General features: G+C 36.2%; 1 protein-coding gene and 1 pseudogene across 19 annotated transcripts; both read right to left on the bottom strand.

Annotated features, from left to right (window-relative positions):
• Window positions 1-39,907: 39,907 nt before the first annotated feature.
• CAMK2D (calcium/calmodulin dependent protein kinase II delta) lies at window positions 39,908-361,524 on the bottom strand. 19 transcript variants are annotated; one of them, XM_045991861.1, is made up of 21 exons: window positions 360,823-361,524; window positions 359,089-359,183; window positions 258,438-258,497; window positions 190,337-190,391; window positions 128,405-128,470; window positions 125,241-125,313; window positions 114,741-114,843; window positions 106,135-106,218; window positions 95,235-95,329; window positions 92,414-92,536; window positions 91,513-91,596; window positions 91,025-91,067; window positions 87,378-87,415; window positions 82,950-83,009; window positions 80,917-80,958; window positions 78,276-78,324; window positions 50,679-50,754; window positions 46,563-46,657; window positions 44,554-44,782; window positions 42,990-43,085; window positions 39,908-41,857 (listed from the first exon to the last, which is right to left on the bottom strand). In XM_045991861.1, exons 1-20 carry the CDS (start codon window positions 360,885-360,887, stop codon window positions 43,019-43,021), a joined length of 1,602 nt encoding a protein of 533 aa, XP_045847817.1. In that variant the 5' UTR covers window positions 360,888-361,524; the 3' UTR covers window positions 39,908-41,857; window positions 42,990-43,018. The 19 variants fall into 19 exon arrangements, with proteins under 19 accessions (XP_045847817.1, XP_045847833.1, XP_045847826.1 ...); XM_045991877.1 differs by having other exon boundaries at window positions 87,378-87,412; XM_045991870.1 differs by lacking the exon at window positions 125,241-125,313 and adding an exon at window positions 124,223-124,295.
• An 18,865-nt stretch (window positions 361,525-380,389) lies between these two features.
• Window positions 380,390-380,894, bottom strand: LOC123937472 (annotated as a pseudogene).
• Window positions 380,895-458,283: the final 77,389 nt, after the last annotated feature.

Here is a 458,283-nt window from a genome sequence, read left to right as displayed (position 1 = left end):
GCATGGAGCTTTTTATATTTTTCCTTTATTATCTTTTTGATGTCCAAGGGATCAGTATTAATGACCCTACTTTCATTCATGATATTGATAATTTATATCTTTTCTTTTCTTTACTTAGTGAATAACTTTGTAAATCTCTGAATTTATAAAATTTGCTTCCATCCAAGAAATCATTACTCACCTTATCAAAATTTCTGTTATTTTTGAAATAAACTTTCTCAGTGTATATATATTGGAATGACTCCCTCCTGATGAGATGCACAATTCTTCAGATACCACTTTGCCCCAGGGCGGAAGCATTCACCAGAGATGGATTCTAAACTCACATTTTAAAATTTACAACAGGCTAAAATTGCACCTAACTGAAGAAGAATCAGAGATAAATAACCTCAAAGCCTTTAGTAAAGTTGTTAGAACACATTATTTTGAGACTACACTTCATGAGGTCATATGTTAGCAGTCTTACTTCTTGGCATATTAAATCGTAGTGTAAGAAATGTTACCATTCATTGTCTCAAAAAGTTTGCAAATATGTATAAAAATTACCAGTCTACAATTTTGTACAAATTCAACAATATTCTAATTAAATTTTACTCACTCCATTCTCAGTTTCCTTGTCAAGTTCATCATACCCACATGCAAAGAAAGCAGTATTTTTTAAGAGACAACACTGTACCACTGCCTCATTCTCCTTGAATTTCTCTAGATGTTAGTAATTATTTTACTAAAAGGAGTGGTCATCTCCTAGACATAGAGAAATAGATTAAAGCTTATTTAGTTTGATTTGGATTAATTAGGAGATATGATTTAAACTCTCAAACTACATAGAAGACAGATCATATAAAATGTAAAATCATCATGGGACAATGCCACTAAATCAATACAGATGTTTTGATTTATTTCTAAAATACAAGTAATACAGTCATTAAGTCTGGAATCAGAAAGAAACTTAATCATAGTTCTACTGTCACTAACTGTAGTCTTAGACTATAAGAGTTACTTAATTCTCTCTAAACCTCAATTTTATCTTAAATAGAATGGGGGTAATAATTACTATTTGATATAGAACTAATAGATGCAAAGGATTTTAGAAAAGTACTTGGTGTAAGTGTCTATAAATATTAATGATGATAATGATGTCAATGATAATGATGATCAGTTGAATAATTCAAAGAACAGGAAGTACATTTGCCTACCTTACTTCAGGGTGACCCTTTTAAAAAAAAATTTGTATTGAGATCTAATTCACATATTATAAAATCACCAGTTTAAAGTGTATTGGTTTTAAGATACCATTTTAAAGTGTATCAGTGGTTTTAGTGTTTTTAGAGAGTTGTGCATTATCATCATCTAAGTTGAGAATATTTTCATCATCCCCAAAAGGCATCCCATATCCATTAGCAATCATTTCCCACTCCAGCTCCACCCCAAGTCCTAAGCTACTGTTAATCTTCTTTCTGTCTTATATAGAGTTACCTATTATAGATATTTATATAAAAGACATGCTACCATATGTGGTCTCTTATAATTGGCTTTTTTTCCCCACTCAACATTGTTTTTAAGATTTATCCAAGCTGTGGCATCTATCAGCACTTCATCATTGTTGTTTTTAATTCCCAAGTAATATTCCATTGGATGGATGCACATTGTATTTATTCTATCATTAGTTGATAGCTCTTTGGGTTTTTCCACTTTCTGGCTATTATAAATAATGCTGCTCTAAATATTCATATATTATAAATTTTTGTGTGGACATAAAAGTGGTGATTGTTTTTAAAAGATTTATTTATTTATTTTAGAGAGAGCATGTGAGCTAGGAGGAGAGGCGCAGGGAGAGAATTTCAAGCAGACTCCCTACTGAGCACAGAACCTGACTCAGGGCTCCATCTCACAACCCTGAGATCATGACCTGAACTGAAATCAAGAGTTGGATGCTTAACCAACTGAGTCACCCAGGTGACCCACAAGTGGTGATTTTTAAGAAGAAACTTGAAAATTTCCTTTGGTAAGTGTGAAGAAACCCTGCCCAGACCCCCTCCAAAGAAAGTCATGCTGCCCATTTTATGGTGTGTGTGAATGTCAGACATCCTGAACTGTCCGCTCCTTCATAGTCTGCTTCAGCTGCAGAGAATCATCTCACTCAAGTTCATGCCCTTCCTGAGGCAGCCCACATAGAGTAACTGATTGGAAAAGGAATATAAAGACCAGCTCTTTCAATTTGATAGAGGACACTCTGATGGGCCCACTTGCTCAAGTTTCCACTGTGTTTGGCCAAGGTGTGTTGGTACTTCATTTTAGTTTGACTTCTTCCTATGTTCAGACTTTCTTCCTCCCCTTTTCTTCAAAGATCTTGATCCTTAATAAGTATCTTGTGCCACTAACTCCATCTCATCATTGCCTTCCTGATAATTCAACCTGGAACATGTCTGGATGGAAATGATGTTGGGAAAGAATTAATGATAATGATCACTTGAGGATGATAATCATAAGTCCTTCCTATCTCCAATCCATTGATTCTAGGATTGCTTTGAAATCATAAGACCAAGATATCCAGAATGGTGGCATTTTATGGCCCTTGATAAAAAGTAGATACAAGAGATTTCAGAGAAAGAGGTTCCCACATATCTAACATCAGGGTGACTGAAAGCCCAAAATAAACAAATGAGCAAAAACAAACTCTGGAAAGTTCAAAGGATAAATCTGTGAATGGACTGACTTTTGCTCAAACATTTGCTATCCTATGGAATGATCCTTGACAAAGTAAAAATTCAATACTGCTTGATTCCTCAAACCTTCTAATCATTGTTCTGTCGATCCAGACTACCCTAACTAGATATTTGCTAAAAAGAAAAAGAATAAAGATGATCTTATCTCAGATTCTCTGTACTGTTTCACTTAGGGCTTATAGTTCAATTTATAAAGAAACAAAATTAAAATTTTGGATAATGAATTATTAATCTGACACTTGACTCTGTCTCATGGATGAAAAGGGATTCCTTTCCTTGATCTTTAAGCATGCTTCCATCTAAGATTGAGTATGAAACAAAGTTCATATCCATGATTTAGTCAGAACATCTGTTCTCTGATGGCCTTATTTAAGGCAACCTTAAAAGGGGAGAAAAAGAGAGGGAGGAGTGAGAAAAGGAAGAGAGAGGGAGAGGAAACACTAATGAGCAATTTCTGTCTGAATTTCCTAGTTAAGGTAGATTTCCCAGGGAACTCAGAAAGAGGTTTGCTAGTAGTCCTTAACATGAATAAAAGACAATGGGATGTTCATAGATCTTAAGTACCTCAGACTTTTAAAGATGATTTTATAGTCTCTTTAAGTATGTTGTCATCAATCTTGCCTTCCTAATATGCACTCTATAATTGACGACTGTCATGTTCTTTTCTGTGGAAAATCACGTATCCATCCAACCCAAGCACAATCAGAGCTTCAGGAAATGTGAAATTCAATTGACTAGCACATTTCAGACCAAGTTTAGTCACTGGCTCTTTATTTCCTCCACTTGTTTAGTTTACAATTCACATTTGGCTATTTGCTTAGAAATCTCACTTTGTTAGTGGTCTCTGGAGCCTGGATCTATTTTGCTTTCTTTCTGGAACTTATTCCAGTGCTTTATTCTGAGAAATCATGGTCACTTTTTCTCAAAGCACCTGAGAGTTTACTTGCTATAATCCATCCACAGTTGCATCTTTGACCTTTGGAGACTTCTTAAATTGCTATCCAATTACAAGTGTAGCTGTATATTTCAGCTCCCAGTGCCATCCTGCATGGAATCTTTCCCTCAGTTTTGTTGTCTTCTTACTAAATTCTTCTATGTTGTAATGTTTTTAATAATAGATTGTATTCACTTGTATTCTTTAAAGATCCCTCAAGGTCTTCATAACGTATTGACAAATTATTCGTCTTTACTTTCATCCTAATGAAGAATTATTCTGCTGTCATTTCAACCCACAAGAGGCACTCTTTAGAACCAGAATCTTAGCAAGGGTCTCCACATAAGAATGCTGGCACCATTATTGTATTAAAGATTGTGAAATTTTAGGGTGTCATCTTTACAGGAAAAAAATGGTGCTTAGATTCTATGTAAGGTATTTGTGCTGTAGTCTGCCTATATATGTACGAGAGAAAATGAGGGAAAATTCTAGTTTGAACTCTGCATTTTCGTGTGTGTGTGTGTGTGTGTGTGTGTGTGTGTGTGTGTGTGTGTATGTATGTGTAAACCTGGGAAAATGTAATCAGAGTCCTTACTTCAACAGTAAATTTGAATTGAACGCTGAACAGTCTTCATGGTCCTTCTCTTAACAAAACATATTTACAGGTCCAAAAGCCACATGGTTGCTTCAGAATGTTCTTAACAACTGAATTGGCTCCTCTCCACACAAAGCCATTTCTGGGGTTTCTATTTCCTGTCCACTCAAGCCTCCCTTTTAGCTGCAGGAGGGCACAGTCTCTCCTCTGGCTCCAGCTCTCTTCTGAAGAGGCATATTCAATCAGGAACTCTTCACCATCACAACCCTATTTGTATTTCAGGACTAAGTGGAAGATAGTTTTGGTTTTCCATGCACTGTACATACTTTGATATTTTCTTCTGACAACAAGGTGCTTCTCACTCTTTGAAGAGCATGTACATTTTAAGGGTTAGTGTAGTTTTCCAATTTTTTTTATCCAATTTTAATTTTTTTGTTCATGTTCTTCTCTCCCATAGCAAAATTGGGCTTCGGGATTACTTGCTGGAATACTCACTGGTTGGCTGCATAATTTAATTCATTTGGTTAACTATTTTTTGTTTTGTTTTGTTTTGTTTTAAATCTGGTTGTTAGCAGACGGAAGGGCTACACCATGTTAATGAGGCCAAAAGTAATGACTCAGCCTGTGTCTGGAAGTGCTGATTTACCCTCATGGGATTGAGAGAAGAAACCTCTTTAATCAAGATGAGATGATCAGCCTTGCTGCCATGGTGATAGAATGCGTGTTTCAGAGGTAGTCAGAACAGGATGGCACTCAGCATTCCCCTGGGGAGAAAGACACCAGCCAGAAACTCCATTCTGCTCCCAGGCGATTTCAGGAACCAGTTGCTTACCATGATGACAGTTCTTATTTATGAGTCACAGCAGTATTAGGTCAGGCATGTCTGGAAAGCTGTTGTTTTAGCCTTACCCTTCTTAAATTTTGCCTGAGTAAAGTTCATTACAGTGTTATTTTCTGGACACTTTTTTTTTTAAAATGACTTATTAATAAAGTTCCTTTTTTGTTGAGAAAACAGCATCCACAAACTCAAATCTGGTTTTATTTTGTGTTTGTATTTTTATTGAATTATAGTTGACATACAATGTTACATTAGTTTCAAGTGTATAACAGTGATTTGACAACTTTATCTATTACGCTATGCTCATCAGCAATGTAGCTACTCTCTGTCACTGTACAACACTATTACAATACGATTTACTCTGTCCCCTACGCTGCATCTTTCATTCCTGTGGCTTAGCCATCCCATGACTTGATGCCGGCTCTCCATTCCCATTCCTCTTCCATTTTTCCCATCCCCTCACCCAACTGTTCTCTGGCAACCAGCAATTTGTTCTCTGTTTTTATGTACCTGTTTCTGCTTTGTTTGTTTGTTTTGTTTTTTTGATTCCCACATAAATGAAATCATATGGTACTTCTCTCTGACTTACTTCACTTAGCATGACACACACTTGAGGTCCACTCATGTTGCTGCAAATGGCAATGTTTCATTTTTTTCATGGTGGTGTAATAATTCATTATTTGTATGTATTTGCGTGCATGTATATATACACCATGACTTCTTTATCTATCCTTCTGACAATAGGCACTTATGTTGCATCCATATCTTGCCCGTTATAAATAATGCTGCTGTAAACATAGGGGTGCATGTATCTTTTCATGTTAGTGTTTTCGTTTTCTTTGGGTAAATACCCTGTAGTGAAATTACTGGACCATATAGTAATTCTATTTTTAATTTTTTGAAGACTTCATACAGTTTTCCACAGTGGCTGCACCAATTTACATTCCCACCAACAGTGGATAGGACTCCTTTTCCTCCACATCCTTGGCAACACTTGTTATTTCTTGTCTTTTTGATTCTAGTTATTCTGACAGATGTCATTGTGGTTTTGATTCGCATTTCCCTGATGATGAGTGATGTTAATCATCTTTCCATATGTCTATTTACCATCTGTATGTCTCCTTTGGAAAATTGTCTATTTAGGTCCTCTGTCCATTTTATTTCTGCCCATTTTTTAATTGAATTGTTTGATGTGTGTGTGTGTGTGTTGAGTTGTATAGTTTCATGGTATATTTTGGATATTAACTCCTTATTGGATATATTACTTGCAAATATCATCTCCTATTCAAAAGTATAACCCTAGGGGCACCTGGGTGGCTCAGTGGGTTAGGTCTCTGCCTTCGGCTCGGGTGGTGATCCCAGGGTCCTGGGATCGAGCCCTGCATTGGCCTCTCCGCTTGGCGGGGAGCCTGCCTCCCCCTCTCTTTCTGCCTGCCTCTCTGCCTACCTGTGATCTCTGTCAAGTAAATAAATAAAATCTTAAAAAAAAGTATAGCCCTACAAAAAGTAGGTTAACTTTTCATTTTGTTGATGGTTTCCTTTATTGTATAAAAGCTTTTTGTTTTGATGTAGTCCCAATAGTTACTCTTGCTTTTGTTTCCCTTGCCTGAGAAGACATATCTAGAAAAATGTTGGTATGGCTGATGTCAAATGATTACTGCCTATGTCTTCCTCTAGGAATTTTTTGGCTTCGGTACACATTCAGGTCTTTCATCCACTTTGAGTTCGTTTTCTATAGTGTTAGGAAGTGGTGCAGTGTCATTCTCTTGCTGTCTAGTTTCCCCCTCACCATTAACTACAGGGACTGTCTTTTCCTGCTTGTATATTTTTGCCTTCATCATAGATTAATTGAGCACATAAGCATGGGTTTATTTCTGGGCTCTCTATTCTGTTCCATTGATGTGCCTATTTTTGAGCCAGTACCACACTGTTTTAACTACTACAGCTTTGTAGTATAACTTGAAATCTGGGATTGTAATACCTCCAGCTTTGCATTTCCTTAAGATTTTTTTGGGTATTCAGAGTCTTTTGTTGTTCCATACAAATTTTAGTATTACTTGTTTTAGTTTGTGAAAAATGCTATTGGTATTTTGATAGAGATGGCATTAAATCTGTAGATTGCTTTGGGTAGTATGGACATTTTAATGATATTCCAACTTACGGACATGGAATGTCTTTCCATTTGCTTGTGTTCAATTTCTTTCATCAATGTTTTATAGTTTTCAGAATATAGATCTTTCCCTTTAGGTTAAGTTTATTCCTAGATATTTTATTATTTTTGGTGCAATTATAAATGGAATTGTTTTCTTAATTTCTTTTTCTGCTACTTCATTATGAGAATATAGAAGTGCAAAGATTTTTGTATATTAATTTTGTACCTGGCAATCTTAATGAATTTATTTATCAGATCTAATAATTTTTTGGTAGAGTCCATAGGGTTTTTTATATAGAGTATCTTGTCATCTGAAAATAGTGACAGTTTTACTTCTGTCTTACCAATTTGGATGTCTTTTCTTTCTTTTTATTGTCTAATTGCTGTGGCTATAACTTCTAGTACTATGTTGAATAAAAGTGGCAAGGTGAACATTCTTGTCTTTTTCCTGATGTTGGAGGAAAAGCACTCAGTTTCCCCCCTTTTAGGATGATATTTGTTGTGGGGTTTTCATATAAGGCCTTTATTATGTTGAGGTATGTTCCTTTTAAAAATTTTAGTGAGAGTTCTTATCATGAATAAATATTGTATTTTGTCAAATTCCATTTCTGCATCTATTGAGATGGTCATATTGTTTTAATTCTTTTTCTTATTTGATGTGTCACAGTGATATTGGACAACCCTTGCATTCCTGGAATAAATCCTATCTCTTTGAATGATTTTTAAAAAAAATATAATTGAATTCTGTTTGCTAGTATTTTGCTGAAGATTTTTGCATCTATATTCATTGGAGAAATTGGCCTTCAGTTTTCTTTTTCTTTTTTCTTTCTTTTAGTGTCTTTGATTTTTGTATCAGATTAATGATGGCTTCATGTAATATGTTTGGAAACTTCCTTCCTCTTCTATTTTTTTGGAATAGTTTCAGGAGATAGGTATTAACTCTTTTATTTTATTTTGTATTTTTTAGAATTTTATTTATTTATGTGTGTGTGTAAGAGAGAGAGTGTATGCATTAACAAGGGCAGAAGTAGAGGAAGAGAAGAGAGAGAGAATCCCTAGAAGATTGTGCCAAGCCCAGAACCTGTGGTAGGGCTCGATCCCATGATCCCAAGACCATGACCTAAGCTGAAACTAAGAGATGTTTAACCCACTCAGTCATCCAGGCACCCTTAACTCTTCTTTTAATATTTGGTAGAATTTACCTGTGAATCCATCTGCTCCTGGACTTTTGTTTGTTGGAGGTTTTTAAATTACCATTTCGGTGTTGTTAACAATAATTGGATTGTTCAGATTCTCTAGTTCTTTCTGATTCAGTTTTGAAAGATTGTATGTTTCTAGGAATTTATCCATTTCTTCTAGGTTGTGCAATTTGTTAATGTATAATTCTTCATATTAGGCTCTTAGAATCCATTATATCTCTATGGTGTTAGTTACTTCTTTCATTTTTGATTTAATTATTTGGATACTCTCTCTTTTTTTTCTTGATGAGTATGGTGAAAGGTTTACCATTCTTTTTTTATCCTTTCAAAGAACTAAGCCTTGGTTTAATTGGTATTTTCTATTGCTGGTCTCTATTTCATTTATTTCTGTTTTGATCTTTATTATTTCCTTCCTTCTACTAACTTTGGGTTTTGATTGTTCTTTTTCTAATACCTTTAGGTATAAGGTTAGATTGTTTGAGTTTTTTTATTGTTCTTTGAAGTAGGCCAGTATCACCATAAATTTCTGTTTTAGAACTGTTTTTGCTACATCCCAAAGATTTTGAATCATTGTGTTTTTATTTTCAGGTGTCTCCATGTATTTTTTTATTTCCTCCTTGGTATTTTTCATTTGCCTATTGGTTGCTTAGTAGCATTTTGTTTGGTCTCCACCTGTTTGTGTTTTTTCTAGATTTTTCTTTGAATTGATTTCTAGTTTCATACCATTGTTGTCAGAAGAGATGGTCAATATTATTTCAATCTTCTTATATTGATACTCTGTGGAGTTTCATACCATTGTTGTCAGAAGAGATGGTCAATATTATTTCAATCTTCTTATATTGATACTCTGTGGCCTAATATGTGATCTATCCTGGAGAATGTTCCATGTGCACTTGAAAAGAATGTATATTCTGTTGTCTTTAGATGGAATGTTCTTTATATATCTGTTAAGTCCATCTGGTCTAATGCATCATTCAAAGATACTGTTTATTTATTAATTATCTGCCTGGATGATATATCCATTGATACAGGTAGGATGTTAAAGTCTCCTACTATTATTGTATTACCATTAGTCTCTCCCTTTACATGCTAATATTGGCTTTATGCATTAAGGTTCTCCACTGTTGGGTATATAAATATTTCATGTGTTATATCCTTTTGTTGGATTGACCCCTTCATCATTATGCAATGTCCTTCTTTGTCTCTTGTTTTAAAGTCCATTTTATTTGATATAAATATTACATCTCTGGACTTTTTTTTTTGGTTTCCATTGGCATGGAGTATATTTTTCCATCCTTTCACTTTCAATCTGTTCGTATCTTTAGTCTGAAGTGAGTCTCTTGCAGGCAGCATATAGATGGGTCTTGTTTTTTTTTTTTTATCTATTTTATTACCATGTCTTTTGATTGGAGCATTTAAACCATTTAAATTTAAAATAATTCAGTATGTACTTACTGTCATTCTGTTAATTGTTTTTTGGTTGTTTTTGTAGTTCTTTGTTCCTTTCTTCTCTTGCTATCTTCCCCTGTGGTTGAGAACTTTATTTAATGTTATGCATGGCTTTCTTTCTCTTTATTTATTTACTTATTTATTTTTGTATCTCTTAAAAATTTCGGGTTTGTAGTTAGTTACCATGAGATTCATATATAACGTGGTGAATATATATAGAAGTATATAATAAGATGACAGTCATTTAGGTTTGAGCACATTCTAAAAGGACTTCATTTTTATTACCCCCTCCACATTTTGTGTGTATCTTGTCATGCTTACATCTTTTAGTTTTGTTAATCCACTTAGCTGATTTTTAAAATATAATTGCTTTTGTCTTTTTTTTTTTTCCATTTTATTTATTTTTTCAGCGTAACAGTATTCATTCTTTTTGCACAACACCCAGTGCTCCATGCAAAACGTGCCCTCCCCATTACCCACCACCTGTTCCCCCAACCTCCCACCCCTGACCCTTCAAAACCCTCAGGTTGTTTTTCAGAGTCCATAGTCTCTTATGGTTCGCCTCCCCTCCCCAATGTCCATAGCCCGCTCCCCCTCTCCCAATCCCACCTCCCCCCAGCAACCCCCAGTTTGTTTTGTGAGATTAAGAGTCATTTATGGTTTGTCTCCCTCCCAATCCCATCTTGTTTCATTTATTCTTCTCCTATTTTGTCTTTTAACCTTAACATTAGCCTTATACGTGATTGCTCTACTACCTTTGCTGTATGTTTATTTTTATTCATGAAATTTTTTCCTTTCATAATTTTCTTCTAATTTTGGATTTCTCTTTTCCATTAAAGAAGCCACTTTAACATTTCTTTTAGGGCTGGTGTAGTAGTGATAAACTACTTGAACTTCTGTTTGCCTGGAAAACTCTTTATCTCTCTTTCAGTTTTGAATAAACTTGTGAGGTTTAGTATTTTTGGTTGTGGGTTTTTTCCTTTGAGTAATATATAACATTACTCCCTTCTGACCTGCAAAGTTTTTGCTGAAAAATCAGCTGATTGCCTTATGGATTTTCCCTTGTACTTGATGAGTTGTTTTGCTCTTGCTGCTTTTAAATTCTCTATCTTTAACCTTTGACATTTTAATTATTACATGTTGTGTGTGGACCTCCTTGGGTTCATCTTGTTTGGAGATGTCTGTACTTCCTGAACCTGGATGTTTTTCCTTCCCCAGGTTAGGAGAATTTTCAGCTATATTTTCTTCAAATAAATTTTCTGCCCCCTTAATCTCTTTTTTCACCTTCTGATACTCCTATAATGCTAATATTTGCTTGTTTGATGTCATCCAAGAGATCTCTTAATCTGTCCTTTTTAATTTTTTTTTTTTTTTCTGTTCAGCTTGGGCCACTTTCCATTACCCTGTCTTCCAGATGGCTGATTCATTCTTCTGTATCCACTAATTTGTTGATTCCTTCTCGTGTGTTTTTCATTTCACTTACTGCATTCTTCAAATATGATTGCTCTTAAAAATATTTTTTCTTTTCAGAAATGTCTGTTCATGTCCTCTGCCCATTTCTTGATTGGAAGACATCCAGATGGCCAACAGACACATGAAGAAGTGCTTCACATCACTCGGCATCAGGGAAATACAATCAAAACCACAATGAGATACCACCTCACACCAGTCAGAATGGCTAAAATTAACAAGTCAGGAAATGACAGATTCTGGCGAGGATGTGGAGAAAGGGGAACCCTCCTACACTGTTGGTGGGCATGCAAGCTGGTGCAGTCACTCTGGAAAACAGCATGAAGGTTCCTCAAAAAGTTGAAAATAGAGTTACCCAGTAATCACACTTCTGGGTATTTATTCTAAAGATAAAAATGTAGTGATACGAAGGGGCACATGCACATAGCAGCAATGTCCACAATAGCCAATATGGAAAGAACCTAGATGTCCATCAATAGATGAATGGATAAAGAAGATATGGTTTGTATATACAATGGAATACTGTGCAGCTATCAAAAGAAATGAAATCTTGCCATTTGCCATGATGTGGATAGAACTAGAGGGTATTATGCTTAACGAAATAAGTCAGAGAAAGACAATTATCATATGATCTCCCTGATATGAAGATGTTGAGAGGCAACATGGGGGGTTTGGGGGGTAGGAAAGGAATAAATGAAACAAGATGGGATTGGGAGGGAGACAAGCCATAAGAGACTCTTAATCTCACAAAACAAACTGAGGTTTGCTAGGGGTAGGGGAGTAGGGAGAGGGTGGTTGGGTTATGGACATTGGGGAAGGTATGTGCTATGTGAGTGCTATAAAGTGTGTAAACCTGGTGATTCACAGACCTAGACCCCTGGACTAATAATACATTACATGTTAATAAAAAAAATTATAGAAATATATTTTTCTTTAATTCCAGAAAATTAATATACAGTATTATATTAGTTTCAGGAGTACAATATATAGTTATCAAAATTTCCATACATCACCCTGCACTCATCATGACAAGCTTGCCCTCCTTAGTATCCATTGCCTATTTCACCCATCCCCTTACCCACTTCCCTAGTAAACATCAGTTCTTTATAGTTTCTTTATTTCTTTTCTCTCCCCTTTCTGTTTCTTGATTTCTTTCTCTCTCTCTTTTCCTTTGTGCTTTGTTCATTTGTTTTGTGTCTTAAAAATTCCACATATGAGTGACATCGTATGGGATTTGTCTTTCTCTAACTTATTTTCCTTAGCATTATACTCTCTAGTTCCATCCATGTCTTGCAAATGGCAAGATTTTATTCTTTTTCTTGGCTGAATAACATTCAATTATATCTATATATCTGTACATAGATATACACAACACCTCTTCTCCATTCATTCATTTATTGATGGACATGGGCTACTTCCATAATTTGACTATTATAAATAATGCTGCTATAAGTGGGTGCATGTATCCTTTTGAATTAATGTTTTTATATTTGGGGATATATACCTTGTAGTGCAATTACTGCATTGTAGGGTAGTTCCATTTTTAACTTTTTGAGGAACTCCATACTGTTTTCCACAGTGGCTACCCCAGTTTGCTTTCCCAACACTGCATGAGGGATCATTTTTCTCCATATCCTCACCAACACTTGTTGTTGCTTGTGGTTTTTATTTTAGCCATTCTGATAGGTATGAAGTGATATCTCATTTTAGATTTGATTTGCAATTTCATGATGGTGAGTGATGTTGAGAATGTTTTCATGTGTCTGTTGGCCATCTGTATGTCTTCTTTGAAAAATGTCTGTTCAGGGGCACCTGGGTGGCTCAGTGGGTTAAAGCCTCTGCCTTCGGCTCAGGTTATGATCCCAGGGTCCTGGGATCGAGCCCCACATTGGGCTCTCTGCTCCGTGGGGAGCCTGCTTCCTCCTCTCTCTCTGCCTGCCTCTCTGCCTACTTGTGATTTCTCTCTGTCAAATAAATAAAATATTAAAAAAAAAAAAAAGAAAAAAAAAAGAAAAATGTCTGTTCATGTTTTCTTCCCATTTTTTAATTAGATTATTTGCTTTCTGGGTGTTAAGCTTTATAAATTCTATATGTATTTTGGTTACTAACCCTTTACCAGGTATGTCATTTGCAAATATCTTCTGCAAATGTTGCCTTTTGATTTGTTGATTGTTTCCTTTGCTATGCAAAAACATTTTATTTTAATGTAATCCCAGTAGTTTATTTTTGCTTTTATTTCCCTTGCCTCAGGAAATATCTAGAAAGAAGTTGCTGCAGAATAGTTTAAAGAGGTTATTGCCTGTGCTCTCTTCTAAGATTTTTGTGGTTTCAGGTCTCACATTTAAGTTTTTAATCCATTTTTTAAAAAAGATTTTTTAAAGTAATCTCTATACCTAACATGGGGCTTGAGCTAACAACCCCAAGATCAATAATCAGATGGTCCACTAACTAAGCCATCCAGGTGCCCCGGTTTTTAATCCATTTTGAGTTTGTTTTTGTAAATGGTGTAAGAAAGTGGTTCAGTTTCATTTTTTTGGATATTGCTATCTAGTTTTCCCAGCACCATTTGTTGAAGAGATAGTCTTTTTCCCATTGATCTTTTTTCCTGCTTTTTGAAGGTTAACTGTGTGATTATAGGTTCATTTGTGTGTGTTTTTTTTTTTTTTTCTATTCTGTTCTATTGATCTGTGTGTCTATTTTTGTGCTGGTCCAATACTCTTTTGATTACTATAGCTTTGTAATATTACTTGAAGTCTGGAAAAGTGATACCTCTGACCTCCTTTTTTTTTTTTTTTTAGGGTTGTTTTGGCTAATTGGTGTCTTTTGTGGTTCCATGAAAATTTTAAGATTGTTTGTTCTAGCTCTGTGAAAAATGCTGTTGGTGTTTTGATAGGAATTGCATTAAATGTGTAGATTGCTTTGGGTAGTATAGACATTTTAAGATTTGTTCTTCCAATCCATGAACATGGAATGTTTGTCTATTTATTTCTTTATATCATTTTCAATTTCTTTCATTACTGTCTGATAGTTTTCAGAGGGCAGGTCTTTCACCTCTTTGGTTAGGTTTATTTCCAACTATCTTATTTTTAATGTTGCAATTGTGAATGGGAATTATTCCTTAATTCCTTTTTCTACTTCTTCATTATTGGCATAGAAATGTAGCAGATTTCTGTGTGTTGATTTTGTATCCTGCAACTTTACTGAACTCATTTGTCAGTTCTGGCAGTTTTTTGGTGGAGTCTATATAGAGTATCATGTCATCGGCAAATAGTAAAAGTTTTACTTCTTCCTTGCTGATGTGCATACCTTGCATTTCTTTTTGCTGTATGATTTCTGTGACTCAGACTTCTAAGACTATGTTGAATAAAAGGGGTGAGAATGGATATTCCTGACTTGTTTCTGATCATAGAGGAAAAGCTCTTGGTACTCTCTCCCCACCCAGTTAGGATGATACTAGTTGTAGGTTTTTCATATGTGGTCTTCTTATGTAGAAGCATGTTCCCTCTAAACCTACGTTGTTGAGGTTTTTTTTTTTTTAAATCATGAATATATATTGTACTTTTTCAAGTGTTTTTGTTTGAAATGATCATATGGTTCTTATCCTTTCTTTTATTAAGGATGTATTATGTTGATTGATTTGCAAATATTGAACCACCCTTATAGCCTAGCAATAAATTCCATTTGATCATGGGGAATGATTTTTTTTTTTTTAAGATTTTATTTATTTATTTGACAGAGAGAAATCACAAGAGAGGCAGGCAGAGAGAGAGGAAGGGAAGCAGGCTCTCCGCTGAGCAGAAAGCCCGATGTGGGATTCGATTCCAGGACCCTGAGATCATGACCTGAGCTGAAGGCAGCGGCTTAACCCACTGAGCCACCCAGGCGCCTGGGAATGATTTTTTTAATATATTATTGGATTTGGTTTGCTAGTATTTTCTTCCAATTTTAGTATATGTGCTGCCCAAGCGAGCACGGCTTGCTAGTATTTTCTTGAGGATTTTTGCATCTATGTTCATCAGAGATATTGGCCTGTAGTTCTCTTTTTTGTGTGGTGGCTTTATCTGGTTTTGGAATCAGAGTGATACTGGACTCATAGAATGAATTTGGAAGTTTTCCTTTTATTTTTTGGAGTAGTTTGAGGAGAATAGGTATTAACTCTTCTTAACTGTTTGGTGGAATTCACCTGTTGAACCATCTTGTCCTGGACTTTTATTTGTTGGTAAGTTTTTTTTTTTTTTTTAAAGATTTTATTTATTTATTTGACAGAGAGAGAGATCACAAGTAGGCAGAGAGGCAGGCAGAGAGAGAGGAGGAAGCAGGCTCCCTGCAGAGCAGAGAGCCTGATGCGGGGCTTGATCCCAGGACCCTGAGATCATGACCTGAGCCAAAGGCAGCGGCTTAATCCACTGAGCCACCCAGGTGCCCCTGTTGGTAAGTTTTTGATTACTGATTCAATTCCTTTGTTGGTTATTTGTCTTAAAACAAACTTTCTACTTCTTCCTGTTTAGTTTTGGTAATCTATATGTTTCTAGGAATTTACCAGTTTCTTCTGGGTTGTCCAACTTGTTGGCATATAGTTTTTTTTTAAATTCTCTTGCAATTGTTTGTATTTCTGTGGTATTTGTTATTATTTCTCCTTTCTCATTTGTGATTTTATTTATTTGAGTTCTTTGTCTTTTCTTTTGTTTTGCTATAAACTTAAAACCATTTTTGCTGCATCCTAAAGTTTTTAAAATGTTTCGTTTTCATTTTCATTTGTTTGCATGTACTTTTTGATTTCTTCATTGATTTCTTAGCTGGCCCATTCATTGTTTGGTGACATGTTATATAACCTTCATGCATTTGTGGTCTTTCCAAGTCTTTTTATTGTGATTGTTTTCTAGTTTCATAATGATGTGGTTAGAAAAGATGCATGGTATGATTTCAATCTTTTTTAATTTGCCGAGACTTGTTTTGTGGCCTAATATATGACCTTTTCTGGAGAATGTTTTGTGTGCATTTGAAAAGAATGTGTATTGTGCTGTTTTAGGATGGAAAGTTCTGAACCTATCTGTTAAAAGCCTTTGGTCCAATGAGCTGTTCAAAGCCACTGGGTTTTTTCTTGTTGTTGCTGTCATTGATTTTCTGTTTGAATGATTTGTCTGTTGATGTAAGTGGGATGTTAAAGTCCCCTACTATTATTGTATTACTATAGATTAGTTCCTTTATGTTTCTTAGTAACTATTTTATGTATTGGGTGGTCCCATGTTGGGTGTGTAAAGATTTATAATTGTTATATTTTCTAGTTGGATTGTCCTCTTTATTATATAGTGTCCTCCTTTTTTATTTTCTAAACAGTCTTTATTTTAAAGTCTATTTCGTCTGCTAGAAGTATTGCTATCCTGGCTTTTTGTTGACACTCTTTTGCATGACAAATGTTTCTCTGTCCTTTCACTTTCATTCTGCAGGCATCTCTAGGTCTGGAATTTAGTCTTTTGTAGGCAGAATACAGATAGGTCTGGTTTTGTGTCCACTCTGTCACTCTGTCTTCTGACTGGAGCATTTAGCTCATTTACATTTAAAATAGTTATTGATAGGTATCTATTCATTGCCATTTTGTGACTTGTTTTGCTATTGTTTTTGTATGTTTTCTGTGGTCCTTTCTTCACTTTCTCTCTTATATATTTTTCTGATTTTCTTTAGTGTGATGTACTTGGACTCCTTACTCTTTATTTTTTGCATATCTATTGCTTTTTAAAATTTTGGTTACCATTTGGTTTATATATGTATCATTTTTCTGTATATGGCAGTTCTATATCAAGCTGATAGTTTCTTAATTTTGAACTCATTCTCTACTCTTTTCTCTACCACATTGGAGATATTTGGTATCATATTTTACATCCTTTATTTTGTGCTTCTCTTGACTGAGTTTTGCAAATATACTTAATTTTGTTTTGCTTTGGGTTTCCTATTCTTACTCTTATGTTTTGTTGTTGTTTTTCCTTACTCAGAGTTTCCTTAACATTTCTTCTAGGGGTGATTTAGTGGTCATGAATTATTTTAACTTTCGTTTGTCTAGGAAACTCTTTACCTCTCCTTCTATTCTGAATGATAGAGTATTCTTGGCTACAGATTTTTCCATTTCAGCATTTTGAATATATCATACCACTTTCTTCTGGCCTGCAGTACCTGCTGAAAAATCAGCTGATAGCCTTATGGGGTTTCCATTGTATGTAACAGTCTTTTTTCTTTTGCAATCTTAAAATTCTTTACCACCTTTTTTCTTCCTTTTTTCCATTTTCATTACTATGTATTTTAGTGTGGACCTCCTTTGGTTGGTATTGTAGGGGGGGGATCTCTGTGCCCCTGATTCTCCATCTTTTTCTCTCTCCAGATATGAGACATTTTCAGTTAATTATTTCTTCAAATAAATGTTCTGCCACCTTTTCCCTTCTCCTTCTGGGATCCTTATGGTGTGAATATTGTTATGCCCGATGATGTTACTGAGTTCTCCAAGTCTATTTTCATTATGCAGTGTTTGTTTGTCTCTCACATGTCCAGCCTGATTTCTTTTCATTACTCTATCCCCAGGTCACTGAGGTTCTTTGCTTCCCATGGCCTACTAGTTGTTCCATCTATTGTATTTCTCACTCCTTTATTGTGTTCTTCAAGGGTCTCACTGATGTCCTCTACCATTTGCTGAAGTCCCATGAGTATCTTTATGATTATTTCTTTAAATGCTCTATCATGCATATTACTTATTTCTATTTCACTTAGTTCTCCTGCTGTGATTTTTGTCCCTTTTTTTTTTCATTTGGAACATATTCCTCTATTTCCTCATTTTGTCTACCTCTATGTGTCTATTTCTGTATGTTAGGAAAGTTAGCACATCTTCTGTCTTGAAAGTAGTGGCTTTATGAAGAAGAGGTCTTCTGTAGTGCAGTGTGCCCTGTTAACCAGAACCTGACACTTCAGGGTAGTCTCCTGTATGTGTTGCTGTGTCCTACTGTTGTGTTTGAGTCACTTTTTCTAGTAGTCCAAACATCTGCATTGACTCTCTGCCTATGGTGGTGTGTGCTTGATCTCTGAGGTGTTAGTGAGACATAGGCATGCTGGCTCTGAGGGTGCTTGACCACAGGAGGGCTGGAGGATGGGGTGGCAATGTTGGCAAAATTTGTACTGAGCCACTAGTCCTGGCTAGTTGAAGCAAGGTAGCTGCCAGGGGTGTGGTGCACAATGGAGGCACTTGGGGATGTGGTACTCAGTGGAGGTGGTAACCAGGTGTGCAGTGGTTGAGTGGGGGCATGTGCGATGTTGTCAAAATTTGCACTAAGCTCCTAATCCTATGCTGGATCCTGAAAGTGTGGTGGGTGCTAGGTGCATTGCTTGTGGAAGCAGTGGCCAGGGACATGGTACTTAGTGGCTAGGCATGGTGTGGCAGATGTTAAGAAAATTTATGTTGAGCCCAGAGTTGAGGCCAGCGTTCTTGGAGTGGGTGAGTCCTCAGGAAAGCTTCTGGGTGGGAGGCACTGTCAGCAGGTTAGGTAGCAACTATCTGTATAATGCTACCTCCTGCAGCTGGCTCTGTGTTTATGTTGGAGGCAGGGGAGGCAAATGGTGCCTGCCAGCTTTTTTGTTCCCAGAGAAGTCCCCCAACACACTTGAAGTCTATATAAACAGATCTCTGGTCATGTTTGCACCAGTCATGCAAACTGTCACTTCTGCATCGATTGTCTGTTGGCTGTGGTCTCTTTAAGGGAAGGGACCCAACTATCACTTGCCTTTCTGGCTCGCTCAATACTGAATCAGCTGACTGGACTTGTGGCTCCAGACTCCAAGTCCATCTTGTTATACAAACTCACAGCATTCAGGCCCTCTGGTTTAAAAGGCCAGAAGTTATGGGGACTTATCTTCCACATGTGGGCTTTCTTTTATTTTCCTCTCTGTGCCAGCTGTTCTCTCCATCTTGGAGGAAGCTTCCCACCACCCTTCCTGCCCTTTTTAAACTCTCCAGTGCAGCTTCTTCTGTACATTTAGTTGTGGAGTTTGTTCTGCTAGTCTTTGGATTGGTCTCTGGTTATTTACTCAGATGTGAGTGATGTCTAGTTGTAAACTTGGGATCAAGTGTCCCCCTCTTCCAAAGCTCCCACCTAAAATCTTCTCTCTTTGTTGAAGTTTCCTCTGAATTCTTCCACCTTTCTCTTCAGTCCAGTGAGAATCTTCATGATTAATTTACTTTATGCTCTTTATTATGTGTATTGCTTGTTTCAGTTTCATCTAGTTCTTTTTCTTGATTTTGTCCTGTTATTTTGCTTAGAGCATATTCTTCTGTCTCTCATTTTGTTTAACTTCCCTTGTTTCTATGAATTAGATGGAACAACTGCTCTTGAAGTTGAAGAAGTGGTCTTGTGTAAGGTCCTTCTCTGTACAGACTGTGTATGCCTGGTGACTTTGGCTTGTGGCTTAATATGTGACTGCTATAGGCTATGGATTCTGTGGTATTCTGTTTATGCTACGCTGGCGGAATGGCCAGAGCTGAAGTATGCATAGGGTGGAGAGGTCCTGGAGTTCTCCACACAAGACTACATTGCCAGGACTGCTGAAACTGAAATCAATGCTAGCTAAACTCTCTGTATAGAGTATGTCTTAGTAGGACAACTGATGTTGAAGTGGTTGTAAGCAGAAAAGACCAGGTGCATTCTGCTTGAAGTCCACCCCACTGGGCAGCTGGAGCTAAGGTGGGCATGAGCCAGAAGTTCTGCTATGCTGTGTGCTGACATTGCACTCACAAGTCATCTGAAGCTGAAGTGGTGTGGGCCTTGAGTGTTTTGAAGTGCTTTGTTCCTGTGTCATTTGGCAAGGTGGCTGGAGCTGTAGTGAGTACTGACAAGGGATATCCTGGTGTGTGCCATGTTGGGGCCATTTTGGTGAGATCTCTTGGGCTGGTGTAGGCTAAGAGCTCACTGAGGTGATAGGCCAATTAGAGCACACAGATACTGCACCTGACCATCTTATCAAGGTGGAGGGGGAACATAAACTGTTGTACTTACTAGGTCCTCTGACCTGGAGAGAGTTCCGGTATCTTTCTCTTTGTTTGGTGGAATTATAGGGCAGAATCTTTTATATTCTGGTAGCTCTTTTAAACCACAGCTTTTTTTTTTTTTTTTTTTCTGTGCCCCATAGCAGATGAATTTGCTCATGATCCCTCAATAGTATCCATCCTCACTATAGTTCACATCACCAGTGGTGGCCATTCCTGTGTCAACATGTCTCCATCTCTCTTGACTTTGCCTTTTTCCATGTGATCTCTCCATCTTTTGTTGTGCAGAAACTGTTCAGTCAGTCCTCAGTTTTTTCTCAGGAGCAACTGTTTGTAGATAGGTATAGATTTGGTGTGTTTGTGTGTCCATGGAGAAGGTGAGTTCAGGTTATTTCTACATTGTTGTCTTGAACTGAAAACCTCTTCAAACCCAAATCAGGGGGCACCTGGGTGCTTCAGTGGGTTAATGCCTCTGCTTTCGGCTCAGGTCATGGTCCCGGGGTCCTGGGATCGAGCCCCGCATCTGGCTCTTTCTCAGCAGGGAGCCTGCTTCCCTTCCTCTCTCTCTGGCTCCCTCTCTGCCAACCTGTGTTCTCTCTCTGTAAAATAAATAAATAAAATCTTAAAAAAAAAAAAAAACCCAAATCGGGAAAAGCACCTGCATTACCCTCCACCTTTGTTGATCACCAACCAATGGGAAACTGAAGGCTATATGAGAGCTTTCCCTATCAATTTCATCATCGTCACCATTAAATGGATATTAGTTGAGTCCTATGTGCCAGGACCCACTAGTAATGGTTTATGTTTTAGAGACATTCACGTCTGGTTATTAAGATGCACATCTTTTTTTTTTTTTTTTTTAAGATTTCTTTATTTATTTGATTGAGAGGGACAGAGAGACTGTGAGCAGGTGAGGGAGGAGAAGAGGAGGAAGGAAAGGGACAAGCAGACTCTGTGCTGAATGCAGAGCCTGACTCAAGGCTCAATCCCAGGGCCCTGAGATCATGACCTGAGACGAAACCAAGAGTTGGATGCTTAACTAACTCAGCCACCCAGGTGCCCCAAGATGCACTTCATTAAAAAATTCTTTTTCTTTATCTGAAAAGATTTCATTTTAATTATAAGAGGGCATTCTAAGATGGTGCTGATAGCTGACAGCTGAATTCCCTGGTAAAAATTTTCCTCATCCAGAACCTTCCCATGATCCACACAAATGGGATCCTCGTTCCACCACTTTTGGTTGTTGACTCTTAGACTAACTCGATTGATCTTCTGAATATGAATTTCTTTACCATAAAATGGGATAAAAATTATTCATAGTATCTTTTCTGCCTATTTCATGGGATTATTGTAAGTATAAGGAAGACAAAAATGAATGACTCAGAGTTAGTAACAGGCTTATCTTAGATGAGCAAACAGGTCCCACATTTAAAAAAAAATGAATTTTAGGCCAGAGCCAGAGTTAATACTCATTTGTAGGTTTCTGCACAAAAATATATATATTTTTTATATTGAAAATTGAATCAGTGTGTTTAAAAATAATATTCGTTACAAGTTCCTTCAATCTAGAATTGAGCCAATATGTTTAGTAATTAATATAGATAAAAAGAGGGGCGCCTGGGTGGCTCAGTGGTTTAAGCCTCTGCCTTTGGCTCAGGTCATGATCTCAGGGTCCTGGGATCGAACCCCAAGTCGGGCTCTCTGCTCAGTGGGGAGCCTGTTTCTCCCTCTCTCTGCCTGCCTCTCTGCCTACTTGTGACCTCTCTCTCTGTCAAATAAATAAATAAAATATTAAAAAAATATATATAGATAAAAAGAATAAGTGTATCTTCAGCATCCTCAAAAAATATAGAGAGCACTTGGAAAATTTGGAAAGCATCAAGAAAAAGTGATCACCAGTATTACCAATATTCAGACACATTTACTAAAAATTTCATGGAAAAAAGTCATGAATATTCTTCCTTGATTCTTCTATTTCAATAGGAAGTTATCACAAAAATGTCATGACTCCATACATTTGTGTTTGCATTGTGTGTGTGTGTGTGTGTGTGTGTGTGTGTGTGTATTTAGGCATCTAGCCTTTTTCCATTTGTGTTTTGCCTTCTAAAGTTCCAAAATCCATTGCCTTCAGTGCCATATGGAGGGGAAAAAAAAAAAGGAGAATGCACACCTGTTTCAGAGTCTAGGTTTGAAAGTGACCTGTAGCATTTGCACTGACATCATCTTCACATTTCTGGGAACTAGTCACAGGGCTTTCTTTACCTAGTCATATAGGAAGCTAGGAAATGTGGTCCCTACCTGGGTAGCTATTTTACAGTGACAAACATACAAAAGAAGGGAAACACAAGATTCTGGTGATCAGTCAAATATCTCTTACATGGTGCATGGTGCAGCCAATAGCCACATAACTTGTCTCTAAACACAGAATACACTACCTCCTCCCAAAAGAACCCAAAAGATACCTCCTACCTCAACTACTTTATCTCAGAATCCTAGATCTCTAGATAAAGAGCAGACCTCTGTATGAGGTTTGGGTGTGACTTCTCATGGTTTGGCAACATTTGGGTTAATATGCATCCATTGGCACCCATACGTGATAGAGCAGGAACAGGATAGGTAGAATAGGGATAATTGAGACTACGTCAGTGTGATTTAGATATATATTGTGGACCACCACTATGTTGCTTGTTCTAGGAAAACTTAGACCTGAAAACACATGGCTGCAAATCAAGAAATAACTACCTGGTTTGCTTTAGGAAATTCCCACTTAACTGCTTTTTCCCCCTTCAGATACAATGGTTTGTTCATCTGGGTTCTATTATCACTAAAAGCTTACTTATCAAAGCTTTGCCTCAAGCCTTCTTTTCACTTACACCTACAAATCCTAAGATAATATACCAAATACTTTTCCTTGTCTCAAATTTTTCCTCACATTGAATGACTTACCTTAAATCATTTGATCCCAGACTCTGAAACCTATTAACTATGCTACTTCTGACTTCTCCCTGTTGAGACACTGCTAAACCTCCACTGATGTGGTAATCTCTCACACTGGGGTAAGTTACAAAAATTTTTTTTGTTTGTTTTAACAGACTATTCATGACATTGGGGATTCAGCAATTGAGGGGGGGAAATGGGAGTCACATAGCAATCACTGGTCCCTGGCAACACTGAAATCATGTGAATTTGTAACATTGTGAAGTTTCCCCGTCTTGATCAGGGCGTGGGTAGTGGTGGTCTTTGATTAGATACCGAACTAACTCTATAGTAGGGATTCCGTTGGTGGGAAAGGCCACATCTGAAGTGGGCAATAAAGAATGTCTTTTGGTTCTGCTGAGCGTTCTGTTTGCGAAAGTTTTGTGGCTTCGGGATAATGCTTAATATTCAACAATATTTTTGTTCAGGATTGAGGATCTTCAGCAATACAATTCCCTCTCAAGTAGAATCCTGTTATATTTGTTTCTGGGCGGTTCTACATTGCCAGAACTTAGTTTTATCCCAGACCTCATTCTTAGGCCTGCTTTATTCCTTGACTTTCTTGCCCATGCCTTTGTCTTAACAGTGCCTATTTAACAGCTAAAAACATCCTTATTCTGATTTTTGTTCTAAGACTGAATTTTCTTTGACTGAAAAAATAAAGGCTTCTGATGTTAAAATCCTTTTAAAATCTTCTCTCTTAATGTTTAAGTTCTAGAATTATGCAGATTTTTCAATTGTAAGAAACCCCAGAGAGTTGGATTCTCTGTTCCCTTTCAATGTTTGTTTGCAAACTGGTCAATTCTTGTCTGAGCTCGTTTTTCTTCTGAGAGCCTGCTAAGAACAGTCAGTAACAAGCTGACATAAGCAACATTCTAATTTCGAGCTAGCAGCTCAGCAGCGAAATCGTTTCAAGTCTGTTGCCACTGCATAACACGACACTCCATCTTTCCTACCTCTCACATTGATTTGTCTCGTTCACTGAATGATGGCACAGGGTTTAGGTTTCTGTTAGGACTGCATTCTAGTCGTACCAATTTTTAAGATCAAAATAAATAGGACTTAAAATCAGTACCTTAAAAAAAAAGTGTATGGCTTGGTCATCACACAGATGTGTGTCATGTAGGTGTTTCTGCTCAGCAGAATACCTTCCATGTAAAGATTTAGGGGCCTTTCATGTTTTGACTCTCTACTCTCCTCCTCTCCTTGCTACCCAGAGACTCAGAATCCTCATTCAGCCAGAGGACAGGGAAAAGGGAGAGAGTTTACAATGCACACCTAGTTTCTGAGGTCTTTGGCCTTAGACGTAACACACGTCTTTGTTCCTATTCTATTGATAAGAAGTAATCACAAGGCTACTGGTTGCAAGATGATTGAGAAATGTAGTCCATCGCCAGGCAGCAATTTCCAGTAACACTATTGTACTTTGAAGAAGAAAGATTTGTGGTGACAAATTAGTCAACTTCCATACTTTCTTTTTCAGAGAAAATTTTCTTTTGATTTGGAGACCAGAATATTAAGTTTCTATGTTCACAACTCTGCTAAATGCCTGGTTTTTGATTCATCCGGTAACTCCTCCCCTCTTCTTCATATGCACTGTGACATCTCAGGAGTCTCCATCATCCACCTGGATTACTGCGTTAAGTGCCTCGTTGAACACTGTATTAGTGTCCTGTTACAGCTGGGACAAATTACCACAAATTCAGTGACTTAACTCAACTCATATTTACTATCTTACAATTCTGAGACTTGGAACTCTCCCTGGGCTAAAATCAGTGTATACCTTCTGGATACTGTCTGAAAGGTTCGACTTCCTTGCCTTTCCTAGCTCCTAGAGGCCACTTGCATTCCTTGGCATGTAGCCCCTCCTTCCATTTTCAAGGTCAGTGTAGTACAGCATCTTCAGATCTCTCCTTTCTCTGTCTCTGATGTTTCTTCTGTAATCTTCTCTAACCTTCCTTTCTTTTTTTCCCCTTATAAGGACTCTTGTGATTATGCTAGGCCAATCTAGATAATCCAGGATAAGCTTCCCATCTCAAGATCCTTAACTTATTCACATCTGCACAATCCCTTTTGCTATGTAAATCGACCCATTCCCAGATTCCATGGGTTATTTTTCAGGTTATTTTTATTTTACAGGTTATTTTTCCTACCACAGAATCCACATCTCTAATCTGACACACTTCAGTATATGCTCCACATTGCTGCCAGAATAATCTCTTTAAATACAGAACTAACCAAATCATTATTATGTAACTCTTCTCCCCTCCAAACAATAGTACATTTCATTACTAGTCTGGTAAACTTAAAAAATCATTTCTAAAACAACCTAATGCATGAAAAATCAAATGAGATCACACAATTAAAGAATAGGTATATAGGATTTAGAAGCATGAGCGCTTGTAATTTCCCAGTCAACTTTGTTGTGTCCTATAACACACATGATATAATTTTTTTTTAAAGTAGGTTCCATGCCCAGCATGGAACCCAATGTGGAGCTTAAACCCATGACCCTGAGATCAGGAGCTAAGCTGAGATGTGGAGGCAGAGGCTTAACTGACTAAGCCACCCAAGTGCCCCTACGTGATTTTTAAAATTGAGGTATAATTGACATATAGCATATATTTGTTCCAGGTATATAACGTAATGAATTAATATTTGTCTATAATTTAGAAATGATCAGCATAATAAGTATAGTTAATATCTGGTCCCTAGGTATAATTTTTTCCTGTTACAAGAACTTCTAAGATTTATTTACTTAGCAACTTTTAAATATTCAATGCAGTATTAATATAGTTTTAACTATAGGTACCTTGCTCTATACTATATCTTCATAATTATTTATTTTATAACTACAAGTTTGTACCTTTTGACCCATTTTTGACCCATTTTACCCAATTTGTCAACCCCAACCTGTTTTTGTTATAGATTTCACATATAAGTGAGATCATATGTTATTTGTATTTCTCTGTTAGATTTATTTCACTGAGCATAATGCTGTCAAGGTCCATCCATGTGGTTACAAATAGCAAGATTTCCTTCTTTTTTATGGCTAAATAATATTCATGTGTGTGTGTGTGTATTGCCACATCTTCTTTAGCCATGCAACCGTTGATGAATACTTACATTCCTTCCATATATTGACCATTGTTAATAATCCTGCAATGAATATGGCAATACATATATCTTCTCTAGCTAGTGCTTTTATTTCCTTGGTTAACTACCCAAAGGTGGAATCAGTAGATCATATGGTGGTTCCATTTTTTCTCATTATGGTTTAATTTGTATTTTCTTTGATAATTAGTGATGTGAGCATCTTTTCAAGTACCTGTTGGCCATCTGTATGTCTTCTTTGGAAAAATGTCTGTTTAGATTTTCTGCCCATTTTTAAATTGGATTGTTCTTTTGCTATTGAGTTGTATGAATTCTTTACATGTTGGATATTAACTCCTTATTAGGCATATATCTTGCAAATATTTTCTCTTATTCTGCAGGTGGCCTTTTTATTTTGTTGGGTTTTTTTGTTTGTTTTTGTTTTTGTTTTTTTGCTGTGCAGAAGCCTTTTAGTTTGATATAGTCTCACTTGGTTTTGCTTTTGTTGCCGTTGCTTTCCATGTAAAATCCAAAAATCATTTCCAAGACCAATGTCAGGGAACTTATCACTTATGTTTTCTTCTGGGAGTTTTAATGGTTTCAGAACTTACATTCAAGACTTTAACCCATTTTTAGTTAATTTTTGGATATGATATAAGATAGTAGTCCAGCTTTTATTCTTTTGCATGTGGCTATCCAGTTTTCTCAACCCCATTATTGATGAGACTGTCCTATCTCCATCATGTATTCTTGGCATCTTTGTCATACATTGGCCATTTTTGTGTTGGTTTATTTCTGGGCTGTCTATTCTGTTCTATTGATTTATATGTCTGTTTTTATGCCAAAATTATACTGTTTTAATTATCAGGCCTCTAGCTGTGTTCTTTCTCAAAATTGCTTTGACTACTTGAGGTCTTTTGTAGTTTCATACAAATTTTAGGACTGTTTTATTTCTTTGAAAAAGCCACTGGGCAAAATAGAAATTGTATTGAATCTCTAGATTACTTACGGATATTTTAACAATATCCTTTCAATCCATGAGCATAATATATATTTCCATTTATTTGTGTCTGTAGATTCTTTAATGAATGACTTACAGTTGCAATGTACAGGTCTTTCAACTCCTTGGTTACAATTATTCGTAGGTATAATATTCTTTTTGATGAAATTGTAAATCAGATTGTGTTCTAATTACCTTTTTGATAGTTCATTATACGTGTATAGAAATATAATAGATTTTTGTAAACTGATTTTGTATCCTACTGCTTTATTGAATTTGTGTATTCTAACAGGTTTTTTTTTTTTTTTTGGTGGAATCTTAAGGGCTTTCTATATATTGTGTTATGTTATCTGCAAATAATGACAGTTTTACTTTTTCCTTTCTAATTTTGATGTCTTTTATTTTGTTTTCTTGCCTAATTGCCTTGTGCGTGACTTCCAGCTCTATGTTGAAAACAAGTAGTAAGAGTGGGCATCTTTGTCTTTTTCCTGGTCTTTGAGGAGGAGCTTTCAGATTTTCACCATTGAGTGTAATGTTAGCTTTGGGTTTGTCATATATGGCTTTTATTATTTTGAGATACTATCCTTCTATACCTACTTTGTTGAGTTTTAATTATACATAGTTATTGAACTTTGTCAAATGCTTTCCCTGCATCTATTGAGATGATCATCTGATTTTTGTCCTTCATTTTGTTAATGTGGTGTTTCACATTCATTTTCCCTATGTTGAACCATCCTTGTGCCACAGGAATAAATCCCACTTGATCATGTTATATGATCTTTTATTATTATTATTTTTTAACGATTTTATTTAATTATTTGACACAGAGAGAGAGAGATCACAAGTAGGCAGGGAGGCAGGCAGAGAGAGAGAGGAGGAAGCAGGCTCCCTGCTGAGCAGAGAGCCCAATCTCTGGGACTCTGTCCCATGACCCTGAAATCATGACCTGAGCCGAAGTCAGAGGCTTAACCCACTGAGCCACTGTTCTAAGTGCCCCTATACGATCCTTTTAATGTATTGTTTAATTTGGCTTGCTAATATTTTGTTGAGAATATTTGCATCTCTGTTCCTCAGGGATGTAGGCCTATAATTTTCTTTTCTTCTGATGTCCTTGTCTGTTTGTTTGTTTGTTTGTTTTGTTTTATTTTTGTTGTTGTTGGGTTTTTGCTTTTTTTTTTCTTTTCTTTCTTTTTTTTTTTCTTTTGTAGACAGGTGACTATGACAGGAGAAAAATATGGCACTAAGCTGACATAGGTATGTAAACACAAACCCTAGTGGATTCTCAGAACTTCTGCTAATCCAGCTACATTTCCCTAGCCTGCTCACTCTTGTCCTCCTCCCTCCCCCAACAGTATTTCCTACCTTCTTTCCTCCTCAAAAGCCCAATCTCTCTTTTACATCTTCACATTAAGCTGAGAATTTTGCTTCCTATGTAATATGAAACAGTAGGACCAAGGAGAAGAAAATTTCATACTCCCCTCCAATACCCTACTATCTTATCTGTAGTGAATTACTATCCTCTACTTTTCCTCCTGTTGTATAAAAGGTCTTTCAGTGTTCCCATCTAAGGCAACTCATCCTCTGAGCCACTGGACTCCTTCCCTCTCTGGCATTGCTTCTACAGTTGTCCTTGTTCACTCCAGTGTCATATAATCCAGTTGCAGAAGCTCATAACCGCTAAATACAAGAAACAGAAAATATACCAAGGCATTTCACAATCAAATTACAGATATATTTTTCATCAAATTTGGTGAATTTGGGCAATAATTTCTCCAAATATCTTTTTCATGTCTTCCTATTCCTGTCCTCTTATAAAGATTTCAATTTTGCATGTATTAGGCTACTTGAAGTTGCCCACAGTACACCCATATACCGGTTATGCTTTTTCGGTTTTTCCTCTCCATGCTTCATTTTGCCTGATCACAATTGTTAGTCTTTAACTTCACTGGTTGTTTTTTTTTTTTTTTGTAGGTTTAATGTGTAAATAATTCCACCTATTCTATTCTAATCTCAGATATTGTAGTTTTCATATTTAGAAGTTTTTAAAATTTTTTCTACATATATTAGAATTTTTCTCAACACACTCAAATTGTTTCTTTCCCTTCTTGAACACAAAAAATATGATAAATTTTGATGCCCTTGTCTACTAATGTTCCATTTGCATCTCTCTAGATCTGTTTCTTCTGTTAATTTTTCTTCTCATGGTAGTTCATATTTTCCTGCTTCTCTGCGTGCCTGGTGACATTTATTATATGCAGACATAGTGAATTTGACCTTATTTATTGCTGGATATTTTGTATTCCTGTATTCTTAAATTTTTTCTCAGGCTCAGTTAAGTTACTTGGAAACAGCTTGATCCTTTCGAAGTTTATTTTCAATATCTATTAGGTGGGATCAGGAAAGTCTTTAGGGCTAATTTCTTTCCCATCATGGGTTTAATACACTTTTGAGTACACTATCTGATGCCCTGTGAATTATAAGAATTTTCTACTCTGGCTGTTGAAAGCACAAACTATTCCCAATCCTGTATGAGGCCTGGGGATTAACCTTCAGGTGTCCCCCTGCCCCCCAACTCAGCTGAAGACTTAAGAAGATCTTTTGAAATCTCCATAGCAGTTCTCCTCCTTCTGGAGGTTTATCCTGAGAATTCTTCTTGCCTTGACCTCCCTGTTCTCCCACCTCCATCTACTCGACTTAACAAAACTACTAAGCAATGCTTAGACCCCTTGTGTTATAGGCTGGAAACTTTCTCCAGGCAGTAAACTGGAGTAAACAGTTTAGGGATCACCTTGTTTCTTCCTGTTTTTCAGTGATCCTTGTCCTATGGAACTTAATATCCAGTGCCTAAAGACCCTTTTTCATATATTTCATTTGTTTTTTAAATTGTTTCAGCAGTAGGGTAAATCCAGTCCTTGATACTCCATCTTGGCAGACCTAGAGCAATTTGGATGTTTGGCTCTTCTCCCTTCCTTCCCAATCCTGCAAATATCATATTCATACAGTTGATTACTAGGTTTGGCTGCTCTTTTTCTTCCTGTTTCTGTCCAAATCTATTTTCTAGCTTATCCTGCTGATCAGTGATAACCTGTAATTTGTTCTCATCCTAGTTTTAATTAATTCTCTATTTAATATCTCTATTTATATCCATCAATAAATGTATTGAGGGAGAGTGGACTCCAAGTGGTTTCTTGGTGCTTAAGCCTCCAGGAACATTACTACATGTTTGATTAATTACTCTATGCTTTTTTCCCTACTTCCTCTAGGCCAGAAGTTCTCAGTATGACTCAGAAACATATGAGGGGTCCCTGTAACATTTTTAAGGATTGTATGAGGTCAGAACTATTTTCATAATAATACTAAAGTTTTAACTACCTGTTTTCTTTTTCTCTCATGATTGCACATTGGAATTTTCTAGAGGCTAAGTGATGCATGGTGATGTCATTGCTCTAAGGGCTAATGGATGTGCTTGCATGTTATCATGCTTTAAAACCTTCTTGGTTTTAGTTCATCATGTGGTAAATGTCAGTGAATAGAACCCACATAAATAATAGCTTCATGAAGATGTCAATTATTTTTAAAAGTATAAAATGTCCTATGACTAAATTGTTTGAGAAACATTGTTTCAGGTTTCATAAATACACCATTTTTCATTCCATTTTTAAAATTGGCAATAACCATTCCTTGGGAATTCTTACTTATAAAATGGACATTAGATTAGATGCTATCTACAAGATGCCCATTTATCTGTTCTTAAAAATGAGATACATTTTTTTCTTTTTGTGTTACTGCTAATATTGGTGTAATGATTAATTTCCTATGTCAACTTGACTGGGCCAAGTGGTACCTAGATATTTTAGCAACATTCTTCTGGGTGTGTCTGTGAGAATTTTCTGGATGAGATTAAAATTTGAGTTGGGGGGCACCTGGGTGGCTCAGTGGTTTAAGCCTCTGCCTTTAGCTCAGGTCATGATCTCAGGGTTCTGGGATCGAGCCCCGCATCAGGCTCTCTGCTCAGCAGGGAGCCTGCTTCCCCCTCTCTCTCTGCCTGCCTCTCTGCCTACTTGTGATCTCTGTCTGTCAAGTAAATAAATAAAATCTTAAAAAAAAAAAAAAACTGTTTAAAATTTGAGTTGGTAGACTGAGTACAGCAGATTGTCCTCCCTAATGTGTGTGGGCCTTATCCAATCAGTTGACAGCCTGTGTAGAACAAAAAGGCTGACCTTTCCTCTTGTAAGAGTAAACTCTTCCTGCCTGTTTTTGAGCTGGGGAGTTCATTTGGTCTTTTCCTGCTTTTGGAGTTGAATTGAAACATTAGCTCTTCTTGGGTCTTAAGCTTGCCAGCTTTCATACTGGACCCATGCAACTGGCTCCTCTGGGTCCCCAGCTTGCTGACTACAGATCTTGGGAATTGTCAGCCTCCATAGTGATGTGAACCAATTCCTTATTATAGTCTCCATTTATATATATAGAAAACCCTAACATAACCAATAGAACAAAAATAGTAAGAGGAAGTTACAGTAGATCTTGGATCCTTTTGAGTTCTCATAGTCATTTCCCCCAGTCTATAGTTCCCAAACTGATAATCCAGACAAATTCCATCAGAACTTCCTAGGCTTGTTTAGGGAACTTGCCAGCCCCAAAAATAATTAAGAGCAACCTAAATGATATCTAGAAAAATGTCAGTTTTGAAGCCCAAGATGAGGTGGAAAAAAAAAACAAACAAACCAACAAAAACAGGACACTAAACAGCAAGGTCCATGTACCAAACATCTGGAGGAGAATGTAATCAAGTGGAAAGAACAAGTTGAGAACAGCATTTCAAAACTAAAACAATGAATAACAACAGTGTTCTGAAATTTCCCTCCTATGTGGTATCTTGTCCTTCTAATGTGGTGACCAGAGTCTAGCATGGTAGCTTGAAGGAGCTGTGGTTGTTTGGACAGTGGAGAATATAGTGGACATGCAATGAGGAAACCTGGTAAAATTTGCCAGTGAATGAGTTTGGATATTTAATTTGATCCCTGTGATAATTTCTGCCATATATATCTGCTTTATCATTGTTTTTGTGAGGCTGAGGTTGAATGCATGACTCAGTATTTTCTTCTCTGATAGTTTCCCCAATGAAATAATCAAATAGCAAAAATTAGGTATATAGATGCTCATTGCTTATTATTAATATCATAAAAATAAGAACATGTGGTTCAATGGTAGGTAATTGATTAAATAAATGGCATCCATTTAAATAGATTAATATGAGACCACTAAAAGTAATGCTATAGGGCATAGTTTTAAAATAAAATCTATTATTATATTGTAGTAAATGAGAAAAGTAAATTCTATAAGAATGTATAGCATGATTTGTATAGCACAAAAAATCATGAGAGCACCAAGCATCCCTATTTCTTTTCTGCAGATGAAGAATGATAAGAAAAAGAGATCCTTAGCATTTCAAAAACTCTCTCTTGAAATAATAAAAGCAATAAGGCTCTTTAATTTTTCTAGTTAGCTTAAAGGAAGTAGGAAAGAAATCAAACATGCGAGGAATGAGAAAATACATTAATCATGAGGTAGCTGGTGAAGTATTTTGTTTCTGTGTCCTGGAAGAATTAATATTTGTTTTTGGAAGGGTGAGTGTATTCTTGCTTTTAACAGCTTTCTTTTTTTTTTTTTTTTTTAACAAGTGAATGTGGAGCACAGAGATGAGATTAACTCAAAAGAGAAACGAGGTTTTGTGCTGCTGAGAATCTGGAACTTCAAAATTCCCTTTCTTGCATTCTTTCCTTCCTGTCTGGTGGCATCATACCATCAGAATAGAAATCACACAATACAATACAAGGCCTAGATGCTTCTCTCGCCTCAATGTCTCAGAACCTCTGAATGCCTACTAGGGGATGAATAATGACTGTGACTTCTCTCAAAAGTAGGGTATGTTTACTTGGGTAAGTTAAAGAAGGAGTTTTGTGTCTTCAGCATGAATCAGAGGGCAGTGGCACCAGGTTAAGAATGAGATAGAAGCCCACAGCTGCCATCTGGCAAGGGGCTCTCTCCTTTTGCGAAGATTTTTATCATCATGGCTCTAACCTAGTAGGCACTTAGTAGATGCTTCTGTTCTTGTTTCCTGCATATAAGGAAATTTTGTTTTCTTTTCTTCCCTACTCACCATTTCTAATTGCCAGCTTATATCCATGTTTGTCATCCTAAAGTGCTTCATTTTCTACATCTCTTCATATGTTGATGTGTGTGTATATTAATCTTCCATCTTTTTGCAGATGGAGTCTAAAGATGAACTTTTTTTTTTATGAACAGAAAGAGGGTAATGCATGTGTATGAACTCAGTTGTCACTTTAAAGTCATTCTCTTGGGGGAACCTGGGTGAATTCAGTCAGTTGACTGTCCAACTCTTGATTTTGGTTCAGGTCATGATCTCAGGGTCTTGAGATCCAGCCCCGTCTCAGGCTCTGCACTGGGTACAGAGCCTGCTTAAGATTTTCTCTCTCCTTCTATCCAACCTCTTCACATACCCATTCCCACTCTTTCAAGTCATTCTCTTCATCCCATGACTTCGAGGAAGTCTCTTCCTCATAGTTTGAATAATAGAGAATCTAGTTATTTTGTTTGAGGTGAAAGGGCGATCATGAAAATATTTAAAAAGCAAATATGAGAGGACGGTTAATTCTGAGAATTAAGATTTTCTTTTTTTTTAAAAGAAAGACTGGTGACCAACCTCATCTTTAGTAGAAGATGTCTCTGAGTCACCTATATTTGTAACAAGAGTACTGACAAAAAGGAGCACAAATCAGTTAGCTAAACACTTCTTCCCACACAGCAGCAAACTGTTGCTTCAGACCACATGGGGACAGGTTTTATAGATGAACTGCTTGTTCTTTTGTTCCCTTTGCAAACAGGCAGTATCAAGTGGGTGGACGGTGAGGAAAATCATTGATGTTTACTTAGTTGTTACAGAATTCCCCTCCCCCACCACTATTTTCCTACTTTATTTATAAGTAACAAACAAACAAAAAAAAGAGAAGCAGAACTGAAGAACATTGGTCACTAACCATTTCATGTGGTTTTGGGCACCAAGTGGTCTTCACTTTTTATTAAAAATTTTTTTCATTGAAGTTAGGGCAAAGAAAAGATGGTATTTGGAGGGCGCAGGATGTAATTGTGCCTTAAAAGGTCCTGCTTGGGACCAGAGTTCCAGGAAGAAATCCAAACCCAGTGAAATGACTAAACTTCCCTCGTCCCAAAGACTTCTGTGCTGAAAGCACTCTCCAGTGCTTTGAACTGACTGGGCAAATCAGGAACACGCACATGAGAAAATGCATCAGTGGAGGAGATTTGGGGTTTGGAGAAGATAGTTCATTTCCTTACATTTTTCAACTCCTCTCATGACATGCATTGAAGAGCAGCTTTAAAAAGGACAGTAAAAACAAAGATTTATCTGACTTCCTCGAGGTACTCATTATACTGGACAATGTTGGTTCTCAAATCCGTTCTTTAAAAAAAGCAGTATAATCCAGTCTCAGTTCGGATAGCCATCCTTTGCTGAACACTCATAATCTAAAGAAGAGTGGCCCACTCATAGCTCTGGTCTAGGTCCTTAAATCAGGCTGAGCTGAACAAGATGTGGCTGCTGAGCCACTTCTGGGCCAACTGGGCTACCGGGAAGTGTTTCTCTACTGGGGGTGGGGGAGTGGAGGAGAGAGAGCTTGAGTCCTTCCATTGGATGCTGGCCTGTCTGGTGGTAACACTAGGAATCAAGTCATGTATTTCAGGACCATTATTAAGTCTCTTAACCTGGACTATAAAGTTTATACTCTAGAAAGGGCAAGCTAAAAAATGGGTAGAACCTGGTTCCTTTTTTATGTTGTTGAGTTACTGAAATAAACAACACTGGAGCTAACTCATCTATATCTTGTTCTGTTAAAAAAAAAAGTATTTTCCTTATTATTTAAGATGTCTGGAATTAAGTTTCCCGTTCCTTGCAGTCTAAAAAAGTATCAAATTTGTGCATTAATGCTAAAAGTTTTTTTATAGTAGTGTTTTTTTTTTTTTCCCCAAGTAATTATGTAGGCAATATACAACCACAGGGATTACTCTGAGAGAACTTCTAAATGGGCAGGGAGCCTCAGCTTTTCTAACTGTAAGAGAAGAGAGCAACTCATTATTTGTTCAATTACAAATATTTATTCAGAAGTTGCTATGTTCTAGACACTGTTCTAAGAGCTGGTAATATATCAGTGAACAAGAGACAAAAATCCCTGGCCTCAGACTATATTTTTTACTGGTGGAGAGGACCGATAAGTAAAATGAAGAAAACAAGACGTTAAATAGTAAGTGCTAAGGAAAAAAAGTCCGGTAAGGAGAATACAAAGTGTCCAGTAAGGGAGTTAAGTTTGAAGTCTTGGATGAGATGGTCAATGAAAGCTTTACTGAAAATGTCACTTAATTCAGTAAAGGAATAAATAAGAAAGCAAAGGAGATAGCCACTAAGATCTTGAGAAAGAGTATTCCAGGCACAGTAAATAGCAAGTGTAAAGGCCCTGAGGTAGAAGCATTCCTAGCATATTTAGAGAAGAGTGAGTGAGAAGAGTAGGAGGAATCCTTACCCAGTTTAACCTCAGAGGTCACCCAAAGGACCTTGATTTTTACTCTGAGTGATAAGGGAAATTATCGGATGGTTTTGTGCAGAGAAGTGACATGTTTTGGCTTGTATTTTAACAAGCTCATTCTAGTGGCTGCATTAAGAGTAAAGAGAGACAAGAACAGAAGCTGAGAGACCAGTTAGGGGGACAGTCTAGTAGTTTAGAGGACACCATGGTGATCTGGCCTAGGGATGCCTAGGAAGGCATTGTGAGAAGCGGTCATATTCAGGTTACAGTTTGGAGGTAAAAGTGACAGGACTTCAAATAGAGCAGAATTAGAAAAGAAACTAGGATGTCTAACCTGATCAAAGGAATAACTGAGTTGGTAAATACTTGAGATATGGGAAGGACAGAGGGGAGCTGGTTTTGGTACAGACTCTCAAGAGCTCAGTTCTGGACATTTCACTTTGAGACGCCAGTTAGATAGACACTGTAGGTTTCAAATAGGCAGTTGGATCTCAATGTTTAGAATTGAGGGCAGTCATCCAGGGTGGACATGTATACTTGAGAATCATTAATATAATCTAAAGCCACTGAAGTTGGATTAACTATCCTGGGAGCAAGTGAAGACCCGCCCCCCCCCCCAAAAGTTCCAAAATTAAAAGGCAAGTTGATGAAAAGAGAGCAGTTAGAGATTAGAAAGGGGCATCTAGAATGATAGGAAGAAAATCAGGCAAGTGTATTGTCTGAAAGACAAGAGAAAAATGTGTTTCAAGACTGGGATGGTGAACAACTTGAGAGATCAAGTAAAATGAGGACTGAACGTTGATCCTTGGAATTAACAGGGTGGTCACTGAAGACTGAGAAAAACTGGTGAAGCAGTAAAGACAACTGGAGTGGGTTTAAGAGGAATGGGAGGGGAGGAACTGCCAACAGCAAGTGCGGGCAGCCCTTTTAAGGAGTGTGTCTACACAGGGAAGACACAGGCATTGGTGGGGATGGAGGAAATGATTTTAATGACAGTAAGTGGGGAGAGTTGCTAGAGCTTATGATACCTACGAGTGGGTGTTAGGGGATGGGTGTGGCCGCCTGCGGGCGCCTGAGCTATTTACCCATAGCAACTGGAGAGAAGGCAGAAAGATGCTGAGACTGCTTCATCACTTGCAGTGAAATTGGAAGCAGGGCCCTCTTAGTGAGGATGGGGAAGGACGGGTTGGAGGTAGGAGACAGAAAAGAAAGTCTGAGCTATTTGGTGGGAGAGTGGGAGAAAATGGACTAGGCAAATAGGAATCCTGAGCAGCCACAAGGATCTTCGAGGGGTGTGAATGGCCATGAATGTAAAGAACACCTGTCAGCAGAGTTGGGGCTTGGTTTCAGCCACATTCAGCAGCAGGAATATGAGCATGGCCCACACAGATGGGTGGGTGTCACCACGATTGTGGGATTCCAGGGGAGTGAGAAAGAAGCAAGAGAGTTAAGTTCAGACTACATTATGTGTTAGTATCTGAGTCCGGGTTTTGGCCTTATGGTAAATTGCCACCCCTGAGCCCCAAAGCAGTTTCTAAATATCTAGTTATAGATAGAAAACTGCTAGGATTTATATAAATAGCTCACAGTTATTCTGCACTGCCTATGTGAACCTGGCAGTAAAAATTTCCTGGTGGTTCTTGGCCATTCAAGACTTGGAGAAAGGGATAAATTATTTTAGATGAAAATAGCAGCCGCTCTTCCTTTAATACATCAAGTAGTAACTCAGAAAAATTGTGTGCTTTGGGTTTATTTTTGTGGATCCCAATTTTCTTGTTTACAATGAAATCAAAATAATTCTGGGTACTTTAGCTGGAGAGACCTACGAGGAAGACAGTTGCCTAAGTAGTAGGGTTTAGGAAGACGGGGACCACTCCTCCCAAACCAAATGCCCGTGCTTCTGCTGAAGCCTGAGGTGCCCACAGAAGTGCTCTGTGCTATGCAGAAAGGGGTTAACCTTCGGCACCTGCAGAAGCTGGTGGCAAACTCAGAGGAGCAGAGCATCTGGGGGTTGGGACAGGCAGGGCACTCAGTCGCCTCTAAAAAGGGGCGTTGGCTTTTCTTTTACCATTGATGAGCACAGGACCAGTGGGGCAAAAATCGTGCAATTTTTTAGATTAACCCAGAAATCATAACTTTTGCATGGAATCTCCAATTCTTAAAGGTTGGCAACATTTTTTTCAAAAAGCTAAGAACATTTTTATGGGCAAACCAGAAACTTTTTGTCTTGTGTTGTAAAGCAGTAAGTGCCTTTAAAAAATATAAATCCTTTTGGGGTAATAGTAATACTTAATTTCATCCATTTTTCCTACTAGAGTCTAGTGGAGAACATTTCAGTCTCTTTTCGAGAATTGATTTTGTTAGATAGAAAAGTAGGAATACTGTGGCTGCTTCAGCCAAGGTGTCTTATCATGGCTTATTGTTCAGATCTGGATACCCGGTCTAATATGCTGATGTTCATTATAATCTTTTTATATATTCTCACTTCTTAAAACCAGACAAAAGATCCCATAAAAACAACTGTAGATATCAAAATTTTATTTAATGAAATCACTCAAGTGTTGGGCCATCTATGTTTACCCTTACATTAATGATTACTTATACAAGGATTCAGAATTTCAGTTACTTAAGAGTAGGATTCCTTGAGAGTTTTCCTAGAATATACTGATTTACTTCATGCCATTTCTCTGCTTTCGGCTAGATGACTACCTTATTCAGTATTTCTCCTCTTCCTGCTGAGATATTTGAAATGAGTATCAGCAATATCAGCAATATAAACCTACATAAAGAAAGCAGCCCATAAAACAAGAGTGTTCCACTCCCCTGAGCAAGGAGCAATGGGAGTATTAGTATCAGTGATTATGATAGTTACAGCAGTTACCATTTAATATTATCTACCGAATAATACTCTAGGTACTTTGTACCTATCATCTCTACTCCTCACAATACCCCCAGAAAACTGGTATGTTTGTTCTCATTTTACAAACACAGAAACTAAAGTTCAGAGAGAAGAGGCACCATGCTCAGAGTGTCAAAGACAACAGCAACAGAGCCGAACCTTAAATCCAGGAGTGTCCGATTGTATCCTGACATTCCCATTCATGGTTTGGCCAACAGTCCAAAACTATTAACAGTTTCTCCCTTCCTGGCCCTCTTGGAGTTTAAAGATATAAAGATGAACCCACAGTTCTTACCTCTAGAGACATTATACTTCATCCAGTAGAGGAGACACAAAGATGTATTTTCAAAACTGCACGGCTGTCAGGAGAATTAGACCCAAATTACACTATATGGAGAGGATGAGCAAGCTTAGAGCAGGGTCTAGGAAAGTTTTATCAAATGGATGATTTTCTAAATTGGATTTTTAGGAATGAGTAAGAATTAGGTTGAAAAAGTAGTAAGGGAAAGAATATTCTAGGTGAGAAGCAGCATAAACAGATGCATGATGCTTGGAGTAAATTGAAAGATGTTGTACTTCTGTACATTCAAGTTCAAGTTGAGGAGTAGCAGGAGACAAGGTGCTTGCCTCTATTCTGAAGATAACACTGAAGTGTTATGCAGTCAGATTTAGATTAAAAAAGGAACACCCTAGCAGCCACTGAAGGATGGACTGGAGGACATATTTAGAAATTTTAGGACTCATGTTTTTAACTATTTTGTTCTCAGAAAAATTTTCCCAGCAGAGTTTATTTTGTGCATATAGTAAACTGCCTTTATCTTTACATCAAAGGTAAACTGTTATGAACTAATGAGACCATAGCAGGACACGTTGCTGTTGGCCCTGGCCAGAATCATGCATGCATATAGTATCTATTCTCAAGAAAAAAAGATGAACACATTGTCAGCAGAAATCACAAATTTATTAACTCTTAAATATATCAATCAGTCATTTACCATTATGGCAAGAAATATATACAGTGTCCCATGGTAAACTGCAGTGTTTCAAAATGATAGAAGATAATAAATGTGTAATTCAGTTGTGGTGGAGAGAGCAAATCACAATTTCCTCACATCTTAGTGGGAAGACAAACTTGATCTACGGTAATACTTCAACACCACATGCTAAGTTAAAAGTGTGAAAAAAAAAACCACTCTATACCTATTATTTTTAAAATACATGTATGCCACGTATAGCCAGTTCACAAAAAGGTAAAAGAAATCAAAATGGGAAAAACGAGGCCATTACTTTTTCACAGATCTCATTGGCAGGTTAACATGGCTCAATACATTTACTGTATATATTTATTTTAAATATATATTTTTAAATCGTGTAATTATCAGAAAAGCTTCAATCCATCTACCATACATCCACTACAACAATATCTAAGGTGATTAGTCAACACAGAAAGGTGAAATGAGAGAAAGAGGGAGGGTTGTTTAGTTTTTTGCTTCTGCTTTAAAAATAGGATTCTGAAGATTGTGAATTACTATTATTAAAATAACGCTGATGAAGATACCATGCACTATAAAGCATTTCAGGGAAGAGAAACAGCCTTACAGGAGTTGAATAAACAAAGGAAAAATGAGAAGCACAAAGAAAATCTGGGCATTTCCCTTTTCTTTTTAAACAGGAAAATCCGAACTCCTCAGAGGGAGATAATGTTACTGACACAAGAGAGAAGCTAAGAGAGCACAAGCCACAGAGATCAAGTTCTAAACACTTATGAGAATGGAAATCACTCGCCGGCCTCTCTGACTTTAGAAAACTAGCCGGGCTGGTGGAGCAGGAGGGGCCCCTCCCACCAGGCAGAACTAAGTGTGTGTACAGGAAACCCTGATGCACTACAACCTGGTATTTTTCTTGCCAGTCCCCCCAGCTGGTGGGACACTAGGAACCTCACTGTTTTTGCCTGAAATTTAAGCAATTCTAATACCACTGACCTAGGATCCCTATGTCCAAACTAGAGCCGAAGCAGAATAAGAAGCCTTTAAAATCTTGACATTTTTGTGGGTCTGGAAGATGATCAAAAGTGCTAGTTTAGTTACCTCCATGATGCAAATTTCACTTTCCTTTCTGTCTTGTAGTGTGTGAGAAAAGACAGAATAGGATGGAGAAAAAGCAAACAGCAACGAGTAAGAGCAAATGGAGAAAAGAGAGCACATATTTGTGAGAAAGGAACACGAAACTCAGTGAATTCACCAAAAGTGTAAATATATCTTAAAGCGATCACTCATAAATAATGTGAATTTTTCCAGTTTACAGTTTGACCAAAAACAACATGACTTTAGATGGTAGCAAACCAACTGATTCTCATTTCCACATTCATGAGTGATTTTACCCACCTATCAACCTACTTTGTTAGATAGCAATTTCAACCAGGATCACACCACAAAACCAAAGGTATATATATATATATTTTTGTTTGTTTGTTTGCTTTTTGTTAAATAAGCCCAAAACTGATTAACAGCAAAGAGTTTTAAAAATTTACAGTTCTCTTACAAATTGTCATTCAGAGAATAATTTTGAAGTCTGTTGTATCTTGGCATAAACAGAAACTTGATGAGTAGGTTGTACTTGGAATATTGTGGAATTTTTTTGTTTTGTCTGACCTCCCCCTATTGTTTGCCAACAGTAATTGAAGTTTGCATGGAACATCCCCACAGTGCAAGTGTAAACAATGTATGGGAAGGAATATATGACAAGATGGTGCATCACATATGCATTACACGTAGGACCTTCACAACTTCATGCACTCAGAAACATGCATGAAGAGGAGGAGAGGACAGCCCAGGGTTACCATCCAGGTGCCTTGAGAACAGAGAATGCAGAAGTGGCACTGTTGATATTTAGCTGAAAGAAAGGGGGGGGGAGTGAGAAATAAGTTATATTGTTTTACAAAATACTGTCAAATTATTTTGCCAAAGATGTGACCAGGCTACAGTTTTGTAACTCAGTTAAATTAATAGATCAAAAATACAACTGTATAAAAGATCTTTGCTTGTGATCATTAAAAGATGAAATACACAATGTTAAACAGAGACAATATTAAAATAGGAAACAATATTAGTTATCTATCAACTTGCCCACACAGAGCTAAGCTGAAAATAGAAACAGGAACCCAGGCTTCAATCACGTTATTGAACTTAAATATGCATTGTAAGCTTTTGTCATTTTCCTTAGACTCCTTGGGAAGTTAAACCTAGAAGTCCATTTAATGAGGAATACAGCCTCAAAAGCAGGGAAAACATATTATTATTTAATTGGAGGTCTTTTTCTGTTTTTTAATCCAACAGCAGGGAGCACTATTTCTTAAAAGCTCTGACAAGGTTCAGTGCTTTCAGTGAAGGAGATATTCACAATATTAGCAAACATATCTGAATCCTAATCCAAGTTAAGAAACAAATCTTAAAAAACAACACAGGCATGAATTTAATTACAGTCAACTTTCAATTATCCTCTGGAATTACCCAAGATGTAAGTTTTAAATTTCAGCTTGACTTCCTCTTGTGGCCTGTCTTCATAGTCAAATACCATTATAGTCAGTCAGGCACAGCAAATTAATTTATATAATAACCTTAGCCCAGTGTGTAACACAAATGACTACCTCTAGAAAAAAAGGAGACCAAAAAAATCCTAGAGCTTGACTTATATTAGGTCTGGATAATTGAGAGTTGTCTGATTTGACCCAGACTGGACTTCCGATGAGGAACTCCAGGATATCCAAAAATGCCAAAATCCATATGCTGAAGGGAGGCTCTTCTCAGCACTTAATAACTTTAAAACAAGGGTTATGCTATAAAATGAGGCCGAACATCAGACTCAAGAGCTCATGCAAAAATCCTTTAAGTTTTCAAAGACCTTTTATATTTTCCATCAAATATAATGCAAAAGAAAATATCCTTAAAGGCAAGAAAAAACAGCCATGCAGCTTTTTAGTCATTAGCTCCATTCACAACGTATCACGGAGCAGGATGTTACTTACAAGACCCGTATGTGAATGGTTTTCAGGCCTTAGATGTTTTGCCACAAAGAGGTGCTTCCTGAGAAGTTTTCTTTCCCATTTGGAATACAAGATGGCCTATTAAGAGAAGCCCCATTTAAGCCACCTGGCATAAAATGAAGTTTTCTTAAATAGGCTCTATCCCATAAATACTTCAGGGAATTGCAGAAAAACCTAACCCTATAGTACTGTATGAATATAATCCCTTCCATATTAACTAGCAATTAGTGCTGTACCTCTTTGGGGTAAAAAACGCACAAACATGGGTGTCTTCATTATTATATTCCTTTTGTCGTTCTCTTAATATGCTGGAATTCATTCTAAAAATAATAGCTATCTTTTTTCCCTTGGTCTACTTTTTACAAATCCAACAGTGATATGTAATTATTAAGGCTATAGAGAAGGCCTTTGAAAACCACTGTGGTATGTTATTAAACTAAGAAATTTTGATAGGTTCTTTGGAGTTGAATGGCTGTTTGTATAAATTTGACTCTCCCATCCCACTCCCCCCCAACCCCCCAAATATTACAGATGATTCTGGTGAGAGAATTTGGAATGAGATCAGCAGTGCGCCGAACTTCTGAGTCTAAATTCCCCTTCTTGTTTTCATCTCATTCCTTCACTTATGCAACTTTATTTCCTTTTAATATTCCCCTTTACACCAGTTGGAGCCAATCTTCCTTACCTATACTCCTCTACCATATGAAACTAACATCCTGACATTGTTGTATCTTTCTGATATTCCTTGTATCTTCCTGATATTCCTTTCTGATAATCCTACCATTTATTTGTTCCAGGTCTCCAAATGCCACTTGGAATGCTGGACAAGGTCTTAAGTGATATCTTCTACACAAGGTATACTTCCAAACTGTTATTAACAGTTTGCTACATTGGTCATTCATTCCATTCTACTCTGAAATTGTGAACCTCATAATTTTTCTTTGGTATCAGTGATAACTTGCTTTCTAAACTAGAATTTAAGTTTTTTTCTAAACTAGAATATAACTTTTACCTTGTGTTTTATCTGGTACAAGTTAAGCACCTAGGAGATGTATAATAAGTATTCATCCAATTACTGACTGAAAGAGCAGACATAACGTTAGTCTGAGGTAGAGTGGCATAGGGAGGAAGACCCTGAGGTACCTGCTACTTGTATTTTAAATGTTATGTTTATAAATTTCTTCTAATATCCATAACTGAGCCCAGTAGATAATCTATAAAGTTCCTGACACAATATTGGCCACTTCAGAAACTCTTCACCTTCCTCTGCCAATTGTGACGATGAAGTCACAGTTTGCCTCATTACATGATTTAACAAAAATCAGCTTGCTAGGGTATCCTCCAGTTTCTACTGTGTGTGTTTCAACACAAAAACAGCTGGTCTAATCTATCTACAGTTACAATCTGTTTTTCCTTGAGTGTTCCCACCTACGTAACTGACTGCTAGCATTAAATAACATATATCATGTTATCAACAATGGAATAAGTAAAAAAACGCTGACCATGGGTATATTAACAAAGAAGCTGACAGTCTGGAAATATTTACTTGATGGGTACTGTTGGCGACCCAGAGCGATGAAAATGAACATTCTGCCACTTTCCATCCCGGCGATGCCACACACGCGTCTCTTCTGACTGCATTGTCTTTGGCATTCCGCTGCCATCCATGTACTGTGTGAGCCTAATGTATGCTATGCAGGCAGCATCATCACCTACCAGGTGTACATGGGGGTTCAGGATAATTGTGTGGATTGGTTTATTGCTTTTGGACAAAGCTGAAAGAGAAAACATGAAAAACAGAACTTAGTTTCTGCATAAAGTAAATCAAAACCAGTACCTTCACCTGGGGCTAGTGTACACAACGCTATTCATTCATTCATTCAACTGTGAATTGTTTGCACTAACTGAGTCCCTGGCAAAGTATAAAGGAAAAGAGAAAAAGCAAAAGTAGATAGTCATTATTTTCTGTGTTTCCCTTTATGGAGAATTTAAATGGCACTTTGGAAACTTTGGTGGGAGATGTATTTATTTACAATGGGAAGTGGTTAGAAACCGAAGCCATGATACAAAAACAGAGGGAGAAGTCCTGGCCCAGATGCAGGGAGCAGGTGACAGGATGTTCTATGGTCTTGTTCGTTTTTGTTAGTTGGTGAAGTACATGGAACAGGGGAAATAGAACAAGTATCAAATATGCAGATAATGGTTTCCAAAACAAAACAAGAAAAAACTGGCCATAGCATCAATTTGTTTTCCTATTTCATCCTGTGACTCCTTTACTTCATAAAGTCCATTCCATAATAGTCCAGTGGTGGTCATCCATTGAAAATCCAAATTTGGCTATTGGTCATCTAACCTGGTTCTGATTCTTTAGTTCAATCTTTGATTAGGCAGCCCTCTGCAGGTCCTAGCCTTTGGTGTTTTGACAATAGCTACACATTCTAATTACTCAGTGATCAAGAGATGTGAAGATTTAGTGCAAATGATGATTGATATCATTCTTTTAGATCACTACCACAGCCTGAACTGTTGTTACCTGCTGTCCAAACCTGCTTCCTATTCTCAGAAGAGATCTGAGTCAACTCCTCAGTGCCACAATCATATACAGAATACCTCACTATGAAGAATATGCATGTATGGTAAATAATGATACATAGTTTGTGTTGAAGTAAGTTAAATATTTAATGGGTCAATTATTCTTTTACTAGAGATGAGTTGGTGTCAATGGAGAACCAACTGAAAGAAACATTATGATGAGAAAATTTACTGAAGCTTTGTAAGGCCAATTTACCATGTAATTCTTTGTCTCTCAAATGCCCAGCGAATAAAACAAAAACAAAAACAAACCCATGCCAAGGCAGACATTCTTGCTAATGCTTATAATTACTAGAAGTGAGCTTGATTATCCTAATCATTACTACACTTCTTAATTTACCAAGATATCACTGAAAAGAGGTGAATTCATTCTTTCCATCATGCAAACGAAACACAATACCTAGTCTTTAGGCATAAGGAAAAGAGGATAAAAGGAATTTCTAGGTTACTTTTTTTTGATGACCTCAAGGATTTCTGTAGGAGTTTCTTTTGTGTGGCTCTTTGCTCTGAGACCACTAAAATTCTTTTAATGGCAACTGAAATATTTACCTGATAACTCATTGTCATGTATATTTTACTTTGAAAATGAGCACTAAATATGCTTGAAAGCATTCCTTTATGTCAAATATTCTGACATGCTGTGTCTTATTTTTTCATATACACACAACGTTCTATGAAAACATACTTTTTTGGTGATTCATTTTACAGCTTCTACATTTACTGGAACTTATATGGGGTATATTCAATCAACATTACCTTTTATACATCAGATAGTTTTCAAAACACCAAAGCTTTTAAGCTTGTCATTTAAAAAAAATTTCAAATACAGAAAATTTTATGATATAAAATGCTGGACTAAGGTGAAAATTCTCATTGTAGAATACAGCAAAGAAAACTGCTAATCTGGGAGAAATTCAAAGAGAAGTTGGAAAACGCATATTATTAAATTTAGAATAAATGTACCATTTTCAAAGTAGAATCGGTGGAAGTCCATCCCTTCCACTAAATTACCCAAAGCTTCAGGTTCAAAAGCAGTAAGGCCGGGGTCACAGATTTTCCTGTAGGGACAAAGAAACATAACAACAAAAACCAAAAATATAATTAAAATAACCAATACATGAGTTAATACATTTTGTTTCCCACATATCCACTCTTATTTATCAAACAGTGAAGGATTCTCTTTAAAAAAACACTAACAATATAAAATTTCTTTCACAGGCCTTGGTAAGGTGGGTTGAGGAGCAAATGCCAAAAAAGCATTTTGCAGAGAACTCTGATGGGGAAAGATAATATAGCAAGTTCCAGCAGATGATAATCTATACTACTTTAGGAATCTCTCTTTTTAAAAAATTTCTGCTTTTTCATATTTCCAAGGTGAATTTTCTAGTCTTTCACCAGTTTTTCCTCTTAGTTTTTAAATACTCTCCAAGTCATACAAAACCAACTTTGTCTCTGACATTAAATAATTTGGAACAATTTCTGATACATTCTACATTCCTGTCAAGTATCTATATTATTGGTTTGAAGGCACGTGTCACATCCTTTACTTCCTGGAAAAGCTGGGTTCAAGGTTTATTGAACTTTTAAAATAAAATTAATACAATGTACAAATTAGTTTTCTTTTTAATCCTAGAAATGTAATTCAATAAAGAGATGCAACATTTTTAAACTTTCTTTGGAGAAATTCATTCAACAAAGAATTGTTAAACATCTATTATGTAGCAGATATTTTTTGAAACAATTACAATGCAACAATTAAGACTGAAATAGAAATAAATACAAAGTGCTTAAAACCCAGATTACTTACATATGGGACAGAGAAGATTTAAGAGAAAAAAAATGTGAGCTGGGCTTTCAGGAATATGTAGAATTGTCCGAGAGTGTGGAAGGTGGTAGGAAGGAGGAGGGTAACAATGACAATAGCATAGTAGTGTGAGAACATAGAGTATGTCTGGGGAATAATGGTTAGTCATTTGATCTGGTGAGCACTGGGTATGTATGTAAGTCCATGGAAACAAAGGGGGAAACAGTTCCTTGGGCTTGTGGTGATCAAGAGGAAGTGACAGAAGATGTGGATTTGACAAATTAGTGGAAGTTTACAAAGTAGATAAGAGGATTTGGGACTATTTGGGCCTACATCTAAAACATTCCCCTTTGGGGAGGTAAAACATTTTAACTGTTCAACAGAAATACAAGTTTCAAAAGGCCAGCTCACTATGGTTCTTTGCAATATTGTTCATAGAATGTGGAACTGATATTAAGAAAAACTTTAAAAGTAGAAAATACTTTAAAAATCAAACAACAAACCAGCGATTATCCTTTGTGTTAAAAAAAAAAAAAAGCCTTAAAGGCAGGGGTAGCAGGTGTAGTGGGGAGGCATTTTACATTTTGCCTTAGACTTGCTGGTGGGCAGGTACTACCAAGCTCAAAGTCAAATATATATAATCTCTTTCTAAGAGGCAAATGGGAAGAGCACTGTTTCTATGGTAATGGAATTTATTCTGCCAGGGGCTACTATTTCCTCTATGACTTTTGGTTGTCAACATCGGTGAATCAAAATTTTTTACTACCTTATATTGGCACTAAAATCATCTGAGAATCACTGTGCCATGATTGATCTCTTTACCTAGCCATCAAAAGAGTCAACAGCTCTGAAAACCTGTTAATCTGTTCTTTCTCTCTCCTATGTATGTATGCATTTATCACCTGTCACAGGCTTTGGATTAAAGGATTCACAAAGCTGCCCCTTGATGTATGTGTGTGGCACAAATGCTCTGAACAGGTATTCTAAGGACTTCACCAATGTATTCTATCATCCAGGAAGCTCCCAAGTGGAAGGTCCTGTTGGATTATCAGCAACATCAGGCCAGATTACAGGCGTCCATAGGCAAACTGATGCAATTCCAAGGGATTGCATTATTTAAAACACCTTACATTGAACTGTCGGAGAAGATAGAAAATATCCCAGTTTTGCCTGGCTACCAGCCCCACCAAAACACACTTTTTACTATTCCACAGGAGAATGCTAGTACCAAAAAATACATATATTTTTAAAGAGTATTTTCATGTTTAGAGAATCCTATTGGTCTAACAAAGTTATCAGCAAAAAGGATAAAAGTGCAGGTTCTATGGCACGGAGTTCAACTGTTTAAAGGGGAACTCTGGTCTCTGACATAGTTTTCTTTCAAACTTCATATTGTACTATTTCATTTAAGGTATTTATTTTAAATCATGTTAAATAGTTGATACAAATACATATGTATATGCATGTGTTTGCATCTATATGCACATACACAAATTATAAGTAGCAATCTTGTATTTAATTCTTACCCTCAATTACTCTTTTCCATTACTTTATATTTGACTCCTTGTAACTGATGATAAAAGAAATACCTTACATAAAATTGGGGAAAAAAAGAAAAAAAAAAACTTCACACATAATTGCATTTCCTAAGGCAATGTCCTTTTATCCTTTTTTTTATTTTTTTTAAAGATTTTATTTATTTATTTGACAGAGAAAGATCACAAGCAGGCAGAGAGGCAGGCAGAGAGAGAGGAGGAAGCAGGCTCCCTGCCGAGCAGAGAGCCTGATGTGGGACTCGATCCCAGGACCCTGAGATCATGACCTGAGCCGAAGGCAGCGGCTTAACCCACTGAGCCACCCAGGCGCCCCCCTTTTATCCTTTTTAAAACCAATTGGGCATATCTCATTCCATTTTTAATGCTTTTTTAAAAATGTAGCTGGAATAATTATGGACATCATGACTATATCATAAGCATTTTGCCAGAGTGCCAGAAACTGCAAAAACATCTACTGTACCAAATGCACCACATATTACTTACTGGTTACCTTAATGTTGGACAGATGCTTCCAATTTTTCACTATTGTGAATGCTGCTTCAAAAAATGTTTGTTTATAATTTTTATCCAGGCTTTACATTAAAAACCCACACCATGTTAAATTTTTGTTATAAGTAAAATTAGAGGGCTAAAACAATTTGAAACTTCATAAATGCTTTCTGGTATATAAGAGCTACATGTCCCAACTCCTGCCACCACAATTAACCTAAAGGTTTGTTTCTATTTATACTCCATCCAGGAAAGTCACCATAGTCCTGCAGGACCTGCACCCCTTTGGTTGTCAGCAGTTCTTATCCCTGCTGAACTGATGGGCAGAAAATGCTCTTGCCTTGAAATTTGAGAAATTGAAATAATTAAAATTTATTATTTTGGCTTTTTTTAGGTATGCAAGTTTTATCTATTTGGGTTGCCTAATCATTTTATCTTCTCATTTGTAATTATTTCCTTTGCTTTTAAACTTAGAAAAATTGTTCCAATCAGAGATCAAATTCAATCTCTTTTTTGCATTTAACTCTTTCATTCAAGAGGAGCTCACTTGTATGGAATAAGGGGAAGGCTTAGACTGATTTTTATCTTCACCCAGATAGCTAGTTTATTGACCCACATACTTTGTGAAATAAGCCTTCGTGCCCTATTTATTTGAATGCTTTATTTTTATTTGATTGGAGTAATTTCCTTTACACACTCTATGATCCAGTAGTTCATAAACTAAGCATTTGGACCTTCCTTCAAATAAATTGTTACCTAAGAAACAAACTCATAAAAGAGATGGAGATAGAGTTGAGGTATACTGGCTGAAGAGGAAGAAGGCTGCCTTACGTTGCCTCCTGATCTCTCTCTCTGTCCTAGAACCTCGACAGAGTGTGAGGCAAAACATTTCTTAAAACAAAATGCCTTTTTTGGTGCTTTTCTCTCTCATAGTTTTGCTCTCATGGATGCTCTGCCAGGAATGCCTTCCCCACACAGAAGTGGTGGTGATTACAAGTCTATAAATTGACAGAGAAAGCCCCAGTCCTGCTATGAGAAGTCTTGTCTTTCCTCTCTAGATCCTACATTTATTTCTCCTCTGGGGACACCAAATTTATACCTTGAAATAAAACTACTGCTAACATCAACCTGGGGTTAAATATACATGAATTCTGGTACACTGAAGAATGCATTCACATAGAAAATATTTTGTCATATGCACGAAAGCAAAGTAAGTGCGCCTCTACTCACGTGTAAGCTTCAAAGTCTCCATTGTTGATGGCTTCAATCAGTTGTTCAGTGACTTTGATAATTTCTTGTTTTCGTGCTAAAGGCAAAGATAAAGCATTTTATGTGGCTTTTGTCCTTTATTCTCACAAAACTCTAACAATATTGCTATTTTCCTTCAATGGGGTTTTACTGTTGAAGACATAGCCCTCCCTGAACCGTGGTGTTATTCTGTGATCTTGCTGCTCACAGTGCAGAGACCAGCATCATCTGCTTCTTCGGAGAAACTGATGGACACACAGATTCTCAGGTTCTACACCAGACCTACAGATTCAGAATCTATATTTTTAATAGGACCCTCAGGCACCTGAAGTTCAAGACTATTTTTTTTAGTAAGTTCTCGTTATCTTTATCAACTTGAGTTTGTAAATGTTTTTTCTCTTGAATATTAACAAATGTCTATCTTCAGAGCATAGATGATCTTTTACAATGAGACATTTTGTATATTTTTTACACTTTAGCCCAATCAACTCTACAAAAAGGGGTGCCAACATTGTAACTGCCATCATATTTAGACAAATGGCCTTCAGTAAATTGTGAACTGGAAAACAAACATAGGAATCACTATGTGGATGCAGGCAGATAATTAGATAGAAGCTGCCCCGCAGAGCTGTCACTCTAACACCAAACACATTTTGTTTCTATTTCTAGCCCACAATTGGTAAAATTATTAATAGTTGGCTTGGCTCAAATCCCACCTATTCCTGTAAATTCCTCTCTGATTACATCTGCAAGTGTTCTTTGCCTTTTCTGAATGCCTATAGTGTATCACTCATTTGGTAATTAAGCATATGCCATATACCATGACACCTTTAGTTAAATTACTGGTTTTAAATTCTTATTAAACTTTGTTCACTGTGTAACTACCTTTCTGTTAAATTAAAAGCTCCCTGTGTGTGTGTGTGTGGGGGGGGTGTTATTATTATTTTTTTTGTATCCTTTTATTCCAATGTCTTTTTTTTTTTTAAAGATTTTATTTACTTGACAGACAGATCACAAGTAGGCAGAGAGGCAGGCGCGGGGGTGGGGGAAGAAGGCTCCCTGCTGAGCAGGGATGTGGGGCTCGATCCCAGGACCCTGGGATCATGACCTGAGCCAAAGGCAGAGGCTTTAACCCACTGAGCCACCCAGGTGCCCCTATTCCAATGTTTTTAATAAAAGAGATGCTCAGTAAGTTTGTGAATTTGATCAACTGCTATTAATGATAATCTTTTGACTTCAGAATACTATTCTGTTACTAATGAAATTCATGAAATTTTTAAAAATTAAATTTCCCTGAGTTTTGCTTTAAGAACAGTGTGAAATTTCCTTAAATCACTGAAATAAACTGGGAGAGTCACAAAAAGTTATATCCATTCTATCTTAGTGAAGTTGCTATTCATCATAGAAAAAGCTTGGTTTTAGTTTGTTATTGATTAAAGGCAACCAGTATGTATTTTCAATGAAACGGATCTTCACTAAACAGATTTTAACCACAAAATTAAATGTTCACATTATCCAGGTTATGATATTCCTTATTTAAAATAAATATCCAGTAAACCTAACTTGACTTCATTTATACTATATGAGACTAAACTATAAAATATGATTTGTCCATAAAATGGTTGCCAATAATGTCAAGGTTGATAGTATCTAAAAATCACTATATAGATTTGACATTTAGTTATATAATTAACTTTCATTTATATTAGGGGGAAAAAAGAACATAAGGTTTTTTTACTCCTACACACATTTAAAACTTTTTGCCTTTGTTCATTTGATTTATGAATATAATATATCCAAGCATCCAAAACATACTGACACAAGTAGTAGCAGGGAATAATTCTGTAATAGAGATGCCGCCAATGGCACATTTTAGCTTAATTTAGTTCAGCAATAAGTGATTCATCTGTCTCTGGCCTCAACAGTATGAACATTTGGCAAAAATGCATGACAGCTGACCCAATTCTGGAATATAAAGGATGTTGGTGAGATGGTGCTCAGGAAGTGAGATTAAGAAAGTATGACTACTGGGGTGCCTGGGTGGCTCAGTGGGGTAAAGCCTCTGCCTTTCGCTCAGGTCATGATCCCAGTGTCCTGGGATCGAGCCCCGCATCGGGCTCCCTGCTTGGCAGGGAGCCTGCTTCCTCCTCTTTCTCTGCCTGCCTCTCTCCCTACTTGTGATCTCTGTCAAATAAATAAATAAAATCTTTAAAAAAAAAAAGAAAGTGTGACTACTAAAACTTCCTCCTCAATATTAAATCCTTATTTAAAACTACTAAATTTCTCAGTTTGCTAGGTAAAAAACTACAGGTTAGAAAACCATGTCAATTTTTAAAAACAAGAAGCGGGAAAACAAACATAAGATCAATGCCCTTTGTAGAGTTTCATTAGGCAAATACAGTTTATTGAGTTTGAAAAGTTTAAGGTCACTTTCTGAAATTTCCAAAAGCCTCTGCATTCCCTGATAAGTAAAATATGGAATTAAAATATCGAGCATATATATGGCCATCTCTCACCCTCTGAATCACTATGGAAATACTTATTAGCTCTTTAATAGTTTACATGCTACAACTGGCTTAATTTTGGCCCACATAATCAAAGCAACACAAATTCCCTCCTCACTTAGTTCTTAGGCTCAGAAAAAATGGTCCTTTAACTGGCAGTTGAGCATGTGGGAATTAGTGAGAATGCTTCTGTGCTGCACCATCATAAAACATGACTATCTTGGCTTCGGAGGAGGCTGGAACTCAGGAATCTTGAGAGTGCTTATTTCCCTGGGGCAAAGGAGCTTGAATGAGTCACAGGCAGCACATGACAGCTGACTCTTTAAAGGAAAGCAGAAGTCTGGAAATGAATCATTTGTACACAGTAGCCTATTGTGGTTGAGACTATTGCCACAGTGACCTACAGGAAGAGTGAGGTTTTGGTGCTAGTTAGCTCTACTTTTCAGCAGTGAGAGTAAGGGACAATCACTGTCCTAGGTGACTGGATGTCTAAGATCCGCAGGAAGAGGCTCCTATCATCTGGCCTTCCCTCTTTGAAAAGATTAAGTAATGACCACTCCGGAAGTCAAAGTGGGGACAGCTTATGATGTGTCACTAATTAACCCTTAAGATGAAGGAAGAGTGTACCAATACAGCATCCTCTGAATACCAAAAGTTTTCCATCCTTAGCCAGCACTTTAATCACAGAGAACTGATTACCCAGTGGTTTTATTTACAGAATGGAGGCACTCAAGCCTTGACCAAGTCCCAAAATAGTTTCTAGGGACTTCCAGGTGTCTAGGGGAACCGCAGGAGAGAAGAGTAAGTGAGAGAGACGCTCCAGATCCTGAATATAATTGCTTCCATGCAACTATGCAAAAGAACTAGGAATATTTTCATGTTCAAATTCCTATCTTTTTGGCTCTTTCATTGTTCTAAAGAGGCCTGGAAGAGTAAGATAAGCGTTTGAATGGTCCCAGTGTTAAAAACCAACCAACCAAACAAGAAGCCCTGGGAACTGAGAATGATTACATAATAAAAATGATAGATTTCAACATTTCTCAAACATTAGCAGATCTTATCTGATCAGATCAACAATACCAGATCTGATCAACAATGATCTGAGATATGCAGACAAACATTACCTGTTTAACAGGTAAACACACAGATTATAGGCACTGCCCAAAGGCACAGTGTTTGCTGATTACTCCTTCTCTCCTTCCTGAAATACTCACTTTTTTCCTGCTTTTCTTACTAATTATGTGGTCATATGATCTCACTCTCATCTGCTATGTTATCTTTCTCTACCTGGACTTTATATGTTTTAATTCCTTTTCAAGGTTCGATTTGAGGCCCTCTCCACAGACACTGTATCCCTATGATCCTGTCCACACCAGTGTTTTATATTGCCATTTATGGTCCAAAGACTCCTGCCTTGTTGATTCCTTTTTTCTAGTCTTTTCCTTCAGATCTGTGTGTCAATGCCTATTTTGGAATCTTCACCTAGATATTTCAAATGCTTCTTTAACTCAACATACCCTAAACTGAGCTTATGAACTCCTACCCCCCCCCCCCCCCCCCCCACAAATCTATTTGCTTTTCCAGGCATCTCCCTATTAGTAAAATGGCAACATCATCATCCAGCTGTGCAAACCAGAAAAACCCCGAGATCTGTCTTTGACTCCCTCACCCCACCCAAACTAATTTTTCAAGTTCTGCTGATTTTATTTTTTAAAATATCTTACATATTAGTTTACTTTGTTCCTTCTTCACTACCACTCTGGTAGAAGCACCTACCACTTCTTGTCTAGAATAAATATCTGGAGACTTATGAAATCTTCAGTAATTTAGACTCTACCCATCTCACCAGACCCATTCAAAGGCTCTTTTACTTTATCCTCTCCAATCTGTCCATATAGCCTACTCTCAGAAATTCAAAATGGCCATGCTTCCTTCTTTTGTCAACCCTTCATATATATTGTCCTCTCTTCTTGGAAAACTGTCCCCTATCTCTGCTTCCACTTACAATCAAATCTCAACTATTATTTCTTCAAAAAAAGCCTTCCCTGACCCTCATTTTAGGAGAGGTCTCTATCTCTATGTTTTAAATTCACACATATCCTACAACTGCTGTTTAAAATCATTTAGTACACATGTATTTACATATTTGTGTATATTTGATTACATTTCCTCTATTTGTAAGCTCCATGGGGGCAGATACCTTACCACTGCAAACCCAATATCTAGCAGAGTACATGTTTAATAAATATTTGAATCAATAGTGGTCCAGAACAAACTCAAGCACTTTCTGACTCCCAATCCAGTGACCTTTCCAACATATACATTTTTTAGTGAGATAGCTTTTAAAAAAATATATAATTGATAAATGGAAACAATTCAAATATAAAGAAGCATTCTTGTTGCCTACTAATGATGAAAGAAAAGTCTTCAACTTGTCTAAAACTAAACATCAAATTTCCTTCTCTGATTTCCTCACTTTTGCTAATGAGACCACAATTTTACCAGTCTTGTCCTCATATTCTGTCCTCCACAAGTCATAATTTTTCATTATCAGCTATGATGATGTTTCCCAACGTATATCTTCATCCTGTTCATCTTTTTGTTTGTCCTTGGCAATCTTACTTATTCTCTGCCTTGGACCACATAATGAAGACTGCCAAATCTCTATCCCTAACCTTAAACCCTTCTAGGCTCCGAGTTCGTATTTCTAACTGCACTGTAACATCTCCGGTTATCCTGGCATTTCAGACCTAGCAGGGGTGTCCAAGGTGGACCTCAAGTATCTCCCTTGCATAATCCACTGCTTCTCTTGTATCACTCATCTTGGATAATGAGGACATTATCTACTCAGTTGCCCAAATCAAAAGCCTTGATACTTACTTTTCTTTCAATTCTTCATATAGCTGATCACCAGTCCTCCTCACTCATCCAGATCTTTCTCAGATCCATTTCTTCCTCTTTAGGCTAATGGCCACTACTCAGATTCAGGCTGTTAGTTGTTCCTAACGCCTTCTGCTCCAAGGTCACATCCCACACCCTCCCACTGTCCACCCCTCACTGTTGCAAAATCATCTCTCAGAATAGAGTTAACCATGCCTCTCCTCCACTGTCTAGAGGCTAAGCTCAAGCTTCTTCGTTCTTGAAAGGTCTCCCTACTTTATTTTTCTAGCTTTGACTCTTAACACTTCTTTCCCCCCAGGAGTCCCACAGAACCTATTCTACAACTTTACCAAAGGCTTCACTCTTCCTCAGCTGGTCCTGGCTCTTGAAAATGCTGTGCCGGGGCGCCTGGGTGGCTCAGCGGGTTAAAGCCTCTGCCTTCAGCTCAGGTCATGATCCCAGGGTCCTGGGATCGAGCCTCGCATCGGGCTCTCTGCTTGGCTGGGAGCCTGCTTCCTCCTCTCTCTCTCTCTGCCTGCCTCTCTGCCTACTTGTAATCTCTATCTGTCAAATAAATAAATCTTTAAAAAAAAAAAAAAAAAAAAAAAAAAAAGAAAATGCTGTGCCTTTCCTCTCCAGAAACCCTCCCTCTTCTGTCTGAAAATCTTCAATATTCTGCTCCAAAATTCTCTCTTCCTTATAGCCTTTCCTTAGGCTCCATTTGCAGCTTTTTGGTTGTATTGTGGTCCTCCTAGAGCCTCACCACAAGATGTTCATATTTCTGCCCAGGACTTGACCGTTTTCTAGCTTCAATGCCTAGCACTGAGTAAATGTCTATAAATGCATGCACATATGAATAAATACACAGATAAGGCCTATAAAATATTATGTACATTTTGAAACATTAGATAAATGCCAAGTATATAGGTGATGATGATGATGTCTGATAGCAGTCTGAATGTGAGGGTGCTAAATGAAAAGGCACTCATGGATCTTGCGTATCTCAAAATCAGCAGAGGCCATGGTATTTTAGATGCCAGAGTAATCTGTATAGACCCATTAAGAGAAACTAGGCATATCTAGTCAATGTTTAAACTTGTAATTTCTTTTCAAGGGAACTGAGTACAGAGAAAGGTTCTAGTTATTCAAGCTTGAGCTTTTCAGTAGTTATAGATTTTGGATTAACCAATTTGCTGAAATTAAACTACTTTATAATAAACCTTATTCAGAAGGCTATCTGGCCTACTATGAAACTTGGACTAGGAAATGAACTGAATTTATTGATGCAAATTGATCTCTACTAAAATGTTAGCAGAGTATCATACACTGAAATCTTATAGAGAACTGTGCCTAAAGGTTAATAACTTATTCAGTGATCAAAAGTTGCACAATTAAAATTATAGCCTTTTGAGGTATATTAGCCTATTAGCAATTCTGCTCACTTAAAAAAAAGATTTATTTCTTTATTTGAGAGAGAGAGATTGGGGGTGGGGGCAGGCAGAGAGAGAATCTCAAGCAGACTCTGCTGAGCATGGAGCCCTGGATAGGGCTCCATCTCCTGACCCTGAGATCATGTCCTGAACTGAAACCAGGAGTTAGATGCTTAAACTGAGCCACCCAGGTGCTCCACTCATCTACTTTTTGCCAATAGGTACAGTTCTATTTAATTTAACTTCTTTCTACATTTCTCAGAGGTATTGGGCAGAGACTTGAAGGACGGGGAGGTTAAGTGACTTGCTCAAGTCATCCAGCGAAGTCAGACGCTGTGCCAGAGCTGGAGCTTTATTTGGCTGAGATATCTATTTAATTCACTAATCTATGTTCCTTTCCAGCCCACAGTGCCTAATTCAATATTTTGAAGTCATAAACTTAAACGAACCACCTAAGGGACTCTGAACTTACTCTGGCAAGGTGACTGACTACTGAATTACTGGGTCAACATTGTAATTAATTATTATACCAGTTTCACAAAACCAAGTGCTCCATTTTTTACTGTCTTTTTCCATGCTGCCATTAACAAAAATAACTCTTAGGAATAGTTATTATCTTAGGCAAATCTACAAATTAGGATTATTTTCATGCTCTTGATAGTTTTATAGAAAAAGGTGCCTATCAACTCAGCTGTCTGGCATTTCCTATGCAATTAACAGCTTGTTTCTTAGTGGTTTCATTTTTATTTCACTAGTTTGCTGTATTAACATTTAGGAGAGTAATTTCCATTATTTTGGCTTTTAAAATCAAGCCCATAGAAAATTTTAGAGTTGACTGGTTTAATCTATAATATTTTATTCAAATTAAAACCTGGAAATTACCAAATTTCTATTCAAGAATTATAAAGCTCACTTATCCAGAAGCCACCTGTTCAGTAAGTCAACAACTCACCTCTTTAATCACTAGAGGCCCTCAAAATTAAAAAAAAATATTCACATCATCTTTGTACTTTGTTCTATAAAAACAGCTCTTAGTTTCAAAGCATAAAATGTTAATTGGGGGAAGAAATACTATTAATCTTAGCCCTGTTAAGTTGTTATTACCTGATAATAAATGATTAGCAAATATTTAAAAACAGAAAACTCTAGCATTGGGATCATTTAGTATAAGTGAAAATAGGATTACATTTTTTAAAAAGTTTGTGAGGATATCATTGGGTTATAAAGTATGGTGAGGTCATTCCTAAAATGACTTTAGATCTAAAGGAGAAATAACATATTTACTATTTTTTTTAAAAAAGTTAAGGGATGTGTATTTAGTTTTTCATTAAAAATGGCTTAAATAAAAGTTTTAGAGTTTAAAAAACTATACATGATATATAGAATATTCGCTTATATGAAAGAATTCAGTCTAGCCACATTAAAAGCAATTGAATAACTGTTCAATCCTCAGCTAACTTAAGCTAGAAATAGCACAACATTGTGAAGTCCATTGAGTATTTTAGTATTTTTTTAAAAATGTTTTATTTATTTATTTGAGAGAGGGAGTGAGAGGGAGGGAGAGCACAGAGTGAGAGGGAGAAGCAGACTCTCCGCTAAGCAAGGAGCCGGATGGATGTGGGACTCATCCCACGACCCAAAGATCATGACCTAAGCTGAAGGCAGATGCTTAATGGACTGAGCCACCTAGGCGCCCTGAGTATTTTAATATTAAGATGTGTCTGAATCAGATAGGTATGATAGTACTTACAGTTAAGAGATGATGACATGGAAGAAAAAGATTTTAAGAAACTAGTTCAAAGATTTACATCAGCTGCTTGAGGATTAAAACTGTAGTCTCCTCCATAATGTGCATTGACCTCGTGGGCATTATGTTAAGTGAAATAAGTCATACAGAGAATGATAAATACAGTATGCTTTCACTTATATATGGAATCTACCAACCAGACAAACAACAAACTCATAGAAAAAGAAATCAGATTTCTGGTTACCAGAGGCAATACCAGGATAGGGGAAGGAGGGATTGAAGGAAAGTGGTCAAAAGGTACAAACTTCCACTTACAAGGTAGGTAAGTCCTAGGGATGTAATGTACAACATGATGACTACAGTTAACACTGTTGGATAGTATATGTGAAAGTTGTTAAGGAAGTTGATCCCAAGTGTTCTCATCAGAAGAAAAAATTTTTTAACATTTCTTTACCTTTTTTTTTTTTTGCTATCTATTTTAGATATTGAACTAAACTTATTATGGTAATCATTTCTCAATATATGTAAGTCAAATCATTACACTGTATACCTTAAACTTATATAGTGCTATATATCAATTATATCTTTAAAAAAACTTGTAGTCTCCTGGTATTCAAGTTTATACTGAATGATAAGAGAAATACTACGCTTTCTCAAGGAGTATCTCTTTCACTGCAGAACTAAGGTGACAAAGTTATTTTCTCAAAAGCAAATAGTAAGACTTGGAAAAGAGACAATGAAACTTAGAATTTTTAAGTATTTGGAAAGTTGTTTTGTTTTGTTTTGTTTGATATGAAGGAAATTCAACTTTCCCCAAACCCCCAAATTATAATGAGTCCAATTAACCACTTCAATCAATTTTACATAGTATCAGCCAAAAAAAAGCATGTGTCTTTCAAGTCAAGGTAATTGTCAAAGTATTAATGCTTTGTCCTTCAGTATGAATAGCCAGAAGTAAAAAAAAAAAAAGAAAAAAAATACTGCGAAGGGTTAAAAGACTGTGCAGTGATGAGAGTAGCCCCCCCCCATTGGCTTCTATTGTTGTTGTTTAGCTTGATATTTTATTTTTAATAACTTATTCCGTTACTATATAAAAAGTATATAATTTGTATTTAGCAAAGAAATAGAATTCAATATATTCTTAGGTAAGTTTATTGATAACTACACTTTCCTGAATAATTCAACTGGTAGATTTCTGAATGCTCCCTTGGATCAAGAATGCAAAAAAAGCTTAAGAGCATGTCCTCTATACTACAAAACCATTTTAAATCTTTGTTTTGCAAAAACCAAAAATAAAAAGCAAGCAAGCAAACAAAACGCTACCGAAATTAACTGAAGTATGATATCCTTGGATTTGCTTCTAGAGAAAGAATTAGGCTATAGTAATAGAGTATAGTAAGAGTACACAATATTATTCTGCCTCTGCATTTATTGAGCCCCAGCTGACTTCTAAAGTCTTTTCTCCTTGTCTCCAGGTTCACACAAGCTTAGTCATATTTCAATACTTCTCACAGCAGTGTTGTCTCAGTAAGACTGAAGTTAAAGCAGTTTTTTTTTAATCACCTACCACTATATGGATACTTTAACTCTAAGAATGTCATTTCGCATTTTTGTGTTAAGTACTTCTGCTTGTCCCATTTTGAACCATTCCCTTTGATGAAGCTAAGATAATACAGCAGATCTTACTACCACCCAAAAATATGCAGCACTATCTCCTGTAATTGTAATTCTACACGTTCTAGCTAATTCTCATTTTCAACAGCTGCAAAAATAGTAGCTTGTGCTTTCATTACAAAGTCTATCATTATCCAATCCATAGCTTCCAGAATCAATAAATAAGAACTGAAAGGGCAGATGAGGTCCAAGAAGTGGGAAGAGAGAGCCAATTCACAAAACATATCATAGAATCCAGTTGCACTCATACATTATTCAAGAGTACTAGAGCATCTATAATCAATAGTAAATTAGGGAACTAGTAGAACAAGTTTATAAGACAAATAACATAAATAAGGAGCTTTTTTTTTAACTTGGAAAATTATGGAATAATGATAAATTCTCTTGGAAAGTCAGTTATATAATACAGTTGTTTATGACATTATAGGTACAAAGACCAACGTTCAATGTAATATTTATGTACCTATATGCTTAACTTTGATGACCATTGTTGTCTTTTTGAGATGCCAGACCACTGGATTGAAAAGGCATTGTCGCAGTCAGTCTGGATATACATTTACAATGGTTTGTCACAACTTGGAAAACTTACTTAGATTTAGAGGAAAATTGTTTTCACATACCTCCCACTTTTCCCTCTCTCTCTCTCTCTCTCTCACACACACACACACACACACACACACACACACACACTTCCTCTCACAAAATGATGTAAATTCCTGTAACTCTTCTCTTGTCCCCATGCATCTGACAGATCACACTGGTAAGACTCGTAGGACCAAGAGTCATTTCTGTGACTAGTTACTACATTTTTCAAAGCTTAATTTGGGAAGGTGAAAATATCCTATCAGACCAGAAGTTTTTGAGTGAGTTCTCAGAGCAAATGCTTTTTATTCAAGTGATACCTCACCCTGGCACTATATTAACAATTCAGCTCTAGGATATCCTGTGCTAAATTCAACTTAGGAAATTAATGTAAAAGTACTTGTTGGACTATCTTGGCCAAATTTTATAAACCCAGTAGTTATTCTTGGTTTAACCAATGTGACCACAGTAATAACTAAATTATGAACCATACATTTCAGAACATATTACTGTCATTCCCATTTATTCTAGGAAGTATTATAAATGTAAATTATAATAAATTAACAAATTATTATAAAATGTAACTCAGAGTGCATACAGTATTTTTGAGTAGGGAATAATATTGCTTTGCCTTTTTCCATTGAATTCAAATGAATATTCATCAAAGACACCATTCAGGTTATCTGATGAGTAATTAACAGTCCACACTTACAAAATACAAGTCTATATTATGTTAACTGAGATTAAGACAATAATAAGAACCTTCCATAGAGAATAATTTTGAGCTAAAAAGGAGATACTGACTTGGGAGTTCAGCAGGGCAGACCACAGGAAACATCTTTAAAAATTATCTCTTGCACTTCTATGAGCAGATTACACAAAACAAAAGGGTGAGAAGTGAGGTATAACTTAAATAACACTAATAAGGAAATTCTTCAATAACTCACAACACAGCTCATGTTAGAAAATTCTAATATAGACTCTAAGGATACCAACTGTGGTAAAGATCCTCAGACATTTATCTCAGTTTTCTGTTGTTTTATCCTCCATAACAAGTAAACACCACATTTCATTTTTATTAGCTCTTTACTTAAATGATACTATTATAAAATCCCATCTTACACTACCCTTCTTTCTACTTGTATAGGTTATGAATGAAGAGCTTCTATTTCTTGAGTAAAGATTTAAAAATACACAATCCCATATACTCACACTTTTTCTGTACTGGTCTACCTTTTCTGTCATTAAAGACCATTAACCTTTTCAGAGGTATGTCTTTACCGTTCAGGAATATCTTTACGTTTTTGTTCACCTTAATTTTGTATAATGTGATATAATACTTCACTAGAATACTAGAAGTCCGAGTAAAGTAGCCTAGGTATGGAATAAAAATATTCTCTACTCAAAACAGATACCACCACAACAAATTACTTTCCCCAACTGAAAATATGCCCTAGTTCAAATTATAAATTAATGAGAATTTAGAGCAGCATTTTTCTTTTCTCACATTTTAAATTTGAAAACATGTAATAGCAATGGGTTTTCTATTATTCAAACTTCCTAAAAGTTTGAGTAATAGAATCCAAAATTCTCTCCTTAACATTTGTCATTTGTGGTTTGCTATATGGACATATACTAAATAACCACATGTAGTGATGTTAAAGAAATTGGTAATCCTGTGTAATAAATTATTTAACAAACAAATAGGTCTTTCACACTTGATTTGCTAATTTCTATGAAGATGGTTAGTGGCCCTTTGAGGAAACACTGAACTGGAAAATTATAATCTCCAAGAGGGATATTTTATGTTATGGTTCTTAAGACATTTTGCTTGAGAAGTGTGTACATAATTTTGCATATATATGCTTCTTTTTAAGTAAGTGTTTTACTTTTGTGGAAAACAATCAGTCTACATATTTTTAACTCTCAACAAGAATAATCAAACAGCCAAAAGTGAGCTAATTTTTCAAAACACTTGAAAACATTCAAGGACAAAAGATAAGTTTAGATGAGGGAAGACTGAATCATTATTTAAAATATTTATGTTTAATTAGAAACAAAGTATGTCTCTGAACTCAAAATTTTAATGTAAAAACCTCATAAATAATTTATTAATTTATTGAATGTCTACCATATGGTACCAGAGAAGGAAAAAAGCAGTGAATTAAAATAATCTAACTTTAAAATTCATCAGTTAAAAGAATACTGTTACTTTAATAAAAGCTTTAAAAAATATGAACTTCTATTTTAAGGCAAAAAAATGAAATTTTCTGTACTTGGGCAGCTTTTATGTTTATGTATGTAAGTTGGCTAGATTCTATATATGGATCTTAACACTTAGAGATATTTAGCCACTTATCTGAAATAAATGGCTTAGAAAGTAGAAACATTGATGCTAAAATTAAAAAAAAAACAGGTCCCTTTAAATTTACAGTTTCTTTTAATTGTGAACCTTTGTGCTTATATCATCTAATATTAGGAAAAGATGGCCAGAAATAATATAATTTGACTAAGCAACTATCATGGGTCAGGCATTTAACAAACATTATCAAAATGACCATGCTTTATTATTATTATAATTACTGCATATGACACTGTCACTTTTGAAGGTAAAAAAATGGTTAAGAAGTGAGATACTATTAACCTCAGAGAGGTTTACATGAGCAATTGGATTTCATAGCCAGTCAAGGGCTGGGCTGGATTCAAACCTAGTATTTTTGACATCAAAGCACATGCTCCACCCAAACCTATGTGGGTTACTTTTTAAATTTGCAATTTTATATTTTTAGCTCCTAGGTATGGAGGGGAGGGGCAGAGGACATGTGCATAAAAACCTATAAAGATAAAAAGTTGTGATGAGATCGTAATTTTATCATTTTACTGGCTAGTAGGAAATGGCATGGTTGATATCCACCATATTTTCTCCCTCCATCAATTAAGTATTTGTTATTCCTATTATTACCAAACACTGGTCGAGATACAGCAGATACAGCAATGGACAAAATAAAAATCTCTGCTCTGAAGAAATCCATATTCTAGTAGAGGAACAGAGAGACATCAAACAAGTAAATAAATATTTCACATAGTATAAAGCACTAGGTAAAAAGCAAAGCAGAGAAGGAGAATGGAATTGCTGGATTTGAAGAGACAATTTAAAGTAGGGTCATCAATGTTTAAGATGGTAACATATAATCAGAGACAAAAAGATAAGAAGCAGTAAGCAACATGGAATGTGTATCAGGCAAGGAACAGAAAGTGCAAAGGCCCTAAGGAAGGAACCTGCTTGATGCAGTTTCAGGAACCGTCTTCTTGAGTCTATAATACAAGATAAGGCCAGATGGTAATGGGTGGCATGGCTGGTGGAAGTTCTTGTCATAGAGGGACTTTTAATTCTGAAAGGTACACTATATTGTACACTATATTGTACACCCAAAACTAATGTAACACTGTATGTTAACTATACTGGAATAAATGTAAAAAAATAAAAAATAACAAAATGGTTTTGGCAGTCACTGGAAAATACAGAGCGGAAACATTATGCTATCTATTTTAAAAGTGTTACTCTGACTACAGTGTTGTGAATCCACTATAATCAGGTAATGCTAAAGCAAGGAGAGTGGTTAAGGAAGTCACATCAATGATATGGGCAACAAAAATGATAGTATCTTGGACCAGGGCGGTAGAAGTGGAAGTTGGTGAGCAGTTGTCAAATGGGGGGAAAAATGTGCATATTTTAAAAGGAGAAACAGTAGGATTTGCTGATTGATTGATAGACTGGATGTAGAGTGTAAGCAAAACTGAGGAGACAAAACTCTAAGATGATGACCCAGGAGTATTAAAGGATATAGAATATACCATAGGTATGTCAAGTTCAGTTTTCATAGATGCATTTGAACACAGATACACGAAAAAAGTTGGAGATATGAAATATTGGAATAATGCAATTAGATCAAAACATTGCAGACTTGCACAGATAGTATGATGTAGATGAGGAGAAATAAAGAAGAATGTTTTCTGGAGGTGTCAGTAAGCACTGACGTTTTAAAAGCATGACTTAATCTACAACATCAAACAGTTTTACAAAGAATTTTTATGTTTCTTTTTCAAGAACACAGAACTGAATAGTTTGGGAATATTCAAACCTAAGTATAGGTTTTTAATTTTCTGTTCTAATCTAAAGAGATCAAATGAATCATCCAAAGGTATTTGCATAGTGCAAATTGTTTCCTTTGGGTACTGAAATATACATAAAATGAAGTATACACTTTACATATAATTAGTAGTATAACATGGCTTTAGCCGGGACACTTATTTTACCACAGTTAAACAAATCATAGCAATTCCAATAACTAAATCAGTCCTTTTGTACCAACCATGATGCTCATTTTCATATAATGGATTGGTAAATTCTGCTAAACAACACTGGCCAAGAGGACAATGTTACATTACATATCAAAGAAAGGAAAGGAAAGGAAAGAAAAGGAAGAAAGAAAGAGGAAGAAAGAAAGAAAGAGGGAGGGAGGCAGGAAGGAAGGAAAAAGAAATAAAATAGACTAATTCACTAAGCTTTAAGTACAAACATTTTATTCATGTATCCTGGAAGAAATTTTCTTTAACAAAGAACAAAATTGTAATGCAAAAATAGCCATTTACTGGGGAAATGTATCAGCAGGTATAATTTCATTAAAGAGGATACATTAAGACTGATAACTCCTTGAGGAAAAAGGTAAGCCTTATTAGCCTCAGCCTAGTCTACCATATCCAGCACACAATGAGTGTTCAATAATTCTTCTAAAAATCAAAATTGGATCAAACATTTCAAGTAGAGATCTCTTTGTTAGAAATTACATATGTTACATATGTATACATATGTTACATATGATCCAGCCCTGTCTTGGGCTAGGTACTCAGCTGGGAGTGGGCTTGAAGATTCTCTCCCTATGAGCCTCCCCCAACTCACAGGTGCCCATGGGCACCTGCACATATATGCACACTCTCTCAAATAAATAAATAAATATATAAAATAAAAAAGGAATTACATGTATTACATGCATCTGAAATTTTCTCTGTTGCTCACACATGACTCTGTGCCCATATATTTATTTAATGAACATTATTCCTTGTTTTAGAATTATCTGAATACCAGCCAGAAACAAAGAAGGTGTATTATCATGCAGAATCATCTGTCTTTTCTAGCCTTGTTCGTGAGGGCCAGAAATATGGCTAGTGCCTACTTAGTAAACTTACATCAGAGGTGCCCACAGAATATTCATTGACTATTTGAATTGAATAATGAAAATACCACTATTCCAAAAAAAAAAAAATCCTTTACTTCTACATAATCTCTTCCATCAAGATCCTTCATTCAGTAACGCCTTCTCTGTTTCTTCTTGTAATATCTTAGTTCTCCACCTAACATGGTCTGAAATTGAATGATCTGTAATCAGGTAAAATAGTAAAAATGCCCAGGAGTCAGATTTATTTGACTACTTTACACCTAATGCCTCCTGTGCAACAAAGGGGCCTGAGCAGAAGTACATACCACCGTCACCGCCAACAACAAAGGCCATTTACTGATTCACTGATGTATAAGAAGAATCACTAAATAATAGACATAATTTCACATAATTTCTAGATACAGTTATTGATAGAAAATAATACAAACTCAGCAAAGGAGATAGTATTTTATTAAAGCATTTTAATCTAATAAATAATTTCAGAATTATATAATTCATAGCTAATAAAAACATAGTTGTAATTTAACTTCTGCATAGAAATATATGAAGTAAAATAATTTTATATGGTAGATATTTTATATTTTATATATATATTTTTTGTAGATATTTTAAAAACATGAAATATAGCCCCATAATAATCTTATTGGGATGTATTTAAAGAACAAATTTTACAGTCCATTAGTGCCATGATAACATTTTGAATATACAGGTTGGTAGACACCATTTTTTTCCATTGTAATCATACTCCACAAAACTGCAGCAATTTATTCCTGTATTCAACTTTGAATTAAATGTCTTCTTATAATTGCTTTGGATAATTTATATTATTACTATCTATATTTATTATATATTACTTTATAATGTATAATTGTTCACACATAAAAAATATAAGACCTCATAACAATCTTAGTAGTGCTGCATTAAAGTAGGGTAGATAAAAGCCTTACAACTTTGTATTATTGATTTCAGTATCTAAATTCTGTAACCAGGAAGGCTGAGGTACAAAGTTATACAACTTGCTCTAAGTTCGATAAAAGAACTATAAACAAGAGTGTAAACTCTGGATTCCAATTACATCCTTGCTAATATCTTTTTATGTCATTAAAAAAAGTAATGAAATTACAATCTGAAAAGGTAAAGGAGACAGAGAAAGTAATAAAATACGTTAAAACTTGCACAGATCTTTAAATTTAGTTGCTTATTCAATTGGACCATTTTTATTAGGTAACAGGAAATAGAGATACATGGAAAAAACAAGAAAGTTTTACACTCAATATATATGCAACTATAATATAATGTAAATTAAATCTTGTTGACTATAAAATTTTTGATTATATAAATTTTAAGTCTCATTACCTCTTTTATTTTAACTTCCACATAAATATCTAAGAATAGTATTTGTTAGATTTTTAAACTCTGAATTATTAAAATGAATTCAAAGTTATAAAAATGGTAGTTTAATCATGATTTGGAAATTGATCAAAGAAGAAATCATATAAAGAAATGAAAATGAAAAGGGGCGCCTGGGTGGCTCAGTGGATTAAGCCGCTGCCTTCCGCTCAGGTCATGATCTCAGGGTCCTGGGATCGAGCCCCGCTTTGGGCTCTCTGCTCCTCGGGGAGCCTGCTTCCTCCTCTCTCTTTGCCTGCCTCTCTGCCTACTTGTGATCTCTCTGTCAAATAAATAAATAAAATCTTAAAAAAAAAAAAAAAGAAATGAAAATGAAAGCAAAATGGTCCAAAACCTTTGGGACGCAGAAAAAGTGGTTCTAAGAGGGAAGTTTATAGCAATACAGGACGACCTCAAGAAGCAAGAAAAATCTCAAATAAACAACCTAACATTACACCTAGAAGCTAGAAAAAGAACAGATAAAACCTGAAACCAGCAGAATAAAGGAAATAATAAAGATTAGAGCAGAAATAAAAGATAAACTAAAAAAACCAGAGAAAGAGATCAATGAAAGCAAGAGCTGGTTCTTTGAGAAGATGAACAAAAGCCAGACTCATCAAAAAGGGAGAGAGAGAGAAAACTCTCTCTCTCTAAGTAAAATCGCCAATGAAAGAAGAGATAACAACCAACACCAATGCAATACAAACAACTGTAAGAGAATATTATGAAAAACTACATGCCAACAAATTAGACAACCAAGAAGAAATGGATACATGCCCAGAAACATTTAACTTCCCAAAGCTAAAGCAGGAAGAAACAGAAAATCTGAAAAGACCAATATCAGTAAGGAAATTGAATCAACAAAGAACTCCCAACGAACAAAAATCCAGGTCCAGATGGCTTCATAGGTGAATTCTACTAAACATTTAAAGAGGAGTTAATACCTATTATACTCAAACTATTCCAAAAAATAGAGAAGGAAAATTCCCAAATTCATTCTATGTAGCCTGTATCACCCTGATATCAAAACTAGATAAAGATACCACAAAAGAAAGATAGACACCACAAAAGAAAGAAGAAAAGAAAAGAAAAGAAAAAAAAGATATAAGAAAGAAAAGGAAAAAAAAAAAAAAAAAGAAAAGGAAGAAAAGAAGAGAAAAGAGAAGGAAAAAAAAAGGAAGGCCGTCTGGGTGGCTCAGTTGGTTAAACATCTGCCTTCGGCTCAGGTCATGATCCCTGGGTCCTGGGATCGAGTCCCACATCAGGCTCCCTGCTGAGGAGGAGGAGCCTGCTTCTCCTTCCTGCTTCCCCAGCTTGTGCTCTCTCTCTCTGACAAATAAATAAAATCTTTGGGGAAAAAAAAAAAGAAGAGAAAGAGAAAGAAAGAGAAGAAGTACAAGCCAATGTATGTAATAAACATAGGTGCAAAAATCCTCAACAAAATACTAGCAAACTGAGTCCAATAATACATTAAAATAATCATTAACCACAATCAAATGAGATATATTCCTGGGATACAAGGGTGGTGGTTCAACATTTGCAAATCAATCAATGTGATATGCCACATCGATAAGAAAAAGGATTAAAAGCATATTTCAGGATTAAAACAATCATTTCAATAAATGCAGATAAAGCATTTTACAAAGTACAATATCCATTCATGATAAAAACCCTCAACAAAGTAGGTTTAGAGAAAACATACCTCAACATAAGAAAGCTCATACATGGAAAACCCACACTGAACATCATACTTAATGGGGAAAACAGAGTTTCTCCCTTAAGGTCAGGAACAAGACAAGGATGTCCACTCTTAATACTTTTATTCAACATTGGGCTGGAAGTCCTAGCCACAGTGATTAGACAACAAAAAGAAAAGGCATGCACATTGGTAAGACAGAAGTAAAACTTTCACTATCTGTAGATGACATGATACTACACACAGAAAACCTTAAAGACTCCACCAAAAAACTAAAAGAACTGATGAACGAATTCAGTAAAGTTGCAGGATACAAATTCAACCTACAGAAATCTGTTGCATTTCTAAACACTAAAAATGAAGCAGCAGAAAGAAAAATTAATAAAACAATCCCATTTATAATTGCACCAAAAATAAGATACCAACGAATAAACCTAACCAGAGAGGTGAAAAACCTATATTTTGAAAATTATAAAACACTGATGAAAGAAACTGAAGGTAACACAAAGAAATAGAAAGATATTCCATGCTAAGGGATTGGAAGAACAAGTATTTTTAAAATGTCTATACTTCCCAAAGCAATCTACAGATTTAATGCAGTGCCTATCAAAATACCAACAGCATTTTTCACAAAACTATAACAAAACCCCCATTTTATACTGAACTACAAAAGACCCCAAGTAGCCCAAGCAATTTTGAAAAAGAAAAACAAAGTTAGAGGCATCCCAATACAGACTTCAAGTTATATTATAAAGCTGTAGTAATCAAAACAGTTTGGTACTAGCACAAAAACAGACACACAGATCAATGGAACAGAATAGAAAACCTGGAAATGAACCGTATAATTATATGGTCAATTAATCTTTTACAAAGCAGGAAAGAATATCCACTGAGAAAAATATAATCTTTTCAATAAACAGTGTTGGGAAAACAGGGCAGCAACATGCAAAAGAATGAAACTGGATCACTTTCTTACCAAACACAAAAATAAATTCAAATGTATTAAAGACCTACATATGAGACCTAAGACTATAAATTCTGAGTTGAGAGCACAGGTAATAATTTTCTGACATCAGCTATAGCAACAATTTTCTAGATATGTTTCCTGAGGCAAGGGAAATAAAAGCAAAAAAAAAACAAAAAAAACAAACCCCAAAAAACCAAAACAAAACAAAAAACCTATTAGGACTACATCAAAATAAAACACTTCTGCATAGTGAATGAAACAATAAAAAAAAACTAAACAACAACCTACAGAATGGGAGAAGATATTTGCAAATGATATATCTGGTAAAGGATTAGTATCCAAAATATATAAAGAACTTATACAACTCAATACCCAAAAAGCAAATAATCCAAATAAAAATGGGCAGAATACATGAACAGACATTCCTCTGGAGAAGACAGAAGGCCAATAGACACATCAGAAGATGCTCAACACCACTTATCATCAGGGAAATGGAAATCAAAACTGCAATGAGATATCATCTCGTACCTATCAGAATGGCTAAAATAAAAAAAAAAAGCACAAGGAACAAGTATTGGCAAGGATGTGGAGAGAAAGGAAACCTCACGCACTGTTGGTGGGAATGTAAACTGGTGCAGACACCATAGAAAACAGTATGGAGGTTCCTCAAAAAGTTAAAAAATAGAACTACCCCAAGATCCAGTAATCACACTACTGGGTATTTATTCAAAGAATACAAAAACACTAATTCAAAGGGATGCATGCACCCCTATGTTTACTGCAGCATTATTCAGAAGAGCCAAATTATGGAAGTGGTTTAAGTGTTCATCAACAGATGAACAGATAGAGAAGATATGGTGAATGTGTATACACATACAAACACAGACACACAAAGGAATATTATTCAGCCATAAAAAAGAATGAAATTTGGGGCGCCTGGGTGGCTCAGTGGATTAAGCCACTGCCTTCGGCTCAGGTCATGATCTCAGGGTCCTGGGATCGAGCCCCGCATCGGGCTCTCTGCTCCACAGGGAGCCTGCTTCCTCCTCTCTCTCTGCCTGCCTCTCTGCCTACTTGTGATCTCTCTCTCTGTCAAATAAATAAATAAAATCTTTAAAAAAAAAAAAGAATGAAATTTGCCATTTGCAATGACATGCATAGAGCTGGAGAATATAATGCTAAGCGAAATAAGTCAGAGAAAGACAAATACCACATGATTTCACTCATATGTGTGATTTAAGAAACAAAACAAATGAGCAAAGGAACAAATGGGGTGGGGGAAAGAAATGAAGAAAGTTAAGTTATAGTTAACTATATTTGCTTATAGTTAAGCAGAGTCTTAACTATAGAGAACAAACTAATGGTTACCAGAGGGGAGGTGGGTGGGGAAGAGATGACATAGGTGATGGGGATTAAGGAGGGCATTTGTGTTGAGCACCAGGTGATGTATGGAAGTGTTAAAATCACTGTAGTGTACACCTGAAACTAATAAAACACTGTATGTTAACTATACCAGAATAAAAAGAAAACAAAATTTTTAAAAATACCCCAAAAAACCCAAATAAGGAGAAAGTAAAAATAAAATTTAAATAGTTCATCTATTTTCAAAAAATAATATAAAAAATACAGCAATTAGCAAATATTTTTATGCTTCAGTTTTGAAAGCCAACTGCTAATTCAATTAACAAGTTCTGCCTTGATCTAGGTCCTTGGTGGTCATTTTAAATATAAGTATTGGTAAAGTATGTTAGAACAAATTACATTTTTTTCTTATGAGAGAACCAAATCTGACCAAAATACAATACATTAATATGTTTCCTATGTCACAAGTCTTTGTCAGTAAACATACTAAACCTTTAGCCTAGTCTCAATATAAACATTATGAAAAGCATGTTTTGTAAATACTAAGATTTTTACCTAATAATAAAAAAGATTGGAAAACTGATGGCAGGAACTTTAGAGTATATGTGATTTAGAATTTATGAAGTATTTAATAAAAAAATGCTCCATTATTCTCTAAAAGTATATAGAATTTTGCAAACTTGCTAAAAAAGAAACTTTGAACTGAGAAAATTTATTAATATAGGATGAACCTGCGTTTTCTTAATGATAAAATGAGTAGCTACATGTTTTTGTTAGTTGGTTTTGTTCATTTTGATTTAGGAATTTGTTTTAAGTGAGAGTGGCAGCTGTTTTGACTCTGTATTTTGTCAGCATGGCCAAAGAAGCCTGAGGCTATATCACTAACAAATTTAAGATTTGTCAAACCTAGTAGTAGGCAAAGAGTAAATGGAAAAACCTGAGTATGGAGGTAAAATAAAGGAATGTAAAAAAGAAAAATAAAGAGAAATGAAGTTATTTTATATTGGTGGTAGAGCAGAATAAATTCTGCTTCAGTTCTATAAGTTATGGATCCTGATTTAAAAGTTAAAAGATTAACAGGCAGATACACACATGCAGACATGAATCTTTCTAAATAAACCTTTTTAAAAATCAAAATTGGATTAGAAATCTGAAAGAAGTTATTATGCACTGCACTATAGGTCTTCTAAGACGGTTTTAAACTAATGGAATGACATAATTATCAAAGGTTCCTAAATAAAATAACCAGAAGTTTCTTGATATGCAGATTCTCTTGAAGAGAGAAAGGCATGCAGGACAAATGCTGAGTTACAAACCACAAAGGGATCTGACGAAGACTGGTAATATGTGATCATCTGCCTCAGGGAATTCTACCTAGCAGTGAAGGTTTTCACTGAACATAGAACGTAAGAATAGTTGAATCTGAGTATTTAGTCATCACACAAAAAGCTCATTAACCACATGATTCTGCAGATGAGCCAAGGCCTTTATATCCAGATGTCATCAAAACCAGGCCCCATTGAAATGCTAAGGGGGTCAACCCTTGCCCTTAATTGGGCCTTTTGCAAACAATGCAACCTCATTATCATAATCTATTTGTCAGCAAAAGGAAAAGAGGATAAACCAGAATGAAGTCCCCATACACAGTCCTGCTCAGAGCAATACATTTCTGCTTGTTGCACAGAGCTCCACTGTAAGGAAAAATGAAATGCAGCAAGAGATCCAAGCAGCTACTCAATGGTGAGCTGTATGCAATGAGACGCTGGAAGCAGGATGTGTAACAGAGATGACATAAGGACACAGAGGAGCCCAGCTTCGATAGGTGTTGCAAAACTCTGGAAGTCTAGGGAAGAGCAGCAGATGGACCAAACTGATGCATACCCATCAGGAAGAAGTAGCTGATTCTGGGCAATGGTGCCGGCAGGTTATGAGGTGGAGAGACATTGTGGCATACAGCGACAGGCCCTGCAAACTGTGGCTACAGCCACAAACCAAAGGACAGTCTTCAAATGTATACAGCGCTGAGAGGAACATTGCTATGTATCATTAGCTTTAAGGACACCCGTACTCAGAGAGAGCCGCACTGTTGTTAAGTGTTGCCATCTAAAAGTAATTGTTTTACTAGAAATGTATTCAAAATGGAATGACTATTTCAACAATTTTAGACCTAAAAATCCGTATTTTGGAAACACCAGTGAATTCTAATAGGAAAACTTTTGTTTTTGGGTGCGTAAAGCTGTTTTTACCGCACAGTGCTTCTATGGTCATAGCTATGCCTCATTACGACTCCCATTTATTTTTAAGCCATTATGGTCTTTCCATTACATGGAGTTTCCTGCTGAGTTTACAGACATAGAGTTAGAGATAATATTTGGTTTCTGAATATAGGACAAAATTAAGAAATGGCTCAAGAGGTCCACACTAGGAAGTCCGTGTTGGCTTGGAAAGAGAAAACAGCGAACTTAAGAAGCTTTTTAAAAAGAAAAATTGTAAAACAATCCCTTAGGACGACTGTGAGCTTATGAAGGGAAATGTGGTTATAACTAAATGCTGAAGTTTTTAAAAAATGAAAAAGGACTTTTAAAAAAATAAAACACATTTATCTTGGGTCTCAGTTTTTAAAGTCAATTTTGTTGATATTTATTGAATTAGCTGAGAGAAACAGCATGAATTATAGCATAAAAGCTTCATGTAGTGTGTACAGAAGAACATCTTGAATCTTGAGTTGATGAAAGCTCTTGAATAAGACTAGTCACCAAGAAAAGATGTGGAGCTCAAACAGTTAGCCATTCAATAAATATCTGCTGAATGAAAAAACTGAGGTAGCCTACATACAGTTCAGGAATAACACATAGATTGGGGCCTTATGAAAACTAAAGGCCTTTCTGAATGGAAACTAACAGGGAGAGCTCAAAGAAAATGAGTCTTCTACAAATTCTGGCTCTCTAGGTGCTCCAGGTTCTCTGAATGTGAAGGATTACCCGTCTACTATGACTAATTCTTTCTTCCTCCTTAAGAGTGGTTGGCCTACCTTTTTTGCCCCTGAAAAGGCCAACAAAAGGTATTCACCTGTTGGTTTTCATTTCTTCCCTTGTCTAGATCACCCTGATGTGTAAATATCCCCCCTGCTGTGTTTCTTTACAGTAGAGAGTGTGTAGAACCGTCACTGCCAGGTTGGTCCTCGGGGATCAGACAGAATGTGTACTCCATTGGCATGGAAGCATGTACTATGGGAGCATGTGCTACGGTATTCCAGGGATCGTATATGCTACCATGAAACAATAGAAGTCTAGGTATAGGTGTTATGTGGGACACCCAGCAGGAATGGATGGAGGTGACTGAATGCAGGAGCATGCTAGGGGAATATGCATTTAAGAATATATCCCGAAGTCTGGTGTTTCACCCTGATAACAAAGTAGTATACAGAAGGGAAAGGATTGGAAAGTATATGTGGAAGAAAGACAGGAAATTTTGTAGGTAGGATATGGCTTTGCAGAGATGCTGTGGCTTTGGTCAGGTTATATAACTGATGTCTTTTTGAGTTCCTAGAGTTTAGATAATAGGTAATTTGGCTTCTAACAGAGCTGGTCAAAAAACACTCTCTACCAAGCTACCCAGAGCTATATATAGCAAACTCTGAGGTAAAGAGAAAAGAGCACAGTCATACAAATGCAGAAATCAATTAGGGTCTTTCTGATGGACTCTGTCCTGATTAATGAAGAGATTTCCATATAAGTACATCACCAGCACAATAAATACATTAAAAATATTTATGACAGTTTTTTTTTTAATGACAGTTTTATATAATGCTCGTCTTGGAGTCAGAACAATGGCATGAGTGATTTTTTAAAGTGTCTTCTAGTCTCACAGGTTTCTGACATCATTCAATATTAAAAAAGGTCAGCCACCAAAGAGCTGTGTGGGTCTTAGAGAACACAAATGATGCCTAATGTGTTATATCTGTGACTCTGTGGCCACATTCACGCAAAGAAAATTAAGCAAAAACATTGATAACTTATTCACTGAGTTCAAAGAAATAAATAAAAACACTTTGGGGTCAGTAATCAACTGGGTATTTCTTTCCATCTCAATATTATGCTTTAATTTTCCTAATATTTGGTGTGTGTAGCCTATAATCATAAAGACAAATACTATCTTGATTTGTGGAATCCCAGAAGCAAAGGAAACCAGTATCATTGTTGTGATATGGAGAGAACTGTTTTTTGAGAGGTGCTGATACAATTTTATTTCATCAAAAAAGATTATAAACTGTAAGGTAGGGCTGACAGGGATTGTTTATATGTTGATATGTACAACATTAATAGCGATCATCCTAAACCAAAACTTAGTAAAAAGTCAAATTCAGGTGAGAAAGACCACTTATTAAAACCCTGCTTGTGATCACCAAGGACTATGTTTATTAGGACTAATTGCACATTGTGAGGTGTTGCTATTCTAATACTATTCAGCTGTTTAAAGATTCAGTCTTTCTAGTGGATAATGCACAGGTTTATTTCCCCTGTTTCTCGCTCAAGAGAAGAATGTATAAAGTCATATAAACATTTTGCTTGGCTGAAAGGGCTAATGAATCCAAAATACTTACAAAGATGATGCTTTCTGAATCACTGAGAAAGCTAAATGGCATATCTTCTTATTTGGTTAAAAAAAACTATCTAATGTGACTGGCATCAATGATTCATAAAATAACTTCTGTTCAAATTTTAGCTCTGGGCAAGAGCAAGATGAATAGACCTACTAAATAAAATCCTTGATACAGCTATCCACCTTTCCACCGTAAGAGAAAAAAAAAAAAAAAGACTGACTACCTCTAGCAGAGTTAGGTCAGTGCACTAAATTATAAATAGAGAGCACACTTTAATATAATAGAGTCAGCTCTTCTATTCAACCAAAGAGGAAAAAGTCAGCATAAGTGACTGGTAACTTGCAGTCTATACGCATTTTTATTTCATAAATTTCTTATCTGTCTCCTTGACCTGAGAGTTTCCAGGTTCTTTATTCTATAACATGAATATAGTTTTCCAAAACTGTGTCTTACTAATGTCACTACAAAATGAAAGCCCATGTTGACACTATTAGGTAAATAATCTTTCCAAATAATGTTTATCGATGAATCATTTCTCTGAATTTGTTTTATGCTTATTTTCCTTTAATACATCTTTAATACTTTTTTAAAAGATTTTATTTGTTTATTTAACAGAGAAAAGAGAGAGATACAAGCAAGGGGAGTGGGAGAGGGAGAAGCAGGTTTCCCACTGAGCACGGAGCCAGATGTGGGGCTCTATCCCTGGACCCTGGGATCATGACCTGAGCTGAAGGCAGATGTTTAATGACTGAGCCACCCAGGTGCCCCCATGTTTAATACTTTTTAAACATCCTATTCTTACCATTTTTTGGGGGGATGGCTTCTCGACAAACGGCCAGTAGAAATTGTAGTTACATACACAGAATTACGAAAATGAGAACACAAAACTGTGAAAGCAACTGAAGCAAAATTAACACGTCTAAAATCAGGAAACCAAAAAGAAGTCAAAGTATGTTTAGTATGTACGTGCAGAGGCAGTGAGATGTCCATAGAAATGCTGGCAATGACTCATTTATATTTCTAAAAGAACCTGGGCAACTCAAGTGAATGGAGGTTAAGAATATATTAGGAAAGTGCACAAAAACCTAGGATAAAAAGGATTCCAAATGTTGAAACTCACTGAGACCATTAAAGGTTTTAAACAATGGTCCTTTTCATACTCTGTTCTTGAACATAAGCTGTTTTCTAGACATAGATAAATATTTTATATTACCTTCTAACTGATACATTTACAATTTGATATTATGTCCCCCGACTGTCATTACTAGTTTAAAATTACAATGTGCCCAAATGTCCTATATTTGTGTATATTTCAAAACAGAGAAAAAATATAATGTGAAAAAATTGACAAAATCTATATATATAATCAAAATAATGTGTAGTATGAAAAGAAAAGTACTTTTGTTTTTTAGAAGAGGCCTAGTTCCCAAACTTGTTATTTGAAACAACTATTTTTCTGATTTATATGGAACTCTAATTAGGATTTTCCACTTCTGATTTAATCATACCTTTCACATCTTCATCCTCAATTGTTGTATTTGAACTCTCAGTTGACTCCTGCCGAGAAGAAAACATGTGTTAAGTTGCAAACAATGGAAAACTTCACTTTTCTTCTTCTTAAAATTGGCAAGTGATATACATATCATGCAAAATTCATCAGCAAGCTGTGTACATATATTGACATGCAGATGGACAAGTACATTATGTGGTTTTAACAGAAATAAAATGCCAAATGCTGCAAACACTTCAAAAAGGGAGTGCTCTGGTGGCCTACTCTGAAGTATGATAAATGTAGATTATTTGTAGAAGCAGCCAAAGTATGCATCTTATTTTAAGAGCTGTGTAAGGCCATATTTGGTTACAGTGCCCCACAGGGTGTGCTTTTTCTATATATTTATCAAAATTGAATATATTAGCCTAATAAATTTGACCCTAAAATAGAGCAATTTCTCTTACCAATTAATTAATCAGTAAATAACCCCTAACCCCTTCTTTGTATAAGGAACTATATCAAGCACTGAATTCACAGTCTATTTGTCTTATTCCTGTGTAGAGACAGAAAGCATTTCATTGTATCATTCGATCAGGAAGCTAGGGGTACTAAGCTGAATTATGCTGAAATTTTCTTTTTTCTTTTTTTAATTTTAATTATTTATTTGAGAGAGAGAGTAAGAGAGTGCATGAGAGGGGAGAAAGTCAGAGACAGAGCAGACTCGCCATGGAGCTAGGAGCCTCATACAGGACTGGATCCCGGAACTCTGGGTTCATGACTTGAGCCAAAGGTAGTTGCTCAACCAACTGAGCCACCCGGGTTTCCTAGAACTGCTTTTAACAAGAATTTCCATGTTTGTGACCAGTGCAATGGAATTATATGAATAATTTACTTTTAAGGAAAATTAGATTTTTTCATCCATTTCTTAATTAGAAACTGGCTGTTATCAATAAGAAACCTGCTCCCATAATGGAAAGACAAAGCTATTTCTTTGTAAAACTACAAATGAAATTGAAGATTAATAAGCACACTTAAAAGGATACTGTAACTGCCAGTATTAAGATATAGTTTCTTAAAATGCTTTGATAAATCTTTTCCACTAATAATGTGCTAACAAAATATTTTCTAGCAAAGAAATTTAGTAGTATTCATAAGAAAAACGCAATTATCTACTTGAAATGATTAAAGGCTAGAGCTGAAGGAAGTTGGAAACAAACTTCCAATCCAGGGCTATGTGTTCAGTGATGAAAAACAGATTTTGGAAAAAAATGCAGATACCAATCAGTGTCCCTGTAGAGATTCAATAATCAAAAAAGCAATCCATTTATATAAATATTATATATAATATTTAAGCCAAAGGGACAGACTAATTAAATGTGTATCCAGAAGCTCTCCATATACACAAAACCAAAGCAAATAGTTTTCATGCGTTTCTTAATGTGACCTAGTGTTCAGATTTAAATTCAAGATGAAGGTAAACCCATGCACTGTAAAAGTAAACGAATTCATGTAAGCAAGAAATATCATGCAGCAACTCTTACAAATGATATAGCTAGAACTATTGAAGTATCCACTCCAGCTGTTATGCTTGATCTTTCATTTGCTAATGATATTTTAAAAAATTTTTTCTCCTATATGATGCTCGTGAGTCCTATAAGTCTTTAAGGGACTTAAAATATTTTGTGTTATGACCATAAAATGCATCTCATTTTAAGAATACTTGTTTTTTTTTTTTACTTTAATGATTTTAATATTGATCAACTAAATGTTAAACCAGAGGAAATGTGTTCTCTAAGACTTAAACATTGTTGATAAGAGTAACCTGTGACTATATTTAGTATTTGAGAAAAATCGATGAAATATTTTTTCCTTCCCTTAGAGATACAATAATATGAGAGTTAGTAAACTGGAAACATGGAATGTGTTCAGAAAATGTCGCCTTTCGTCCTATAGACATGTACACAAGTACTATTATTTAGCTAACATGCTACACAATCTACAACAGACAGAAAACATTACAGTCTTCTTTAAGCCTAAGTGGTTAAATATCTGTTACTGAAATGCATATAACTCAACAAAAACAAACATTTCATAAGAATTGAAACTCCCTGATTATCCTCAATTTCATGCCAAACAACAAAAACAACACCAACAACAGGGAATTAACAGAAAAAGCACTATGACAACAGAATAAATAAAACTCAAAAGCAACATTAAATTTAAACAAACACTTATGAACTCAAGTTGATTTTTTTGAAGACAGTGAAATGAGATAGCAAGAAATTCTAAAATTTCATACAGAATATAACTAAAGTACAATGCACAAACGGGCATGGAGAAGGAAAAAAAAAAAAAAAAAAAAAAGACCAGATGGAATTGCTTAAGATACACAGTCGTCTTCACATAAAGACTTTGCTTAACCCGACTTTTATTGGCTAATGGTTCCATTCATTTCTTTTTCAAGATGTCATTCATTTTTGTTTTGAAAGAAATATGTGTAAAATTCTAGATAAATGAAGCCCCCCCCCAAAAAAAAAGTGTGGTAGAAAAAGGGTAAGAATTTTCTTTCCCGTATTTAGATAATGAATTTTGCTTTGGATATTTGATGAAATGTGTAATCTTGTTAAAGCAAGATGATGTTGATTCTTTCTGAATACCTTGTTTCCATCAGGGTTGTGGATTACAGTAGTTTGGGGCTCCTGAGTGAGAACAAAATAGAGAAAGAAACAGTTCGCATTGGTAAGTACATTCTTACTAGTGTGAGGGACAGAGCAGAGTGAGCCAGCTGACAAAACTAAATAGTGACAAGAGCTTAAGCGATGTTAACTACTATAGAGGTAGCAGCTGACAAGATCACTGATGAAAGATCGCCCTGATGAACCCATGAGATAGGATACCTCAGTACACAGCAGCAGCATGCAAAAGACCTTATTCGTGATCGGTACACAGACAAGGCTTTGAAGTTTGGAGACCTAAAGAGGCACTCACTGTTTCACAAAGCTCTGAAACAGAACTTTCCTTTTTTCTTTAGTGAGTAGGCTGTTAGTGTGTGTCCTAATAGAAAACGGACCAAGAACACTGGAGATTAGAACTCTTTAAAATGATCTTGAATCCTTTCTGAGGAAAAAGGCATCTTTGGGAATGGATTATGATGTCATCACTATAGTTAGTAATGTATAGTTAATACACAGATAAATCCTCTAAAAATCTAGAACATTGTGCCTTGCTTAAAAAAAAATGGCTATCCTAAAGCATGTATTTCCAAAGTCCACTAGCAATTCTATGGAATATTGAAAAGGTTCATTTAAAGGATTGTAGGACTAATCATATAATCACTATGATCTGAGACATACTGCTATTAAATGTCATGCTAATTTATACCTAAAAATAAATTTCAGCTTTATGGACTACATATACACATTTGCTTGTAAAGTCATGCTTTACTAAGAAGAAAATATTATTCCTTTCTGCTTTCTACCAGAGAATTGAAGAAACATTCCCAAGTGGAAAATAACACTCAAATGACTGATGTTAAAAAAGACTCAGTGTCTATATATTATTGGCATGCTTGGCACTTTCGTTGCATGATGTCTTGGTAACTGAGAGTTACTGCAGCCCACTGAAAATTTTTTCCCATTATAAGCACTCTTCTGTCCTCTAGGATCTCTCTTCACCACCGTTTATGCCATAACAAAGAACACATTTACTGCTTCCTTTCTTCCTTTCCCTGGCGAGAGGTGTGATTGACATTGTTTTTTACTCATAGATAACACTGTCTTGATATGTCCTTTTTCCTTTAAGTGTTTTTAAACTGAACCTTCTGGTTAACCCAAGTGAAATAATCCCTTACTATTTTTTATTCATTCAAAATAACAGTACAGAGGATAGTAAAAAATCAGAACTATTTCAGAAAACCTATATCAAAATATGTAATAGTTTGACAAACCATTATGGAACTCAGAGTACTGAATGCCAGTATTTGAATCTTGACTTTTAACATAACACTATTTCAAAGTATTAAAATGATTTAGTTGTAAATAGTGTGAATTGATTAAAATGGGCAAAACTCATTTCCACTGATCATTCAAAGCTCTCTGCTATACACTTCTTTCTTTGGATTAAAGTGAAACAGTGATCATTTAAAACACACCAAACAAGAAGCTCAGAATTACCCAATGCCTCTTTATCTCAAAAAGTGAGGTCTTACAAAGCCCTGCTGTCTTTTAGTAAGAGGGAATGGGAACTCTGAATAAGGTCTACATTTCTGTTGTCTAGCAATAATCCCCTTAGCTCTCCTTGATGTCAATATTTCTATCATGAAAGGAGGAAACTGTTTTTTGCATCATCTAGAGCTACCATCAGAAGAAGAGCTAAGAGCAACCAAAGCGCATTCTACTGTATTTCTAAAGCAGCATGCAACAGTTTCAACTACAGAGACCACGGCTATCAGAATAATGTTCGACAATGAAATGAGATCATCTCATGTTAGAAACACACTGCTTGGCAACTACCTTAACAACAACAACAAAAAAGAAACGAAATGAACTTTTCTCATTATCTTTGTAAGCAAAACAAAACCCAACAAAATAAAGTACTTATATAATATATGTATCTATAGAGTGAAAGCAAATGAGAGAAACAACAAAAACAATAAAGAACTTAAGAAGGGTTACAAAGAGTCCAGGTATACCAGCGCCGGGGTAGGAATATTTTCTTTGGGGCTGGTTACCACGTTGGCTTTGTTGTTTATCTGTAGGTATGCAGAAAATAGAAACAGAGATGCCTTAAACCCCTTCATAGCTAATGTCTCTATATTGCAGCATGTCTATGTGGAGATACAGACTTGAAGATAAAGAGCCACTGAGGATGAACATGAAAGACACTGTGATGTCTGACAAGAATAATAATCAATTCTACAGTCATATAGGCTAGGACCGTGTCTGTGACAGTGAAATGATAAACAGACTTGGGTGCTTTGGCTGAGGCACATTAGCCACCAAAGAACTGCTTCAGTAGAGTTCAAATCAAGTTTAGAGTATGAAATAAATATAAACATTTTCATACTCTTCAAGGTGGATTCTGTTCCCAGCTTTCAATTATTCTGTTATGAACACTTTTTGTTTTTTTTTTTTTTTTTTTTTCATTTTATTCTTGATCCTGAAGTCACACACAGACTGTCTTTCTCTGAGAAGCCATCATCACTTTGCTTAGTAGGTATCCAATTCAAAACCTCTATCTTCTGATGAGATGCAGGCTTTATATTTTTTAAATGGTACGTCTGGGCCTCTTGAAAAAACACATCTCCAATTATAAATGGACAAACTGAATTCTTTACTATATTCTGAATGTCAAAAGACCTTTTTCACAATTGTTTGAGAGGAAAACACTGTGTTTCTTGACAAAGTGTTACTCCTTTGCTTTTCTTTCCAAGTGCTACTGTTGAAGATTGTTTGGTAATATCACTCCTTTGCTTTAACATATTGGGGTTGACCTTAAAGAAAGATCATATCACAACGGAAGCCACATTGTGAAAGCAGCTCAGGCGTCAATAAGTATTATAATGGGTGCACAGAGAAAAATCAAGGTAGACAAGCGACCACTTGAAATCACATCTGAGTTTGGGCACTAAAGGATCAAAAACTAAACAGTAAGAGTCAACATTCATTTAAACTCATGTATGATAACTTACATTATGGTTACCAAACAGAAGTATAAATTAACATTCATTCTCTTGTACTACATTATCTACTACTATTTTCTTTACATATTATCTAAAGGAACACATCCCATCATTTTAGTATAAATGTTCTTAAGGGTCTCAAAGAGAAAAACGTACTGTATAAAACAGATAAATACCAAATGAGTTTATAAGCAATTACACCAATTTAATTGGACTTTCTGGGAGTTTTTTTCTTTTGTATTTTATACCTGAAGATCATACTGAAACCACTACTGGGAAGAACATAGAAGGTTAAAGAAATTAATTTAGGTATATAATATTTTGCTTTTCTATTTATTCACATTTGTGTGATTGTCTGGTATCAGTATTATTTAAATAAGCTATCACATTATGCTCTGTGACATGCAAGAAAAGAGAAAAATTCTGGTGCCCTTTACTGAAAAGCTCTTTAAATGTTAAGCCATCAATCTCTATTTTGCAGATGGTCTAAAATTTTTCTTTACATAAAAGTGTACAGAATTTAGTATCAAATTTGTGAAACAGCCAGAAAGAGATAAGAGATAATGGAATCTATTAAGAAGAGGTCAAAATTTAGTACTTATGTTAGTATGAAATACATGATAAAAAAGGAAGGATGCACACACAAATAATTTCCTGTCAGGAAGAGTGTGTGGCAAAACACAGATGACTTCTTGTCAAATGATCAGAAGTACTTATAATTAAAGCACCACATGTATGTATTATGTTATATTCAGTTTATATCAGTGGATACAAAAGTAAAAGAGGAATATATTGAGATACTTTTACTTCTTTTTTTTTTTGAGATACTTTTATTTATGTTTTGAGAGAAGAGACTTGATAGTTTTCTAGAATGGTTGTGAAGAACTGATTTCTTCCAGTGAAAATGTCACGCATGCACACCTATGCACACATACTTCTCTGCACAAATGTATGCACACACATACAACACACACCCCTAGACACATTCACACACAGGTACACAGTGTATACACACTACCAAGTCAACCTTTCCAATCGAGGGCCATTCTTCCTGGATGAGCTATGCTTTATTGTCAGGCATGGCAAATAGAGGAGTTAAATGAATATGAGCCACAACCACCGCTTTTAATTGTGCTTAAATGTACAGTTACAAACTTTTTAAGTTAATGTAAAGATAAACTTAATGATCTTTTATTACTATGGGAAGTCTTTTGAAGGTACTTGTAATTTTAATTAATTAGTTGAAAAATAATAGAATTTCTAAGTAAAAGTAGAAGTAAAAGTTTTCTAAGTAAAAGAACTTCTAAGTAGAAGACTAGGAGGACTTCTTTTTTATTAAAGAGTCAAATATTAAATAGGAGTTAAACTACAAGCTATCCTTTAAATATATAAGAACTTCTGCTTATGAAATGTAGTTATTTCATGTTATAGAAGCTATTTTTCTTTAACAAAACTAAATCAAACCAGATATTTCAATAACTCACTGAATTACTGTTATGAAGCATGGGAAAGATATTTTTATTTCTCAGGTGTTAAGGTTATTCAGTTTTGAGGTTAATAAATGTTTCCTCTATGAGATGCTTAACTAGGATGGGTCCATTGTAAGCTTACTTTCACACTATTTATAAACTTCATGGTAGATGCATTATAGTGTATCTGACCTAAAAATAACTCCTGTTTTAGTAATCATGATCATCACTTAAAAATAATCCTAGAGTATTCCTTCACTTATCATTAAACAGGCATTAACTATGTCATGATCTCTTCGGTGTCAAGAGAAAACTGAACCCTGGTCTTATAAAAGATCCTTTAATAGCACATGGATAAAGGTATGAACTTTTTACATATTTTAGAAATTCAATTTCAAAGATAAACAGTATTATGTGAATGTGGGTACTGTGTTTTGATAGTTAATTGACACTGATGTGTAATGATCCTACACTTTCTCCACTTAAACTAACTTAGGTAAATAAGACTGTTTTTATTCCTAAGTGTGAATTTTCACAGGAGGAGAAATCTGGCAGATAGAGATCCTCACCATCATCTGAACACTCGAACTGGACTTCCTTTTCTGAATTGACCAGTCAAAGAGAAAGGAAAAGAAAAAAATATGACCGGTTGAATTTTTAAAGTATCAAAGCAAGGAACACAGAATAAATTTCTCTTTAAAGAGGAGCTACAAGTTGTCTAGAAGAATAGAAGAGAAAAAAGCTCCGGAAATGTTTCTTTCTATATAAGGATAGTAGTAAAAATAAGTATCTTGATAGGGATTGTGGCCTCTGCATCACTGAAAGGTACAGAAAAACACACAATGAAACATTTTGAAAATTTAAAATATCATATTTTCACCAATGTAACATTGGGAAAAAGGCAACATCAACCACCATTAATGAAATTGAAACTGAATAAACTAAGCAGAAGGAAGAGAACTTTACAGGTTGAGGAAAGCAATTGGTAAAATGCAAATGCCATCTTAATGGGAATCACAAGTGCGTGGTAACCACAGCTCTGGAAATTCCCAAATCACACATAAACAGGAGGTGAAGAAATGATTGGGCATGAACACAAGATGTGATAAATGATCTTCTATGTTATATTTTCAAAATGAACTGACCAACTAATTTTAGGTCAAGTTCAAATGTTAGAATATTAACTAATTCCAAAGAATGTTCATGAGGAATGTACACATCTGTCCTTGGAAGAGAAAGAAAAGGATTAAAGAAACAAAATACTTAGGGAATACTCCAGAAAGATAACAAACATAATTAAAGTTACATTCAATCAAAGATAAATTCCCATGAAACAAAATAGAACAAATAGAAAATAAGTCATATTACTTTCTTTAGAAATCCAAGAAAGCCAAAAGATCCTGTTGTTATCTTTCCTGGAAAATTTTTCTATAATTTTTCAGAATATTCACCTTGAGTATGTCTCAATACCTTATGATAGAAGAGCAAGAACAATTAAGACCTTTATAAAAACTACCCAAGCAGAGAAATTTAATCATTTAACATTTAATTTCCCAGACCCTATGACTTGATTTTTTTTTTTTTTTCAGTTTATACATTTCAGCAGACTTCAAGAGCATAGCATAACTAGTTGCAAAGCATTTGGTTTTCATTGATTTTCAGGTCACTGTGGTAGTTCAGGACTGTAGTAAAGCAGAGAGAATTTAGACATTCAGTTTTTACAACAACTCCATATAAAAGTATTATTTTGTCAGATTATTTAATTATAATAAAATAGAAAAATATACTTTTTCTTGCCATACATATTAGTCACCTTTACATATTATTTTATACTTCAACCTGTATCCTTTATAGGAACTATAAAAAATACAAGCTGTGAAAACTCACAAATTATATTTAACATTTAAAAATGATCCAGCATCTGAAAGTCAGTAATGATTTTAGGAGCACCTGTTTAAGTTTAACTTACCTTTACTCCATCTGGTTTCTTCAACAAACTCTTGGCTGCTGCAAAATGAGAGAGTAAAATCATTTCAGTGAGTTATCCACAGAAATCCATGCCAGGCAACAAACGAGGTTATTGTTTCCTTCTACCACTTTTACTGAGTTATGGCCAACATATGCCAAATTATCAAGGTCACACTGATGAACACGCGCTTACAGGACATTGAAATACAGTATCGCTTTTCTTGGTTTTGCCATATCAAATTTAGCACTAAATTCTTATTTAGTTCACTGCACATAATCGGACACTTTGCCAGTTATGTTACTGGACTTTATTTCACTGTTGGTTGTGAAAAGGATACTGGAACTTTAACTGGACTATGCTTTTGTAATCCAGAAAGTTGCTTTCAGTCTTCAGACATTAGCTGACAGATTATATTACATGTTCATTCATACCACAAGTATGGTGACCATGTCAGTTCTGCCACTTAAGCCCCTCTTTCTAGAGGTTTGAAATTTATTTGTGAACATTTGTTCTGGCTAAATAACACCCTTTTAAAATATATGTATTTGAAATCAGAGCTTTCATTTTTACAAAAATTGATATTAACTGTATTTAAAATAAAAGGGATATTATTGGTCAAGAGCAAATTTTTAAACAGCATAGGACCTTTAAAAAAAAAGGCACGATGTCTTCCTTTATACTTCAAAATCAGAATATAAGGCTTTCATAACCAAAAGCCTTTTACATCAAAAAATTAAAAAATCATAAAATTTGAGGTAAGATATAAAACAAAACATAATCTTCCACTATTAAAGAACCACTGAAGTTTATGGTCTCATATGAAACTTCAATTTCTCCAAGCACAGATTTTAGCATTCTTTCTGTTACCGAGCTTCTTGAGTAATCAGAAGGTGAAGTAATCTTTTCAAAAAATATACTTAATGAATGGGTACATTCATACACAGTGAACAGATTATGTAACTGCTAATGACAATTAGTACAGCAAGTGTATAACACTTATGAATATGCAGGACAAAGTATACACCTGTTTCCATTTAATGCTTTATATATATATGTGTGTGTGTATATATATATAAAAAATATAAATTATGTATATGTATGTATATAATTACTTAGTGTATCAGTATAGACTTTGGCATCTGAAATGGAAATACCTAGCTATAATTGACTGCATGAACATGTAATTTCCTGACATCCATTTGATTTGGGATATTATTTTGATATCACTTTGGTATAATTTTAAATTTATTTAAAATACAAAAATGTTAATTATATTTAGTCCTTAGCAACAAAGCTATTAATTTATTATTAATTGACATTGTAAGAATAGTTGCCTTAGCTATAATACCATTTGCCTAGAGTTAAAAAGCAATATTAAGTAAATCCTGTGGCAGTTAATAGGTTAGAAAGCAAACTCAGAATAGTTGAAATTGCAATAGCAAGCAAAGAGAAGACAATGATTCAGGGTAAGCAGGGATTTGGCCTGGGAGATGCAGAAATGTCCCTTTTGGTTACTATTCACCTTACCTCACAAGAAATATATTCCACATAAAGGGAGAAAAGAAAAAAAAATAAAAACAACTTTATAACCATATACTTATGGACAAATTACTATAAAGAGCATGTTTCCTAATGAAACAGATTGAATAAAATACTCAAAACTAAAATGCAATATCAAGTACAAGATGTTGTAACTCGGTCCAAAGTTATTCAGTTGGTTTTGAAGCAATGGATTAAAAAAAAAGTTTGCCTTTCATGTTAAGACATCAGAAACAATGTAAAATTCACATATTAGTCATGAGTTTTTAGTTTACACAATGATGAAAAGGAAAATGTGATGTACACAAAAACTTCTATACATGAGTGTTTTATATATTTAAGAAGGCCCAATTTATGCCTAAGAGTGTATTTAAGACTTTAACAAAATACATAATATTAGAGATTTTTTCAAGTTAATCTTTAATAAAATATGTTAATCATCCTATCTTTTATTAATTCACTAATTTTTGGGCCACAATGAAATATTTATTTGAATATAGTATATATTAGTTAATATTTAATGAGATGATATTGAACTCACCCGTATAACTGTCAACTATATTAATCAACTGTTCATAAAACAGGTAACTTGACAAAGGCAGTAACAACGTTTTATTACACCAAACAAACTGGACAAAATACATACATTTGACTAACACAGTTCCTCAATTTGTAGCATTACTCATTGTATTCTCATCTTTGTTGCTATTTAACAGGTCACTGGAAGCCTTTGGAAAGCCTCCTATAGTTTCACATTATGTATAACTAAATATAATGGGGGGCAAAAGCTGACCATTTAATATAGTCAGGAACAGTAATGAAAAATAGGTTGAGAAGGTTAAAGAACATCTGATAAGGTTATGGATTATCACCTGATAGCACTATAATACCCAGGAGTTAAATATGTACCGGGAGAAATTACTGAAGAATAGCTGGATAATTTGATGTCTCAGATCTCTCTTATATAAACAGTAAGCAAAGTAAAGTGGTAGTATTTTTGGCAAATTTTTTGATAATCCTTCCATGTCTCAATAGGCATTTCACCAAATGCAGCATTCTTGTTTCAGTTCCTCCCCATACATAAGACTAATTAGCATTTACCAAAATTTGATTTTCGGAAACATGGTCCTTTGTGATAATCTATCAAAGAAAGGGGTTCCAAAATTCAAGTAATTTCTGGACATATTTATGTCCATTTTAGAAAGTCACTCCTATAATAAAGAAATGGCTTAGCTTCTTTTATTTAAAAAATTATTTTTAGCATGGAATCATTTATTTATTTATATTTTATTTCTTTTCAGTGTTCCAGAATTTATTGTTTATGCATCACACCCAGTGTTCCATGCAATATGTACCCTCCATGGTACCCACCACCAGGCTCACCCAACCCCCCACCCCCCCTCTCCTCTAAAACCCTCAGTTTGTTTCTCAGAGTCCATAGTCTCTCACAGTTTGTCTCCCCCTCCAATTTCCCCCAACTCACTTCTCTACCATAGAATCATTTTGAGGAACATTTATTATCCTGTGATATTACTTTGAGGTAGGGTCCTCTGTCAATTCTTGAGTTTAGATACCTTTGAAATATGCAACCATTCTTATAGTGTGCCAAGATACAACTGTACTTTTGAAAGAACTTGGGCCTAAGAGAACTGGGTTCCTCAATAATGGTCTTCTTTTAAAAATCTTGCTTATTGGGATTCCCTATGAGAATGAGACAAACAAAAAAATTTTATTTATAGCTATTAGTTGATGTAATATTAATGAACTAATTCTAGGTTTGAAATGCTGAGCTTTAAGAGGAGGAAGTACATATTTTAACTTGTGCGTACCCCAGCTAGGATGACAGGTGGGTTTCACATGCTGCATGGCACTGACCAGTGGAGGGGCTGCTTGAGAGCTCTCGTGAAGAGTGTAGTCACATGCCTAATGTCTCTGTGGAGATAGTACCCAGGCGGATTCCTAACGATAGGCACTGTGTAGAAAGAATCCATGCCATATATTTGCTATCCCTAAACAACAGTGTTTTTCTATTACTAGGTTTTTCTTTAATTCTAAGATGACTACTAAAGAAGAGAGCAGTGAATAAGGAGAATTCTTAATACATGTACCTGAAAAATTCCTTGTAGCCAGCATAGTTGTCAAGATGGCACCCTGTCAGAAAAATAAAGAATATGAAATTAATGTTGCTTAAGCCAATCTTTGTCCTGATTACAGTCTTTGATAACATATCTTCTCCTAGCCTTACTTTCAGCCGGGAGATTTTTGTCTGTTTTTGGTTTTTGTTTCCTGAGAGCAGCAGGTTTATATCTTACATAATGCTGGGGCTGCCCTCATGTGTGTGGCCAGATTCCAATTACTAAGTCATATAGTTATTTTCCTCTGAAGGGAGGAACCACAGCACACACTGCACAGAGATCCTAACTCTTCACTGTAGACTTAACTCCAGTGTGCTATTCCATTTTCTGAAGAGCCAGAAGAATAGGGACTACTGAGGTCTGCACATTTAAAAGCCTTGCTGAAAAGTTATTTTCTCATAGAGAATCTCATTTCTCACTCTGCCAAGTCGACCTCCCCACAAAAATGTAAAATTACTTACCTTTAGCTTTCTTCTAGCATTAAATTTCTTCAAGCAGTCTACAGTCTCCTGTCTGTGCATCATGGAAGCAACAGTAGAACGTTGCTGGAAGAGGAAGAAAGGAAACTTAGGATATTTAAAACATACTAAGTATTACATTATCTCAACTTCATCAAATCTGCATTAATGGTGCCTGAACCCATATGATGAACTTGTGATTATTTACTTGCAAAAAAAGTTCCCTAATAATGGATGACTAGTTTTGCCGACTATTTTTGCAACATTTATCTATAGAAAGTATAGAAATGAATATCAATAGTTCCCCAAATTATCTTTATTTCAATATCTTTAATTATATTTCTATTGGACTGTCTTTCATTTATTTACTTAGGACCATATTTACTGCCCTAACATTTGACACTTAACCCTAGAAATGTACTGAAATCTCTACATTCCTTCCAAATTTCAGTTTTTCTTAGCACATCTAAAGTATATTCAGGCTACTATGGCCATTCTTTCTTGCTAGTATAACTTTACTACAAGCTTCTAAACCTTATCCCCCCCCCAAAGCTGTTTAGTGATAAATAATTGAACTTTGTCCAATATTCTCTACTGGGATGTAGTTAATCTTGGTGTCATTTCTTTGACCTCTGTTCATGAGTATTATCAATAATTGGTAGGGGAAATACTCATTCCTTGTATTACTGTAGGCAATATTCATCCATCTATGTAAACTGAATTTTGTTATCCCAAACAGCAATCATCATTACAAATTTATTTTCTTAAACACCTTGAGTGAAATATTCATTCATTTTTAGTTTCATCTTTTTCTGCAAAAATTATTTTAGATCCATGAAAACAATTTTAAAGAGGAATTTATTTTTAATTTTGCTCCTAAGGTCTTTACAGAATTGTCACTTACACAGATCCATGGGTGTTTCAGTGCCTCTGAGGCTGTGATACGCTTGGCAGGGTTGATAGTAAGCATTTTATTGATTAGGTCTTTGGCTTCAGGAGTCACTGTGTCCCACTCTGGTGATGGAAACTTAAAAAATACAAATTTATAAAGAGTTTAAAAAACAGACACATTCAGTCAAACAGGGAAGAACCAAGCAAACTAATCATTTTCTTAAGTAGTGAATTTCTTCAGACATTTACTTTTTGTAGAAGTTAAATTATATCTACAGATAGATAAACTGATATATAGCAGTATATATCCCCTCTGTCTATATTTAAATATGTTAAAGAAAAATAACCAATAAGGGCTAAATATCTATTCTAAATTGTGTATTATACCTAGTAAATACACTTTAAAATTTAGAAAAATAAACTTAAGAATCTTCTAGTCCCCTCAACGTATCCTTATTTGGTTTGAAAATAAAATTTTATGCAATCTTATGATTATTTGCAAACATCAATAAAGCTGACAGGCTGTCACATGTATTGATATCATCATGCTGTTACACCAAGATTCAAAAGGAGGTACAAAAAAAAAAGAGGTATTACATACTTTTTCATAACTCATGAGCAGGAATAGTAGAGATAATAACACAGCTTCCATTACCTGTGCCCAAACTGACCTACTGCTTGTGGCTATTTGTAATACAGTACTGGAAGAAATCTCAGACTACAAGAACCTTAGCAGGACTCCATCTTAACATCTCAGAAAGTTTAATTTGCCTGATTACAAATTTCATCAAAGCAAAGTTCTTAAAAGGAGCCAGTATTCATACCTTCTCTTAGTAATCCATCTGTACACGAATAACTGAACAATAAAACTATTTATTCTAAGTTTCATTTAAAATTTGTGTTGATAAAAATGCAACCTCATTTTCACGTAATTTATTAGTAGAAATACTACTCTTGATAGGTTCAGAAAAATTTACATCACATTAGTTTCTAAGCAACAGACAGAATATTAGGTCCTTTTCTCAGTTCGTGAATATCTATAGATAATCTTGGAACAAATGTCACTGTCACTGTATCATGGACTTTAGTTCACTTTTAGTAGTTATAAAATGGGTACTTTGTGACCTATGGCAAAATGAAATAAGAAAAGAAATGATAGTGACTCTTTAATACTTCAAATTTTACCAGTTTAACAACTGTCATTTTAATTCCAAATGTTATTATGGGCAGCTGTAAAAACTTGTTAATGATTAGGAGCCACTGAAGAAATATTCAAGGCCGCTCCTTCATGGTGTACAGATCTTCTGACAGCAAAATGGGAGCTGGTTCAGCCTGAATAAAGGTGCGCCTTTTTCTCATTTTTTAAATTTTAACAAAGTCCCTCCTTCACATTGATCAAACAGTGCATCTACATAGTTGTACCTTCCCAGGGGGGTGCCTAGTTGTAGTCTGTAAAAATGATGAATGTGGGGGTGCCAGGGTGGCTCAGTGGGTTAAAGCCTCTGCCTTCAGCTCAGGTCATGATCCCAGGGTCCTGGGATCGAGCCCCGCATCGGGCTCTCTGCTCAGCAGGGAGCCTGCTTCCCCTTCTCTCTGCCTGCCTCTCTGCCTACTTGTGATCTCTGTCTGTCAAATAAATAAATAAAATCTTTTAAAAAAATGATGAATGTGCTAGCTATGGCCACATAAATCATAATTTGGTCCAATTATTAGTCTGACTAGAGTGGAATGCTTCAAAATTAAGAGAGTATACATTTTAAATTCTGCAGTACACACATCCATATGTAGAACGTTTATTTATTTTTTTATTGTGTTATGTTAGTCACCATACAGTCATTAGTTTTTGATGTAGTGTTTTGATGTAGTGTTCCAAGATTCATTGTTTACGTATAACACCAGTGCTCCATGCAATACAGAAATGACATGCTGAGTTCATGAGGCCTGATACAATATAATACAGACTTTTAAAAAACTCCTTTCACTTCCACATTGAGCTTTTAACTTGGGCACAGCAGGATAGACCAATAATGCCTTCTTTTTTTTAATAACCCCACTTAATAATAAATGGAAAGAATCTCCAGACTTTGAACTCTAATTTTCAGAGGGCTGACTATGTGAGGTATACCCAGAGGTAGTGGTAAATTATATTTACAGATATATTTGTCAAAGGAGAGAAAATTATATCAATGAACACAAAGTTAAGCCATAAAGAGAAAATTGATAAGGCCTTACTTTTTAGATTTAGAACTTAATTCATACGAAGACATTAAATATTCTTAACTGTAAATTAAATGTATTAGAATGGTGATTTTCAAACATTTTAAAATTATGAAACCCATTTTTCAAATGAAAGCTTGCATAGAAGCCCATTATAGAAATAGGACAAAAAAAGTCAAGCTAACACAATGGAACCATGTTCTATTTGATACATGGATCACTGCAAAGTACTACTGATATACTATTTAAAATTATGTGATAAACATTTGGGAATATAATTCAACTTAACAAGCAGTAATCATTTCTAAAGCAAAAATCTTTTAATTTTTCTATGTTTTAAAATGCACTCAGATCCCAAAATTTTTACAAGCAAGGTCCTCTTCCTTAGAGACTTCCAATTGTATTTCTTTCCATCCTAGGAGATAGTGAACTAAAAGGAAGTATAAACTGAATACATATGCTACATTCCTTACTCTTTATCTCCCTTTCCCTAGGAGAGAGAAAAAAATTAAGAGAAACAGTTGAAAATTATAGTTAAACCCGTAATGAAAAAATTTGGCTCTTGGTCAAAAGACAAAAAACACTCATCTATAGCTATATGAACATTTATTACATACATCATAAGCTCCAGCCTTAATCTGCTGATAGAGTCTGTGTTGATCTTCATCCCAGAAGGGTGGATATCCCACCAGGAGGATATAGAGAATGACACCTGGACAGAATGAGCATATTAACATAATGTTTAATCATCAGGCAGCAATAAGTTAAATGTGGCAGATTCACAATGACACTAAGCCACACCCATCCAAAGAGAAGAAACACGATATTTGGAAAACTTTCGAAAGACATTCTCTGATCTAATCTGAAGCATTCGGTGGAGGGTGAATACTCCTGTTCTTATACTCAAGAACTCTGATAATATGTGGCAGTTTGAAACATAAACCAAAGAATTCTATGTACACTTGAAAAGAATGTGCTTTTCAGTTGCTTTTGGATGGGAAATCACATATATTTCTGTTACGTGCATCTGGCCTAATGGGTCATACTATCTAATTTCCTTATTAACTTAAGGACCAAAGAATCCTGAAGAGGCATAGCAGGTCAATACCTAAAGATGAAACTCACCTGTCATTCGGATGACATTTTCTTTGTGTCCCTGAACAAGACTTGTTTTGTGGCCCAACATAGGCTCTTTCCTGGAAAAGGTTACATGTGCATTCAAGAAGAATGTGTATTCTATTGCTTTTGGATGGAATATTCTGTAATTATCTGTTAAGTTCATCCAGTCTAACATGTTTAAGGTCAATATTTCCTTACTGATTTTCAGTGTGGATGATCTATCCATTGATGTAAATGGGGTATTAAAAACCCCTACTACTACTGTAATGCTATCTATTTCTCCCTTTAAGGTCTGTTAATATTTATTTATTTAGATGCTCCTATATTGGGTACATAAATATATACAAATGTTATATCCTCTTGTTCGATTGACCTCTTTATCATTATGTAATGCTTATTTTTGTCTCTTATTTCAGCCTTCATTTTAAAGCCTGTTTTGTCTGATACAAGTATAGTTATTCCAGCTTTCTTTAGGTTTCCATTTGCTGACATAGTTTTTCCCATCCCTTCACCCTAAGTCTGTGTGTCCTTGGATCTGAAACGAGTCTCTTATAGGCAGTGTAAATTTATTTATTTATTTATTTTCCCAATCCAAACAACCACTCTATGTCTTTTGATTGGAGAATTTAGTCCATGTGCATTTAAAGTAATTATTGATAGGTATGTATTTTTGTCATTTTGTTAATTGTTTTTGTAGTTCTCTCTGTTCCTTTTTTGTCTTGCTCTCTTCTTTTGTGGTTTGATGACTTTTCTTTGTGGTATACTTATATTCCTTTCTCTTTCTCTCTTCCATATATATTATAGGTTTTCATCTTGTGGTTACCAGGAGGCTTAACATATAACAAGTTCTAATTATAACAGTCTACTTTTAAGTTGATAACTTAAGTTTGGTCCTGTTCTAAAGCTTACATTTTTACTCTTCCCTGTCCCACACTTTGTTTCTGATGTCACATTTTACTTCTACATCCTTTAGCTAGTTATCACGATCATAGAATTTTTACTACTTTTGTCTTTTAACCCATATACCAGCTTTATAACTGATTAATCCACTACCTCTACCATGTATTTACCTTTCCAGTGAGATTTATTCTTCCATATGTTTTCTTGTCACCAATTAGTAACCTCTCTTTTCAGCTTAAAGAAATCCCTTTAACGTTTCTTGTAAGGCTGGTTTAGTTTGATGAACTTTAGTTTTTGTTATATGAAAAACTCATGATCTCTCCAATTTTGAACCACTTTGCTGGGTAGAATATTCTTAGTTGGAAGTTTTTTTCCCTGTCAGCACCTTGAATGTATCATGCCACTCACTCTGGCCTGCAAAGTTTCTGCTGAAACACTTATTATGGGGGTTCCGTGGTACACAACTATTTGTTTGCCTTATTGCTTTTACTACTTTCTTATCTTTAAATTCTGACATTTTAATTATAATGTGTCTTGATGTGGGTCTCTTTATTTCATCGTATTTGGAAACCTCTGGGCTTTGTGGATATGAATGTTTGTTTCCTTCCCCACTTCCTTCCTTATCTTCCTTAAGGAAGTTTCTAGCCATTATTTCTTCAAACATGTTTTCTGCCTCTTTCTCTCCTCCTTGAGGGACCCCTATAATGTAAATTCCACCAGCAGCATGGATTCATGTTAACTGATCCTTCCACTTCATGCAATGTGTTGTTGAACCTCACTAGTATGTTTTTCAGTTGCTGTATTCTTTGGCTCTGTGATTTCTATTTGGTACTTTCTTTTATTTTCCATTTCCTTGCTGAAGTTCTCACTGCATTCATCCATTATCTTCCCATATTTGATGAACATCTTTGTTAGTATTACTTTGAGCTCTTTGTTAGGTAAATTAATTATTGGCATTTTATTAAGGGTTTTTTTGGTGAGGTTTTATTTTATTCTTCCATTTGGAATATATGCCTCTTTTATTTTTTCATTTTACTTCAAATGAAAAGTGCTGATCCCTAGAGTAGATAAAACTCCTTGTGTAGAAGATGAACCTTGTCTTTCAACTCTGCTATCTCTCAAACCTTTATTATTATCCAAAAAGCCTACTATATTTTTATGAGCCCTCAGTAGGTGAGGATGTCCCAAGACCTGTCAGTAACTGAAAGAGAAGGAGCTCATTACCTAGATTCAGGCTGTATGGAAGCCAGACCCTCAGGAACCAGCTTTAAAAACTATGCAAATACGTCAGTCCTGTGGAACAAGCATAAGCCCCACTAACCAAGCAATTTGGCAGTCACCTGGGTGACAGTCACAAAAATTGAGGCTCTAGATGAATGTTTCATCTCTTTTCTGAGAGATACTGGCAAGCTGGAACAAGGCAGAAGGAGAGTGCCAAGATGGTGTCTACAACCTACATTCCTAGAGAGTGGCTCTTAATCTACTAGATGTTACCAAACCTGAAGCCTGCTCCTCAGGCCAAAGTTCTAAGCCAAGCCAAGAGGCTCCCTTCACAGAAAGACTTGAAGGAAGTATGCCTCAGTTTGCTGTCTGTACAGTATCCTGGGGTGGCAGTTTCAGGAGAATAGGAATTAATTCTTCTTTAAATGCTTGATAGAATCTGTCTGGCCCTACGCTCTTGTTTGTTGGAAGATTTTTGATGACTGCTTCAATCTCCTTAGTGGTTATGGGTCTATTCAGGTTTTCTATTTCTTCCTGGTTCAGTTTTGGTAGTTTATATGTCTCTAGGAATGCATCCATTTCTTCTAGATTTTCAAATTTGCTGGTGTATAGTTGCTCATAATATGTTCTTATAATTGTATTTCTTTGGTATTGGTTGTGATCTCTCTTTCATTCATGACTTTGTTTATTTGGGTCCTTTCTCTTTTCTTTTTGATAATTCTGGCCAAGAGTTTATCAATCTTATTTAGCATTCTGGTCCTAGGCTGGGTTGCAAGCGTGGCCTGCCTCTGAGGCTTTGTCCTTGTGTGTTACATCTACAGCCCTGCTGGCCGACACTTGATACAGTCCATCTCTGCGAAGGGGAAGGCCCACTGATGACTGGTTCCTCAAGAACTGTCAGCCACTACATAGATAAATGCCCATAATTTAATTGTTTGATTGAGGAGTTTCTACAAAAAAAAAAATCTACTTTTACTAAAATAATTATACAAATAGAGAAGATTTTAAAACAGGCCAGAAGTTTTAAGACAAAAACAACACAGTTATTATTAAGTAGACTGATGTTTAATTTCAGTGCCTTTAAATAAACATTATTTTGTAAGCTTACTTTGATTTATCATTAGATTGGTGTCTTAGGTCTTCCTGAATTATATACTTTTGGAGTTCTATTTACTGAAAGTTTAGAATAATATGAGAGTCATGCTATAATAGTAAGTTTTATTGTAGGTAACATTTTTCTGAGCAGCTACATGTGCTTTAGTGCATTACCTCATTTACTCCATGTACAATGATGTGTGGTAGATAAAGTTATTGTCCCCATTTTACAGATGAGGAAATAGAGTATGAGAGACTGTGTGATTTAACTGTTTCAGCCACAAGTAGGCTTGACAAAATTGTGTCTTAAATGTTCCTTGCAGCTACTTGTTCTTCATCTATGAATTTAACAAGAATGGTCATTTTAAATTTAAAATTGTTTGTGTTTGAGAGGCTTTGACTCTTACTGGTAGGGTTTCAATTTGGTCCTGCCTTAAATGTTCCTTGCAGCCACTTTTTCCTTTAGCTAGGTACTTTAACTTGATTATTTTAAAGTTTTTATTGTCTGAATGTCTTTGCCCCATTAGTAAGGGGGCAATTTACTTTTTTTAAAATTTATAACTCTAATATTTTACCCTTTTTTAAACCTTTTAATTTATATTTTACATTTTAATTTAATTTAATATTTTAATTTGTAACTCTAATATTTTGCCTTTTTCTCCTAGGTCAGAGAAAAAAATGTAAAAAAAAAAATCCTTTTTTAAATTTCCCTATAACTAAGGCAGTAAAATTTTAAAAGCCAATCAAAATCTTCACTTTTATTTATTTATTTATTTATTTTTGCAAGAACACTTCAGGGATGATGACATAACCTCTAAAGGTTGGATGTTTTTCATGACATTAGTGCCTTTGATGATTGCTACCTAGTTCATTAGGGGTTGCAAAATAATGATATTGTAATTCTATTATACCTTCTTTAGTCTGAGAAGAACTTACTTAATCAATTAATTCGTTATCCTGTCTTACAGGTCATAAAGGAAAGGTAGTGTAACAGATTTTTTTTCCCTTTTGCTAATCAGTTTTCAAAATGACACATTGCTTCCTCATTAACTAATCCCCTAATCCAAAGGTTAAGATTGCTATTGTATTTTGATTATCATCATGAATGCAGAGATTTAAACTCATTTGATGTGTTTTAATCCATTACTGTTATTTTTCTCATTTATGCTCTAATTGTCCCATCATTAGCTAGAAGAAGCCTGTTCAAGTTGGGTCCTGAGTCCTGTTAATAGCTAGGTAGCAATCATCAAAGGCTACTAATACCATGAGAAACATCCAACCTTTGGAGGTTATATTATTCCTGAAGTGTTCTTGCCAGGAAAAAAAAAGTCTGTGGCCTTTAACAGTTTTCTTTGTTTTAACAAGGTACACCTGTATCATCCTGTGCTCCTGATCCATCCTTGTAATAAGCCACTTCTACAAGGAATCCTGGTTGCTTATAGTGGCAAACATTTTGTAGAGACCAATATCAGGTACTCTATAGGAGTGCTCTGTGGGAACTTCAGGTTTTTTCAACAAACAGAGAAATAGGAAGGGAAGTAAGGAGAGGGAGAGAGAGAGAGAAGCAGGAACTACAAATTAAAAGAGACCTAAGAGATGAAAATAATAACAAAACTAAGAGATAAGAGAGCACCCCCCTCCCACTAGAAGATATTTGAAGGTTTTAAGTAGTTACTATTATATTAAATTTTGAAGTGTTTCTATCATTGTCAGTCTTTTAAAAGAACTCTCTTAGAGGTAAACATTATAGTGTGTATAGATGTATTGATATTATGTTTGGATTTGACTAAAATAATCTGGGGGATGAGGAATGAATAGGATGGTATAGATGAGATAAGATTAGCCATCAGTTCATCATATTATTCTATTAACTTTTGTATGCTTCAAAATTTCCAAAGCAGAAAGTTTAAAAACCTTCATGTAACATTTAAAAATGGAACTTAAAATTAGTTTTAACTGTCATATATGCATATTTGTGCTTGGGTGATGCTAGAGATATTTGATTAATAAGAGCTGAGAAGCACTGATTACTGATTAGGTAGAATGATTACATTATCAAGAACATTCAAAAATGATTTTAATAAAAGTTAGAGTTAGAAACATGATTAAATTTATAATCACATTAATGATTAAAGCATTCTAATGACTGCTCTGATGAAAGGAGAAAGAAAGAAGCAATGTTGAGAAACTCAAGAGTTCCGTGGGAAGTTAATGGAACAATCTAACAAGACACCGACTTAATGTTCTCAGTCAATAAAGGGCATAGTATGGGTGGAATTTGGAAATGCATAATTAACTATATGAGGAATAGGTATGGCTCTCTTTTATAGTGTAATACCTTATGCAAAAAAAAAATCATACAATTCAAATAGGAAATGTTTAATTAACTCGGACCTACAGGGCCAATGATCAGTAGAACAAAGATCTAGACAATCAATGTCAGTAAGATAGAAAGTTATTTTCCAGATGATGGAAACTATGCCATTTAATAGGGGTGGCAAACTGACATTTCTTTCAGCATCAGACAGAAATGAATGCCTGAGCCTGCACTGTGTATGGGGGCCAGGGGCACTGGTAGCAAGGGGAGAGCACATGTCCATTATCTGACAGGTATAGCTGCTATTTAAGGACAAAAGCACCTTGTTATTAGTTCTTTTGATTACTTTAGAGAAGCCAGAAACTGGTAGTTTTACAAAAAATCTCCTGATAATAAATTATAAATATAAATAATAAATGTCAACACTTCTCAAAGTGAAAGGCCCACTAGTCTGGCCAACCTATCTGTAAAACACCTGTTTGCAACCTCTGCTATATTGTGCAAGAATCCTAAAATATGCTGCTCTAAAGAAATCTGCAACTAGCTAGGGTAATGCTGTTCAACGTTGGTGTGCATGAAGATAATCTAGCAAGCCTGATCAAATGGAAATTCTTTGGCATCACCATAGAGAATCTTATTTAGGATTCATGAAAAGTCATGATATTCTGCGATAGTCACTAATTCATTATCACTTATAACTGTTCTGAGTGATAGCTAATTGAGAGAGAGACACAGTTTAGACAAAGGTGAGTGTGTGAGTGTGTGTGTGTGTGTGTGTGTGTGTGTGTTGGCTATGTTTATGTGGGCTTACATTTATTATTTTTTGAGCTAAGATGTAGAAGAAAGTTTTGTTAAAATCCAGTGATTCAGTGACATCTATAAAGAACATTTGTTCATTCCACTGGGGAATAATGGAAACAGCTATATATACAAGAAAGCCATCAAAATCAATTTACTATTGTTAATGGTACAACACACAGATATGTTCTTGGCTTCATCAATGTCTATTATTTGCCTAGTTGCTTTCAAAGACTGAGTATAGGTCAGATTACATTCCATGTGAGGTCTCAAAAGCAAGGTAATGCTGGGAAATTATTTGGAATTTCTTAGGTACCAATATTTGCATATTTCTAATAAAGATAATGTACAGACTTCTTTTAGCCATTATACCAACAGTGTGCTTCACTCTGCTCTATGTCAACTGCTAAAAAGACAATCTGCTGTAGTGAGTGTTCACAGCTTAATTCACAGAAGATGAGCTGCCATTCCGCTAAGTGTCTTATTCTACATTTCTTTTGTTATCTGGGCAGTGTCATTTCCTATCACACTACCCAATGTCTAGACTTGAAAAGAAGTATTCAGTAGGCAAGAGCCAGTGTTGATGAATGGCCAAAAAAGAGTTTCTCTCAAGATGTGCCATTACCTAAAACAATCTAATGGTGTGTACATTACCTTGGTGGTTCTGTGAAGAAGGGTGGATTGTCTTAGAAATAAAGAGAATTTAATGTAACTTTCATGTTACTGGAGTGAAGTGAAAATACAATAAAATGGTAAAACAATATTCCAAACCCACTGCAGTGATCCAGGAATGTAACAAAAAGCAGAAGACTCTATCTATTACAATGTTCGTGGAAGGGGGACCATTTCCCCCAAATATGTGATATTGGAGTATCTAAGGCATTTCTGTAGTTACCTGTGTGATCCCAAATGCATTTCAAGGCACACAATTTTTAAAAAGTTACAATCTCTAAGGAAAATGAGAACTGTTAGGAAATATATACTCTAAATGGAGCATGGCTTGTCACAAAGGGAGTTGGCTGTTTGTAGAAAATTGTGGGAAGAAAGCAAAGGTAAGAATAGAACTGAGCAAAGTGAGGGGATTCTGAGTGGCTGTCAGTTAAGCATCCAACTCTTGGCTTTGGTTCAGGTTATGATCTCAGGGTTGTGAGCCCCACATCAGGCTCAATGGAAAGTCGGCTTGAGATTCTCCCTCTCCCTCTGCCTCTATCTCTGCTGTCTGTCTCTTTCCCTCTCTCTCTCTGAAATAAATAAATAAAATTTTGGGGAAAAAAAAAAAAGAACTGAGGAAAGTGAAAGGTGGCTCTTCCCATGGCAAAACAGGTTGAAATCTGGGAGATGCCCTATGGCACTAAGTTTCTAGAGTCACCCTGAGACCTGTATGTGTGTGCACATGTGTCTGCAGGTATACATGTGCTGTCTACTATTTCCTCACAGTTCTTAAGAAAGTTCTACAGCTTAGACAATAAGGAGGGAAGAAACTCTTTGCCCATCTTTTTTTCCTCTTCCAGCCAAGAGAGGTAGAGCTTCTACCCTATAAGTTACCTCACATTTTACAGATGTGAATGAAATCCTTTTATAAAATATACCATTATTTTAAAATGTTAGCTATACAAACAATGCACTCAAACAAAAAATCCAAAAGCCAAGTATACTCAAATTTACCAAAGTAATACAAAATTGAGCATTGTGTGTTTAATGAGTCTAAGGCAGTGAGTTGAAACTCTGATGATATGTCAGTTTTTAAAAATGCAACTGCCTGTACTCAGCTCAGACCCACTAAAGCAGAGAGCCCATGCAGGGGCTGGACATGTATTTATTCATATATATATATATACATATATATATAACTGATTCTGCTCCACAGAAGAAACCCTAATAAAAAATACCAGTTTTTTGGGTTTCTTTTAAATAATTGGTTATTCTTCAGCACCAATAAAATTGATATATTATGAAACATTATGAAAAAATGTTTCTAATGAAAGAATTAAATGAATGGTTTATTTAGAGTATTTGAATGAATGAAATATGATTCAGGAGCTGTGAAACTGGTCCACAATAACACATTTGGAGAATCAAAGGCAAGCAAGAGAAGAACTGACACGAGAAGAAAGCAATGAGAGAGGCAGACAGTTGGTAGTCAGGTAACCAGGTGAAGTTCTAATATTCAACTGATGATCCAAACAATAATGTTGGATCATCTAATAAAATGTGTATCTCTCACATGGCTACAAATTAGTTATCTAGGAACTTCATTTTTAAAGAAATACTTTCTTACTTTCCATTTCCCACAAGGAAGCTGAGATACCAGGCCTACTTAAAATTGGTGCCAGGTCCTACAGCAAGAGCACTGAAGAGCTGGGTGAGGGTTCTCAACCCCTGCACATACTGCCTCCTGCCCCTGAAGCAGGGGGGCAGGAGGAGGAGAAAGAGGAAAAGAAGAAGGGATTCAGAAAAAGGGAGATTGGAGGAGGCTAGAGGTGACCTTCAATGAAGGCAGCAAGGAAAGCCTCTTGAGTGGCCTGCCTCAGCTACTGACTGGTCTCTACAACATGAACCCGCTAGTGTTCAGGGTCTGAGCACAGCACACCAGCTACACTGCCCTCAGCTGTATGTATCCTCTGGAAAACCTATCTGTGTCTGCCTGCCTCTCAGCATGCTCTTTGCTGCTTTTCAGATTCATCAGCAAAGACAGATTTGTGATGAGATCTGATCTGTTGCAAGGGAAACATGCGAGTTATTTGCCATTAGCATTTAGATTGGAGCAAGGACATTCTGTGACAGTGCTCTAACCCAAAGGCATAGAGTTCATGCTTAGAAGATCTCAGATAGGGAAGAGGAAGTTAGAGCTTGGGGCACACCTACAACCTTACCCTTTAATTTATCCAAACTTTTAGAGTAATAGCTGTTGGCATTTTAAATTTCTTTACAAACTATAAAATGTCTTTGTTTGAACCCCATACAATCAATCCTATGAGGGTAATATTTTCCTGTTTTACAAGTGAAGAAACCAACTCTAAGATACTAGAGATAGGGTTTGTAGGTGTAAAGCAAAGACTTGAATGCAGGTGTTGTGACTCCTCCCATAACTCCTTTCCTAGGCACGGAGGTAAGCCTGGAGGCCCAACATGCATCCAGTTTAAGATTGTTAATAAGATAAAGCTGACAAGAAATACAGGGTGGTTAGATATAGGTTAGGGATAACCCATCACTACGAAGTAGAGGTAATGAACTTATTATTTTTTCAGTAAAACCAAATCCAGGAAGTTACTTTCAGAATCAAAGTCTTTTCTTTTCTTTGTGAAACCAACTCATTGCAGGCTTACTGACAGACACCAAAGGCAACAAGGTCTGTCTGCAACACACTAACACCAAACTATTTACAGACTTGTAGTGATGATACAGTGTCAGGAACCTAGAGGACTAGTTTGTGTCAATAATCCCAGTCGAAAACTCTTTCAGAGCATCCTATAGTGTCCCTTTTATTTCAGTTTTTCACCTATTTGCTGTATATGTTAACCCACAGAAATTTCGTTGAAAAACTGTGGTGGGAATCCTCCATATTATTATGTCTTGGAACCTGCACAGGATACTTATTTGATTGGAGTTGGTTGCTAAAGGCCTAAATCAGAGTTCAGTCCATAGGACAGACCAGTTTCATTCTTTTCCAAGATCCACTTTTTTCTCTTACTTCCTGCCAAACATGTGGTGCAAACATGGCATTTGTGGTAAGGGCTACTTGAATGAGGGGGGACGATGGCAGCCTAAATGCACAGCCGCCCCCGGGGACGCTCTGTGTCCCTGGTCTCAAAGTGCTCCCTGACCCTGGAAGCACTAACATTGTCTGGGAACTTGAGAAAAAACAAAAAAGCTCCTACCCTAGACCTACTCAGTCCGAAGTAGTAATCTGTGCTTTAGCCAGCCCTCCACATGACTTGTTGTAGGCTGATGTTTGAGAACTACTGCTCTAAGTTGGTCACAAGAGAGCATTAACTTCACATTTGAAAAATACTATTTTCAACTATATTGGTGTATTGCAAAATTTGCATGGAAATATGATTCCTTACCGCATGCCCACATATCCACTGGCTTTCCATAAGGATCTTTACGTAAAACTTCTGGAGAAAGATATCCAGGTGTGCCAGCAAAACCTAGGGAAAACGGAAGTTAATGAGTCAAAGCTGACTGGACAAAACTAATGTGAAATGGGAAACTAAGGAAGAAAATATTTTTGGGACTTTTAAATCTGATAATTCGTTTGCCAAAATAAAATGAAGCCTAAAATAATATACAATACTTTCTCTCTATAGCAGTATCAACACTAATCTGCTTTGTAACTTATTAGGAAAAAAAAATGCATTTTTTTCCCCAGATAAGGGGAAGGCTACTCTATTGTGCTATATAGTCAGCACATGTACTTAAGTCTATTTGGTTAGCAGTTCTTATTCTCACTTATTTATGCAGGATTTGAAACTAAACCTGTGAAGGGGATCAGAACACACACACCACCCCAAAATATGCCACTGTGGTATACTGATTATTTTTAGCTGAAGTCAACTGAGAATCAGTAGATGTATGACAGGCTTTTTAATCTCCTTTCTACCTAAAAGTAGGGCATACATGTCTTGTGAAAAGGTGCCCTCCCTGTACAGGAAGAGGAGATTATTCCTGGGATGGGAGTTGGTGCCAAGATGGATATGTACAAACCAACCTTACTAAAATAGCCTTGATCTTCCATTAGTTTCCCTATGTGTTTCCTCATTATTTCCCCCACAATTTAATATCCTGAGTCAAAACCCCTTTTTCCTTAGTCTTATCAAATCTCCACAACTTATCACTCTTCATTAAAAAGGGGTATTTGACCCTTGGTCTGGCCTTTCTTTAAGGTCTTCATTTATTTTCTAGAAAGGCCTCTATGTGTATGTAAAAGTTAAAATATTAACATCAAAAAAATTGTATGCTTTTCTCCTGTTCATCAGTCTTTTGTCAGTTAGACTCACAACCCTCAGCCACAGACCTAAGAGGGGAGAGAAAAAGTCCTTCCTCCGTTATATCTAACAAGAAATAGGGAGAAATTTGAAGACAGGATTAGAACTCTGCAAGAGATGATAGTTTTCATGATATCAAAATAATTTTATTATGTGAAGCATTCACCTACAAAACAAAAGAATAAAAAAGAAAGAGCCTAAGTAAGTATTTTTGAAAGTCAGGTAGTCTATGTGGTGGGGATGGGGCTGAGAATAATCGAAGAATTCACCAGGAGAAGAAATAAGTCCTAAATATATCAAAGAGATCTCTTTGTACTAATAAATTGTCAGTGTGTACTTATCACTGTCAACTAAAGAGAAGACTCAGGAACATTTGGATGAATCACTACTGAACAAGTACCAACTAGAATTTAGAGAGAGAGATGTGGTAGGAGAAACTAGATGGCAAAATAAAGTTTCATTATTGTATAAATCAGTGTAAATTCCAATAAGGTATGCTTAAATAACAATCAATTTAGAGGTGGAACCTAGAGTGACATTTTTCTTATTTCTGAAAATAACAGCTTTCAAATAAAAATAGGTACTTTTAAAAAGACCCGAAATAACCACTTGGAAGTTTTATTTAAAGGCACACCGAAAACCTGGAAACATTTCTTTATAAGGATATGTAATCAGGAATTCCTCCAACCACAAATCACTGAAGAAGCTCATTTTATATTTACTGGGATTCAAGTGCCCAAGAAAGGAGTCTTTTCTTCCCATTTTCAAACTTATTAAGTACAATGTGCAGACAGATATAAAAATAAGTATGTATGTGTATATATATAGATAGATAGAAAAAATAGCATGGTTATTCCTCTGAACAAAATTACCTTGGAAAGTAAGGCAAAGGATTGTGGATTTTAACCCCTGGGCCCCTTTATTACTATTCCTTTCCTTTCTTATAGCAGAAGATGGAGTGGACAGTAAGAAGGGACTCCAAGAAAAGATGCCTGTATTATAGTTTAAGCTTCACATGGACCATTGTGGATCTACTCCTAGTCTCAAACCTTTCTTAAATGAAGGATTTACTTGACAGTTGTGAGGTGAAAGAATTCCTAATAATCATGGTGGCTCCATTACTTAAACTTTGAGGATGACATCAAGGAGAGATGTGAAGTCAGCTAATTCCAAGGTACAATGGGCATGAGAGTTCTAAGAGCTATTGGTATGCCACACCTGCTCTCAATCCAACGGTCCCTTTCCAACTCCTCCCAGGTTGAGACACAGACAAAGGAACTCAATGAGACACCAAAGCCAAACTCCAGATTAAAGAACATGTTTCTAGCCTACACTTTAAGACCCTTTATTTCCTGGTTCCCCTTCAGTCATTCAGCATGATTTCTTTCTAGTCCTGAGCATTTGACCTAATTAATCTATTTAAGGTCTCTTGAAAACAGACTGTTCATTCTTGCACTTGATGTTACTTTTTCTGTTCCTTGAAGCCTCAATTTCCATCTCTACCTTTTCTTTAACAGAGTGGGCTCTAAATTATTTCCATTTAGAGATCTCCTTAGCTAACTACAATTCTCAGTGGTTCTTCCTTACTCTGAATTTTTACCACCTTTTCATATACAATCTATAATCTCTTTTCTAGAATTAGTAAACCTTAATATACATCTTAAATATCTTAGTAGAATACATTTCCTAGGGTGGGGGATGTTAATGATATTTCATCTAGAGAAAAAAGATAAAGAAGCCACTGTGTGACTAAGAAATGAAAAGATAATTTTAAACTTAAATTTAAAAACCTTCTCTGGAGACTAAAATGCTAACAGAACACCACAATGTTCATTCTTATTTAATGTAATTATCATTTGAACAGTCAGTGGTGTCCTTACTCCTAAGAGTACTGAAGCATGCTCTAAATGGATAAACATTACTGAACTGTGTACTGTGCAATGTGTTCTCATGAACACCAAAATACTGAGGGTAAGACAGAGAAAGTCTTTTCTAGCAGGGGATTAAACACACAAGAATCTCATTTATCATGATAAATGCTATTAACAGGGAAATTAATGAGTGCTTACCTTCTTTACAGATAATATGTGTTTCTCACTCTGAAAAACCAATAGGAATATCAGAGCAGACCAAAAACAAAACATACTTACTGTTGGCAATGTATCCACTGCCCTAAGAAAACTCAAACTTTAAAAAAGAGACATAATAGTAATCAAGCAAAACAATTATTCCATGAAGGAAGATGGTGGTAGTTACCCTTTTTTCCTAGTAGCAACAAGAACTAGAAATATACTGCAAACACCACTTCTAATCCCACAGGAAAAATGGGCTATATTTGTATATTTCTCTTTGGTAAATTTTCTAGCCATCTTAACAAGTTGTAGTGACACAGGGTATTACTCCTAGCATTTCTGGCTAGTAATCAAATAGATCAGGGCTAGGAAGACAAAAGAAATTATCATGAGAAAAAGAAAGATTTAGGCTTAAAAATGAGAGAAGAACAATAAATAGCTGCTATAAGCCTTGTGTAGTTTTATTTTTCTTATTTGTAGTAGACCATTTATATTTATTGAAATAAAATTGGGGGTGCCTGGGTGGCTCAGTGGGTTAAGCCTCTGCCTCCGGCTCAGGTCATAATCTCAGGGCCTGGGATTGAGTCCCACATCAGGCCTTCTGCTTAGCGGGGAGCCTGCTTCCCCCCCCCTGTCTGCCTCTCTGCCTACTTGTGATCTCTCTCTCTGTTAAATAAATAAATAAAATCTTTAAAATAAATAAATAAAAATAAAATTAAATTAAATTAAACAAAAGCGAAATTCTGGCATTACATATACTGAAAAAGTTCTGCTCTTCTCTTAACATTAAATTACTTTATAAAAATAAAAAGGTTTCCCTCCCCATCACTGATAATACATTTTATTTTATTTTTTTAAAGATTTTATTTATTTATTTGACACACAGAGAGAGATCACGAGTAGGCAGAGAGGCAGGCAGAGAGAGAGGGGGAAGCAGGACCCCGCTGAGCAGAGAGCCCGACGCGGGGCTCGTTCCCACGACCCTGAGACCATGACCTGAGCCGAAGGCAGAGGCTTAAGCCTCTGAGCCACCCAGGGGCCCCCTGATAATACATTTTAAAAGACAACATTAATCAGTTACAGATGATGGGCATTAAAGAGGGCATGTGATGTAATGAGTCACTACATTCTACCTTTGAAACTAATAATACACTGTATGTTAACTAACTTTAATTTAGATAAAAAAATAAATACACGAGACTATGATGATAGATAATCTCGAATAAATATCATATCAAGTCATTCATACTAAAACATGCTTTTACTTTAAAAATCTATGATATGTCTGGTATTACAACCAAAAGATATATAGTATATCACATGCTTCCTTCTCCTCAAGTTGGTTACCATGAGGATTCACTTGCATAGAATAACATGAAAATAAGCTAAAGAAAAAAAATTTGTGCATTCTCTTAAGCTTATAAACAATGTTTTTTCTACATTTTTTGAAATGCGGAATTTTCTTGGGACTTAAAATGCACCTCTTTTTAAATTATTTTTTTATTTTTTTATTTTTAAAGATTTTATTTATTTGACAGGCAGAGATCACAAGTAGGCAGAGAGGCAGGCAGTGAGAGGGGGAAGTAGGCTCCTTGCTGAGCAGGGGCTGATGCAGCCCGATCCCAGGACCCTGGGATCATGACCTGAGCCAAAGGCAGAGGCTTTAACCCACTGAGCCACCCAGGCGCCCCACCTCTTTTTTTTAATTAGTTTTTATTAACATATAATGTATTATTTGCCCTAGGGGTACAGGTCTGTGAATTGTCAGGCTTACACATTTCACAGCACTCACTGTATCACATACCCTCTCCAATGTCCATAACCCAACCACCCTCTCCATACTCCCCCTCCCCCAGAAACCCTCAGTTTGTTTTATGAGATTAAGAGTCTCTTATGGTTTTTCTCCCTCCTGATCCCATCTTGTTCCATTATTTCCTTCCCTACCCCCAAACTGCCCACCCTGCTTCTCAAATTCCTCATATGAGAGAGATCATATGATAGTTCTTTCTCTGATTGACTTACTTCGCTCAGCATAATACCCTCTAGTTCCATCCGTGTTGTGGCAAATGGCAAGATTTCATTTCTTTTGATGGCTGCATAGTATTCCATTGTGTGTGTGTGTGTGTGTGTGTGTGTGTGTGTGTATACCACATCTTCTTTATCCATTCATCTATTGATGGACATGTAGGTTCTTTCCATAGTTTGGCTATTGTGGACATTGCTGCTATAAACAATCGGGTGCACGTGTCCCTTCAGACCACTACATTTGTATCTTTAGGGTAAATACCCAGTAGTGCAACTGATGGGTCGTAGGGCAGCTCTATTCTCAACTTTTTGAGGAACCTCCATGCTGTTTTCCAGAGAGGTTGCACCAGCTTGCATTCCCACCAACAGTGTAGGAGGGTTCCCCTTTCTCTGCATCCTCTTGAATATCTGTGGTTTCCTGACTTGTTAATTTTAGCCATTCTGATTGGTGTGAGGTAGTATCTCATTGTGGTTTTGATTTGTATTTCCCTGATGCTGAGTGATGTTGAGCACTTTTTAAAATTCACCTCTTAAAAGTTGTTACTCTAATAGGTATCTTAGCAAAAACAACAGTCATAGTATCATACTGAAGAAGAAATGGGGATTTTATTCCCAATCTGTCTTTCTTTCTCTGGAATCAGATCACTTTTAAACATAAATGATCACAATTTGAAATTTTTGTACTTTCATTTGGATGCTATTGCTTTCACTAACTTGATAATTGGTTTTTCACTCATCGATTTGCTCAACAACTTTCACTGAGGAGGCAGAGAACTGTGGCATTGTGTTTCATGCCTAGGTGGTTTTGAAAACTTATTCAACATCTTTCTTTTTTAAAATTTTTTTTTTTTATATTTTATTTATCTGACAGACGGAGATCACAACTAGGCAGAGAGGCAGGCAGAGAGAGAGGAGGAAGCAGGCTCCCTGCGGAGCAGAGAGCCCATGCGGGGCTCAATCCCAGGACTCTGGGATCATGACCTGAGCCGAAGGCAGAGGCTTTAACCCACTGAGCCACCCAGGCGCCCCTCAACACCTTTCAAAGCCCAGGCATATTCCTATGGACTCGTAAAAGCCTTGCAAAGAAATGTGTATTATCACTGCTTACAAAGAAGACATGGACCTCACAGAGTTAAAGTGACTTGCCCAATATCATACTATTATTAAGAATCAGACCCAGGATATAAGCTTGGGTATTCTAATTCAAAAACCAGAATTTTTTTCTACTGCACAAAATCCTACCATCAAGCAGCTTATGATCTAGCACAGGAGATAAAACACAGAGCTCAAAAACAAGGGAGATTTAAGGTGCTCAATTATATCACTCTTTTATGCACCAAGCCAAGTTACTGATGTTAATTTGTAGCTTGGCTCTGATAATAAGGCTTGTCTTGTTCCTCATATCCTATCATCACCTTCTACCCAGTTCTGGCAATTACATCCCTAGCCTATGTCTCTGTTTTGGTGTCCTGCTTCATACCCTGAGTCTTGTGAAGCAAACGGGTCTAGATGGGATTAGAGTCCAAACTCTGGAGCATTGATTTCCCCTAAACAGACTTCCTTAGAGTTTAGAGTCACTGACTGTTCTGTATATCATCTGGAATTTGCTTGCTCTTGCATATTCCTTAGTTCAAGCTGTCATCATACATAATTTGAACTCCTGTATTAGCCTACCTGGTCCCTGCCTTCAGAATAAGTATCCTTAAGCCAACTCCATATTGTTACCTACAACATCATTATATAACTAACATAAACCCCATTATGCCCTTCCCTACTGAAAATTTTTCACTGGGTTCTTGAAACTTCTAGGATAAAAGCCAAATCCTTCAAAAGCACATAAAATCCTTTCCCACCTAATTAACTACCACTCATTCCAGTATACTTTATACTTTAGCTGTATCAAACTTCTTGCTATTCCATAAATAGAAACGTAGTTTCAGGCCTCGGAGATTTTTGCATGTGCTGATCCCTCAGTCTGGCCTTCATCTCCTTGCACATTAGTCAACAAATTCTCATTCACCCACTAGGGAAGCAGAAGCACTACCCCAATCACCAAAATGTTCCCCAGACGCAGAATTTCATCTTTCTCTTATGCTCCAGGGCACCTTCCTGCATGCCCTGTTAAATGCTCTCACACTGCATGGGAAACAGTTACTGATACAGAAGTTTCAGTATCTTGAGGGGCATGACCTCCTGCTTAATTTAAGTATCTCCATTAATTTTTCTGCCCACCTCTGTGATAGCCCTCCTACTTTCTATTGGACCTCAATTCCAAGTTACCATATATTCTTTATCTGTGTCAACTGTGTCCTTATATAGTATACAAAGATGCCTCTGAATCTCCAATTTACAGTACTTATTCTAGGTCCTACCTTCTTTCAGTTTGCATTTAAGAGGAATAGGCTTATTCATATGTCAAAACATGACAATCCAAATGCCAAGTTTGAAGATTGTAAATTCATTTGGTAGGTGAGGAGAGACTTAATGTAAACAGCGGTATTAAGCTTAGGAGGAATCGTGGACAAGGGTAACAGTCAGGTACTACGGAAATAGGATGGGAAGCAAAAAAATGAGGTCCTAAATTAAGCTGCCTGTAGAGGAAAGGCTGCCTTGCCACCCACTCCCACTTATTAGCTGGGACAGATTAGAGACAATGATGAACCTGGGGGCCCGGTTCACACCTTAGATTTAGGAAAACACAAAAAGTCTTTGCATATGAAATAAAAAAAGTAAGCACTTCTTGAGTGCTGTTTGCTGTTGTTGTTCAGAGGAAAAGCAATTAGAAGTGAAGGGCATTTTAAAACTGATCTAACCTCAATACACTGAAAGTCAGAAAAGAAGTTAGAGGCTTAGGGAGAGGTTATATTTTGGAAGATTACATGAAAAAAAATGGGTCAGTACTGGCAAATGGCAACAACAGAGGCATAAAAAAAGAAACAGTGAATAAAATAATCCAACAAGATAAATACTGAAATAATACACAAGCCTGGTTACAAATGCTCTGATTTAGAGTTAATTTCTTTCTTAATTGTAAAGAAACAGACATTTCACTAAAAAGAAATTTCGAAATTATCAACATTTTACAGCAGAAACTGGCAGTGTGAAGAAATAGAAGATAATTAAGATGAACACACACACACACACACACACACACACGCTATATTTTTAAACTTTAAGTTGCTAACTATGAAGTATGTGGAAATATTCTGTATTTCCCAAGTCCCTACTATTTACGCAGCAGTTTTTGGCATCAAGTAAGGTTCTATGTGAACAGTCAATTTTCTCTCAAAAAGTCCTCTTTTAACAATGCAAATCTGCCTTATTACTTCTTAGTACAAGGATCCATTTTCTCACTCATGTTTTAAGAAAAAGTCTACACATTACTGCTCTATTAACATTTTCTCTTAAATTATTTCTAGATTATATACCTTCTAATGTCAATAAAATGAAATGCTTATAAAGATCTAATGTCTTCAGTTTAGTCAGGCTGTGTTAGAAGGAATATTTCTGTTTTACTTTGGCTGGGAAGTGTGTTATGATGAGCCAGAAGAGAATGAGCAACATAAAGTAGAAAGAAGCCCTACTCACCAAACCACGCCTGCTGGTCTCCTTGAACTTCTATGGCTAAGCCAAAGTCTGCCAGTTTCACAGCTGCTCCCTTGGATTTGCTAGCTAAAAGCAAATTCTCAGGCTTTATTTAGAAAGGAAAAAAAAAGAGACTGAAGTGAGAACCTATTTTAAGTGACTATTCAAAACTAACAACATTTTGTAAGATTGGGGCGGGGCGGGGGGAGTCATGCACTGTCCTCTCTCCTGGAGACTGTCATTCCTAAATCCCAGGGAAAATATGGTTAGAAAAATGATTAAAAATTATCATGTGTGCAGGTTTCAGACAGATGCATAAATGTACTAGAGAGATACTAGACAGAAAAAAGAATATAGTTGGGGAGAGATCAAATGAATGGAAGCACCTGTCTTGACCTGCTCACATGCTTCGAAGGGCTGCTGAGGTCCAGACTTGGCCATGGACATTGACTTAGAAGCCTAATAGAGTACAGACATTTTCAGCAGAAGGAAACTTGGCAAAATGATAACAAGAGTTGGACCAATCTACAGACATTTGGCAAATGAAACCGTGCAAATTAAATCCTAGTTGACTTCAAGAGTTTGGACCCAAATGTAGTCATTTGATTCCTCAATGTTTTCAAACAATTTCTGTACAAATTTTGGAGTCTTATTCTGAATTACATATTAAATTGCTGTCTTTAAGAATCTGTTTATTCTTAAAGGCAGAAAGAGTATACTATTTGCCAAATGTTATAGTTAGCATTTTTTCCCTTATAAGCCAGTTTTTTAAAAACATAATTTAGATGTCTACAAAGTGTGATTCAAAGCATTCCTTATATATTTGTTCTCACATTGTGAAATACTATAACAAAGATACATTTTCATTTTCTTGGGTATTAATCATTACTCAAGGACTGATAACTCGTTGTTGGAATAAGGCTGTGTTTATACCACTGTTTCCCAACCAGGGCATCGAGACACACAGGAACTTTGAAAATAGGCATGAGGGCAAAGTCTTGAATTTTCCCCAACCACCTTTGTGGACTTTGGGTATTGAAGAGAGAGACAGTCAGGAAAAGGAGGCTGATTAATACATACACTGAAGTCTACCATCGCTAAGTATCTGGATGAACATACAGTTGGACTGGTACTTCCACATTTGGAAGACTAGTTCAGCGTCTTACCTTGGCTAAAACCCAGCAAATTTAGAGGTGTGCCTCGGACTGAAAGAAGTTGGGAAACAATGGAGTCTACAAGTGCCAAAACAATTGTCTGGAAATCTAAATATTCAAGTCATTCAAATTGATTCTGTTTATGTGTTGGCAAACTAATTCAATTTTTTTTTTCATGAAATGGCTACTTTTTTCTTACTGAATTAGGCAATTCTGTTGGCTGTTTTGACCTTGTATAAACACAGCCTAAACCAATATTTAATTTATTAATTAAGCCAGCCATGCAAATTAGCAAAGACTCATAACCAGAACTTGAAAAAATTAGGTTTAGTCTATAAGAAGTAAGAGTGTAGGCAAGTAAGTTTTAATCAAGTACCAGACTTCTTCAGGCTGTTCACTGCCATCAGATTCATCACTATTATGACAATAGGTAACTGTAAGGAAAACTGTAATTTCTTAGGGCTGATAGGGCTTTTTAAATCACCTCAACACTAAATACATAATAATTTAATTTGGACACTGGGATGAAGATGTCTCAAGAATATGAAAGATGTCCATGCTGAAATAACCTTTAGTGAAAAACCTAACATCCAAAATGGGGACTCTGGTTATCTATTAATGTAGTACAGTACCTAACCATATCATATTATTAATATTTGACATTTTATTTTCACAACTAAAATTTATGGCCTACTATATTCACGCATTTTCTATTTAATCACAAAGTGATTTCCAGCTATTAATTTATTAAAGAAATGACTTTGAAAAACCGCATCAAACTGTTAAGCAATTTTAATTCTTTGTAACCTTTACATTGAAAAGCACTGAGATGTCAGAGATCTCTGCTAATACACATCTGTCCTAATTTGTCAACCACAGACTCATTCAAGGAAAGAGTTTCAATTACTTTAGAAATCACAATCATTTTAGATCTTTTAATCAAGTAGTAGTGAAGTTTGCTGAGCAAATGTCAGTGGCATCAGTAAATAAATTTTTAAAATATTTAATGTGCTTTTATTCTTATCACTAGATCAAAAAGTTCTGGGCAGTGCTATGTGCATTACGCCCTTAAACACCAAGTATCTGCCAATTCAGAAGAAATGGAACACCTTAGAGTTTTATCATACATGGCCTCTGAATGACTGGGGCAAATATTCATACCTAGAGATGACCTAGAATACCTCTCTATAGGGCCTTGTGAGTCATCCAGGGATATAATTAATCCATCTGGATCAGTGTTTTACCTTATACCCATTAAGACTGTTCAGCTGCAGTTATGTATAGGAAAAGGCAGGGCTCTTTCAAGGTTACTGTGGAGATTTAAAAATTAATAGAACTAAAAGGGCTTCATGTTTATACATATCTTTTAAGCAAACCTAAAATACAGAATTATGGAATGGAAACTGAAAAATAAAGGTGCTTACTGACTTTACTAAAGGATTATTTTCTTTACTAAATATTTCATCATAAGATTGCTTCTAATGGCCAGCTTCAATGAAACATTAGAAATAGCATACAAATGTGATTTATATACAACTCTTTGGAATATATTCAAAATCTGAATAATCCTGTTATCACATTCTGCCATTTATATGGCATCCAACTTAAATATGTGTTGTACTACAAAAGTTCACTGGCAAGTAGGTTAGTTCAAATTCTGAACACTTACAGAAAAGAAGATAATTTGTGATTGTAAATCACAAAAGCTGAAATGGTAGACTCTTTCAGCTAATTAGTGGCTGCTTCCTTAAAAGGACCACCACCATTATCTGCTACTATTCAGCAATTTGATTTTCTAAAGCAAATGAGAAAGGTGAAATCAGAAACACAGGTCTTCCAATGTATAGCTGAACATGAGAGAAATGGGGAACTTGATGATCTAGAAAAAAGATGCAGAGCTAGGTCTATGTCTTAGGACTGACTGTTATTAACTGTGTGGACATGGGTAACTCATAGACTGTTGGAGCTAATTAGTTCTTTCATCTCTCAAATGAACACTATAAGCATATTTCTCATAACAGTATAAACAAAATTATAAAATCTCACTGGATTTTATCACCAGAGCTCTATTCTCTGTATGGAGCAATATACACATTGATGATTAGCTGTTACACTCCAGTGCAGCTGGCCATGTCAATGTGCAGGACACTGAATATTTGAAGCGAATGTTCATAACTTGGGGGATGTCTATATTCCTAAATTTAATGCAATCTATTATGATAATCTTTATATATTGAGATTATCTCTAAATTCCTATAATGCAATCACTTTTTAGGTTCGGTTTTAAATAGATTCTACTGATGTTCTCACACACAGGTTCCTTCCCCACCCAATTGCTTCCTAATGATGCAGGATTTTCCATGACATCTGGTCTTAGTGTCAACAACCATTTATAGCATATCAGCTGTAATGAGCAGCAACTGTTGGCGAGTTTTGTTCTGTGCTTCCATATGGATGCAACAGCAACTTCTTTCATTGTGATTTGAGATTTTCTTGAATCTGTTCAAGTATCTCAAAGTACCTAGGCAGGTTGCTGGTATCACTTTTAGGACTGGGACTGACTTGGGAGATAAAATAACTCAAACCCTTTAGTCTCTAAATGAGGTAGGATCTGTGCACATATGTGATTATCTAGCCAACAAAACTCAAACATTAGGAATTTTTAAGTGTAGTGAAATCACGTGTGGTTTACTTTTTTATAGCTTTTAAATGAATATCATAAACAGTTATTAGTTTTATCATTCTATATTATTTAATCCTTTCATTTCTGTAGATATTTGTTTTTAAGAATTGAAATGATCTTTTTAGATTTCTTTCCTCTACTGGACAGTATCAATTATTTCAACATGAAGTTAAGCATTCCGTGCTTTGGTGTGTTTTCAGTCACTTTTCCTTTGCCACAGAAGGTGTGAACAACACTCCTAGAGATAGACTAAGTGAAAGTGCATGAACTGAAAAGCTTGAATGAATATCAAGCTCATTCATGCACATGGCAGAAGTTCTTTTGTGCACATGGTACAAGTGACTTTTGCTTTTATTTTTATATGGAATGGATACTTGAATTTATGTACCTAAGCACACGGAGTTCTCAGCTGATGCCATGTGTTGAAAGTCTGTGGTTACAAAGTACTATTTCCATCATCAAGCATACATGAGCAAGTTCCTAGGAATCATCTGTTTTCCTTTCCTGTTTTCTTATTTACTTCTACATTATTAGCAGATACTATCAGCACATACTTCTATACTATTAGCAAATACTTCTCTGAAAGAAGCAGACCAGTGGGACTGTGCCAATTACCTACTGTTTCTCCATGGCCTGACACACAGCTGTCAGGTTCAAGAAAGAAACACAAGATGACCAATGAATTATGGAATTTATCACTTACACAGTTTGTATCTAAAACACCTAGACATACTTTATACACAAATGATAAGTTCTTTAAACTTTTATGTGGTATACTTCTGAGAAAAGAGGAACAATTGCAATTTTATAATTATTCAAAATGTATCTACTACTAAAGAGGATTTACTGAATACATGTCATATTCCCCCAGAAAATTAATTTCTCTTTCTGATCTTTAATTTTATTCCTATATTTAATTTAGATTTAAAATCCCTTCCCCCATCTCCAAAATTATTATCCTCATTAAAATCTATTCTCTCTCTCTCTGTCCTTTCCCTCTCTTTTTCTTCTTCCTCTCTCTCATATTCATCTGCTGATCTGATGATTTTTCTATTAAATAATATTGTTTTTTAGGAGGTAGGCTAAGAAAAAAAGCACTATTTTTTGCTGAGACAATTCACAGATGTTGATGTGTTGCTAAAAGATTGTTTTATGTATGAAGCCTTCTATCCAGATGCTGTTCTTGAAGTTTGGTAACTATCTCTGATGTACCTTGAACTGAAGAAATCTTACTATTTTGTGTGAAATATATGATAAAGCAGAGCTATAAAACTGTCCTTTTTGACTTACTTCTGTTCCCTGATTCGCAGAAACTATATTCTTCAGACTGTTAAATGAGAGAACACATCTCTCCACTTCTTATGACCTCAAGAGTTGTCACTTGTTACTACCAGTTTTTGTTTGACCTATCTCCTTTTTTCTGGGAGAAATAGCACTGATACATATTTTTTTTTTTTAAATTTTATTTATTTATTTGACAGATAGAGATCACAAGTAGGGAGAGAAGCAGGCAGAGAGAGAGAGGAGGAAGCAGGCTCCCCGCCAAGCAGAGAGCCCGACGCGGGACTCGATCCCAGGACCCCGAGATCATGACCTGAGCTGAAGGCAGCAGCTTAAACCACTGAGCCACCCAGGCGCCCCCTGATACATATTTTTAAATGATCTTTAATTCGTGGCCTGTATGTTCTAGCCACACAAGGTTCGTTCTGATTTTGCTCTATAATTTGTGCCCACCAACTCTGATAGAACCTCAATAGGTGCTTAAGAAATGTTTGATGAACATTTAATCCTCTCTTTTTATACCTAAGTTTTCAATTATTAGCTCACAAACACTCAAGACTAAGTTACAGTAATCTACTCTTTATAAACAATCTATTTTTAGGCACTCCAGACTGATTGTCTTGATGTGGCCTAAATCAAATGTGCCAAATGCATTTCGTTCTTCTGTGTGTCTCATTTTCAAAAGGCTGTGACCAATGCCACCTTACTAATTTGCTAAATAAGCATTTTTTTCTTTGGACATCTATTAACAAATTATGTTGTGCACCCCCCCCCCCAACTCCACATTTTTTTTTTAGATTTATTTATTTATTTATTTGACAGATGGAGATCACAAGTAGTCAGAGAAGCAGGCAGAGAGAGAGGAGGAAGCAGGCTCCCTGCCGAGCAGAGAGCCTGATGTGGGGTTTGATCCCAGGACCCTGGGATCATGACCTGAGCCGAAGGCAGAGGCTTTAACCCACTGAGCCACCCAGGTGCCCCTATTCCTTATTTCTAATAATACAGATCTTGTACAGCTCTGAAAGATCCATAAGCAGGATCACTTTAATCATTTGATTCACTAAACTTAGACTCATTTCCCAATTCTTAATGTTGCTGGCAAAATTACTTTCCATCATTGTTTTACCTCTTATTTGGCCTTTCTAAAGTTTTTGATTTATCCAACTAATGAGTAGAGAAGTGGTAGCAATTAAGTATGCAGACCCTGGAACCAAAATGCTTGGGCACAATTCACAATTTACTAGCTGAGCAACCACGAATAAGTTCTTTCACTCATGGTTTCTAAATCTCTCCTTATGCAACATGGGGAAGATCAAAGTGCCTTCTTCATAAAGCTGTTGTTAAGATTCGTATGATAACACAGTACAGGGTACATGGTAACTGCCGGATAAATGGTAGCTATTATCATTTTTATTACTAACGTCCTGCCTTGATCCAAATCCTCCCAAAGACGAGAGTCATATTCCTGAACTATAGTACTATAATTATGTCACCACTACACTCCTTAATACTGCTTGGATCTGACAGTGGATTCACCTCAGATGAAAGGTCTACATATCCACTGGATACTGCCTGGTTGTGATTGATGGGCTTCCTTTATGCTAATATCCCACCACATGGAGCCTTCTCCTATTGCTTGTTTCTGGGACATCGTCCAATTTTCTGCTATGCCTCAGCCTTGTCTCTAGGTTCTTAGAATTTTCCATCTGGTGGATTCCACCGTCTAACAAGCTCCCAAGAGTGGCAGTTATTCAAATAATGATCTTAATGATATCACTGTATTAAAGAGTGATACTTGCCCTCTTTATTCAATATTAACATACACAAAATCTATTTTATTCAGTGATGCCTTTTATATTATGAATGTGCTTTTGATTGAATTTCATTCATTCCAAAATTGAAAGCATATGCCACAAGTATTTACTAGGTATTAAGTCCTATATTAGATACCATGGAGTAAAACAGTATTCTAGGTAGGTACAGTACAGTAATGCAGCTGTTGTTCGAGAAGAGGCTTATAAACAAAATGTACAGCACTCATATGCTTATAGGTACCTTTAATAATGAAGAACATAACATTTCCTGTGGTTTTCTGTCAGTGATATGGACAAATTAAAGTGTGCACCAAACATATGTATTCTATATGAATTAATATATAAGTCAGGGTATGGAAACAAAATATATGACCTAAGAATAATAAGGGCAAATTTTTGTTTAAAGCTTGGTAATAAGAAACTTTACCAATATTTTCATTTTACTATACTGGCAAATATGCTATCACAAGCTATATACTTATCAGATAAAGTATACGTGTGGGTATAAAAGACATAAAACAAAGCCAGGGATTTAGCACATTCAGGGTGTGTGTTAAATGCCTCTAATATACTCTTAGTATGTTATGAAATGGCCTACTGAAACATGCACCGAAAACTAGACTCGACTGAAGTCTGTTCTAGTCAGCAATTTGACAGAAACCAAAAGAATTACAAAAATTATAACTAGCTCTATAAAAAGTTCACCCCTATTCTCTCCTAAAATCAGAATAAGAATGGAGAACAAAAACACTTTTATCCCTTGAAAGAAATCTGATGGGTGATTCAGCAGGTTATTTCTTTTGGTAGTTAGCCTCCCTAAAAGTCACCTGCCCGTGTTTTTAATTAGTCGATTTAGCTCATATATCAGAAAATAGACCTTCTTCTCAGCCCACATCCTAGGCCCACTGCTATCTCTGATTAAAGTTCCAGTCTTTGAAGAGCTCAGCTGAGTTTGAACACTTACCGAAGTCTAATATCATAACCCCACAAGATATATTTTAAAGGTAATGTAAGAGAATTCACATTTTTTCATCCTTGGTTTTTAGAGTATACTTCTAATTATATAACATAGAGTAAAATATTTCAAATGACAAATTTATTAAATAGAGTATGTACTAAAACCGCATAAATAAATATGCATGCCCATATATATTCACTTAAAAAGGAAAGTAGTACTGTGAGTTCTGAGAAGTAACAAAAAGGTGCTCTCTCTCTCTACATGGCTGGTAAGGAATTCTTGAGGTGATTGCCAAAGACATGAATTTTTACAGGAACATATTGTTTTCCCTTAATCATGATAGGTACATTGGTAAAGCGTTAGTAGATGTACACAGTCTTATCTTGGCTCTCCAAAAAAAAAAAAAAAAGCCATTAACCATACCTTTGCTTTTGATATTTAAAGCTCTAAGACTCAAACTGAAATCAAAGGAAAATTCCAGAAACCTAAGGCAATGCTTTGCTTACAAACCACATCTTTAAATAACTTATTATGGATCCTTAGAGATATATTCTTTTAGAGCAAACTAAATGAATGGAAACTACAGATTTATCATTATTAGAGAAGTCTGCACATGAGAAACCAGCCCAGGTCTTCCCACTGAACACATACAGTTGAAGACATTGCAACCTTTGTGGCACCTCTGTATATTAATGCCTGAATATGGATGAAGCTTGAAACAAAGAATGACAACTATATAGTACTCACATTTGCTATCTTGCCCACCCAGTGGTTTCATTTAGACTTTTAGGCCTTCACTACATCTCTGAAATTCCATGAGTGAAACTAGACTTTGAGAGAAGGGGACAGAAAAATGAATTAAAGAGTAGTCTCCTCCTGAACTATTTAATTTCTAAATGATCTAAACATTTCTCATCCTCAGTGGTATCAGAAACTGAGTGGAGTCTTAAAAATATTAGTGCATATATATGTTATATAAATATTATTTTATAATAAAATTTGTTTTACTTTTTTTCTTTCTGTTTTAAAAGGCACTAGTATCTTGCTACCTAGGAATGTAAATAAACAAAGAATCAGGAAGTCTCAATGCCCTCAGAATTCCTGAGACTACTATTAAGGAAAACAGACTTCAGAGCCCAAATGGAGGTTCTTTAGTGCCAAAAACCCATTTAATAACTTTGTCTCTATTCTCTTTATAATTTCCATAACTATTTACATAATATTAGGTATACACAGTATGACTCTAAAATAGTATGTTTGATCAACGTCCACAGAACAGGTTTAGAATGAAGAAGAGATAATCAGTCTTATGCAGTCACATTAAGTGCTATATTCTTAGGAGGAAGGAAATACAGCACCCTATTTATTGTTAATGGTAGGACATTATTCCTCTGGATGAAATGGAATTTATGTAAATCTCAAGTGTGGATGAGGGAGATGAAATAAGGCTGTGGTGAGGGAAAGTGTTTTTGTAATGTGTTGGAATGAGTCCACACAACTTTCTTGCTCATATTTTTGCCTTTACAAGCATAATTGCAGCTGAACAGTCATTAGGAATTGTGTGGTGGTTTATCTTCTCCAACAGCATTACTCACCTTCAGGTCCCGATGGACTACGCCCATCTGATGGCAGTGTAGCACAGCCTCCAGGATCTGCTGAATGCAATGACTGCATGCAAACACCAGGGGGCGTGTGTTAGTTCCAAGCTTACACTCACTGTCTGTACACCCTCAGAGAGACCGGGTTAAAGTGCAAAACCAGCAGACAACTGGGGTCGTATTTTACCACCTTCGGTATTGTAAACATATTGCTCAAGTAGAGTGACTACTACCTCAGAGCAATCAGGATCTTGCCAGATGTGCGCGAAAATGTGGATCCACTTGATCTAGAAAAAAACCATCTTAAAAATATTTAATTCAGTAGCTCATTTCCTAGTTACGAATTCTTATAGGAAAAGAACTGGAATGCAAATAAAATTTTTACAGCTGTTGTGGTCCACCTCCACCCCACATAAAAAACTGTTTCCCCATTCCCTCCCATTTTTCTAGTATCATTCCAAAGCCATCACGTTAGCAGTCAAGGCACTATTAAGGTTAAATTAGGATAAGTAATGAATTTTTGATAAATCATTAACTATTTGTGCTTTAATTTAGCTGGCAATTATTATCTCTTGCCTGAGGGTTCATCAGACTCAAATGGAGCAATGTGTAACCAGTTGTTTTGCTACAGCAACCCATGGTCTCAGAACAGAAGTGGTGTTTAAATCTACAGGCGGACATACATCACAGGCCACGTTTATCTCCAGGCAAATGCTGGACATTTCAGGAAAGCCTGCCCCCAAACCGCCTCTGGTAGTTTACTGCTTGGAAACTTGACAGGTTGTGTTCTTAATATTGTCCTTCCCTTTTTGCTATGATGTATATTTAGCCTGTAGATGAGCAAACTGAAAGAGGCATCATGCATTATCATTTCATCATGTAGTCATTTTAGGGAAAAATTGGGAAAGGCAAGGGAACCATTTTAAATACCCACCCTCTGCCCTTTCCCCAGAAATAAAACAAAACAAAACAAAAAACCTCCTTTGATTCAGATTTATGGACTCCATATACTGACCTTCAGGTCCCTGTGAACTATGCCATTTAGGTGACAATGATTTACACTTTCTAGAATCTGCTGTATACAATGACTGTAAAGATACAAGGGCAGAATGGAAGGGAGAACATTTTAAAGGTACATAATCACATTGAATACAAAATAAAATGAAAGTTAAAACGAAACAAACAAACAAACAAAAATTATATTTTCTCACAACATCTTTTTTAGCTTTACACTGTAATTTAATAATGCTGAATAAAGCTAATTCTGGTTCTAACAAAAATGACATCCAACAGAGAGTTTGTGACATGTTCAGACAAAACAATTTGAGCTGTGTTTTTTTTTTCCCATTGAAAATGTACAAATTAAATCACTTGTATATAGAAGTCAAAATTTCCATACTCAAGGAGAAAAATTTATAAATATTCCCATAATGTTCTGGGAAAATTCTTCAGTAATATAAAATTTATGGGTATTTCTCATACACATCTAAACTGTTTAAAATCTGAGGTCACAATTAAACATAGGTGTTGAAACAAGAGGGAACACACAGATGAAGTGGCAGGTGAAACAAGGGTTAAAAAAAATGGAGGGACACATTTATCATTTTGACTTAGAAATGGTGATTCTTGAAGAATACAGTAAGAGGAAAACTAATGCAAGTCTCCAATAACAGAGGGGAATTTCAAGTAAACCCATAACATAAAATAAACCCCTCTTCAGGACAGGCATACTCTGGAGAAGGACTAGGAACTTATGAAAAAAAAATTTTTTTAAATCCCCTGGAACACTGGTAATTTTCAGATATATTTCCATATACCTCAGTGAAGGAAAACTTTCCTTATTACTATGTCAGAAAGCACAATTTATACTATTCTTATTAAAGGCTCACTGATGTCAGACAGCTAATTAGAGGGGATAAATCATTGATTGACACCTGTAACGTCCCATGAGCTGTCAGCTGACATAAAATAATATAGATCACACTGACACATTTGGTATAAATTTACATTTGTGCGATTCGAATGCATGTTATATACTGAGCTACATTCATTAGCAAACATTTTAATAAGGACATTTTCAACTATTTAATGTACAAAATAATATTACTTGAAAGTAAATTCTTGAATTTCAAAAAGTAATCACCATCTGATTTTTTACAATGTGAATGTAAAAAAGCAATCAAGGTTATGATTATCCAGCCCTAACTCTATAAAGAATCCCACCAAAAGAGCTAAACATTTGTTGGTTTTTGATAACAGAGCTTATTTAAGTGTTGGTAATTATTCTTTAAATACTGTGACTTTTTTCTCCTTCACTTTGTACTACTTTTTAGAAATATTTCACTTTCTCTTCTCAAACCACAGATATATGTCATTAGGCTTAATGAATAATGCAAAATAAAGTACATAATTATCATATTAAATAAACTTCGTCATTTTTTACTGGTGAGAATGGATTCAATTCTTCAGCTCCTGAGGACTAGTAGGGAAAGACTTTTTCTTTATGTTTTTTCTTGGGAAGAGAATGTTCCTTCTGCTTCATTTTGTGTGAGACCTATCCGAAAAAATACTCACTTCTAGTGAATTGGAAAACCTAATATAAACATGCATATAAAATGATCCAACCTATACGGTCTCCCCTATTATCTATAGGGCTCTTCAACAGTGAAAAAAGTTTCTATTTTAATTTTAAACAATAATTTTCAAACACAATGACCTGTTTAACATAACTTCAAAAAACAAAATAAATGTAATTCCCTAACTTGTTAACTACCTTGATTAAAATTATTACTCTCTCAGGGCAAGTGGGCAAATAGCTACTCGCAAGGCTACTCTGAAGCCCCTTTTCAGGGCCCTAACATGGGAACTGGGGTGAACTGAGCAAGTGATGGATTCACTAGAGATAGTATAAATGACACAGAAGTTTCTATTCGACTTTGACAGCAAAAATTCCATTAAAAATTAAACTGTAGTCATGTACAGATAAGATTCACAGAATGTCATAAACTGGCATAAAACCAAGAAGATTAATTAGAGATTTGCAAGTGAGCCTGTGTGTGCATATGCTATTTTGAAGGGATGGGGAGGGAACCTGCTATCAGCTGACTATCTGCTGAGTGCAGGCTACAGTGGGATTAGCAAGCTTTAAAAGGAAGCTCTGAAAGAATTAGAGAATGGTGGCAGACAGTAAGTAACTAATTTTCACAACATCTCATTTACATTGTTAATAATGAGTCAATAGCTCAAGGCCAGATCTTTCAAATTAAGTACCAACTATTGAATATGCATGAAGAAATGCCAAGGAAAACTAATATGAAAAAGTCTAACTAATGTCTAGGTAAGTAAATCAATGTTACTTCACTCCAAAAATGTTGGCTTTGTGTAGCCTAGGAAGTTTCAAATGAGAGAAAATGTATAGCCATTGTTAACCTCTGTAAAGATGATGCCAGTTAACAAGGCTAGAAAACCCTTTTGAATCCTCTGAAATATCTGAATAAATATTTTCCACATGAGGTTTCCAAAAGCCATCCTGGAATTTCCAAAGAGTTAAACAACTAATAATGCTTTAAGGAGACCACTGGATTTTTGTAGTCTGTTTCTTTTTATGGTCTCTGATTAAACATGGGCTGTTCAGTGGAGCTTTCTGCGATGATGGAAATGTTCTATATCTGCTATGTCCAATTGGTAGCCACTAGTCATTATGGCCACTCAGCATTCAAAAGGTAGCTAGTACTACTGAGAAACTAAATTTTTTATTTAATTGTAATTAACTGAAATTGAAATAGCCATGTGTTACTAATGGCTGCCATAATGGGCAGCTCAGGATCTAGAGACCAGAGGATCTAAATTTTTGGTCTCTTAACTTCACTAAAAAAGTAAATTTCTTTAGCAGAAATCTTTCCAGGTAGAGTACAGATTTTATTATTTATTTTTAAAAAGACTAACTGCAGATGCTATTTTAGACCAGATTCTAGTTTTGTTTCCCCCAAACAATTATCCTGGAAACCCTTGAGAGAGAAACAACAATTAAGAGGGACTCATCATGAGAAGTTATCCAAGATGGTATTATGAGAGTTTCATAAATACTAAGGGTTATTGATGCATTTGTAAAGAGATATACTGAACAAGTGTCATTTGAATGTTAAGTCTTGTATCTTGTCCCTGGGGCAAGTCCCTTACCTGGCATCTGCTTCACTGTAATACTCTCTTGCCACTATGTCTTCAAATAGTTCACCTCCAGTAACTCTGAAAAGACAAACAAGATACTGACATTAGAAAAGAAAACAAAAATATGCATCAATGGATTTGCACCGTGTTCATGTAGAATTTTTGTTTTCAGATTACTTTGAAAATTACCAAAACAAGGTGTTGTAAAACATTACAAGACTTAACAGTTTTCATAACAATTTACATTGATCTAAACATGTCCTCTTTTCTACATGTCTTTCTATTGCTAGATCCTGAGGACACAATTTTCTGTATGACATAAATATATACAGTGATATCTCTTACACAAAATAATCTCTATGAAACTCTTCATTTAAATTCTCTAAATATTAACTAAGGTCTGATGAAGTGTGTGGAACAATTTAGAAACATCTTCTGAACGATAAAAAAAGATGATTACTATCAAGCCTGCATAGTATGTGTTTGCAGGTTTTCTCTCTCTGGAAGGGCTTGTTTTTTAAAATGCAATAAACATGCCTTTCTCGGCTAGAGGTGGCCTTTCAAAATACATACCACTTTTGGGCTGAGTGCTACTTAGATTTTCTTTGTTAAGCCCCCTGATTTCCTTTATGCTTCATGCATTTGCCAGTGAACATAGACCTAGGGCTTTTGGAAATGTCCCTAGAAGGCAGCACTGATCCCTTGCCAACTAAGAAGCCACATCTATTCTCCATCTTTTAAGTGAAGTCTTTCCCACAACTCAGCAACTGGATTTAGTTACTCTACAAAAGTACATTCAAACCAGGGATTTCAAGGCTCTCTATATAAGTACTTATAACTACCTTTGGGATTTGTTTCTGCTATTCTGGGGCTAGAATTCCCCAACCAGTAATTCTCTGGCTTAGGCTCCTCCTCACCCCAATACATGTTTTTAACATAATTTTTTTGGCAAAATTCAAAAAATATGGACGTGTACCAAGCCCTTATCTCTCAACACCAATTCCACTCTCCGGAATAAGCTAATTTTAACTATTCATATCCTTTTAACTTTTTGTGTATCTTTAAACACACTGCTCCCTTGCAAACACACCAAAAAAAACCAAACCAAAACAAAACACCACATATTTTTTTCTCACACTTTTTCTCCTCACAAAAGTGAAATCATGCTAACTGTATTTTCATTTCACTTTAGGTCATGGGCACCATTTCATGTCAGAACATTTTCTTTATTTAAAATAAGAAATCAAGAGATAGACATTTATGTATACGAGGACAGGGCAAACTGCCTTCCACAATGGTTGTATGTTGTGAAGGTGCCCGGTTTTTTCCAGTTTAAAAAAAAAGTTAGAAAAAAGTTACTGCATGTTGGGGCACCTGGGTGGCTCAGAGGGTTAAAGCCTCTGCCTTTGGCTCAGGTCATGATCTCACGGTCCTGGGATCGAGCCCCGCATCGGGCTCTCTGCTCCACAGGGAGCCTGCTTCCTCCTCTCTCTCTGCCTGCCTCTCTGCCTACTTGTGATCTCTCTCTGTCAAATACATAAATAAAAAATCTTAAAAAAAAAACTACAGAGATATAATTAAGAACTTAGGTCTTCTCAGCACCATGTTTTAACATCCATGGTCAATCAATCTAACCACTGCTGCAAAGGACCTTTAGGCAGACATCTACAGTGGAACACTGTATCTGCAGCATCCTCACAGGTCCTTGACATAGAGAAGGACCTTAAGAAATCTGCTGAGTGAATAAATGATTATGTCATTAAATGGGTGAATGAAACCATAAGCATCTGTCCACAGTTCCATGGTTAAACCTGTAAGCTAGAATCTGAGGATGAAGCTTTCCTATCTTTTCTATTATTTATCTACAAATCTCTAACTAAATCCTGTTGATTGTATCTCCGAAATAGATCTTGAATTAAGACTTCTATCTTCACTACAATGTTGCCAGCCTAAGGAGTCACTGTCTGTCACCTGTACTTCTCCAAAAGCTTCTTGATTGGCTGAGCTTCCCTTCTGCCATCAGTTCTCCAGATAAAAGCTTTAAATATGCTTCATATTTTGTCTGATGCCTACAGGAAGCCCTTGAAATAGCTGTCCTTTGCTACTGGACATGGGCTTCAAGTATCTCCCTAATTTGTACTCTGCCTGCCTTCTGACCCTCCTTGACACTCCTTCTCCTTCCTTGACACTTTCTGCTCCAACCACAAATGGCCTTCCTCCAGTTACTCAAGTACATTAAACTCCTTCCCATCCCTAGGCCTTCTCACATGCTTATCTTTCTTCCCCGACATTCCCAACCTGTCTACCACTATTACTGGGTGAGTAAATCTCTTATCCTTAAAATTTGGTTTTAATTTTATATCTTTAGACCTCCACTCATCTACATCATCCTACCCCCCAGAACCCTATGTTACTCTTCATAACACCATTATAATTACGGGTTTGCTTATGTACTCATTTGTTTAATGTTTGTCTCTCTACTAGTATGGTAGTTCTGGGAGGGAAGAATGTCCTGTGTGTTCACTATAAAATAACTAGAGCTGAGTCATAATGCCTTTGACAAGGTCATTAAAATGTTTTCAAGTGAATGATTCCAGAGCTTTATATCTCACAAAGAGGTATATGTGTGAGAATATTATATGTCAATGCCATAATGTTGGCTAATTCCTGGTATCATATCACTTACCATTATATTTTGATAAGATGGTAAGGATTTCTCAAGCAATTTTCCCCCAGAAATCCTTTATCTCAGTTCTGGATCTTGTAGTATCTTTTCCACAAGACAGAGTTTGTCTATGAACTAATCATGTCAGATCACAAATGCAGAATTATTTGAATTCATTATAAGGCACATGTTTGGATTAGAGATTGAGAAGGGAATAAAAGCATGGTGTTTTTACAATTTTTGGAAGACAGCCAGCTACATTTCAGTTTTTAAAGAACTGACCCTATGCCTCTTGTCACTATAAATATAGAGAACAAGAGCATCTATATGTCCAACTTCATTTGACATTATGCCTCTCTCATATGTTTGGATACTTTCAAAGTAGATGGTCAATGATCAGTGTTTCAAGATGAGACAAGTGGTATAACCATGACATGAGCAGACTCAGATGTATCTTGCAGTCCCATTAAAGCTACAGTGGTAAGATGCCTCGGTGGCTCAGTGGTTAAGCATCTTCCTTTGGCTCCGGTCATGATCCCAGGGTCCTGGGATTGAGCCTCACATCAGGCCCCCTGCTCAGTGGGGAGTCTGTTTCTCCCTTTCCCTCTGCTCCTCCTCTCCACTTAAGCTCTCTCTCTCTCAAATAAATAAAATCTTTAAAAAGAAAAAAAAAAAAGCTACAATGGTAGGTATAGGGGGGAGCTGATGCAAATTGGGGATGGAAGGATTCAAAATACAACCTTGGTTTCATTCATTTTTTTTTTTTTAAATTTGACAGAGAGAATTTATTTGACAGAGAGAAATCACAACTAGGCAGAGAGGCAGGCAGAGAGAGAGGAGGAAGCAGGCTCCCCGCGGAGCAGAGAGCCTGATGTGGGGCTCGATCCCAGGACCCTGGGATCATGACCTGAGCGAAGGCAGAGGCTTTAACCCACTGAGCCACCCAGGCGCCCCACCTTGGTTTCATTCTTAATACCATTGTTAGTATCTTATTTAGCTAAGATCAATTTCTTATCTATTCTTTTTTTTTAAAGATTTATATGAGAGAGAGAGAGAGCATGAGCACAAGACAGAGAAAGAGAGCGAGCGAGAGAGAGCAAGCACAGGGGCAGGGGGAGAGAGAGAAGCAGACTCTCCACTGAGCAGAGAACCCAACAAGTGGCTCAATCCCAGAACCTCAGGATCATGACCTGAGTCAAAGGCAGGCACTTCACCAACTAAGCCACCTAGGCACCCCTAAGATCAATTTCTTATGTAAGTTATTTTCTAGCTGAATACCAAGTATTTGATGACACCTCTGAAGTAGTGGACTATCTGAAGTTGTTCAGAAATTATTTTCTGAATGAATTCCAAATTGGATTATGGAAATTTAAAAAGGCTGAGAGTTTGCTTTAATAGAAGGTCCAAGGAGTTTTTTATTGATCCTGATGTAAACAGATTTGCTGAGTCAGACAAAGAATCATAATTGAGATGATAAAACTGAGACAGGCCATTGGAACTGTTCCATTCAAAACTGATTCTAGCCAGAAGGAGAGAGGCAACTTACTAGGGGAGGCACAGTTTGGGATATTAGAAGCAGGATGGTATATTCACGGGCTCTGTCCAACCTATTTCACTAAGCAGAGTGGGAAAGAGGAACAGGATGGCATGGTTCAAAATCCTTCAAAAGAACACTTATTTTACTCCTGTTTTTCTGCCTCATCTCTTATTGCTGAATCTATCCCTTTAGCATCATTCTGGATCTCATTTTCTCTCACCTTACTTTTATACTTGATACCTTCTGTATCCTCCCTCAATCCTAAAACTCATGCCAATTCTACATTACAATTCTTTTATCATTCCACCTAGCTTTCACGAATGCATGTGAATAATATGAACCACTATCATAACTCATATTCTTAAACTGTTTTTCCTATTCAATGACCAAGAAAAAGCATGAATGAAAACCACAGTTAAGGGCACATAGAATAAAGCAAAAGCAGAAATGAATGGGTTATTTTTTGTTCTGTTTATATCACCAACCTCAAATGAGAAAATCAGCCATTAGGCTTATTATATAATCTGCGTGTGTGTGTGTGTCGGGGGGGGGGGGGTTAACAAGATGCCTTAATCTAAGATTGTTTGATTAAACACTCAGGCAATGTATTACAAAGATGTGCATAACAAAATTAATGCATCCTGAGGGAAAAGAATAAATTGTAAAGCTATACATTAAGAAAAAAAGTTTGATGCAAATTAAAACCACAATGAGATGCTCACTTATACCCATTAGGATGGCTGACTGACAGAAAGAAAGAAAAGAAAGAAAGAAAGAAAGAAAAAACAAGTGTTGGTAAAGATACAGAGATTGGAACCTTTGTGCACTATTGATGGGAATATAAAATGGTACAGCTGATGTGGAAAATAGTACAACAATTCCTGAAGAAATTAAAACTAGAATTACCATATAACCCACCAATTCTGTATTTAGATATATACCCCAAAGAACTAAAAGCAGGTGTTGAAGAGATATTTGTACCCCCAAGTTCACAACAGCATTATTCACAACAGTTAAAACATGGAAGCAACCCAAATGTTCATTGGGTCATAAACAGATATGCAAAGTGTGGTACCTATAGATAAAGAAATATTATTCAGCCTTAAAAAGGAAGGAAATCCTGTCATATGCTACAATATGGATGAACTTTGAGGACGCTATGCTAAATGAAGTAAGCTAGTCACAAAAAGACAAATACTGTACTAAGGTACTGTATTTATACAGTACCTTATGAGTGGTCAAATTTATAGAGACAGAAAGTAGAATGATAGTTGTCAGGAATTCAGAGGAAGGTGGAGTTCTTGTTTAATGGGTATAGAGTTTCAGTTTTGCAAGATGAGACTTTTGTAGATGGTTGGTGATGATGGTTGCACAACAATGTAAATTTACCTTAATGACACTTAACTATACTTAAAAATGGCTAAGAGAACAAACTTTATGCTATGTGTACTTTACCACAATAAAAAAATAAATCAAACCAAAATATCTGATGATGATGATGACAATGAAGAAATAAAGGGTATAATTTAATGAAGACTACATACTGCTATTTCCTATTTCTCTCTGTGGGTTCAGAGGGCTTTAGAAAATTATCTATACCAAACTCTTGAAAGCTAATAAACAATCCTATATTAGCCAGTTATGAAAATTAGTAATTTATTTCATTGTTAGGCAGCATAGTCAAATAGAAATGAAATGGCCTCAACATTCTGGTTTGATATTAGCTAACTGTATGAGGTCAGGTCAGGACAAAATATTTCTTTGCTGTATTTTGCTTATTCAAAAATTGCAAAAAGAAAAGACAGCATTTCTCACAATTCACACCCACCAGATAAAGGTTGTACAATTTGTGTTTTACACAAAGGCACAAACCAAGGAAGCAAGGGAGGGCTGTAATCCAGCCTTATTCCATTCTCTGAGCAAAGTGCCCATACCAGGAGCTTTCTCTAATGGCACAGAAAATACCTAACAGGCATACGGTGGCTCTGTTGATATTTGACAAAGTTCCATAAGTAATTCAGTTCATGCTATCCCCTACTCACCAAGATTTGTCTATTGTAACCCCAGAACCTCTTTGAAATACACACTCATCAAGGCACCCAAGGTGTTCTCGTCCTGGAAATACCAAATTTGAAAAGTAAATGATCTTTCTGTGTGTCTGTGAGGTATGACACATTTATAGGATCCTTTCCTAAGTCCTTATGGAAATTTTAAAATTAAATAGTGCTGTGCAAGCTATGTTTGAGAGACCAGCAGAATTGTTTGCCTGTCTCATGTCTTATCATGGTACTTCTCTCTTCCAACTTGAGGCTGGTCAACTAAGGGGCAGCTTACCTCTTTGGCAGTTGATAACTTGAAATTACGTAGCTTTGCACCAGTCTCACTCTTAGCTCACCAAAATCCTGCTTGTCACATACACTCACATTATGAGGATGGATGAATTAATATAGTAATACACTCAACTTATCTGAAGAAGATATGACAACTGATATCACAGTACCTGTGTGTGTGTGTGTGTATGTGTGTGTGTGTGTGTACACACAGATAAAGTGAGAGAGCTGATATGAACACCATATCAAAAACCAATGAGGTGGGGCGCCTGGGTGGCTCAGTGGGTTAAGCCTCTGCCTTCCGCTCGGGTCATGGTCCCAGGGTCCTGGGATCGAGCCCCGCATCGGGCTCTCTGCTCCGCGGGGAGCCTGCTTCCTCCTCTCTCTCTGCCTGCCTCTCTGCCTAGTTGTGATTTCTCTCTGTCAAATAAATTTAAAAAAATATTAAAAAAAAACAAAACAAAAAACCAATAAGGTACCAAACAGTGGCTAACTAAATATTAAAAAAAATAATAATAAAATAAAAAGTTGATAATCCATCCAGGTAGACAATGATGAATGGTCTGTTGAGACATGAGGCCCACCTGCCAAGCATCAGGTCTATTCCTTACATTACCAGTCCCTATTTTCGAAGCTGGGCTCATATCCAAATACTCAAGACTCTTTTAGAAGTGAGGGATCTAGTTGAAAGAGAGGTATACCCTGGACCCCCAGTTGGGCAAAAATAATCTTCAGTTGAAGACGTGAGACCAAAGGAGAAATACTACTTAATATACTCAGGGGATTCGCAAGGTAAATAAACCATATACATAAAAATTCCATTCTTTTTTTTTTTTTTAATATTTTTATTTACTTATTTGACACGTAGAGAGAGAGATCACAAGTAGAGCAGCAGGCAGAGAGAGAGGGGGAAGCAGGCTCCCTGCGGAGCAGAGAGCCCGATGTGGGGCTCGATCCCAGGACCCTGAGACCATGACCTGAGCCGAAGGCAGCAGCTTAACCCACTGAGCCACCCAGGCGCCCCCTAAAAATTCCATTCTTATAACCACTTAATTTTCTGCATTAATGCATAAATTAATGCATAAATTAATTGCATATCTTAGTCAAATTTTTATTTTTTAGTTTTTAAAGATTTTTATTTATTTATTTATTTGACACAGAGAGAGAGAGAGAGAGAGAGAGAGAGGGAACACAAGCAGGGGGAGTGGGAGAGGGAGAAGCAGGCTTCCTGCTGAGCAGGGAGCCCCATGAAGGCTGTATCCCAGGAAGCTGGGATCATGACCGGAGCCCAAGGCAGATACTTAATGACTGAGCCATCTGGGTGCCCCATTAGTCACATTTTTAAAAGATGTTTTTACATGTTTATACCCAGTGCTATATATATATATACACATATGGCTTTTGTTTTACATATATATCATCTATTTATAAGATCTCACTTGTAAAACAACATAGCTACTTACTTAAGAAATGAAGGGAAAATTTCTAACATACACCAAATATCTTAACAAGATACCTGACACCTATGCTTTAATGTATATAAAAAAAATAAACCCTCAAACAGAAGTAAAAGCAATGCCCACTTAAAGATTTACATATATCACAGATATTCTAAAGAAATAGAAGAGAATATTTATAAGATATGTTTTAAAAAGAGTAGAACAGGGGCGCCTGGGTGGCTCAGTGGGTTAAAGCCTCTGCCTTCGGCTCAGGTCATGATCCCAGGGTCCTGGGATCGAGCCCAGCAGGGAGCCTGCTTCTCCCTCTCTCTCTGCCTGCCTCTTTGCCTGCTTGTGATCTCTGTCTGTCAAATAAATAAAATCTTTAAAAAGAGTAGAACAGGGGCACCTGGGTAGCTCAGTGGGTTGGGCCTCTGCCTTCGGCTCAGGTCATGGTCCCGGGGTTCTGGGATCGAGCCCCACATCGGGCTCTCTGCTCTGTGGACAGCCTGCTTCCTCCTCTCTCTCTCTCTGCCTGCCTCTCTGCCTACTTGTGATCTCTGTCTGTCAAATGGGTAAATAAAATCTTTAAAAAAAAAAAAAAAAGAGTAGAACATTTTACCCAATTAGAAATAATTTGAGTACTGCAGAGAAATAACTTATGAACTACACAATTGGAATTCAGTAAATCTATCAGAAACACTGCTACATAAAAGCTAAACTAAAATTTTGACACCTGTGCTATCTCTTATCATTCACTATACTTGTTTCAAGCAATATGGACATGATTATTTTTAATTTATCTGCATATTAAAATCATTGCTACCTTAAAATCTCTTGTATTACCATAATTTTTGCTCGTGTTTTATCATGCCTATGTGATCCTCAGAGAAAAATTATAATCACTTTTAAAAAATCTGTCATTAGCCCTCTGATGAATGTTACTAAGTGATCATCATCACCTTATAAACAATACATCATTAATATTTTTACTGATTGCTGAACAGCCTTGGAATCCTGCTGAGGCTATGCTGAATCTTCCTGTAAATATAAGTTTTCATTGTTAGTGTCAAGGCAACTGCTTCTGACTAAAAAACAAAAAACAAAACAAAAAAAACACTGCAGCTAAAATTTCACAAGTTAATTGGGCTGAAACACTTTCTGTGTCTCAGTAATTCATCTAAAAGCTAGCTTTAGTCATCAGAGGAATGAGCCCATATTTAGCCACAAAATGTTTAGATCATGTTATAAAAGCAGCAAAGTCTGTACGAATGATGAGTGAATTTATACTCAAAGCTGCGACTTTAACGTATTTCTGACAAACAGTACTCCAGAAAGAATCCTGGAATAGAGGCGACAGATGAGTCAAGCTAGTAATTTGACAATACATCCCCCAAGACATCAGGTTTTCCAGGTTCTGGAACATTAGAGTTTTCTTTTTTTTTTTTTTTTTTAAAGATTTTATTTATTTATTTGACAGAGAGAGATCACAAGCAGACAGAGAGGCAGGCAGAGAGAGAGAGAGGGAAGCAGGCTCGCCGCTGAGCAGAGAGCCCGATGCGGGACTCGATCCCAGGACCCTGAGATCATGACCTGAGCCGAAGGCAGCGGCTTAACCCACTGAGCCACCCAGGCGCCCCACATTAGAGTTTTCTAAGATGACAGACAAGAGAAGACACTAGCATTTATCAGTCTTAAATACTCAGGAGAGCAAAAGAGCCTCTGCTGCAGAAGATATACTGTTATTGTTGATCACAGTGAGTGTCTAGCTGTTTACAAAGGAAGGGCTCAAGCTACCTATGGCTGCAAGCTATTAAATGGTGCTTACTGTTTAGATAACGGGCGGGGGCGGGGGGGTGCCCCTACCAAGTTCTCCAGTTAGAGACACATTTGTTCTCATGGTTTTCATTCTGGTAACACAAGTAATTTCATGGAGAATTAAGCTTGTCACTTACACATAAGTGTCATTTATACACTAATTCCACAAACATAGAGCTGTAACTCTAGTATATATGAGGTCTGTCCATACTAACAGATATAAGGATATAGATAAGAATACACACACACACACGAATATAAGGATATAAAATCTATCATATGGTCTTATCGAAAAAGCAGAAACCTAAATCAAAATTAAGTTTCTGTGAAATATACTTTAACAAAAGCATAGGTATGAATATAAAGCAACGATATGTAAGACGTAGCAAATCCTAATGAACGGGGGATCTTCTCACTCACAGAGGAAGAGTTTCACCCAACACTCATCTTTTTGGTGAGATAGAAGGAAGAAAAATTAGCACAAATGCAACAATACATGTGGACTCTGTAAGAGCTCACTGATGAATAAGCAATAAGTAACATGCACAGTGGAGCATTTTATCAACTGATGCCCAATGCCAATAAGGCCAGGAATCCTTTCACATCTTGTCATTTACTGCAATTTACAATGAATTCCTGCTACCTGTCCCATTTTCCATGCTTCACAGAGGCTTCCAGACCACTGTTATCTGGATTCAGGAAATTACAATCTACAAAGGCTTGCCAAGAAGAGAGGAGGAAATAAAAAAAATTGGCAAATAATAAAAGAAAAGAGAGGAAAGAATTAAAAATTCTTTCTGGGGGTTGGAGAAAACTTCACAGATGAGGTGTTGAAGAGGAACACACATAAATGAGGAAGCTAACCAGAAAGAAAGCAGCCTTGGGGTCTAAATGGAGAAAGGAGAGAGAAAGCGAACAAAAGGATAGAAGTAGGAATCACAGTTTCTTCTTATTTGGTTCCAATATTGTTTCCTTCCATTCTTCACAACAGGTACTCATGGTATACCTTACCATTATTGGAAATTCCAGAAGCTACATTCTCCCAAATGTTATCAATGTTTCACTTTCTACCGAGATTCTTTTTGGTATGGGATTATGTGATTATGCTTTCACACTGGTAAATTAATTTCTGGTATCACAGCATTTCCCCAAATATCTGAATAAAGAATCATCCAATGAGGATTTTAAAAAAACCCAAAAAACAAAACAACCAAACACTAGTGGTTTTTCAGAAAGATAATGCTGGATTAATTTTTATACAGGGTTATAGAAACAATGCTTCTTGAAGGGATGCCTGGGACAGTAATTTCATTAAAAAATACCAAGAATTATTCCTGGCTTTATTCCCAGACTTTTGATTTAGTCGACAATAAACAAGTAATTTAGTACTTGTTTCTAGGTTTAGCATTTGTGCGCACAGATTCTTCTCCAATCTTCAGCTTGAGTATCCTATTGCCAATGTAGTACACTTGTTATTGGATAACAGATTTCTTGTTTTGCTTGCACCTTTAGTTGGGTCGCTAGAATAGTAATGAATAGTTTATTGCACAAGTGTATTTATACACTTGCAAACATACCCACTTACTTAGTAGGTGTGAAAAAATGTAGCGCCATTTACTGTGTAATTTAATCTTACTTTTTATTGGCTATAAAATGTTCAATGAATTTCAAAATAAAAAAAATAGCATCACAGTAAAGCTGCAGTAATTCAAATTAATTGGCTGGTCTAAAGAGCCATTTTTTTATTGAAGTATTACAATTAACATACAATATCCTATTAGTTTCAGGTGTACATCATGGTGACTCAATATTTTTATACATTACAAAATGATCCCCACAATAAGTCTCATTACCATCTGTCACCATACAGAGTTATTACAATATTATTAATTATATTCCCTGTGCTGTACATTATATCCACATGATTTCTTTATAACTGGAAGTTTGTACCTCTTAATGAACAGCCATACTTCTGAATTACAGAATATTTTTCTAAGGAAAGGATGCTATATTTTATTTTAAATAAAAGGTAATAAAGCCTTCTTTGCCTCGTTCTGCCAGTGTTCCATTAAGAAATAGCTAAGAACCTTACATCAGCATGCTACATGCAAATTACTGTGTTAAGTACTTATTTTAAATCTTATACTCACTTTCTAAGCATTACTGCCCATCTAGAATAGAAAGACATACTTAGGCTGAGATCACTCTTATCAATTTAAAAAATTATTCGTTTATTCATGTATTTGTTTGTTACTTATGCCACTTTCCAAAAGGGATGTGAGATACCTTATCAAATAATCTAAATTATCAAAATTCCTCACGTATGTACTTATGTTTCTTATTCAGGCTAACAAGCAGAAAAAGGAATAACAAATTTATACTTAATTGCTATCTATAAAAATCTTAGATTACCTCCATTTTTTAAAAATCACAACAGCTCAGGAACATATAATGTACTTGAATTTAGTAACTGTTTATTGAATCAAAAAGTATTTATTTGCTGCTTATTATGTGAAAGTCACTCTCTTAAGTGCTTAATGTACTGAAGCTTGGTTTAGTCACCTGGTTTAATGGAAATATTTTTCCATAGACCATTAGGTTATCAGGAACGTAAAGCTTAATTTCATTCATTCCTACAGAGCTACAAACTCCTAATTCACAGTTAGTAGTAGTTTTAACACTATTTGGTGATAATATGATCTTTAGAATGTGGATTTGAAAATTAAAAAAATATTCTTACACATAATATTCATAGGGATCATTATTGAGAGCAATTCATCCTGGCCAGAAATGTAAATGTCAAGTTAGTATAATACAAATCAGATTTAGCATGATGTCAAAATGTAAAGCATCCTCGGATACCCTGGATCTGGGTGTCTAAAGTATAATGTGTGGGTTTTCTTTCACTGACAGATTTCTTCACTTTGTCTCTCATAGAAACCTTACTCTGGTTTTTCTTGTGTATTCTTCGCCTCTCCTTGCCTCCAGCCCCAGAGGAAAGAGGGTATTGGACGTTCTAAACCATTTTGAGACCTTAAAAGGGAAACCCTAGGATGTTTCAATGTCTTGTATTTTCAACTCTTAGATGGGTTGCTTGATGGATAGACTGATAGATGGTGCTATTCTGTGTATCTTTAAGTTGGAGAAAGAGAAGAAAAGGTTATTCACTAGGAGGTACTTCTTGAAAACAATGGAAGAAGAGGTGGTAGAAGAATTCTATTTTAGATGACCATATCTAGAGCTTGTCTATTTAACCTCATTATTCAAGTCTGGAGTATACCTGTACTCAACTCTTAACTACATAAAGATCACAATAAGCAAATTCAGCACAGTATCATATATCCCCCAAATATAACCAATATCAAGATTTGTAGTTTGCTTAAATAAATTTTCACATTAAATAGTCCTTGGGGAAAAAGGGAGGAAAATAATTTAATGAAAAATATTACAGATTGTGGTAGTGTAAAAGGAAGCCATCCTAGAATTTGAAAATTCTTTAGTGAATCTATGATACAGAGACTCCCCTTGCAGATAACTAAACTCCCACTTGGGTCTATTAAATATCTACTTTCCATTTATAAAATGTTTCCTATATTGATTCTTTATATTGAAGCTACTTTACTGCCTGGCAACCAAATTGGAATAGATTAATATAAAATAGGAAGATTAAAAAAAGGAAAATACGAAGATTTTCACACATAAATGAATTCTCACCTTCTTAAGGAAAACATCACACCTACACTCTTACACTTTAGTAGAAATGCAAATTGGTGAAGCCACTCTGGAAAACAGTATGGGGAATCCTCAAAAGTTAAAAAATAGAGCTACCCTATGACCCAGCTATTGCACTATTAGGTATTTATCCAAAGGATACAAACATAGTGATTTGAAGCGGCACATGTACCCCAATGTTTATAGCAGTAATGTCCACAATAGCCAAAAGAGCTCAGAGGTCCATCAACAGAAGAATGTATAAAGAAGAGGTGAGAGAGATATATATATATATAAAATATATTATTATATTATATATATAAGATATATTATATTATATATGATATATTATTACTAATACATATATATGTATATATACGCATATATATACACACACATACACCCACCCAGAATGGAATATTACTCAGCCATCAAAAAGAATGAAATCTTACCATTGGCAATGACATGGGTGGAATTCGAAGGTATTATGCTAAGTCAGTCAGAGAAAGACAAACACCATACGATTTCATTCATATGTGAAACTTAAGAACAATACAGATGAACATAGGGGAAAGGAAGGAAAAAGAAAATAAGATGAACACAGAGAGGAAGTCAAACCACAAGAGAATCATAACTCTAGGAAACAAATTGAGGGTTGCTGGAGGGGAGATGGGGTTTGGGTAACTGGGTGATGGGCATTAAGAAGGCACTTGAAGTAATGAGCACTAGGTGTTACATGCAACTCATGAATCAATGAATTCTACCTCTGAAACAAATAATATCCATATGCTCATTAAACTGAATTTAAATTAAAAAAAATTTTTAAAGAAAGAAAAACATCACCCCTGATTCTCTGAAAGTAAACATTCCAATTCCTTACTCTGATATGACTTTTTCTTTGTGCCCTTTACTCTCACCACCATCCTTGATTCTTTGACTTTAGGTATACTATGCTTAGAGTATCATTTGTTGGATAAAAATGGAACTATTAGATTCACAAAAGGAATCTAAGATTACTTAAAAATTCCCCTTTAGGAATTTGCATTTTATGATGTTTGAAAGCTGCAAAATCACTAAACTTATTAGGAAGCATCTGAACTAAATTAAGAAATTCAAAGCTATATAATTGGACCTATTTAATGCAGCATTATCTCTAATAGCAGAAGTATAGAAAACAACGTAAATGACCACATTTACAATAATAGGTTAATAATTATGATGCAACAATACAATGAGATGCTACACTAAAACTAAAATTATAATAATGAGGATGATGTATGAACATGAAAAATATGTTTACAGTATAAGTGAAAGTATTGGAATACAAAATAATTCAGTACATGCTTATCACTGCACAAATATAAATACATATTATTTCTCCCTCATTTACCTACAAAACATCCTTCTCCTTCAAAGCTTGTGCCATCTGCCATATTACCACCTATCACCCCCTCATCTCTGTTACTCTTACCATTATGTATGGTCACTTTCAACCCTCTCCTCCACATATCCTGCTATTATTTTCATTGACTTCACTGTCCATTTGGTCAGCCCTTCCCACATCTATCCCTTTAGTTCCTTGAAGTAGTTCTGGGTGATGACAAAGTTAAAGGTATGGCCATTGGGAGAAGAAGCTGATATGAATTTAAAGTTTGAATAAATAAATATATTATAATCTGTGACCACAAGAATGTGATTTTTCCTCAAAAAGAATCCTAGCCCTTTGACTCCTCCATTTCCTCCAGGCTCCTTCCTAATCTCATTGATGTTCTCATCCAGCCAAGAGGGAATGATCACCAGAACACACATCAACATTCTCAAAACTCATTTAAGCCACTATTCATCTTATATTGGCTCTCTCTACTACTTTTGACATTGACGACTCTTCTGTATAATCCTTTGTTTCCACAACCCTCTGTTCTTCGGAATTTCCTCCTACTTGTCTTACTTATACACACTTTCTTTTTCCAGTCACCTCCTTAGTATTTGATATGGAATAAGGTAATTCCTTTGTGAAAATGACCCTTTTTATGATATAAGCTGGCATGTGCATGCCAATGAATATGGAACTTGATGTCCTACCAGCATCTCAAATTCAATTAACTTTATTGTCTCCCAAGACCTGTTTTTCCCATATCCCAAATTTCATTTAACAAAACAATTGTCCACAAAGCCAACCAAGCCAAAAACCTGGCTACTCATCCTTGACTATTTTTATGTACTTTTCTCCATCATCAATTAATAAGCTCTGTTAGTTTTGTCTTTTAAATATTTCTTGATTCAAAATCCTTTTTTTTTTTTTTTCATCCCTTCTACTGCTGTCATGGCCATATAATCTTTCAACTGGAGAAATATATTGATCACCCTCCTTCCAGTTTTATCTCCCTTCACATCGCAACCAGCATGATCTATCTAAAAAGCAAATCTGTCCATGTGAATTCCCTGCTAAAAACTTCTTCCATGGCTACCCATTCCCTATATCAAGGCTTCTCACTAGGATCATCTTACTTACATGCTTCAAGTGCAGTGTCCAGGCATCAGTGACCTTTTCCCAAAAACCTAAGGTTCACTGGCCTGGAGCATATAATTCCACATCCTTACCATGACATATACAGACTTCCATGGCCTGACTCTCACTTGTAAAGCTCTCTCACTTTTTTACTCCATACCGATTGCCTTGGACTCTAGCTATATGCATTATGTTTTCATGTATTTTAATGTTATTCACTGATAATAATGCCTACATAGCCTTGATTTTTGTTTTCCTTGAGCTTATACTTTCTTCAAGAGAGGCCCTAGGTTTCTCCAAGAAGCCTTCTCTAAAACCCACATACAACACACTGTGCTTAGTTGATTTAAATTTCGTTAAGACACTGAGACCCTCTGCTATACACCTAAATCCCCAACTGTATTTCAAAATCAAAAATAGCAAGAACCATGCCTTATTATTTTTTTGTATCCTCTATGTCTAACACATGAGCCTATCATATCACAATGCCTCAGACATATTAGTAGTTCAATAAACATTATTGTGAAGAAGGTGCAAATATAAAATCAGTGAAATAGGGTAGTAGAATCCTGAATAATTTTTACTAGTTTTAAAAATTTTTAAAGTTTTCCTTTACAGGGGCTATTTTAAACTCCTGCCCTTCCAGTCATTTGCACATTTATTCTTTTAATAAGTATTTACCAAGTGTCAATGTATTAGAGCCCATGTAGTAGAGCCTTAAAAAGAAAACCAAACCTAGAAAATATACAATGTATTAGAACATCATCAGGTATAAGTAAATACCCACAAGCAATACATAAAAAGACATCAGTTGAAATGTTCAAAGCATAAATGCTTAGTTATTACCACAAATAAGCCAGTGGGAACATCAAATGAAAGCAATTAAGACATTTAAAAAGTCTTAAAAAAAAAAACAAAGATGTAACCACAGGACGTGGTCAGTCCCCAATCAGACCACAAATATCTTGCCACTAGGTCACTAGATGCAGATAAGCCTGTGATTAGAAATGTTTCTAGCCAGTGCCACTCTGCACTGGTTTGTGAATGAGAATAAATGGGGTATGGGGGTCAGTGATTAGACAGGGTTACAGTCCTATAAATTTGTTCAATATACTAAATGAAAAAGTGTTCATGCAATACTTTTTTTTTTCCTCCAAATGCCTGGAAGAATGCCTTTTTATAGAAATTACACAGTAAAAGAATGTATGAATCTGTGCATGCAAGACAAGTGCTACTGATCTTTGCATCTTTGCCATGCAAACGACAGATTCACCTTAATATGAGATCTAAATCACTTCTGGGAATGATGAAAGATGTTGAGGAAAGATAGTGAAATAGAGGAAGATTTTCTGAATTCAGAGTTTGGCTTCTTGCAGAACACACGAATTTAGCAGAGGCTAGTAATGATCCCACATGTACCTCTGGAAGATTTTGTTGTGTTATCTGATATTCTGAAATACCAGACAGAATTTCTACATATTTTCCTCATTATATGTTTTAATCTGTATTAGTTATTCTGTGACAATGCCACATTTTTCTTTCAATATTATCTTGAGTTCTATCAACAGGAAAGATTCAGTCAGAAGAGGGACCAATGAAGGAAAGGCTCTCTCTAGGGAAAAGTCAAGTCATCATCCTATGAGCCTGAAATGATCTCTAATTCTGACCTAGATTGAGGAGCAGGAATTCCTTTTGTTTAAACCCATACTTTTTCCTAAAACCCTGAGTGTCTAACATTCTTTATACATTGGCAATGCACATGTACAGTTCACCTTAAAAAGTCCAATTTACCCTTTCAAGTGGCACTTCAGTTTCTCTCTCACTTGTCCTCACCCTTGTCCAAATAACTATTTTTTTCCCCTTGAACTTCCGTAATATCCATTTCCCTCACTTCCCTTCTGGCCTTCCATAATCCCTTCACCACACTATAGCAAAATAAGGCTTTGTAAAATGAAATCAGATCATTTAATTTCCTGGCTTTTCTCCCTCTGCGGTTCCCCACAACACACATATAACATCCAAATTCCTTTTCTTGGCCTACATGATCTTCTGAGCTCTGGCCCATACCTCTGTTATGTGTTGCTCTGGATCCCTATCGCCTAGTACTTGTGATGGTTTAAGCCACACTGGCCTCCCTTCTGTTCCTCACGGAGGTTACTTTCTCTTAGGGCGCATTTATTGCTCACTGTGTGTGGAGTCTCTACTTCAATATCTTTTTAATATTTAGACTTCTGCTTCTGACACTTCATAGCATCCCCTAACTATCCCTTTAAATCAGCCATCAGCCTCTCATCACTCACCACATATCATCCTGTTTTCTTCAGAGCACTACAAATGATCTAAAATCATCTTGCAGAGTTTAATTGTTTACTTATTTTTTATCTATTTCCTCCTCCCCTAACTACTACAATGTAAGTTTATCTCATGCGTCACTGTATATTTCCAGAGCTTAGAAGAGTAAACGCAAACAAAAGGCAAGACATAAATGTCTGCTGAATGAATTATTATATTCATTGGCATTAAGATTGATCAACAAGAAAAAGCAGATCAGAACTAAAAAAAATGAACATTATAACAAATATGGAAAAAATACAGATATTATAACAAATATGGTTAAAATCTGAGGTTGGTTAAAATGACAAGGTTAGAAGTTAGCCATCTTGTGTTAGAATTATGGGTCCGCTACTTAGTTACTTGCTGTGTGGCTTAGGAGAGTCATTTCACCTCTTTGAGCTTCATGCTCTCATTGATAAAATAACAAAAACTAGTACTTAGTTGATGTAAGCCTTAAAGGAATTAGTATGGTTGAGGATCATAAATAGTGTCAAGTACACAATAGGTACCCAGTGAACATTAGATATAATTACTGTTATTTCAATGTAGTGAGTCCACTTTGATTAATATACAGCAAGCACCTAAATAATCATTACTGTACTGGATATCAAGTTTACAAACTTAGAAGTTTATTAATAATAATTTGACACTTAAACCACATATTTATAAATAGAAAATATCCATATAGTATGTTTAGATTATCTCTAATAATTTTTTGTGGTAAAGTGATTTTTTTAAATTGTGGTAAAGGACACATAACAATTTATCCTTTTATTCATTTCAACTATAAAATTAGTGGCATGAAACACAATTCACAATGTGCAACCATCACCACTAACCATTTACAAAAATTTTTATCACCCTAAACAGAACTCTGCACCGATTAAACAGAAACTTCCCATTTCCCCTATGAATCCGCCTATTTTAGATACTTCATAAAATGGAACTATACCATGTTTGGTTTTCTTTGTGTCTGGCTTACTTCACTTAGCATACTTTCAAGGTTCATCCATGTTATGGCATGTACCAAAACTTCATTCTTTTTTAAGGCTGAATAAATAGTCCACTGTATGTATATATTTTATTCATCTGTTTATCTGTTAATGAGCATCTGGGCTGTTTCCACTTTTTGGCTATTGTGAATAATGCTAGGAACTTTGGTACATAAGTATCTGAGTCCCTCATTTCAATCCTTTTGGGTATATACTGAAAAGTTAAATACCACAATTCTGTGTTTAACTTTTTGAGGAACTGCCAATTTTTTTTTTCAGCTTTTCTTTTTTTTTCCCATTTTATTTATTTTTTCAGCGTAACAGTATTCATTGTTTTTGCACAACACCCAGTGCTCCATGCAAAACGTGCCCTCCCCATTACCCACCACCTGTTCCCCCAGCCTCCCACCCCTGACCCTTCAAAACCCTCAGGTTGTTTTTCAGAGTCCATAGTCTCTTATGGTTCGCCTCCCCTTCCAAATTTTTTTTTTTTTTAATAAACATATAATGTATTTTTATCCCCAGGGGTACAGGTCTGTGAATCGCCAGGTTTACACACTTCACAGCACTCACGATAGCACATACCCTCCCCAATGTCCATAACCCCCTCCCCCTCTCCCAATCCCACCTCCCCCCAGCAACCCCCAGTTTGTTTTGTGAGATTAAGAGTCATTTATGGTTTGTCTCCCTCCCAACCCCATCTTGTTTCATTTATTCTTCTCCTATCCCCCTAACCCCCCATGTTGCTTCTCCATGTCCTCATATCAGGGAGATCCAAAATCTATAAGGAACTTAGCAAACTCAACACCCAAAGAACAAACAATCCAATCAAGAAATGGGCAGAGGACATGAACAGACACTTCTGCAAAGAAGACATCCAGATGGCCAACAGACACATGAAAAAGTGCTCCACGTCACTCGGCATCAGGGAAATACAAATCAAAACCACAATGAGATATCACCTCACACCAGTCAGAATGGCTAAAATTAACAAGTCAGGAAATGACAGATGCTGGCGAGGATGTGGAAAAAGGGGAACCCTCCTCCACTGTTGGTGGGAATGCAAGCTGGTGCAACCACTCTGGAAAACAGCATGGAGGTTCCTCAAAATGTTGAAAATAGAACTACCCTATGACCCAGCAATTGCACTACTGGGTATTTACCCTAAAGATACAAACATAGTGATCCGAAGGGGCACGTGTACCCGAATGTTTATAGCAGCAATGTCTACAATAGCCAAACTATGGAAAGAACCTAGATGTCCATCAACAGATGAATGGATCAAGGAACTGCCAAATTTTATCCAAAAATGATTGCACTACTTCCCATCCCTACCAGCAATGCACAAGTGTTCCAAATTTTCCATATCCTTGATAAAGCTTGGTTTTTATAATTCCCACTCTATTGGGTATAAAGTGGTTTTTCACAGTAGTTTTATTTTGTACTTTCCCTAATGATTAGCAATGCTGAGCATACTTTCATGGGCTAATTGATCATTTGTTTAAATTTTTTAAAAAGTCTATTCAAATGCTTTGCCTAATTTTGAATTGTGTTGTTTTGTTATTGAATTTTTGGAGTTTTTATATATTCTGGATTTCTGGACATATTAATCCCTTATCAGATATATTATTTACAAATATCTTTCCCCATTCAGTGGGTCATCTTTTTTCTCCCTTGAAGGTGTCATTTGATACACAATTTTTTTTTCTGCTTGCAATTAGCTATTTATTATAAGGGATACAAATGAAGGAATCCGATGAAGAGATACATAGGGCAAGCAAGGTCGGAAAGGGTCTTGAACATCCTGAAAGATGTGCCACTCCGTCAGCACATCAACGGATAAAAAAAATTTTTTTATGAAGTCCAATTTATCTTTTTCTTTTCTGGCCTGTACTCCCAGCATCATATCCAGGAAAATATTACCAAATCCAATGTCATCAAGATTTTTTCCTGTTCTCTTCTAAGAGTTCTATAATTTAGTTCTTACATTTAGGTCTTTGATCCATTTTGAGTTAAGCTTCATATATGGTATAAGGTAAGGGTCCAATTCCATTATTTTACAGATTATTCTCTAATGATTTTGGTATAATGGGAAAATAGCTGAAAGAGCTATCAAAGTTTGTATACATCTATAGAGATTAATTAAAAATGCACTCAGAGTTTCTTTTTATATATAGATTATAAAAAATACAACACATCTATTACCAGAATTTCAAGCAATTCATTTCTAAATATCTCACACAGTGTTTTGGGAGAATTTGCTCATATTTAATCCAAGCCATTATAGCACAGGAACCTCTTCACAGGGCAGAATTCACGCAATTCTACCCTCTCTAAGGGTAATATCTCTATGGACAATATTAAATTGGCTTTTATGTTGAAGTTTAGAAAAACCATTTGTAGCAACAACAACATACATATGTACAAATAGATTCTCCTAAATTGTAAATACTTTAAATAGCACCAGTGAAGCAAACTTACTCTTGTTTTTTTCTTTATAGTGAATATAATCTAATTTGTTAAAAATGCAGCTCTAAACTGATCAGAAAATTCTCTGCTCAGGCATATACATCTCTATTTCTTTTCCACAACTTCACTAATTGAACCCCAGACTGCAATTCTCCATTCTCCACAATTTCAAAAGAGCTGAAACAACTTGCTGACATAACAAGGTATATATATTAAACCTTGTCGTGAGATTAATCACCCCTATTGCAAACTTAAAGGTATACAACTAAAGAGCCATAAATTTCCATCCATTTTTCTATAGGGCATAAAATATTACTAAAAAAATAAGGCTATAATGTTTCATTCTTTGTAAACAAATTAATTTTAGGATAACATTATTCTTTATGAAAAGACTTTAACTAATTATTCCAATATGAAAAAACACAAGAATAACAAGTTATTTTGAGATTTTTTTTAAAGCAGCAATGCCCTTTATCAACTAGGACAAGGGCATCCATGTTTAGAGCCGCACAAATAAGTATAAGGAAGAGATGAGTAGAAAATGTAAAGATGAATACGACTTAGGAATAATGCAATAATAAGACTTAGATACTCTTAGCAGAATTCAGGAAAGTATTTGCCATGCACAAGGTCCTGGTCAGACTCTGAATTAATTTTTTCTGTACCATTTACTATTCTTTGGGAAGTTATTAAACTTTTTCCATCATTTATATAGTAACAAGATCAATGGTTGTTTTCAGTTTACATATGATAAAGCTTATACTCAGAAAAATAATTAGCCTATGTTAATAACTCAACAATGTTACCTATTATTATAGGATAGAAAAGCATAAACTTTTGCTGTGTCAACAACTGTTATGTCTTGTTTCTATTCTTGAAGGTAATGTAGCATGAATAGAGATTTACAATGAAAAGTCTATGTAGAAACTGCAAAGAACAAATTTGTGTGAAGGAAAGAATTCAAAAGAATATTATACCCTGTTCTAAATAAAAATACAGAGAACCAAATATTATTGGAGCTTTTTACCTAAGCTATAGGTTATTCTTTCAATTGTCTTATTTATCCAAAGGCACTAAGGCACAGAGAAGTTGGTGCATCCAAAGTCACACAAATAGGCTATACATTTATAATAAGCAAATTATTAAAGTTTCAGGGTTTCAAATTTCTAAAGTCTTTTTTTTTGTCAGATTAATGCAGTAAAAGTATAAAATGTAAATTTTTGTACCCCCTGAGTTCTATTCACAAGGAAAAATCATAAATGGATACTCAATCCATAAATGGTACACATACTTCATAGCATAAAAATTCATCTTTCTTAGGTCCCACCATCACAATATTTTTATATCTAGCACTAAACACTTGTTTCCAGATACCTTTTTCTCATTACGTTTTATTCTTTCCTTTATAAGACCAATCAACTGCTTAAAGACATGATGTTTTTAAGGGTTCAAAAGAGCCAATATACCTGAGACTTGGTCCTTTGAAAGATTAGCCTAGCCCTGCTTCCTTTGTCCTTGGCCTGCCTTCCATGTCCTTAATGGGAGGGGTACATACTTCCACTCACATAGCTAAGTAACTGAGATGGAGTCATCAAGGTAGCCAATACCAAGTGTGATTTTACACCCTGAGGGTATTTGCCATAATAGCTGACATTTAAAGAAAAAGGTAAGATTTATTAAGCACTTGCTTTGTTGGGGCACACTGTGACTATCTTATTTAATCTATTCAAAAAATGTTTTGAATACTGACATAATATTATGTCAATTTTCGAGATGAAAAACATGAGGCCTTAAATTGCAGAAAATCACATAGCTAGAAAGCAGCTGATACAGAACACATATACGGATCTGAATTTATATATCATGGTCTCGACCACAATGTTTATTGCACCCTACAATGATAAAGTACCAAAAACAGCACATTTAGACTTAACCATATTTCTAGGAATGGATTTTTATCATAGATTATATCTAACGCTTATTTTGCATCAACTATATGGAATTATATTTGACGCTAGAAAAATATAGAAAATAATAAAAATGAAACTGTAAACTCTAAAATGAACACATAGTACAGTAAATGACATTTATCTTGAAAGCTTAAGCAAATGCTAAAAATTAAATGTAAATGTCTGAAAAAAGAGAAAGCAAAAAGGAATTATCAAAGTTCTACTATAAACAAGACTCATATAGTTTTGCTTATATTTGGGGAGGGAACTTGGTTTTAGGGCAGAAGACATGTAAAAAAGGCTCCTCTGACTTAGCTCCAGGTGATTTGCCTAGAGGGTTAGGTTAACTTTGATAACTATCAGTTCTGCATCCCTCCTCCTCACTGGGAAAGCTTCAGTGTTTCAAATGGGGCCACAGCCCAGTGACATTGTACAGACACTGGGTTTTCATTCTCTGTGACCTATCTCATTCACTTCATATTTTCAAAGAAAGGCATATTTATAGAAACTTCTAGGTCAGGTTACTTCAAAGATGCCCTGGAGAAAATGCCAGTTAGACAACCGAAAAGATTTCAGATTAAAATCCTTACAGAAACAAAAAAGAAAAATATACATTTGCATGTTAGCATAAATGAACAAAGATCTCTGTTCTGAGATCTAGCCTCTGAATATCAACATAGTGTCAATGTTAAAAAGGCTTATAATAAGGTGAAAAGTAAGTTAATTAGAAGTCTATGATTTGCATTAAAATACTTCTTTCATTCAATTTGTTCTTTTCTTTTAAGTAAGGAGTTCAAAATTGCTAATAGTTCATCATCTAAGCTGACAGATAATTAGAAAACTTAATCGGTATTCTTTGTATTTGTTAAAAAGAATCCTGGAGACTACAATGAAGACAGACCAAATTAAATACCATGTTTTCCCCAATAATATTCACAAAAGTAGAAATGCTAAGTGAGAAAAACAAGTTATATAATTTTTATATTTTAATTATTACTTATGGATAGCTTTCCAACTTCTTTTTATAAAATCTATGTACAGCTGTCTGTTGATCCAGAAAAAGTTATTAAACTTTTTCTTTGTGAGATGCTAGTTTTATAAATGTTATTAACAGAACACAGACTGCACTAGAGTTGAGAATACCAATTTGGGCACAATACATTCAATTAACTCAAAAAAATATTCTCAAAGAACTTCAAAAGCCCACATCAGTCTTGTTTATGTGGAGAGATATGTTTATCCTGATTCCTGCAAGATTATTTTACTTCAAGACAGGTAAAAACCAGAACCATAATAACAGTCCTCAAAAAATGAAGCAACAGACTCAGTACCTGTTATTTAAAAAACAAAAAAAAACCAGCATGATACCTTCAAGAAATGGTCCCTTCTTCCTCTCCATAGTATGGTTTAGTAAACCAGAGAATGAATTGTTTTATTATAAATGTTGGCAGGTAAAGGGAAAAGTGCCTGGAAATAACATTATTAGCTGACAAAGACTGATTGATCTTGAAATCTTATTTTTACATTGAAAACCCTTTGAAATCATTTAGAAGATTTAAAAAAATGGTAAAAGTAGACATCTCTCATAAAAAATAAAAATATTTAGTATTACTAGTAAATAGTAGCAGTTACTAATTAGTAGCAGTTACAAGCTGGTAGATGGGATGAAACTGTCATTAAAACACACACACACACACACACACACACACAAGATCTTTAAGGAAGTTGATTTTATTAGCGGGAACTGAAATTGTTTGAGGTGGTGATCTTTTTGATACTTACCAGTTTATTCAGAAACTACAATTATGTTTCTGATTTGCCTGGGCATTTTGACTTCAATTCCCTCCTTTTAGGAAAAACACAACATATGAGGGTTTGAAGGAATTACCAACCATTTCCTCAACTAAGCTCCCACTTGGCCCTACCTGAATACAACAAAACACACTAGGCCTATGGAGAATCTGCAAGTGAAAAGACAGGAAAACAGCAAAGACCCTGGCTCAGCAGTATAATGAATACTCATTCCTAATATAACCTTTGTACAATTAAGCAAAGAGAAGCTTTTGGATAACAAGTGGACAGGTTTTACAGAATTGTCTCTATACATTTTCAAACACCCATATTTGAACTGCTACAAATCCAGACTTACTCTTCTCTCTTACATCAGAGAAAGACCTCTCCCTCCTTCAAAGATCAAAGGCTTCAGATGTGATCTTAGTTTGTTCCTGATTTTTTCCTTGTGAACTTTAGTCTTTAGTTCCACCCCCCGCCCCCCCCCCCCCACTTCTTTTTCCTGGGTCTTCAATATCCCCTTCTCCATTGGCTTCTTCTGATTAGCCTAACAATGAATCTCCCATCACAATCTGTCTACCCTCATTCTCTCTCTTAATATTAACCTCCCATCTTTTACCTAGCTCCAGCCAATGTCTCATGGACATCCCAAAGGTATCGTGCAAAAATACATCCATTTTAGTCTACCTTCTCATATTACAATGGAGTTACTATTTACATAGCCCCACATCAGTTAAGCTAAATTCCACTTTCTTCCTTACCACACCATCCAGTGGTTTATCACATTCTGCCAAATTCTAGCTCCAAAACATCTCTGCACTTGTGATCACCTCCTCTCCATCCTGTATCGCAAAGTTAGTGCTTTACCATGTCTCACATTAACTACCAGACTGCCTCTTATGGCCAAATTCACTTCTCCCTTCTACATATATATTCTCCATATTGCTGTTATGTTATATGACTATATTAGATTTCATGAATAGCACCTGAATAAATTATAATGCTTTGGAGCCCAGAAAGGACTGCTGAGATAATTTACTGTAGCACAAAACAGTGGGTTAATATTCCCAAGGACATTAATCACTAAGAGATCTAGTGTCAGAATCCAAAAATCCGAAAGTCCTGATTCCTCATCACATACATGTCAAAGCTTATTTCCAAATTTGAGTCTTGGTTTGCAAACTGAGACAATTATTTTTCACTGTCAATACTACACAATCATTAAGTGCTTTTTGAAACACACATCATGAGGAATTTGTAAAGCAAAGTATGTTCTAGAACTAAGAAAAGTTTTAACAAAAGTGTTTTACTGGAAATCCTCACGGAGGACAATATTTCTCTCTGTTGAAGCCAATGGGAAAATGTAGGACTATTTGCCAACTCTCAAACTCTGTTAAATGTTAAGTATGCATTCAAATATGGCTAGAAAACATTGTACATGAAAACATTAATTCAGGAGACAGCAGAAAGATGCTGTCATTCACCACTACCAGATTTGAGAACTCCAGAAAGGTTCTTGTAAGGCTAGGACATGTCATCTTTGTAAACAGCATATGGCGTGATAGGTGGAACAAGTTGAAGAAAAAAATAAACAGAGCATCTGTGCACTCACTTCTTCAAGTTTTAACAACGAATTAGGTTTTCCACACTAATATTTATAGCTTCACAAAACTCAGGCAATAAATGTAATTATTTTCCCCTCTGGATTATACTATGCTGTTAAACTACCAAAGTTAAGAGGGCATATTCTACGCACTTGTTGTTTCAAGGAACTTAAAAAGAAGGATAACTATTTATATGAAGACTGCCACCCATTCCTTAGATAGAAAGAAAACAGACAGATTAATGCTATGTGTCTATATGTTAATTGAGTGTTTTCATGAAACAAAATGTACAACAATTAGAGAAATGCCTCATTTTCCTGGCATCATTAGGAATGGGATATTTTCAAGTTACAAAACTCAGTGTAACTATTTTGATGGGCACACAAAAATGTACTTTGAATACCTCTGAATTCTTAATATATAAAATACAATGTTTTAAATGGCTCAGGAGCATGATTATGATTATAGAATTCTGTGTTCTGCACAGTTTTTGGTGCCTAAGAACTAGAGAGGTGAGCAGAAAAATCTGCTCCCACACTAAGCCCTCTCTGGTTCTGCTTTGGTTTTCCCCCTCATTTATAATGTGCTTATTTCCTCCCTCAGTCAGGCAGTCAAGCTCTTTCTTCCTTTTGTTCCTGCAATCACTGTATCAGTTTCCAGGGACTCTTTGGTCTCTCTTTCCCCTCTTGAATATCCAGCTTCTAATTGTCAGCAGGTTTGGATAGATCATAAAACCTGTTAAAACATATGAAGCTGATAATAGTCTGATGGAGGGTCTGGGATTCTTTATGAAATGAAGTTCATGAGCTTTAGCAAACTTTTTTTTTTGGATAAAAAGTTTAGTTATATAAAGACCTTACTTGCTTACTGAATTCCTTGTAAGTGGAGATTTAAAGCATAAAGGGCTTTGCTCTTTTTTTTTTTTTTTTTTTTGAGAACACATGTTAATCTCTTATAAGTATCTTCTAGTTAAAGAAGATATGCAAACATCAACTACTAAGTTCTTTCAATACTTTAATTTTTGACATTTCAAGCAAACACAGAAAATAAAAATCTATATTTGCAGCTTCCCCAAATTTAATTCTGTTTACATACTGATGTATTTGTTTCCAATCTTCCCTCACCTGATTCTTTTTTAAAGAAAAAAAAAATCAATTATTTTTACTTTTGCTCAGTACAGAGAATTAAAACAATGCAGAAAAGTGAAAAATAAAAGTGAAAAGGAAAATGTATTCCAAATCCATAAACCAGAAATTGTGTGTGTGCAGGAGTGTGTGATAGATGATAGAAACGTGAAGAGACATTTAAAAAAAAATAGGACTCATTAACCTTAATTTGCATAATATTAATTAAATTTGAAATAGAAGAAAAAATAAAATGAATTTTATCTTAAAAATTGTTAGCAGGCATATTTCTTAAAAGATTATTCTGAGGCTTTGAAAAAAGAGAAAGGGGAATCCTCTTATGCTGTTGGTGGGAATGCAAGTTGGTGCAGCCACTTTGGAAAACAGTGTGGAGATTCCTTAAGAAATTAAAAATAGAGCTTCCCTATGACCCACAATTGCATTACGGGGTATATACCCCAAAGATACAGATGTAGTGAAAAGACGGGCCATCTGTACCCCAATGTTCAGAGCAGCAATGGCCACAGTCGCCAAACTGTGGAAAAAACCAAGATGCCCTTCAACGGATGAACAGATAAAGAAGATATGGTCCATATATACAATGGAGTATTATGCCTCTATCAGAAAGGGTGAATACTCAACTTTTGTATCAATATGAATGGGACTGGAAGAGATTATGCTGAGTGAAATAAGTTAGGCAGAGATACTCAATTATCATATGGTTTCACTTTTGTGGAGCATAAGGAATAATAATACAGAGGACATTGGAAGATGGAGAGAAGTGAGTTGGGGGAAATTGCTGGGGGAGACAAACCATGAGAAACTGTGGACTCTGAGAAACGAACTGAGGGTTTTGGAGGGGACGGGGGTGGGGGATTGGGTGAGCCTGGTGTGGGTATTATGGAGGGCACGTATTGCATGGAGCACTGGGTGTGATGCATAAACAATGAATTCTGGAACACTGAAAAGAAATAAAATTTAAATGAAATAAATAAAATAAAATGAAAAAAAGAATTTTGAACAAAAGTTAAGAAACTAAGAATGATTTTTAACTACTCTCTGCTTTTAATTATAGGTAAGCACATTAATATTCTCATGTTCCCTTCTTAATTTTTAAAAAAAATTTTAAAAAGATTTTATTTATTTACTTAACACAGAGAAAGAGAGAGAATGTCTGCCAGAGCACAGGTGGGGGGTGGTGGGGTGGGGTGGGGTGGGGGAAATAGCAGAGTGAGAGGGAGAAGAAGGCTCCCAACCAAGCAGGGATACCAGGACCCTGGTATAATGATCTGAGCCTAAGGCAGATGTTTAACTGACTGAGAAACTCAGGTGCCCCTGTCATGTTCCCTTCTAATACCCCTCCCTCACCTATCTGGTTAATTATGTTATAAATTCTAAATTGTCTGGATTTAATACATTCACATTCTGCTGGTTGTCAATGATACCCAGAACGTTTAGTATTCATGTCATCTCAGAGAGGATTAAATGCTCATAGCCAGACCTTTTATCACAGCCCTTTTCATTCATGAATTTTTAATTTTGTTTCATTCTCTGGATTTCAATTTTTTAAGTAGTTCCTCCAGCTCTCCCACCCCCAACCCCTACCCTGGCCCTGTAAGAGCCCAGTGAGTTTTGTATTTTGGTAGTGTTCTTATATTTGAGAATTTTTACACTGTCTTTTCTCTTCAATAGCATCTTGCTGCTCAGATGCCTAAAGAATTCTCTCTTCATCTTACAAATGTATCAGTCTAACTAGGACACATCTCAGATTCATGTTCTGATTCAAAATTTCCTGGAACATATTGTACTTTTAATATACAGATTCAATTCTCTCTTCATTTTATAGAAGTTCTCTTGAGTTATATATTCTGTTCCTTATTTGGGGTTTTCTATTCAGAGACACCAATTACTCTTATGTTGAATTAGCTTAGTTCTGTTCTACTCTATTTCCTAAAATTATGATATTCTCCTCTCTTTCATCCACATACATTATAATTATCACAAGTCTTTGTATTATGTCACTAATTAGGTAATCAGTGGTGTTCACTTCATATTTTGTCAGTCATTTACTCGATAATGATGTCCATTTGGTCCTCAATTTGTTTCTTCCGGTATAGGATATCCCTTTTAACTTTTAGGCTTTGGGTTCTTAATTTATTGAGTGTGTTCTTAGTAAGTTGCTCTTGAGTATGTTATAGTTTTTTCTTTGGGTTCCTTGGTGCACACTATTTTTATTTTTTCATTTAACTCTAGCAGGTTTGTATAATTATTTGCATTAAGTGCTATGTCATAGCTCCCTTCATATTCTCCCACATGTTTGAGCATCTCAGTCAAGACCCTGTATTTGCTCTGAAGGAGTATGCCTGATTTGAGTATCTCCTCACCATAAATAAGACCACATGCTTCCTCCCCATCTTCCAAGCTACTGACTAACAGCTGTGATATTTCACACTCCTACCATGTTTCTGTAGCTTGAGAGAATGACAGGGTGGAGAGAGTCACAGAGTCTGGATTTGTGGTATGTAGTCTTTCCCAGAATACCTGGGATCTACTCTAAAGTTGAGGTACGTCTTTGTACCAGAGTTCAACCCACCTCATTGGAGAAAGACACTCTGTTCCCGCTGAAAGAGATCCTTATATCTTGGATCATTTTTTTCAACAATAAAATGCCCATCCAATTCTGTCATAATCTGCCCTTTTGTCCAAATGTCCCCTTTTATTATTAGTCCTAGTCCTCTGCTTCAAATACTTCTGAGTCAGAAGAACAAAAGGATAAGGGTCCGCTAAGTTTGTTTCTTTAAATATTTGGGTATTTGTGAGAATTGTCAGGATTGGGTCAACTAAGTGGTATAATTCTATAAGCATAGAGTGTATTTAAGAACTAAGCTATATTATGCCTCTCTGTTCCAATTCAGAAATAATTTGCTTTTTATACTGGAAACAAGGTTTTCAAATATATTGCTTTAATTTATGCCCCATTCCTTATTTGGTTCATATTAATTTTGGGGTTTTTGTTTTGGTGGTTTTTTTTTTTAAGATTTTATTTATTTTTTTGACAGAGACACAGGGAGAGAGGGAACACAACCAGGGGCAGTGGGAGAGGGAGAACAGGCTTCAGGCCAAGCAGGGGAGCCTGATGCATGACCCCAGGATCATGACCTGAGTGGAGGGCAGATGTTTAACGCCTGAGCCACCCAGGTGTCCCTCGATATATATATATTTTTTTAAGTCTTAGTCACTTTTGCTTGTGTGGTAGGGATTAGGTGGCAGGGGTGGAGGGGGAAGAGGCAAAATTTTTGATATAGTTTCAATATGACATCTTAAGCCAGAAAGATTACTAAAACTTTTTTAAAGAAAGGATTTTAATAGAGCTAAAAAGAAAGAGAGAGAGAGAGAGAGAGAGGATTCTTTACTTATTTATTTATCAGGGCCAGAATTTATTTATGCCAAAATTTCACAAACATAAGACATAGTAATAGTTAAGTTCCTAAAATTCTCTTTGGGGATAAAGACTAATTAATAATGACAGCCAAAACAGAGAAATTAAAAAGGTAAGATGCACCCAAATATTTTTCATCTTTTTTTTTTTTCTAAATACTTGCCAAAAAAAATTCCTAAGATTTTTAACTGAGAAGTTTAGGAAGAAATAAGAGTTAAAAGCTATTTTCATGTCAACTCACATCTTCTAAAGTAGTAAAGAGCAATTTGGACAGGCTTGTTCTTGCCTTTCACAGAAAGCAACATTGTACTATAGTTTGCTACCACTGTTAAATGATAATTACTATTACAAATTCTCAAAAACTGAGTTCCTTTGAAGGATGAAAAATAATTTTAACATAAAGATTAATATGGTATATTATGGTATATTGAGTACTGGTTCTATAAGACTCACATTTTCTAAAACCTATATATAATTATCTGTCTAGTTAAATAAGAGATTCAGATTAAAATCCAAAAATGATCTGATGATTCCTTCATTAGCTCTAATACTTTGATATACTCTTCATTGTGGTTAAGTGCTCAGACTGAAGGGGCTCCTGACTAGCTCACTAGGTGGAGCATGTGACTCCTAATCTCGGGATTGTGAGTTCAAAGCCCCACATGGGACACAGAGATCACTTAAAAAAAAAAAAAAAAAAAGCTCCGACTCAAGAGTAGGTCAGTTTGGGCTCAAATTTAGGTGTTAGAACTTACTACTGTGGAGCTCTAAGTAGTTAACTTTACTAAGGCTTATTTCCTGTAAACTGATGATAATAATTACTTCATCAGACTTTTAGGATTAAATAAAATAATATATTCAAGGCACTGGGTGCAGCCACTAGCACTTGTTAAACACTTAATTCAAGTTGGTATAATTAATTTTTTTTTAAGATTTTATTTATTTATTTGACAGAGAGAGATCACAAGCAGACAGAGAGGCAGGCAGAGAGAGAGAGAGGGAAGCAGGCTCGCCGCTGAGCAGAGAGTCCGATGCGGGACTCGATCCCAGGACCCTGAGATCATGACCTGAGCCGAAGGCAGCGGCTTAACCCACTGAGCCACCCAGGCGCCCTATAATTAATTTTTAAAGCTCTACTCCAATCTTTGGAAGTTTTCTTTTATCTTGTTTTATTTTTTAAAATCGATTAGTCATCAAAACTTGGGTGTAAAAGTAAAGGTAAAATGATTTCCTTATAAAAAAGATAATTTTATGAGTAGAAGGAGTTAAAATCAATCACTATGATTCTATTTAACATTTTTGTATCTAAATAATTTTCCAGGAAGAAAGAAAAATGCCAAGTAAGGCATCAAATTCTTACTCTGATGGTACTTTAAAAAAAAAAAAAAAGAAAGAAAGAAAGAAAGAAAGAAAGAAAGAAAGAAAGAAAGAAATTTCCAGGTGAAAACAGAGCTAACAGAAATGGCCCAGTCTTCTTTAAGATTCCATTTTTCTTTCCCCCTACTTGAGCCATGTATTTTAGGAATAAAAAAGGTGATGCTATCAACAATTTGGTATTGGCCCATAATTTGGGATGAAGAACATCAAATGTCATTGGAAAATTTTCTTGACCTTTACATTAAGAACCAAAACTCACACTGGCTACATTAAGTAAATGATTTATGGAGGAGGAAAGTCAGAGATACCCATTTCAAGTTCAGCCAAACCTCTGTGAAATTGAAAATCATTAGGGTATTATGCTCCTTTCTCTTCCTATGAAGATACAAGGTCTCTTATTCAGTACTTCACATACCCACTCAATATTTCTTCCTTGATACTAGCTTATTCTGCATTTTGGGAATTCCCTAGAACTCTCACTTTTCCACAGATTTATGGAGCACATAGTTCAACTCTGGCCCCAAATCTATTAACTTACAGTTTCAGTCTGTGTCTTAGTTCCAAACCCAGGTTGACCTAGCTCCAGTTAGGTGTCCATACCTAACCCATAAATTGTGTCTAGAAGGTCAGAATCATGTGATATGCACAGTGGCTCATTCTGGGGTGTGAGTGGGATCTGCTCTCCATGAATAGAATGAGGGTAAAGTATAAAACAAATAAAGCATTTAGGACACATGACTTCCATTTCATACAGCTATCTCTTTGACCTGCATTTATCAAGGTTTAATTTGTATATAATAAAATTCACATTTTACTGCATAGTTCTATGAGTTTTGACAAAAATATGTAGTCATGGTAACCACCACAGAAGACTGAGATAGAGAAGGTTTCCATCATCAACTTGTACCTAAAACTTCTCAAAATTACATATTTCAAATATTCCTCTTTCCACCTTAAAGAAACAAGCTTATAAGCTACTATAGGAGCTTTCATTAAAAAAATATGTCTTTAAGAAATAACATAAAATTTGTATATATTGATACTTGGACTTGAAGGACTGAATCATATGTAAAACAGAAAACAGAGACTGTTTCTACTAATAGCCTACCTTTAGGCTTCCCCCCGCCCTCACCTTAGGCTCTTATTTAAATAAATAAAGAAGGGACTACTCTAATCCTCTAATCTAGGACCTAATGAAACCCATAAGAGGTCTTCATTCTCTTGGGATTGACAGAGTGTCTCTCAGTTGAGTAGTCTGTACAGTACATACAGTAGACACTTACTGTCATGAGCTTTAGACGATGTCTGAATTTAGACCACAACTTGCTGATAAATATACACTATCCATGTCATTCCGCCAAGGGAGAGGTAGAAAAGCTGGGGAGATAATCAAAGGTCACAGCTTTATTTAACACCATCACACACTAAATAGGAAGACAGGCACTCCCTACTGGGGCAGAGACAGTCTGTCCTCCCGTGATTGCTTCTCTCTTCCACAGAATCAGATCCTGCCTTTAAAAGGTAGGGCTCACCTAGAAGGCTAAAACAGGTCTCATCTGTCATCAAGAGCTATTAATTTTAAATTACTGCCATGCTGAATTTGATCTTGAGCATCTCCCTGAGTCTCCACCTAGTTTGTTCAGGTATACCATTGGTTTTAAGTAAGAATTTTCCAGGGCTATGAATTTTAATCTGTACCTTTTAATGCACAGCCTGCATGGAGTACAAATAATGTAATTTAATTAAGTTTTAAAAACCTCATGTATTTGTTTTTCATATATTTCATGTGGGTATACTTAAATTAACATATAAAAATACTTATCTCTATTGGTATCACTCTGTGATGACAGAATCCACTAGGGAGAAAACAAAAACAACTGTTTCCTAGAAAAAAAGTTAGAAGTCCTATTCAAATACTACTTAGAAATATGCCGTGGTAGCGTTATGGGTGCTACCTGGACTCAGTACAAATAGGTATTATCATACATTATGAAATTCAACTCCTCTATAACGTGAGGCAGCAGGTTTCCTCAGGGTAAATGCTCAAAACCAACACTGTCAGCACTTATGGTTTAAAATTGAAGCATTTGGGAGAAAATGAAATTTGCAGTTTTACTTGCCACAGCTAAACTTATATAAAACAAAGGTATAAGCAAAATGTACTTAGAAAGACATAGTTCATATTACCAACTACATGTTAATTTTTCCATGTGTTATACAATATAGATTCCTACACATAGATTCATCTCATCTGAATGTGCATTTTATTTCCATTGTAAGTAACCTCCCATTGGCTCAGTGTATGGTGCAGATAGACTGAAATGCCTGAAATCCTTTAATCAGGGCCACCATTGCTCTGATGGTACATGCTACCCATGCCTTTATGGACCTGAAAAATCTAAACTATCCTTAGATGAAGCTTAATCATTAGCAGGGATGTGGAGAGAAACCTCTTTCTAGTATTTGCATTATAAAATGTAATGTAAGAGTTGTGTGTGGATATCTCAAGTATTTCCAGCAATCTCTCTCCATTGTCAGCAGAAAGGAGCTCCTTATCTACAGAACATGGGTCAAGAGTTGCTAGTCCTTCAGTGCTCCCTGGAATGTGTCTTCTGGGATCTCAGGCTGTCAGCATCAGAGTATGGTAAGGCTGCACAAAAGTTTCTGGGGAATAGAATGTGAGAAATGCGGGGTGACCTGAAAATCTGGGGTATCTTGGGGTGACTACCAAAAGCAGGGCTAAAGAAGTACATAATGAGTTGAGTTTAAGTGAATTCAAAGCACCAAGGCTGGATGAGTTGTAAGATGTTGGGGTGGGGGCAGGAGGAGGGTTTTCCTGGCCTCCCTCTTCACCCCTGATGATGGGGATAAAAACACAGGAGAGGCAAGTCTTTGTTGGCAGGCCTCTTCTTGACTCCAGGTGAAGAGGGTAAAAGACATCTTCAGCCAAACCAGGTTATTTATTGTCATGCAGACAAAATACGCTTCATCTCTCACTTTTGCTCAAACTGATGTCTGACTACAACTCCTAATCTATGTGCAAAAGCTTAAATATACTTAAAGATCAAATATAGGTAATGTTTTTTATTCTTTGTTGGAAAAAAATCTTCTCCAAACTCCCCAAGTACTTTTCCCACATTTCTGACAGCATCTTTCTGACCTGCATTATATCTAATTGCATCAACCATCAAATCGTATTGTGAGCAATTTGATGGCAGAAACTGTGCCTTTGTCTTTGTATTCCCCATGGCACCTAGTACAATAATATCACACATTAGGTGTTCAATAAATTATTGCTGACTGACCTAAGGAGGTATAAATGAGGTAGACAGAATAGAAATAATTTTTTTTCTTTCTATACAGAGCTCAGATTCATAATCACAGGTAATACCTGTTAAGTACTTACTCTAAGCCAAGCATTGCTCTGTAAGTTTTATATCAATCAAATCATTTGATTCTCACAGAAATCCTAGAAGTTATATGGTACTGTTACTTTTGTTTAAAAACAACTGAGGAAAATGAAGCCCTAAGAGATTAAGAAAATTGTTTAAAGTCAGAGAGGAAGTAGCTGGCAGAGCTGGGGGTCATATCTAAGCAAGTGAGTTTCAGGACTTAAGAGTCACCACCTTCCAGGTGGTGGGTAATAGGGAGGGCACGTATTGCATGGAGCACTGGGTGCTGTACAAAAACAATGAATACTGTTACGCTGAAAAAAAAAAAAATAAATTTAAAAGTCATCTAAAAAATAAAAAAAAATAAAAAAAGAGTCACCACCTTACCACCTTACTCTTGGGATGACAGAGTAATAGTGGAGCTGGAGTTTTAAAAGTATTATTTCTGGAGAAAAAATGAAAGGTAGTTCCTTGAGACTAGACAGGCTGAGGCAAGGGTCCTCTTCTCTTTCCTCAATTACTTACTCTCTTCTTTCCCTTTCCTTTCTGTTCTTCTCTCTTTTTTCCCCTTACTTTTTCTTCTGCTTCAACTATGGTTCATACTTAAAGATCATATTATCTTTTATCATATTAAACACACTTAAATTTATCCATGAATACATAAATTTATTCCATGGCCTTAAAGGCCATGGAAACGAACTCAGGCTTATGCATGATGGAAAAGAGTTTATTGGTAGGCATAGGATCGCTCAGAATCAGAGATAAGCCTGAAGTAGCAGGCCCACAAGTGAAGAACTAGGAAATCTTTCTGTCTCCAGGCCATAGCAACTACTAGGGATCTTCTAGGCACCCTCCACTGTGAGTCTACTCCTACCATTTTCCATATCTCAGTTACTTGGTTCAGGTTTCAAATTCTGGATGGGAGGAGGAGCACCTGACAGGTCTGGCTCAAGTCATGTGCTTCCCCTTTAGATAAGGGAGCACAGGACACTTTCTAGGACAGATCCATGGGACTTTACATAATGGGGAAGAATAGGTGGTTCCATAGTTAAATTGTGGTGGTTACCAAAGAAGAGCAGAATAGATGCTGGGCAAAAAATTATTCATAATGCTTAGCGTTATTATGTTTGTTGTGTATAACTGTCCTCCATGTCTCTATTTTTAATGACCCATTAAAACCAGTAATGGGATCACTCACTATTCACAGATACCTGCTGATACTGAGACCAGAGGCTGAGTCACTCTCCTGCTGTTTATGTGTTTCCATACTCACTTGCTGTCCTTTCTCATCATTTCACTTTTAACCAAACATTAACTAGGGACTTTGCAGCTTATTTTTAGTAACTGTTCGTTAAACATTGTTTTCAATTCCTTAATCAATAGCTTCCATAATTTTTTCAAGTGAGAAGAGGTGATAAAATAAGTTAGAAATTTGCCTATTTGTTCATTAAAATATCTATAGATAATATAAGAGCAGGTATTACTTGAATTTGAAACTTAGAGGGGCGCCTGGGTGGCTCAGTGGGTTAAAGCCTCTGCCTTCGGCTCAGGTCATGATCCCAGAGTCCTGGGATCGAGCCCCGCATCCGGTTCTCTGCTCAGCAGGGAGCCTGCTTCCTCCTCTCTCTGTCTCTGCCTGCCTTTCTGCCAACTTGTGATCTCTGTCTGTCAAATAAATAAATAAAATCTTAAAAAAAAAAAGAAACTTAGAAATTGAGTAATAAATTAAAAAATAACAAAAAGATAATATTTTTGTATAATCAACCTAAGAGATTTCAGTTTTTCCAATAATATAGTGTTGATAAGGGCAGTTCAATAACATACATCTAAACAAATTTCATTTGAGTATGTTTTCTTTTTATTCTTAGGTTTTATTCACATAGTCAGTAACTTTGTTTCATATATATTCATACTTCTACTCAGAGGAAACCAAGTCAACATCATAGTCCCTAAAACTCTACATTGCAACACTCAAAACAAAGAATATGGTGTTTCTTTTTAATCCCTCTCTGTTTTCTTTAAATAAAGAGATTATCTAAATAACCAGAGAACTCCCGTTTTGAGGTGGCCAACAAGAGAAATAATTAACACTGAAGTCAAAGTTATAGAAACAAAGCTTTAAGAAGTCTGAGCATATAAAGTGTTGTTTCTTCCCTAGGGTATGAGTTAACCATTACTTGCAGAGTTTTTCCAAACTCCAGGCATAAATCTTAAGGGTCTAAATACCTTAAGTCTTAAGGCACTATGCCTTATCTATTCACCATTTCACTTCTTTTGAGTCCCCAAGTGTTCTGGGTTTTAAGACTGCCTGTTAGGGGGCGCCTGGGTGGCTCAGTGGGTTAAGCCGCTGCCTTCGGCTCAGGTCATGATCTCAGGGTTCTGGGATCGAGTCCCGCATCGGGCTCTCTGCTCAGCAGGGGGCCTGCTTCCCTCTCTCTCTCTCTGCCTGCCTCTCTGCCTACTTGTGACCTCTAAATCTTTAAAAAAAAAAAAAAAAAAAAAAAAAAAAAGACTGCCTGTTAGGCAAGTCCTTAGGAAATGTCCATATTATCACTAATAGCTGGGATAAGAAACCAAACGCTGCCCATGTCCTACACCCAGATCAGTGGTTTCTTTGTTCCAGTAAGAGCAGGTAGAAAGGATTTCCTATTGCCCATGAAAATTCCCCAGTTGGGTCAACATATCTGGAAAGGGCTGAATAGTTTTCAAATTCCAAAATAAGAGATTAAAAAGCAAACAAAAGAGTCTTTCTTTCCTGAGGCTCCAATGACAAATATGACTGCTGAAGAAATACATTAGGCCATGTATACATTGCATGTTTCAATCTTGGCACCTTGTGGGTTTGAGAAAGAATGAAAGGAATGACTTCAATTGCCTAAATGATTAGTCACTAGCATCAGGTTTGCAGGGTATCTGAATATCCTACTTTGTTTGCTGGCTAAAAATAAGTAACCAAAATGTCCCTAAGAAAAAGTTAAGATAGATGGTAAGTATCAGCTAATTAAGCATTCATAACAATAAAGAAAAATCAGTATTTGAATTTAAATACATCATAATTATCATGCTTGAGAACATTATAATCCATTTTGACCATACAGGCATGGCTACTTCACATTTCTTAAAATGTGTGTTCATAATGTCATATTTTGCTCCAAAATAGATACTTGGCTAAAGTAAATCTCCATTTTTAGTTTTGGCAAAAAAAAAAAAAAAAATCTACTTCTATGATTCTGAGCATGCTAACTAACTAGTAATTAGGCAACTGGACCTTCAAATAGCTGGCACTGTGGCACCATATGTACCCAAAGTAACAAGTAAATAAAAGGAGACCTAAAACATTCATTTTAAACTCTCTAAACTCTTTACAAAATAATTGTGTATTCTTTCCAAAAGCTTCCTCATACACTGTTACGTTAAAAAAATATGTTGAATGCCTACTATTCAACATATTTGTTGAATATTCTAGGAACTGGGGATAAGAAAGTGAACAAAAGAAAAAAAAAAGTCCCAGCATTCATGAAGCTCACATTCTAATGGGTAATATAGATAGCTAATCACATAAATTAAGTTTAATTTATCCTAGATTAATAGTGATAGGTGTCAAGGGGGGGTAAAAAAGTCAAAGAAAGAGTTGGGAATAGTTGAAGAAAGAATGGCAACTTACAGATGGGAACCTGGGAAGGCCTCCTTGAGAAGGTGACTTATGAGCCAAGCCCTGAGGTGAGCCAGGCAAGTTTCAGGCATAAGAACATTGAGGGCCAAAGAAACAGGCAGAGTAAATGCCTAGCTTGTTTCAAGCTATGAGGAAGGCAGTGTGACTGGAGCTGAGGTAGGTAGGAAGAAGGTAATAAACAATGACACAACAGAGTGCTCAGGGCAGAGGAGTGCTGTGCTCTTGGATTTTGATAGGATATTTCTGTGGATGCTGTACTGGGAGTAGATGCAGAAAGGTGGGGACAGAAACTTGGAGACTAGTCAGAATGTTTTTATGGTGATCTAGGCAAGAGAGGACAGCATTTGGGCCAAGGTGATACTACAGACATGGTGGTAAGCTACCAAAATCTGAATATATTTTGAAATTAACAGGAGTTGATCAATCAAATAGAGTATGTAAGAAAAAGAGTCAATAATTATGCCAGTGTTTTTGGCCTGAACAACTGGAATAATGGAGTTGCCATGAACTGATAAGAGCAGGTTTTACTGTAGGGAGATGAATAGGTGAGTTTCAGACATTTTAAATTTGAAACATCAATTAGACATCCAAGTGAAGATGGTGAGTAGGCAACAGAATATCCAAGTCTGGAATTCAGGCAGAGATCTGTGCTGCAATTATAAATTTGGGTGGCATTAGTTTACAGATGGAATTTAAAACCATAATACTGGATACTAAGTAAGTGTAAACTGAAAATATTTATTTAAAACCATAATACTGGATACTAAGTAAGTGTAAACTGAAAATATAAAATACCCAATGACCAAGACCTTGGATCACTCCTATGTTTAGATGTCTAGGAAATGAGAAAAAACTAGAGGAGATATAGAAGAGTAGAAGGAAATTACTAATATGGTAGAGCTAAATAACCTCTGTGGTATTTTGAATACATGCATGTTTAATGAATATTAAAAAAAAAAACAAACTTCAAATGCCTTGAAGAGAGAGACAAAACCAAACTCATCATGGGCCCCAGGAACCAGCACTGTACCAACTATATAATAAATACTAAATGCATTTGTTGCATGAATACATGAATGAAACATGAATTCAGGATCCTGTAGTTGTTTTTGAGCACTTTCTTATTTCAGAAACTGAAGAAGACACTAACTGATATAGAAGAGACCTAACTGATATAGAAGAGCGGGGTAAACTTAGTAGTAAATTGATTTAATTTCTTGTCAAGGGCAGCACCAAGCCAGTAAACATAAACATATCAAGTATGGGTAAAAATATTAGGTTCTTTAAAAGGAAGAATAAGTCTCCCTTTAAAAAATTATTAATTAATATTTGACTCCCTACTCTTCTTTTAGCAAGATATCTAAAAATTACAGTAAAAGTTAATGGAAAATTCATGATTCAAGTTGGTAAATCTAGTATATAAAAAAACCTTTCATAAACACATCATCACTACACTAAAAGAGCAAAGCAGAAAAATGGACAATATCATAACATAAAATTTTCTTCAAAATTTTACGATAAAACTTTTTTCTTGAGGGTTTAATAAAAGTCCTGACTGAGGGGCGCCTGGGTGGCTCAGTGGGTTAGGCCGCTGCCTTCGGCTCAGGTCATGATCTCGGGGTCCTGGGATCGAGTCCCACATTGGGCTCTCTGCTCAGCGGGGAGCCTGCTTTCCCCTCTGTCTCTCTGCCTACTTGTGATTTCTCTGTGTTAAATAAATAAATAAAATCTTTAAAAAAAAAAAAAAAGTACTGACTGAGGTCAAGTTATTGATTTGGAATTAAAAACATAAAATTCAAAATCATTTATGAGAAATAAGACTTCTGATTCTTTCTAAATATTTTTCAAAACAAAAGAAACATATTCCTTTAAAACAACTATTCTTCTCTGCCAAAATCTTGGCAAATTTATAGCCACACCAACACATAAACAAAACACATAAATCACACACACATATACACACACACGGCTTGCTGGATGTCTACAGAGACCGATGGTTAAACAGAGAGGTAAGTAGGCTGAAAGACTGACAGATAACAGGCATAATAAAAGAAACAATGTTTAAATACTGACAGTTTAAATAATGACTCACACTGAAATTATATTATTAGTTATATATTACCTACAAAATGCTTTCTAAATCATAAATCACCATTTTTAATATTTCATATATTTTTGTTTAATCTTTATAAAGCAAATCAATTAGCAAACCAGTAATTTTCACAAGTTTTATCCCGACTACTGGGAAAGAATAACTCTATTCAATTGGATATTTGCCTCATCCCTTCACAAAACTTGCACACATCACACAATAGGAGTTTATATTATGTATATATAGATCAAGAATGAATATGCGCGATTAAAGTTGATGTAAGTAATCTTAATAATTGCTTCTACTTTTCCTGAGTTACTTAAAATGTTACATAATTCAGGCGCCTGGGTGGCTCAGTGGGTTAAGCCGCTGCCTTCAGCTCAGGTCATGATCTCAGGGTCCTGGGATCGAGTCCCGCATCGGGCTCTCTGCTCAGCGGAGAGCCTGCTTCCCTTCCTCTCTCTCTGCCTGCCTCTCTTGTGATTTCTCTCTGTCAAATAAATAAAATAAACAAAATCTTTAAAAAAAAATGTTACATAATTCAAGTTATTTATTCAACAATTATTTATGAAGTGCCAACTATGTTTTAGTGCTGTTTACATCCCTGCTTTAGAGGATAAAGAGAAGTCTTCTTGTTCGTCAAGCCACATATTTTTAGATGTTTTACTTGTTTTATTCACATAGTCAAAATTCCAAAACACTGACCTGGTAACTATTTCTGAGTCTGCTAACTGTCTAGTAACAAAAGGTCATTGTTCTAACTGTTCTCAATTGCACGGCTATCATTTAGCTAGTGAAAGCACTAAGGAGATAAAATATTCTTTTCTCTAATCAGATTATTTTCGTTATTTTAAAGATGGAATGTTCTCAAGATACAGAAGGCTTCAATGAAAGAGTTTCAAGTCCAATTAATCATCATCTCTATTATCTTTACCTCTTAAATTACTCTCAAACCTTTCCACTTTTCTTCATTCCCATTGCACTGTTTAGTTCCAGAAACTAGTATCTCACATTCGGATGCCAATATGTTCTTCAACTCGTAGCTAGAATGATTCTTCTAAACATGTATCTTATTATATCATTTCCATTAACTCTCCTTTTAAAAAACAGGCTTTAGTTCATTTCAGGTTTTAGTTCAAGGAATGATAAATAAGGAAAAAGCTTTGAGAACTGGTTACTTCCTGCTTCTTCAGTCACATAACCTCATAGTTCCCCTCTTTATCCCTCAAAAAACTTGATGGTTCATCCACACTGAGGTACAAATGTCTAGAATTGTCTATAGTCTCTCCTGGGATATTGCATTAGGTTGCTCCTCTTGGCATTGCAGGGAGGAGTTAGAATCAATGACTATCTAGATTCTTCTTATCTTTGAAATCTCAGAATAGAGTTTCCTCCTCTATATTCTCACCCCTGAACTCATTAGGCACCATTCCTTCCCACAACCTCTGTCTTAGGGCTCAGCATAGTTTACTATCCTTTTCCCACAATCTGTCTATAAGCTCCTAGTGGGCAGGGACTATGTCTTATCCATGGTTTTATCTCTAGTATTTAGCAAAGTGCTTGGCATATAATTAGCACCCAATCAGTATTCTAGTCATTGGATGAATGTATTATAATAGCAAATCTATTTACAGAGAATGTCTAAAGTACCAAAGCTAGGGGGAGAATTAACTGCAAGCTAATAGCAGCACCTGCCAATTTTGAGTGTCTCTAGCAGAAGTGAAAAGTAAGCAGGGATCAAGTGGGACTTGGGCTTCCTGCCTATAAAGTCCAGGCTGGGAGATGGAATGGATGAGAGCATTGCAGAAAATATCATCACATACTGCAGAAGTGGACTGCTAAACTTAGTCTAACATCTTTTTAAATTGTAACTTTTCCAGATTCTCTTACACAACAGAATGTCACTGACAGTCCACAGACACTACCTGTCTCTAACATGACAATACCTAAGATAGTAATGTCAGCCTTTCCCAAGGAGTATCATCTGACCCAGGAGGTGAAAGGCATTTATTTAAGAAGTCAGCACTTCAATAAACATCCCTTATTTTATATATAACTAACTTCTTGAGAAAATTTTGCTTTTAAAATCTGAACAAAAGAGGTAGTAAATCTCTTTAATGACTCTGGACAGAAAATTCCAATGGAGTGTAATTAAGTACAGTTTCCTGAGAAATACTCAAACTACTCATTCTATCACTCTTGGTAGTCTTCAGTATACAAGAAACACATAGGTCAGACTTCTAATTGTCCTAAAACAGGTCTTAAAAATTTAAATTTCTAGGGGTGCCTGGGTGGCTCAGTGGGTTAAGCTTCTGCCTTCAGCTCAGGTCATGATCCCAGAGTCCTGGGATCAAGCCCCGCATTGGGCTCTCTGCTCAGCGGGGAGCCTGCTTCCCCCCTCTCTCTGTACTTGTGATCACTCTCTCTGTCAAATAAATAAATAAAATCTTTAAGAAAAAATTTAAATTTCTAGCCTTGATTTCTGACCTTCAGCTAATAGATGACTGCCTTGTCTTTTTAATTCCCAATAATATTTAAAAAAAAATTTTTTTTTTAAATATTTTATTTATTTGACAGAGAGAAATCACAAGCAGGCAGAGAGGCAGGCAGAGAGAGAGGGGGAAGCAGGCTCCCGGCAGAGCAGAGAGTCCGATGTGGGGCTCGATCCCAGGACCCTGAGATCATGACCTGAGCCAAAGGCAGAGGCTTTAACCCACTGAGCCACCCAGGCGCCCCTAATATTTAAAAATTTTCAATTGAATTTATAAAATTTAAGATTAAAAAAACATTGTGAGGACTTCTGGTTTCTGCCTGAAATATAGAAAGCTTAGAAGTTGTCATTCCCTTCTAATAACAAATACCTAAACAAACTGAAAAATTAACAGTTCTTCACAGATCTGTCAAATAAGGTCACAAGGCATACTGATGCCCCCAGAACTAGGAAGACACAGAAAATAACAATTTAATGGAGCAGAAACCTCTGCAGGAACAAATATGTGACAGGAAAATCCAAACTATACTTGATAAATTAATGAAGGCTCAGTGGACAAGCCTGGAAGATAAAACTCTAGGTGGACCAGTCAGGGGGTGCCCACAGATTTTTGTACATTTTCCTTCAGGAGCTCTACTAGGCCCTCACAGTGACTATTAAAGAAAAATCTAGCAATGAGAGGAGAGTTTCTAGCAATGACAGGGGAAAAGGAACCATTCTTAAATACAGAAAAAAGGAAATACAAAGAAATGAATGCCATTGATGAGCTCATTAGTAGACTGGACACGGTTGAAGAAAGAATCTCTGAACTTGAGGAAATGACAACAGAAAGTTCCAAAAAGAAAAAAAAATTAAAAAGTGTGGAAGATAAAAATATGAATGAAGAACAAGGAAAACAAATAGAAAACAGTAAAAATATGGTAGATATTAACCCAACTATATCAATAATCACTTTCAACATCAGTGAACTAAATACACCAATAGAGACTGTCAGAAAAATAAGACCCAACTACATGTTGTCAGAAACTTGCTTTAATTATGGACATATATAGATTAAGACTAAAGGTATGGAGACATAAATCATGCTAACACTACTCAAAAGAACATGACAGTAGCTTTATTAATTGCAGACAGAATAGACTTTAGAGAAATGGAAGTTATTAGGAAAAAAGATGGACACTATTTAATAATAAAGGAATCTTCAAGAAGATCTAATAGTCCTTAATATGCATGTGTCTAACAACACAACATTAATATATGCCAGCAAAAAATGGTAGAAATATAAGAAGAAATAGGTGTATCAAAAATAGACTGATTCAGCAAGCAGAAAATCATTAGCAACATAGCTGAACTCAAGAGCACCATAAACCAACTGGATATAATTGACATCTTTGACTACATCTAACAATAGCAGAATACACATTCTTCTCAAGCTCACATGGAACAATCACCAAGATGGACTATAATATAGGTCATAAAACACCCCTTAACAAGTGTAGAAGAATAAAGATCATACAATGTCTTTTCTAGACTATATGGAATTAAACTAGTAGTTAATATTGGAAATATAGCTGAAAAATCTAAAATACTTAGAGATTAAACAACACATGGGTCAAAGAAGAACTCTTAAGAGAAACTTAAAAATATTTTGAATTAAATGAAAATTAAAATATAACTTATCAAAATTTGTGGGATGCATTACATATAGGGAAATTCATAGCACTGAATGCCTATATTTAAAAAGAAAGATAATATCAATAATCTGAGCTTCCATTTAAAAAAAATGAAGAAAAAGTAGCAAATTAAATCCAAAATAAGCAGAAGAAAAGACATAATAAAATTAGAGAAGAAATCAATAAAATTGAAAATGGGAAATCAACAGAGAAAATCAACAAAGGCCAAAAAGCTAGTTCTTTGAAAAGATCAATGAAATGCATAAGCGTATAATCAGGCTAACTAAGAAAAAAAGAGAAAAGACACGAATTACTAGTATCAGAAATGAAAGAGAAGACATCATTACAGATACCACAGACAATAAGAGGATGATAAAGAAATATTATGAATAACTCTATGCCCTCATATTTGATAACCTAGACGAAGTAGACCAATTTCTTGAAAGACACTATCTGCCAAAATCACACAAGAAGAAATAGATAATCCAAATAGGCCTATCTATTAAAGAAATCAGTTCATTAATAACTTCCCAAAACAGAAAACAGGCTTAGATGGATTCACTGGTAAATTATACCAAACACTTAAGAAATAATACCAGCTCTTTACATTTTCAGCCAGAAAACAGAAGTAGAGTGAATACATGTCAATAGGTCCTGTGAGGCAAGCATTACTCTACCACCAGAACACGATAAAGATACTACAAGAAAATTACAGACCAACATAGGTACAAAATCCTCATCAAAATATTAACAAATTGAACCCAGCAGTATATAAAAAGAATTATATATCATTAAAAAAGGGATTTATTTCAAGTATACTAGGCTGGCTTAACATGTGAAAATCAATAAATGCTATCTATCACATCAACATAAAAACAGAAAAATCACATGATCATGTTAGTTGATGCAAAAAAAAATTGACAAAATTCAGAACCCATTTATGGTAATAACTCTCAGAAAACTAAGAACAGAAATGACCTCCCTCAACTTGATAAAGAACATCTACAAAATATCACAAACTGACATCAATTTAATACAAACTTGAAGCTTTCCCACTGACATCAAGAACAAGATAAAAATGTCTCCTTTTACCAATATCATACTGGAAGTCCTAATTAATGCAATAAGACAAGAAAAAGAAATAAAAGGTATACATACAAATTGGGAAGGAAGAAATACACTAGTCTTTGTTCACAGATAACACGACTGTCTATGTTAAAAACCCTGAAGAATCAACAACAAAGCTTTTGGTACTAATAAGCAAATATAGAGAATTGTAGAATACCTGGTTAACATACAAAAGTCTATCACTTTACTATATTAAGAAACGATCTGTATATTGGAAATGACCAAGTGAAAGTGAAATTAAAAACACTACCATTTGGGGCACCTGGGTGGCTCATTCAGTCAAGCGCCTACTTTCAACTCAGGGCCCTAGGATCAAGCACTGCATTGGGCTCCCTGATCAGTGGAGAGCCTGCTTCTCCCTCTCCCTCTGCCCCTCCTTTTGCTCATGCTCGCTCTTTCTTTCAAATAAATAAATAAAATCTTAAAGAATAAAAACACTTTACCATTTACATTTCACTCCTCCAAAATGAAAAACTGAGGTATAAGACTGACACAATATGTAAATATTTCCTATATAAGAAAAAGTATAAAATTCTGATAAAAGACCTCAAAGAAGAACTAAATAGATGGAGAGATATTCTATGTCTATGGAGAGGAAGATTCAACATTGTCAAGATGCCAGTTCTTACCAACTTGATCTATGAATTCAACACAATGCCCCTCAAAATCTCGGCAAGTTATTCTGTGGATGCAAACAAACTGATTCTGAAGTTTATACAGATAGCAGAAAAACCCGGGATAGCATACAGCACTAAAAGAGAAGAACAAAGATGGAAGGCTGATACTATCTGACTTTAATACTTAATATAAACCTATGGTAATCAAGGGGCGTGTGTGAGGCTCAGTCAGTTAAAAATCTGACTCTTGATTTCAGCTCAGGTCATGATCTCAGGGTTGTGCGATTAAGCCCCATGCCTATCATGGAAACTCCTTAAGATTCTCTTATCCTTCTCTCTTTGCCCCTCACACTCTCACTCTTTCTCAAAAAAATAAGAGAGAGAGAGAGAGAGAGGAGAAAGTTACAGTGCTCAAGATAGTGTGGTATCAATGAAAGGATAAACAAACTGATCAATGGTACAAAACAGAAAGCCCAGAAATAGACTCATATATAGTTACTGATCTTTGATGAAAGAGCAAAGGCAATACAATAAGACAGACTGTTCAACAAGTGACGCTGGAAACCTGGACAGCCACATGTAAAAAACAAACAAACAAAAACCTAGACACAGACCCCTTACACCATTCACAAAAATCAACTCAAAATTGATCTTAGACCAAAATGTTAAATGCAAAACTGTAAAACTCCTGGAAGATACTGTAGGAGAAGATCTAGGTGATCTTAGATATGGGGATGACTTTTAGATAGAACATCAAGGCCATGATTCATGAAAGAAAGAACTGATAAGGTAAACTACATTAAAACTAAAAACTTCTGCTCTGCAAAAGACACTGTCAAGAAAATGAAAAGACAAGTCACAGACTGAGAGAAAATATGTACAAAGACATCTGAAAAAGGACTGTGATCCACAATACAGAGACTTCTTAAAACTCAAAAACAAGAAAATGAACAATCTGATTTAAAAAGGGGTGAAAGACCTGAAAAGATATCTCACCAAAGATACATGGATGGAAAATAAGCATATGAAAAGATGCTCCACATCATATGTCATTAAGAAATTGCAAATTAAAACAACAATGATATACTGCTACACATCCATTAGGGTGGCCAAAGTCCAAAACACTGACAAACGCTAAATGCTAACAGGATTTGAAGCAACAGGAACTCTAATTCATTGCTGGTGGGACTGTAAATAATACAGTCACTTTGGAAGACAGTTTGGCAGTTTCTTGCAGAGCTAAACATACTCTTAAGATATAATCCAGCAATTGTGCTCCTTGATATTACCCAAAGGAGCTGAAAACTCATGTCCACATAAAAACCTACACCTGAATATTTATAGCAGCTACAGTTGAACTGCCAAAACTTGGAAGCAACCAACAGGTCCTTCAGTAGAGGAGATAAATAAACAGTGGTTCATTTAGAGAATGGGGTATTATTCAGTGAACAAAATGAGATGAACTATCAATCCATTTAAAGACCTGAAGGAAATTTAAATGCATATTGCTACGTGAAAGAAGCTAATCTGAAAAAGGCTATATTCTGTTTGATTCTAACTATATGGCATTCTGGAAAAGGCAAAACTATGGAGTCAGTACAAAGATTAGTGGTTTCCAGGGTTTAGGGAGGAGGATGAGATGGATAGTGGAATACAGAGGATTTTTACGGGAGTAAATCTATTCTGTATAGTACTTCAATGCTGATACATGACATTACATTAGTCAAAACCCATTCGAAGTCCAATTCTAAGAGTAAAGCCTAATGTGAACTATGGACGCTAGGCAACAATGATGTGTCAATGTAGATTTATCAGCTGTAATGAATAACAAACTGTGGTGCAGAAAAGGCAATAGTGACAAGGTTGGACGTGATTAGGAATGGGCATATGTAGGATTTCTCTGTACTTCATACTCAATTTTGCTTTGAACCTAAAACTGCTAAAAAATATACTTTATTAAAAGTAGAAAACAATTTTATAAATATTATAAAGTTTCAAAAATCCTGAATTCCTAATTTCTCCAACTTCATAAACATAAATATGGGGCTGATATAATATCAAGAAATTTAGGTTTCTATTAAAGAATAAGAACTACAAAATGAACAAATGAGAAAGAAATTGGCCTTTTGGAATTTAAGACAATTATCCCTGACAAAAATTCTAAAGAAGCCATCAGGTAGTATTCATCACAAAGAGCCTCCTTTCTCCTTTAGGTTATTAAATAATGAATATTCATGAGACAAGGTTATATATTATGTCATACAAACTGAGAGTGTTCATGAACATTAAAGAACCATGATGTGTGGGTTTGCGAGTTTGCGACCTTGTAGCAGCACCACAGTACATGACAAAAGCTGAGTATTTACTTTGTTTTCTATTCAGAAAGAAATAAAAAGAATATCTCTATAACTTTCTATTAAAAGTATAGTATGTAATGGTCATTGAAAATGTTTTTCTGGGGGCACCTGGCTGGCTCAGTAGGTTAAACATCTGCCTTTAGCTTAGGTCATGATCTCAGGGTCCTCTGGTGGAGCCCTGTGTCAGGCTCCCTGCACCATGAAGAATCGGCTTTGCTTCTCCCTCTCCCTCTGCTCCTCCCTCCTCCCCAGCTCGTGCTTGCTCACTCTCTCTCAAATAAATAAATAACTCTCCCGCCCAAACCCCCCCCAAAAATGTTTTTATGTAAAAAATATAACAGATGCATTACTATTTTATTAATTTTCTAACTAATAGGACACTGAAATTATTTAGTATAACTTTGTAAAAGCTGTATTTTCCCAGTGACCCTCTTTAATTCTAGAATTAGAGAGTTCCACTGTAGTGGACATTACCTTTATTTTTAAAATAGCCAAAATATTTTCATTCAAACACTTTTCTAAAACCAAATGAGAAATGCAGTGCAATATCTTTACAGCATTAGAGTTTCTTTGTTATTTGAAATATCCTCTACTTTAAGTAGATTGACTGTTTCTTGCATATAAAGTGCCAACTAAAAACAAAATTCGGAGACTTGGTTCTAAAAAGTATATTCAGAGGGTTTATACCTTATAACTTCTTTTTTTGCTCCTACCAACATCTTACTTCAGGTAGTTACTATCTTCTACCTGATGTTGTGTAGTCAACTTCTAACAGGGTTCATACCTCTGATCTGATCTCTTTGCTTCAATTATCCACGCTTACAACAAAATATACTTTGCTATATTATAATTACTGATTCAGTTTTCTTTCTTTTGACAGGAGTTCAACCCAGAGGCCTATTCTCAAGTGCTGTTTACAGTGCACTGATAGATCAAGTCATCTTCAATCTGTGTGTTCCACATTTTGATCAGAGAGTGGAAATTATTTTTGCCACTACTTCCTATATGCACTGTTGTAAATCAAATGTGATCAAATAATACTAAAATCAAATATAAGACAAATGAAATATACCAGGTAGGTTTTAAGAAGGATAAAATTTGCTGTGACTAACAGGCCAAAGATGTTCAGAAAAATCAGACTAGCCCTCTGCCCCTAAAAAGATTTAATAATCATTAGAATATAAATGGAATATATATTCCTTGTGAGACACAGAATAGTATCAGCATAAGAGAAGAATTTTACTAAATAACCAAAAGATGACCAAATGATGAGGGCACACACGGGTGTGTTTCCAGACTCTGTGAAACTTATTACACTATATTTGTGTGTTTTTTTTTTGTTTTTGTTTTTGTTTTTTTTTAAAGATTTATTTATTTATTTATTTGACAGAGAGAGAGATCACAAGTAGGCAGAGAGGCAGGCAGAGAGAGGGGAAGGAAGCAGGCTCCCTGCTGGGCAGGGAGCCCGATGCGGGGCTAGATCCCAGGACCCTGAGATCATGACCTGAGACGAAGGCAGCGGCTTAACCACTGAGCCACCCAGGCGCCCCTATATTTGTGTGTTTTATAAAATTGCTGACCTGTGGGTTATGCAATCAAATATTCTATAAGATCAAAGAATGCTATAACAACACGAGATTGCTTTTAGTTCTTTTGAAGGGAAAAACTGTCATTCACCTTCCCTTCAATCAGTTTACCCACAGTGCCTGATAGAGAATAGTGCATTCAACATTTGTTGAATGAAGACACAGAGAAAGACATAATTACGTCGGCTTCAACTTTATTTCTTCCCATTGCATTTGCGGGTATTCCTGACTAAGTGAATGTTGGCTCTTTCTCCCAAACCTCACCTACCTCTTAACAGCTTCTATCACATTAGGTCTATACTATAGATTTTTTAAAGTTGTCTAATCCCCTTTCTGAACTATAAAATCTTCAAAAAAGGGAATGGTGTCTTTTAGTTTTTTAGTCTTGATATTGCCAATATAATAATCAGCTCCTCACCAGTCTAAGGGGCATAGTTTCTGAAAAGTATTTAATACTGATATAACTCCAAATTTTTAAAAATGAAAAATATACATGTCTTCCCAGTAATAACTACAAAGCATGCAACCTGACCAAGCTTTCTGGCTGGTATAAAAATGATAAAATGAGACACAGGGAGGGAGCACATCAGATTCTCTGAGTATTCAATTTTTTTTTTTTTTTTTTTACTGGATCTTATTTCTCTTCCTGCATCCTTTTTTTTTTTAAATTTTTATTTAAATTGCACAACACCCAGTGCTCCATGCAAAACGTGCCCTCCCCATTACCCACCACCTGTTCCCCCAACCTCCCACCCCTGACCCTTCAAAACCCTCAGGTTGTTTTTCAGAGTCCATAGTCTCTTATGGTTCGCCTCCCCTTCCAATTTTTTTTTTTATAAACATATAATGTATTTTTATCCCCAGGGGTACAGGTCTGTGAATCGCCAGGTTTACACACTTCACAGCACTCACGATAGCACATACCCTCCCCAATGTCCATAACCCCCTCCCCCTCTCCCAACCCACCTCCCCCCAGCAACCCCCAGTTTGTTTTGTGAGATTAAGAGTCATTTATGGTTTGTCTCCCTCCCAATCCCATCTTGTTTCATTTATTCTTCTCCTATCCCCCTAACCCCCTATGTTGCTTCTCCATGTCCTCATATCAGGGAGATCATATGATAGTTGTCTTTCTCCGATTGACTTATTTCACTAAGCATGATACCCTCTAGTTCCATCCACGTTGTCGCAAATGGCAAGATTTCATTTCTTTTGATGGCTGCATAGTATTGCATTGTGTATATATACCACATCTTCTTTATCCATTCATCTGTTGACGGACATCTAGGTTCTTTCCATAGTTTGGCTATTGTAGACATTGCTGCTATAAACATTTGGGTACACATGCCCCTTCGGATCACTATGTTTGTATCTTTAGGGTAAATACCCAGTAGTGCAATTGCTAGATCATAAGGTGCAATTGCTAGATCATAAGGTAGCTCTATTTTCAACTTTTTGAGGAACCTCCATGCTGTTTTCCAGAGTGGTTGTACCAGCTTGCATTCCCACCAACAGTGTAGGAGGGTTCCCCTTTCTCCGCATCCTCGCCAGCATCTGTCATTTCCTGACTTGTTAATTTTAGCCATTCTGACTGGTGTGAGGTGATATCTCATTGTGGTTTTGATTTGTATTTCCCTGATGCCGAGTGACATGGAGCACTTTTTCATGTGTCTGTTGGCCATCTGGATGTCTTCTTTGCAGAAATGTCTGTTCATGTCCCTCAATATTATCAAAGCCATCTACGAAAAACCCACCGCAAATATCATTCTCAATGGAGAAAAACTGAAAGCTTTTCCACTAAGGTCAGGAACACGGCAGGGATGTCCATTATCACCACTGCTATTCAACATGGTACTAGAAGTCCTAGCCTCAGCAATCAGACAACAAAAAGAAATTAAAGGCATCCAAATTGGCAAAGAAGAAGTCAAACTATCACTCTTCGCAGATGATATGATACCATATGTGGAAAACCCAAAAGACTCCACTCCAAAACTACTAGAACTTGTACAGGAATTCAGTAAAGTGTCAGGATATAAAATCAATGCACAGAAATCAGTTGCATTTCTGTACACCAACAACAAGACAGAAGAAAGAGAAATTAAGGAGTCTGAGTATTCAATTTTAAAATTATCAAAAAGGGGCATTTATTTAAAAATGTTCAGAAACACTACCTTTTTTTCTAAAGTGTTAGGCATAGTGTCTTGCATTTAGTAGGTACCCATTTCTTATGTGGGAACAAAAACACAAATACTTTAAAACAGGGCGGAAAAAAAGAAGTATTTCATGTTCCAAGATGTGTTTTTGCTAGGAGAAAAGAAAGTTCTTTTTAAAGATGTAATAATAGAATTTTTCTCTAATAACTTAAAAGCATAATAAATTTTCTAATATTTAAAAATGTCACTAGGAGTCCTTATTAATTCTACCAGAAATCTCAAATTAATGAGAACAGCATCCTGGCCTCACAGAACAGGAAAGGACTTGAGAGATGTCTGACAAATTTTTCACCTGGTCCCACAGCCCCATTTCGTATGAGAAAAATGATTAGAGAAAATATAATGTTAAATTGTTAGTGTTGGGTAGCTCTGAGACTGAAACTGAAACTTAAGTCTTTTCATCCTGGATCAGCACTTTTGCCCATAAACCTTAATCTAATCCATCTATTTTATTTCCCTATTGAGATTACAAAATTCAACCCAAGTGTTATTCTCTTATACATTTACTTAGAAAGGGCTGTGATATTTCCATACTTCATTATGCATTCACCCAACACGCACATAATACAAATCTTTGCTGACATTCAGTTCCTGAAATATATATGTCACAGTCAGATGACTGCCCTTGTCAAGGCTTTATTCTCAAGAAATGGACTGAATCTGCTTTATGTGCCTAAGGCCACTGGCTCTGACTGCAGGCCTCTCCCTTAGGGATTACAATTCTAGCTCCACCATTTCCCTGCCTGGCCTTCCCTTACATTTCAGATAAATCCACACGTCTTATCTCCCTGAGCCGCTGAGGTGTACTGGGAAAACCCTGCTGGGTGTAAACCCGGAGGAAGGATGATTTCATCATTTGCTATGAAGAGGTCTTTGCTTTCAGGCAGGTCTTTTCCACTGACAACTGAGTCTATTTGCAAAAGCGATTACTACTGCTGTATAGTTAGAAAAGGTGGCTAGATACCTGAATGAAAAATGTAAATTTAAAATAACAAAAAGAAACTTTTTTTTTTTAAAATGAACTCATTGCCTCTTCTGTTTTGGTTTTTAGAAAGAGAAAAGTATTCCATTAGAAGAAAACTCAGAGCACCTATAAAAATAGAACTTACCATTAGATTGTGAATAGCTGACATTCCACAGGAAGTATGCACAAGTACCACACTGCCAAAACCATCATCAAAAGGACAAACACAGGAACATTCCTTCTTTAGGAATTTAAGTAGTTATTTTATCTTGGAACTGATTGGCTAAATGACTTCCAATTTTCCCATATGAGTATTTCATTGATGTATAAAATATTCATTTTTCTAAAGCTATTTTTCTTTATGAAGTACCACAATTAGATAATTTAAAGGGATTACATCTGTTGTAATCTCTTTTTAACCACTGAAAATCTATACTTTAAACCATTGTTTTCCAACTATCTCTAAAGCTGGGTGCTTTATTGGACTGTATTTAACTAATTCATTAATCTCATTTACTGGCAAAGAATTTTGATGAAAACTGCTCATAACTCCTCTTTAAAACTTTAAACATTGAAGAACAATTGCAAAGAGTCTGAGCTTTTCAGTCTAGCAAAAGAGGTTTAATTGTCTGATGTAGCATATTTAATGTTACTATGGTTCAAATGTAAACTTACACTTTGGTTTCAGACATTAGTAACACAAGTATCATTGTGACAGATACAATCCACTGTAACTGAAAATCTTATTTTGTATTCACATGAAATGCTTTTTTATATGTTCTGTACCAATTATTTAAATACAATGCATACAAAAATAAACTTTATTCTGAACTCCGTGATTCTTATCATTCTCTCCATTTAATAATATAGAAAACTATACAATGTTAAATGTGAATATAACTTGGTAACTATAGAAAAGTAATATGGCATGGCCTGAGAAGAAGAGTATTGCCCTTTTATATCTGACCCAACGCTGATGTGCTTCTTGAAGCTGAAGCAGATCAGAATACACCCCCCTACAATATACCACTTTGACGAAAAGACTATTTTGAGCTAAAGTCAACTGAGAACAAACAAATACAGGAAGAGTTCTCTAACTTTCCCTTATCTGCCCAAAAGCAGGGCATGAATTTCTCTTTGAAGAAGGTATCTGTTCTAAGTACCAGGGAGGGAAGAGCAATTTTTATCATCTAAGACAAGAATTTGACACCTTCACTGCTTCTTTCAGTTTCACTTCTTTTCTACAAACTCTCATGCACATATTAATAAAAACCATGTGCCTTTTATTCTGTTCATCTGCCTTTAGTCTAATTGACATGCCTTCATGCATTGAACATAAGAGGGTATAGGAAAGTATATCCTCTCTGATAGAGCCACTATCAAATCCAATTCTGAATAATGGTACTCAGGTAAATGAGCATTAGCAAAAGTGTTTTTCATTTCAGCATTTATCACAGCATGAAAAACATATCCCAGTTTATAATACTATATCCCTGATTTATATAGCAAAGGATAGCTAACAAATTAAATCTATTTAGAAATAACAACAGGTCTGAAAAAAAATAGGGTAGATACATTTCTCTAACTAAATGCATTAAAAAAAAAAAAAATTCCCTGTTCTCCCAAGCCCTGCCCAGCAGTGAGGAGGAATACCCCTAGGGTGCCATGGGAGGCTAAATAGGAAACCTGGACTTCTACTTCCACCTGAAAGTACTAAGATGGTACCTAATAACTCCTGCCAATGTGTTATCAGAGGAGGCCTGTTAACAAGATCAAAATTAGATCCTCAGTCTCATAAAATAATACTCAAAATGTCTAAGATATAATACAAAATCACTGCTTATATCAAGAACCAAGAAAATTTCTATATGAATGAGAAAAGAACAATGAACAGATGCCAACACCAACACCAACCAAGATGACAATCTAGTTGGAATTATCTGACAAGGATTTTGGATCAGCCGAATAAAATGTTTCCATGAGCAATTAAAAACACAGTTGACCAGAAAAAATAGGAAATCTCAGCAAAGACAGAGAATTTATAAAAAAAAACGACAGTCTGTAGTAGAACTGAAAAAAATACAATAACTGAAATGGATGCATTCGACAGCAGAGTGAGGAAAAAAATGGATCAGTCAACTTGAAGTAAACAGTATAAATTTTCTAATGTGAACAAGAGAAAAAAGAAGATAAAAATGAACAGAGCCCCAGGAATTTATATGGCTATAACAATGGATCTAGCATTCATGTTATCAAGTTCCAGAAGGAGAAGAGAAAGAAGGCAAGGGTAAAAAAATGTATTAAAAAAAACCAATGTCTAAAAATTTCCCAAGTTTGGCCGAAGACATAAACCTGTATATTCAAGAGGTTAAGTGAACACAAAATAAGATAAACTCTTAAGAAATCTAAGCCAAGACACATCATGGTCAAACTTCTAAAAACTACAGGCAATGAAAAAAATCTTTACAGCAGCTGGAGAGAAAGAACACCTTACTTTTAGGGGCAAAACAAAATGACAAAAGGTTTTTCATCAGAAATCAGAGAATCCAGAAGGAATTGATGTAACAGTAAAAGAATATAACTGTTTACCTACAATTCTTTTTCTAAAAAAAAGGAGTGAAGGGGGAAATCAAGACATTCTTAGAAAAAGGAAAGTAAGAATTTGTTGCTAGCATATCTACTCTGAAAAAATGGCTAAGGAAGTCATTAAGGAAGAAAGGAAATCATTAAAAAATAAAAGGATCTTACAACATGAGAATGGAAGAAAGGGCAATGGAGAAAGTAAAAATATGAGTTCTGAGAAAGGACTGAAGAGGAAGGACTAGTGCAATATGGAGTGGTGCCAAACTACAGGCACGTGAACAAGCCATGGATGGACTGTGACTAGGGAGAGGAGCACTACAGTGGGGCCGTGCATAATCAGAGCTTCAGTCTCTATTCTCCAGCACACAGCAATCACGAACATGGTAGACACATGTGGCTGCTTACCTAATATGCAAAACTCTCCTATTTTCTTGTTAACAAAGCCATGATTTAGATCTTACCTGACCATGCACATGGTGAATCAAGAGAAGCCAGTTCCCTCCCAAGACTTACATATTAAATTTATAGTTGGTCAAAGCCAATTGTAGTTCCATTCCCTCATCAATACCTGATTCAGGCAGGGGCAAAAGAAGAAACTCTAAACAGGGATTCAGTAAAATAAAAAAATAAGTGAATAAATAAATAAATAAATAAATAGCAGTGATTCACTAACAGATTATCTCCTGAGGGACTGCTGAGAAAGGATAAAAATACATGCAATGGCATTAATACTGTCCATTTTTCTCACTGTGAAAGTCACTAATATCTGAAAATGTGGCAGCCAACCTGAGAATAAACTCACATACTACAGAGCACAAACAAAAAGACAGAAAAAACTTGATTTCTTAACTACATCATTGAAGGGCTGAATCAATCAGATCTAACACTAACCTACCTTTGGAATCATATTATAAAAAATATCTTTTTCTTATTTATTTCCCAAGCATTACATGAAAATGCTAGACAGTAGTCCATCATATGAATTTACCATAATTATGCAACTATTTCTCTATTATTGGAACCTTAAGTTGCCTTTCTTTCTTTTCTTTTTTTCCCATTATAAAAACTAATGCATGAACATCTTTTGGTATAAAGTTTTATCTAAATTCAGGGTATGATTTCCATGGATTACATTTCTAGAAGTGAAATTACTATGTCCAATGATATATGACCTAATCCTAGCCAGTAAGAGGAAATGAAACATTTACTGGGTAAATTTTTCACTCTTATAAACAACAAGAGACAATGTCTTTCACTGGACATTAGCATGTCATATATAATACCTTGAACCATACCAATTTGAGAACAAAGCCAAGTAAGTAAAAGATGGACATCTGATACTGTTGTTGAACCCCTGAATTAACCAACTTTAAGGACCCTTTTTTTTTAGTCTTTTTAGTCTTTTAGTCTTTTTCCATTATTTGAATTACAGTTCACTTTCAATTTTTTTATCTGACACACAGTGTTGCATTAGTATCAAGTATACAACATAGTGATTCAACATCTCCATACATTATGTTATGCTCATAAGTTTACCTACCATCTGTCACCATACAATGCTATTACAATATCACTGAAAATATTCCCCTATGTCTTTTATTTCTGACTTATTCATTCTATAACTGGAATCCTGTATCTTCCACTCTCCTTCATACATTTTACCCTTCCTTTCCACACCCCCCCACCCTCTGGCAACCATCAATTTGTTCTCTGAATCTGCTTTTTGTTTGTTTATTCACTTTTGTTTTTTTACATTACACATGCGAGTAAAATCATATGGTATTTGTCTTTCTCAAGACCTCATCCTTTCTTTGTTGCAGTGTAATGTTCTATTGTGTGTATGTGTGTGTGTGTGTATGTACATATATACACACATCTTGTTTATCTATTTATCTACTGATGGAAACTTAAGTTTCTTCCATATCTTGGCTACTGTAAATAATGCTGCAATAAACATAGGTGAGCTTATTTCTTTTCAAATTAGGGTTGTCACATTCTTTCTTTCTTTATTTATTTATTTATTTGTTTGTTTATTTACAGCATAACAGTGTTCATTGTTTTGGCATCACACCCAGTGCTCCATGCAGTATGTGCCCTCCCTATTACCCACCACCTGGTTCCTCAACCTCCCACCCCCCACCCTCACATTCTTTCAATAAAGACCCAAGAGTGGAATTATTAGATCTTATGTTTTGTTTTTTTTTTGTTTTGTTTTTTTTGGTGAAACCTCCACACTGTTTTCCAGAATGGCTGCACCAATTTTTACATTCCCACCAACAGTACACATGGGTTCTTTTTTCTCTACATCCTCATCAACGTTTAATATTTCTTGTGTATTTGGTTTTAGCCATTCTCAAAGGTGAGGTGGTGTGTCATTGCAGTTTTAATTTGTGTTTCCCTGATGATGAGTGCTGCTGAGCATCTTTACATGTGACCCTTGACTATCTGGATGTCTTCTTTGGAAAAATGTCTATTCAGATCCTCCATCGATTTTTTAATTGGATTGGGTTTTCTGGGGTTGAGTTGTAAAAGCTCTTTATATATTTTGGATATTAACCCATGATCGGATATGCCACTTGAAAATACCTTTTCCCATTCAGTAAGCATCATTTTTACTTTTGATAATGGTTTCCTTTGCTGTGCAAAAGCTTTTTATTTTGATGTAGCCTAATAGTTTACTTTTGCCTTTGCTTCCCTTGCCTTAGGAGACATATCTAGAAAAATGTTGCTATGACTGATATCAAAGTTACTGGGCTTTAATCCATGTTGAGTTTATTTTTATGTATCTGTTAGGAAGTAGTCCAGTTTCATTCTTTTGCATGTAGCTGTCCAATTTTCTCAGCACCACTTATTGAAGGGACTGGCTTTTTTCCCATTGTATATTCTTGCCTCTTTTGCCATAGATTAATTGACTACATAAATATGGGTTTATTTCTGGGCTCTCTACTGTTTCATTGATGTATGTGTCTTTTTGTGCCAGTACCATACTGTTTTGATTATGACAGTTTTGTAGTATATCTTGGAATTTGGGATTGTGATACCTCCCCCACCTTTGTTCTTCTTTCTCAAGACTCCTTTGACTGTTTGGTTTTTTGTTTTGGTTTGGTTTTTTTGTATGTGTGATTCCATACCCATTTTAGTAGTATTTGTTCTATTCTGTGAAAAATGCCACTGGTATTTTGATAGGGATTGCACTGAAAGTATAGATAGCTTTGGGTAGTGGTGACATTTAAACAATATTAATTCTTCCAATCCAAGAGCATGGAATATCTTCCTATTTGTTTGTGTTGTTTTCAATTTCTTTCATTGGTATTTTATAGTTTTCAGAGTACAGGTCACCGTCCTGATTAAGTTTATTCCTAGGCATTTTATTCTTTTTGGTGCATTTGTAAATGGAACTGTTTTCTTAACTTCCCCTTTCTGCTACTTTGTTATTAATGTATAGAAATGCTACCAATTTTTGCATATTAATTTTGTATTCTGCAACTTGACTATTACTTCTAACAGTTTTTTGGTAGAGTCTTTAGGGTTTTCTATGTATGGAATCATGTCATCTAGAAATAGTGAAAGTTTTACTTCTTCCTTACCAATATGGATGCCTCTTATTTCTTTTTCTTCTCTGATTACTGTGGTGAGGACTTTCAGACTATATTGAATAAAACTGGTGAAGTGAACATCCTTGTTTCTGATCTTAGAGAAAAAATTCCCTTGTTTTTCACCACTTAGTATGATGTTAGCTGGTTCTTTTTATATAAGATAATAAATCATACAAAGTCCAAAAAATTCAATGGAAAATTAGCTCATATCAGCCATTTGTATGCCCAGGGATAAAACTGAGAACTGCTTATGGTATCACAGTGAACAATTCAAACAGACTCCTGTTTCAGTTATGAAGATTAATGTAAGTTTTAAATAAACACTCCTGAACAGTCACATTTTTTCAAAAGAATTAGAGTTGAATGCTATTTGAATAACATCTAAAAAAAAAATATAGGGTCATTAGACTGCAAATTAGAAAAAAAAATCATGTTTAATTCAAAATGGTCTTCAAATAGCAAAAATAAATGAACACAAAGTATGTTGTACTTACAAATCAAACACCAAATAATGGAAGCCCTCTTCTGATATGCTGTCATGAAGTCGCACTAAAAAAAAGGCGGGGGGAGAAAAAAGTTTATGTTATACATATGCCAATGATGAACATTAAACCAGACTTCTAATGGGCTTCTGTCTCCTAACTAAAAGTGCTGGCAACATCTTTTTTCTATGTTCTGATAACTAGTATCCTTTATAACAAGGCTTGGGTTCAGACAAACCCAAGGTTTAGATTCTGGTTCTGATTATTATTACTGTGTAGAGTTAATCTTTTTCTTTTTCTTTTCTTTTCTTTTCTTTCTTTCTTCTTCTTCCTTTATTTCTTTCTTTTTTTTTTTTTTTTTGTTAAGAGAGAGAGAGAGAGGGCAAGCAGGAGAGGGAGAGTCAGAAGGAGAGGGAGAGAGAGAGAATCTTAATTAAGCAGACTCCACACTCAGTGCAGAGCTCAATGTGGGGTTTGATCCCACAACCCTGAGATCATGACCTGAGGCAAAATCAAGAGCCAGATGCCCAACTGATTGAGCCACCCAGGTGCCCTTGTGTGAGCTTAATCAAATTAATCAACTTATAATGACAATAGTATCTATACTTTACAAAATGCTTGAGAAGGTTAAATGAGACAACAAAAGTAAAATAACCCACATGTTGCTGGGATAAATAAATATTAATGACTGTTATAATACTAAATATATCTATTCGAAGTTACCAGGTTCTAGGACTTCTGCTCTCCCTGCCCCCCTCTTTTTTTGGTGGGGGTGGGGGTGGAGAGAGTTTCTACATAGCATTCTCTGGCCAACCTGTCAACAGAGTTATTATGCTACTTCTAAACTCAAGTCACCAAAATCCATTTACCAAGTCAGCCAAAAATATATAAGTAGAACTTCTAATAAAAAAAATCTACTAGTTCCTCAAATTAATACTACTTCAATTTTTCCAGTGAGCTAGACTTTCACTGATAGCTAACCAAAACAAATATTTTGCTCTTCGGAATGGAAAACACTCATTATCTACTATAACTCTAAAGTAAACTACACACATATAACTTACGTACTGCTTTTCCTGGTATTTCTTTTTGCACAAGTCCCCTCCCTCTCCCAATGCGTCTCCATAGATGGTTAATGCTTCCTATTTATCTAAATCACCTGAAGTGGTTTGGCCTTCACTGGGAGCAACAGAGGGCAGAAAAAGCAACAAACCTGCAGGACACAACTGCTTTTGAAAAGTCACCACAAAAGGATAATGATTTCTACTACCACTGGTCCTTAGTATGTTCCCCATGCAATGATGACCACCACATAGAAAATGTGGATTCCGAAGAACACTTAGATTGTCACACAAACTCTAATGATCTACAGAGGGAGTCTGCAGTACCCATGAAATTCTCAAGGTCACAGACTTAATATAATGTCCATTCTTTACAATCTAGTTCCATCCCCTTCAGACACCAACCTTGGGCCGCTAATAAAATTTTTTTTGAATCTCTCTTTAGAAACCTTTCTAAGGTAGAGAACAAAAGACTTTTTGTTCCATTATATAGAATTCTTTCTCATCATTACTACCATTCAGTTATTGTATTTCACAGGTTTTTGAATCCCTCCCAGAGACCTGACAAATGGTAGATGGTCTTTCATATAATTGCTTTGAGCACTTACTATACTATGTGCTAGGCATTCTTCCAAGTCCCCCCCCCCCCCAAAGCTCGATATACCTATATACGCCTAAAATAAAACTATTAATATCAAACAATTCTCCCATAACTTTAATTGTGTGAAGGGTATTCTTCAGTTTACCAATATCAAAGATGCCCACTATCTTTGTTTAAACTTACACTGCCAAAGAAAACTGAAAGTTAGTCTCAATGATGTATGCTGTTCATAGTCATTCAGCACAGTAAGGAAAGTCAGGTGATGACAGGTAATTCAGTGGCTTTCTTGAATGACAGTCTCACAGATACTGAGCAGCTGCAATACAAGCTGTGTTTAAATAACCCCAACGAATGGTATGTCTACTTAAGTTAGACAGTTATTTGATGAAAGTAACATGATTTCCATCCTATCGAAGTTAAAATGAGAAGTAAAATCACAATGTGAGCAGGAGGAAATGATTCTTTTTCTCTTCCACTGTCTCAAAATAAAAAGGTGAAGAGGAGATGGGGATCTCAGGTTTTCAGATCAAAGGGTTGTAGAGCTAAACAGAAGTGGAAATTTCAGGTACAACTGGAGAAATACTACTTTCTGGTTCTATTTGGAACAAAATCTTCTTAATATGATTATAACTTTATTAATAATTGTACATCATCATTTAGAAGTACATTATTTTTTTAAGAAGTTAAGAGTTGCTTGGATGCAAGCCTAATGATCAATGTATACTGGATTTGGTGAAGACTGGATTCACAAAAGTATTTAGCCGGCAAGCACATAATAATTACTTAAGGATAAACAGTTTGGCCGAAATTCACTACTTTTGCATCACACAATTCCAAAACAACCTCCACTATTTCTAACCAGCCATTTGACCAGGTGAGATCAATTATAAATGAGTGAGTTTATTGATACAGCAGAAAAAACTAACATCATATTTACTGGGGATAAATATGCACACATTTCCTTCCTTCCTTTATTCCCTCCTTCCTTATGATCTTTCTACTTCCTTCCACTCTTAAAGAACTGGAAAACAAAACTAAATGAAATCATCACAATTTTTCATTTATTAACCAAACTATATAATTTCATCTTTGCATGGATGCTCCACTGTTTACAACTACTCTAAGGATGGGTTGGTTTCCTCTTGAGAGTAAGTATAATTTTGTGAAATTATTTATACAACATATCATTTGGTTCAAATTATACTACTTCTTATTCTTCCCTTCAACTATACTCATTACCTGCTGTTCTCTACTAGAATTTATTATGGAGATGTGGCAGCCTATTATTACACTGGTAGTTCCAATAGACCATGTCTATCAATGTCTATTAATATTCATGTCCTTATGTAGTCCTCTCCCACACTGACTCGGTTTGGCCATGTGAGTTGCTTTGCGTGATCAGCATCTGTGACGCAAACGGAGACTTTATAAACTCTTATACATTGGAGTTGTCCTTTTGGAAACCACATGCTATGCTAAAAAGAAGTTTGGGATAGACTTAGACAAGAGGCCACATGGAGCGAAACCTGGAGGATGAGAGGCCATGTTGACATTCCACTGCTAGCAGAGCTCACTGCTGAAGGGAAATGCAATTATCACCTCAGTTACATCATGTGGAGTAGAACGACTATCCAAATGAATCCAGTCAGTCTGCAGAGCAATTAGAAGTAGTAAACTGATGTTGTTTTAAGCCACTAAGTTTGGAGTGGGAGTTGTTAACCAACAATAGATAAATAAACAAGAAAAACAATCTGAAATTTGTGACTGACCCATTATCCTCAAAGAATTCTTTCCTTATCACAAGGAACTTTTTAAGCAGAAAAAGAATGAGTTGTACCTCAAAATATGAGTTATTAGAAACCTCTAAAACTAAATATGGCAAGACAATGCTGCCAATGTTATCTTACTGCTAATAAAATAATTCATATCGAAAAGATTATATTGCATTCCCATAATCATTATTTGGCAGCTCTGAGCTATAGTCCTGGTTATAAATGAGGTAGATTTTGCATTTTGAACTTTATTATGTTACAAGGATTGAGGCAGTTGGATTTGGATTTGGTTCACATACTGGGATGAAAATAATGGCATCTTTTAAGTCAGATGCTTTTTGTATTCCCATCAGTAGTTAATTATATTTCAGAGCTAGAGTAAGCACTAGCCAAGTATGGCCATGCAATGTACCATAGCCTTTTTAAAAGAGGGATGCCAACAGTGAGTTCATTTATTAAATTTAAAAAAAAAAAAATGCCCACACACACGTCTCAAACATTGGAACATTCAAATGGCACTATTCTAGAGAGAAATTTGAGCTCAGCCATTGCTACTGGGTCTTTTGTGACAATGCTGATCATTTCTAGAGAGAAAAGTTTTCAAACAGACGTAAAAACACTGAAAACCAAATTCAAAATTAAACTAACATTTCTAAAACACTGAAGGCAAACCTGCATGTGCGTGTTTTCTAAATTTCTACTTCTTATAACACAAGTAATAGTTAATAAAACAATACCATTTAAAATATATTTTGATTTGCATAGTTGAAAAATATACACACTCAACTTCTTTGAAATATGGATTCATGTACATTGTTCACATTTTGAGTAAAAACACAGTCAGAATCAGATATATAAATATTTCTCTGTTATTATTATTGAAGTCAGTAGTTTTGTAGCATTTATTCTTTGATTCTGTTTGCCTTAATATGATACTTTTAAAATTTAGGCATAAAATGTGGAAATTTGACTTTGTTGGCTAAGGCAAATAAATAAACTCAACCAGCACAAAAACCATGATCTTTCCTAATCTTAAATACCTGAACTCAAATTCCTAGAGTTGCACGAAGCATATGTATTTTTGACAAATACTTACCAATATATTCTCATTAATAAATGCCAAATAAACTTTATTATTCAGAATTCAAATATTAAAATAACTTTAACATCAGATCTACAAAAATTATTTTAATAAAATTTCAAATACTTTTCTGTCATGACAAGAAAATGTTTTAAAAATTAAAATGTATTTAGGGGCACCTGAGTGGCTCAGTCATTAAGGATCTGCCTTTGCCTCAGGTCATGATCCTAGGGTTCTGGGATTGAGCCCCACATCGGGCTCCCTTCTCATGAGGGAAGCAAGCCTCCTTCTCCCTCTCCCACTCCCTCTGCTTGTCTTCCCTCTCTCACTATGTCTCTGTCAAATAAATAAAATCTTTAAAAAAATAAACTATATTTAAAAGCAATTCAGTGCTTATACTTAAGAAAAAGTAATTAGTAACTCATTTTTGAAAAGCAAATATAATTATTACATGAAAACTCAGTGGGGAATGTCAATCACATTAATTTTAAGACTATTTTAAAAGTACAAAAAAGTCATCAGATCCTAACATCAGTGCTGAAAATCAAAGCACACCAATTACGCTGACCATAATCTCCATCTTTATTCCTAAATTCTCACCCCATTTGTTGGTTCCAGATTAAAAATAAGAGAGTTTAGATTAGCTTCACTATCTATAAAATCAGATTAGTAACATTCAGGGCTGACTAGAACAAATAATGATGTATTCTAATAGGCCAGAGCTAGTCATAAACACAGATTATTCAAAGAGGATTCTGATTTGTCAAAATATATATTATTCAGAAAAATTTCAACCTGGGAGGATGACCGAATGTGAAAAAACATGACCAGTGGTTGCTAATTATATATCTACCTGCTACAGCAATCATGTAACACCATGAATAACATGAAAGAGCAAGCAATCCTTTTGCTTGAAAGAAAAAAGTCATAAAGAGATAAATATAGAATTTCAGACATGATTAATAAAAAAAGTCAATGGATAATTCATTTAATACACTTCCCTGCTCATTTTTAATAAAACCGTATATGTGAGGAGAAATTAAATTAGAGGTTTATTACTAAGCCTAATAATATCTGGAAATATTCTTTGTTTCCTTTAAAAATAATTTGAGATTATCTTGTTGCATATTTTAATTGCATGAATCCATTTTACTTGTTAAAATTTGTTTTTTTGGAAAAATGATTTCACTTCTTGGAAAAGCTAGTATTTATTTCAAGTTTCCTTCATTTAAAAAAAATCTTTCCTTTTTCAATTCTGCATCAAAATTATTTATGTATTTCAGTAAGTGGTTCCAGATTTTTCATTTTCTTTTTCCTTGCCTCATCTTTTAGTTATTCCACTTTCTAATACTTACTAATCAGTGATCACTCATGGATATTCTTAAATATTAGGAATATTTAAAGAAAAAGAAACTATTGTTATCATATGACTTGTATATTACAGAAATCTTAAGATGGTGCACTTTCATATGTACTGTAACTATAAGAACTTAACAGAGCATTGGACTAATACCATCTTTTTTTAAAAAAATTATTTATTTATTTATTTGACAGAGAGAGAGATCACAAATAGGCAGAGAGAGAGATAGGGTGAAAGAGGCTCCCTGCTGAACAGAGAGCATGATGCAGAGCTCAATCCCAGGACCCTGAAACCATGACCTGAGCTGAAGGCAGAGTCTTAACCCACTGAGCCACCCAGGTGCCCCTAAATTTGCTAGGAGCAACTCTACACCAACAAATTTGGGAATCTGGAAGAAATGGATGCATTCCTAGAGACATATAAACTACCACACTGAACCAGGAAGAAATAGAAAACCTGAACAGGCCCATAACCAGTAAGGAGATTGAAACAGTCATTAAAAATCTCCAAACAAACAAAAGCCCAGGGCCAGATGGCTTCCCAGGGGAATTCTACCAAACATTTAAAGAAGAACTGATTCCTATTCTGAAACTGTTCCAAAAAATAGAAATGGAAGGAAAACTTCCAAACTCATTTTATGAGGCCAGCATCACCTTGATCCCAGAACCAGACAAGGATCCCACCAAAAAGAACTACAGACCAATATCCTTGATGAACACAGATGCAAAAATTCTCACCAAAATACTAGCCAATAGGATTCAACAGTACATTAAAAGGATTATTCACCACGACCAAGTGGGATTTATTCCAGGGCTGCAAGATTGGTTCAACATCCGCAAATCAATCAATGTGATACAACACATTAATAAAAGAAAGAACAAGAGCCATCTTTATTTCTAAGCAAAATTTATGTCAAACCATCCTTTAATACCAAACAGAAAAACATTCACAGGAAATATGTTTCAGATTTGTTTGGTAAATATTTTTATCTCTATAATCTTGACCACAGTCTCCATTCAGATCTAAGCTTATGGCATAAATGTCTTAAGGAGCTTTATAAATGTTGTACCTAAGATTTTTACGAAACGAAGTTCTTATTAGAGGTTGGGAGTTCATTCTTTCAGTCACTCAGCCAGTTTACTTAGGGGCCACATGTTGGGGCTGTAACTATGAACAAGTCAGTGGTGATTCCTGTCCTCACACAGTGTGCAGTCTTTGGGACAAAATCCCCTTGCTAATTTTGTTACTCTGTAGTCCAGAGGATCAGACTCACAGCTTTACAAAGCATATCCTGACAGTTTTATTTTATGGTCTTTTCATTATACACCCCTATGGAAGCACAAGAACACAACATGACGAAGTGACAAACAAATCTACACAATCTACACAAATCTATACAAATCTACACAAGTAGCATCAGTGATAACTAAATGTACTATAAAATGTCTTCACCTGCTAGTGGTTACTGAATCAACAGTCTGTATCTACTGACCAACTGATTTCACCGAACAACATAGTCCCCTGATTTATTTTTTTTCCTGGATTGACTTGCTACTGATGAAACTGAACAAGCTGTTTAACCTGAAAGATAAATTTCTTAGTAAAAAGGAATTTCGCATCCCCTGTGGCCTACCCAAATCCATTATCCACAAGGCAGCCATCACTTCAAAATGTGAATCTCATTAGATCATACTTGCCAGCCTTAAAATTCTTTAATGTCTTCCTACTGATTTAATCACATAATTTATCATCTAAACGGGGACATTTTGAGAGTAAAAGAGGGTGATTAATTTTTACACCAGTAAATCAGGACATCCCTTGGAAAAGAGGTTAGAGTGGTCATCCCACCCACCTGGCTCCATCTCTTCAACTTCCCTCACACTTGTCCTCCAGTTCCCTCCAGCAACAGCGGTCCTCTCTCAGACTCAAGGGACTCTGCTCCCTCATATAGCAAGCCACATCGTCACTGTTAATTCTTTGGCTTAGCCTTCTCTTCCCTTCACTCCAACTTAACCCATAGCTATGCTTCAGAATTTAAGCATGACTTCATCAGGAAAGTCCCTTCTGGCCTCTCAAACAATTTCCCATAGCATCACCTGTCTCTCCCTCATAGCAAGGGACATACCTGCAATGATACCTCTGATTGTCTGATCCTTCAACTACCACTGTTGTGCCTGCTTAACTGATTTCCTTGGGTGACTGGATTTGCATGTTCCCAGAAAATACTTTCACAGCATCAGACAAACAATGCGCATATACCCCAAACCTGCAAATGGAAAAAAGGATGAATACATGTCTCTTGAACACCATAATGGAACACCGTCTGACTCACCCAAGGATTACCCAATTCTCTAAGATAGATCTTTGTTCTGTTTTCTTCCTTATTATTGATTAGACCTTAATCAAGAATGTGTAAACTATGGTCTACAGCCCAAATTAGGGCAGCAATCTATTTTTGCACAGCCAGTGAGCTAATTTTTTATCATTGCCATACACATTTTTAAGGGACTGCAAAGACAAAATGAAAAACATACAACACAGGGCAGAGACATTATATGGCCCACAAACCTAAAATATTTACTACCATATGGAAAAAGTTTGCCAATCTGTGGGTTAGAGTATTTCACTTGTACAAAACAGATAACAGTGCAAATGATTCCTGTCTGATAACAATACAAATGAGTGCTTTGTTATAGAGACATAAATAGATTCTCAAAGGTTATAGTTTTATTGCCTATAGGCAATAATTGCCTATAGCAATCACATTCCAGAATTCTTTCTGCTGTTATAAATATTTCTGTTACTCTTACAGGTTTTTAAACTGGCTTTGACACTCTGTTAGTTCTCTTATTAATTAGTAAATTTTTTGACATTTTAGATAATATATAATACTTCAACTGGTGTATAGTATCACACTATATGATACACCACAGTCTACTTAACCAGTCTCCTCTGAAAGAACATATGGATTGTTTTCGAGCTTTTGTTCTTTAGCTCCATTGCTATCACTTGTCTTCAATGAGCTTCTCATTGTTTATTAAATAAATATGCAACAACACAGGCCAGGCTTTCAAGGCCTTCTTTGGCCTAGAGGTACTAACTGATGATCTATTGCTTATACTTTATACTCCAGGCAAGCAGGGAATCTTACTATTCCCTAAGGGACCTACCCTTTTTGATTTTTGAGACCTGAAAGTTTCCTTTCCTAGAAGGTTACCTACTCTAGTCTCTACTATGGAAATCTTATCTACTCTTTAAGTTTCAATGTCAGCTGCCCTTGGTCCGTGGACTCAACAAGGACTTCTCTTTCTTTATTTTCTATAGTCCTTCGAGCTTCACTTCAGGAAAATTTAAAAAGGCAAAGTAAAAATTACCCATTGAAATAATAATACAAAACATTATCAATCTTGAATTAGTTTAATCCTTTTGGAAATAACACATTCTAAGGTTCTGGTTGATACATAATCAGGTAAAGAAAATCAGAAATTATATCAAATTTCCATTCAGGCCCAAGGTGTATTATGGAAACATGGCCTGAAAGTAACTGATACAAAATAAAATCAAAACTGAATCTTTTCAATAGCCTTGTAACATGCTTGATATAATATTTTTGTAAAACGATTTTAAAAAAGGAAAGAATAAGAATGATATTGCCCTTAAGTGTTTGTCAGTTAAAATGAACATTCCTGCTCACTTGATAGAAAAGCCTTGATTGTATAGAATTAAACAACTTCCTGTTCTTCATGTGCCTTCTAATGCAAACTCTTACACAAATGAGACGACATATTGTACATTCGACAACACAGTGCCCCACAAAATCTGGTGCTGTATTTCTGGTCTCTGTATTCTCCATGACTAGTATATTCTGGCATATAAAAGAAAATAGGTAACTGCTTATTAAGGAACTAATGGACTCTGGTATTAGCATATCAGTGGGTTGGCTTAGGCTAAGCTGGTCTCCTAAAACGACTCTTGGTGAATGATAAGAACACATTTCTATAATTATAAAATAAAGTTAACCTTTGGACCACGTGGTGACCTATAATCTACATACAGGCATCCTAAGGATTACTTTTAATTTCATACAAAAAGATCATCTTAGCTACAATAATGCTTATCAAACCTTGTCTTGTCCTAGAGATTTATGTCCTTGATAGAAGCAAAATCTTCTCTTCTCTCCAACTAAGCACGTGGAATAATGAGGAAGGGACCACCTGCCTAGCTGGCCAGATGTCTGGTGATCAGTGGAGCAAACACAAGAGATTGCAGCCAGGTCAGACTTATCTTCTAGTTATTTATATACACCTTGCTTAATCCACAAAGTGTTGAAGGCAGGGAGCAAGCATTCAATAGTTGCTGATGATGAATTATTTTTCTGGAGATCTTTTATTGAGTTCCCCTCAGCATACTACATTTACTAGGAATGAAGCAGGGAACAATATATTCACAACCCTCACAAAGCTAATGTTCAAATGTGTGAAGACAGATCAATGTCAAACAAATATATATATATATATATATCTGTAAAAGTGTGGTTAAGTGCTCTGAAAAAAAAATAGAGAAGAGTAAGGGATAAGTGAGTATCAAAAGGGAGAGGAGGGTATATGGAAAAAAACTTCATTAATAAGGTAAATTTTGAGGGGAAACCAGAAGGAAATGAACAGAGCAAATCATGGAGATGGCTCAGAGAAAATGTGATAGAGGACTACAACTGATAAGTCTGAGAAACTGAGTCGGGAGCAGAGTCAACAAGATAGAGGACAGCAAGGGAGGAGGTCAGAGGTGTGAGCATGCTTGTGTTGGGGGGTGGGGTGTCAGGGGTCTATAGGGCTTTGGAAGAGGCCATTAAGGGCTTTGATCTTTCCTCTGAACTATATGGGAATTCACTACAGGCTTCTGAGGAGGGGAAGACTGTTCTGCTTGTTTTAAAAATAACACTGGGTGTGGTGCAAAAGCAATGAACACTGTTACGCTGAAAACAAACAAACAAAAAAAACACTGTAAATGGCATGCTGAAATACACCGTAAGGAAGCAAAGACAGAAACAGAGAAACTAATGTAAAAAGCTAGGTGATGGAAAGACAAGGGAATATCAGGCAAGAGTAGTGGCACTGAAAGCACACACGTCATCAGATTATGGATATATTTTGAAAGCAGAGTTGGTAGGTACTGCTGATAGATGTGGGATATGAGAGAAGGAAAGGAAGAAGGTATGGTTTCAAGGGTTTTGTTCTGAGTAACTGGTATATGAGACTAAGTAAAGATGGAGGAGTGGCAGGCTGGAGTGATGGAAAGAAATTAGCAACACCTAATATACATCTTACGAGAGAAATCAAGAAGGTAGCACATAAATGCATTCACTCTTTAGTGAATGAAATCCACTCTTGGCCTCCCTGAATATAATATGAAAAGAAGATATCAGGGAGCATCTGGGTGGTGCAGTCAGTCAAGCTCTTGGTTTTTGCTCAGATCATGATCTGAGTTGCATATTTATTTATTTAATAAACAATGAGAAGCTCATTGAGGACAAGTGATAGATCCTGGGATCATCAAGCCCCACATTGGGCTCCATGCTCATTGTGAAGTTTGCTTGGGATTCTCTCTCCCATCTACCCCTGTCCCCCTACCTCCCATACTCTCTCTCTCAAATAAATAAGTAAATCTTAATAAAAGCAGATATCAGAACATTATTGCGTTTAAGAGCAAGAGTTCTTAGGTTAGTATTCCTAGGCTCTAATTTTGATTCTGTCACATATTAACCATGTGATCCTGGACACTTACTTAACCTTTCCATTTCTCAGTTTCTCAGTTGTAAAATGGGGATAATAAGAGAATCACTCCAATAGCCCACTGTGAAAATCAAAGGAAATAATATATGTCAAGAGCTCAAAATAGTTCATTACACATAAAAGCACTAAATATGATATTATTAAATTAAATGACTATAATTATTATATGAAAATAATTATTAATAAAAGTAAATTTTGGTCTATTCTGGAGAAAGTTCCATGTAGACTCAAGAAGAATGAGTATTCTGTTGTTTTAGGGTGGAATGTTCTGTATATATCTATGAGGTCCATCTGGTCCAATGTGTCATTCAATGCTCTCGTTTCCTTATTGATTTTCTGCTTGGATGATCTGTCTATTACTGAAAGTGGTGTGTTAAGATCCCCTACTATTAATGTATTCATATCAATATGACTCCTTATCTTGATTAACAGTGGTCTTATGTAGTTGGCTGCTCCCATATTGGGGGCATAAATATTTACAACTGTTAGATCTTCTTGGTGGATAGACCCTTTAAGAATGATGTAGTGTCCTTCTTTATCTCTGACTGCAGTCTTTAGTTTAAAATTTAATTTATCTGATATGAGAATTGCTACCCCAGCTTTCTTTAGAGGCCCATTGACATGAAAGATGCATCTCCCTCCCTTCACTTTCATTCTGGATGTAGCCTTAGGTTCCAAATGGGTACCTTGTAGACAATATATGGACAGGTCCTGTCATTATATCCAATCTGCAACCCTGTACCATTTTATGGGAGCATTTAGGCTGTTCACGTTGACAGTGATTATTGAAAGATATGATTTTATTGACATCATCTTGCCTGTGAAGTTCTTGTTTCTATAGATTGTTTCTGTAAATTTCTGTTCTATGTCACTCTTGCATTCTTCTTTCATAGAACCACCTTTAATATTTCTTGTAGTGCCGGCTTCGTGGTCACATACTCTTTTAAAACTTGCTGGTCTTAGAAGCTCTTTATCTCTCCATCCATTTTGAACGTCAGCCTTGCTGGATAAAGTATTCTTGGCTGCATGTTCTTCCTATTTAGTGCCCTGAATATGTCTTGCCAGCCCTTTCTGGCTTGACAGGTTCCTGTGAACAGGTCTGACCTTATTCTGATGGATCTTCCTCTGTACCTAAGGAATCTCTTCCCCCTAGCTGCCCTCAAAAGTTCGTCTAAAATTATGATTCATCAGTCTCACAATCAAGTGCCTCGAGATCCTTCTAGATTCGTTGATCTTGGGAGGTTGTCTTTCTACCTCTAGGACAAGAACACTGGTTCCATTCCCTAGATTGGGAAAATAATCATCCAGAGTTTGTTCAACTATATCTTCTAGTCTTCTCTCTTTCTCCACCCCCTCAGGGATGCCAATAATTCTGACATTGGAACATATCATGGCGTCACTTATTTCCCCAATTCTGTTCTCAAGGCTTCTAAGCTATTTCTTCCATGCCTCCTCCTGATCCTTTTTCTCTATCAGTTTGTCCTCTAGATTACTAATTCTATCTTCTTCCTCCAATACCCTAGCTGTTAGAGTATTTAGATTAGATTGGATCTCATTGATAGCATTTTTAACTTCTTCCAAGGCACCTTTCACTTCTGCCCTTAGAGAGTCTATGTTGTCACTTATGGTTCTCTCCAACCTAGCCATTGCCTGGATAATTGTTACCCTGGGGCACATATCAGGGCTCAAACGATACCAAAAGATTGAGATTATTCCCTGCATATTTCTCAGACCACAATGCTTTGAAACTGGAACTCAACCACAAGAAAAAGTATGAAAGGAATTTAAACACTTGGAAGCTACAGACCACCATGCTTAAGAATGTTTGGATCAACCAGGAAATCAAAGAAGAACGTAAACAAATTCATGGAAACCAAAGAGAATGAAGACACTTTGGTCTAAAACCTATGGGATACGGCAAAAGCGGCCCTAAGGAGGAAATACATAGCCATCCAAACCTCCCTCAAAAAAACCCTGAGAAATCCAGAATACACCAGTTCTCTTTACACTTAAAGAACTGGAGAATCAACAAGAAATTCAGCCAACCCCCCACACACAGGAAGGGAAATAATTAAGATTAGAGCAGAGATCAATGAGATAGAAACTAGAGATACAGTAGAACACATAAACAAAACTAGAAGCTGTTTTTTTTTTTTTTTTGAAAGAATCAATAAGATCGATAAACCACTGGCCAAACTAATCCAGAAGAAAAGAGAGAGGACCCAAATTAATAAAATTATGAATGAAAAGGTAGAGATCATGACTAACACCAAGGAAATAGAAAGAATCATCAGAAATTATTATCAACAGCTATATGCCAATAAGTTAAGCAACTTAGACAAAATGGATGCATTCGTGAAAACCTATAAACTTCCAAAACTGAATCAGGAAGAAATTGACAACCTGAATAGACCAATATCTAGTAATGAGATAGAAGCAGTGATCAAAAACCTCCTAAAAAACAAGAGCCCGGGACCTAATGGATTCCCTGGAGAATTCTGCCAAACATTCAAAGAAGACATAATACCTATTCTCCTGAAACTGTTTCAAAAAATAGAAACAGAAGGAAAACTTCCAGACTCTTTTTATGAAGCCAGCATTACCCAGATCCCAAACCAGGCAAAGACCCCACCAAAAAGGAGAATTTCAGACCAATATCCCTGATGAATATGGATGCCAAGATTCTCAACAATATCCTAGTTAATAGGATCCAACAGTACATTAAAAAGATTATCCACTATGACCAGCTGGGCTTTATCCATAGGATGCAAGGGTGGTTCAACATTCACAAATGAATCAATGTGATAGTACAAATCAATAAGAGAAGAGAGAAGAACCACATGGTCCTCTCAACTGATGCATAAAAAGCATTTGACAAGATACAGCATCTATTCCTGATTAAAATGCTCCAAAGTATAGGGACAGAGGGAACATTCCTCAACTTCATAAAATCTGTCTATGAAAAACCCACAGCAAATATCATCCTCAATGGGGAAAAGGTGAGAGCCTTCCTTTTGAGATCAGGAACACGACAAGGATGTCCACTCTCACCATTGCTCTTCAACATAGTACTAGAAGTCCTAGCAACAGCAACCAGACAACAAAAAGAAATAAAAGGTATTCAAATTTGCAGAGAAGTTGTCAAACGCTCTCTCTTTGCAGATGACATGATCCTTTATATGGAAACCCCAAAAGACTCCACTCCTAGACTACTAGAATTCATACAGCAATTCAGTAATGTGGCCTGATACAAAATCAATGTACAGAAATCAGTTGCTTTCTTATACACTAACAATGAAAATATAGAAAGGGAAATTAGAGAATTGATTCCATTTACTATAGCACCAGGAATCATAAGATACCTGGGAATAAACCTAACCAAAGAGGTAAAGGATCTGTTCTCAAGGAATTACAGAACACTCATGAAAGAAAGTGAAGAAGACACAAAAAGATGGAAGAGCATTCCATGCTCATGGATTGGAATAAACATCATTAAAATGTCTATACTGCCTAGAGCAATCTATACTTTCAATGCCATTCCGATCAAAATTCCACCAGTATTTTTCAAAGAGCTGGAACAAACAATCCTAAAATTTGTATGGAGCCAGAAGAGACCCCGAATTGCTAAGGAAATGTTGAAAGAGAAAAACAAAACTGGGGGCATCACATTGCCTGATTTCAAGCTTTACTACAAAGCTGTGATCACCAAGACTGCATGGTATGGGCACAAAGACAGACACATAGACCAGTGGAACAGAGGAGAGGGCCCAGATATGGACCCTCAACTCTATGGTCAAATAATCTTCAACAAGGCAGGAAAAAATATACAGTGGAAAAAAGATAGTCTCTTCAATAAATGGTGCTGGGAAAACTGGACAGCTATGTGGAGAAGAATGAAACTTGACTATTTTCTTACACCAGACACAAAGAAAAACTCGAAATGGATAAAAGACCTCAATGTGAGGCAGGAATCTATCAAAATCCTAGAGGAGAACTTAGGCAGTAACCTCCTCGACATTGGCCACAGCAACTTCTTTCAAGATATGTCTCCAAAGCCAAAGGAAACACAAGCGAAAATGAACTTTTGGGACTACATCAAGATCAAAAGCTTCTGTACAGCAAAGGAAACAGTCAACAAAACAAAGAGGCAAGCCACGGAATGGGAGAAGATATTCACAAATGACACTACAGACAAAGGGCTGATTTCCAAGATCTATAAAGAACTCCTAAAACTCAACAAACACAAAACAGATAATCACATCAAAAAATGGGCGTAAGACATGAACAGACACTTCTCAAGACAAACAAACTGCTAACAGACACATGAAAAAATGTTCATCATCATTAGCCGTCAGGGAGATTCAAATCAAAACCATACTGAGATGCCACCTTATAGCAGTTAGAATGGCCAATATCAACAAGACAGTAAACAACAAGCGTTGGAGAGGATGTGGGAACCCTCTTATACTCTTGGTGGGAATGCAAGTTGGTGCAGTCACTTTGGAGAACAGTGTGGAGATTCCTTAAGAAATTAAAAATAGAGCTTCTCTATGACCCTGCAATTGCACTACTGGGTATTTGCCCCAAGGATACAGATGTAGTGAAAAGAGGGGCCATCTGTACCCCAATGTTCATAGCAGCAATGGCCATGGTCTCCAAACTGTGGAAAGAACCAAGATGCCCTTCAATGGACAAATGGCTAAAGAAGATATGGTCCGTATACACAATGGAGTACTACTCCTCCATCAGAAAAGATGAATACTCAACTTTTGTATCAATATGAATGGAACTGGAAGAGATTACGCTGAATGAAATAAGTCAGGCAGAGAGAGTCAATTATCATATGGTTTCACTTTTGTGGAGCATAAAGGAATAATACGGAGGACACTGGGAGATGGAGAGAAGTGAGTTGGGGGAAATTGGAGAGGGAGACAAACCATGAGAAACTGTGGACTCTGAGATCTCAAACTGAGGTTTTGGGGAGGGGGTGGAGCACTGGGTGAGCCTGGTGGTGGGTATTATGGAGGGCACGTATTGCATGGAGCACTGGGTATAGTACATAAACAATGAATTTTGGAACACCGAAAAAAATAAAATAAATTTTTTTTAAAAAAGTAAATTTTGTATCAAAAATTTGATCAATTTATTTGTATAAAAATATTGTGTGAAATAAAATCTTTCACACTTATGGTTGTCACTAGGCAGTTATTGGAGGATATATAACAGTTGGGTTTCAGCAAATAGACAGCCTGAGGAAGAACAGAAATACTTCACTGAATATGGAATCTTTAGTTCAGACCCTAACTACCAATAGCTTGCTCTTCAATCTTGGCAAAGTACAGAATGGATGTGGGCCTCCATTCCTCATAAGTAAATTGGGCGGCTAGAGTTAGATGGGTCTTGGTTATATGCTTCACCTAAAGTACACCAGCACCAAACTTTAAGCAATATTTCTTATAAAATTGATTATACAAATAAAGAGTAAATATTTTTCACAGGGATTTTTAATTTTTTTTTAAATAATAGGCTATATTCTACCTATGAATAAGGCAATAAATTATCACTGGAAGTTAATTAATACTGGAAGTTATCCAGTATTTCTTTTTGATCACTCATTGCCATATTATGCTCTCTTCAAAGCTAAAGGAAGTAGAGAAAAATGTCTTTCTAATAATTATGCTATTAATTCTATGTAGAAATATGTTCCCTTAAAATCAAGAGTAAATTTGATTATTCCAGTCCAAATCATTTTTTCCCATCATTTTTTCCCTATAACAAATTTCAGACTGCTTAAAAAACAGTCATTTCTCATTATTTGTCGTAGTTATGCTCTACAAAGTCACAATGGATGTTGTACTAGTAAATACTGAACCAATGCTTCTGGGAAAAATACAGGGCTAGCTGCCTGCAAACCTCCAGTCACAACATTTTGTCAATTTATCAATGCATAATTTTGCTTTATATGTGTTTCTGGTTAAAGAAACTTTATTTAAATTAATCTAAATTGCTGACTCATTAATGATGAACTCACAGCCAACAGTGCTCTATACCTCATGTCTGAAGAAAGCTTTGCTACAAAACATCTAACATGTGTTTTTCTGCAAAAGGCACATCACAACCCTTCTGAGCTTAGAAAATAAACAGGACTTCGGCACTATGATTGGGGACCATTCTAAACAGAAAAATTACCAAGAAAAAGCACAAAAATATGGCATTAGATAGTGAAAAAGACACTTGCTTCAAGTATGAGAGCTGATGTAAGACTGTGACCTTGTCAGACCTCAGCTGGGAATGCCATGCACATCAGGTAGATTCCAACTTTTTGCTGCTCTGCACATATCTGTGAATGTCCAAGAATGATTACAAAAGTGCCCCAGGTACTGATGGGATTATAAATAAATTTAAGTTATCAAGTGAATTTGCAAATATGGAAGCTGCAAGTAATGAGGAATATATACTCATGAAGTTTCAATTGACCAGGACTCTTAGGTTTTTAATTATATTTAACTGCTCTTCAGCACTACAATCAAGTATCAAGTATTATTAATAAACACAAATACTTAATTGTAGATGAGGAAATCAAACCTATGTGGTTAATTATTTATAAAGTAAAAATATATCAGTTAACATCTGATCAATCTATTTTATAATCTTACCTTTTTCCAGATACAATCTTCCTAAATACTTAATACCTTATGTATAACCATAAACATTATTTAAAGAATGCCTATATATGATGACACTGTGTTAGATACTACACTAGCAAATTACGCTGCAGTTTATAAACTACGATAAGATGGGCTTCCATTCAGGAAAGAAAATAAAAAAGAAAGAGAAAAGGAGTAAGATATATAGCCTCATTAATTTTAAAAAGCCATCTTTAATATTAAAATGAACTATGATTAACACTAATGTGAAAATTATACTTAAATATGAGCATAAAATCAGAAGTCTAGGTGACCTTTCTTCTGGATTCCTGCCATTGAACAGTAAAGTGTGAATAGAGTTTGATATCTATCACCTTCTCTGATTCTCTCAAAGGACTTATCTTTCCTCCTATAAAGCTTCTGGGTGTTCAAATTATTCCCTACTTCACAAAATATTTGGGGCTCTCTGGCAAGAGCAAGAGTAGAAAAGAGAGGTAATTAAAATGAAAGCAATGGTTTCTATTTGATAAAAGTGAATTCCTTTTTTAAAAATTATTTTCATTTATTAAGGGCAATAAAATCATAGAAAAATATCACTTCAGTGTCATACTGGAAATTTAAAATTCTTAATATCTCCTAAACAAAAAAGTTTTGAACTAGATTGAAGGTTTGCCTGAACAATATTAAGAACTGAAAAAAAGAACAGCTGTACCTGTTCCTCTTGCTTTGAGCTGCCAGTAATTCAAAGCAAAACTGCACCCAACAATGTTAAGCACAGGTGAAAGAACATTTTCACAAACTTGAAAAATTACTTACTTCTAGAACTGGACAAAACTAAACAGTAAAACAAAACTAAACAGTAACTGTTTACTACACAGTAAACTAAGTACTGTTTACTAAACAGTAAAACAACAACAACAACAACAAAAACCATAAATGAATCATACACTGGATTTAAGGAACTAACATGTTTTATTTCAAATGTATTCTTTCAACTCCATAATTCATTAAACATACACAAAAATAATGAAGAAGAAATTATGCTAAGTGCCAGACTGAAGAGAACTACCCAATGGGCTGAACCTCAGAAACCTTTTATAAACTGCTGATGTAACTGAATGATATGAATAAATAAGTCTGCAACAGAAATTCCTAGGGTCACAATTTCTGTGTGACCATTTATGACATAGTTAATTTTAAAAACCAAAAATGGACTCAAAAGAATTTTAATAATTTGTTTTTTTAAGAAAAGATACATGGCATCAACTGATTAAAAGTAAGCTTTTGGTCTTTTTAACTTTCTCGGAAAGAAACAACTCTAAGTAGAAATTATATTCTATATAGCATATATGTAAAAATACATACACATACATAAAACCAAAAAATGTTACACAAAATGATACTTAACCTTACTACATGTAAGGCATTTTGATATCTTTTATTAAATATTTATTTCATTACATCTAGCAGTAATAGGTCATGATATACAGCTCAAACAAACACCTGAAAGCACTATTTGTCCTTCCAGTTCAGGGTCTCAGTGCTAGTAATGAATTGATTTAATAGTGAAAAAGATTTCACATCTTCTTAATTTCCTTAAATAATAATATATGCCATATAAGTTTACTCCCATCAATTGGATTATATTCTTTTTTTTTTTTTTTTTTTTTTTTTTGACAGAGATCACAAATAGGCAGAGAGGCAGGCAGAGAGAGAGAGAGGAGGAAGCAGGCTCCCCGCTGAGCAGAGAGCCTGATGCGGGGCTCCATCCCAGGACACTGGGACCATGACCCAAGCGGAAGGCAGAGGCCTTAACCCACTGAGCCACCCAGGCGCCCCTGGATTATATTCTTAGTAAAAATATAAAGGATAGAAGAATAAATTCTCCCTCCTGCCATTTTCCTTTAATAGTTCTCAAATCCAAATTCCCTCAGCAAGACTTATACAAAGGAAATGATGCATAATTTGCAAAATTAAAAAGCTCTTCAGTGGACATTTAGGATATTGACTAAAAAGAACAATTTAATTTAGCAGATGATGAATCAGGTCCGTATTATTCATAGACCAGGCAATCTAGACATAAATCCAACACTTTACCTAGGCTCATCTTTATCTTCCTATTCACATCTAATTCAAGTCATTGTATTAAATATCCATTTGTTCGATAGCAAAAAAATGTTATTTTCAATGTGAGAAATATTTACATAGAGATGCCACTAGATCTGCCACCATTAATATCAATAATGTACAACTGCCAATGCCTCCAGGATAAATGTCAATTCTGTGTCAAGAATTGGATATTACATAACTGTTAATGCCTCAAACCAGAGCAGTATGCTAGCATACTCACCAACAAAATAGAATGTCGATGCAAAACCTGATTCCTGACAATGATCAATCCCCAATTTACATATGGTAAAATTTGTCAGACTGGACACTCCTAGGTAACATGATTGCATACTAGCCGCGAGGGAGGCTGAAAATTTGATCTCTGACTTCTAAGTTGGGACTCAAAATGTTGTGATTTCCCAACTTTAGAAAGACTACTTAAAAGATCATAGGTTATGGCAATTCCATCACACCTAAGAGAATAGGCATGTGTGCTTAGGGTCGGGGAACAGGGCCTTGGGGACAGAGATAGGGCCAAGACTTGGCCGAAGGAGTAGTCTCAGTTTACCTGGCCACTGTGTGCAAAACGGAGGCAAAGAGCCCAGCAGAGGAGCCAAAGTTACCTGTGGATCAGTTACAGTGGTGGTGTGGGCCAGGTTGGTGGCAATGCAGCTTAAGTGGGGAGGCAACTTGGGAAGCATAATTTGAGGATGGAGCAGCCAAGACCTGCTAATGGACTGGACTAGGCACCGGGCAGGGAAAGTGAACAGCTGGAGGTAACTGTGAGGTCAGGGCCCAAGCCACTAAATGATTTTCTCTCAGGAACTCTGGCATAGTAAGTTACAGAATAACTCAGAGATATTGTGGGTTCAGTTCCAAACCACCAAAATAAAGTAAATATTGCAATAAAGTGAGTCAAATGATTTTTGTTTCCCAATGCATATAAAAATTATGCTTGTACTAAACTGTAGTTTAAGTGTTCAACAGCATTATATCTAAAGATGTACATACTTAATTAAAAAATGCTTTATTCCTAAAAAATGCTAAACATCATCTGAGCTTTCAGCAACTTGGAGTCACTGATCACAGATCACCATAACAAATAAAATAAAGTGAAGAGGTTTGAAATGCTGTGAAAATTACCAAAGTGTGACACAGAGACACAAAGTGAGCGAACACTGTTCAAAAAAGAGTACCAAGAGACTTGTTTGATGCAGGGTTTTCACAAACCTTCAATTTGCAACAAAACAAAACAAAAAATGCAATATCTGAGAAGACCATAATGTAAAGAACAATAAAATGAATTATGTCTGTATGGTAGTAAACATTTATTATCCAATGAAACCTTATATGATGTAAATAGAGAGGTTCCTGAGCAATTGAAAACCTTCCCCCAATTCAAATCTATGAAGTGCTTATCAAGGTTCCTGTAGCTTCCCTGCCATTCTTGAAGTTAAGGGTCTTCATGTTTCCTTCTGGTTTTCAAATATTTACCTCTGCTATCAACTTCAGTGTTAATGTCAATGAAACATAAAGCAGGACTCATTTCCAAATAGAGACATAACTCTTAGAGCAAAAAAGAGAACAATATTGCTCTCATCCATTATTCTGTTCTCTGCGTTAGCATGAGCATTCCAGCTCCCTGACTTAATTTGCAATAATAAATTGATTCACACAAGGACAGGTTCTAATCATAAAAGTATAACTTCAGAACATTTTCAGAAAACTTTTGAAAATAGTCAACCAAATGCATTTCCTCCCCACCAAAAAAATAAAAAAAAAATTTTTAAAAATCAAAGGAGGTAGAGCTAATAGAAGTACACCTATGACTCTCAGGTCATCAACTCGCCACAGTGTAACACATGATATGATCACTAAATGGTACCTGTCCTGCTAGGTCTTGGTTTAAGTCTATAGAGATAGGAGGCAGTCCAATATGGTGACACAGGAAGATTCTAAACTCACCTCCTACCACAGACACACTGAATCGATAGCTACAGAAGGAAAAATTCCCTTTAAAAAGATCTGAAAACTAGCTAAACAGCTCTTCCCATCAAACAAGAAATGGGCCACATCAAAGCAGGTAGGAGAGGCTGAGATGTAGTCTCACCATAAACCCTACCTCCCACACATTAACGCATAATTAGGAGGAAACTCACAAATCAAAACTGCCCCCCTGAGGAGTGAAGTGCTCATACTCCAAACATCAGACACCCTAGCTCTTACAACCAGCACTTGGAAGAAGAGCCTTCAAAATATCTGGCTTTGAAAACCAACAGGGTTTGGGTCTATGAGACCCAAAGGGCTATAGCAAATTGAGAGACTGCTCTTAAAGGGCAGACTCATTTTCTCTAGGGCCCAGCACAAAGTTTGCAGTTTAAAAAGCACCCAGAAATTATGTGAAGAAAATTAATTTGCTAATTTTAAAGCATCCTCTGGTAGGGTAGGGGCCTGTTGGGATTCTCTCTGGGCACAGAGGTGCTGATGGGTGCCATTTTTTGCACTCTCCTTTCACCTTGCTAAAGCCAGTGGGAGGTGGGCACATTTTTTAACTCCTTTTCATGAAGAATGCCATATTTAGACTCCAACAGGCAGACACCATCTTTGCACTCTTCCCCTGCCTTGCTAAAGCCAGTGGGAACCATACTTGCACCTCCCTCTGCCTTCCTACAGCCAATGGACAACATGCTTGTGGTTTATCTCTTCCTTTCACAGGTGGCAGGGGCCTACCACACTCTGAATGTCAGTCCTCTGGAGGAGAGCTTTTAGACACAAATATGGGGGTTTTTTTGCTGTTGTTTTTTTGTGTGTTTTTGTTTTGATTTGATTTATTATTATTATTATTATTATTATTATTATTATTATTATTATTATTTTAAACTGTGGTGCCTGATTTTTCATATCAGCAGCCTATGGGACATCCTTGAACACCTGGCTCTGGAGCATATGGGCCTGCATTCTTGGATCTCATAATTCTATAACAATTGGAGACATTCCTTTGGCAAACTACTACCCTCAGGGCACTGCACAGATAACATACTGAAATACACCCCAGTCTTTCTGAGAAAAAGGCCTATTTGAGTTTCTAATAGATTTAGCCTTGGGGTAAACTCCTGGTCTTGCAATCTGAGAGGCCTCCTAGAGGCCCTGAAAGTGCTCTCAGGAAACAGAAACCAGTACATGCTGTCTTTGTATTCTCCTTCTACCTCACTATAGCTCGCTGGTAACTCCCAGGAAGGAGTTTATATGCTTGTCTAGAGCCCCAACTGTTGTAACTATTGCTTGGGGATGACTCCAGATAACCTGGTCTGGAAGCCATAATGGTTTACAATTGTCTTCTCACAGGACTATATATATTTGCATACTTTGTGAGTTGCTGCCTCAAGTCCTAGCTTCTCATCAACCTGAAATTAGGTGTAGACTGAGATCTCTTCCACTGGGACACAGACAGATCTTGGCACAACCTCAACAACTGAGAGGTATTAAAAATAAAATAGGCTGCTAAGATAATCACAGAGGTTGAGACTCAACCAAGAGTTAAAGCAAGGTTGAACAGTAATTCATACCCCACACAAGGCCCTTCTTACAAGTCAGAGAGAGATAGCTTTTTCACCAAAAACATAAAACGAATGGTCATGAAAAATAAGGAAACAAAAAAATATGTTGCAAATGAAAGAACAAGATAAAACCTCAGGAAAAAACCTCAATGAAATGGAGATAAGTCATTTATCTGATAAAACCTTCAAAGAAATGTTCATAAAAATGCTCATCAAATTCAGGAGAAAACTGAATAAATACAGTGATAACTTCAATAGAGATAGAAAATATAAGAAAGTACCAAATAGAAGCCAGAGTTGAACAATAACAATAATTGTACAGAAAAAAATCACTAGAGGGGTTCAGTAACAGATTACACAAATAGAAGAAAGGATCAGTTAACTTGAAGACAAGACAGTGTAACTCACTCCATGAGAGCAGTAAACAATAATAATGATGATGAAAAAGGTGAAAACAGCTTAAGGGGCTTATGAAACAACATCAAGTGAATCAACATTCACATTTATGGGTCCCAGAAGGAAAAGAGAAAAAAGGGACAGAAGACTTGTTTGCAGAAATAATGGCTGAAAATTTCCCAACCTGGGGAAGGAAACAGACATCTAGATCCAGGAAGCCCAGAGAGTTCCAAATAACTTACAACCAAAGAAACCCACACTAAGGCACATTAAAACTAAAATATCAAAATTAAAGACAAAGTGAGAATTAAAAGCTGAAAGAGAAAAACAACTAGTAGAGAACAAGATAACAAGCCCATCAGAAGATTTATATTTTTTTTGCCAGAAATTTTATAGGTCAGAGAAGAGTGGCATGTTATATTCCAAGTGCTCAAGCAAAAAATTCCAACTAAGAATACTTTACCCAGCAATGTTTTCATTCAGAATTGAAGGAGAGCTAGTTTTCTAAATAAGCAAAAGCTAAAGGAATAATACATCACTACTAAACCAGCTGCTAACAAGAAATGTTAAAGGGACTTCCTTAAGAGGAAAAGAAAGAGTGCTAATTAGTAACATTAAAACATAAACTAGAAATATCACTGTAAAAGGTGCATATAGAGTTAAGGTAGTACACTAAACACTTAAAAAGTGAATATGAAGTTTAAAAGACAAAAGTAGTAAGAATAATAGCTATAATAATTAGTTAAAGGATATGCAAGATAAAAAGATGTAAAATGTGACACCAAAAATATGAATTGTGGGTGAGTAGAGGAGTGAATGTAGACCTTTAGAGTGCATTCAAATTTAAGTTATTATCGAATTAAAATAGACTGTTACAAATCTAGACTGTTAGATATAAGCCTCATGGTAGTCAAAAAAATGCAAAAACTTATGGTAGGTACACAAAAAAAATGAGAAAGGGATCTAAGCATACCACTGAAGAAAGTTATCAAACCACAAAAGAAAAGAGCAAGATAGGAAGAAAGACACAGACAAATATCAAAAGTGAAGGGATGGAAAGAGATGTTCCATGCAAATGGAAACCAAAGAAAAGTCAGCATAGTTTGTTTATATCAAACAAATAGACCTTAAACCAAAGACTGTAATAAAAGACAATGAAGGGTATAATAAAATGATAAAGGAGCCAATCCAACAAGAGGATATAATGTTTGTAAATATTTAAGCACCCAACATAGAAGCACCTAAATATATAAAACAAATATTAACAGATACAAGGGGGAATAGAGAGTAATACAACAGTAGGGGACTGTAATACCTCACTTACAACAATGGATAGATTATCCAGACAGAAAATCAGTACGGAAACATTGTCCTTAAATGACGTGTTAAGCCAGATGGACTTAATAGATACATACAAATGTTTCACCCCAAAACAGCAGAATACACATTATTCTCAAGTGCACATGGAACATTCTCCAGAGTAGATCATATGTTAGACCACAAGACAAGTCATAACAAAATTAAGACTGAAATTTTATCAAAGATGCTTTTCAACCATAATGGTTTAAACTAAAAATCAATTACAAGAACAAAGGGAAAAATCACAAACATGTGGAGATTAAACACCATGTAACTGAATAACAAATAAGTCAGTGAAGAATCAAAGGAGAAAACAAAAAATGTAATGAGACAAATGCAAATGGAAATACAATATACCAGAATTTATGGGGTACAAAAACATTTCCAAGAAGGAAGTTCATAGCAATTCAGGCCTACCTCAAAAAAAACAAGAAAATTTTCAAATAAACAATCTAACTGTATACCACAAACTAGAAAGAAAGAAACAAATGAAGCCCAAAGTTAGAAGAAAGAAGGAAATAAAGATCAGAGCAGAAAAAAATACAGCAGAGACTAAAAAGATAATACAGAAGATCAATGAAATTAAGAGCTGGTTCTTTGAAAAGATAAACCAAATTGACAAGATTTTGGCTAGACTCGCCAAGAAAAAAAGAGACCTCAAATACATAAAATCAGAAATGAAAGAGAAGGGGAGACATTATAACTGATACCATAAAAATACAAAGGATCATTAGAGATTACTAAAAACAATCATATACCAACAAGGTATATGGGAAAACTAGAATAAATTGGACAACCTTGAATAAATTCTTAGAAATATATGATCTTTCAAGACTACATCATGAAGAAAGAAAAAATATGAATAAACTGATTACTAGAAAGTAGAATGAATCAGTAACCAAAAAACACCCAACAAAAGTCCAGGACCAGATAACTTCACTGATGAAGTTATCTGAAGAATAAATAACACCAATCTTTTTCAAACTCTTCTTAAAAAAATAAAAAATAGTATGTTTCCAAATTAATTTTACAAGACCAGCATTACCCGATACCAAAGATCCCACAAGAAAAGAAAATTATAGGCCAATATCCCTGATGAACATTGATGAAAAAATCTTCAACAAAATATTAACCAAATTCAACAACACATTAAAAGGATAATACACGGACATAAAGATAAACTCGAAATGGATAAAAGACCTCAACGTGAGACAGGAACCCATCAGAACCATAAAGGAGAACATAGGCAGTAACCTCTTCGATATCAGCCACAGCAATTTCTTTCAAGATATGTCTCCAAAGGCAAAGGAAACAAAAGCAAAAGTGAACTTTTGGGACTTCATCAAGATCAAAAGCTTCGGGGTGCCTGTGGGCTCAGTGGGTTAAGCCTCTGCCTTCAGCTCAGGTCATAATCCCAGGGTCCTGGAATCGAGCCCCGCATCGGGCTCTCTGCTCAGCAGGGAGCCTGCTTCCCCCTCTGTCTCTGCTTGCCTCTCTGCCTACCTGTGATCTCTATCTCTGTGTCAAATAAAAAAATAAATCTTAAAAATAAAAAGATCAAAAGCTTCTGCACAGCAAAGGAAACTGTGAACAAAACAAAGAGGCAACCCACAGAATGGAGAAGATATTTGCAAATGACAGTACAGACAAAAGGTTGATATCCAGGATCTATAAAGAACTTTTTAAACTCAACACACACAAAACAGATAATCATGTCAAAAAATGGGCAGAAGACCTGAACAGACACTTCTCCAATGAAGACATAACAAATGGCTATCAGACACATGAAAAAATGTTCATCATCACTAGCCATCAGGGAGATTCAAATTAAAACCACATTGAGATACCACCTGACACCAGTTAGAATGGCCAAAATTAGCAAGACAGGAAACAACGTGTGTTGGAGAGGATGTGGAGAAAGGGGAACCCTCTTACACTGTTGGTGGGAATGCAAGTTAGTGCAGCCACTTTGGAGAACAGTGTGGAGATTCCTGAAGAAATTAAGAATAGAGCTTCCCTATGACCCTGCAATTGCACTACTGGGTATTTACCCCAAAGATACAGATGTAGTGAAAAGAAGGGCCATCTGTACCCCAATGTTTACTGCAGCAATGGCTACAGTCACCAAACTGTGGAAAGAACCAAGATGCTCTTCAACGGATGAATGGATAAGGAAGATGTGGTCCATATACACTATGGAGTATTATGCCTCCATCAGAAAGGATGAATACTCAACTTTTGCATCAACATGGATGGGACTGGAAGAGATTATGCTGAGTGAAATAAGTCAAGCAGAGAGAGTCAATTATCATATAGTTTCACTTATTTGTGGAGCATAACAAATAACAAGGAGGACATAGGGAGATGAAGAGGAGAAGGGAGATAAGGGAAATTGGAAGGGGAGATGAACCATGAGGGACTGTGGACTCTGAAAAACAATCTGAGGGTTTTTAAGGGGCGGGGGTGGGAGGTTGGGGGAGCCAGGTGGTGGGTAATAGGGAGCGCACGTATGGCAAGGAGCACTGAGTGTGGTGCATAAACAATGAATTCTGTTACGCTGAAATTAATAAAAAAATACTTTAAAAAAAAGGATAATACATCATAATAAAGTGGTATTAATCCAGGGACGTAAGGATGATTCAACATTTACACAGAAATCAACATGATACACCACATTAACAAAATGGAGAATAAAAATCATATGATTATTTCAATCTATGCAGAAAAGTATTGGGCAAAATTCCATATCCATTTATTGTAAAATCTCAACAAAGTGGGAACAGAAGAAACACCAATATAATTAGACTATACATGACAAACTGATAGCTAATAACATACTCAATGATGAAAAGCTGAAAGTCTTTCCTCTAAGATCAGAAACAAGATAAGAATGCCCACTCTCACCAGTTTTATTCAAAATAATGCTAGAAGTCCTAGCCACAGCAATTAGGCAAGAAAAAATGAATGAATAAATAAAAAGCATACAAATTGCAAAGGAAGAAGTTAAAGCATCACTATTTGCAGATGACATGATTTTATATATAGAAAACCTTAAAGATGCCACCAAAAAACTTCTAGAACTAATAAATTCAGTAAAGTAGTAGGATACAAAGTCAATATACAGAAATCTGTTGCATTTCTATAAGCTAACAATAAAAATCAGAAAGAGAAATTAAGAAAACATTTCATTTATAACTGCATTAAAAAGAATAAATACTTAGGAATAAATTTAACCAAGGAGGTGAAAGACCTGTACACTGAAAACTATAAGACATTAAAGAAACTAAAGAAGAAACAAATAAATGGGAAGACATTCCATGCTCATGGATTAAAAGTATTAGTATTGTTAAAATAGCCATACTACCCAAAGCAATCATTCAAATGGGATTTTTTATGGAAATAGAACAAACAATCCTAAAATTTATATGAAACCACAGAAGACCCAGAATAACCTAAGCAATATTAAGAAAGAACAAAGGTAGAGACCTTATACTCCTTGATTTTAGTCTACATTACGAAAGTATAGTAAAGAGAGTGTGTTATTAGCATAAAAACAGATATATAGACCAATTTAACAGAACAGAGAGCCCAGAAATAAACCCACACATCCATGGTTCATTACTTTATAACTAATAAAGCAAATATATAATGAGGAAAAGACAGTTTCTTCAATAAACAGTGTTGCAAAACTGGGACAGCCAGATGCAAAAGAAAGAAACTAAACTACTATCTTACACCATACACAAAAATAAATTCAAAATGGACTAAAAACTTGAATATAAGACCTGAAATCATAAAACTCCTAGAAAAAAACATAGGCATCAATCTCCTTGACATCGTTCTTGGTGATGAACATTTTGATCTGACTTCAAAACCAAAGGCAATGAAGGCAAAAATTAACAACTAAGATTACATCAAACTGAAAAGCTTCTGTATAGCAAAAGAAATCATCCAAAAAATGAAAAGACAACCTACTGAATGGGATAAAATATTTTCAAATTATCTGATAAGGGCTTAATATCAAAAGTATATTTCTAAAAATGTATATAATTGATTGGCAAAGAAAAAAGAAAAAAACAAACAAACCCTGATTAGAAAATTGGCAGAGGATCTGAACATTTTTCTAAAGAGATAAAAATGGCCAACAGTCACAAGAAAAGATGCTCAACATCACTTATCATTATGGAAATGAAAATTGAAACAAAAATGAGATATCGCTTCACACGTGTTGTAATGTTGTATTAACAAAAAGACAAAAAAATAACAAGTGATATAATGAACCAAGAATGAACCTTGTACATTGGTGGTGGTAGTGTAAAATGGTGCAACCATAATGGAAAATAGTATGGAGGTTCCTCAAAAATTTAAAAATAGAACTACCATATGATTTAGCAGTTCCACTTCTGGGTATTTACCTAAAGAAAATGAAAATGCTAATTCAAAAAGATATACACACATATACATACATGTTCATACACAAATGTAATTCTATTCAACCAAAAAAAGAATGAGATATTTCTATTTGCAATGACATGGATAGACCATGAGAGCATTATGCTAAGTAAAATAATAAGTTAGGCAGAGAAAGACAAATACCTTATGATCCCACATATATGTTGAGTTTAAAAAACAAAATGAAACAAAATCAAGTTCATAGATATAGAGAACAGACCGGTGGTTGCCAGAAGGGAGGGACTACGCAGTGGGTAAAACAGAAGAAGGGGATCAAAGGTACAAACTCCCAGTTTAAGTCATGGGAATGTAACACACAGCATGGTGACTGTGGTTACAAATACCGATTGTACATTTGAACTTGCTAAGAGATTTAATATTAAAAGTCCTCATAAGAAAAAAATATAAAAATTAAGTCTGTAGACACTGAAAAACGTTTTTAGGAAGAAACAGAATATTATCTGAGCAATTCAGGCCCCAAAACTTAAGTTCTTCTCAGTTTAAACTGGAAAGCGGCAAGAATGGCACAGAATCTCCAAGTACTATAGTAGCATGAAGTAATGTTCAGTGCATATATTCCTAGGATATCGATACCTAGGCATAAAAGGTCATTCATATGGTAACTTGTTTCCTACAGCCATTTGTTCTAAATGGAGTAATAATTTCTTTCTCTTGCAAAGACTGAAGTCAGGAAATCTGGCCATAGACTGTATAGTAAATTGTATTGAAGACTGTATTAGGAATTTTACAAGCAAATCAATTTAAGGAAACTAAATGTAGACATTAAAAGGTATCCTATGTCAACAGTTTTCATTGATTTTAATAGTGTACATATACAAAATTGCATTTTTTTAAAGGTTATCTATTTATTCATTTGTCTCACTGCCAATTTGGGGGCAGAGCAATAATGAAAAGGTAATTCCCACTGCATGTAGGTTTTATTTCCACACAAAGCCTACTTCAGCATAGTCACCACCTTTACTTATTTCTCTTAAGATGGCTACTTTGAAAGGACATGATTAAAATAGCCTAACAGAAAACACAATCAATGTGTGGAGGGCAAAAACAGTAGAATCGACTGCAACAGGATACCAAGTCCAATACCAGCAAAGCTCCAAACAATGTCATTTGTAAATCAATTAAAAGCTGCATTTACAGAAATCAGAAATTCATTCAGTCTACCAAACATAACCAAATTACACTTCCAGGGGGAATTAATGTCACAGTATATTTGGTCATTACTGCAGCTGTCCCTTCAGCAGGATAAACAAAATAATCCCAGGCCTCCAGAGCCATCATGGAGTGAGAAAGTACAGAGGCAAGCGTGGGCTCTGGACACAGAACGCGTGGCATGCAGTCCCAGCTTGGCCACTTGTTAGGTAACTATGCAAGGAGCTTCATATACCTTGCCTCTTTACTTTATTTGTAGAAATGAACACAACACTGTATCTAAGCTCAGAGGGTTACTATGACTATTAAAAAAGATAATGTATACAGAGCATTTAGCATCAGTCCTGGCATGTGACATACATTCAATAAAATGTTAGTAGATGATATAATTTTAAGAATTAGGTTAAAATGTATAATCACATAACAGTTGGGAGGTATTGTACATGTTTTATTAGAAATATTTCTGGTGAAATTCTTTGCTTTTAAAAATAGGACAAAAAGCACAAGTAAAAAGCATAGTCTGAATATAGAGTCCTACAAAACACTGAGAAGGCTTTGCCAGCCTTCTAGACTGCTGTTCACAAAACAGCTGCCATCAAGGTTTCTCTGTACTTCTTTCCATTCTCTGATCCTTCAAAGATGTCCATATTTTCATTTTCAACTGGGGGGAATCAGCAGTTTGAATCATGGTTGTGTCCACAGCTGGATTCTGACATTTAGCTTATCTAACAAATTAGAAAAGGGATCTACTTTAAAGAGGGCCTGAGATTTCTCCAAGGAGAGAATTCTTTCCAAGAAAAGAGAGAACTGGGCAATTAATATCGACCCAGTAATTAAATGTAAACTACAGTATTTTCTCTATCTCTTTGATAGGAAGAGAAAACTTGGTAAGTAAAATCCATAATTTTAATGAGAGGAAAAAACCAGTAACATCGAGCACAACAGGACATTAAGTCCAATACCAGCAGTCATAGCTAGGTAATGACATTTGCAAATCCGTTACAAGCTACATTCACAAAAATGAGATACTCACTGTTTGTTTCCCTCAAAAATTCTGACACCAAGGTACAACTAGCATTGTACTGCTTTGTTTCTATGTATTAATTTAGCAAACATTTCTTGAGTACCAATTTGTGCCAGCAAACTTTCTAGGCATTGAGGAATCAACAGCAAACAAAACAGTCTCTGACCTCACTTCCACCCATCTGGGAAGAGAGCCAAGGCATTCTCCCCACATCTGTCTAGAGCAAAGTTGCATTAGTGACTGGAATGTGCAGGATCTTCTGAAGTTTAGAAGACCAGAATCTCCTCTACCCAACACATATATACCTGGTCCTGTAATTATCTTCACAGAATGGTGATAGTGATGAAAAATCAGAGCAAGAAAGAAAAGAATCTGTGTCCTTGTAAAAGCTTACCAACTAAGCAGTGGTCAGGGGCTCACCACTGCTTAGTGATGGTATAACAAGCAAATATTTATATAAAGATATACTGATGGTTTACACAGTATAAGAAAGCATTTTCTGGTAGGTTTTCAAAGTCTTACTTGCAAGAAAGAACTAATCAAAATCAAGGTCTTTCCTTTGATAACCACCTATATTTCCTCTTGGTATGCATAAATCTAAGCCCAAAGATTTCTGAATGCAGATTACATTCTCAATCCAATTTAGGTGGCATGAATATTATAACAGTTTGACTATTATTACAAACACAAGAGAGGAGTCCAAGATGGCAGAGGAGTAGGAAACCTTAGTTTCATCTGGTCCTAGGAATTCAGCTAGATAGCTATAAAATCATCCTGAACACCAGCAAATTCAACCAGAGATCTAAGAAAAAAAATAGATGCAACTCTACAAATAGGAAAGCAACCACTTTCTGAAAGGTAGGAAGTGCAGAGAAGTGAATCCAAGGTGATATATGGGAAGATAAAGGATGGGGGAGGGATCCTCTGTAAGCTGGCTACTAGAAAGTGATATAGCAGTGGAGCACAAAATCAGAACTTTTAGAAGTCTGCTCTGGTGAGGGATGTCCCCGCCTGAAAGGTGCTCAGGTGATGAAGCAGAGCAGAATCCTAGGTGAGACAGAGTGGTCTCAGGATCCTCGGTGTCACTGGAAGACTGGGGGTAATTGAGTGCAGCAGAGTTCCCAGGCATTGGAGTGAGGAAGCTGGCTGCAGTGAGCCCAGGACTCGGGTTGCCATAAACCTCCAACTGTGCCATAGTCAGGTGACTGCTCTCCAATCAGGGGCCCAACAAGTGGCAGAACCAGTGAGACCTTCCTTCCACCCCCAGAGGAGCGGCATGGGTGTGCCCCATAGGAGTTTGCTGGGTCTGGAGACTCAGAGCAGGGTCTTGTGCCAGAGATAGTAATGCTTGGTCGCAGGCTGGGAGGGCACAGACTATGGACAGAGACCAGGGAGACAGGAGCAATTGACTGCTTTTCTCTGAGGGCTCTCTGAGGAGTGAGGCCCAAGATTTTGGCTCTAGGGCCAGAGACTGGGAGGCTGCCATTATCATTTTCTTTCTTTATAATTTTGGGATCCAATTTTTTAACTAACAGACCAAAATTTAAACAGGATCCAGTGTATTGCTCTACTCTATCCAGCTGTCTGATTATATTCTCTCTCTCTCTTTTTTTTAATTTTCAGTTTCAGGGCTCTTCTGATTTGTTTAAAGTATATTTCTCTGGATTCACTGTTGCAATTTTAGAATTTTGTTCTTTTGTTCACCTATCCTCAGGGAAGAATGACAATATGGAAAACTCACCTGAAAAAAAGAGAACAAGAGGCAGTACTGACTGCCAGAGACCTAATCAGTATTCACATAAGTAAGATCTCAGAATTAGAGTTCAGAATAATGTTTATAAAGATACTAGCCGGGCTTGAAAAAGCATAGAGGACCCTAGAGAATCCCTTTCTGGAGGAATAGAAGAACTAAAATCTAACCAAGTCAAATAAAAAATCTATCAATGAGATGAAATAAAAAATGGAGGCTCTAACTGCTAGGATAAATGAGGCAGAAGAAAGAATTAGTGATATGGAAGACAAAATGATGGGGAATAAAGAAGCTGAGAAAAAGAGATAAACAACTATTGGATCACAAGGATCCAATGTGAGATCATAAGGAGAGAATGTGAGAGATAAGTAATACCATATAGCAAAACACTATTAGGATAACTGGGATCTCAGAAGAACAGCAAACAGAGAGAGAGGGGCAGATTTTGGAGCAAATTATAGCATTAATTTCCCTGGTTTGGGGAAAGAAACAGGCATCCAAGTCCTGGAGGCACAGCGAATGCCCTTCAAAAATCAATAAAAATAGGTCAACGCCCAACATAATAGTGAGACTTGCAAATCTCACAGTCAAAGAGAAAATCCTGAAAGCCACTTGGAACAAAAGGTCTGTAACCTACAAGGGCAGAGACATTAGATTGGCAGCAGACCTATACACAGAGACAGGGCAGACCAGAAAGCTCTGGCATAATATATTCAGGGTGCTAACTGAGAATAGTATACAACTAAGACTATTTTTATCATAGGATGCCATTCAGAATAAAAAGAGTGATAAAAAACTTCCAGGACAAACAGAAACCAAAAGAATTTGTGATCACCAAATCAACCCTACAAGAAATATTAAAAGGGATCTTTCAAGCAAGAGAGAGACCCAAAGTAACATAGACCACAAAAGAACAGAGATAATATACAGAAACAGTGACTTTACAGGTAATACAATGGTATTAAATTCAATAGTTACTCAGAATATAAATGGGCTAAATGCCCCAATCAAAAGACAAAGGGTATCAGTTTGGATAAAAAAGCAAGACCCATCGATATGTTGTCTGTGGGAGAATCATTTAAGACCCAAAAGACACCCCCAGATTTGAAGTGAGGGAGTGGAAAACCACTTATCATGTTAATGAACACCAAAAGAAAGCTGGGGTGGCAATCCTTGTAACAGACAAGTTAGATTTTAAACCAAAGACTATAATAAGAGATGAGGATCTGTACCCCAATGTTTATAGCAGCAATGGCCATGGTCGCCAAACTGTGGAAAGAACCAAGATGCCCTTCAACGGACGAATGGATAAGGAAGATGTGGTCCATATACACGATGGAGTATTATACCTCCATCAGAAAGGATGAATACCCAACTTTTGCAGCAACATGGACGGGACTGGAAGAGATTATGCTGAGTGAAATAAGTCAAGCAGAGACAGTCAAGTATCATATGGTTTCACTTATTTGTGGAGCATAACAAATAACATGGAGGACATGGGGAGATGGAGAGGAGAAGGGAGTTGAGGGAAATTGGAAGGAGAGATGAACCATGAGAGACTATGGACTCTGAAAAACAACCTGAGGGTTTTGAAGGGCAGGGGGTGGGAGGTTGGGGAACCAGGTGGTGGGTAGTAGGGAGGGCACGTATTGCATGGAGCACTGGGTGTTGTGCAAAAACAATGAATACTGTTATGCTGAAAAGAAATTTTTAAAAAAAGTGAAAAAAAATATAAAAAAAAGAGATGAGGAATGTGATATATCACTATGATATAGCGATATCATAATTAAAGGGTCTATCCAACAAGAAGATCTAATAATTATAAATATTTATGCCTAACATGGGAGCAGCCAATAATATAAACCAATTAATAAAAAAATTAAAGAGGGGCGCCTGGGTGGCTCAGTGGGTTAAAACCTCTGCCTTTGGCTCAGGTCATGGTCTCAGGGTCCTGGGATCGAGCCCCGCATTGGGCTCTCTGCTTAGCGGAGAGCCTGCTTCCTCCCCTCTCTCTGTCTGCCTCTCTGACTACTTATAATCTCTATCAAATAAATAATTAAAATCTTTTTTAAAAAAGAAAATTAAAGAAACACATTGATAGTATACAATATTGCAATGGAAAGATCTAAGCAGAAGATCAACAACAAAATAAGGGCTCTGAATGACACACTGGACCAGATGGATTTCACAGATGTATGGAGAACATTCCATCCTAAAACAACAGAATACACATTCTTCTTGAGTGCACATGGAACAGTCTTCAGAATAGATCACATCCTGGGTAACAAATCAGGTCTCAATGGGTACCAAAAGACTGGGATCATTCCCTGCATATTTTCTGACCACAACACTTTAAAACTGGAATTCAATCACAAGAGGATATTGGAAAGAATTCAAATACCTGGAGGATAAAGAGCACCCTATTAAAGAATGAATGGGTCAACCAGAAAACTAAAGAAGAAATTTAAAAATCATGGAAACAAATGAAAATGAAAACAACTGCTCAAAACCTTTGGCATCCAGCAAGGCAGTCCTATGTGGGGAATATACATCAATATAAGCCTTTCTCAAGACACAAGAAAGGTCTCAAATATACAATCTAAACTTATACCTAAAGGAGCTGAAGAAAGAACAGCAAATAAAACCTAAACCCAGCAGAAGACAAATAATAGAGATTACAGCAGAAATCAATGAAATAGAAACCAAAAGGACAGTAGAACAGATCAACAAAAACTAGGAACTGGTTCTTTGAAAGAATTACTAAGATTGAAAATCCCCTGACCAGACTTATCAAAAAGAAAAAGAGAAAGGACCCAAATTAATAAAATCATGAAGAGGAGAGATCACAAACAACATTGAAGAAATGCAAACCATTGTAACAACGTATTAGGAGCAACTATATGCCAACAAATTAGGCAATCTGGAAGAAATGGATGTATTCCTAGAGATGTATAAACTACAAAAACTGAAACAGAAAGAAATAGAAAACCTGAAAAGACCCATAACTAGCAAGGATATTGAAGCACTAATCAAAAATCTCCCAAAAAAACAAGAACCCAGGGTCAAATGGCTTCCTAGGGGAATTCTACCAAACACTTAAAAAAGAATTAATACCTATTCTTCTGAAGCTGTTTCAAAAAAGAGAAATGGAAGGAGAACTTCCAAACTCTTTCTATGAAGCCATCATTAACTTGATCCCAAAACCAGACAAAGACCCCCACCAAGAAGGAAAATTATACACCAATATCCCTGATGAACATGGATGCGAAAACTCTCACCAAAATACTAGCCAATAGAACCCAATAGTGCATTGGAAGGATTATTCACCACAACCAAGTGGGTCTTATTCCTGGTCTTCAAGGGTCACTTAACATCTGTAAATCAGGGGCACCTGGGTGGCTCAGTGGGTTAAAGCCTCCGCCTTCAGCTCAGGTCATGATCCCAGGGTTCTGGAATGGAGCCCCTGCTCTGCTGAGCAGGAAGCCTGCATCCCCCTCTCTCTCTGCCTGCCTCTCTGCCTACCTGTGATCTCTGTCAAATAAATAAATAAAATCTTTAAAAACAAAAACAAAAACAAAAACCATCTGTAAATCAATCAGTGTGATACAATACATAAATAAAAGGACAAGAACCATATGATCCTTTCAATAGATGCTGAAAAAGCATTTGGCAAAGCACAGCATCCTTTCTTGATTAAAACTCTTCACAATGTAGGGATAGAAGGAACATACCTCAATACCATAAAAGCCATCTATGAATAGCCCACAACGAGTATCATTATCAATGAGCTTTTCCCCTAAGATCAGAAACACGGCAGGGATGTCCACTATCACCACTGCTGTTCAGTACAGTACTAGAAGTCCTAGCCTAAGCAATCAGACAACAAAACAAAATCAAAGGCATCTGAATTGACAAAGAAGTCAAATGTTCACTCTCTGCAGATGACATAATGCTCTATGTGGAAAACCTGAAAGACTCCACCCCAAAACTTCTAGAACTCATACAAGAATTCAGCAAAGTGGCCGGATATAAAAATCAATGCATGTAAGTAAGTTGCATTCCTACAGACTAACAACAACACAGAAGAAAGAGAAATTAAGGAGTCGATCCCATTTATAATTGCACCAAAAACCATATGATACCTAGGAATAAACTTAATCAAAGAGGTAAAGAATCTCTATTCAGAATACTATAGAAAACTCATGAAAGAAATTGAGGAAGACACATAGAAATGGAAAAACATTCCATGCTTATGGAATGGAAGAACAAATACTGTTAAAATGTCAATGTTACCTGGAGCAATCTACACATTAAATGCAATTTTTATAAAAATACCATCAACTTTCTTCACAGAGCTGGAACAAATAATCCTAAAATTTGTATAAAACCAGAAAAGACCCCAAATAGAGGAATTCCAAATAGAGGAATGCTGAAAAAGAAAACCAACACTGGTGGTATCACAGTTCTGGACTTCAAGCTTCATAACAAAGCTGTAATAATCAAGACAGTATGGTACGGGCTCAAAAACAAGATACATAGATCAGTGGAACAGACTAAAGAACCCAGAAATGGACTCTCAACTCTATGGTCAACTAATTTTTCACAAGGCAGGAAAGAATATCCAACAGAAAAGAGACAGTGTCTTCAACAATGTGGGGAAAACAGTGTGGGGAAAATTGGACAGCCACATGCAGAAGAATGAAACTGGATCATTTCTTTATACCATACACAAAAATAGACTCAAAATGGATGAAAGACCTAAATGTGAGATAGGAATCCATCAAAATCCTAGAGAACACAGGCAGCAACTTCTTGCTAGGAAGGGAAACAGTCAAAAGTGAACTATTGGGACTTCATTAAGATAAAAAGCTTTTGCACAGCAAAGGAAAGAGTTGACAAAACCAAAAATAACCCACAGCCTAGATTCACAAATGATGTATCAGATAAAGGGCTAGTATCCAAAATCTATAAAGAACTTATCAAACTCAACATCCAAAGAACAAATAATCCAATCAAGAAATTGGCAGAAGATATGAACAAACACATTTCTCTAAAGACATATAGATGGCCAATGGACACATGAAAAAAAGCTCAACATCACTTGTCATGAGGGAAATATAAATTAAGACCGCAATGAGATACCACCTCATACTAGTCAGAATGGTTAAAATTAACAAGTCAGGAAACAAGATGTCGAGGATGAGGAGAAAGAGGAACCCTCTTACACTGTTGGTAGAAAGGTAAGCTGATGCAGCCACTCTGGAAAGCAGTACGGAGCTTCCTCAAGAAGTTGAAAATAGAGCTACCCTATGATCCAGCAATTGCAATACTGGATATTTACCCCAAAGATACAAATGTGGTGATCTGAAGGGGCACCTGCACCTCAATGTGTATATAGAAGCAATGTCCACAATCGCCAAACTCTGGAATGAGTCTGGATGTCGATCCACAGATGAATGATTAAGGAAGATATGGGGGTGGGGGGGTGGGGGGGGTGGGGGGGGGTGGGGGGGTGGGTGGGTGTGTGTATGTCTGTGTGTGTGTGTGTGTGTGTATATTCAATGGAATACTACTCAGTCATCAAAAAATGAAATTTTGCCACTCCAATGACATCAATGGAACTAGAGGCTATTATGCTAAGTGAAATAAGTCGATTAGAGAAAGATAATTATCATATGATCTCAATCATATTTGGAATTTAAGAAACAAAACAGAGAATCATAGGGGAAAAGAGGAAAAAATAAAACAAGATGAAACCAGAGATGGTAATAAACCATAAAAGACTCTTAATCACAGAAAACAAACTGAAGGTTGCTGGAGGGGAGGGAGGTGGGGAGATGGGATAAGTGGGTGACAGACATTAAGAAGAGCACGTAATGGGGACGCCTAGGTGGCTCAGTGGATTAAGCTGCTGCCTTCGGCTCAGGTCATGATCTCAGGGTCCTGGGATCGAGCCCCATGTCGGGGTCTCTGATCCGCGGGGAGCCTGCTTCCCTTCCTCTCTCTCTGCCTGCCTCTCTGCCTACTTGTGATCTCTCTCTCTGTCAAATGAATAAATAAAATCTTTAAAAAAAAAAAAAAAAGAGAACGTAATGTACTGAGCACTGGGTATTATGTAAGACTGATGAATCACTGGCCTCTACCTCTGAAACCAATAATAAATTGTATGTTAACTAACTGAATTTAAATGAAAAAAAATAGAAATATAACAGAAAGTAAGGTCCTTTCAATATCTAAAACCTTATGATTTAGATAGGGAATTAATTACACCACAAATAATGGACAATATGATAGGTTTTTTACATATTGAATTTCTAAACCTCATTACACAATGTGGTGGTCTTTTATTCAATTTTATAGATTTTTTTTCAGAAAAAATAAGGGAAAAAAAAAACTTGTTTCTATAAATATAAGTTGTAGAAAGATCCAGGACTCCAAAACAGGTCTGTTGTACTTGAAAGCCAATACTTTTAAACTAGTCTTTAAAAATATGTCAGTATGTTTCAGGGGTACAGATAAGTAAATAAGTATGTAAATAAATAAATAAATAAAGTATGTTACTATGTTAACTACTTATATTTAACCCCTAAGGGAAAATAGTTTGGACATAATATGAATCAGGAAGTAGAAAAATGAGAACATAATTGTGCTTACACTTTCTAGGTCATATCTTTTTGGATTTTACAGGAAATCTACATTTATGGTTTATCTGTTAAATTTATAGTTTATCTGTAATAAGTGAGAAGGAATGTTTCGCAAATGTGATGTGTGTTGTATATTCTGCTAATGCAGAGTCATACAGCCATGTCTGTTGTTAAGGCAGGTACCCATCCTGGCTGGTTTGTACTCAGGCCATACTAGTTGTTAAATATCATTCCTGGTTGCTCTCAACTCCTCATTTTTCATCTCTAGCCCCAAATTCCCACTGAACTGCAGACTCATATGCAATGACTTATTTGACATCTCCATTTGTCATTTTAACTTTATGTGTAATGAATCCTCTACTCTTCTAACATATCCCAACCCTGAGCCATGCTCATTTCCACCTGGGGCAACTCTATCCTTACAGTTTTTCAAAATTTATCTTTGAGTCTTCTCTGTCTGACAACCAAACCACAACATACTCAGTTTCACCTTCAAAATACATCCTGAATCTGACTGTGATGCTCCCTCTCCACCACTGTTCCTCTGACTCAAGACACCATCCCAGTAACTGTTCCCTAACTGTCTACCAGGCTCTGCTTTGCCCTTCCAGGCCTCCAGCAACATAGTAGCCATGGTAATTCTCTTAAAACAGAAGTCAGATCAGTTTACTTTTCTCCTCAGAACTTTCCAAAACCTTCACATCTTAGCTTAGGCTGTCATAACAAAATATCCCAGATTTGGGTAGCTTAAGCAATGTGGTAAACTCTAGAGACTGGGAAATTCTAGATCAAGATGCTGGCATATTTGGTTCCTGGCAAGAATTCTTTTCCTTGCTTACAGAGGTCAGCCTTCTCAATGTGTCGTCATATGAAGGGGGGCAGGCAGCCCTCTAGTCTCTCTTCCTCTTCATATAAGGGCATTAGTCCCATTCTGAGGGTCCACCTCTCATGACCTCATGTTAACCTAATAACTTCACAAAGGCCCTACAAGTACCACCACATTGGAAATTAAGGCTTCAACATAGGAATTTGAGGGAGACACACACATTTAGTCCATAACACCATCTCAGTAGAAGAGAAAGTGAAGGTCTATAGCACAACCTGAAGGACCCTGTCACCACTCTGGTGGCATCATCAACAACTGCCTGACCCCTCACTCCACACCACACCATGCCACATGGGCCTGTGTGCTGCTCTCAACCATGCCAGGCAAGCTCCCAGCTCACCAGCCTTGCAAGGCTCATTCTTCCTCAGATATTGCGAAGTCTATTCTCTCACTTCTTTCTGGGCTTGGCTCCCTTATCACAATTTGTTTATCCTAAGCCCCTAACCCCAGAGTATAAGCAGAATAAGGCCTAGAAATTTTATCAGCTTTGTTCACTACCATATCATAGGTACCTATAAGAGTAAATAACATGACAAATATTTAACAAGTATTTGCTAAATGGATGAATAAATGAGTAAGGCTGATTTTGTAAGCCAACTATAATTCTAAACCTGTAATGATTTTCCTACAATTTCCAAAATAGTTCTACATCTAAAATGGAGCATGTCCTCAATTTTATTTTTCAAAATAACATAAAACATGCAGGACAAGAAAGCTGAGAGAGAATAAAGCATAAAGGGGAGTTATTTTAAATCCTATTAGCAAGTTTTATAAACTTATGAGCCCTTATCTTTCTTTCCTTGGTTTCATTCGTGTTTGGTTTCAGAAATCCTCATTCAAGAAGTTAAATGCATTCTTTTGTTTTGGTTTGGGCACATAATTAACAATCTTTAGCAGCAAACAAACAATAATCCAACTATTCAGTAGATCCTCTGAAATCTATCATCTATAGATATACTCTGATATAAAACTTAGACACAAACAGCTATAAAATATCTAGCAGGTAAGATAAAATCTGAGTTTTCTTTCAGAAACTACAGAAGTGTAAGTTTTTTACCTGTAGGTTGGTTTGTAGGCCTTTAGCATGTAGGCCCTGGCTGACTTGGCAAACAAGAGTTGAAATGTTCTTGAAATAATAATCAATTTTAAAATTTCAGACAAGGACTCTGAGTCTCTGAACTGGTTCCCTAAGGTTCTATGCCCACAAGAAAGAATAGCAACTCTGTCCCTGTGTGCCCTTAACTGGATGTACAGCTTGTTATACTCGCTCTCCCAAATCCCTTCTTGGTGCCACCTGATTTGTAGCTGAAAAGCCTAACCCACCAGTCACCCTAAATTCGAAAACCTCTAAGCAGAAGGTATGAGCTAGTAGTGTCAGCAAATAATTCTGTACATTTGCATGGGCACAGTGTAAAGAAATTTACATGAAGAAAAGGGAAACCAGACTGGGAAGATAAGGCTGAAAACTACACAGCTGAACAGAAACACAGAAAACAGCTGCAATTAAACAAGTGTTTGGCGGGTGGGGAGGGAAGGACACACAGAGAGAGAAACAGAAAGGAGAAGAGTATGAGAGCAAGAGTGAGAGGTGTTTGGAGAAAGTGGTCTGAGGGTGAGATTACCAGACAAGAAGTGTCTTCTTTCCTAAGAAGGAAAGTGATTCCTTCTGGGGTTATTATTATTATCTGTGATTCCTACTGGGGTTATCTCCTCAGGGGGAAAGCTTAGATACTTACAAGGAGGAGGATGCAATGTTCTCTCTGTTCTGCAAGGTGTACTTTTAGGAAAACAGAGGTAGGAGGCAACAGAATCAGTTTATGGCCATAGCAAAGACAGATTTTGAAAAATCAAGAATTTCAACCTCACTAAGTAGATACCTGCTTCTAAAAAGCAAACTCATCAGGGCTATGCTCCTATCCAGCTTTTATTCAAGCAACTCTAGAGAAGGTACTATTTAATCTGGGGCACCTGGGTGGCTCCGTTGGTTAAGCATCCAACTCCTGGTTTCGGATCGGGTCATGATTTCAGGGTCATGAGATGGAGCCCCATGTTGGACTCTGCACTCAACACAGAGTCTGCTTGAGATTCATTCTCTCCCTGCCCCTCTCCCCACTCCTGCGCTCTCTCAAATAAATAAATAAATCTTTCATACACACACACTCAGGGGTGTGTGTGTGTGTGTCTGTGTGTGTATTCCTCAGATCTGCCCCCAATTTGACAAAGCCAACAGGAAAGGAATGACTCAGACAAACATAAGGATAATCCAAAGTGCCCTGTCAGGGTTTGCAAAATGTGGTAAGGGCAGAGCTTCCCATCTGAAGTAAAAAATAACATTTTCAGCTACTTCCTCCCCTTCCCACGTAGCTAATGACCTAGGCTCACTGTGAATCAGACAAAAATAATAAATATAAAAATTCACACTAAATTGTGAAAGCAACATAAACAGACATGATTATTATGCCATAGGTTGTGCTGGACTTAATGGCAACTTACGTACTAGGCCCTGAAGAGAAAATGGAAATGAGGTCCCCCATGAACTAAATCTGGGGGGAGTATGCATATATAAACAGGTCATTTACGAGAGCTGCTAGCCTGCCCAGCTCCTCTGTGAAATTTTAAAAGGCAGCCCTTGCAATCAGCCTGACTCATCCCTTCAGCTAGGCACCTTTGCACACTGAAAACCTTCCCCCAGACTACCCATTAGAGGTGTCAAGGATGGCAGAGGGTTGATGGCAGAGATAGGTCTTAAAAAAAGGGATTATCTGTGCTTGAGGGTAGCGGGTGGGGTAGCAACTTCCCACAAAAGCAGTGTAAGTAAAAAGGCATCTAAAAAAGATGGAAAACTTAGAGTCTGGGGGTAGAGGGAGGAGGAGGAGGTGTGGTCTATATCACTGAAGAGTAGAGAGAAATTAAGGGAACTGAAATGTAAAAGGTTTTTGCAAAGTTGGAATTTTAGAATTTAACCTGAGGAGATAAAGAACCATGGAAGGATTTTAAGGGAGGAGTGACAGATCTGATCTGCATTCTTAAAAGCCTCTTTCTTAGAAGCAAAGTGAAGAGTTGAGAAGAGCAAAGGTTTATTAGAGCCTATCCTCCGATATGTGGATAAAGATGAGGCAACAGATTTAAAAGTCATTTAGGAACTTAAGTAAGAGGAATTGCTAAGTAATTATATAAGTCGGCAAGGGAAAGAGAGGTGGGCAGGATGATACCACGTTCCTGGCTTTGGTAAGGCTACAAGGTAAGGCAGGGAACCCAAGCAGAGGAGCAGGTTTGGATGGGCATCAGGTGGGGCAGCAGTGGAAAAGGAGGTCCATTTTATGCATGGTATTACTATTAAGGTACCAGTATAGCACTCAAGGAAATATTCCAGTAGGTATTAGGAAACACATCTGGACAGAAATATTAAACCAGTAAAAAATAGGTTTGGGGGTAAATAGCATATGAATGAGATGTTCTGGGTAGATTTAAGAGACAGACAAAGGAAGAACTCAAGAAGATTGAAAATAAGTTGTTAGAAACAAAGAAGAAATCTAGAATACACAATGTGTTACCAAAGCCAAAGCAGGTGACTCACACTTGCCACTACAGAGAGATCAAGTAAGACCAGAATTTAAAAGGTTTCACTGAACTTAGTAACAAGGAGGTAACTGCTAATCATGAGGAAAGCAGTTTCACTGTAACATAAGAGAAGAAGCCTGAATGCCGAAGCTGAGGAAATAGAAACAAAGTGCTTTAAAAAAGCAAACAACCATTCAGTGAGAAGGAAATGGGGAAGAATTACTTAAATAACTGATTGTTTAAATAATTTTTTAAATAGAGAAGATGATTACCCAGCAATATCCCTAGAAAGGACTCCTTTCAACTTCTATGGTTCGGGGAAAACATTGTTCCCTCCTTAAATCTTGTCCTTAGAGGTGCTCAAATCTGCCCAATATCCTACATAAAACATTCCACAGACAACATGAGACTCTGTCTTCTGTATATCTAATTTGGGCACTTAAATGCATGCACTTTTAAACTGTTGAGTATTTTCATGTGCAAATGGGAATTTCCTGCACAAGGGAAGTTACATGTCAACAATATTTGGTGCCATGTAGGCCATATCCTAGGGCTTTATTTAAATAAAAAGCAATGCAGCTGCACAAAGAACTCACATACCTTTGAGCAGAAGAGGAAGTAAGGAACAGAAGGCTTGTATAGTACAAATGTGAACTTTGGAATCAAACAAATGTATTTGAATCTTGGTTCCACCCTTCATAAACTAAGTCACCTCAGGCAAATTAATTAATCTCTTTGAGACTGAGCTTCTTCATACATACAAGGAACATAGCAGGTGCTCAATATCTATTGAACTGAAGCAAAAAATGGAGAGAATAATATCTAAAGAGTAGTTATTGGGGAAATTAAATATTAATATTTAATTAATATTTAAATATTAACATCAAATTAATATTTAATTAAATATTAATGTTAAAATAATACTAAACATAATTATGAAAAGTGTTTAGACAATGAGTTTCAGTTTGCAAAATAAACATAGGGATAAGTTTAAAAATGTGAATGAGAGGGTGGGGGGGGTCAGGTGAAATAGGTGATAAGGATCAAGGAGTGCACCTGTGATGAGCACTGGCTGATATATGGAACTGGTGATTCACTAATTTCTACACCTGAAATGAACACTACACTGTATGTTAACTGGAATTTAAATAAAAACTTTAAAAAATGCAAAATAAAAGACATATAATTTTAAAATATGAACAAGAAAAACAGAATACCCAAGCAGATTACAAAAGCACTTATAAACAGATCTATAATCAAATTATATTAGGCACAGCAGGAATTTTCTTTTCTGTAACTCAAGGATTAGAAATTAGACAATCAAATAAATAAATCCCCAGAAGTGAAAATCTTTCTCAGAAGACCAGCTATATTTCTTCAATCTATATCTATTCAAATATATGTCTAAAAAAAAAAATGTGACTTTGAGCGGAATGGGATAATTTTGTCTTCCACGATATTAGAGGTAAGTCAGGTAGCAAGGGCAAGTAGCATTAACGTACAGAGAAGAAAGCAGAGGATGGTGTGGAAAGTTGGAGGATGGAAGGTCAAGGCCAAAGAAAGCTATCGCAGGTTCAGGTCGCAAACACGGCTGTCTGCAAAGTCACACACACAGGGACTCATGAGCCTAGACTTCAAATGTGTAGAACAAATAGTCCCAAGCCCAGAAAGAACAAGTCAGAAAACAAGAGCTATGTCAGCAGTATCAATTACCAGCAGTAGGACAGGGTCTGGGACTGTATTAATGGTCTTTTGAAACCAGGGAATTCTGATAAGTTGTCGACACAAAGTAAGAATTGTTCACCATGGCTGGCAGTTCACAGTCGACATTTATACACAAATAGTGAATGAGAGTGGGTCAGTATTTCCCAGGGTTAGCAGCGGAAACCAGAAGTCTCGCCTTCCACTGACCATCTTGATAACCTACTGAAATGGCTCTGTGCCTAAATGTGGTTTGTTCATTTCTCCCACCAGGGGAAATTTCTGTTTTATCTGAGGTGCAAAGATGTTCAAAATGGAGACAAAGGGTATTGCCCTGTCTGAGCAATATCAGGCTGCCCATGAGGGCTCACATTCTGCTTAAACTGGGCAGGGTATTTAAAGAGATCCATGTCAGCTCCAAAAGAGCAAACAGATTTAAAGAATATAGGTATTTCCTTACAAGATACTTGTAAATGAAGATAAATACAGTATGTCCTCTTCTATACTCTTATAGGAAGGCTCCTCTATTATATCAAAATTAGTTCATACCTATTGTGGTCAGAATGGTTTTGCATTATTAACAAAGGCAAATTCTCAACTGGGACCATTCCATAAGAGGGGCAGACCCTGGTAGACTCAGGGTGTTTTGGGAAGGATAGCAGGGGGTGAGGAGGGATGATTAGATACAAAAAGAAAAAATACCTCAACAATATCAGAATAAGCAAAAAAGACAATGCCCTGAGAAAAAGTCAGGGCTCAAAGTTATTTTTGGAGATAGCATGTGGATATGTAAATTCAGATGTAATCTGAAACAGAAAATCAATTTCCAAGTAAAAAAAAAAAAACTGGTAAGCTTTGAGTGATATCAGCTCAAGTTGTAAACTGAATTTGACATTTGTAGGTTAGGTATGTGTGGTAGTTGGCTGGTGAGACATAAGAGGTGGGCAGCAACTGTTTAGAAGCTCATTTATGAAGTGTGTGGCTGCTCTGCACTACAATGGCAAAGCTGAAAATAAGGACAAGAGATGGCATGGCCTGCAAAACCTAAAATACTTACTACTGGGTGCTTTACAGGAAAAGTTTGCCAATTCTTGCTGCAGAGCAAGGCCAAAAGAACTAGTGAGGACAGGACAAGCCCATTACAAAAGCAGAAGTTACATTGACAACCAACTCTCTTTCTTTACTCAAAAGTTTGGCAATTTTGTCTAAACAGTAGGCATTGGCTTTGAAGTATGGAGCAGTCAAACTAAGGACTATCCCATAAATGTCTAAGAATGAGGTTCACTAACTAAATCTATAGATGAACTGGCAAAAGAAAAAGAAATTGGTGACATTTATTGATAGTATAGTTCTGCTTCCTGGGTATCATTAAAATGCTCCCTAAGGTGGGCAAGCAGCTGACAGTTTTTGGTATGGGCCAGATAAAAGTGACAGTGACCCTAACACTCAACAAAGATGAGTCAGATTTGCCATGTTGTGTGGGAAACCCCAAGTGCGGTCTGGGCCAAGATTCCAGTCAGTAGGATGGGAATTTAGACTAAGTGATAAGGGTTGTTCAGGAAGACCAGGCAGTTAAAAAGAGGTATGCTAATTCATATGGTTTGTTGATCTTCCAAACCAGGTAGAACCTCTGTTTGCTCTCCTGTTTTTGTAGTCTGTTTTAGGTATGGGCTTACCCTAGCCCACTGATACTCATTTTAACATGAAGAAAACCAAAGTTCTATAGACAAACCCTCTGCTTGAATAAAAACAGCTGTGTCATAAGCTAAAATGTATATTTTTTTCCAATTACATTAATAGAAGAGTTTGTTCCCCTTCAGATTATCTACACTTAGTAAAAATATGCTTATCGTTTAACACGTATTGTTTAATGCCTGCAACATTTATTTATTGAGCACAGACTCAGTGAAACACTATTTTAGGTACAGGGGATAGAGTTAATAAGCAAAGCCCCTGCCTTCATTGGTGTTTACAGAGCTAATGAGTAGAAAATCAATCAACAAGTAAATATTCAGTATCATGATAAAGGCTACAGAGAAAAAAATAAAAGGAAGGAAGATAGGGAGTGGAGTGTGGGTGGGTGGTAGGTGGTGGGCAGGTTGGGGAGGAAAGCTGCCTTTTTATGCAGAGGGCTCAGGGAAAGCCTCCTGGATGAAGTAATAGTTGAACAGTAGCCTGAAGGAAGGGAGCCAGCATCCCTGTAGGGGACAGGGAGGAGCAGTGTCCTCAGAAGGAACACAGGCTACAGATCAGGAACCTCTCCCTCCCCCGGAGCCCAGAGGGGCTGGGGCAGAGCAAGTGAGGGGGAGAGAAGAAGAGCTAAGATCAAGAAGGTAAAGGGGTAGGTGAGCCTTGTATAAGGCCTCAGACCACTGTGAGGGCTCTAGGACTTGTCCCCTGGGTAAAGTAGAAAGACACTAAGCAGCTTCTGAGCTGAGGAGAGACATGGTCAGACTCACAGTGACCAGAAGAATCCTGTTAAAACTAAGTGGAATTTGCCACTTCACTAAACATTAAATGCTCCCAAATTAATAACAAGTAACTACAATATAAACATGCCCCTTCACTTACTGTCTCAAAAAAAAACATTTTCTAGTTTTTGGAAAAACCTTGGGAGAGTTACAACATTTTTTCTTTTCATTTTATTGAGAGATGCTTTGCAACTGCTACATTGACACGTCACTGATTTGGATTAACTGAGAAGACCTGCCCAAATTACTTAGAAGATTAAATGATCTATTTTATTTAAATAAATATTATTATCTTTAGCATAGAAGGAAGAAATCAGGCTTGCCAAAATTACCTAGTAAAAGACGGGTTTTTTTTAAATTAATTTTTTATTTTTTTATAAACATATAATGTATTTTTATCCTCAGGGGTACAGGTCTGTGAATCGCCAGGTTTACACACTTTACAGCACTCACCCTCCCCAATGTCCTAACCCCACTATCCCTCTCCCAACCCCCCCTTCCCCCAGCAACCCTCAGTTTGTTTTGTGAGATTAAGAGCCAATAGGATTCAACAGTACATTAAAAGGATTATTCACAATGACCAAGTGGGATTTATTCCAGGGCTGCAAGGTTGGTTCAACATCCACAAATCAACCAATGTGATACAACACATTAATAAAAGAAAGAAGAAGAACCATATGATACTCTCAATAGATGCTGAAAAAGCATTTGACAAAGTACAGCATCCCTTCCTGATCAAAACTCTTCAAAGTGTAGGGATAGAGGGCACATACCTCAATATTATCAAAGCCATCTATGAAAAACCCACTGCAAATATCATTCTCAATGGAGAAAAACTGAAAGCTTTTCCTCTAAGGTCATGAACACGGCAGGGATGTCCATTATCACCACTGCTATTCAACATAGTACTAGAAGTCCGAGCCTCAGCAATCAGACAACAAAAGGAAATTAAAGGCATCCAAATCGGCAAAGAAGAAGTCAAACTATCACTCTTCGCAGACGATATGATACTATATGTGGAAAACCCAAAAGACTCCACTCCAAAACTGCTAGAACTTGTACAGGAATTCAGTAAAGTGTCAGGATATAAAATCAATGCACAGAAATCAGTTGCATTTCTCTACACCAACAACAAGACAGAAGAAAGAGAAATTAAGGAGTCAATCCCATTTACAATTGCACCCAAAACTATAAGACACCTAGGAATAAACCTAACCAAAGAGGCTAAGAATCTACATGCAGAAAACCATAAAGTACTCCTGAAAGAAATTGAGGAAGACACAAAGAAATGGAAAAATGTTCCATGCTCCTGGATTGGAAGAATAAATATTGTGAAAATGTCTATGCTACCTAAAGCAATCTACACATTTAATGCAATCCCTATCAAAATTCCATCCATTTTTTTCAAAGAAATGGAACAAAGAATCCTAAAATTTATATGGAACCAGAAAAGACCTCGAATAGCCAAAGGAATATTGAAAAAGAAAGCCAAAGTTGGTGGCATCACAATTCCGGACTTCAAGCTCTATTACAAAGCTGTCATCATCAAGACAGCATGGTACTGGCACAAAAACAGACACATAGATCAATGGAACAGAATAGAGAGCCCAGAAATAGACCCTCAACTCTATGGTCAACTAATCTTCGACAAAGCAGGAAAGAATGTCCAATGGAAAAAAGACAGCCTCTTCAATAAATGGTGCTGGGAAAATTGGACAGCCACATGTAGAAAAATGAAATTGGACCATTTCCTTACACCACACACGAAAATAGACTCAAAATGGATGAAGGACCTCAATGTGAGAAAGGAATCCATCAAAATCCTTGAGGGGAACACAGGCAGCAACCTCTTCGACCTCAGCTGCAGCAACATCTTCTTAGGAACATCACCAAAAGCAAGGTAAGCAAGGGCAAAAATGAACTATTGGGATTTCATCAAGATCAAAAGCTTTTGCACAGTGAAGGAAACAGTTAACAAAACCAAAAGACAACTGACAGAATGGGAGAAGATACTTGCAAACGACATATCAGATAAAGGGCTAGTGTCCAAAATCTATAAAGAACTTAGCAAACTCAACACCCAAAGAACAAACAATCCAATCAAGAAATGGGCAGAAGACATGAACAGACATTTCTGCAAAGACATCCAGATGGCCAACAGACACATGAAAAAGTGCTCCACGTCACTCGGCATCAGGGAAATACAAATCAAAACCACAATGAGATATCACCTCACACCAGTCAGAATGGCTAAAATTAACAAGTCAGGAAATGACAGATGCTGGCGAGGATGCGGAGTAAGGGGAACCATCCTACACTCTTGGTGGGAATGCAAGCTGGTGCAACCACTCTGGATAACAGCATGGAGGTTCCTCAAAATGTTGAAAATAGAACTACCCTATGACCCAGCAATTGCACTACTGGGTATTTGCCCTAAAGATACAAACGTAGTGATCGGAAGGGACACGTGCACCCGAATGTTTATAGCAGCAATGTCTACAATAGCCAAACTATGGAAAGAACCTAGATGTCCATCAACAGATAAACGGATAAAGAAGAGGTGGCATATATACACAATGGAATACTATGCAGCCATCAAAAGAAATGAAATCTTGCCATTTGCGACGACGTGGATGGAACTAGAGGGTATCATGCTTAGCGAAATAAGTCAATTGGAGAAAGACAACTACCGTATGATCTCCCTGATATGAGGAAGTGGAGATGCAACATGAGGACTTAGGGGGGGTAGGAGAAGAATAAATGAAACAAAATGGGATTGGGAGGGAGACAAACCATAAGTGAGACTTAAAATATGTTTTAATAAACATATTTCTTTTTGGGGGTGGTGAAGGAGGAACAGGAGAGGGAATCTTAAGCAGGCTCCACACCCAGTATTGAGGCCAATGTGGGACTCGATCTCACCACCTTGAGATCATGACCTGAGCCAAAATCAAAAGTCAGATGCTCAACTGACTGAGCCATATAGGCATTCCAATAAACAGATTTTTAAAGGATTTTAATTAGCATATGTCAGCACCAGTCTGCTAGGTTAACTTCTGCTTACAATGCAATTTCTATGCTTTGCTTTAATTAGATATTTCTAAACTATGTCAAAAGCAGTTTATTCTCTATACTAGATACATATACAAAATGTTACATTATTCATTTTCTTTTTTAAAAGATTTTATTTATTTATCTGACAGAGAGAGACACAGTGAGAGAGGGAACAGAAGCAGGGGGAGCAGGAGAAGGAGAAGGAGGCTTCCCTTGGATCAGGGAGCCGATGCAGGGCTGGGTATCAGGACTCCAGGATCATGACCTGAGCAGAAGGCAGACACTTAACGACTGAGCCACCCAGGTGCCCTAGATTATTCATTTTCTTTTTCTTTTTTTTTTTATTTTATTTATTTGACAGAGAGAAACCACAACCAGGCAGAGAGGCAGGCAGAGAGAGAGGAGGAAGCAGGCTCCCCACAGAGCAGAGAGCCTGATGCGGGGCTCGATCCCAGGACCCTGGGACCACGACCCGAGGCGAAAGCAGAGGCTCCAACCCACCGAGCCACCCAGGCACCCCGATTATTCATTTTCTTAACAAATTCTTTGGATGGGGGGTATGTTAGTAATCTAGAGGTATAAATAGGTATAAATAAATATAAGACTAGTTTAGTTTAGTTCCTGCCCAGATTTTTTTAAATTAGATTTTATTTATTTATTTACTTGAAAGAGGGAGCGGGAACAAGAGAAAGAGAGAGAGAACACAAATCAGGGGAGAGTAGAGGGAGATGCAGGCTCCCCGCTGAGCAGGGAGCCCAATTTGGGGCTCGATCCTAGGACCCCGGGATCATGACCTGAGCTGATGGACACTTAACCAACTGAGCCACCCAGGTGCCTCAGTCCAGCAGTTTAAATACCAAGTAAGCTGGATGGTATTTCTCCCTTCTACAGTCAGGCTACATCCCCAACCCAAAATGCACACTTTAATAAGATAGGAGTGGAAGTGTAGAGAAACTTGTAAATCTTTTTACGTGAATTACAAGGTCATTAAGAATAACGTGAGAATCACATTTAAGATAAAGAGACCACTGAACTATATTTCTTCAAAATAAGGTTTGTTCCATTTTACTCTGAAATCTATGGAGAATGGTCCATATTTGGGCTCTACTAGTCTATGAAATATTTCAAACAACATGAAAAATTTGGTGTTAATATGCAATTTTGTGGATAAGAAAAATCTTTGGTGTTAATATGCAATTTTGTGGATAAGAAGAATCTATGCTCAGATAAAGTTTATCTGAACAAGATTCAAGATCCAAAAAGGATAAAATCAAAATGATTCATAATGAAGATAAAATTATTTCCCAGAGAATTACTTCTCTTTTTATGATTCTTGGAAAATACTCTCCTCATTTTACTTCAATATTAACTTAATAGTTCACTAGTTTACTCCTCACTTTAAATTTAAAAAAAAAAAACCTTTAAATATATAAATATCCTTTTCCAATGATTTAGGAAAAAACACCAATATTCTAATCTGTGACTTCATTTCATTTATGGCTGACATTTAAACTCGTTCTTTATTTTTCTACTCTTGGGTTAAAAGGGAATATTCTAGAAACCTCTGTTCACAGGATAGTCTATATAAGTGTCATTGCTTACTTGTCCTTCATTTAAGGGGACATATTGACTATTTTCTTCTTAATATATATAAGAAAATTGCATGGATCCAGAGCTAAACCAAGTAGTCTAGCTCTTTGCTGTATTGTTGTTATTACCTTAAATCAGGCCTTCCCAATCTCAGCACTATTAATATTTTGGACCAAATAATTCACTCTTGCCAGGTGCTGTCTTATCCATTATAGGATATTAGTGGCATCTGTGGCCTCTCTTGAACTGATGCCAGATGGACACCTCCAGTTCTAAAGACCTAAACACATCGTGCCAAAATATACCTAGGAAGAGGAAAGAGTAAATGCTACAAAATCTCCCAAGGTTGAAAACCTACCTTAAATCAATGGTTCTTTGGCTTTGGGGGGTGGGGGAAGGGGAGTGGCCTTATCTCATTTTATGAATGTATTCTTGTCCATATTATGAATGTATTCTTAGAAAGTGACCAGGAGATGTAATTTAATTTTAAAGGGCAGATTTATAAAAGGAATATCAAAAGAAAAGGTCACTGGAATAATCTACAGTTACAACAATATAAATCTGAGACATTTGAAAACCATGTATTATCAGAGCTCTTCTCTTGTCAAGTTCCAGCAAATAAGTTTAAATATGTATCTGGTACTACCAGTTTCTAAATGAGACATTGTTTGAGGGATGGCAACTGAAAGAAGAAAAAATATGATTTTCAAAATAGTAAACTTATTATAGTTCCAACAAAATTAAGCCTTTTAAGCAAACATAGTCTTGGTCCTTTCCTTATAGATATAAGAGCAAAAACTGATATAAGCCTATCTAAAATCAACACATTTAAACTATTATTGCTAAAATGAAGCTTAAATTGTTATTTTTATACTATTTAGCCCCCAAATGTAACTTCTTTTTCATCCAAAATAAAATTTTATATATTTTATGTTTGTTTTAAAGCACATTCAGATTAAAAATAATCTAAGAATATTACTATTGTTATTGTTCTTAAAAAATCATTTTCATGCTCCTCATGACTAGGTATTAGTGATCACCTATCTTTGACCCTCTTCATAATACAATGCTGTGTGCATTTATCCATTTTCACTCTCCTACATGTAAATGTCTCCAAAATACATATTCACACTCTCTAGAGCTCCATGCAGCATCCCACACATAAGTCAAATAGGCTATATCTTAATTAAAGTCATTATCAAGTTACTAAGTCATTTAAAAGATTTATGTTTCACTAAAGCACGAGAGATCCATGAAAAGTGAGCCTTACTCTAGTTGACAGAATGTGGGGGAACATTTTGGAAATGTTCAGCCACAGTTAGGTGATAAAGTTGGTGCAGTAACTATATTATTTATTCAAAAGATACTGTGAGCATCCAACTTGACAATCTTTATTTCCTGCATGAAAAAAAAAAAAAAAAAAAAAAAGGATCCAAAACCAAAAGTCTAGCTACATTCTCTTCACCTAGGAGGGATGGTCATAATCATTGCCAACCACTTCCATCCTGAAGAGGAATGCCCAAATGGGGAAAAGCTAAGAGTTTTTAGCAAAAAGTAAATGATCATGGTCTTATGGATGTTGTTCGCTATTTCTATTGTTCCTTCTTTGTCCATGGTCCCCCTTAAAAGGTACTTCCCAATATTTAAAAAATACTTTCATTAGGGGTGCCTGGGTGGAACAGTTGGGTAAGCCCCCAACTCTTGGTTTCAGATCAGGTCGGAACTCTTGGTTTCAGATCAGGTCGGGATCTCAGGGTTCTGAGATTGAGCCCCAGGTTAGAGTCTGCTTGGAATTCTCTCTCCCTCTCCCTCTGTCCCTCCTGCTTGTGCTCCCTCTCAATTAAATAAATAAATCTTAAAAAAAATTAATGTCATCATGTTCTTATATCAACTAGGTTTCTAATTTCTCCCAACTACCTTTTCTTCCTTTGTTCCTTATTCTTAATAAAATCAATATCTCTCCAGTCACCCAAATTAAAAACCTCTGAGAAACCACTTTCTAGCTTATTCATTTATCACAATTTTTTTAAAAGATTTTTTCTTTTTTTACAGAGATCACAAGTAGACAGAGAGGCAGGCAGAGAGAGAGAGACAGAGGAGGAAGCAGGCTCCCCGCCGAGCAGAGAGCCCGATGTGGGGCTCGATCCCAGGATGCTGGGATCACGACCTGAGACAAAGGCAGAGGCCTTAACCCACTGAGCCACCCAGGTGCCCCTCATTTATCACAATTTAACTACTGCCCAAGATCTCATAATTCTACCCCCACAATATCTCTAGTATCTTCACCTTTCTTGCCATCTCTGTTCCCATTATCATGGTTCAGGAATTCATCATTTGCCTTATATATAAATTAATTGCCTTAATATATAAATTAAACATGGTTCAGGAATTCATCATTTGCCTTATATATTAGTTATATATAAAGACTTTCAAATACTCTTTTAACACAGATTTCTCCTGACTCCAGAAAGTCATGTGTACTACTGCCAAAGTTGTTTTCCTAAGAAACCAATAAAATCATATGAGTCAAATAAATAAGTCTTTTTAATAATTCCTCATTTCTAAAGATTAGAGATCAAACACTTCAGCGAAGAAAAGTCAAAAGACTCTGTTAAAATTCCCAATCAAGCTTTACGGCCAGCAAATCTAGTTACTCCAGTCATTCTGATTTTCTATCATTCTTCAAGTGTAACATGAACTTTTAAAACTGATTTTTTCCTTTTGTTGTTTTGTCTTTCTTTCACTGCTATTGAGTACAATACCTACTTCTTTATGGCAAAAATTCTTTTCATTATCCAATGTATTTCAATTAAAATTCTTAGTTTATTCCTTAGTGCTCTCGTGGCACTATAGTAATAGCATCATTAAAGTACATAACCATATTATATTTTAGTTGCACACAGAACTATGTGCCCTCCAAAATAATGAACTTGTGGTCAAGGATGGCTCATTCATCCTTGTAATGATCTTTCAGTATTTTAACTCCAATAGAGTTAGCAGTATTCAACTCAGTGCTTAATACTAATCACTGGGAATAGAAGACAACATGCAGATTATATATACTTTCATTTTGCTCATCTTTTTTTCATTTTACCTTTACCCAGGCTGGTATTATTCTTTAATTCTGAAATCAAATGTGGATTTAAAAAAAGACTAATCCAATGGATTATTTTAAGAAACTGGAAGGAAAAATAATAGGTAGAAACAAACTAAATCGGTATATTTTCTTTATTATATTTTTCATAAGCTTTTAAGAAATATTTTCAGAGCTGGGGCACCTGGGTGGCTCAGTCAGTTTAGCAACTGCCTTCAGCTCAGGTCATGATCCCAGGGTCCCGGGATTGAGCCCTACATTAGGCTCCATGCTCAGGGCGAAGCCTGCTTCTCCCTCTTCCCTTGCTCCTCCCCACCACTCATGCTTGCTCTCTCTCTCTCTCTCTCTCTCTAATAAATAAAATCTTTTAAAAATTTTTCATATCTAATTAAAATATAACACTAGGCTTCACCACTTTAATTTGAAAGTGAGAGTTCTGTTCTTAGTGAAAAAACAGATTAACAATTAAAGCATAGTTGTGTATGTTTTTTTTAACAAATATCCAATGTAAACTCATCTATATATGCAAAAATACTGACACCAAAGGAAATCACAATTCAGGATATACTTATGGGGGGAAGTTTTTACACAATTTGTTTCCAATTTTCATAAGTCAATTCTGAGCAGAACAAATGAAAGACAAGATTTTCTACACTTAAAAATAATAGACTCATGAAAATTATTGCCATCTACTTCAGTGATTAACATTGTAGGCTACAGAAATTTTTCTTATACTAAGACTTTGGTTGAACTATCTACAAAATAAATTCATGGCTAAAAGCTGAAAGTAATATTTAAAGAATAAACTACAAAAACTACTGAACTTCAATAGTGTGAACAAAATCTTACCATATAACTTCTATTATTTTATAGGAAATATATTATAAATTACTACAGAAGTACAAAATGTGAAAGAATAAGAGGAAGAATTCAAGTCATGTAACTGTATGTACCTAATTTCTTCAACATAAGCCATTAGTTTTTTAAACTAAATAATCATCAATATCAATCTATCAAACAATAATCTGACATAATCATTACTCTATGGCAGCTCATTAGATCTGGGGAAGTTTTTGTGAAGCAGATGCAAATCAAATACAAAGAGCAAACACTTCTACCTGTGGAACATTTTAGAGAGAATGAATTCTTATTTTCAAATTTATAAGTAACAGGAATATAGAGTTACCTCCCCTAACGTGGCAACTTTAAACCATGGTTTACATAACAAATGCTAGAAATGAATGCTATAGCTGGACCCTAAATTTTACTTTCAAAAGTTATCTCAAAACTCTAAATTAGAATTCCCTCTGTATTCTATTAAACTACGTTACAAGCAAAACTAAATAAATAAAATAAGTTATAAGCAATGATTGCTTAAAACACCTGCCTCCCCCCATATACATAACATACAACTCCAAGGGCTTATCTGATTTTAGAAATCCACCATCTCACAAGTGTTATATCCTGATCTCTTTCCTACAATTTAAACAGTAGCTTTTTAAAAAAATTGTCATATGTTACACATCAATTACTGTTGTTGGTTTGTTTCCTTAACCTTCATTGTTTTCTGACAAATATTTGTCATTAATTTTCCCATCAATAAGAAGAGAGTAAAAAGTAGTCTTGCATGGCAAGTAAATAATTAATTCGGGGCCAGATACAACCACTTAAAAGGTTTTGTACAAAGATGCTGAAAATTATTGTCATTAAAATATAATTAGTTCTATAATATCTGTATTTTCCTTAAGTGTTTCCATAATCTTATGTTATTTCCCCCTAGAGTAAGGACTAGAAATAAACAGTAAAATTACATAATATCTCTAGGAAAACAGTCTGCAGTTATTACAACCAATCTTCATAAAATCTGGATGTTCTTCACTTATTAAATAACAATGTGACTAATTCAGAGTTCTACAACCTAAGGCAACACAGTATGGTGTTGAAGAGTATGGATGGTGATACCAGGCTGTGCAGGCTAGAATCTCAACTCTACTACTTACTAGCTGTCTGACCTTACTTAGTTGACTCTGTAACCTGTTTGGGCTTTCTATTCCTTGTCTGTAAAATGGAGACAAGAATGGCACTTGTTTGTTTTGAAGATTAAAAGTCTGGATGCATGGAAAACATTTAGATCAGTATCTGATAACACAGTTAACAGCTCTGCTATTAATTTTAGTGACAAAGTTCACTAGAATTCCAACCTAATTTTTTTTCTTTTATTCAGCTCATTTTCAAATCTTAACACAATAGCTTATTGTATCTAACTTTATTTTTATTGTCAAAACCATCAAAAGAAAGGGAAAGAGCAATGATTTTTAAGTGATGAAGAGATTCCTCAGCTCCTTTCAGCATTTCCAGGCAACATGAGCTTTTCTTACCCAGGGTGAGGTAAGGGAGTGGAGAGTGGATTCTGTATAGCCCCAGCCAAACAAGCAAGTAAAGAAACAAAAAGGTGCTAGTAATGTTGGGAATTATTTTTTTCTTTCAAAGTTTCAGTTTAGGAGCCCAAGAAACTATTACAAGCTTCTAATACTCTGGTAAGATTCTACCCTGAACATAGTGAAGACAGGACAAAATGGAAATAATAGGTTCAGTAAAATAAAACAGAGGATATATTTGAGTATTGTGCATTGACAGATCAAAATGCTCTATCCAGTAAGTCCAAATCACAAACTGTCCTTCATTTGTAATAGGAGAATCATTTTTTTCTCCACAGTTTCATATGAAATCCAATGATTCTAATATAATTCAGGGAAGTAGCCATTTCATTGATATATGGAAAAACAATTTATTTACAAAGGCGTCAATAAAAATGGATTCATATCCAAACTCATCAATTAAAAGAGAATTTAAAATGTTATCTTTTATCAATAATTTTTATATCCATATTTTATCTTTCTACTAAATAGTCTGTTTACTTAAGGTGATGATGAATTTAACTTTCGACCAGGAATTATGAAGGGTACATCACTGGTACCATATTAAATGAATAAAAGAAAAAAAAGAAAAAGCTACAGTAGATAATGAGAAATTTTGAGAATAATTATTTTCTGGGAAAAAATATCTCTGTGCTGTTTCTCACATTTGTTAAGAGAGGGTAATCAATTCTGCAGACAGTAAGATATTCTGAGAAGTAATTTAGCCTTCATACCAAATAATCAAGATAAAGAGGTGAGATTTAATCAAACAAAAGGTGAACATAAAACAAGAGTACCTTGCTTTTTCACTACTGAATTATGTTAAATTACCTTTTATCTAATGTTGAAAAGTCAGGAGAGCAAGTTGTTTAGCAATAAAAATTACTTATTCTTGTATAATTACAAACTTATGAATATTAGGCATAATTGTCAATAATGGGGGAGATCATAGAGAAAAAATTTAAGTATCATTTTCTTGCAATGTTGTTCAATTTTTCGTAACACTGATAAAGACTTGAGTGTCATTTGAAATCATTAACTTTGTTTTCTCAGCGTATCAATTAACATTTACTGTGCACTAACTGTTCTCCTTTCCCACAGGACTCTTTCAAGTGATTCAAAACTGAAATATTGTAGCAACAGACATATAAGGCAATTTAATCATTTGATAACTAACTACAGGGAATATTTAAGATAAGTTTTTAATGAATTTAAGCTTGTCCATACAATATGATTAGAGCAGTTTCTTATATTCTAGCGATCTGGAAGAGGACTGCAGGTAGAGTAGAACATAAAGGTAAAATGTTAAAAGCAAAAAAACACAAAAAATCACTTAATTTTGTCTTGTGAAAATTAGAGGCATGATATTTAACTCATGGATTATTTGCAAAAAATAGGGAGATCTAAGATTGAGGTTAAAATATTAATTTTATGGTATGATACCATGCCTCCTAAGGTCAGGGAAAAGGAAAAACACTGCATGCAAAGCAAGTTGTGCATTTTTAATCTCCCTGGAGATCCGCATGTGACCTTGGGCATTACCTTCCTACTGAAACCTCCAAAATTCCATCTGCAGAATCTAGGCTGGATTTAGGTAATTCCTAAGGGTTCTTCCAGTTTCACATTTTAGGAAAAGGAAATTTTGTATATCCTAGATGCCATAAATTATCCCTCATGGACATGGAAAACCTGCTTATATACTAAGTAAAGGCTTTATATATTTTCTAATCTCTATCCGTCAGCATATGGAACTGTATGTATTGTTATATATGTCAAACCATAAAACCTGTTAGGTATATTTTTATGGAACATGTGGCTCCATATCAGAATAGACAGGTATTACTTATGTTCTCCAAAAGTTTTCTTTTCTTCTATTAGTATTGGAAGTTTTTAACTTACTGTGGTTTTTTTTCTTATTTGGGGGGAGGGTTGATTTGAAGCAAAAACAACTTCAAAATTCTCCTCAAAAGGGACAATGATTACCAATGCCTTTTCAGTCTTGCTGCTGCACAGGTTCCCTTAAACATGAGTACCTCTTTATACAGTTAAAAAACTGTGACTTTGGATAAGTCATATAGGTACAGAAAATTTTAGTTTCCTCAATTATAAAAAAAATGTGAGTGTTTGTACTAGATAACTGTAAGATCTTTGTTACTGCAATATTGTGATTCTCTGATTATATGTATATATAAATGTATATATATGGATATATGAATATATAGGACTATATATGTATGTGTATATGAATGATACATAAAGTTTTTGAAATGTTTTTCCGGGGCGCCTGGGTGGCTCAGTGGGTTAAGCCACTGCCTTCGGCTCAGGTCATGGTCTCAGGGTCCTGGGATCGAGCCTCGCATCGGGCTCTCTGCTTAGCAGGGAGCCTGCTTCCCTTCCTCTCTCTTTGCCTGCCTCTCTGCCTGCTTGTGATTTCTGTCTGTCAAATAAATAAATAAAATCTTTAAAAAAAAAATGTTTTTCCACTGTTAAGTATATATCTCTCAGGAAAAAGCTACTAGACATTAAAAAATGATCTATTAGTCAGTATATGGTATATTAGTCAGTATTTGGTATAAGTAATGCCCCTTTACCCAACTGTTTATTTACATTAAGTATCTTCCAAAGTTTATTAACTCCTCACCAAAAAGATGAACTACCTAGTTCTCCCTAATAATTCTAAGAAAATAAAATGGCAAATATTTTCTCTGCTTTACAGAGAGAGCAACTAGACATTAATAAGCAAATGGAATATGCTTCAGCAGTTCATTGAACAGACCCAGTGTCGGAAGCAGAACAAAGTGGAGTTCACTTAGTCTATAGACTTTTCCATTAATACCATGTCTTTATCTATTATGCCTTACAACAATGTATGAGTGTGTTTATGTGTTTTGGTGTAGTGACTGACAGAGCTGGTAGGAAGGTGATAATCATTAAGATATTATGATGTGATCTCAGAATGGTTAACTCATTGTACTAGAAGCCCAGGGCACTAGAGCAGACTAGATCCTTTTTATTAAAGGCCACGTAGCCCTTCCTTTAGCTCTCTAGCTACTGGGATTCATTGAGCCTTATCACTCACTAAAAGGCTTACCTTACAAAGGAGATATTGATCTTCTACAAATATAAATGTTCCCTTACACTTTCAAAAACTGTCTTGCTCTTTCTAAAGTCTACACAAAGTGTAAATGCAGGTCTTTAGAGAATGGGATAGCCCAGCCACAAAATTTATCATCCCACCAACTGAAAAGTTGTCTCAAATACTGATCTCTTTACAAATAAAGAATAAATGGTTATCTTCTCCCTTGGGACCTCAGATGAATCAGATCAAAGTTCCTGATATTTTCTCTTTTCCTTTCCTGGCCCACTTCTTTTCAGATTTATACAGTTGCATTAAATGAACGTTTTGCCTGATATCCCTAGTTTCTCTTATTTTGAGTTATTTGGATTTTGCCATAGGTTTAAAAAATTCCTCAGTAATAATGCTTATCAAAAATCAAGTGCAAAAACAGTGGAAATATAAAATAATTTCGAGATCAATTTGGCTATTACCTCAAGTACTTTATTTCACTGCCTTAAAGTTATTTTCCTTCACTTACTGGATATGCTAACATATAATTCAAGTTATTTGATTTATCACAGATCTGTTTGTAACTCAAGAGAAAATAATCCCATTTTATTAAAATAAAGGATAAACATAATAATAAAAATAAGCTAATAATAGAAGCTTGAGGTAAGATGGTTTTGCCAAATTGCTTCAACACCTCAAGATAAGGTTAACTAGAATCTTTCTCATTTGGGACACAAACAAAATAGTCTGTTGAGCTCCTCTGAAGACAGAGCAAAGATGGAGCTGCTTAGAAAATTGCCTGCATTCCCAAATTTGTTGAGCCAAAAAGTGCATGGTACTTTTCATGGACTCTGAGGAGCACACAGAAAAGAGGTCAGTCTAGATCTATTTAAATTCTTACCAAAAAGATGGAGCCAAGAGTGATAAACACTGGATTCTAATGAAACTAATGGGCCACTATTATCTCTGATTGTGCTCATGTGACTACAATCCATTTTACACACAGCAGGCAGAACAAATCAGATGATGCACTCTTGCTTATCATTCTTCTACTGGCTTCCCACTGCACTTAGAATAAAACCTAAATGCTCTAACCTGGTTTCCGATGCCGTATGTGGTCATGCATCTACCTATCCTTTTGACCCATCTCAGGTCACTCTCTCTCATTCACTCATGGTAGGCTACACGCCAATCCTCTCTTTCTCTAACGGGAAATTTACTCTGCCTGAAACCCTTTTTCCCTGAGCTTTTCCTTGATGTATTCTTATCTTTTAGATATCAATTTAAATATGATGCCTGCAGACATATCTTGCCCGACAAGCCACTCAATGTAGTGACAAAGACTATCCCCCAAATTAGGCAGGCTCCTTTGAGCCCTCTTTTTGACTAGGCCTTTTCTTGGGCCCTATACTCAACCTGCCTAAGTTAGTCTTAGCAAAGAATCCTTTAATTAATTAATTTATTTTTTTTCAGCGTAACAGTATTCATTGTTTTTGCACAACACCCAGTACTCCATGCAATATTTGCCCTCCCTATTACCCACCACCTGGTTCCCCCAACCTCCCACCCCCGCCCCTTCAAAACCCTCAGGTTGTTTTTCAGAGTCCATAGTCTCTTATGGTTTGAGTCTTAGCAAAGAATCCTACAAAGTCATCCTTCCATCTTTGATACGTGATAACCCTTGACATCTGATCAAGTTCTTCATCCCTCACCCTTGATGTCTAAACCTCTGGCCTTCCTTTAATAAGAATCTCGTCAGTAGTTTAGTAAGTTCAGTAAGAATCCCCCTACATTTGATATCTCCTCTCAGAAATTTTCAATTCTCATCCTGCTCCCTGGCTATAAATCCCTAGTTGTCTTTGCTGTATTTGGAATTGAGCTCAGCTCTTTCTCCTAATACAGTAATATTGAATAAAATCTGTCTATTGACTTAAACACGTGTCTGATTCTGTTTCTCTTTGATAGTAGTCACCCAATCTCCTGGTGTCAATTTACGCTATTTTAATTCTCTGCATAGAACTAACCTCTATGACATTATAATGATGGTCATTTGTTTATGGCCCATCTCCCTACACTAGGGTATGACCTTTGGGTAAGCAGAGATATTGTTTCTCTTGATTACCACTTCATCACAGTGTGTTGAGCCTAGAACATGGCTGGCAATGACCACAATACTAAATAAATTTTATTAAGATAATTTTAAAAATTATGTTTTCATGGTTTACCTAAATGGGTATGAAAATATGTAGAAGAGAATACTTGAAAGTTATAACATAAGATTTATCAACAAAAGGCAGAAATGAATATAACAAATATTAAAAGTCATTTCCTTTGGTTTTGTCTTCAGACATCACTGTATTTTCCAAACTTTCCACTGTTTGAAAATAAGAAAAATAATTAAAAAACACTAAAGAGAAAAAAGTGGTTTATGAATTACCAATTTTTGTTGGTTTATGTGTTTCTCCAAGAGAAACCTTTTACTTGCAAGTTCCCAGAATATTGATTCTGTGCCAAGAGAAAGGCACATTAAAAAAAAAAAAAAAGTAACAAGCAAAAATTTCACCAGAGGAAAAACTGTCCAAAGTAGTATTTCCTTCCTTCAAGTTTTAAAACCTGCAGATTTTAAGATAACCTACCACATAACAGAATGGAGGAAAGGGAAGAAGAGGTAAGAGTCTCACACTGGATATCATTTTATCTATTTCCGGAGAATCAAGCCCAAATGCTGTTTTCCCTGAGTAAACTGAACCTGTGCGAGTGACTTGTGTGACGCTGTTAACCAAGTGTGACAAACAGGAGCAGCAGCACTCTGCTTACTGCACTGTTTGCCCCTGCTCTCCAGGATAGTCAGATATCCATCTATCTTTAAACCATTCCTTTGTTTACTGCTGCTCATTATTTTTTGACAATTACTATTGGTGTTTAATCATTTCTCTTGACATGAATAAATACAACATTGTCAAACTGCATGAAGATAATCAATTAAGGTAAAGTAGAATGAAAAATAATTCATCCATATTTCTCCAATTAGAAAAAAAGTTTTGGTGGAATCACTAGGCAAACTTCTGCCTCAGGGTTTTTACACAGGCTGTTTGCTTTCTCTATCTGTTGATGCTCCCTGCCCCAGGAAGCCAAATGACTTGCTTTCTCCTATTTTTTTTAGGTCTTTATTCCAATTTCATTCTCAATTAAATCATTCCGACCAAACTATCTGAAATCATAATCCCCCAACAAAACCAATTTCCACTCCCTGTTTGTTTTCCCCCTCAGTACTTATAACAATATAACATCCTATACTTAGCTTACTGTCTGTCTATCCCCAAAATGCAATCTATGTGAGGGCAGGTATAATGGTCTGCTGTATTCCTATTGTATTCCCAGAAAATGAGCTTGCTGAGTGAATGAATAATATGAGTAATTTGCCACTGTTGTGATTTTTGAGTGTGTCTTAGTTTAATCTACTGATTCCCAACTTACAGTACAGAATCGCTACAAAATCTCTCTTGTGATTAGAAATGGATCTTGGAATTCAGGGCCTGAAATTTCTATAGATGCTTTTGTACTCCTGAAATCTTGAAAGATGGAAGAAAATCTCAAGTGAAGTGACCAAAAAGCCACGGCATTGGTGTCTATGGACCACTGAAAAAAATTATATCTAGTGTCAGAGTGTGTTAATGGTGCTGTCTATGTCAAAAAACTTCAGAAATTTCCCCAGTATACAACTTCCCCTTTGTTAGCAAGGTTATTCTGCATGGGGTTTCAAAATGAAAATTGTTCTTGTTTTAGTTTGAGTGACTTTAGAATGTCTGACTTTGGTCTCCTAGAGGAACCAGTTTTATTATCTCCAAAAGCAGACTTTCACAGAAAGACCTTGATTAAAAACAAAACAAATAACAACTCTTCTTCACAAGAACAACAAAGTGAACCAAATAAAAATTTCATTTTATCTTAAACCTGAGCAAGAACAGTGCTCTTTGAACCATAGTGGGTCATACTATATAATTTCTCATTAGCCAATATTATGGACTGAATAGTGTCTCTCCAAAATTGTGTCTCAACCTTGGGATCTCAGAAAGTGAGTATCTGAAGTCTTTGAAAGGGTATTTAGGTTAAAATGAGGTCATCGGGGTGGACCCCAATACAATATGATGGTGCTGTTATAAGAAGAAAAATTTACAACAGAGACAAGACCACGTGAAGACACAGGGAGAAGACATCTATCTTCTATCTTCTGAGAAGAGTCTCAGAAGAAACAAATCCTAATACCTTGATCTCTGACTTCTTGCTTACAGAATTATGAGAAAATAAATTTCTTTGTTAAAGCCATCTAATCTGTTATACCTTGTTATGAGAGCCCTTGCAAAATAAGATAGCCAACCAAGAAATGCCAAAGACTATCAGGCAAAACACTGAAAAAGAGGTAGATTTACATTTCAGAGTTGTTCTCTCTTCAACCAGAAGGTTCATATTAGACAGCTGCTGGTTTGTTAATGCTCCAGATTTACTTGGTAGTGTCCATTCATTCACTTAAGGACCTAAGAAGCATGCAGGACGCTAGGAACTTCAAGTCAGGAATAGAAACTGAATTGTCCCATTCACAAAAACAGAAGAACTACAAACTTTCTCAGTGAATGATTTTGCAATTCTACTGCATTATCACTCCTTCTCTCACAACTTCTACATCACAAATAATTTGGCTGACAATAAAACTCACAAAGCTGGGGCAGTGACATTTATCTAAAATAATCAGGGGCGCCTGCGTGGCTCAGTGGGTTAAAGCCTCTGCCTTTGGCTCAGGTCATGATCCCAGGGTCCTGGGATCAGGCCCCCGCATCCGGCTCTCTGCGCAGCGGGGAGCCTGCTTCCCTTCCTCTCTCTCTGCCTGCCTCTCTGCCTACTTGTGATCTCTGTCCGTCAAATAAATAAATAAAAATCTTTAAAATAATCAACACCACTAACAGAATCATGTTCCTGTTCTTTTTGTAGTTTTTCTTTGTATTCTTTTTCTTTCCTTTGTTTCTTCTATTTTTCTTATATTCATCAGTTTTTTATTTTGAACATTATCTGGCTATTTCATAATTCATGGGAAATAACATAGTAAAATAATTTTACTAGTTTCTGGAGGAAAATCAATAACTATATGAAAAACTCCTTGCAGGATAGTAAAAAGTAACTGAGCTGACTAAAATAATGACATAAATTCTGTCTTTCCAAACTTCAGCAGCAGCAGCTGAACAATCCTTGAAGACACAAAAGCACTACTCAATTAATAATACTTTATACTATTTTTAAAGTATTAGTATATTAACTGCTACCTTTTGAAAAACATTTCAAAAACTCTTGAAGAATCAAATGTAACCAAAGCCAAAAAATTAGGAACTTTTTTGTTAAAAGTTTCAAACAGTCTAGATTACTAAAGTAATATTACTAAAGCACATGTTGTGGCTAAAAAATACATAACATAAACATTAACATTTAAACATTGAAAAGATTTCCTTACCAATATTGGGGTGCTTCAGAAGACGGCAGATTCTAGCTTCTCTTTCCAGTTTCTGATGATCTGTTTAAAAAAAACAAATCACAAGTCTTAGGAAAGAAGGTTACTAAAATAGCATACTAAAATGACATAAAGCCTTTACATTTATGTATCTTTTGATCTTTTAAAAAGTGATAATTTCTTGTATTAAAGTTATAGTTATCTATAAAAGAGAAAAAGTTGAAAAGAATAAAGCCACACTTGTTTTAAAAAAAAGTGATAATTTGCAATTAGGTGAACATAATATAGTTTAACAATCTAATTTCCTTTCTTTCTCATTGGCTTGATGCTTGATAAAGTGAGATATAGAACAGAGCTGAATTTAGACAGGGCTGAGAAAACAGAGAAAATGTCACAAAATAGTAGTATTCTTTCTTTACCTTAAGTACATATTATTATAACAACTTAAATAACCCAATATACACATACACATTTAATCAGAGAATGCCTATCTGAAATTTGAAATACCAAGGAAATAGTGCTAAGTATGGTTCCAGTCTGTCCCCAATGAAGAAGTATTTCCTGTCCAGTCATATTTTCTATCAACTACTCTTCATACAATCGTTGGTCCAACTTCCCAGGTTTATTTTTTTTTTAAAGATTTTATTTATTTATTTGACAGAGATCACAAGTAGACAGTGAGGCAGGCAGAGAGGGAGGAAAGGAAGCAGGCTCCCTGCTGAGCAGAGAGCCTGACAGGGGCCTGATCCCAGGACTCTGAGATCATGACCTGAGCCAAAGGCAGAGGCCTGAAACCACTGAGCCACCCAGGCACCCCCTTCTCAAATTTATGATGCTCTTTATTATATCAGAGACTTCCAAAAATCCCAAACTGCTTGCTCATCTTTACCCTTCTATGTTTCCCTAATCATTTCTTTGAAGGGGCATGACCCTGTAAACTTGCAGTTTATGAACTATCTGATACTCTTCTTTGGTTTCTTTGTGGTGGTTCATATGCATATATTTAGAACCAAAATCACTGGCCAAAGCACAATAATAAATGACAAAAAGAAGCAATAACAGAGCAAAAATACACATTGCCAATAAAGACAGCACTGCAGAATGGTCAATAGTTAAGAGCCTTATATAGATATCTGACTTACACCTTACAATAGTCCTCTGAGGATAGGCAATATTATATCCCTATTTTAAAATTATAAAAACTAAGGCATAAAGGGGTTAAGTTACTAGTGGCATCTACCAAATCAGCTCTCATTAACTAGAGTCATAAAATAGCCTTAAAAGGAGGAGAGGAACACTTACCTAACTACCCACACATAGTCTATACCAACGGTTCTCCAATTTTGTGGTCTCAGAACCTCTTAACACTCTTAAAAATTATCAAGGACCCCAAAGAGTTTTATTCATATGGATTAGATCTATTTGTGCTTACTCTATGAGAAACAAAACTTAAAAAAAAAAGTTAAATATATATCAATTCATTTAAAAAAATAATGAACCCATTACATTAACATAAATTACTGCATTTAATTTTTTAACTTTTTATTTGGAAGTAACTGAAACTTACAGAAAATCTGAAGAACAGTACTAAAAACACTTATATAACAGATTACTCAGATACATCTATTATTAACATTTTACCCATTTAAAAAATCATTTATATTCTATGTATGTATATGTCTGTGTATGTGTATATGTATTCACATATTTAACACCAAATACATATATATGTATGTACACACACACACACACACACACACACACACACTTACTTGGGTTTATATTTATACCTAATTTTTTTTCTGAACAATTTGAAGGTAAGTTACAAAGATGAAGGCACCTTTTGCCCCTAAAATTTCAGTGTATATTACCTTAAAATTGTGATACTCTTAAAATCATTGTATAGTTATCAACTTCAGCAAATGCCACATCAATACAGTATTTTACCAGCCATATGTTAATTTTGTATATTTAACCCAACAATACCCTTTATAGGGTTTTTGCCCTTTAATGCAGATCCAGCCTAGGGTCAGATGTAGCATTTAGTTGTCATCTCTCCTTAGTTTCCTTTACTCTGGAGTATTCCCACAGTTTTTGTCTTCTATAACCTGACAGTTTTGAAGAATACCATGTCCATCTTTTAAAAAGAATGATTCTCAGGGGTGCCTGGGTGGCTCAGTGGGTTAAGCCTCTGCCTTTGGCTCAGGTCATGATCTTAGGGTCCAGGGACCAGCGCCCTGCATTGGGCTCTCTGCTTGTCAGGGAGCCTGCTTCCCTCTCTCTGCCTGCCTCTCTGCCTACTTGTGATCTCTCTCTCTCTGTCAAATGAATAAATAAAATCCTTAAAAAAAAAAAAAAGGAAAAAAGAAAGAATGATTCTCATTTGGTATTGTCACATGTTTGCTCATGATTTGATTTAGGCTATGCATTCTCAGCTAGAACACTATCCTCCTCCGGCTGTCACATACGTAAGTATACACTGTCCAACTGCTTCTCAAAAATGGTAACTTTGATTGCCAGGTCAATGTGCTGTTGAATTTCTCTGCTAAATATTCTCTTTTAATTTTTTCTTTGTCACTAATAAAAACGTGGTGAGACTTTTTATGGCCAAGCAAAACACCCTGGTCTTCATCAAAATTCCCCTATAGATTGTCATTCTGTGATGATGCCTGCATGAACCAGTCTTTACTATGATAGTAGCAAAATGTTGACTTTCTAACTCCAGCACAATAACATTTTCATGGAAAAATATTGTTATTTAAAAATAAAAGTCAATGACATTATAATAAGAAGGTATAAGGACAAGTAGTAGGCTCTCTTAGGGTAAGCAGAGCATGTTTACCCAATCATTATGTTGTACACCTGAAACTACTATAACATTGTGTCAATTATACTTAAAAAATGATTTTGAAATTAAAAAAAATAATAATAAAGAGTAACAAGGTTTTACATCTTTGCCAAATCTCTTTGATGCCTGGCTTAACAGAAGACACCTGTATTCTCCATGTTTGCCTCTCTATTCAATCTACTGTACTAGGTTGTTTTGGTTGAAGTATACCAATAGAATCTAACCTTACAAGGATATGTAGTTGGAAGAGAGTACGTCACAGTCTTTTCAAATAATTGTTCCCAAAACAGCATCCCAAAACTAAATCATCCCAAAACTAAACAAGTGATAGTTTTTTAAAGGTTAGTTGCCCTGTGAAATCTGAAACTTTATCAATGCACTTTATGAACCATATCAATAGTCACAAACTTTAATGTTTAAATCAAATTAATTTTCAACATAAATATAGTAAATTTTCTAATGTAACAAAATTTTACTCTGCTACATTAAAATTCATTGCTCTTTATTGTCTTCTTTTACACCCAGGCATAATTTTATAATATGATGTACCATTTGGAAAATATTGGTTTAGTATGTTATATGGTTCTTCCAAACATGGACACATTTCATTACGTACTATTATAAAAACAGTATCACCACTAACATCACCAGAACAATCTTTAAATTTGGGAATTCCTCATGTTCTCATGGATAAATACAAATTTTCCAAAAGTCTAATTTTTTTTGAAAGCCTGACCTGTGTTATTGCCAATAAATGCAGTCAGTTGTTTTCCTTTAAGCAACAGGCTCATTTTGTTCATTTTGAGAAAATGTCTCTCAATAACCTAAGTCTGAATAATCATAGCTAGTTTTTCTGTTGTAATTTCAAGTAAAAATGGTATCCCATGAAAGAGTACCTAGTTCAGCTTCCAACTCAAACAACTGCAAGGTATTTTTCCTTGAGACAACCACTGTACATCAGTATTGAGCAAAAGTGCTTTACACATTCTTCTCATTTAATCATGTAGAATGTTGCAAAGATATATAATCAAAGGTCAAGATTTAATGATGGTAATAATTTTAACTGATTCATCATGTGAAATCCTCAGTGAAGAAAGATTTAGTCTATAAGTGCATGGAGCTGAAAAATACAGATGAGTAGTATAGTCTGATGTCACTGCCTTCATTCATGAAAAGGTCCAGCAATTACATCCACTATTTCTTTTGTATCGTCGGTATAAATGTCAAAACACATACACACTCACACAAAGCATATAGTATCTTAGATTTACTATGAAAGTAGTTTTGAACTTGTAGATTCTCTAAGAGGGTTTCAAGGGACTCCTGGATCGACTACACCTTTGAGAACCACTGGTAGATTCTATAAAAAAAAAAAAAAACCTGTGTCATATAACTTTTTTTTTTTTTAGCAATTTCAAAAAATATTTTAAACATGTATAGTGTTATTGTTTTAAGTAATCTCTATACTCAGTGAGGGTATATGGTGTTATTAATAACTCAAATAGAGATAATGTTTTAAAGAATCAGCATAGCATTCGATTGGATCTAACAGTGTATCCATTATATCTGGATTAAGAAATATAAAGACAGGTATTCTCTGGCCTTACCATTGCCTAAAACTAGAACTGCCTCAAGTAAATGTAAAATGTAAATTCTTCAAACGCCCTATCTCTTTAACAGGTTCTCACTCTTAAGATAAGCTACCTCTAGAATATTCTCATTTAGAAATATACAAGTAGGGGTGCCTGGGTGGCTCAGTTGGTTAAACATCTGCCTTAAGCTCAGGTCATGATCTCCAAGTCCTAGGATCGAGCCCCATTTCAGGCTCTCCGCTCAGTGATGAGCCTTTTCTCCCCCTCTCTCTGCCTGATGCTCCCCCGACTTGTGCTGTCAAATAAATAAATAAAATCTTAAAAAAAAAAAAAGAAATACACAAGTAAACGCAAAAGGTTAAATCCAATTTGAAACAGCATCTAATACTACCTTAAATCCTGCAAAATATCCTATGTAAAACATATGCTTATAGAAATTATAATTTTGTTGTGGAGACAAGGATATGCAAATACATATGCTATACCATGTGATATGTATTATGTATATATTATTATTTAATATTTATGTACATCACCAGATACCTATATATTAAAGAAAAACAAGATGACAAAAGACCTTTACCAACAGTATGTGGTAATAGAGTTTTAGCTATAAAGATAAACATAATTACAGAATTTTATATAGCTTATTCTTATGGGTTGAACTGTGTCTTGTAAAATTCATATGTTGAGCTTCTAACTCTTACGACCTCAGAATGAGTGTGTATGTGGACCTAGGGTCTTTAAAGGGGTAATTAAGTTAAAATGAGGTCATTAGGGTAAGCCCTACATTAACATAACTGGTGTTCTTGTAAAAAGAGACATTTAGAACAGACACACGTTGAGGGAAGATCACGTGAAGACAGAGGGAGAAGACATCTATAAGCAAGGAGAGAGCCCTCAGGAGAAAACCAACTTGTTGAAACTCTGATCTTGGACTTCTTGTCTCCAAAATTTGCTAAGATAAATTTCTGTTGTTTAACCACTCATATGTGTTACTTTGTTATGGCAGCCCTAGCTGATAAATACACCAAAGTATTAGTTTTACATTGCTATATAACAAATAGCCACAAATACAGAAGCTTAAAATAACACTCATTTATAATCTCACAGTTTCTGTGGGTCAGGAACCCGGGCATAGTTTAACTGAGCCCTTTGCTTTAGGATTTCTCAAAAGGCTGCAATGAATATATCAGCTAGGGTTGGGGTCTCATCTACAGACTAGAGAAGGATCTGTTTCTAACCCCGCATGGTTGGTGGCAGTATTCAGTTCTTCAAAAGCTGCTGAGTTGAGGGTCTTGGTTCCTAGCCAGCTCTTGGCGGGTTGTTGCCCTCACTTCCTTGTTATGTGTCAACATGCTTCATCATCTTGCTTCATCAAAGCCACTCTGGTAAAGAATCTGCCACCTAAATATCGAGCCTAATCACAGAGGTGACATCCCATCACATTTGCCATATTAGATTGGTTAGAAAAAAGTCATGAAGATGGCCCACTTTTAAGGGGAGGTAAGTATACAAGGGCAGGAATACCAGGAAGCAAAGATCACTGGAGCCATCGTAGAGCTTGCCTGCCACATTTAACTTTATAATAGTGCTGATGTTTTCATGAGCTTTTGCTTCATTTACTTTTTCTTCCATACAGTCACATAACTTAGTGATCTCCTGTGACTTCTACGGCATTCTGCACTCTCCTCCTGGGGCATGTTCTGACATTCCAAACACAATGATAGAACTAAAGTTTTCATTAAAACCAGAATTTAGCAATAATCGAAATGCTTCACATTCGGCATCAAGTTTACAACTTTCCTTTAGAGGGAGAAGACAGGTGAGGAGGAGCGATTAAGTACCTATTAATACCAAAAGTACATTTCTGTATTTATCCTTCTAAAGAGATGTTTAAGTTTTACATTTAAAATTTCCTTTACTTTTAATTCAGTCAGCAACAAAAAAATCATGCATCCCTACCTCATCATTCCCAGCTCTCACAATGGTAAGAGACAAAAAGACAGATTATAAAAGGCAAGACATCCATAATACTGTTTATTATCATCTAAAGATTTTCTTTCATTATCCACACATGCTGCAGCTACTATAGAACTAGATTGATTTATCATTTAATATTTATTAAAATATTCAAAATTTAGTAGTTTGATTTTTTTCTTCCCTTGAAGCTCAAGTCCACACTGTTACACGAATAAAAATACAACCCTTCAGGCTATAATCTGTCAGGTCTGAAAAGATACATGCTATAAGCAATATGGCTGAAGATCTACCCTACAAACAATGCCATAAAGAAAATATATCATCATTCAGTTTTGGTTTTTTTTAGATTATTTATTTATTTATTTGACAGACAGAGATCACAAGTAGGCAGAGAGGCAGGCAGAGAGAGTGGGAAGGAGGCTCCCCGCTGAGAAGAGATCCTGATGTGGGGCTCAATCCCAGGACACTGGGATCATGACCTGAGCTGAAGGCAGAGGCTTTAACCCACTGAGCCCCTTCATCATTCGGTTTTGACATGGTGCCCCTATCATCATTCAGTTTTGACATGGTATCAGTAGGTAACAGTATTTACTCAGGACAAAGACTCAGCATTTTAGAAGTTTCTGAGAATTTTGAGATATTGTAGTCACTTTTGCTCAGCTTTAAGATTCTTTTTAGATACTTTTTTTTTTTTAAAGATTTTATTTATTTGACAGTGAGAGAGAGGGATCACAAGTAGGCAGAGAGGCAGGCAGAGAGAGAGAGAGGGAAGCAGGCTCCCTGCCGAGCAGAGAGCCCGATGTGGGATTTGATCCCAGGACCCTGAGATCATGACCTGAGCCGAAGGCAGCGGCTTAACCCACTGAGCCACCCAGGCGCCCTAGATACTTTTTAAAGTTAATAAGGTATTTATTTCAAATAAGGTCTTAAATGTGAGTTCAAGCCTAAAGAAGTAAATCCTTCACTCCTGTTCCAAATCAAATTTTAATCTTTATGGAAAATAACTCTGGTCGCAAATGAAAATTAAAGGCCTAGCCCTTAATCACTTCCACATAGCAACAGGAGTATCACTAAAGCTACATAAAGCAATAACTTCTTTATCCACCAACATTAGCCAATGAAATGCCACCAAGTAAATTTCAAAGGTAACTACCTCCCCTACCCCAAATGACAACCTAAAAGATTAACCTCTTGAGGTAAATCTATTAATCATTGCTTTCTTAAATAAATGACATACAAAATAATTTAAACTTTTTGACACCCTTGGGTCATTATTATGATCATTATTACTCTCCTATAATTCAGTGAAGCCCTCAGAGGCTACAGAGGTGTCAAAGCCCACAGGGTATACTGCCCTGTGTTCAGTCTGCCCCACACCCCTCAATATGGAATCACCTTGTCAGCACAGGCAATGCAAAGGGATGGTTTGGGCAGGGAGAGGTGGGTAGCTATCATAATTGGTCACTTATCCCCTTTCCCTCCAAACACACACATGAGTATAAACATGCAACCTAAGGAAGACATGGATTTGCCACACCCAAGAGGGTTGAATTCTTCCAGATGCCCCCCTCACAGATTTCCACCCATAAAATTATCTTATATAGCATTTATGCAGGAGTGACCCCTCACACCCATGAAAACAGAATGTTTACAATCCAGCTCCATCATTAATGTTTGTTCTGCTGACTTTCTGACTTGCCAGCTTAAGCTGCTACCTTCCCTGCTCCTACGCTCCTTGGTTCATCCTTGCGCCAGTATGAGATCAATGCCTTAGACCTATCAGTTTTTGAGGGCAGGTTAATCCTGCTTTTCTGGCTTCTCCACTACAACCAACCCAACTCGATTCTTAACTTTGTCACATTTGTTTGGTTTCTAAGAAACAACACCCTCAAGCAAGTGATAGCCCTGCTCGCCATCTAGAACCACACCTGCCTGGCTCTCCATTTTCAGAAGAGGGACAATTAAACAAAATGGACCTAAACTACTTTTTGTATTGTCGCAACTGTTTATTATACCTTTTCTATTTCTTCACATGTTTTTCACTATCTGCTCTTAACTGCTCTATCTTCAGTACATAAAACGATTTCAGGTACACATAGCAGGCATTAAATAAACCTTTGTTGAACGAATAAATGAATTAATGACAACTGCCCTTTCCTTGTTTCATAACTGCTTTCAACTAAGGACAGATGAAAACAAGGATATGAGAATATAAAATAATTACAAATAACCTAGCAGTGAAAACCTGAAGAGACCTTTTCTGAAAAAAAGATACAATCTTTAGTGCAGGAATTCTAAAGCACTATAATGTGGCTACTCAGAGGCCTTATTCCTAAAGATTTTTTGAATTACATTCTGAATACATTTTTCTTGTTAGGGAAATTACTTCAAGCTAAATGAGGCATTCCTTTTGTAGGAATATAGACTCTGTCCATTTAAGTAGGTCACATTTAAAACCACACAGTAAGTTAGAAAGCTATTTAAAGGGGTCACTTCATTACAAAGCCTGAGTATGATGTGTATGGATTTAAAGCTATCATATTCATTTAACAAAGGTCTTTTTAAAATTCATAACTAAATATTATCTTTCATTTTATCCTTTTATTTTAAACTAGTTTAATCCATATCATAAATTTGATTTTTTTTTTAACTATTTGACCTAGATTCTATTATTTCTGACATTAGGTACTCATCACTTCCTACTTTCTGTTGCCCACTAATATCCTGGGTAAATCAGTAAGATTCTATAATTATATAGGATAATATTCTTCCTTTCATGGTAAAGTAGAATTAGATATATGTGCTAAAAGTTCATATATCTGAACTTAGGAGTGAAACCTTCTGAATAGCTTTTTTTTCCCCCGTGTGGGAAGCTCATGCAAATGTTAAATTCTGAATTATGATGTCAGTCAAACCTTCATTCTATATGGACCACAAACCATGGTTTATGATTTCTACAGAAAACCCTTTTTCCCTGACCTTTTTAAACATCCATCACATGGGAGATAAACCAGGACTCTACTTCATTTTACCTTCTTTCTGAAGTTTCACCTGTGGAGGAAGATGGAATTGTCCACAGGGGCCAGAGAAATAAAAGGCTCATCATGAAAGCTCCTGATATTGAAGAACTAGACACAGAAACAACCCAGAGGGATGGAAAGACCTCAGGTTTCAGAGTAGAAAACCCAAGAGCTGCTATCTGGTTCTACCACTTACAACTAGATGGGTATCAAAGTTCCTTGACTTCTCAAAAGAGTCATCTATAAAACGAGCACAAAATATCTAGCACCAGGCAGCATATCTGGAACAAAGTGGCACTCAATAAATTATGGTATCACCATCATTATTTCTATTATTACTAGAAACCTGTAACTCTAAAAAAGCAAAGTTCTTAACAGATGTTATTAGTTCCATCAAGCATTAATCATTTTATATGTACTTTAATATACTATGAAAATAACTTTCCCATAAAATCATATCATTATGCTATTTAGGCATTCATTGTTAATTGAAACAGTGCGATAACCACTGAGATCTATGGTCAAAAAGAGACAAATCAATACAGTAAAATATCAGCAAAAACTCATAGTTATTCAGTGTTACAGTATAATCTAAATATCTCAAAAACAAGCAAGAATACAGGAAAAATGTGTGTGTAAAATTTCTAAACAAATTAAAATGACTAGTTTTATATTCAAATTATATATTTTTTTTCATTCCTTTCACACATCCAAAATGAATGATGTCTGACAAATAATTTATTACATCATATTATTTCAGAAAAAGCTACTGGATAATATATTTACCCTATTTTCTAGGAATGTAAACGAATAAACAGTGAAATTTGATGGTACCACTCTTAAGTTGTCCTGTAGGAGAAATGTTTTTCTTCTTCCACTACAATGACATTCTTTTTTTTTTTTTAAGATTTTATTTATTTGAGAGAGAGAGTGTGAGTGAGTGAGCTGGGGGGAGGGGCAAAGGGAGAGGAAGAAGCAGACTCCCCATTGAGCAGGGAGCCTGACCCAGGGCTAGATCCCAGGACCCTGAGATCATGAGCTGAGCCAAAGGCAGTCACTTAACTGACTGAGCCGCCCAGGTGCCCCACAACAATGACATTCAGTCAGATACATGACATTATATCTGTTATGAAAACAATGCTTTACACAAAATTATGAAATGTAAGACAAAATATTTTATAAGGCTTTTGTTGAGTAGCAATTTAAGCAAGCACACAATATGTACAGGCCTCTTAGAACTACAAATAGTGAGCATTAATTTATGTAAAATACTTTCATATAAATGTTTAATATATGATTATACAGAATATACAGAATATCTAGATACCTAACAAGAATATAACAAGGGATGGGAATACTCTGTTCTGACAAACCAGAAATCTTAGGAGAATCTCCTAGTAAGCCTCTCATTAGTTCTAGGTGATATGCTAAAAGAATCTGAATTTAGCTTTTTCCTCTGAGAGGAAGAGGGAGTTTAACTGTATAGAATTTAGGCACAGGGCAGAGAATGCTGTAAAGATTCTTGCTAGAGTATAGATATCCTCCAGATGATTAAGGGAAGAGATGGATAGGAAACCCTGCTTACGCCCCTTTAGTACTAAGTGATATCAGCCAGCTTTTCTCTTAGGTTCAAAGCCTCTCATAGGAGGTGCTTCTGACTGCCTGTGTGACTCTCATTTTAACTTGGTGGCATCACTCATTACATGTTTTAAGGCAAGGAACTTGTACTGTGAGGATACCAAAAGATTTTGTCAGGAGAAACAAATCAGGAAGCAAAAGACCAGGAGAGTGGCATCCAGAAAAGACAGATAGCTAGGACAAGTCTCTGCAGCAAGTCACAGTCAAGGCATGTTCACAGGAAGAGAGCAAACTTCCCTACATGGCATTTAGAACACGAGGTGTCAGACTCAGAGTTCACACAGAACAGAATATGATTTTAAGCTGTTTTGGCTCAAGTGACTGTTAACATTATAAAAAACAATTTTTTTTTTTTTTAAAGTAGGCTCCATGCTCAATGTGGGGCTTGAACTCATGACTCTAAGATCAAGAATCCCATGCTTTACTGAGCCAACAAAACTCCAAAATAAACCTTTATATAAACAAATTATGAGGATATTCATTGATGCATATTAAGAATTACAGATATTTAAATTTATATCTTTATTTTAATTGTATGTTAATAATTCATATGGCATTTTAAAAAAGATTTTATTTATTTATTTGACAGAGAGAGAGATCACAGGTAGGCAGAGAGGCAGGCAGAGAGAGAGAGGAGGAAGTAGGCTCCCCGCAGAGCAGAGAGCCCGATGCGGGACTTGATCCCAGGACCCTGAGATCATGACCCGAGCCGAAGGCAGAGGCTTTAACCCACTGAGCCACCCAGGCACCATCATATGGCATTTTAAAAATTATTCTGATCATATTCCTGTAGAAGGGTAATGAGATGAATTTTGTATCTTATTTTGTCCTCGGTTTCTAGAATTTGGTCTATATAGTACTCTCCCCTCAGTGTAATTTTACTTGTGCTTTTAGAAGAATTTAGCTGCACAATTCCATTCTCATGTTAGGCATAACAGAGATAAGTCACTTGAGACATTCTGTATTAAAATCTTTTAAACTTACTACCTAGAGACCACAGGGACCCAGAATGGAAAGAAGGTATACTGAAGATAAATACAATCCACATTTCACCATTTTTTCCACTGGTCCAGATGACTTTTATAGGCAGTTGCATAGTAACACAAGAGAGCATTTACTTTAGGGATTTCACAAAAAATAAATTTTTCTTACTGTGGTAAATATATTTTGCTGTTCTTAAATATGTTTTTTTACTAATCAAATACACACAACTTATTCAAAACATAAAAAGGAGAAAACATACTGTTTTCACAGGATGTTTTTCTTTATGTAGTTTAATATTAATACATTAAAAACAAAGTTAAAAAATAACTTTGGGGGCACCTGGGTGGCTCAGTGGGTTAAAGCCTCTGCCTTCGGCTCAGGTCATGATCCCAGGGTTCTGGGATCGAGCCCCGCATCGGGCTCTCTGCTCAGCAGGGAGCCTGCTTCCTCCTCTCTGTCTGCCTCTCTGCCTAGTTGTGATTTCTCTCTGTCAAATAAATAAAAAATATTGAAAAAAAAAACTTTGAATAACAATTTAAAGATTTTATTTATTTATTTATTTATTTATTTATTTGCGAGAGAGGAAAAGAGACAATGAGTGAGCAGGAGCAGTATGTGGGGTTTGGGGAAGCGGTAAGCATAGGGAGAGAGAGAGGCAGACTCTATGAGGAGTGCAGAGCCCTATGTGGGTCTGAGCAGAAATCAAGAGTCAGATGTTCAACTGACTGAGCCACCCAGGCGCCCCTGGATAACAATTTAGAAGAATGAAGGAAAGAAAGGAGATACATGGACTTTCATCATTCCTTTAAGCATCTGGAACATTCAATTATTCACTTTTCTGTTCATGCGTTTCCCTCATGAAGAGGTAACTGTGAAGCTAAGAAATCTTAAACTTCAGGTCCCTAACAGGATCTTAGCTATATGATCATATGTTCTCATAAAACTTGCAAAATAAGGTGTTTCAAGACAATCAATTATGATCATTGTTTCCTTCCACTACCTCTTCCCTTCAATCATATCTCCCCTTATATTTAGTGACACTATAGTGGCCACAAACACTTTTGAGATCTAGCCAAGGGGAAGCTAAGTGGAGGATACAATTTAGTTTGGATATAATGAAACATATTTAAACCTGGTTCACAGCCACTTTGGGGTATAGTTGTGTTATGACTGGTCATCCCAAAGGAAGAATGCTTCCTGGAATACACCCACCTCCTAGCCTGTGGTGGGATGAGAGGGCAAGGGCACCGCAGTACATGAACTTGCACTACAAATCATCCCACGAGTGTGGGTGTACAGAGGAGAAAGAGCAACTTTTTGCTAATTTTCTAAATTTCATTTTGCTTTGCAATATATGTCAGCTTCTCAAAATTCATAATTTCTTATGACTATTTTCATTCTAAATATATATTTCCTTTTGAGTTTCATCTTTTGTAATTTTGTTTTCTTTCTTTAGGGAGAATCTCCTAAACTGCATAAGCTGCAATCTCTGGGTCCATACTCACTATTATAGTTACAAAAAAAGTAGAAGAAGGTAACTTATTATTCAAATTCTGAACATAAAAAAATCACACACAATAAAGTTCTTCACAAAACTTATATTAATTTTAAGTAAATAGATACTCATTTATATTGTTAAGCTATTCATTAAAAATCTATATATAACTTCTATTACATTAGTCACGAGTGACCAACCATAGCAAAAATATCACCAAGTTGAAAATCAGGGAGAAAAAGAATGACTTCCAGTATAAGATCTGCAAGGAATTAAGGACAAAAAGCAAATCTTATAAAAGTGAAGAACTATAATTCATATATACTCTCTCCCCTGAGAATGTTACATATTTGAGATGATTTATGCTTCTATTTAGGGGAAAAAATTCCTAGATCAGACATAACTTAAACATATCCATTATGAACGTAATTATTAAGCATTTTTATTCAGCAGGCACAAGGACATGGATTGATGTTTTGGAAGATAAAGTAACTTATTATAGTCTAACTACTCATGAACTAATAATTAAATCAGAAATCACAGATTTAATAACAATAATAACAATACCCTTCAAATTGGAGATGGAAAGTGAAACTATAGTTTATTGAACTATACTCCCCAAGTTGAAAAATTCAAGACACCTCATCTTGTCTCTACATATTTAATCATATATTTCGATTTTACAAATATTTTGCGGATGCTTTTATTTCCTATACACACTCAAAAAGACATACACACACATACAATAGGAAGTTTAATGTAGCTACCTAAATTAAAAAATAAAACTACTGAAACAAGATATTAAAATAAAATAATTTCATTTTTAATTGAAATTCTGAAGGTTAAAAATTAAACACTGTCAGATACAAGATGCTAAAACCATATATTCAGGACTTGTCAAGTGGTCAATTGAAGCCATCCTGCCATTATGAGCCCATTTCTCACTTCCAGCTGTACAAGAGCAGACAATGAGAACATGAGGGAGGACTGCTCTGCACAGAGTCCTCGGAACACTCTGCACCCCATTTTACCCCACACTGGAAAGCTTACTCAAGAGCACTAAGTTGAGGGAAGAAAGGTGCGTCTGAGAGAAATATTTGAAAAGATTCATCTCCTACAGTTTAAGAAAAACAAGAATGGCTTCCTATTTAAATTGGACTCTACAGGCATGAAATTTTGTCTGGCTAGTGGGACAGATTGTCTTACAATGGACAATCCCCATTAGAACTATATGGAGAGCTAATGTGACCCAAAAGTGAATAGAATGGCAGAAGCCCAGGAGCTGGAAAGGCAGCTAAAAACATGGCCATCCAGACAGGGGAAATATGGTCATCATTAGCAAAATGGTCATCAGTGGTCCCTAAGAGGAACTGCCCAAAAACCCACAAAAATGTCCCATGAGATCAGTAATCACGCATTTCTCAGACAGTAGCAGTCTGGATTAGAACTGTACCAGTAAAATCAAATAAGCACATCTCCTTATAACTCCTTATAGCTCCTAAAGGGCCACACACAGCAACCAGGGGGTGGGAGAGGAAGTGAGGTGACAAAGTGTTGGGTACTTTTCTCTGGTCCCTGGAGTCTCTCAAGTATGAAACAGACCTGACTTGGCAGAGGAGAGAAGTTTCAAATGATATTACACTGTCCAGAACTTTTTAATTCTGAAATGAGACTGTTTTTGTGACTCAAAGGAAGTACCAAAGCTCTGAGATCTGACCAAGACTTCTTCCAGGGCAGGAGTGAATAGGTTACATGGATTTCTGGGAGCTGAGGAGGGGGTGGTCTCAGTGGGGTGCACATGATCTGTTTATAGGGCTTTCATATAATAGAGGTTACAAATATTTTCTTTAATGAAGTCTAAAACCATCTAGAATTTGGATGTGCTGAATATTGTTATTTCTTTCACACTGCATTCTTCTGCTTTCAGAGTTCCCATGTCCAATTACATTACAATACCTGCGAAATATGTTTGTGTACTTTACAATCACCTAAAAACGTTCTAGAAAACTTACAGTTTAGAGTGTATAATCTTATTCCATCAGATCTTGAAGTTATAATGTGTCTAAAATGCAGGACAGAATTCCCTGAACTTGAGAGTGTCATTCTTAATTCAACATTCTAGATGTCCTCCTTCATCATTCATTGGTAATGAGTATTCATCTTTTACCCAGAATATTCTATCTCAAGTAAGTGCTGTATCATTTAGAAGACATATTTGCCCCTGGCATGGCATTGCAGACTGGGCCAGCTCTAGCAAAAGCTTTTTGTAACCCCGCTTGGCTAGATGCTTATCGTTTATAAGGAGGCCTATTAAATGTCACCCAAACTGAAGCTGGTTCTTTCTAAACTCTGAAGAGGAAGATGTTTGCCTCTCAGTGGAAAATTTTAAAGCCATCAGCAAAAAAAAAAAAAAAAAAACTGTCCTGGACTGACACATGAAATTAACTTCTACTCCCATTATAATGAACAAAACCACGGCCCAGATGCTAAATGTCTACTGTCTGTAGAGTGACACTGAAAAAAAAATCTGATTTATGTCAATCCACAGCAGAATCAAATATGTAGCTATAGTCCCCCTGTGTATATTCCATCCTTGACAAGTCATCTATCTCCTATATAATAAATCTTTTTTCCTTTTCACATACTCTTATTCCTGACTTATTTGCCCCCATTCCTATTTACCTTCTCTCACCCTAATATTATTTTTTAAAATCTTATTGTAAAAATGATAGATTTCAACTAGGAAATGTATGCATATATGTGACACATTTCAGTTAAAATAAAGATTACTTAAAACACCACTATCCAGATATATCGTTATTTATATCTTAATCCATGTCTTGCCAGGTTTTTTTTGGGGGGGGGGCATATTCATAACACACTACTTCGGACTGTAAAATCAGTTTATATACTTTTGTAAACTATCTGAATCTCTAAAGCAATTGCTTAGTAAAGACAAACTTCTGGATGGATGGCTAAACAACTGAATGATAAAAGCTTACAAATTGGAATTTGGGGAGGCAGGAAGATCCTTCCCAGATGAAACATACCCTAATCATACCAGATGCCCCTCCATGCAATTTCTGTCAAAAGAATGTGACTAATTCGTTCCTCAAAATATTTGCATAAATGGTAGAGTTCCCATGGAATCAGAGGGAAATTAATTATTCTAGTTAAAAAGTTCAGTTTTGGGGAAAAAAAACATGAGACTAATACGTAAATAGTGGACATGCAAATGCAATTATAGTCACAGAGGTAAAAAGTTCTATAAAATTGATGAAATTTTTGTATGAAAATAAAAACAACAAAATCTTCCACCTAAAATAGTTGCACTGTCTACTTCATTCATAATTATGCTTTACTCATCAACATCTACCATTTGTCTTTGGGTAAGCCAAGATCTACATAGGCTCTACAAAAGTGATTAGGACACAATTCCTATCATCTCAGAATTTTTAACCCAAACAAGGAGACTCCTTTAGCTCTGATTTTTATGTCCATATACTGGCCAAAATATAAGGAAAATATGGAAAAGAGATCATTCAAGATCCAGGCTATCTCTATCATACAAACCATTCAAATCTTGGGGGAAATTTTTATTTGGTTTTAGTGGGTCTTCTTCCCCTATCTGTTCCCCGTACCCCAACCATTCACTCTACTTTGTTTATTAAAGATGTAGTACCTAGCCAGTTTTCATCTGCTGCCTGCCCACATGTTAGGCTACTTCAACAAAGGGATAACTCGTTCACACAGGGCTTCTCAGTTCCTTGACCCCTTTGTCTCCAGTGATCTGGAGATTACTTTTGGCCCATTTCAGTTACTTCTCTTGTACTCATTCCTTGAAACTTGGTCATTCTCCTCCAGAGTGAGGAAGTTAAAAACCCCAACCACCAACTGTTCATTTTCCAAACTGTTCATTTTGAGTGTGCTCAAAGTCTTCTAGGTAACTTTTTAACCATCAGGACCACCAATCCACTGACACATCCACTTCTCCCAATCCATAAGTCCTCTCCATTATTCACTTTCCTCCCCATCCCTGTGCACTCTCACCTCCAGCCATTTGTGTCCCTCAAATGTGCCATGAGTTCTCCACCTCAGAACCTTTGAGCATGCTATCACCATCTCCGGAATACTCCTTTACTTGCTTAATTTATACCTATTCATTCTTCAGACTCTAAAACAAGTTTTTCTCTTTGAAGAAGCCATTTATAACAGGCTCAAATACTATATTATTGGCTCTCATACATAGTACAAATCCCACTTCATTGTTAATTGCCACATTTGTGATTTTTTTTTAATTCAGTTGTCAGATCAAAAAAAAATGATTATCTCAATGAACTGTAAGGTTTGGACAGCAGGATCTACTGATATTTTTGTTCATCATTTTATATTTTATACCTAAGACAATGTCTGACACATAGTAAAGAAACAATAAATATACATTAATGAATAGGTAAATAAACAGGGAAAATGTGGTACAAATAAAAAAACAGGAGTAAAAAAAGAATGGAGAATACTCTTGATATAACTTGGTTTACTTCCTTCTTCAGTGGCCACAAGTATATGAGGATAATCTGGTTAATCAATTGAGAGGCTTCTGTAAGAATCAGACAAGGCAAAAAGCATCCGAATAAGAAAGCCCTATGTCAGCATTGGCCACTGGATGAGAACTGAGCATAGATTCTAAAAAATTCAGTGCTTGTTGGAGTGACAAAGATGGGATTACTCATTATATTGACAGAAAGGTAAAAATCAAGTTTATATTATATATATTATATATATCATTATATAACATAATATGATAAAATTAAAATCTGAACTATAGGCCTTGAGTGAAGTAATCTCTCAAGTAAAAACAGCCCCATGTATATACAGTAAAAAAAGTTGATTTTCCTGGTGTCCAAATAAGTACAAACCTAAAGGGGATAGCATACTAATGTTATGTAGGAAATCTGCATAAATACACATAGAAGAGTACCTAGTAGCACCTTGACTCAAGTCTCAAAGATCAACCAAAGCTATTTTGTTTTTTTAAAATAGCTGTGAAATAAACTGCCATGAAACTAAAGATTTTTTATTAATTTATTTTTGACAACAAAGATTTTAAAAGCTAGAGTAAAATTTCAAACAAACAGACTATTTTATACCTTGACCGTTCTGGTCAGATGAAAATCAGGTTACCTGAGGGTTAATGAAAGAAAATCTTTGTGTATCAATTGTCATTAGAAGTCTTTGTAAGCTATGTTAATGCAAATCCCCTGTTTAATAAAGAATAGTCCTATGAAGGACCTACTTTTATGTGACAGGCTGAGCCCCACAATAGGAAGAACTCAAGCAAAGGAGCAGCTGGATCAGGGTACTTTTCAGCAGGTGGGATCCCACTGTACATCAGTCTCCTAGGTTGTAAGATGTGAAATCATAGCACCATAGGACACTTGCAAGACTCCAAAGCCTTCTAGGCATCTACACCCCCTCATGACATAATGGGGTAGACTGAGATGTTTTCACTTCAGTGATTCTATATTTGCTTCTGGAATTCTTAAAATCTAGGTGGACGTGAAGTACATCTAACCCAAAGGCATTTCCCCCATCTGGGCTTCTAAAAAAAATGTATTTATTTAGGTAAAAAAACACGAACAAGCATATGGGATTATAAACGCCGTAAGTATGTTGTGCAATGATCTTTCACAAAATGCACACACCCATATCAGCATCCAGATGAAGAAACAGAACATGACCAGCTCCCAGAAACCTTCCCAGCCCCAATCTCTCACACCCGAGTAGGTACTATCTTGACTTCTAACAGTATAGTTTAGCCTGTGCCTGTACTTAACATGAAAGAAATAATACAATGTGTACTATGCCTTGGTTTTATTTTATCCCTGGAACACATTCCATTCACACAGTACTGCTCTGGGAGTACGGGGTACCAATATCATTAAGAGATGAAAATTTGTTAAAATGAATGCATGGGTAGATGAAAAAAAAATAGTATGAAACATTGTTACTGCTAAAGAGCTAATTTAACTTACAAAGGCTTATAGTAACTGACATATTTACTTTATGACCCCAAGATAAACAAAAAAATGGTTAAAATCAAAAGTAGTTTAAGGTTTAGTAACACCCACATGCCAGAATTTAGTCTCTTATTCTCTTTATTAACACGTGTTATTTTTCAAATGCTTGCTTCTCCCAAGCGCCTTTATTTCTCTTTAAGTAGTCTCTAGATGCCAGCCATACAGACCAGTCTCTGCTCTTCTGGGTTAAAATAAAATCAACAATAACATGTAAAAGAAAAGAGAAAAATAATACTAAGTTATATCCCTAAATCATGGATAGAGAGAAATCAAATGTTCAAAAAGTCACATAATTGAGTTTGTAGAAATGTCATTTCAAAATCCCCCAAAATTATGCCAAATCTCTAAATTCAAATTCAGAATCAAAGCACAAACAAGGAAACATCAGCCCTCCATTACAATATAAAATTTAATTTCTTGGAAACACTCAGCATGCATTCTTTATAAGGATACAGCTCATAGTAGCTGTCAAATTTACTAGTATTTTAGGACAAAGACAACCAAATCCAAACCATTAGAAAGGAATAAAGAAAAAAAGAAAGAAGAAAGGGAAGAACGGCTTCTGTTAACACAATGATGTATTTGAGGACCAGCTAAAAAATACTTTATGTATCTCTAATGAATACTGGAAAGAGCTGTAACATTTGATGTACTGATGTTTCTTTCCAAAGACTGATAAAAGTCAACTAAACACTAAGATTAAGGTAGATTTATTTAGGGATTAAAATGTAATAAAAATTTAAAAAATTATTATAAATATCACTAATAGAACTAAGAACTTCACCTTTCAAAGGCTCTATGTCCAATGGAAAAATCCTATGCAACTATTCTATATTAAAATTCTATAAAAACCTAATAGTGATTGAACTTTTCCTTTTTGAGTATGCTTTGGTTTGTTTTTTTTTAAGATTTTATTTTATTTATTTGACAAAAAGAGAGAGATCACAAATAGATAAAGAGGCAGGCAGGGGTGGGGGGAGCAGGCTCCCCGCTGAGCAGACAGCCCGATGCAGGGCTCAATTCCGGGACCCTGAGATCATAACCTGTGCCAAAGGCAAATGCTTAACCCACTGAGCCCCCAGGCGACCTTTGTTTTAATATGAAAATATTATCTCCAAATTAATAAACTACAGAACACAGCACAAGTCTATTACAGAGAAGTCTGTTCATTTCTGGCTTGAGGAATTCCTTTCTACTAGTCCCATTTGCTTATTATGTTTAAATTCTTATCACTGTTCAGGTTCTGTGGAGGCAGAAATTAAGACAGTGTGGGGTACAAGATATTTAAAAGGATCAATACTTGTAAAAGAATGGGGAGGGAAGAAAGGTCAGGCTGAGTGCAAATGTAAACTATGATGCAATGCCTTAACCAACTGGACCTTGGGAGAGCCAGGTCTAAGAAGCTGAAGCTGACTAACTGTTCAAGGCTCTGTTGACTACCCTCCCCACCTCTGGCCATCAAGGCATTCCTTAAAGGGGGATCTGAATGGCCAATCTCAGTGTCTGCCACAGTTCTTTAACAGCATGAGCTTAAAAAACTGTTTAATAGGGGCACCTGGGTGGCTCAGTGGATTAAGCCGCTGCCTTCGGCTCAGGTCATGATCTCAGGGTCCTGGGATCGAGCCCCGCATCGGGCTCTCTGCTCCGCAGGGAGCCTGCTTCCTCCTCTCTCTCTCTGCCTGCCTCTCTGCCTACTTGTGGTGTCTCTCTGTCAAATAAATAAATAAAATCTTTAAAAAAAAAAAAAAAAAAAAAAAAAAAACAACAACTGTTTAATAGGTCAGAGAAGCTAGGGAGGCCAAGAGAAGAAAAAAAAATTCATAAATTACAGTTACCCTAGGGTAAATTCCCATAGGAATTATCTGCTCGGGGTGCCTAGATGGCTCAGTTGGTTAAGTGTCTGACTCTTGATTTCGGCTCAGGTCATGATCTCAGGGTCATGAGAATGAGCTCCACAGGCCTGGCTCCATGCTGGGCATGGCACCTGCTTAAAATTCCCTCCCCCCCACCATGCACACACATTCACTTCCTCTCTCATAAATAAATAAATAAGGAATTATCTGGCTAGGGACTGCTCCTTTTACAGATGAGGACACTGAGGTCCACAGAAGTAGAAATCTGCCGGGTACACAGAACTTGAAGAAAAAAAATGTGTTTCATGGGAAAACCTGCCCTTGGCCTGAATGTAGGTGACTCCCTTTGGGATATGGAATAATGGCACCACCCTGTTCAGGGACTGGAGACAAACAAAGGCCTCCTAATGACAGGTCAGATTTATGGAACACCTTTCTCTAGGGCAGGCACTGGGCATTTGGCTGGCAGGGTCTAATTAATCAATACCATCTCTGTGAAATAGGTAGGTCACAAAGAGCATTACCCTAAATTAGGAATCAGAGAGAATAAAAAACAAAAGAATTTTCTGTAAATTTCCTATAATTATTCAGTAAATTAAGAAAGTACCAGTAGAAGACCAAGTCTCAGGTCCCTGTTGACTATATTTACCAAAGCAAATATTTAGTTTTATCGCTAGCTGTATTTAAGCTTAAGCTATATTTCTTTTCCTTTCCTCCCTTTCATCTCTCCTGTATGATGCTTCAGATTAAAAATGGAAAATGAGATACATTGTATATTCTTTGTTTTCAGTGCAAAGTTAGTGAGTGACATGACCAATCCCAATAGATCATTCACTAGCCATAGAAAACTTCAAAACTGTACTAAAAATAAAAACTGATCTTAAATTTTACCCTGAATTTATTCCAAGCTATAAATACAGGTGATTACATTGTTGAGGGCAAAAGTCATAAATACGGGTTAGCCCACTATTTAATCAAAGTCTCTTTGAATTCTACTCTGCTCCTTATTTTCTGGAGTAATTGCTGAGGTTCCTTTTCTATGTTTACATGATAAAAGAGGATAATGCTTTACAGGGCAACTGCAAGAATTAAATTAGATTATATACATAAAACCTTCCATCACGGAATAAAGCTAAATGCTTTAACTATTTTGATAGAAGAGGAAGAACAGTATGTTATTTTAATGTGTTGAATTTTTTAAAATAATTCTAAATAGACTATTTTAAAAACAGAATAAATGAGAAAAATACACACTCAGATTTTTATAAATTAAGTTAAAACTGGTAATTCTATTAATTTTTCTAAATTGTAGATGATCAACATATTGACTCATTTTAAAAGTGTATAAGCTTTTAAAATTCAAATCCCTAATTTATTTCAGTGCTTTTCAGCTTTCAATTTCAAATCCAATAATGAATAAATTATAGTGCAGTTATGAGTTGTCCAATCTTGTCATCTTGTTTCCTTTTCTACTCCAACAGAGGTGTCTAAAATCCTCAAGTAATCTCCATGTCTTGTCCTCTGTTTTGTTAAAATCATGAAGAGACCTGTAATTTCTCATTTACCTTACTTAAAATTAGAAATTATATCATATCACTAAATACAGTAAACACAAGAAAGTGTTCTTCCACCATTATTATTAAAGTAAATGTTTTAATTCAAACATTCTTCAACTAAAGTCAAAATAAACTCATCAAAGTTTTGCTGTACCAAAGAAGGGAAAACACACAGTGCTCTTTGACTGTAAAGAATCTGACTGAATTCACTACTTTCCTTGGAGAAATAAAATGCTCTTGGTTTCACCATGTTCTATCATCTGCCAGTTTCCCTAAATACACTTGCATCAGATGACCTATAATTAAGAAAAGAGAATAAAAGAGGGTACTGGGAAATCAGTCAATACTCATCCAACATCTGGAAACTGAGTTTCTAAATTAAGGCGAATAAAAGAATGGAGGGGCAAAAGATTTTAAACACAACTCAGATGTGCTATTTTACCCCATTCATGACATTTTCTTGGCAATCTCAACTCCAAGAAATAGTCTGTGTACACTAATTTTTTCCCACCTACCTCTTATCATACACAGACAAGAGAAACTATTTTAAGTGGGTGTAATGGTTTAGTTTCAGGCATTTCAAAATCCTCCACCACCTGCACAGGAAACTCTGACTGCAAACCAGGCAGGGCCCCTCACAGCAGCACCCAGAACATGGCAACATGCCCAAGGGTTGAGTGTAGTTATGAGATGGTCACATAAAATCATCAGTGGGAACACAGCACTCCCAGTGAAAGGCACATGACACCTTTTCTTGTCAATCGAGGTTTGCAGCCAGATTCAGTTTGCTTCTACCTTCTTGCAGTCCTAGGATGCAACACTCTGATTCAGTGTTGAATTCAATTTAATATTGACACTATTTCATGAGTGCCTACTATAAACCACCCACTTGTATTAGCTGTACTGAGGATACAAAACTGAGGGAAACAATCCCTAACTTCAATAAGTCCCATAGATCAAGAAGAAAAAACACGAATAAACAACACTATATGATGAGACAAGTACCAAAATAGTTAAACATTAAGTACAGATGAAAGAGAAAACAATTTTACCACAATGCATAAAAGAGGTAAAGTTTGAGCTAGGCATTGAAGAATAAGTAGAGGCTTTCCAGTTAGACAATGATAGACAAAAGCATTATCAAGATTAACAGTATAAAGTTAAAATATATATATGTATACATATATATGTGTGTGTGTATGTACACACACACACACATATATATATATATAATATATATATAATGTGCTTGACTGGGAACAAGGACCCCAAATACAAGCTGAGGAGAATCATAAAGAGATGACAAATCAGTCCTGTGCTAAGAAGTTAGCATGTCCTGCTGCAGAAAATGTGGGTTTTAGTTAGAAGGCTGAGGAAACACATTTTTGTTCGGAAGGCATTACGATATAGTGGTTAAGTGTGCAGATTCTAAAGTGAGACTGCCTGGGTTCAAATATCAACTCTACACTCAGGAGGTTTGTGACCTGGAGCAAGCTCTTTGACCTCTCTGCACTTCAATTTTTTCTTCTATAAAATGAGGATTTTTAATAGTACCTACTTCATGGAGTTGTTGAGAAGTTTATGCATAAAAAAGAAGAGCGCCTGGCATATAATAAGTACTGGCTATTGTTATTTTAGAAAAATATAGAAATTGTGGAACATGAAACAGAGAAGATTAAAGGCAAGGATTTTAATTAGGAGGCTAACAAAAACTGTATCTGCAAAAATTAAATGGATTAGTGAAGACATGTCTCTGTACAAGTATCAAATACAATAACTATGAACCATATAAATAAGACATAATACAAAATACATATATATGTATGTATATATACATATATATGTACACATGCACACACACTCACACAGACACACACATAGTTAACTATTTATACATTCCAAATCAGACGTGTGTGTGTGTGTGTGGCTGGGTGGGTATGTGTCTGCCCATCTCCAATCTCTTAGGCAAGCTAAGAGACATGCCAGGTTACAACTTAGAAACACAAATGTACTCCCTATAGACAATCTAGTAGATATTATATGTGTAATAGGAATTTAAAATTTAGTAACTTGGAAAGTAGATGACTAAAAAGAATGAACGTTTCTTTCTCCTTTGTATATTAGGGGACTCACTCAGAATGAGTGACAAGGAAAATTACGTACCCCTTCAGTGGCAGTCTTTCAGTCTTTGTGTCCAAGCTCAGCAGAAATAGAGGAAGCACACTGCTCCCATCTCTTTCTGCCCAGAAAGCCCTATTTACTGGAAAAGTTTCAGAAATCTTTACCCAAAAATCCATTTAAAATCCCGAAATTCAATTTCTCAGAAAAATAATATTACTCTTCAGTCTAGAAATAACATCCAGGCCTCAAAGTGCTCTAGTGTCATTATTTCTAAAAATAAACTGAGCAGTTCAAAGGCTTGAGGTCAGTTTTAAATAATGTGCTTCAGCAACTACATAAGCAGTGGAACCACTCCACCCCACTGTCAGCAGTGGGTTCCCCGAAAAGTTACGCCTGCTTTTCCTCTTCTCTGATGGGCACATGTGCCTCTAAGAAGAGATGAGCAAAGTCTTTCCTTCTTTACTGACTCAGCCTTCAGTAAGGCACCCGAAGAGAGCAAATGAATCAAGGGGAGATTCTCCAAATCCAACAGCTTCTCCAAATGGCATCTCAACCTATCTCCCAAGACTCTGTAAATGATTGCCTGGGCCCACCATCATGTGTAAGGAGCCCCTGATGCCACCTTACATCATCTGAACAGATGTACATAACCTATATTCTAAATTTCTAAAAGGAAACTCATAAACCTAAAGGACAGTAATAGGTCTATAAATTATAAAAACAAAAACAGGTAATACTGTAAAGTGTTGAGACATTTTAACTTTACGTCCATATAGTTGTGAAAATTAACCATTTATTAGAATAAAAATAGGTATCTTTGGGAACTAGGAGAGAGAAATATTTTCCTTGAAAGTTACAATTTAAAAAGATAAATTACATAAATGAATGATGAATGAATGTCAAATAACTGAAATATACTATACTTGATTCTAAACATCTTTCACAATAATATTTAAATTTTTACCTTAAAAGTAATGGGAAGAATTTATCAAAATATTTCAAATAACTGAGCCCAAATAATTGAGATTTATGTATATCAAAAGGTACACTCTGGTACACCTCTGCCGTGTATCTGTAGGTTTTCTCCATTATCTTTAAAAACATCCATAACCAATGGTACTAAAGAGAATAGTTTACTTTTCTTCTTTTGCAAACAGCAAACTAAAATCTTAAATTATTTTTCTACTTGCCACAATAATTCTAGCATTTTGGGGGGATCTCTAATTTTCTTAAAAGAGGATTTTTATTGCCCCTTTGAGAAGTTTCCCTTTAAATTTAAGAAGGAAGTACACAACTTACTTCTGGAATCATTTTCTTCCCCAAATAATTAGGAATTGGGGGAATTAAATCTGCAAAAGTTTTGAGCTACAAACCAAGTATTCTATAAAACAATTTTTAATATGATCATTGAAAAAAAAGTTTTCAACCCTGATTGATCACTAAAAGAATGATTCTCATCCATTCTAGTCAGTGTGGAATTTTATGCCATAAGTTTTAATGCAAACATATTAAACTCCTTTCTTGTTTTTAATATGTGTGGATATATACACACACTGAATTGCTCAAATGATTTTCCCTTAAAATAAATTTCCCTTAAGAAAATAACACAAGTAGAAGGCAAAAAAAAGAAGAGAGTGACAATATAAAAATTCACCTGGGAACTAGCCAGGAGCACCAGCACTCTCTTCTTTGAATTTGTTTCTATTTTGACCTTTACTAAACTGAGCACAAGAAATTATTAATAGTTTTTCCCTGTTTCCGGCTTTCCCTCACTTGAAGGAAATAAGTTCATCAGTCCTTACATTAGATTTTCAGCCATTTTTTAAATATTTTTTTTATAATTTGTCAGAGAGAAAGAGAGAACAAGCAGGGGGAGTGGCAGGCAGAGGGAGAAACAGACTCCCCACTGAGCAGGAACACCCCCCCCCCCCAACGTGGGTCTCTATGACAGGACTGATCATGACATGAGTGAAGCTTAACTGACTGAGTCACCCAGGTGCCCCTCAGCCATGTGTTCTCAAAGGGGAGGATAATTTATCTCAGAGCCAGTAATAATTTTTTATGTTTCCAGCTAATTGGTTATAAATCATTACTTAGCCATGATCAACAATAGTAATAAAACCTCTAACAGAACAATGTTTATACAAATGGGTGATACTTAAATGTTTATTGACTAAATAAACATCCACTGTCCTATGGTCATAAATCATCTTTTTTTTTTTTTTAAGACTTTATTTATGTGAAAGAGAGAGAGGGAGAGTGTAAGAAAGGGGGAGAGGATAGATGAGAAGCAGACTCCCTGCTGAGCAAGGAGCCCAATGCAGGACTTGATCCTAGGACCCTGGGATCATGACCTGAGCCAAAGTCAGACGCCTAACCAACTGAGGCATGCAGGCACATATGAACCATTTCTTTTTTTTTTTTTTTTTTTTTTTTTTTAAGATTTTATTTATTTGACAGAGATCACAAGTAGGCAGAGAGGCAGGCAGAGAGGGGGGAGGGGAAGCAGGCTCTCTGCTCAGCAGAGCCTCGATCCCAGGACAATGAGATCATGACCTGAGCCAAAGGCAGAGGCCTTTAGAGACCCACTGAGCCACCCAGGCACCCTATAAACCTTCTTAAGGGCAAGATAGGTCATCATCAATCAAATCCAATTCACATGGTTTAACCAACTAGGATGAAAAGAACTGACAGCCTGAAAAATTGACAGTCCTGTTATTAGGAGCACTAGTAACTGGAATAGACTGATGGACATTGCCTTCCAACTCAGAATTAACTAGAGTCCCACAAGGGGCAATAAAACAGTCTGCCACAGTAAGACCAAGTTTGTCTTGTGCTTAAAGAAGGAAATCTTGGGGCGCCTGGGTGGCTCAGTGGTTTAAGCTGCTGCCTTCAGCTCAGGTCATGATCTCGGGGTCCTGGGATCGAGTCCCGCATCGGGCTCTCTGCTTGGCGGGGAGCCTGCTTCCTCCTCTCTCTCTCTGCCTGCTTCTCTCCCTACTTGTGATCTCTATCTGTCAAATAAATAAATAAAAATTTAAAAAAAAAAAAAAAAAAGAAGGAAATCTTGGGGTGCCTGGGTGGCTCAGTCAGTTAAGCATCTGCCTCTAGCTCAGGTCATGATTCCAGGGTCCTGGAATCAAGTCCCATATCGGGCTCCCTGTTCAGTGGGAGAGTGTGCTTCTCCCCTTCCTTTTGCCACCCCACCACCACTTGTGTTCTCCCTCTCTCAAATAAATAAAATCTTTAAAAATAATAAACAAGGAAATCTTGTTTCTAAAGCCTTTTATCTGATGTATATGCTTTTTAAGAAATAAGAAACTCAAGAACTTCTTGAATATCTACCCACCAGCTGAAAATGTGTAGCTCCTGACTGATCTGGTCAATAAAATAAAAGCAGGCAAATACAAATGGGATATTTTTATTCTCCTTTTACTCTTAACATGAAATATTAAATCTTTAGGCACTCTGTTTCCTATATCTCTTCTTGGCTCAATCATTACAGAAAATCCCCTACAAACACTGTAATTTTCAGGTGATTTTCTATTACAAAATACATGAATTAAAACTTCCAAGGCACTATGACAGAGTAACACCTACATTTACAAATTGAAAAACACACAGAGAAAAAAAAAAACAAAAAAACTTCATTCAATTAAGTAGACAGTCATACCTTACCAAATAACACAATGATTAGATAGATCAGACCCAGCAAAGGAAAAAAAACAGTCTCTTAATTGTTAAATAACAACTGATTTCTATAGTTGCTAAATTTGAACAAGTCTTCCAGAAAATTCTGCACTCCAACATCAACTATCAAAACTAAATCTATTCCAAAGTAGTCTGAAACTCCTGCCATCCAAAAGAGCAGGAGGCCAACTAGATGGATCTCTCCTTTACATTATGATCTGCCAAATGTGCGACCTTCACAAGATCTGTATCTTCTCAGAATTTCATCAGGAAAGCAGACTTATTCAAAAGATCTTGAGGGGCACCTGGGTGGCTCAGTGGGTTAAAGCCTCTGCCTTTGGCTGCGGTCATGATCCCAGGGTTCTGGGATCTAGCTCCACATCGGGCTCCCTGCCCACATTGGGCTCTCTTCTCAGCAGGGAGCCTCCTCTCTGCCTGCCTCTCTGCCTACTTGCGATCTCTATCTGTCAAATAAATAAATACAATTTAAAAAAAAAAAAAAGAGAGAGATCTTGAAACCCCTGGGGGCACGGAGGGTCATTCTCCTTTCTAACCAGGCCCCTGTCTTTAAATATGTGAGAATAAAACAATTTTCCACCATTTTCCAGTTAAATGACGGTTTCTATTACATGTATTTGACTTTAGAAATAGCATAGTAAACTATCTATTCACACAATTATCTTTTCCACATAAATGTTTCTAAAATCCATGTCTGTAGCCTGACCCCTATTCTGATTTCCAAACATCTCTGGCTGCCAGAGGTCCATCCTCATATAGTTGTCCTATGAGGCACTTTAGAAACATCCTCCATAGAACAGAACTTACCCTCTTCTAGTCCCTGCCGCCTAAACATGCTCCTCCCCCTTTTACTCCTTTCTTTCCTTCATTCATGTATTCTGACACAGAGTAACAACTCTCCAAACCTGAAAAACCTCAAATCTACCTTACCTTTGCCTTCCAACTTCCACTGCCCTAAGCCACATCATCATTGTTTCCTGTCAAAACAGTTAAGATGGATTTATAACACTGTCTTTAGTCTCTTTCAAAATTGGTTCTCTACTAAAAAGTGACCACGGAAGAAAAAAAAGCAAAAGAGGTTAACATATAAAAAGAACTATGGGGGCGCCTGGGTGGCTCAGTGGATTAAGCCGCTGCCTTCGGCTCAGGTCATGATCTCAGGGTCCTGGGATCGAGCCCCGCATCGGGCTCTCTGCTCCGCAGGGAGCCTGCTTCCTCCTCTCTCTCTGTCTGCCTCTCTGCCTACTTGTAATCTCTCTCTCTGTCAAATAAATAAATAAAATCTTTAAAAAAAAAAAAAAAAAAAAAAAAAAAAAAGAACTATGAACACATTTGAAAAAAATAGCTAAACAGAGAAATCAGAACAAAATAGAAGATAAAGATGGAGAAAAAATGAGAGAAGACTCTTCCCTAATCCCTATACCTTTTCCTGTCCTCCTTCCCTGAATGAAAACAAAACTATTTGAGGTGTGTATGTATATAATTGGGTCTTCTGTCACCTCATTCATTTACCAACTATTTAAAAATATAAGTGTAAACAGTGTTCTGAAAAACAAGTTGAACTTTCAAAATTGAATGCTTAGTGTGATAAATGCCGAGGCACCCTTGGTCAGGACCAAAGCACTCATTCCTCAGCTGCTGAGATTGTTGGAGGTGGCTGTCTCTTAGTGGAGGCCTTATCCAGGAGTTGTGAGCTGGATCAGCTGAGTCCTCTCAGTGAAGGTCGTATCTGCATTTATTAATGACCTATTAATAGGTCACTGTTTTAAAGACCCAGCTCCTTGTCTAAAGATGGGACATTGTTGAAAGGCCAACCCCATTCTATAGCCTTCCAAAAGATAGACTGAGGCCTTTCTTGGGATGTACTATATATAGTTCCAACACCTGACTCTGCCCAGTCCATTGTCACTCCCTCACAAATGTTGATCCAGAGATAATTCCCCAATAACTTTCCTTCATGCAAATCTCCACCTCAGAGTGCTTCATGGGGAACACAATTTAAGACTCAAGGCCTATAATAGTAACCTATATAAACCAGTCACTCCCTAACTCTCCAACCTCATTTCATTTCACTCTCCCTTTTGTTTGTTATATTCCACACAAACTACCGCCTTTTCTTTTCCTCTATCATGCCGTTCTTATTCTTGTCTCAGAGACTTTGCACTTTTTCCGCCCTCTGGTATAACTACTATTCCCTCAGTTTTTTTCCAATGGGTAGCTCCTCCTCATTATTCAGGCCTCTGCTCAGATGTTACCAATATACCTCTTCTTACTACTCTTTCTCAAGCAGCCTCACTATCATCTTATTAGTCTGAATCACATTGCTCTACCCTGTCTATTGCCTTCATAGCACTTAACACAATCTGAATCTTTTTTTTTTTTTTTTTTTTATTTGACAGAGAGAGAGATCACAAGTAGGCAGATAGGCAGGCAGAGAGAGAGGAGGAAGCAGGCTCCCCGCGGAGCAGAGAGCCCGACGTGGGGCTCGATCCCAGGACCCTGAGATCATGACCTGAGCCGAAGGCAGCGGCTTAATCCACTGAGCCACCCAGGCGCCCCAACACAATCTGAATCTTAACACAATGCGTTTGATTACTTACTTAAATCTGTTCCCATCTCCTCCCATTCTTTAACTCCCACTAAAATACTGATTTCTTAAAAGCAGAGAACTTGTCATGTTTAACACTGTTTCTCCAAAGACTACGTGCCAAGCACATAATGGGTGCTCAATAATTATTAGTTGACTAAACGGCAAAGCTACTGCATAGGAATTAACATTAACTTGGTTTGAATACCCAAAGTACCATGGTGGGGAAAGGGGTGATATGGGAGAATATCCATGTAAAAATGACACATGAAACCAGATCAAGAATGGTAAGATTAACCAAATGTAGTTACACCAAAGAAAAGAATGTTCAAAATGTGATGACCAAAGAAAGCAACGGAAGATTCTGGTAAAATTCAGCATGATTTACTCAACTCCAATGCAACCTTACCCCCATTCTTGAATTCATACTGGTAAATGTGCTGATAAAATATAAGAGAACAAGAGATCACAGGTCTAACCACCCCAGCCAATAAAATATCTTGTTTGAATTCCTACAGCATGTGTCAAGGAATGTATGGGGGAGGGTTCCAGGACATTTAAGGAAGTTATCTGTGAAATAATGGAAAGTGAACTCCCAGTTGTGGGAAGGTCCTCTTAAGCATATCTGTGCTTATGCTAAACTCTAGTCTTGTGTCTCCAGTTATTACCTTGGAAAAACCGAAGCAGAAGAGTAACTGGAAATATTGTTATTATTATTGAATAACCAGTGTTACATTTTCAAAGTGTCTACTGAATGGTTTCCCCAGGCAACCACCCACATATGAGGATGATTAGACCTCTCCTCTACCTTAAAATAGCTAATTTTTTCTTACTGATGTTGAACTACTTCCAGATCAATCCTAGGCAGCTTTAATTTGACTATATTTGGCATATTCATTGTTTTTACCATGTATTGTGCTAAATGTATAAACTACAATGAAACCAAAATTCAAGAACTGCAGTTCTGTATGTATTAGTTTCCCCGTAGTCTTGTGACACTCTCTTTGAATTCTCTATTTGGTACTGGTAACAGATTACACAGGAAATAAGAAAGGGACTGTTTGTGCATGCCCTGAGACTCAAAACCCTTAGACATAAAATGAGATTATTTTACTGCACTAAAAAATTATTATCACGAGCACAGAATAATTAAGATACAGGATTGCCTTGAGATTTACAACACAAAGTATTTAATAGAGTGATCTCTATGCACGAGAACTCAAATGCATCAAGGCAATTCACCATTATATCTGTCACAAAAAAAGATTCTTCTAAAGAATGGAACACTCTCCATGGATTATCCATCACAACACTCTCTTCCTAAACTAGAAGACTGATAACCCTACATGTTCTGCATAATTTCCTAGTTTTAAGTATCATACCTGCTTTACCAATATTTTAGTACATGAAGATGCATACTTTCTTATAAGATTAAAGGCTAATTATACCTTTCAAATTGGAAAATTGGGTGACAAGAAATCTGATGGTGGGAATAAAGGCAATGCCATCAGGCTGAATAGACTTTCCTGGGCTACAGCCATTCTGTGGCTACATTTACATTTAAAAAGATTTATAGATGTTCCTAAATGGCTGGGGAAATCCCAATTACATTTGCCACACTACTTAAATGGGTGGTGAAGGAAACTGGCCAAATTACACAATGACTCTTCTGTGAAGTGTGGCCAATAAAAATAATTCTGTTTCGTATTTTAATGACATTTTCTTCCTACTTCTGAGAAAAGGACAAAGAAAAATAGCAATACACGAGAAGAATAAAGTCAACCATGAAACAATTACATAAGCACAACTTAAAATGCTTCTGAGGAAATCACTGAATACTTTAAGAGTCCTTGCTTAGTGTCTCAGTCTTAACCTCCTCTTATCTAAGAAAAGATTATTTCTACACTCAAAGTTTGTCATTCATTCCAGATGCCTTGTCTCAGCATAGGAATTTCTCTGTTGGCCATATTTCTTCCATTCATACACCAAAACACCAATGCAACCCTGCCAGAAAAGGATAAAAACAAATACCCTTAGCCCTCCTAATAAAATGCATTTAAAATAAATATCAGACTCCATCAAAATAAAAAGCTTCTGCACAGCAAAGGAAACAACAAAACAAAAAGGCAACCTACTGAATTAGAGAAGATATCTGCAAATGACATATCTGACAAAGGGTTAGTATCCAAAATATATAGAGAACTTATACAAATCAACACCCAAGAAACAATAATCCAATTAAAAGATGGGCAGAAGACATGAGCAGACATTTCTCCAAAGAAGACATCCAGATGGCCAACAGACACATGAAAAGATGTTTAATATCACTCACCATCAGGGAAATGCAAATCAAAACTACAATGAGAGATCATCACATAACTTTAGAATGGCTAAAATCAAAAACACAAGAAACAAGTATTGGTGAGGATGTGGAAAAATAGGAACCTTTGTACACTGTTGGTGGGAATGCAAATTGGTGCTGCCACTGTGGAAAACAGTATGGAGGTTTCACAAAAAATTAAAAATAGAACTAACCTATGATCCAGTAATTACAGTACTGGGTATTTACCCAAAATGTACAAAAACCACTAATTCAAATGGATATATGTACCTCTGTGTTTACTGCAGCATTATTTACAATAGCCAAGATAAGGAGGTAACCCAAGTGTCCATGGATAGATGAATGGATAAGGAAGATGCGATACTATATATATACATATACATCTATACACACACACAATGGAGTATTATTCAGCCATAAAAAGAATAAAATCTTGCCATCTGCAACAACATGGATGGAGCTAGAGTATAATGCTAAGCGAAATAAGTCAGAGAAGGACAAATACCATATGATCTCATGCATATGCATAATTTAAGAAACAAATAAGCAAAGGGAAAAAAGAGAGAGAGACAAATAAGAATCAGATTCTTAACTACAGAGAACAAACTGACAGTAACCAGAGGGGAGATGGGTGGTGAATGGGTGAAATAGGTGACAGGGATTAAGGAGTACACTTGTTGGGATGAGCACAGCATGATGTATGGAATTATTATATTGTATACCTAAAACTAACGTAACACTGTATATTAACTATACTGGAATAAAAACAAAAATAAAATCCAGTAATATCAATTTTATAATATCCACTAAATAAAAATGTCTATAATCTTCAGAGGGTCAACTTTTTGAGCAATACTAAATTTTGATAATTTACTTTTATACAATGTAAATTCCTATTGCACAAGAAAACACAGAAATAGAAACATGCATCCACAAAACCTCAGTATACACCTAATATACTTCCTGAATACAAGCATATAAAGTTTATGTTATTCTTAGGAGTATTATCTTCATTGATTATCATTAAAACAAAGCTATCATTGACATATCAATACAACTTTCAGACTTGCTTATAATGATTTTCATCACGTCCCAGGGTAAAGGAAATGTTATACTTACTTCCTTATTTAGGCAGAAGCCCACAGGAAATCATTTAAATTCCCTCTGACCCACAGGAAATGTGAAAAAAATAAAACAAATCTGCAGCAGCTGCCTATAAAGTGGTTCTTTTTTTTTTAATATTTTATTTTATTTATTTGACAGAGAGAGATCACAAGTAGGCAGAGAGGCAGGCAGAGTGGGGGGAAGCAGGCTCCCTGCCGAGCAGAGAGCCTGATGCGGGGCTGGATCCCAGGACCCTGAGATCATGACCTGAGCCGAAGGCAGAAGCTTAACCTCCTGAGCCATCCAGGCGCCCCTAAAGTGGTTCTTGAGCTAACCTTCCTACCAGTATCTGGACAAAATAGAACAATGGGCAAGGAAGATTCTGAGTAAGGGGTCAGGATAAGAAAGTCAAACCTAAATCTCCTTGGGTAGCAGTCCTTCCCAGTGTGGTTCCACTGTGTTGTCAGAAGCAACATTTGTAAAGTTTATGGGCTCCAAAATTCCCATAAAAAAATTCCTAGGAGACCAGCCTGGAAGTCAGGAGAGCCAAAGACAGATTTAGCTAGTTTGGCTAAATTCCAAAGTGTTAACAGATTTTTTTCCTGAGACTTCACTGATGTGAGGTATTTGGAGATGACCCAATAAAATACTGCCTTTTATTGGTAGCTTCAGTCAAGCCCTTGCAAAAGATCAGCTAACTCACTTCTTCATATTTAAATACTCCTGTGTTTCCGATCCTTATAGAGAAAAATGGAAACATCAAACAAAGGCAACAAGCTGCAGAGGAGAAAAATTAATGCCTTATATCCTTTCTCCTTGAGTCTAATTGTTACTCATAATCCCTACACTCCAGCTGGGATGGTTTTTGAAAGTTAATAGGGTTCTACGGAAATTTTTGCTCAGAACCTAGGAATTTAAAAGTTTCTTCTATGAATTTCAAGGTTGGATATGGTTATTACAAAATGTAAGTATAAAAATAAAACAATATATTATCAGTAAAAATGTTTTCACCTGTCTAGATGAAACTCTTTAGGGATTATTCAAAGGAAATGTTTAAGACTTTCCTACCTTAATATTTTAATACCTACTAAAATGAACCCAATTAGGAAGACATTATCTACTATAAAACCATTCTATTAAGCATCTCAAAGCTAAATGAAATTGAGTTTTATTGTATCCACTCTCCCTCACTTTTGTTTACCAAGCAAAAACCAAAATTCTCTTCCTCTAAGTACAAACCTCTTATGTTTTTTAGACTTTAAAAATCTTATATGCAAGTAAAAGATGCATTCATTATCCACATGAAGTAGTTAGTTTACTGAGTTAGTGGATTAATCTAGGGGTGTAAGAATCAGCCAATCTGTCCAGAGAATGGAAATGCCATATGATATCATCCGACCTCAAACTTTAGGAGTTTCCTGACCTCTAAACCACTGGAGCATGGGGATACATTAAGGTCTTCAGAAAAAGGAAGATCTAGTTTCTTACCCACTGGTGATTTATTAATGAAGCATTAATATAACCTTTCATTAATGCTTTCAGCTCTTGTAACAAAGCTGCTCTTCAAGTGCCACCAATATGTTTATATTTTGAGAAGTTAATAATCCAGAATAAGAGGCAACCTGCGACCCACTAAAAAAATACTTTATTTTTCAAAAAGTGAGCATTTCTATGAATGAAAACATCAACATCTGAATTTACAAGAGGATCTTAATTTGGGAATGCTGGTCACATGTTCCTTATCCTCAGTGAGAAGTAGCTAGTGGCATTGACTCTAATACCTCTTGAGGGAATCATCAAGACCTATGGGTTATTGGGCACACAGCAAGGACACCACATCTCACCCACATATGATGAAAATAAAGTAATTTACCAGGACGTGACCAAAATAATCAAAATATTAGTTTTAATAAGCTCATCCTTATACTGCTAAACTACACAACCTAAGGCACAACTGCATGTTGTCCTACATTTTGTTTAATTGGTTTGCCTGTGTGTGTCCAGGCTCTCAACTTAGTAAGTTTTCCGAGTCCAGAAACTTTCAGAAAAACACTTGTATAATATCATCCACAGCATAGGTACCTAGTGTCTAGACATATTTATAGACTGATTCATGGATGGGTAAACCTTGATTAGTACACAGCTGATAAAAAAATACTGTTCAAACAAACATAAAAATAAATTTCCAATTTCCTATTTAGAACAGGATCTATCACAACTAGAGTCATCAAGAAGAATCCTTGGGGCGCCTGGGTGGCTCAGTGGGTTAAGCCGCTGCCTTCGGCTCAGGTCATGATCTCAGGGTCCTGGGATCGAGTCCCACATTGGGCTCTCTGCTCAGCGGGGGGCCTGCTTCCCTCTCTCTCTCTCTGCCTGCCTCTCTGCCTACTTGTGATCTCTTTCTGTCAAGTAAATAAATAAAATCTTAAAAAAAAAAAAAAGAAGAATCCTTCATCTCACTAAAATGAATACTTATTTCTGATTATCTCAAAATGAGAAAAATAGAATGCCCCTCCACGTCAACCAAGCTGAATAACTGACAATACTGTCATTTTGGATTTTGTGGAATGAGAACATAAATAAGAAGAATGATAGGGGCACCTAGGCGGCTCAGTAGGTTAAGCCTCTGCCTTCAGCTCAGGTCATGATCTCAGGGTCCTGGGATCAAGCGCCACATCAGGCTCTCTGCTCAGCGGGGAGCCTGCTCCCCACCCCCGGCCCCTCCTGCTGCTCTGCCTACTTGTGATCTCTCTCTCTCTCTAATAAATAAGTAAAATCTTAAAAAAAAAAAAAAAAGAAGAAGAAGAAGAAGAAGAATGATAAAATAAGGACAGAGAAACTAAATGGAAAAAAGGTATGAGAGGGCCAGGAGAAACCTGTAAATTATTCACTATCCAATCTCTACCTTTCAAATACTATCTATATATTGACAAGCCCAGCTCTAGATCTCCAACCCTGACCTCTCTCCTGAATTCCAAACTATATCCAAGGGTTAGCTCTCTTTCTCTACTTGAATGTCTAAAAGGCATGCCAATTTAACATGTCCAAACTTTGCTCTTGTTCTTTTCCTCCAAACCTATGATTCTTCAGTGTTTCCTATCTCAATAAATAACCTTATCGTTCTAAGTTGCTCAGCCAACATCTCACCCCTTATTCTTCTCTTTCCCTCATACCTCAGATATAATTGTCAGCAGCTCCTATGGGCTCTACTTTCAAATGATAACTAGAATCCAGCTACTTCTCACTACCTGCCCTACAATCATCCAGGTCCAAGCCAAGATTATGTCTCTCCTTGATCAGTGTGATAGCTTCCAATTTGTCTCCTTGCTCCTGCCCTTGCTCACTTTAGTCTTTGTTGAACACAGCAGCTAGAGTAATCTCACTGACACTTAATCAGATAATATTATTCACACACACAAAATCTTCCCAAGGCTCTTCACCTTACACAGCATAAAAGACACAGGTATTGCTATGGTCTACAGTATCGTATGTGATCTGTACTTGCCGCAGCCCAACACACACTTTACTTCATTTCCTATTACTTTCTCTCTGACTCATCCTGCTCCAAACACACTGGCCCCCTTGTTGTTCCTTGAACAGAGCCTGTATGTTACCAGCTCAGGACCTTCATACTTCTTGATCCCTCTGGTTAGAAAGCTTCCCACAGGTATATACAGTTATTTCTTTACCTTCTTCAGAATTTTTCCTAAGTATGCCATACGAAGTGCAATCTTTCCTAACCATGATATTCAAAATTGTAATCCACATCCCTTGACAGACATATACACATATGGTTCTGTGTATCTACAATTTACCCTCTTTCTGCTGCTTAATTTTTTCCATGGCCCTTATTACCATCTCACATACTTATATTTTACCTTTGACTAAAAATGTAAGTTCCATGAAGACAGGCATTTTCTTCTATTTTGATTCCTACTGTATCACCAGAACCTAGAATGGTGCCTGCCATATAGTAAGTAACCAATCACTCACTATGTGTTTAATAAATTAGTGGACCCATAAGAAACAACCAAGAGGAACAATCACTCATAACAGATTTCCATCAACTCCCTTGTCCTCTTAAGGGTTCTCATCCACCTTACTAATAATCTATTAACAAAAGCTATTAAGTAGCAGAATTTGTGCAGTCCAGAAGCAATCCCTACTTCCTCAACTTCAGAGATAAGAAAAAATACACAGAGAAGCAATTCGTTCATAATAGCTAACATTTAATGAATGTTTACAATATGCCAGGTACTGTGCTTAAGCACTTTAATAGATTAGTGATTCCTTACAACATGCTAAGACACAAGTTTCTAGGACTTTCTCTCTTTTTAAAAGGAGATTGGGACTCAGAGACTTTAAGAAATTTTAACATGGCTAGGAAGTAAAAGAATCACCATTTGAATTCAGGTCATCTGTTCATAGGCCATGTTTTTAACTCTTGCATCTAAAAGAAAGATGGTTCCATCATGAGGCACAGAAAAGATAATGTGTAAGTATGTTTTGAAGTAGTCTGAAAACCAGCGTAATAAGAAATAACACCTGGATGTATGAGGAGCACAATGTCCCTAAACTTCAAAGGAGTCTGGATTTGGTATAGGAGGCAGTGGGACTGAGCCAGGTGGTCAGCGATACTGACTGAAGTTCTCTCCATAAGTACAATGTCTCTGGTGCAAAGGTTTTGAAAAGGTTGAGGAGAGAAAGGAAGGGAAAGATCTACATATGGAAATGTGTATGTGAAAGAGCATGAAGACCAAAATGAATGCATTCATTCACTATTTGTTTAAAAGCTGTAAGTCTCCTATGGTACAGGCCCTGTTATGGATGTCAAGGACACTAAAAACCCCATGCTTAAGTTCATCTCCTGGCAAAAGTAGCTCCAGGGGAATGATGAAAACGCCAGACTGAACAGGACAGTTGATGCTGAGAGAGTTTCCTGCAGAACAGTGAAGGAAAAAGTTAACTGACACAAGGGGAAGTGATTGTGGAAGATTTTGAGAGCCACAGGAGTTTCAATTTGGTTGTTAAAATATACTAAATTACAGGTTTATCAAATACACAATAAATATCTATTGAATGAAAGAACCCTATTCTAAAATGCATTCAAAGCCTTTCTACAGTCGGATAACTATTGCAAAAAAGAAAATTACTTGTTAGCATCTCTCAATAATCTTGGAAAATATGAAAATGATTTTTTCTTACTTTATGAGGCCAGTTCTTATGAGACACAGCTCATAATACCTCTCTGTTTTGAAATACCTACAAAAAGTTCCCAAGCATAGTTGATCTCTCCCCTGGAAACAACTCCCTCAAAGAAGTCTTTGGAATTTATCAAAGAGACATTTTTCTCCTTGAATTAAACTCCTAAGAACTGCTGCAGAAGTCATAGGGTAAAAGAACCTACTTTCTCTTTCTTTCCTGCTCACAAAACTAGGAAGCCACAGTGTTTAGTCTTGTAGGTCACAAAAAGAGAGATCATTTATAAATGGTAACATTCATTATATACCAATGCCATTATCTCTTTACTCATACATTGAATTGGACATAAAACTACATTATTTCTTCATACCTAGACTCACCAACTAAAAAGCAGGGATCACAACAGCTCTACCTGGTAAGGTGTCGGTGATAATTTAGTGAATAAATATACACCACATGTATACAACAGTGCCTGATCCACTATAAGCATTCAACAAATATTAGCTACCATTATCATTATTATTATATATGTATATATGTTTTTTATTTTTCTATCAGTGGTTAACATTTAAATTTAAAATATATTACAAATACGTTTACTGCCAAAATAATTCAGATAGTAAAAAAAGGAAAATATAAACATGAAAAGCCTATCTTCTTCACCTCTGGCTCCCACTCTCCCAAAATTTCACTGCCTACATGTCCTTCCAGACATATCTGATGACAGGAAACAGTTATAAATCCAGGCATTTTCCACGTCGTCGCAAATGGCAAGATTTCATTTCTTTTGATGGCTGCATAGTATTCCATTGTGTATATATACCACATCTTCTTTATCCATTCATCTGTTGATGGACATCTAGGTTCTTTCCATGCGACGACGTGGATGGAACTAGAGCGTATCATGCTTAGTGAAATAAGTCAATCGGAGAAAGACAACTATCATATGATCTCCCTGATATGAGGACATGGAGAAGCAACATGGGGGGGTAGGGGGATAGGAGAAGAATAAATGAAACAAGATGGGATTGGGAGGGAGACAAACCATAAATGACTCTTAATCTCACAAAACAAACTGGGGGTTACTGGGGGGAGGTGGGATTGGGAGAGGGGGAGCGGGCTATGGACATTGGGGAGGGGAGGCGAACCATAAGAGACTATGGACTCTGAAAAACAACCTGAGGGTTTTGAAGGGTCAGGGGTGGGAGGTTGGGGGAACAGGTGGTGGGTAATGGGGAGGGCACGTTTTGCATGGAGCACTGGGTGTTGTGCAAAAAGAATGAATACTGTTACGCTGAAAAAATAAATAAAATGGAAAAAAAAAAAAAAATCCAGGCATTTTCTTTTTTATCTAGCTACATTAGATCACACTACATAAACTATTCTGCAATTCGTTTTTCTTTCATCTAATGATATCTTGTACATCTTTCTATTTATATTTATATCAACTTTTTAACATGGCACTCAATAATTTGGTTTATTTCATTAGTCACCAATTGATAAATACGGATGTTGTGTACAGTTTTTATTATTACCAAACAATGCTTCAAGAAACATTCTATATGTGTATACACACACACACGTGGGATTATGTCATTCTAGAAGTATGTCTATTAGATCAATAGCAGTATCTGTATTTCAATTATATAAGATATTGCTCACGTACCTCTAGGAAAAGATATACCTACCTCAGTAATATATTTTTAAAGTCTTAAATGTTACACTAATCTAGTAAGAATAGAAATATAGGGATTCTACCAACTAAAGAAATATGGTATGATCCCTGGGCTTATCTACCAGTACAGGGAGTTAAAGGAGATTAAGGAACCAGCTTGAACAGATTAAAGGCACAGAGGATGTTTTCTGGAAAACAGTAGAGGTAGAGCTATATCTTTAATATGCCATGAAATTAAAGTAAAAACCATCATGTAAAATGCTACTTTTATTCTGCTTATCTGATATCCTTTTCTTATTTTATTTTCCATAACACCACTCACACACTTGTACTACCAAGATGTTACTTCCCAGACAACCATATTCTCTCAGAAATATACTGACATATTTAAGTACTGTAGATGCCTTTTAATATTGTGTCATGAATGCTCAAGCATACAATCTAAAAGGTTTATCAAAAGGTTAACTCTGATTGATCAGTCTAAAAGCTCTAGAAGACAAGTGACACTACCACATTCTCCCTCCCATTCTGCCCCACTTTCCAATCTTCCTCCATACCTAAAAAGTGATTGAACCCATTATCATCTTGTTCTCATCCCTAACAAAGATAAGGTTTATGGGAAATAAAAAGTTAGCCCTACATAAAATAAAAACAAAATACACTTTGGGAATTCTGATATAGTTATATAGAGAGCATACACAAAATATTTTTAATGTAGAGACCAAATTGTTATGATGCAAAGTTAAATGAAGAAACCCATTCCTATGGATCTGCATTCATTAAAAATATTTCCTGTCTTAACCTGTGTTTTGAATTAGTGACACTAAGTTTTAAGAAAAGTTTTGAGCAAGAGATAGTCATTCTTTTAAGAAAACACTAGGCACTTTTATAATGCAAATGTTGCAACTATGAATCATACTAAGAAGCTAAATCTACTATTTGTTTATTTCATTTCAAAGGACTATGTACTTAAGCATCCTACATTCCTACTTGTCCATAATCTCTCCATCTGGTACTTTTTGCATATCAGATTTTACAAAATTATTTCATGGAAAGACACGCATATAATATTCAATGGCCAAATGAAACTGAATTTACTTCAGAGGTTGTGACCAAAGCCAGCAAAGATTGAGGCTACTTTTTATAAAACACCTTAAGAAAATCTGCCAATTTCAAATAGGCAACCATTTCACTGCCTTGTTAAAGCGTTTTTTAGTTTTTCGGTTTTTTTTTTTTTAGATTTTTATTTATTTGTCAGACATCGTAAGTAGGCAGAGAGGCAGGCTGAGAGAGATGGGGGAAGCAGGCTCCCCGCTGAGCAGAGAGCCTGATGAGGGGCTCCGGGCTGGATCCCAAGACCCTGAGATCCTGACCTGAGCTGAAGGCAGAGGCTTAACCCACTGGGCCACCCAGGTAACCCAAAGCATTATTTTTAATAAGCTCACAATTGCATGTTGCCCATCTTTGCTTTTGTCAACAAAATTTAGGTAAAGTAAATTCCAGCAATTTTTAATAAAAGCCAAGGGAGGATTAAACGTTTCAGGTTGAGAAAATTACCATATATTTTATATATATACATATATATGTGCGTGTGTAAGAATAAATAATATTTCTTTTTCCTGCTGGTTCTTGGAGCTGCAACCCTGGTAAGAGAATAGACTATTTCAACTCCAGAAGGGTCACTGACACTGGCTCCGTTTGCATAATTCTAAAGCCTATTCTTGTGCCACACTGCCCAACCCTAGTAACAAAGGCTTCTCCTTCTTAGCTCTAAATAGCAATATCAAATAACCAACTCCTTCAGATCAAGAAACAACAACAAAAATAAAATACTTCCCTCCAAATCAGACATAACAGTATAAAACTGTGAAGGAAACACAAGGGACCACAGATAAACTGTGCCATCTACCTATCTAGGAAGACTGCCCAATTCACTTTTCCCCTTCTGATTGTAGCTGTGGGCAACTCTGTTTTCTCTGTAGAAGAGAAGAAAGTGGTCACAGCAAACTCAACTGGCAAGAGTAGGCTCAGCTGTGTCAGCTGGCATTTGGAAAAACTGGAGTGGGTAAAACGCCAGGCAACACTTTGGATGAGCCCAGGACACTCTAGAAGGGCACTCTTCCTACCCTCTTTGGAACGAGACTCAAGACAGGGAACATGATCCAGCCTTCAGAAAATTTCAAGTTCTCAAATCTCAACTAGTAAGATTTTAGTTAAACAATGCATTCAATCATCACTTACTGACAACCCACAGAATGAGACACTGATGAAAAATTAGCATAAAAATGGATATATTTTTAATAATTTTGCTCTTATAATCTGCACTTCTCTTTACTAGAGTAACTCTCCTAAAGCACTGTTTTCTTCATGTCACATCCCTGTTCAAAAGGCTTCCTGTTCTCCCAGGAGAAAGCCCTTGTGGCAATCTTCTAGCCTATCCTTTCAAACATAAACACTCTACACTACCCAGGTAATTAATTTCACTGTCCCTAACAGAGCTTTTGTTTGTTTTTGCCTCTGTCCCTTTGTCACCTCAACTCTCAACATGTAGAATACTATTTACTTACTGTTTCTGCCCAATGCAGGTTTGATTCTCTAGGTAGCAGACTGAGATAGACTTTAATAGTCTATCTTTAATAGACTTTATTACTATTAATATTAATAGAGAATGCCCTGGGGATCAAAACCTGAGGAAAGGGGAGGAAGGATGCAGAATTGGGAAGAGGGAAAAGCTGAGCTATGACAGCCTCAACCAACACTTTCCAGGAGCTCTGTAGCTATAATGGCCCTTCAGAATTATCTAAAGTTTGCTGAAATGGTGAGACCTGTATATTTATTCAACCTGGCCATTCACTGGAAACCAGCCACCCTGGGACTGGTGTGGCCTTGGGTAGGATGGTGTTCTACAAAGGCAATCCCCTAAAGGGGTTGATCAAATTCGCAGCCAGCTGAGAAAGTAAGCACATACTGAAGGGGAATGTGGGGAGCACAGCAACACATCCACTACTCTGTCTACCCAATCCACCTCAACGTTCTACCTCTGGTCCACCTGTACCTCTTATAATGCCTGAACACTGAACACCCTCACTTAATAAAACTTCAACCATGTTATATAACATTTCAAAAATGTTATTTCCATTACATGGCACTGGAGGGTAAGAACCATGACTTATATTCTCCTAATTTCTTAGAACAGGGATAAGCTTTTTATATTAAAGGCCAGAGAGTAAATATTCCAGGCTTTGTGTATCTCATATGGTCTCTGTTGCATACACTTTGTTAAAAAAGAAACAACCCCTTAAAAATATAAAAACCACTTTTAGCTCATCGGCCATATAAAAATAGGCTAGATATGGCCCATGGGCCATCATTTACTAACTTTTGCTTCATAACAGTATTGTCAAATGGAAATTTAATGCAAATATATGTATATATATTTGTAATCCATTACAAATATATGTAATTTGAAATTGTCTAGCAGCTATTTTTTTAAAACAAAAAATGTGCACTCAATTCTAATGGGTTTTATTTAATCAAAAAATAGAAAAGATACTCTTATTTCAACATGGAATTAAAATAGAAATATTAACGACTACTTTACATTCGAAGTCTTTGAAATCTTGTGTGTATTTTATACTTACATCAAATTTCAATTCAGACTAGGTACATTTCAAGTGCTCATTAGTCACATATAGCTAGGGGCTACCATATTGGATAGCACAGCGAAAGACTACAAAGGATGGTGTTTTGACAAATGTGAATTTATTCATTTAAATGGTATTTACTGACTTCTAGCTATTGAGAATACAGATTGATTTGTGCTAAGTGTGAAAATATAGTTTAAATAGGTTTCAATTTTTGCCCTTCAGCAGTCCAGAGTTGAGTGGGCAACACAGATAGGTGATAATAATAACACTTAGTGGTCTGAAAAAAGTACTACAGTAGAATAAAAAATAAAAAGGAGTTAAGTCTTAATTGGTCACCAAATCTGTGAGAACTTCTTCAATGCACTATAGATTCCTCAAATCATAATTTTTAAAAAGTTAAAATGATTCAGGCTTTTAAAAATATTTTTTAAATACCCTCTGAATGAGAAAAATAAATTTGAGATGCAATGAAATAACTATGACAACTAGGTAAGAACTGCATAATCTCTCATGATGAATTGATTTTCTACTTTATAGAAGGCATAAAATATAAGGTATATTTCCTCAAAATGTATTTCAAACTTCTGCCACAGGTACAGCTTTCTATTTCTCATAACATCTTTTTTTTTTTTTAAAGACCAGATGCTTCATGTGGCAAAATCATGCTTTCTGAAATCTCAATAATTCAAAAGATTTTTTCTTGTTTTTGTGCAAATTTTATGATTCCCCAGAAAATACAACTGATATTAAATAGCCTTAGAAACACAGTATTGTTCTTAAAGAGATAAGAGGTACTTATCTGGGAGTCAGAAGGGATACTAAAATGAAAATTGAATGTCTTCTATAAATATATAAGATTAGTATTTCCATAAGTTTTTTCCTGCTAACATAAGAAGCTTCCCATACTTTTTGTCCTTAACATTTCTAGTATAAAAGTTAACATAATCTGTATTTTTTTTTCTTTGTAGCTACTAAAATTTCATGGTCATAAGTTATTTAACTACGCTTGAGATATTCTGGCATATTTTACAAATCGTAAAAAATAAATTTTAATGTTATAAGAAAAATGTTATAGGGCGCCTGGGTGGCTCAGTTGGTTAAGCGTCTGCCTTCAGGTCAGGTTATGATCCCAGTGTTCTGGGACTGAGTCCCACATTGGGCTTCCTGCTCAGCGGGCAATCTGTTTCTCTCTCTCCCCGCTGCTGGTGCCCTCTTGCTCTTTCTCTCTCTCTTACATAAATAAATAAAATCTTTTAAAAAAATAAAGTTATGTTTTCACAGGCAGAAATTTAAAAAAAAAAAAAGAAAAAGAAAAATGTTATAATGTTTTAACATTTTTGATGTTATAAGAAAAAGGGAAAATTAATTCTCTTGACTGGAATTTAAATTTTATTACTCTACAGTAATTTTATTTAGAGTAAGTCCAAAACTAAATTTCATTCTGGATAGCAACATGTACATTTTTTTTGAGAGAGAGAGAGAGAGACAGAGACAGAGACAGAGAAAGACAGAGAGCACACATGTGTGCAAAGTGGAGGCAGACAAGCAAAGAGTTGGGGAGAGAGAGAATCTTAAGCAAAGCAGGTTCCAGGCCTAACATGGAACCCAATGCAGGGCTTGATCTCAGGACCCAGAGATCATGACCTAAGCCACAATCAAGAATCAGATGCTTACGTGACTGATCCACCCAGAAACATGTACCTTTTTACATGTACTAATAGAGAATATACATTTAAAATCCCACTAGCAATGTGGAATATCAATCTAATTTATCTGACATTTTCTAAGCTATCTTTCTCACACCAGAGCAGAAGGGTTACTAATTTGGGGGTAAGGAAGAAAGCAGGGAGTCATTACACACACTTCTGAAAAAACTCATAAAATCTATATATCTCGCTTTTAAAAAAATCCAAATTCCCATACACACTCTAAACCCCACAATGAATCAACTGAAGTGCATCACCAGCAGGTTAAGAATCTTTCTACTAAAAAGTACATCAATCAGTGAAGAACAAAGCAGTGAAACTGAATTACCAAAAAAGTATTATCAATAAGGCTTTTACAGTAGTATAAGTCACATGAGAATAAGTTGCTTCAATAAAATAAGAGTGTCTAAAGTTAAACCAGGGGTCAAACCACAGGAAAAACAAAAAATAACAGCAATTACTTTGACATTCTATGTCAAAGTTGCTGCCACCATTCTATATTTGATTAGAGACAAGAGAGGTTCCAGAAATACCCCTTCCTTCTTAAAAGTGGTAGATGTACCTTAGCACTCCCTACTTCAAATAGCTTGTTCAGGGGCATCTTGTTGGTTCAGTCGGTTAAATGCCTGCCTTTGGCTCAGGTCATGATCCCACGATCAGGGTCCTGGGATCCAGCCCCATGTCCAGCTCCCTGCTCAGCAGGGAATCTTCTTTGTTCCTGGTCTCTCTCTCAAATAAATGAATAAAATCTTAAAAAAAAAAAAAAAGCTTGTTCAGACACTTTATTAGCTACGTGCTCCACAATACTACCATCTACAGATACTCAACCATCCAAAGGCCTTTGCATATGCCTTTAAAAGGGAGCCAGCACCTGGTTTTTAAATAGGAAACACTGTAAGCTATTCTGCCTTTAAAACTTTTAGCTCTGAACTAAGTGATGTGTATCTGAGAAAATTTTATACTATCTTTGCAACTGTCTCATAAACAAATTATTTCAAGATAAAGAGTTCTAACATAAGCGCACTTATGAGAGACTATTCAGTAGTGGTTTTTATTTTCTCCATAGATCTGTTTAGACTGGAGATCGAATTTTCTTAAAAACTGATGATGAATGGAATTTAAAGGGACTATTACATTCTTCATATTAGTAAGACTCCTCAACATATTAAAAGGAAGTAAAGAATTATGTCTAGAATTCAAAGAAGAAACCCATTCTATTAGTCTTTGAGCAAGACCTCAGAGAAAAGGATCACTAGAATAGTTGTCAGGAAGAGGTATGTATCCCTGTGTCACAAAATACCACTGCTGAAAGTGGTGGAAGGGAAGACAAGAAGTGATTAGACCCAAGCAGTATGTCTCAGGTCAAGATCAAGGCTAAAGAGAGAATACTGCTACTCTCTAAAAATTGTCCAACTTAATGGGTCATTGTTACGTAAAGAAGATGCTAACCAACTGGCAAGAAGAGACTTCAAAATGCTTCTCCAATAGTTGTACTCAGCCAAAATTTTTTTAGGAATATATTTTATAGAGAGAAGCTAATTTTTATCAAGGATTGATTTGATGTTATTAAACCCAGTGATAAACAGCCTTTCAAGAACTTTATGTAGCACTTACTGAGAGAGCACAAAACTTTTAATTAAACTGGAAAGCATGTGTGAAAAACTCCAATTCTGAACTGGCAAATGTACAACACTGTAATAGAATGAAAATGGTAAACACTAATAAAAGCTATCCCACTTAAGTTGGATAAAAACAAGACATTCCCTAGCTCAATAAAAATAACTTTAATCTCCTTACCCTTTTTTATTTTTTTTTAAAGATTTTATTTATTTGACAGAGAGAGACACAGTGAGAGAAGAAACACAAGTAGGGGGAGTGGGAGAGGGAGAAGCAGGCTTCCAGCAAAGCAGGGAGCAGGATATAAGGCTTGATCAGGGCCCTGGGATCACGACCTGAGCCGAAGGCAGACCCTTAAGGACTGAGCCACCCAGGCGCCCCTTAATCTCCTTACCCTTAACAGAAAAGATAATGTATTGGCATTAAATTGAGTAATAAAATAAGGAAATAAAAAATTGAAAAAAAAATACTACAGTAACAACACTTTCCAGGAAACAAAGTGATTTTATAAACTAAAAATGTTCTGAAATGGGAAGGAAACAAATGCTGTCTATTTTAATAAAGAATGTGCATTTTGAAGTAAGTTTTAAAGGATGGTATGGTTAAAACTTGGCCTGATATTTCATACTGCTTAATATTTCCTCAGGAAAGTAGATCATTATAATAGATAACAAGCTTCAGTTCCCCTTAGTAAATAAGCTAGAAACAAGGAACTTTGGTGGATTCAAATAGTATTCAAAATGGAGTGGGTATATTAGAAAACCCCTATGTAATTAACTGAATCATTAAGACAAAGCTGCATTATCAACTATTTAGGTATATATGAAATATTTCAAGATCACACTGTACATAAAAAACAAAACATTTTTAATGTGTTCTAAGTGATTATATTGTGAAAATCTTCTAAAAAGTTTCTTTACCATCAAAATATTCTTTATACTTATGCAGTTCTTATTTGTCATTTTGCAAAATAACATGTTTTGGAATATGAAATACACAGCTTTTACATAATCTGCTAGGTAAAATAAGTGAAGTCCAACAGGGGGGAAAATATCCTGCACCATAGCAGACCTCTAAGTGAAATGTGAGAGCAAGCCACCATTCTTGTTGTGTTTTAAGCAAGCACATTACTGGGGTTCATAAATAGAAAATTAGTTTAGGAACTCTGAGGTAAGCTTCTTATTTTACTCTTCACTGCTTGACTCACACTGGATATCCATGCCCAGTTATGATCTCCACATCTGAAAGGGAATGTAGAGAAATAAAAAGGAAGGAAGCCCACACTGATGATGAAAGGGTTGGAAAAAGAAGAAAGATCAAAAGGACACAAGTATTCTGGCTTTAAAGAAAGAGTTGAGGGGATACTTTTTAATGTCCTTAAAATATATGGACTATTATATTGAGAATGGTAACCAGCTGTTCTCCATTTCTATATAGGACAAATGAGAAGAAAACAGCTTAAATGCAAGCAATGACAGATTTAGGTTATTAAGGGAAGTAATGGAATCTTTTCCAGAATTATTTAAAACTACACAGAAATTTGATTTACCTAGAGTGGTTAAGGTACAGGAGTGAGAACTACAATTGATTTACAAGATCCTTTTAAACTCTATTTTTTACATATTCTTTAACAAGACATATTAAATTGCATATAGAGAACTATTTGCTGTTACTAAACATCATCAAATACTCTGAATTATAGGAAGCAATGCAAGGAAAATTGCTTTGGATCAAACCATAATGTGACATTGGGCAAGACTTTGAACCTCAAAATGCTTCAACTCTGTGGAAGCATTCCTCACTGGAAGGGGATTATAGATAGCAACATTCACCTTGTAAAAGTGAGGATAATAAAAAGTGAGATAATCTGTGTGAAGTATCTGGTATAATTTCTTAGACATATTAGATGCTCAGGTAATGTTAGTTCTCTTCCATTCCCTGATAGACACAAACACATGAGGTTTTCAATTTTCCAAAAGGAACAGAGATATAATAACTTAAAACTTAAAACTGAATTGTTGCTTTCACTATTCACAGAACTATAAAGTAGGAAAGTACTAGTACCAACAATCAAAAAAAGACCTCTCTTCAGTCTATAATTTCCCATCCTCTAATTTTTTCTCCTCTTCTTGTTTCTCTCTTGTTGGAGTTCAGATATCTGAGCCTTATTTTGAAGAGCACCGTGTTACTGTATCATAGGCAAACTGGGGTAAATCAAAAGGGCTCCATATTTTCCCTTACAGGTTATCACTTTTTAAGTGGTCTATAGCAAGGTCAATGTTGGTATAATCTGAAGGCTTCCAAGGTGTTTCACATTCAGAAAACAAAATCTGGGGATAGATTATCCATGAGCAATTAAGTCTACAAACAACTGCCAGGAATTGGGCTGCATGACTAGAGAATCTCTTTACTGACAATTAAATTCAAGAATTGCAGCTCACATCTTTTAGCCTGCTATTTGTTGCCAGGTAACTAGGAGTACTTCTGCACTCTGACCACTTCACAGGCACTACAGTAAAATTCTTCTAGCATGCAAATCACCTAGCAATTTTTACATCAAGAGTGGAGAAAGTTTTCTTCACAGCTTTACATATATCTTTTTAAAAGCTAAACCTTCCTAATAGTCTATCCCATTAAACATGTTATCAAACTAAGGCATTATTCCCTTCAAAATAAGAGGGGTGTGTGTGTGTGTGTGTGTGTGTGTGTGTGTGTGTGTGTGCGTGCGCGCGCACGCACACACACATTTTATTAGAACCAAACTACATGAAAAAACTTTTTAAAGATTTATTTGAGAGAAAGAGAAAGCACAAACAGTGAGGAGGGGCAAAGGGAGAAGGAGAAGCAAACTTCCTGCTGAGCAGGGAGGCTGATGTGGAGCTCTATCCCAGGACCCCAAGATCATGACTATGCCAAAGGCAGAACTTAACCAACTGAGCCACCCAGGAGACTATGTATTTTTATTTTAAATGCACTGATATTCACTAAATAATATTAGGTTCCAAATTGAAACAAGTGGTTGAAACACTGGTCTATTACCTTCCAATTCAATCAGAACATAGGACAAGCAAAAAAGCTAGCAGAGAAGAGGAGATTATTTTTAAACAGGAGAATGTGTACCTAAAAGGTAAAAGGAATAGGGTGGAATGATTTAAATACTTTGGGAGCTGATTATCTAAATCTAACAAGAGTGCACTAGATAACTGATACAGTCTGACAACCTTCCAAATGTCACATATCCCCGTACGCAAAGTGTTCATAAAAACCCAAATGTCACAGGGTACCCACATCGATAAACAGTCCGATCTGTTGTGTTTTGCATACACAGCAGAAGGAAAAAAGCTAACTACTACTACAAGAGATATAGGCTTATATAAGAGAGCTTTCAGAACTAAATGTAAATCTCCCAGAAAATAAACAGGAATTAACTAGGTAGAACTCCATTTCTGTTGTGAGCAAAAGCAACCTGGGGTTGGGGATGGCACTTATTTTTACTTTAATGTAATGTGAGGAAAGGGGCAAACCTGCACTTTTTTAAATTTTTTTTTTATATATTTTATTTATTTGACAGAGAGAAATCACAACTAGGCAGAGAGGCAGGCAGAGAGAGGAGGAAGCAGGATCCCCGCGGAGCAGAGAGCCCGATGTGGGGCTCGATCCCAGGACCCTGGGTCATGACCTGAGCCGAAGGCAGAGGCTTTAATCCACTGAGCCACCCAGGTGCCCCTGCACTTTTATCTTTAACACCATTTCCATTGTCTGATGTTGATATGAGAAGTAAAATATAGAAAGAAATTAAGATATTTGGGAGGCAGAAGTCTAAAGCTCCAACCTTTTTGAATACACCAAATCTCAGAACTATAGACTTACATTTCAGGATATTTAAGAACAAAGATACTTAGATAAGACTTACTTACGTATTTGTGAAAGAGTCAAAAGATTTCCATGACATATATGTCTGCAGCAATTTAAGCTATATGTATTTTCTAGGCGACACAGGACTAGAAACTAGAAACTCATCACTACCTAGAGGCCAATGAAAGAGGACAACTCTAGAACATATAGGACATAGTAATTAATAAATCCTTGTCTGGATTTTGATTCCCACCTGGCACAAACTCAAGACATCCAAATAGGTCTTTAAGGTGGGATGAATAAAAGCCAAGGATCTAAAGCTATAAATACAGACACATTCTGAGCTCCCAGGACTATTTGAGGCCATGTGCTTCTACCCACAAAGAAGACAATAAACACCTTGCTCTTTGGCACCTAACTGAAATTTTCAACACACACACACACACACACACACACACACACAATCAGTCCCAAGTGTCAATCAATTATTCCTTTTCTTTATTTATTCAAAGATGAAAATAGAGGGATTCTAATTAAGGGATAAATATTTTGATTGGTAGAATGTTCCTGTATTAACCAAACCTGAAACACATCTTAAAATCTTGTATGTGGCTGCAGTCCCATCCCCATGGACTACTCCTCTTGACAATGTGCTGCTGTCTCAGCCCTTGCTATCACCACAATTTCAGCAGCTAGGTGAGGCAATGCCAGAAGTGGAAGGCAAGTTTGTGGTATTTTCAGAGAAATACAGAATCAAAGATCACTGACTGAAGATATACTAAATTCTTACTGAGTAATGGGAAATGGCCTTAATAAGCCCTTAGATATAGATCAAGGGCACAACTCCTACAGTAAGAGATCAAATGTTTCTCTAATACATTCTAATTCTTTGGATTAATTCTGAAATGTGTTCTACATAATAAATACCATCTAGCTCACACTCTAAAATCTGAATCCTGTGGAACTGTCAGAAAGTTTTGTTTATGTTAGTTTTGATACTTATGAATTTACCAAAAATATAATTAAATGTAAATATATATTTCTGCATCTAAACATAGTTGTGAATATATAAAACATATACTATAAGTTATGCTGTATTATCTATTTTATTATCACATATAAAGTTGAATATATATATAAAATATATGTACAAATTAGAACTTCCCAACTTATTCTTTGCAATACTTTTTCAAAATACTAATACAGGGGTGCCTGGGTGGCTCAGTGGGTTAATGCCTCTGTCTTCAGCTCAGGTCATGATCCCAGGGTCCTGGGATCGAGCCCCGCATCAGGCTCTCTGCTCAGCAGGGAGCCTGCTTCCCTTCCTCTCTCTCTGCCTGCCTCTCTGCCTATCTCTCTTATCTCTGTCTGTCAAATAAATAAATAAAATATTTTTAAAAAAATACTAATACAGCCAAGGATAATGCCATTGGTTCTCCCATTTTTACACAAACTATCTTAATGGAAACTGTAAGAAACCTCAAAAAGAAAATATTTAATACTGAGGAATTCAAATTATTATTAAATATTATATTAAAGCTTTTATCTTTATTACAGATATCTACTTGCATAAGTGTGAACATATTTCTACTTACCGATTTATGCCTGTTTAAACTAAAAGAGAAATTTAAATGAGTTGATGAAATCTGGCCTCAAAGCAACTGCTAAACTAAATTGAAATAAAATAGTAATACTGATTTGCAATGAAACAGTTATTCCCCAAAGATTCATATCAGCATGAACTAGCCTTTATGTTGACCTATGAAAATAAATGATATAGGAAATTTATTTTATTATAGTGACTATGGGGTGAAAATGACCCGATAGTCAACTTACTGGAAGCTTATCACTGGGCCTTCACTAACTCTGCTCTTACATCATCACCTTAGCCTATACTTCGTTCTATGAATATAAAGAGTATCTGAATACTGAATTTTTTCAGGGTAAAGAGAGTGTATGATTTCTAATTTGTCTCTAATTTGTAATTTTAAAAATAACATTATCCTTTCACTAAATAAACTTTTCCCTCACTTTATTTTCCTTGTTAAAAACAAGTGTTCATTTGTCTCCTAAGTAGAGCATAGACATATGCTATATGTCTCTATATGCTATATGTCTCTCCATACGCTCTCCTATAGACAGGAACATATACTGCTCCTCAGTATAGGTGAGAGTCATCACCTCTCAAAGTGATGGATTTGAGAGGTCATAGAAAGGCACTTATCAAAACATCTACCCCCAATCTATAGAAGAAAGGTTTAACTTCCCCTTTTAGAAATTCATTATTTGGGTGTAAGTCTTTTAAACTATTTAAAATGCAAGTATCATTAGAAAATGAAACTCATTATTCATCCTCACTTATATTCTATTGCATGTAAATTTATCAGCTCAGGACATATTTTTGTAGAAAAGGCTGTAGTCACCAATTCCTGAGGGACAGAGTCAAGCTTGAGGGAAGCCTGGGGTAGACAACAATTAACTTTGACCTACTTGAAAATGGGTCCAAGAATGACCCAGGAGGACTATGGTTGTTTGCAGTTATTTTATATTACTCATTATCTTCAGAGTTAGGTTCAAGTTCATAGATGTATAAAGAGTTGTAATTTAAAGCTGATGGGAATTCGTGTTTCCCAAGTTGGATGTCTAGATGTTGTACAAGTATACTGCTATTTAAAGACTTTAACTACTCCTGGCTCACTTAAATGTAACTACCAGGAAATGCTATATGCCATTAGTTCTTTCATCTCAAATTAGACATTTTGGAAGTTTCAAGGTACATTCAAACATCATTAAGCATAAGCTATCTTTATGGTAACTGCAAAAGTCTCCTCTTCCATGCTTCCCTAACACTAAAACTACAAAAACTCAAATCTCTGTGAATGCATTTTTTCTGTGGTTTTAATTATATAGAATATAATGCAATAAAAAAAAATTACCAGTCACCATGTTTAAACCCATATTAACATTTCACCATATTTGTTTCCAATCTGTTTTCTTACAAGAAAACAAAGTCAGGTTTAGGATATATTTCTCAATTTCTATGCAGCACTATCATACTTCCCGATATTACAGGTGGTTTATGTGATCAAGTGGGTTTTGGCAACACCAAGAACCATACATCTCCTTCTTAGAAATTCACAACATATGTCACTACACATTTGCTCTGAGATATCCTACAGTAAATACATATTCCTATATTTTTGATTAACAAAAGTTTCTCAAACTGACTTGATCAAATAATTATCTTTTCTTAGAAAAACTTACTGGCATTTCCAGGGCATTACTGTATTGCAAAATACTGAAAACACCTTGCTTTGGAGTAATTTCAAGAGTCATTAAGCTTTATCACACAAATTAAGAGACATTACCCGCATTACTTTCTCTAAGAAACTCAATGCTCTGAAACAGAAAAGGCCTGTCACATCACAGAAGACTAAGATTGCTAAGGAGTTTGTTCCCTGGATTGCCTCAAGGTATAAGGCCTCTAAGTATGTAGGCACACCACCTTTCTCATGATTGCTCCATCTCAGTCATTTGCTCTGACAGTAGTAAAAAATATTGATCACTACTTAAACTTGATCTATATTTTTGATCAAGTGCTCAGCTTTTATCAAACAAAACACAAATTTGAAGATCCAAGTACTGTTCTATTATATGCCACAAGGAAGGGTTTGTTGCTTGAATGACATTGTTCTCATCTGATGAATCTTGAACAAATCACATGCCTACAGAATTCACCTCGAAGTCAAAATCTTTCCTTATAATAAAAAACTACATAAAAATAATGACATCCAGCAAAAGTGTACTAGTAACATAAGGAAGGACACTCATAAATGAGTAGAATGTTTAGCTTTATGTATTTCTAAAAATGAATCTCCACAAATTCATACTTGGTACTGTACAGGATATTTTGTAAACCAAAAGAATAACAATCAATGATACTGTTACGAACACATAAAAGTAAACAGACAAAACCTCTTAATATTCTAATTATTCCTATAAAAGATTAACTTTTTCCAACCTATTTTGCTCTTCCCTAACTTTTAAAAGTGACCAGGTCCAAATAAATCCACAATTTCAAAATTTACACTTTGCTGAATAAACCACTGAGATATATCTTTTCTCTCTCTCTCAGAATGCAACTACTGTTACAAATTAAGATGGAAAAGTAGATGTCTCAGAAAGCAATACATTTTAATTTGTAGGTAGTTTATATTTTCCAGAATTGTCTATCCTTTATATTAATTTTCAAGATCAACTAGAAACAGTATCAATAACTAAAGAAAACGCTTGTAAAAATATTATAAAACATAAGAAAGCAATATATATCTTATCTTGCTGGCAGAAAAACTGTCTTTGATGTTTTTCATTTAATATAAGTTTAAAAATATAAGGATGATAATATAATGGTTTTTAAATTTTATGGAAACCTCTAGGAGAATCCAATATAATGAATTTTTAGAGCATGCTCATAATTAAATTTTCAAAAAATGCAGGGGCTTGGAACTACCTGAAACTTGTGCAATAAATATATCTCTCAAATGTACTATTATCATGTGCATAAGCAATAGTAAAACAAAGTATTCACTTCCAAAAGTGAGTGCTGAGGTAAACCAAATACCTTTTTTGTAAATACAACTTTTAAATGATCTACTAAATCTCTATGTTCTAGTTTTAAATTATGAAGGCAGAGGAGGGGAAGACTGAATTTGCTTTCCTAAAATCTTTGATTATTGAATAGAGAACTATTCATATACTTGTCTTTTATTTCCTTCTGAAATTAGTAGTCAAAGTTAAATAACTACACCTACTAATCGTATACACAGGTAAGTAATAGATAAACTGTGATTATTTTTGCAAAGTAGAAAGAGGGTTTGATGAAGAACCTTTAAAGTTTATACTTTATAACCATGGCCTATTAAATTTTCCTCCAAAGAAGAATTACTTTTAACAACATAAAATATAGTTTAAAATATGTATATACCAACTCTCTGTATCAAATTTACTTCGCCTAGAAGGAGCAAGTCCTTTTTTTTTCCCCCATAAGTTTCTGTCTTTTAAGCCACTAATGTGAAGTAAAGCTTTCTTGCCCTAAATAGTTCACAAGCAGCTTCTAGTAGCTACTAATAGGTTTAATCTGCTTATAACAAATCACTTTAAAATTTATCTCAACATACATTTCTGGAGTAGCCAGGAAACAATGGAAACAACTGAGGCACTTGTATTACCAATAACTCAATTCTTTTATAGTGTTCTTAAACACTCTTCAAAAACTGAAGGATGACCTCTTTGTACCCTGTAACAAACTTTATATATACACACACACACACACACACACACCCATCTCTAGAGAAGTTATTTTAAAATAATAATGACACAACAGTAATGGTATAGTTAAAATTGACTGGTTGGAGAAAGTATTAACTTCTCTCTTCCTCTCAAAAATGTTCCCATGGGGGGGCGCCTGGGTGGCTCAGTAGGTTAAAGCCTCTGCCTTTCGCTCAGGTCATGATCTCAGGGTCCTGGGATCGAGCCCTGCATCGGGCTCTCTGCTTGGTGGGGAGCCTGCTTCCACCTCTCTCTCTCTCTCTCTGCCTGCCTCTCTCCCTACTTGTGATCTCTGTCAAATAAATAAATAAAATCTTTAAAAAAAAAAAATGTTCCCATGGGTTCTGTCCTCAAAATATATCAAAATCCAACCATTTCTCTCTACTGAATGACTACCCTATAGAAAATCACCATAACTCTAGCTGGGATTAATAGGTTTCTAACTGTACTGCTTGATTATACCTTTGCCCTGGTACAATTTCTCTTCCACCGGACAGCCAAAGTGATCTTTTAAAAATATGTCAGATCATGGGGCACCTAGGTGGCTCAGTCTGTTAAATGTCTGCCTGCAGCTTAGGTCATGATCTCAGGGTCCTGGGATGGAGTACACCCCCCATCCTGGGCTTCCTGCTCAGTGGGGAGTGTGCCTCTCTCTCTCCCTCTGACCCTCCCCCTGCTCATGCTCGCTCGCTCTCTCTCTCTCTCTCTAATAAAAGTCTTAAAAAAATATGTCAGATCAAAGAAAATTTTCAAGTAATCTATTTTTAAAAAGTAAGGTCACAGGATATAAAATCAGTGCAGAAAAATCAATAATATTTCCATATGCTGACAATGAAGATGTGGAAACCAAAATTAAATACCTTTTACAACTGCTAAGCAAACAGAAAAGGGAATTCCACAGTACAAATATCGTAAAACTTGTATAGGATCTGTATAATGAAATTATAAAATAATGATGAGACAAATCAAAAATCCAAATAATGGGGGTATAGCTCAGTGGAAGAGCATTTGACTGCAAAAATCCAAATAAGAGACACACTATATTCATAGGATAGAAAGGTCAATAAAGATGTTAATTCTCCCTAAATTAATCTACAAATTTAATATAACTCCTATCAAAATCTCAGCAATACTTTTTGTAGATATTGACAAGATGATTCTAAAATTCATGTGGAAATGCAAAGTAAGCAGAATAGCTGAAAGAACTTTGAAACAAAAGAATAAAGAAGGAAAATTCACTCTACAGGATAATCTTACCAGATTAATCCAGTCAATGTGGTACTGTAGGAGAGGTAGACATGTAAATCAGTGGAAAAGCACAGACAGCCCAGAAAAAGATCCACATTATATGCTCAAGTGATTTTGACAAAGGTAGAAAAGCAATTCAATAGAAAAAGGACAGCCTTTTCAACAAATGGTGCTTGAGCAACTAGTTATACATAGCCCCAAAAAGTGAACATCAACTGAAATATACCATTATACAAAAAGTAATTCAAAACGTAAAACTTTAAAAATAAATGAGAGAAAACTGTCAGGATCTTGGGCTAGGCAAATAATTTTAAACTCGACACCCAAAGTACAATTCATAAAAGGAAAAGCTGATTGTGGACCTCATCGGGATTAAAAACTTGCTCTGTAAAGGACCACGTTAAGTAGATGAAAAAACAAGCTATAAAGATGGGGAGGATACTTTTGCAAACCAAATATCCAAGAAAAGACTAGTAACTATAATATATAACAAACTCTCAAAATTTAAGAGTAAAAACCAAACAATTCAATTAGAATATAACAAAAAAACTAAACATTTCACGAAAGAGGAAATAGAGATGCCAAATAAGCACATGAAAAGATGTTTAACATTAGTAGCCATCAAGGGAGTTCAAATTAAAAGCACAATGAGATTATCACTATACATTTATCAGAATGGCTAAAATAAAAGACAGTGACAAATGCTGGTGAAATGCAGAGAAACTGGATCACTCATATGTGGCCAGTGGGAATTTAAAATGGCTCAGCCAGTCTGCAAAACAGTTTGGCAGTTTCTTATAAACTAAACATGCAATTACCATATACCTGGCAACTGCACTCCCGGGCATTTATCCCAGAGAAATTAAAAGTTATGCCCATACACAAACCTATACACAAATGCTCACAGCAGCCATATTACTACTAGCCCCAAACTGAAGCCAGTAGGGATGTCCTTCAACACGTGAATGGTTAAAACAAACTGTGTCTGATCCATACCAAAAAAAAAAAAAAAAAGAAAGAAAAAGAAAAGGAACAAAATATTGATACATGCAACAACTGGATGAATCTTAAGGGAATTACACTGAGTTTTTAAAAAATTAATCTCAGGGTGCCTGGGTGGCCCAGTCAGTTAAGTGTCCAACTCTTAGTTTCAGCTCAGCTCATGATCTCATGAGTCATGGTATCAAGCCCCATACGAGGCTCTGTCCTCAGCTGGGAGTCTGCTTGAGATTCTCTCCCTCTGCCCCTCCCCTCACTTAGCTTCTCTGTAATAAGTCAATATTCAAAAATGTTTTAAAAATTAAAAAGCTAATCTCAAAAGGCTATATACTATATGATTCCATTTATATAATATTTCTCAAATAACAAAATTATAAAGTTGAAAAAAAATTAGTGCTACCAGGGTTAGGCATGAGATATGGGAAATTTGCAGGGTGGGAGGAGGATCATAAAAGGACAATGGAAAATATCTTGCTACTCAGTACATTAACTGTGGTGGTGGATACGAGAACCTACACAAGTGATAAAATGACACAGAACTAAGCATGTGTGTAAATTGTAAAACTGGTGGAATAATATTCATTGATTGTATCAATGTTCATTTTGTGGTTGTGGAGTTATTCTAAAGTTTTGCTAGATGTTGTCACTGGGAGAAAATGAGAAAAGGGTACATGGGCTCTCTTAATATCACTTCTTACCACAGCATATGAATCAATCATTATCTTTTTTTTTAAAGATTTTATTTATTTATTTGACAGACAGAGATCACAAGTAGGCCGAGAGGCAGGCAGAGAGAGAGGGGGAAGCAGGCTCCCCACTGAGCAGAGAGCCCTACGTGGGGCTCGATCCCAGGACCCTGGGATCATGACCCAAGCTGAAGACAGAGGCTTTAACCCACTGAGCCACCCAGGCGCCCCTGAATCAATCATTATCTTGAAATAAAGTATAATTTTTAAAAATGTGAGTTTTAAAACTCAATTTTAGAGAGAAATTTCTATCTTTAAATGCTAATATTAGAAAAGTCTTAAAATCAACAATATATCCTTCTGCCTTAAGAAGCCAGAAAAAGTATAAGCACAGTAATCCAAGAGTAAATAGAAAGAGCAAAAGTCAATGAAATAGAAAAATGAAAACAAAAATCAATGAAACCAAAAATCTGTTCTTTGATAAGATTAATAAAATTGATAAACCTGCTTGCTAGACTAAGAAAATAACATAACATAAAGCACCAATCTCAGATATTGAAAATGACATAATTCTATATCACAAAAATATTTAAAGGATATATAGGGGAATATTATTCCAATAAATTCAATAACATAAATAGACACATTCCTTGAAATAAAAAAAAACAAACACAAAAAAAGTAACACAGAAAAGGTCTGAAAATATGAATAGCCCGTCATCCATTAAGAAACTTAATTCATGGGGCATCTGGGTGGCTCAGTCGTTAAGTGACTGCCTTTGGCTTAGGTCATGATTTCAGAGTCCTGGGATCAAGCCCCACATCAAGCTCCCTGCTAAGCAGGGAGCCTGCTTCCCCCTCTTCCACTCCCTCTGCTTGTGTTCCCTTTCTCTCTCTCTGTCAAATGAATAAATAAAATCTTATAAAAAAAAAAAAAAGAAAGAAACTTAATTCATAATCAAAATCTTCGTATATATAAGATTTCAGGCCCAGATAGTTTCACTGGTGAATTATATCAAATACTAACCAAAAAAAAAAAAAAAAAAAAAAAAAGTCATAAGAAGGATAGGAAGAGGGAGGAGAGATGGGGGAAGGAGAAAGACTCCAGCAAACTAGGCATAGAAAACACTTTAATCTGATAAAGGATTTAAGAAAGATTAGCTAACATCATATTGAATGGTGAAAGGCTGAATGCTTTTCCTTTAGCCTCAGAAACAAGTCAAGAATATCCACTGTCTTCATTCATGTCACTTTTATTTAATACTGAACTGGAGGTCCTAGCTAGTATAATACAGCAAGAAAAAGAAATAAAGGGCTAAAGTTGGGAAAGGAAAAAGTAAAAGGATTTTTATTCATAAACAACTTGATTCTGTGCATAGAAACTATTTAAATATCTACAAAAAATGAAGAAGTGAATTTGACAAGTTTGCAGGATAAGGCAGTATATAAAACTCAAATTAATTTCTATTTTATATAATAAAAATGAACAATTAGAAAGTGAAATTCAAAACACCATATCATTTACATTAAAATAAAGTATCTTGGGATACAGTTAATGAAAATGAGCAGAACCTTTATAATGAAAACTACAAATCACTGATTTAAAGAAGACTTTTTAAAAAAGTTATGCTTTTTTATTTTATATGTCATGATCATGTACTAGAAACACAATAATGTTAAGAAGCTGATTTTCGGGGCACCTGGGTGGCTCAGTGGGTTAAGCCGCTAAGCCCCTGCCTTCAGCTCGGGTCATGATCCCAGGGTCCTGGGATGGAGCCCCACATCAGACTCCCTGCTCAGCGGGGAGCCTGCTCCTCCCCCCACCGCTGCCTGCCTCTCTGCCTACTTGTGATTTCTTTCTCTCTGTCAAATACATAAATAAAATCTTTAAAAAAAAAAAAGCAGATTTTCCCCATATTGCTACGTAGATTATTGTTATGCCAAATATAATCCCAGCAAAATGTGGCAGATATTCACAAAAAAAATCTGAAATCTACAATGAAGTACAAAATACCTAGACAAGGGGCGCCTGCCTGGGTGGCTCAGTTGGTTAAATATGGGACCCTTGATTTCAACGCAGGTCATGATCTCAGGGTTATGAGATTGAGCCCACACTAGGCATGGAGCCTGCTTAAGATTCTCTCCCTGGGTCCCTCCCTTCCTGCTCATACATGCACGTGGTCTCTAAAATATATATGGTGGGGGGAGAGGGACAAGTTTAAACAATCTTGAAAAGAAAGAACAAACTTGATTTCAAGATTTATTGAACAAACTGATTTCAAGATTTCCTATACAGCTACAGTAATAAGGTATTATAGAATTAGCAGAAGGATATATAAAGAAAATACATGTCAGGGTCCAGTAATTGTCCGACAATTAGGTGATTAATTTTCAACAAATATAAAGTAATTCAATGATATAAAAGAAGCCTTTTCAAAATCAGTGGCAGAATAACTGAATACATATATAGTACAAAATGTATCTTTAACTTTAGTTCACACCATAAAAATTACATCTAAAAATAGATGCAGACCTAAACATAAAAGCTGAAACTATAATCTTTCTAGAGAAAAACAGGAGAAAAATCTGTGCTCCTCAAGTAAGCAAAGATTCTCAGGACACAGAAAGTATCAACCATGAAAGAAAAAATGCTGAATTATTAGACTTTATCAAAATTTAACCCTTTGGCTCATTAAAACACATAGTTAAGAAAATGAAAAAAGTAATGCACAGACTGGAGAAAAATATTCTCAATATATTTATCTGATAAAGGATTTGTATCCAGAATATATAAAGAACTCCTTTAAGTCAAGAGCAAAAAGAACTACCCTATTGGGGCGCCTGGGTGGCTCAGTGGTTAAAGCCTCTGCCTTTCGCTCGGGTCATGATCCCGGGGTCCTGGGATCGAGCCCCGCATCGGGCTCTCTGCTTGGCAGGGAGCCTGTTTCCTTCTCTCTCTCTTTCTCTGCCTGCCTCTCTCCCTACTTGTGATCTCTATCTGTCAAATAAATAAATAAAATCTTTAAAAAAAAAAAAAAAAAAGAACTACCCTATTTAAAATAAAGAAAAAATAATTCACCAAAAAAGAGTATAAAAATAGCAATAAGCAAAAGAGATGTTTAACATCATTAGGCATTAGAGAAGTGAAAATCAAAACCACAATGAGATATAATTACACATCCACTAAAATGACTAACATAAAATAACTGGTAACACCAAATGTTATTTAGGATTTTAGAGCAACAGGGACTCTGATATACTGATGGTGAGAATATAAAATGGCCTACCTTTAGAGAACTACTTCAAAGTTTTTCATTTTTTTAGAGTGGGGGCAGGAGAGAGAGAGGAAAAAGGGGATTTTAAGCAGGTTCCACCCCCAGCATGGAGCCCAAAGCAGGGCTTGATCTCACAACCCTGAGATCACAACCTAAGCCAAAATCAAGAGTTGAATGCTTAACTGACTGAACCACCCAGCTGCCCACTACTTTGAATTTTCTTAACAAAGATATAGAATTCAGTAATTCTACTCATTGAAATTTATCCAAAATAAATTATCCAAAAACCATAAATCCACAAAGCCTCATATAAGAATGTTTCTTAGTTATATTCATAATGGCCCTAAACTGGAACTATATATACACATACAAACATGTATGTACACACACACACACATTATGTATTATATACATTATAAAGTACATATATCAATAGAAGTGGTAATATTCATATGATAAACTACTTTTCAATAAAAAGGAACAAATTAATGATAAACGCAAAAACAAAGAATATCAGAAACACAATGTTGAATGAAAGAAGACAGACACAAAAAAGTACTGCATGATTCCATGACATGAAGTCTAGAATAGTATAAAATAACCTTTGACTCCATTTCTATAGAATTCCAAAAGAAATAGAAGTAATCTATGGTAACAGAAATCAAAACAGTGATTGGTCAGTGGGAAGTAGGGCACAGGAGGCCTGCAAAATGGCCCTAGAGAATTTTCTGTAGTGATGAAAATGATCTAAGACCTGAGTTATATAGGTGATGTTATATGTTATATGCATTTGACATCCCTCATTAAACTATAAATTTATGATCTGTCCATTTCACTGGAAACTTAAATTAGGCTCCAATAAAAAAATTAAAATTTTTAAATGAGAAAACAAAAAAATTTAATTAAAAATAAATGTCTAATCACTAAAATAAAAAACACAAGAAACAAGTGTTGGCAAGGATGTGGAGAGACAGGAACCCTTGTGTACTGTTGTAGGGAATGCAAACTGGTATGGCTCCTCTAGAAAACAGTATGGAGTTTCCTCAAAAAGTTAAAAATACTTTATGATTACTCTATGATCCAGTAATTCTACTATTGGATATTCACCCAAAGAATACAAAAACACTAATTTGAAAAGATATATGCACCCCTGTTTATAGCAACATTATTTCCAACAGTCAAGTTATGGAAGCAACCCATGTCCATTGACAGATGAATGGATAAAGAAAATGAATAAATGTACACACATATGCACACACACACAAACTCAAATATTATTCAGCCATAAAAAGGAATGAAACCTTGCCATCCATGCATGGATCTAAAGGGTATAATGCCAACTGGAATAATTCAGTCAGAGAAAGATACCATATAATTTCACTTACATGTGGAATTTAAGAAACAAAGGAAAAAGAGAGAGAGAGAAACAAAAAAACAGACTCTTAACTATGGAGAACAAACTAATGGTTACCAGAGGGGAGGTAGATAACCAGATGAGTGAAGTAGGTGAAAGGGATTAAGAGTATACTTATCAAAATGAGCGCTGAGAAATGTATAGAATTGCTGAGTCACTACGCTGCACACCTAAAACTAATATAACACTGTATGTTAATTGTATTGGAATTAAAATAAAGGAAAAAAATAAAATTAAAAATAAATGCCTAATAAAAACTCTAGCAAGTCATTTTGTGAATATCAACAAAACTGATTCTAATATTTATACAGAAAGACAAAGAATCAGGAGAGTCAACACAATATTGAAAGAGAATAACAAGTTATAGAACTGACAATATATGACTTTAAGACTTACTATTAAACCACATTAATCAAGACAGTTTGGTACTGGCAAAAAAATAGACAAGGATACCAATGAAACAAAATACACAGCCCAGAAATACACTCGTAACTACAATCAACCGATCTGACAAACACAATAGAGAATAGATAGCCCCTTCAAAAAACAGTGCTACAATAAATGGACATCTACATATCAAAAAGACTCTAGACACAGACCCAACATGTTTCACGAAAGTTAATTCTAAATTGATAATAACCTAAATAGAAAATGCCAAACTATAAAGTTCCTAGAAGAGAACAGTGGGAGAAAATCTGGATGAACCTGGGTATGGCGATGACTCTTCAGATATACCACCAGCGGCATGACCCATGAAAGCAATAATCAAGAAGTTGGACTTCATTAAAATTAAAAGTTCTGCTCTACAAAGACATAGTCAAAAAATTGAGAAGATAAGCCACAGACTGGGAGAAAATATTTACAAAAGATAAATCTGATGAAGGACAATTATCCAAAATGTACCCAAAACTTTTAAAACTCAGCAGTAAGAAAACAATTTGATTTAAAGATGGCCAAAGATCTGAAAGATCTTTGAAAGATCTGAAAGATCTTTGAAAGATCTTTCTTTGAAAGATCTTTTCTTTGAAAGATTTCTCACCAAAGAAAATGTATGGATGGCAAGTGTAAGCATACAAAAAAATACTCTACATTATATGTCACTAAGGAATTGCAAATTAAAGCAACAATAAATACCACAACACCCCTACTAGAATAGTCAAAGCCCAAAGCCCTGACAACATCAAATGCTGGCAAAGATGTGGAACAACAGGAAGTCTTACTGGCAGGAATACAAAATGGTATTGCCACTTTAAAAGACAGTTTCGCGGTTTCTCCCAAAACTAAACATACACTTACCATATAATCTAGTGACTACACACCTTGGCATTTATCCCAAAGAGTTACAAATGCATGTCCAGATGAAAACCTGCACAAAGATATTTATAACAGCCTTATATTCATAATTGCTAAAATTTGAAAGCAACTAGGATGTCCTTCAGTAAGTGAATGGATAAATAAATTGGGATTCATCCAACGGTGGAGTAATACATGGTTCTGAAAAGAAATGAACCATCAAAAGCCATTTAAAAAATGGAGGAAACTTAAATGCCTATTATTAAGTAAAGGAAGCTAATCTGTAAAGGTTACATGCTATATGATTCTAACTATATGACATTCTGGAAAAAGCAAAACTATAGAGACAATAAAATGATCAATGAGGGGGTGCCTGGGTGGCTCGGTCATTAAGTGTACGCCTTCAGCTCAGGTCATGATCCCAGAGTCCTGAGATCAAGCCCTGCATCGGGCTCTATGGTCACCCACCAGAAGCCTGCTTCTCCTTCTCCCACTCTCCCACTGTCTCTGTGTCTGTCAAATAAATGAATAAATCTTTAAAAAAAAATGATCAACAGTTTCCACGGCTTAGTGGGGATGGAGACTAAAGAAACGGAGCACAGAGGATTTTTAGGGCAGTGCAACTGTTCTGTTTGGTACCATAGAGATGGATACAAGTCATTATACATTTATCAAAACCCACAGAGTGTAAACACCATGAGTGAACCCCAAGGTAAACTATGGACTTCAAGTGATTCTGATGTCTCACTGTAAGTTCGTCAATTGTAACAAATTTACAACTCTGAGGAAAGATACTGATAGTTGCCAAGGATGTGCATGTTGGGGCAGGAAGTATTATGGAAAAGCTCTTCACTTTTGCCATAAAGTAAATAAAAGTAAAATAAATAAAATAAAAAAGTAAAATAAAAGCTCTAAAAATTAAAGTCAGTAGATATACAGAAAGAAAGAACAAACATTCATCTGTGAGCACAGAGAAAGATTTTAAAACCAAAACACTTTCGGGCGCCTGAGTGGCTCAGTGGGTTAAGCCGCTGCCTTTGGCTCAGGTCATGATCTCAGGGTCCTGGAATCGAGTCCTGCATCGGGCTCTCTGCTCAGCAGGGAGCCTGCTTCCCTCTCTCTCTCTGCCTGCCTCTCTGTCTACTTGTGATCTTTCTCTGTCAAATAAATAAATAAAATCTTACAAAAAAAAAAAAAAAAACACTTTCTGTGCCTTTTTGTGTAGCATCATACACTATGTTCCCAGAATTGAGAATATTTTCTCTCAATTTATAATAAGGTGAATCCTAACACTAAGGAAGATTTTACTCAGTCCTCTGAATTTTGATAATTCGGTTATCTTTTTTTAAAAATTTATTTATTTTTAGAGAGAGGAAACATGGGCAGGTGAAAGGGCAGAGGGAGAGAGAGAGAGAGAGAATCTCAAGTAGAGCCCAATGCCAGGCTCAAGATCACCAATCCAAAATCACGACCTGAGCTGAAACCAAAAATCACCTGCCCAGCCAACTGAGCCATCCAGGCACCCCAATAATTCAGATATATTATTAACAATACATTCTCAGATATCTCACTCCTTTGGTTCTAACAAATTAAAAACAAGCATGTAATTTGTTAGTGATAAAAAGGTATTATTTTTTTAATTGAGTAATTTATTTTGAAAACTTACTGTATCTTTTTTTTAAGATTTTATTTATTTATTTGACAGACAGAGATCACAAGTAGGCAGAGAGGCAGGCAGAGAGAGAGAGGAAGGGAAGCAGGCTCCCTGCTGAACAGAGAGCCCAATATGGGGCTCGATCCCAGGACCCTGGGATCATGACCTGAGCCGAAGGCAGAGGCTTTAACCCACTGAGCCACCCAGGTGCCCCAAATTACTGTATTACAAAGCAATTTTAATAACATATACAAACATATACAGACCACATCCATATACACATATATAGTTATACATATAGTGTCTTTTTATTTCCTGGCTGGGGGTGGGGGAGGTTTAGTTGATCAATACAGCTAATTAATTTTATTTGGTAGAAATGTTGAATTACCATCTTGACAAGAACTTTTTATCCTCAAAGGTATGATAATGTGAAAAGCCGAATACTGTTCATTTTAAAATTCAATTATTTTAATGTCAGGGCATAGCATGCTAAGCTGCTCTTTGTTTAGATCACCTTCCTTAAAAAATACCTGAAGTTACACAGTTCCATGACTTTGAACCATCACATCTCGCTTTCAATATGTAAATCCTACTGAATCCAATTTTGTTATTGGATTTATTTGTACCAATAATATTTCTTAAAATCTTTATACTTAAAACAATTATAAAAATTATAATTAAACTATGCTTATATAACCAAAACTCAAATAAGAGATAAAGCACCTAGTAAACAGGATAAGTGAGTTTAAGTGGAATGTTAAATATTTTAGTGGGTATGTTTTTTAGGAGATTTCATAAAAAACATTTGTTTAAAAGATATGTTTATTACATAGAATTTTATCTTATGCTTTTCCAAATTAATACCCATTAAAGGCTTTAGAAATCATGAACATTATGTCACTGGCTAACTGATGTTGGCAGACTAAAATTGCCTTGGGGGTGGTGACGGTGGGGAGAGACCATTTATCTCTATAGTGTTGCAAGTGAAATGCTACAGCCATAAAACAAAATTCCAAACGAAAGAGTATCTCTGGGCTCCTCAATATCTTTCCAATGTAAAATCATAAACCATTTAACACCTAAACAACAACTCAGTATTTGGAAATAAATATACCCTAGGTTCCCTGGCACACTGCCAAAGAAGGGTAACCCTATTTAATCTGCATAGTACTTGAATTTGCAAAATAGATTTAGAGATATGGAGATAAATTCACAACACACACAGAGACATACACACACACACAGATGTTCACACACTAGACACAGGAAGAAAAAGGAGTCCTTAAATTTAAGTCCAATAATAATGCATAACATTAATCAAAGTATTTGGAATAAAATTCTATTTTTATTTATATTTAAAATAAATCATCCCCTTGCTAATCATTTGTTTTCTTAAATAGGAGACAAAAAGCATTAAACAACATCTACATACATTCCTTCTTCCTTTCAGGCTTCCCTACCTCCATCTCTGACTTATATTCAGAGCTGATAACTACATTGAAAGGCCATTATGTTTATGTAATAGTAACAATTTATACCAATTAGCTGCACATTCCAAGTAACACCATTAAAGATGATGTGATATAACATCTCACATAATGAATATCTTAAAACTCATTATAAAGTAGGAATCAGAAGTAAAAAACAATTCATTTTTTAGTATTAAGGTAATAACAAATGCCATGACTTCATAAATTAGCTTCTAACACTAGATTCAGAAAAAAAAATTGTGGAATTTCTTTCTTTTAACTTAGCAATATTTTCAAATCCAATGAAAGAAAAAAAATACTTCAAGTTAAAATGGATACTAAGGTTTCATCTATCTTTCAATTAAGCAGAGTGAGTGAGATATAGGACTCAAAACTAAATTAATATTTGAGAAAAGTAGCATGTTTACAAAAAGTCTGAATACTGAGGTCCACAGCAGCATTCTAAAGCAAAAGCACATGAGATTACACAGGTTGAACACCTGTACCCAGAACTTGTCCTGGATCTAGATAAAGATAAAGAGATAAAAGTTTATGGACAGATTACACTACTGCAAGCAATGTGCTTGGCACCTGACAGAGATTTTCTGCTGTAATCATCACAGTAACCCCATAAGCTATGTATTCTGTTACTCCTCCAGTGTTATGTATTGAAAGATGAATACTCTGAATCACTATTTTATTACTACTGGCAAACTCAAATCCCAAAAGCTGTTATTTTCATTAGTTCTGTTGTATTTATAAGGCAAACACATTTCCCCCGGACTTAGAAAAGGCAGCCACTCTGATAGTTACTTTAAGAGATTTTCTGTCTCCACATTCCTCATGCAATATTTTATGAGAATACTAGTCACCACAGACCAGCTTACTAGGTAAATTAATTAAAATATGACAGATGATATACTTTCATCAGTATAAAAATGCATTTGTAGTCAAAAGACTACATATTTTTTGGAAAACAATGTTTCTTAAGAACCATATACAATAGTGAAGTTTTAACCACTCCTCATAAGGTAATGAAGCACACATACCTCACCTGCTTTCACAGGATAACCACTCAACACCAAATGTATATTTTTTGAGAATTGGTGTTTTAACAAACTTAAAAGAGAAAATATCCTGTGTTTGCTAAGTGAGCATATATTCTGGACTATAAAATAAATGTAGAGAAAATACCACATATGTTGATCAGAAGACTCAATATTAATAGGCCCATTCTTGCAATATTGGTCTATAGATTCAAGGACATTAAAAAAAAAAAATCCTAGCAGTTTTTTACAAGAAATTGACAAGACATTTCTAAAAATTACATAAAAATAGAAGAACTAGAATAGATAACTAGTTTGAAAAAAAAAACATATGCTACCTGATTAAACTATAATAAACAAGACACTGTCAATCAAATTGACAATGGCACCGAAGCAATTCAAAGGGAAACGAAAGTCTTTTCAAAGAAAGTGCTAGGACAAGATAAACATGGAAAAAAAAAAAAATGAACCTTGCCCTTTACCTAATACCACATACAAAAATAAATTCTAAATGGATCAAAGACTGAGCTCTAAAACGAAAATATATCTTCCAGAAGGAAACACATGAGAAAATCTATGTGGGGCTATGAAGAAGGCAAAGATTTCTTAGGACACAGGAAACAGTAACTATGAAAGACAAAACTGATAAATTGGACTTCCATAAATATTATACATTTCTGCTCACCAAAAGACACTGATAGGGAAATGAATAAGTAAATATATATATATATTTATACACACACACACACACACATACACACACACACACACACACACACACACACACACACACACACACATATATGTCTGGAACTCCAGGAACTGTCTGGAAGTTTCTTAAGAAGGTAAATACATAGCTTACCTTCTAATCCAGAAACTGTACTCCTAAGTATTTACTTAATAGAAATGAAAGCATAATCTTGCACACAAATGCTCATAGCAGTTTTATTCATAAAACAGCAAAGAAGTGGAAACAATCTAAGTGTCAGGTAAATAGGTAAATGGATTGGTACATTATGCTATATTCATGTAATGGAATACTACTCTTTGGGGATAAGAAAGAATAAGAAATAAACAACAGAACAGATGAGTCTCCCAAAATATCATGTTAAGTGAAAGAAGCCAGACACAAGAGAATATATTGTTTGTTTTCATTCATATGAAATCCAAGAAGAGACAAAACCAACATATGGTAATGGAAGCTAGAAAGTACTTGTCTGTAGGGTGGGAGGATGTTGGGGGAGAACTGACTGGAAGGAACTTTCTGCAGTTATAGAAATGTTCTATATTTCATTTGGAGAGGTGGCTACATAGGTGGTTACAATTGCTAAAATTTATACAGTTATACACGTAAGATATGAACATTTTATTACATGTAAATTGTTTCTCAATAAGAGATATGTTTGTTATTGTTTTGTAAGCATTTTAGCTGTGGTATCACAAAGAACTAGGTTCACATTCTGACTGCACCACTTTTTGTGTGTGTGACCTTGGAAAGTTCCTTAACTTCTCAATCCCTTGATTTCTTTATTTTCAAATTGTAGATGATACCAATGTCTCCATCATAGGATTATTGTGAAGATTAAATGAGAAAATGGATAGTAGTGCACAAAATAAGAGTTCAAAAAACCTTCACTATTATTATTTCATTATTAGTCAAAGCTTTATAAAGAACATGCCGAATTCAATCATAAGTAAGTGCATATGCAATTTCCCCCTAAAACTAATTTCTTGCCACAGTAGTTTACAACAAAAAGCTTCTTATGGCATTGTTCTGATCAAAAGGCAGTGATGATTGTAAAACTGCTTTCCAGTGGAAATGGAAAAACACAGGATTGAATTTTCAGCCATAATAAATGTAGATTATTGGGGGGGAACCCCACAAAATTCAAACATACACCCAAATCAGCATCATAACCACCACTGACTATTTTCAGCAGTCTCCTAACTACTCTTATAGCTTCTGCTTTTGCACTTTCCCTCAATCTGTTATCCTAGGAAAGCCAGGGTGATTATTTTATAAACATAATTTAGATCATGTTGTGTTCCTGCTAAAATTATTTCAATGGCTAAGCAATGTTCTCAAGATAAAAACCACATTTCTTACCACGGCCCACAAGACCCTGCATGACCCAACTTCTTACCTGCCGAGTTTTGATCAGCCCCGCCATCCTAACTGCATTTGAACTACACCAGCCCTTTCTGTTGTTCCAGCATGTCAAATCTGTCCTATATTTGCACTTGTCATCTCTTCAGCCTCATGTGGTCTTGCCCACTTCTCCTCTTCCCTTAAGCCTCAGTTCAAATGTCTTGTCCTCAGAAACCTTTCCTGGATATCCTATTTAAAGGTGGTCTTCCAGAATCAGTTTCTATTATACATCACCTTGACAGCTCTTATCAACTCCTGCATACACCTTACGTATATATTTGCTCTACCTCCCATCACTACACTGTAAGCTTCATGAAGACAGAAACTCTGTTCACTCAGCATCCTAAAAGATAGTAAGTGCCTAATACAGATCTGTTATATTAATAATATAATTAATTATATTAATTAATGAACCCACAAGGGTGATTATAACTTGTTCTTAACTTCTCAGTTAGTATTAATACTAATTCATTTCATTTCAGCAACATACTGTCAACTTTTTTTTTCTAAGTTCTTCATTATATGGTTCTATTCACTTCTTATTCTCATGACTTTTGCTTGTTTTGTTCTTATTCTCATGACCTTTGTCCTATACTTCTTCTAAGTGACATGATAAATTAAAATTATGAGGACAGTAATGAAACAAAGCCCCCCTTATCAGGTGAAAGAATTTCATACATACAGAAATAAAGTTCTTCCTATTTCTTAGAGAAGTTTTACTAAGATACTCATGAATCATATTAGTCATATATACTATATATTAGTCATATGTTATAGTCATATTAGTCATATATACTATATTTTAGTCATATGTAATATTAGTCATACATACTATATTTGATTTGCTATAAAGACCTTTTCTACCAAACTACAAACACATATTGCAAAAGAACATTTACTTTGAATATAACATTAACAGAATCAATCCTACAGTGAAGGTCCCTTTTCTATTATATGACATTTTCTTACTCCAATTCATGAAATTCTGGACTTTAATATAATTCCTTCACCTGGCTATAGAAGGATTTAAAGTGTTGCTTTTAAAATCAGTTTTCTCATACCAACTTTCTTCTACTAACTCCCTAGTTCAATTCACTGTCTTAACCCTCCTTCTGTAGAGTTGCATATGTAACTGAGCTTTTTCTACCCTTGTTAATTCTTATAACCCTTGTATTATGTGTACCATACATCTAAGGTATCACATCTTACATCTTCTTTTGTCAACTTACATGACAAGACTTAACCACTGAACAGAAACACCACAAACAGGAAGTCACTTATTTAGCAGTTACTGTATTACCACATATTTCAAATCACTGACTTTAAAAAGGCAACACATGCATTCATAAACTGATTTTCCTCATTAGTACTAGGAAAAAGCCAAATCAACTGCCTAGCATTTCAACCTTTCTGGTAAATCTGCCTCCTTGCTAAAGAACATAGAAAAGCATGCCACAAAATTAAAACATAGGTAATGGGCACAAAATAGAACTGAGGGTTAAGAGATCCATATTCAAAGACAGAGAAATCCATGACTACAGGCCATTCATTGAACTTCTCTGTGTATCAACATTCCCAGGTCTTAAAGGGGGGGCCTTACCAAATCTTTATAAAGATATTCTCAAGGCTTTATAAAGATATTAAAATATTAAAATTATAATTGTAAAAATGATTTCAAAAAGTTTAAGAGTACTATGAAAATAATGATTGTGCTATTACTGAGGGTCCTAAAAGTAAAAAATTAATAGTGTAATAAATGAACCCATTTTCATAACCAGTATGTAACATTATCTCCACTCATCAAGCCTCTTATTCCCTGTTGGAGAAAAAAGTCACTTCAAATTAAAAGTAATCTAAGAAAGGGTCATTGCTCTTTGTCCCACCCACTCACAAATTCCATTCCCCTTTATGAAGACCATAGCTCTAATGAGAAGTACTATGATTACAAGTCACTGGACACCTGAGTTCTGCTCTGGTCTTAACTCTAACACTCTCTGCATGAGGCCAGATAGGTCATTTCTTTTCCTTGGGCCCCATTTTCTCATCTTTAAAATTAGGCAACTGGACTCCAGCAGTAGTGCCTAGACTCTTGGGGTGCTGGTACCCTCTTTCAATGTCAAAGCACTTGACTGCCACGAAACAGTGATGGGGTTTCTAGTATTAGTGGTCAAGCTTTTACAAATTCAATAAAACTTTTCAGTGAATTAGCCTTTATTAAAAATGGCATTAATTCATAATGGTATTAGTTACATGGTAGTTCACATGCTTTCACATATGTTAATCAGTGTACATGAATACAAAGACCTGGGCCCAAGGTTTGGGAACTTTTAAACTGAAGCTTTCCAAATTCCCCCATCCTGCTCTGTGCCTACTTATTGCAAGACATGATCCTACACAAGCGGACAGCATAAGCTAAAAGACACAGTATCACTATTCACAGTAGAAATATCAGCAACACCCAAAGAGTAGGTTAATAATTCAAAGCAAACACTAGTTTTTCTGAAGCTTCCATTTAATAAATCCCATTTAAAAGACTTGAAATTTTTTCATTCTATAGTAACTTTTCTTCAGTGCTCTTTAAAGTGTGACTTTTCACACATTTTTTTTTTAAAGCTAAATTGGAGTTTTCATTAGCTACTGAGTGACATGAATAATTCATGCTTATTGATTTACAACTTATGGGATATCTCATCAATCTAGTGCATCATATCAAAAAAAAATATGTGTTAGGAAGTCATTCTCTACAAGAAGTGCTACACAATACAAATGAAGACATAGGAGTGGCTATCCCGTAACTTCCAAATAATTTCAAATTAATATAGGATAAAAATTAAGTATGTAATGAATATAAAGTAAAAGAGGTCATGTAGGACAAATTGATCAAGAAGTTTCCCACTAAGAAATCTGAGTTCAGTTTGAGAAGGAGGAGAGGGGGACTAGTGGAAAAGAGGTACAAAACAATTTGGGTCATGAGAGCTGTATGTGCAAAGAGGCAGAGACTGAAATGGTGAAGCTGAAATGTGCTAATAATGACTTCTTGCGGTGTCCAGCAAACTAGAATCCAGAAAAGTACCATTTTGTGATGCTTCTGAGCAATTAAAAAAAAAAAAAATTCTTTGTGACTCTCCCATGCATCTGAATAGCAGTTGCTTTGTATATATGGAAGGAGTTTTGGTCCACAACATCTTTTCTCCTGTGTAAGCATTTTGTCTTTAGTCAGTTTTAAAATGTTGAGGCATGAAATGAAAAGATCAAAGACTAATTAAATGCTGGTCTGATTTTAAAAACTGTTCTCAGCAAGTACAAATCCTTTATATAATTGCTTAACTGAACATCTGTTTTTTCCTACCTTTTTTCAGACACATTCAAGTGAATTAAAAATCCCCAAAGAGAAGAAAAGTCAAGTGGACAAGCACAATCAAAAAAATTCAAATAAAATACTAATAATATTAAAATTATCAAAAACAATTTGCCACTCTATTGAAAGTTTGGCTATCATTCTAAAAGCAGAGCAATGGAAAAGAAAAAAAGAGTTGTTAAACATGTTTTTACATATAGGTACAGGCCATTTCATTTTTAAATATAGAAATATAGGCTCTGCTCCAGCATGTAGCTTTTAAAGTATGAAATTACATAAATGTTATTTTCTTCATAAGTAAACTGTGATGCACACATCTAATTATAATGAGCCTCTTTATAAGGTGATTACTTGTCATCTGCCTTTTAAAATACATACATAAAGTAACTTTGTTCATGACTCAACCACTGGTAAGCCAAAGGGTAGGCCACATATGGACAAATAAGAATAAGTTTCCTTTCTGGCTTAAACAGAACTGAGAAGAAAAATGTTTATTAAGAAAAAAAAAAACTTCAATTTTCAAATATCAAAAAGATTCTCACCTGACTTCTATAATAGAACAAAAGAACAAGAATTTTGTTTGAAATTCTGATGTTTAACAGTTTTTTTTTTAAATAGGGGTAATTTAATGTGTTTTAGCTTTCATTCGAGGGTATAAAATAAAATCTTTGCACACAAAATCCCTAAAAAACACAAGATATTCAAGAGTAATACAAAAAGCCTTATTCTTGACGTTGATTACTAGACATTAATTAGTTCAGTTGTTTAAACTTTTTTTTTTAAGTTCTTTGTAAAATACAACATTACATGGGTACAGAGAACCTTGTGATTTTCACTGGATCTAATTCAGAGTTGGTAACTGGAAGGAAAGCTCACAGAACCACTTACTGAATCATCAGCAACAAATTTAGAGAATAATATTCTACTATATTCTAAGAGCAGAGTATTTTGTTCTTTTTCATTCCTGTAGTAATCTCTTGGATTCAGCCTTTTCAAAATAATTTTTCCAAATGGATGGCATATATGCAAATCACTTAACAAGTATGCAAATCAAATAGTTCAAATTGTTCAGTATTATCTATTGACAATAAGAAAGTAGGAGGTTTCACCATTGATGCCAAAGCAGCTTTAGCATTTGAAGAACTAGCTGACAGCCTAGAAAGACTGGATATTAAAACGACAAGGCTTTCATAATCAACAAGATACAGCGATTTGAAAAGCTGATGGAAAAACACATTTTACTGTGAACACATATTTCTCTAAATACAATATATTCACTCATACTAATACCAAGGGAAAACAAGACTAAAATGCAAAAACTTAATCTTTTTAAATGCTTCAGGATGTTTTTAAAACCAATTTTACTCCTAACAGCTTTAGGAAGATGGTGGGGGGAAAGAAAAAAAAAATCAACTTAAGTGAGTCAGAATTTTTAAATTATTTTATATGGTAAACTTCTAGGTTATGATGTAAAATCACCAAACTAATAAAGTGGGTTCTGAAAATTATTCAAGAAACATAAGAACTAAACACACACATATACAAAACAACACAATTTGCCTATCAGAGAAACTGCAATACCAAGAGCATAAAGGAGCCTTGTCAGCATAACAAATAGGGAATAGTATATGTGAAATTCTGCCTTTAAAAAACTTCTATAGTATGCAACTGTATCTACATTTTATAGAGATAAATAAAATGTATATGGTCTTTTATAATTTGCAGAGTGTTTTCATATCAAATCATTTGATTTTCCCAATAACCCTAAGAGATACATAAGACAAAGGTTATTTCTATTCTAATAATGAAGATATGAAGCTCAGAAAGATTAAAACAAAGCTGTAGTAACTTAATAAATAGCATTTTTCTAGGAAACAATAAGGTGTCTGAGAAATTTTATTTCTTTTTTTACACTTAACATAATTTTACACTTAACATAAACAATTTACACTTAACATAAAACAATTAGAAAGAAAGGAAAAACAAAAAGAAGACTGGCTCGCTCAGTGAACACACAGCTCTTGATCTTGGGATCATGAGTTCAAGCCCCATGTTGCGCATAGAGTTTACCTAATAAAAAAAATTTTTTTTAAAGAAAGGAGACTCAAGTACACAGATAAAATCCATATACAGGTAAAAACCAAACGACATTAAAGAAACTATATTTGTATAAATATATTAGCACTCTCACCATTGCAAATGGCAACAGAAAATGAGTTCCCATAACTTCCTACAAAAGAAAATAGCCAATATTTTGAATATCAGAAATAATAAAAATTAAAAATATGCTTTTATCTTCTTCTTTGTTAGATCATCAGAAAGACTTAAAGAAGCTCTACCAACTTAATATAACTCCTGAGCAAGGACATACAGATGGAGACTATTTAAAAGGAAGTTATCTCATCTACAGCCCATACTCAATTAGAAGTCTACCATATTCATTATCAGAATAAAAAGACCTCCACCTACTAACAGCCCCATAATTGTATAAGAGTATATTTGGGGTCTGCCATCTTTGAACAATAAACCCATCACCTATAGGCAGTGGAACTATAATCAGATCACTTGCTCAAATAAATCCTAAAAAAATACCCACAAAAACAAAAATTAAGCAAAACACAGCTTTCTTTCCCACTCATGACCGTAATTTTACTTTGAAATATTCATATACAACCAGATCTTCCAAGTCATCCAACTTATTCTGAAGGTTTTTAGATGCTGTTCCTCAATGCTAATGTATTCTTATTCTATCCAGTGTTAGTTGTTAAGTGCACAATGAAACATATTAAACCATAAACTCTTCATTTAGATTATTCCCAGAAACCAAAGCAACATGCCATACTTCAATATCTTCTGGCATGTAAAAGATACTGATTAGGGGCACCTGGGTAGTGCAGTCAGTTAGGCATCCGACTCTTGGTTTCAGCTCAGGTCATGATCGGGGTCATAAGATCAAGCCCTGAGGCAGAAGGGGCTCCACACTCAGGAGAGAGTCTGCTTAAGATTCTCTCTCCCTCTCCCTCTGCTCCTCCAGCTCGTGCTCGCTCTCCCTTTCTCAAATAAAGAAATAAATCTTCAAAAAATAAAAGATACTGATTTAGAAAAGTAATTCACTGCAAAAGTTAATCAGCTCAATTTAATTAAACTTTGTTTCAGTTTTGTTGTATTGCTTTAAAACAAGAGAAACGAAGGAAGAAGCAGGTAACGTGATGGCACATACTCCCTCCCTTTCAATGGCATATACTCCCTAAATAAGTACCTGCAAAAGTTTAGTAAATGTTTGCAGATACCTTATAAGTCTAGGGCACAGACAATACTCCATATCACTTCAATTAGGTACTCAACAAACCAATATTTCTTCAACAACAATACAGGACAGTTGGGTTTGAAAGATTTGAAAACATAAACACCATGGTCTTTCATTCATATTATCATTAATATGATAAAACTAGTTAAATGAACAGTCATTATGAAAGCCAGAGCAAAGGCAAAAGAAAAAAATATATACTGCAAAGCTAAGTGTTAGAAAAGAAGAAATATCTCTCTGGCTCCTCTTGACTTATTAAATCATATTACTACATTAAAAAGTCAAAATATAAATCAGAGTTTAGAACTAGCAAACTGCATCAGAATATTAAATATGTATAGTATAAAGAATTCCATTTTTCTTTTCAGATAAATAAATATGCACCATGACTTTTACTGTAATATCTCTATTCATGTAGTAGAATATTCAACATAAGCAGCTTACAAAATGAGAAAAGTATCTTGGGGTAAAACAACCACACACATTCCTGTGTATAATCAAGAAATCAAAATTATAAGGTATATAATATATATTCCTTCATCCTTTCCCTCCTTTATTCCACCCAATTAGAATTCAATTTAATGATCATAAACAACTTTTTAGATAGCACTCTTAAAAATCCCTACTGTTCATGACTGCCAAAAGGTAGAAGCAACCTAAGTGTCACCAACAGATGAATGAATATACAAAATGTGGTGTATCGATAAACAGCATTATTCAGCCTTAAAACGGAAGAAAATTCTGACACATACTACAACATGAATGAACCATGAGGATATTACACTAGGTGAAACAAGCCAGTCACAAAAGGACAAATAATACAGGAGTCCACTCATATGAGGTCCCTAGAGTAGTCAAATTCAGAGGCGGAAGGAAGGAAGAATGGTGGTTGCCAGGAGCCAGGGAGAGGAGAGAATTGGGCCAGGGGGAGGAGAGAATTGAGAGCTATTGTTTAATGGGTTTGGAGTTTTCTGTATGAAGATAAACAGATTCTAGAGGTCGATACCCGTGATGGTTACACCATAATGTGAATGTACTTAACACCACTGAATTATATACCTAAAAATGATTAAAATGGTAGATTTCGAGACAATGTTCCTTGCAGGTTCCCTCATTATTTCTCACAAATCCAAATTAGGCTTTCAAATAACAAAACATTAAGCAAATTGCGTAAGGTCATCTCACTGATGTTAGAAATTAAAGTTTACAACTCTGTATGAGAGAAATGGTAAATTACAGTTTTTATATATCGCACATGCAAAGAATGAGCAAAGAACTGATATATTTCTTTGAAAATCACTTTGTGAGAAGGAAAAACTAAGGTAGATGAAACAAATTAAATGCCTATTTATGAAATCACTGTACTTTGTTTTCTGATAACTCTCCCCAAATTAGCCCTGAATATTGTACAAGATGGTCTGTGCATGTTCTCTTCCAAACCATCCTCCACAAATAACGGTTTCATGAGGCTGTTTAAATATACCCGTACAAAAACCCACAAAGAAGAAAGAATGCATGGGAAAGTGAGCCAGTCTCATATTTCCAGCTCACTTGCCAACCTGATTTTTTAAAATGAAAATAGGATATTGCATAATGAGTGAACACACAAAATATTTAAATGTGTTGTTGTCCTACTTGGATTCTGGCAAAAATTAGTACTTTTCATAATTTCTACATGTCTTTCTTAGGAATCGTGTGTGTGTGTGTGTGTGTGTGTGTGTGTGTGTGTGTGTATTCAAAAAGACTACATAATGCATGCCTCTATTATGCTTCCATTTGTATACACATGGTCTGAATGAAAAATATGATACTAAAAAACAGAATGAAAAAACATAACCAGATATTCACTATTTTAAATACTAAAGCAAACTTGTCCAGTATAGATTTCTCCATGTCTCCAAAAATTTCTTGAGAAAAGTCAACTGTGAAAGACATAAATCTCTCTAGCTATTGATCTAGCTATCAATCTAACCTAGTCTTTAAAATTAATTACAGCATTTTATGAAAGATGTAATGTGGGGAACAATAATTATTAACTCACTTGAAATATACATCAAATTATTAATATATACAATATAGAACCCACCCAAAAATGTCCTGCCATCAGTGCAAAGCAGCGTTTTAATATTAGGAAAAATAAATACTAATGTAGATTAGAATATCCCTTCTAAAAAGCAAAATTCCTTAGTTTTTTTTTTTTCCCCACTCTTAAAACATTTACAGCATTTAAAAGTACAGTACATGGAAATACTCCATAGATGGGTTAATCTTGTATTGTCAGGCAGGTCAAGAAAACACAATCCTGCAAAAGAAAACAAATTTGTCATCCAAATTTTACGGGAAAGAAAGGCAGGGTGCTGCATTCTTAGGCTTCACTGAATCCTGAATTCACTTTTCAGTGTAGAAGATGGAAATGAAACTTCTCACTGATTATCAGCTAATCTAGGGTTTTAGTGAAAGACAACTTCAGCCTGCTCATCTCAGCCTTCATGGCCCTTGTTGCCTCCAACACTCCCCAAAACAGTTGCCACCTCAAAAGCAAAAATCCTAGCAAATTTTACACCAATGTCAACAGACTACAAGTATATACTACAACCTGGAAAGTAAAGTACAGAAACAGGCACCTCTCTGACAAAGGAGGAGGAAAAGTCATAGGTCTAGGATAAGAATTTAACCACACTTTCCATTCAATGAACAGAAAAATACCCATCTGCATCAATATTCTAACAAAAACCCAGGATACAAATAATGATCCCCACACCAAATTCTTTCTAGTAACAGCGAACATGAGTAAAGAGATCACAAGGAATAGACAGATGGGATTGATGATTCTTTGACATGAAACAGATGTTCCTTTCAACTGTGGGCACAGCTATTTTAAAATAATGGTTAAATAAAGACCTTCTTATTTGGTGTGATATCTCTATTCCTACACATGAAGGGAAAATGGTCATAATTCATTTTTTTACACTGAAACTCTATTTCCATTTTTATCTCACATCAAAATATCTAAATTACAATACTTTGTTACCTATTTGTTACATACACATGTGTCAAAATGCAAATTAATCAGGCTAATAATTAATAATTCTTACACTATAACTATAGGGTACTATCTACGTCGAACTCTTTACTTTGCATTTCTTCAACGTGTGTGTGTTTGCATGTGTATAGTATTTCCTCCACTCCTAGGTTTATATAAGAGAAATAAAAGCATAGGTCTATATAAAAGCCTTGGGACACAAATGCTCATAGCAGCATTACTCATAGTGGCTGAAAAGTGGAAACAAACTAAATGTTCATCAGCTGATAGAGGGACAAACAAAATGTGCTATATCCCTAAGATGGAACATTATTCAATAATAAAATGTGCTACAACATGAATGAACCTTGAAAACATTATGCTAAATCAAAGAAGTCAATCACAGATGACTATATAATGTACAATTCTACTTAATATGAAATGCCCAGAAAAAAACAAATCTATAGAGAAAGAAAATATTAGTGGTTGCCTGCAGTTGAGGGAGAAGAATAGAAGCAAGAATGGGGAATGCTAAAAAGTAAGAGGTTTCTTTTGGGGTTGATGAGTCACATTTAATATCAAAACCTTAACTCCTGATTTCTCACCACAATCTAATTCGACTCCACTATTCTCCATCTCAGTTAACAGCATCACCATTAGATAGCTGAGTCAGCCGTAAGTCCGGTAGTCATACCTCTTCATTTTCCTTCATATCTCACAATCTTTCCAGGAGCAAGTCCTGTATTTTCTCCTTCCAAAAAATATCTTCTCCCTTATCGTCACATCTCCCATAGACTGCAAGACTCTCCTGGTCTTGTTTTCATTCACACACCCTTACAATTTATCTTCCACCTGGCAGCCAGAGAGGTTTTTTAAGCCAAAAGCTGGTCACATCACTTCCCTGCTCACATCCTCAAAATGGCTTATGACTGCTTTTAAAATAAGTTCCAAATTCCCTAACATTGGCCAAAGGGCTCTACTCAATCTGTCCTCTGCCTTCATCCCAAGATCACTGTGTGCTTCTTTCCTCCTTGCTAATTATACTCCAGCTATGATTACTTTCTTCCTATCCTTGTGCAAGCTCATTGTCACCTTGGTCCTTTGGCCTGGAATTTTCCTCCCTCATATTTTCTCATGGTTTGCTTCTTCTCATCATTAATGCCTCAGCTCAAATGTTACATCCTCAGAGAGGCCTAACTAAAGCTACTTCACTTTAGGTCACTAACTTGTAGCCCTTTTTATTTACTTCATATCCAGATGATTCTTCCAGCCTCTCCTATACCAAATTTGCTCACCTCTGTATCTCCCAAAATCAAGAACTATGTCTACACATAGCAGCTGCTAAGTATTTGCTCATGAGTGAATTAATGTGAATAAATGAATTAACGATGACAAATATAATGAGGGTAAGATAAGACACAAGATACTATGGGAACCAGAGAAACAAAGTCCAGAGCTAAAAAACCATCAGCATAAAAAAACATAAAATTACCAATTACTACACAAAAGCTAAAAACTGATAAAGTTGTAGAGATGCTTTCTTTTTAGAACTTAAAAGTCTGAACTCAAGATAATTTTCTATATGAGAAATTGGGTGGTAAGAGGGACAGAAAAGTAGGAATAATTATGTATTAAACATCAATAGTTAATAGCAAAGGGAACCCATGAGAAAATGAGTAAGGGACCAGAAAAATATTTTATACACATACACACAAAAAAGACCCACATTCTGATCACATCTACCTTGACAAAAATTGTTGGGTTCATTGCTTTTCTCAGGGAGTAAAGAAAGCTTTGTTTTTTTTAGTGAATGTAGAAAAACCAAATGAAAAATGACAGACTTTTAAGGAAATTATTAAGAATACCAATGCTTTGGGGAAAAGTTGTCAAACTACGGTTATCATCATAGTCGATGAACCAAAGATACAAAGACAGGAAAGTAAGCAAGGCACACAAGAAATAAAATATTCGCAGTGATAAACCTTGCAAACTTTGGTAATAAAACATCTAAGATGAACTAGCTTATGTCTTTACAGTTTTATTTCATATTCCTGATCTACAGTAATTTTTCTACATAAACAGTGCCTTCCTACTGATGAAATTATGTTCAACTCTGAACCATTAAAAGCCGCCTGCAGAGGCTTTTGTTTATGCAGAGAAAGTGAACGAAATTGAATAGAAATAAGTGAAATTTAGATTCTGAATTGAAGATCCCCTAGGCTTCTTTTTCCAGATAAAGAAAGAAATCTGCTACCAAACATTCCTAAATGGAATTATTCTGACTGTCATTCTTGTAGAATAAAATTTTCTTTCCAAGCTTCTGTTTTCTAACTGCCTCCCTACCTCATCTCTCCTGCTGGATATACCCAGAGGGCAAAATAGAATGACAATGGCAAGGGCTTTTTCTATTAACCAGGGGTGGGTTTTAAATTCTAGTTGCTTACTAGCTATTCAAACTAAGGGAAATTAATGTGTTTTTTTTTTTTTTAAGTTTTTTTTTTAACCTTAAATGTTTAAAAAGCACCAGCATCCCTATTGTCCCACCCTGTCAAGCCCTAGTGGGCTCCTAGACACCTCCCTGGCCATCATGGGATGAGATTCATGTTAGCTCTGTTAAAGATCCACTGCAGAATGCTTTTGGTAGACTCTTCTCTATAAACCCCAAAGACGATAACGAATATGTTCCCTCTAAGCTCTCAATCCTACTTCTATTTCTACTAATCTCAGCTGAACTGTAACAGTCTTCTTCTCCATCTCAAAACACCTCAGCATGTGTGCTACCTTCTCACTCTCCTGCTATCCTGCTCTCTCTAGGAAGAAATGTCTTTCTTCCTAAACAAATCTGTTCCCACTAACACCCAACAGTCCCCATGACTGCCCAATATATTTCACACTTTTGCCTTGCATGAACAGTCTTTCTATTCCTTACTGATTTTTTTTTGTTTCTCTTCCTACAAACAAGCTTCAGCTTTATTTATCATCAAAGTTAATTCCCTTGACCTGGCTAATCCCTGGAATTACTCCTGAGTATGTCTGTCTCTTTTTTTCCTGTTTTATTAAAAAGGAAGGTTTTTCATGTTATTTCCATTTATTCTTTAATCCCAAGAAATAATTTTTCTTTATCCATTCAGCAAATACTTATTAAATACCTACTATATTTCATGCTACATGCTCAGTCACAAGAATGTAGTGATGAATAACAGATTGGCCCAATACTCATGATCACTTCCTGAACACTACTGAAATTCTGCCAAATGAAAACACAAGGCCTTTTCCCAGTCTTCATTTCTGTCTACTTCTCAATCACACTGCATGTGTTTATTACCATCCCCTCCTTTGCAAAACTTCTCTCCCTCAAAGTCAAAGCACTGAACTCTACCAGTTTCCTCCTCCTTTTTTGACATACCTTTCCATTTCTCTTACAAATAGTCCTACTTCTTCCTTTCACCCATTAAAATGGATGTACGCCCCCATACCACTGTCCTAGACTCTCCATTCCTTTCTTTCTATATTCTCCCCTTTCCAACCTTTTCCACTAGTCTGGGTTTTACCATCAACTCTGGGCAGACAAATCACAAATAGTAGCTAAACTGATTATTGCTGTTTAATAGGTGAGGAAACCAAGGCTTGGCAAAATCAGGAAGTTTTTCCAAGATCACAAGGACTAGGAAGTATTACGGCCAGGTCTTGAACCCTAGCAATCTGATTTCAGAGCCAATGCTCTTAACCAATATAATATATTGCCCTGCTTCCTGAGGCCCTTTCTCAAATATCACACCCAATTTTCAATGGTGTTTTAGATCTTTCAATCTGAATATACTGCTTTTACATCAAACACATGTCAATTCACCATCTTTATCAAGATCAGCTGATTTTCACTTAATTCGTTACATGAACAAACATTCCCCTTTATTAAAACTACAAACTCAGTTATCCTTGTATCCTCTCTCGTCCTTAACCTTTCATATCATAAGGTTTCAGAACTCAGTATCTCACACTCTTTGCCAATCCATCCTGCTTATTCACTGCTGCCAAGTAATGTCCTAGATGCCTTCTTTAATGTGTCTTCTCACTGTATTTAAGACAAGAGTCTCAGCTTGGCAATCAAACACATTACATGGTTTTAAGCATTTATTCTTTTAAAAGATTTATTGGGGGAGGGGGCAGAGAGAGAGGGGAGAAAGAGTCTTAAGCAGACTTCCCACTGAGTGCAAAGCCTGACACTACACGGGGCTCCAGTTCACAACCCTGAGATTACAACCCTGAGATTATGACCTGAGCTAAAACCAAGAGTCAGGTGCTTAACCGACTATGCCACACAGTTACCCCTAAGCCTTTCTTCCTGATTTCACACAGATTTTTTTTTTAAAGATTTATTTATTTGAGAAAGAGATAGAGCACAAGTGGGGGTGGGAGATGCAGACTTCCTGCTCAGCAGGAGCCAACACAGGGCTCAATCCCAAGACCCTGAGATCATGACCTGAGCTGAAGCCAGATGCTTAACCAACTGAGACACCCAGATGCCCACAGATTATCTATCTTTTGCCTAAACAGGTATTTTTGGTTCTTCCCTGACTCTTACGTGACTTTCTGCACCCCAGTGTCTTTGTTCTTCTTCTTTCTTCTATCCACCCACCTTAATTTCTATTTCCTCAATATTACTTTGCTTGTTTCCACAACTAAATGTCATTACGGTACACTGAATCATCATATTACATTTTTCTGCTACTCATCTTTTGCTACTCATTTTTATCTCTTCTATAATTATGTGTGTCTCCTATTCTCCAAACCAGGCTGTAAGTTCTTTGTGGGAACTGACCATGCCTCATTATTTCCATGTCCCTTACAGCTTGCTTTGCCCAAGAATAATACAAATGATTCTTTTCTACTGTCTTTAAAGAAAATGCTAACCTTGCTTTCTTCCCTCAACAATAGTACATATTAACTATCATATTCCTCACTATTAAATGTTAAACTTCCAAAAGTACACAGTCACACAGAGGAAAAGTGAGATAGTTTATTTTCTTGGGGATAAAGCAGCATATCAAATGTTTTAAAGATAGAACATTTTTGTAGGAATGAGACTACTGACACAGAGACTTAACCAACTTCCAAATTAGATAATTAACTCCTTATTACCTAAATCTCTCTGCCCCTATGCTCCTTCACCTGGGTAATACTGCCTCCTCCATTCCCTGGCTTTGGCTCTGGAAGGAATGTGATGTGCACCACGAAACAAATGCAACATGTCACTTGAGGATGGCAGGCCTTACAGCACTGGGCACAAGAATCCCTGAATGTCCTTTACCCACACCCCAGAAGTACTAGGAGGTTCATTAGGGAATGTCTTAAAATCCTTGCATGAGAGGTGCTAAATACAAGAATTTTTCAGAAGACTCATTTCACAATCCCCCTCCCCAACACCTTTTTTTCCCCAAAGATTATTGAAGGTCTGAATAAAATATTTTCATGCAGGGTGGGGAGAAATTATCCTTTCAAAGCTAAGCACTATTTTTAAAACAGACCTGTGTGTGTTCACAGAATATTTCTAATGCTGAATCTTTCTAAATTTGGATTTATTCCATTTGGATTATTCAAACATATACCTTAAGGTCTCTACCTAATAAAGTTTGCAAACGTTCAACAAATATGAACTCCATTTTTAAGAACCATTACTATTTTAAAAGATAAACTATCCCAATGATCCTTCAGCCATCCCTGTTCATGCCTTAGGACCCTCTCTTTATAATGTCATTGGCAGAATACAGACTCTATGATTATCAGGACTAAATAAAGGACACAAAGCTATGGGCAATCCAGTAATTGGTTGTCAATATAAAATATCATTTCTTCTTTCAAATCAACTTAAGGTTAACAATTTTGTTTGCCCTTTTCCTGAACGTAAAAATGCATAGGAAGCTGTCAACCCAAAGGTTTTCTCCAAAAATGATTTCCAGATCACACAAACATTAGAGAAAAGTAAGTCTCAACCCTATTTACAGAAGGCAAACTTTTTGACAATTTTTTCTTTGCCCTCTCCAATTCTACTAGAATGAAAAAATGGTCTGAAATCAGGAGAATGATCTACACTCAGGAGAACACAGTAGACTTTGACCCTGAAATTTCTGCTACCAATCTGGAATTAGAATTTTTTCCAACCTACATTCTAATGACTATATCAACCTTGAATCACTGCTTTTGAAGTGAATAGATTTTCTGCTCAACAAAGCTCCTACCTCAACTCCAAAATACACTACCAAGAATTTTATGTATTAGAAAGTAAAACAATATTTCCTCCTTTGGCTTATATAGTCCTTAATATTAATAAACTGGGGAAATCTTACAGCTTTTTTAACAGCTGTAAGATCCTTTTAAAGACAGAGAGAATATACTGCATGACTGAACTTAGCTAGGGAGATTAAATATCTAAATTGAAGTTATCGGGGCGCCTGAGTGGCTCAGTGGGTTAAGCCTCTGCCTTCAGCTCAGGTCAATATCTCAGGATCCTGGGATCGAGCCCCACATCGGACTCTCTGCTTAGCGGGGAGCCTGCTTCCCCTTCTCTCTGCCTACTTCTCTGCCTACTTGTTAACTCTCTCTCTCTGTCAAATAAATAAATAAAATATTCTTAAAAAGAGAAATTTTAAATTGAAGTTATCTTCTAAGTAGTAAATGAGTAAATTCCCATTATCTAGTGATAGAAATAAATGACTTACTTTCAAAGCACCAGGTTGTGCTAAATTATATCACAGAATTAATCTCCCTGTGCAATTGTGAGCTTTCCTTAAAAAATTTTTTTGAAAAGGCAATAGTTGGAAATAATGTATACAAATCTTAGTGCTAAATGTTCTGGGTCCCTAAATGCATATTCATTAATCCTAAAATGATGCAGTTTGGGAATCATGAAATCATTCACTTATTCAATAGATATCTGTATAGGAATCCAGGCAGAGAATATTAAATATCTTATTTTTGGTTATGAACAGAAACCTACAAACATTTTTTACAATAGTCACTAATCTAATATCACAACTGCAGAGACTAACTTCCCTTGTTTATAAACACCAATCGGATTTCCTAGGGCACTTTTACAACACTAGTTGATAATAAAAAAAAATTAAAAAAAAACTCTAATTATCCTCCTCTCCTTTATCTTCCACTTAGTCACTGTTTTTTGTTTTTTCGTTTTTTTTTTTTTTTTTTTTTGGTATTGCCCCAAAGCTAAATAAAACAAAATGTGAGGTTGATAAGAAGTTGCTATTCCTCTCTTATCAGCTGTTCATCCCTAATGACTCAGGGCTATAAAATCCCACAACCCACCTTATTTAATACCTTCCAACAGATCTTGCTGTACTCAATAATTCACTGCAAAAAGAACTTTCCATCACTTTTCACCAGGTTTTTTGCATGCTTTTGTGAAAATTTATACATGATAAATCAGTCATTCTGGGTAAAAAGGTATGTATCTATCTTCTTTAAGTTCACTCTTTACTGACACTTCCTGAGTACCTCACTTCTCATAATTTTTTTTTAAAGATTTCATTTATTTCAATGAGACAGAGAGAGAACATGAGTGGAGGGAGGGGCAGAAAGAAAGCATCTCAAGCAAACTCTGAGCTGAGCATGGAGCGCAACCTGGGGCTCAGTCCCAGGACCCTGTGATCATGACCTGAGCCGAAATCAAGAGTCAGATGCTTAACTGACTGACCCACCCAGGTGCCCCCTCATGAATTTTTTAAATAATTTCCTACTAATTTATTTTTTCTGTCCATCTTTAAATTCAAAGCGGGTTATTTTCAAAACCCAGTTCAATATCAAGTGCTCTAGGAAGTCTTCCCTTATCTTTCACCAACCCAACAGTTTTGTCCTTATACCTCAGAATGAGTAAACATTTCCATTGTGACACTCAACAATCTGTATGGTAATTTCCTTGATTCCACATCTACTTCACTGTGAGATGGACCTTATCTTTGCACCTCTGTTTACAGAGGGTCTGAAAGAGGTGAGTAAACCGAAATTTAAGATCATGATCCCCCAAAAGCAGAAATGAACTAAACTTGCAAATGCAACCTGGCAATAATTCATCAAAAATATTACATCCTCTAACCCATTAATTCTCCTTGTGAACATCTCTTAAGAATCAAAAATATGAGAAAGTTTCACCAATGTTTAACTCTTTTGTCAGTTATCATACCAAAAGACAAAATTTTTAAAAAAAGTAATAATACTAAATATATGAATATTTTACTCAGTGAAGTATAATTCAGTTAAGAATTCAAAAGATTTGTAATAATAGAGAAATTTTAAAATATTATGCAAAAAAGCAGGACACAGAACTGTATATTTTAGTACAGTATTCTGACCAATTAAAAAAAAAGACAAACCTCAACAGTAACTGGGAAAACTGAACAATGAATATGCTGTCTTCTTTCTGTTTTTCTGTATTTCTCCAGACTGCATAATTAGTATACATATATTTTTATGATACAATTTTTAATGTACTTATACAAATTGGTAATGAATAATTTATTTCAGAGATATGTCCAAAGTATACCATTCTCTCTGCACCTAGCAAATATTAATGTATATATAATCTTTAATATAAAAGCATATACAACTTGCTTTACTATAAAATTCATCATGGATAAAATTTCTACAAAATGGCCATAATGTTCAGCTGAACTAATTTCACAAATCACAAATCACTTTTTCCACCATGATTACAAATATTTTGCATGTTTTTATGAAAATAACAGCATATCTTCTTAAAATATGTGTGTGAATATATATTACATATATGTATACATACATATATGATACACCATAAAATTATAGAATTGTGAAACCCCTAATAAAGAAATAAGTGCTTTAAAACATATATTGTTCTAAGGGAGTTCCAATACTGAAAAGCACACTTTCTAGTCCTTTCACCAAGTTTCTGAATTGACAGACAAAGCAGTTCTAACAGCTGGCCTCCAACTGCCTTTACTAAAAAAATCAAATACTCTCTAAAAACAAATAATATCTATGATTTGTGTATCCAAAACTATATAAAGTATCACCAAAATTCTTTTTTAAATGAGCTTCATTAAAAAATAAGTCAGGGGCACCTGGGTGGCTCAGCTGGTGAAGCATTTGCCTTAGGCTCAGGTCATGATCCCCGAGTCCTAGGATTGAGCCGAGTCCACGTCCAGCTTCCTGCTCAATGGGGAGTCTTTCTCCCTCTGCCCTTAAGCCCTGCTCATGCTCGCTCGCTCTCTCTCTCTCTCTCTCTCATAAATAAATAAAGTTAAAAAAAAAAAAAGTCAAAAGTAAGAACCTCTGAAGAATGGATAGAAACCTAAAAATCCAAACACTTAAAATAATTTAATGATAGCATGAATCTGGCATTACTGAAGTGGTACTAATGGACACACAGACCATGAAAATGTTAACTCCTTATTATTAAGCCACTTTACATTACATGGTTAAAAAAAAAAGCAATAAGAATTTACATATAGTTGCTCAAAAACTTATTATATACTCTTTCCAACAAAGCATAATTTGTCATCAAGGAACCAATGAAATAATTTATGGATTAAAAATTATTTTATAGAGTTACTGTATCCCATTTGACATGAAACCTTAACTCAATTTTCACTTACTTTCTCTGTCACAGGTCTCTCTGTATTAAGCATATGTGTAGTTCTGGAGACAGAATGTTATTTGCTTACTCATTATTTTGTCCAGCATCCAACAAACATTTACAAGTATCTTCAATATTGTTATTACGGTACCAGGCACACAGATTCAAAGATAAGCTTAAAAATGTCCACAAGATGTTTGAAATCTACAACATATATAACTAAAATACAAAAGGAGAAATGTGATCAGCTGCTTAAGAAACATGAAAAAGCTATTCAAAGGAGTAGGAAAAGAATCACTTTGGCCTAAAGAAGGAAAGGAAAGGTAGAGAATGAGTTAGAGACAGCATCATGGAGGCAGCAGCGTCTTAAGAATTTCAACAGCACTAGTTGTACTCACTCTTCTGGAGGGTGGAGCCAGAATGCTCTCCCTTCCTCTAAACAGGCTGCTTACTTTGCCTGGACAACCATTTCTCCCTCCTCTGCCAGGCTCAATTGCCATTCAAAAACACAATCTCACACATCTCTTCAAGAAATGTGTGACAACAACCTCCTTCAGCCTGTATCTACATGAAAGCCCTGTGCATAATTCTATTATAGTCCTCAAAAACTATACTGTACTTGCCAAGTGACCATCCACACTAATAGACCACAAAGTACTTGAGGGCAGATCTCTATCTTTTCACCTCTGTATCCCTACAATTTATCAAGATGCCCAGCACAGTGTGTACTGAAAGGTTTAATGATGAACTGAATAAATGAATTTTAAAAACGTGGAAACCATCAGCTGGAAAACCTGTTTAGGAAGCTGTTTAAAAGAGCTGAAGCAAGAAAAAAAGACCTCAAGTTAGACTGGTGAAAAAGGAAGAGATGGAAAGCATTGAGATGCATTAAGGAAGAGAAAGAAAATCAAGCATGCTTGAAAGTCCAGGAAAATTATGGCACCATTCATAGAAGGAGGAAATTACTGAGTTCATCAGGGAGGAGTAGAGTTTGGGCCTGGATTACTAATGAATACACATCACAGCAGAAATTCAAGTTATCAGAACACAGTTTCCAAAAATCACAAAAATATTTCTTTACCAAGATATAAAATTTTAATTTAAACACTAATGGCATGATGTGGCATATCTCAGCTCTGCAACTTCTCTATAAGATAGAATAAAAATCTAATTTTCACTAACTTATTTACCTTTAATAAGGTAGTTTTATATAACTTGCTCTTGCTTTATTTCAATGCGTAGGCATCATCATTAATGAAATTACTTCAGAAAGACATAGGAAGAAAATAATTTCCTATTACTAAATAAATTCCAAATAATTTACACCTTCCCTAACCTTAAGGAATAGAATAAAATTATATACTAATATGGGAATTAATGCAGTTTATTTCATAAATTTATGCATGTACAATATATATACATATACAAGACAATTAAATATACCTAGATAATGAGAGCATAGATTTTCCACTGGTAATTGATTGGCCAAGTGAAATCAACCAATTAATTAAAAAGTTCCAGGGCATGGAGAAATAAAAAGAGATTTCTCTCCTTAAAAAGTAAGAAATAGTGATTAACTCCTGGAGCAAGGCAAGAGATGGGAATCAGAAAGGGACATACAGGTAGCTTTAAAAGTAGAGGGAATACTCTAGCTATTAGAGGTTTATTGGGTACTCGCTGTTTCATAATATATAAAACAATTTCATTTTTAAGATGTTATGTAATAAAAAATTTTTAATCCCTATATAATCTAACTAAAAAAAGAGAAGAGACTCTTAGGTAGAATAATTAGTACATAAATATTACATGACAATATTATCTATATACCTTTATATGACTTACTGCACTTAAGTTATTTTTCCAACAAATATAAAACTGTCAAGTTTTATAATTTATAAATTTTATAAAATATTTATAAAACTTCACAGTTTTATATTTTTCTCTCACTTGCCACTTTTCTGTATGAATTTGACACATACAACAGTGTTCTCTAAGAAGAAACAAAAAACAACAAACATTTGTCTTCCATTCTTCACTGGTTAAACAAGTTGAGCCGGGAGAAACAGAATGCCTGAGTAACTCTGTGCTTTGGTTAAGGACTGAGTTTCTCTTTTCAGCAAAAATTGAAACATTTAGAAAGCGTAATCCTAGGAACTTACTGTGTATTAAGATATTTTCAATCAGTTAACTGAATTTACCAAAACACTTAATTCTTCTGTAATCATTTTCTTAATGTTTTAATAAGATTTTTCACCACACTGTTTTCCTTCCAGAAAACAGCATGGAGGGACTGTCAAACTTCAATTTGATTTTAAGTTACTGTAGCAATGAAAACACTATCTTCTCTCACAAGTTGGAACTCTATTTTCCCAAAGAAATACTTGATTCTATATGTTGCACTGAGAAAATAAAAGATGTGTAAGAGATAATCCTTTTTACGAAAGACCCTGAATAATCTCACCAAATTGTTTATTTAGACTTCAGTACTTGAACCCTATCTGCATTATAGTTTTAAAATTTTATTTAAATCCATATTATATAAAAGCCTTTTATCACCTCTTGAGGCAGAAATAATCTTTCCCTCCTTTGAAAATCAATAGCACTTTATTCATGCTAGACTTAAACCATTTATGTCATCTATGATGTCTATTTGTGTAAATAGACTTACTTTTCCTAACACTCTGCCTACTGTATTCATTCAATATTTATAAATAAAAATATATAAAATAAGGTCACAGAAGTGAATATGTTTAATAATCTATAAAGTAGTATGAAATGTAAATTACTACAAAGGTTTTTTTGTTTAGAATAAAAATATTGCTAAGACTCCACTTAATGTATAGCTGCACAATTTACTAAAAAATCATTAACTAATTGTCAATAATAAGAAATACTGTGTACACCATACGCTAATAAATGCAGAGGAACAGATGTTAAAAAAAAAAGAAAATGCCAACTCAATCCTAGAGACACTAAGAGCTGGTCTGCCTCGGTATCAGCCCAAGAAAGACTTTTAAAAATTAAATAAAATTCTACTTAACAAATTGTACTTAGCACTTAATGAAGTTAAATGCCTAAGACAATCCCAGTGTGTGCTTTATAACAATTCATGATTATTAACCTTAAAAGGGCTCATAAAAATTTACTACTAAATTTTAATTTTTATACTGAGTTGATTCAATATTTCAAGGGAAATGAAAAGTACTAATCTAATTGTATAAACAATGAAGGTTCTTCACCAGGTGTTCAATTCCTACTGCATGATCAGTTGACACTAGTTATTAATATCACAGTGAGGCATCTGACAACCTACTCTTTATTAAGTTTGCCTATCTGAATAATGCTGGAATACAGAAAAGTTTATTATTTCCTAAAAATGCAGATATACATTTTTATCTCCTAACCAGTTGGAATACCAATAATGCTCTCATTCACCAAAAGAGGAAAATAGATATCTAATATTAAAACCTACATAATAATGCAAATATGACTAAACATAACTAAAGGACACTAAATGCTAAAAATGATACATGCCACTTTGGGGCCCAGTAATTAAAGAGCTGTAGAAATTCCATATGCAAAAATAAAAATAATTTACTAGTTTTTTCTTAAAACACTGCTCAAACCAAGAAACTTTCAAAAATATTAATTTGCCCAATTAGCTCCAAACTGCCAAATCAATAATGTGTAATCAGAACAATCTGATTCATCTTTAACATCTCAGTTCTGCTTCCAATTTAAAACAAGTAACTACGAGGCTGAAAAGCTGCAGTAATTTCTTGACTGCCTGGATGCCAAGGAAGAAAAAAAGTAACAAAAGTTAGTTATTGACGTCTCTATTATTATAAAGTAAAAAAAGACTATTTGAGGACAATATGCAACATTCAGATTTCACAGAGGAGACCTAATTTGGTGTATATGGTCAAGTAGTTTTTAAAAGTCCTGATTCATAGTCTACTAAGATCATCAATTTGGGAATTAACAAAACCAGAAAATCAACGAATTCCAAATGATTTAATTGTGTTGTATCTATGAAGTATTACAGAAATATAAAATGAAATTTTTTTTAACTTTACCAAAGGAGTAGAGTTAAAATATCTTTGTAATAGGGTAAACTATTTTAAAGCTTCTATTGTAGTTTACCTTTTACAAATACAATGACTTGTGGCATATCAGACCCCATGTAATAAAAAGTGCTTTCTAATGATCAAAAATTACATTGTAAAATGAACATCAAGAAGTCATTACTACCATAAAAAATCTTTTACCAAAGGAAGCCTTTAAAATTTGAAATAAATCACAAATACTATTTCTAATGACATCTTCCATCAGAACCAGCAGTCCACTGGATTCTGAACTGCAATCACAACCCTTCATTGATTCCACATAACTTGACAAATACATTACAGTTATAAACATGTCAAAATCAACAAAATATCAAAACCGCAGAGCAAATTAGCATTTGTGAAGTACCAAACTAATTGTCTGGAACAAAAATGATACGATTTCCACTTCCCATGGTAAAAATAAGAGAAAAAATTCTATCATCACTAACCACCACTTATTAAGTATGCCTTCTAATCCCAGCTAATGAAAAACTTAAGACAGAAATTTCATATAAAATATTTGAAACTTTTCTACATTATTTTTAAAACAAGCCAAATTATATATCAGTGTACTTGATCTGATCAGTATCATATAATGAATGCTCTGTCCACGCACGTGTTAATGTAAAAGGGAAGAAATTCTTCAACAGACTCTGAGTCTCCCAAATATGGTTTGTGTGACTAACAGCTGAGAGGAAATGCAACTGAAACTGTCTGCTGGAAATCCATTAACATCTAGGCACAGAAAAATGCCTGGGTGACAGTATAGTTGGATGTGCAAATTTGTGCAGGAAGATAGCCAAATTTTTGGCAATCCCTCATGGTCTTAAATGTATTGACAATGGTCTTTCCTTTTAAGTTGTAATGCTACATTTAAAGAACATTATTTGAGTTGGAGGACCTACCTGGTCTTTAAAAAACAAACAGGCTTAAAGCTTAGGTTTACAAAGGCATGGTATTTTAAATAACACAAACAAAAATTTGTACAAACAATTACATGCTCTACAAAAACTGCTAAGTGCAGTCAAAAGAAAAAAAATCAGTATGTTAAGGAAAATTAAGTATGCTAATTTACATATCATTCTAATTTCCCTGTAAATGTATTATCTTAAAATTTTTTCTGCAAAGATCATTTTAATGATTATTATATTCTGAGAAGGGAGTGTTTTTAAAGGAATGTTCATATTTTAAAGCATATGCTCTTAATATACTACTTTATAGATTACATCTAGTATTTGGTTGTTCTTAGGGATAAACTAAGTATTTAACTTATTTACAAACCATTTAATAGGCACATTTGATCCTAGTCACTCTGTACTGAGCCCCACCTATGTATTCAATGCTGTGAAATGTTACACTAAAAAATGAAAGCTTGTTTTAAGAGTTTATAACGTAATACGGGTATAGTTTAAACAAACGACACATTTAAAGTATAAATAGGCTATAAGCAGCTCTAATTATTGTGTTGATAAAATAAATTGAACATTTTGCGGGAATGTACTGTAACATTTTACAAGGGAGCAGTAATAGGTAAAACTGACTCAGTACTTTGCAATTAAGAAGTGATTCTCATAAAATTCACTGAATCCTCAAAACAACCCATGCTACACTATGAATACTTCTGCCCCATTTAATGATGAAGAACCTGAGATCAAGAAAAGTTAAGTGACTAAACCAAATTTACACACGAAGTAGTAAAGCCAAGATTCAAATTGGGTTCTCACAGCTAAATCAAGGCTGCCCCTGGATTTATAATTTTCACATTCTTTCATGTAAGTAATCTCATCTGATCTTTACAACAACCCAAGAGATAATAATAACAGCTAATATCCAGTGAAGACATATTATGTGCCAGATGTTCTTCTATACCATATTAATTCACTCCTCACAAACCCTAAAAGAGGAAGGGTAACATTATTACTCCATTCTACAGATGAGAAAATGAAGGCTCATCAAAAATACATAAATTGGGGCGCCTGGGTGGCTCAATGGGTTAAGCCTCTGCCTTCAGCCCAGGTCATGATCTCAGGATCTTGGGATCAAGCCCCGAATCGAATCGGGCTTTCTGCTCAGCAGGGAGCCTGCTTCCCCCTCTCTCTCTGCCTGTCTCTCTGGCTACTTGTGATCTCTCTCTCTCTCTCTGTGTCAAATAAATAAATAAAATCTTTAAAAAAAATACATAAATTGCCCAAGATTACACAGCTAATAGGGAGGAGAATCAGAATTTAAACCCAGGTATTTAGTTCCAACACCTGCTTCTTTACCACCTCACTCCTCAGAAGGGTTAACATAGGCAGGTTAAGAAACTTGCCCAAAATCCGTCACAAGGAAAGAAAACTGGAGGAGGAGAAGAACCATGTCTTCTAGTACTTCACCCTAATTACTTTTCCTAAATGTAATTGGAATCATTGAATCCAGTTGAGGCAAGGTGGCTTTGGGTGTAGATATTCTTTAAAGCAGAATATAAGCAGGTGAGGAACACTGGCAGGAAGAAGGACTCCCATCAGGTTAGAGAAGACTTATCTTCCATAGACCGGAGGCAGAAGAAAGGAAAATGAAATATATGTGAGCAGAGACACGTGTATTTGCCTTTCTGATATAGGAAGTATGAATTAGGGTAGATGAAGAGGGATGACTCTAATTAAGGGAATCAGTAAAAGTGAAGCACAAGATTGATTTGTTTTGAGAGAAAGTCTAAAGCCACTAAGAGATTTCAGATGGAGGTCGTAATGCCTCCAAAAGAACTGATATCCCTACTCTTGCCAAAAGTACCTGGCAAACAGGAAGAAAACATATAAGCACTGAAAGAATTACACATTTTCATTTTTTTCTTTTTAAAAACTAAAATGTCATTTATAGTTTAGCAACTCCTTTTGACTGGGGAGAAAAGGGAAAGGGGAACATAATCAAGAACAACGTGTTTCTCATTAGTTCTCAAGCTGTGAAGCTATGGTACTAGTTAGTTCAGCACATAGATTTTCCTCAGAATACTGTTAAAATCGGATGAAGGAAATCACAACAAAATCTCACTCAAATGAATAAACTGAAATGCCAATCTAAACCTCAAGTATTTGCTAAAAGTAGAATTTGTAACAATGGGGGTGGGGGATCATGGCACAGATCAAACTCAAGGATACCAAGATACTATGAAGCAGGACTTTTTAGAAGACAAATTAAATGAGGCAGTCTAACCCTAATAGGATTTCTTCTCTCATTACTTAAAATAAACCAGGTCACCGAAATGGGCTTATACTGTGGCATTTTGTTCATTTTAGTTTCATTTAAATTTCATTAAACCATAAATTCCCATGGAAATACCTCAGACACGTGCTCACAATAATTAGAATGCCTAACATTTCAGTGTAAGTACTTTCACATGAGTTCAACAAAATAGAAAGAATGCATTGAGGTCCCTTCAAGTTTTTTTGCGTATGTCAACAGCTATTTTATGATAAGAATTATCTCTGTGGCTATAAAACATGTGTAAAATACATTACAGGAGTCCATGAGAAGGCTTAATGCGGAAGACCCAGTAAAGGTCTGGACTGCATACAGAAAAAGAAAATCAAGCTGAACTTCCTAGAACATAGTAATGATAAATTTTTCCTCCCAAAGCTATTACTGTTAAATATACCTTGATGAATTAAGTTCAAGTGTAACTACAACTGAAATATGATTCAACTGAGCTGTGACCTATTTTTCCTCTTAAAAGCAAAAGAGAATAATGACAGTTGTGAGACTTACATTTTTCCATTCCAGGGTATTTCTGAAAGTTATTTCACAGCAGAGCTAAAGGCAAAATGCACTTAGTGACACTTATTTGCTTTAAAATAGAGTTATGTATGGTACTGCTCATAGGACAGTTGTAATTATTTGTTGTTAAAATTCTTTGTGTTCACTTACTTTTAAACTATACATATCAAGAGGCATTCAGGAAGGAAATAATCTCAAAACGTAATAGGACACCTAAGTCCACAGTTCAGTTAGAACTATATATCTACAGACAACAGAACCAACATCAACATGACAAATTAACATATACTGTATATGTGGTTGAAAATACCCACCCCTAGCAGAAAGCTTTTTGGTGTTGATAATTTTGGCAGCATATTCTTGTCCAGTAGGGATTTTCATACATCTTCTCACCACTGAGAAAGCCCCCCTGAAAACCAATAATTAGCATGTCATCAATATAATCAGCTCTGATATCCTTTTAAAAAATTATAGCAATCTGAGCATTTTTATTGCATTTAGTGATTTGTAAAATATCAGTGCACTACAGTAATATCCAGAAAATGAACGATTCTTCCTGGAAACCCAAACCTTCTTTAATGTTGAAGAATAAAAGTAAATTTTATTTAACTGGGAGCACACATTATTAATCAACGAAATTAAAGGAACTGCCAATTACGACGGCTCTTGTTTGCACATGAAATTTGAAAACATTTTACAATTCACACTCACACAGCACCAAATGCTCTGTGAAAAAAAAGAAAAAGAAAATAAAAGAAAGAAAAGAGAAGGAAACCCTGCAAAGAGCATGGCTGAGGAGGAGCAGCAAAAATCTGCTGCCCATTTATTTTGTTACCAAAAAAAAAAAATTAATATGGCTCTGAGTAAGTAAGTATGGCGATTGTTTTCATTAAAATATAAATCTTGGGACTATTTGTGTGGTTTAACAAATCCTGATATGGTGATTTCTCTGTGCCCTGTTTTGAGCTGGGGGAAGGGAGAGATTTGAATTAAGCTGCTCTTCCGACATATTCTCCATGTTTTAACAGCAGACAACATATATATAAGGATATAATTTTCATTACATTTAAAGGATAATTACATTTTCATGAATTGTATAAAACAACCACATATATATGAACGCACCCCTTTCATAAGTAATAGTTGGCACTAGCGATAGAGGAATTGGGTTTAGGTTGGATGCTACATAAATCAACATTCACGATTTGGCCCCTAGGTCCCTAAGCACAAGGTCCTCAGGAGGTCTCCGGTCCCCTTCCTTAAATTCTCGGAGTAGTTCTGCCAGTTGAGTGTAGGAGGTCGTTTTATACAACGCTAGGCTACCCTTGGGAAGCTTTCTCTCGGTCTCCAAGTCTTTTCCGCTGCCTGTATAAATAAATCCTCCCAGAGAATGCCAAGAGGTATATGGAAATCGTAGGAAGGATGATGATGGAGCGAATAATCTGTTACAAAGAATAATTGTGGATAGGGGGCGGGGGGGGGGGTCGAGTTCCTTTAGGTGACCCTTTTCCTGGACAGAACAACTACTGGATGCGAAATAGACTCTACGCCAAGTTGAACTTTCGGCATCAATAAATATGGCACCGTCTGTGGCAGTGAGTTCTCATCCGTACGTGGGTCCTACGGCCGACACGCCGGCTAACCAGGAGGCATCTCTATTTACAGAAAACATGATCTATGTTGCATTTTACATGGGTTCTTGTTTCCTCTACATACACACACACACACACGCTCGCACACTTCTCAGGATGACATCTACAACTGCAGGGATCGTAAATCCACTAAGTCTCTAGTGCAAGAGGGTGGGGGAGCGGGAGAAGGTGGGTTTAGGATTATCGGAATCGGCCACAGCCGGGGTGAAGGGTTTCTTCACCGTCTCCGTCCCCTCCTCTTGCTAAACCAGCACCTTTCTCAAGGCTGCCACACCACTGGCCCTCCTCCCTCTCCTCTGGTCTCCCAAACTCCCTCGCCCCACGCGGGAGGCCGGTGGGTCGGGGGTAACGCGACCCGCCCTCTGCTGGAAAGGGGACGTGCAGATGCAGGCTTACTTTCCGAGCTCCTCGAAAAGCTGATACTCGTCCGTGAACCTGGTGCAGGTTGTGGTCGAAGCCATCCTCGGTCCCTGGCTGGGAGCGTGGCAGACAAGACTTGAACAGACGCGCGGCTTCCCCGGGACTGGCCCCGCGGCGCTGTCACCCAGGGCCGCCCTCACTTTCCTCGTACGAAAGTAGCTCGCCCGGGAGGGAGTGTGCGCAGGGGCGGGGCGGGAGGGGAGATGACCAGAAAGGGTGGTGTGGGGTCGCCTCCCCAAGGTCCGGCGATTCTCTTCCTCTTCTTCCTCCACCGGCCCTTGCTGCCTTCTCCTCTGGACGCTCCCCCCGCCCCCTTTCCAGCCCCTCTCCCCAAATGCTGGGAGCAAACTACTCAGGAAGAAAGGGCCGGGAAATGGAAAACAGCCGGGCACGGGGCGAGAGGCAAGCAGTTGCGAAACTAGCGCACCGGGGCTGGAGGGGTAAGGGCGGAGAGGAGGGAGCCCGAGGGGGCGGAGGCCGAGTAGCTGCAAGCGGACAGCTCGAGCCCAGCTGCAGCTGTCAGCAGGCGCGGGCGCCGGGCGCGCCGGGGCTCGGCCGAGCGTGCGCGCCCAGGGCCGGCCTGCCTCCCGCGGGCACCTCGGCTGCCTGACGCTCCCCCACGAGTCCACGCCGCCTCGAGACTGAGCGGCGAGAGAAAGAGCGCTCTGATGGGGCGAAGCCTAGTCCGCCGTCCCCAGCCCTCCGCCTCCTACCCCCTCCCGCCTCTTCCCACTACTCTCTCCGCCTGCCAGCCCCCTTCCCTTACGAAGCCCCCTCCTCGCCGGTCCCACACCTCCCTCTAGCGACTCCCAACCCTGCGCGTTCGTGGATCTCGCTCTCCCGCCCTAGGTCTCACACTCGCGCAAACCCGTCTAGGAAGAGACCAGGTGGGTGGAGGAGGATGTACGAGAGAGAAGCCTGGAGAGGGTTTAGGTGAATGAGGCGAGACGTCAAAATTACCCAGTTAAACTCGTTATTAAGCTGCCGCCTAAATCTGGGGATGATTTAGCGGAAAGGTGCGGGGTAAATCGTGAGCTGCCAGGGGATAGTGCCCTGTTGTGGGCGCGGGGCACTAGAAACCGCTCCAAGCCGACCGGCGAGCCGCGGTGCCCCGGGTGGGAGCGTGAGGCGCGCAACCATTTCATCTCGGCGACGCTAGGTGTTGACACAGTAGGGGCCGGATGTGGGCAATTGACTGCTTCCTTAGAAGGGTCCCAGACTCCCAGTGACTCTCGCCGCCCCCCCCCGCCCCCACCGCCAGCAGAAGCCGCGCCGCCGGCTCCCAGCGCGTTTAGCGAGGGGCGACGCCCGCCTTGCGCCACGTTTCACTTCTGATATGACTGCTACCTTACTCTCCACTTCCCCCCGCCGTTTTCTAGTTTGGGTTGCTGGGACTCCGGCAAACCCCGAAGGCCTTTGCTTCGGCCATGAACGCTAGAATGAAAGCAAAAACTCCCCCCACGGAGCCACACCTTCTCTTCAGAGTAACTCCCCTGTAACCTCAGTAAGTTCTGATAGTAAGGCGGTTTCTCGCGAGATTTCCGGCTTCGGAGGCGGGGGCCGGGTGCTGAAAAGGTTGAGTGTCGGTCACGCGACCCAGTTGGGACTGACGTCACTAGCATCACATGAGCACAATCTAGCCAGTTTCGTTTTGCAAAGGAGAAAAGGAAAAGGAGAGGCGGAGTGCGCTCGGTTTGTGTGATCAAAGATTTGGCTAGATAATGACACATAACTATACTCTGTAAATGTCTGAAAAGCCACTTAACAGTTCAAGAATACGTCCTATTCATTAGCATACAGTAGATAGGGGAAACAATTATGCGTTACATTTAAAATAAATCACTGATTTTTAAAACAACCTCTGGGCCTTACTGTCTTCTGTCTTTAATAAACTATGTAATTGTAAGCTTAAAGGCAGAACAAAAGGGTTATGAACAGTATTTCCAAATTACTGTCCTTCGTTTTACAATATGGGACCCTAAAAACCTTGCAGTTCTGATAATTTGTTCACTAGCATTATATCATGGACTCAAAATTCCACAGCTGGAAGATAAAAGATAACTTGAATATACGTTTAGAGAAATCGTTGCTCGCTCCCAGGGGCTGCTGTTGATTAGTAAATTACCTCGCCCAGGGTCACACATAATCATAATTCCCTCATTTTCTCCTGGGGAATGCCATTCTGGCAATAGTAGAGCTTTTACTGAAGTTTTCAAAATATTTACAAATTTTAACAGTTATTGAACTTTATACATATTTTTCCCACCCATAAAAAAACAATTAGAACACTGTGTAAAATGTAATAATACAAGATGTTACCAAAAGTTATATAAAGAAAAAAACAGCTGTCTAAATATTAACAATTGAGCTATAAAATTTTAAAAAGGAGATTTGGTCCATGCTAAAGATTTTAACTTATATATTAAATATTTAGCAATATGGTTCCAAGTTATAATGCAATCATTTAATATTCTCTGAATCTAAAAATGAAACAAAAAGTAAAATTAAAACAATAAATAAAGATAATATTAAATTTTACAACTCAGGGGAAAAAGTTTTCTTAAATATTCAAGTAATGAGGCCTACATAATTACAGTATTTATCTCAGTTATTTAAATATCAATAATTGTTAATGGTTATGATGATTGTATGATACAATGAAGGAAACAGCACAGTTTTAATATTGATGTATTATTAAAAATAAATGTGTATTTTTTACACTGCTTGCTCAATATTTGTGCTGTTTCTTCACTGATATCTTAGACTGATTAAAATATTTATCTTATTTAAACAAATATTGACATTATTTCTGAAGTTGGGCTTTCTTAAGACAATAATCCTAAAGTTACATAGAAATTCTACTTGGATTATCATCTCTTGCCTTTTTCCTGGTCTCCTACTTCTGCCTTTGACTCCCTTCATTCTAGTTTCTTCACGGTCCCCTTAAAATCTCAGTCAGAATAAATCATGCCTTTGCTCAAAAACTTCTGAAGGCTTAGCATCTCAATTAGACTAAAACCAAAAATTCTAAAAATGACTTACAAGGCCCTCCAAGATCTGCCCTCCACCCTGACTCCATTAGTCTTCCTACCCTCAATTTGTGCCCTGGCTCATTCTACTCCAGCCACATTGGCCTCTGCTGTTCCTGGAGCATGACTTGGCATGCTCCTGATTAAGGACTTCACATTTGCTATTCTCTCTTTCCTGGAATATTCATTTCTCCTATTTCATTTTTTCACCTCCTTCCAGTATTTTCTCAAATATCACCTTATCGATGTAGCTTTCCTTAGCCACTCTATCAATTACTACACATTTTTCAGACACGATTTCTGTTTGCACTGCCTGCTTTATTTTTCCCATTAATATCTATTACTATATAGTATAGCTATAAATTTTATTTTTTTCCTTGTTAATTGTTTATACTTCCCAACTAAAATATAAGTTCCCCAAGGGCATGAGTTATTGTCTACTTTGTTCACTGCTCTATTCCCAGCAACTAGAATAGTGCCTGGCACATAATAGCTGCTCAAACAATTTTACTGAATGGGCAAATTAGTTATTTTGGAGTTTAAATTATCTAATCACGGGGCGCCTGGATGGCTCAGCGGGTTAGGCTGCTGCCCTTGGCTCAGGTGGTGATCTCAGGGTCCTGTGATCTGGGTCCTGGGATCAAGTCCCGCATCGGGCTCTCTGCTCAGCAGGGATCCTGCTTCCCCCCTCTCTCTGCCTGCTGCTCTGCCTACTTGTGATCTCTCTCCCTCCGTCAAATAAATAAAATCTTTTTTAAAAAAATTATCTAATCACAATTTTTATGTTAAAGTTAGTTGTTGACATTTAATATGCCAATAAAACTTCAGTCTAAAGGTGATCATTTTTAGTCAACATAGTCACAGTATTCCATGATTAAAAGTGCTTATTCAGAGAAATGGATTTTTAAAATATGGATTTTTAATTTTTATTTAAAAATTTTTTTAAAAATTAAATTTTTATTTTAAAAATTTTAAATGGATTTTAAATCTTTAAAAAATTTACATCAAAGGAAAAGGATCTAGTACAAATTTTCTTGCCATTGAGGTCCATAAAGGAAGAAGGAATTTCCATTTTTTTTTAGATATACCAGCCTTACTAAATTTTGCATTGATATAAAAGACATGCCAGGGGCTCCTGGGTGGCTCAGTAGGTTAAAGCCTCTGCCTTCGGCTCAGGTCATGATCCCAAGGTGCTGGGATCCAGCCCTACATCTGGCTCTCTGCTCAGCAGGGATCCTGCTTCCTCCTCTCTCTCTGCCTGCCTCTCTGCCTACTCGTGATCTCTGTCTGTCAAATAAATAAATCTTTAAAAAAAAAAAAAGATGCCAAAGTTTCAAAAGATTAGATCTCACTGTGAAGACACAAGTCAATGTAAGAAAATGAAAAATGTGGCTTCGGAATAAGTTTTTGTAATTCCTAAACTAGTTAAATACCACTACTACTATGAAAGAAGATCCATCTTATGATGGAAGAAGTAGGAATTCATAAATGTGAAAAGAATGTCAGAAGTTACAGAATGGGAATGAAGGATTACCAGATTGAAGTTAAGACATTTCCTTTTCTTTTTTTTTTTTTTTTAAGGTTTTATTTATTTATTTGAGACATAGGATGAGAGGAGACAGCATGAGAGGGGAGCGGTCAGAAGGAGAAGCAGACCCCCAGCCAAGCAGGGAGCCTGATGTGGGACTAGATCCTGGGACTCTAGGATCATGACCTGAGCCGAAGGCAGTTGCTTAACCAACTGAGCCACCCAGGCGCCCCTAAAGTTAAGACATTTTCTCAAATTTGAAGACCATATACAAAATAAAATACGTTGTTCAAATGTAAATGTAAAAAAATTATAAACATGTACATACTTGGTTTCTAAATTTATTTAGGTTAATCACAAAAAAATTGACATCAGCTAGTGTTATAAGCTCTTAATGTTCTATTTGATAAGGTGGAATAAAAGCACTCGAATTTAAACTTCTTTAAAAAAATTTTTTTTTTAGGTTTTATTTATTTATTTGAGAGAGAGAAGAAAGTACCAGAGAGAGGAGGGTCAAAGGGAGAAGCAGACTCCCCGCCAAGCAAGCAGAGCCTGATGCAGGACTGGATCCTGGAATTGCAGGATCATGACCCAAGCTGAAGGCAGATACTAACAGACTGAGCCACCCAGGTGCCCCTAAAATGTATTCTTTAATACAGGAAAAGGTAACAGCCAACAAAGGAGGAGGTGTAAAGTATGAGGAGGAGGGAATTGGGAGTAAACTAGTTGTAAGCAGAGCCCTATCATTACCTAAATTGCTAGATTTCGATCAGATGAAATCACATTAGTACCAAGACCACACAATATTTTGCTCTAAATATATTCAATCCCTTTTGTGTGTGTGTGTGATAGCGTCAACTAACAAAAAGTAGCAAAGAGATAGAAGACAAACTGAAACGATCTCTATATACAAATACAACAGGAAAACCAAAGATAAAAGATATCTTTTTTCTCTTTTAGGCCATTTGCAATTAAAAATTCCAAGTGTTCAGTAGACCCACTAAGAAAGGGTAAGTTACTAATACTTAAGTAAAAAAAATGGATATTAACAATCATTGATTTTCCTTGCTACAATGTTACAAGATAAGAAACAATGAACAGATGATACTATCTCCATAGCTCTCCAGAGTGAAGACTATCAATAATAAGTAGACTGCTTTAAGAATTTTAGCAGGTCTGTATTGTAGCCACTTTTTATTGAGGATTTAGAGGTGAAGAGGAGAAAGCAGCTTGCTGGTGGTGTTTCCAGTTAGGCTTCTCAAGTTATAATAGTTTAACCACAGAAAGCCAGACACAAATAGAGTCACTAGTGAGTGGATAATCTATTCACCAAACTATCCATTCATGGAAGATGAATTTGCAGATGAAGAAATGACCTATTCATAAAATAAGAGCTCACAATAGAAAAGGTATTCTTTGTTTCATCATGTCCTGGAAGAATTAATTTTTCCCTACAAATAAACATAAATGTGTAAATGAATGAGGAAATAAGGGATAGCCCCACAATGAAGAAGTAGCTTTTTTCCCATTATTTCCAAGTATATGGGTTAGCATATTTGATCCTCTACCAGGCCACCTAACACATTGCTAAAAAGAACTGTAGCTGGAGATTACATTAAATATGATGCATAAACCAAAAAACTGTATTATAAAATGGTTGTTAACCATTAACAAAATAGAAACACAAATTGGCTGGTGTTGAGTCTTCCTCTGTGCATGGGTAATGACTCTCACTACTGTTGCAACACTTACCCCACTGGACTGTGACTATTGGCTCCATGGAGGCAGGAACTGTCAGTATCCTACTGCAGTGCTGGTATAAGGGTTGTGCCATAACAGGTGCCTAAAAATACCTTTATTTAAAAAATATATATACGTTATCATCAGTCTTTGGCTCCAAAATATTAAAAATGCCCAATCTTTTATAGGGTATAATGAGGTCTTTTTCTGTCTATATATAATAGATCATTTTCAATAATTCTCTTCCTTGGCTTCTCTGGATCATTCCATACAAGATTTAGAATGTTCTCCATGGGTTTCCATGTCTAACACCACATTTTCCATTCACAGCACCTCCCTGCCCGCACAACATTTCTGTCTACATTTTTCGGGCTCATTCCTAAGCTCTTTTTTCTCCACCTTTATGGTAAATGGTATGCTTCAGCCCTCCATTCTAGGCTGCTCTTTTTCTTACTTTACACACCCTTCACAGGCTACTTTAATAACTCATTATTTTGATTATTGCCTGCCTTAAATTTGGCCCTCCAGATGTAGACCCTTAGACAAAAATATCTAGACAAGTGATTTATCGAGGCAGAGCTCTCAGAGAAAAGGATAAGGATGTGGAGGAAGCAGGACAAAAGACAACCAACCAACAAACAACAACCCAGTGTGTGACTTCAGGCGAAGTCCTAGCCTCAGCTTGACCTACATGCAGTTCTAGAGGAGAGATCACATCTAGATTTTGTTCCCTTCCGCACATGGACTTTCCTATTTCTTTAAAAAAAAATTTTTTTTTAAGATTTTATTTATTCATTTGACACAGAGAGAGAGAGATCACAAGCAGGCAGAGAGAGAGAGAGGGAGAAACGGGCTCCCTGCCGAGCAGAGAGCCCAATGTGGGGCTCGATCCCAAGACTCTGAGACCATGACCTGAGCCGAAGGCAGAGGCCTAACCCTCTGAGCCACCCAGGCGCCCCAACCTTCCTATTTATTCACCAGTCAGTCCTTCACCCCTAGGTAAGTGGAAGGAGAAAGAAGGGACATAACCCCCCCAAGGAGTCGAATAGGCCCTCTCCCTCACAGGCACACAGCGAATGGGGAAGGAGAAAAATAAAAGTCTGCTAGATATTAAAATGCTAATGACTCTAAAATCTTCATCTCCAACTCCAATCTCTCCCTGAGGTTCAGAGATATGTTTCCAGCTCCCTCTTGGAAATTTCCTCTTGGATACTCCACTTCTATGTCTGGTTTAACATGTCAAAAATTCATCTCTTATATTCCCTCTTCACTTGCACTTCTTCTGTATCTCGGTGACAGTTGAGGGTCACCTGTAACAGTCCCTCTCCCTTACTCTCCCAGCCAATCACATGTCCCTGTATCTCATGCTATTCCCAGTGCAAATGCCTTTCTTTAGGCCACCTCCTTTTCTCACTTGGATTCAGGCGTTAGGTCATGGTTCTGTAGTGAATTCATACTAAAGGAATCTAATATGTCACTCCTCAGCATATATCCTAAGAAAAGAAGTCCAAAGTCTTTATTTTGCCCTACCAGGCATATCCTGGTCTGGACCCCGCTTAGTTTCATAGATTGATCTGTCTTGTCACCATCCCATACCTTGAGTTCCAGGTATTTCTAGAAATATCTGTGCACTTCATATTTCTCATCACTGGCATTCTAGACCGAAGTGGTGTCATCTCTCTATCAGTTTGCTGAGAAAAGCCTCTCAATTCCATTAACTCTTATGCTAGTTTCCATCTCCTCCATATATCTAAATGAACTTTTGAAAACAAATTGGTCCCACAATTCCTTTCTAAAATATTTCAATCACTTTTCTAGTTATCTTGAAATAGAGACCAAAATCTTACATATGTTTTAGAAAGCCCTGCATGATCTGTTTTTGTCTGTTTCTTACAACTTGTTTAAGAAGACTTTCTTATTGACAAGGTTATATATTTGCCTATATTTTCTCCTAATACAGTTATGATTAGTATTTTAACCTGTCTATAATTTATTGTTGTGGGGTGCATGGGTGGGTCAGTGGTTTAAGCCTCTGCCTTCGGCTCAGGTCATGAGCTCAGGGTCCTAGGATCAAGGCCCATTTTGGGCTCTCTGCTCAGTGGGGAGCCTGTTTCCCCCTCTCTCTGCCTACTTATGATCTCTCTCTGTCAAGTAAATAAATAAAATCTTAATAAAATAAAATAAAATAAAATTTATTGTTGTGAAAGGTATGAGGCAGTTATCTACTTTCATCTTTTTTCCCCTAAGATAGCTAGTCTTGCTAATCTTTTCCCCTTTAATCTTTCTTTAAAAGACCTTTTAAAAAGTCATGTAGTCATTTACACATGGAATTGCTTCATTACTTTCTATGTTCTATTAATCTATTTGTTTATTCATTTTTTTAAAGATTTTATCTATTTATTTGAGAGAGAGCAAGCATGAGCAGGGAGAAGGGCTAGAGAGAAGCTGAAAACTCCCTGCTGAGCTAGAAGCCCAATATGGGACTAGATCCTAGACCCTGGAATCATGACCTGAGCCAAAGGCAGACACTTAACTAATGGAGCCACCCAGGTGCCCTTATTGCCTTATCTGTTCTAAAACTCCTCGCAATTCAGGTGGCTTTAGAGGAGGGTAGCATTTCCCTCATCTTTCTTCATTTTCAAACTTAACTTAAAAAAAAAAATCAGTGGTTTAAATTATCTTTGCCAAAAGTCGAAGATTGTTTTTTCTTCATGAAGGGCCAATGTCAAGGCTTTGGTGTATCAACTAGGCAACACAAACTCGAATCAGAACAGATTTTAAAATGTTTTCTTACTTAGTTTATTATCATCAAATCCTATATAATTATAGTAACTTCTCTTACTTGCATGACAGATCTAGATAATTTATTATTATTTATTATAATTTGTTATTCAAACACTACTTATTAATTTTCTAGATCACCAAGGCCTCTAATATTTCTCACCTCTCTGCTTCTTTACTTCTCAGAAGTTGGTAATAGACATGCCCATTCATTCCTTTAAAACATAGAAAGAGAAGTGGCTTTAAATTTTTATTTGGCCAATGAGATAATACATGTGGTTAAACCTATCCACCAGAATCTGTTCTATCCTTCTAAAAACAAAATAGGGCTGGAGCCGAGCACATAGGTAGAAAACACCTACCAGACTTTTTTATCTCCAGATTAAATTCTTGGCAAGGAAATGTGAACAGAAATGATGTATACCACTTCAGGTTTTGCATTCTTCCCAGCCCCCAGCCCTCCAAAACAACTCCCCATGCATGCTCCTTTATGTCCCTCACATTTCCTGAATGACTGGGATGGCAAATCCCAAGATAATCTTCTGAGCATCATGTTGAAGATAGCAGACCCACGGTCAGCCCGGGTCCCTGAAAGATTTCATGAGAGCAGAGCTGCTAGGGTTGCCTGGGTGGCTTAGTCAGTTAAGTGTCTGCCTTCTGCTCAGGTCATGATCCCAGGGTCCTGGGATCAAGCCTCACATTGGGCTCTTTGTTCAGCAGGGAGTCTGCTTCTCCCTCTCACTCTCCCTCTGTGCTCTCTTGCTTGCTCTCTCTCTCTCAAATAAAGTCTTTAAAAACAGAAAAGAGAGAGCTGAGCTGCTGCTAACCTGGAGCCCCTGCTCTAAACTAAAGAAATAAATCTTTGTTCTAAAAGGAACTGAATTTTAAGGATCCTTTCTTTTTCTGTAGTTTAGCCTCCCCTTATCTAAAACAAACAAGCAAACAAACAAAAACCCTCTAAAATCTAAAGTCCTATATAAATATAAAGTATCACTATAACTTAAAGTTTATGAATAAAAGTATAATTAATGAATGAATGGAAATAGGTGGTTTGTTGGGGCGCCTGGGTGGCTCAGTGGGTTAAAGCCTCTGCTTTGGCTCAGGTCATGATCCCAGAGTCCTGGGATGAAGCACCACATGGGGCTCTTTGCTCAGTGGGGAGCCTGCTTCCTCCTCTCTCTTCCTGTCTGCCTCTCCCCCTATTTGAGATCTCTGTCTATCAAATAAATAAATAAAATCTTTTTTAAAAAGTTTTAAAGGAAATAGGTGGTTTGGGTTATGACCATATTTTACTTTTCCATGTTATGCCAGTTTCCATTAGTGAAGTTTAGCTATGTCGTAAAATGGTCCAACTCCAGTCAGAACAAGTATCTATAAGGTTTAAGTTAAAAAAATAAAAGAACCAGTTTACCATTTTCACTAACCACCACCACCACCACCACTACTACTACTACTACTACTACTACATACACACATTTCATTCAATAGGGGAAACAGATTTTTAGAGGTCCTGGAAGCTCTACCAATACCACTGCAAAGAGCCAGGTGTATTTTTCTCTAAAACTTTCCCATTTTTCATGTTTTCCTTTTTTTAAAAGATATTTATTTATTTATTTATTTATTTATTTATTTATTTATTTGACAGAGAGAGAGTGAGAGAGAGAGAGACAGAGAGAGACAGAATACAAGCAGGGGAAGTGGGAGAGGGAGAAGTAGGCTCCCCACCGAGCAGGATGCCTGATGCCGGGCTCTACTCTAGGACACTGGGATCATGACCTGAGCCAATGGCAGACACTTAATGACTGAGCCACCCAGGCCTCCCTTTAATGTTTTTCTATGTCATTTCTTACTCCAAAAAAAAAAAAAAAAAAAATAGCTTCAATTAATGGCTTATTTGTAAGCAATACTTTTTTCCCACAACTACTTGGTTCATTTAACAAAGAAGTTCTGCCCTCAAATTAAGAGTTAAAAGGTGTTTTTGGAGGCAGAGGCAATTAAGCTGGGTGGGTTATCAAAGTATGTGGAAAACAAAGAACTTCTTTCTGCAGCCCACATGTGAATGTTGCCATTAATTTTGAAGCGTTTATTGTATAAATTGTGTGTTCAAATATCACACCATGTATTCTGAGGACAGAATATAGAGCTAAATAAATAGCGTCACCACTATTTGGGAGGTAAGCATTAAACCAATTATTTAAATATTATAAATATATAAATATATTTATATTATTAAATATATGAAATTATTAAATATATAAATCATTACTTATTAATTACATTAAAATGTAAATAGTATAAAGGAAGAATATAGGGAGCTATGAGAATGTATTTGTCTGGTGGAGTAGGCAAAGAAGGTTTTTCTGAGGGTGGATGAGCAAATAAGAGATGAAAAATAAGTAGGAATTAACTAGATTAAAAATTAACTAGATTAAAAAGAAAAAAGTCAGAGAAAGCCTGTGCACCTGGCTGGCTCAATTGGAAGAGGATATGACTCTTGATCTCAGGTTGTGAGTTTGAGCTCCATGTTGGGTGTAGAGATTACTTTTAAAAATAAAACCTTAAAAAAAAAAAAAAGTACAGGTTACAGCTTTCTAGTGGATAGAACATGGCAAATTCAAGGAACCAAAGGAGGTCTTCCTTGGATAGCATGCAGTAAACCAAAGAGGCTGTAGGGATGGGTCTGTGACTCTCACAAGGAACTTAAAACTATATGAAAAACAGTGTTGAAGGGGTGCCTGGGTCGCTCAGTTAGTTAAGTGTCCAACTCTTGATCTTAGCTCAAGTCTTGAACTCAGGGTCGTGAGTATAAGGCCTACATTGGGCTCCACACTAGGTTTGGAACCTACTCAAAAAAAGAAAGAAAGAAAGAAAGAAAGAAAGAAAGAAAGAAAGGAAGGAAGGAAGAAAGAAAACTGGAAACACTGCAAGGATTTTAAAATGCACGCATCCCATAGTTCAGTCTGGTTGCCTTGTGGAAAATGAATGCTGGCAATCTAAAGCCATCAGCTAGAAGGCAACATAAGAAAAAGTGAGAGAGCATGGATTTAGGCAGTAGTGGTTAAAATAGAGATAATTGAATATTTAAAGTGTATTTGTAAATTTAATATTAAAGTGATTAAAAACACATTAAAATTGAGACCATCTGTGTTAATAGGAATTAGATAAAACTCTAGACTATCTATGTTAGCATGACTTAGATTTTGGTTTTTCTGTTGTTGTTCTTAGGGAAACTCTGCCCAAGAAATATAATACTATAAATCAGTAAATAACTTTACTGTTTGCTTCAGGGTAATTCCTTCAGATCAAGTTCTCAGAGAGAGTAATCTGCTCACCTGCTAAATAACATACCCGTCAGTTTAGTTATCAAGAGTTACTTTACAGTACCTGCTAATTTTAAGCTCTTATATCATGGACTTTGTCTAATTCTCCATTTCTCTTCTTGAAAGACTTCTTTAAATATCTTGAGGCCAGACCCCAAGTCCTATGCCTATCTCATCTCTGACTTCTTTCTTCTGAAACATTACTTAGTATTCTCCCTATTATAATGAATTGGTAATGCATTAACAGGTTGTCTGAAGATAATCTGGAGGAGTTCAACAATGGAAACTCAAGAAGCTCTTTCAAATACCAGCAAGTCGTACAATAAAATATATGCAGCTATCATTGCATCAAATCATGCTTTGCAAAGTTCTGGCATGGAAAAATGTCACAATATGTTAACTAAAAATTCAAGTAACTGAAGAGTCTATTTTAATCCCAATTTAGTTTTGTATAGCTTAATCTCAGTTTTATATTTGGTTTATGTTTGTTATTTGGATGGATGGATGGATGGATAGAGAGAGAGAGCTAAGTGAGGATGAGAGATAGATAAACTTCTCAAACTTCAAACAATTTCCTAAATTTTAACTGTGATTATCTTTGGGGGTAGGTGTATAAATTATTTCTTTCCAGTGTTTTTGGATTTTCCTTCACTGAATACATTTTATGTGTGTACTAAAAGTAATAAATGTTCTAAAGAGATAAAACTTTTGAATTTGCATATATTTGAGAATTAGAATGTACATTCCAGAATCAAAAAGAAGCTTAGAATTTATCAGTTCTGTGGTTTCTTCCTGGAGATTTCCTTGTTTGGTGTTGGGGAAAAAAAGGATGGAGGAATAGTAGTAAAGATTCTTTGCATGTCAGTGTCCCAGTAATCATGTAATCAACAGGACACTTTCCATCTTATGGAATGAGAAAACTGGAGCATTTAATGTTTAAATGTAGAAATAAGGACCACTTCAATTTTATACTCAAGTTTTAGACTAAGGTAATAATAATAGGTCATATTTTTTGAGTGTTTGCTTATGATTCACAATCCTCTGAGATAGTTTTCTACTACAGAGCCACAAAAGGTGTACTTTAAATTACTATATATTATCTTCCATATTTTTATTCATTTTAAATGCCACTGCTAGATACTCATAGATACACTTTATTTTTTTCAAACGGGTAAGTCTGAAAATATTTAGCTATGTAAGTTTGGCTGCTCTTTGAGGGGAGAATCAGTGTGGAGTAAACGCATGGACTATGGAAGTCATGTCTTCAGGAGAAAACCAGTGCATTTCCTACTTTGATATTTAGCTACACTAAGGCCTAAGTGGGTAAATAATATTAGCCAATTAGCAACCGCTTTTCTAGAGAGATAGATGACTCATTTTCTAAACATATTGCTAATGTAACTATCACCTCTTGCTACAGAGGTTTAGCTGAATACATCCTTCCTCTCTCTTTTGTAGGCCCTGTCCAATTTTTATTTCTCCCTGGCTCTGGTACCTCTGTTCCTCAACTTAGTTTCTTACTCCATCTACAGACTAATCCAGGTTAGAATCTGCAAATCTGACTAAGTGATAAGGGGAAAAGTTAATAATAAACTCCTTAAGCCTTCAATGGATATTTCAGTGATTAGAGGCAAGCCCTATTCCTTAACGTTCTCAGCACACCTCACTTGCTCAGCATATTTCTGTGGTCTACTCCCTGAATTTCAAACCAGGCTCTTCCAACAGGCTGGCAAAGCCAGATTCCAAGTGGTCCTTAGAAATGTAAAAGAAGGGCGTGCCTGGGTGGCTCAGTGGTTAAGTGTTGACTCCCTGCTTCCCCCTTCCCCACTCCCCCTGCTTGTGTTCCTTCTCTCGCTGTGTCTCTCTGTCAAATAAATAGATAAAATCTTTAAAAAAAAAAAAAAGGAAAGAAGGAAGAAAGAAAGAAAGGTAAAAGAAGCATCTCATTCAGATGGGTTCTATCAATATCTACCACTGTCATCTGTTTAAGTCTGTGCATTCTCATTTCCATCCCTCTTACCAGTCTGAGAATCCTACTACTAACCAGGCCAGGGACTCCCAATGACCAAATCCAGGCAACTTGACTCAAGGCTCATCCTCATGAGAATCTGTGGAAATCTGCATAGCCCATTACCACCTTCTCTTGAAATGAGTCTTCCTTTGACTTCCTCAATTCCAGTACTTCTGGTTTTCCTACTGCTAAGAATTGTTCCTACAGTATTCACATTTCTGCCTTGTTCTTCTTCCTTCCCTTTTTCTTTAAATTTAGGCCTTTCCCACTACTTTGGAGTGGATAACACTGCCAAAATCCTTGCCTACTGGCTCCATATAGATAATTCCCACATCATAACCCCTATAGCCTGTAGCCTTCCGGAGTCTTTCATTCTTCTATTGTACTTTCTGTTTCGGTCCACAGTGTATCCTTTCCAAACTCTCAATCTGTGTTAATGGTACCATTTCCCCACTTGTTCAAATTCAACCTTTAGAGTAATGTTTGATCTCTTCCTTATAGTCCCTATTTCCTGTAGATTCTACAGGAATCCTGTAAATTCTATACTAAAAATATCTGCATTAAAACTACCTGTTGGGGGAGGGGCGCCTGGGTGGCTCAGTGGGTTAAGCCTCTGCCTTTGGCTCAGGTCATGATCTCAGGGTCCTGGGATCGAGTCCCGCATCGGGCTCTCTGCTCCGCGGGGAGCCTGCTTCCTCCTCTCTCTCTCTCTGCCTGCCTCTCTGCCTGCTTGTGATCTCTGTCTGTCAAATAAATAATAAAATCTTTAAAAAAAAACAAAACCTACCCGTTGGGGGAAAAAAGCTACCCATTAAGATTTACTCCTTCCTACTTATATGTCATCATCACAGAGCATGGTGCTCAGTGACTGCAATGGTCTCCTAACTGAGTTTCACCTATGGAGCCTTCTCTTCCAAATCACCAGCCCACTTCTCTAGTCTTTTATGATGCCGACTAGTCACCTTCTATATTAAAAATGAAACCAAGTTAAAAATGGAGAACCTAAATTATCAGGCTCATCTGTATTCCCCTCATAGTAACTATTATTTATTTTGCATCTACTATGTGCCAAACACTTTGTTAACCACTTTACATATATTTATGTTTTTAATCTTTTTAGGAACTGTGGAAAGTAAGGCTTATTATACCTCTTGTACATTTGAGCAAACAAGATTCAGTTAACAGTATGTTTGCTTTTGTAAATTCACATGAACTAGAAGGCAAACAGAGCTATCATTTGATTCAAGTCTCTAGGATTCCAAAGCTTTTTCTAAGAATTTAACATCTGTACAAAGATGCATAAATTAGGTAATCACTGGATGAAAATTTTTATTTCATATGTGACTGTATGTCAGAAAAAATTTATAAATTAATCAGTGAAGTTAAGAAACTTGATCTCAGGATTTTTGTTGATGTAGGATGAAATTAAGTATAAGTACAAGAAAAAACAAGTATTGATACTTTAACCTATTCTAAATTTCTTGGTCAGATTAAAGAAATGGTAATTTCTCTGATGGCCAAGTATGTATTTATACCCAAACTATGATTGTCAAGAAGGAAAACAATGGTAGGGGCCTCCTCTGGATGATACTATGTGAAATGGAAGCTTCAACAGATGATTCTACACAAGATGTCTATAGTGAACTGTGTTAAAGTGAGTTTGCCTCTCATTTAAAATGGTAGAAAAGACAATGAAAAAACAGCTTCCTATATCTTCACCTGGAGGAAGGTAAATGTCTATGAAAATGGCTCTGTGAAGACTTGAGATCCCACAGTTTATGAAAAAAGCAGAGTTCCCCCCCCCCAATCATAAAAACAGAACAAAATAGAACAAAACAAAAAGCTTTGGAAAGATGTAAGCCACTGCCCAGAGAGGTCTTAGTAACACATTAAGTGGTTCCATTCTTGTTCCTGTTTATTCCAGTGTTTATTTCTTTCATGTCATTAAGCTGTTTTTGTATAAAACCTGATTCCGTCTTTTTACTGCCTCTCTAATTCTATGTTTACAAATTGTTCCCAAAAAAGAAAAGTCATCTATATCCAACAACACAGCTTACGGTCCAGCCTGAGGAGCTCATTATTCATAGGAAGTGAATGAAAATTAAATTCATTCTGGTTGCAGTTAAGGCAAACCTTTTTGTTCACGGAAGGATTTGTCAGCCTCTGAAACCAAGATCAAACCAGAAGCGAAATGAATGCACATTGGCATATTCAAATGTCAATTCAACTTAGATTATTGCCAGAATCTTATCAGAATATGCCAGTGATTCTTAAAACATTACTTTAAAGCCAATATTTATGTAACTAATTACAGTATTTTGTTTTCAAGTGTCAGGAATGAACATGATCTACCTTAAGCGAAATGGAGGAAAACGGAAGAATTTCTTATAAAGATTCAAGAGAATTTTTACAAAATGCAATGATAGAAAGAGACCTTTGTCTCAAGGAGGTTTAGAATTTAGAAACAGAAAAACATCATAGTGCCAGCAGTAGCCTTATATCATCTGCCATTTACACTTCTTTCTGTGCTCTACTTTTTATTTTGCAGGGCATAAAATGGCAAGGCAATTCCATAAGATTGTACAGGTTGTTCACTACACAAGGGTGTCCAGCCAAGAGAGTTAAAATACAATCTGGTTCTGCTAGCCAAGCTGTGAATCCTCAGGGTTAAGTTGTCTTAGAAAGGGTGACTTTTCCTGGTTTCTAAAAAGCAGCATATAGGCAAGTAGAGATCCCATCAAATGACCATGGTTTTGCATGTATCGGGTCTAGCCACACAAAGAAATTTAATATTGTTCAAGCTCTAAATCCCTGGAGAAGAGATTTTGATTGACAGTGTTTCCCACTCCTGGTTTAATTAGCTATGACTCAGAAAGTAGGATATGCTTTTTAAATACTGTGAATTGGTTAGGCATTGGTACGTAAGGCATTTATTCACAATTCCTAGAATTTTTATATTTCAGACTGTCCACTAATCTTTAACTCTTAGAGATCTCCTAAGAGCCAATTACTCAATAAATTTATATTGGAATGAAAATGGTGCCAAGAGCAGCAGAAACTCTCTAGATCTGGAAGGAGAACTAGTTCTTTTTCTCTCTCCATATTCATAAGATTGTTTATGTACTAACCTTCATTTCTAGTGGACTGGAGATCCACATTTTTTTCCAATTAAAATATAAGGGATTATTGTTGAAATATTTATTTTGCATTTTCTTCCAAAATAAGTTTTATCTTCCTTTTATGATTACCAGATTTAGCAAATAAGAATACAAGGTACCCAGTTAAATTTGAATTTCAGATAAATAATGAGTAATTATTTAATATACGTTTAACCTATGTAATATTTGGGACTTAGATATACTTAAAAAATTATTACATGAGACATACACTAAGTATTCATTGCTTATCTGAAACAAATTAGAAGGCAACTATGCTTACCACTATACCACCAATGCTGTACTGTTTGAAACAAATTGAATTGGGCATCTTTTATTTTATTTGGCAAACTTACTTCCTTTTTATTATAAGTTGAACCCTGCAGAACTACTTTTAAACATTTCTAAATTTAAGTTTGGCAGAGGTATGAAATCAAGGAAATAAAAACAGATGTATATCCTTATATATAAAGGACATTAAAGCTTGAGTTTATGATTTTACAGTGAAATATGATACCTAATCACCTGGTCTATATGAGTAAAAGGTTTATGTTTTCTTTTGTAGAAGAAAATGAATGAAGACTATGTTGTATTATTTTCATAGTAATATACACATACTTAATCACACAATGGAACAAGGATATTTTATAAATAAAACATAACCAGCTAAATAGTACATAATTTCATCAGAAAGTTAGTTTACTTTTTTAGAGTTGAAAGAAGTAAGATATTCTACATTAATATTGTCACATCTCTTTTTATTTTTCATTTCTATTTTAAATACTTGTAATAGTCCTAAATTAACTCTATGTAATCACTGCCATTATTTATAATTAGCTATTAAAAAAAACATACCTAATGTTGCCTTAGTCCTTGAGATTTAGCCTTACTTAAAAAAAAAAAATGGCACACAGTATCTGTGTTAAAGTTAGAAACAAAACCCATACAGTTTTGCAACAGGGTAACCACCTTATCAAGCTATATACAACTTAAAAAGTTGGAATAATTATTATTTAGGTAGACATAAAATGCACCTGAGTTTGGACTTAATTAGATAATCTCAGCAAGAGTACCATTTTTGTAAGAAATTCAAGAAATATGTTAGGTTTCCTTTATCACTCAAAAGTAGCACCACCACGATTATTTTGTTGATTTCATGACCACTTTTCTGTTCCATACGGTATGCTAATTAAGGTATACATTTTAATCTTGTTTCCTTTTCATAATTCCTATAAGATTCATATTTTGATCTAGATTTTTTAAGCTAGTAGAACCTGATACCTAGAAATATTTATTAACTCCTCTAAACCATGCATATAAGTAATAAGTAGTCGTATTTGCTCCAAAGCCTATATTATATGCCATAATAAAAAATTAAATATATTAAATATTAATAAAAAAATAAATATAGTATAAAAGATATGACCCAAACCCAAGGCAGGAATTATTGACAATTTTATTTTGGTTTCTCAATTTTTTTTTTTTTTTTATTAAGAGTAAAGTTAGGTACATGATCTTAAGAATTAACCCTGGTATCCACAACTCTTTTTTTGATATAATGAATTATTCAGCTTGAACTTGAACATGGTAAAACTGTTTGGCGGACAAAGATAATGGTCTGTCATCTTATGGTGGAAATATTTTTGGAAGGTGTAGTATTTTTTATCTTTGAGGAAGTCTTAGACTGAGCAACATGGTATTGACCACTAGAGGGCTTGAAATTTGCAATCCTTGTTAATAATGTAGAAGTACTGATAGACCCTTTTTGTCTTAGTTTGAGTGCTTTTTATTTTTAGACAACCTATATGATGCATTCTTTCCCCTTAAAACAATGCCTCTGCTCTAAGTAAATCAAGCCCCAAATTAACGAAGAGCTCAAGATGGCTTCAATCCCATTTGTCTAAGTCCTGGTGTTGTATGGATGAAAAGCAACAGTCATTTGACAACAGGTGATAAATCCAAAGTAATAGCCAAATTGGTTAACATTTTTCCATTTCTAAACCGTCCTTAAGAAAATCATAGACTGGGTCCACTAGCCTCACAGTAGTCCAGCAGAGCAGCCATGTCATCTGGATTCATTTTACTAGCAATAAAGAATTGGTAGTTTTGGGAATTAGCAAGAATGTACTTGGTTTGTTCTTTAGCCTCTGTCATAAAAGGTTTTGCTCTTGTTGGTCTCTGTTCTTCAAGTCTGCCTCTGGTTAAGTTCGTGTAATCTTTTAGATGCTTGTAGGCTTCTTTTGTGAAGCTGGTTTCCCGCCAGGGATGGTTCATGACAATATCAACAACAGTGACAACTGTGCTTTTGCTACCTTTGCCCTCGGGGTCTTCACGGGTGGCACTTTCACCAATGATCTAGTCATCAGTGTTACCCACTGTTCTACTGACCATCTCCCCCTCCACCTCCAGCATAGGCTCTGGGATCTCCCAGATCTTATGGATGTTGAAGAACATATCATCATGGTTGATGAGGCCCTGGCAGATGACTATGAGGGCACCTGAAAGAAGCAAGGGCAATGCTGGTTTAGCAGGAACTGATAACTCTACCCAAGTGTGGTGCAGCAGGAGCAGTGCTCAAGTGGAAGCTAGTAGAGAACAAAAAAACTGGATAGACATTGCACAAAAGGCTTCTGGTAAATTGTGAAAAGGGAAATAGATTCACTGACTATGGATCTCCTATGACTAACAAATGTTAAAATTAATTTTAATGTTTGTTGGAATCTTTACTTCTAAACAATTGTACCATTAGGATGGTTATTAAACAATTATTGTCTTACGAATTTCCCAGATAATCTTAATGAAATTGGAATATAATGCAACTGAAGTAAAGTATTCGAGTTAACAATAAGGATAGGGAGAGGTCAATAAATACCTACTGGGAAGAGAAACAAATAAAAGACTGGTAGAGATTGCCTGGAGAGAAGGAAAGAAAAGATGACAAATGAGCAAGGACAATTAACAAATAAAGAAAAAAAAATGAGTATTCTTCCCTTGGACTGGCATGTATTTAGCAATGTGAAACCCGGGATTGAGATATGGGTCTAGATAATAATCATAATTATAAAGCAACACTTATTGAATTTTTACTATGTGCTAGGATTCTACTAAAACATTTTTGTATATTAACTCATTGAAGCATCACAAAAACCTCATGATATTTGTTCTATTTTTTCTTATTATTCTACAAATAAGAGAACAGAGACTTTCTCCATAGTCTCTTGCCCCACCCCCCGTAAAAATTCAATAAAGGATGCAGTAGATATAAAGCAGCTTTCCTAAAGCAGACTTAGATTTAGGGTTTATTAAATTCAAAATCCAGGACAAAGCAATAATTTCAGATGAGGATGTATCTTTCATGAGCTTTGGGAGAACTGAGGTCAGTGCATTTAATAGTATCTGATAGTAGGAAGCTAAATGTCATTTCAAAATATCTGAGAATTAGAAGTTGGGAAATTGCACATGGTCCAAAATCTTGTATGGGAGACCAGGGTGAGAGAGAACGTTAGTATAGTGTTAGATGGCTAGATATTTAAAGCCTGATCTTGCCATAGATTCTTAATGGCTTTAAGTGGTGAAACAAGGCAAGACACAATAGGAAACAAATGCCTGATACACTAAGTATGCCTAGCAATTTCTGGCAATTAAAGTTTTGGTCCAGCTAGTGGTAAGGAAATCCTGCATTTTGGGTACACTCTGAAGAGCTGAAAAAGAAGTTGTGAAGGGTCATGCCACTGACACATGGAACATTACCTAGAGGGAACACTTAGTGAAAGTGTACTTACAATGGTTTTAAACATAAACACGCTCAAAGTTATAAAACACCATAATAAGTAAATATACCTAGGAAAAAAATTTCACATAGGAAGTGACAGATGAAGACATTAAACAGCCACTGTTTTGGGCAAGATGTTGTTCATGGGTAACTCCAATAAGCATGATTATGTAATATTCTCTAGGAGTATTTCGTCACTTGAATGCAGAATAGATTAATGCATCCAACAGATAGGTGGATTTGAGCAGCAGAGTATAGGTTTTGGCAGGAAAGATTGCTTGAGGGAGAAAGGAAAAAAGGAGTTAAAGACATTCATTTGAGAAATAATTATAGGGCAGAATCATGAAAAACAAGCTGGCTAATATGACATGTTTAGACATGGGGTTATGATGAATAAAGATGAATTATAGGGTCAAAGAATCAGTGGTCGTGATGAGCTGGTGAGTTACATGAGTAGAGTCCTAGAGGGAATAGACTGACAGAATAGGAGATGACAATCAAAATGAGATGTATGAAGGTATGACATATGGGTCATGGAGAATGAATGGAGAAAAAGATTATTGGAGCTAATGAAAGAAAAGAATATAGAGGCCAAGGTGATAGTTGGATGGTATAGCTGGGTTTTGAGTAGATAACCATAATGGCAAGAAAAGTATTAATGAGTGAAGAACAATGACTCAGAGATCCATATGTGGCCTGACATATGGAAGGATATAGGGTGGTGCAGTATGAGAATGTATGTTTCAAAAGACATGAGAGTTTCAAAGGGAGAAAGGAATGATTGTTTGGAAATAAGAACAGGAAGCAGAAAGGACCCTACCTCAAGCTCCAGGCCTGTATAGTACTTAAGCAAGAGAGGAAAAAATAAAAACAAGTCCTCCACTTTAAGGGTCCAGGAAAGCAGTGTTTTCAGGAACCAAGTCAAATATCAGCAAAAATCTGAAGAACATGTTCAGTGAAGACATTAAGGAAGGAGAGGACTTTTCTGTTGTCAGGAAACAAGTTTGAGTGAAAGGGCTTGGATAGCCAAGAGTGTGGGAGATATGGTCAGATCCGTGAAGGCTGGGAACAGGGTGCGGAGGAACATCTGTGTGAAACTGAGTCATCTGGAAACCTCGGACTTCTCGTGGTGATACGGGAGAGCTGGTGTTGAGGCATGATGGCATTTGTTTCAGAAGCCACAGGACAGTGATTAAAGGTCATGTGGTGGCTGGTCTTGCCTGCAGCTGGAGGTGGGGTGGTGGTGAGGAAATAGTCTCATCCCAGAGGCTTCAGAGCAAAGGATATCTAGAAATCTTGGGTCTAGTATTTCTGGTGAAAGCAACAATTCGGTGCCCTTTGCTTCCCATTAAGGCCGTCTCTACTAAGTAATTTTATTTATTGGGAAAATTCCTGCCGAATTTCAAAGCCCAAAAGTCCCCTGCTCCGCGAACCTTTTCCAAACCTCCACGTCTCATGGTTAGTCATTTCCTCTGTAACCAAAAGAGATTTTCACAAATAGCTCTTTGGACTTGTATGGCATTTCATTGTCATTATTCATGTATCTGTCTCTCTCAGTACACACTGAACTCCTTGACCCACAATTTTTGGCTTACTTTGTATCTCCACCACAAAGTGGATCATATCCACACAACTGGGTACCAAACTTGGGACCTATTAAGTGCTGGATAGAATTAAAGTGGATTAAAAGACTGCATCAGCAGTGTTATGAGCCCTTGAGAGTTTCCTATGGGTAAGCATTGTGCTGGGTGGTGTGTGTATCCAATCTGGACTTGCGAGTTGTCGGCTGGGGCTGCTCCATGAAAACACTTCAGACTGGGTATCTTGAACAACAGACATTTATTTCTCAGTTCTTGAGACTGAAAGTCCGAGATCAGGGTGCTAGAATGATTGGGTTCCTGCAGAAGTTCACAGCTGGCCCTCTTTTCATTGTATCCTCACCAGAAGGGCAGAGAGAGAAAAGAAGCAAGCTCTCTCTTGTGTGCTTCTTACAAAGCCCTAATCCCGTTCATGAAAGCTCTATCCTCATGATCTAATTACTCCCCAAAGGCCCTGCCTCCTAATTTTACCACATTGAGGGGTATGATTTCAATGTATAAATTTCGAGGAGACACAAACATTCAGATCATACCAATAAATGATATCATTGTAATTTCACAGGTAAGAAAGCTGGGAAGGTTATATAGTCGGGAGGATGTAAAACCAGGACTCAGTCCTAGTTTATCTGATTCTAAAGCCTTTCAATTCTATCAAATTGCTCTCCTGATTCTGCTTATGTTCTCATTCTAAGCTATAAGAGTTTAACTATTGTCAATGTAGATTTAATACTATAGTAATAAAAATAGAGAAAATAAAGGTTGTTAATTTTGTTGTGATATTTACTATTTATTAATGTGACTCTTTTTTAAAAAAACAAAAATATCTTTCTGGAGCATAAACGATATAAAAGAAAAATGGCTTATATAATTCAGATTTGATCAAAACTTAGGATAAAATATGCAAATTATATTCTGAGAATAATCTCAGCTCAGAATATGAAAAGAACTCTAATTCTACCTAGACAGAAAGAAATATGGAAATATCCTAGAATGTCATGAAGTTTCACAGATATCCTGATGTAGGTAATAAAATATGATACTCTATTTTGCATTTAAATTATTTAAATTATAACACTCTTTTGGAATATAAGAAGCCAAGTAGCCTCATGCATTATTAACTTTGTAGTACTCTCCGTCCCTAAGCAGAATGCAGTTGACTATCCAGGGCCCATGTTGGGCTTGGGCAAGTCCAAATGCCATAGGGTCCCTGCTATGAATTCTATGCTGTAAACTGTGCAAGAGAATCATACAAATCTCCTTCACTGATAAAAGTTTAGATGTGTAAGGCCAGAATAGGTGTTCTCTGTCATTCTGGAGAGAGGAAGATTTTAGCCTGTCTTCAGATCTCAGAAGTAACAAAGAATCCTTTTCTTATCTTCTGGAGCATTTGTAGGAGTACCAAGTTCAATCTGGACAAATGAAAGGATTCCAGCTACTCAGTGATCAAAACATTCGATTGCTGATACTATGCATGTGACAGTAACTTGACTATACGTAGGAGACAAACAGTAACATTAGTAGCAGCAGGTATTTTTTGGAACAAAAAATGATTGTGAGGGTTGGTGTCCATAAAGAGATCCTTAATAGTTAAAGCATTTATTTATTCAACTTGATTCAACTGGCCAGCTAAATCATATGATTCCATAAAAGAACTACAGCCAGTAGAACTCAAGGTCTTGGATTATGTAGTTTGGTGGTTCATATACAAATAGGCAGATAATTTGCAAATCATCACTTCATTTGATGCTTCATAGGCTTATCTTAAGGTTTATAGGCAAATGGAGCAGTAGCTTATTCATTATATAATTAAAGGTCTATATAGGGAAGAGTCCAGACTGGCAAAATTCGAATTTAACTCTGTAGGTTACAACCTCTGAAAGATTGGCACTTAAGTTTCTTTTCTTTCTTTCTTTCTTCTTCTTTTTTTTTTTTTTTTAAGATTTTATTTATCCATTTGTCAGAGACAGACAGAGACAGAGAATGAGCTGGGGGAGCAGTAGGCAGAAGGAGAAGTAGACTCCCCATTCAGCAAGGAGCCCGTTGTGGGACTTGATCCCAGGACCCTGAGATCATGACCCAAGCTGAAGGCAGATGCCAAACCGACTGAGCTACCCACGTGTCCTGGCACTTAAGTTTCATTGGTTAATCTGCCAAAACTGCTGGACTCTGACCAATCCTTTAGGGGCTTACCCAGGTTTAGCTAGCTATTTTAACACTCAACAATTTCTGTCTAGAGTAATTAAGATCAGACAGATTCTCTGACATAACTGCTAGATACATCTTAGTAGCATTTATCCTGTTGAGTATTTAAAAATTTGAACAGGATACAGAACCAACAGGAGTTATTAGCTATTCTCAGCTGATTAAACTTATCAACTATGATCTCAAAAATCCTATCTTTCCCTTTAACTTTTATCTACTGACTCTCCTGCCAGAGCTTTAAATCTTCTCCTAAAATCAGCTATCCTGATAAGACTTGGATGCTGAGGGTATAGAGTAAACCAGAAGTCAGGATTTGGGGCTGGCCATGTAGGAATTGTACTGGATGATATGGTAAACCAGAAAGGCAAGAGATTATGTTCAGAAGGGTCAGCTAGAACACAGAGAGATAGTACAAAATATCAGAGCAATCAATATCCTTCTAAAATTTGTGATTCTATTTGCAATGAAACAGAAAGTTTAGTCCTTATTTTCTCACCTAACATGCTCAGAATATATATTTCCTTTTCTTTATATTTTACCATGATGGTATCATAGTAAAGGAAAAGATTCTGGGTGAGGGACACCTTTGGAGATGGAGCAGAGGAGGAAAGTTTTATGTTGGTACTTAAAATGAGTTAAAATTTATTTTTTAATAATATTAATAGGCATAACAAACAGCTCTAAGAAAGAGAGAAGATGTGTATAATAGATAAAAAATTGAAGAGGAAATACTAACATGCTGTCAGAAATTTTGAGTTTGACACTCTAAGAATAAAGTATGGCTGGTTAGGATGAGGGTGAATTCAGAGAGGGAGAAGAGCTAAACGTGAGTGACTGACTGCACAAGTCCCGCTCCGTTCCCCAGCAAGGTTGCTGGCTACTCCCAGAACGTACGAGCATCCATTTTTTCCAGGGGTACTGCCCTTCCATATCATCATAATTTTCAGTCTCTATGGGATCTTCTAATTCAGCATACACATACACTTTAGTATCTTTCACCTAGAAAACAAAAACAAAAACTATTTTTATAACCGTCTTCTGTCCATGTTATACCCCTTTGTAGAAAAACTCAAGGAAGAATTGTCTATACTCTATTTTATTCTCTCTTGAACCCACTCCACAAGTCCTTCTTCCCTAGTCAGCTAAAACTACTCTTGTCAAGGCCACTTGTGACCTTTTGTTACTCAATCTAACAGTCTATTTTTAGTCCTCAAATTACTTGACCTCTCATAGAATTTGGCACAGTCAATTAGTACTCTTATTTTGAAGCACTATCTTCTCTTGGATTTTAGGACAACACTCTCTCTTCTATCTCACTCATCATTTCCCTGTCTGCAGTGGGTTCCTCTTCATTTTCTCAGTCTCTAACTCTAGGAACCTCCCAAACTCAATTTTTGGAACACCACTGTTCCTTAATTACATTCACTTCTCAAGTAATCTCCATCTAATTTTATGTTGCTAAATGATATCTATACTATTAGATTCCAAAGTTCATGACTCCAGCCTAGCCTTTTCTCCTCAACTTCACTTTCATACATACAATTACGCACTTGACAAGTTCACACAGATAAAATAAACATCTCAGACTCTTTTTGTCCCTAACCACACACCTGATCCCTCACCCTAAACACGTGAATCTGCTCTTTCAGTATTCTCTATAAGTCATTGTACAGTTAATGAAAACTTCTACCTTTGAAGTTGCTTAAGACAAAACTCCAGTCTTTCTTGTTTCTTTTCTTCATCTCACATCCAACCCATCAGCAAATTTTGTTGGTTATGCCTCAAAATATATCCTAAATCTGTCATTTCAATATCTCCATTGCTACCATTCTCATTCAAGACACTCTTAACCCTTGCCTCAATTACTGCAAGTCACTAACTGGTCTCCCTACTTCTGCTTTAGACACCTACAATCCATTCTTCATCCAGCAGTTGGTATGAATTTTAAAGAACATGTCAAGATTATGTCATTTCTTTCTGCACTCCGTAAAATCCAAAGCCTCTTCTCTGACTCTCAAAGCCCTACATGATCTTCCTCTGGCTACCTCTCTGAGTCCAGCTACTCCGACTCTACGCTTTGTTTACTCTGCTCCAGCCATTACTGGCCTCCTTGCTGTTTCCTGCCTTTGTACTTGTCATTCCCTCCTCCCAAAGGGGATAGAAAGCCAAAGCATGATGTTCTTCCCTCATTTCCTTTTTGTCTCTTTTTAAATGTCCTCTTATTGTGAGGCATATACACCTTTTCCAGATTCTGCCTGTCCTTGAAGCTCTGTAGGGTGTTGGACTAGGGTGCTCCCTGGCTTATTGGCTTAGACTCTAGGCCTCAGAAGCTGATCCAGTACCTGCCTTGCAACTTATCTTTCCTGACTCCAGTTAATCTCTACAGCCAGTGGCCAGCCCTAGCCTTGGCCCAGTCTAAGCGTGACATTGATTGAAACCAGCCACCCAACTGGAGCAGTTCGTCAAGTTGGCAGGTCAGTTCCCTAGCCTGTTGCTCCATATTGCAGTAATTGTTATTGTCCCTTTGGATTCTGATGATGAAAGAGGGACATCTTTATAGGTCTGTAGGAAACACAGCAGTGAGGGGTGAGACATGGAATCAGATATGCCAGCCGACTGGTCTTGACTTCATAATAGCTCTTGGATATATTCTGATCTTTCCCTAGAATTTCTTTCACAAAATCAAGTAAATCATACTGTGTCCAAGAAATAAACTTTATGGGGGCACCTGGTGGCTGAGTCAGTTATGCGTCTGCCTTCTGCTCAGGTCATGATCCCAGGGTCATGGGATGGAGTCCCATGTTAGGCTCCCTGCTCACTGGGGAGTCTGCTTCTCCCTCCACCTCTGTACTTGCTCTCTCTCAAATAAATAAATAAATCTTAAAAAAAAAAGGAAATAAACTTTACTTTGATATAATTCAAAAAAATATAACTGTATTTCTTATAAATGTGGTTGAGATTTTGTGGCATCAGGAATTGGGCAAAAGTAGAAAGTGACTTTATTATTCAAGAAGAGAAAAGTTCAAACACCTTTTAATAGATTGAAAATTAAAGCAAGATGATTCATATTAGTATTTGCAGATTACATACATTTAGAAATCACATAGGCCTGTATCTTGAATTAGAAATCTATTGGCATTTCTAGCAATTTTAAGTTTAAAGATAATGAGCTAAATGGAAATTCAGCATGATAAATTTTTTTTTTAATCCTGGCCAGGAAGAAAGGCTTCAGGAAAATTAGATGAAAGAGATTGAAGTATTTTTAAGACCAAAATACCTTGACCATTGTTATTTGAATAGCAATTTAAATGGACTTTTCTATTGTCATTTTTTCTTTCTCCTCCATTTCTGTGAGCAAACAATCATTTGTCTGAAACAGGCCACTGGCTTGCTTAAAAGCATCTGTTGCCCTCCATCTTCTGAAGAATCAAGCCCCAAATTCATTGCATGGCATGGAAACTCTTAAAATTCATCCCTGACCATCTGTCCATGGCTGTAGTTTTTTTTGTTTTTTTGGTTTTTTTTTATTTATTTGACAGAGAGAAATCACAACTAGGCAGAGACAGAGGCAGAGAGAGGAGAAAGCAGGCTCCCTGCGGAGCAGAGAGCCCAATGTGGGGCTCGATCCCAGGACCCTGGGACCATGACCTGAGCCAAAGGCAGAGGCTTTAACCCACTGAGCCACCCAGGCGCCCCCATGGCTGTAGTTTTATCTGTAAAACTGGGGTTCCCTAACTCTTCAGGCGGCTTTGCTCTTCCAGGCCTTTGCTTGGATCATTTGTCCCACCCAGCAATGCTGTTATCCTTCTTTCCTGGCAGGGAGAATCCAGCATATTCTTTAAGTCCAAATCAAAATTCATATCCTACGGAAGGTAGTCATTCTCATTGAAGCAGGATTTTAAAAATCTTTTCTCATTGATCAAGGTGAATTACAGTAAAGTGTTAAAACATATCTGAGGCTAGTATTTATAACATAAGGACATAAGACAAGCTTACATAGAGTTTCTTCATTCAAAACTTAAGTCATTTTAGAAATATAAATAATAAATTGTCTTTACCTCCAGAATAGAAAAATAATATGAAATTAAGTGTGATGTTATCATCAAAAATACCCACACACCAGTAGCCCCTGAGAATACATTATACTAATTCTAATGTTTGCAAGGGCCAGAAACAAAGGAAAATTAAAGGAGTTCCTTGCTTTAGGAAGTGTTCAAAAATATTTTCAAGATACATTTAATTAACAGTGTGAGTGTGTATGTGTGTTTGAAGGATCTTAGACATGGCTTAGACATGGCTAAAGCTTTTTAAGAAGTGTCACAGGTAAAGAACACATCAGTGGAACTGGACAGTTATGCTATGCTTTTAAAACTGTTAATGTGCACTTATATTGCTTGCTAGTATGGTCAAAGATTTAAAAAGTCCTGAGAATTTCTTGAGCAGCTGGGTAGTAAATCCAGCAGCCAACCCAACTTATTTTTTTTTTTTTGTCTTGATGATTCTTATTTTATAGCCAGAGTTATGAAAAGCCAAACATTCAAATTATAGGCCTTCTTCCTGTGTGCACTGGCAGGTTCTGTCTGTCTGGCAGACAGGCCTCTGTGGCAAAATTCAGACCTCTCATGTTCTAGAAAAGGAAAATGTTGTTGATGGCTGGGCCACAGGCCCTGATTCAGAAAGAGTCTGAGTCATGGTGGATACATTACAAAAAAAATTATGCCAGCATTGGAGTCATCTAATTCAAAACTATTTAAAAAAAAAAAAAAAGAGGCACAAAAGCAAAAGATAGTTTTAATGACATTTGTTACCTTGGATATACCAGGTGTTACATATCTGTTGCTTTCCTTATTCAAAGGGAATGTCCATTAGACAAAAGCGTGACAAAGGAAAGGAAATCCTGACATGATTTAATGAGCTTATTGCTAGTTTTCATTTAGGTGATATTTTTTCCCCACAGGGTTATGAAAAATGTCAGAAGATACACAGAGCTTTAGGTAGGATTATTGCATTAAATTTAATGGCTCTGTTTTATGATTCAGAATATAAGCATCATAATCATTGCAATAAATATTTGTAATAATCATTGCAATAATCATTGCAATAAATGTTTGTAATAATGTCTACCGTAGCCCATTTTCTTATTTATTTTCCCTTCCCAGTTTTATTCATTACCCTTATATTATATCCTTTAGGGACTGTATGTCTATAAATATTCAAAGGAATCTTAATTATCACATGTTTTAAACACTATTATCTATTGATGTTGTTCTAGAAATTTAATTAAAAATGTAAAATATCTTCAAATAGTCTAGAAAAGTGCATACTTATAAACTAAAAAATACATTGTTTAGGGGAGAAAAAAAAAACCTAAATAAATAAAGGTGTGATAGGATCAAACTGCTTTTGGTTAGATGTGACAGAAAGAAACTCCAATTAGTGTATCATAAATAAATGGAGTTAAATTTAAATCTAATGGTCAATGGTTTAATGAAAAAAATAACTATGGTGCTAGGATTTATAAAGAGAACCATAGCATGAATGAACTGAATTTCTATTTTTATAATAACTATTAATCAGGTTTTATACCAGAGTCATGATAGATTTGGGTTCTGCAAATTGCTTTGTAACGTGGAGAATTTGCAGGGAGAGTCAAAGAAGAATCTATTTACAGCTTAATCTTGAGGAAAATTTTCTTGTGCTAAACACCACAACCAAAATGTGTCTGGTGATGAGATTGGGATCACCAACAGCCGATAGAGGAGCTCACTCTTTTAAAATTAATGATTCCTTCCATCAGAGGTATCTCTCAATTCCTCTGGTATTTAAAAGTGTAGATGTTGGGAGGGTCACTTCAATGCTTCTGGAGATCACAGATTCTATTACTTGCTCAATTACCTATCATTGTTTTAAATTGAATTCCAAGTGCTGTGCAAAATCAACAAAACTTGTTCACTAACTAGCCAGCAATATTGAAAGCCAGCTGAAGAACGTAAACTCTGTGGTGGCTTACACTGTGTATTAGTTATCTATTGCTGAGTAACAAATAATTCCCAAATTTGGGGCTTAAGGCAACAAACATTATTTCCTAGTTTCTGAGGGCCATGCATCTATGGATGGCTTACCCATGTGCTTTTGCCACAAGACTGTAATAAAAGTGAAAGCTTTGGCCGTGATGTCTTCCAAAGGCCTGACTGGAGGAGGATGCAATTTCAAGTTTGTTTACATGGTTATTGGCAGGATTCAGTTCCTCATAGACTTTTGGACTGAGGTCTCAGTTCCTTACTGACTGTTGGCTGGTGCCATACGAACCTCTCCATAGGGCAGCTAGCAACCTAGCAGCTGTTTCCATCAGATTGAGTGAATTCATGAGTAAGAGAGAGCATCACATCAGCAGCCACAGTCACTTTGTCACCTAACCTTGAAAGTCGTCCATTATTTTTGCCATATTCTATTCATTAGATCAGTGAATCACTAGGTCCAGCCCATGCTCAAGAGGAGGGTTTATTATACAAGGGCAAGAATACCAAGGTGTGGGTTTCCTTGTTCACTGTATGTCCATTTACAGATGGGGAAACAGAGAGTTTTCATAACATTTTCAAGCAAAACAGATAGTAAATTTAGGAGCTGGAATAATCAAATTGAGGTGTGATTAATTTCAAAGCCCAGAGTGTTCACATTGCAACACACTACAACCTTGTGGCAATGAAAGAATAAGAAAGAGAGTGAGGTGGAGGATTTTCGCTTGGTATGAAGCTCGCAAAATTGCAGGTGGCGCTGATCCAAGGCTGGGCAATAAATCAAAGGTACAAACCCCCAAACAGACCCACACATATATAGTAACTTGGTTTTTAATAATGTTGGCATTTCGGAGCAATAGATTAAGGAATATCTTTTCAGCAAATGGTTCTGGGTTGATTGGATATCCATGTGAAGCAAAATGAATTACACCACACACAAATATTAATTTGTAAGTAAAAATGTGTATAGTAAAACAGTACCCTTTTAGAGGAAAGCATAAGAAAATATCTTCATGAATTTGAAATCGGCAAAGATCTCTCTAAAGTGACACCAACAGCACTAATCATACTAATTGTATCTGGACTACAATGGAAATAAAACTTTGTATTAATCAAAAGGTTAATAAAAATTTTAAAAATATTAATACATCAGAAAGACTCTTTGTGGACAAGATATTTAAACCCTTTATAACTGACAACATTCTGTATCTAGGATATATAATGAAGGCCTTATAAGTAAGTGTGAATGCAAAAGAGAGCCTGATTTAAAAAGGGGCAAGAGAATTAAGCAAGCAGAATATGATACCCTAATGGTGAGTAAATAGATAAAAAGAAGAATTAACCTCCATGGTAATCAGAAAAAGCAAATTAAAACAACAATGAGATGTAACCGTACACCCGTAGGAAGACTAAAGTTCAGCAAAATTAAACTTGTAATCACAAGCATTTGCAAGGATGGAAGCTGGTAGGATCATAAATCAGTGCAATCACTTTTGAAAACCCTTTGGCATTATTCGCTAATGGTGAGCATATATTACCCTATGACATGGAAATTTTGGTTTATATAAACCAAAATGGGACAAAATACATATTCCAGATTCCCCTTGTGGATATAATTTTAATAGACCCAGAATGGAAACACCCCGAATGTCCATAAGCAGTAGAATAGGCAATATGGGTGATACAGCAATGAGACAGAATAGAACACGGAGGATTCAACAGGCATCATACTGATGCCTGCTGGGCAAGAATATGTACTATGTGATTCTGTCTATATAAAGTTCAGTAAGGGGTGGATATCTAGTAAGATATTTGAGAGGTCAGGTTTCCAAGCATACAGTAGAAGAAAAATTAGTTCCACTAGAAAACATATTGTTATAGATAACAACAAACCAAATTAATGAATTAAAGAAAATTAAGTTGATACAAAATTTTTTTTTAATTTCCTATTCATTTAAGCACTCCATGTATTCTGAGTTTTGTCCCTTGAAACGGTAGTATTTTAAACTGTCTTGACCTCTCTCCTTTGTAGTGGTAAATTTTTTATCCACATAAACAAGTCTGATGAATGCGCCTGGAGATTTTTTTTTTTAAAGATTTTATTTACTTTTGGGGCACCTGGGTGGCTCAGCGGGTTGAAGCCTCTGCCTTCGGCTCAGGTCATGATCTCGGGGTCCTGGGATCGAGCCCCGCATCGGGCTCTCTGCTTAGCTGGGAGCCTGCTTCCTCCTCTCTCTCTCTCTGCCTGCCTCTCTGCCTACTTGTAATCTCTGTCAAATAAATAAATCTTAAAAAAAAAAAAAAAAAAGATTTTATTTACTTTTTTGACAGACAGAGATCACAAACAGGCAGAGAGGTAGACAGAGAGAGAGGAAGGGAAGCAGGCTCCCTGCTGAGCAGAGACCACCCCCCCCCCCCCATGCGGGGCTTGATGCCAGGACCCTGAGATCATGACCTGAGCCGAAGGCAGAGGCTTTAACCCACTGAGCCACCCAGGCACCCCATGCCTGGAGATTTTTTAAAATTTACCTAAAATGTTAGAAAGCAAATTAAATGAAGTAACTCTTCTAAAATAAAATTTAGGACTCACTAGCTTTTAATAGTTATATAGTCCTAAGATTTGAGAGCAAACCTTTTAGTAAATTTCACCAACAGCTGGTACATAGACAAGGCATAGAAATGGTTGCAGTGATACTGGCCCACAACACTACATTTTGTGCATAGTTAATGGGTGATTATGGGATGGCTGTTTGGTTTGGAAAATTTAATTAATTTCTAGACAGAAGACTAGATGCTGGCAATGCTCTACCATGTTTTAAATATTTTTGAAAATACATTTCTTTAATTAGAGCCTTAGATAATTTAATTCAGTAACCTGATTTTATAACATCTCTGTAACTCTCTCTTCCTATGTGAAAACTCATACTCTGGCTTAGCAAAAGCACAAAAAGGGATTTAATAGCTAGCAATTTAAAACTCCTATTTGCATATGGCATTTTATCCGAGCAAGGTTGACATGATTGTGTACATAATTAGTATTAGGATCCTGCAGAACATCCTGAAAGTAAGGGCATACATTTCTTCACTCCTGATGTAGAGTCAGAGACAGCAGCAGAGAAAACACTCTCTGTTATAGTCAGCTTAAGTCTGCTAATCGTAGAATACAGGAGCCTCTTACCCTTTCTGCATTTTATTTCCAAAGATCAATTTCCTTTTCTTGAAAACACTCACATAATCAAGAGGGGAGCGCATCTCTTTGATGTGTTTTATTTATTATAAGTATACATAATGCATCAGGCTAAGCTGTCTGTCACGTATAGGACATCTAGATGCACACCGTCTTTAAAGTCCGTGTCAAGAAAACGAACTAGCATTGCACTGATTAGGTGCATGTGTGGAGTGGACTGCGAGTCTGATACCCGGTCTCCACAGCTAGACCATCATCTAGCTGTCTCCGCATAGGAAATCAACGAACATCCCCAAACCTTATTTTTCTCATGTATAAAATAAGGGTGTCGGGCTCATTTAAACAGGTACAATGTTTTCATCTTGCTTCATAAAATGATGTGGCAGCCATGTGATGAACAGTGTTTACAACTGAAAGGGCAAAAATTACATGGATCACAGCATGCTAGACTCCTGTAAGAAAATGGAGAGAATATTAAAGTATTAGATCCGGAGTCGGGAAATAAAGAGAATCCCAGCCCTGTTGTTCCTAGCTTTGGAGTGTTGAGAGAAAGTCACCACCCTTTTTAAAACTTTAATTTTATTCTCTTTGAAATTTCTACCTCTAGGAGGACTCACTGTACATATCATTTTGGGTTATCCACGTTTCTCCTGGAGCAGCTTCAAGACTGAGACTGCGTGTGGTCTGTACACGATTTGTGATATATTCCGTGCACATTTTAGACATAATAAAGACTCTAACTGAAAGCTTATTAGATAAACCAACGAACCGGCCAAAGCTACAGCAAGCGTGCTGAAACCCAGTGTTGCAGCAAGGGGAGTTGTTGGAAGTGCTGCTTGGTTCAGGATGTTGGTTACCCCACCCTACAGACAATCACAGTTTCTGCCTTTAAATTTAGGCATTATTTAAATTCTTGTGAGGTCATCTGATTGGTGTCACTCGGCCAGTAAACTGGATGCACTCCAGTCAGAGTCCAATGCTGGAAAAACAGCTGTGGTCTAAGTGGTGGAGTTAAATAACAGAACCAGGGCCATCTGAGACACCCAGGAACAATGGATGGGATGGTGTCCAGCAAAAGAGGCCATGAATGGAAGCATAGTCTCTGAGGAAAGGGTTCATTAATGTGCCTTAATGTGCCCATCGTTATGCAGTGGGGCCCAAAGACAAAAGCTGTTTGTGGTGTTTGGGCAAAGCTGAAAAAATAAGAATATTAAAACTTGCTAACGTACAATGATCTGTGATCTCCAGATTGCAAATTTTAACTCTAAGATTACATAGGTTTTTAGAGTTTAGATAGCAAATTACTTACTACCTCGGTTAATAATTCTGTGCTATGCCATACGATGCCATTATTGTTTACATTTTTTTCTCATTTAAGTCAGTTCATCATAAAAGAGATTGAACATATATGAGTACATTTCTAAGTTAAAGTTTATCTGAGTATTTAAAATCTTCTGTTTTTTTCATAGGACTTATACTTTTGAAAAAGTATATAAAGTACTTAGACTTTAAAAAGAAAGAACTAAAACTCAAGAGGATTAAATATATCTCAATCATTCTGAAACCAAAGGTTAATCTAGGGTAATATTTTAAGTGGGAAATATTACTTATTTTGATAATTTTACTGATTTTCATAGATATGCTCTTCTAGCATTGGTTTGATTTTGAAATCTGAGGAAATAAAATGAAGGAGACTGTTTTCCTAGGATAGCTGCATGATAATAAACTATATATGATATCATCAAAATGTTGGCTTTATGTGAATTTAGAACTGACCTAAACAACTCAAACCAAAAAGGCTAAAAATTATTTTCTCATACTACCAGCATCCAACTATTGCAATATTTCTCCTGATGGCCCTTTAAAGGGGAAGTAAAACAGTCTTAGATCAAAGGGAAAAAATTGCTGCAGGATGATGGGGCAGGGGAATGGGGGCGGATGCTGCTGCTCTTGTCAGCTTGAACAACTGTACTCTTCCCCACCTTGGGTCATGCTCTGAAGCAGGGCCCATGGTAGAATGTCACATTACCAGGGAAGTGGACTGTGCTTGTCATCACGTTAGAGCATTTGCCAGTCTAAAGTTGGCATTATCTTAGTGAGGCATTTCTTGGTGGGGAGGGTGCAGTGAGAGCAGAAAGGGGCCGTCTTGTCTGCCACACTAAATTTGCAGTTTCAATCACATCTCCCCATCCTTCTGGTATTGCCCTTTAAAAGAGAATAGTAGTTATAAAAGCCACCAACAAGCATGATGTTCTAAGGAATATTTCCTTTTCACTAATGTCCTTAAACAAAAGTCTTAAAATGGATGCATTTTGAAAAAAAATTGTAAGTTATTAAATTATTATATAAACCATTCAAATTACAGTAGTTCCATTATAATAGCACTGGATAATCACCTCATTAGTAGTGATTATTTGGATATTATTAAGAAGTTCCTATCCCACAGATTCCTTTTGCCAATGTTTAGTATGATTTGCAACAATGTGCTACAAAATATAGCTATATATTTTTCACTTGCCTTTGAATTGAAGGGATGAGTCCTATGAAGATTTATTTACTAGATACTGAATGATGTAAAATTTATTGACTGTCTGAGAATTCTTGCCATAAGAAACAGCACAACTCTTCTGCTTCTGGAACCATTTTGATGTGTTGTAGATAGAAGTGTGTGTGTATGTGTGTGTGTGTGTGTTCATCATTTATTTTCTTGTGTTGTATTATTACATGATGAATCAAATTACGTATTGAACTGGATACTAATCTTAGGAAAAGCACTGTACTTTAGTAGTATGTGATTTTGTACCTTAAAAATGGTTGGTGGTAACTTACATGGCATTATTGGAGACTTTTCCTGTATCTGAAAATTTAAGATATCAGATACTGAGAGGCAGAATTTCTTTTCCTCCTATTTTCTATTGCTTTTTTTTCCCCAAAAAAACCTCACTTTAGTAATTCAAATTCCTCTTGCTCCCTGCCTTGATAGGAAATAATTTGATGAAAAATGTGAACCAACATTTTGTCTACCAGAATCATTTTTCCTTTTTTATGGACATTTTTCTTAATTTAAAAAGATTAATTTAAAAAATCATTTTTCTTCATTTAAATAATCAAGACATTCAACTGGATACTTTTTTTTTCAACTGGATACTTTAAGTTGAGAGATAAGAATTAAAGCAGCCATTTGTTAACTAAGAAGACACATTGTTTAATTCTTTATCCTCTACTCTTAAAAGATAGTCCTTTTGCTTTGGCCAATATCTTCACATACTTTTTGATGATGCGATTACTCATGGCCTAAATTAAAAGACATTCACAGAAGGAAAACAACTAGGATGTGAAAAAATCTGGTTGTTGCATTTCTAGTACATTTTTAACATGTTATTTGCTAGAAGCAAAAGCCAAAAATCAAACCTTTCTTCTCTGAAAGAGAAGATGTTTTTATAAATCAAATTAGTACTTCAAAAGGGACCCTGGAATGATTACATCATCCATGAACCCTACATTGGTTGAAATGAGTACTTATAGTGGGGAAAGTGCTTTGTAACAAATGTGATAAAAAGATGCATTACAGGGAGATACCTGGCAAAGCGCTTAGCATTATATAATCAAAGCTTCCCCTGAAATGCATTTTTCTTCTGCCAATTCTATCATATAAAATTTTAAATGTCTCTTTGCAAAACCAACTCATTCTATTTCCCCTTATACTTTCTTTGGATAAAAGATGACAAGAATATCAAGTCTCCAAAATGCCCATGAGGGACATCTCTGACACAGCTGTTTAGGTGCTTTTAGTAAAAGGTGCTTTTAGTATTCTGCCATCCTTAGGAGTCAATCTGATTTAGGAAATCATTCCACGGCAGAGTAGTCTGTCTTTATGATGGCAGGATTCTCTGAGCTCCCTTTCTACACCTTCTGGTTTCTAGTTTCTTGTGACATTTTTGGAGAAAAACTAACAAGAATAAAATTCATAGGAAATCTAAATGTTAAGTCTTCTTGAGAGCCTTTTAGAAAGAAACTGTAGGGCTTCCAGAGGAAGACCTTGTCTAGGCAGATTGCAATGGAGCCCACAGGTCATAGGCTGTCTGCATTCTCTTCTCCCCATGATACAAGAAATAGGAATGAATTCTGGTCCTAATTCAGGAACAATTAGCAAAACATCGAATTGTTAAGTGTTCTATTTAAACAAGGAAGAGCTTACAATGGAAGGAAGAGGTTCTAATGTCTGAAGAGATTTCCACCAGGATAAACCTTTGTATCTGCTTTGATATTTAACACCCCACTTGCAAAGCCACTATAAACTTAAAGGACTATCTGTTATATACGTTTATAAATGAAACTGAATCATACTTCTATTGATGCAGACAATTTGTCATCATTTAAGAATTAAGACTTTTTGGCGTACTTGTAATAAAAACACAAGTTGTGCTCCCTGAAGTGGAAAGTTACAACATCTGATCATTGATTTTCTGCCTCTTGTTGAAAAGGGATGAAGTCTGAGCTGCAATGGAAATACCAGTTCTCAGGAATTCCATTCGGTTTCTCCAAGGGATGAGCATGTTTCACTCAATGTCTGGCTTTTCTCATTTATTGTTCGGGTTTAAATATCCCTTTGTTATTTAAAGAGTGGATATGTACTCAAGTATGCAAGTAGGCATGGAAACATTGAGTGGAAACCAGACAGAAATTAAGATTCTCATGACGAAGCCAGAGACCAAGCAAAGAAGCTCCTCATGCATTGATTAGTTACAAGAGTTACAGTGAGATATGCTTTGAATCATGGTTTTCCTTATTATTTTCTAGTCCCCTATCATTTTCTTTGTGTTTTTTTCTGGAAACACTTAAACAAACATAAACAGCCATTTCAGAAAAGCTATCCAAACCCAAACTGGTAAGTTTGACAGTATTCCTTGATTCAGCATTTTGATCCCTACCCTAATGAATGCAATATTAAATAGTTTTCTTCTATATAGTCCATTTAAATTAGGGATCGGGATTCATAGGCAGCAGTATTATCTTCATTTTGATTATTGGGATATTTCAGAAGATTCTGGTATTCATTGAGTAAGTATATGCATAATTTCAGAGAAAATTGGTTCTTTTGATCTACAGAAATCTACATGTAGCCTCTTAAGATGTTAATATGTTGCTGCACTTTAATATTCATAAAATTTTCTAAAAAATTGAAGCATTTGAAAAGAGGGATGAAACTTTAATATGACCTTCCATGTCTTTCATTTTATGTATGAAGACAAGTGAGGCCCCTCCAGCCATTTGTCCTTGTCAAGACCAGGAGAGCTGAAGTATCATTCAAATTACACATTCCTAACGCCTGAAGGCAACCAATTGTCTAACCAACCAAACAAGGACCCTTTGTAAAGACATTGTAATGATTATTTACTGTCATGTAAACTTTATACAACTAATTTCAACTCTTGACCCAAGTTTCTTTATCTGTAGATGATAAATAAAAATTATAGTAGAATCTATTTCATTGGATTAAATGAGATAAGTCCTGTAGTGTAAGTTATATAAAAGTGTATTTGCTGTGATGATGGGAAAGTATCTTGGTATAGATATGGAGGTCCTTGTCTTCACTTATTCTTGATTCACGGCTTTACTATGCTAATTAATGATACAGTATAGGGCTCTCTGCCCATGAGGTACTTGTTTTATTCACTCTCCTATCTTCTACAAAGTGTAATCCAAGTTTTGCCTATAGTGGATGCTTAAATTATAAAAGAAAATGTGACTTGTGCAGGTATGAAAATTTGACTATGGTAAAAAAAAAAAAAAGTTCAACTGAATAAATTTAAAGATCTTGTTGGCTTTATTCCACAACTCATGGATTAGGCAACACTCCATCTAACAAACAAAAAAGAGCTTTGAAGAGCTATTCAAAAAGGAAGATTTTAAAAAATAAGTAAAACAAAAAAATTTGAAAAGAAAGGAAGATTTTTATAAGTACAAGGAGGTGGGACATAGAGTTACTCTAGCAAAACACTGGACAGGAGGGGTCTATCAGCCAGACTACCTCATTAGTGCTGACCAGAAAATTCCAGACTGACCAGATAAGATTACATTCCTGGAAAAGGTTGAAACTGCAATTAGGTTTGGTGTTAAGTCTTGGTTTGGTGACATAGGCTTGGCATAGGTGACTCCATTGGGGGCTTGTTGTCACCTTTTTTAAACAACTACCTTTCTTTATTTTTTGTTTTGTTTTTGTTTTTTAAAGATTTTATTTATTTATTTGACGGAGAGAGACACAAGGTGAGAGAGGGAACACAGGCAGGGGAAGTGGGAGGAAGGAGAAGCAGGCTTCCTGCTGAGCAGGGAGCCTGATGCTGAGATGGATCCCCGGACCCCAGGGATCATGACCTGAGCCAAAAGCAGATGTTTAAGACTGAGCCAGCCAGGCACCTCATACAACTACCTTTCTTGGGATTGCTGTTTGCACCCATCTAACCATAGACATTCTCCATTTCTACTTTGTTATGATCTTAGCCACTTTTTCATACCTACTCTAAATTCTATGTCAAAATCTAAAGAAAAAAAGAATTTGTTCATCATATTTTCTATCTGTGACTATGTGCATTGCATTTTAACCCATTTGGCTGCAAAGAACATGCATGCTTTTCTTCTTTTCTTTTTTTTTAAAAATCAGGGTCAAGCGAAAGGAATTGCAGTTGTCTAGATGAGAATGCATGACAAATGTGGGCCTTGGCTTATAAATGTTTATTCTCTGGATGATTTTGTCTATCTCCAAAGCTAATTAAGTTTAAATACTGAAAGCATAAATATTCTAAATATTTCATTAGCTCTTCATTGTGCAAATGATTGAAATGAAGAAGTTACAGCCTACCTAAAGCATAGGTATGGTAGTGGAAGCTAAAAATTCAATTAAAATGTGGTTGTTGTTTTTTAAATAACAACTGATCCATCTCACCTTGTGCACAGTATGACAATATGTATGAAAAACAATTTTTTTTCTAAATCCCAATATATGGATAAAATTAAATGCCCAATTGCTCTTGCTTGTCCTTTCCTTGTCTCCAATACTTGCCAAATACAACAATATGGTAGGCTAAGGAAAGAACACATCAGGAAGGAATTACCCTGTGTTCTCACTAAAGGATTTTCAATAACCATCAGTAGTTTATTAACAACCACCACCACAGGGTAATAGTTACTGGATGTCTTCTGTGTGCAAAAGATACTGAAGTGTTAAGGAGATAGAATTTTAATTTTTATAATTGTTCGATGATATCTTCATTACACATAAGGAAACTTAATATATAGAGAGATTAAGTAATTTGTTCAAGTTCACACACACCATAAATTGACTTAAACCCAGGGTGCGTGTTTGTAAATGCAATCCACGAGGAGCAGGCTGTCTAGGAGTTGGGGTAAAATATGTACATAAAAACGTGCCACAGACTGCCCAGGGGAATCTGTTTAGCAGTGTCCCTATTGCTGGAAATATTTCCATCCACGCCACTTAAAACTAGGATGGTTATACTGGACAATGTTCTTTTTTCCTCTTTGCATTTGTGCATAAAATAAGGCTACAGAAAACCATTAAATGGAAAAATATCATGTATTTACTAAGTATCTGTGAATTCTATGTGAAAATTATGATGCCTTCTGGACCAGTCTCAATGCAGAGAGACATTATAGCATAGCGGTTAAAAGCATAATCTTAGAAGTCCGTGTGTCATCTATTAGCTGGGTAACTTACTTAACCTCTATGGGCATCAGTTTTCTAATCTGTAAAATGGGTTTAATAATAGTACTTGCTCATAGGGTTGTCACACAATTAAATGGGTTAGTAATACTTGTAAAACACTCTGCACAGTTCTTGGAACATAACAAATGCTGAATAAAAATTAGTTGTTGCTGTCGTCACATTATTATCCTTACATCTAAGTAAATCATAGGAAACAGCCTTGTTTTCCTAAGTGTTTCTCTCCAGGCTGTCAGAAACCATAGTGGATGCTCTTCTTTTAGGCTCTGGAACCAGTATCTGAGATATGGTCATCCTAGTGCCATGGCGCTTGTGCTTTGTTGTTGTTGTTGTTTTTTTTTAATATTTTATTTATTTGACAGAGAAAAATCACAACTAGGCAGAGAGGCAGGCAGAGAGAGAGGAGGAAGCAGGCTCCCCGCAGAGCAGAGAGCCCGATGCGGGGCTCGATCCCAGGACCCTGGGATCATGACCTGAGCCGAAGGCAGAGGCTTAACCCACTGAGCCACCCAGGCGCCCCGCGCTTGTGCTTTCTTGCAGCTCATTTCCTTTCCTGGTTAACATCATTTTTCCTTTCTCCCCTTTTGCCAATGACCTATTCTCTTTTCCCTCTTTCTGGGGTAAAAACGGCCAACAACAATGACAACAACTTCTCTCTGCTGCCCTTTCTTGCCCAGGGTCCTGCAGTGGTGGCCTCTGCATCCTTCCTCTTCTCCCTCCTCAGCTCCTCTACATGCCACACAACGAGGAAGAAGTACCATGGGAAATCCAATAAAGTGCTGAAGGAATTATAAGAAAGATCTATCTGCATGGGGAGCGAGATCTGAGCAGAAATGGAAAGAAGAGTATTGTGGAAAGCAAACATAGCAAAAGCAAATGAGCTGCGTGGTGCGTAACACTCTGGAGAGTTCCTTTGGAAAGAAACTCTTCCAGTGATTGTCAGGCAATCTCACGGATTTTGAAGGCTATGACTCTTCTAAACATTTTTGGAAAAAGATGAAGTATTATTCTATGTGGAAATTATGCCACTTCTAGTCCTTTTGGGTCGTGGTAGGTTTGGGGCCATTTACATCATGTAAGTCCCACAAGCAGGAAACAAACACGTGGCTATGGTCCATGAGCCACAGTGTGGCTGCTGCTAAATAGGAAGTTTTGTGAAAGCCAGCTTAGCTACCTGTCCACATTTGGGATGCAAATTGTGCTGCAAAACCCCTAAATATCTCCAGAGCCACGTTTGCAAGCAAGAGCAGATTAAAGAGCCCAGAAGTATTTCCTCTTCACTTGTGGCTTCCAAATTTTGCATAGGCCCATCTTATTGTCAGCACCTCATTTGCACTCAGAACCCTAACTGCAAAGGACTTAGAGGAAATGTAGCTTTCAGGTTTCCAGCCCACACGTGATGACATGCCAGCAGGAGGGGATACACTCCCAGCACCCCAGACCTTAGTATTTACCATTCCCTTACATCACGATAGCCTTTGTAGTTCACACTTGGATATTCACTTGGAACTAGGATCCTTCATATTGATAAGTCTGCACAAGCAGGTTAGTCTGAGATCTTTTGGGGTGAGTTACCCCACATTTTTGTCACATAATTAACAACCTACAAGCCCTTAACAGCAAGGTACACTTCACAAACAGATATCTATAGACAGAATGGAGAAATGGCTGAAATACTGGGGAGTCAGGAACCTGAGGTTCGTGTGTATGCTTTCTTCCCTCCAGGCTCCCAATAACTGTGTGTCACCTTCAACAAAATATCTAACCTCTCTGGGTTTTTCCGTGTTTTCTCCACTGTAACAAGAATAATGGTCTTGTCACTTCCCTGCCTCTAGGGGCATTGTCAGAATTAATGAGACACCAGGGTAAAAAGCTTTCCACTTTTTTTTTCCCCTCGGAGAATGCTGGAATGTAAATAACAGTAATATCTCTATTTTGTGAATGCCTTTCCCTCCTGCATCTCTTAATAACATTCAGAAAAGATTTTTGAAGCAGCAGCAATTACCGTAGGTGTTACATATAATGAAGGAACTGTATCTGCCAGGAAAAACAAAGGAGGAACCAAAAGCTTGAGTCAGAGAGAGTCTGCTCCTGGCTTACTCTCTAATGGAGTCAGTAGGAGGGCTGGGGTAGTCGCAAGTAAAACATTACAGTACAGAGAGCATATGAGAGTGGGAGGAGAGACTACTAATTAAAGTTGCCATCCTGCGAGTAGAAAGAGAAAAGAGATGCTGACTGCTGACATGTTGCTGAAAGGTTCTTAGACACGCTGGAGGGAGAAGACAAGGGGTGGAGGTCAAAATGTTTGTGCATTAGGGTTGAGCAGCTCAAAGCAATGAGAATAATACCACTGCTCATTTTCTCCACCTGGAAGTTGGGCCTTAATAGAATGAAAATATTCTCAGTGATTCCCTTGGTGGATAAGCTGATGAATTGTCTGTTAAACATGGACACCATGTATTACAGCAATGTTGTGACTTTGGTGGGATACAGTCCTCTGGATTGACGTTAATGATGTCAAAAATACACATCTTAAAAAGATTTATTCTTTTCCATCTGTGGATGATGGATTTCTAAATAAAGCTTTTCTCAGGGATAGAAAATAGCCACCTTCACTGGGATTATATTAGGGTCCATATTTATAATAAAATTGCTTTCTTTGCTGAGACTCTCTTCCTTTTGGCATGCTAAGCAGTTAGAAAAATATCCTGGGGGCATTTATGATGATCATTTCTAATGGATAAGGTGCTACAAAGCAAGAATGGGCCACGTGTCAGTGTGGGCTCTAGTCAGATTGAGAACTCGGGTCTCTTGCCCAGCGATCACATTCGCTGACCGGCTCCTGAAGAAACACAGCCATCATTTCTTCTTTCCAAGTGACTTTATGAGTACGATATTTCTGGAAGTATTTAATCCAGTTACAGAAAATTTTCTATTTTCTCACCAATTTTCCCTAACTCAGAACAAACCATATTAGTCCTTTTCAGTAATCACAGAACCTTTTCACATCCATCTTTTACCACATTGATCTAACAAAGCTAGAAAGAACTCAGCTTAACAGAATGATAAATACTAAGTTCAGAATATGATCTTTTCTTCTAACAGATCATCCCATCTTCACTTCAAACTTCTTGCCTTAAATTTAACATTTTCTTTAGGATAATAATAGCTTATTCAGAACCTTTTTTTTTTTTTAAGTAAAAGTATTATAGAAACAAGGACTCCAGGTAGTTTAATAGAGATGTAATAGAGAGTATGGAGGCTCATTTGTATCTCAAATATAAACAGGATTAGGAGTGAAGACAAGGTCCAAATGGGGTAATTCAAAGTAACATACTTACATCCTTTGCAAAGCCCCTCAACAAATAATAATCGGAGCAGTCAAAATAATTTACATACTTCTTGGCAAAACAAACAAACAAAAAAAAAACATTTGTTTTTACAAAGAGCAGGATGCAGAATTACAGTAAATCCAGTAAAAATGTTTTAAGTGTCTGGAGCTAAATTCCATGAAAGAGTTTGTGATGGAGAAGCAATCTCTTCATGGAAATCCTAATGTTTCAGAGGTGCTGATCTGAATGTCTGTGTAATTTCTTGCAGTGATGATCATTTATGCGGTGCTGGGGGATGATCATGAAACCCTTGGGTTTACCATTTTTGTGATTTAGCTGCGCAGGAGCAGGAGAGGATAGTTGTACAAGAGGATCCACGGCGCAAGTCAGATAAAAATTTAGGTCATCAACCAGGTCCAGGACACATGGGAAAAAGAGTGATACTTGCAGAAGTCTGTAAAGAAGACGTACAGGCATCTGAAAGATCAAGGGACCAGAAGTGTCCAGCTTCCAGCACTTAGAAGTGAAAGAATGGATAGGAAATATGCTTAGAGTATCAGAAAGCTTAGTTTAAATTTCCAGAGATTTTAGTTCCCAGGGAACAACAAGGTGTCAGGTCGAGCTATGACAGAAGGTACCTATTTTTTGGAAGAAACACAAAGGGAAATTATTCCCTTAGTTATCAATTGCTATGTAACAAAATACCACAAATTTAGTGGCCTCAAACATTTATTATCCAAGTTTCTGTGGGTCATGAGTGTGAGCACAGCTTAACACATTCCTCTGCCTAGGGTCTTACAGGGTTACAATCAAAGTCTTGGCTGAGATATATTTTTATCTGGAGGTTCGACTGTCAAAGAATTTGCTTCCAGGTTTATTCAGATTGTTGACTGAGTTTCTCTGTGGCTGTAGGACTGAGGGTCAGGGCTTTTTGCTGACCATGGGCTGAAGATAGCCCTTTGCAACTAGAGGTTACTCTCATTTCCTAGAGGCTGCCTGCAGTCCTTCACCATGTGGACTTTTCCAGCCGGCCCTTACCTCATCAAAGCAGCAAAGAGAGTTGCTAGAGAGACATCCCGTCAATCTCTGCCACATTCTGTTGGATGGAGGTAAGTCACAGGCTGCACCCTAGATGAAGGAGTAGGGCTTGTACAGACATGTGAACACCACGAAGGGGGAATCATAGGAACCTCCTTAGAGTCCTTCCTTATTAAGGAAAAAATCTCTGAGGTCATTATGACTTTAAGATTGAACCAGATGCCAAAGACAAATAAATGCAGGAGAATAACTAAGGACCAACAGAGCACAAGAGGGACAAAAGCTGAGCTAGTTGTATAGTTCTGAATCTTAGAGGCACAGGGATTTTTCTATGTGGCTGGAGGAGGAAAACAGGAAGCTGCATTAACCACAGAAGGAAAAAAGCTCACAGCAGGCCATACAGGAAGCTTGGGAGAATTGACAGCTTCCACTTAGAGGTTTCAGGTTTAACTTTGGTTAAAACTACGGAGTGGAAAGGTCGTTTTGTACTCAGGTGAATAGGTTGATATGTGAAAAACATTGCTTACATGGAATAAGTTGGAACAAAATGAGAGGAACCATGAAATAAAGGAGAGCAGTAGGGAGACGAGTGAACCTGAGTTACTTTTACACTTACTTCTAGTTCATCAGCATTTGCTTCTGTTGCTTTATTTTTGACCTTTTTCTGTTACTGGTTATAGACACGTCTCTCATAAACCTGGGGTTTTTTTGCTTACTGAGTCGCTGTTACTTAATATAGGAATTTAATCCATTCACTACTTTTTCTTTACTGTTAGACTTATTCCTGCCTTGTTTTATGTCTTCATTTTATAATGCTTGCTTTTTGTCCATCTTTTGTATGGTTGATACAGTAGTCTTTGTTCCATTTCTTATCTCTATCTGCCACATCCCACCTTTTTCCTTTTATTGCTGAGTAGTATTCCACTGTATGGATTACCATGGTTTGTTGATTTATTCACCACTGGAGAAACTTTGAGTTGTTTCCAGCTTTTGGAGCTTATGAATAAAACCAATATTTGGATTCACAGATGGGTTTTTGTGTGACTATTTCTTTTGGGTAAGGATTGAACGGTCGAACTGAAATCTCTGAACTGATTTCCAATGTGTTTATACCATTTTGCATTCTTCCAATTTTTTTTTAATGCATCAACTTTTATTTAGATGGATTTTTAAGTTTACTTAGAAACCAGTTAGATTCTTTTCGATATCAGCCACAGCAACTTCTTTCAAGATATGTCTCCAAAGGCAAAGGAAACAAAAGCGAAAATGAACTTTTGGGACTTCATCAAGATCAAACCCTTCTGCACAGCAAAGGAAACAGTCAACAAACAAAAAGGCAACCCACGGAATGGGAGAAGATATTTGCAAATGACAGTATAGACAAAAGGTTGATATCCAGGATCTATAAACAACTTATCAAACTCAACACACTCAAAACAGATAATCATATCAAAAAATGGGCAGAAGATATGAACAGACACTTCTCCAATGAAGACATACAAATGGCTACCAGACACATGAAAAAATGTTCATCATCACTAGCCATCAGGGAGATTCAAATTAAAACCACATTGAGATATCACTTTACACCAGTTAGAATGGTTAAAATTAGCAAGACAGGAAACAACATGTGTTGGAGAGGATGTGGAGAAAGGGGAACCCTCTTACACTGTTGGTGGGAATGCAAGTTGGTGCAGCCACTTTGGAGAACAGTGTGGAGATTCCTTAAGAAATTAAAAATAGAGCTTCCCTATGACCCAGCAATTGCACTACTGGCTATGTACCCCAAAGATACAGATGCAGTGAAAAGAAGGGCCATCTGCACCCCAATGTTTATAGCAGCAATGGCCATGGTCACCAAACTGTGGAAAGAACCAAGATGCCCTTCAATGGACAAATGGATAAGGAAGATGTGGCCCATATACACGATGGAGTATTATACCTCCATTAGAAAGGATGAATATCCAACTTTTGTAGCAACATGGATGGGACTGGAAGAGATTATGCTGAGTGAAATAAGTCAAGCAGAGAGAGTCAAGTATCACATGGTTTCACTTATTTGTGGAGCATAACAAATAACATGGAGGACATGGGGAGATGGAGAGGAGAAGGGAGTTGAGGGAAATTGAAAGGGGAGATGAACCATGAGAAACTATGGACTCTGAAAAAAAAACTGAGGGTTTTGAAGGGGCACGGGGTGGGAGGTTGGGGAACCAGGTGGTGGGTAATAGGGAGGGCACATATTGCATGGAGCACTGGGTGTGGTGCAAAAACAATGAATACTGTTATGCTGAAAAGAAATTAATAAAAAAAAGAATCAATGGATAGACTCTAAAACCAAAAAAGAAAAAGAAAAAGAAACCAGTTAGATTAATAGGGATATAATTTATTTATAAGTCAAAGTACTTATAAATTTTATATTATATAAATATATTTTATATATTTTATTTTATATATTTATTTATATTTTATATATTTATTTATTATTTATTATAAAATATATATAATATATTATAAAATATATTATATATATATAAAATATAAAATAAATTTATTTATATAAAATATATTTTATATTATATAAATATATTTTATAATTTTACATTAGTAAAATGTAGCTTATTATTCACTCCAGAAATTACATTTATAGAATCATATTTAATAAGGTCCTTTTTGTTATGAAAAATGTCACCCACTTGTAGTTATATAATGATATAAAAAAAGATGGGAAAAGGTAGGTGAAATTCCCTGTGATCTCTGGATAATCAGTGTTATAGTTAAGATTCTTTTAGTTACAGAAAACTCAATGGAATATGGTGAATGTATAATCCACATGAAGTCCAAAAGTAACAGGAACAATTAGGTTTCAAGAACAATTGGGTCTAGGAATCACAAAATGTCTTCAGGTAGCAGTTTCTCCCATCCTTCTACTCTGTTAATCACTGTTTCAAATTCATTCTTCATCTCCATGTAGTGGTACAATTGTTATAGAAGTTCTACGTTAGAAAAGAGAGAATATCTTTGTCCAAGTATTCCCAGCAAATGTCCCAAAAGTCTCTTTGATTGGACTAGGACAGTGTATGTGCCCACCCCTGATCTAATTCCTATCTCGAGAGGATTGCGTTGCTCTGATTGGCTTCTGCACGAGTCATTTGTTCTATTCATGGGCTGAATGGGGAAGTGTATCCACACTACACAGATAGAAAGCAAAGAGGGGTGAGATGGGGCCACATGGGGAGATGGAAGGTGGATCCCAAAGGAAAACTGGAACTTTTGATGCCAACAGCCCCAATGTTTATAACATTATACCAACCAACCAATGTTTATACCATTATGTTTATGGGACGTATATGTCTGTGTGTATGAGTGTATGTATACATACTACACAAGTGTGTATGTGTGTATCAATACTATATAATTTATACATTATAGTCAATTATATACATTATTATATATAAAATAACCAATAGTTATAGTTATAATAGTTATTCATCTGTATTTATCCATATAATATTATATACATATGTACCACTGAATTTCTACATTATATACAATTATACATAAACACACACACATGGTATTTTCCTTGATTGGCATGTATAACTTTTAAAATAAGACAAAGCAAATGTTAACAAACAATGTGTGGCATCAATCAATATTTCATACTCTTGGAGCTAAGAATTTATCAATTTAAAAAGAGTAGTAATAATTATGTGTTTAGATGAGAACTTTATGTCTTCAGGCCTTGAGAATACCAAGAAAGCATCGAATTCTACCATGAGGTCGTTATAATTTTATGTACCTAAGTAGATGACACGTGAATCTAAACATGTAAATTTAACAGTGGCTTAACAGTGCTTCAAGTAGACATACTAAGTATAATTTAGTGGTATTTTGGAACTATTTTCTTAATTTCCCCCAGGCTTTTGAGAATGGAAACTAGCAAATTCTAAATGTCGATCATATTTTACAATATTAATTTGAAACTGCTTTCCATTCATCATTTAAAAAAATCAAGTCAATTAAAAAGAAGCAAATGGCAATTAAACCCACGGTTCCAAATCATAGCATGGAAGGAATTTTGAATCAGGCAGAGATCAGTGACTGAATTTTGAAGAACAACCATTCTCGAAAGCTAGTGATATTTAATGCAAACAGTGCAGAAAGGAGCTTGAGGAACCCTGATGGCTTACATTCTGTCCCCTCCCTGCTAAGCCTGGGCAAACTTTCAAGAGCTCTCATACCTCTCTCAATAAGACTTCCTGTTTTCTCCTTCCCTGTTCTCTCTCTCAGTCTCTGGCTCTGAGTCTGTGTGTCGCTCTCTCTTCCTGAAAGTGCTAAGTAGCTTTAGGTAGATTGAATGTGGAAAAAGTTCAGGTCAAAGGTGGTCAGGAGGATTGTGGTGGAAGAGGGATAAAGCGCAGCATTCCAGCTCATTTCTTCCTCCCTCTCAAAAACAAAACAAAACAAAACAAAACAAAACAAAAAAAAAACCAGGCGCCTGCGTGACTCACTTGGTTAACCAGCTTCCTTTGGCTCTGGTCATGACCTGGAGTTCCCTTATCAGCAGGCAGTCTGCTTCTGCCTCTGACCTTCCCCTTGACCATGAGCCACGCAAGCGCACCCTCTCTCTCAAAAAAATAAGTAAAATCTTTAAGAAAACAAATAAAACAAAACAAAAACCAAAACAAACCCACCATTGAGAGGAAATTACAGAAAGATGCCTGTATAGCACGGCTAATGTGAATGATGGTGCTAGATCTTGCTTTCCAAGAACAAAATAATCACTTTTACGTCCTTTCCTCTCCCTTCTAAATACATATACCAATTCTGAGATTCTAAGAGATCTAGCCTGACATTGAGCCCTTTATCAAACAGAGAAGGGGGAAAAATGATCTGGTTGGCTAGGTTTTTTTTTTTTTTTTAATTTTTTATTTCTTTGACAGAGAGAAATCACAACTAGGCAGAGAGGCAGGCAGAGAGAGAGGAGGAAGCAGGCTCCCTGCCAAGCAGAGAGCCCGATGCGGGGCTCGATCCCAGGACCCTGGGACCATGACCTGAGCCAAAGGCAGAGGCTTTAACCCACTGAGCCACCCAGGCGCCCCTGGTTGGCTAGGTTTTAAGGTCAAAGGAGGTCTGCCTAGCTTTCACATAAAGTTCATATGTTAAATAAGTTCTTTTAAAATTACTCCTATTCAAAGAAACAATTCATAATCACTTGATTAAGTACTTCAAATAACAAAAATTGGAATATAATCAACTTCTTTGATATTTTCACTGCTCTAATACTTTGAATATTCAAACTGGTTGCTGAATAAACAAACAAACAAACAAATAAATCCTTGAGTCCAAAAGTGAGCTTTGGAGCAGAACCTAGGAATGATGGTTGGGAATAACCCACATTGGCCGACACTTGCTTCTTATGTAATACTTGGCTTATCTAAGCTTGGAAGAGTCTGTGTTTAGACACCATGTGTGCAGGTCTTCCTGCCAGAATGCCAATGTTGTAGCTGTCTCTTATTGGACTCTATGCTGGTGGCCTCCAGGTGGTTGAATGCTTCTGTCCAGTTCAAATGTGTTTGTTTTACAATGGCTGAATAGGTTATTTAACAAAGGATTATGGAATACCACAGAATAACTAGTTGAGGAAATAACTAGTTGAGGAAAACTTGAACAACAAAATGATAAACTATACATCAGGGTACTCAATAATTAACTTAAACATGTACAGGTAGTGGGCACCTGGGTGGCTCAATGGGTTAAAGCCTCTGCCTTTGGCTCAGGTCATGACCCCAAGGTCCTAGGATCGAGCCCCACATTGGACTCTCTGTTCTGCGGGGAGCCTGCTTCCTCCTCTCTCTCTGCCTGCCTCTCTGCCTACTTATGATTTCTGTCAAATAAATAAATAAAATCTTTAACAACAACAACAACAAAAAACCAACATACACAGGTAGCTAGTTACCTGTTCTTATTTTTCCTTGTAATTTTAAGTAATCTCTCTACCCCACCTGGGACTTGAACTCACAACCTGGAGATCAAGAGTTGTACTCTCCTTCGACTGAACCAGCCAGGTGCCCCAGTTAATGACCTATTCTTGATGAACTTGTAGTCTTTCCACATTAGCATCATTTATTTTTCACACTTTAATCGTTGCAAACCAAAAATCTACTAAATGCTTACTTGTATCAGACAGTGTTCTAGGGGCCCAGACACCTGTAAGTGCAATGGGGACCTGCTAGTCCCCAGGGAATATGTGCTCAGGTGGAGAGAGGCATACACTCATTAAATAGTGATTAACAAATGTAGAAATCACAATTCTTCAAATACTGCAAAAGAAAGGTGTATGAATAGACTTCTCAGGGCACCAAATATGGATGGCAGTTGGTAATCGTAGGTCCTCTTATGACTACAGCTAAGAAGAAAATTTTTATTCTCTTTAATGAAAGTTTCTTCTTGAACCCATTCCTGACCCATTTCATCCCTCACCACCTTTTGCAGACTACATTCATGCTTTAAAGGCTCAGGTTTCTTCACCACTTACTATCTAGTTTCCAACACTACTATTTGGAGGGGCCTCCTCTTTCATGTCCTCTGAATCATCTTGTTTCTAGAAGAGGAAAAATTCAGGCTTCAAGTGGCTTCAAAACCTTTTCATCTCAAACAGTGCCTAATGGCTCCATCCTTTGGGTCTTTGGATGTGGGTTAGGCGGAGATGTCCTCAGAGTGTTATTTAGAAAGCAGAGGGAGAGACAACTCTCAGAAAATATACAAATTTACTACCTTTAGGTAAAGTGCTGCTCTATTAGTAAAGCAGAGATGTAGATATCTGGCACAGAAGGCGGCATAGTGAGGGGTGGTTAGGCACAAAACAGGATGAAATTCAAAGCAACTAGTCAGCGATGAGCCCGTCTGTAGGAATGACAAGGTCAGATAATAGCAAGATGGATCCATAACTATGTACATTAATGAAATTAAATAAATATATGAAAGTTCCAGTATCACCTCTAAGTAATTTCCTCTGCCAGGAACAAATCATAGCAGACTTGCCTGGATAGAGCAGACAGAGGAGGTGGCTGGAGGTGCACATAGCACGGTGAAGGAGTAAGGACATTCTGCTGAAACTATCAGGGAAGATTTTCAAAATCATGTAATCTCACATCTTGTGAAAGGCTTTTGGAATAATTATATCCTTTAACGCTGGGCTAAAAGTAAGCCCTTATCTCACAAAACTTTGTCTGGAAGACAGAAGACATGATAGTTATCTTGAAATAATTAAAGGATTGTTGTATTAAGACACATCAGGCCTATTATTCCGGACTCCAGAGGACAGGGGTAGAATTTTGTCTAATAAAGAATTTCCCGACAGTGGAAGCTCTTTCAAACAGGAGTAGGTAACCTCATGGAGTACCTCATATGACAATGTTCTGAGGCAGCATGGCCTTTTGTCAGGGATGAACAGAAATTCATGCATCAACCAGAGATTTGAAATGAACTCTAATCTTCCCACTTGCTCCACAACTTCTGCAGTGAATATTCCCAACCAAAAAATCTCCTTAAGAAGACAGTGCTTTTAAAATATTTTCATGTGAAAGAAAATGTTTTACAGGTACTACCACAAAACATGTAAGAAGTAATAACACAACTGCAAATTGCATGTGATACTTTCATTTTGATTGATTTCATCATAAGTTGCTACAATAGTTTTTTCTGGCTTTACACTGAACATGTGAGTATACCTTAAGAGAGGAGGTGGGTATTGGATTGAAAAAAAAAAGAGAGAGAGAGAGAGAATCATTTATTTTTAACATTTAATGTTTCAGATGTTTTGCTTTGTTGAAATTTGCAGAAGCTTAGTGATCAACTCCATTATAAGATATAAATTCAACTTATCATTTTACACAAAATTGTCCTGATGGATTTGGGGGGGATTTTTGTTGTTGTTGTTTTGTTTCGTTTGGCATGAAGCATGGTTATAGTAGGTAAGGTAGAAAACTTTGGAAATGATTGCTTCACTTTTTCTCCAATGTTGACTGTTAGAGATCCAGCAGTATTCTTTAATTAGATAGGCTCTTCAAAACAAAATTCTTTTCTGCCTGAGTTGTAGCTTCTAGAAGATAAATAATTGAACATAGTCATTGATGACTAATATATATAACTATATATACCAGGCATATCATAAAAAAGTCAATTTAAGATTTGCAAACTGTTCATTTCTATGGTTTATATGATAATTTTCTGAAGATACACTCCATGTCTGAGTTTCTTTTTCATGTTCATTCATGTAATATTTAGTTGATCTCCTATTACGTGCAAAGCATTGTTTTAGATCCTCTGAGAAATACACAGATGAATAAAAGCTGGCATTTTCCTCCCTTGTATTGGAAGAGAAAATAAGACAACTAACCACACAGAACCAGAACTTAAGGTATATTCTATAAGCATATTAATAATATAAGCATATATTAATAATATGCTTATAGAATATATTAATAATGAATTTAGATGTCTTGATTTTGAGATGCTGATTGTGTATCCATAAGAAAAATTTTAAGGCATAGGAATTAGGAGATCAGGCTCTGAAGTAAGATACACTGAGGCATGAATGCTTCCCCTACCACATATTTGGATAAATTACTCCATTCCCCTGAGTTTCAGTCTCTTCATCTGTAAAATGGGGATAACTTTTGCACTTAATCATAGTATATAGATCCATAGAAATGGTTTATGTAAAATTCTTCTCATGGTGAGTGATATCATGCAGCTTAGTAGTAGACAGCTCTTTTTACTGATAGTCTTCTTAGAGGCAGGAGGAAATATGAGAGAATCCAGGAATAATTGTGAGAGAATCCAGGAATAAAAATATAGTTGTGGGGCACTTGGGTGGCTCAGTGGATTAAGTCTCTGCCTTTGGCTCAGATCATGGTCTCAAGGTCCTTGGATGGAGCCCCACTTCGGGCTCTGCTTAGCAGGGAGCCTGCTTCCCCCTCTCTCTCCACCTGCCTCTCTGCCTACTTGTGATCTCTCTCTCTGTGTGTCAAATAAATAAACTCTTTAAAGAAAAATAGTTGTGCATGTCATCCTTGAAGCTTGGCTGATTGAAGTCATTTTAACGGATGAAAATAGATTTTCAAAACCTGAGGAAGTGTACACATTTAGCATAGGGGAAAGAAAAGGGTTTACCAAAAGTATCAGAAAAAGAGTAACAAGAAGTAATAGAGGGAAAGCTCTTAAAGTCATGGAATTCGAAACATGCACATTTCAATTAGAACTGCTAAGCAGGTCAATTTTTGCTAAAATCTTAAGGATAGAAGGCTATTGAATTACTTAGGTCATCAGTACCATTCAAAGGCATTTACCAGAGGATTACGCTTCTGGATTTTGGCCTTTGGCAAGACTTCCTCCAAATTGTATTTGGTGGCCTCATATTCCATACCATTAATTATGCCTGTCATTCACCAGCTTTGGCCTAATTTTAAACACCCGAGGTGAGCCATATGATAGGTTGAGAATTTCTAATGCCTTCTATGATTCCTCCAAAGCCAGGAGACCCTTTAACCATCATTCCTAAGTTTATGTGAAATAAATGTAATAGTAGTATTTTGCCATTGAATAGTACTTTCTACTTTTAATATATTTTTAGTTATACTAATTTTATCCTTACAACTACCTTATTATTTAGGTAGGGGAGGTATTACACGTCCTCATTTTATATGCAAGGAATTTGAACTTTCAAAGTGTTATAAAGTGAATAAGTAAAAAACATTTGACCTTAAATTTAATACATAGTCAAGAATTTGCATCAGAATACACTCTGGTCCATTCATTTCTATATTTACCCTCTCTTTCCTACTTTGGAATCTTTCTCTGTGTTCTCATTTAGCAAAATTCATTCTTTTTCCTTACATCATTTGTTTTCATTTCCATCCCTCCTTCTATTCTTTATAAATACCTTTAATTGATACCTCATGTAAGTAATCATATCAGGCCAGAGTAGAAGTCCAGACTTTTTTTTTGTTTCATGTGAAAGGGAAATGGTGAACTCTCTATACAAACCTGATTTTGGCTCTGACAGAAAGAGAAAGAAACAACAACCAAAGAAACAACCCATGATTAGGAGTTTAGCAGAAGCACTAGATAGTCTTGGTTGTCATGGAGACCACCAGTGTCGCTGCTTTATATGCAGATAACGTACAGGAAGGGTAGGCAGGAAGATTAGATATAGATATGGCTCCCAAATGGTGAAATGGTAGCAGTAAAATATGCTGTCGGCCGGGGGAGGTGGGGAGAGCTAACACAGTGCAGGGCAGAAAGTCAGAACTCGAGGGTGAAGTAGAGGGTTTGACTGGGAAGCCCAGGCAGGCAAGATCTATGAAAGAGCATATTTGGTCATCATTAGTACTGCTTCCGGAATATTTCTGGCTCTCTTCCTCCAAAGCAAGTGACAGGACTAATACTTTTGGCACCTTTGTGGGTAGGGGGAGCCATATGACTAGCTCTGGCCAATGAGCCAACAGCAGAAGTCACGTGTCATTTCCAGATTTAACATGTAATTGCTGGTACAAGACCCTTCAGAGCTCTATTTGCCTCTAGGCTGGTGATTGGCAGTGTTTATTAGCTTGAGTCCCTGAGTGACTAGGATGAGGTGAACTTCCCTGTTGACCCACAGTGGACATATGGTGTAAGGAGTGAGATTCTGTTATTTAAAACCACTGAGATTATTGGGTTGTTTTCTGCCTTAGTGTGGCCTGGCCTGGCCTGGCTATTACAGCTGATGAATGATAAGGGTCAAGTTGGCAGGCCATATAAGAGAACATTTTTCATTTATTTACTGTTGTGTAGGAAACCATCCCAAGACTCAGTGGCATAAAATAACAAGTGTTTTATAGTGCTTATGGATTCTGTGGGCCAGGAATTCAGAAAAGACAAAGTGGGGCTGGCTTTTTTCTGCTCCGCGATGACTGTGTTGACTAGGATGTCTCCCTAGTCAGAATCATCTGCTGGCTCTTTCTCACAATGCTTGGTGCTTGGGCTGGCTGGCTAAAGGACAGGTCAAAGTGGACCTGTCCCCAGGAGCCCTCATTTGTGACCTCCCTGTGCGGTTTGGGCTTTTCACAACACAGCAGCCAGAATTTGAGAGGAAGCATCCTGTGAATGAGCATTCCAGAAGGTCCTTTTGGAAGAAGCTTCATGGCCTTTCATGACACACAGTGTCACATCTGTGCGTTCTATTAGTTATGAGAGAGTAATAAAAACAGCCAAGGATCTAGTGGTTAGGGGTTAGGGGTGGAGAGAGGAGGGGGTCATGGAATTGAACTTCGCTGCTCCATGAAAGGAGTCTCTAAGAATTCGCAGCCATTTACAAAGTCATCATGGGAGGGTAAAGAAAAGCTTACATAATCATGGAAGGAAACTCACATGCAATGTGGTCAAATCACAGTTTATTTTGTAAATGTAAGATCCTGTCTCTGTAGAGTGTTCTGCAACTTATAATACGCTTTCATATGCCTTGCCTGTGTGATCCTTCCCAAAATCCCATGCTGTAATGCAGTAATGCTGTTATGTTTATCTCTAGAATACAAGAGTCAAAGAAATTCTGAGAGAAACCTGAACTAAATGCCATGCCACCTAATGGATAGATATTTAAATCTATCTTCTAATATTTCGAGCTATGCCCTGTGTCTTATTCTGTATTAAATATAATATTGGATGCTTATTCGTTATGAAGCACTCTCTTTAGTACTGTGAGTACACGAAGACAGGCAAACTATCTTCATAAGCTGGTTAAGGAGGCAAACTTGTAACAGAGAATAAAACAAAAGGGCTAACAATAAGAGCCTAGTAACAAGGATGTGTAGAGGAAGGTGCAGGTTGTTCAGACTATAAGGAAGTAGTATTTAAGCTAAAACTTAAAAAACAAGAAACATTTGGATTGGTGGAAAAGGGTTTGCCGGGTATATTCTGCATGAGCAAAAGCACAAGATATAACTGGCCATAGATGTTCAGAATTTATTCCAGAAGCTGGAATGTGGCTGGAGTCACAGGGAATCTAACACTGTAATTAGTCAATTCACCTCCAATTGTCTCAAGCTGTCCTATAATGTCTTTACTGGAGAACTATGGAATGATATGTATTAAATATTTTTTATGTATAAATCACTTTCTGTCCCTGGAAATTGACTCATAATCACTAATCTCCCCTTCTTCTCCTAAGATTCTTCAAAATCATCTCTCAATTGATGGTTTTGCTCTTGCTGAACGCTACTCTCTTTGGTTATAAACTGAGTATCCTCCTGGCAGAGTCTTTATTAGTCATTTACCTTCTCATATAGGCTAGAGCAGAAATTAATAATAACTCAGGTGGTCTTAAAATTTTCCAAAAGACATACTCGAAGGCATAAGAAGTAATTCTTACAGGAACAGGTAGAGAATTATCAGCTAACTTTATAGAATCACCCTTACTATGATCTAACTCTAAAATAACATTGAAAAAATAGAGCATCTTCTTTCTAGGCTGGTTTTCGAAAGGATTTTTTGATTCAACTCTTAACACTCTTCTCTAGGCTACTCCTTCTTGCCGCACCTCTAGCTTCTACTCTTCTCTCCTCCCCCTCGAATTACTCAAAATCCATTACCTATTTGTCTATTTCCTGTCACCCGCCATTAAATGCCCTTCTGGTTATAACAGCAGGGGTTAAATGCTTTGCACTTACAGGAAAATATTATCTCCCCGGGATTTTGCTATGTAACTCTTCACGACCACTAGGAGATAGTGAGCGTGAAATGATTAAATAGGAATGACTTTGAACTACTGTTGCTAAGAGTATTTAATATATTACGTTGAAAGTATAATGGCACTGAGCATATGGATCTGATTTCATTTTATGCTCCAAACAGGAAATTACTGTCTTGCCTAAAGACATTCAAACCCTTGCGAAGTTCCTCCAGCGTGGAGAAGAATATTGGTCCCGCAGAGAGAATGGAGCAATTAAAACAGAGGAAACGGATCTGGAGCTCCACCCCTGGCACTGCTTCCCGCAAACAAGGCATCGCATCACATGGCGGGCGTGTTAAAGCACACCCGATGAAGTGCAAGGCCTTCTGGAGAACTGCACTGACTCGGAGGAAATCAACAGGTACAGTGCCCTGCACATGTAGCAGCTAAATAAATATCTGTTAAGAGAAAGAAAGACCAGTACCAGAAGACTGTATTTTGGGCAAGTACATAAGCATAATTAAAACCTATTAAGAGCCAGAAAGAAACAGATACTCCAGAACCGATTTCGTAGGAGAGTGAACTGGATTCTATTTCTATTTCTGGAAGGCTAGAAATTTTCTAGAAATTTAAAAAACAAAAATTTTTTTTAAATAATCAAATCATGTGGAAGACTATACTATCTGTCATCATAGAGTGTAGGTTCAATTAATTAACATAAATATTTTTGTTATTTTCATAAAGTTCACAATGAAATAACCCTGATAGCTATTGTTTAATGTAGATTCCTAAACGTAGTGACCCAGGTCTGGCTATTCCAGTTAATATTCTAGTGACTTGATTAACAAAACCAGGAAAGAAGAAATGGAATTGGGTCATTAAGAAACGGATTCCATGCTTCACGGGTAATTCTGTTATTAGGGAATGACTCGAGGCTTAGGAGCACAGGTAACTTGACCAACGTTACTACAGGAGGAAGAACCAGGACGCAGATATTGGATTGTCTGGCTCTACAAGTCAGGCTGTTTCTGTTATTTGTTCCTCTTCCAGGCATAGAAAACAATTCATGCCCATCCTTGAGCTTATTCAGTGTGTGAGGCATCTCTTACAATAGCTACCCCAGTGGGTAGAAGCAGAATTCCTGTATTTCCTCACTGATTATTTTTGCTCTGGACATCGGCTTCTGTTGATCTTTAGTTGTAATGTAAATGCCACCCCTTTTAAGAAAAATGTGTGCACCTACGATGAGAGCCATGGGAGTTTACAGATGGTACTGCTGAAATTCTTCCCTTTCGTATTTAAAGAAAAATGTGCAACTAGTATCTTTCAGTATTCTCGGAAGTTTCTTTTTTGGCTAAATTTAAAGTCTTTTGTTAAGTGTATGACTGAAAATGACATTTAATAAAAATATTTAAAATGGTGATAAACGTTACGCATTCTACCTCTGGAAGGTCATTTTGATTCAGAGGAGAGCATTTCAGCTTATGATTACATAATTAGGCCAAAATATATCTGCAGGAATGAATAGGCAACTATTGCTTCATCTTAAGAGTTATGACTTTGGCAAGATGCATAACTTTAAGGGACTGTCAGGATCTAAAAGAAACGGTTTCCTCAGAACTGCAGACATCAATAACATCTAGTTGGAAAGGTATTTCCAACAGTTAGCACTTTTAGAATTGACATTGATTTAAATGTTTTTAAACTGTCCACATAAAAGAAAATATCTGTCAAATGTTCAGAGCAACGATCTTTTTAAACAAAGTCTTGCATTAAGGAGCTAATAGAGACTACAATTAAATGCACACAAAGAAAAAACAAATCACTTTAGGGGCATAGCCTCTCTCTTCCACTCTTGGCAGCACCTAATTTTGTGTAGGTATCTTTAATATTATGTCAATCACTCATTCTTTTTAAAAATGTGCATGAAAATTACATGCTGAACACTTTTAAAGGCATTTTTGATCTCTTGGGCCAAATTCTTGACAGACAGCTCTTATCGTTGTCCTGGGAGCAATAAAAAAAGGTGTCTGCTGTTTTCAAGGGCGATCGGCTCATTAGCAATGGAGCTGATACAGCAATTTAAAGTATTTCCAAGTCGGTGCTGACTAAAATGGACACAACTGGATTACCTTGCGGAATTTCCCATAGATATTTCAACACACAATTTAATGACTTAAGGATAAAGCATCCCATCCTGCTAAGCAGTGCAGTTGAGCACCCATATGACAGGAATAGAATCATTCCAGAGCAGCAAGAGATACGTATACACCTCAGAGGAAAGCACTGAGACGCCATGACGAAGACGAACAAGTAGTTTTTACGACTAAATATGGTGCTGTGTTTCCATCACAGCATGGATTTCGGTGAAAGTTTTTTAGATTATTTATTGAAATACATAAGATAAAGATATAATTTATATATATATATATGTATGCACATGCATAGTTTAAAACAAAAGTGCTGTTAATAGCATCGCAGTCAACTATTTGAAATTAAGAATATCCTTTGACTGTAAAGACTTGGATAATTTGGACCAGAAGGGATACTGAACGTAAGTGCTCTGGGATAATGGGATGAGAAAGGAAGCTGGGGCCAGGGCTGAGGAAATTAACCTGGCTTTTGTCTGGGTTCCCAACAGAGCAGTGGCCAGCCTCCAACACACGGTATCCAAAGGGCGATGAGCGCAGCTTCACAGTGCCGCATGACAGATCAGGGCAGGAAGGGTTCGCAAGAAGTAACAATAGTCGGTATAGGGTAGATGGCCATATCATGGTTCCAGATGGTCTCTCTCTAAGCCAGGATTAGAGAGAGCAAGATGCAACTCCCAGAAGCTGAGCCAGGGCCCCCGGTTTCTAGTCTCAGCAGGAGATGGTGCTGTGAAAGCCAGAAAAGCAGTTTTTAATATCATGTGTGTGCTTTGGAATCAGTTAGACCTGGATTATAATCCTGGATCTCCCACATACTCATCATGTTTTGTAACCTCTTTAAAAGTAACCTCTATAAATCTCAGTTTTATCACTAATAAAGCGGAACAAATACTATTGCAAAAGATTTTGTTGAGGATTAAATGTTGTATAGTGGAGTCCAGGGATGAAGAATATGGGGATTAAGATGATAAAGATTAGAGGTATAGTCCTGGAGATGAGCTCCTTGAATTTGGATGCCAGCCAGTGACTTGCGGCAATTTACTTAATGCTGTTTGCCCGTTTCCTCACCTCCATGAAAGGGGTGCTAATACACCTATTTCTTAGGGTTTGTTCTAAGACCAGTGCCTGATATGTTATGGTAATCAATCCAGTTAATTATCATTAACTGTAACACTAGCCGTACACAAAGGATTTTTTTTATTGTTACTATTATCCTTGAGAATAGGACCAGTCATATAGATAGGAGAAAGCTGTGAGAGACCACGGTTCACTCCAGGTTTTATTTTATTTTATTTTTTAAAAGATTTATTTATTTGACAGAGACAGAGAGAGAAAGGGAGAGAAAGCACAAGCAGGGGGAGCGGCAGGCAGAGGGAGAAGCAGGCTCTCCACTGGGCAGGGAGTCTGACGCAGGACTTGATCCCAGCGCCCCAGGATCATGACCTGACCTGAAGGCAAGCCCTTAACTGACTGAGCCACCCAGGCATCCCTCACTCCAGGTTTTAAAATCACAAGTTTCATCCCAGAGATGTTGGTGGAGTTCATGTGCCATTTGCCATCATCAAGAATGATTGTGCATCTGAGTAGTGAGAGCCGCTGTTCAATGAAAGGGCCATAAACCAAGGCTTAACAAGGTGGGGCAGGAGTGAGGGAATAGAAGACCATGTGGTCACTATTATAGGTTCTAAGAAGAAAACCATATGTGTCTGCTTAGAATTTTCTTGTATCTTTCTCAGAATTATTGCCTCCTTCCTGGCTTGTTCTGCTCTGCTAAGCAGCTCCTGAAGATGTGTCAAAATAAGTCCTAACTGGGACCATCAGTTTAAATGCATTTTTCGGATTTGCACTAAAGAACATTACTAGACAGTTTCTCAATGTTCCCATTTCCTTAGTTATAAAATGGTGGAGTTGAATGAGAAATTCTGTAAGAACCTTTCAATTCATAAATTATTTGAAATTATTTGGCTTTTTCTAAATACCACCTTCAGAGACTAGGACATATGATTGTTGTAACCCTATTTTAATAAAGTCCTTATGGAACTTCATGTAACTAAAAGACTTTGGATTAGGTCCAAGGTCATTAAAACTAAATTCTGTGATGTAGTGGGCTCTATTCTGTAGAGATTTTAGTTTATAACATGTGTGCATTAAATAAAGCAATTTATAACGAACTAAAGCCTGAGGGAGATCTGACTATTTTTCAATATGTTCTGTCTCATCAGTCTCACTTAGCTGGTAGAGTTGTCTGTAAAGGAAGTTACCTTGAAAATTCTATTAATGGTTCCTATTAAAAGCTTCTCACTTCATCTTATTGTTTAAGCCTTATAGCTGTTCTGAATTCTGTGTCAGACCAATTCTGACATACTCTTGGCTTTGCAAACATCATCTATCTCAATAACCATTATTACTTCTTCAAAAGCATTTGCTGTGTGTTTTTTTCTCCCTCTGACGTATTATGTCACAATAACAATAACTGCCATCTCCCGGGCACATAGCATGTGCCGAGCTTTATGCTCTGTGTGTTGCGAGCATTATCTCATTTAATCTTCATGGGACTCTTGCAGGGTGGTGCCATCATTGCTTCCATCTTGTGAAAGAGCAAATTAAGGCTTTGGAATGTTGAGTCCCTTGCTCCAGGTCGCACAAATGGTAAAGTGAGGACCCCAAATACCAAGTTCACGCTTTTAATCACCCAGCTTTCTAGATGAGCATGAGGGAGAGGTTGACAATGAGGATGGCAAAAACTTCTCAATTTAGATGTGTGACCTTCACTAACAGAACAACGGTAAGATTTTCAAGTGTATTTTATTTGAGCATTGTACGTATTTTGTAGAACTTGAGGATTCTTTTTTATGGCAAATATTTTGCTTTCTGTGAGTCTATTCATTGTATTTTTGTCAGATGGAGCTTAAATCTATTTTTATCAAAACTAACAATTCATCCATGCTTTTAGAAAGTTTGGTAATTGTTTCTATTTAGAAATGGCTTATAAAACTTCCTTGGAGGATCTTTGCCTTTTATGCTCTTGAAAAAGAAATTATTTTGAGTTCCCTCTGTCCTCAAAGAGCTATTATTACTAACTGAATCCTTAGCATCACAAATAGGCCAAAGGGTAAGAGGCTTTTATTGATACTGTTCATTAAAATATTCATAACTAGGAATTTAAGATGCATTCCCTGTTGAGCGTAATCAAGCTATTATTGTGTGTGTGTATCTTTACCTCCTTATTTTTTTAATAGTAATTTTCCAAAGCATAACAAGTGTTAGACTTTATAAGTGAAATGTGTACTTTTGCTTTGGAATAGGGTTTAAGACAGAGTGTGTAATAGAAGCTTTTCTCCCTCTAATGTGCCCAGTCAGTTGTTAAACTAATAATCAAGTCATGGTACAAGGGATTGGGCTAGGTATTATGGTGGATACAGGGAAATAAAAGAATATATGGTGTCTGGAGCAACAGGATATACTTTAAAGGAATAAAGGGCACCTTATAAAGTCTAAAAAGAATACTGACAATGCTAAATGCTTAAAAAAAAAGATTTGTATGGGATTGTTATGAAGAGATAAGAGTAGATCTTGTCCATGAAGGAAGAATAGGAATTAGATGCAAGAAGAGATAAACTAACCTAAAACAAGAGGCAGAACCATGACATCAAGAAGCACTCAGGACAATGACTAAGACCACCAGGCTCAAGCGGAAAGTGTGTATAAGGGCAAAGTTAGAGAAAAAATAAGTGTAGCTTGTATTCTGGTAATAAAGAAGTTTGAATGCTAATCCAAGAATCTTGGATCTTAGTCATCAAAGAGGCACTGAAAGTTTGAAAGTGGATAAATGACATAATGTTGTTTAAAGATAATTTTTTCTTAAGATTTTTATTTGAGAAAGAGAGAGCACAGAGGGAGAAGTAGACTCCCCGCTGAGGAGAGAGCATGTGGGGCTCGATTAATCCCAAGACCCGGAGATCATGGCCTGAGGACACTTAACTGACGGAGCAACCAAGGCACCCTGCATTTAGAATAATTCTTAAAGAAAGGTAAAAATCATGATTCTTCAACAAGATAAAAGATAAGCCTGTATAAAGGATTTTATTTAACTCACAATAAGGGAATGAGGATTCTCAAGAGAGAATCCAAAGAACAGACACAATTATTGATCAGGAATATTGACATAAATTTGCAAATAGAGGCATAATTATTTTTTTGGAGGGGGGACTGTCTCTCCTCTGCCCAGGATTTATTGGTACGTCTATAGGCAAGATTTAGTTTGCATTTTTACTACCTATCTCCAACATTTAAAACTGTAAAAATTAGAAAACCTAGAAGGGTGTATAACATTGTGCAGGTTGAATTGAAAGGAAGACTAGAGGTTTCTATATGAGCAGCTGGTAGTTTGTAATGTGAGTAGTATGGGAAGACGGAGGAAGAAATACAAGATATTTAATTTTAGGATTGTGTCTTTGTATGGTATTGTTTCTTTGCTAAAAGATATAGTAATGGTAGGAATTGGGGCAATAAACATTACCCAAGAGTTTAAAAATGTCTCTGCCTCTGACTAAGCCGTTTAACCCTGAGCAGCGTGCTCTCCCTGTGCTATAGTTTCTTCAACAGTAAAATGGAGGTGATAGCTTTATAGCATCATTGTGCAGAATCAGTGAGTTGAATTGTAGAGCACTTAGAACAATGTCTGGAACTCAGATAAGCATTCAATGAGTATTCTCTGTTATAATTACCACTAATTATATTATTGAGTCAATTAACTTTGCAGAGCATTTGAATACATTGTGATAATACTAGTCACGGTTCTCCAGAGAAACACAACCATAGATGTGTATATATAAAGATACTTGTTTTAAGGAATTGGCTCCTACGATGGGAAGGACTTGGTGAGTCCAAAATCTGATAAGGAAATATGGCAGACTGGAGACCCAGAAAGAGCCAATATGGCAGTTGAGTTCCAGTTCCTTCTTGTTGAAAGAGGCCAGTCTTTTGTTCTTGTGAGTATTTTAACTGATTGGATGAGACCCACCCACATTATGAGAGACAATCAAAGTCCACCAATTTAAATGTTAACTTCATTCAATAACAACATCACAGAAATAGGATAATGTTTGGCTAATGTCTTAGTCAGTTCAGACTGCTATAATGAAATACCATAGACTGGTGGCTGAAGTAATAAAGTTAATTTTTCATAGTTCTGTTGGCTGGGAAGTCCAAAATCAAGGTGCTGGCAGCTTCATTGTCTGGTGAAGGCCCTTTTCCTGTTTGCAGATGACTACCTTCTTGCTGTATCCTCTTATCATGGAGAGGAGGAGGAGAGAGAGACAGAACAAGAGAGAGAGCACACTCTAGTCTCTTCATCTTTCTATAAGGACACCAACCTCATCGTGAGGGCTCAGGACCTCGATAAACCTAATTACTTCCCAAAGACCCCATCTTTTAGTACCATCACACTGGGAGTGTGGGTTTCAACATATGTGTTGGGTGAGGGGTTGGGGGAGACCCAAACATTCAGTTGATAACCACCAAATAGCTGAACACTGTGACCCAGCTAAGTTAACACATAAAATTAACCAGTGGTTAATCACCTTAGCCTTTGCATCCCAGGGTTTGCCTACTTGGTCCACTTATTTAGTGCCATAGAAAAGTGTACTTATCGTTACATGCCATAAGTTAACCATTTCTTGACAGAGTATGTCTTTTAGAGTGTGCTTCTTTCATTCTTTTGTCTCATATTTTAATAATTTTTAATAATAATATCATATTTTAATACTTTTAATAATAATTTTAAATAATTTTTAATAATAATTTTAATTTTTTTTCATCCCTTGCATATTTAACTAGTGGGACCAGATGCTTAAGCGGAGGTCTACACTTGGGGGAGGTATTCAAAAGTATCCTCTTTAAAACGTACATGCACATGGTCAATGCCCATTCCTAATTCATAATGAACCCCCCTGGGAATAAAAACAAATGAGGCTAATGGAAATTTATTCAGATTAGATGTTTAAGTTTTATAAAATCTTGTGTGAGTTCTTACTGTGTGTCTCCTTCGGTGAAGTTTGAAGAGCTCCATACCGAGGTTTATACTGCACGTGATGCTAGCTAACATTGCTGCTGGTTGTTCTGTGAGAGCCTTCATTTTTTCAACCAGGCTCTTTCTTGAGACTAGCTGTTCTCATTCTGTGGCTCAGCCCTTGCTAAATACACCTCTGGAAATGCTGCAGGAGTGGACGTCCGTCTGTTTATCTATTAATCATCCTGAGTCCTTACGGAGTGGCTCATTCCTCATTCAGGGATCTCTGGAGTGTATCTAAGTCACAGCCAGTATGCTAGGTTTGTGAGTATAGTTTTTGGTATTTATTTTACAATGAAGGTCTCAGGTAAGAAATTATTTTTTTACCCAAGGTTCATGAAAAGGCTTATGGTAGACTTTGTCTTTCAACTTAAGTCCAGTTGTACTGTTATTTGCTTCCTTATCACCCGGTTTAGAAGTTCTTTTTCCTGGCATGTTGACTTGATACCAATTTTAGAGATCATTTTGCTTTTCACAATATTTTAAAATGTGAAATTAAGACATGCTGACTATAGTAAAATAATGGGAAAAAATTACTAAAGAAAAGCTAACAATTTCCTTTCACCTCCCTGAAGAGACCAATGCCAACTTGATGGGCACCCTTTGACCTCTCTCCAAGGTTATAGAAACACACAGTTTAGTGTTACTTGTTTTTATAATGGCATCATACACATTTATCTGCACTTTGTATTTCCTTATTTAACAATATACTATAGATAACCTTCCAGGTCAACAAATGTATTTCTCATTTTATAAAATAGTTACTGTTGTAATCTGAGTCCCCCCCCCCCCCAAAAAAAGCCCGATATAAGGGCTTGTCCGCAAGCAACTTATTCTGGAAAGTGATCCCAAGGACCAGGAATGGAGGACTAGATAGAATAAACAGGGGGAAAGGGAAAGTCAGCTAGTGGTTCCCTAAGGAGCTGGCCAGAACTGTGGGAAACGAGGACCTCCGAGGAGCCGTGTAGAGTACATCTTCAGAATTGTCTGCTTGAAGGATAGGAGAGAAACCACTTATATGCTTGTTTCTACTCTCTAATAGACAGGATAAACCCTGTGTTCTTTCCAATTGCAGGTTTGCACCTGTGTTGAAATGGCTATGAGTTCTTGCAAATGTTCCAAATGTTAATGGACTGAGACTCTGGGCACAAATCAAGAAATATGTGATGCAGCTGAAGGAGGTTGCTGTCAATCGTACCTATAAGCAGCTGGTTGCTACAGCAACAGCTGGAGTAAAGTGTGGACTGAGAGGATGTGAGATGATACCCGACAGATGTCTAAAACAACTGCATAATGTTCTGTAGTGTGTATGTACCACATTTATTTAACTATACACAGTTGGAGAGATATTTGTGTTGTTTCCAGTTTTATTTTTTGCCACCACAATGTGGTAGCAAAATGCACTGAACATTCTTACACATACATTCTTATTAGCTAATGCTTTTAGGGCTATTTAACATATTCCCCGAAGTGGAATTGCTAGCTTGAAACACTTTTCATCTGTTAACTCACTCAGTCCTCCCCCACAGCCTGGTTATTATTACTGTCCTCATTTTTCACATGAGAAATTAGGGGCACACAGGCATCTAGGAAATGGAAGCAATTAGAGTTTTTAAATGGATCCTGAAAGATTAGAGCTCAAAAATTTGACTCTAAAAAAGAAAAGATTTTAATATGAAATCAACACGTTTTTAGTTCTGTAACCTGCAAATCACGTTTCCGTGCAGCTATTAGAACGTCCTATCTCCAGGGAAGGGGTGCCAGGGGAGACCACTCCTAGAAAGAGGAGGTTCTGATCTAGCAGAATTTTTTGTTCACACAGGCAATTTACCTGGAAGGTCACACCTGGGGTGGGGTGGGGAGAATGACTCTTAGCTGAGGGCTACAAAGTGGATAACTCGAGTTGTAACTTTTGCAGGGGGGAAGCCCTGGGCTCTGACCAAAATAGGAGAAACCACATTCAGGAACCCAACTTGCACACGAGAAGACAGCAGGGGAACCGGCTATCAGGCAGACACAGGAATGGGCATGTTATAGGGCATGTAATTAGGGCTAGGTTACAGAAATCTTTGATAACAAAATATCTTAAGTTGTTGAAGTAACCCTCAAACAAAATGTTTAGATTCTTGAAGCGAACTCAGGATCATGTTGTGACCCCAGTATTAATGAGATGCTCTTCTAAGCCCAAGATGAAGTGCTTAAGTTCAGATGAAACTACTAACAACCACGTCACAATCTGAAGGTCTGTTATGAGGCAGAGATGAGGAACCTAAAGATCTTCCAGTAAATTCGGTTGAATCTTGATTGCACTTCCTCTCTGGTCCAGTGGTATCCTAAGACGAAGCCTCATGGAGGGGTAACGGGAGGTTCCTAAGTTCAAGGAGCTGAACTTCTAATGAGTATAATCAGTGTGTAAACACAGCTAATTTGAACATGATCTTGCTCTTAGTTCTCCAATGCTGTTGTAACAAATTACCACAAGCTTAATAGTGACACAATTTATTTTCTCACAATGTCTGTAGGTCAGAAGTCCATGCGAGCCCAGCTGGGTTCTTTGCTTAGGGCTTCAGAAGGCTAAAACAAAGGTTTTGCCTGGGGCTGCATTCCTTGCGAGAAACTGGGGACGAATTTGTTTCCAAACTCATTCAAGCTGGTGGATGAATCCACTTTGCTGTAGTTGTACGACTGAGTTCTAGTTCTCTGCTGGCCATTATCCAAGAGCCAGTTTTTGCTCCTTTGGCTGCCTGCATTCTTTTTCATGCTTTCCGTGCTTTGCCCTCCAGCACTAAGTAGTCAAGTCCTTCTCAAGCTATCCATCTCTGACCTGCACTTGGATATTTCAACTATAATTTATCACCCCCTCACCTGTTGTTTTTGTGTCTTGACCACTCCCAGCTTATCCACCTTACCCCCACTACCAACCTCCTAACACCATATCCAAGAGTGATTCATATTCCAGTGTATCCGGTCTCATTCTTGATATCAACATTCTTAGCAATAAAAATAACTGCAAAAAATACATCCCGAAGTGCTGTTTGATTCTTAGGCGTTTTGCATGTGCCATTGCCTTTACTTGGCATACCCGTCCCAAACTCAGACATCTTCCCATTCTGAAGACCCTAATATGAGTCGTCACTCTCTATTCTTTGCTGCTCCTGTGGTTGCATCCATTACCCTGTATTGTAAATAGCTGTTAATATATCCAATTCTCCCAGAAGTACACTATGGACTGCTTAGGAGGCCCTGCCTTTTCCTCTTCCTATTCATCACACTTAGTAGAGGGTGTGGCTTGTAGTATTAGATGATAATTTAAAAAATCATTATTGAAATGACTTTGAGTTTAACTTACAGACGACAGGGGGTCACCAAAGTCAGTTTTTAAGTCAATGAAAGATATTATCAGATTAAGATTTAGCAAAATAATTCTGGCACTGGGCTAGATGGATTGGAGGGAAATGAGAGACAGGTGGCTGAGAATCTGTTTAGGAGATTTTCTTTATAATCAAAATGAGAGGTGATAAAGGTCTAGCAGTGACTGTGGAAATGGGAAAGAATAAATAAGTTTGAAATTATGACAGGCAGGATTTCTGATTATTGCGTGATAGGATGGTGGAAATGGGGAGAGAGGAGCACAGGACAATGCTTTTGTTTGGGACTTTGTTGACCAGATGAAATAAATGTTGAGGTAGGGAACTTAGAAGGAAGACTGTTCGTGGGAGAAAAAAAATACTAGGTTTGATTTTGAATGTGTTGAGCTGGAGGTGCTCAGAGACATACCAGTACAAATGTCTAGCAGGCTGGGAGATACAGAGGTCATATATATACATTGTATGTCTTAAAAACATTCTTCCAAATATGTATATTGATTTTAAAAAGTTTAAACAAATTTATAAAGCATTTCTTAGTTCTTAAAATCAAAGGCTTTATCTCATTCTATACTATCTAGACATAGTACTCAGTACTGTATGCTAAGAATCAAGAAAAGAATTAAGTTGATGAGGTGTTGGCCTTCCTCACCTCTCCTTCATTCCTACCCCCTCAGTGAGGAGGAACACAAACACACACCACATATCACCGTGGAAACAATGGATATATGGAGGTTTAGAATGGAACTTGCTCAAGGTCCTATGGAAAGGAGTAGTGGAACTTTGTTATAGTTCCTGATTCCTCAAATGTAAATGTTTAACTCAAGAGAACATTTGACATAGAGTTTGACTCTCTCAAAAGATGCTGAAAAATCTCTTCTCTCCCAAGATCTAACAATAATGGATCCTTGAAAGACTGTCCTTTTTTTTTAGATTCAAAATATTTAATAAAATATTTTTAAAATCTCAGCTGTAAAGTAAACCAGCTCTGCAGAGAAAGGATCACAATATTAGAAGAAGAAGAAGAAGAAGAAGAAGAAGAAGAAGAAGAAGAAGAAGAAGAAGAAGAAGAAGAAAGAAAAGAAAAGAAACTGATGAAGAAATTGGGCTATAGGCAAGTCTAAGGCCATCTTAGAAAGTGGCACATAATTGTAAATAACGATTGAGTTCTATGTTTATCTTTCTATTTTTTCCTTGTTCGTTATCCAAATCTATTAGTCAAGTAGCACAGCAACTGAATGCATTTTCCTGAAGCTAAAACATACACACATAAAAAGGCAAAACATGGAAAATCAAATTAATGAAACATGATTTGGGAAAATAAGGAAATATTAACTCCAAATATTGTGAACTGTAGCTCCAAGAAATATTGCAATGGGTGTTCTCACTATCATACTTTAGTATGTGAAAGACCTTTTATTAAAAACCCCAAAGAAAAGATTCCATTATTTCCTGAAGGGCTGTCTTAATAATATTGTTTCCAGAGAGTATTATGCTCTTAAAAACATGTGACATTAATCCTTTAGTTTATCTGGATTCTTACGATTCTAGACAGGACACAAAGGCCACCTGTCCTCTGTGACCTGTAATGTGATGGAAGAGGCTAAGTGGCACATGTGTCCCTGAACAGGAAGGGAAAGAGAATCCATGAGGGATATTGCATGAAGCAATCATTTCTCTGAGGAGTATGATTGCATTGTGCAGGTTCTGTGCCTGGTTAGTGTCTCTAAATATGGATTCAATTGTACTGTGATAGCATGTTCATACTCACCGAGGATATAAGAACAAGTAACAGCTTTCTCACCAGTAAGGCATCTTATTTACCTAGTGCTTTCTGGCTGCATAGAAACCACAGACAATAAATCTCTCTCGAACATTTATGAGATTTCTTTTTAAAATGCAGGAAATGTAGCCCTCCTACAGATTGCAAGCAATTCTAGCAATTCTAAACTCTTTCCTAGGAGATTTCTCCTTAAACCCTTTGTGCCAAAATGCAATTTATTTTGAGTACTCTTGAGTTTCCTAGGACTTTAATGAGTTCAATGAATGTTTGGCTGTCGTTTTTACATCAATGCTGTCTATTATGAAGAGCTGCAAGCTTTAGAGGCTAGTTCTCTATTATGGTCTACCAGAACAGCTCCCTCCCTGGCTGGCAGGTGGACATTAGGCATTTTTAGATTGTTTGATTCTGAATGTCATATGGTACAACAATAAGAAGTATGTAATCTACTATGCTGTGTGGTAGATATTCAGAAATAGAAATAAGTTCATCAAAGTACTGGCACTTGCTTGTCCTCCCTCATTCTGATCTCCTCAGGGAGGAGGAGCATCAATGCCTATCAGGGGCCATTGTGGACAAAATAGACAAAGTAGAAACAAAGTGTGTTAGATATAAGTGCAGATGGTGGCTTGGGTGCACTATAAGATAGTGTGTCACTCAGATCATGGGAGTTGGAGACTAAAGCTTTAATGGGAGACGTGAAGGCCGTACATGTGGGACTCCAGGCTGTCTTTCTCCCTTTGGCATACTACTGGTGAGGGCTGAATGTACTTCCGCCCCCCCCCCAGCTTTCTTGAGGCGTAATTGACAAAAATTGTGTACATTTATGGTATACAACATGATGCATTGATTTATGCATACATCGTGAAATGGCTACCAAAATCAGATTAACTAATGTATTATCACCTCACATAGTTGCCATTTTTTTTGTGCTGAGAACATTTAAGATCTACTTTCCTAGCAAATTTTAAGTATGCAGTGTAGTATTGTTAATTATTGTCTCCACGCTGTACTTTAGATTCCCAGAACATTTTTATCCAGCATAGCTTAAAGTTTGTATTCTTTGACCAACATTTTCCCATTTCCCCTACTGCTCAGGCCCTGACAATCACCATTCTACTCTCTATGAGTTTTACTCTTTTGAATTTCTCACATAAGTGAAATCACAAAGTATTTGTATTTCTGTGTCTGGCTTATTTCATTTGGCACAATGCCCTCAACTTTCATCCATTTATCCATATTGCAAATGATAAAATTTCCTTCCCTTTTAAGACTTAATAATATTCCATTATATATGACATATTTTCTTTATCCATTCATTCATTCCTGGAGACTCAGGTTGATTCTATATCTTGGTTATTGTCGATAGTGCTGTAATGAACATGGGAGCGCAAATATCTCTTCAAGATACTGATTTTATTTCCTTTGGCCATGTTCCCAGAAGTGGGATTGCTGGATCATATGGTAGTTCTATTTTTAATTTTTTGAGGAACCTCCATACTGTTTTCATAATGGCTGTACCAATTTACATTCCCACCAACAGAGTACAAGAGTTCCTGAGCTGGGTGTATTTTATGCAAGTAGAGAATTTTGGTATTTAGTGAAAGGAATGCCAGGGTGAGCCATATGGGAAGAGAGGCAGGATCAGACTTCCAGGTTTAGTTTGGCTCCTTGCATGAAAGAAGTACGACAAGGGAGAGGCCAGGCAGTCCTTGAGGCTTCATTACCGTCTGACTTGGATTCCTAGGTAGGAGAGAAGATACATATTTGAGTCAAAAGCCCTTATGTGAATGAGCAGTGTACACTGGTCATTCTGAAACCGAACAATGTGTACGCATTCAGCTGAGGAGGGAGATGTCCTAGAATTTGACAGAATGACCTCTTGAAACACCAATATCTGTAAAATTCTCAGCACAAACTATGAACTGCAAAATGGAAAAACAGAGTTGGTTTTAGAAAAAGAGAATTATGTACTAAGCCGTAGATAGCATCCTAATTTAGATATTCTTGTTAAAAAAAAAAAAGGCAATGATGAAGTTTGTCGTGTGGTATTAGAGAAAATCTCCCTATCCAGCTCTAGGATTCTTCAAGACAATTTGGTTTCCACCTGGCTGCCCAAAGAGAATTGCTTGGCTGCTATAGCAACTGTAGTCCCTGAATGCATGGCAGTTGACAAAAACACTCTTTATATGCTGATTTTTATGCTTAGCAACATAGACTGGGCTGGTGTGCTGGGTAAAATAACAAGCTGGATGATAAAATTGCTGTACAATAGTGCTGTCACACTCTTTCTTTATCTCACACCTCACTTCCTCCCAGTCACCCCCAAATCCCGTCAGCTCCACAAACCCATTCCCCCACTGCATCTAGCCACTGTCTTTGCTCAGCTGGATTCTTGCAGTGGCCTCCGAATTGCTCTATTTCCACTCATATATTTCTTCCTTCTATTCTCTAAACAGCTGTCAGAGTGGTCCTCTTAAAATACATCAGATTACTGTCTTCCTTTGACTTAAACCCTCCCGTCATGTATTCATCAGCTCTTGCTTCAATAAAGCTGCTAAACAAACCACTCTGACTCTCAGTAGTTTACAACATTACTCGCCCACAGGTCAGCTGGGGTTACTCTGCCTCTGGCTTCGGGATGGGTTCCAGCGTGCTCCATGAGTCTTATTCCGGAACCCTTGCTGACGGCGCAGTGACAGCCTAGAGCCTACTCTTCCAATGGTAATCAAGGGAGCTCCAGAAGCCAAGACAACCCAGGTACATGTGAGCACATGTAAGCCTGTCTGTGTCACATTAGAGAACATCACATTGACCAAAGCAAGGCGTGTGTGTCACTGGTGTAAGGAAATACACGTTACACGCGTGGGAGGGGACGGCACAGGACTATGGCCAAGGTTGTGTGTAAGTGTATCATCCTATCACAAGAAAGCGGAAAAAATGGGACCAATCATCAAAGCTCCCCAGAATGGCTTCCAAGGGCACTTGGAGGGGAAAACAGTTCTACAGCCCTTACCACAGTTTACAAGGACCTATGCAATCTGGCCTTTGACTACTTTTAGGAAGTAACTTTCTACCTCTTTTCTCCTTTTTCTTTGTTGTACACGCTTTGGTTTTTTTTTTTTTATTCATTGTAACCTCCACACATGTTCTTGGCCCCGGACTTTTCCGTTCATTATTCCTGCCGCCCGAAATTCTCCCCACAGTTCTACACAGCTCACTCTTCGTCTCTTTCTGGCCTCCGCTGAAATGTCATTTCTGAAGAAAAACCTTCCCAGGCCCCACGTTTCACCTAACAGGACTTGCCATACTCCTTCCCAACCTGCCCAATTTTTTTCTTTTTCTTTTTTCTTTTTAAAACCACTGGCACTGCCTGTCGTGTTTTCTAAACTTCTTTATTTATTTTGTTTTTCTCTGTCTCTTCCATGAGAAAGTAAGCTCTTTGAAGGCAGAGCTTTGATGCTCCCAACACAGGGAGGGAGCTCAAAATATAATTGTTGCTCTACTCCTTCTCTATTACTCCACACAACCTTCAAGGTCCTGGGAATGCACTGGCGTGTGACCTTGTAAAGACAAAACACTCACAGGCCAAGGGCAAGGTTTTTTAGTTTTTGTTTTCCTCCTCTATGGTTTCTTCCAAACTCTTTCCATCCATGGAAAATATTGATCTCAGAGTCATTTTTTCTTGTTTTTACCCTTCCAAGTAGTCCATGTCAGGTTTTTGAAATTGAAGAAGGCCCAAGGATTTTGTTATGAGCTCCTATCAATCACTGCTTGAGTTCAACGCACTTTGGATTGTTGGTGTGTTTGTGCATATCAGGGGTGGGCAAAGCATTAATATTGGGTGCCAAGTTTCCAACTTCTGCTTTTTTATTTTTGTTTTAATTATTTTTGAGGTGTGGAAGCTCCCTGCCACGAATAAGGCGTGTGTATATTTGCATGTACAATGGCTCTTATTCTCTTGCTCTGGGGGTTTGATGCAGAGTGAATGATCTAGCACCTGAGAGAAATATTGAAGAAAACACTTTTAGGAACAGGATCGCTTTAAAAAGAGTTACATAGGGAGGACTGGAGGTGGCAGAAGGCCGGTTTTCCTGGGAAGGTCAGATGATAGCATGCACACCAGGGGAGGATAATCCTTCGCATATGTGTGCCAAACCTGTGATGCATTGTGCCTACCCTGTGGGGCAGGCCTGGCCAAATATCAGCTGTGAGGAGGGTCACAGGTATGTAGAAGGGTTGGAGATATTTCCACAAGAGCTCCTTATCAGTGTGTAATTTGAGATGATGTGCAGAAGAAGAACTGTGATTTGGAGCGGTAGGACACGGAGCCAAAACTCCCCAGGTGGGACTGCAGCCAATCAGTGTGTCAGGCAGCACACGAGGGAACAGGTGAAGGTTCGGCACAGAAGAACAAGGAAAAGCAGCAAGATGCGAGGGGGCAGTTCTGAAAGTCATTCTGTAAATGCCCCATGTGTGCCTCATATATCTTTTAGGTATAGCCTGTAAGTGAGCTGGAACGGGTGTATCAGATATGTGTGCTCAAGATTTTTTTTTTTTTAAAGATTTTTTATTTATTTATTTGACAGAGAGAGATCAGAGAGAGCTCACAATCAGAGAGGCAGGCAGAGAGAGAGGGAAGCAGGCTCGCTGCCGAGCAGAGAGCCCGATGCGGGACTCGATCCCAGGACTCGAGATCATGACCTGAGCCGAAGGCAGCGGCTTAACCCACTGAGCCACCCAGGTGCCCCAATGTGTGCTCAAGATTTTTAAAGAGGGGCGCCTGGGTGGCTCAGTGGGTTAAAGCCTCTGCCTTCGGCTCAGGTCCTGATCCCAGGATCCTGGGATTGAGCTCCGCATGGGGCTCTCTCCTCTGCAGGGAGCCTGCTTCCTTCTCTCCCTCTGCCTGCCTCTCTACCTAGTTGTGATTTCTGTCTGTCAAATAAGTAAAATATTTAAGAAAAAAAGATTTTTAAAGAGATTATAGTTGAATTTATTTGTTTGTTTGTTTTTTGGATTTCATTTCTAAGTTATCTGTATACCCAGCATGGGACTTGAACTCACAACCCTAAGATCAAGAGTCATTCTCTATCTACGAAGCTGTCTAGGTGTCCCTCAATTTATTTGTTTTTAATTGCTGATATTGTTTAGGTAAAAAGGCGTAATTCAAGTTAGTTAAGGGTGTATAGGTTCTAGTATTTGAAGGAATGTGAGTTGCAGAGAATAAAATAGTCTCTTCTACCTCAAGCCATTTGGTGTGTGAACATTTAGTCCTAATAAGAAGCAGGAAAGATGGCTGTTACTCCAATTAAATGTAAAAAAGAAAGGGTATGAGAGTAGATAATTGGGTCTGTTTTGAAGCCCAAATCTCTTCTGTCAAACTCTAATGATGTACCTAGACCCTGATCGAGGTGACATTTAATGGAATCTGCATTTATAAATTTTTAAAGTACACGGTTTAAGTAAAACATTTTTGTATATAACCAATAAATATTGCAACATTTTTAAATTTTAATTTATCATCACCATTATTGTGTCTTTATTTGTGGCTTTAGCTCAATATGTTGAGATAAAGGACAAACCTTTTAAAAATAATACATGATTATATTGGCAACATTAAAGATAATGGTAAGCAAGCTGGCCTTATTCATGTAATTGTTTTGGGCATTAAGTAGTTTTAAATAAACACTGGTTAAAACTGCATTTCATGGATTCACACTCTTTTACTAATTTTTTTTTCTTTGTGGAAAATCATATAGACTAGGGGAAAAAATCTTCTATTTGAGACACTGATAAGGCACAATTTCTAGGATTATCTTGGGTTCATATGATCACTGTTTCTGCTCTGCCTGAGAGGATTCTATTTCTATCAGTTTCCTTTTCTACATCTTCCCTCTTTCCAAATTAGTTTTAAGCAATGGATACTTGCATACAGATCATCTTGAATAATATTAAGTACTTCTTTGTTTATTCATTTGAACTCTTTATCATGGTGTCTCGCACAAAATGGTTATTCTTTAACATTAGTGTTCATATTATCCTCAGACTAACACATTTCCTTGTCATTTTTCATTGCTCCCTTGTCCAACAAATACTTACTGAGTGCCAGTCAGGCTCATAAAAAGTTGTATGATAATGAACCAACCCAGTGGGCTTGCATTCTTGCTGTGTGTAGGGTCAAAGCCAAGTTATCAAGTTATATGGCCCAATTCTAACCAAATTGTATCTTTTCCTCTAGTCTTCTATGATTTTGTAAGTAAACCCCAATTCTCCATGCCAAAATATAAAATTATTACTCATTATTTATTTATAGCATTTTCATTATATAACATTATTAATTTATACACCAGTGCCATTGTACAAGTTAGCTAATGCATTGTACCAAATTACTCTCAAACCCAATAGCTTAAAACAACAAATGTTTATTATCTCATAAAGTTTCTGGAAGTTTGGAGACCAGAAATGACTTAGCTAGGTGGTTGTGGCTCAGGGTTTTTTGAGATTACAGTAAAAGTGCCAGCCAGGGCTGTGGCCATCTGAAGGTTTGACTAGGCCAGAGGGTCTGTTTCCAAGATGGCTCGGTCATGCGACTTTTGGCCGAAGGCCCCAGTTTCTTGCCATGTAGGCCTCTCCGTAGGGTTGCTTACATGGTATGTAGCTTCTCCCAGAATTAGCAACCCAAAAGAGAGCAAGAAGAACTCACTTTCTGTCAACTGAAGAGCAATACTCTATCCTCTTAAATAAAAGAAATAATCTATTAATAATAATTTTTTAAAAAGAGAGCAAGGGGCAAGCAGGCAATGAGTTTATGACTTATTCCCAGTCTCTTGCACCATAGTCTGTTCTCAGTCGTCAGGAAGACGAGCCCACACTCAAAGGGAAGAGAATGAAGCTCCACTCTTTGAAGGGAGAATCTAAGAACCTGTGGACATATTTTAAAACTAGTAAAGTCATAGCGTCATCAAAGCTTTCTGAGCCATTTTCTTACCTTCCTAAATGAGGAAACAGTCCCAGAGAAGTGATGAGACTACAAGCTCTTACCACCCTCCCGCTTCTATCTTACATGGAATTGAAGCCTTTCAGTTTTTACCCTAGGTCTTGACTTTTCTGGCTTCTGGGTTCTGTTGAGATTCATTCTGTCCCTTTCACTGCTTTCTATCTTATATGTAGTTAACTAAGTCGTAATACACATTTATCTATAAGTTCTTCATAAACAAAGAACACTTATTACTTATATTTTTAATCCCAAATGCCTGGCATAGAGCCTGACACATAGTAGGAACTCAAATCTATATTTATTTGAGCTACACTGGTTAATATTTGCTCATCTCTCACTGACATGCCTTTCAAGTTGGTGTGCTATTGTTTAAAGTCTCAGATTATAAACAGCCAGAGGACATCTCTTAATTCTGTTTTACAGCTTTTAAGTAAAGGATGTGTACATTTGGTCATAAAGATATTGAGGCAAATAACAATAGTTGGGAAAAAACGTGTTTTTTTGACTGCTATTATTCTGCTAAAAGGATCGTGTGGTAGGAGGCAAAAAAAGGCAGATTTACGAAAGGAAATGAGAATACTTAATGTGTTCATTAATGGCAATAGGATATAAATGGTAACATTAAATAGAATCTGATTGCCTAAAAAATGGAACCAACTACTCCTTAGATGTCAAGGTTTACTAACAGCTGATGTAGATAACAGTACAAATTTTATTCAATAGATGAATGTGAATGAATGAATGTGAAGGGAAGACATTCCATTTTATTCTCTATTCCATCTACCAGAGTGGAACAAAATCCCAGAAATCCAACACCAGTGTTGAAGTAAGTCTACATGCAGGAGCTAAGTCTCTTTGTTAGCTACTATCTGGTTCTACTTACCCTGTTGCCCTCGGAGAGCACTGCCCATCTCCAAACCAGGTCTCTGGGTCCACTAGGGAAAGCAGTCTCCAGAGAAGGTCCAGGGATTAGCAGCAAATGGGGACTGGAATGCCACTGTAGAACTATAGTTCTACCTCACACTGTTCTCTTAGAGTGAGGCAGTTTTTCACTGCTATGAGCTATTCACAAATGTTATTAGTTTATCCGCTATTTGTCAAGCACAGTTTGCATGATTCACATTATACTGACCAGTTAAACTTAACCAGTTTAACTCACATTTAACTTAAGCAGTTAAAAACAATAAATAAGGCATTTTTATGGTACTAAAGGTACAATAATAATATTTACTTGCTTGGTATTTTCCAATGGACAAGATATTTTATGCATCTAACCTTCATTACTTCACATTGCCAAGGTAGATATTATCCCCATTTTGCAGATGAGGTAAGTAAGACTTAGAGTATTTAAAGGATGGGTCCTACATTGGGGAGGGTATGTGATATGGTGAGTGCTGTGAAGTGTGTAAACCTGGTGATTCACAGACCTGTACCCCTTGGGATAAAAATATATTATATGTTTATAAAAAAAAATAAAAAATTTAAAAAAAATAATAAAGGATGGGTCCTAGATGGCAAGCTAGCAAGTGTCAAGCCTGAGCTCAAATTCAGGTAGTCAACTATAAATAGAACATATTTCTGTCCGCAAGACATAGCACCTAGCAATAGCTGGTGCTCAAAAATGTCCATTGATTTGAAAACAAGGACACAATTACTAAAGTTCAGGGACATTTATAGCTGTGAGTGAATGTCACAAAATAAATGTTTCTCCAGATCCCAACTGTTGGAATATGAGATCAGTTACATTTTAAGAGTCTATCAGGCCTCAGTAAAGGAACATAGGGAAAGTGTCTGTGAGTCTTTGTTTTGAATACTTAAAAAAAAAAAATGCATTTAGTAGGGTTAAAATGTAGGGTTAAAAATTAAAAATTCCTTTTATTCATCATCTTGTTTTACCTACTTTCCTTGATTATTTTCGGTCTTAGTTCCAAAAGGTAAGAGAACATTAACATTAAAAAAAAAATTAGAGGATGCAAGATGTAAATTTCTTCGGATGCTTCTTACCTCAGTGTCTCTGGTGTCTCCTTCATGTGAGGAAATCAGGTCTGTGGGAAGCCACGTTCTTGGGTATTTTTGATTGGATGATCTATTCATGTGACAGACATATAAGAAAGTAATAGTGTTAAATGCAACACATATATTTGCATTACACAAAGTTTAAAATTATAATTTCTCTAGTTTTAGTTTTTTTAAATGTCATTTTTCCCTGGAGAGATGGAAATGGTATCTTGAGAGGAAATCATTACACAGAAGCTATGTAATTTAATTGGATTTATTTCTAATAATGTGTGACCTGAAAAGGTTAATTTGAAATGTTGAGAAGCAATGAATTCCTTGAATGATTCACCAAAAATTAGCTTTACTTTACAAATGACTGTGCCGTACTGTCTTTCTTGCCTCAGGATCAGCTGGTACTGAAGCTCAGGCTGCTGGGTATAAAATAAGAGAAGAAATAACATCACATAAAAAAGAATAAAATTTCACATTCAAATGCTGGTTATAACATAAACAAACCACTATTTTACATGTTTTTCATTACTTTCTGGTTTTGGTATATACCCTAAGTTTCAGAGCATTTTCAAAATTCAGTGTCCTAAAACTTATATACTTTAGTTAGTGATCTGATAAAAAGCAGAACAATTGGATTTAACATGCTAAGAACACCTTTTACTTGCTTTTTTCATAGTAGTGAATTCCTTTTTGTTTTAGATTTTTGAATTATTCCTAAATGTGGTTTTGAAATAGTTCCTTTAGTATGTTCTGTAGGTTTTGGAGCCGATAAAATAAATTGAGAAATGTTTAATACTACTGGTCAGAATTTAGTTATGTTTTAGTAGTGTTCCAATAAAGTAAAATAAAAAAAAAAACTACCTTTTATATCAGACAATTCATTAGTTATTGACCCAGTAATAAATCATCTCATAATCAAAGTAGTTTCGGGGCCAAAACTTCAATATCATTTATTAATTCACTCACCTGTCAAGTGTTAATTAAATATCTCTTGGTTATTTACAAAAGTACACAACCAATCTCATGCTGATTCTCAGTATAAAATGCTACTAATAGCTACAGTGAGTACTAACAGTATCAGATAGGAGACTGCAGACACATGTAGACATAATATTATATAATATAGTCTGCAGAATAAGTATTCCCACAAAAGTTAGTGCTTTCTGTATTGTAAGAATTTCCTTCAGAATGTTCACAAATTCAAGAAAACTTCTTTAACAAAATACAACCCTTCACAACTCTCTCAAATAGTGAAGAATGTGAGCTCTTGACCCCTGTGAAGCACAAAGGGAAAACAGTTACTGGTTGCAGAGACTCAGATCTTAACTGGAAAAGCCTAGATGGAAGACTGCTTGGGGCAATCACACGTATGATTATGTACATCCAGTTATCCTACAGAATGCAAACCCAGGCTTCAACTCTACCATCTGTGCAATCATGGGCAGCTCCGTGAACATATATAAAGGAAGACCGCAACTGTCGTAACACTGTAATAATTATGTTTAGTGATGCTTTTTAGTTATAGAATGGTCACTGAATACAATAGCAGCGTTTACCGCATGATCAGAAAAGATGGAAACCAGAAACGTTGAGATAATGCACAGAAATACTTCCAGTGTTGGCCTTGTAGAACCACAGTATGGTTTACATTCTTTTCAAAACCGTAGCATTTCAGAAAGGGATTTCTATAGTCACTTAATATGCAGGTAGGCTCAGAAGGCTGCATGAGCTGATGGCGCCTCTGGCTTTGTTCTCTTTGAGATGTTCTAAGATTTCGTTGGTTTGGGTGAACTTTGTCATCTCTTAGCAACTACTTCTCTCCTATTCACATTTGCCTAGATTAAATGAGGCTATAGACTTTAAAAATAGGTGCTTTCTTCTTATCTGGTTTGGATTCACTGTGTAAAGTGAAAAATAATTTAAGCATGCATTATATAAGCATTTGACTATTAATGTGTGAAGCAAAGGTTTCATATTTTATTTATAATTTGTTGTGATGAAAGGCCTGATTCAAAATACAAATATAGCCACAAAGCCACTGTTCAAAAATGATATCTGATTTTTTATGACATTCTGCTCCCCTAAAAGAGGCCTGGTGTCATTTAGGAATCTGCTTTTTCTTTTTAATACTGAAGCCTAGGGGAAAATCTATTTAGTTTAATGGTCAACCTTAGTTATTATTTATATTCTTTTTGACTGTCTATGCTCCCTCTGGTGGATGATATTACATAAGAAAATTTTCCATTTATTTCCTTTTTTCTCCTCTAGGTTCTGTATAGCCAATTTAGTAAAACTGTACCCCACTAATCTAAAACTCTGCATCTGGATGATACATTCTATCATGTTCCTTTTATTATATAGTACTATGTCAGTATAGAATTTCCCCCATGTAATTTTCGAAAGCTAAACAAAATGTAACCCATTTAACGGTGTGTTAATTGTCCATATTAATGACAATAACAAAAAGTTTTTTATGCTCATGAGACAATGTACATGTCATGGGCACACCAGAATCTTTCTTTCTTTTTTTTTTTTTTTCAAATATTTTATTTATTTATTAGGCAAAGAGACAGTGAGAGAGGAAACACAAGCAGCGGGAGTTGGAGAGGAGGAAGCAGGCTTCCTGGGGAGCAGGGAACCTGAATAGGGGCTCCACCCCAGGACTCTGGGATCATAACCTGAGCCAAAGGGAGATGCTTAACAACTGAGCCACTCAGGCGTCCCCAGAATCTTTCTTTATGAATTCATAGGATATATTTGTTCCATTGTAAGGAATAAAATGATGCAATTAGTTTGATTGTATCATCTCATTATTTTTAAGTATACGAAGAGTGCTTTGGAAATTATACAACGTGGGGCGCCTGGGTGGCTCAGTGGGTTAAAGCCTCTGCTTTAGGCTCAGGTCATGATCCCAGGGTCCTGGGATCAGGCTCTCTGCTCAGCAGGGAGCCTGTTTCCTCCTCTCTCTGCCTGCCTCTCTGCCTACTTGTGATCTCTGTCTGTCAAGTAAATAAATAAAATCTTTAAAAAAAAAAAAAAGAAAGAAATTATACAACGTTTAGCCATTAGTACTAGCCAAGAGGAATGACCTGGCTTTTATGTTTAACACAATTTTTAGTGTTAAATAAAGCAGATTTTAAAAAAATCTAAACTATTGGATTTGAGCCCTTAAGTTACCCAGAGTATAGTTGTTTAGAATTCCACAATTTCATAAGTAAATGTCACTATTTTTAGAAAATGATGTTTTATTCCTGCCTCCCCTTTACCAACCTTGCAAAAGATTCTTTAAAGAAAATACCTCCAATATAATCCTTCTTTCAGCTTGAAAAAAATGAGCGATACCAAGCATAAATCTAGAATTATTATTCATAGACTAAAACTTCTTTGTTATAAAATTAATCTACAGCAGTAATTTTTCTGGGATTTTCAAAGCCCAGTTCATTTAAGCTCTCTCCTCCTGACCTGAACACACACACTCACCTCTTTTGAAAACCAGTGGTATAGACTAAGGATCCATTTTTTTCCTCTCCCCAGATTACTTTATATACAAATTGGTAACTACAGTTGTCATATGTATTGTATACATATTGAAAACTACGCACATATATATATATGAAAACTACTATACATAATATGCTTTGTTGTATGAAGACTTAATGATAAATTAAAAACATTTTAGTTCCAACAGAAAAACTGGAAAGGATGCAGACAATTCAGACCTGAAAATAAACAAATGGCCAATAAATATACATTATAAAATGTCAAACCCACTAATAATAAAAAATGCAAGTAAAAATAAGTTATAAGTTTTTAAAATGCTGAAATGCCCAATGGTGCTGAAGATATGCTTAGACTGATTTATATACAGCTGGCCAAAGTCTAAATGGAAATAACATTTCTTGGAAAATAGTTTCTAGGAAAAGAAACTTATATTTATTCAAATACATTTATCTTTGCATGATTTAATGGGGAAAATATAAACAGCCTAAATATCCAATCATAAGGGAATGTGTATATCATCTTTTTGCATCTATATAATGGAATATCATACCATTAGTAAAAAATCGGATTTCAGAAAAGAGCATTTATTATTATTTTCTGATCCAGAAGTATCATATTATCATGGTAAATCAGAAAATACTGAAAAAATAACAAAAAGATTATCTATAACCCCCCACACAGAAAACTGTGTGTGTGATTTTTTTTTCTATTTTTAGTTAAGATTAAACCGCATATACTGTATATTTAATTTTTTAGAGAGGTGAGGGACAGAGAGAGAGAATCTTTTTAAAAATTTTTAAAAGAGAGAGAGAGCACAAGCAGGGGGAGCAGCAAGCAGAGGAAAAAGCAGGGTCCCCCTCAGCAAGAAGCCCAATACAGGAGCTGATTCCAGAACCCTGGGATCATGACCTGACCCGAAGGCAAATGCTCAGTTGAGCCATCAAGCACCCAATGAGAGAGAGAATCTTAAGCTGGCTCCACACCCAGTTCAGAGCCCAACTCAGGGCTTGATCTCAAGACCTGAGATCATGACCTGAGCTGAAACCAAGAGTTGGATGCTTAACTGACTGAGCCACACAGGTGCCCCCTTTTTCTTTTTAGAGAGGGAAAGAGAGAGGGAAGGGGGTGCTGTATACTTAATTTTTAATCAAATTTTTAAAATCATTTTATCCTAGGTGATTATGTGTATGTGTGTGTGTTGCAGAGAAAGCAAATTGAGAGTTAGAGAGAATAAGAAAACTAGAAAGAGGGGGTGCACGGGGACAGAGAGTGAGAAAAAGAATGGGAATTCCTTACAAAAAAAAAAAAAGAAGAAAGATTTTAACTAAGGCAGACTCATTGTTAATCGAATTCTTTTTGATCTACTACAGATTTTTTTTTATATTTGTTTATTTAAGTAATCTCTACACCCAGTGTGGAGCTTGAACTCACAACCCTGAGATCAAGAGGCACATGCTCTTCTAGCTGAGCCAGGAAGGCACCCCTACTTCAGTTTTTGTTTTGTTTTGAAACAGTAACTGGAATAGGAGTATCTACATGTGGTGGACTATTTCCAAAAATGGCCACCGACAATTCCTTCCATCCCTCTATATACATGCCCCTCCTTCCATCAAGAGGTGAAAGTCTTCTACCCTTAAATATGGACTAGTCATTGATTTGCTTTGGCCAGTAGACTGTGTGAAAGTGATGTTGGTTGACTTCTGGTCTTAGGTCTCAATAAATTTTGCAGCTTCTGTTTTTTTCATGCTCTTGGAAGCCAGCCATCATGTAAAGAATTCCAACTGTATAACTAGAAAAAGTTTATGGGGAGAGAAAATGATCCCGGAGGAATTATACAGAGAAAAGAGGTCCATTCAATCCCCAGTCATTCTAGCCACACCAGCTAGATTTCTGGGAGAAGCGATCTTGGATTCTCCAGACCCAGTGGAGTAGCCCCAGCTAATTTCACTCAGAGCAGGGACTAACTCTCTTTAGTAAAACCTATCCATTTGGCGGTTGTCTGCCATTTTGTTGATGTTTTAGCCTTTATGTACTGGGGTGGTTTGTTAAGCAGTAGTAAGTTAACTGAAATACTGTATGAACCAGATATGGGTAATGGTGAGATGGGCTTCTGAGGCATAACACCTTTGGTCATGTCCCTCTTTCTTTTTCTCTTTTCCTTTTTATTTTTCTCTCTTCTGAAACATGGCAGCTACGGATGTGGCAGCCACTATATGACAGTAAGGTGACAGTAGGAGGATGCCCTTCTATATCCTAAGAACAGCATGGGGAAAGATGGAAAGGGCTCTATTGCTCATGGCATCCTGGAACTACTGCCCTGCTTCACATCTGCCTGCCCTCGGAATTCTTGTAGGTAGATAAGCACTTACATGTTTTAAATGCTAAGCTTATCTGTTAGGTTTGCTGTCCCTTCCAGCTGAATGTAATTTAAACTGACTCAGCAGTCTTTTAAATTTTTGGTAAAATTTCAACACAGAAAAAAATTGCTTATGAGATAATTTTGTGTGGCAGAATCAGGTTTCAAACATGATTGTCCTAATAATAAGAAAAGTATCTGTATCTGCCTATCCATCTATCTATCATCTATCTACTTATGTACCTACCTATCTATCCATCTGTCTTTAGCTTTGTGTATCCCTATCCATCCATTATTTATTGCAAATTAATAAAAACTAGAATGTAATACATCAAATACCAATTACAATTTTTATAATTAGTGGCTTATTCACTTAATCACTTAATGGAACTCATTAGTTTTGTTTTCTTCAACCATAAAATAGAGCTAAGCCGTATATCTATTTTATAGCATTGTTGGGAGGTAGAGAAAGTGTATGTAAGATGCTTAGATTTCTGCTTTTTCTAAGTAGGTGCTGAAAATATGTTAGCTAAAATGATTTCTATGAAGTTTTCATTTTTATTTCTATGCTTTTTGCTTTTCTAATTTTCTACAATAAGAATAGCTACTTTTATAATCAGAGAAAAAAAACAAAGCAAAGAGAGTCTTGAAGAAAAATCTCTGGATGGTACTTACACAGTATTAAGCTCCAAAACAAATATAAAGTTCTATAGAGCAGAGGTTGAGTTTCCAAGTTTTGTGGTTTAGAAATTGGGTCTGGTAGAGTCATTTCATCTAATACCTGAAATATTTGCAAGTATTATTTAGGTATTTTGTTTAATATTAAATGGCAAAATTGAATATTTATGGCAAAATGAATCTTTCTTTTATGTTCTTCTACATATCCTTGACCATACTGGTGTAGTTTAAAATTGCCACAACTCCTCTCCCTGCCCCCCCAAGTAAAGCTTGCAATGTTTCTAGATGGGTGGTTCACAAAACATGAAGTTGAACTTGTCTGAGATTTTTCTGAACATATGGCAAAGAGGTGGGAGCTAACACTTTTAGTTACTTATACTCGCTGGATTTGCCTGGGCTGATATTTCTGGAACTTTAATATTACTCAAAATAAAGTAGAGAAAACGGCACAAAGAATTTGATTATTTCTGACTGGTGGTTGATCTCCAGTGTTGATGGAAAGCTGGCAATTATAAGAGAAGAGTCTGATGGCTTTGGATTCTTGAATTTTAAGTCATTTCATAACTTGAAGGTGGCTGTTCCAATTTCAGTTCTGCTACTGAATGGCTTCCTATTATTATCACATTGTCCTGGTTTTTTAATGCGTAAAATGGGGTTATAATGCTGATCTTTTCTGCTTCTCCCTCTTTCAGAGTATTTCAGATTTCAAAATTCCTTAAGGTGAAGTATAACAATGCATTAATATATATGGATAAAATAAAAATATGTAACCAAGAAAATCACTGCGGAGGGAATACTGAAATGAGAGAAATATAATGAAACCAGGAGTACTAAAATATTTGCCAAGAGATACTATGTGCTTGTTGGACAAGAGCCATGATTTTGACTCTGTGCTAGCAGCCAACAAAAAGGGGGGAAAAATGGGTTACACAATTCAGAGAGTCAATAAGACAGAATCGACCGTATCAATAGTCATACAAAACCAAAAACAAAGCAGTTGTTCCCAGGACACTATGCTCCTGGGAACTTCTCTACCATAGATATATTAACACTTTCATAGGGCAATTTATTAAAAATATTCAAATGGGGCGCCTGGGTGGCTCAGTGGGTTAAAGCCTCTGCCTTAGGCTCAGGTCATGATCCCAGCATCCTGGGATCGAGCCCCACATCGGGCTCTCTGCCTGGCGGAGAGCCTGCTTCCTCCTCTCCCTCTGCCTGCCTCTCTGCCTACTTGTGATCTCTGTCTGTCAAATAAATAAATTCTAAAAAAAAAAAAAAAAAAAAATTCAAATAGACCAATGAGAGAACACCAAGTCTAGTATGATCAACCTAGATAGTACCAGAATACTATAAATTCAGGTGTAGGCTTTCTGATGATCTGACTTCATCCAGGGATTCACACTGAAGCACTTAGACATAGAAGGATTGCACAACTCTTTCCCAGTCTTCAGTCAGTCATGTTTCTTTCAAATAGGCCTTTGTTAAGAACTGGATTGCAATTGCAACATGTTGCCAGTTACATTTCAAGTTAATTGCCAGTTAAGTTTCAATGGAGCTGGCAAGCAGAACCCACATTCTCCTGTGAAAGCTGAGCTTAATAAGGACTTTGCCAGAACAGTCACCTGACCTCATCATGCAGATGGGAGGAAGGGTGGGCATGGCCAGGAGCCTCCTCTTGAACACGAGCCACGAAATGAGGTTGTTCAACATAACAGGGAAAAAAAATTAAAATGTAATAATATATGGAAAAACAGATTTAAAATAGATTAAGTCTAAAAATAAAAGAAGCAGGAATCGAGTATAATTTTAAGGTAAGAGAATTTATACCAAAGAAAAAATATTAATTTTAAAATATAGAAAAGGCAACTGAGTTGAGAAAATTAAATAGACGTGAAAATAAATAGATTCAACATAAGAAGTAAGGTCTAAAAACTAAAAAGTTAAGAAAGAGGTTATTAAGACTAAAAGTTTTTAAGAATATAAAGTTTTTGTATTAAAACTATAGAAATAAAATTTTGTCATAAGAAAATAAGAGCCTGAAAAATCTAAGATACAAAATAAAATAGAATAAAAATTAAGGACAGAATACAAGTTATTAATAACAAATTTTAGGTGAAAATTGAGGTGATGAACTACAGAAATAAATTTTAGTAAAGGCAGGAAACAACCAGGCAAAAGGCAGGCTGATAGGAGAAATCCCTCATAAAGAAAGGTTTTCATTGCAGGTGACTTAAGAGTCAACTCAAGGGTAGGCATGTTTTTCCTCAAAGAGCAGAGTTATGCAGATTCCTTCATCTGATTTTAGTAAAGGACCTCACTCCTGTTGGACGCTTTCACAATTACAAACATTTGGTATCTACACCTTTATTACCTCTGTTTTGTTCTGTTTAGGAAAAAGTTCTGAAAGTTGAGTTGAATTAAGAACATACACATTTTTAAAAGTTGTTTTTTTTTTTTTTTAATTCCACCCATTTGACAGACAGATCATAAGTAAGCAGAGAGGCAGGCAGGGAGAAAGGAGGAAGCAGGCTCCCTCCTGAGCAGAGAGCCAGATCCCAGGACCCTGGGACCATGACCTGAGCTGAAGGCAGAGGCTTTAACTCACTGAGCCACCCAGGAGACCCAAAAAGTTTTTAATGATATATGATGTCAATTCGTCCTGTGGCAATTTCTATATAAACAGGGCAAAAAAAATCTTTTTTACTTCTACTTTGTCTAACCCTGGTATTTCCACACTTTCTTCGCTAATTTGAAAGGCTTTGAAAAATACCTTATGTTAAATTGTGCATCTTTTTTTTTTTTTTTTAAGATTTTATTTATTTATTTGACCAGACAGAGATCACAAGTAGGCAGAAAGGCAGGCAGAGAGAGGAGGAAGCAGGCTCCCTGCGGAGCAGAGAGCCCGATGCAGGGCTCAATCCCAGGACCCTGGGATCATGACCTGAGCCGAAGGCAGAGACTTTAACCAACTGAGCCAGCCAGGCGCCCCAAATTGTGCATCTTTGATGGTTACTGAGATTGACCCAAATTCTTATAGAAGGAAAATTTATTCAGTACTCTTCCTCTTTCCTCTGTCTGCTAATCTGGACATAAATAGACTAGAATACTTTAATTCTCACAAGCTAGATAACTTAATTGGCAAATGAGTTTGGAATAGACATGAAATACAGAACATGTTTGTTCATATCCCTTTTGTTAAACCAGCCTTTCTAAACTTCCTGCTTGCTAGTTAGCTGTCAGATCTGGCATGACTCCTAAGAAAATGGAAATGATGATTAATTAATGACAATAGTTGCTTGAATTCCCAATTTGGTAACATAAAAGTGCTGAAATGACTCTTAGGAAGTTTTGGGTTATTTTAATTAAAATAAAATAATGAAACAATAAATTAAAACTGTTGTGTTGAACAATCAAGCATAGTTGTCTCATGATAATAGAGTTGTAGTATCAACTTTTTGTATTTTTTAGTAGCATCAGAACTTGAAATGAAAACAAACTGAGAAAATTAATTTGGTATTTAAATTGCAGCATTTAAATAACATCCTATGTAATTTAAATTTTATTTCCTGATGATAATTTATGGACTACACATTTATATTATTATCTAATATGTACAGAGTCTAATTTGGTTGGCTTTTGAAATGTTTTCTTACTACCCATTTTAGAGGATATCGGATATTCAGAAGATAAGATCTATGGCTTCTATGTTCTAAGGTGAGCAAATAGGAAAATTTGATCTGTATGTTAAGAAATATTGATGTCTTTTACAAAAATAGTTTCAATATTGAAAAGGGAAAACAGATGTTTTCAGATTTTAAAATTAAATTTCAGATTGCGAGATATGAAGTCACAGGGAAGGTTTTCAATTTTCTAGAGAAAATAAAAATTACAAAACATTTAGCCAAAAATTCAAGTAACTTCACTTTCATGGCAATTGCTCAAAATGTACAAAACCATTTGAAAGCCTAAAAAAAAATCCAAATTGAAATTTAATTAGTGACTATTTTAGAATTTTTTTCTTGCTTGTAATGGAATTTAAGAATAACTTTTAACAAGCAAACAGACATTAAAGGGTAAATCAAATAATTTTTTTTAAAGATTTTATTTATTTATTTTTAATTTATGTTGGAGAAAGAGAGAGAGTGATTGGAGGGGAGAAATATTGAGTGAGGAAGAGAGAATCTGAAGCAGACTCTGCCCTCAGAGCCCAAAAGTGAGATCAGGAATCATGACCTGAGCCTAAATAAACTGAGAAACCCAGGCATCCCAAAGACTTTAATTTTAGCAAAATATTTGACTAGTGAAGCAGAGAATGCCTGAAATAATGAATTAAATGTGATAATATTTTAAAAATCATTGCTGATGTGGTAGTAAATTCAGAAAAATCATCAGAAGGCAGAACTAACAATAACAAACCCCACATACCAGATTGTGAGCAGTAGAGTCAGTGTTTGCCAGACAGCCCCTGCTAATTCTTACTAATCTTGAGCCTGGATTTGTAAGGCCCGTGTACCCACAGGGCTGGAGGCAAACCACGGGCCTGAATTTCATAGAAGTCTGAGTCAGTGGTAACTTTAAAAATCTGAGAGCCTGGTTCCCAGAGAACAATACCCTCAGTGACTGAACTTGAGGGGGAACGCCCTTACAGAAGAAGATATGGAGAATACTTTCACGTCTACCTTGGGTATTATATTTGTTTATTAGTTTGTTTTAAAATTGTATACTACTTGGTCATCTTGGTGCCTTGCTGATCTTGGGAAGACTGCCCTTCCCAAGGCTGCCTAATTCCTAGAGCTAGCTAAGGACTAGCCTGTGAGCATACCCTCATATGCAAACCAAGTAATCCTGAGTCCTTAAACTCAGCCGCCTCTTTTGTGTAACTCTCACACAAGACAAGATCCTCTTTGCTTTAAATCACCCCAATGCCAAGTACCCAATAATTAGGGACCACTTTATAGTCCAGAGGCCCCCCCCAATTATTCAAACTATACAATACTAAGCTTGCTCAGCTTGCCCACACCTCCCTTCTTGCAAAAATCATGATAAAACCTCTGTCCATATTTTTCTCTTGCTCCTTCTGCCTTCTGACCAACCTTGGTGATTCCCCACATGGCTTTGCCGGGCATGCATGGCCCATTCTCTGGGAAATCGTAAGAAAGTCTTTCTTTGAGGCAATTGCCTCCATATCTTTCATCTTACCATACTTGATTAAAACAAACTCCAAGCACACATTAAAACACATTTGCTTTGTGTAGAACAGAATATAAAATTAAAAACAAATACAAGAAGAACAAAAATCTTTTAAGAGTTTCTAACCAGAATTTTTCTTAAGTAGGCTCCACACCTAGCATGGAGCCCAATGTGAGGCTTGAACTCACAACTCTGAGATCAAGACCTGAGCTGAGACCATGAGTTGGATACTTAACCGGCCAAGCCACCAAGGCAGCTCTCTAACCAGAATATTTTAACATACATGGAAATATGGCATGAATTCACACTACTGTGTGACTTTAAAACCAAGCCAATAATTAGGTTAAAATGATTCTGGATTGGTAGTGGCCCCAAGAACCTGACAAAAGAAAACATAGATGTGTTATGGAGAAAAGAACTTCAGAAACAACTTTCAAACATTTCTCAGAATTCCAATCAATATCACCTCTCAATAAGATGTCATTAAAAACATGAAGAAATAAGCCATAAGCAAAGTTAGCAGAAATAAAACATGAACCTACCTGCAAAACCTGTAGAAGTAATAATCAGAAAAATGAGAATTTTTTAAATCTTTAAGAGTGAATTAAAAATATAAACAAGGACCAAATTACTATTGATAAAGAACCAAATAGAAGTTCTAAAAATTAAAATATAAAATTGGATTTAAACTGATCAATAGATAAAATAACACATTACACAGTCGAAGAAAGAATAACTCAGTGGAAAATTGATGCAAAGAAATTATCCAGGACCACCAAAGAGAGAGAAGGGCATGAAAATGTGAAAGAGAGGCTTGAGGAAAGAGTTTCAGATACCCCTAGCAATAGTTCCGAATAATAAAATAGATAGGGTGGTGAAAAGGACATATTTGAAGAGATCATTGCCATTTCAGATCTTATAAAAGCACCAATGTACCAGTATCAAATTGAGAAAACTCAATGAATTCCAAGGAGATAAATTAAAACAAATATACACCTACACGTGGTGAAATTAAAACATTAATGAAAAAAGAGGAGTTACTTAAAGCATCAGGGAGTAAAATTGATTAACCACAAAGGAAGAACAATTAGATTAAAATTAGATTTCTCAATAGCAGAAGCGGAAGAGGAAACAGTGGAATAATATATTCTCAGTACTGACAGGAAATAATTGTTACCATGGAATTACAGATTGAACAGCTCTTTCTTTCACAAATGCGATGTACACAGGCATTTCCCATAAGAAAAAGAATGTAAATCTTATAACCAATTTAAGCTCTCCTTTCCTTTCTAAGTCCAGCCTAGTGGTTTGGGACATGTGTTGGTGGAAGTGGAGCAAACGCTCTTACAACTTTGGCATTTTGTTTTGTTTTTGATATTTTATTTATTTGGCACAGAGAAATCACAACTAGGCAGAGAGGCAGGCAGGCAGAGAGAGAGGAGGAAGCAGGCTCCCCGCAGAGCAGAGAGCCCGATGTGGGGCTCGATCCCGGGACGCCAGGATCATGACCTGAGCCGAAGGCAGAGGCTTTAACCCACTGAGCCACCCAGGCATCCCACAACCTTGAAGTTTCTCAAGCTCTTAGTCCTCTGGTGTGGAGGCAGAGAGGGAGAAGAGTCAAAACGTGTTTCCATGTACAGCTGCCTATGGATAATTGGCTAATGTTCCCTTTGTTAGTTGAAATGCTCTTCCATTTCTTAAATCCACCGTGGCAATTTGTTCTGTCAGTTCCAGCTACTTCTCTGTGGTAGGCATCCAGATGTTTGTTTTCTAACAGGCAGAGGTTCCCTGGTTCTGTGAAAAGACCTAATGGATTCTTACTCTTTACAGCCATGGCTTGGGAGAATCAGCTGAGGCTTAACCACTTGCTCTCCCTATTTCTGCCACGGGGATTTCACTTCATTACCTGTTGTGGTGGGGATTCTTGTTGGTAGCTCTCTAGGAGGTACTAGCAAAATCACTCAGTTTCTAACCTATGCCCATTGTGCTTGTGGGAAACAGGTAATCTTGCCACATCCCACGGTGAGGATACAGGCAATACCCCCTGGTAGTTGTCTCTCCTCCTCTCTCTTGTCCGTCTCTTCTCTCATCAGTAGCTTTAAGTTTAGGGCAGCAAGTACCCTGCTGGTTCTGTAGATTAGAAAATTTCACATGAAGATGATCAGCAGTCACAACTTAGTGGAAGAGGCAGTGTGTCTGACGTCCTCACCCATGTAGGATCAGAAAGAATATTTAAATGCTCCTCCTCACCTATGGGAGGAGTATGGAAAGCTGCTCCACAAACTCTCATTCCCTTTAAGGATGACTTCTAGACTTCCTTCTTTATATATAGTTCAGGGGAAGTGGAGAAATGGAGAGTTGCTATAATGGATTGTTCCAGCTGTGCTGAAATAGTGCCTTTCAGAAATCTTTTCTTTTCTTTTTTTTAAAAGAGAATTGCTTTGAGTTGAGGAAATATCTTTTTTTTTTTTTAAAGATTTTATTTATTTATTTGACAGACAGAGATCACAAGTAGGCAGAAAGGCAGGCAGAGAGAGGAGGAAGCAGGCTCCCTGCGGAGCAGAGAGCCGGATGCAGGGCTCAATCCCAGAACCCGGGCATTATGACCTGAGCCGAAGGCAGAGGCTTTAAACTACTGAGCCACCCAGGCACCCCCAGAAATCTTTTCAAAGTGGTTGGTCCTACTGCTGGTAGTTTTTGATTTTAGAATTTGACAATAGATTGTGGATTCTGGGCATCACTTCTGGGAAAAAAAGAATACACTGGTATTACTTGGTGTCAGACTATGGACCTTTAGGCATTAATTCTGGGAAAGTATGAAATTTTCCATTGGTACTTCACAACATTGTGTTATAATAACTTATTGAAGACACAAGTTGCCCACTACATAAATAGTATGCAGACATCATTGAAGATCATTGAATTCCCTGGTCTGTATTAAAAAAACTAATGTTTGTAATAAAACAATCATGTTTTAAAATATGGACAACTGTGGCTGTTGGAGATAACATCAAACTATAAATAGATTGGAAATAAACAATGAAGGTAAAATATGTGAAATATAGGTAAGAAAGCACTCTGGTTTGTGTAATTGTCCAGAATGAATAGTATACAGAGCCACTCAACCTGAGAACTTTAGGGTGCTAATTTCCTATATAAATTCAATTTCATAATTTTGAGACTAATTCTGAGTCCTAAACTACACTGTACTTGGAAGCAAAATTCATGTTCTCTTTTCGTTTCTATTCCATTTCTCAGTCATATTAGTAAAATAATTTTAAAAATTTGAGTGATTATGACTGTTAGTCTTCTACAAATTAGTACAAGAAAAAGGCAGGTTCTTGCCCCACAGAATATTCAGCCAAAAGTATAAGTTAGTGAAAAATCCAGTTGAAGTCTTTGGCTTCTCATCTGTTGGCCAAGTATTAGTAGGATTTGTTTTTATTTAATGTTTAGTTCTTTATGAACTCTTACTGATTTCATAGTAACAGTTAATTTCAGGTTTTGTCCTTCAATAAGCAAAGAGCAGTTATAATAAATGAAGATCAACCTCGAAGTAATGCTCAGCATATATTTATGAATGTATTCAGCAAACTTGTAGTTGATGTAATTAAGAAAAACAACAGCTCTTGGAAACACAGCTAAGGTTTATGAAACAACTCTTATCTGATGCAACACCTTAAGCTCTTGAGGGAGATTTGATCGCAAACATGTGCATCATATGAATGGCTGCCAGCTGCAGGAAATTTGGCAATAATTAATCTGTCCCTAAAGGTTCCAAATAATGTTAAAACAAAGGGCAATACTTTTCACAAATCCACAAAGCCACATCCTAAAAAAAAAGAAATAATTTTTGAAGTTTTACTTTATGGAATGTATCTTCAGGATGTTCCAGAACTTCATTTTGAAAATGTCTGTTACTTTATATACTATTAAAGTACAAACATACATGAAAATCATTTCGAGTTACTTTAAGTTTTCCTTTTTCCACTGGATATTTGGCCAGATAATTGATGTGATGGGGGTCTAGATTTTAACCATTAGGAGGTGGTAGAAACACAAGGGTTTATTTGTCCTTGTTGTGACATATGAATTACAGTCACAAAATGCCAAATTGTCATCTGAGATCTTGACTCTTTCATTTACCAGTGCTGTTTTATTTAAAGTAATGAACTGA

This window comes from Meles meles, chromosome 2 (genome assembly GCF_922984935.1).
Source record: "Meles meles chromosome 2, mMelMel3.1 paternal haplotype, whole genome shotgun sequence".
Taxonomy (NCBI): Eukaryota; Metazoa; Chordata; class Mammalia; order Carnivora; family Mustelidae; genus Meles; species Meles meles.
The sequence above is the reverse complement of the archived record's forward strand: the minus strand, read 5'-3'. Positions and strand labels throughout refer to the sequence as shown.

Excerpts from the sequence above, each read along its gene's own strand:
- CAMK2D (XM_045991861.1), bottom strand. The coding sequence starts at position 360,887 with ATGGCTTCGACCACAACCTGCACCAGGTTCACGGACGAGTATCAGCTT. Across the intron at positions 359,184-360,822 it reads CTTTTCGAGGAGCTCGGAAA|GGGGGCTTTCTCAGTGGTGA; the intron begins GTAAGCCTGCAT and ends ATTGGTTTTCAG. Across the intron at positions 46,658-50,678 it reads GGAGACTTTGAAGCTTACAC|GAAAATCTGTGACCCCGGCC; the intron begins GTGAGTAGAGGC and ends TTGTCCCTACAG.